Source organism: Grus americana, chromosome 4 (genome assembly GCF_028858705.1).
Source record: "Grus americana isolate bGruAme1 chromosome 4, bGruAme1.mat, whole genome shotgun sequence".
Lineage (NCBI taxonomy): Eukaryota > Metazoa > Chordata > Aves > Gruiformes > Gruidae > Grus > Grus americana.
Window position 1 is genome coordinate 77,434,922 of NC_072855.1, and position 576,716 is coordinate 78,011,637.

Here is a 576,716-nt window from a genome sequence, read left to right on the forward strand (position 1 = left end):
GTTTAAATGTTTAGCAAAACCTCACAATAAGGGATCCAGGGGCACTTAAATGATTCAAGTGCCCAACCATCTTTGCAATCCATCCCAAGACATAAAGAAGAATCATGCAGCAGGAAACATGCATAAACACTGATAAATCAGTTCACGACTACCTGACAGAAATCAGTTAATCTGCATGGTTTTAACAGGGATTAATCTCTCTCTTAATATATAATATCACATATAATAATATTGACATAAGTATATTATGTTTATGCTGGCACCAAGTCATTATCACTCCATGGCAAAGGTAAGTTCTACTGTTCTAGCTAATTTTAGGCAGAACAACTTGAAGACAAGATACCAAATAGGACAGACAAATATAACCCACTGCAAAAGCATTTTTTTCACCCTGATCTTTGGAACCTCATTGTCAGTTACCATCATAATACAGTTCGGTATGATTATCACAGACTGGCATGATGAGATTGGCATAACCATATAAGTTAATAATTTATTTCCATCCACCTCATATAAAGATCAAACTTCAAAGTTTGTCCATTTTCAGTGTTCTGAAGCTGGCATGTTGAAGGAAGCCACAAAGCCAAGAACACACACCCTTAGCTTTCATGACTTTCATGCAACTAGCAATACTGAAAAAACAATTTTTTTCAATGCACCATCTAAGCAAAAATTGTAGTTTTGAAAACCACACAAGGAAGAGGTAGACAGAAGAAGGAAAAAGGTGGTGGAATATTCCAACATTAAAAAAAAAAAATCTATAAAACCAATTTTAATTCTCATTTTAGAACAAAACTCAGCTTTTATAGGAACTCAAAAGAACTCTGAATAAAGTGTATATCATATGATGCTAGCACATGTAAGAAAACTGAAGTCAGATTTTAGTACGTTAACAGTCCTAAGTAACTCCTTTAAATTGTGAGAGATTAAAAAGACGGCTGCTTGTGCTAGCACTGACATTCCATCAGACCTCAGAGAAGAAGAGTTCTTTATGCTGTCAGTGCTACACCAACATAGAGACACCATGAAACTCATAAATATTGACTACCTGTGGAGATTCTTACTTAACAGACAGATCTGTGGGGCTGATCTGAACAGGATCCTAAGGATTCATGCCCAGTGAAAAGAAATGTTAAGGAAGGGAAAAATGGGACAGACATGGAGCAACAAGCTTTGATATGCAATTCAGGGCCCAGCTAGTCACTGCTCCCATGGTGAAAAGGTTTGGAGTTGGCTGGTTAGCCTTACTTCTGAGGGAAACCAAAGAATCACAAAGGGGGAAAGGCAAATTGTGAGACAACTGACTGGAAAAGCACATCTGAGAGAGCTTCCTGTTAGTTGATGACTTGCTCTAAAAGACTGTCCTCCCTTTTTAAGGTTCAGAAAAACTGCTGAAGTAAGTTTGATGTAGAAATTTGTATTAACCTGCAGAATGTTACTACTCTCAGTTATTTTTTCAGAGGTTAAGATGATAGACTGGATTCAAATGAGGAGAATAATCAGTAACATTAGTTTTGTTTAAATATATAAACACTACTTCAGATACCTTAACATTTCTTAAATGAAATAAATCAGCAGGTTCTTGGAGACAATGCAGAACCCACCTAAAAAGCAGAAAAGCTCTGTTGAAATGCTCAAAATAAAAGGTCATTTCCTATTTGTTAGATTTCATACATGCCTCAAATAATGTGAATGATTCCCATTATTTCGGGCCTCGATTTTCTACTGGATACAACAGAAGTGGTTCAAAAGTTGCACTACATCACAGTCAGAAAGAACCCTTCTGCTAAGACTGTAAAGAGAGTTAATAATTTTGTTAAGCAACAATAAATAGGATGAACTATAACCAGACACCTGGTATTTTTATTTATGTATATGCACTAAATAAATAATATATATACACAATGATAACTATAGAGGTCAAGATACACTCCAATGCAATAAAAAGAGATAATCTGACTAACAGAAACTCATTTTGCTCATTTTCTGAGCTGGCTGAGGAGTAAGATAGGCATCCATGATTAGCACAGCACTGGGCATGGGCTATGACACTTTTTGAGAGTCTGAGTTTGGATTCAACACCATGCTAACACAATCACTCATCTGCCATTTTACAGTTGGCTGATTTTTAACCAGTTCCAATTACAGGAGCTAGCATGTATATATTTCCCTGAGTCAAATGTCTTGCCTGTACCTGACAATGCTCCAGTTCACAGTGAGATGCAGTATTTCAACTTTGTCCTTCACAAAAGATGGTAATTATGGAATTCTAATATTTTTACAGAAGCAGGAATTTTTCCTAACAAAATTATGCCTACTTCCGTGCAAATTTTATTTTAGAATATTTACGTAAATCAAGGTGATAAAAAACTGCATGAAAACGTGGGAAGAAACTGCATGTAAAAACTACATAACAAGACCTAAATGGTGGTGTTAAATAGATATTGGGAGGTACTTCCCTCACTGCCATTAAGACTAAATAACCTGAGCACCTTTCTCGGGAGGCTCCTTTACGCTGCAAGACAGGAAAATAAGAGGTGGAAAGAGGAAAGAACAGGTAGCTAGTACAGGAAGAATGGCAGGCTCTGCTTCTTCCTAGCCTTAGAGGAAAAAAAAAAAAAGCATTTCTAAGATGGAAGACCACAGCTTTGAGGAAGGCGAACGACAGGTTTCAAACATCTGCTGTGTAAGAGGAGGTGGCTCACTTCAAATGAAATGAATTAGTAAACACTCACAGAAGGAACTCTGTTGGCAGATCTGAGATAACCTCTGCAAGTTACTGCTGGGACAGTCGTCTTGAACTGGAATAGTTGTAGTTGGAACATGAGGTGTTCACAACTACAACAGACTAGTTTGCACCAAATGCCATCTTTCAAAAGACCAAAGGGAAAGAAAATTAACTCTAGTGTATGGTCAGCTTCTAGCACTCTGTTTTGGCTGCAGGTATATGGCACTTTTCCCTCCATCACTTGCAACAATATGAACCTACATTCTTTCTTCTTTTCATCAAGCGAGAAATACTTGTTGAGCCATTTTTCCTCTCCAGTCTGCTAGCTAGATTACTATTGATTTCAAAATAAAGTTGACTGGAGTGAAAAGCCACAGTATCCCGGTATCGCTAGCAAAGTTCTGAATTTATAGTTACATTTAGTAAAACCTCTCCCAGGCTGCAATGCATAGATGTACAAGACTATGATAACATGAGACACTGTTAAAATTTGGTAAGTAGAGCACAACCAATCACCTGTGCGCTAAGAAAAATCCAATTCGGCGTCAGGATTTACAGTTACATTTTGAAGCTAATGGACAGGAAAGCTGATGCCATCCACGTGAACAGAATAATGATAACTCTAAACTTGGTGAAGACAACAGCTGGGTCGATAGTTTTGCTCAGTTTCAAATAGCACCAATTACAGGGGAAGGGGAGTGGGGGAAGAAGCAGCTAAGTCAGGGAAGACTCATGTTCTGCATAATCCTTGAACCGACAAAATCTGGGACCTATGGAAATCCACCACATCAGGTAAATTCACTTATCTTTTCCTGTTTTAGGAATGGGTTAGATGCACATAGCATTCACTGAATGTGTTATAACAAACATAATTTGTAGAAACTGCTCAGAATTTAAACTATATACTAAAGAGTGAGCACATGAGTACAGAATATCGTCCCAATTTTCACAGCTCAGCACTAGACAAGAAGCAAGTGGACAGTTTTCTGAAACAACCTGTAGACATTCAGTAAATCCTCTGCCCCATGCTTATTATGTTGAGCAGAACAGATCTCTACCAAATTATAATGGACAAAGTAGAGATTTGTGTTTGGCTGTTTGGATAAATATATTTTCTCCAGTTGCATAAAGACTCTCCCACAAGCATGAAGATAGAACACAGATATAGAAAATTCTCAAGAAATTTTCTTAGTCTAATTATTGCTTTCACTAGATAGCTGATTTTTACTACAACTCAACAAAATGAATGGCTTAGCAATCCTTTATTAATAAGAGCAATAAAGATACTGTCATGATTTGGGGGCAACAAGGGAGAAATTCAGCAGGCAGTGTGGTCACAGTTGGAAATTTGATTAAACTACAGTAAACTTCTCCTTGAAAAGATCAGTGCATCAGTTGAGCTTTAGTCAGCCACATCATCTTGTAAATTGCTTTCAAGATAAGCCAGTACATAAATTCTCTTTGCAAAGATCTGTTACTTCAGAGTAGCTCTCCTACAGACAGAAACATGGCATTTAATGGTACTTGGAAAATAGAGAGAAATGAAAACTATGAAAAGTTCATGGAGGCGATGGGTAAGTCTTATTTTCCAATGCCTTCAAGAATACTATTTCTATAGCTGAATACAAACTTGAGCTGTCTGTGAACTACCTCTTCTGGCTAGCCTGTCCTTTTGCTATTTGCTGCTCTGCCCTTGTATAGTGTACTGCATTTATTTTCCAAAGATTCCACAAGGCAGGGGAGGGAAATACTGGGAAATGTTCTGATTCTAATTACATTATGTTAAACTTAAGAAACTTAACTAATTCCAGCAGATTTATTTCAGCAGAGGAGACTGTCTAGGTCTACATTTGAGGAAAAGGCTCAGAGAATTTGAATGATAAACTTTAAGCAGAATTCTGTACCAGGAAGATTATTCTGGTAACATGAAACTAGCTTAAAAATTGCATAGGGAGGAAATCGGCATTCTTCAATTTTATAAAACCACACAATTCAAGTCATTTTAACATCCTGATACTTACATTAAATTTGTACAAACTGTGCATTATATGGATATAAACATAACCATTCCAGTTGGATAGTTGTTTGTATTATATCTGTACTGATAAATATAGCCTCAATAAAAAGTGAAAAATAAAAAAAATCAGGTCAGAATGCTGGAATAAACTCACCTGACCACATAAAAGTCACTAAAGAGAGACAATTATGATGCTCTGGGGTTTTGTTTTTTTCTGATTCATGTTAATTGATTTTTCTAGGTGTTAACATGGTGAAAAGAAAGTTAGGAGCCCATGATAATCTGAAGATCACTATTCAGCAAGATGGAAACAAATTTACTGTCAAAGAATCAAGCAACTTCCGTACCATTGATATTGAATTCACTCTGGGAGCCAATTTTGAATACAGTCTGGCTGATGGGACTGAACTTACTGTAAGAGACTTTTTATATAATTATCTATTTATGATATAACTTTATGAAGTACAGTTTCAAGATGAATGATTTGTCTTCCTAATTTGTAAGTTAAATTTTACTTTTACAATGTGACTGTTCAGGAATGCTTTCAGCTTATACACAAAAACACAAGGTAGTCTTAACTGTTGATGGTTCAACTCTGTACCGTGAAGCTCAGGGTTCCATAGAGTGCCCAAAAAGCAGAGGATGTAGCAAATTTCAGATGATGAAATCTAGGTGATTGCAATTTTACTTCTTATAATACTCAAATACACCACCTAGAGTGTAGAGTGGGTATTAATAAGAAATTACTTTGTTGATAAAATTAACTAAAAGAAGGTGTACTGAGCACTAAAAAAAAAAAATCTAGCTTGACTATTATGCAATTAAACTAGTGGTTTTATTAAAATTGCATTTTTGTAGCCTTTCCATCTATGTCCAAAAAAACATTATTACACTGTTATAATCTCTTCTCACTTTTAAGCATTCCTGCAGTCTTTAAATCAACTCAGTATCATATCTATTGCAAAATATTTGGGGTTTTTTTCCCATTATAGGGTTCTTGGAACATGGAAGGAAATAAACTTGTAGGAACATTTACTAGAAAAGATAATGGAAAAGTACTCACAGCATACAGAGAAATCATAGGTGAAGAACTTGTTCAGGTGAGTTAAGCAGTCATGTAAAACTACAATATAATGGTCTAAAAAAATTTAAAAGCTGTTCTGAAAGTAGGCAATATTTTCTTCAAACCAAATAACCTCATTTATCTTTAGTTAAAATTCTCAAGTTTAATAATCTATCAAAATTTAAAACTTTAAAATAAAACTCACAATCTGTGAGTTTTATGTTTTTCTATCCATGTGAATTGTATCTTATCAATGCATTCTGAAGCCTGTGAATACAAGCTGTATACGGAAGATATATATATGAGGATAGATATATATGCAATATAGGTGTGTGCTGACTGAAGGCCCTTTTCCTGTGAAAGCCTTACCAGAGGAGCTTACTATACGGTAATGTTGTCAATGGCTGAGAAACACCCTTTTAAAACAAAGTTTGGGGTTGGGGCAGAGGATGATGGCACAGAGGGGTAAGTTTGAGACAAAAGGAAAATGTTTCACAGCTCTGCAGTAAAGCCAGAAACTGAACTGAACTGCAATGCTTTAAGATCCTCTCAGCTACTGAGTCACAAGCTTCTTAAAAGAGTAAATTAAAAAAACAACCAACTTTACGGACAGGTGTGAGGTTTGAGATGTCAAAACCATACAGTCCAACCCTTCAGTACTTCTTCACACTTCTAATAAAAGCAGTCACATAGATGAAACTTGTTAATTAGTGGTGTTGGGAATATGGCACTTCAACACTTCGATTTTTTTCTGAAGCCCCCAAAAGCTGTCCCGCAGGGGTTTAAACGTTTGCATAGAGAATTTATGCCTATTGACAACAGGCTGCTTTTCTTCCATTCTTTTCCTCAGAGCCTGCACAAGGGCTAGTAGGCCCCATAGGGCCACCACTCACAATTAGTTAAATCACTATTGACCATCTCTCAATAGCGTCTGCGAAATGAAACTTTGTAATAGCAGCCAATGATTTTTCTTCTTCATTTCCTAACAGACCTATGTATACGAAGGAGTTGAAGCCAAGAGAATCTTCAGGAGGGGCTAATTCACCCAGAACAGCACCAGAATCAAAAACCAATGAAAAAAGACCATTTTCCTACATATCTTCAGGTGTTTTTTTTTCCCTTTTATCCCCTCACAGCACCTCCTAAGCTGCAATTACTTCAACCTGTTGAAAACAAAGGCTAATTCCTTATGTTTATTGTTTTGCCTTGAATAAACAAACTCCAATTATAATTTGATACAAATGCTAAACTGTTATTTGTACCAAGTCCTACCTGAGTGCCACACTGTAAAAGGCTGCAGAAACTATTTTCTATAAGCAGAACTTAAATATTTTTTTGCACTGGTTCTCAACTTAGTTTCCTTACCATAATACTTATACTGATAAACAGTTTCTCTGTGTATTCAATATTGTGTAATAATGAAGGCAAAACCTAAAATAAACCTGACAACACCCAAGTCTCTAAGACTATTCTGTGTAAATATAAATATGGAATAAACATAAAGTGTGGTGTGATAATACAGCTAATTTGGAGGACTTAAATGATATCACATTGATACCTTGCTCATATCAATAGGAATAATACAAAGCACGTACTGATGATATACGGATATCTCACATAAAGCAATTTCATAGTATTTGTTTCTAAAAGTATGACCATACTTTTAAACATGCAGATTTTGAGTTGTTCCAAATTATTAGGAGTTGAAATAATTCTGCTTCAGGAAGAGTATTACAGCAGGCTCTGAGTGAGTTTCTTTCAGGACATGAAAAAAAACATTGAAGGTATCTTAACAAGATAAGGAATAATTTCAGACTACGTTGACTTCAATCACTGGTGTTTCCGATGGGTGACAAACATGCACCATGTTCTGCTCATGTTGTCGAGACTGTAAATGCTAGTTTCAACCCAGCCGCACCTCCCTTGAGTTGCACCGTTTCCTCAGGGTTGCAGTAAAACTGCTCCTCGAAGCAGCCGTATCTGTCAAGTCTCCCAGCACTTCATCACAGAATTCCCTGATGAAGGTAAACAGCTAGATAATCTTCTGTGCTTATTCACATGCTGTTACAGGTCCAATTTCAAATATAACTTCTGAATGGGTACATTTACATTATGATTTTAATGGCTTTTTAAAATATCTCGCAAAATATACTCCCCTGTTTTCTTGGCTGTTGTCTTCAGCGTCTCATAGCTCCCTCTACTGTCAAAATGCTCTCATGACGCAAACTGTTTGAGTTAGTAGGACAGCTCACCCTTCTTTATGCATTTCCTCCCCCAGATATTGATTGTATGCAACTTTCAGTGTAGATTTTTTTTTTTACATAATCATCTTTCAGTGGATAGATAAACCATATACATTGCGATGAAAAGAATACTATTTTAAATAGTCCTTCAATTTTCAATTACGAAGAGATGTAAAGCTGAAAAGCAAAGGCATGAAAACCAAACCCAACCAAACAAACCAACAAAACAAAGAAATCCAAACCAAAACAAAAAAACCCCAAAACCCAAACCAGCACCCTAGAATCTGGAAACAATGCTATTACAAAATTCTGTCTATCTCTAGGCTATTTTATTTAGATACTAAAGCCTTTAAAAGAGAGAGGGATAAGGAATAATGGCTTGCAGTAAGCTGTGTGACAGATTCTTTAAGCTATGCACGCTGAAAAAGCCAACTAAACTAGGAGACAGAAGCCCTAACCATCGAAATGCTGTTATAGAGTTTGACCTTCATTATCAGCTGCATGTCATTATTGCTTCTAAACTGCATAGAAGTATCTTAATAATTACATGTCGAAGGTTTCAGGAAATTGGAGAATGCCATTTTATATCTTTTGGAGACTTTACTGGCTGGAATGAAAGCTGTATTAAGTTTCTACATGTGCTCTCTTTCTTCCCTGAGTATGCCAACCCTTTAAGTCTTGCACCTTTCTGGTTCAGAAAGTCAAGCTCTAGCCCACGCCTGATATCAATGCACTTACCTCTGCCACACCCAGCCCAGGAACACCCTCATTCATGGTTATTTTGATCTAGGTTACCAGATTTGTTTGCTTGATTGGCTACAATTAATCAGTCAGGTATTTTTTTATCAAGTATTCTGAGAAATTATTTCAGATAATTCTGGATTACATACAAGGCCACAAACTGAAAAATAATCAGATAATTATTTAAGAAAAAAAAAAAAGAGAGCTTAACAGTATTTAACAACTCCAAATACTGCAGACAGATATGGTTAGCAGCTGTACTTAAAAAATAAGGAAAAATCTTTAAAGACTAAGTCTCCAATACTTGAGATAAGATCATCAATTAAAGGAATGGAAGAGAGTGGTATAGCTTCTTTAATTAACAAATAAGATCATTGTATTAGAATAGGAACGAGATAGCCTAGTAAATTTGACTAGCAGACTTTTGTTTCTTAGGCAGGAATTTCAGAATTATGATACTTTGCAGCCTAATAGGAAATAATTTGCTTTGGGAAACCTACAATCCACAGTTCCTTTTGCTCAAATGAGGTAATACAGATGGCTACAAGACTTAAAGGGGAAGTATTGCCATTGTTTCCCCCACAAATCTCTAATATATATACTTCACCTAACACACATATACTTAACCAATACTTGCTATATAAAGACACATTCAACTTCATCCTTATTTCTAATGATAGAACTTGTTAAGGAAAATAGTTACCCCTAAATGCATGCTTGTGAGAAGTTAAACTCCAATCAGCTACATCTGCTCTGCATTCTGCAACAAGTATTACTTTTTACTATGAGGCTAAGAGGGGTTAATAGCTGCAGTGAGGAAGTTTTTGTTCAGTATATTCTATGTTTTCAGTCACTCTCTTCCAGACACAACAAAAATGGTTGCACTCCTTTCAATACTGAGGGAACTGGCTGGACTGAGGGTAGTACATCCCAACTATGAGTGTGGCATCAGGTTGTGCAGCTTAATTTCATTACTTATTCAGCTGTGTGTTGTGTAAATAAAGCACACACTACCTACATAAACTTCTCCATGATAGTTTAGGGTGTACAAGCTCCAACCAACCTTCAAGGATAAGAGCGTATCTTAAGACAATTTCAATTTTCCTAAACTTCCTCACAATGGAATTTCCCAAAAGGTCTTTTATTTTCTCCCAGGGCATCATCTGCTCTCCAAGAACCCATATTACAAACAACTTGTGAATGTTTATTGCCACTCAAGTCCCAATACAGCTTAAGACAAGGCCGACACGGTTTGACAGGATTGACTGCCTGCATTTCCCCACACCCTTGTCTCACCTGGCCAAGCGCCCTGAGGACTGGCGGGGAGCAGCGATCAGTAGTACCCAGGTACTACCACAGAAATGTCAGTCAGCAGCTCGGAGTGAGCCTCCACACGCACCACTTCTCCCACACCAGCAGAAGCGGGAGCTCCCTCCATGCCCAGTATCTTTACCACACGAGCTCGGCCTGGCATCGCCACTACACCCTCAACAGCGAGCGGGAAAGGGGCCACTGCGGCAGCTGTCTGCCGAGGGCACACCGAGGGAGCACGGCCGTGCTTGGGGCAGGTGGCAAAGCACCAGGATCACCACCGGGTGGCGAGGGAAGCCGCCACCACAGCGCCGCTCGCGCCTTAACGGTCACTAACCGTCACCGACCTCCGCCCCCAGAAGGGCGGGGCGCTACGTGAGGCGGCAAGGGCGGTGCTGCCACGCCCTGCGACTCACGCGCGGCGGCAGTACGTGCGCTGCGCTCTGATTGGCTCTCCGCCCGGAAGAGGAGCTGGTATCTGCCGCCGCGCAGCGACCGCCGAGGACATGGAGGCGGCGGTGAGGCGCGAGCAGCGGCGGCAGCAGCAGCGGGGTGCGGCGGAGGCGGATGGCGGCCGGGCGCTGTCGCTGTCGGGGCAGTCCTACTGGCTGGACCTGTGGCTCTTCGTCCTCTTCGACTTCGCGCTCTTCGTGGTCATCTACCTGCTTCCCTGAGGGCGCCGGGCCCAGGTCAGCCGCCGCCGCCAGGGAGAGGGTGCGCTCGGGCCAGGCTCCCACCCACCGCCCGGGGAGGGCCGGCTCTTGGCAGGGCGGGCCTGGGTTTCCACCCTTCCGTTGGGCTGTGGGGCGGCGGGCGGCCTGGGGGTGACGGGAGGGAGGGGAGCGTCTGCTGTCAGCAGCCGGGCGGCCTGAGCCCAGCCGGGGTGCCCAGGGGTGACGGCACCTGGGAGCGGCCTTGCTTTTCCTTGCCTGGAGCGTCCCGACGGCCTAGCCTCGGAAGGCCTCCAGAGCACAGGTACCTCCCAAGAAATGCGAAGCTAATGCCAAACAACCAGCAGCTTTTTCTTTTACCAAAAAATGTATTATCATTTTTTTCGATCAGAAAGTAAGCTTGATGCTTCTTTCCTGCTTGCTGTATCTCCCCCAGGACTGTATAGCACTGCAAAAGTAACCAGGCTTTTTCTGTTCTCTGTAGAGCCACTATCTAATCACCAGATGCACCTTATGAAAACAAGCAGTGGAAGAGGAGGACCATTTGTGCAGTATAAACGCTGGGACTTCACTTGCATGTGAATGCAAGAGGCATATATATATATACACACTATATCACATCTCTGGCTGTATCACAAGTATTACTGTTCAGGTTTTTCCCTTTATCCTGTTTTTGTGTTCTAAACTGTGCCTTAAAGGTCACAGAAGACAGCTTGACTGTGCTTTTGTAATTAGTGCCTAAAGATTTGTTAAGCAGAAATGAAAGTATGTATTGTTTGAATAAAATCAACTGAAAGGACAGACTGTAAAGTGGCTGAGAATAAAATCCAGCTCTTATGTAGTCTGAAGTTGTAACTCGGACCTTTTCCCTCAATAGATGAGGCTTACCCAGCTGTCTTACTTTCAAAAACTTAATCACAAGGGTTTTATGCTGTTTGGTTTTCTGTTACACCTTTCTTTATACCACAGCATGTGTGAGATTCTAGCTTCAGCAGTTACTGTGCCTTCTGAAACGTAACTGTTTAAAAGCAGTAGCAGCCTACTGTCCTTGCATACCAATTTAGGTAAAACAGGGTCCAGTTTTCTTGCTATAAATAGTGAAGGAGCCAGCTTACAAGAACAGCTTTCTTGGCTTCTCTTCCATGGATGATTGTAAGTAGACACTAACAGGTAAGTAATAGGTTTCAACTTCTATGTGCCACATCAAAATTTCCTGTGTCTCACTACAGCAAGACTTTCAAAACAGTGTTAAATGAAGGAGTCTCTTGCATTCTCAGGAGAAAGAAAAGGAAGCCAAGTACATGGAGTAGGCTTTTTACCTGATAAGGTTTTGGGGAAGATAGTCTTCAACTATGGATGAAGGGGGTTCCGTCGTCTTGAGTATTTTTCCCTTGTGAATATCAGTTTCTGAGAAGTACAATTCATGGTTGTTAGGGTTTTTTGGGGGGAATAAATATAATAAAATAACTATATTTCAGAGACTTTGAAGTGTAGAGTATTTCAGTGTCTTCTAACCCATTAAATGAAAACAGGCTACTATCAGGTTAAACAGGATTTGAAGTGCAAAAGTGGGCCTGTACTCTCTTTCCCTTTATTTAACAATGAAAGAAAAAGACAACTTTTCTATTGACAGTGGCTTTCTTATGTATCAGACCTATGCTTTAGAACTGAGATGCCTTTATCTGCTAGCACTTATGATCTTGGCTGCTGGTACCTACAAAATGAGTCAAGAACTCTGAAACTGCTGACTTATGTAGAAGAGTGCTGAACTGTGATTCCATTCTCACAAATAGAAAAATGGGTTTTTCAGTTTTTCAAATGAAGCTGTTAAAGAGACAAGTTCACTATTTTTATTATTTTTTTTTAAATTTTATTTTTTTATCCCCCGCCCTGATTTCAGCAGGGAAATCTCAAGGGAACAACCTATTAGGGAAGTATTGTAATGTTGCTCTGTTTCTTTTCTGATAAGGAAGACAATGTGTGGAAAAATGTGGAATACAAAAAGAACAGAAGATGAACATATTTTAAATTTTTATCTGATAGTTTGAACAAGCAGAACTTTGCAAGAAAATAATTCTAAGGACTGAAAAATATATTAATTACAAGACTTGTTAATGTCTTTACTGTTACAAAAATTGTCTAGGCTCTTATACAAATCTATAGCCAGAAGGGGACATTTATAAAAAAAATAAATAGGCACCCTAGGTAAGTTAAAACAAGTTATCACATATTAGTTAGCAAATATTACATACATACATATATGGAGTGCAGAGTCAAATATAAAAACAAAGGTGCCCCAATTAGCTGTCTATTGACTATAATTAAATACCTGGTAAACATGGGTCACATAGAAAGTTGTCTGATAAGATTGTTTCAAGCAAAGCAAGGAGATGGAAGTACATCTAAATTGCTGTAGCTACTTTAAGTTTACCAGTTGTGCTTACTGGAAGCCAAATTCATTGGTATCAGTAGTAGGCATTCATATTGCTCATTGTACAGGAGTATGAACATTGCTATGCATGTTTAAAAATAAGTGTTCTAACATAATTCACAGTTGTTGCTGTGCTATTCATACATAAAAATACTGTCATTTCAAATATAAGATTTTTGCAAAACATTTTACAAATTATACATTATTTACAAATTCCAATAATCTTTGTTTTTACACAAGTATTAGAAGACAGTTTTACTTAACTGGCTATATATATTATGTAACATTGCTAGACAAACTAGAAAAGTTTAATTTACAGCTTTTGAAACCTCTCAAAAATATTACAATTAGTCTTCCAAATTCTTAGATTTTCCAGGTTCTTTTTCTGTATTCAACTGATTTTCTTACAAAAGCATTTTTTTAAGTTGCTGTTTACCAGCAGCCATACCTAAACATGCATAATTATTTGCACTACAAATTCTAGAATTTTTTCCAAGTGCTACAACAAATGTTAATTAAGAAGGTAGAAATAAGATTAATCTGAGATACTTGGTTTGTTGCATATATCATGTTCCAGTTCTACTGTAAGTTACATGTAGTTTAATAAAAAAAAAAATCCTGACCTTGACACAGAATAACCAAAACTACTGTTTAAATATACACCTTGGATAATCGTGCTAAACAATCACCACCATTTGGTTGAAGCACTAAAGCTCACATATGGTTTATAAACATAAAAAAGCCTTTCTGACTAACAGTGCAAGTATAAGCAAGAGTGTTTATTATGCAGATTTAATTTTGCATTATTTTCCTAACTAAAAGGTATTGAAGTTTAGATGTAATCAGCAGCACCCCAAGTTAACGAATAAGGGCAAAATTTAGCCTTTTCAGATTGTGTCAGGCTTTGCTGACATTAATTCTTAATTATACATTGCTCAGTGTTATGGTAAGACTGAAGCAGAACTCCAAGCCCCTGCTTCTGACACCACAAGACATGACAGGTCATTTCAAACACTCAGGGCTGCTGGGTGGGCAAAATCCTGCTCGCCCTTCTTTCCTCCCCAGCCCTCACTGCGCCACAGCACTTTCTAGATAGTTCTGTGCACTGATTTAACTAACCACACAAAAGCCAAATCAACCCTCATTGTTATTGAAATAAAGTCAGGTTAACAAAAGACATGGTAAATGCCAGAGCTGCCCAAACTGCAGAGCAGAGAAAGAGAGGAACTGCTTTTTTTGTGCCCTCTCAGCCACCGCAGTCCAAATGGCTGCAGGTTTTCAGGCTCATCTGCTCATACAGATCATATCCATGGGTACGACTGCTCCGAACAGGGAAAAACGTCAGTAAAATCAAATGTCTGATCCCCATTAAACACTGCTCAAAATGTCAAGCTGAAAAAAGATAGGAAGTTCAATAAATAGCAGCATTGACTGTGCATGCAATTGTAGAATAAATCAGAACTGAACGTAAGTAGTAAATATATCTAACACATTACAAAATTAATCTGTCATAATTGCAAGATAACTATTTTAAAATTAGCATCGTATTCTGCTATATCAGTTTGTAGCTTATGTGTTTAAATTTAATAAGTTAAAGTATATAGGTTATAGGGTGAAAAATCTGATAAATGTGTATGAAAATGTACACTAACATAGAGCAGGTATATGAATAGTACAGTCTCTTACTGCAATTTACTTGAATTCCCTTTGAAAATCTTATTTAACACTTGCAAACCAGAACCATTTTTAAAGAATTATTATTAAGGCTTTTCAAATAAAAAGTTAGAAATTCTCTGGGTAAACTTGTATTAAAGACACTTGAAGGTTTGTCAAAGCACAGACTCTCAGAGAAGTCAGTTGAAAAAAACCGTGTTACCTCCTGCTACCTATCAGGACAAATACCGCTCTATTATAACTAGATTTACTGCATTATATATGGTAATATGTTTATCGCTTTTGTTAGTCTAAGTATATAGTGACCACAGTCTGAAGGAACACTTTTTCAACTGCAACTAATTAAATCTTCTTACAAAATTAGTAACATCTAGTTGATCTCACTGCTGTGGGATGCATACACCCAAAGGGACCATTTTTAATATAAACTGTAGAAGACAAGCTGAGTAACAGAGGTAAGCATTAAGGCAACTAGAGTAACAAATTAAAGAACCAGAAGTTTAGCACCTCTCCTCCTCTCACCTCTGTTTGCATATTCATTTAAAGAGTCGTAACTCCTAAGGAAAGTACAGTCAACTGGGTGCCCAGTTATCACACGCAGAGAGATTCAAGGTTTGTGCCTGTTTACAGACTCCATGAAATGCAAAAGTCAGATCCAGATTTTAAGAATCTATCTACTGCAGTGTATGCCCTCTACACTTGCCTTGTACCTTTGCTCAGATGTGGGATGCCTGGGCTCAAGAGTAGCATGGTATGTAGCATTCAGTTCTACTCCAGCTGATGGAGGATGCTTTTCTTTGTGAAAGCTTCCGCTATCTGTAAAATACAGCTTGGGTCTCTGATGATATTTCATCCTGTATGTGTCAGTCATACAACTATCTACTGAAAAATAAGTCGTTAGGGATACACTCTCATTTCCATCCACGTAGCCAGCACCTGGTCCCGTATTACGAGATCCTTTCTTTAAGAAGTTTTCAGACACAGTCCAAAAGTCATTAACTGGTAAGTGAGGTGGCGAATCTGGTTTATGAATAAACAGCTCACTCCCTTGAAACGGTTCTTTAAGCCTTTGTTCATTTGTAAATATGCTTGATTCTGATGCAGATTTTAAAGGTGTACCTGTTTGCCTTAATGGGTTATTTTGCAACACTTCTGTTGATCTTACATCAGCTGCCAAGTTATTTTCTGATCCTGGCAAAGTATTCAGAGCGTATTTCTTTGGCGGTAAAGGGGGAGGAAGATTCTGGTACACTGTTTCAGGCACCCAAAGAGCATCCGCCCTTCGGAGTGGGTGCCCAGCATGCTCACTGGGAGGGGGAAGCCCCATGGGCCTTTCTGACAGGTTCTGTGCCACACAAGGTGACAACCCCACCTTGGGACCAACCGTTCTTGCATGCTGAGACTGTGGCTGGCAAGAGGAGTGAAAGTCATTGTTCATCAGCTTCTGTCCACAGACGTTTTCTACATAGGGGTGGGATACACCATCAGCACAATATACTGACACATTCATCTTCTCAAGCTTGTCTTGATTAAGCCACTCTGAAGGATTCTGTTCATTGGCCTTGTTCCTGCTTTCTGACTTAACGATGTCTTTAAGAACTGGCTGTAGAGCTGATGATGGGAAAAATTTCCTGTTGGTCTCGGGCATTTCAGCTCTAAAATACAAAACCACACAACATCTAAGTATCCATAAATACATAAGAAAAAGCTCAGATTACCCAAGGATTTTTGACAGCCTTGGTAACACTGCTTAAATATTCAAACTGACTAGAGAATTGGGATCTGCTTAACATACAGTCATTTGATTCAAAGTTCTATTAAACCACTCCAAGGTGTCACTTGAAATGTAAAGTGCCCCAAACATATCTCTGCAAGAGACTGAATATCTGTAAGGTAAGATAAATTCCTTCAACATTCAGGACTACATCAAACATGATCTCTGCTGCTCTTCCTGTTGACTCAGTCTGCTACATCCACTTTTCAAATATTAGATGTTACATTTGGGTGCTAAATTTGTATTTAGATTCTTGATTTTTTAGGAGGTACTGAGAACTTCCAGTTCAAATTAGAAACAGGTATAAAGCAGCAGCTTCTAAACAGAAGGTATTTTTCCCTCCCCTTCCAGCCAAACTTTTCAAAACTTTATGGGGTTATTGCACTAACCACTAATTGGTTAATCACTGCCTGTTGTAGTATATGAATTCAAACCAGAAAAATATTAAACCCCTTTGCTCTGGTACGATTGTTTAAAACAATGTAAGTTATTTGGTTTCACTGACATACTCAAAATTAAAATAAAGATGGAGAACATCTAGCCCTATCAATTATGTAAAATTCTGTCAAAAATATTCAATACCTTAACTTTTGCATGCTTAATATTGATTACTATCACATAACTGAATTCAGTGTTTCTTAAACTATTACATAGTAAATGAATGGTAATATTAGATACCTCTTTACTGGAGGACTGGGCACCTGCAGCTGTAATTCTGTCGGGAAATTAACATGAGGTCTGTAGTTAGTGTCTGAATTGATCTGGTCTTTCCTCAAGTCTGGGGGTAAAAAAAAAATTGTTTCAAAGTAAGCAGAAATACAGTCCAATTCCTTCTTTGTAATTCCTCAGAGGTTACAAAACCAAACAAAATACAACAAGACAATTCATTCTTTTCAAGATTTGACATTGATCAAAATAACCATTTTGAAGAAAATCTGTCACAGAAGGTCAGATCTTACATTTATCCAAAATAATCTCAGGAAAATGTTGGTTTTTTGGGTTTTTTTTGAAACGTTACCAGAAATAGGTAATTACCACAATTTTGAAGTTCTGTAGGCATGTTTTCAAGATCATCTTAACATTTCATCTAATTAAAAGCATATTTTCAAATGCAACTTTTCATAAAAGCACGTTTATTCAAACATCCAAAGTAATTTACATGGCAAAATAGAAACTATGAGTTCTGAAATTTCACATGATGTAATAATAATTAAATGGAATGAATACTGTAGGGATGGGGCATGTTTAGTTTTTTTGTTCTGTTTTTTAAACAAATGCATTATGCATTCTTTGAAACAGGAACTTACAGCAAACTGTACAGTTTGTAGAGATGCTGAGCAGACAGAGAGCACTCTGTCACGTGCCCTAAAGATACAACACGAGGATGCCTGGGCCAGCACTACTACACTCACTCTCTAGGCGCTCCTTTTATTCACAGGCGAAGGCAAAGAATCATTCTCTGAAAATACACGATTTCTGAACAATGCAGCTCCTAGTTAACAGTAAATAAAGGAAGCATTGAAGTACTCATGTCAATACCACATAGAGTAAAACACTCTCTTGGCAAGTGACAAGCAACAGTCTATTTGTTTAGAGATAGATATTAGAAATCTTCCTAATGCAATGATTGGTCCATTATCATCAGTCACCTGCTCTGAAGCCATTCAAAGAAGTCTTATTTTGGGGATGTATAGACTAGATTCATGTAACTACTACGTCTGTTTCAGAAAAACAGGAATTAAATTCAAAAAAGGGATTGTATATTGCCTGATTTCTAGTAGAATAATCTTGTGCTCAGTAGACAATACTAACTTCAACGATTTCCAATGGAAACGTAGGCTGTTCCATACGTCCATCAACAAACGCTACAAAAATTTTCTATCTATTCTTAAATGATGTAATCTTACCAAGATAAAATACTTTTTTATTCACTTGTTATTCTCCAAGTTTAAATAAAGTCTTGGAACTTTAGACTTGTGAACATGAGTCAAAACCCCTACAATAGAAAAGAACTAAACTAAAAACTTTGGGTGATGCTGTTGGGTTATACTTGTTTTGAGGATCAATATCTGCCCTATCTTTAATTGATGAAAGACTAGAGACACTAAATCTTTGACAAAGAACACAGGTTGTAGAGGCTAAAATGGCATATAGTACAAGAGTCAAACCACCCATATGGCTTCCCCTTGAGCCTCAAAATGAAAAAAAAAAAATCTTGCTATTCTGGCATGATAAACAGTACCACAACTTTAGAAAGAATACTTCTGGGAAAATATTGTTACTGAATGAGCCTGTATGACTGTGGCAAGGGATGAGTAAAAAAGTTTAAAACTGCTCTAGTGGGCCATGGCATCAGAGCTAACTAACACTGAGGTAAGATTTCAAACAGAAAACATTTCTTTCTGCTACAGATTTTAATGAACTGTAAATAGCTTTACTGAAAAAAAAAAAAAAAAAAAGCACAAGCTCTGACACATTACTTCCTGTGAATATTTCCAATTCAGTATTTAATCTCAGTCCCATCATCAGGATACAGTCCTAGGAATGAATTAGCTAAATAATTTGCTAGATTAACAGTGTCTGAAGCTAGTGTTTTTAATTTTCAGGCTTTGAATAGATCGACTTATACAGGAGCATGTCTACTTAAAGATCGCAAATAAATTGCCCATACAACTGCTCTTTAATTTCCTAAACTGCCAGACGTAAAGACTACAGATTTTAATTTTTTAATTTTTACTCCAAGGCAAACTCCAAGGAATTTCGCGTGTTCAGCCCTCCCAGAGGCAGTATCACAAATCGAGCAGGAGGAGGCAGCAAAGGTTAATAAGCTGTTTCCTTGGTGTCACCCTGGTGCGCACTCAGCCAAAGCTGCTCAGCGATACCAGGTGCTTTGTGCCTTCAGAATTCCAGCTGACTTAAAAATAGACGTGTTATTTTCTCTTCTGCTGACAGGATATCCATGCATGGTTAAAACCAGACGTGGACTTGATTGGGAATTTTGGCTCTATGTTCTTTGCAAATCTGAATATGGGACACACAAGCACTGTGCTCAGCTGGAGACTGACACCATTATCAATGGGTCACAAGAAGCTTACTAATAAATGAAATGTAACTTTTTTCTGACATACAAACCAATCTGCTTTTAAGATTTATGAACATCTATTTCCACATCTGAATAGCCAATCTAGATTTTCAAAAGATTAACAGCCATTCTATAGCCAACAGGTAGGACAGAAATTCTCCTCTAGTATCTCCATTTACACATACAGACTATTTGCAAAAATCTGCAAAGCCCAATTTCTGAGGAAAAAAAACAACAAACAACCCCCCCAAAACCTCCACATTAAATTCAGTTTCCTTCTAATGTGCTTTAGCGGCATGTTTCCTGTACTTTTGATTACCAGATTTTTTATTTTTTTTTTTTTTTAAGTTGCCAATTAAAAAAGCAAGGTGTAATAATTTGTTACAAGCACTGTGGCAAATTCCTCTCTCTGAACCTAGACATTTTTCTGTATTCAGTTGAAATGACAGGCACACTTACTGGAAGCTTTCATATGTGGAACAATAACATCACCCCAGTCAAGAACGTAAACACATAATAACTGGTCCAAAATAGAATATTATTTTTAAAAAAACAGGGACCATCTTCAGAAAAAAAACCCCTTATATTCAAGAAACTGTCCTTTTGTAGCAACATACAGCTGCAAAGCAGTTCTTATATATTCATGAGCAGATTTTTTTCCATGGCTTTTAACATCTGGAAAAAATGAAAATAAAGTTCCACTGCTGTTTTTTTTGGGGGGTGGGGTGGTGCATACTTGCATGCATGTGAGAGTTTAAATAAATTCTGAAGTGAAGCAACACTCGACAAAGAACACCAACTATTACTCTCCCTTCATTCTGATCTGCCTGTCTCAAGAAGTTTATCAGGTCTTTATTTTAAAACTGAATCTCTAACCTTTGCCTCATCTATTTTAAATTGCAAACTTCTCACATTAATAAAGTGAATTACAAATGTGAGAGTGCTTTACATTTCAATCTTCATGGGCTGCTTGACTACATTTGGAAATTTTGAAAGTTCAGGATTTGGTTGGTTTGTTTGTTTGTTGGTGTTGTCCCCCCCAAACAAAAATCTTTTTATTTATCATTTAAAGACACTCCAGAAGAACATTTATTTGTTTCTGCTTCATATTAAGTAAATTAAGTAGCTGCATGCTTTAATTTACTACTCAGTTCTTCAAACACAACAGTCATATTCATTGACTGCACCAGAAGGCTAACAACTGGATTTTTTTATAGTTGCGTATTTTAAATTATTACTATAAATGTATGGTTTTCTTAAGAAGATGAGTTTTCCTTTTTCAGAATTATGGTTTGTTTGTGGGGCTTTATGAAGTGACAAATAACCAAAGGCAATTTGGATTCTTTTTACACACTCACCAGAGCTTCAGAATGACTCTAGATTTCAGTTGGAGTTGTCTCATGCTATTAAACTGAATAATTAAAAAAGGGAAAACCTCTGAATTTGTAATACTACAAACACTGCTTTGCATTTATTTTCAAAGGGAAGCAATTATTAACTTAAGGCACTGATTCCAAGTACATTCTTTTTTGAGATCACTGAACAGGCAGCTTTTAATACTATATCTTATATAGGAGACCATCAAACACTTGGCCAATTTTAATCACAGCACTTATTCTACTGACAAGTTAGTTCAAGAATGAAGCGCTCCGAGCTTTGGGTAGGCAGGAGGGGAAGAATATAGAAAACAGGGCTTCTGGGATTTAATTATTAATTTTTTCCTTAACCTTCCCAAGAGTAATGCCTTTTATTGAAATTGTCAGCAGTGGCAATTTCATGAAGACATCTGCGCTTTAGGAATCAGGGAGGGTTGTCATGAAAGCCACTAAAAGTCCTTTATGATTAAAAATTATTATCAGTAGCTAGCACATGGACTGCTCTGAAAATCCATTAAAAAATTCTGTAGTCCTTTCCAACTTCCAAGAATTATAGTCACCTTTCTTCAACTTGAAGAATGTGAGGTTGGAAATTTTGCCCTCACATTGTTCGTGTCACATGTTCTTTATAAACAAAAAAAATTAGCTTCTACAGTTCAAGTTCAAACTTCATAAGCACTAACTTATTAATATAAGTTAAGGATACTATATCTGCTTACCTAATATCCATGATTTCCTGCCAAAATGTGGCCACACAAATTAGGGCTCGGCCTCGTGGGACATTTGCTTCAGCACTACCGATACTTACAGCTTACTACCAGTGAAAGAAGCAGCCATTTGATCTGCATAAGCACTGTGTGATCCAATGTTACTATCTTTGTAATGCTCTAACAATAAGCTTATTTTTATAAGCGAGGGACAGAATTCCTCAACTCCTGAACAGTAGCCTCATTCAGCTCCAGTTAAAAATGAGGAACTGGTAAAGCACAGTTATACAAATGGTGGGTGTAATTAGAAGTCCAACATTATTTCCATAAGAAGTTTTCCACAGCAAGAAAGCCACCCAGAGATATTTTTTCAAGTTGCCATGAGACACTAACAAAGATTTCTTACATTCTATTCTTCTCTCAGAAAGGACTGGGCATTTCTTTCTTAAAGTACTATTTTCTAGAAGTCCATTTGGTATTTACCTACCAATTCATGTCTTGTTCATAATATTCAGAGATATAACATAAGTTAATACCATTGACACCTGTAAATGACTGCTACTGTCTTTGCTGAATGTAGCCTGACATGCTTTTTAGACAGCCAAAAAACTGAGTCTAAATAAATCTTTAACCCCACATACATGTGGGATAATCAAATTCTTCAGTCACATTAATCACTTCCACTAAAAGTATTATTTTCCAAAACATGCACACATGTGAGAACTTCACATTCTATTTAGAATACATACATGTTTGTTACGAAACTATTCAAAAGTTAGTTACTGAATTAGAATAACTGAATAGATGGGATCTTATCATCAATGTTTTATGATAAGTCTAAGGATCCCTTGGAATCACTACACTTTTTTAAAGAAAATATATGTTGAAAGCTTTAAGTATACTTAAGTACAGTCCATAGTTAGATCTGGAGAATATTCATTACTAAGCTGAAACATTGTTTGAACCCACCTATTTTTCATTCTGACAGAGTCCTTTATGTATTTTTCACTGGTGTTTATTTTTTTTTTTTTGCTATCCAAGTGTGTTGTGTTGTTTTTTCCACTGGTATGATAAGTATAGTATAGTACAGAACCACAGCAGAATAAATGTCATGCAAAAACCAGATCTGCATTCCATACAACATCAATTTTGGGTTGGTTGTTTTTTGTTGTTGTCAAAATCAACAAACACCAAATTAGTTCTCCTTCTACAACCAAAAATATATTGGAATAATGACAGAAAAGAAAAAGAATGGTATGGCAAACCTGCCTTCTTCCCCCCCCCCCCCGCTTTAAGTCTTAGAAGAAACGATACTATACATTATTTGAAGAGAAGTATCTATAAAAATCAAACATTTCCTGGGGAAGTTGCCTAATATTTATTGCACCTCTTTGTACAAGCACCATTCCATTGTTCCAGCAACAATAATAATGATTTTGGTTGGCTGTGCTGACCTATAATATTTATATGCCCAGACATTTATCAACTTTATAAAAACCCAACAGACATATTAGTATGTAAAAGGAAGTCAATTTCCTTATTACAAGTGTTTCTTCCTGATATTGCTTCATATCTTGAAGGAAAACAAACGGTACCACAGTCCACCCAGACATGTTTTTAAAAATCTTCCTTAGTATCCATCCACCAAGAAAGCTCATGGAAATGCTTTTGGGGAAAACACAGGGAGTAAACAAAATTACCATGGTCTTCCCTTTATTTTTTTTTCTTTTGCGTGGGGGGGTGGGCAGGAAAGGAATATGCAGACTTGCTAAAAAAAAAACCAAACCAAACCAAAACCAAACATTGAACTGAGACATGTTCTCAAAGCAGAATATAAGCAACGGAAATGGAGATTTATATTTAATCATTTCCATGGGATTAAAAAGAAAGTACTGATTAAGGCCAGTGAAAATGAATTATACCAGATGTTTTATGCCAGCATAGAGCCATCAAAAAAACCCACAGACTCATTGAATGATAGAATGGTTTGGGTTGGAAGGGACCTTAAAGATCATCTAGTTCCAACTCCCCTGCCATGGGCAGGGACACCCTCCACTAGCCCAGGTTGCCCAAAGCCCCATCCAGCCTGGCCTTGAACACTTCCAAGGATGGGGCATCCACAGCTTCTCTGGGCAACCTATGCCAGTGCCTCACCACCCTCACAGTAAAGAATTTCTTCCTAATATCTGATCTAAATCTACCCTCTTTCAGTTTAAAACCATTGCTCCTTGTCATGTCACGTCACTACAGGCCTTGGTAAAATCACTAATACTGGTGAACAATAGTGTTTTTGGTTCTTGTACAGAGAATTTACACCAGCCCGAAGCAGTTACGCATTGGCCTCTTCCTGAGAAGGCGGTCGTGTATGACATGCTTGTGCAAGGACACACTGTTCTATCAACCTATAAAGAAAATGCTTCGTAACAAAACACACGAGGAGATGAGGACTGTGGCAAGAAAAATCATTGTACCCTGATTGTCTATCAATAAAGAAGCTGTGACCTCCCAAAACAATACTTGGTTTTCCACACCAAAATAATATATTTAAAATAGATTCAAGCACTACAAAAAATCAACTAGCCTGTAACTTTGGTGCTAGAGGTCATGTGGAACAACTGTTTGGGAGACATGCCATGCTTTTACATGACTCAGCACACAGCTAAGCACTGCCACTGCTGTCTGAAAGGAGATCAGGTAAACTCTCACCATGCATATTCATGACCTAGCAAAGTAGGGAACTACTACTGCTGCCACCATCATAACACAAAGAGTTTTCTTCACATGGTGGTCAAGCACTGAAAACAACCCAACCCCTCTATTTAGGAATCTATATATCAAGGCAGATAGCTAGGAATCCATTTACACTCTACATTTGCTCTACAAGAAAGCCAAGAAACTGAATAAATGAAGGTGCTTTGTGGAACAGAATGCTTTAAATGTCCCTGAAAAAGTGATATCGTTATTGAACTGCTGCTCCATCACATTTCCATCAAAACGTACCAAGAAGGGATATGAACACTTTCCATCTTTATCCGTCAGTTTAAATCACTGAGAAGGTTAAAAACATGAACACGAACAAAATTTGGAATTCACTGTAGAGGGAAAAAACCCCCCACAAAACACGATTTCTTTTGCCATGTTAAAAAGACAGAGTACACAGGCTATGATGAGTCAGTCAGAGAGATCTCTACTGAAAAAAGTATGTAAAACCCCCTAACATCACGGCCAAAACAGCCACGGATTCCATGCCAATTTTCTTCTAATCCACCTAAATACAGCCAACCTAATACACAAATTGTCAAACTTTGAAATATTTGGTTATGGCTTGTAAAAAAAAAAACAAACAATGATAAATTGTATATACATTTTACAATTTTATGAAATATCATTAACTTATGCAGCAAAATTATACAAAAGGCTAATCAGAAATCTGTTGTGTGATATTAGTAAGTTAGTATTAAAATTTTGGTACATCTAAGTTATTTTTTAGAAAACTTCTTATTCTTTATACAAGTTAAAAGTTCTTACCATAAAAGCTTCTGTTCTGCTGGGATACTGAATGTAACACATTGTCAGCTTTTTTGGTTGACAAGTTCTGGTCACTGTAAAAGAAGCATATGGGTAATTTGAAGGCTTAAACTACTGATGTATGATTACAAACTATTGCCTTGAGTGCATACAGGTGTAAAAACTTTGCCTATGTGAAATGAACTCTTATCATCACTGTCACATTTTTTACTAACACACACACTTTACAGAAGATACATAAGATAGTAGGGGTGGCCCTTTAATACTTTTTAAACACTGCTCCCACAGGTGACAGGCTGTGCTGATGCAGAGAAGTTTAGGATGACCCGAATCCTTTAACATGGACAGACAAAAAAAAAAAAAATACAGTTTGTGAGGCTGGTGTTCCCAGTTTGTTCTGGAGACTGGATGCCCGCTTATCCGAGCCTTACTCCAGAGTACAACAGCAGGATGCCTAGTATGCAGCACATAAAAAGCTACACAGTTTTCTAGTGATTTTCAAATGGAACAGATACCACTGGTCACCTAATTCAATTTATTTGTAGATTTTATCTAAAAGTGCCACTTTAGTGCAGCAAAAGAATACTATCCATGTGGTACTATATAGTTTCCAATTTATCATCAGTATCACCCACGTCAAACAAATGCATTTTTCAGCGTTAATAGTTTACACTGAGTATTTCGAAGTTAAACATATAGCAGCATCTGACTACAAGCTCAAGTTTACAAATGCAAAAATCTCATCAGTATTGATATCTTAAGTATGTGTAACCTGTTAGCTAACATTTTATCTTGTCCATTTTCCTAGCTTGACAGTTTGCTATCCATTAATACTTTTTTGTGTCAACAGACATTGCTCTTCTAAGTTGTGATTGCCGCTTGGTCTTTCATTCAAAGGGATTTTAATTTCAAAAAGTTTTTCTTAAACTGGAAGAAAACTGAAGATTACAAGAGCAAGCCCAAGAGGAGTAAAAAAAAAAATTAAAAAACCAGCAGATTTAGTAAATCTTGCTGGTTTAGTTAAGCAAAAAGCATGCCTTACCAATCCAGATAGGGAGCTGACAAACACACTGTCAATTCCTTCCTTCTCCAAGAGTAAAGCAGGGAAGAAGATACATAGTGGCAATTTTTCAATTAAGAAAAAAAAAAGGACTCTTGTTATTGAAAGGACAGGAAAACAAGAAAAATATTGAATGAAACAAGAAGAATGGAGAAAGAACCCAACAGAAAACAAAACACTAAGTTTTTTTCCACATTCTAAAAGAACTTTCAAGTAAATCATTTGTATTTTTTTGTTTTTATGAGACACAGTCTGAACAGTTAGAAGGGGACTAGTGGGTATTGCCAGCCTATTCTAATTACCAGTCATATAAAATCCTTCTGAAAGTCCCAAGTCATTTGCATTTTGATAAAGTACAGGGTTGTTTTTCTTTATTTGACACATATTTAAACAATAGTGTAAGCAGATTCTTAATGAACTAAGTTGTTTTAATTTATCATATTCTCTCTCATAAAAAGACACATGCAGCGTCTGGGCATCCCACTACCTCTCAGGCATGCTTAGAAATGAGGTATGGTTGTAACTGTAGAAATCACTGTTTGAGGCGACCATAAACACTGAAAAGATAAAGGTGGTTTGGAGTAGCTTTACATGTATCACTATTCAATAAAAAGCCTGTAAGTTTTTTGTATAGTGGAGTTTTGTACAGTTTGTTGGGCAGGGAAAGGTGGGAGGGGGAGAGAAAAAGAGGGGAATAGATAAAGGCATGGGGTAAAAAGAAGAACATATGGGTTCTAGTAGGAACTACGTTCCACATACAGTTTAAGACACACAATGCAGAAAACCACATGTGGAAGGTTGATAAATTTATATTTCACAGCACCACATAATCATTTAAGTTGGAAGGGACCTCTTCAGATCATCTAGTCCAACCCTCCCTGCTCAAGCAGGGTCAACTACAGTGGGCTGCCCAGGACCACACCCGGTTGGGTTATGAGTATCTCCATGGACAGAGACTTCACATCTCTGGGCAACATTCTTGTTACTACCATACATCAATTCTTAGTAAGTTTAATAAAATTTGGCTACTAACCATGTTTTTGACCAGTTTTAGTAATTTTACACTTTTCAGCAAAGATTTCTTTCAAATAGGTCAATTGATTATCAAGTGATCAATATATATCTGAAAACTGAATTTCAGAACAATGCCTAATAACAGTATTCAAGATTCACTTGCTGCCATTCCCATCTCCTTGTCAGGGGCTTGTCTGTACAACTGTTACAAATCTGATTTATATAGACACTTGTATTCCACTACAGATGGCAAGTTACCCACAGTCTAAAAAAACTTGTAACTAAAAAAGTGTAGCATTTCAATTATTTCAAATTAACACACCCTGCCCCTCAGCAGGGCTTAGCAGTTCTGGCACAGTGCCATAATAACATAGCTCAGTGCCTTCCAAATACAACTAGTGTTGCAGCCTCAGAGTGAAGGTAAACTTCACACTTACTTGTTGACACCCTTATTTCTAGATGCGTTGCCAGCTTTCTACATACCTGACCTTGAGCACATAAAGTTCCAAAGCATGTTTTCTTGATTTTTTTTTTTTGAAACAACACATGAACATTAGAACAACTTATTTCTCTGTAAAGACAATCTATGGAAGTTCTAAGAGCATTAGCATTACCTGCAGGAAGCACTTTCTCTAACATTCTTGACATCTGCTGTATTGATTCCTTCAATAACAGGCGAGTCTGGATTTGCAGATCCATTGCTGATATGATCACTACTTTCATATCCAGATTCTGTCCTCTGAATTTGCCAGTTATCACCATGGATTTTTCTCTCTGTAAATCCTTTGCTTTTTTCAGCATTTCCTTTTCCCTCTGAATCCAGTGAACTTCGACTTCCTGTATCCTGTTTTGTTTCATCTTCATATATAGTCATTAAACCTTTCTGGATTTGGTTCTCTTTTGGCCAATGGTTAAAGCTTCGCTCCTTTTCATGCTTAGATTTACTGTTTGGATTTGCCTTGTGCTTTGGGCTATGCTGTTTTTTCTCAGTCTCACTGAAAATGCTATCTACGTTTAGTGTCTCTCGCATAGGTTTCCAACCTTTACTTCTGCTTCTGCTGCTTATGATACTCCCTTTGTCCCTCGACTCTTGACTAGTGTCTGTATCGTAGCCAGTCACACCGTCAGTTCGGGTCCTTATCATTGGTTTCTCCCCAGCAGGAAAAGCTTCTGTTTTATTTGATCCAAGTACCTGTACAGAAAGCTTTGCTTGGTGAGGTGCACTGTCATGTTTATAGCAGCCTCTTCCCTGGCTGCCGTATATGCGCTGATCAGCACAGTATCTAAGTCCATTTCCAACCAGAGGAGACCCCAACTTAACATTGGGACGATCTTCCCCAATCAAATCTTATAAGAAAAAGAAAAAGCTCCATTAAAATTCTCATTAATAGATAACTGATACTGTTACAGTACCTATGTTTCCTACCCTATCTCAACAAATCAGTACATATTTCAGAATACTGAAAACAGGGAAATTAATCTTGCAGTGTATTCTCTTAAAAGGAGAGAGAAATCTGCACAGCTAGTATTGATGCTAAAAGCTATTTAACCCATTGAGTTTCTGGTCATATTTTTAAAATGTACCTCTTTGTCTCCCAGACTCTTTTCTTGGTCCTCTGTCTGCATCTTTTCGCAAAGATGAGAAGTTCTTCATATCAGCAGCTTTCTGAGCACACTCTCTGGAGATGTCCTTTAGCCTGTCCTTTTGATCGCTGTAACCTAACTTAGCTGCAAAAAATACATTTTGTCAAAGATCATTAATAAAAAGTCATTCATCATCAAAACACACAAATATATTTATGTACCATAACATTTAGCTTTTAATATTAGTACTATTTAAAGAGACTAATGAATGACATAACACAGATTAAGAAAATGAGATGTATACTACAGATATAAATGTATAGGTATCTCCAAGGAGTCTAATGAAAGCAACCAAAGCAGCATTATGTCAAGCATGTCTTGACACCTCTTACTTATTAAAACTGAATGCTCAAGCCATTTTCAAAACATATACTATTTACGAATTATACTGAAAAAATGAATCTAAGTTTAAACTTGTCTAAATGTGAAGGTTTACTTTTAATAAAACAGTGGAGTCACTGTTTATGAAAACAAATCTGTCTATTTCTGAAAAGGTAAATACTGACCATTTTTGAGTCATCACTCCATCAAAAAAAAAGTTACCAAGCTGACCAGTCTCAGTTTTAAAACATCTAGTGATTCAACAATAAAGACAGAGGAGAAACACATCTCAAGAGAAGGCAGCATCTCTCCACCTGAGAAGTATGGAGAGTTCAGCACTGACAAGGAATGCAGAAGTCACTGCCTCATAGGACTACTTATAGCTTGATTTGCTTGGAAGCCTAATGTACAGAGAATGGATTTTTCAACAGGTAAGACAACTTCTTTATTATTCTTTCCAAGCATAAGATAAAGTCCATTAATATACAGGACTACAATGATGTTTGGGGGAGTATTCCTCAAACAGCCAATGATCCACAGAGCCACATCGTGTGCTCCAAAATATCAATTATCTTCAAGTTTCTACTGTGCCTTTTAACTGACACTGAATGGAAGGCATGATGATGTTTGAGAAAAGGATCAAGGCCTTGAGAGCCACTTTAGTGCAGGAATAATGAGGGGTAATAAAAAAATTTTGCATTTACCGTTCTCCAGAAAAGTTAACATTCCACGGCAGATATTACTTAAACATTGGTTGTTATTCAAAGTCAGTGATGGAATTCTTGCTTTAGAAATAGTTCTGATCCAGAGGTTAGCACATACCTGAAATGCTATCAACTGAAATATTTCATAAGACGACACGTTTGGGTTTTTTGGAAGTGGGGAATACATACCTGGCCCTCTACCACCACTAGCTTGAATATGGCTTCTACTGAATGCTGAATTATCTGGCTGAAGTTTTTTATTACTCCTTTGATTAGCAGGGTCTCCAATTCCATTCTCTTTCACAAGGTCCGATTTAGGAGCAGAATGCTTTTCAAATCCTATCAAGTAACACATCTATCTTTAGAATTGAAAGGCTTCCTAATTTAAAGTTTTAATATCTAAATTAAAAAATAAGAAAACTTTTTAATTGCAGATTAAAAACAAACAAAACCCTCACAAAAACTCCACACCACATTTCAATATGCTAGGCAGTAAGGTTCTGTAATATTTTATATACTGCCATATTTATAGTGGTAGACTGTAGTGGAATAGGGTCCCCAATTCTTTCATCCCTGAAGCAATCTATGTCCTATCGCTACTTATTTTGTGAAGAGGAACATGTCAAATTCAATTGGCCTTTTACTTAATTTACTTGTATGTTATGTTTAACATCTAAAAAACAAGTCACAAAACAAAACACAAAAAAACCCAAGACAGCAGTATGAACTACAGAACCAAAAGACTGGATTCTTACATATTGAGGCCTATTCTATATGAATCTCAGAGAAAAAAGTTTCCTGCAGCTCCTTCTGATTTTTCCCAAAGTTGTGAATTGTGCTCTGTGTGTGTGTATACACGCATATACAAACACACATGCTCCAAATATATCTCCGTATTTGTATGAAGCTTTACTTACAGTATCTTTTAACAGCATTTTAAAGGTATTTTATATGTATCGATATACACATAAGAACATCCGCATATACAAATATTCTATGATTTTCTTCTGAAATTACTGAAGTTATGTCTAAAGTAGTTATGAATCATCTACAATAGAAAATCTTTTTTCCCCATTATCCACGAATCTCAATTTGTATTCCCTTATCAGCCACAAAACAATTCTAATATTGAATATATACACTAATCTCTTTTCTTTCGCGACCCTTTAGGTAATTATTAATAAAAGTATCTAAGAACAAAGCAGCGAATCCATTACCTTCTCCTTTATAATCCCAATTTCAGAAATATAGTTGATACTGTTATTAAAAAAAAATAAATATATATATATTAGTTACCCAAGTCTTCCCCATTTCCTCCTGCTGCTTTGCACTGAGGCCAGTGAATAATCTGCTTTGGAGCATCTTCTGGAGATACGGCTGTGCCATCTGGGTTAGCATAAAATAGCAACAATGGCTGGAAGTGACATCGAATGCACCTGGAGACCACATCTTTCCATTTTGTTCCGATCTAAAAAAAAAAAAAAACAAGACAACCCCAAAACAAAACCCCAAAGGTTTATCAACATCATTGAACCCAATTATGGAAAGAAAAAAATATTAAGCAACAGGTACCAAATGCCTAATTCCAAAGGTACATTAAGATTCATCATTTTGGCATGAGTTTTTGCAAATTGCGGCAAAACCCAGTATTACATGGGCTAACAATCAGAACATTAAGACTATGAATACAGCTGCCAGTAATTAGGTTTTCTTTTTCATTAAAAGAAGTACAAATTCAACAGTAGACAAGTGTTTAACATTCTGAAACATTTGGCATTTGGAAGGCAGAACTGTAAAGTAGTGAAGTCAATTCTACAATTCATTTGTGAGAACTGATTCACAAAACTAACAGTTTATTAAAATAAATCCATTTGACTTGTTTCAAGTTTGGTGTCAGAAGAATGCATTCTAGAAAAGTAACGATCACTAAATTTGGTATCACTAAAACTAGTATTTACCTCTTTTACATTAGCATCATCAAACAGCACCCATTTGCAACTCTTGGTGTGAAAGGCAAAGGCACAGTAATGTCGGCTCGTGTAGCAAATCATTCCCACAAGAAAAAGTTCACTATTTTTGGCATTTTCATCTGTAACCCTATAAAACAGCTGTAAAAATGGTTATACTTTAACATACGTATAAAACATTTAGCCTCAATTTTCAGACCTACTAGCATTTCACTAATGCAACTGATATTAAATATCCTGTTGCATTATACAATTTTTCATGAGTATAAATAATGATTTTTACACTTAGGTCTATTTTAACATTTATTTTTGCATAGTTGAAAGAGTAAAACAATAATGCTCTAGAATAATTCCACAAATTTCAAATAGAACATGATATTCCTATATTTTCAACTAGGAATTCACCTACATTCATCTTTGTACTTAGGCACAAGATCAACACTTCTGACAGGACTTTTTCCTCTCACAGAAACTACACCAAGCAGAACATCATAAAGAATGGTAAAAGCAGACAAACTTTGAAGTTAAATTGTGCTTTTAAAAAAAAATACATACGCGTATATATATTTATATTTTGTATATGTTTGCATATAAATACATGTAAAATGAAATTCTAGAATAAGCAAATAGTAAGTTTTAGGTCAGATACCCCAGGAAGATAAAGTTGTGTTGCCAGATTCCGCACAACCTCTTCTGTCAGGTCAGAGTGTTCTGAATCCCAGACTAAACCAATAGTGACAATCTCAGGACAATTCATAAGAACACGACGAATTTTTATTTTTTGACCACAGTTACTCTAGAAAAAGGAAAAAACGTGATGGGAGGGAAAACAAAGATGTTTAGAAGTGGAAGTCCAAAGTTGCATTACTAGACAAGAAATAGCGCAACAAAACAACTCTGCAATTTCTTCTAATTCTCAAATTCAGTTATGGTGTTTGTTTCTAACAATTTAAGGATAAAATTCTTCATTATAAAAACACACTGATGAAGACTACTGCTAAGCTTCTACATCCAATCACCACCTTAAAACGGAAATCTCTGAAAACATCCAAGTCACCACCTCAATTTCTCTTTTGCTCCCCCTCCATTTCATCATTTAAGCTTAAGTCTACGTGTTCTTGTGTGCTTTTCTATGGTTCCTAAATTAACAGTATTTACACAGAACCATTTAAGGAAGAGAGGAATTAAATAGAACAAGCTAAAAGAGACTATTTTTGCCAATAGAAGCACAAAAATATTCCAATAGAAGACAATGGTGTCAAGCTGTCAGTGTGTATGAACTAAAGCACCTTACCTGTTCCAGCTAATTAACACCACCTAGCTCTGTGTGCAACATGAAGTGAAGAATAAAACACGGACCTAACAACATGACTTTCTAAACAGGCCACTTGCACCTACAATACCATGTTTATTATAAATGGAACAATAAAATATAAGTTCAAGGGCTTTTTTACCCTCAACTGGACTGCGCTGAAGTGGTCACAGATAATCCTGCTTTTAGGGAAATACTTTAGCCAGATTTAATATCCTAAAAAGTTCTCCCTTGTATCTTAAAGCAATGCAACATCTTTGTTCACTTACAGGACACTTTCTGTAGTCATCAGTAGTATTTGCTGCCTGCAGCAATTCTGCAAACATTTCTGGCTTGAGACGTTCATGCCTCTCCATCATTCTTTCTACTTCATTACTGTAAAAAATAAATGGAAATAATGGTGGATCTCCCTTCTTAAGGGTTAACATATTTCAGTCAACTCTCAACTAACTATATCTTATGACCAAGAAGAAAAGAAACAGAAGTAAAACAGTAGCAATACATACTTTTTGTCAAGCTCTCTCTGCATGTTGCTTTTGAAATCCAAATGTTAGTTTTGGACAGTATCTCAAACCCACATTTTAACAAAGGAATATACATTCATTTTTAACACTTACAGCACTTCTCTGGCATGCTTTGCTTCTATTGGAAGGGTGTATATAGAAAAAATGAGATACAAGAATAAAAGTTCTTACCACAGGGCTGTGGTAGAAATATAACGCACGAATTCCGTAAAAGGCAATGGGTCTGACGATGCTCCACAACTGCGACATACACACTACAAAAATAAAAATACTTTTGTTTTTATTTACTCAGGACAGTGACAACAAATTATTTGTTAAAGCAATCAAATAAAGGTCTGACCTGTTCATACAGTGTCATAGCAAACTTCTGATGAGAAATACAGGATTTTGAAGTGCACATATCCGTTTCACTGTTTGGCACTAGGTGAAAATGAATCCTCTCAAGGATATTTTCCTAAACAGGAATAATAAAGTAAATATAAATTGAACCAATGAGGTCAGAATATATCAGAGCAACATTACAGTTTAATACTCCAACTACTCCCCTTGACTCCAAATAATCCAGCAACAAGTTTAACGTCTATTCAATTCCATCTCTATTTACAACCCAGGGGATGGAAATTCTCTTCATCTCAAGCTTTCCAACCATTAACAAAACAGCATTAGACAACAGTTACATTGCATGCAATGACTGAAATATTTTTTTGGCCTCTGTCTCAGTAGTTCTTCATATTTTTATGTTTTTCTCTGCATATCAATCTGAATCATCTGATGATGTTTAGTACATGCACCAACACAAACAGAAGCATTGAAAAAGCTCATAAATAGCACATGCCTGATCCTAGCCCAAGTCTCACTTTTTAACCTTAAAAGAAACAAAGAGAAAAAACAGTACTACGATTATCATCAGTTTGGCCCCTGAATCAGCATGGCCATTTTTCCCTCTTTTGCCAAAAATATCAGAGGTAATGGGAAGAAGTTAATCTATTCAGGTAGATCATTCAGACAGCTGATTACTTTAGGGGTCCAAATGCATTTTGATTAGATGGAGCGCTAATGAGAGATTCTCTTTCATGACTACAATGCATTAACCTGACTGACTGCAAGATCTCAAACAGTTGCTTTCAGGATTTCTCCACTGGATTTTCCTATGTATGTGAAAATGCATCTGGCAGGTAGGTATTCATTTGTGGATACTTCCAAAGGATGTCCAAAGCTGAAAGTAATCAAAGCAGCAACCATATTTTCTGTCCCTCAAATCTGTATCTGAAGATTAATACTGATTTATTTTTTTTATGGCAAACAATTTTCTTTTTCTAATACAGGACTTCTTAGAAAGGCTTCTTTACCTGTGTTCTATGCGATCTTGAGTCATCTTTTATGGCCAAAGTAGTGGCTCATGTTTTTTAATGAGACACTTCATAAAAGCAGAAAGTAACTGCAGCCAGAGTCAAGATCTTCAAGTATTCATTCACTCTTGGATAAGAAAATGGAAATCTCTTCTGCAGAAGACTTCAGTAATGAGCTGGCTAGTTGTAACGGAACATATTTCAATAGCTGATGAGAGCGTACTTGGAGGAACAGACTATATATTCAAATCTCTAGGTGCCTCCTCACCTGAGGATATAACCCTTCACTCCATCCAAAAAATTATCAGAGTGATTGAGAGTTCATCATCCTCACCGATCTCCTGTAGTAATGATGTTTCACATATTCCTCTGCCTGAGCTACAAAGTTCAGAAAAAAGTATGGAGCAAATGCAAGATTACTCCATCCCACATTACCAGATACTCCATGTGTCCGTTCCCCTGAAGTGGCATAAAGGTGGTCAGTAGTATTACATCACTTGTATCTACCTGTAAGCCTTGAGCTACCAAAACAACAGACCAGCTTGGCATCCACAAAACTAACATAATTCTATTCAGCTATCACAAAGAATACTTACAAAGCATTCTGCTGCATCATCCATGAATCCAAGCTGGAAACGCTGTTCATCCTTAAAACTTTCTGCCAGGGCATGTCTCATATTATCTGATGGCAGTGCTTTTTCTCGACTGTGTTGAAATTGTGAAAATATTGCCTAGGAAGAAATACGATTACTTAGCTTTATTAGCCATTTGACTAGACACTATGGTTCTACACAAATACATCAGTTCTTACACAGCATGCCTAAACAGCAAATATATAAAATGTTTATAAATCTATACAACTGTAGAAATTACTGTTTTCTCTTACTTAGGTACTCTGTTCTGTTACTCATTCCATTATAAGAAGTTATGCTACCAAGCTGAACTTTGATCCAATAGAAAAACAACATAGAAGTATATAAAAATGAAATGATTGACTTTAGCTCCCACAAGCAACACAAGCCCTGGTCTGTAATTATGCAGCTTTTTAATTTGGCCACTGAATAGCTGTTCATGCCTACAATATCTCATCTTTACAGATGGTGTGTATTTCTTAGGGCATAATGTAATAGCACTCAGGTTAGTTTAACACTTGTCAATCATTAAATAATGTAACATTTACATTACTACTTCAGACAGAAGTGTATCTATTAAAATATGTATATGCAAAAACCTCCCATAAATTAGACAGAATGCTGACAGTCCTTGCTATTAAATCAGCTCTCTGCTGAACCAGCGCACACAATACAAGAGAACAGGTCAATATCTGCAGTTCCAGAACACGATAATAAATTGCACTTGATTTTTTTTCTTCATTTCCCAGAAGAGATAGTTAGCTACTACTTTCCTTTTTGGCAGAGATATGTATGCAAGTGACCTCATCATTTAGCAAGTAAGGGAGGCTGATTTTGAAAGAATTGAAAGTTAAAAGCTATTAAATGAATGAGAAAACATTTGCAGATATTAAAGGATGTATTCCACTGTCAAGGATTCTAAGTCAAAATTTAGAGAAAAATGAAGAGAATAAAGACAAAGCAAATCAGGAGAAACCATGTAAAATATAAGTAAGGATATACATAGGCCTCCTATATTTAAAAAAATCTGTTGGATCCAAGGCAAAGATGCAACAGCTAAACAAAGTTTCAGTGCTAACAGAAAGTAGTGTTTTAACCATGATGCATTCCAGGGTAAGTGTCTGTCAAATATTTAAACTTCCCTCTCACAACAAAAAGCATGGACTACTGATAAAAATTACAGTCGATATCTCGATGTAAACATTCAAAATTAAGTTTTTAACAGATCTGGTAACACAAGTTAGCTCTGCTTTGAAAACATTTATCACTTCTCATTTTGGCTGCTAGGTCATTTTTAGTATGCAACAGAGCCTTACATGCCCAGCTGGGGGGAAAAAAAAAGGTACAGATAAGCAGTTATGCAGATACGTATGCTCATTTTAGTGGCCTGCATAGTCAAAGTGTCACCTTGCTTTTAGTTTATAGGAGAGGCTGATATATGTAAAATATCCTTCTTTATTGGTGAACAAGTGAGAAGGGTTAAAATAGACCAAGACCAAGTGACCAGAACTTCACACATAATAGGGGTCAAATCAAAAGGAAAAGGCCATAAAGTTTACTCAGTATTATGACATCAGATATGAACATGAATCCCTATACACACAAATGTCCAGGAAACCAAAGCTATTATCCCAAGACAGAAACAAGATTTTTATCTGAAAACACAGGTATGCCTGAGTCATGGTCTGGACTTCACGTACTGACAAGGTCAAGTATCCAGGACACAGAAGAACATGATGTGCATCAAAACACTGGTGAAACAAAAAGTCCCAAGTTCTGTAGAGTCGAGAGCTTGTAAAAGGTTGGAATAAATGCCTCAGGAAGTTAGTCTGAATATGTGTAGTCTCAATCTACTTCAACTTGTTGGCTTTTTAAAATTAACAATTTTAACCAAAGAAATAAAATGGCTCCTTTTAGAAAAAAATATGCTTGGAAAAAGACAAAGACACATTCAGAACCAGCTGTACCATACTGCAATCACGATAAACACTAAAAATGGCTGAAAAAAACTACATGGTACATAGATTATACACCTCCTGAATGATTAAATAAACGTCACTGCAAACAGTTCTTGCCTAAAACACTTGTTCAATAACAAGGTTCGGTCTGTGAAACTCGCTGAGAATAAACTCTGAAATACTTGGTTTATCATTGCCTACACTTTAGCATCATCAAAAACAACTTCCTCAATGAATTACATTGCCAAATAGTGTTGTCCCTTTCAGCTCCCTCCAGATGAGGGATTCCCAGTTCTGTACATCACTGTATCTGCTACCAAATTTGACTATACATTCTAGTCCTGTATTTGAATCCCAAAAGTGTATTTATTGTCAAATAGCAGTGAAAGTAGAAAGTGCATATTATTAAAAACCCACAAAAAACCCCTTATACATTTTTTCATTGGGATATTTCCATAGTAACTGCAGCCAAATACCAGTGCAGTAAAAGCATTAAGAATCTAGCAGAATTCGACATTTGTTTACAGACTTCAGATGAGTTACAAAACTGTTTGAAGCCCAGGTTTTATACACTAGTTAAGATACACAGATCTGACTTCCAAACACTAAAAAGCTACCAGCTTTCATTAGTTTTCCAGTACCACTACCTGCCTTTCATTACTTACAAACAATTATGTTCTGAACCGTTATCATCAACTACTGAGTAAAAAAAAGAATCTTGAGACTTTATCAGACAGTACTATAAGTTATTGTAAAAGAACTGTATTCAAACACTACAGGAAAGAACAAAAACATATGCATGCAGATAGAAGGAAAAAATCTCTTGAGAGGCTAGCTAGAAATTTTCAAATAAGTTATACTGTCTTTTAACGGACAAAAGTTTTATGTTTAAGCAGACTGTAAAATTTGTCCTTGAAACACAAGAAAATATTTCTGCTACAAATATGTGTTACAAACATCCTTAAATCTAAATTGTTTCTTTACACAATAATGACTTAGTCACCCAGAAATATGAATGATATAAATTATTAAAATTTAAATTATTTTTCCCTCATTTTGAAAGATGATTCTTCCAAAAATTATTTACCTTTAATGCACAAAATATGCACGCATCTCCCTGACACACATGTCCAGTTAAGCCTCTTAAACTTCGTCGAAATATGTCAAGTTGCCATAATACCTATAAAAATAAAGTTTTACAGAAAATAAGTAATGAATTCTGAAGATTCTACGTTTAACACAGCAACATATAGTAGATTTTAATTTTTTTTTTTAAATTTCACATAACACGTAGCAGTGTTGGTGCTCAAGTTGTATAAGAATTACGGTCCATTTCCATTAGTTAGGGAAATCACGGAGGTGGAAGTAGAAGCTTCACACTCACCACTCACAAAATTTAGATTTCCTTTTTAAACTTTTTGAAACAATGGCAAACAACGTATTTGTGGGAAAAAAGCTGAAGTGCTCTTAAGGAAACAAGCAGCAAGTTAAACTGTGTACAGAGATTGTAATAGTCTTCTTACAGCTTTACATAAGAGGAAGGTGCTATGGGGTTTACTTAATTTCTCTTTCCCTCCCCATGCTTTTCTTCAAATAAAAATATAATAATAATAAAAAGATGGAAACTGATTTGCAAGGTAAAATGCAAGCATCATTTCAGGTTAAGTCAATACTACATTCTTGCGGTCTCTTACTAAAATGATTGCTGAAATAAATTCATTTTTCCACAGATCAAAATAATCCTGGTGCTTAATCACATATGTTTCTACCTTTTATTTGTGTAACTACTCTGTATCAAGGTAATGTCAACTTGGCTACACTACATTGCTTTCAGTATCTAATGCCTTAGGTACACAAGCAGTGGAGTAGTTCAGAAAGTTGCCCATAAAAAAAACCAAACCAAAAATTAGTTCAAGAGGCACAGTAACACAACAGCTGCAAATTCAGGAAAGAAAAAAAAAAGCCCATCTATAAATATAAAAGCTAAACTGAATCAGGATGCATTTGAAAATGAATGTCTGAACTTCAGTTCTGAAGGCTGAACAGAGGTTAAAGGAAAAGAAAAAGAGGAACACATTCCACCTTGTAGCACGGCAGTCACCAATCATCAGCCACCATTTGATAAACAGCAGTAGGTTGTGAAGTAGCAGGATTGTCTGAAACTATAACTAAAAATGACTTAGGGTTTAATTTTAGGGCACCCGAAGGGAAAATAGCAAAACTGCAACAGAATATAGGTCATGCTGTTCCCATTGAATGTATAACGGCAAACTCATTCTACTAAATCTATTGTACATTTTTATTTTAAACATGTTTAGATAGCATACAGATACACACCACGTAGATACAACTCTCATAACTCCCATGTTTAAATCCTTACCATTTTTAAGACTTACTGGGCTTTTTTTAGGAAGCCTACGCATCTATTAAACCCTCTGCCAGTTTGGCAAAGATTTCTATCCAATTTGAAAACATTCAGGTCCAAAATCTAAGCATTATAAAAAAAAATATTGTTCTGCTCTTTATTTGCACAGCCCAGAAATCTGGTGGTGGTATTAATTTCTAGATTTAACAAGACTATAGTATAAACTAAACTGTGCCTGGTATTCTGACTTGCAGACAATGTGGAAAGGCTTGCACTGCTCTGTCATGGAATTAAGTAGATCTCCATATTCCCTGTCAGAAGCAGGCTTGTAAAAGCTCTATTTTTATCATGCTAATGTCACTGTACTATTAAACTATACTTGAAAGATCTAAAGAGCAAATGTTTTTCCAATTACAGCTCATGTGAAAACAGAACAGTGGGTAGGTTAACACATGCAAGAAGTCAGTCGGTAATACGTATGCATATAAACAGTAAAAAGAAATCTAAGTCCTATTTCTTTGGTATACAGTATATCTCCTACAGTAATTGCACAGATCTTTCCTAAGATTAGAATCAAAGCTTTCAACTATATGTGCCCCTTCTGATATGCCCCAGTACCACAGACGCATGTGCTAATTCTGAGAAAATGGTATTTTAATAAAAATAGTAGTACTGGTTGCCCCACATTAAAAAGTGTCTTGTAAATTTTGCCAAGTAATAAAACTGCTATGTTTGACATAAACATTAGTTTTAAAATTCAAGCTGCAAGTTTTGAAGTTATGAGTCATGAGTTTCCAAATACAAAAGTAAAGTTTTTCTGATATTCTTAATGCATGCAAACAAAATAATATGCTGTCATTTTTTGCAAAATTAAATATTTAATATCCTCAATCAATTCCTTAAAATGAAACGCTAAATCAAATTACTTCCACACATTTGTCTTTTTCTATGATTGCCACATTTTTTTATTTATTTTTTTTTAAAGGAAAACCCATTCCAAAAAGACATGCTATTCTGTCTGTCTTGGAATCATTAAGAAGTTTATTGAGAACTGAATTTAACACCATGGAAAAGCGTGCTGTGTTTTTCTGTAGAACACACGTACTGCAATACGAATGGTAAAAACAGCATTGCCAAGAGAACACTTTCCCCACTATGACCATCTAAGCTGCTATAAATCCAGAACTGTTTAATAAATCAAGTTTTTTCTTACCTGAACAGCACTGTTAAGAAAGCAGCTGTTTTGTCCTGGTTCATTTAATAAGCCTTTTGTAGGGGCCAGGGATAGTATACTTCCAGGCTGATAAACTTTTCCAAGGTTACCCCCAGGTTTTCTTAAGAATTTCACCCATGCCATTATTTTTTAGACTCTATAATTGCAGTATTTATACTTAAATATTTAAGGATATGACGGGTGCAAGGCAAAGAAGGTCTTCAGAGAATTGCTCTAAAGTCGTGGCATTCCATTCAACTCCATGCAATAGTAACCATTCATGGGTTTACATCCATTCTCCACCAGCAGCTGTCAGTCATCTGTCAGGATGAGTCTCTCAGTTATAATACAGCTATACACAGTTTTTAACTCTCAGACTTAAAAAAAGTGTCCAGTTAAGGTTAAAACATGGTAAAAGTTAATAGAATAAAAGTTCTCATTAAGGAAGTTGCACAGTCACTGACTTCTCCTTCCAGGGATATCGATAAAGTATTACTATAAATCATTAGTTGTATTATATCGCAAGTTTATATATAATCACAAAAATGGAAAGTTCTTGACAGGTGTTATACTCCTGTTCTCTCATTTTGTTCCATCTTCTTTTTACTTTTAACTGTGACCCATGAAATATATTCCAGTTTAGAAGACTCCATGTTTATTTCATTCTTTTTCCAGTGAATCTGAAATAGAAAAAAAACCCAGAAAATATAAAACCAGAATTTTCCAAAATGTTAAAGACCACCTAAATCAGAAAAGAGATCATGGCCAAAACAACCTTTTAATCTAAAAGCAGATGCAATAACCAGGGAAGAGGAGGAGAAACAATTGCCACCAGAAGTTGTTTCTGAGGCAGAAAAATTAAATAATTTAGTATTTCTAACTATTAAATAACAGTTAGAATATGATAAAATTACTGTGAAGGTTCTGCTAACAATATACAACAGCTCATAAAAAGACTATATAACACATGAGTTATTCTAACTTCGAATCTCCAAGTCTAATAAAAAGAGTACCAAGAAATAAATATTTTTATTCAACACAAATCACATGAACTGATATGTATTTCCATGTCTTAAGATTACTAAGATGTTATAGATGGATTCTCAGCTAGAACTTAGCTTTCAAAATTTTGTACTACCTAGTAAACACTACACAAATATGTTATTAGCCTAATTGCATTCTTAAAGCATCCAGAAAAACATAGCTAATAGCAGAGTAAGAACATTCTGGTAGCTGCCTCAATAACCAATTCCAAGATTTTCAAATTCCAACAATAAGAGTTGTTTCTCTTATTGTTGAAGGTACATATTTAAGGTTAAATGACTCATCATCCAGAACATCACCACAGGCACATGTAAAGCCCATGTCGTCATCGTCTCACAACAATGGATTATTCAATCAGTTTGGCATTACTACATCATCCACATAAACATTTGAAGTAACGGCACAGAACAGAATGAACTTAAATAAACCAAAGCAATTAAGGCTGCATATTTGGGAAAGACAAAAATAAAAAAGATGACATTTGGGCCTCACATTACAACAAAGATATTCACCTTAGATTTTCCAAGCATTTGAGATACCAAAGACCTATCAGTATACTTCAAAACTCACAGCCTTCTCACTACCATTTCTTCCACTGCACAAGCCCTTCAAGATTGGTGAGCAGCATTAAAAAACAAAAATAAATTTTGTAGTTGGAACACTGTATAAATTGGAAAATAACTTTTCCCAGCTCGGAACAACCAACAACACGTTCACGTCAAACAGTTCTACAGCTCTCAAATATTGTACAGCTGGGATACCATTGAAACAAATCATGTGACTTTCAAAAAGACCTGCAGGAAGTCTTGCACCCCTAAAACCATTCCCCTTTATTTAAAAGAAACATTGGTACTTGCTTGTATTATATATATATAAAAAAAAAAATCAATAACTGGAACCTAATCAAAAGTCTGTCTTGCCCCATGCATAATCAGATGGGTTTTGTTTGTTTACTGATGTTACTGTATCTCACCCATAAGTAATTTGATTTAATAATACTGGAAATAGTAAGTGCGATTTGCAACTGCACTGAGCAAGGAGTGTGAAATCTATCTGGAAACTGACCTTGACAGAATATAGTGATAATTTTGTTTTCTTTATGTTCACTTGAACAAACTCAAAGGGGGGGGGGAACCCCAACCATGTAGCAAGTAACTGGAAATGTGTATCAGTTTAAAATCTTACTGGAACCTTAAATTAAAAGGACTGTCAACTTCAATTTTAATTTTTGTTTTCCACATAAAAGTCAAAGTGCTCCACAGCATAACAGCTTTTCTCCTACAAAGGACCAAAACCTAAGAAAACAGGGACAGAGGTGAAGGTAAAACAAAGATTAAGACAGAAAAAGATTAAAGACTCTCTGAAGGCACATATGCAGAAGTGATAACATGATCTGTATGGAACAATTAAAGGAAAGAAGATATTTTTACCAAATGTTTTCATTAGCAAGTTTCAGTACAGTACATAAATAGAAAATAATGAATCACTACATTAAAGATGAATAAAGAGGAGTCAAGGAAAAAAAATCTAAGGTGTATAGCTGTTTATAATCAGATACATCTATATGCACACATATACAAAAAATACATATACATATATATTCAAGAAGCCAGAATCACACATCAAAAGTACTTAGTAATATGAAGCATTATTTGGCCCAAAGTCTCCTGCTACCACAGGGAAGTATAACTTTTAATTCCTAAAAATAACATTATAACTATGAGTTTAAAAATAAATAAATTAAAAAAAAAAAAAAACCAAAACAGAAGAACCTTACATCCAACTCTTTCAAGCATCAAATGCTTTCTACCAATTTGTGATTTAATATTTCTACATCCACACTGAAAAACTGACCTGATACATTTTTGTCATAAAAAGAGCTTGCTCCTTGACATACCAGAGAAGCTTCTTGAGCACGCATTTTCCTGGCAACACAGAGTTCTTAATTCCACTTTATATAATTTCCCATATGGAAAATTACGTACAGTTTTTTCCACCCTCCTGCTGCTATCCCAGAAGACAAAACTGAAGTTAAGATGAACAATTTTTGGTAATAAGCAATATCAAACGGTACACTGGAGGGGAAAAAAAACAGGAAAGAACCTGGATTGGGAACAGTACAGATGGCCTGTGGTAGCCATAAAGTGTATCTGCACTCCAACGCATGCTTGAGATGTCCTGCATTGCGTTCCTACCTTTGAGTAGAGAGGAGCAACAGGATCAATACAGTTCTGACCCAGAAACACCAGGCTATCAGGGTCTCCCGACCTAAAATAAATTCCCTGCTGAATACACTACACCTCTCATCTCCAGAACTGCTCATACAGTGGTACCCCACCAACAGCAGCGATTCAGCTAGCCTGTCCCCTGCTGTCTGCGTTTCAATGGAAAGATTGCTCAGCATATAGCAGCCAAAATAGGGGAAGGAAATAGCTGGAAAGTATGGTAGACTGTATGCCAATGACAAAATACAGAAGTTACTGGGAAGACACGTCTCTGGTATCTAAATTTCATCTGGAAACATCTCACATATTCAACTGTGAGGCTGGACTACAGCTGGTTAAAGTCCAAGGATAGCCAAGAATGGCAGGATTCATTTCCAGCCAAAAAAAGAAAGAGCAAGGCTGAGTCCTTGCTTCATAAGTTATCTCATCTGAAGAAAAGTGTAATGACAGACCCAAACTCATGTTAGATCTGGGAAACATTTGCATTCTTTTATTATTTAAATGCAAAAGGGAGATAGCTACTACAAACACATCTGTGAAACTGATCCCTAAGATCAACAGACAAAAATTATAAAACATTCAGAAAAAAATTACCTCTGTAGTTCTCATTTCACAAGGGTGGAAGAGATTCCATCAACTTTTATGTTTCTTTCTTATCATACTTTCAAGCACAATGTCTCCATGTTTCTGAACAACAAAATTAGGCATGGATATGGGGGGAAGAACCTCTGTATTTACCTAGTCTGTATTTGAACTGTTAAGACAGACACGTGCTGTTTTGGAAACAAGAGTTCTTCCAACACAATTTAAGACAAAGAGCATTCGTACACTAAGAACTTCTAGGAAGTCATTTTGTCTGGCATTTCAGGGGTGCCCTAGAACAAAGAGCCCGTGCACTAAACATTTAGATCTTGGACTGGGTTTCAGAAAAGTGATAATGATGCACTACAAGAATTTAATAAAAAATGGTTCTGGATTAGCTCTATGTTACTGTCACATTACATTAAGATGCTTGCTGTTTAATTGCACATCCACAAAGTTGTGAATACAAATAATTTCAACTATCACACCAGGTAAGCGCACACAATCTTATCATAAAAAAATTCCAGAATACATTCATTGTACAGTTTTCACATGTGGGCCAGATATTCATTTTCTAAAGCACCGTGATACTATATTCATACAGCCTCTATTAACTATCTACAACATTAGTACACCTTTTCCTGAAAATTTAAATTTAACACTAGAAAAGTCAGCAGTGACTACTTAAAAATTATTTTCATGCAACCTTCTCAAATGACTCTTTCTATAAATGCATTCTTCAAACTGCATATGTCGAACTAAATGTATCCCCCTGCAGCAATTCAAACATGTCAAATAATTAAGAAAAAACAAGAAAGGCATATCAGAAAGGTATTCCATTTAAAAGATCATTCTGTACTACTACTACTCAACTAGAACTTTGCACTGAATGGGTACTCTAGTCCCTTTGTTTTATCTATTACTCTTTCTCCCCAAAACTGGTCACAGCCAACCCAAGGAACAGACAGTAGCTGTACAATAATACTATCTTGACACACCACATGACCACTAAGTTCTAGCCTGGAGTAGGAAGTTCTACTACCCTTTCTTTCTCCACTAATACCCTGTATCAAATACTACGGTGCATAGCTTCTTATTCACTAGTAAGAGGGGCACTGTAGATGAGCCTTCCCAATGGCATGATAAGCAATGGGATTAACTTCTGTCATCCATTTGTCATCCCAGCCTCTCCTTAAGGAGAAGTAGTTTATGGTAGCATCTTGTTTTGAAGTTTACATTGTACAAATATGCCAAATTTGACTTCTTTTTTTTTTTTAAAAAAAAAAAAGGCCAAGATCAAAGAAAGCTATTGTGGAAGATGCTGGAAAGGATGTATGCTCATTAGTCACAGCAAATTTTTCTGGATTTGGACCATCCTCCCAGAGTATTATTTCCCTGCTGACAAGCCTACCCTCATTGTAAATTGTTCTGTAAACTAGAGAAGTGATGCTGCTGATGAACCTTGGTTCCCTCCACCCCCCATAACATTTGGTTAAGCTTTTAGATGACTGGGGCTCAGACCACTGACTCCCTTAACCTAAATTCAATACTCCATAGGACTATAATTAGGAACTGAAGACTGCTGTTCCATGTCTGTGGTAAGCCAGTGCTGCTAAGAGCACTGTAGCATTTATTAGCCACTGGGGTTTACCAGTTCTTTCTAAGTTCTTGGCTTGACAAAGGTATGAGTGGCTGAGGATAGATCGTAAGTCATTGAACCACACAGTGTCTTCAATAGATGCAATCTTTCAGCATAACAGTTATTTCACATAGTGTTATTGGCATGCTACGTAAGATTTTTAGCAGCTGAGAGTTAAAGAAACATTCTTGCCCTTCAGGCTAAAGAGATCAATTCTGGATGACTGTTCTCAACCAAAGAGACTAAACAAGGGCTATGAACTCTCAAACCAACATCTATTTATCAGCCTAAGTTCTTCTACCTTGCCTAATTTCAGTCACTGTTCTTCAGTCATCAATGATCCCATCAAGCACCTGGCTACCCTTAGTTATGCAGCTTTACAGGACAAAATATATGTCTGTCACAAATTTCTGGCACTTGGCTTTAAAGCTTCCAGAACAACAAATCCTCATGTTATCACCTGATTTGTTGGTCTACCCTAGCACATCAGTAACTGCAGCTGGCACAGTCTTTTCAATCTAAGAAACAATTTCACTAAATTAGCTTAGAAATTAGTGCAGTTACTATGTTACCTAAACAAATGACTTTCTACAAGCACATTTGGGTTTAGGCATCTTTGACATCCATTTAGATAAAACTGATGAGATAAACAGTTGGTTCTGTGAATACTGGAACTATCAATGCCTGGCTCCTGATAGTTTTATGTCTCATGACTGAGTTCTTGCACAGTTTTCTCCCTAGCTGGGGCATAGGCCAACTCTGTTCCTTACATCATCTTACAAGGTCTCTCTCTTCCAGCCAGCTGCCTGTTTTCATGCACTTTATAAGTACATAATCATCTTTAAGACTTCTTCTATCCCTTCTGTCACATTGGGTGGAATCCTGCCAATGGGTTCAAAAGTTGTTGACTGTGCATGTCTCAAATTTGGCTGAAGAATTGTTATTTACATCTTCTCAGCTTTATTTTTCAACTATTCTCTGTGTGTTGCATAAATGACTAATGGCAAACCCTTCTCATGCCCAGTACTGAGGTTACTTTTTAGCAATGCAGCTTTTTGCTTCTGCTGGCAGCTCACATCTATGTGCTGAGCCTGGCAACCGACCCAGTGGTTTGACAACTCTGGTAAATCAATTTCTAAACTGATATATGTTATAACTTAGGAATATAAATATAAGACAACAACAATTGGAAGGAAGAGTGATTAAATGTATTGCGAGGGAATAAACTTATGATGGAAAACCACTAGTTTTCTACAGTGAGCCAATGTTACTAGGACTGTGGTTACTTTCTCCTCCTCAACAGAATGAAATCCATCAAAAATTCAACAACTTAAAACTGTGAGAATTTGAGCGTTTTCCACAGCCCAAAAGCTTGTCATTTAAAATTGCCAATTTTTGTCAACAGAACAAAAATGTGATATTGGAGGTTGCAATGATTTTTTTCCCCATACTTTTTTAAAAAAGTGAAGTTGCTTTAAAAACATAGAAAAAGACAAAAATTTTAAATTAATAAATATCCATCTCAATGAGGCTGACTCATAATTTTTTTGGTCCTTGCACAAATCCTGTGCCCTTCCACCTTTACCATTGTGTTGAACTGTGTATGTCAACAGATCTCATTTGCCGCCAAGATACACGTAATACTTTTAGTAGTCACTAGTCTTTTTCTTTGAAAATTACACTATCCACTTCAAAAGCCATCAAAGAAATATGTTTACAAAAATGCAACTTCTCACCATTTTAAACATCAGATAGAGAAAAAAACCCCCTTCATTAATAGCACTTACTTGCAACACAGATAACATGAAACAAGAACAACACTATAAGACCAAAAAAACCCCAAAACCACCCAAGCCACATTTCCAGCAGTGACCATTAGCCTCGATTCCATGGGCCATCTGCAAGTATACCAGCCAGTGGTATTAGTCTGATAAGTTCCTTCTGCCTTCAGTTACTGACTCAAGAAGTCCCCAAGAGACGAAAGTGGTGTTTGAAAGTTAGCTCTTCTAGAAATTCTTCCAACCAATCTCTGAAGATTTTAAACCCAGTCTTTTTCTATTTTAAAGACCTCTGTTGTCTCTTCTCCAGAACTTATCATTCAGCTATCCCTCATATGCCACACCACTGCTCCTGCACATCATACTTCTTTGTATCCTTTCAAGATGGGAGAACCAGAAGTGTGTAGATGCTATCCCAGATGGCTTTTGTAAAAGCATACATTTTTTTCTTTAAGCTGTTCCAATAAAAACTTTCCTGTTTGCATAAAAACCAAAACAACAGGTTCACAGCTCAGCATCTCTGGGTTGTTACAACTAGGAACTAACTACAATGGGAACATTGAGTAAAGATCTTAAAGAATACAAATTCCGAATCCATGACATGGGCCAGCATTTACAGTGAATCATCGTGCACAGAAAAGTCTTAGACCAATGAATTCTGGTGGAGAATAAGGATAGAAGCAGCAGGAAAGAGAAGGCAGCAAAAAGTCTCAGTTATAAAAAGTCTGGAACCCAAATGCCCTAAAGGAGCAAGCTACAATTTAGTTTTGTCATATGAGCATTTCTTCCTACTGATTTAAAATATCAGTATATATTAAGTACAAGACCTGTCAAGAAGATCTGAAACCAGTCTGAATGTGAAGAAATCTCAGGAGTACTGTTCCTGATTTTCCTCACTGACAACTCACAAACACTGTAAGGCATATTATTAAACAAAACTACAGAGAAGACAACTTTTGTTCTCCATCTTCCTACTCCTACATGTTCAACCATGTACTCTTTCCTGAATCTCAGTAAGATAGAAAGTATCTTTACAACAATACTTCTCACACTGTCCTTTTTATCCCAGATTAACTGCCTGTCCAAACTGTAACCTTGCCTTTCAGTTTTCTGTGTAGATATTTGATCATTAACAGAAGTGCAAAACACCAAGTTCTGTTCTTACCCAAAAAACCTTCTGATTTCTTAAGTTACCAGGAGAATCTACATAACTGAGTTACAAGGAATGGTAATATGAGCATCACCTTTAAGTGCACACATATTTTATAGGCGCGACAAAAAAAAGAACGTTCTGAATCTTTACACTTCATATATTTCTTCACGGACAAATCTGTATAAACCTCTCTACAAACGTTTCACTCAGTCCACACATCTAAAACTCTGATCCAGCCCATCTCCCTGTTACAGCCTCAACCCATCATGATTTAACCTGGCCCTGACAAACTCCAACTTGTTTCTGCTTAAACCACGAGGATGTTTTTTAAGAACTCTTTGAATGGGTTTCATTCCCATCACTATGTCCCTCAAGTGACTAAACTGTTTTACTCTATCAAGAGGCATTAACCAAGGAAAAATGACAAAGCATTGCTACTGAGATCTTGGAAAGCAATGCAACTGAAGTACATGATAGTGCTAATACCCTGACCCTGAAGTCCTATGGGTCTCACACCCAAACAATGCTCACTGTACGACTGGAAGAGATTCTGCACTATCAAGTTTTGATATGAAAGTCAAGTGCATATTTTAGGTGTTTTTATTGTCAACATCCTACTGGTCCAGGATAATAACTTTTTACGCAAGAAATTTAATACTAAAAAACCACAACAGTAAATACATCTTTCTTTAAAACAACTTGTTAGTAGAAGAAAGGATTACCTATAATTTGATAAGGCTAATTTATATTCAGATTATAACACTATTTTGATACCTAAAATCACTCTTTCATTCTACAGGACCAGGAGAGTTAACAATAAAGTCAGTCAGGGGAATTTCCAGTGCCTTGAGGGGTAAAGGCATACTGCATCATCAACTAGGCACAATACTATTCATGTGATTAAGTTTTTGCTCTTAAAATAATCATAGTGTCTTCAAAGTTAAGCAAGAGGGGATTTTTTTTTTCGCATGTGCAAAATAAAGCATAAGTAGAGATACGTAAAACCCACACTTACTTTGGGAAAGGAAAAAAAATACGTATTGACAGAACAAGGCACATTTCCTCTGAAAAGCTGATTTTAAAGTATTTGCATTGAAAATCAAAGTAAGGGATAAACTTAAACTCGGAACAGATGCTAAGCAGACAATTTGCATACATCTACCTACATGCCTCTGAAACCCTCTATCTGTACGAAGACAACAAATAACACAGCCTCCAAATACTGTAAACTGATTAAATTTCAAACAGCTCCATACTACCTGTACTGGCATTTCCTGTTCCGAGCAGTCTTTGAAAACACTCCAGAAAAACTCGCTGACGGGCATGTGACTACCACGTTAAACATTAACTTTACGTTCTAGCTCTTACGGAGCCAACACAGGAGCTCGCACCGTCTCGACACGAAAACCATACCCGTCTCAGAGGCAGCCCACCCCACCGCTTACACAACTTGCGGGGACAGCGCTAGCAGCTCGTCCCGCGAGCTGTTTTTCACCCTCACCCACGCCGTCCTCGGGAGGGATTTAATCCCGGCGCCGCCCACTACGGCGGCACATCCAGGCGGGCGCCCTTCCGCGGGTGGGCGCCGCTCCCCGGGCAGGGGCCGGTGGCGCCCCAGGCCGGCCGCTCCCCGGGCTCAGCGCGGGAGATGACGGTTACCACCCCAACGGCCGAGGGCGCGGCCGCCCCTCGTCTGACGCGACCCTCACCGTCAGGTGAACGGCCCGCGGTGGATCCCGGCGCCCAGCCGCTGCCGCCCAGCACACCGCGCCTTGTCCCGCGGGGCAGGAGAGGCGGACACCGCTCCTCACTCCCCAGCTCAGGACCGCGGCTGCCTCCGCCGCCGAGGTCCTTGCCTGGCTTCCCACCCCACCAGGGACACAACCCTCCCCGACCGCCGCCAGTACCCCCAACTCACCTCCCGTCCCTGGCGGGTCCCGCACGCAGCTCCTCTCTCGCCCCCTCCCGGCGGCGACTCCGGGCGCCGTCCCGCCCTCACAGCAACTTTTGCTTCCCCCCGCCCCTCTTCCTCCTCTTCCCGACTCTCGCGCTCCGGGGCGGTACGAGCACGCGCGCTCCTCCTTTCTTTTCCTTTCCTCTACCCTCCGCCCGCTCCCGCTCAGCGGCGCGCCTGCGCAATAGGGCGGTGGGAAGCGAAGGCGGGGCGCGTGCGCGTGTATTCCCGGCGGTGGCCCGGATCTTCCCGAGCGTGCCCGACGCCAGGAAACGGGAGGGGAAAGCTGAGGGAGGACAGCTGGAGAGGGAAAAATGCTGGGAGACGATTGGATGGACCAGGCCAATCACGGCGCCACCGCCTCCCGCTCTGGCCGGAAAAAGCGGCGTGGCTGGCCCAGGTGGTGTGTGTTAGCGTTGCGCATGCGCAATGGACGCGCGGGAGGGCTTTTTCCCCTCCCGACGGCACGCGCTTGAGGCAGTTACTCCGCCTCAGCGCCTCAGCCGGTGGGACCGGCGGGGTTAGGTTCCCCTGCGGCCTGCCTTCAGCTGTGGCAAGGTAAGGGGCTGCCGCAAGTCACCTTCCTCTAACCCCCTTTTATCGCTGGTTGAGGGGGGCAGTTGTCCTAAATGTAAAAGCCGCTGTGGCTGCCCCTCAGCAGCTCACAAAGTCATCTGGTTACAGCTCAGGAAACCTCTGTTGGGGCTATTCCAAACCACTGGCTTTTCGAGTTAATAACTCGTTAAAATGAACGAAGTAGTGGTTGTGTTTCCAGCAATTGTTTTCCAGCGCTCATTTCAGGATATCTGTCTATGCACGTTGGCTTTACTTAGGATGCCCATGAAGTACCACAGGCATGTCGGTGGCTGATGGTAGCAGGTTTTAAGTCAAACCCCTGACAAGTGTACATACATCTCAAAGTTGTGCTGCATTGGAGTTCCATGTGGCCTGGAAAGATCCTATATTATGTATCACCTGCCTGTGGGTTGTTACCACAAAGTCGTGTTTCCTATGATTTTTATCTGGTCTATTATTTTGGGGAGGGGAGGAGTGTTTCCTTTTGTTATCTGCAAAAGGAATTATATGTTGATGAATACTCGTATTTCTAGTTGTTCAAATACCTTCTATATTTCACTATTATTGTCATCTCCATGGATAAACATGTAAATTTCATTAACACATTTCATTTCTAGATTAGTAATGATATTTTAAGTGTTACCACACCCAACATAGTCCTTAGCGCATGCTGCTGAATACAACTTTTTGTATTCTCTCTTTTACAGTTGCCTTTTTAATGGTCTTTCAGGATTTGAAAGGTACTTAATCTTGTATAAAAGCATGTTTGCTTTTTCAGTAGCATCTTCTGCAATAGTAAATTAAGTAATTTCCTTGTATCTTCTGTAGGTCATCCAGATTGCAGTAACATTTCACTCCAGAACTTACTGTGTGGAACACAAGGCACTGCATAAAATTTGTTCATGCCTTACTTAAATACTGCACTCTTGTTGTTCTTTTATCCATTTTCATTTAAAAAATCAATTTTAGTACATTTTGATCAGATTATTTTGGTAGTGTTTCTTTCATTACATTGCTACTGTAAGAAGCCTGCTGGCAAAGGCAATTTTCTCAATTTTACTCTCCAACATTTTTCATCAAGTGGCCAACTTTTTTATTTAAAAAAACCCAAAAAGTCTTTGGGGAGATTTTCGGTAAGTTTTCCAGGCTTTTGTTATCCAGGCTTTTCAGTGATTTGGATAGTTATCTTGTATTCACAAATTGGAGTTAATACAGGATTTGTAAGAAGTGTTTATTCTTGAGTCTTTCAGATGTTATGGCTAGTAATTGACCTGTACTTTTTGTTTTTTTAACAGATACTGTATTTGTTTGTCTCTTCTCTGAAGAGTTTCCTAGATTTTGTGATTTTTTTTTTGAAGGGAATTGAATATCTGATTCTCTCATTGTCCTAAAAGTCATACAGTATATTGGCACAATGAGCATTCTTAGGGGTTTCGTGTAGTTCTTTCTTAGCTGTTAATTGATAGGTATTTGATTTTTCTAGTTCTTACTTGGAATTTTAAGATAAAAACATGTTAAAAGTCAGTTCAACATTACCATTAAAAATCCAGTTTTGTGTTAGTGTATTTTGTTGTTGTATCTTTATAAAAACCATTCTGCTTATCATTTTGCTTAGTATCAGTTTAGTCCTTGATCCCTGCATTACTACTTTGCAAAGCCAGTCAAGCAAAGGCATCTGTGAATCCCAAAGTAGGATTATGACCTCATTCTGATTATGACCTCGTTTTGATATTTTTGCTTCTCTGTAGACTTTGCTTTCTTGTTTGCCTCTGCCCTTTCTTCAGCACAGATTTGTTTTTCACTGCTAATCTTTTAGAAGTCTCTTAGGATTTATATTGGTTCTGTCTATTCCTTTTTTCTCAGAGTAAGTGTAGTCTGTGAGCTTTAATTATAATATATTTTAAGATTCTCTACCAGTGCATCTTAATAGAGTCTTCCACACAGTTCAGACAGAATGACACAGGTGTGGCACAGGAAGCTCTAAATGAGCTAAAAGAAGAATTTTAAAATTAGAATAAATGGTGCAAGTACAAAACAATGCTACAAGGGCAAACAATTTCCTGTTGCAGTTATTGTCAGTACAGGATATGTGCTATGCATGATGCAGGGATGCAGAAGAATGTTTACATGGGTTTAATACTGATTTTTATGTAAAGTTTGGTAATATTAGTAACACAAATTATTAAACGGGAGAGTTGAAAAGGTGTTAAAGTTGAAGGAGAGGGATCCAGAATAAAGTAAAATAGACTTTCACAGTTCTGCTCCGTAATCCAACCGTTCAGCTTGGCTCCAGGCTAAAAGGCCAATATTAAGATTTTCAAAAGGAAGAAAGAATGATGTGGCAGAGTGGTTGATGGCGAGGGTCAGGGTGTGACATGAAACACAGAGCTGGAAGGGAATGGAGGCAGATCATATCCAGATCCTTCAACATATCCAGGGGGCTGGGTTTTTGCACATGTCCAATCCAGGTTAAAACACACTTATGGGAAGTTATGTACCAAAAGAAAAATATTAACATAGGACATATAAAAAGGTTTAAAACTAACTGCATTAAATATTTTTTCTCAAAGGTACAGGTGTCATTCATAATTTTCATTGAATGAGCTGCAAATCTGTGTTTCACAGCTGCATGCAAGAATTTGTTTTGTGTTAGAAGCTTTCTAGTGTTCATATTGTTGTTGCCACTGGCTGATCTGTAAATAAATTCTGTTACCTTCCTCTGAAATAATTTTATTGTATCATGTTCTGTATACACAGTGTTTCTATGACTGTTTTCATACCTGTACTGGAACACCTGTTCTCTATTTTCTTTCATATTTCTTAACACTTGAAACATGTTTACAACAACCTTTTCAGACAGTTTACTATCCTCTTCATGTTCAGATGATTCATAAAGAAAATGTCTGCTTCAAATCTTCTCAGACTGCAGGTGTAGAAGACTTAAATTTAGTGGTTTTAAAAAAAATTAGTAATGTTTTATTGAGTAGCTAATTGATTTTTGTCACTGTTAATCTTGTTCTTCTACACAGATCTTACTTCCTCTTTATGAGCTGATAATCGTGTGAAATTAACAGGAACTATGTCTGTACTTACTGGGGGATTTTGCAAAAAATAAATTAGCAAATTATGTGTAGGGTCTGAGGCAGAAAATTCCACAAGCTAATGCAGGCTTTAAAGTGTAGTTTATTAGTTAAATCCTTTTTTAAAGTATTTTCACTGGACGTTATACTGCCTGTTATGGTCCAGTCAGTTTTACTGGCCTATCATAATGAACGTGATGTGATAAAGTACCATTTATCATTGGCTTTAAGACACTTGTGGGACATTCCCATTATAATTGAAAAGTATGTTTAATTCCAGTGGCTGGGAGCTGCCATTGTGCTTTTGTTAAGTAATTATTGAGCTCTTAAGAGAGTGTCTGAGGCTGTGCTACTCTGCTCAGATGAAAAAGAATTAAGAAAATTACTCATCCAGAAGAACGTGCAATTTGAAAGATATCAGGGAAAGTGGGCTCTATTCTGCATAGACAGTAGCAGGATAAAGTTTGATGGAGATAAGGGTTACTTAAGATGCTGTATTGCTAAACTACTTAAGAATACGTGATTTTTCATGTTCTCTAACCTGTTGGGGTATCATCAGATCATATATTTAAACTTTTCTTCCCAGAGAGGAGGAAAAAAAAAATCTTTCGAATACCAAGACACTCTTACAGCTATTTGTCTTCAGGAGCAGTGTTTTTTCAGAGTGGTTAGCTCAGTGCACTTCATAACACTGCAGGAATTACCCATAATAAGGAAACCAGATTGGTAGGAAGGAGAGCCATAAAGGAGTAGAAGAACCAGTGAAGAAGTAGTGTTTTTATTATTTGCAATGTGAAATAATGATTGTATGCATTTGCTGGGGGGCTGAAAAGAAGCCCTAACAACATTTTAGTCCAATTTCTCTAGATTGTATGCCATTATCATATAAAGATCCAAACCAAGAACAGAACAAGTAAAAAAATGTTTTCAGCTTGCAGAAAGCTAAGCAAGGACACATTATTTGATGGGTAACTTCACCTAACTATATTCTAGTCTTCAAGTCTCCCCTACCATGAGTACCTATACCCACAACCTTTCCTTTTAAATGTACTCTAGCAAAGTTTTCCTTATGTAGCCTGTAGCAAGCAGTCACATGAAGCTTAGTCATCTGATTGCTCTCATTCCCACATCCTGTATAGACTCTAAAATTTATATGCGCATCAACATCCATTTTCTTCTCCAAATTAGGCTAGTGGGGCATTTCTTCAAAGACTCATTTAGGCAGACGTGTTCAGTCAGCTGGTTTCCCACTCCTTTTTTCATCCTATCTGGAACACAACGTTTAAAAGGTATTTTGCTCTGCTCCATGCATACTGGGTCTATAGAAAGGGCTAAGCAAGAGCAGAACAGAGAGGGCTGTGAACAGAATGAGGAGAAATACAATTTAGGAGGAGGATACAGAATAGTGATGACAAAAGTAAAGGTGAAGAATAAGAATGAAGTAGTGAAACAAGGGTTAGTGTCAGCAGGAAGAAGAGAAGGAAGGAAAAAGAAATTGAGAAGATGACATGAAAGAAGGAGAAAATTGATCATGTCTGAAAAAGCATCACTTTTTTGTCTTAAAAGCTCTATGTTAAGCTTCATTAGCAATGAGAGTGTGAAGAAGTGTTGGTTTATTTTAGCTAGGTTAAAAAAAGTAATAGAGAACACAGGAGACTATAATAGAGTTTAAATAAAGAGACATTACTGACTTACAGGGAGAGCCTGCTGCATGCTGTCTGATGGGCTGAGATTCTAAACTTCCTATCATTTCTGTTCAAGATTGTTCTCCTTCCTCCTCCTCTCAAGTACCTGTAGACGGACTTTTATAGAGCATAACCACTATTTTTAAGTCATCTTCCTTTAGATGCAGGAATAAACACAATATATTTTACTTATTCATTGTACATTATCCTGACTATAATTTTTTTCCCAGTAGTTTTTCAAGTGCTAAAATGTTCCATGGGGTGGCAAAAGCAATTTCATTGAAGTAATCTAGAATTTCACCCTGAGAAAAAGAAACATTGGTTTTCATTCTTCTCCAGACTTTTTGATGATAATAGGCCTGGAACAAGATCTGTGTGTGCATGATTGTGTTCATTCTTTAGGAATGAGGGAGAAGGTGGGGGTTGCATAAATCTTGCAAAGGAGTATTTTTCCTCTTGGATAATCCAGTGTCCAGTCCAGTAATCTACTTCTGTGGAACAACAATGCAACTGAAATCCTCTCCTATTTTAGGCTGTTCTGTTTTTAAAGTTAGTTCCTGGAACAGTAGAAGTTTGAGAAAATTCTATGCATGTTGTATATATCAGGCACTCTTTTGAAACTGTCTCCTCATCTGGGTGCTCTTGAAAACGCAGTTTTATTGATGATCTTTGTGTTGCATCAGTCTTGCACAACCCTTTCAAATTTGCAGGTCTGGTTTATTGCTTCCCCTAGGATATAAGCTAATAAGAATAGATGTCTGCAACAGAAAAAAAAAGAATGAGAGGTTCCCTTATAAAGCTGATTCCTTGGATTCACATAGACAATTTCTGTGGCTAAATGGAGTTTTTTGGGTGAAACCCAACACAAAGTAAAACTAAGACAAAAGAGCAGTATTCAATGAATATAGAATTAGGAGTAATACAGTTGTTAACATTACATAATATATACTTGCTTTTTAACTGTCCAAGCATCTAAACATTACTAGGAGAAAATGTGATCATTGTATGGTACAATGATCTATAATGTGCAAGGGACATGTTATGGAATAGAACCTGTTTTGTCTTGTGCTTCATTAAGCTGTAGTTAGAGCGCACTCAGGTCTGAACTGTCTCATATATACTAGCTCAAAGCAGCTGTAGGCTAAACCAGACTGATACAGGTGGTATAGAGAATCGTTAGATTTCTCCACTGTGCTACAAGTGGCAGATATGAGTGCTGTGCCGAACAGAGTGTGCTGTTAGAGGTTTCTCTTGCTTCTTAGAAGAGAAAGACAGCAGAGTTGGGGCAAATGCCTCCTGTCTTCATCTCACGGAACTGTACAGTTGCAGGTCTGCTTTATTGTTTTCTTCCCACTGATGCTTCTGATTTCCACATTTTCCGTTCTCTGTGCCTGTTTTATAAGCCATATCTGAATGAGTGATAGTGTCATTAAATATACAGACTTTTCTGATCTGTGTGTAGTATCACTTTCTTTTAAGCAATGATAAATTAATAAAATGTATTTGTATCACTGCAAAAACCCTGCTAGAAAATAAGCACATTCCAGTTCACTAACACTTGCTCTAACTAGTCAGCTTGCTCTTCTCTTTCCTGTGTGGACAGCATGTTCTTATTTTTTTTTTCCTTGCCAGCAAATAGTCAAAATGCTCTCATTAAGAACTTGAGGAATGACATATTGCTAGAATTCAGCTGCCAGAATTAAGCCTTACTTAGCTTCTTGACATACAATAGGCCAGCCTAGGAAAAGCCTGTCATGCCTCAAATCTTTGTTTATAATCATTTGTAGTTATCTTGCATAGTCATCTTTCAGTAATCTTGAGTGTAATGACTGCAGTAACTACTGTTTAAAGTTAATATTTTGCCTAGTCTGAGTAACTTGGCTCTACAGAGAAACTTTACAGAGGAAGAGGAAGTAGAGTGATACCCTGGACTGCTGCGTGGCTGCTAGCCTTCCCACCATGGGAATTTTTACTGTGCTTCTCTATATGTTACTTAGAGTCTCATCATTCCCTACACTAGCCTTTTAAATCCTTCTCCATCCTTTTCCTGCTCCTACATCAGAGGAACTGGATGTATTTTTCTTGCAGAAGGATCCTGTCATGTTATGAGAAGATTTGAAGTGTTTTTTCTTTTTTTCTTTTCTTTTTCTTTTTTTTTGAAGATGACTGTCCGGATGTCCTTCAGAACTCCAGAGAAATCCAGTTCTAAGTTACACCTTCCACACAAAGCAGCCTGCGGGCATTCCTGCATTAATGAGTACAGCCAGCTCTGAACTGGCAAAGTTCAGCCTGTGCTTTGTACAAACTCCATCGAATATTTTAATCTCCATTTGCTTTTGAAAGAATAGTTGTCTCTCAATATTCAGGCTTATTTTTAGTCTTACAGTGATTTATAAATCCTCTACCTCTTGCAAGTGTTATTTAATTGTCTTACAATGTCTCTGTGAAGTAGGGAAGTATTGCAAATGCTGGGCCAGGTGTTTCGGATGAATAGTTTGTTCATAGGAAATGCAATTTCCATCTGAAAACAAAATATTTGTGAATTCATCTTTAATTTAGTTCATGGTTTTGGCCAAAAATAACTGTAAGAAGTTATTTAGACTTTTTAAAAACTAAAGTTACATCTTTGTATTTAAAAACATCAGATACTAATTTGTTGATACTTTTATCAGTTAAAATCTGCCCAATGTAGAATGAAATCTCTTATTTCAAGTAAAATGAAAGCAGAATGTTATTCTAATAGTAATGGTTCTTGTATTTATTATGCACCATAGCCTGGAATATTATGTATGTACTCATGTAAACCCATTTTTTACTTTCTTTTCTTTTTTACCATGAAATTTCTTGTTATAAGTGTGGGTGAGTGGGGGGGAATCCCACCAAACCCCCCTAAAAACATATATGGCCTGAATTAGTATTTGTATTTTATTAACAGAAAACTGAGGAATAAATTTTATGTGTTGTGTCAAAACCAGTCTGTGATGGACCTGAGTAGAAAACTCGTATTTTTCAGACTTTTTTCCCTCAAGACTCTTCTTGTGTTCTAATCAGTAAAGCGAAACTTCCCTTTCTCTTTTATCCATCTTCCTTAAACTTTGTGTAATAATCATAACTTACTGAAAAATTCCTGTGATATGCTATGAGCTGATGCGTACGTAATGTGTGGAATATGGTGAGCGTGGATGCAGAAGGGTGAGGTCTTACTGCATAGGATCAGAAGTCTTGCCAAAGGCGTAGCTGAGGTCAGGCTTTTGTGTTCCCTGCAGTGCCCTTGCTCTGTGTGGGAGGTTTTAAGTTAACCCTGGCTTTCTCTGGTTCAAATTTACATTTTAAGTATTCACATTCACGTGTGGAAATTAGTTTCCTCTAACTGCTCCTGTAATGGGTATTTTGATGTAAATTAATAAACATGAGTACTAAAAACGCTTGCCAGAATTGTCATGGTACTTGAACATGTGATTTTCGAAGGACAGCCAGAAGATATTTTATAGGACTGACAGATCCTTCTTTTATTGATTTTTTTGATGGTGCCCAGTAGAAGATATTTATAGAAAGAAGTTGGCTGAATGTGGGATGATCTTTCTCTCACACCTTTCTAATTTCCAGTGATAAGCCCCAGATTCAGATCATATAGTAGCCATTATCCAATAATAGGTAAAATTACCACTATGAATTTGTTTAATCCTGTTTTGAAGTTATTAATAGTTTTTGACCCACAACATTCTTTAGCACCAGGTTCCATAACTAGGCATTTCTTGAAAAAGTATTTATTCTGTTAATTTTAAAGTTGGTTCCTTGTCATTTTTTTTAAGAATCAGTTTGTTCCTGTGTTATTGTTCCCTCCTCATCTTCTCCATACCATTCATGGAGACCTCTGTCATAACTTCCTTTATTTGTGTTTAAATGGTCTAATTACTGTTTCCTTGCAGAGAAGTTTTATTTGTCTTTTTGTTTTCTGAGTCTACTCTTAAACCATGTTAACTTTTTTAGAGGGAAAGGTTAGAGCTCTGTTGTAGTTTTTACTTACTCTGAACACTTAGCCTGCAGGCTATTTAAAATAATGTATTGTTTCCTTGAATGGATTTTACCCTTTCTGTTCCTTTTTAATTTCCTTTTAATAAGAGTATTTTGTAGGCAATTTTTGTTTCTTAAACTATATCAATATGCTGACTGCATTTTATAACTATTTCTTATGTTCTCACACCCAATTACATAACAGCTCTGTGGCAAACATAAATAATTTAGAGCACTTGATTTGTTTTTGAACAGTGTGTAGCCTCTGGGAATAATGAAGGAGCCAGCACTATGTGACTTGTCAGCCCTATGGGGATCTTCTGGTATTTCTGTCCAGACTGCTAATAACTTCTGGACCCCACATTGAGAAATTCTTATCTAACATATATGGGATTTTATGTTCCACAGCCTTACTGTATTTCAGGAAGTATATTTTATCCTGTTGTCTTAGCTATGGCCCAGAATATTTTGTGCTGGTTAGCAGGCCCCTCTAAGAACTGAAGCAGAATGCAGGTTGTTGTGGCTGGCTGAAAATAATTTGAAAAAGATCTTTGTAGATCTGTGCTCATTTTTTCCCTGCAGTTCCATGCAGTTTCCCAGAGTATTTCTGAGGCATTATTAGGATTGTTTGCACTTTATCGTATGTACAATGCAGAATTAACTACATATATAGTTAGGTCCAGCTCTATAATCCGAAACATCTGTTCTGATGCTGAACGCATAGTAGCTTTGGTAGTGACATAAATTTCAGTTACAAATACACATTTGAGATGCAATAAGTGCCGTGAGTGGTGAAATTCTAACTGCACTGAGGTCAGTATCAAAACCCTTGTTTGATTTCACTGAGATCGCAATTCCTTCTCCAATATGTTTTTCCTATTTCTGATTGACAATGCATATTAAATTAATTAAAACACAGAGATACTTTGAGACAATAGAATAATAATTTATTTCCATAATTGTCAGTTCTATGGATTATGCAGGAGAGTAAGCAGCCAAGACATGCTGACATATTTAACATGCCTAACAAGTGAGTATGCAGTTAAAAAATATAAGTCCAAAGTACAAGATTAGGTATAAACAAAATGTTTTGGGTTGGTAATAAAGTAACAACATGAGTTGTTCATTTCCTGGTACTGATATGTAATCTGTATTACACAACTAGAAAACAAATCAGCTGCAGTTTCTTTGTTGAAATTGGGAGAGAGATCATATGGGTTTTTTATTACCCCATTCATGCAAATGTACCTTATACCAGATATAAGCAAATAGCACATCATCAGAAATGAACATCAAAGAGACTGTGGCCTGCTGGATTCAAGAAGGATTTTCAGATCATCTACTGTATGTGGTGGTACTTCGCTGTCAGTACTGAAATAATTTCAGGACTTACATATTTAGGGTAGTTTGGCCTGTTAACTTAGCCAAGTAAAGTGAAATATGAATATATAATTTTTATGAGTCTGACCAAAGTATGTGAAATAGGAGTGTCATAAGTGACACTAATAAACATAGTTTCAGGCCATAACTGTGTAGAGTTAAAATAAAAACTCCTTCTGATGACTATTACTGCTGATATCAATTTATCCTTAACAGTGCAGACAGTATAGGCAGTGAACCCTGGCTTTTCATGTCAAAAAGAAGTTTGATGCATATATTTTTTTAAAAAAACTTACTTAGAAGCACCGCTGAAAATTTAAAAATATATATTTGATCTTTCCAGACCTATAACTAAAGAAACCTTTATTATCTCACTTCACAGCCATCCTTTGTCTGCAAAAATTAATACAAATCTTGATCTCTGAAGTTGTTCATCATTAGTTACTCAAAGCTAGTCTTTCTTCTAGTTATCATGAGACATTTATATGGCACTTGAAATGTATCCTAAATAAATGCAGGTGCTAAAATCCATTGAAGTTAATAGAGAATCTCTGAATTCCCAGCCTTAACAAGAGATCTTCCTTTGTGGCAAAGGGATCAGTTTTTGGCAGAGAGATTTGTTTATTGCAGTGGGACTTGGACAATAAGTCTGCAGCCAGGAAACATTCCTGGACACTGGCACTCGATCCTCTGTGCTGTTGAATACTTAACACATTGCGCAATCCTAGCCTCTGCCAATTTACACTCTTCCCAAACAGTTCCCAAGCATGGTTCAAGAGTTTAGCCTGATCAAGGGCCTGTTCCCAATAGGCAATTTGGCAAAAGCCACCCAGTATGGGAAGATTAAATAGTACGGCTGCAGACTCTTCCCTGACAGCTGGCCTCAGTTTTAAAAAGAGCAATCTGGGCACAGGTAGCTCTATGGTAGTAGAGGTAGGAAGGCAGGAGGCACAGCATTCTTATTCTTCTGCTGCAGTTGATAACTGTAGCTGAGAGTTGCATTAAAGCTACCAGTTTTGCTGTGACATAGCTCATTTCAGAAGTCTCAGAAAGAATTTGAGGACTTAAGGGCTGTCGGTGATTTCCAGCCGTATCTAATGCTGTTATTTGGAGCATCAACTGAACACATGCATAGCAGGCTCAGTTCTTCTCAAACATCTTAAGCCTCGTGAGCCCATTCTGTGCCATAGATATATAGGAAACTAAAGTTACCATTATGTGTGTTGTGTAAGGAGCAAGGTGGCATGCTCTACATCTATAGGTTATTTTTACAGAGTTTACAATAAAAATGATATATCCCTTCTCCACAGTCCTCTCTGTATGTGCTGCGCACCACTTTTCTCATATTTCTGTTCAAATAGGCTTATGAATGCTTATGGTGGCTCATAAAAAATTCCAGAACTTGTTTGCATTTTTCCTCAGTATAGTGGTTTTTTTCTTTAGCCTTTACATTTTTTAGCCCTGAAGAATTCATATGTTTGTCATTTTCCATAGAATTGTTGCACAACGTGCACAGCTAAGGTCCCCAAACTAATCCCTTCCTAGGAAAGTGTTCTCGGTCAATGTGCTTGATTTTGGTTTTTTCTTTCATAAATTCGTTCAGGGCCTGTGCGTTTGCTTGTGCAGCTTGTGTGACAAAGTAAATTAAAGGAAATAGATGGCAGAATTTCCTTAGCCAACTACCTGCCTTGAAACCAGATTTGAAACGTGGAAACTATTGTTACATACACAAATTTCAACCACAAAAATATAGGCAAAACTTTTTGTTGATCTTTCCACTTTAAATCTCATTCTACCATTCTTTTCTTCAAATGTTGAGATTCTTTCTGAATGTGTTGGGTTTGCGTGGCAAGGTTTTGGTAGCGGGGGGGCTACAGGGGTGGCTTCTGTGAGAAGCTGCTAGAAGCTCCCCCTGTGTCTGACAGAGCCAATGCCAGCCGGCTCTAAGACGGGCCTGCCGCTGGCCAAGGCCAAGCCAATCAGTGCCTCTGTGATAACATATTTAAGAAGAAGAAAAACACTTAGCTTTTGCAGCCAGAGAGAGGAGTGAGAAGATGTAAGAAACTCTGCAGACACCAAGGTCAGTGCAGAAGGAGGGGGAGGAGGTGCTCCAGGCGCCGGAGCAGAGATCCCCCTGCAGCCCCTGGTGAAGACCATGGTGAAGCAGGCTGTCCCCCTGCAGCCCATGGAGGAAGGATGAGGGGGTGTAGAGATTCCACCTGCAGCCCGTGGAGGACCCCATGCTGGAGCAGGTGGAGGCACCTGAAGGAGGCTGTGGCCCGTGGGAAGCCCACGCTGGAGCAAGTTCCTGGCCGGACCGGTGGACCCGTGCAGAGGGGAGCCCATGCCAGGGCAGGTTTGCTGGTAGGACTTGTGACCCCGTGGGGGACCCCACGCTGGAGCAGTTTGCTCCTGAAGGTCTGCATGCCGTGAGAGGGACTCCATGCTGGAGCAGGGGAACGATGAGAGGAGTCCTCCCCCTGAGGATTAAGAAGCGGCAGAAACACTGTGAGATGAACTGACCGTAACCCCCACTCCCCATCCTCCTGTGCCGCTGACGGGGGGGAAGGTTGAAGCCAGGAGTGAAGTTGAGCCCGGGAAGATGGGAGGGGTGGGGGGAGGTGTTTTAAGAGTTGATTTTATTTTCTCATTCCTCTACTCTGTTTTGCCTAGTAATAAATTAGATGAATTCCCTCTCTAAGTTTGGTCTGTTTTGCTCATGACAACAATTAGTGAGTGATCTCTCCCTGTCCTTATCTTGACCTACAAGCATTTTGTTATGCCTTTTCTCCCCTGTTTAGTGAATGAGGGGAGTGAGAGAGTGGCTCTGGTGGGCACCTGGCCTCCAGCCAGGGTCAACCCACCACACTGAAATACTCACTTTTGTAGCTGAATGCTGCCAAAACCATTAATAAAGAAAATATCTGGAAAAAACATTATTTTATTTGCTTACCATCATCATCTTCTGTGGGTTTCATTTTGAGATAAAATTTGATTAACATTTTACCATAGAGCTTGTAAAATTTTATAAATGCTCTGATTTAAAGAAAAAATTACTATCTGAGATATGGATAACCTCTTGGATGTTGCATGTGTGCTTAGACATCGTAAAGCCCTGGAGAAGCATCTAGGATATATGAGTGGCCTGTTGGTTGAGGCGAAGTTTCCTGTTTCAAAATACATACAAACTAAACTGTGTATTAGAATATCCAACCTGCAGATGCTGGATACTTCTCAAATACAAAAGCATTTAGAAAGAATCAATTATTAAACTGATGCTTGCCTCTTACTAGAATGTAGTTGTGACCTGAAAAATGACACTGAAAACCAGTACCCTCTTACTGATTGTTTGCCTGCCCCCTGTGTAGTTACAGATGCTTAATAAGAGCCTGATAGATTTATTTCCAAAATGTCATAGCTTGCCAGTGTATCAAAAGCAAGAAAACTCGTATGCTTTTAAGTCCCAGAATATATTATGGCTGTAGGGGAAAAGGTGTATGAAATTTCTTTCTAGTAACAAAAACATTTGTGGTAACATAGCTCAGTGATACTAATTTGGTGTGTTTGACATAACCAGTCATTGGTGGGTTTTTTAGTTGTGATTAACACAAACATTCTAGACTTATCCAGGAAATACCTCTGTACTCTTTCATCCTGCTACATAATCTTTGTCATTGCCAAATTTACTGCATTTTCTGTAAACAAATCCAGGTGACGTGGGTATCGATGTCCATAACTAAAGCGAAGAGTCAGAAAGGAGGAAAATGGCACTGAGTGTACTGTTGTGGTATTGCTCAGTTGTTTTACTGTAATCAGCATATCTATCAAATCCCTTGATAGTAGTGTCACTTTTTTCTTAATACACTTATTCTTAAATGACAAGCAAAGATTTTAGAAATATTGTAGGTTTTGCTGAAGTAAAAGAACAACATGTAAACACAAATAGAAAATATCTCAGTCATGTTTGCCAAATTACTTTATTATGTCTACAGATGAAACTAGGTGCCAGAAAAGAGACACTTCTTCAGACATTATTACTTATACTCCAGCTGCCAAGGAAAAATTTTGTCAGTAGCCTATAGTAATATTTGGACCAAAAATACATGGATGTGCAGCTTTCAGCATTTAGTACAATATAGAGTGCAGCTTCCCTCACAGGTCCTCTGTTTCTGGAACGGTGTTGGAATCTGAAGGCTGAATGAACACTACAGGAATATTCTCGGACGTCCATCCTTTAGGAGTCCTATTGAAGGATCTTCTGGTAGCAAGAGGGTTTGCAAGGATCATGAATCTGGGATCATTTAGCATCAGTAGATTAAAATCTGGTACCTTGAATTTAACCAGCTTTGATGCTCTCTCAAAACCACCGAAGGGAGTGGCAACTCTGTAGATATTAGAGAAATAAAAGTAAAATGTGATTTTAAAAAATCCATTTTCTTTTCCTCCTAGGAGCTGAAACAAATAGAAGCTATTTTAGTGATACAGATTTGGTACAATTTCTTGTCTATATTTTCAAGCTTTTGAGAAAAGTATTCTGATTGGTTTTCCTGGCAAATTCTCTTTAAGACCTGATTTATTTTCTCTTAGATAAAGCCTTCTTCAAAATTCAAATGGAAGGAAAAGCCGAGGAAAAAAGATGTTGCAAGAAAACCTTGTCATTGGTGAGTCACAGTTATTAAACTTATTTTGTTGGTGATAAGTTGATAAATCTGAAAACATAGTTCAACACATCCTCTCCAGCTGGTAGTTAGTTTAGGAAGTTCTCACCCCATTTTCTTCTATCCCCAGTTGCTCCTTCCTGCCACTGCACTATATTTCAGCACCACATTGTTGTACCAGTTAGGATGTATGCGGGTTGTGCTATAAACTTGGGTCACTTCTGGGTTAATCAAAGACCCTTCAAAACAAATGAGCATTTTAAAATCCAATTTATTTCAGCAATCTGTTTCTTATCATTATGCTCAAACAATTGTAGCAATACAAGTGAGGGGACAGTAAAGTGTAATGTGAAGCAGAAAGGAACAGCCAAAGACAACAGGCTCTGGAAAGGAGGGGAATGGGTAAGGACTTCTTACACTAGCTTTGTTTCTGAAGAAAATGTTTATGTAACTAAACCTTGAAACACTGGCTGAAATTGGCCCCTAGTCTTCAGCCAGTATTTTTCATGTTACTTAAATGTAAATGTTCCCTCAGGCGATAAGCCTGAGAAACTGAAAGATAAATACTAAGCAGGAACTGACTGTTGCATATATTTGCAAATATTTTAAAACAACAGTATTGCCAAATACCTCCCATGATTTTTCTGTATTTGCAGGTTTCTAGGCTGAAAAAAAAAACCAAACCCCTGAGTTTTTCTGTCACTTGTTCCAGACTCCTTTGTATAAGCAGATGTGACCAAACAGACTAGTATGTGCTCTGCACTTTGATTAACTGCATAACTTTGCTGGGATATATTCTGGACAGTTAAGTGGCAGATTTTTAAGGTAAACATGAGCACCTGATTTCTGCAAAGCTAGATATGTAGTGGCATGCAAAAATGATTTTTTTTTAAATGGAATTTCACCAGCCTTGATAGGTTTTGATACAAAACAACAGATCTACTGGTATATGTTTCCAGTGGCTCCAGGTATTATAGCAGAAGCCCAGAGAAATTAATACCAACAGAAATGAAAAGAGATCGTTTGAAGATCTGACTAAGATTTTGAGCAAGATAACTATAGATAAAACGTAGAGAGAATTAAGTATACAGACAAAAAAAAAGATTAATTCAGAAAAATGAATCCGTGACCTAAAAGAAATGGTACTGCTGTGTCATTACACAGATAATTCACTGAATTTTGGTATGAGCAGCATTTATTGAAGGGGATGGCGTTAACTCCAAAGGGTCAATTCTGTAAGATATAAAAATCATGAAAGTTCTGGACATGCACACTTCCTGAGAGAAGAACGCTGTTTTGGATTAAGCTCTAAAACTGTTTCTCAAATGAAGATAAGACAAGATTTTGCAGCAGCAGCCAGTCCAGGCATTAAACTCTTGAGGTCAAAGGAAATTGTTTATACAAAATGCCTGTGGTATCAAGCTTTTCTTGTGAAACTCTCTTCTAGGTCACAATGTCAAATTGGATACCGTATGATACTGATTAAAAATAATTGCTTGGTAATTGGCCCAGAGTGAATGTAGTGATCTACATCTTACAGGATAATAAAGATTGTTTTAATTGCTGCTCTAATTAAGATATACATTCTCACATTGTTGTCATGTTTAATTCTCATCAATATGTAAATTAAAGGGATAATCAATATGAACAGAACAACAATAGCTGTATAAAATGCAAAACAATTCTGTAGTGTAAAACTTCCTCTTTGTAGTATTTTTGGGTTTTAAATACATCATGTTTCTGTAGGTAACAAAACCAGGAGGGCATTCCATGGAAATTCAGTTACCTTTTGTGGGGAAAAAACCCCATGTAGTTCCTATACAAAGTCTGGCCTCAGAATTATGCATTCCTGCATGCTAGGCAGAAGCACATGATGATTAACATAAAGAAGAGTACAGTAACTGACTAATAGATGTTAATTTTCCTTTACAGCAGCAGTATGTTTTTGTGAGTAATAACTTGTCTGACAACATGATGGTGTAATGACTTGTGTTGTGTGCACATCAACTGTATCACTTGAATTTTTTACACATGAGTTTTAGGCTTCTATATAATGAATCAGAGTTCAAGTAGTTATTGCTCATAGTAAGGGCGGAAATGCTGCTTCAGAGCCATATGAAGTGGCACCAGGAAGTGTAAGACATTGTTTAATATTCACTTTGCATATTCCTAAAAAGTAGGTACATGTTTTAACAATAGCAGGCACAACCACGTTTGTTTAGCTGTTGTTTTAGCAATGCTTCTTTTTTTTTTTCTGCAGTCTTTCTTATTGAACATTATATTGTCTCAACATAGGAGACTACTTGTACTTGATTATTTGGGAAAATCTGAAGAAATTTAACTGCATTGGATTAGCACCTTCAATTACATAATAACAAAAAAATAATTTCACATTTTAAAATGGGATTGTCATTGATAGAACATTCTGTTTATTGTTAATTCTGTGCAAAAAGGAGACATAGGAGCAAAGAACCTGATCCTGCAAAATGCTGGGAGCTTCATGGTAGCTTAGCGCAAGAGCTAATACCAATTTCACAGAGGTATTTAAGTGCTAAGGAACTGGCTAAGCACCCAGCTTCCACTAATGTCACATCACTTCAAGTTAGCATCCAAAATTCCTTTGAGGGTCTGGATCTCAGCATTTTAACAATAGAGTTCACAATCCATTAATCAATAAAAACAAAGCCCAGTCCAGATGGACTGGATTCCTGTTGTGTTTTTGAAACAGTAGTCTTTGGGAATTGAGAAAGCTGAACAAGAATTTATCTGGTAGGAGAGGCAGAACTAGTCAGACTTGCTTGTCTTATGTGAGTAAGATTTGAGTACTGCTATGTATGTTACTCAGAACCCTACCTTTGACATTTTATCCAGCTCCAGGAAAGCAGATGGAATAAAGGTACTAATTTAACTAATATTACAAACTCCTGAACAAACATAGATTCATGCTGTCTTTCCCACAGATGATTGCTAGGTGCTTCCACACTGGTAAAAGAGGCGAGAAAATTTTTCACCAGTAAATAGTTCTTCAATCCTAATAGGAGTTAATCTCCAAGAGAAATCAGATGGCATGGCTCTGTCCTGCAGCATTTCTCTGCTAGGACAGATTTGTTTACATCCAGGAAGAGGAAGGGGGTAGTCTTGTCTGAACAGTCTGTTCAGAGATCCGCAGAACCCAATTTCTCTGATCATGCACTCTGGTGCTATGTGATGTTAAACCAGTACCGGCTGTCTCACAGAAAGCCTTGCCTCAGAGAGCAAATGTACTTGACATTTTCTGCCACTGCTTCTTCCTTCATTGACCTACCAGCATTGCAAGATCCCTATGGCATAAAATGTGTACTAGACCCCAACTATTACCTCTATGAATTCCTTAGTTCTGATTCTGCTCCTGTTATAAAAATTGCACTGCTACAGGGCCCAGAGTCACCTCTTCATTGCTGCAGTGGAAAAAAAAATCTGAACACTGTTTAGTGCTGAATATACTTTTAAAGCATGTATGCGTGTGTCTGTGTCCAACACATCAGATGTCCCTAGCAACTAAAGTTGTGTTGCTTTTACAGTTTGTTGTGTAACTAGGAAAGCAGAAAGGAACCTGAATATGGCACGTAAAGTCTGAGTGCCATTTTAACAGATACCACTGAATGAAGTGGGAAGAATCTCAGGCCCCTTTCTTTTGGGAGTCGTATGCATCACACTTACTGTTAACCACACCCCTTCCTGACTAATGATGACTGTACCAGTGGTTTGCAGGAGAACAAACATAATGGCACTTTATTGAATGATGGAACATGATAGAAAGCCTTGATTGATACCCTCACTGATGGAAAAAATGATGCCATTATATTGCAATTTAATTGTTTGATATGGTATTGTTTGCTTTCTTTCCAAGACTGTAATTGAAGAAGTCAAGGATGCCGTGTGACCTAGATACACAGAATGACTTTGTAGGATCTAGACACAGAAGTCCAGAGAGATATCTTGCCTTATGCTCAAAGCCCATAGGCTGCTAAATTCTTGCGATGCCTAGTGTTTTCCTTATACAAATACTCAGATCTGCCTTTATCTTAGCTATACTGGCAGCTGCATCTATCTTACACCAATGCCCATTTGTAATTCTCTAATTAATAATCTTTTTCCATGCTTGAGAACACACATAATATGCTACTGCAGTAAGCTTTGAGTGAAATAGCGTATCATGGCACTTTCACTCAAAATCCTTGGCTGTTAGCATTGAACCTCTGTGTTAAATAATAGTATGTCTGTGACCGGAGCTGTTCTGCAAGAGATTTGGATTCTCTTTCATCTTAGGACATCTCTATGTAAGAGTGGACCTAACTGCTCACATCTAGTATCCCAGCAAAAATGCTACCCAGAAATAAAAAATTACTTGGATTAGAGAGAGTAGGACTCTTAGCCTAGACATCAGGCCACACAACTAATAGCAGAGAAGTATAGGTCCTGTTTTCTGCTCCTAAATCTAGTTTGTTTAATTTACTATAAGCAGTAATTAAAGAAAGTGCACTGAAGATCTGGGAACTCAGATGTAGGACTAGATTTCCCTTTCCCCAAGTGAATTTCTTAATTGTTCAGCTAAAGATGTTTACTCCCTCTAGCAGTTACAAGGGAGAATATTGACCTTTCCCTTAACACACATACGTTCAAGAAATTCGCATTGTGGTGAGCCACAGTTCTGCCATGTCATACGTACAGCAAATCCTCATAGAAAGGAATCTGAACAGTTAGTGTTGTAAAGAGGACAACTAACGGAATATGGTACCACAGAGCAGCTAAAAATCCACACAGAAGCCATCAGATACCATCTCAAGACACAGATCCCTATTAATGGGGCCTCTGTGCCCTGTCTGATCCTGTCTTTGACAGTAATAACTCGCACGCTGGACTCAGAATCTCTCTTGTGAGAGGGAGAACTGATTCTGTTCCATGTATATCTATCTTTGTTGGTTTTCTGTTGTTTGTTTGATGGGGGTTTTTTCAGTTACCATAACCATAGTATGTAAACTGTGCTGTTACTGTTCCAGTGTTAGCAGCTGCGACACATCTCTGACTTGTATTTGCTATTTTGTCTACTGAGAACACTGTGACACACAGACTTAATTATTAACGTGGTGATGTATATTGCTGTTAGGAAATCAGAATTAGTGTAATGTCTGCAATGCCAGTTTTGATGTTGCATTGTGTAATTCTTTAGTCCTTGCACTCATATTTGAGACCCACCTTAATGGCAGGAACACAAGTGACGTTTGTGGTATTTTTCTCTAAGTTTATATTGCCATGAGCCATTTTCTTTTTCAATAGATTGTTGTCTGGTGTTTTGAGGAAGGGTTTCGGTTTGGCTCAACTGCCTGGAACTCAGCAGTGGTTATTTAGGGAAAAATTGTCCATAACTTAGATAAATAATGATAGCATGAATGATATGAATGAAAGCAAAAGACTTAAGGATGCGTTTTAAAACTTTCAAAATAGTTCAAAACCCAATAGTGTCCATATACCTAGAAGTTCTACTGAAAGCCTTAGTATACTAATTACTATGTAAATAATTTCACTCTTAGATCTTGTTCCTTTAAGTGTTTTTTAAGTCTGCTTGTGATGTTTTATCTGTTAATTTGTTCCTAAAGGCTGTAAAAGGATATAAAAAGTGTTAAATGCAATAAAATATGCAGTCTGCTATTTGACCTGAGGGATTGGTTGAGAGATAAAGTTCATTGTACTATTATTGCCTAAAAAACAAGCCATGTGAGTTGTATTAAAAAATGGAATGGTTTGCATTATACAGCTTACAAAGTTTTGACTGAGAGTTTCCCTGGTAGATCTTACAATCCTGTACCTACTGAAGTCAATAACAGAAATACTGAAAGGAGTTTGAAGCGTTGCCCCTGTTTCCCATTTATTGAGTACACTGGATTCTGATTCTTTCTTTCAATATTTTCAACAATTCATCTTACATTCCTGGTTCTACAATTTAATTTTGGGTACATACTTTAGAGATAGACTAGCTTCCTCCTTAGTGCTTTTGTTTGCCACTTGTAATCTCTGTGTGTGGTCATGTTTATGCATATACTTGCAAGCGCAGGTGGTAGGTTTTTTACAGCTGATGGAAACTTTTCATTTCATAGTAATTTTTCTCTCCACTGTGAAATTCAGTGTCCATTCAGAATTACCTGTTAAAGCTCCTGTAGTCAGGCAGTTCTGGCTTTGCTTCAGGTTTAAAAAGTTTAGGATATAAAGCTTCCAGGAGCTCTGGATCATCCCTAATGGCTTCTATCCAGGGAGACTGATAATACTTTGGCACAGAAGTGGTGTTGAACTTTTCAGGAGGAATTTCTTTCAGTGGTCCAGAATACCCTGCAAGGTGATCAAGGCAAAACCATTATAATAATACTTTGCATTTTCTGCTTCCTTACCACCATCTTATCTGTAGCCTTTCAGGTAACTGCTCCAAAGTATTCCACATAAATTTGTTTCTATCATTACAGGCATTTGTTTGAAACCAGACTATAGCTACACAGCCCTTGGGCTGAATTAACAAAAAGATTTTAAACACAGCCTTTTGGTTAAAATTAAGATAATTCTATAGTCTTTGGCTGAAATTTTCCAAAATTATTAAAAGGAGTTAGGATCACAGCCATTATAGTGGAGTTTTTGTCTTTGCCTCTGCTTTAGATGCTTTAAAATGTCCTACCTACTTGGTTCTCTGGTCCTTTTCATTATCTGAAAAAGTGAAGAATCAGTTGTTTTCTCTGCATAATCATCTGAGGATCAGGTTCTGATCAGAATTTTACTAAATAACTAAATACCATATTCAGTGTGATTTCTTCTAAAGCTAAGTACAATATGGCAGGAATAAATATTGGGGGGGAAGGCAGACCTTAATGTACAGTTGGAAGAAAGATTATCCTTTTTTATATATATACAAATATACTGTTTATTTGAAAAACAAGGGAAATCCATTCTACACTTTTACCCTCCCACTACATCTAGCTCTTTAAATTAATGCTGTTTACTTTTATAAGCTTAAAGAAAACCCCTGTGGTTTACTATCTACTCCTTTTGCAGGACTCAAGAAAAGCTTGAAGATTTCTATTGTGTCTTAGCAATGGAAATTACCTCTGTTCACATTGTACTTGACCAATGGATGCACAGTGTCTTAGTGGTCACTAACAGAGAGTAGCATTGACCTAGTTTACATAGACTGGAAAAGGTCTGCACAAAACATGCATTAAGTAATTCTGAACAAAGAATGGATTTGTAAAAAACACAGTCTTCTCATGGATAATTCATAAACAGGAAGAAGGGCTATATCACTGAATAAATTAATTAAAACAAATTAGCCTTCTCTAGTCTTTAAAGAATACAAAATAAGGCCGCCTTGTAGCTCACTGCTTTAAATAAAGGCAACAGTACCCTCACAGTTAAGGACTTAAAAAAGAACAGTTTATACAGCCAGAGGCAAGTTCCTTTCTAGGTTACTCCTCTGTAAAGGTTTCTAGCAAAACTTGCAGTGACTTTAGATTTAAATTTATGGGTAACTAAACTACAATGGATAACTTTCAGACTGCTGAGCAGTGTGTTGCATGTTAGAAACAAAGGTTTGGCAAATTAAAATCGGTATATTAATCTGGTTTTAAATCTCAGCATCTGTTTCTCAGTGTTTATAAAACCAGTAAATATAGGAGCAGTCTCTCTTTATTAATGTATGTTATCAGTTTAGGGAGAAGTAGTACAAAAGGCATATGAAATATTTAAAAATGAACAGAAGCAATTGAAGAGCACCACTTTACATTTCTGTGGGAGATTCTAATGTTATCTGACTCAAATTTATTGATTTCTATATAGTAATTCCATTAACAAATTCTTGTTGAAGACACTGTTTTATAAAGAGGTCCTTCCTCTGCTGTGAAATGGGAACTAAATATATTTAATATCTCTAAACTCATATATTACCTGGGGCAATGTTATCAGGATGTGGTGGGCTCCGGGGATCAGGTGTATTAGGTGGCGTCATTGGGGCATGCTGGGGAATTCCTTCAACACTGAGGCCGTCCATTTTAACACTCTCTATGGGCTCTCCACGCTGCATTCAAATAGAAAAAATATCATTGACACCACGGGCAGAACAAAGCCTCTGTGATTCTCTATTGAGGGTGAAGTTAATACTCCAATTTACAGCCATGATCTGAGACCCAGGGTGTTCTATCCGAAGGCATACTGTCCTGCTTGGTACGCTGTTTGCTAGATAGCACTCCCCAGGATTTTCTGGTTGTTAGCCAGAAGATGAAACAGTGCCCTGGTTTCACAACTCTCTTTGGCTATGTAAGCAAAAATGAATAGTTTTTCAGTGTTAAGAATGGTATCCCAGCACAATTTTAAATGTCTGTATTACAAGTGTTTGAATGCTTTATCGAAAGGATTGGAGGTGTTGTGAGCTAGGTCAACAAGACTCCTGAAGCCCTCTAACCATCCAGCTGAATTGTCTGACCTTTGCCTAGGTTTGGGATATTTAAATATTGATACGCAGTCTACGAAGAAAGTTCATTGCTTACACCAATCACCATGAAATCTACCTGTGCATGCGGGCTGTGTGGTTCACAGCAAAGCATAGACCTGGTCACTCTGGCAGGGGAGCCATAAAATGTGCCTCTTGGATCACTGGATGCTAGAAGCTGTAATGTGCCAGACAGAGCACCCTTGCTACCCAAAGATTCAAGAAATCTGGCAAGTTGAGCCCTTTGAGTTTCAAAGCACTGGTTCTTCAAAGTGTCTCTTCCCATATCAGTTGAAAATTCACTGTATTTGTTGAATTGCTTTTGTTTGGGATTTTTTTTCCTTTGTTTGTAATAGAAATAACAACCAGTGCAGGTCACTTTCTGGAGTTTCATGATATGCTGCTATTTTCCACCCTCCTATCAGGTTATCAGTTCTACAGAAAAATCCAAAGGCTTAATCATTGTTGCATAAATATAGAATTAGAGTCTCATAAGAAGTCAGTATCTTATTTTAGCTATGACACATAGGCTAAAAGCAGTTTAAATATAGACTGTTTAAGAGTGTCTTAAAGTAGGAAAGCAAATAAATAATACTTGTTTAAACTTGAAAGAAAAAAAGATAAAGGCAGTATGTTTTCCAGCCATCCTGAAGTATGTTAGAAAGATTAATTTTGGGAAGCAGAATCATAAAGATGATGAAGACACCAGTGGTGGCTAAATAGGCATTTAAGGGAAGGGAACAGAAACCAAAGAGGCATCATTTTTTCATGTGTCAGAATGTCATACTGATTGTACAGCATGTGTACTCTGGGTGTTTTTGTGGCAAGAAGTAAGGGGAACTGATTTGTCAGGTTTTGTAGCAAACAACCCTCATCTGTCTTTTTGTAGGAAAAGCATGGAACTGGATGCAGACATTATGATGAGATTTATGGTGTCATGCTCAGAATTTTCTGTGTAACTTCTAATACTCAAAAGAGGGGGAAATTGGGGGGGACAGTATTCATAGATGAGCTTCTAAATAATAATGTTCTAATAGTAGTTTTGGGTGTTCAATCAGATTTTTTTATATGGGATTTCTTTTGTGCAGATTTCTTTTAAAAAGGCAGAGTTATCAAACTCAAACATAATCCCATTTGATCCCTGTGTAATTTAATTTGTGTTGAGTGAGTGACCAAAGAAGTTTGAAATATCTGCACCATAATAAGAGACATAAAAATTTTTCGTCTATGACATGGGATATTAAGACATACTTTTCTTCCCAAGTTATTTTTTTTTTATGGGAAGTGTAAAGGCCACAGAATTACAATTGTGTTTACCTTTACGGTCAACAAAGCATAAATAATTCCTTCTTCAAGAAGGGAACAAAAATATTTGAGAGATTTCAGTGGTGATATTGGAAATATTGATCTATTATCTCCAATAATAGTCTCTCTGACTATTGTGAGATCTCTCAGCATTTTGGTTAGCATGGACAATGGTAAATTGCAAATGGTTCTTTTATTGTCTGCTCCCAAAGTCTCCTCATGAGATGTAACTAGGCAAAAAGCTTCCTTAGAGTCAACAGATTGCATTAATTTCATTGTTTCTGATTAATTTACAAGTGTGTGTATTTTCTTTAGTAAAATTTAACATAACATGAGTAAGTCCTTTGGTGCTTTGCTGTTCTGATTAATAAATTGTTTCCTATTTGTACTAATACAAACTTCAGATTATATCACAACAATACAGTACATATAGTTAGTATTTTTCTTATCTCAAGTGAAGATTAAAGAGGAATTGAATCAAAGTCTTTGTATAGATTCTGAAGGGATTGGATGCTAACACAATCATAGCACCACCTACACAATGACTGGTTGTAAAAGCTTCAGGGAAAGAGAATTGCTGTTCTACAAGAAAGATTTCCTAGGTTAATAATAATAAACTTTTGTAGCATGTATTTCTTTTCATCTTCAAAGCAGCTTAAAAGTAGTGGGACAAATTCTGCTACTTTAGTTGCATACCTTTGTATCTGAAATCAGTTGGGATGCATACTGAGAAATGGAATTTAATACAATACTGTAATTAGAGGGACTGCTTATGTGCTGTATTAGACTGGTCATAGAGTATTCATGTTCAAATAATTAAGCCTTGCAGCATATTGGCGAGTTAGGTAAAATTTATGAATGTTTTTGTCCCTATTTTCAGAGGTTAAGCAAAAGGTTTAAATGTTTTGCAAAGGCCACAGATGAGACAAATGCTTGGTGCATTTAGTTCCTGCCATGAAGATTCCCAGGGCATCGCTAAAGCTTTAACTAGTCCTGAAGAGCTAGTTTGAAGAATAATTGTCTTCCAGTGACAAGCTCCATCCTTTTTCTCCCTGTTGAGACAGGCAGGCCAGAAGTGTATTAGTGCCATTTTGCTGCCTGGGAAGCACGGTGAGACCACCAACTTATTTTAATAAAAATACCTTACTGGTTGCATGAAACAGACTATTATTTCTTTCAACCTTTTGAATACCATTAACTAGTTATTTGTCACATTAACTAGTTAATTTTCAGTAGTCAGTGAGCCAATTGTTACAGGATAAGAACTTCAATCACTAGTAATGTGAATCAGATTTGAATGAGAATAATTTCAATCTGCCATCCTTAAGTATTAAGAATTTTAGATTTTTTTATTTGTCTATAGGAGCTCAATAAAATACAAATGCTTCACTTCATGTTAACTTCATTCTAGTACAGGATTTTGCATTTATTCTTCCTGAAACGACAAATAAATCATGCACAATGTGTATCATGAGCCCCGAGGGAACCCCAGGCTAGCCTCGCTGTATTTCATTAATAAGTTATTACAATATACTCACATTTCTTGGCTTGTTTGCTACGTAATGATAATTTTCATATGTGTATTTGTCAGATCTCCGTTGACGTCTCTTGAAGAGTCTTGCACCTCTGTTGCTGAGTGTTGATAGTTCCTCTACCATGATATCTCTGGGGGTGCTGACCTTTTTTCCAAGGTTTAAGCTGGGTGAGACTGCAATACAATGGATAAATACATACCTCTGGTTTTCTTAAATGCCTGATATTGCATACCCTACACCTGAAATCCAACAACATGTTAATGCATTCTTATCTAATACATAGCATAGCTTCATACAGTGTTAGTGAAATTAATCATTCTTCCAAAATTTTGGAGCAGAGTGTTGAACATCACAAACATATTTTTTCAAAGATGCTAACCCCCTCAAGCTCCAAATTTACTTCGGTTGAATGGCATTCAGCTGTTACCAAATCAGGTCTATAACATTCTACACACCATCTTAATAGCAGTCTGGTAAAAACTGGCTTCTGCTGAAACCAGGAACAAAATTCTATCTGACCCCAGTGTTCCCACATCAAACCTTCAGTTAGCTTTGTGTCCTGCATTGGACAGTTAAGCAGGTGACCCCTTTTAAACTTACCTACTAGTTTCCTATTGCTTATAAAGATTTTATTTTCAATTATTCTTTAATATTCTCCTTGCTTTTGAAATCCAGGGCATGTTTTGTACTTTCAGAAAACTTTGCATTAGAAAGTCTGTATTAAATAGTATTTTTAAACTATTTTTAAAGAAGCTTTCAAAATAAAGCTCGAGGTGTTGAAAATGAGAGCCCTAACAAAGAATTACAATATGCTTCTAGGAATCGATACATTTAGAACATTGTCTTTTTAATTCTCTCTGAGAGGAAACTGAATTATTGGATGCAATATTTCTTTATTCACTGCTTGGGAAAAATTCCTTCCTTGTCTCTAGTGACCTCCTGGGTGATTTGAAAATGAAAATGCCTAAGCAAGGGAAGGGGAGATCAATTGGGACTGTAAATGGAGAACTCTGAATATCAGAAGCTACTGGTCACCTTTGTGGTAGTGTTCTGGAAACTGGGATGCTGATGGCAATGAGTAAGTTTTTGCTTAGTGACCGAACTCTCATGCTAGATGTCCTCAACCTATAGATAAAGCTTAAACCTTAGAATACTGTAACTTCAACACTGAACAAACTATTTTCTAGTAATTTATTTCTGCTTAGAAGGTTGTAGAATGTAACAAATATAACAATAATTGGATTGCATAGTAAAAACAGAATTTTAAAGGAAATAATTCCTGTTGTCACTTTAATATTTATTTTATTAGTTGAAATTCTTCTCAGTTGTTTATAAACTTCAGGAAGAAAAATAGGAAGGTGCAGTGTGCTTTGAGGATTATATCAATGGTCTAGTATGTTCTTTGATCCACTTATTCAAAGTCACATTCTGTTATTTCTTTAATGATAAGACATTCTATTCTTCACATATTATCTACAGGATTTAAATTTCCAAACTTTGACATGTATTTTAATGCATTAAAATGAAATTAAAGCAAATTATATGTATTATCTGTATCTTGCTTCCAGAGCAAGCACACAGGAAGCTCAGTTTAACATTACGAATTAATTAACTGCAGAAGGTACCTAATGTCAAAGTTATAATTGCATATGCAGAGTTTCATTTTGAGTGAATGGCATGTTCAATATGGTATGTGCCTCCTAGTAACTTTATGTTGGGAAAACAGTGTGATTTGCTGATGTTTAGGAAAACTTGAGACAGGTATATTAAATATTTAGCCAAAGCTGTATAGACAAGAGTTTTCCATGTAGTAAATCAAACAAGTTTGTGGGCCCTGGAGTGCATCACTGTTGATCAGCTTCTGTTCATACTGATTTCAATTGAATATTGGCAGTAGATTTAACTGGAGTAAGAGCAAGCTAATTGTATCGTGAGCCAGAACATGCACTTCTGCTTTAAAAATAGTATGCACGAAGAATCCTAACACCCTCCTGTTATTTAAGAGGTAACTACAAAACAGAGAGTTCTTAACATGGAAGAAAATGACTCAGCTTCCCCAATGTAGCTGTATCAGTGACAGATAGCAGTGGGTTTTTGGCTCTGTGGTTAAGTGCACTAGTTTTTGGCCTGTGGCCTAAAATTTAGACCTACAAGTCATATTTTGATTTCGTCATTTCTCAAGATCACTCCAGGGGTATGGACTGTTGGATGGTTAGTAAGGAGTAAGACACTTACCCCTCAAATCAGCAACATTTTCACGTATAAAGTTTTTCTTCATTGTACACAGAGTGGGTAATATGTACATCGGCAGAGACTGGGGTGCTGAGGTGTGATTGCAGATCTCTGTCCAAACCGCTTGGTATTATTCTGGGACATGCGGGATGTTAACTATTTTGGGCCTTGCTGTTCCCTTACATGCTTACTGTTCTGTTAATGTTAACTGAAGGCTCCAAGGTACTTTGTAGCCCACAGTTGTGTACTATTGTGTATCCAGGCAGCATCCCAAAAACATAAGTGTGAAGTTCATTTGAATCCCTTGCCAACTAAAATCTAATCATCTGTCTAGTTTTATGATGTGTCTAGGGATTGTTTCAGTGTCAGTGCAGAAAAGGTGATGAAGAATGAAAAAAGGAGGACATTTAGAGGATGATAGAAATGGGAACATCAATGTCATAAATGGACATTGTAAATTAATACTGGAGGTTTAATCCTAATCTTAACCTTTTTGCTTCATTTCTTAATTTGTTCCTGCCAAGTCCTTCCTGTCCTCTGCTTAAAATCATAACAGACTGTATTTAAATGATTTATATAGTTCCTCCTGCATTCACTGCCTAATCCCCCTTTAATCCTCCAGTTTACAATCTTCTAAATACCTTAATCTGGATTATAAATTTTAATAATGAATATCAGATAGTATGTTTGTTGTAGTATCAGAAATAAGATTTTTTTAACTATATCATGAAAGATAGTTAATCATGTAGCTACTGAAGAATGCATTTAAGAAATAGTATAGAACTAGACATTAGATTTATGTGTAACTGAAGGCTAACCTGATGAACTCCAACGGCTTCTTTAAACATATATATTTACATACATGGTTACCTCTACCAATTGTCCTTAGAAATGTTATGATTAGTCCAAGTCTGCCAGTAAAAAACCAAGGGGTTGGGGAGGTCACTACGTCCACACAGTGATTTACTACTACAGTCTCTCTTCTGAGACCGTAAGGGTGTTTACAGGTAATGTCTATTCCTGCAGCATTTTATGACGTGTCGAACTTCTCTAAAACACAAAGCCGTGTCTCACAAGCCAACAGGAGATGTAGACTTTCAGTCATTTCCAGTCTTGCCCAGAGATTGGTAATCTTTGAGACACTGGTAAAAAACTTGGCTGATGTTGCATTTTAACAACTCTTTCTGCTATTAGTATCTTTTAAAAAGGAATTTGAGATTCACTGCTTACCTGAAAGCATTATAATAAAAAGGGGCTGAAATAAAAATGCAGTAGATATGTTTTCTGTGTGCCATTCCAAGCTACTGGGGCTTGTGTTACAGAATCTTCTGTTACTGTTTACCTCTGTTAACAGTGGAGAGTTTCAGTGGTATGTGAGACTGGCTGAAACAGGATATTTAATTTTTACATAATTACCAGGTGCAGGACCATCATTACTAATAGCAATGCAAAACCCAGAAAGACAGCAGTTCACCTTCCAGATCACAGATTAAGCTTGTTGAATTAACAGTTAGGGGGGGAAAAAAAGTCAAAAATAGATGAATTTAGCCATTTAACCCCCAAATTTCCCCTTGATTTTTTTCCAAGAATTGTTCAGATTTGGTCCCAAAGAACTAGCATATACTTTGTGTGACTATAGCTTTGGTTATCCTTCTGTTTCTTAACTGGTTTTACTGAGCTTGTACAGTTGTAAATTTCAGACTTATACTAATTTCATGGAATTTCATATTTTTTAACATTTAAATATCCCAGGCATCCAAAGAAGATGCAAAAGTAGAACGTACACTTAAACAATTAGTATTGCTTTCAGTGGCCACTCATCACAGCATTATTTGTAGGATAAGCTGTTGTATCTATGCGTATGAATCTAAACTTGACAGCAAATCTGATAATACGTAAATAATAAAAAGGACAGATTGTGAGGCAAATACCAAGCATCAGCACAGATTATCCAATAACGCCAATGACTTCAAGGACTGTATGCTGGATTTATTAGTATTGCTATGAATAGTAGCACCATTTACCATGTGAAATGCCTGATTCCAAACAAACATATGAAAGACTTTTTTTTTTCCCTGAAGAGCTTACAGGCTATTTCAGGCACATACAGTACTTGGGTTCACAATACCAAAAAAAAAAAAGGAGTTGTAACAAAACCTGTAAGAGCAGACTGGCTTTCAGACTTAAGTGTGTGTTCAGTGGAGAATGGAAGGAGGAAAGAGGTATTTGCTTAGGAACAGAAATTACAGGAAAAAAACTATGGAAATATCAGAAGGACTAGGACCAGGCACTGAAACTTGTGGCTTCTTTTTCTGAAAACCTTATGTTTTTGTCCTGCTCTTCATACAATCACAGTGATCAGTGAGTGAGTACAGAAACCATCCCCAAATTCTTTGGAGCAAAAGCCCACAAGAAAGATTTTCAATACTGGAATTTAATGTTCAGTATTTTATCCTATGTGAGTGGTATAATTTTAATAAATTCTAAATATTATTGGAGCTTCTTGTTTTTTCAGTGAGGCTTGTTGGGGTGCTTATCACTTTTAAAAAATTATCTTTTTACATAGGTGGTAAAAAGGCTTCATGAGGAGGATTGGAAGGATCTCTGAAGGCATCCAGCACATACCTAATGAAAGCCAACCAGATTTGTATTCCCAACTGAGTTAATTGCTTCTTAAAGTGTCACACTAGAAGTGTAATTTTAAGAACGTGTTCTAGAAAATCAAACTACCTTTTCATAAGTGTCTGCATTTTCATCAGTGCAACAACAGAAAAGTAAAATTTCTTCATCTAAGATTAATTGGTGGCTGTGCATTAGAGAGAATTGCGAAATGCTAGTAAAACTTGTTAGTTACAAAGATAAAATTTGAGGAAGGAACAGAGATGTAAGCATTTGTTTGAAATTTTTTTATCATTCATATAAAAAAGCAGAGTGAAACAGAGCAAAAAAAGAGGATACAGATCAGCATGTTTCTTAGATGATAGCCTTTTAAAATGGAATGAAGTCATGTTATTAACCCCAAATAATATTCTGAAAGGCTATCCTAGCAGAATGTACATCAGCTGTTAGATTACTTCATTCTTCCACAGCAGTTGTTCATCTGAAAATAGCTTTCAAATGAAAAGAGGCAACTACAAAAGGATTAGTTACCATAGGCAGCATGATACTCCCACAAGATTATTTATGGCAAAACACCCAGAGACAAAGCTGTAAGAGAGTTAAACTCTATGATTAAAAAAAATTATATTAGGGAGGGCTAGAGGACATTGCATATGCAGTAAGCTGGGTTCAGCGCTATACCATTTCTCTGTATTTCATCCATAATGGCTGATGCTTGTTGTTTCCTCTCTTTGACCATGGCAGAATGTGATAACATTGTGATTTTCTGATACGATTTTTCCTTGCTGGAAAAAAAACAACACATTTTTACGTTGTTGAGCCAGCTTGCACAATTCAGCCAACTTTAATTTCTAATAGCCTGTTTAGAATGGCTGAATGGTGAAGTTATTTCTGATTCAGAAATACTGCGCTTTTAATTGTGCAAAATGCACTGGCAGTTCTTGCCTGCAGAGAGATGCTAGGACATGTTCTGATGGATAGAAGATTGGAAGGAATGGAGTTGGCTACATCAATTCTGTAGCAAAATCAGTGTCAGTGGTCTAGGCCTTCTCATATCTACACATTATATTACAAGATGTAAATTCATAGCTAATATTTTAATTCCGTCTTGGTTTATTATTTCAGAAATGTTACATTTTGACATTTCTTAATCTAATACAGAAGTTGAGGAACTAAATGAGATGCTCTGGCATCTTTAAAGAAAGTTCAATTCTGACTAAGTTAAAAAATAAACATCTTTTTAATTGCAGAGTCAAGAGGTTACATAAATGTCTTTTATATGACAGTTTGTAGGACAGACAATGTCAAAATATTTCAGGAAACAATACACTTACCCTACTGTTTTGTTGTGCAGAAAAAAGCGATCTCAACCCTTTAGTTGAAGCTTCAGGAGTTAGTTATGTATGGGGATGACCTGCCTGGTCCAGGATGGTTTCTACCCTTGTGCTTGGATCTGCATGGTACCTAGTACCGAGACGAACTGGGGGCTGATCCTCTTCAAAGGGATTGGCATCCAGCTGACATCAACTAGTTATATATAGAATCAAACACTCCAGCCACTCATATCTTCCTGGCGAAAGAAGAGAACAGAAAAGATTCAACTGCTCCCACAACAAAGAGAGTTTATATCCCTTTCAGAGCTTATTGGAAGATTTAATGGAATGCTCCCCTCATACTCGTACAGATCATCTCCTCATCACCTCTGAGAATAATAATCTCCGTGTTATAACCAGGAAAGAGACATTTAAAAATAAGATGTTAAATATATGGATGGGCAAGACTATATCAGATGAGAATGGCACAGGCTAATCCTTTAGTGAAAGATGAAACCATGCTTCAGTAGTAGCTGATGGCCAAAGCCAGTGGCAGATGGCTGATACACAAAGTCTGTTCTGGAAAAGAAATGAGGAATTTTTCAGTATTATACGTGGTAGGGAGTAACTGCTCAACAAGCATATGGCTTGCAAACTGTTACTCAAAATCTCTTTGTTTTCTTTGTGCATTAGGAACAGAAACCTGCAGTAATTTGAAACTGAGTAATATTCAGCATTCCCAGATACTGTTGCATGAGTTAATCAAAGAAATGTGTGATACGTAAAGCACAGATATTTCATGACGGTTACCAACTTTGGACAGAAAGATACGGTGGCAGAAGGAAACGTTACCCCTTTACCCTCCTGTCCGAATGCAGCTAGCTGAATTATGGGGCAGTAAAAGGAAGATGAAGTTTTTGTACTTCTGATTTGGATTTGGGCTTGTTCTAGGAAGTTTCCCTTTCTTATGGAAAATTATGGTCTTGTTTGGCTTGGAGGATTGATCTCAAAATTACTTGGATCCTGATATGACAGGAGAAAGGAATTCTGACTGCAAATGGAATCTGGAGAGTAATAAAATATACCAGCACAATGTGCATAACTTTTCAAGCAAGAAGCACTTTGATACAGCTAAAATGTATGTGCCTGATAAAATGTCCTAAAAGTCTGCCTGTCTGACCAAAAAAAAGGCATTATTTTTTCCTCAAGCTTTCTAGTCCTAGGCTTAGCTTTGCAAAACATTTTGCTGAGATCCCAGACATGTCTGCCCTAAAGAGGTGTTCATTTTAATCCTCACTATCAGAATTTACCTGCTGCTGTTACTCATTATTAATTCTTTTCTGGTTTTTGTCCTTGGATCAGCCACTTCTGGCAGTACCAGCAAGCATGGTCAAAGTCTTGGTTGAATCTTACCTACTTAACTAAAGGCCAAGATTGTTCTCAGTGGTTAGCCTCCAGGCTGTCAAGTGGGATTAGAGGGGTGAGTCTGTCAAGGGTTCATGCTACTCAGGGTTTTTATTAGTAGCTTCAGTGAAGAAATAGAGAATGTCAATTAAATGCCAACCTAGGAAAATTACAAGTGATCTGTAGGGAAGAATTTAAATGTTAAATTAACGTGATGAACTGGAAAAGAAATAAAATCAAATGCAATTCAGTAAAATCACATCCAAATGAAATTATAAAGTGGGCATTCAACTGACTAACACTGAACTTGTGCTTAAACTTGAATTTTTGATGCAGGAGGAAATATCAAGAGGCATCCCAAATGGGATAGTACCATGTTTAGTCTATTCTGATTTGCCCTGACTAATTACTTGATAGCATAAAAAATACACTAGTAAGCTAAATTGTGCTTTTACACTATTGGAACAGCTCTTGAGAATGGTAAGATTACCATTCAAAATTACACTGAAAAATTGTTGAAATAATTCAAAATCAATAAAATGAAGAAAAAAAATGCAAAGTAGTTGCACATAAGAAGGAAAAATCAGTTGCAGGGAAAGAAACTAAGGAATAACTGCCAAAAACAATATGGTAGAAAAATTATATTGAATAACAAAATAAATATCAGTTGGTAGTGTGGTACAAAAAAAGGCAAATATTTTGAGCTTTGTGAACAGAATATCAAAAGGAAGATAATATAATTTTACTGACACTGAGGAGCTGGAATATTTTTATAATCTTTAAGAAAGATATAAAGATGTCAAGAGCTGAATAAAATCCAGGCAACACATGCTGAGGAGTATTCCCTGTGAGAAAAGAGTGAAAGAATTTGTTTGCCTTAGCAAAGACAAGAAGGAGGTGCGTTGTGATAGCCATCTCTTCACATGGAAAATGAGTCTGTAATCTAGACTCCAGTCTTGTTCGGAATAAGTAATCGGCGTATTTTATATCAGAAGTATAGAGAACTTTCTTGGAGGATAGCTGGCTTGGACCAGAGCGTTTATTGATGTTGTGAAAAGAACATCCTTGGCAATTTTTAAAAGCAGGTGGTTTAGACATAGCGGTCCTGCCTCAGAGCATGGGTATGAAATTGATAACTTTACATATCACTTTCAGCCTTAATTTTTGTAGAATTCATATGAAAACAGATACCCCCTAGATAGGAATAATCATTATTTAACGATCCCATCAGATAACCTATTAGATGAGTGTTTTGCTTTTTGTTGTAATTGATACTGGAATTAGCTGTTATGTTTGCAGTTTTCTTTCTAGCACTTGGCAAATCCAGGAGCTTCTGTTTGGCCTTCACAAAGGGATAGTACTCACAGATTTCAGTTACGCACATATGTTTCGTTTGTGTTTAAGATTTTCACAAGCTTTCACTTATGCATCCAGGACCCACTTCTGATTTTGTTTGCAATATTTTAATATCTGAATAACAGAAATACCATAAGAATATCAGATGTCACATTTGGTGGCCCTGAGGCAAAAATGTAAACACAAACACTGAGATGTTTGGAAGTTTGTGAATTCAACTTATTTGTGATATTTGTGTACAGGTCCGAATGTTTATGGCAATATCTGTGGTTCAGCAAAGTGCTTCTGATTAAGACTAGTTTTAGTACTTTTGTTTATTTTGAAACAATTCTCTATTTTTTGTGTTGTCACTTACTGCATTGTTAGACTTCAAAGGTGTATTTTGTTCCAAAGAAAAAGCAGTGATAGCAACTTACAGATGACACAACACGAAACTTTACTGACAGATTTTTTTATCTGTAAGTTTTATCATTTAGAAGTTAAACTTTAAAAAACTTCGTAGAATGACTATCCTAGAATTTAATTTACTACTTACTAGTGTGTCAAGATTTTGCCATTAGCTGAAATAGAAATAAGTATTTGTCATTGCAGTTGGAATAGAGTATGTTTAACTGTTGTAGCTGCAAAACTAGAACTGATTCTGTTGAATGCTACTTTCTTTTATAATGCTAAAAGTTCAGGGCTCCATAAAATATACCAAGTTGCTAAAATGTCATTCATATATATACATGACTAATAGAATGTCCATAATAATGAGTAAAGGTTAAGGAAAATGAAATAATTACACTACCATGTAACATCATAAAATCAAACCTTGCATTTCAACGAGAAGGAGTATTTAGCAAGTGGCAAATTAGGATGTTTAAATCAGCCTGCAAACAAGGAACAACATTTACCTGTCATCTTCTTTTAGGTCATTTTTGTTTAACAAAATAAGAATTTTCCTTTTGATATTGTCTTTTCCAGCACCTTGTGGGATCTTACCCACCACATTGCTTCCTCTGAATTGCATAATTGACCAGAAAGGAGGCCCAGGATGGCAAGTGGAAAAAGCCTGAACTACATACAGTCATCCACTTCCGTAAGTAATTTCTTCCTCATTTTCTCTCCTTTACATTGCTTTGCTGCTTCTCTTTTTCCTTCTCTTCAACATAGAAGACAATGAGTTACTGTAATTTTCTCTCAAACAAGACTTAAACTAGAGGCAATTTAAGTGCTGAGTAATGCCTCAATTCTTAGCAGGTGCTTAAATTCATCCTGAGACTGAGACTGCCATATATGCTTGATTTTTATGCCATGAATTTAAGTCAATGACCTCTTCAGGGTATTAAAGTTTATATGTGTAGTGTCTTATTCACAATATGAGTGAAATAAAGAGGTTCAGGTCTGTAAAAAAGGGGTTTGTAGTTACTACACAATAACAAAGTCATTGCTCAATGACTTAACTGACATTTCTATATTCTGTATCCATATTAGCTTCAGACAGCTATTTACAGATATAACTGTTACTTTGAAATACTTGACTGGAGCCAAAGAATAAATTAGGTAGAGATAAACTGCCAACAGTGGCTTTTTTAGATGAATGAAACTGGTCCTTATAGACATGGGGGTCAATAAAGCATTGCAAAAATAAGGGATGCAGGAGTTTCCCTTCTGAAGAAAAGTTCCACTCTCTTCTTTTGCAGTGCTTAATTTCAGTAGTAGTCACAATAAAAGTGTAAAATTTTTTAAACACAGACAAGTGGAAAATCTTGTAGCCAGATTTACCTACAAGAACAACAGATTAGGGGTGACTTATCAAGATTTATCACTTACAGTTGGCTCACAGTTTCAGGCTTTATTTCCAGTCTTTGAGAGTTGAAAGTCTGTCATTTTAAGGAAGCACAAAGCTGTGAGCCTGATTTAATCCCAAGAGCTAAGGCCACAAGCACAGGCCTGTACTGTCAAACTTAATGAGAGCCAGCAGCTGGCCAGGAAGCTTTAATTTAGTATGTGCATTTTCTGATGATCACTAGTTGAAAACTCATTCATTTCTGTGGGTGGTCCACTGCACTCTGAGGCTGACATATTGCTTGTTTTGTTTCTTTCATCAAAAGGATACAAGTCTTCTGCTACTTACAGCAACATGACATTTTGACATAGTGTCACAAGCCTGTATTAAGCCTGCCTGAGGAGCTCTTAAAGAGAGAAGCCTCACTTCTTTAACATTGCATGGCATGCCAGTGTTTGTTTGGAAATAAGTCCTTTTGATAGTACTTAATTCTAACATCTTTCTCCATATCCAGTGAATCTATTTAGATCCCTTCACTAAAGGATTCGGATACCTGACAATTTTATTTTGTTAGCTATTGATGTTGGTACTGTGCTTTTAAAAGGAAGCATTCCAAAAGAAAAATGAGTTCAACAAAAAGACTCTAATCTTACCATCCTGCCAAGGAGTTGAACTTCTGTTTGCTGAAGAGTGCCAAACATCAAATTGGCAGAGTGTCTTGGAGCTTTTGTTTTTGAAGGTGAAGGGGGGAATTTTAGTCCAAAATATGTTTCATAATGGTAAAGTATGTAATATGTTTTTAAAGTATTTGAAGATGCAGATCCAACTCTAACCTCAGCGTATATCTGATTATGAGCTCCATTGATCAGCTGATTATTTTCGTACGTATTCTTCTACCTTTGTATTGACAAATCCAACCATTCAGAATTAAGGTCCACACTCTGGACAATGATTTATAAATAATGTGTGTTTTTAACTGCATTGTGGGGAAGGTACATATTATTTTTTGTCTGACATGCACTTCAAGCGTCTTTTCAGTTTTCTGAAAAGAAACTAATGGTAAGTTGAGATTCTTGTGAATGCAGGAGCTGGAAATTGAAAAAAAAAAAACAAACCACAAAACAAACCCAACTTTGAAACTTGAGATTAAATCCTGAAATCTTAACAGCATTGCTGTTCTAGCTCTGCTTTGCTGCTCTTTGTCTCTCCTGACTCAGGAAAAAATGCTTGCCTTCTTCATATCCATTTAATTCTTTTCTGTCTGTTAAGGCAGCTACAAACTTGGCGATTATGCCCAGCGATGCTGGTGGTACTCATTATGCAAGTATCTTTTCAGTAGGAGTTAGGAGACAGTCACTGAAATGCCATCAGATGACAAAAGCTTTGCATGTGTCTTCTTTCTCCCTTAAACTACTGAGAATCAGAGGAGTCTCCAGAAAAGTTAGCTGAGTACAGCTCGTTTGTGAGAGCAGAAATAGGACCAAAGTCTGGCATGGCTACCACGCGTTATAGCCATGCCATCATGATCCACAGCACTAGTGCAGACTCAGCCACAGAGGTGTTCAGGCCAAACATTGTCTCCAGTTTCACAGTCTAACTTTGAAGTGGCTCCACCGATTAAGCTGTTCTGCAACCCCTAAGGGTTCCTCAACCTGTGTCTGATAAAATTTATCTGAAAAGTGTTTTAAAAGCTTCTCTCAACAACCCACTCTGAACTCAGTCACCAAGTTTAAAATGTTTCTCTAACTTCTATAAATAAGGTGGTTTGAAACCAACTCAGAGAAGGCAATAAAACTTTTGTTATGAGCAGGGCAAGTGTCTTTATATGTGGTTTACAGTTCATATGTTGGTTTTTAAGTCAGAACAGTGTGAACTACTCAAAGTAAACAAAGAAGAGAGCAAAATTCCACCACTTAAAAATCAGCCTTAAAATGGTAAGCACTGGTAAACAAAGCTGAGAATAATCAGTAGGGAAAATAATTTGTGGTTCAAAGAAAATTAAACTTCTGATCCTACCAATAATCACCTATTCAATTTTATGTGTGCTTGGTCTACTGATTGCTAGGGGGTTACAGTTCCAAAGCAAGACTGGACTAGTTGAAGCACAAGTTTGAGAATGCTTCAGCAGAAACATGGTCTGCAGGACAACATAAAAGCCTCTCAAGCTAGAAACAAAATTGAACAGTAAGAAGATTATTTGAGCTATTTTTCTTAGATCCAAGCATGAGCAATATCAAGCCTGTGTTTGAGGTATGGCTTATATAGCTTCTCATCCTGAAACAATTTTGAACTAAACACAAACTGCCAACCTGAGAATGTCACCTGAGTTCAAAGGCAGAGAAGTTGAGATGGAATTTCAGCTAAGTAGGAAGACCGTGGTATACACTCACAGGAACTGTGTTGGCAGGAAATAGTCAATTAAAAAAAAAAAAAGGGGAATCAGGTGGCCAAGTGTTTTCTTAGGAAAAAGTTGGCAGGAAAACACCCTTGCATAAAAAACCCAGTACAAATAAGGTGGAAAAGCTTACTTTAGTGCTTCCTTTTTTTTCCACCCTCGAGAAAGAGAACAGTTATCAACATTTTGACTTGCTTCAAAAACACGCGGTCTGGCTGGCAGCCATAGGTAGCCCTGCTGTGAAAACATTTCTGTGGCTGATACTAATACTTTATGGTAACCATTACCGTCCAGCAAGAAGCACTCTACAGAAGGTTAACATAGGAACTCTTCTATTGCTGACGTGTTTCAATTATTTTAAACACTTTTTCCTGAAACAAATATATAAAGCAAGCACATTTTCTATAAGATGTAAAATAAACATATGAATAGAGATGAAACAAATAAAAGAAGCAAGCCATATTGCAAAGCCATCTCATACAGCCTATCAGTAAAGAAAAACAAATAGTGTAAAACTGTTGTAGGAAAGTAGTTTATTATAAGAAAAGTGTTGTCAGTAGTCTTACATCTAGATGTCTCCATTTTTATTTACTATTTTGCTAAAACCAGATGTTCAGTATTATTTCAGTTTGTTCCTCCATTGTTTAGGACTCTGTACAGTTTATCATCCTGCCTGGGACCTCTGCATAGTACTTCAGTGGACTTCTGGTTTGACAACCAATGTCAATATTCCTTTAGAATTTCAGGTTTCATTTATCACTTGCTCCAATTCTTTTCCCACATCTGATAAACTTACTGGGGTGTAAACTTATTTGGGTATATTTGTTATTCATACAGGTTCTTTAAGCCAATTGAATGCCCTCTTCTATAATTATAAGTTGTATCCAGAAGTCATCTTCTGAAGTAGAATTTTCTTCTTTTGGTTTATTCATGTTCCGGGCAGATTCTTTTGTCTACATGAAGAGTATAATCTAACATAACTTCTAATTACTACTTTCACAAGGCCCTAGAGTGTATCAGTATCCACTGATAACCATTAACTGGAAAACATTTTGCTATTTTCCCTTGAGGAAAGTAACAAGTTCTTTTTTTGCTAATAAGAAATGTCTCTTCCATCTGTTTTATGATTAATCCTTGACCAAATTCTTCCCAGTACTAGAAATACAGAAGCCAGATCACAGTACAGTCTTGCAGTTTCACAACCACCTGGTATGCCATATCACAAGTACACGGCTTAAATATAAAATTAATTTCATAAATTTAGTAAATAAACTAATTTCATTTCATAGCTGATGTATTTTTCAAATGTCCTTTCTAAGAATATTTTCTAAATGTTTTCTACTGTTGTACTGGTTAAGGGTCAGCTAGATATCTCACCAACAGGTAAGCATAGTTGATCTGTAGGGTTTATGGGCTTTTTGAGTTGTGGGAGTTGCTTATTACGTTTTCTGTAATGGAAGTACCTGATATAAAAAATACAAAGAGATTTACTTGCAGAATTTCAGGCTGTGATGTGTAATTTAAATTTCCTTCTTGGCTAGTAAAACAAACTTTTTTTTTTACTGTTGATGCTTATTGCCAGTGATGTAGGGGTTAAACTTGTGAGATGCAGAAGGTTAAGCTATAGGTTCAAGTTCTGCCTCCTCTGGCTGGGGCTAACTTGGGTGTGGGGAGGAAATGGGACATCCAATACACCTACCAAGGTCCAGTTTCATTGGAAATAGACAACTTCCCTCCAAGCACATAGAACTGTCTGCATCCCCTAGATGGGGCTTAGACTGTAACTTTGTTACAGGCTTCAGGGACAAACAAGAGCTATGATACCCCCAAGCACAGTGTCTCCACTCTCCTCCTTCATGAAGCAGTGAAGCTATCTGCAACTGCTGTGTCACAGAGAGAGGAAGGAGCTTGCTCCCTGCCAGCCTATGTGTGCTCCCACAGCCCCTCACTGGAGTCGCAGTGCCGAAGCCTCTCTTTCTTTCCGTGCTGCCATGACAGAGGAAGGATGAAGAACATCACCCCTCTAGAGGCTGTTCTCCTTCCTAAGTTGCAACCTGTAGTAGAAAGGACATAATTTGGCATCCCTTTCTTAAGTCACTGTGTAGGCTGTAATACAGGTTTGAAAGGTGACCCCAGTGACTAGTAGACATGAGCTAAAAATCCCATTTCTTGATGCAGACATGTGCATGAGTGCCTATGACCAGACACCTATTTTACAAGAAAAATGGAGAAATTGTGACATACCTGCTGCCCTGAGGAAAAATGTTGTGAACACGTGTTATAATCCCTTGAACTGAGGTGAGTCTATCCTGGAAACTGAAGCACAATTCCAAGTGTCATCCCAGGTAACAGTGGTTTCTTTCCAAGACACTTTGTTCATCTGGGCATGGCTGCTATTTGCAAGTGATTCAGACTAATATCTCAAAGTCTGGAGGAACCTTCAGTCCTTACACAAGGCAACTGTGTTAACCTTGCTTTATCCTGGGTCATTTTGGGCAAGGGAGCTCTTGTCCTCATTGGGATCACTGAGTTTTAGGCCTAAATGTCACAGGGGTGATACTATTCTTTATTAGGTGGGAATACATTGTGCAGTGAATATTCTAGTATTGGGTGTAGTAGTTTTTAATTCTTCTTTCTTAACATATCCTTGATGTTATACTTATAAGAATATTTTACTGTAAATTAGAATAAATTAGGGGAAATCAATTTTTGAGTTAAAGCGGCTGAGGTCTCCCTCAGTGGCAAAGCTCCTGTTCACTTCAGAGAGAGCAGGATCATGTCTCCTTTCAGAGACATGCAGCATATTTCAGTAAGTACACATTACATTACTTGTCCCACATTTCTTTCTCTTTTTAGTATCCCAGTGTTATGAAAATTATGTTCCCATTAATCATTATGGCTGCTCATCTTTTTTACCCTCTGCTGCCCTTCCTGCACAGGAACATATTTAAATCAAAACAAGTATATATACATGATTGGTTCAGGGAAGGGAGTGTCAGCTAATGGGAGCTTTGCTACTGCAAAAGTATGAAACCAGGATTTGTCTGTGTACTCAGTGGATTGCAATGCTGTGTGATAGTGTCACTTGCCAAAGAAGATTTCCCCTTTAGCACATGCATAGCTTCTTTGAATGTCAATGGAAACTGCTTGCATTCACTGCAGGAAGACCTGCGGTTGAGTCTTAAACGCAGTATTGAATCCTTCAGCCTATTGTAGCATATCTATATCTGAAAACACTTTGGGTGGAAAAGCAGAACTTTCTAGAAAGCACCTATACAACTGGAAAAAACAGCAGGCCTCTAAATGCCTGTTTAAGGTTGTTACCAACTTTATTGAGACTGTTTTTAGAAAGCATTTAAAATCTAGATGTCTAAAATTACATATGCAGCACCATATTCAGGTTACAGAAGAGTGGGCTGATTTTAAGACATGATGGGCATTTATGCATTTCACTGTTTTTGGGTCTCAGCACTTCTGAAAAGTCAGTCATTTTTATTTACATGCTTTGAACATGGATTTAGTGACTTAACTTATCCAACACCATAAATATAGAGGCAAGGTTATTTTTAAACTTCACAATGTGATACTGGGCAAAAGGACTTTTGAAACAGATTACTGGATACAAAACCACGAGCTTGGACCAACATTTTTCAGTAACTGTCTCTCTCTTTTTATTCAGGACATTAATTGAGAAGACTGAGATAGCAAGTTAAAGGCTGGTTGCAGATGATCCTCAGGGAACAGATCCTATATTTAGAGGTCAGTTTTCTCCACTGAAGAGATCTGAGGGAAATTCACCCTCAGGACAGATTGAATTTTCTTTTAAAAAGTACATGTAAGAAATGAATTCAGGATTAGTCGTACACGGAAAATTAGTTTCTTATTTGGCCTCTGAAGAGAGATGAATTTACATTGGTCTTGTGGGAAAGCATGTGTTACATTTTGGGAAAAAATACAATATAAAAAAGACTAGGAGTTTTAGGGCAAAATAGGTTAATTTTGTTCAGGCAATTAAGTACTTAAGAATCAAGCTTTTCTGCTCACCTTTTCAATTTTGTGGTGAGAAATGAAATCCTTACATAGTGGAGGTAGCAGAAATAAAGAAGTCATCTAAATAGACTTTCTGATAATCTTCAGCTGACAATCATATGATCAAAGCAAGTGATGTTCCTTTTGCAACCATGCAATACTTGCTGACGTTATAGGTATTAAATGTTAGTTAACATCCAGGCTTGTGAAACAGGGATACCTGGATGTGTTTTAAAAGCTTTCAGAGACTTTGTTTAATGAAGTAGCAGAATGACTTTTTACTAGTAAGATGACACTTCTAAAGCTCTAAGTCTACCTCTGGCCTTTGTGAAGGTTCTTCTCAAGGTGTTTTTGCCTAGGCAGACTCAGTATTAGCAGAGAAGTAGGGTCTGTTGATTTTGTGGTGTTTTCCAGAATCAGAAATGAGATGTAGACCCCATTTTTGAAGTTAGTCTGGCTGACTAACTAGCAACCATCTTTCACTAAATTTTCACTAAATGGTACTGATGATGTTGCTGTTCTGCTTTGTGACATTTCCAGTGTTTGGATATTTTCTGGTGATCCTATTAACTTCTAAGTTAATTGGAATACTTCATGGCTGAAATGTAGAGAGCCTGTACTTGAACAGATGTTCCTTTTGTAAATTTAGCATAAAAGTACTGAATTAGAAGTACCATTTCTTTGTTGCTGTGTCATCAAGATGTGTCATGACCTTATCTTTCAAAAGTTTTAACATTGTTCCCAAACAACTTTCAAAGACTCTGCTTGTCAATAACTAACCTCATTAAATGAAATTGAATACTGTATCATTAGCTTAAGCAAGTATAAACTTTAAAACTGTAACACATTACAACGAAGAAATGTTACTATATTATACCCCCCAAATATACCTTTCAATTTGACCCCATGAAGTGCAAAATATTGTAGTAGTTTTCATCATGTAGAGCACATCTACTATACTACTGTGCAGTTGATTTGGGGATAATTTCTAAGTTTGTGATTCATTCTTGGCATTTCTTCCATTTTTTTCCTTTAGCTGTTATTAGAGTCATGCACAAAAGATCCCCCAGGGAGCAGATTGCCATAGTAAGTAAATATTTTACAGTATTTTTGGAAGGTGTACAATAGGTTGGATACTATTCTTTACCAAGTATGAGCAACAGCATTGAAAGTAATACTTGTTGGATTACTATATCCAGCTTACACCATGATCAGTCTGCCCCTTTATTTATTTTTATAAAAAGTAATCTACTGTGTCAAAATAATCAGGAATTCAAGTTCGTAAGTCTTAAACATGGAGAATCAGAGACCAAATTTTGATCCATAGTTCCATCTTTGCATGGACGACTACAATAATAAATATTCTAAAATAAGAGAAGGAATGTTTCACTCTTGAAACATGTTTTATTCCCTCTTAATGTTGTTGCTCTTCTTTTCTTCACAGATTCACTCAGTTTAGAAACATTCCACAGCTAATGGGCTTGTTAGATGATTAACAGAAAACAAAACTCCTACCATCTCATATTTTCCACTTTACAAGAGTCCAACCATGCCACAGATACTTTCCATTCTCAGTCCTGATATCCTACAGATGTGGAATTAAAACTCCTTACACTGTATAAGAATACATCGTGGAATTATACATGTGTATTTTACTTCACTGAGTAATTTCTCTGTTACTTTAGCTGCACTGAATGTGGGCATTGTGCCTAGTGGAATAATGCTTGCTGTACCAACACTTTTATACGGCCTTAATTCAGATGAAGCTTATCTCTCAAATCAAATAGAAACTGCCAACATTTGCAGGTTATTTACTTTCCCAAATTCCTCTTTTGCTTAGGATAGTGAACAGAACTAAAAAGAGCAAGAAGCTATTGAATGAAAAAGTCTGGGACTTCAAGTTGACTTTATAGTTCCACCCCCCTTGAAAAATATACTGTGAGAACAAAAGTCATTGTTGCAGGACTTGGGGCTATTTTGAATGGAGAACTAGGAGTGTAAAGCTTGTTTCCCCAGAAATGTGGACTCTTTTTCATGTGAACTCTGACAGATGCAGTTCTTCAATGTCATATCACTAGGAAACAAAAATATGTTTAGTCTAGATAGTATACACATAAATACAAAAGCTGAAAGTTTTTTTTTTCCTAAGGAAATATTTATCTTGATGCTATGATATTTGATTTAGAACAAATAGACATGATCTGTAGCCCTAGGAAGGAGGAGGCATGGATGAATGATATCTTAGGGAGGACAGATACAATTTTTTTTGCTCTTTTCCATGTATTGTATTTACTGTTAGAAATGAAATGAAAATAAACAGCTATAAAATACTGTCATTATCCTGTTTGGAAGTGGAAGATAACTTGGGCATGCATGGCAGGGAAGCTGGAAACACCAAAGTCTGCATGATTTTTGACAGTCCCTATAGTGCATTTTAATTATGCCAACATCCTTCTCTTTCTCCAGTCTATGTTGTGCCACTTACTCTTGGTATCTTGAATGGAAATGGCTGATATTTTAAATTGTATCTGCAGTGGCTGGAGTTTGTGGACGTGTATTCACATAAATTTACTATATGTTTGTTAGTTATCCTAAGGCTGTTCCTTGCTACTCTGATTTTAAGGAAGATGCATTAGCAATGGGTGTGTTGTTTTCCTTTTGGGTACTTTCTGACTCTTTTTCCTGGAAGATTTCTGTTTCCAGGAATTACCATTGCTAATTCATTAGCAGAGATTTTTTTCTTTAAACTTTTTGTTTATAAAAATACTCTGGAGAATGATTTTATCTACATTTATACTACCTGTTTAGAAGCAGAGGTTAACTGTTAACTCCACTTTCTTGAGAAAGAAGTGGCAAGTTTGACAAGTTTTACTCATTTTTAAATTAATCATGCAACTTGTTATTAAAGTAGTTTTCAAGGAGTCACAACAGAAACCCTTACACCATCTACAGTGACATAATTTTTCATGTATGTCACCTTCTCCCCAGGTTAATGGCAGAGACTTGTGACATAAACATGCCTTGTGTTAAGTGCTTTAATTTAGTGCCTTTGAATATGGCTGTGTTATTCTTTTCCTTTTAGTGGCATAGTTGAGCGCCTTGGTAGCAGCTGAGTGTATGTTTTACATTACTGTTAGGACAGATACAAAAAACGTGTGCTCCTTAGTAACAGACATCATCAAGACCATCTGAGTCTTAATTATTTAAGACTGAAGACATTGCCAGTGATGATTTGGCATACTGGCTCATGGGGAAACTCAAATATTCTGTTAATTGGAATGGGTTTTGTTTGCTTTATTATAGACTTTAAGTGAGACTAGAGTGGTGACATGGGAGAGGACGGGTGCTTCCATTATGATAAGACAAATGCAGACTCCCCTTTTCTTTCTTCTGATTTTTTTTAACTAATCCTTCTACTGCCCTTTGAGGTCAATCCCTATTCACCCTGCTATGGTTACTGTCAGTAAACAACTCCAAAGCCTTACCTTCTCTGTCACAGAATTTGGTTGATTTTGTCCAGCAGACTGGGCCACAACTTGATCAGTCTCTTGAATTATTAGATTGTTTCTTGAAAGGATTTGGAGCTTCCTTGCTATTTCTTTCCTGAGCTGTAAGAATGTAATTGTGCTGGTTGTTAAGTATGCACTACTACTATAAATAGTTAGTGGATTATAGGTGAAGGTGAGAGCCAGGACTGCCTGCGTTGAAGTTCATTGTTACCATTGTCTCAACAGCCTTGGGCAATTCACATGCTCTTTCATTGTCATATTTTCTTCCATTCGTACAATGAGATGATGACATCCACCCCATGGTGTTGAGGTCAGGAATAATTAGCTAGTATCTATGTGGTAGTCATTAAATAGTCCTGTATGAATACCTCTTGTATCACCTTATTTAGCTCAAACTGTAAAGTTTTATGGCATTTGAGTTCCGCTTCTGCTGCAGCATATATGTGGGCTAGCTGATAATTACATTGTTTGGTGTCTGGTGTCCATACTGATCTTTAACTGTACTGTATCTTCTCTGATGAAATAGAGGCCTTGTCAGGGAGAGCATATAGTATATTAGCTTATATGGTTTGTGTACCATTGCACTCTATTGGACAGCTCTAGACTTAAAGCGCTTATCTTGTTTTGGGCTTGAAAGCTGGACACTGAAAGAATACACCAAACATTTCTTCAGGAATTTGAGTTTTGAAAGAGGCAGTTGCTTTGTCAGTAGCTGTGCACTTCAGGATTTTCCCCTTCCTCAGCCATTAACAAAGATCAGATTTCACTGGTAATGAATATTCACAGATAACTAGTTATCACTGTTCATGGATACTGACTTAGCAATTCAGCCAGCCTGAATTTTGTGAATTTTTTCAACTAAGGAAACAGAAGCATCTAACAGCTACAGCCTAACCTGACCAAACAACACAGCTCAAGTTTTGGAAAAACTCGAGAGAGAAGAAACATGATAATATTCTATAAGTAAGTTTGAAATGTTTAGTGACAAATTGACTTTCTCTTAGCAGAAAATAAATGAAATTCACTAGCCAGTTTAGTTATTGAAGCTAAGTACAGGATAGCATAGGGTCTTCATGTTGCTGAGTGTCCATAACATGCTTAGCTTTTTCATAAAAGAGGATTGAAAAAACATAATCTCTTTGATTTAATTTTTTTTACTGATGTGATATGCTAGTATGACTTGGTCAGGGCATGAAGTGTCCAGTGGCAGAAGGACATCATGGAATAGCAAGTCCTTTTAGAATACTACTTAGCACTGTTGCCTACTGACTTGTCTAGCTCTCTTGTACTCCCCCAGCTGTCTTTGTGCTAGACATTGGGTGACAGGGACCAGAGTCTGATGTTCCAGAGATGGCACCAGTCCCTAAAATGCAGAGGGGAAATAGAAGCATGGAAACCTACCACGTCCTACAGTCTAATATTAGACTGTAGAAGTATCTTTCTGCTTCTCTGTTAACACCTGATTTCACGGGGTTTTCTTTCCCTCTCGCGCTCTGCCTATCTCACATTGTCTGTGGTCTGTGAGCATTCTGTGTATATGTAGGTGAGTGTTCATTATAATGCACTGTCTGTTTGGCTTAACTATGCTTTTTCAGTAGGTATATATGCTTTGTCAAAAATGCAAGGCATCTCATACACACTGTCATGTCTGAAAGGGAGATCATGAAAATGGGAAAGTAATAAATATCAAAGACAGACACAAGCAGTCAAATTAACATCTGGGGAAAAAAGTTACAATGTGCCTTGGAAATGCCCTTAATCTTCACTGTAGTTGTGAACCTAGTACTAAAGCACTTTGATGTTCTCTGCCCTCTGGTACTCAGTTTATGGCAGAGCGTTCAAAGGAGTAGAAAATATTATAAAAGTCACTAGGAAAAATAAAGCTACTGTTGCTACTGTCTGAATGTTATCCATCCAAACATCTACCAGATGCCATCCAAACCTGTATTTATACTGCTATTCATTTGGGGTTAAATACAGAGGAGTCACTTCTAACTCCAGTAATACACGTCCAAAACACAGTGATCTGTATCTAATTCTGCCAGGGTAAATAGCAGCTTGTTAAAACACAGGAAGAGAGGAGTAATGATCAGTTCCTTTGAGAAACCTCCATGTCGATTTTGAAAAAGTATCTGTCTAAAGTTCAAGATCTTTACGGCTGCCAAAATAACAACAATCATCTCTTTGCTCTCCTTGGATGGATCATCTGATTTGTTGATGATCCATGTCACAAGTACAGAACTATCCAATCTGATCTTTGCAAACCGAGATGAGTTTGGAGTGGCACAGGTATGTGTCTGGGGGTCCTGGGACTTAATTTCTCATAACAGATCAAGTCTGGCTAGATGAGGCACAAATTCAGGTGCAGCACTGCTTCAGCATGATTACGTAGCTTCTGAGACTGAGCTGGCATTGCACACCCAGGCAGCATGGTTTCAGAGCTATTAAGTCCTCTCAGAATGCATTGTACCAGGATTTACTATAACTCAAAAAACACCTCAGGTCCAGAAAGAGGCATGTATTCTGTTTCTTTGTTTGCTAAGTTGCCTTTTTATTTTACTATCTAGCTTAATGAAGTGTTGCTTGTAACTTAACTGTGTACTCATCCTAATGTGACCAAAATTAAAATTTCACTTCCTATAATAGCTTCAGCCTTTTAAAAAAACTAAGTTAAATGCAAAGATTTTGCATTACTTATACTGAAGAGATACCTGTATATGTGGAAAGAGGGAGGGAGATGTATAATCACCCATTGTCCAGCACTCCCCACACTGTCAAAAACTCTTTGATCCTCATCTGTCCAAATACCCTGTAGACTTAGCAACCAGTCCACTTATTTTAAGCATTTATTTGGGGATGGAGTTAATTTCTTTTTAAGATTGCCTCTCCACATTGATTACACAGGGGACCAAGACAGTAACTTGAGCCTCAACAAAGTCCCAACTGAGATAACTATCCATACTTCTGCACGTTGAAAAGAGCAAGTTCCTAACAGAAGGTGATGTTAGAAAATCTGATTAATAGCTCTTATTGTTTTGTCGATCATATTTTTTTAAAACTACAGGCTTCAAAATACTACAGAACTGCTGACACCAGTTCAGTGCTTGTGAATTCATGACCAGCTGTGTTTTGTGGTCTGGTACATTTCTATGTGAGGTGAAATCCTTGCCGTGCTGACATAAGTGGTAAATTAGTAAAGCTCCCATTGACTTAGCTGGGATCGGGATTTTGCTCCATGTGGTCAAAGGATTTTTGTTGCTTTGTTGTTCTGTTCTTGGCATTTCTTTGAACTGCATTTTTTTCTCAGGGCATTCTTGTTCAGTAGGTAAATTTATTCATTTCTACACTGATCTTTTTATTTTATTTTACTACCACATGGAAAATCTCATGGAGTTTTACACTGCCAGAGAAAGTACAGAATGGTGCTGAACTCCACAGAAATAGTGGAGAAAATAATTTTGAACTTTCACCTAAGATGTGAAATTATGTGAATCCATAGTGGGGAATTTCTTGGAAACTAGAAAAGTTATCTTTTTGTTTCTTGTCTTTTAAAAAAATTAACATCTGAGACTATTCTTTTATGCATGCAAGTAAGTCATCAGAGAGCTTCAATTTAAGTTCTGTGTTCCAATATACAAACTATTTAATAGGCAAGAGATTTGCATTTAACTGTAAATATTAACTATCTTGAACGGACCTGAAAATCAGAGTAGCTGATGAGCACCTGATCAAAAATGCAAGGTACTCTTTATGCTTATAAGCTTTTCTATTAGAAAAAAAATATTAGATATACCATAGTTGAGCATATACTGACTTTATGTTGGTTCTTGTTTTCCAAAACTTACTGATTTTTGGAGATTAACCTAAAAAGCATCCATTTGTAACAGGAAGTGACTGATTAAAACTAAGTTGGCTTAAGAAAATTGTTAGTAATATTGAAAAGTGGCAATTCTTTTCTAACTGCCATAGTCCCGTGAGGTTGTCCATGCTCAGAAAAGATACCAACCTATTTATTATTCTGATTCTGAACGCTGTAAAGCTTCTTATTTTCCATTTTTGCCTTGGGCAAATTCTGCTGTCTACAGCCTGCTTGAAATTATTGTTTACAACATACAAAATTATTTTTCCAGCAATTAGCATATCTTTCCTTAGGTTTCTTTATTTACAGGGAAAAAAAAAGTCATGAACCTCTGCACTATTTAGATAAAATTATCCTCAGGTTTTGATTTATTTTAAAGATGAAAATAGATCTAGATATTATTAAGAGCTAGGGGTTTATCAAGACCTTCTTTTCTATATGTGTGTCACATTGTAACTTTCCAGCTGTGTTTTAGGATTGAAAATGTGTGAACAAACACCAAACATTTTGCAGCATATTGAGTGCTGTTTCTGACTCAGCAGCAGCAGAAGACTTTTTTTTTTATGAAATCTGATAATATATCCAGTGAGCAATATAAAAGCACTAATGTTCAATTTGAGGAAAACTGGATACTGTCCTGGAAGCATCTGCCTTTCTGGACTTAAAATTACTCATTATACCAAAGATTCATTCCACCAGACTCACGTTCAGTAATTGAGCAGTCTGCCATACTGTAGTAATTTTAAATGCTCTTAAATGTTGATGAATGCACCAGAAAATGTAGGGCATTTCAAGAAACCTAAAGTATGTTCTCTGGAGAGTAAAACATACAAACCCAATGACTGTTTGCCCAAGTAGTGAGATTTTTAATCTGTTGCAAATTACTGAAGTTGAGGAAGTTATGTTACACTGCGAATCTGGTTTATGCTTTTTTTTTCTTTACTATGTATTTAAGAACTTAGCAAATGAGAATGAAAATGTAACCATGAAAAGGGATGATACTGAGTTTCTTACAACCTTGTAAACCCCTTTGTAAAGCAAAGATATTACAATGCTGTTGTCAAACTTCATCAGTTCCCAAAGTTTTACATGCATCGATCATTTTTCTTGTATCAGGGGCAACATCCTGCTTGCTTTGTAAATGCAAAAACTGCTTTGTGATTCATTTCACCTAAATAGTGAAAATTTGATCTGGCTTTTCACAGACAGAATGTTCGTGCTGTCCTTATTTCCTTAAGAGCTATTTGCCCAAATAGCCTGAATGGTGTAAAGACAGGGTACACAATTTATTCTCAATATTTATTCCTTCTTTAAATAGTATGTTTCAATTAAGAATAAACAACAAGAGAATACAGCAATGCAGCCTTTATGAACAAACCTACAGAAAGTAAACAGTTTTAAATGCATGTAAAGTAGACAAGTAATTATAGTAAGCAGATGTTAGCTGCAGGTTTTTTATGGTAGGGATAAAAATGTTCAAACAATAAAAACTGCTCTGACCATATTATTTTACCTGGGTAGATTGTGCTTCACTGCATTTCATTCCTCTGCTTAGTGACTGTGAAAATGAAATTCCACTGAATTTGAGAAGTTGGCATTTGACCTGATGTTGATTTAAGCTTCTAGAAGCTCATATCAGCACAAGGTCGCTGACAGGCAAAGTCAGTGAATCTAAAAATGGTGCAGAAAAAAGAGATTAGACTTTACTTGGGTTCAGATTATTTAAACAAACAGACAAGAATTTAGGGAAAACAAAATTGTGTTTCTCATCTGATGGGTCAAATCACTTTATTAAATGATACAATTTACATCTCTGGCATGCACTCTCAAATAAAGTGTCCTTTGCAGTGAGCAAAAAGTCTTTAGAAGTGAAAAGCCATTTATAAAGATAATACAGTCTTTTGCTACTAGGCAGAAATGCAATATGAATAGATATATGGTTGTGTTAAAGCAAACCAAAATGAATACAAATTATGAACAAGAGTTGTGAACATCATCATCTAAAATAACTAAAGAAACTAAATTTTCAGTTATATTGTGTATTCAAATACTCTGCATATTAACAGAGACACCTCTGAGGGTGAACACAAAAACAACGTATTTAAAATATCAAGATAATTTTTTCCTCACATTTACTGAGCAGATCTGTGCATTCAGAAACAAATGTAAGAAATACTTGCATTAATATATTCAGAACTCATGCACAACAGTCACAACTACTTGATATAAAGATATAAAGAACAGGAAGTGAAAAATGCCATGTGGTTCTTCATAAAGCTCTGTATGCATTAGTATTTCATTTAGTCATCTGTGCCCACTGCTTCCATTGAAATCAATACATTGTCTCAATCTGGTTTTAGCCTGATTTCCTCTGTAAACAAGGCTATGTGATCTGTCTGCATGCCTCTGTGTATGTCTGTCCTCCCATTAATAACTTCGCAAATGTTTGTTTCATTTCTGTGTGGCAGTGGAATAGATCTCAAAGACAATCCATTGCCCACAGACTTTGTAAAAATAGATGGCTGGCTGGAGGACAGATACGCTTACCAGTGTTGCTATTGAGGGAAATGCTGCAGTGTGAACTCATTCCTTATTAGTAATGCGAAAATCCATATGGGAATGTTAAACACCCAGGTTGATCCATAAGATACAAAGCCACACAAAACTCAACATCAGTAATTCTCATGTTCACAGAAGTGCTTAATTCCTTCTTATGACTGGAAGAAGACGATAAGGCTATGCTTTGTTTTTCTTGGGAAATTGATGGAAAGTCAGTGATTCTGTCTGAAAAACTCTGATTCTGCTTTCTTACATGTTTGTTGCATTGCATTTGAGGGGGGGGGAATTAGAGCTTGATCAGTCAGCTATCTGATTCTGAGAATTAAAATAATTTCATTGGGTAAAAACATGCCTTACTGCAAACTCTTTAATCTGGTTTCCTGTTTAACAGTGTAAAGGATGCAGTTCAAAACAGAAACCTGAACTTGACTTGGATACAGGGAATCATTTTATTCTGGTAATATGGACCACAGTTCAGAAAGATATGTAAGCATTATGTGATTTTCAGAATGTAGGCCTTCTGTGAAATGCACATGCACTAGTATTTATTGAATAGTTAAGGCCTTGATGACTTCAAATTATAAATTCCACTGAATTTCACTTTAAATTATAATTTCACTGAAATTAAGTGAAAACTTGACATGTACTTCCAGGGAGAAAGGCCTGAATCTGAAGACAACCCCTTAAGGATAATGGGACTACCACAGTCGCATTGGTTTCAGTGGGAATATTCCCAGTCATGATAAAAGGGGACATTATGGGACTCTGCAGAGAAAAATGTATTTTTGCCTGTGTGGCAGCGAAATTTACTCTGATTATGTGCGTGTATGACTCTGAGGTGCAAAACTCACTTTCAGGCATAAGATAGCAGCCTTGTTCATGTAATTTTTCTAAATCATCTTTTCTTTGCAAATTCATATTTTGCGAAATAAATTTGTAAGGCGCTATAGCATTATGATTCTAGTTGTTTAAAGGTTTACAACTCCTATGTCTTCATTTCCTGCTTGGTCAAAAGGATAGGTTGATTTCAGGGAGACTTCTGTTTGACTAGAGAATTATTGCCAACTGAAACTCATTAAGGGAATATTTTTCATGTAATTATTTGCTCTTATGGGAAGTTCCAGCTCAACTGTACTTGAGTTTAATTTTCCTCTTTCCTTTATACCATTATATTTTATAATTGCTATCATGAAAATTATTTGTAGATGGCAATGTTTTGTGATATATTCTTTCTTACTGCATATATGTTTTCATTCTTTCTATTCTAACCACTTTACTCACAGTTGACAACCTTACTGAAACTAAGGATAGTTAACAGTGCTCCTGCAGTAATTTTAGTAGACTGTGCTTGAAGAATGCCCCACAAAATGAGGATGCAGAGCACTTATTAAAACTTGGGGTATTCATTTAATGCTTTAACAACATCTAAACTACCCAATAAGCTTGGAATACATGTCTTTTTAGCCACATATTTCTATTGTTTAAATAAGCTGTAAATGCAAGATATGTGTCAGCAGCAAAAATTATTTACCATCTCTTCAGATCCATCAAGATAGTTTAATTGTAACCAACCGTCCAAATATTCACTATTTGTACTAGACTCATACCGTGTAACACATGTCATAAACCCTCTTTCACATACCAATTTCTATGCAGAACAGGTATTGTTCTTGATAAACAACTTAACTATGTCTTCCAAACCGAGAATACAAATCAAAAGCTTTCTAAACATTGAGCTACCTAGATACTAAGAATAACTGCCCAGCCACTCAGATTACCAAACGCTGTACCAGTAAATGCTCAGCAAGTAGTGCATTTCGCAGAGAAATAAAGGCTGTTCAGCCTCGGATTTGTTTGATAGTTTATTACAAAAGTAACTTGCAATCCAGTTTAAATACACTCTAAATACTTTCCTCATCCTTTTTATTGTTCAAGTCTCATGGTACTGATCTCTATTAACAACACCTTTCTTCCTGTTGTGTTAAGACTATTTGATTAATTAAATATGTAAAACTTCATAAAACTGTCTTGAAATCCATCTGAAATGGATGACTGCGTAAGATTGCATATATCTACATGTTATAGGGATTCAGGTACCATGACCACAGATGTATTTTAACTGTTGCCACAGTAAAAATATGCATTGATTTACTTCCTTAGCTCATTTTAAAAATGCAGTAAAGAAAACATATGGCAAATAAGCCAGTGCTTCCAAGTATTCCACTTCCATTGGAACTTTCCCAAGTCTGGTTATGTCTAGTACCTTGGAACTCCAACGTCAAACTTACCCAGAAAACCTACAAGATCCTGTAAAATACTTCTTGCCTTTAAAATGCCCTTATTTTACTTTTTTTTTACATTAACTTAACTGCAAGCACTTGTACTGTCTTCATCTGCATCCATTCTAGATTTTTGTATCGAGCACATTGGTTGCCCCACTTTCATCCCACCCCTCACCCCAAGAAATGTGTATTTTTTCCTTTTGACGAACAGAACAATCTTAGGCTAGGTGTAAAACTGAGTCTATTCTAGAGGCTGCTAGCCCTGCAGTCATGTGAAAACTGTGCTCCATTCAATTTTGCCTCTTTTCTTTAGTTCAGAGATGGTCAGGCCGGCAAGAAACTTTCCTTCTCCAACTCAAATCTAAGGCTTGTAAAGCTGGAAGAAGGGAAAACATGCCAGGCCCTTCAGCTGCTCATGTTGGACGCCTCCATCCCCTTGGCTGTGGATTGTAGTTTGAATCAGCTGTTGACAAGCAATAGTCAGACCTGGAATCCATGGACATTATATCAGGATCTGTTCTGGACCGTTGACTGCAGTAAGCATACTGCAGCTGAGAGCCAGCCTGCGTGGTGGCACTGGGGGCAGACAGGGAGCTTTTAGGGGGTGATAGAACACCCGATTGCTTCCCTCCTAATAAGGCTACACTAGCACTTGGGGCTGGAGGCTCATAAGAAACTTTTTGTTTCCATTCATCTGGTGGCTCAGGAAGTGTTTTCCTGCGAGCAGCTGACACTACGTTAGCAGCAATGGATTCCTGCATATTTTGGGGCCCAAAAGCTTCATCCACTAGGCCAAGAGGGGATCTTGCTGCTGCTTCCCAGGGCGTCAGTCTCTTGCCAGGCCTGTCGGCTGCTGTCTCTGGCTTGCTGAAGTAATCAGGGGCAGGCTGAAATATAAGAGGAGAAGTAGGAGACATGGCTCGAGAAATGAATGAAGAAGGTCTCCCAGGAAGTGATAATGAGCGTCCACTGCTTCTTTCCTAGGAAAACAAAATACCAAGTACAGTTGTTAAATAACAAAAAAGGGAGCCCCTTCTCTTCACTTCCAAACTGGAACAACAGACCCTGAAAGCACATGACATCCTGGCAATCCGTTTTTATGTCTGTGGTTACTTTTTAATACTTCAATTTAGTGGAAAGGGAGAAGGTATTAAAAAGGAGGCAGAGAAAGAAACACGAACAAAGAGCAAATTGATTTTTTGAGGAAGGTAAATAGACCAAAGACAGGCTTTTACTGAAAAAGTACAGTTATGTTAGCAACTGTGCAGCTTTTCCACTACTTAGCTAGTGTGCCTTGTTCTGAAAAGACGTTCTTAATAATGAAAAAGGAAGTCATGTTGTGACAGTTCTGTGTGTGTTTACAAGATTTTTTCTAACATGCAGGCATGGCCAAATTTATTTGATAACAGACTCTGTCTAGGATATTTGTCTGAGAACGTATCTTTGGCAATCTCCTTTTAAGAAAGGCATTTCTAAAATGATTGGGCTTATCCTGGTTTTCACTTTTCAGAGCACAAAAATGAACTAAAGACATTAATGCAATCATTCACTTAATACCCTTACATGATGCTACTTAACCTGGCTTCTTTAAAAGGCAATGCCCTCAAAATTTTAGTACATTCCGACCCATTTATAGGAGCAATCCATTCATATTTGACAAATCCTAATCTTCTTAGTAATGCAGCACTTAGAAACTGTTCATGAGAAGGTTCTGCTGCAACAGTCATTTGGCAGCGTACGAAACAGGTACAGTATTTTCCCCAGACATGTTTGTGTCATACAGATAAATTACATTGTTCTTACTGAGTAGTCTCTTTACATGTAGTTCCTAAACGCATTGATTTACACCCACTGATTCATATCCTGAGGTTTAAATGCCTTTAACTCTGAAATCCGGTGTGAAATTCCAGGCTCCTTTGCCAGAGGCTTTACTAGAATTTCATTCAAACAACACTGACCTGTGTTACTTTTCCTAATTAGCTTCCAAAACTTAAAATACTGTGAGCATGATCTAGATACCAGCCAATAGCTATCTGATCATACAAGATATAGCTTAGCTAGCAGATTCACATAGAAATGTCATGTTTTATAGGCTTTTCTGTTGCAGGATCTTGACGCATTTAAGAAACTTGAAAGACCTCTGCTTCGCACAGGCTTTTATGTTGTGTTTTAATATCAGCCTTGTACATAAGATGGAAACTGAGAAAGAGAGTACTGATTTCATCATTTTCCGTCAGTTACGTGGCGCTCAGTCTGAATCTCTTAAAAGAAGTGTAGAGTGACACAAAGAGGTTATGTAATGAGAGTTTCGACAAGTTTTACAACTAGTGCTTTATAACAGGACTATCCTTTCACCTCTTAGCTATGACCAGCTATTCCTAGTTTGCGGTTCCAGAGAGGAAACTCCCCAACATTATTAATCCTAACCCCACATACTTATGGCAAATTATCATGAGGTTCTATGTCTATCCAGAAAAAAATACTTCATTTCGGGCAACTTCACTCAGTTAATTTTTAAGAATCCTTACTTAAACCTTGAGATGATCAAACATTAAAATGTGGCTGATCAGATATCATGTATAGACAGATCCCAATTGAGTACTCTAAGATGGTAGAATATAAAAAGCAAGAATTATCCGTTTGGAAGGTAAGTGAATAAAAGAAAATATAGAAGTTTTTTTCCCATAGATGAAGTTATATACTGTCAAGAGTGGATTGAAGTTTCTCTGTATCTTCACCCAATGGGAGGGATTTCTTTTTCTTACCTGGAAAATAAGAGTCCAGATAATGGGTCATGCTTGGGGCCAATGAGTGGCAGACCCAGACAGGCCAGTCAGAATACTTTTCCTTCCTCTAATGTATTGCAATTTCTTTCTTCACTGTATCCACAGAAAAGAGCTTATTCAGCAAGCCTGGTTAGTGCATTTTGTTTAAATTATTGGCAAGAATAATTTTTTTTAAGTGCAGTATCATAATAGGAGTGCAAAATGAGATGCAGTTTCTATTAGAAATTAATCTGATAACCTGAACCATGAAACTAAGAAGATAAGTTTGAACAGAGGGATGAAAAAGTTCATCAGTTTACCTAATTAGTCTACCTCTGTTAACTGCTCTCAGGAGGGTTCTAGAACATTGTCTGTACCGAGTAGACAGAAATTCTCTGCATTATTTAATGGAGATTCCAGTTCCAAGCCCTGTGAGCAGAGGGAAATGAAACTGTTGAAATAAAATATCTGACATTTCAAGACAGTTAGATAAAGATACTGTTTAGTCTGTCGTGTTTAGAGAAAAACTCCAGAGTTCATCAAGTTGCAGAAGTATCTTTTTGGCCTAACCATTAGTGATAAAGCAGGAGCTAATTTTCTCTGACAGAATTTAATCAGAGAATGAATGATAAGTTATCAAGTGTATTTCATTATTTGTCTAACAAAATGGGCCATTCTGCTGTGTTTTGAAGGTAGAGGTTTAACTTGTAAAAGCAGAAATAGTGTAGACAAAATTAAATGTTCACATTATAGCAAGTTCTGTGGGTTTTGGTACAGGTGTTAGATCAGATTCAACAGAAAATCAAGATCATTAATGGAAAAGAAGATATTTTTCTATGAAGATGGAAACTATTCTACAGATAGCTTTGTTATCATATAAGGCAAAGAAAGGGAACTGGCAGAAGAGAGCTAAAATGACCTCATAGAAAAAACTTCTGTATGAATCAAACAATGTACTAGCACAGAGTTTTGATAACCAGATTTGTCAATGAATATTTTACTGGCTTGAGAATCTCCTTTCTCCTTGATTTGGAAGACCTCAATGAGCAAGCGTTCTTCAAATCATATCTATCCACAGCACTTCTAATGTCATGTAAATCATAAATTCAGCATTTAAGGGTTGTTGTAGAAAAAGCAGAATCTCAGATACTGATAAACTGGAGAATACTATTATATCTTTTGAATTGGTCCTTATAAAAAAAATAATGCAAAATACTTTGGATATGGAAGATTTTAGTCTCATAGGCAAATAAAAATCTTTCCGCCATTTTGGTATGAGATTCTGTTTGGTTTATTAGCTTTTGTGCAGCATGTGTCTGTATTTGGCTAGAATGTCATATGCAGTCAGCAAACTGGAACATCAGTAGTGCCTTGGGAATGAGCTTGGTTATACTAAAATTCCTTGTATTAATTTTTTGTTTTGTTTTTAACTTTAGTCAGGCTCTCAGGGATAAAATGACTAAGTAAGAATCCAAGTAATTCATAATGTCTCATGAGTTGAAGAATGTTTCATTATGTAAGGATGGCTTTTCTTGGCTCTGAATAGGATTACCCAGTGATCACTCTATTAGATGAAAATGTCTGTGATAGATTTTTCCAATGGAATTCAATGTACAGACTCCCAGGTAACCTGCAGCAACTGTAACAATTTTACCTGGCCAGTGAGAGATTGTGCCAATTTATCTGGAAAAAATATTTCCTTAAAAGTTGATAGATATTCTCCTTGTATCTTGTTTGGAGACTAGATACATTGGGTACAGTGAACAGATGCAGTAACATCTGTATCACTGAGGATAATCAATGATTACTTCCTTCTGCATGATTGTTGAACCCACATCCAAATCTTGGCACCAAAGTTCCTGCCGCAAGATCAAACGTTCGAACTATGGTATTGTCAGCTGGATGATTCTCATCTGTAGCCAGTTCTTTAGCGTACTTGGTCCTGTTTTGATATTCCTGGACCAGTCAAATTCTTCTCCTTTCCCACTTGGTAGCTTGTATTTAGATACAGTTCTGATGATAGGCTGGTTTTTAACTTTAAAATTCTAAAATGTGAAATTGCTTATTTATTTCCTCTAGATTTGGTAAATTAAGGATTAATCTCCCCTTCCATGAAGGAAGGGCAGAACAGTATGTGTTTTTAACTAAGAGTTATCTTTTGGGATTGTAAGAGAACAAAATCTGTGAGTGTTCCAGATGATTTACCTGGAAAAAGGCTGAAATACTTTGTCTATTCCATAATGGTCTGAAGGAATTTGAGGAAAAAGTTAAGACAGAGCCCCACTTACTGATTTCCAGTTACAATGTTGTGTCTGGCTGTCTGACTTTTGATGGAGAGGAAGAGGCTATTGATGGAAGGAGCTGGCTGAATTATTTATATTTCCTAAAGAGAAAAAGTCATAACTATGCTGAAGGTGGGCAGAAAAGGGTTTGAAGACTCAGAAGATCCAAGAAGGTGAAAATATTATTTGGCTAAAGTGAGCCTTAGTTACTTTGAATTACAATCTTCCTAAAATGAATAGTAGTTGTCATCATCATCTACATTCCCATAAGCTCAGAGAGAATGAAACAAAATTTTATATTACTTTTATTTTTAATAAATCTAGGGAAATTAAGTATCAGTTTTGACCTGAAACAATTCTACTAGGTTTTGTAAAGTGGCTGCAGCTTGAAGCAGTTATAACCCTTTGGATTCAGGGGAATACTTTTTTAATTTTCATATCTGTTTCACAGAAAAATATTTAATTTCTTTCATCATCCATGGAAGAAATATAGCAAATGCATCAGTTATGTACAGTATGCCATAATGCCTCACTATTTACCTTGAGGAGGAATTTAGTCTCTAAGCCTACTGACTGCTAAGATTGTTATGGTAGTATCTGTTGTAATAATAGCAATCCAAGAGCACCCTGCACAGCAAGTTTTTGTACATTGCATAGTGACATACTTTTGCAATAATTTATTGAGTTAAAAATAGAATATTTCTATCTACCCCAACCTTATTCTGAAATTGAATAATCTTTGGCTTCAGAATATATATTATCGCGCATATTGCTAAAATATGTGTATCTGAAATGCAGGAACTAAGAGATGATCAATATTGCTGTGTTTTCATGGCAGTTAATTTTTATTATTGGTAATGGTGTTCCTATGCTGAAAGTCTAGGTCTGAACATTTCTAAATTCAAAGCAGACTTGTATTTGATATTGATATATTGATTTCTATCACTACTTTGGAGTTCAGCCCCTTCAAACTAACAAACTCAAACTTCGGAATTAAGGCAACATTTAGTAACTGGAATTCATCATTCATTTACTGGACAGCAGCAGCCAGACATAGTAATACTTTCTATTATTGTCCCTTCCTATTTAGTTATTTTGACAAGCATGTACTGAAAAGAATGCACAAACCCCAGATCATAAGTGAGACAGTGGGAAATAGGAAGTGCAAATAGAGAATAATTATTCTACTCTGTCTCCCTTAAGCTACAAGTTCATAAAAATAGGTGTAGAGATTTTCCGTTCTTCCCAGAAATCAAGAGAGAAGGGAGAGTGATCTACTACCAGAAATATTACATTATTACATATTGTATTACTGTAATCTTGTTGTAAAACATTCATTATAATACCACACCAGCATTTGAAATATTGTGCTGCAAAACAAACCAGAACCGTGTACAGTGATTAATTTGTTCTTTTCCATTGCTTCATGTGAACATTTTCAGAGGGAAAGATCTTTTCTACAATAGTTATTGAAGGGAACGTGGATTCTTAGATGTCAAGAAGAGGAAAGGCAGTTCAGAGCTGTCCATTGCAATCATAGAATCCTAACAACAGCTGCTGACTGCTCGGGTGTCTGTGCAAACAGATTAAACTTCAGGTTTAGGTTAACATGGATTTTAAAAATGCAAATTATTTATAAACTGGTCAATGAAGCAAACATTTATTGTACCACAAACATCTTTGATATTTATAAGCTGTGTATTAATATAAACTAAAATGAATGTGATATTACTTCCAAAAGAAACTATTTCAGTATATATGTAAATGAATGTAAACACAGTACTTGGAAAAGGTGTGTGCATGTATAGATCTGTTTAAGTTGCAGGAGTGTGAATGTCTACCTTTGATACAGTAATATCTAAATCAATAGTCCAGAAAAATTGGTTATTTGGACCTTACTGCTATTTCAGATTTCTTGATAGTTATGAAAAGCTGAAAGACAAAAAGAGCAATACTTAGTTTCATAAAATAGTGCACATTTTAAAGGCAAGAGTCAGAAAGATGTTTGTCATTTTACAGACCAAATGGGAATGCAAGTTAGGGAAATGATTTCACAGTAACTGTTTTTCTGTCTCAGGTGGCATGTCTCCTTAATAAGTGAAAACTGTTCATATGTTTATATGCTGAAACTACCTTTTCACCAGTTAAGGAGTTGGATATTAAATTTTCGAAAAAAGTCAAGAGTTCTATTTTCAAAAGTAGGTTGGCCTCATAATAGTCCATGTCTCATTGAAACTCTCTGTAACATAGACTCCCATCTGATTAAGTCACTTAAAAAAAAATTACCTGGGGGGGGTCTAAGTCATTAAGGCAGTTTTATTTTTATCTGTTCATTATAGTCCTGGTCCTTAATCCCATACGAAAGCATGTTCAAACCTGAGTTAACAGGCTGAGTTAACAGGCCTGGCTAATGTTTACCCAAAAAGGGGACAAAGGAGTAGGAAGTAGATCAAACAATTGTACTATCTCAAAAAATGTCTTTATAAAAAGCCCAGAGTGAGGCATTTCTCATTTTTCTTTCTATGGGCTTGTAATGGCTACTGCATCTAGAGACCAAACCACTGGGAAAATTGTAGGACAAAATAAGTAATACTTGATTTTTATGCCTTTTAATTCTTTCCTTCTTTCCATTTTTTTAAACATAAACCAAGCACTTCAGATTTTTAAACTGAATTGTTTATGGGAGGGAGACATATTGTTAATCTTACAGCTTTTGTCATCCCAAACCATTTACAATTTATACTTTATGTAATGAAAAAATAATTTCTCTCTGAAATACTACCAGCTCTGGAGTAAATGCTACAGCTATTTTACAATATGAATACCAAAAATTTTGAAATAAAATGGAAAAATCATATTTATTTGAAACTCTGGAAATAATTTGTAGCAGGCTAAAATTGGAATGCACCATTTTGGTTAATGGGGATACTAATGACTGGAGAGGCAGGGAATCTTACCTGTCTAACAATTAAAGCCTTGTCGGTGGCTGCACTGAGAGCAGTAATAGATTAGAATCACACAGTTCATGTCTGATCCTAACTTCCTCCAAGCTCTCTTGTCAGGGCCTGCTTTCAGAAATTTATAGGGAATTTTAGGACTGGAACCTAATTTATTCTAAGTTTACATTGTTTATAACTGTGGTATTATTTCATGTGAGAATAATCTTGTTTTCATCATTAGTATACAAACTCATGAAACAGTTACTGTCAACCATCTTACAGAAGCTTTGTGACAAATTCTACTCTTGACAATAAAGTCCTTTTTAGTTGTCAGGTAATGGTAGAAGAGAAAAGTAAGATATTAGAATTAGACCTTCACTACTGCAATTTGTCTACGTGAAAAAGAAATGAGTGCTGCTAACCTGTTGTAAATTAGTTACTCAGCTCAGTTTGCACCTGTGTAAATGAAAGCAAATCAGTGCTTTCCATTAACCTTTAATCTTTATCCATATACAATTATCAAAATACAATACTGTTATTCCCATAAAAAGCAAATGGCTGAAACATTTTAGGCCATAGGCATCTTAGCTTTCCTTGGAATAGACAGTTTATTTCTTGTAAGGAAGAATATTTGCTGCCACCTTCTGGACTTCTATATTACACAGCTTAGGGGAAGGTCATAGAAGATGAAGCCTTGTGAATGAACATTTGAAAAACAAGTGGAAAGGTGGTCCTAGTTTCTGACCTTGTGATTCTGTATGAACAATGAAAGGGTTTTAAATTGATAGAAAGTAAAGGTTAATGGTATTTTTTTCTAAAATCAAAGAAAATAAATATTAATTATATTGTAATACTTGAAGGTGGTGGCAGTTATGTTGCGGAACATATCCAAACTAAAAGATAAATTTTCCAGTCCTTTGTAAATTTCTTATCAAATCTTTCAAATTGAAATTTTCAGTCTTAGTTGTTTGGGTTTTTTTAATTTACTTCATCTCAAATGATCCAACCTTTTCAGATGCCTTCCAATCAAATGAACCTATAGAGTTCAACCATTTCAAAGAGTGAGAGTAGGGAAAAATACACGTCAATGACAAAAAAGTTCTAGTATCTTTTTCCTTGAAAAGTGGTACCACTACATGCTTTAGAACTGGTTTGAGACTAATTTTGCATCTGAAGTGTCTCATATTTCCATGCAAACTTGCCTATGTATATTCAAGTTGAGAGCCTTATATAGGCTATATTGAGCCTTATATAGGCTCAATAGGAGCACCTGGCTTTTTACAGCTAGTTCCTGAGAACTCTGTTAGCAGCGATAATACTACATTAGGCAGGAGGATTTTATTCATTATTGCAGGTCTAAGCTGCTGCAGGCTGTGATGTCTTTGGACAGCACACAGAAGAACAAGACGACTGTCCTTGTGGTTTCTCTGCCTGTCTAAAGCACAGGCTACGTGTACTCCGACAGGCTGGAGAAGTCGCTGGGGTGTTCCACAGCTCCTGCACTGGCTGCACAGCTGGGTTTTCATTCACCAAAAAGTAGTGCATGCAGGCGTATGGTGCATACCCATGTCTTCCCACCATCGAGTCTGGACCTGAGGCTACACGCTCACTGATCAGGACGAAGATACACTGCAGAGCATGGCTGCCCCTTGACAGAGCCCAAGACCTCCTGTCTGGGCCCAGGCAGCCTCAAAGGGAAGAATGTCTGATGTGAGTACAGGAGGACAAGAAGCAGACTTTCAACAGGATAGAAGAAACAGACATGGGAAGGACAGAGATGAGACTGGACGAAGCAAACCCAGGAGCTGGTAGTACTTGATACAGAAGGAAAATCTGTATTCAGCGCTGTGTTGGAGAGTGATGAGACTAGGACCTGATGGCCAAGGTTCCTGAGCTTGGATGAGAAGCTTAAGAAACGGAAAATTGACCTGTGTAGCTCGCAATGAGGCTACGATGAGGAGTCCAGGAAAAGAATAAGATGAAGAAACAAGGCAAGCATGGTACATAGGGGGAAAAGAACCTGTACCCACTACTGTATATTTTCCTCCAGAATTCTGGGGAAATTTCTTCCCCAGAGGGATGGAGTTTGTCCTTCCACAGTTTGTCTGCTGTCAGAAGACTGTGAAGCCCTATTGGAAACCTGTGTCATCCTCCTAGTGGAGTTGACATCCTAGTGGAAGGATGTCAACATGCATTTGCTGCCAGTTCCTGTAGCAGCATGATAGTGGTTGTCTATGGTGGTTCAAGCCATGCTGGAGGAACCTGTTGGTTACAGTATGCTATCTGATAGTATTCTGGGATTTGGTTTGTTGTTCTTAGAAAGCCCTTGGGTCTTAAACACACAGCTACCTTGAAGCAATGCTAGTGAAGTTGGAAGGTGAAGTATTCAAAAGCTATAAAATGCAAGCATCATTGCCCAATGCATATGCATTTTGATTAAATTCCAGGACTTCTGCCCCATCCAGTGCTGTTTCAGGGCTTCATTTCGGGAATACTAGGATTATATAGCAAAGGAGTATATTGTGCAAAAGGTGCTTTCACTGGTTGGATTCTATAGCTGGTCACTGAGGATTCCTTTTCCCTTTCTGGGCTTCCACCTGGAGACCTGTGATCTGTTAATGCTCACAGACTGATGTTAAGGATCACATACCTTGATACAGTAACTAGTTCATATGCTACTGGACTCTGAAGATGCTAAGTGTCTTGAACTGGACACCCAAGGCTACTGAGTGCCCTAATATCAGTGTCTCTTCATGCCTTATTTACTCATTTGTAGAATGCAATAGTGTAAAAATGAACTGTGGCTTCTGACTGACTTGAATACTAGCAAAAAAAATCTATGAGGAAATAATTCTGCATGAAAAACACACCGAAGAGTGCTTATTAAGTAAGGAATGGTGCTAAGCATGGAACAATGTCAAAACAAAACAGTGAAGAGCTATGTGTCAGGTGAGCAGTACCATTCTGTGCTGTGAATTGAGTCTGGAGTCCTACAGAAAAAAAATAGCAGATGATGACATGATTACAGATGTTTTTGTCACACATGCTCGGAATGGTTGGATTAACATTAATTCCAAGTGCCTCATTTTGCAATCCAAACAGTAGTGTTTAACATTTTCATAATTACATATACATAGGGTCAGGTTCTTGCTTCAGCACTGTTCCTGTAGCAGTACGAAGTCTGTAAAGTTTCTCTACCAAAACGCCTCTCTGAAAGTAATCTTAGGATGGGAAAAGTTTATCATTTTGTACATCTGAAATGCCCACAGCTGTGCAACAGAGTACAGCGCAAGTGCAGATTTACATCACTGTGAAAAGTTAAGTTGCTGCCTCTCATTTTGTGTAATCTTCTGAGTTTTTAATGGAATGCCATCACAAATTTTTTTATTCTCATTTGTCACACCTCTGTGCTTTCTGACATCAGCCAAACAAGCAGCAAGGAGGTATGTGGAAAGATTTTCTAAGAAACTTACAGCCCAGTTCGGTTCATAAAAGATATTCAGGTAGCGTGGCTAGGACTAGCAGAAATACCTGTGCATATCTAAAACTGTTTATTTAACTGAAGAAAATAAAACTGCAGACAGATTTTGAGGTTTTGTTGTCACCTGCTTAGGTTCCACTTTTAAGTTACAGACCAAGACTATAGGAAGAAAACTAAGTGTACCCAGATGCCCATGCTTTGCTTTTCTTCACAATATTAAAGCCATGTACCAACAACAACCTGCACAGTGAGACTATAAGAAGTAGCATTCTCACAGATCAGAGAAAAAATCACTAGCAATTACTGACCTTTTCTTTTAAAATGGATTTTTTTTGCAAAAACTTTCTTTAAAAAATTGAAAATATTTGTCCATGGGTCATTACTGTATGGAAACTTGCTTCTGATATAAATGTACTGAATTCTTTGCTTTGCAATCAGTTAAAGCTCATACTGAAATCAGTGACTGTTGTGTTCCATGTCAGCCTTTGTAATCCTACATGTATTTCAGTGATTGGGAGTGTATTTTATTTCTGTAATGTTCCTCCTTTTCTTCTGTTTGCTGTGTATTTCTTAAATTAGTTAAAATCTAGTGTTTCAAATATAGATGGAAACATCAAGAGAAACATTCCCTCTATTGAACAGTTTAGTCTTTACACCTGTTTAGAAATGACCCGGTTACTTTCATGGCAGTTTATCTTTCAATTACCTGGAATTATGAGGGGACTCTCTGTTTTAAAATGTCTCTCTTAAAGACATACAAAAGAATCAAGGATTATTGTTTGAAAACCCTTCCTATTGTTACATTGATTACACAGGAAGCCTTCATCAAGCAGTCAATCTCTAAGCATGATTCATTAAGTTATTTTTCTCATAGCTGAGTTTCCTCAGCCTAAAGGAATGTGCAGTTAATATACCACCATGTAAGTTTGTGCAGGTTTCACGTGCACTGAAATTAAAAACAGTTTGTCAAGATCATCACAAACAGAATAGATTTTTTTCCTTTGAAAACTGCAGAGGATAACAGGAGACTTGATTCACGTGCTGTATAAAGAAAAAGTCTTTGCCTGCCTTACTCAAGGAAGCAAATGTTAAAACCATGGAAATATCATCATCTGGTTAGTCTTAGCTTGTAAAGGAAGAGTTCAGGTCTGCTTCTGTGGAGATCCTTCCAACATAGTATTTCACTGAGCTTCAGGTTTTTCCTACTTTTTACATCATTTGATTAAAAACCTAAAGTGCTTCCTGTAGTAAGCGACCAGCTTGAAAAGCACTTCTCAAACATAGCTCTCGAGTGATTCCAACTCCTCCCTTATGTAATCACATGCAAAGGTAATGTTTACTATAAAGTAAGAACAGTCGCTGTCATGGGTACTATGAAGTTGTGATGGTGGCAGCAAGTGTGCTAGGAAATTACCAGGCTCACATATTTTCCCAAGAAATCTACCAGCAGGGAGTAATACAGAGCTTCTGAATCCACAGGTTTTTGAAGATCTTGTCAAATTTCTTCTTTGTATAACATTTCTATTTCAAGCTGAGTAGACTCATTATAAAATAACATTACGCCAAGCTGTGTAATTAAGATTTGCACTTGCATGCCGAAGCGCCAAAGCGATCAGTGGAATCCTGGGTATTTGACTTCAGGCAAAGAAAGTTGTATCCTGTTTTGTTAAAAAGGCAAGACTGGAAGAGTGGATCTTTTTAGAACCAATCGTTTTTTATTCTTAAAGCTACGGAATCTGGAAAAGGATCCTGGAAAAAGAGAGGAGAAAGATTTTGCAAATTGTTAGTTGCAAAGAGTGCTGTCATTTCACTGGTATTTCCCTACCTCATAGTGTACAGAGGATTCCCCGCAGAGATGCTGGAGCAGCAGAGCGTGATGGCAAGGCCGGTCCTTTGTTGAGGTGTTGTCCTGGATACTTGATAAACAGTGCTCCTCCCAGATCACATCGTCTGGTGTCAAGTTCTCTTTATAATTGCTTATCATCTTTTATCAGAGCTCACCTTAGCACTTTCGAAAACTCTTGTGTATAGGAGCTATCTAGGATAATATGTTTGTAGATTTGTTGTCTCTCAGAGCAATAGTCTATTGATAGGGCCTGCTGGTTTTTAAAGCTCACTTGTTTTTTCAGTTCTTTCACATTATCTTTTTGTAAGTAGTATAGGAAAAAAGTCATGCCCAATGATGTGAGCACTGTCATCCAAGAATAATCTAGAAAGTTTCAACAAAAGGCTATAAATAGTCAGCCGTCTCTGTGCAGAGTAATTAAACCCTTCTAAATGATTGTTTTCTTCTCTTGTAACTTCAGTATTTCATGATCCTTTGGTAGGTATTTTATCCTGTGCAATCTCTGCTTTTTTCCTGGAGTTTTCTCCTCACTGCTTGGCTCCCTCTAATCCTAGTAGTTTGTTCTCTCAAAATTGCTGCTCTGCCACTCATTTTCCTATCTGAACCACACACCAGCCCCTCACTTCCTAGTTTTTGGAGCTTGCTGATACCTCAATTGCATCTTGGTAGCCTTATTGTATTACGTTAAAATAATTCTAATAGCTTTTTCAGAAAATCATTTACAAAAGCTCACTGCCCTTTCAAAGTGCAATTTCAGATGGCCCTCTCTGTGCAAACCATTCATTTTCTTGACATTTCAGCTATGTTTGACATCATCGATAGCTTTCAGTTTGGACCCATGACAATGAACAGCTCAAATTCCCTCTAAATATCTTCTTCACAGGAGATAATATTTTGGATAAAACTGTTACTTGAAGTAGGCTAGTCTTCTGAAATATTAAGAATTACAGACTTACCTGATTTGTAAAAAGAGTCTTGAAGCCAAGATGGATCCAAGCACTATGCATGTAGAATGATGTGTATATATGAAATTGAATTCAGAGTTGGACTTCGAACAGGATTTTCAAAACAGCTGAGTTAAGAGGACTAGTGTCTCTGGGGCTTTTGCTTTTAATTCTTACTGGTGCTTTAACAAATCCTTCTGTCATTGTTATAGGCCATATGAAATACTTATATGTGAATAAAGCAAAAAATCCAAATGTGATCAAAATCCTAATTTTCAGCATAGATGCGCTTCCTTTTCTTTTGGACAAAGTAAAGAGAAGATAGGCTAAAAGCTATATTTTATATTGCTGTCACAGAAGCTGACTCTCTGCTTGTTGCTGTAAACATGTGTATGATTTAGTTGACTTCCTAAGTGAACTTATGGGTTGTGCTGAAAATGAAAGAAATAGCAAAATTATTTTAAAGATGACAGTTATGCATTTCTGTCTTTCAGGTGAATTTAATTCTAGACAGATGGTTCAGGAAACTGAAATGTTCTGTTTCAGTCCACAGCTCTCCTCTAGCTCCTATTAAATTGACTTGTGTCTTTCTGGAGAGCTTATTTCCTTTGCATGAGAATACATCCCAGCTTTACTTCTTGTTTCTTCTGCTGCTATTTGGAACAATAAGGCTTATTATTTCTTATTTGGAAAGTGGTATGCCATATAGGCACATATAAGCTAGAAGTTAGGTTTCAGTAATCCCTGTATGTCATGCAGGATACTCAGTATCTGGTGATGAATTCCAAAAGTTACAACCTGAGCCTGAGACCAACTGGTGGCCATGCAGTGTAAGCTGCTGTATCTTGTTAGTAGCCACATGCACCAACATCAACACTTGTGGTGGAAGTACAAAGTTGCTAAATATCTCCTCATTAAGGAAATATTCTTGGGGTGGTAGGGTGAACAAGTACAGAATTGTGATGACAATTTACAGATGCATTTTACAGGAGGAAAGTGCAAGTAAAAACATGTAAGGCAATATCAGGCTGATTGGATTTCTATGAATCTCTGTAGCAGCACTACTTATCTTTGGTAGGGTGTCTTTATTCCAAGTAGATACTAGTATCTTAAACTTCTTCTACCTAAAATAGTGTATGTGACTTCGGATAAAACTTTTACTAGAGGGGAAGGAAGGAAGAAGAGAGGAAAGGGAAGGAGAAAGGGAAAAGAAAGAGAAGGGGTGGGGGAGGGAAGGTAAGGAAAGGGAGGAAATTTCATATTAACAGGATAACATAGAAAATAGATTTCCCCTAAAATGTACTGTCAGTCTGTACATAATGAGTGAAACAAAAAAATAGCAACCAAACCAAAGGAAAAAAAAAAAAAAACAAGCAGGCAGAGAGGAAAGGGACAAGTTTAATGATAGAAGAAAAATACAGATATTGATAGTGGAAAACAGTTAGAAGGGAGATCTTCAAAGGCTTAAAATATTGCTACTTTCTATTTCCAGGTAAATGCAGTGTAATTCTTGCTTGAGTTTTCCAAACTTTTTTTTTCTTCAATATTCCCCATCATTCTCCTGAATTTTAAGGGGGAGATCGATTACTTGGTCATTTTCTTCTAATGCTGTCAGTATGCCAATCCAAAATTAAAAGGGGAGAGTAGGAATTTGGAGGTCCAAAATTCAAAGGAGCGATTTTTATTGGCTTGATTAGACTTTGATTCCAGTCTGCTTTCTGTGTGTACAACCAAATGCACTCTTCTTAAGTTTGATTGCAGTTTGAGTTACCATCATGGGACCAAACTAAGGAGATTTTATTCATACTGGGGAATGTTTTCTTCATTGGGATAGATAGTTCTACTAAAACCCCTATGATATAGAAGATCCATAATCTGGTCTGTAGCTAGCTGGATGGTGGTTTATACAAATATATCAACAGATTCTGCCACCTTTATTCACAGAGTGATGCTTTAATCTTTAGCTTCACACTTGGGATGGATTTTGATATCCTTAGTTGTGTGAAACATCACCTTATTTCAGACCTAGTACCACTGATGATAACAGGACTGCTTACTGAAAAACATGCTAAACTGTTCAAATATAGCTCCTTGATTTCAGCAAGACTGTGTATTCACTGCAATATTATTCAGTAGGTTTCAAGACCACAGACTTAAGAATTCTCTACAGTAGCAGTATTTCAATACTTAGTCCCTAATATGACAAGTAAAAGGTGAAAGTATAAGACCAGAGTAAAAAGATTTAAAGTGGGAAGAAGCACAGTAAAGCCCCAAGTGAAAATAATAAAATGTGTACAAGAGACCAATAGGAAGACATGGTCATGTTTATGATTTACTGTTAAGTGCTAATTTCTGTGGCATATACTACTCTGGTTGCTAGAATCAATACTCTTAAATATATGTATCCCTTCAGTTCTCAATCACTGGTTTCACAAGAAACTATTGCATTACACTGCGGCTGCAAAACCCAACTCACCTGTCTGTTCAATAATTTTTATTTACTGGCTTCTATCTTACTTGATGAATTCAAGGCAAACTTGAGCTAAAAGTATGTCTGCACTTGGGATGTCAAATTTCCCCAAAATGGGAAATCTTTAACAATTTTCCAGCTGTCTTTCCACCTCTTTTAGTATTCAGAACACTCCAGCATCTCTTATAGGACGTTCTCTGTGAAATCACAGAGGCAATTCATTATTTTGGATCACAGCTGATCCACATAGCTTACAAACTAAGCCCCTGGCTGATCAACCAGATTCCTGTGGAAGGACCTTTGAGGCAGGACAGATTCTGACTGAATTCAGTAGGGCTCTGTGCAGGCCAAAGATCTATCCAGTTGTATTCTGCTAGTGATCAGTCAGAGTCTAATACTGTATCTATTTTATGCTATGGTAGTAATACATATTACTATTAATATCATTTAATAAGGCACTTCTTAAAAAAAAAAAAAAGTCCTCAAATCCCTAGGTCATTGGAACATAGTTGGGGACGGGAGCAGAAAGAAAGCTTTTTTCTATTAATTTGACATACCAGGAACATTGCTTACTGTTGTTTGTGTTGTAGTAGTCCTAAAGCAAAAACCTAGTGTCCTGCTTACTTAATACAATGGTATCTATTCATTTCAGGATGTTATATGTATAAAGCATCTGATAGTATGCATAAATGTGCTAAAATTTATATCTCTCTTGATTCCTTAAAAAAGTTCAAATATTTTGGACCCAGATTTGAGGTGATACATCTGACGTTATTAAGTAAACTAAGGAATACTATTGGCACTGTGTCTGTGCCAGGTTACTACTGCAAACAATTGATTGCAAGCAAAATGGACACTAAGTTTCAGCTATAAGGTTTACTCTTCAATAATTGATGGCTTCCACACCTGTGCAGTGACGCCAGCTTTCTTTGCTGAAAATTTTGGCCTCGGAGCAGTAAACAAAGATGTGGTGGTTTCTGGCTTAGAAAATGCAGAGTAGCCGGTAGGTGCATATGATTCATTTACTGGGATAGAGGCGTTTGACTGGAACGAAGGTTGTGAACTGTAGGCTGGCACAGAGTACACTGAAGATGCCCGGGCATTAGTAGGAGAGCCAGCACTAGGTGGTCTTAAAGGTAGGGCTTGCTTTGAAGTGGACAGCTTCGATGTCTGCTTAATAGCAAGGCTTTCCTTACTACTAGGAGGTTGAAAAGTAAATAAAGATGCATCAAGTTGATATGGTTGATGTTTCATAATATCTAAAGCATTGAGACCTTTCTTAGGTTTTCTTTTTGTATTTTTGGTAGCAGCAGTGGACTTAGAGGAAGGCTTGGTAGCAGCAGGAGGATAAGATGGGCAGTGGATGGGATTATAAGCAACAGGTGGAGGTGCTCGGACATTAGATGAGTATTTCCAAGAAGCTGGTAAAGATGGAGTTGGAGATGAGGCTCGTGCCATATTTGCCTGCACAGTCTCTGAATCTACCACATACTTCTCCATTCGAGAGTGCCTTCTGGCAAATAGCTGTGCTCCTTTTCCACTCATGGCTGGTGGCATCTCAAAGGGTGGCTTTGTTTCTCCAGCACTTGGTGTGACTGGTGTCTTGGGTGTATGGTTTGGACTCGCTAGGGTTGCCTGAGGCCCTTTGAAAGGACCAGCTACGTTGAGAGTACTTGGGGGATGGACAGGAGAATGAGGATACTGTGGAGACTTGAGTGGTGCCGGATATGCTGCCTGAGGTGAGGCTGGTGCTGGGAAAGAAGGAGCTTTGTTAGAAGCCACAGCTGAAGGTGACCAAACTGGTGAAACTGCAGTACCAGCAGAAGGAGAGACCTTGAGTGAAGGCTTTGGAGCAACAGGAGGAGGGGCCTTTTGTTTAGATGCTTGAGTCTGCATGAAATTGCAAGCTTCTGCTCCCAAACTGAGGTAGTCTTCTTCAGGTCCTGACTCAAAACCAGCTCCAGTACCTTTTTTGCCCTCTGCATTGTGCACAAGGGACAACAGGGCAGGATTAGGACTGACTTTGGGTGCTTCTCTGAAAGTGAACATAGGTTTTGAAGTGCTTCTTCTCTTTGCCTCTTGCAGTATCCCAGTTCTTTTGGCTGGCACTGCAATCCTTTCATCTCTGGATGCTATGTGTTCTGTTGGCTCAGTGGGTGACCACACGGTTGGGACAGCTCTGCTGGCTACAGGGGCTGAAACAGGTCTGTATAAAACCTCAGGTGGTGGGCTAATAGAGCAGTAAGGAGGTGGTGCTGGTATATCTGAAAGAGGACTAGTGACATTTCTTATGGGTGAAAATGGTGCAGCTGCTCGGTTTTGAACCCCAGAAGGGAAGGGTTTAGCTGTTTTATTCAAAGATGCTGCTTTTTGAGCTTCAGAGGACTGAAAAGAGAGGCTTGTGTCTGGTGCTAAGCTAAAGCCATTTTGTTGTACAATTTTGCTATGATTCTGGCTCACGTCTGTGTAGCTTTTGCTCACACAGGTCTGCTGTCTTGACATTTCTTCCTCTTTTGTTTGATAGACTGAAGAGCTTACTTTCTGGAAGTTCTCTGACACGGTGGCTTCCCTTTGTTCCTCCGTGTGCACTGTGCGTGCCTTCATCTCCTCTTGCTCAGCTGAAATCTGATCCATCCTTTGCCGTCTCTTAGCAAACATGAGGGCCCCTTTACCTGTGGTCTCTGGAAGCGTCTGCATCTCGTCTCCACTTTTTGTCTTTTTTTCAACCTCAAGTAGACCACTGTCCCAGTCAAATGTCACAATCTTACCGTCGTTGTCAATGTCAGAGAAGAAATCTTCATCTATTTCTGACTCACTTGTTGCAAGCAAACTCACTTCAAAAGTGTTTTCTTTGTCCCCCTCCTCACCTTCACCTTCTTCACCCTCGTCTTCGTCACGTTCTAACTCCCCAGTACCGTAGCTAACTAAAGTATACTTCCTTGCCCTTTGACGACGCTTCTTGAACATCAACACCCCCTTGGAATTGGGATTGGGAGCTGCTGTCAGCAGCAATGCAATACTTTTACATTTAGATTTGGCTTCTTTGACCTGCTTCTCTGACAGACTCTCACTTCGCCGGAGCCCTATAGAAAGAATTGAAGTGCACATTTAATTGCCTGTGGCCCAGAAAAGTACAAGGAGACTAAAACCAAATATTTCTGCATTCATCTGTACTGAAATTTACCCATATTAAAACATTTGTTTTCTTTTGCATGGAGAGGACATTATACTTAAGCTTTTCCCGCAATATCAACTGCATTGTAAATTCCATACCCAGCATTCCTTAAGAGTCACACCCATGCAAGTTCAAAGGCTACATCACTTTCTTTAGGACTTTCTTAGTTCAACAGGAATGTTACATGCGATTTTATTTCTAGTGTTCTCCATTTTTATTCCCATAAGTAATCGCAGCAGTGGCAGGCAGAAAATATTTTCTCCTTTATTCAATTTCTATGATCTGGTATTTACCAAGTGTTTGACCGCAGTTCCTAGGCTTACAGCAGACATTCCCAGCCAGCCAGGCCCATCACTGCTTAACATCTGAGGCCAAATGAAACTCAGTGTATTTTGTCTGATGGTTGCAGCGGCTTCTGCCATTTATGTGTTTATTTTACCCATATGCACTACAAAATGTATATCATTGATAGAAGTTTGTATGCTGTATTAGCTATTTAAAAGCAAGTGTACATCCGAAAAGGCATACAGTGAAACCATTAGCATTAACTTTCAGCCCCTTGGAAGACATGAGAGTTTGGCCATGGTACTCAGTGAAGGGAGGTTTCAGTCTTTTAACAAGTATTACTTGCCTGGAAAGTATCCAAAATTGTGTAGGATGTAACAGCTCCAGAATAGTTATTTTGAAAATGTCGCAAGAATGAGTATACATTTAAGAACTTAACTGAGGAGGCTTAACTAACTTCTCAAGAGTATTCTCTAGCATGTATCAATAATGCATATTTCTTAAAGCATAAATAATTGGTTCTCATCAAGTCAGGTGGAACAGGAATAGATGCAGCTGTAAAGCCGATAGATGCACTGTGTATCAGTGTGACTGCTTTCTTGTTATGTGACATGGAGCATGTGCCTCATGGGGCAACGCTAGTCAGGTGGTGTCCCTGTTTCTTTCACTTTCTTATATTCTACCGTTGCATCTCATGAATGCAGCCTCAATAGCTTCTCCCTTTAAAAAAAGCTAGAATTTAAAGCTGTTCCTGCCTAAATCAATGGTCCCCTTCCACTTAATTTCAAAAGCATGCCTCTGATATATGAAAATAGAACAGTAAATTATTTAGTATCTTTTGCTAGCATAAATAAGGCAAATTCATTAAAGCAAGCCAAGTGATGTATTTTCTCTTAATGATCCTTTTAGCTGTGTCAGTAGATGGAGTCTGATACTTCTCCTATTAAAGATAATTGGAGTTTTGCCATTATGCCAGATGACAGCGTGACTGGACCAATGGTTCGCACAAGAACCTACAAAAGAGAAAAGAGCACAGCACCCAAACCAGCAATTTGTAATATTTTATTGTGAGAGGGCCAAATCACAAAATCCTTGGCTCAGTCCTTTGATGATCCAAATGCTTACGGTAGTCACTGAAGACATTTTCCAAAAGTGTGGGCTTTAGTGTTAGAGAGCCTCAGCAAACAGAAAGCATGTAAGTTCCATGCTTTGAAATAAGCTACTTGCATCAGCAGTGAGGATTTTTCTGGGACGGGGATTCGACAGGTACCCCATACAGTTCTGTGGAAAGCAAAAATTGAAACTTTTCATTTTGCTAGCGTATTTTTTCTTAATTCATCTGGATAGTTATTTAATCAATAGTTTCAAAAGACGGGAGAAGAAATGTTACCTGTTCCAGTAAATAGAATCTGATTACTATCTACAGAGCAAATTTCTGCTAAAGAGATCAAATACCTATAATAAATGTTCTTCTCTAATGTAGCCTTAAATGCTGCATTATAACTTTTAATTTTACAAAAAACATGCATAGTATTTGCTGCATACAGATTATTCCCCTATGCTTGGAAATTTGTTCTAATGTGTAGATAGGATAATGATAATAATAATAAATAATAATAATAGCAACAAACATTTTTATTGACTAAATCAGTGGTTCCTAAGGATAATGACCTGCCACTAGATTAGGAGGAATTGAGATTGTCATAGTTGCAATGGGAAAAGGACAGAATCTGTGTCCTACTTGACAGCAGACTTTATCATGTAATATGTAGTTCATTCTTTGTACTTTTGCTTTATTAGAGAGGCACTGCAAGTAATTCTCTAAGAAAGACAGGCACAGTCCCACAGTTGGTTCTAACTTTGCAGCCAAAATGTAAAGCATGTGCACTTTTCTTTTATGCTTCATTTAATATGCCAAAAATATGTGGATTGCATACAGACACTTAGGCATAAGTAACTGCTTAATCTACTTGCCAATAAGATACAAATGGTTATCATGCTAAAAATATGCTTACAGAGGAATTAGCAGAGGGTTAGCAGGCTAATTCCAACACTGCATATGAAATAGCTTGTTGCTACAGTATATCACTGCACACATTCAAGCACCTTTGACATACTGCTACTAAATCCCCAGACGGGATTCTTAACATTGTTGGGAAAGAGCAAGCAAGCAATGGAAAGGTCCCAAATGAATAAAATAATAATTAGATAGATACATAGATAGATAAAATAAATAATACATATCTGCACTCAATTAATATTGGATCCAGTCGCAATTTTACTTTCATGTAAACTTCTTGGACACATTTTGAAGCTGACCTCTGGGTATGGGAGTCAGAAGAAATAACATGTTCACTTTACAGTCTAGAGAAGACTGACAAAACTGAAAGGATCATGTAACAGTTATACACATGCTAGTGTCTGTCAATATCTCTTCTGCAGGCAGTATCAAGCTTTTCTACTATCCTTTTTTATTAACTTCTAAGAGCAGTGGCATGGCTTTGATTTTAGATGATGCAAATGACAATGCAAAGTTTTTGCTATAAAAGGAGAGATCCACAGGATTCACTTAGACATGTGCAAGCAACTTGCTTTTTGTTGTTAATATTCTACAGATTCCCTCTGAATATACATTAGAAGACCAGCGGAATTCAGCGTGTTTTGGAGATGTAAGTATTTTTAGTTGGACTAAGTCATGAGTTAATTTCAAAGTGGAAGTCAACTAAGCAAAGTTGTTCAGCACAGTTAAAGCATGGGTATACTCTTGGCTCATCACCGGGACCATTGTATTACCCTGAAAAAATATATAAAGCAAGAGCAGAAACATCATTTAAAAGAAAAAGACAGAGGGAAAATTAGAAAACTGCAGAAAAAAACTCTAAACATTTTTTTTCTAATTCAGCCTTAATTCTGAAATTATGTTTAAAGTTACAAAAGATACCCTCAGGCAGTGCAAATGATTAGATGGGACAGACTTACTTGCGTGCCTTGCCCTGTGCTTGAGAGGTCTGTGATCCCTTTCCGAGTGCTGGTCGTCTTCTCCCTGCTCTGTGCCTTCTGATGAGATTGCAAAGGAGAGGAGGGAAGGAGGTGCTTCTGACTGCCCTCCTTCCACTTGAGAATCAACACACCCCCTTTCAGCTAGAGACCTGGGTGCTTCCTTCTCCCTGTCTGAGCAGTCTAGGATCACCTCCACCCTGGGGAGAGATGGAGCTGCACCTTGGATCCTCTTGACCTCTTTGCCACTAGAAAACTGGACTACTTTGCTTGACCACTGGATGTTGCCCTCTTTCACACCCAGGGGAATTGCGATTACAGGGCCAGTCCCGTCTTGTTGTACACTGGGTCCTCTTCCTGAAGGGGCACATTTTTCTGCCCCTGAGAGAGTCACAGCAGGAGCATTGGTGCCCTTGTGCATGTCATTTGAGAGGGACAACTGCAGCTCAACCATAGTACCTGGCCTTCTTTCTTCTGTCTTCCCTCTGAAAGCAGCCTCATCTGTCACGAGCACTTTGGAGGTGCCTATCACTTTAGGAGTAATTCTGTGGCTTTGTGTGGTCTCTTGTTTCGTTTCAGAAAAGTCTGTGTTGCTTTCTCCTGCTCCCTGGTGAGTCTCACTGTATATCTCTGTGATGCATAGATCTCCATGGGGTATCTCTTTCACTGTGTTAATTTGCAGTGTAGTACTCTCCCTATAGTCCTCATTTTTTCTGTTATCATGCTTTCCATTTTCTCTTTCAGCACTCAAGGTTTCATTTATTCCATTGGAGGATCTGCACATACATAAACAAGTAATTCAAGAAATTAAGCTGCTGTAAACACAGCAATTGTAAGTAGAGTAACAAAAGCAATTTCTGTATAGTATTTTTTCCCTATATTAATTGCAGTACCTGCTAGCAGGTCCATTTAAGTAGAAGAATTTTCCCAGAACCTAGAGCTCTTAAATTGAAGCGTATTTGTATCTTCCAAAATTCTTCAACTTAACGATTCAGCAAGAGGGAAATTACACTACTGTGGTAGAACTATGGTCCTACTGCCATCCTTCTGAAATGTTGAATGACATCATTCCTAACATCAGTATGCTTTCAAAAACACATTTCTGTTATAGTGTTTGCAGACAAATGCTGCTGAGACTTCTGGAACAATACTTCTTCATATTTCACATGTGCATAAGAAAATTAACTTCGCACAACACCAGAAGAGTGGTTAATTTTTTGCTCTGTGGTTACTACTGCAACTGTTTTAGGCACCATCCTCACATATAGTTCCTGTCCCAAATAGTTTACTTTCTAAGGAATAGATAAGTACTGAGTGAGGATCAGAGGGAGGGGAATGAATACTTAAAATACACATTCAAAGAATTCCTTTGAATCATCATCCTTGTATATCACAGAATAATTAAAGCATCCTGCCTATTCCAGTGATCCAGTGAAAAAGGGTAGTGAATGCATCCAATATTTCCTAGTTATTAAAAATTATATATTTCTAACTGGCAAACGTTATTTTGACTTCCTGAAACCTACTATGTAGCTCAGTGTAGCTCCCTTTTTTAAACTATTCATCCCCCTGGCCCCGTTAGGCTGTTTTACTGGTGTTAGGACTCCTAACGTACTCTCTGCCTCCTTCTTTCAGTACTCTGGGCTGTACTGACTGCTGTTTATTTGAGAAGAAACCTTTCCTGCACAGCAAGACTGCAGCATGTTTTTAAGGCTTTCTGTTGACTAGAAGGTAGCAAAGCACTTTTTCAAATAAGGGAAGCGGTGGGTACCCTCAGTAAAGTATTAATATCTAGTATGATGGAGATTTCTGAAATCAAAAGCGGATCCTAGGTGTTCTGAAACTTTCGAACCCCCTACAAAGAAAGGCTGGAGGAAGCAGCAGAAGAAATAAATCACTGAAGAAATTTCATTATTAGTTGATCTTCTAGCCACACAGCCTACTGTTTGTAGCAGTCTGGGTCTGCCTCAAATAGCACAAACTGTGTAACATCCTTTAAACCACATACGGAGCTACATAAAGGTCAGACAGATTTTAATTTAGGGAGCTCCTTGTGAGTGTCACTGGATTCTGTCGTATTATGCTATTTGGATGATCAATTGTACTGCTCTTAAGTACAGATAAATTACAGAAATCTGTAAACATTTCCTTGTAAGATATGAGACTGGGGGCTGGGCCAGATAAATGTTAGCCTTTATTGGTAGCTGAGTGATTGTGTGTATGTGTGACAGAGAAAGATTTCCACCTTAAAAGGCCCTTGCTACTTATGGATATACTTCTACTCTTTATAGACATAAATGTGTATCTGTGTCTCAAGAGGCAGAATACTGAGTCTGATCTCTTTTTTGTCATTTAAGATTCTGTTTTGTCAAATTATTATTTTTGTTTCAGGTCTTTCCAGCTCACTGCAGGAACAACACCCCTGGTATAATTCCAGGAAGGAAGCTGGACTCATGGAGTCAGCACAGCAGGGTTTGTCTCAGAGTCATGTTTTACTCCCTACATGGTGCATTTCATTTTGGTATGCACTGAGCACACTCCCTATTCCCCCTAGAAATTTTCTTTCTAGACTCAGCAGTAGCCCAAGAGTTGCTAACACTGATGTGAAAAGGGCAGGCTAGCGTTTCTGTTTCTGTCCCCACTCTCAACGTTTCCCAGATACATCTGTTCAGCACTTGTCGGGAAGGTCAGTAAGATGCTCCCCCACATGGCATCTGGAGAGTGCCTGCCCTGCAGGGTGTCTCTTTCCTCTGATCCTGTAAACTGAAGATTTTGTGGACATTGCTAGTCAGTAACCTACTGTGGTTTACAGAGGATTGGGAAAACTTTTTGTAGACATCAAAGGCCAAGTAGCTTTTTAAAAACTACTTTACAATCCTAATTTTCCTCCCAGTAAGCTTAGTAAGAGCAGAGTTAGGCCAACAATGAACGCCTATGAAAATCTCATCCTTCATGCAAACAGTTCAGAAACAGTCAGAAGCTTCCCAAAGAGAAGTATTCTTCCCTGCCAGTGAAAGATGCTTGGATGTAAAGATCACCATTTGAACACCACTTTAACTAGGCATTATTCTTTCCTCATGATTTCCAGCATTTTCTTGAGATGGCTCCTAACAACTGCCTACTCAGGAAAGGAAGGATTTATTTCTCATTGCTCTCAGAGGATGCGAAGACACTTCCTGAAAAATCCTCCTGGTGGTAGTGCTGAGAGGGCTACTACCCATAAAGGAGGTGGCAGGGGAAGAGAAGTGCGTTAGTTTATTCTTCCATATCCTGGAATATACTGACAGCAGGGGCTGGGAGTTGGGGGAGATGAGCTGATGAGAAGAAATTCAAAGATTCTCATGGTGAATTCCTTTAGAACATTTTAGTCACTTTCAGAGTGTTGAGCAACTGCAATTTTCTTAAAATTTCTAATAGACACAGTTTCATTCCATGAAACACTGAATTATGTGGTCTAAGCACTCTGTTGTGGTTCTGATTTTCAGGACATGTCTTGCTGGTTGCCATACATTCAAGCAGGAACAATGGAGTCAATGGAAGATGTGCCGTCACTTTGAGCTACAGTGTACCGTGGCCTTCAGACCAACTGAAATATCAGTTACAGAGCAGGAAAAGGCAGGAGTCAAAGCATACGGAGCTATTTCTATGGCTGCAAAGAAGACCACAAATACCATTTTTACAAGTGCAGTTCCAGTAGTCATGTTACGAATTAAAAACACAAGAATGCAGATACCACATGAGGAGCATTCAGATGGTACACTGCTGAACCAGAAACAAGAGCTATGCACTATGGAGAAGGTAAGCTGTAATCCTCAGCTGTCACTGTTGCCCTGATCTCATCGCATTGATTCATTACTCAGCCCAAGACAACATGTGTAGACAGGCCATGCAAAATGTCTGTAATAAATAAAATGACTACTCCTTGAGAGCATCTTGTTTTGAAGTCACATTCTAACTTTGAACTAGTAGACGCTTTGGGAAAGTTCCTTTGCACAGGCTGCAGAAACCACAGAGGAATTTCACATGCTGTTTAGACATCCCTGATAACCAGAGACAAGTGCCTTTTTTGCACCAGAGTCCTTTCAGTGACACTGCTGTGTTAGCTGTTGTGATTAATCCTGACCCCTTCTGTCCTCCTGGTCCTTCCTGTGGGAGAGCAGACACAGGGAATCGCAGTAGCTCAGGGGGGAGCCATAATTCCTTACAGGGAGTGTGGAAGTCTCAGGTCTTTTCTTCCTCTTCTTACCCACACTGAAGGCAATTCAGAGTTCGTCTTTTCTGAATTCACGGTCTGGGGAGAATGTGCTTACTGTAGGTGATCCTGAACTCAAGGTTGCTTGCATTACACTGATGGCAATTACAGAACAGTTGTTAGAATAGACTGATGTGCAGTGAGCAGTAATGCTGGCTTGCTTGCAAATTTACATGAAAGTTCTCTACTCTAAGAAGCTCAAAGCATTTTCAAAGAAAACCAAAATTCACTATCACTGTTTCAGAAATGGAGAAGCTGAGACCCTGAGAGCTCTAAGTGACTTGCCCCACCTCATCTAGTAAAGTGTTAACAGCTACAGAAATAGAATTCATGATTTCCAGACCCTCTCCCCCTCCTGACTACTAACACATTTTGCCACCCAAGAAGACCCTTTGCCATGTCATCATCAAGGCATATCTGTGTAACACACTTTCTGCATCTGTACAGCCTTTGCTTTTTGTAAGCATCACTTCCCTATCTATGGGGAATAACATCACTTCACTACTTCAAAGGGGTGGAAAGAATAATTGAATGTAAGAATCTGCAGTATGCAGATGTGGTAGTGGACACCTTGTAAGTATTAAGAATACTTAATAAGAAATAAAATCATTACATTTGTAGACTGTACTCTAATTCTATGCCTGAACTGTACTGTTCGATTTATATACATTAATTCCTTCAGATCAGATACTCTTGTCTTCCTACCCTTTTCCATACAGACAAGCAGAGTTACAGACATAAATAAGAGGAGTGTCAGAAGCTCACAGTATATGTCTGCAAAATGAGTGCGTTCAAAACCAGCATTTTCCACGTGGTTCACTGAGCAGAATTGCACCAAAGCATTCTGAGCATTCCTGTACCTCTTGATAAGCATCTGCAGGGCATCAGTCAAGCTTTCCATCAGAACGATAACTTCAGCATACGTTAAGTCTCCACAAGGCTTGCCATTGATAGACACCACCTCATCTCCCTCACACAGTCCAGCCTTAGCTGCTTTGCTCTTGCTGCGAACCTACAGTGAATGAAAAACAAATTCCAAATTGCACAATTAGTGTTCATTTGAAAACAACAGCAATCATGTCCTCAACTTACTTTTGTCTGTACAAAAGAAAAAGGATCAATATTATTGATCATAAATTTCTAGTAACACAAATTAATAACTTGTCCCAGTTGAGGTTAATACTGTTCTGGCCAGTATTAACAAATACAAAAACTTCTGCTTTACTGACCTTATGAGCTAGATATCAAACAGACTGGAATTTGTTTTAAAAAGAAGGAGATAGAGAAGTTTGGGACAGCAATCCATTGATCTGAGCTTAGCAGAAATGCAAAAAATCTTACTAGTTTCTCCCAAAATGAAAGACTACCAGAACTGAAATCTGTGCCAAGATTTTAAAAGAACGTATAACCTCAGGCTCTTCTGGGCAGAATGTTAATATCTATATGCTGTTAGAGCTGTAGGTATACAGACTTCTGGTATACTGGACACTTTTCCTTAGATGCCCAGCTGTAGGTTTAGCTGCCAAACTATAAACATCTGAATCACTGGAGATCCTAAATCCATGTTTAGTCATCTGAGTAAGTGCTGTGATTTATTAAAGTTAAGACACGCCTGTCATGGTTTAACCTTCCCTGTTAAGTACTCATTCAAGAATCTTATGCAGCTTGGTTTTTGGTGTTTCACTTCTTTTTCCGCTGGCAGCATGTTATAACTTATCATAGACTTTGTATAACACAACCTAGACAGCTTTAACACCACTCAAGGTATGCCATACAGTTGACTGCTATTTTTAAAGTACATATTTGGCAAACTGTGTGTTATATTAATCAGGATGCTTGCAGGACTCTATTTTAGAATGACACATACACATAAAAGGGCTGTCCTTGGGTTCTTTGCTCTCAGTCTTCTACCTGTTGGTGTGAGTGCTTTGGCCTTATACAATATTCAGTTGGTGGATTGATAACGTTATCCTTATTAATTCTCATAGCATTTTCTTGAAAAAATTTAAAGAAATAGTATAGTTCTACCACACTCACAGCAGTCCTCACTGACTCTAGGAAAGTTACTTCTGATGTACACCAGATCTGAGGGTGCAACTGTCCCACAGACACATGGAATTATCCCCAATATACTATTAGGCAACTGGTTTCGTACCTAAGACCCAGTTCTGGAGGCAATTTTGAAAAGTTTCTTGGAGTCAGGATAATAGGTGGAATAAAGAGTGAGACTGCACGTTTTTCTGTGGCAGGGCCATATATCTTTATTGTTTCAATTTATACATACCCATATGTCATATTGTGGCTTTTAGAGCAGTGAAGAAACAGAAGCCTGGTGCGTACAGAAGCGAGTTTCTACCTTGCAGAGTTAACATTTACAAATATGGAGTGGTATGCTGCTCTGTTTATCTTGCCTTAGGCAAGAGCATAAACATCCTTGTGCTTTGGGAAGAAATGACAGTTTAAACAGTGTTTAGAATGTTTTGCTTCATATACGCACTAGGATATGGGTTGAGGTTTTGTTATTTTTTTTTTTTAAATAGGAAGGTATGCTATTAAAATTTTACAAGACATCTTAGGCCTGAATGTAAATATTTAATGTGGATGCTAGGAAGAATTCAGAGTGACCCTTTTTCAAAAAGTATGTAAACAACAATTATAGCAACATATGAACTCTGAAATAGCATAATGTGATACTTAGATTGTGAGAAGAAAATTTGTTTCTGTTTCTTTATTAAGTGTCTGAGACTTTGGGGTCAGTTCTATCATAGATTACCATCACAGCTGTCTCAGGAGAGAAACTGTTACCCATTTCATAACTTCAGTGATTGATGTCAAAAAACAAAAGTACAAATGTACCATGTTAATTAGTCTACATGAATTGCTAGACAGCTCAACCAGTTTCATAATTTTTTATGGTAGCATTCAAAGAAAAAGACAAGGGCATTGAATTTCCTTTAAAAGTTTTTGAAAGGGCCTCTCATTCCATTTTGCTGCCTTGTGAATGTTGAAAGATCACAATTATGAGATACTTGGGCCTTCATACAAAAACTCAGCCCCTTCTTTGACTGGTCACACAGGAAAGAAATTACTGTAAGTTGCTACCACCTCACTTTCTGGTAGCATTTCAGTTCATAGGCACATTAGAGCAAATTTCCTGTCAGTGTTACATTTCCAGGTTTATCTACATAAATGAAACCTTTACCATGACTTTGCCATTGCAGGATCACACTGCACATGCTGTACATATTAATGGTTCTCCTGACTGTACATCAGCCTTTTTCCCAGCCTCCCCCAGAGGCACCTGTGCCTCCCAAATTTGAACAATGTCTGTATAAAATCACCTCAGTATTATCCTTTTTTGGGGGGGTGTTTCTGTGGTGGGAATACAAGGGAGGAGAGAGCACTGACAAAAAATGAGCAAGGGCAGGTTGTACAGTAAATTATAGCAGGTTGCTGCTAGGGTAGAAATATACCATGAATATTTGTGTTATTTTAGCCTCAGGATGACTGCCTTGCCAGGCAAGCTGTAATTGTTTCTGGTTTTGTTTATTTGTCTTCACTGGAAACCCACAAAAATGAACAAATAATTTATTCATGTAAACCAAAACTTTTCAGATTTCTGGGGGGGGGGAAAGAACAACAACAAAAAAATCCAAGAAGATTTGTGGAAAGCAGGATCTTCCTGGTAAATTATGTGCTTAGTGGACAGTTTTCTCTCAAAGGAAGTTTTGGCAGAAAGCCTTTGACGAGCCCACTGGGAAACAAAAGCTGCCTTAGCAGAAGTACAACTTGGTCACCCAGGGGACAGTATGAAACCTTTATCCAGTTCTTGGGAACTTAGAGCAAGGCATATTTGGTTCTTAAGCAGAAGAAGGTTTTTCCAGAACTCGGTATTCCTCTTGCCTTATAGTGCAGCTCAGGCTGCCTCAGTTACTTGTTTCTTCTATCTGCTTTGGGTTGGAGTTTTCTTTAGGAAGGAAAAATGTTTTTTCTCGTAAAATTTGCAAATGGGGTCTCACTACTAGAAAAATAAGTTTGTAAATATTTTTTAAACGGTTGCAATACCGGTATAACGCAGTGAATCTGAGCCTGTACCATTAATGCTGAGCCTGTCAAGACACCAGCTGCTCCTTTAGCCCACCTTCCCCTGGTGCTGCCTGTATTGCTTTTCTGCTCCCCCTTAGTCAGGACTCTTCCTTTTTATTATTCAAGTTTTATATCATGTGTTCATCAGAATGCTTCAGTTTTCTTCCAATCACAAAATTTCCAATGAAATGGCAATGGAAATATTTACCCTGAATTCCAAAAGTTTTAAGGAAATCATTGTACAAGGTGTATTGGCATTGCAGTAGTACTGACTTTAGTCAATGCTGCGCATGCTCTGCCCGTAAGGAGTTTTAGATTTCTGAATTTTTACCAGTATTAAGGTGTTGTATATAAGTGGTTGTGCATAAAGACTTCAGGTTATTCTGAGCCATTTTTTATAATATTCTCTAATTTCAGTGTTTAGATCACTGTTGCTAGAGGGTATGAAGAACAGTGCTGGATTACTTGGACAGTTTACCTAAAGTACGTATTTTTTTTTGGTCCCAGATTACTCCTATATCCAGAAATTCCCACTATCAGGAGTACCCCTTGTTGCTTCAAGTGTCAGGTGCTGAGCAATTCCTCATATCCACAGAGACGTTCATCTTAGGGGAAAGTTCCTTTGTGAAGAACTCAGCCTGGATGCTTGCTGTTGTCTGAGCACCAAGGAGGAACCAGGGCCCCGCTGTGAGCAGTGCAGCAGGAGCCTGCACAAGCAGCAGCAGCAGCTCTGCTCCCTGGGATAGAAGGCCACGGGGGCTGGTGGAGGGCTCCTCAGCTACTCACCTGGCACCTACTCACAAGCAGCTGCTGCAAGGAGAGACTGGGGGCTGTCTAGAGGCTCTTCAGGAGGGTCTGTAAAGACTTGGGCTGGAAACTATGAGTCAGTAAGGTCTGGGTGACGCACTGGTGAGAGATCTCATCCCAAAGGCACAGGTATGTGGGGGGGAAAAGTGTGGGATGGGGTAGTAACTTACTGTGGGTTGGTGGTAGCTGTGGGATGCTGCTGGGGCTGGAGCAGTCGTGGGTGCCTGCAGCACATGGCAATTTCAGTTTCTTAACCACTGAAAGATGAATAAACTGAGGGATACACAGTGGCTGTGCTCATGCTAGCGTGGGGCAAAAGAGGGGTTCTGTAGGGAAAGCTAATGCTGAGTGCCCAGCCTTTGTGCTGTGTATGCTGTAGCGTTTTTACTTAAACTAGCTTTAGTCTCATTCTGTCACCTGGAGACTCCTTGCCAGGTAGCAGATATTAGATCTGCTCCTTTGATTTAATCTGAAAGCAGTTTTGTTTGTACAACCCAAAACTGTTCCAGGCTGTGAAACTACATATGGTAAATGTTCAAGAGAAGTGTCCAGGGAGACCTTATAGCAGCCTTCCAGTACGTGAAGGGGCCTACAAGAAAGCTAGAGAGGGACTCTTTACAAGGGCATGGAATGATAGGATGAGGGGTAACGGTTTTAAACTGAAAGAAGGTAGATTTAAATTAGATATTAGGAAGAAATTGTTTACTGTGAGGGTGGCGAGGCACTGGCACAGGTTGCCCAGAGAAGCTGTGGATGCCCCATCCCTGGAAGTGTTCAAGGCCAGATTGGATGGGGCTTTGGGCAACCTGCTCTAGTGGAGGGTGTCCCTGCCCATGGCAGGGGGGTTGAAACTAGATGGGCTTTAAGGTCCTTTCCAAACCAAACCATTCTATGATTCTAAATCAGAATAATATTGAAACTTAGTTCAAAAAACATAATCCTGATGAAGCTAAAAAGCTGAAGTACGTGCACCTGTTACTTGTTGTGGCTGCAATGCACAGACAGCAACTGGGGCTCAGCTTACCAGCTGATGATCTTGGTTGTGTGTCTGAGCCCTATAATAAGCAGATCAGAGAGGAGGTATGTTGAACCTGTAACAAGGTCAATGAGTTGTAGTTTAAAGTGCGGCAAATGGACTTGCATACACTCTGCAGTGCTGGTTCTCCAATTGCACAACTAAGAAATTATTAGGATATTTCATAGTCTTTCTTTTACCAGTGACTTTTGGGAAGGATGAGGTGTATCTTAATCTTATTCTGTTGTGCTGCTAGGAGTACACACCTGTATCTGGGACATGTGTCTCAGTAATGTGCTTCGGGTGTAGCCTGACTGAGCAATCAGGCTCAAAGATTGCTCAGCCTCACTGAGCAACCAGTCTGAGAAAATGAGCAATTTGAGCATAAGCACAATCTGTGTAGCTTAAACCTTTATCTATTAAAGTAAGACTTCTGTGGCTTTAAAATAGACGTATATTTGCACAGTAATATTCTCAATTCAAAGCAAGCTTTCCAAACCAAGAGTTATTCTCAGAACTATTTACTGATACTTTTTCAGTTTGCCAGCAGCTTTTAGGCAACACAACAGAAAATATTGCCACTGGATGTAGTGGAAATACACTTTCCTGCAATTTAAGGTCCCTTGCTCATACAGACAGTTTCTTCCATTGAGGGGTCACCTCTGAAAGAGCCTGTTCTGCTGAATATCCTATCTGATTCCTGCAGCCTCTTCTGAACTGTTGTATGGCACTCTAGGCTTCAAGTCAGGTTCAGCGAACCTTATTGACATGTGTAAGTCCTCAGTCTTTGATGGCTGGCCTTTTATTTTGTTATGATGAAACATGTTGCCCAAAATAGCATGGCTTACCAGGCAAATGGGATGTCTGTAGATCAGTTGTCCGTCTTCATTATTGTTTACTACTCTAGTTATGTCTGTTGCAAACTCTACCAACAGTGACTTTGTGTTTTCTTTTAGTCTGATGATTAAACATCAGTAAGAGAGGGTGAAGGGTGCTTAACAGAGATATGTCCTTTGGCTACTGTTATGCCTCTGTGGAGTGATGATTTCCAATTTAAGGTTACTTTCTCAGACCCAACAACTATCCAGCTTTTAAAGCAGTATTTTTTACTACAGTAGCAAACTGTGCCCTTAGATATCTTGTGGTGGCCTATTTTCTGTTTAGAAAAAAAAAAATCAGTCTAGGCCTTCCCATTGTACAGAAATTTTGTAGTAAACTTTTATTCTAGAAGCAGGTTCTATCTGCCTGCCACTTTACATGGCTTTCTGCATGTAACATTAAGATTTTAGTATGTCTCTTCAGGGATTGTCTGGCAGGTAACTGAGTAACCATTAGCGTTTTTTTAGTATGAGGAGGTTTCTAACGGCTTTTTTCTTCTTTTTTTTTTTTTCCCCCAGGTTCTAGCATGTGGTCTTTACACTAGTTTGAGGCGGGAATATGCAACTAGGGACTAAGCACAATTAAATCTTTTCACTTGGTGTCAGTACATTGTTTCACGCTTGTAAGTACAAGTGTCAATTTTGTTTATTTGTGTTGAGAACTGTTTCTGGATACAGACGTATGTTGTGAATGAAATGACTGTTATAAGGGGGGTTTTAATTTTCCAGAAATACTGATTGATTCAAAGTTTGAAAAAATACAGGTCTGAGCACAGAACAGATGTCTGGATTCTTAGATACAACTATTGTATTGTATTGTCAGTGAGATAAAAAGGGAAAAGAAGCAGAGATAATAGGTATCAGTATGTGGGAAAGGGGAGTGGGGCTAGGAGTGTGGAGACACTATGTCTTCTTTCTTTGTTCATACTAGTATTAAAGCAACAAGTGCTTGATGGACTCTTTTCATAAGTAATATTTTCCCTAAAAGAAACAACTTACAATTCTAACATCTGACCCCTGAATACAGATCTGATGTTTCTGAATCTCAAACTTTTTGGATACAGTCAGATATCGTAACTTTAACAGAAGGTAAAATTCAGTTAAAAGTCCAAGTTAAACGGTCTATATACCAGAAATAACAAGGAAGTCAACTGACTTGAATATGACCTAGTCTTCACCGTAAAAGAGGTGGTGATTCAGAAGACAAGGACAGTGAAGAAGTGATCCAAAATCTAAGCAATTAAACAAAGTTGTATTCTTTTTGCTGACAAAGTGGCAGATAGTACTACATGTGGAAGTACACAAGGTGTATGTGGAACTCAGCTTTGCCACTTAGTTAAGTACAACATAGTATTGCTATGATTAAAGGCCTGCTTGCTAGTTGCTGTAATGAATTTAGCTAGCTAATGTGTTTCTCTTAAATATGTTTAAGGCCAGCATAAATAAGTTAATGTAATCGATACTTAGTTTAATTTTATCAGGCATTAGCTCATACTTTCCAGAGTTATTTTTCTCATTAATTGATTAGCTAGGTGTTAGTCATGAAGTTCAGGATCAGGGATCAAAGATCAGTGTTTCCTGTAGACAGTATTTAAAAAAAACAACAACAAAGGCACTTCATCTCTTCTATTATAAACCCTACAGCAAAGGCAGTGGCTGGTAAATGAATTTAACTATATTTAAAAGTTATCTGTCTCTCTAATAAAATTAACAATGTACAATGATTTATGATGAGCAGAAGCAGAAGCACTGAGTGGTACAATCGTTAGTGTATTAGTGGGTTTAGTTGTATGAAATTGGAGAATTAAAAATGAAGTTACAAATGGTCTGAATTCAGGCGTAGTTTATAAATTGGGGCTCTAGGGCCTTGTTTTACAATGTTTATGAAGCAAGAGTCCTTTAGACAAAAAAGTAACCTTGAGTTAGTAACCTTTTTGGTTTTTAGATAGTCTGTACAGTAAGTTATGCCTACCTCAAAACGTGTGGGGGTTTTTAGGGATCTCTGCAGATCCTTTAAATAGCTCAGAGACTTCAGGCTGATAAACACTGATATTGCTTCATCAAAATTCCAGGTCTCAGCTCACAACTTGGTGCAAACCAGCAGTTGCCTGTGCTCCTCAGTCCAGAGCACCAGCCCTTCTACCGACAATGTTCTGAACCTTCCCAGGCAGGTGGTGGGACGGGTGTGAGGCATTCCATAGTCACATAATCAATAGAGGTCATGCAGTGACAAACTTGCATCCCTTTTTGGTTTTGTTAACTCAGATTTACAATGAGAACATCCAAATGTATTTCCACCTTAACACTTTCTTCCCCATTCCCAAACTTTGCTATCACAAGCTATAGCATCATGGGCTATATAAATGCAAGTCTTATGAAAAAGGTGACCTGTTTCTCCTTTGCATGTACTTTATATAGATATTAGTACCCATCCAAAAATTCATGTATGAATTCTCTGTTCTCTGGCTATGTAGCCATCTATTAAAAAATGCAGTCAGTGACATAAGCCTTTTTGTGACCTTTGCAATCCATAAAGATCCAGTCTTTGCCTTCCATCTCTAAACCTGCCACTATTTAGAATTATATTTATAGTTTTAAATGTCTATGTTTGGTCAGCTCTATCTGAAAACAAAATGTCTATATGAACATGCCATTCAGCTCTTGAGCTCCCTCTGGGTTTTCAAGCACATTGAGTTAGTACCCATACAACAGTTGATCTGTTGTATAGACAGACTTAATGCATAATAGCTTTCTGTTACGTGGTTAACATGCGACTCCTATCCTATTAAAATAACAATATTGTCTTCAGCAAGAAAGCGAAAGTCTTCACAGCTATTACCTTGCCAGCTCTTCCGCATATTTTGAGCAATATTTTGAACACTACAACTAAATTTGTCTAAAATTTATCTCTTTAATACTGTGTTTGTGAAGGTCATTGGTGACACACAGATATTGGAGATAATGCCATGCTCCAGATAGACAGCTGGGAAAAATCTAAGGTCAGAAAATATTTTGTTTTCCTGGTCCACATGTCAGGGTAACAAAACAGGGCAAGATGCAGTTGGTTATCAGACCTTGTATATAAAGAGAAAGTAGTTGTCAATAGATAGAAAGATAGAGCAGACAGGAAAGAGTCATCAGATCTTCAGAAAGGGAATTTGAGCCACTTGCAGATTTAACTGAGTAATGGTAGCATAGTTTAGGAGTTACTTGAGAGGTTTTCAAAACCATATAATTAGGAAATGTTCTTTAGGGAATGTATGTAGAATTTGCACAGTAAGACTACTGAGACCATGCAAATGTCTGTTAATTAATTGGGTTGAACAAAGATGCATCTAAGCTATCTCCTGAGTACTTTTCCTGAGAGGAAGCTTTGAATAATGAAGTATCTTTGGCTTGCAAGGTAAGCACAGATTTCCCCTCATCAAATGCTTCCCAGTAGCAGGATAATGATATTGGAAATTTGGCAGTTCAGCACACTCTTTTCTGCTTCTGGTCTTAAGGAAAGGCTCCTAGACACATCCACTGTTGTGGAAATGGCTTTCATGTCTGTCTGTAAAGCTAATTATATTTCTAAATGGGCTTTAAAATGAGGAAATACATACAACATTAGAGAGATCAAAGGAGACATAAGCTAATATGTTCAGACATATTTTATTACTTAATGTTCTTTACTGTCTGATACAATTCTTGAACTGTTGGATTAAATCTAAAAAGTCTTTCCAGAAGGTGAGGTAGGATGTTACTCTTTGAGTTCATGAGAGTGCTGTCATTGATTATTACCAAGATCATCATTAGAAAAGTTGAACAGTGGTATAATATTGTGGTAGTTTATGGCAAAATATGTGATACAGGATGTTAAGCTACATAAAGAGAAGGTAGTTTTTAACTTTAGAATCCATTGATCTAGTTGCCCAAAAGGTTCTGGCTTTACTTACCAACTCACAGCTAAAGCAAAATTTTTATTATGGTTTACTCAAGTAAAAGTTCATGGGACTTTCTTGCTGAGGGGCGAGGATACCATCTGGTTATTGGTTGACTTATTGTTTAACTCTGTCTCCAGTCAGTCCTCCTGTTGTACTGTACATGTAAAATCACACTTCCTGAGTGCACTGGTTCAGTTTGGTAACTGTCGTCTCCTCCTTCCCATGTCTCTTCACTGTATATTCAGCAAATGCAGTTTGGTACAACTTCTTATACGTATTGTTGTGGGAGTGTTAAAGAACACATTTGACCATTTATGTATTGACGGAGCACTTGTGCCATTTGGAACTAGAGAGCAGACTGATCTCAGGGAAAAGAAAAGCCTGCTCAAATTCCCAAAAGCTTTGCCTAATGTACTAGTGTATCATCTTGCTAGCGGCTGCCTTTCTCTGGCAGAAATCCAAAGTTAGCAGCTGAAGAAGGGATGAGATAATGACCTCTGAAATATTGATCTGGTATGCTGGCGACGCAGCAAATTTCCCAATAGTGAGCTTGGGTACAGCACTTAAGACTTACTCATTTTGTACAACACATCTAGTGTGTGGCCTGGCTATGGATTATCCCTTTTGCGGTGTACTACTGCATACTTGTAGTGTCAAAACTAAAATGTTGTGCTGATTTTCTTTTTTACTAGTGCTGCCAGTGAATTGGTGAATATATGTCAAGGAGAGGAACGATGCCGTTGCCTCTCAATAGTGTAGCTGTGCATTGCCGGCTCTATTTCCTTTCCCCTTTTCTTCTTGCCCTGCTTGAATAGTGACTGGCTTTATGCTTCCTGGCTTATTTTTAAATCCTAATCAACTTTGATCTCTCCATGAACATTGTAGCTACTTGTTCATTTCTTCTTTCCCACAGTCCCCTGTGCAGACAGATAATCGAATTGTCAATGCTTCTTTTGGGATTGAGAAAATAATACATCTTTACTGAGCACTTACATATGTATAGGTAGCATCAAAAGTCTTTTACTACAGTATAACTTATGGCCTGGAGAAAAGAATTTCTGTGATAAGGTTAAAGGAGAATAAATAGAGAATAAAAATGTCTATATTATCTGCTACTGAACACTTCAAGGCAACGTTGGAAGCACTGCAATAGACTGTCCCTGTGGTAAGCATATCCACTGCCTAATCATTCGCTCAACTATTCTCACTGATACAGCAGTGGAACTGCTATATACTTGCACTATTAGTATGGTCATAAGACCATACGCTAGGTGTTTCCATTAGAAAAAGTGGTACATTTGTTACACCAAAATTGCAATCAAAGGACAGGTAAATGACAGGTAAAAAGCAAAACCTGCCATCTGAAAGTACTTATCTCCTGGTGGTGCTAAGATAATAATAGGGTATATGAACACTGTTACAAAGAGAACAGCATGTCTAGCCTAGACTTGTGGCTGCTGGTAGTAACTAAAATTTTAAGCATTTTCAGACCTGCAATTCAGTTTCTTAAAAAGAAAAGGAAAAGACTGGATACTCTTGCTATTCCTCCCTGTAAATGAGAGGGAAAGGGGAAAAAGTGGCCATATGATTCCTCTTTTTTTAACTGTGAGATACATGATATGAAGTATATTTTAATCCATTCTGTTGAGTTTGTATCATGTCATGCAGTGCTGTAAAACAAAGATGTATGGGCTAGCTGCCCACACATAACCAGAAAGTGGGATAACTGTATGAGGAAGATACTGAACAGGTATGCCTGGACCGTGCCAGCAACTGCCATCCTCTAGGAAGAGGAGTTGCTGGTCCTTGAAGGCAAATGGAGGGAAGAAGAGAGGAGGCAGAAGCGTGTGGTGCATCCTGGGGTCAGGGGACTCCATCTCTAAAATACATTCATGTGTCTTTAACTGTAAACTAGAACAAACTGAATACATACTGTTAAGTGCTTTAGGAATGAGCTATTTTAAATTTCTCAGACAAATCTGTGGTGCCATGACAAGTCCTTTAGAAAAAGCATGTTACATCAACATGATTACAAGTTTCCCTGACAGAGTTAATCTTGTTGGGAGAGAATGCAAATATGCAATCTTCCATAATCATTAATTGCATATTCCTGATTCTTTGAGTCACTGTACTGACTCTTCCATTAATATAGTCAGAGCTGATATCAGAACATACAGTTACTTGTGTTTATCCTTTTAAAACACTGACACAACACTTGATTTTTCTAGGCCTCTGACACAGAGTGCCATGTTCTGACTTAATGAAAATCAGCTTTAGCTATCCAGAGGCCTGTTGAGGCTGCTTGCTAAACTTGCAGATGTAACAAAGAGTAAAAGCTCTCACTGCTTTTGCAGCATTGTCAGGTGTGAAATGTGCTGATGTGGACGCTGTTTTCAGTTACAGGTGGCAGTGTGGAACTGAGGTTCCAGATTCAGACCAGGGTTGGAGGAACAGCCTATATTCAGGCATTTTTGCTGTGGTGAGTAAGGACGTCAGCTGGCAAACAAGCATCATTCTTGGAGTGGGTTATGCTGGCAGAGCCCTAGGGCTTAAAGTGGGGTTAGTAAGCATACTTACTGTTTGCTGAATTTCAATAGTGGAAACTACAATAATGGGAGGAAGAGTGTGTGGATCCAGGCTGTGCTATTTTGGCTAATAGTTTGTAATTTTAAGCTGTGAAATTAGCTTGGATAAAATTTGCTCTGGCTTATTTATCTGTGCTGGAGATTGGATGGGCCATCCCTCAGCTTTGACTGGAGTAGTGGTCATAGGCTCCAGAGCCAAGGCTACAGCTGGCACTAGCACAGATACTGCGGTCAATGCTGAGAGACCAACTTACCGTCTTTGGTTAAGGCAGAATTGTTGGCAACTTAAGGACTCATTTGGTTTGAGTTCTTCTAACTTGAGGGGAGTTTGACGGTTTCAGTGCTATGCTTTGCTTCTAATTCGCTCCTGTAATCCTAGGCAAAGGAACAGGAGAGCAGAGCAGTGTTCACACTGAGCAAGCTTGCTATCAGCCATCATTAAATGGGTCCCAAGTTTAACAGGTGGTTCCTTGCTTTGCCTGGGCTGCTCTGGGCTTTCGTGGAGTTTGGAGGTGTCCTGAGGTTTGTCTCAGGAGAACTGAGCTGGGCTTGAGAGTTTCAGCTCTCTATTACCAACAAGAAAGTTACCCAGCACTGTGATAAGAATTGTTCTGAGATGTGAAAATCTTTCTGTCTTGGTGGGAGAATGATGAGTTTGGAGGGAAAGAGTTTGCTGGAGATCTTTGTGCTTTCCTCAGTTTAAGCCAAACCATGTTTGTATAATTCGATGGTTTGTCCTGTTACCTGCCTTTCATACTAAGCAATGTTTGGGTGGGGACATGTGGGGTGTGGGGTTTTTTGGAGTGGGTGGGGGGACAACTGGCTTCTTAATTAGTGATATACAGGCCATAAATCCATCCTACTGGCAGGCAAATGAGCCACTCAGCTACTAGTGTGCACTCTGTCAAACCTACTCATTCCTAGCTTCATATCCTGTATCAATTACTCTGTCCTGTGTGGCTCCCCTGTCTCATTTTCACTACATTGGTCATCTGCCCAAATTCTCTTGAAGTGGGGGGACGGGGAACAGGCAGAGAGGGAATGGAGGGAGGGCTCTCATTACAAATCTAGATATGAGACGACACATTTAATCCTTAGAGCAAAACTACTCCAGTGACAGTTAAAATGAAATTGTTATTCAGTCTCCTCAGTCCATTCCCTGAAATGGTATTGTTTATGACAATCCCCTAACATTATGTCATGAGTTTGCAAATATACAAGCATGGCAATATGATCATCCTCCCAAAAGAAATAGCAAAGGCAGCAAGGAGAAAGAAATGCCATCTTGCAGGTTTCTGTTTCAGTGAGGGCTGTAGCTATCACTGTCAATGATGTCAAGGTTATACTGGGGTATAACAAGGGTATGCCCAATGATGTATTTCTTGCTATTTGCCTCACTGCTGAGGCAGCAATTCAGTCAACACCAGAAGGAACATGAAGAGGTAACTAGAAGCTTTGCCTCACTGCCAACGGAGAAAGCAGTGGCACTGAGTTTTTTATGACAGCTTTCTGTGTATACAATGCTCAGCACGATCGGGCCAGATCTCGCATTACAGGGTAGAGGGGCTTTGGGGACTGCATTAGCACAAATGAGTCAGACTGTTCAAAGAAACCAAATAACACAAGCATCTGGTAAATGCAGCATCTAGATAATATACATTAAACAGTTATTGTATTACACAGGAATAAAGTGCCCAATGCCTAATCTTCAAAGGAAAGCACAAAGCCCCAAGTCATTGGAGAAGTATGAATCAAACAGTGGCCCAAGCTCAGCTGGGAGCTCAATACCTGGACTGGGTTCCAGCTCCCATTACTTCCAGTCATCCTTAGCTGCACTGTTCAACTAAATAAGACTCACAGACTAAAGAAAATGGTCCTCTGTGAAAGCTGGTAGCTTTATTTACCAGGATTTCACATTAAACTCCACCATGTTGTTCTCTCTTGAACTACTTCTATTTCTTTCATGTCTCAAAATAAGACTCTCAGCTAGACTCAAGCTTCTCTACTTCCCTGGAAAGTTCTTTATTGACCAAATTTCAGAATTGCCTATTTCACTGTTTCAGCCAAATTTCACTATTCCCTGATATTTCTCTACTTGCCCGATTCCTCATATCTTAGTTTATGGATGAATTTATCTTGGCTAATGCCTTTAGCCATGAAATAGAGTTTCAGACAAATTTCCCAGGACTCACTATTTAAACAAAGAAAAAAAAAAAAGCATGCAAACTCAGTTATCAGTCTTCTAATTTACTTAGCATCCCTCACACTTAGGATGTGATGTTTTGAAACAGCCTTTTAAAACTGAAGGCAATATCTGGCCAACCCATCTTGGTGCTTAGAAAGGAAAGCTCTGCCAAACTGGGTGAATGTTTCGTGAACGGTTCATGTAGAGGCCTTCCAATGTTGCCTGGCCGCTGTCCTGGACAGCTCCTTTTTTGTGACTCGTTGGGGAATTTGGATGTTCAGCAGCCTCACCTCTCCCTGCTGGCTCCAATAAAGCTGGCCAGGAAAGCAGCAATGATGGCTCAGAGGGTGGATGTACACCAAAGATATCCATGCCTACCAGGGGAGGTCAGTGGTCTGCTCTCCCAACAGAGGAGACAAAGTTTCTGTGCTTGTGCTGGAGGCCCTAACGAGAAGAAAAATGATGGCTGGAGACTCTCAAGAGATATTTCCAAAGCTTCCAGGGAGCTGGGAGACATAAGTATTCCTTCTGTGGGCTTTGCCACTTGCCTGATAACAACAGTGAGCAAGTTATTTAGACCTGTGCTTTTAATCAAACCATTAAAGCCCATAATCTGCCATGAAGATTTCCTTATCTGAGTCTCGGGTTTTTTTAGGCTTAGAATATATTCAGAATTTACCTTAGTTTAATTTGATCAAGCTTTAGAATCGTTATAGCTGAATTGATGCAAACTGTCACATAAAATTCTTCCTTCTTTTTAGTGGCTTAGTCTGAAATGGCTTTAACCAAAGATAATTATAAAATAAATTGGAATAAGAATGTCTATTGCAAAGATTTACTTGTTCACCGCCTCAGTCCTTTCTTGTGTAGGCAATCCTGGAACCTGTTTGTCAATTTGTGCATGCTTCATAAAATTGACATGGAGATTATTATTCATGAGCTGCCTTTCAGCTCTTAAATAAAATACTGTGTAAGGCTCTATATCAGAATTCCACTCTTGGGCCAACCAGAGTAAAAATTAAGTATCTTGCAAGTAGAGCATGAGACTTGCACTGGAACTGAAGGCTGAAAGATTCTCTCTCAAGGTAGGCTAGAATCATATACCTATCTCCTCATTCGGATTTTAAGGTCAGTGCTCACTTGTATTATTTAATTTGGAAATAACTGCACTTTCAAATTCATGTTAAATATGCTGCCAGGGGCATATTACAGTGATGGAAGAATAACTTTTTTGGCATGGCAAATGGATAGTTGTAGTCAGAACATTGAGGAAATACTGTTTTACTCGGACTGTAACTGTGGAAGCAGAGCCAGATTTTGGGCTTCCATGTCAATAGTCCATCTGCGGCTCTTGCCCTTGCACAGTCGTGTCTGAGCAAGTCTGGCACAGAGGTGCTGAGCTCTGTTTAATACTCCAGCACTTAGTGCTGCGAAGAATTAGACCTCCTGTTCTTACAGTCTCCAATTCAGGCATGCTGGCAGAGTTGGCTTTCTCTCCCTGACTTTAGTAAGAGCAAGTTGTCAGGTCTTCAAAAGCTGGACCAAGAGGATTTGTGTTCCCCCTGCCCTTTCCTTTCTGTGTATTGCCAAGAGGAATGTCTGCCTGAGAAGTGGAAAAAGTGCTACACTGATGTGTGAGATTTCTGTTTGCTTGTTTTCATCTATCCTCCTGTCCTCAGTGCAAATGTTGGGCTTAACTCAGGGTATCTTGCCCAGTCAGGCAGTCTGGGCAGACTGGCAGTTGTGTACGAGGGCAAAGAAATGGTGTTATTTTTACAGAGCTGTAAATCCAGCACCTTTTGCCAGTGTTGCATTCTTTTTTTTTATTGCTTGTTTCTAAGAAGCTATTGCTGCAACAGCCCTGGCTGCAAACAAAATCTCATTTACTCAAAGTTCATGACAGGACAGGTCATGCATTTTGCACATTCGTGGGACACTTGTAAAGGAAATGCAGAGTGCGCTTTTCAAAAGCTTCAGCTTGAAATGCAACAGTTTCCATGCTGCCTGGAGCTTCAATGTCAAAGAGACTTCTATTTTTAGCAAGAGATTCTACTCAAAGAGCTATATAAGGCTGTGCTGGGGAGACCATTACTTTTTTTATAATATATGAGAATACTTGTGACTCAGTAGGGGAGAAAAATTCTGTGTAAAACTGGAAAACACAAAGATACTCTGACTTGGACGTCTTTTGGGGGGAGAGGGAACTGAGATGAGAACTGAAGACCCAGAATTTGAGTTTTAATATTCTAATTTCTCTCAAGTCTTTGAAACAATTACTTCAGCCATTAAAAATGCCAGAGAAGGCTCTTTATCAAGAGTGATGATGCAAGAGAGAGGAAATAGTTCCAAGCACAGTCTGGTGCCAAAAGACAACTTACTATGCTAACAGGTGACAACACTGGGAAAACCCAACAAATTACTGTCATGTCCTTCACGGGACACTAGGCAAAACTTGATATTACAGATTCAGTCTTTCCAACTACAGTTTTCTTAGTTATCCTGAGTACAAAGTGCACCTAAACTGATCGGGTGCTGCAGAAAAACCAGTCAGATAGAGTTGTCAGGTGGGCTAAGAATAGTAGTCACAGTTAATGGCAGAGAACAGAGCAATGTCTGAAATGCTGGCTTGCTAGGGAGCCTTCTGCTGAAGCCTATTGTTTCCCTAACACCAAATCATCCAGCAAACACATAACTCTGTTACCCTTAATCTCTATTTTTGTCTGAATAGATAGGAAAAAGGTCTGAACAGAATTGGTTAAATCCATGTTCTCAATTAACTTTCTCAATGTCATCTCTACTGCAGTTTTAAAAGGAATTGTTTAGTTTCCAGGGAATAATTTGTCTCTGAAGCACAGGAGACTTTCTGGTCTGGTTGAACTTTCAGAGGCAGCCCAGGTAATGTTGGTTTTAGCAACTGTTGCCAATGTTAGCACAGCAGTTGGGGCCAATATGGTTTTGCTTGAGTGAGGACTAGATGAGGTAACAGAGCTAAATTAAGGGTACTGGTTCCATTTCTGCTGTAGTCTGACATAGCTCCTGCAATGGATTCTGAATTGCAGGCAGGACTGAACTGATGCTGGTCTTGTCTTGGGTTTCTGCTTCTGTTTTTATATTGTCTAGCTAGCTGTGACATAACCTGTTTGGCTTCAGGTGAATAAAATTGTGAACAGCTAGACTATCTGAACAGCAACTGGAAGTGATGCCTGCATTCCAGTAACATAAGGAAAGACAGCAGTCTTGTGTCATGCAAAAGATAAGACAGGGCAGACTAGTTGGTGGCAAAGCCAAAGCATAGGCAGCAATTGCCAAATGGTCTGAACTAGGGAAATTCCTTCAGCCACCCAATGCACTGAACCAAGAATAGCAGGAGAAATAACACTCTCTACTTAGATGTTTGTTATTCAGCAGAAATAAAATTACTGACATTGAAATGTGCATTTAGAATGCTTTTGACTACGCTGACATACTAGTCTTGGCTTATTATTAAAAATACGAGAAGCAGTTGAAGTATTTTGGGGAACTACTGCTCTAGCCAAGCTATTGTGCACATGAGTACCTTTGCAGATTTATTGGTGAAATCAGCTTTATAGACTAACTAGATTGCTTTTGAATATAGGGCAGGGGCAGAACAATTGGATGGCACTACTGGCATTGTGGGCATTTGTTATGTTGTAAGTACAGAGACTGCACCTAAAGGAAGTAAATTAGAAAGAGATCCCTTAGCTGAACAGGAGGAGCTGAACTGTACCAGCTCCCTGCACTTTTAAACAAAGCAACACTGCCCCGTAGTGGCAAATGGGCAAGGACTTGAATGCTTTTTTAGGTGCAAACGTGCCAGAACAGTGAGTGTACTGTTACTTTGTCTTTAGAACATCTAGGAGCCGGACAAGAGCTGTAAAAATTTTAAGATAATTGCAGGAATTGTAAGGGATTAATCGTGATAAACTTCAGGAACTTGGTCATAACTCAACAATATGGTTCTGCTAAAGGCCATTTGCAATATCATATTCATGCCTGGAGTAATGCCACAAAAAACAACTCCTCATCCTTCCCAGTCTGCGTCGAAGCAACTAACTCTGCTTTGAGCCAAAACTTTCTTCTCCCTCTCTCCTTTGAAGTGCCTCTATACCTTCCCTTGCCTCACTGAGAAAGCACCCAGGAAATCTTCCCATGGCAGTCCCTTCTTCCTTCCTAAATGTCATCAGTACTGCTGGCTTACTCTGCAGCAAAGACGTGTTCCTAATTTGATCCACTTCGCAGCTGTCTCAGGCAGGGAATCCCAGGCTGCCTCACCCCAGTTCCTGAACAGTTTCCTTCTGAGATTAAACAAATCTCTGCACTGTTTCCTGAACAAGTAACTGTTTGAGGTTTTAGATGTTAATTCTGACTTTAGTTGGCTGTGTATTCAGACGGCAGTGAACTTTATCCTTGTTGTTTTTATTAACCTAGCAATTTTATTATATTGAAAGACATTTGTTAAAATGTTGTACATCTGGTCAGTCACTTGTCTTAATGTATTCTCAATTAACTTTCTCAGTGTGATTTCCAGTGAAATTTTCATGCTCTACTTGTAAAATACTGTTCTGCACTTGCATTTGTTTTAATTTTGTTAGCTGTTGTACAGAGGGAGACTAGAACTGATAATTGCTACATAAAGACTTTCATTTGATCAACACTATTTTATATGGCATAAATCTATTACATACAGTATTTCCATTTATAAAATGTAAATACAAATACATTAATATACAGATGCCTAGTCCAGAACAATAATGAAGGACTATAAGCTCCAGGGTTAACTTTTGGACCAGATAAATGGAAGTCTTAATTGACGTGCACTCTCTTTTTGTTTGTTTACAGCAAGGTATAAAAACTTGCATCACTTGAGGTTTTTCCCGTACATCAGCTGGGTATGTTGAAGAAAAAAGTTGAAAGAGGTGAAAATGAAGGAGACCTGACTTCAGACCTGAAATTTCAGTCATCATCGATTGATCATCTAAAATGGTGAGTGCAAGGGTACATATTTGATCATTGGCTTATCTTTCTATTTTATTTGCAGACTCTTATTTTATATTAACTTTAAAATTTGATCAAATACCATTAGATATTTTAAGACTCTCTGAAAAAAGCAGCATCTTCTTGCTGAAATGCTGCTGTAGAAGACAAATAAGATTAAGCAACACCATTATGCTGTAAATAAACACCATCAGTCTGTAAGTCATGATTGTACAATGGTTTCCACAGGCCTCCTCTAAATAGCTGAAGGTTAACTCAGCAGCAGAAAATGCATAATGTTACAGAAAACAGCTGTATTGTGTGTGCGTGTGTTTGTGTAAGCCTGAATTTAGTTAAGGATAAAGATTTGTTTGAAAAGCCACTAACTTCCAAAATATTTATAAACATATTACTAATCCTGGAGTACTTTTCTGTAGCTGTTTTAGAAACATCCTTGCCACAGTACTTGTTCTGAGAGTCCAAAACAAGAGGTGAAACAGACTGGGTAAAAGAAATGAGACTGAGGAAAAATGCTAAATAATGATTTTTCTATTAGAGTGCTTCTAAGTTTGGAAAAAGCAACTGTCTAGGCAATGCTTCTAATTCTTTTATTATTTATTCAATATTACAATATTTAAGATACTAGAATGGAGGGAACAATGTAATGTGGGTAGATGAGCATTTAAAAAAAAAAAACAAACCACCAAACCCAAAAAACTGAGGGGGATGGTCAATATACAGTCCCCAGTAGGAGTTGTATGTATCCTGTTGCCCAGAAAGGTGAAACTCAAAACTTTCCACAGTCTCTCTGAATTAGCTAGCCCCAGTATCAAGGAAGACTACTCAGTTTTTATGAGGCCAGCCTTATAAGTGTGTTACTTGAGCGTCTTATACTTGGAAGTCTCGCTACAACCAGACTGTAACAGCTCCCTTTCACTTCTCAAGTATTCACTCTTTCAAAATTCTTGTCTCAGACTAAATAAAGATTTGTGATAATTTCTTGAATAGTATGAAAACTTCTTTTGAGAAGAGCAGAAGAGTCTTTTGGGGTTTGTATCCTGGATTATTTTTTTCCCCACCCCTCTCCCCTCCAATGCCTGACTTCAATATTATCTTTAATGACTTGCTTTTGGTAATGTGTGTTTGTAGGTGATTGTATATGTTTGTCATTAAAACTATATATGTAAATATTTTATATATATATAATGGACAGCAGGTAAATGTGGGAATTTCTTGGCCTTTCACTACACTATTCTTGCTTTCCTGTGATATGGAAAAAATTATGATAAAAATTATATGGGATTATCATAAAGCATACATATAGAATCATAGCTGACACTATTGGAATTGTACTTTAACTATTTTAACTTCTATCTCTAGCTTTATAAAGTTGGTGTGGATTTTTCAAGTATGGTAATCATTCTTTTCTTTTTAATATGGTGGTCATATTCCTTTAAAGAAAATCTGTACATTAGAACTGTACACACACAGGGTATATTGTTCTGAGATTTTACTGAAGCGTTCACTTCCATGTTCAGCCATGCAAATACCAAATGTTTGAACAGAACATCAAAATTTCCTGCTATGGCGGAAGATAATTTTTATTCTGAGAACTGTTAGAAACCATTCAGTAGTGTGTCAGCAGAAATACCTGGCTACTGTCTGTGTGGCACAATTCTCAGGGTGACGAGTTTCCTCTATATGTCTTTGAGAGCACCAAGAGAATAATGGTAATAATGGTTGTGTGTAGGTGATCATGGCCATGGTGGCTTTGGTCGCAATAGGGTCACTGTGTATGATGGTAAATTTTTTTTAAAAAGTGTCAGTGTATAGATTTCCATGTTAGAGGTCTGGATGTAAACCGCAGGTATGCTGTAACAGACAGGAGGACAATAACTAATCTCAGCAGGGCTTTTCAGGAGGTCTTGTGGCAAAATAGAAAGTAGTTGAAGTAGCTGATAGCTATGATGAAAAGAGCTGAAACTGTCGTTCAGCAGCCACATGTACAGCTAAGACGCAGAGTAATGTCTAAGGAAGTGGCCATGCATTTTACTAAGACAGTAAAAACTGTATCTGGAGAGGGAGGAAAGACTGATAGCTACCTAGCAGGGAATGGGCAGCATTCAATATGAGTGAGTAAAGATGATTTTCCAAGTACAGTCTGAATGTGACAGCTTAAGAAGCGGCATCAGTGAGGACTGTTACAGAGTACAGCTTAAAATGAAATCTATTTTTACAAAAAATGCACAAACCCAACCGTCAGCATAGAGTACTTCCTGAGAATTTTTAATTGGCTGGTGTTAGCTCTTCCTCATCAGTTTTTATTGACAAGTTACTGTGATCCCCAGAACATCCTAAGTTGCAGTGTGACACTACTTGTATGTTTTAAACAGAGTGAGAGGTGCTCAACAAGCTGTTGAATTGGGATTTGCATATTTGCAATGTGAAATTACGCTATTGGAATAGGCGTGATGATATTGTCACCAGCTGCTATCTTGAGATAAAAATGTACTTGCCATTTTCACCTTGTTACTGCCCTTGTTACTGTTGTTATACTTCTCATGAGCTCAGTGACCTGAGTACCATTACATTATGCCATTATGTCTTAAATACATCAAATATTTATATACAAGTCACACTTTTTTTTCAGTATGGTCTATGCTGTGCAGAAAATCCCCCTGTATACTGAACACAGTTCAAAAACTGCTTGCAGTTTTAAAATGTGGATCTATATATCATGTTGATCACGACCAGAAGGCCCAAATATCTCTTTGAACAAGCTAGCTTATGTATTAAAAGTAGGATGGTGGAATTTGATATTGCCATTCAACCTCAAGTTATATTACTTTATAGTAAGGTGAGATATTACACTGGTTTAGTGGGTTTTGAAGAGCTCGTCCAGAGCTGGAGCGTGTGCTTTCTGTTGTGCTACATGGTGGGTGGACACACCTGAAGTCTTGGTTTCAGATGTTGGCATCTCATTAGTTGTCTAGGTACCTTTATAGTCAAAGATGACGATCTCTCACTTTAAGTAAACGCCCACGTTTCATCAAATGAATATATTGACTAGGTCTTCATCTACTATTAGGTCTGAAGTCAGGGTGGGGTTTTAAACATTAAACATTACTGAATATCCCAGACTCTACGTGTCTCAATTTCTTGATAATTACTGAATTTTTTACTCCTATTGCTTGGGTGCATGCACATACTGTGCCCTTTGTACAAGGCAGTATAATGTAGTTCAAACATTTTACTTTAATGAGATAATAACAAAGACCTTCACTTTAATTGCATGTTATTTTAATGTAAAGCTTTACTATTAGTACAAAGTTTAATTCTCTTTAAGAAGCAGGTGAGACTACTATTTTCTTATTACAGTTTTCCCAGTCAGGTTATGTTACAGTTGCCTTATTGAGAGAAATGAGGTTGTTTCCTAATGGCTTTGCTCTCATCTCAAGCAGTAGAGGGCAGTGAATCCACTACACAGAAAAATAACAAGATCTGATGATAGGAAAATTATTATTCCCCTTCCTTACAATCACACTTCCTAGTCATTCCCTATCAGAAATGGCCACTGTAGGGCACACACAAAGTAAATTACAAATCTGTGTAGGTATCCTGAGGATTTTTATTTACTTAATACACCCAATACAGTCACAATTAGACAAACTATGACTATTTTTTAGGTAACTGTTACTTGCAGACCAGAGTGCTGTTTGCTACCCTGCATATGTGGTTTAAAACTATCCTATGAATTTTTAGTTGTTGTCTTGATATGTTGCAAAAGGGAACCGAGAAATAAGGCATAGGGAAAATGAAAGAGAGAGAAGGCCAAAATTAAAACTCAGGGAAGGTAGTACTGAGGACACAAAAAATATATTATCTGAAGCTACAGTTCTGGGTGGCTATTTTGTAATTTTTCATATCTGAATATTTTTTGACAGAAGTGAAATATGATCACTAACAGCTGTTCAGTTAGGGTGAGAGGGGATAAAAAACCCCCAAAACACAATCAGTCAAAAAAACCCAGAAAGCTTGGGACTTTTCCTTATGAAAACACAGACATTCTTCCCAAAACTACTGAGTTTAAAACTCAGTTTTCCAAAGAGGGATATTTTGATATGAAATATTCAAGCAGCTATACTAAAAGCCATCCTAAAATAATTTCTAATGGAGCTATAGTACATTTATATTGCACATTAGAAGTATTGCAACTTAGTGCCATTTTCACATTTTTTAATATGATTTTTAGTCTCTTTAGACTAACAGTAAGAATCAGAAGTTTGATCTAGCTGAGATAGGGATGTTTTATCTTTTTTTTTTTTTGTCCTTACTAAAGTCCATTCTGATACAGCGTTTTTTGTGCTTCTCTGTCTTCTTACACATTATTTGGTGTGAGGACATAAGGATTTTTGCCAAATCTCTCTAGGCAGGAAAAAATCCCCATGGGATTGAAAATTGGCTATTATTATTAATGACACATCTCCCGTGAGTTTCTGGATTTCCTTACACAAAGCATACCACACTTTATTGCAACAAGATTCCTTCTTTGATTAGAAAACTATTAATGTTGTGCTCATAGACATCAGGGAAGGATTTTTCTTACAAGCCTTTCAAGGTATTTATCATTGTCTGGCTGCACTTTGCAAGGTTAGATCCTTTAGAAAATGTTTTTTTTTTTTTAAAAAAAGTAACATTCTACATTCAAACAGTGTTATATGCTTATGTCATGGATCCCCTTCTAGGACTCTTTCCGTTAATCATTCAATGAAGCAAGAGTATACACATAAAATTGGCTAATGATAGCCCACTAGGTGTGATTGTTGGCATTATAAAAGAGCCACATTCAAAATGATCTGGAAAACCGAAGACAAAAAATGAAATGATATAATTTATTAGAGTAATGCAAACTGCTCCACTTGGGAAAGATAAATGGAATTATAAAAACAAGAAGCGTCTTGCTGACACTAGTTCAGCTGCAAAGGTTCTGGAGGGCTTTTAGTGTGTTTGTAAACTAAATAAGGGAAGACGGGGGCAGGAGGTAAGTGGTAGGGGGTTTGTTATTTGTTGTTGTTTTTTTTCCTTAAGGAAAGAAGGAAACATGATCCTGGGCCATATTAATAGGATAACTCAATCTGTAGAACATGGGAGGTAATTATTCATCTTTATTTGGCACTGTGAGTGCTCTGTCAAGTTCAGAAAGATGTGGGCAAATTGGAAAGGATCCAAAGCAGATCAGCAAGTATGCTAAAAGAGTTAGAAAGCATGACCTATGAGGAAGCTGTGGAGGAATTTAGTGTGTTCGGTCTTTCTCTTTTGGAAAAGAAAAACCCAAACAGCTATAGAGATGGGAGAACTTAACCTCTTCGCAGCAGGAAACTATTATAAAGGAGGCAGTGCAATTGTTCTTGTTTGTAGGCTAAAACCAGCAAGAAATCAACTTTACAGCAAAGAAAATTGAAGCTTACATATTCAATATTTCTGAGGGCGATGAAAGACTTTGCCAAATTAGAGGTCCTGAAAACTCCTTCACTGGAGGATTTTAGAAGTGTTTAAGCAAACTCCTGTCAGGAATTGCCTAGGCTTATTTAATCCTCAGGGCTAGAAGCTGTTCTTCATGGGTTCTCAAGTGAATTTTTACTCTAGCTACAAGTCCTAATTCATGATGACTGAGGTTTTGATGAAGTCCAATTGCAAGAGGTGATAATTGTAGTTGGTAGATATGGGGTGGTTTCGGCTCAAATCAGTGGAGTATGTAATCTCTCAAGGTGCAAGTAGCCCCACACATCTATGATCAGTGCTAGCAACCATCTACATAACTTTGTGGGAATGGGGAAAAAAGAGCAAGGAGGCCAGTCTACAGGACCTTACTGAATCTGTAGTTGCCACAGTAACTGAAAAGGCCCACACAAACATGTCTTGAATTGTACTCTAAACACAGCTTTGTTTCATCTTAGACATATTTTTGAGAGAAAGAGTGTCTATAATATGAATCCTTGAAAATAACAGCCAAAGCAGGACCACTTTACCTCTGTGTCTGAGAAAATAGTGTAATGCAAGATAAATGCATTCCTTTCTAGATTAACTTAGCACAGAGCTCCTTAGACTCCGTAAGGTCCAGACTGATGTCACAGAAGAGGGCAGCGGCCACAGAAGAGAGTGTATTATATGTCTCTCCGATTCTTTTTGGGTCAATGCAGGAAGCTGTACTCTGTGCTACAGAGGATTCTGCAGTCATCTTGAAAAGGTCAGTCCACTTGCATTAGCAAGCCTGTTGCTGGCTATAACAAGTTTTGGTTATGAAAAATAAGACTCATACAGCTCCCAGTGCCTTTATCAGTACCTTTCATCTAGACTCATCTGGAAAAATTGATTTCAGATCAGTTTTGCTATTGGGAGTGTAATTACCTTCTAAAGTATGGCCAAGATGAGTCTAGTGGCAGAATGATTCCATGAACAAGTGCTTCGTTTCTTTCCTGATCCAAGTTCATATCTAACGTAGAGAATCTGGAGTAATTTTGACGTCAGCCTAATCCCCTCCAGATGCTTGTTCACCTTGCATTGGAGAATACTTCAGCATTATGAGTCATCTCTATTGAAGAGGCCCTTCACACTTAAAAGAGCAGAAAGAGACTGAAGTATTCAGGAGAAAACAGGCACACACAAAAAATCTTTTGGGAAGTCTCTTCTTGTTACTGTATTTATACAACGAGATGTAAGAAGAAACCAAAATGCTTCCTGGCATGGGTAGCGCAAGGTCATTAATTATTTCATTTAGCACTTCTGTCTATTCACTTGATCAATTACTGCATCTAGACTTGCTCTGTTGTTGTGTCACAACAGCAGCACCGGCTTCTTATGTGGACTGTCTAGTATCAAAAGGGCATGAGATTTTCTAAAAGATTAATGATACTTGTAGGTAGTCCTTGCATATGTGTAAACTAGAGCTTCAGCTCTGAGTAGTAAGTATGGGAATGTTATGTACTGCCCTTCAGGTATATACAGATCGATGTGGACCATGAAATGCTAAATTCTTTCCCTACAATTAATAATGACTAATGTAGCTCTGTTCTCCAGGTTTTCCTTAAACTCCTGTTAGGAAAGGTAATAGAATCTGTGTATTTAGAAGCAGCATAGTGTACAACAACAAGGGAGGGGGAGAATTTGCTACATGCAAGATACATTCTTCTAAGGCACCACACCATCTTTTAACATTTGCTTGTAGTACAGCTGGATGTTTGATACTAAAATGTCTTCTCAAAATCTCTTGTAATAAGCCAAGTAGAAATCAATCTTACTTAGGTGGCTAACTTACTTAGATGAAGTTGGCTTAATTATGTCAGTTGTCATTATAAAGACTGCAGCAGTTTCTAACATGCATAAAACCCGAAACTACTAACACTTGAAGATACGCCCAAAAAAAGTAGTGGAATGGAAACTCAGTTTCCTGGCCAATTCTGACAGCATTTTATCTTTTTTTTTTTTTTTTTTTTTTTTTTTCCTTTCTAGGCAATTTCTTCCTCTGGGCATGATAGTAGCTTTGCATTCAGGGATATCCCCTTCAGAAAACCCTAACTATGTATTCTTATCAGAGAATCCTCTTGCTCTGTGATTATTCTGAATTATTTCTTGCCTTATGGTACATTACAATAGGAAATACCTGCAAACGTGCTATGCTGTATGGATTACACGGCCTTCATAAGGTTCATCTGCTCAAATTCACATTCTGAGGAAGATGAGGAAATCATCAACTAAGTTGAAGGCACACAAGGCACTGGAGCTCGCTATTTCTGACTGTTACTGTTAATAATCTCTATCACGTTCAAGGCCCTGTGACTTCTTTCTTCTACACCTCTGCTTCTCATTTTTCTGCAACTCAAAATTCATGATGACCCATGCCAGTCACTTGACTTTCTGCAAATATCTTTGTTTCTTGCTAAGCCTCCCCTTATGTATAAAATGGCAATTACTCGGTCATTTTTCAGTACCTATTTTGACTCAGCAATATGGAGGGGAGGGAGGAGGGGGTGCTTTTAACCAAAATTCTAGGCAAAATTATTTAGTTGAGATTTTTGAGCTCCTCTCTCCACATCCTATTGTTCAACTTGAGCTCAGAAAACTATTCCAGTCTCAAACACTGTGTATCACAAGAAACGAATACTATCTAAAGAAATTGCCCGTACCTTCGTAATTCTGCAGTTCCTAGCACAGCTGTTGCTGCTCTTCCTTCTAGATTCTCCACTGTGGAGGAAATATTTTAAGGTGTAGGAAAGGGTGCTAGCTTTGCTCTTTATTTCTGTGGGAAATGGAGGAGGACATGAGGATAATGGCATCTCATTTTTTTCCATCAATCCCTACATGCAATACGCACGTATCCTGGCCTTGCAGAAGCAAATGAGAAGTTATGAGAGCAACGCCTATCATCAAATGTGGAATAAGTTGGTATGCAGAAACTTTTCCATTCAGAGTATTAAGAATTTTTAATTATAAACTATTTCAGTAATGTTCAAAGGAAATATGAAAAGTTCAAGCCAGTTTTGACTACCCTACAGTATTGTGCTTTGAAGAGCCGAGAGTGAGTTTTCAGGCTGTGAACTTAAAAATTATTCCATTTCCTTTTGGAACAACATTTGCCCTCTGCACCTCATTGTCTGTTTTCACATTCAAATGAGATGAAGTGAGAAACATTAAACACAGATATCAAGCAGTTTTCTTACAATTAATCACTCTGAATAAGAAGCATCTCGTTCTGAGTGAACTGAATTTATGGGAGAAATCAGAAATGAGATGACATCTTAGAGCAGGGCTATATCTTAACATAAACAAATAACTCTTCTATTTCTTTTGGAACTCTGCTGTCCCAAGCCAGATATGAGAATAAACAAGACATTATTATATTTCCCACTATGAAAGTCCTTTAAAGCAGTCTACTGGGAAAAGTGGGTCTGAAAACCACTGGCAGTGTCTCAGCCTAAGCTGTTGGGGTTGTGATGAATTAAAAAAGACAACAGTCTAATTTTAGTAGAGTTTTAAGTAGACTTGTGAGAACTCAAAAGAGGATTGAGCTTACTTACTCATATAGAATTTACTGTTGTAGGTTGGGGTTTTTTTTCCTTAGATTAGATGAATATTGATTAGGAAATTGGCACACATCCCACGGTCTTTTCTGCAGATAAGGAGATGATCAAAGAAGGGCAAAAGGTAGGTATTATCTCTTTCTGTCTCTCAGTATAGCCTGAGAGAGACAAGGTGCAAGTGCAGTTCCAGGAGGGAGCTTGGCAACCATCATGATGATCCTGTGGACAGTTTCCTTGCATGTTATGTGCTCCTCCATAGCAGATTGCACCCAATAAGTAAATGAGACCTCCTACCCCAGTCCCTCATCAGGAATTTCTGTCAGAGTGTTAGAATGTAAAGGACAATAAGCTGGATTTGACATGCCGATGGAAAAGGCATTGGCTGTGGAAGCTATACGCAATGCAGAAATCCGAGAAAAAGCAGGGCAAAAGAAATATCTTTTCACTTACCATCTGTGTAATGGCAACCATTGTCAACCATCTGGAGAAAAATGTCCCTTTACTTAGATTTTGCTCGCCAGATCAAACATTTCCCTTAATTTCCACTTCAGGCATCTCTAGTATATTTTGTTGAATCAGCACTATTTCCTTTGTTTAAAAGAAATGAGTTGACCCCATAACAAAACATTCCTCACTGTTTTTCCTTCTTCTGTTTAGCCGAAATGTGCAGGCTTGTTCTGCAAGCACAGACTTCATCATTTCCAAAAGCTAAAGGTCAGCCTGAAATCTCACAGCATACTTACTGTACAAAAGCCAAGCAAGGAAATGTTCAAAAAGTCTTTGGAGAGCATTATCCTCAAATATAAACTTACAGTCACTTCAATCCCATGTGCCTCATGGCCTGTATTTTTTCTTTTTTTTACAAGGGATGTTATTAATATGAATTTCTTCCTATCTTGGACTCTCAGAATATAACAGATTTAAGAGATCAATTTTCCAGTTCTTCCTTTTTCCACAAAGAATGGGGATACCACCTTTTAGGTGAACCTACATTGGCTGTTTTTAACAGGTTGGACTATTGTTTTTATTTAATGGTGAAGTTAGTTATTTTTTCCTTAGACTGTATTTTACCCTCAAATACCTTCTTTTGTGATCTGTTCTTAATGTAAATAGACTAGGTATTGAATACATACTTTAATATTCTATAATTATAGTGTACGGTCTTAGCAGTGCTACCTGTCCTTTTTAATTCTGTTTTCAGGGAACACACTGGGATCTCCCTAGTCTCAAATAGATGACTTACCCTGATGATAAAGATATTTATTTACTTTTTTGCCTGCTTATCACTGCTTAAAGCTATCAGGGAGAGTTCTTCTCTGAAGTAAGTATAGAAAAATATAATGCAAGGACACCCACACACATTTTCAGATTACTACAATTGTTGCTGAAAAGAAAATGCTTCCAACAAATCTGCTTATAATTGGACCTGACTCAGTGCTGATTCTTGCAAAGCTGGCTATAAAAATAGATACTAATTCCAATCAGAATTACTCATATTCTGCTGTGAGAGTGGGACTTACTGTTTACTATCTGTAATATTCTCTGCAAAACATTGAAAATAGTTGTGCAAACTGATAGAAGAAATATATGCTTTCTGTAGGAAAATGTTACTGAATGCATCTCAGGAGTACTTGGGCAATCTTTAGTGAAATGAGAAATTGAACAAGAGAAAGAAGATCCCCAGGAAACTGTTATCGAAATATGTCACAAACAAATGGGATTCAGTTTGCTTGGAAGCCTTGTTCCTCACGGCGTGCTAAAGCTAAACAGCAGGAGGTGAATCCGTAAATCATGTCAAGGAGTAAAGCAAGTTGCAAAACTTTAAAGTCATTGTGTACAAAAGTCCTCTTTTTTTTTTTCCTTCTCTCCAGATAAATCAGATGTAAACAGACATGCAACATGGGAAAATCTTGCAATGGCTACAATGGGAACAAAATCCACCCCATATAGAGCACTTTCACATTCCATTTAGACACTATAAGCTCTTCTTTCCGAACTTTTGTCTAAGCTTCCATTCTGATAATTTTCAGTGCTGAAACAATTGTAGTTAACATTACTTGTTGCCTGCATTTTCATATGTAACTCTGCCCTTTTGCTACTCAGCATTAGAAACAGCAGTGCTGTGAGATCCTCTGAAGGGATTGTCCAGATTTATATCCTCAGCAGTGCTCGACATTTTCTGTGTGCAAGGGACTTCTGAGCTTCAGCCTAAGCGCCAGACCTTTGAGTGTCCATCATCGCTACTGTAAATACAAACTTATGATTGGCAACCAGACCATGACGGCCCAGATCTGGGATGTAGCACTCGTGTAAATCCACAAGGAACCAAGACTCAGGCAGACACCAGGCTGCCAGACAGCAGGCCTGATTCGAGTTCTCTTTGATGTAAAATCACTCTGTAGAAAGTGATACATGTATAAGATTAAGGCAATAATTCTTAATGCTTTACATCTACATTACACTTTTACAGTTTAACAAGACTTAGGTTTTTTAATCTCTTTTTCTCTGATGGTGAACCACAGTTCCCAGTGCAAGGCTAAGGTTATTAACTCTTACCATCTTGGTGTCATGATATCATTTTTACCTACTCACTAGAGTCTCCTGCTGCTAGGAAGTCCTTCACTCAGCTCTATTTTCCTTTTTCTCCCTGTTTATCTTTTATATGGGTACATTCATTCCCAAGGTATCTTGTTACCTATTTGCATATTCAACATGATATCTTTTTTTTATTATTTTAACCTATGTCCTCTAGAAACAAAAAAAGAAAACAATCATATCTATGTGTGGTCTAGAAGATAGGAGAAAATGACTGCCAGATCTCTGAGCACAGAGTCTCTAGGTTGCTTTATTCTAGCTTGGACTTGTGTTGACTACGTCTATGCAAAAAAATGTTGCTGGCATAACTATTTTGGATAAGATTATTGGGAAAAAGAAAAAAAGGCATGTTTCCTCCTTGAGGTAAGTACACTACAAAAACCCCAATATAGATGTCACGATACTGTCTTAAAATTTCTTTCAGTGGTATCATTTGAGCACCTCACAGAAGGTGCCACTATGCTACAGAGAAACTTGGAGATATCCGCTGGCACAGTTATGATGAAATGGCTGTGGGGGCGCAGCTCTTCTGCTTTAGAGAGACCCTAAATGTAGTGGCTGTTTACCATCTCCTAGTCCTGCTAAAAGCAGGGCTTTCTTTGAGATTCCTAGTCCAGAAAGGTCAGCAACATCACTGCCCCTTTGCTGAAGTTAGGAAGGAGTAAGATGACCCAGGCCTTGACCCTATATTAAACAGACAAAAGAAAGATTGTGGTTCCCACACAAAAGGAAGTAATGCCATGCAATCATCGGCTTCAGTGCTTACACATAGGTGGAAAAGAGGGTCAACACCTACATCTAACTGCAATCCTTATTATAATTTCCTTTCTAGACCCCAGTTAGCTTCTAGACAAGAACAGTTTTGCAATTCTGCATGTTCATTCACCTCTGGCCTTCTCAGGACTTCCTTTGTACGTCACTGATTTTCCCCTAGATGCTTCTGCAGGCAAAACTGCAAGGGACTTGCCAAGGACTTGGTGTTTAGAACCTGTCTGGGTGAACAACAAGCCAGAAGAGCAAGTTGTGTGGGACATGCAAAATGAAAAATTGCCACAGTAAGCTGACCAATTTAGACTTCAGGACTGGGCCCAGAAGGGCAGGAGAAAGTAAACTTAGGCTTATAATTTCTTAAAGAAACTGTAAATTGAAAGTGAGGTAGAAAAGCCGAGGCTATTTTAAGTTGTGCACTCTGCTAAAGAAATATATTGTTTGGTGGCGTGGAGCCCTGTACATGAATCCATCTCTGAGCATTAAAGACAGATGATACAACCTTCCTGCTATTGTTCTGATAAACAGTCTATGTTGTGGTTCTTTACAGTTTATTTTTTCCACATCTCCATTCGTAAATCTTATGAATGGAAACCTAAATTCATGGCAGCGGTAACAAAGCATCTGTACCTGACTGGCTCCAGATTGTAACTGCAGAACCCAACCTTTTTTTTGTTGTCACTGGGACTCAGCATTTCCCCAACAGTCTGTGTGAGGCTGTTCTGTACTTTTTATTCTGTCCTGTTCCTTCTCTAGTATATACAGAAGGTTAACACTTGAAATCACTTTAGCAGATTAAATTTAGAACTCAAGTTATGATTCTCTTGCAAAAGGGAAAGTAAGTGCCGTATGCTTTAGATGCTGAGAGGATGTGCTCTTTGGACTGGTGTAACAAATATTGCCAGCATTAAGTTGTAAGGTCTTATATGGTCATATGAAATAGTTCAGTTTTGTGGCAAAAGAAACCATATAAAGAAATTTTTACTTCTATTGGCTCTATTTTATGTTTCAGTGTGTTCACAGGAATGTAATTGTGTACTGGCTGACAGTTATATGTGCTGTGGTTCAGCCAACTATATCAGCATGAATAATTCTAAGCAGATAGCCTTTGTGTTAATTAATGCTTGTATATTTATACACATTATGTACTTGAGCACTCTGCTGAGTTATGACTATTGTTAGTGCACGTCTTATGCTATTTCTGGCTGAGATGGTAGATAGGAATCAGTATTTATGAGTTGTAGATTCAGCCCCAAAAGATTGGAAAAACAAAACTTCCAACAATTTTTGAGAAAACTGTTTTCTCATATACATATGCACAGCATAACACTCCATGTTTTGTTGATTGCTTATTTATATTTCCACAGTACATGCACGTATATTCTATAATTGTAGAATTGTATAGCTTGTGCAAAGATGCTAAACATAACTAATGCTACTGTTTAAGAAATCAAATATTGTGATAAATTAATACTAGTAGCTTTATCTTTCATAGATGTTTAGAAGAGGAAGTTAGATATGATACTTGTCCTTCATTTAATTATGAACTCCGAAGTATGTAGCTTTCATAGCTTCACATTTCAAAGTCACAAGCATGGCTGTGATAACTTAAGTTTTGCCTTCTGTGGATATGTCCATCTAAACAGCTTATATGCTTGGAAATTCACATTGAATTTGAATGAACTAAAACAAATCTCCTTGCAAAACTCAATTAAAATTGCTCTATTTCACATGGTTCCACATGAAAACTGAAGAAACAACAAAGCAAGTGCAGGCTCATTTGAAACTGAGCTAAGGTTCTCCTAGCTTGCTTATTTGTGAAAAGGTTTGCACTACTGTAAGAAATGCAGTACTGAAGTCTATTATGGATATTTGGCATTCCTTCAGGGGATCCCCACAGGAACGTTTGCTTTCTACAGAAAGTGAAACCACAATTTAAAAAACAATATTAAATTACTTTTCTGTTTTTAAAGTGTTTTTTACATTTTGTTAAATCTAGAAATTAATGTTCAGGCAAGGTTACAAGCTCTTTACACTGATGGAAAATTAGTAAGATTGAATTGCTTTCCGGGGCTCGTAATGGGTTCCTGTCTCATAATTCAATGAACAAGTATTTTTTCAGCTAGAATTTGAACGATTAGAGGATCAACTGATTTTATACACTGTATTGTAACTGTAGTGGCTGCATTATGCTTAGGATTTATTATATGAGGAATTTGCATTTAGCTTTGGGCACAATTAGCACTTCACAACCTTGAGAAAACATACACATGCTTACAGACAGAAGCTAAATCAGAAAATCTCTTTTTTGGTTAGTGTTTTACAATTGAATCTTCTGTCTGCATCTTTAAAGAAAAGGCCTCCATGTCTGACAACTTTTGTGGGAGGAAGTTTATTTCTGTGGCCATGCTTAATATATTCAAAGCCTGGGATTTTACTCCATGTGCTCTAATTAATCTACACTGGTTTGGAAGTGGATTATTATTACAAGTTGTCACCAATGGATATCTACTGTGAAAGTCAGAAAAGCACATAACAATATGCGGTGCTCTCAAGTAAGAAAATAGCATTCAGCATTAGTCTGGTAACTAGAAGCCAGAAACAACAGCTATAATGAATTAGATATTATCATATTGGAGGATCACTTGCACATTATTTCATATGTTTTATACTCACTCTGGATTCTTGAAATTACTGAACAGTGGTAATTCTACGATGGAGTTGGGGATCTGCTAACACTTTAAACTTTGGAAATGCTTGATTTCTTTATCTGTTAAAAAGTTAAGTGCTAGGTAGGACTGGGTTTTTTTTCCCCAGGATGAGGAAAGGTGGATAAAAAGAGGTTGATGTGGATATGAAAAGTAAAGCTAGCATTATTAATCAATTTCCATGAGTATTCTGTTGGATTGAGTCATCTCCAGTGGGATTACAAAAGCTTGAATCAATACAAGGCCTGTATTTGGTCAGAGCAGCTGCTTTAGAAGGAAGGAAAACAGGGTTGGGAATTTAAATGGGAATTGCAAAACTATGATCATTAAAGATCTTACCAACTTTTAATAAACTGTATGTGAAAGCCTGAGAAAGCAAGGCAGGGACTAGACTAACAGGATTTCTTTTGACCTCTAAACAAAAAGAAAACAGCAGTAGTGAAAGTAGTGATCACCCACAGGGAAAGAGAATTCACAAAGTGTGGTCTTTTGTTTGGGTGTAGGTGTTCTGTATCACTATGATAATGTGGCTAGGGCAATGGTTTGTCTTGTGTTGAACAGCTCTGTATCATATTTGTTGATCTTGTCTTGAAATGGGTAATAAATCCGGTGTAGCTCCTCACAGTTCCTCTTTAATAATTGTACAGTTACTAGTGGTGGCAGTTGTGTATTGCCTTCTTTTTTTAATGACTTGTCCAATTCCCGAAAGAGCTTTGTGGTTTTTCTCTCGCATTCTCTGTTCCTTCTTTTCCCCTCTTCTCCATTCTAGCCACCTACTTTTGGGAGGGACAGAAATAGCCACTAACTTGAAGTATATGATTTCATCTCCTTATAACCCCAGGGAAGATAAAAGGCAGTTTACTTCTGAAGAAGAGAGCAGGAGATCTTGTCTTATAGAAAAAGATGGTTTTGTTCTTGGATTTAAAATGGAAATGACTCTGCTCCTCATTCAGGAGGAGTTCTTGTGATCATAATAATTGTCCTTGTTGACAGCACGTATTTTCGATGCTGTGGAAGAGCACAGAGCAAGATGTCTGCTTTTACAAAGAAAACACAGGAAGGTTCCTTCTTGCCTAACTCACGAGTCACTAGTCAGACAAAGCTTTACACAGGCTCCATGCTGTCTCCTCTGTATGATGGTCTTGTGTATGAAGTAAACCAAGAAAGAGCAAGGTGGACATTCATTACTCCCGAGACACTGAGATTCTCACTCTATTTATAAATGCTAGGATTTTTCTGTTTTACTTAAAAAATAGATAGATAGAATACATATAATATACAGATAGAACAAATGCTTCACAAAAGGGCTCTTGCTTAAAGGAATAAATGTGGCACACTGTACTTCATTCTAGATCTTGTTTTTGATCTAGCTGCTAGTATACTTCACTATTCCATACCTGGTTTGGGGCTTGAAAGTTTAAGAAAATGTGACCAACTTATCTTTAAGTTACTGTAGTCTCAGTAAAGGCTTTTTGTGTGTTTGAGGAAAGCAGGCAATACACTAGTGCAGGGTTACAAAGATGAACTTGTTTCATGTGGCTTTAATCAAATCTGGGATGTCTGGAATTAAGGGTCATCACCCTGCGAGGCACCTTGAGAAGAATTGCTGTTTCAAATAAGGCCATTGCTGACATGAATGTGGACTGAAAGCTATGCTTTGTTAGAAACCAGGCATAACAACCAAACCAAACAAAACCCAGAAAGAAAACCCACTTATCAACAGAATATTTCAATTTGTATTTTACAGTAATTTATAGTATGTTAAAGAAGGAAGATCATTTCATTGTCCAAGAAAACAAGAAATGTAACTTGTTCAAGCACATCTAATACATTATACAGTAATGATTCCCAACAGTTCTGTAGCCAAGCCTCACTCGAAAAAAAATTGGCAAGATTTGTTCTCTATTATATCCACTTCACCCAGCTCCCAAAGTTGGCTGCAGCATCCTCCTTGCCGCTGACTGCAGCACTAGCACTGCACTTGGGCTAACAAATCTGGATCCACCTGACTGAACGTGTCCAAGTGGCTCCTGTATCCCTCCATTGTGCTCCCCAGTACTCCCAGTTCCAGGACTGTGATAGAGAGGCACATGAACCAACCTTACACTGTATAGCATGGCCTGACAGACTTCACAGCCAGGGGCTCCATGGTGTGCCTGGCTTTGTAACCTGCTAGATCCCCTATGCAGAGCCACAGCTCATCAGGTACCACAAAGTTCCTCTGGAAGGGCTCATTTTAAGTGGCTGATAAGCCATGGTACATTGCTCTCAATATATTCTAATGGGGAATAGATAAAGATAAATCAAAACTGAATCTTCAGTTGATGGTAAAAGAAGCATATATGAGTTAGGTATGCCAAGGGTCTGCAGGATTTGGATCAGAAGTTAAAGCTATCATTGTTTCTGTCGGTGATGCTGGGTGGTGGCGGTATTAATTTTTTTTTAAAAAGAGATTAAGATAATATTAGAACCCCCAAATTCATATTTTTTGGTCTAGATTTTATGTTCATCTTCTGAAATAAAAAAAGGTTGGACGTGTACAGCTTAGTAGTTTTACCAGGTCGTGGGTAGTTGTTGCCCACTTGTTGCCTAGCTATCCTGAGTACAAATAAACAAACCATTCAAGGTAGGCATAGTTCTGTACGGTGGGAAGGGCCAAAATGTTGTTCTGGAAGACTTAAATAAGCAGATGAAAATAGGTTCTGACACATTATACTGGGCTGTTCTGGCACAAACATAGCCTTGTTTTTTGGCCAAAATTATATCAAAATTGTGTTAGGATTGAAAAAATAAACTCATCCAAGGAGAAAAAGCTCAAAGATAAAACTGCAATAACATATGACAGCCCTTTTTGTAATGCTTCCACCAAGCTCTATGGTGTCCAGTTACTTGTGAAAGAGGATTGTTGGATTGTTCTGCGAGGACAGGAGCAGTCTCCCTCACAGTGACCACAGAACTAACAGCACAGCTACCAGTAGGTCTTCGTAAAGAAATCTGTATGTGTTTTACCCATTGCATCTTTGTGAGATTCAAATGCAAGTTTTACAAAGGACTGGAAGCCTGAAGTTTCCACTTAGCTCTCTTGACACAAAAGATTTCATGATGAAGGAAGAAGATCAGAAAAAGGGAGGAGGGAAAGGAAATATCTATATGTGGCCAAAAGATAGTTACACATTTAGGTTCATTTGAATCTGAATCTCTAATAATTTAAAATTCAACATTTAAATTTACGTTTATGTAATGTGGGATACAGAGAAAATAGAAGGTAAACGGCAAACATCTTCCCCGTGTTTCCGCTTATTTACCATTTTAAGGAAGCTATCGCACACTGTTGAGGAAGCCCCAGCCATGTCTGGGTGTTTGCTCTTCGCTAGGAATGATGCTGCCAGTGCTGGTGTCAGGCAGCTTGTCCAAACTGTTTTCATTTCAGTGTGCACCACGGATGCTTTGGGCGTATGAAAGGCAGTAGCCTATGTCATGGGATAGCATGGGCTTGGCTTGTTCTGAGTAGTGTAATGTTCGTAATACAAGCACATAAACCACTGCAGAGCACATCTGGGGTCTCTTGCTTTCCAAATTTAGCTGCACCAGAGGAATTGTAACTTTTTTGTCCCCAGAGAATTGAATACAATCCAGCATGCTTAGAACATTTATGTTGCACAAGAATTTGATACGCTGTCTTGAAATTTATGTACATTACTATTTTGTGTACAAATGTAGTAAATCAGTAATACTAGCAAATTCTGTCTGAAAGGTAGCTGCCAACAGACTGCTTTCTTTAAGAGTCTGACAGACCCTTTACAATCCTCCTTATGGACAAGCAGAGAAGTAGCATCTGTGACTGCATTCTCATAAGCACTTGGAATGAAGTTTATTGTAATTTTGGATCAGCTTGCAGTTACATTATCGAACCCAAACAAAGAAATCTAAACAAAAATATTTCCTAAATAGGACAAGATGGTTACATTGGTTAATGCTGTAGAACTCAACATGCTGTAGATTGCCAGGTTATGAGTATATTTTTGTTTTTACTTCTCCCTGCCAAGCCTAGTTAAATACTGAAGCATACCGTAATTGGATATTGCTATTTGCAAACATTTATAGGTGGTTTTTGCTGGGAATTGGCAACTTTACTTCTGTATTTCATATCAACACTTTCAAAAATGCATTTGGCTGATGGTTGTTTGAATGCATAATAGGTAAACTAATTCCATTCAATTTTTCATGTGTATACTGTAATATTTTGTGTCTTGAATGGTTAAGCAGTTTATGTATTGGGCCATAAAAATGCTTACATGAGTGTTCCTGATGCTGTTTTCATTTGGAGATTATTTTTGGTGTGAGGGGTAGAAGTGATATTAAGATTCTTTTAGAAAACCTTAAGGTTATTAAAAAAAAAAAAACAAAAACCCAAACCAAAAAAACCCACACCACAAAAATCCCAAAACTAATTTGGCATATCTTCAAAGCTATCTCAACTGTACAGATGTGTTCCTCTTATGCAGTCCAAATAGTTTTCTTAGACCCCCCACCCGCTGGCTGAAGTAAACTTGCTCAGCTGCATAAATGAAAAAGAATGTCATACTGAGTATGTTTGAAGGCTTCTGAACTAAGTTTAATCTACTGTCATTATCATTTATATCTTCTTGTGCACACAGTATTTGTAGCAAGGCAGTTAATACATTTAAATTACTGTTCTTCCGTGTCCAGTAATCCTCACAATCCCAGACAAAACTGTAGTCTTCATCACATAACATGGCTTCCCAGTACCTCTACCCAGAACAGTTTCTTTCAAATATGCCAGTTCAATTCTTTTCCTTAAAACACCTGACGGAGGAAGGAATGAGAAATGTCAGGAAAGATGTTTATATGCCAGTAAAGTAAACAGGGGGGAAGCACAATAGAGCTGTTTCACATGGTAGAAATTGCCAAAAAGAGGACCGTAACACCGCAGATATTTGATACATTTGGAAGGCTAGAGGAAAAGGACCAAAAAGACAAGGGGAAAGCAGAAGAAAGTAGGGGAATACCCAGTTTAGGAGGTAGCTTAGCCTAAGCAATGCAAGATGTTTAAAGACAGATTTTTAGGTAAAGATTATTTAGAAGTGGATTATTCAAGGTCAAAAGTCATATCCTCATGTCTCTGTATGCAGAAGAAAATCAGAGCAGCACACTACAGGTATTTGAGCCTGGGGAGGGACAAGGGAAAGGTGAGAGGTTAGATGAGGCTCTGACTGCAATATGTGTTCAGAACCCATCCACTTAGTATCTCAGATATAATGAAAGGCAGGTTTGCAGATAAAAAGCAGTAGTTGGAAACCCAAGGTCGTAAATACTTCCAGAAAAAGCTGTATCTGACTCATAAGTTTAGATCCTGGCCTGTAATGCTAAATGGGACTATTCTGTGTTGACTCTTAACTCATCCCTACCCCTCATCAGCTCTTTCTATCTGCTGCTACAGTCACTGGAACCAGCTCTTCCACTGGAGCTCTTCAGCATAATTCCATTGCCATTAATCAGTTCTACTGATCACATCAATACAAAAGCTAAACATGTTTCTAAAAAGAGTTTCCTGGAACAAGCTGAGCCCAAGCTAAGAGTTTGATCCTGGCATCCAAATGCCTCAAAATCTATGAGTGCAAAATTTTACAGCCATCTCATATTGCAGAAGTCTGAAATGCGTTGAGATGAGAAGCTTGAATATTATTTCTGACTTTTTGGTTTGGACTCCATCTATGTTCTTATATTCAGAAGTAATTAATGCAATTATACCACAAGGTTTGAAACTAGCTGTGCTTTCTCTTGCAGTTTTAATTTCAGGTATTCTAAGGAGCATGCTAATAAATGGTGTTTTACAGAAGTGGCCATATCTTGCATGCATACTGTCAAAAATGGACTAGATTGCCATTTAGTATTTTGGTTTCTGGCAAGAATTAGGTATTTTTCAGCACCACTGGTCCGTAACCAAAAAAGGTATTACTTGGAAAAAAAAAATATTTTTCAAACATTTTCAGTTTCTGCTTATGATTGCAAAAAAGCAAGCAAAAGAACAGTTTAAATTGTGAGCATGGAAATTTTCCTCCAGCAGAATTAGCTGTTAGGTTTTCTTTAATAATGATTGGTTTAAATCCCTGTGCTCAGGATGTTAACCTTTGTATAAGAATTCACATTTTAGAATGGAACATTTAAAAGCACATTTATATTTATTAATTCGAACTAACAGAAGTATTCTCACCTGTATTTTGTTCTCATGCATACGCAAATACATACAGAAGGCCTAGGACTGTTTTTATAGCTTTTCTAAATTGAAGTGTTTAGGTCTTCAAAATACATCAAGTTGGAGTTCTGCTGGTGCTGTGTGTAATTGTGCATTCCTACGGGCTGGGGCTGCTAAATAACGCATAGGAGAACTCAGAAACCTGCAGAATGGAGCACTAAGAGAAGGCAGCAACAGGAAAAGGCCTAGGGAATAGTCAAATTGTATGTTTGACCTCTGTCAGTCATTTGTTTTGCACTGGGAAAAATATAAACTAAGCTATTGGACTTTTGCAAACTTTGAGAACTCCACTTTGCAAGAACTTGTCATTTTCAACCTTTGAAGGAAAGGGGAACTCAACTGCAAATTCCAGAACAGTTTGAGGTAACATTTTTTATAGACTATCACTACACTTTCTTTGCAGTGTTTTTCTCCAGATACAAAATGTATGCTGCTTCCTGCACAAAGCTTTTTGAGAAGCTTGTTTCCTTCAGTTCTCTTCATTAACTTGGGTTATCTTCATTATTCTTTTTTTTAAAGCAGGAAATCATCATTTCAAAATACCACTCAAAAGCCAAGGTACTTTTTTATTGGACACTGACAAGTATCTATGTTGTCTCTGTAGGACACTGTTATTTTCCTGAATATATGACCTAAATATCTTACAATACATGACCTTCTCTTAACTATTCTCATGTATCCATACGTTTTTTCACTGTGATTTTTTCACTCAGACATATCTATCTACAAAATTTACTGTCAAACAAAAGACATCTAAACAGTGGGAAAATATACTCCTACATTGTTCAAAACCCCCAGTTGTCTGAATTACAAGCAGTACTTTGTCACTTACACCCAGTTTCTTCCCAAATCTCTGGCTTTTGTCTGAAGTGCAATGCCTGTTATAAATTAAAATCAGGTATTTGCTTGCTGATGAATACCTATACCACTGCTGAACAAATTAAATCTACAGTCTTCAGGAAATGCTCAGGATGCTTCCTTTTAAATAAGAAAATCTCTCTTATTAAATCAATTAGTTACCACTTCGAGGAAAAATGATCCAGGGTATCTGAAGGTATTAGCAGACTGTTGGGTTATTTTACTTGATTAGAGTTATTTTACTCGATTAGGGTTATATCCTGGCCAGTGGTTTGGTCAGGATATTTTAAAAACCTGGAGTCATTCTTCCAGAGCAACCATTGCCCTCTCTGCAGGTGTTCAGCAGGAGTCCTCCACAGAAGAGGGAAGGAAGGGTTTGCTCACAGTCCTATCCTCTCACACTGTTGCTTCTGTTTTCCTTTCATCCACAAACTAAGGCAGCAGCTCCTCAGTCTCTGTAGGGAATTAGTGCCTTGCCACATCACTGCCTGCTATGGATCCTGTGTCCATGACCAGTGTCAGAGGGGCCAAGGTGGGCGAACACCACGTGTGCAGCCCTAAACGTAATCATGTCCTGAGCACGTTTGTAGCTGTGCAATGCAGTGTCTCATGGTAGACAGCACTAGTAACTCAATATACTATCAAGCAAATCTGTGAAGACTCTGATTTCTATGGTCGTACCCATTTCTGATTTAGGGGGCCTGTTTATTTTAATAGTTCACTTAGTTATACTGATGCATTCTAACTGAATTCAGCTGAATTATTTCCCTGTCTGCTGCCAGCCCTCTCCCTCCTGCAGCTCCCTGGCAACCAGGTCCAGAATAAGCCTTTAAAAGAAGCACAGACTCTCTTTTGCTGTCTTTTGCAATATCACTCCCCTTGCTCTCAGGCAGAGCATTAGATAGACAAGGAGCAGCCTCCTGTCCCACCTGGCCTCCATCCCCAGAAGCAGGACCCCTTGCCCTCCCGTCCCAAACAGCAACCTTGCAGGTCCCTACACTGAACAGCAGTCTGGGACAGTAGTAGCAGCAACAATGGTTTCACCCATACGTTTTTTTAAATGTGAGATCTACAAAATATATATATTTTTAAATCCATTAAAAATATTCAAATTGTAAAATTCTGTCTATCCACAACCTACTGCAATGGTAAATTATGGCTGCAACTGTAGATCTCTCATCATCAAAGGTACCTCATAAAGCATCAGCAATGCATGTCCTTTGCAGTATAGTCTGAGCTATCCTGTAAAGCCTGAACTATACTGTAAAGCATAGAGTCATCTGAAATTATGCAGGATTCTTGGGTTTGCAAAAAACTGATTGTTTGTGATACATCCATGAACCTTGTTTGGCCAGGACATTCTCCACTGATCAAACATTAGCAAGGTGGAAGGGAGGCGGAGAGGGCTTTGAAGCATTTCTTCCTTTAAAATTTAGCTTTGAAAGACTACAGCATATTCTACATATATTCAGAAGAAGATTCAAATGCAGTTAGTCTCCTGACAATTTGAAGTGTTCAGCATTTTCCTGTAAACTTCCTAGGAATGGGAATTCAGATAAATGGACAGTCTTGCCAAAATACTGTCCTGTTTTTGCTTTCCAAATGTGAAACTCCCATTGAAGTCACTAGGTCGCTCTCTATTAACTTCAGCCTCAGTTGGAACAATCTTAGGAGGAACACTCAGGGAAAAGTTCTGTAGTGCTACAAGCATGAGAAATTTAAAAAAAAAAAAAAATCCTACCAGCACTTTTAGAAACTTTAATTTATATAAATGGCCAATATTGGACATGCACTTTCACATCAAAATGAAGCCACATAATAGTTGTTTGATATTTAAGGGAACACAGAATATGCCTTGACTACAAGTGATGAATGCAGTAAATTCCTTTACAGTATATGTGCACTAAGAACAGAGTAAATAAAAATCTTTAAAAATATTAACAACTTTGCGTTGTGACTGACAAATTATTGTCTTTGTTTAGAGGGGAATAATTGTAAATTATTTATGCATAGTATTCTTTGGACTGCACAATAAGAAGTGCCTTGATCTGAAGCTAACTGACTTATCCTGTGAAGTTTTATTGCTTTAGGGTGGACTATAACTTTAAGGCAAAATAATGTTTTTCAGTATACTGTGTTTCCCTCCAGATGGTTTCTACAGAATTTTGGCAGCCACATGCGATGATTAGCATGGTTGCCCTTCTAATCTCACACACTTTAAATAGACAAACCATATTCTTAGAAAAACTATTACAGACTGTTCAGCAGATCTTTAACTATCAAACTGTGTTTGACTATCACAATAAATAGAATAACCTGACCCTATTGCTTGGAGTTTAGATAAAAACATCTAAGCACTTAGCTATTTAAAGAGAGGATTATATAGCAGACTCTTACGGTTCATGGTGCTGTGTACAAACTTCTCTTGCTGGAGTAGCAATATGTAAACAGCTAGTGCTGAACTTAGAAAAAATTGCATTTCTCCATGTCTTGCATGGAACACTTCCTAAACAGTCAGCATCCCTCACCCAGCTATTGCATCTTGAACATACACACACCAGCTAGCATGCACTTTTTCTATGCATATTCCTAATATTAGCAATCACAAACCCTATTAAAACTTAGCTTTGTGAGACACACCACCAGTTTCTCTCCCTTTTGTAATGAAATATAGGATACTTGAGTGTTGCAGCACGCTGAAAAGCAGAACTTTAAGCGGCATGTTGGAGACCTGATTTCATGTATAAAATTGTGAAAACTAAGACAGGGGTTGTAACCAGAAGATACAATGATTACTTGAATACTGCCTCCTACTTCCTGATGAGCTTCCCCTTTGACTGGCACAGTGAGCAAATGCTGGAAGGTATGAGACTACCTCTTTCAGGTCCTTATGTTATGCCAAAAGTTTCAAATGCTGAATCATAAACAATGACAGAAGTTTAAGATGGAGAGGGTCTTTTTCTGTCCTAACTTTACTATTGCATCCTTGAAGCCATTGGGGGAAAGCAATGCAGGGAATAATACAATAATATTTACTTGTAGCATTTGCAGTCTCTAATGTCCACAGCATAGCTGCTTGTGTCATTAATGTTGTTTTATTTGAAATAATTTTATTGTTGCGAACAGTTTGACTTACAGTGTTGGGGTTTTGAGGAATTTCCAAGTAGCCGAAGTACGCGGGGTGCAGTAGAAAAGTCATGTTATCCGTGCATAGCTAGCTGAGTGATGATTCCCAAGTTTGTTGTGTGTTTTCGTCAGTCAGTGATTTGCACCGGTGGGTGCAGGAGCTCACTTCCAGGCCAGACCAGAATAAAGTAAATGTAAAGTTTGCTTATGAAAGGAGATTTCTGTCTTATTTATACAACTGCAACTAAGGGTAAATGTTTTATTCTTTCCTGACCTTTTCCCCCTTCCCGTTAAAACACTACAGTATTACGTTGATTTACAGCACTCTGAAAAAATTTATATTTTTCTCTTTAAAATTATCCTTATCGTGTCCAAAACAGAAGATAATTTGGTTTGGTTTTATTAAAATCCTTTCTGAACTTTTTACACTGTAGCTATTCTTCTCAAATGAGTCATACAATAACCATTCCCAGTTTGTAGCCAGTTCTCCAAAGAAGCAGAAGAAAAAAGAAACAACTTCCTTTTAAGGGAATGAGACCTGTTTGTAATGATAAACCTCTTTCCATTTCTATTTGAAGACATTCTCCATAACCCAAGAACTGATAGTTATAAAAACACTACCTACTTTATTTGGATTAGAAAAACATTCATAGCTATAGAACATTGTTTAATGTTAGCCTAAAGCATCTGTATATACATTCACACATAGGGGTACTGTTGAAATTACACATGCAACATGTCAAACAAGCAGCTAGTTTACCAGAAATCTGTAAGAAACAGCTTGGAAATTGTTTAATTTTGTTTTACTTAATATTTTAAATAAATCACTTTAAACAAAGAAGTATTTAATATATATGTGGAATGAAAACAGTCTAAGAGTATGTAATTGTATAAGTAAGCTAACACAGCAATTTCTATTAAAGTGCTGTATAGTTCCCCAAACTCATCGTACTACTTGAATGATAGAGTATTTACATGTTCTTAGAATTAGCTACATCACACATAGCTGTGACAATTTCTGTAACCTCTGAAAACCGGTTATTTTAATAGCAGCTCTGTCGTACATCTACTCAATTTCTGTCCATAGAAACTGTAATAGGTATTTCAGTGCCCTCACTGTGCATTTTGTTCTCAGACTGGTCCTTCCGAGCATCTTCCATTAGCCCTGCACCTAGCCAGTAACAATTCCTCTAGGACCACATGAAAAATAATTTAAACATGAAAAACTTGGGATTACTTGTTTTTCTTGTGGGTAGGATCGCTTTGCAATCCAGAATATCCAGAAATTTATTCTAATTTTAATGAAAGCTGTCACTCAGGTAAGAACCAGATTTCAGTATCTAGTACTGTAAGGAAAATAGTATGTGTCATGAGACTTGCAATAAATTTTAAAAAGTTGGCCAGATAGCCATAGTTATTTTATGGGGGGTTTTTAGACACCTGACTATAGGTAAATTTTTTTCAAGATATTAATTTTATATGTGTAAAATGGGTGTTATTTCGTACAAATTAAAATATTTCACTTAATGTGTTACTTAGATGGGAAATAAGAATGGAGTTATAAACTAGCTAAGGTTTGAAGGGGAAAAAACCCTGATCTTAAATTCAGATGCAAAAGCAGAGATGAATTGTTTAACTTGTATTGCCATCCATTTAGCTCTGAACCCCTGACAGTATAGTTTATTAGAGAGGTGGAGACAACAGAATTCTTTGTAACATGGATTTATATTACCAGAGGAGCTACAGCAGACGACTTCTGTGTTGTTAAGATAAATTAATCAAAACCAGCAGGGGAGCGTCCTTGGATTACAATGGTTGCATTATTCAGAAACTGTGAAGATTGAATTTTTAAGGAAATCCAAATGGCATGTAGCTTGGGAAAGAGCCAATTGTTTTTTAATGCTGCCATTTTTAACAATTCTTAATATAAGAAACTGGAATATTGTTTCACGCAGATCTTTGGCATACATTTTCTATGGTTTCATGTAATTATCTTCCTCCGAAGTATTATTATTATGTACTAACCCAGGCATAATAGGGCATCTCTCATCCCGGATAGATTATGAAGTACTTTAATGACTCTTGCCCAAAATCTGTGCGAGCTTTAAGATGTATTGGCTAAGTCAAGGCTGCAGTTACATACACAGAAGGCTGCAGCCCACACATTCATGAAATGCAGCAATCCTATAGCAAGAGCACCACTGGGGTCTGTCAATGAGCTAGTCACACACAGTAGGTGTATGGTACCTCTCCATTTCCTGAAGACAAGGAACTGAAAGGTGAACGTGTCAGTACCTTAGATATTTTTATAGTGGAACAGCACATGTAAAAAGCTTTGTGTTTTTTAAAGACATTATAGTTCCTGTACATTATAATTTCATCAAACTTCCATGTAAATTTTAAAGTCAATTAGTGGGGACAAAACCTAGGACAAAATCCTACTTGCTTAATTAGTTTAAATTAAGTCCTGGATTTTGCTGCTATTGACCATTCATACTTTGAAAACTTAAAAGATCTGAAACCTGCTATAAGAGTAGCTAGTTCTGAAGAATACTATGTTGCCCCAAATTACAGTCATATTCTCCCATGTTACCTTTTTTTATTCCCCCTGAGCTTTGTTGAAAATGCACTACAGTTCTTCTAGCATAGCTCCATCAGCTTCTGGAGAGTTAGGCCACAGAGGTATGGCCTAATCTATACAGTGAAATAGATGTTAGAACCTGAAGTCATGATAGGCTTCTGTTCTTTTGTCTCTTCTTCCAAAACTATAAATAATAGAAGTAAGGATTAGGGAAGATAATTGAAAAATGCTATGGGACTAAAAGAAAAAAATATTTTCAAATCTTCCTCAGATGTTAGACTAATAGTAAGTTTTAAAGAATTTTCTAAAAATAACAAGAAAAGCAACAAGCACATGCAAATGAACAGGATAATCTTGACTGTATCCAACATCTGGAAAATATAAGTGCACATAAAAGAGCTACTCGTTTTAAGGATTTAATTTAATAACTCATCCTGTTCAAGAAGATTAACATGTGGCTATAAAATACCTACTTGCCATCAGAATATTTCACCCCAACATTGTCGTAGAAGGTTTTTTGACAGCCCTAGTTATGTTGGTTTAGGACAACAGCATTCCTTTTCATTTTGTGTGGCTACTGTTGCTCCAACTTTGCTACAAGATATCCTGTGTATTTTTCAACTATTACATGATGCATCTAACTCGGTTGCGTTGTTATGGCCATATGGAACCTCCAAGTAACCTTAGTATGTATAAATCCAAAACTGTGCCAGATCCTGATGACTTGATTTTTAGCGTGAGCACTGCCTTTACTACATAAGAAAGCAACAAACAACTCTATCATGTACAGAGGTAAGAGGCAATTTTTTAAAGTCCTTCTGAAATGAAGGCTCTGGTAGCTACAAACTCAAAATCCTCAATGTATTATTTCCCTTTAGATCTATGGAAAATGTTTCAACTCCCAACAAAGGTCAAATACTGGCTTAAAAACATCAGACACAAGCAGAAGAGGAAATGGAAATCACTCTGTCTTCTCCTCTCATATTCATTGCGCTGCTTTCAGAGCTTACTTGGGAAAGAAAAAATAATCTGAAGGAACATCTGACAGTGTGACAGCACGGTATTCATGAACAATTGTTTGAAGGAGTGTCAGGAAACCTGTGGTAGTGGCAAAGTCAGCCCTGATCTGTGGCACTCTTTCAAATGCCAAGAGCCAAATAATGGGAGTAGAGGCTAGGAGGAATTTGTGAAGGCACAGCTAGAAACTGAAGAGACATCTATGTTGTTCAGTGATTTCGTATTTGTTTCCTGAGCAAGTGCTTCCCTCTGATTCCCATTACTCTACACTGGAAATGATGGGTGGTGTAGCTCCTTATCTTATGGCACTGTTTATACCTGTCTGTTTAAGAAACAAATCAGACACAAATTTCAGCATATTAGTGATGTAAGAAATCATTTAAAAATCAACTGAAGATCAAGAGTGGCATTTTAAGCAACTGAATTAGAAATGTACAGTGCTCTTTTTTCACCTAAAAGAAGATAATCCAACTCAGATTGCTTCAGAAGACTTATAACTGCTGACACCTCTCTTACTAATATAATTTTGAGGGAAAGGTTCTGTTATACGAACTGCTAGTATCTTCTCAAGTTTCTCTGGGAAGCATGCTTTTTAAGGATTGCATAGTCTTTAAACAGATGTCACAGGTCAGCACCTTCATAAATTAAATTCAGTGTCAGAATCAGTGTCCAGTTTCCTTTTCTCTTTATTATTTTGCCCTGAAACTTACCTTTTCCTTATTAACTTAAGATTTCTGCTTTAAATGAAGAGGGGTCCAGAGATGGAACGGATGTTTCAAGGACAACCTCAGCAGGTCTGACAGACACATACTTGCTTCACAATAATCAACATTAGCTGAAGGATGGAGTTGGAGGCTGCTGTTGAGAGGATTTTGCCTTAAATACTCCTTAGCTGTGTGCTCAGTCCAAGCAACGCAGTCGTACAGATATGTTTCTGACCAGTCAAGTGCAGTTGTGGCAGGCTCTGTATTTGAGATGCTGGTTTAGATTGTGACTAATTGTATTAAAATGATGGAGAAACTAGGGGTACACAAGGCCTAAGGGAGCCAAGTGAAATAGCCAAAATGAAACCCGAGCACATGTAAATATCATCTGGCCTGAGAGTATCTTACAAATGTAAAACTAAAGAAATCAGAAAAGTTCAAGGAAGCTTTTAAATGAAACTCAACTCACTTGGGCCAATGTGTAAGTTTTGCTTTAAGTGACATACAGTTATAACATGAGATTATGTGAATCCCTAAGGGAGAACACTGCTTTCCGTAATACTACGAAACTATTAAACAGAGAGAACTTTGTAGCATATCATTTCCTCTCCCAGTAAGGAGAAAGCTGTACAAGAGTCCTACAATATAAAAGGGACTGGCAATCACAAAGAAACCTATTCATATAGTATTTCAACCACGTGCAGACCAAAGATCTTCTCCAGATATTAAACTCAGTCCCACGATCTGCGGATTGCTGAAAAATATTATGGTCATTGGAAACTGTTGATGCCAGACAGCGCAAGTCTCATTTGAAGGCTTAAGGCTTACTCATAATGATCTGATGGAAACCTATAAGAAGAAGCTTTTTAGTTGGATAACACGACAAGCAAGAGGCACTGCATAGGTCTGAGGCGATAGGTAACTCCTACAGCTCTGACTGTCACTGTGTGTGCATCCAGCATGATTGATCCAGTCACTGAAGTAAATTGTGTTCCTTGTTCTTGATGGAACACACCTGCACATAAACATGGAACAATGAATATTTTCCAGCCTTTACAAAAAATACTTGGGTCTGGAGCAGTAAAAGATTTTGGGGAAAGATTTGGTTTGGCTCTTATTTTAGGTGAGCTCGATTGCCATGCTGTTGCCTAGAACACCTGAAAAGAAAATATTTTTCAGAAGAGGAAGGGTTCCATCCCACCCTTTTCAGCTTCAGCTAAGATTGTGCTAAAAAGTGATCCCATTTCTGCCCCTCTATTTTTATCCCAAGACCCAGCAGCTGATGAACCATGGGAGGGTTTAATTCTTCAAAGCTGGATGATGCAGGAATCCAGAAGAGCTGAATTCAAGCCTGATTTGAACAGGCCAATGCATCTTTAGTTTTTGCTTGAGTCAATTAGCACCCAATATCAATTTGTGCTAATTCCCAGTCTCTGCAACTTTTCCGGGCCTCTTATGCAAATCAGGCCTGGAAGCAAACAACGAGTGAATGACCCAGAAGGCTGGTACGGGGCTGGGCACCATTGTTTTCAGGCCGTGCATTTCAGTGCTCCCTTTGTTCCTGTAGTAACCCTAAAAATAATGACAGGCCACAAAGATAGCTATCTCTTCAGGCTTGATTATCGTACCCTTTGTACTGTTCTTGCCAGTGTAGAAAAAGAGGCATTCATGGTCCTCTCACTATATTTAGATTCACTGGATTGTTTTCATTGTTCCTGTAAATACAGAGGAAGAAAACTGTAACTGTGAGAGTTTGGGGAATTTTTGCTTTTGTAGAATGACAAGAGGTTTTAAAGTCAAATCCTTTTTGTAGTCACAAATTGTGCCATGAAATTGGAAATCTTTTGGTAAAGTTATCCTGGTGATCTGGAAACGGACTTAAAAATGTAGCACATTTAGGAGTCGAATCATGGCCTTGCAAATAAAGATTCAGTCGTGGAAAAATGAATTGGACCACACCTGTATTGATCTGTTAATTTAAAACTATTCGAGTAAAAGTGAGCTCAAGCTGCAAAACTCAGACTTCCAACACCCTAGCTGTTCAAGGATGCATTCTTGGATTTGTCTTTGGTGTGCTTCATGGGAGTCTATGCTTCATCAGATTAGTAAAATAACCTGGGTTTAGAACATCTAATATTAGAGACTGAAGTCATGACTGAAAGTAAGGACAGAGAAAGTAAAAGCAAGATAATGAGGAATTTAGAAAAAAAATTTTAATATAGCTCAAAATTCTGTTTAAATTGCATACAAGACCTGGGACATTTCTTACATCTCCTGGGCTCCCAGCCCTGTCTGCTCTGGCTATTGTCACATTGGGCTGGAAGAAACTGAAGTTTGATATAATGTTCTTTAATACTCTTTTTTATTATTATTTCACTACATGTATTCAATAGTCGTGTGTAATATTACTACTGAATATTCATAATATGGTGTAAAATAGGTGCAGAAATATTTTTCTGTTTTCTCTTTAAAGGATTACAACTGCCGCTTTCTTAAGGCCTTCTGAAATACTCCTTTTTAGTTAGTTATTTTTTGAAAGATCAAAATGTCCTAATTATAGTGTTATGAAACCACAAATCAAACCCTAGTGCAAATTTATGGAGCCCTTCTTAAGGGGATTACATTCTATTTGTATGCAGGGAATAATAAGTAGAAGTGAAAAGAAGATTTGGAATTATTAATTTGTTATTATGATTTTGATTAATTTGATGTTATGTGATTCTTGACTTGTTTTATATACATATCTTGAAGGCATTAATTCTACACTTTGAAATTATTTGGTGTGGGAAGTACTGAGCCGAACAATACTTAGCAGCTTCAGTAAGAAAACATTAAAGCTAGCCCCCAAAATTTCTCTGAGGTGCAACTGTCTCTACATTCCCTTACCTATAGTTTTGGGGATTGCGAATAAGAGCACCATCTAGTGATAATCAATAATATGTCATGAAAAGGTGATTATTCAGTCTGGACATAAAGGCACAATGCTGATTCACTTAGCAAAGGGATTTGGGGGCTTTTAAGGAAACAGTGTGCTAGTTGTGATTTCCAGTTCACTTTAATGACTAGCATCTTCCCCCGGATACTCCTAAACATGGACAACACATCTAAAGGTAACTTTGGCTGACAGCATGGACGCCATGACATAACACTTTAACATTTTGTTTCATAAACCAGGGATGTAATTTTATTATTATTGTAACAAAACTCTCCAAGTTTATGAATAGCTCATTTTATATTGATCAGCATAACATACTTATTTCACTGACTGAGAATTTAGGTGAAACTATTCTAATTTCCTAGGTATGAAGTTTTTTGGAAAGCCAAGAATTCTGAAAGTTTGGGCTTTTTTCACTGAAAGATGTCAAACAGCTGCTGCTCTGGAAGGATCTTAGGCATTAAATAGTATTATATGTTAGCATTTGCTTAAAACACACATGCTTAATGACAGTTTTTTCCTAATTTGAAGAATTTTATAAGGGACTTTTATAGTATCCATTCTGCAAGTATTATTTCAGTGTGCAGGAAGATTGTTATGAATATATGATCATATATAAAGCTATTTATCCCTTTCAGATTATTTCCCTTTGCATCCTCTGTAATTAAATCAGTGGCTTATGGCAGCTAGTCTTTGAAGTGATCTCTGCAAAATAGGAAAATGCAGTTTGTGGAACAAAATGCAGATCAGTCTATTCCAGCCACATCTGTTAAACTCTAATAGTTCAGAGATTTCTGTGATGAGAGAGTTCATGCAAAGCAGAAAGTTTCCTGTATTTCTTTCAGTCCAAAGGAAGTTGGCTGGAAGTGATGGGCACTATTCTAACCAAGTAATAAGGTTTGAAGGCTTTGCCCACAATTTTCAGTGAATTCACTGAAAGTGATGCTTAAGTAGCTATACTTGTGTATTTAAATAAAAGTACTACCAAGAGAATGATAAGAGAAAGCAGAGCAAGAATTTCTGGCAGGGAAGACAAGGATTTAGAGAGATAGAGATAGGATCTCTTCAGGAGCACCAGTGGTGGTGGTTGAGTAAAGCTACTAAGACTCATGATGTGATTCCCCTTGATTGCAGTACATCTTGGAAGCACCTTCTGTACAGGTATAGACAACCATTATAATTACCGTTGCACAATTCTCTCTGTAGATGCTTTTCTTTTGGAAGAAAAGCAGGTTTTTTGCAGGACCCTTAGCGCCTTTCCAAAGTGATGTCAGTTAAACTGTTGAAGATGTATCTACAACAAGATGGGTGAGCCAAGACAAGGAGTTACTGTCTGCCTTGTCCAGACACAACTGTGCCTGCGGAAAAGGTTGCTACCCACAGCTGCTTAGCACTCCTCTCTCTGTCCTCCTCCCTATCCTAACCTGCAGGTTTCTACACTTCAGATCTTACAGATGAGCTGCTTGTGCCTGAGTTCTCAGGCAAAATGAAGTGAGTTAGCAAAGCCCTTGTATCTAAATTGTTTAAGAAATAGCTGCTCATTTCAGCCAAGGCAAGCCTGTCTATTTGCAGAGTTGAAGAAAGCAAGAGGGCAATTAGAAGTAGTCCCTTCAACCAGTAAACATTGGCAACTGAGAGATATGTCCACAGTCTAAATTTTCTCCTTAGCTTACACTGATACATTATCAGTCCTTTAATAAATGGCCGCTAGTTTCTAGTAATGTCAGTCTAGTACCTATTATTAGCAATCTTTTCACTCTCTTACAAATAAGCAAACTGAAATGCCTTCAACTCAAGTGAGTATCTCTGTCCTTACAAAGACTTCCAAGACAGCTTGGAACAGAAAAGTACAATTACCAAATAACTTGAAAACATTATTTAAGAGTGTTATCTGAATACCCTGAAGTCTAAGGGTTTTTTTGTTCCTTTGAAGGGAATGACTTCTGCTAGACACAGAAAATTGTAGTAAGTAGATCCCTAGTAAAAACTGCTACACCCATCCCAGTGAGGATTTTTATTCATGATATCTGCTTCTAATTAAATAACTGCACTATATTATACATACTAAGGCCCAATCCTTTGCCCTTTGAAGTCGATGGCAAAGCTCCCATTGAGTTCATGGGAAAAAATGTAACTCCTTTGTTAAGGCTTCCTTTAGAGCAACTTCAACTGTTAGGTTTTTAAAACAAAAGATGCAGCTCTGCAACCTTTGCCTGCAGACAACAAGCAGTTCCTGATACTCCTTGTATTAGGCAGAGAGTACTAGGAAGGGGAAATTTGGTCTTACTAAATTATGTTCCCCTGTCATTCCGTTTGTTTTTCTTTCTGTTACTATAAAGTGCCACAATGGACGTATGATTGTCTTGCATTATCTTTATTTTAGAAACTTGCTTGAAATTCAATATTCTAGCAATTTATGCCATACGTGGCATGTTCATGCTATAGAACATATCAAATGAAACCGGCAGTATGGAAAACCATAACTTATCTACTTTCTTCATAGTTTCAACCCATCACTAGTTCATCTGCTAATGAATTGTAATACAAAACATGCTTACAAAAACCAAAGCACACAGCTTCCTAAACGGGACCATATTTCTAAAATATACTCACAAAAAGGCAAGTTTATAAAATAGTGATTCTACAGCTACGCAGTCCAGGATGACATAACTCTTTTGAAGCAGAAAGTTACCTGTGCATTTGATGTCCCATCCCAGATGCAGGAAGGACATATCAAACAAAAAAGAAAACTTAGAGGATTCAAAATTATTGTGGAAGTAGAAAGAAGACCTGTAGACAGTGTTTCCCTGCTAAACAGGAAAGGAAGATTGTGATGTGCCCAGGACTGCAGCACATGATAGAGAGCTCAGGGTATAAGCCTACTGGCTGTGGTGAGCTTAGAGCTAGGTTTTCGCTATAATTTACCTTCCACATAAGAAACAAATAAAGCAGCCATTTCTTCACTCTTCTTAGCACCCCACTGAGAGCAAGGTGCTGAGGTGTTTTGAAGATTTTTGGCTTTCATGCTCAACACCATGTTGTATTGGCAGGTAACCAAAAAATAGCACTTTGATTTTGATGCATGCTGCAGTGTTTCAGTCTCAATGTGCATTATAGTCCCATCCTAACATCCACACTGACTATGGACTACAGTTTCTAATGAAATGGGACAGATGGGATAAATTACAGAAAAGGAAAAAGAAATCCACTGTCTAACTTGTGTACATTAGGTCTGAAATTTAAAACCTTCAAGCTGATATCCAGGGGGTTTTTTTACTGCCAGTTTCGTTCCAGCCAATGAACAGTGCTCGTAAGTACTGGTTGCAATCTAAATGTTATCATTTTTGTCCACAGTTAATTCCATGCACAGAATTGTTCCTCTTAAAGTTGAAGCTATCTCTGCAAATCAGTCTTTTTTTTATAGAGTGCTAAGCATTTAACCCATGAAATATGGTCCCTTAAAGTAATTTCTGCTCTTAAATATTTCTGCTGTAAATATGAAGAATGCTGAGTTCTGTATTTGGAAGAAAGCCCTTCCATGATATGCATAAATTGCTAGCTGTATCCTCTCAAACAATCTGACACAATCCTAAAGGGTTTTGTAAACAACATTTCCTGTTGTGATATTTTCATGTGAACTTGGCCAAAATCTTACTATTACATGTGCATTCACAATGAGAACGCAATGGCAGAAAATACAGAACAATGAAATATAATAATGTCATGCAGTGTATTTTCCAGCAAAGAAACTAAAAAATGAAGCAAAGCTCAATACAAAGCAGCTAATCTAATTTAACAGGAATACACTGATTTTTTTTTAGCTTGTTTAGTTTAAATCAGTGTGAATTATGTTGTTCATTGTATTCCATTGAAAACTCTCCTAGCACAAGAGTTTGAAATACATCTATTGGAGACAAGCACAAATGAATACTGCCATGTATCCAAAGCATGCTTATATTTGCCTAAATACTGTGGAAAGCATGCCAAAACCAGCTTGGTATGTAGTGCTGTATATCCAAAAGAGGGGATACAATCATGTGCTAGTTCAGCCTGCAGTTTTTAAACAACTAGATGGGACTGTAGTACTAAACATTTCCATTGGCATAATAGCTGGAATGCAAAAGTTTGAAACTAGAAAATGCAGACCCCTAACCTTTGGAAGTACATTTAAACCCTTGCTGGTAAAGGTATATGATTTTTTTTTCCTCATTATTTTTCTAAGAAGCAATGGGAGATTTTCAGGAACAGAGTTATTTAGCGGTGGTCTATTTTAGATAGATTTTGGGAACTTTAATTTGTTCCTTTATTTTGCAAAATAAATTAACCTAACCTTTATAAAGCCCGGCTTCTTCCCAGTTTGTCAATGGAGGTTTTGTCATTTACTTAAATAGAAGCTGAACTATGTCATCTAAACATGTGCAAAAATGTATTGGTTATTAAATTGGGTCAAGGCTAGTAACGAAGTAAAAATCCTCTCCAGAAAAGATAGATAAAACCACAATTTTCCACATAACTCCTTATGTGAAAGAATATGTAAATATGCCTTACAGTGTTTTCTGAATATCAGCAAATACCGGCTGTGTCAGATGGTCTGAAGAGTGAATTTGAGAATAAGAGTTTGTCCAGGCTGCAAAAACAATCTATGTTTGGACATGTATTAGCTAGCAAATGTAAACAAACAGTTTTAAATACAGTCCAAGTAAGGCAAGTTGTGTTTAAAATCATGTAGGTTAACTCTAAACTCCCCTCCTTTGCTGCCAAAGTTCAACTAGCATGTTTTAAACATGACTTGCTCTGTCTGCTGCTGATGCATAAAGTCGTATTCAAATTCTGTTTAAAATGTCAATTGATACAAGTAAGGAAATATCAGCAGGGTCGTGTTAGCTCAGTACCAAGCCTTTACACAGCATGCTGAGCATATGCATTTCAAACACAGTAGCCTGTAGTAAGATCCTACCTGACTATGCATTAACAAGTATATTTTCAGAAGTTGACAGCACCAAAGCACCAACTCCAACTCCAAGATGACTTTTAATGTCACCTGGAGATGATCTGAAACATGGAACAGTCTCTTACCTTCATCTTACTAGGAGGGTGGTGCTCCTAGGCCTTCAGTGCAGAGGCAAGCAGGGGAGCAAATTCCCACCGCTTCAGCAACTGATGGTTTATACTCATCCATGTGACTTAGCACTGAAATGAGTTAGGAGCACAGGTAGAGCGCAGCTATATTTATCATGTCTCAACTACAATGTAGTGACCAGAAGCTCAGCTTTTACTAACCTAGTTTTTGTGCCTGGAAGTGTGAGCATTTGCAAAGGTGACAATGTAAGAGAAGGACAGGAACTTGGAAAAATTTCCTTAAACCCAGCAGCTTTCATGTACTTTCTGGATGGACCAACTGTGTGCTAACATAAGTAATCATATTCAGACATCAACTTTTCACACCGTTGGTTCAGGTTGTTCCTAAGTCTTTGAGTTTCATTTTCAGTTTCAGGTTCTAATGAATCCAAAATGGTGAAACTGAGACTTGAATTGAAATCTGAGTGTTTTGATGGACAAGCTCACAAGTCTAAAATGACTAGGCAGCCAGTTGTCACATGTAATTACTGAGCCAAAGGTAAAACTAATATTTGTGCAGCAGCAGCAGAACTCTGTTGCAGAAATAAGCAAAATAGTCACAAACCGTATAAGTTTTGCATGAAGCCTAGTTGAAGCCATTGGATTTGAACCCTGGATTGTCAAAGTATTTCATAGGATTAATTAGGACTATAGTTAACATTTACAAGACAATGGAAAATTGCATGATATTTGGCATGTTTGCACATAAAAAAATGTCCATAGTGGAGCAAAAATTTTCAGGGTGAAAAATCACATTGGTAAGAGTTTCAAAATATCCATTAAGTGGTTTCAGATAAATTGACGTTTTAGATGATAGGCTTTATAATTGTAGTTATGCACTGGCAAACTGGCATGGTACAAATTAAAGGAAGAGAAATGTTACTATTTTATTTTTCTAAAAATTTAGTTGAAAAAGTTGCTGAAAAAGTACATAAAATCTGTCTGCACTTTAAAAAAAATCACTGTGTGTTTCTCCATATACAACTACATATTGTTCTGCTGCTGATGAATCAAGGAGAGATCAGGATGAATGCTCTCATAGACATAAAATAGGATAACATGATCCCCTTTGAAGATATCTTTCTTGCTGAGATGTATGTATGTAGAAATATCTCTGTATAAACTACATACAGACCAGAGTACTTCCGGAACTGACATGATCTCAATTCAATAACAAGTGAGGCACCTTGTCTCAATAACATTAGTTTCCCCAATGTCTCAAGCGTGAAAACCTGCAACACAATTCATCATATGGATTTTTAAGCATCTATTCTTATATCTTTACTTTTAGAATACTGATAGGAAAAAGAGGACTGAATTTCCTTTGAAGTGCTTATAGAGGTCTGAGTCATGGAACTTACCGCCCTTGAATACTAGAGCTATTTGGTTAAGTTCCCAAACTTGAATTAGCAAGACTTTGACATACGAACCATGTTCATCAAATTGCTGTTTGGTGTAGGTAACAAATATGCTGAGTAAAATGTACCTTTCTTGCGACCAGATAATTTAATGGAGTTACATCATGGTTGAATTATAAATCTAAATCATCTATAGGACAACTCCATTCAATTACCTGTTCCAAAAGAGATGCTTCTTAAAGGATATAGCTTCATTATAGATAACATAGCTGGCATTGTTAAGTATTAGTAGAAGAACTCACAGGACTTTTTTTCAAATGCTAGTCCAGAAAATCATCGGTTATTTTGTACATACAGTTTTTATATATTTTAAATTAAAAACTGCAAAGAAGTTTACAAAAAATCTCTGCTATTCATAAAAAAGCATTCTTTCATGTATCTCACAGTGGAAACAGAAAGGTCATCAAGTATCACTTTGCTTTTATATATCTGGAATTCTTAGCCATCTAGGGTCACCGTTGTACTGTTTCCCAACTGTCTCCTGCTTTGGGAAAGCTACCCGACAGTGCAATACTGACATGGTTTAGTGTCTTGGTGCATACACAGCTCAACTAATACAACCACTATTTTCCTTAGCTTTATACTCCCAATTATCTTTTTTGAAATAACATTCAGTTATTAGATATCCTTCTTAGCACAGTATGTCTTTTGACACAGTATTTAACATAGATTTTTTTTTAAAGTCATTATGGTATATGTGGACAGTATATAGAATAGGCAAGTTCTTTTTAACAGAAAATAATTTTTTAGGAAGTATTTACAATGTTAGAGGACATAACAAAGTAAGTTGATGTACGGAGCCAGAGTTGGGAGGAGAAGGGGTGTTAAACAGTTTGTATGTCTCTACAGAAAACGAGTCAAATGTTTTCAAAATTTACATTTTGAATAAGATTTAAAAATGGACAAACAAAATGATGCTTTGTGATACTTTAAAAAAAATCTGTTACAATCTCACATCTAACAAATTACTGAAATGTCTTGAATCTAATTTAATGGTTGTAAAATTATTTGCTGATGAAAATTTCCTATTTTATGTGCTGGTGAGGGAAAACATACCACGATGGGAAGGCAAAAGGTTTGTCTTTGTCTGTCTGTTAACACTTTGCATGATAATGGAAGACAATACTACTGGCAAAACTCTCATTGATTTTAGCAGGAATGCTACTTGCATATATGCTTTAAGAGCTAGGCAACAAACAATGGGGGGAGGGTTTACTTATTTTTTTTATAAATGTAATAAAAGTATGAATTTGGGGGTTTTGTATCCTGCCACATTTTCATGGATTATCTCATTTCCCTCCATTTCCCATCCCTCTCCCCTTTAGATCTGTATCACAACCCTGTTCTGCTGATGACCGGGGTCTGAGTGCCCTTCCCTCTGCAGCAGTCCAGGGGTGTACCGTGCTCAGGTTGTGTTGGCAACCAGACGAGCAACCTCTCTGAAGCTTTCCCAGCTCTGGCAAGCTGAGACACCAAAACCAGAAATACATGCTTCTGGCAAAATCTCAGCTGGTGTAAATTGGCAATGACCCACTGGTTCGATGGAGCTACATTAGTATGCACCAGTGGAGAAGCTGAACCTTGAACTGAAAAAACCAAACCAAAACAAAATTTTTAAATTGACTTTAGGAAACACAACTATGGAGCCAGCAGGAAAATCACTATGCACTAGTTGGGCAATTCTTTGTTTTTTCATGAGTTATTAGATTCCGTTGTCGGGGATAAAACAATAAAAGCTGGAAACATTGCCTCTCCCAAGAAAGGGTCGCACACAGTGTGGCTGCAGCCCCCCCACCTTGCCATGCCTCAACCTGGCGGTGGTGCCTGACCTGGAGACCCACGTCTGCGTGCCTCTGAGTGAGCCCAGGCTCCCCAGGGAGGACGGCGAAGCCTGCTGACAGAGTGGGTCCCAAAGAAAGCTATGGCCTCTCAACTCGGAGTTTCAGGTTTTCAGCCAGACACTAGTGTCAGTTTTCAAATCTCACTGATCCTGACCAGCTCTTAAGCATAGAGAAATGAATGATCTGGAACTCATAAAGCACCCAATCCACCATGCTTATAACACTTCTGTGTGCTGATACACATGTACTCTTGCAAACAGTGTTTGTTCTGAAGTATTGCATTACGTGGCCTTTTGAGTGGGTTCATTTGCAAGAAAACAAATTCATGCTTCTTTGATTTTTTTCCTAAAAATACATATTATTATTTTTCTAAATTTTGATATATTTTACTGGTCAATTTTCCCATTAGAAGTAAGGCACAACTGTTACCATGTATCTAGTTCCCAAGTCCCAAAGTTTAGCGGTAAAACAGAACCTAGGCTTAAGTGCTGTAGTTTAGGATATGAATATGGAAAGAAATATATTGTATAGCCCTTTTTTATCAGGAAAACTAAAGCCGAATCAGAATCTTGTATTCAAACTACTGTGCTTTTTACTTTTGTTTTTGCCTTTTACTGTTATTTATATTTTTCTAAGTTTTAGCTGCAAGTTTTCACTAGATGGCAGGATTCCACTGTCATCTATTATCAGTGGCTTCACTTGCAAAGCAACAGTTGCCCATCGGTAGGAAAATAATTTTAAACATGTTCAAGTTTTGCAAAATATAAAAACAAACAAAAAGCTTAACAGTAATGAGAAGTATGGTACATACATTCAATAAACCATAGCCCTGTTACTGAATATGATTAATATTATGGGCTGGAAATCATTGAAAATCATAGTGAAAGATGTTCTTTTCTTGACAGAGGAACTAAAAGGACCTTCTTTTATAAAATGAGGTAGACTTACTCGTTCTGCTATTTGTGAAAAAGTTAACTGATCCAGTAAATTAAATTTAACTCATTAATAAATATATTGACAGCTTAAGAAAGTTAGAGCTTAAATAGCTAAACTACTGCTCTAAAATAGTATATCAAAGTACAAAAAACTTAACACTCAAGGTACTGGATTACCAAGATACTAAAAGGTGATAAGATACATTTTAATCTCTTTCCCTCAATTTAACAAGGCAGAACTCATTATATGATGATCAGTCCCAGTATCATTTCAGACAGTGGTATTTTGCTGACCTCAAAACTCTGGACAAAATTTGTGCTTCTTGTCTAGGAGAACAGAATGTAGCTCCATGCAGTTACATAAGCCTTAATAACCGAGACAAATCTTCATTGTTGCACCAGTGGAGAAGCTGTTGCAAAGGAGTGAGCACTGATTTTTAACTAAACTACTTCTTAACTATTATTTTTGCAACTTTGGGTTACCAATTCTTATTTTTAATTTATTCTGAATTTCTACTGTCTGTTTTGATCTCATTTTATGCATGAAGGTAATTTATAAAGTGTTCAATAATTTTCAGTTTTGCTCATGAAATATAAGAGGGAATGTTTGGCATCTATTAAAGCTGCTTCTAAGACTGGATAACTTTCCAAAACTAGAGATAACTCAGTGTAATACTTTCCAGGATTCCCAAAATAGTACGAACATTTTCTCATGATAAATCTGTATTTATTCTATGCCTAGAGCAGAAAAAGTATCATAAATAGATGACTGAAACAGCATTTCCTAATATGAGATTCAGTTTTGTGATATGCCAAGTGCATTCAAAAACATACAGCAAATCAAACAGGAGCTGAAGGGCATACATCATTTCACAGTTTCAAACCTTTAACATTTAAGAAAATGTTTGCAATACTTGCAAGCTACCAAAAAGTAATCATTCCTTTTTATTGAAACAAACGTAATCAGCACCTGTAGAATCTCTGCAAAACATGTAGCAAATTCAAACAAACATCACAATAAGATCCACGCCAACCATTTTCATTGGAAGCAGCATATATTTAAACAAACTGTTCTCTTCACTCGTGCTCACAAAACACCAATAACATCTTTCTGTCATGGTCCTACCTTGGCGATTTGCAAAGGCTGCTTTTGCTCCTTGCCACCTTGCAATCTAAAGCCCCAAGGTGCCCCTCCACTCATAGCAATGCAGAGATAATCCCCTGTGCCCATTTTCCTGGTGCAGTCAGGTAGCTTTCATTTACAGAAGAACATGAAAAATTTGTCTTGCAGATGTTCAGCGAGCTGGAGACTCGTCTGCCAGGCAGAGCTGGAGACCCAGAGCACCACACTGTTGCTGCTGCTGTGTACTGCACTAGCAAATGTAGTAATTCAGAAGAATGTAAGAGCTCCCTCGGATCGAGGGCACAGCCCACTCTTTCGTCAGATTTCTACGCTCAGCCCACCTTCAAAGTAAAGTAAGTAGCGCCGAGGAAATGCACACAAAGAGACTCGGCCATGAGGAAGAAAAGGCTGTATTTAAACATGACTCTCCTGACAGCTAAATCAAAACAACAGCAAAAAGAAGTGTACATTTCCCGGTGACAATTTAGGATGTAAGTTTACTTTAGTAAATGGTGCCAGACATTTTAAACTCTAATTTACCCATTTCTTGCAAAGAAGAAAGCAGAATCTTGAGTGAAACTTCATGTACATCCTCTGAATAACCGATACACTTAGACTGAACTAGGTTTATGATTTTCATCTCTAACCCGCATGACTTCCTGCAGCATTGCAGGTATGGAAAAAAAAAAAAAAAAAAGGAAGAAAAGCTTTATAATTTCCCTGTCTTGGAATTGCTTCTTTTGCTGGTTCTCTCTAACCTCAGTATAGTTTAACATGTCCTACTATTTAGCAATGACCTGAATTACTATGGGACCCTAATAATACGTGTTCTTATGCAGCCTGCTGCCTTTCCTACCTGAGAGGGGAAGAGGATTAGTGGAATGAAGTACCAGATCTCTCTACTGATGCTATCAATGGATGATTTGCATTGTGTCATTAAAGGGGAACCTTACTATAAGCATGAAAAAAAACCGCAGATTCAGTGGGAAGTTAATTTGCCTTACAAGACCTGGGTTCAGTTCTGTTCCCTGTTGCTGACTTGGGGTAATGCAGACAGTAAACAGCTGAGCTCCCCCAGGTCTAGTTGGTTTAAGGAGTGGTTTAAGAGGTGCCTGTTCTTCAGCAAGGGATGAATATTGCCCTAGCTGCGTGTTAACAGCTGACAGCATAAGTGCTCTTACTCACCTCAGCACAAAGTCAGCTAGCTTGGCTTAAATCGCATTGCATTTTGAATTGAGCTGGTTCTAAAGGAGAGTGTTCAGCAGGTAGGTAGAAACATCTAGTTTCTAAAACAAACATCTCTGATTTTGAGACCCAGGTTTCTGGGGCTTGATGTCAGATTCCCACAGCCTAAATTCCACCAAGGTCCCTGTACGAAGTGTATTCAGTTGGCTGGTTCTAGGTCTTCAGAGATGTCAGGGCAACAGGAAACACTCAGCATTTGAGTTACATGACTTTGCATCTAAGTAGCTGGTAACCGTTGAGGCTTTAAACCTAAGCCTGTGTGTCTGTCAATTAAGTGTCCCTGGAGTGATGCTTCCTTACACTACAGCAATGTTCTTTAAAGACCATTAGGCAAAATATGAAGGTAGAAACAGGATCTTCTGTTAAACTGAAATATAATGGCTGGAAAAAGTAGACAGGCTTTTAGGCACTTGAGCCCTTCGTCAGGCCTCTGAAGACACTAAGGTAACCCAAATACTGGGTGGAGAGAAGGTCCCTAATCAAACAGAGGAAAATGTCACTCTCTAAATGTCAGGATTTAATGGGAGGAAGAGTGCTTTCTTTGTTGATGACAAGTGAAAGGCTCTGGAGAAGCAAAACAAGCACAGCTTGCCATATAATTAAATACTTAAGGAAAACACTATCAGAGAAGCCATACTCAGAAGAGGAATGGTCTGTAAAGGAACTTTGCTAGAGAACTTCCTCTGAGTTAAGATGCCTCGTTTAAAGTAACTCAGTTGAAGGTGGCTAACTGCTTCTTATTATCTTGTGCACTGCTGAGTTGTTGCTATAGCAGATAGTTTTTTAGTCTTTCCCTAGGCAGAATCTTGCTTTAGACAAAATTCTCTACCTTTTGCCTAATGATGCACATTTTTATAGATACTTTTATGACCACAGAATTCTTAAGTATATAGCTGCAAAAAATGCCCTATGACATTCTGGTAAACAAAAAATAAACTTTTTTTTTCTTTTTTTTTTAAATGAATCCTAAAATTATCAGCCCTTCAAATGCTATAAATTTATGATACAATTTATATATTTAATTACTGTTAGGGTGTTTTGATCTTGTATTAGGGTCTCTTTTATAATTTTGGTAAAAAGGAATAATCAAATTTGATTTCTGTTTCTGACCTTCTTCATATACTTAATGTAGAAAACAAGGAGAAACAGCCCTGCATTTGGATGGTCATACATTTGATGGGAATTCGTACTAGATATAGATGCTTCTAGCTCCTTTGACCATATAACAGAATTGTCTTAAAAAAACCCAAAACATTTGAAGTCTGTAACTAAACTATTCCCATGATGAGGAGACCCAAAGCTTCCTATTTCCTAATCTAACAAATAATACTCCATAGGCATTAACAACTCCCATTTGCCTTATATAACTTTCTTAAATGCTTATGCTGCAGCATATCTTGCTTTTTAATGTTACTCTTATCTCATTGTACATTCTCTGCATCCTTTGGGATTTCTAAATGCTGGCCAGAAACAGGACATCATGATAAAAGTGGAGTCATTCATGGGGTGTATGACAGTTTGGTCTCTGTGGTCTCTGTAGCATAAATAAATTGCATAAATTCTGAGATAATTTTTGAAATCCACCAAAAAATTTAAAGCTAATGGCAACCACAGCCACTTAACCGCAGCCACCATATCCATCATTTCACTAAAACCTAAAGATCCAATTCTAGGCAACAACTGATAAAAATTTTATGTCACAAAAAATAACTTTATAAACTCAGCAAATGACAAATGCCAGAACTCACTACCTGGGCCCAAATACAGGTAAAGCTTTGGCTTGAATCTGATCTTCTATGATGAGATCTGTAGGAAAAAATCTCCAGGTCAAACCTCCACCTGCTCATCTGCTTTCAGGAGCTGCCAGTCAAAAAAAATCTAGCACAGTAGCCTTGATGAGCTGTGTAAACTAAGAGTAGCTGCACTTAGGCCAAAGTGAGGCCATCTACCCTAAAATGTTGTCTTTGGTAGCGGGTAGAGAATGGTTGCTTAGGAAAAAGAACATGGGAAATGCACACCACTTTCCTCAGGCAGCCTCCAGTGACTTCCACTCAAAAACTTGCTCAGCTGGATGCAGTTCCTCTGTACTTTGTAACAGCTATGAATTTCTCTTCCATGAACTTTCCATGTGGTTTCCTCTTGACCCCACCTAAATTTTAGTATCTGTAACGTATTGTAGGGAGTCATCCTTTTTTATTCTTTGAATCTGGATCCTACAGATTCATTTGATATCCTCTGCTTCTTGGATCAGAGGAAACTGTGACCAAGCAATCCCCAGCCACACTTTCCAGGCACTTACTTTGTAGACCTCCTACATATCCATATCAGTCGTCTTTTTTCAAGGGAAGAAGAATAGAATAATGAGTCATTCTTTATACAGAAGCTGTCTCATACCTTTCATTATCCTCATTGCCTTTCTCTACATCCTCTCTAGTTCTATATTCTTTTTGAGATGGGGTCCTGGAATGCCACACAGTCTTCAAACTGCAGACAAAGTTGGGATTTATACAATAACATGATGATATCATCTATTTTTTTCTCTAGTTGCTAACCCCAACATTGCTAACACCTGATTTGCTTTTTCAGATGCTGCCAAGTTGATGTTTTTATGGAACTATCTTGTAAAATCTTAAAATCTTGTCTGGTGATAGTCAGTTCAAAGCTTATTGTTTTATATGTGAATTAATGGGGCTTTCCCCAATGTGTATCACCTTATACTTCTAAGCCATGTTATGGTATGGCTGCTTAGTTTTCTTAAAAGCCTTTGGTGAAGGAATTTGTTGAAAGCCTTTTGTAAATCCAAGATCAATCAGATCACTCTTATCCACATGTTTTTTGATCCCCTCAAAGGACTGCCTTATGTTTGTGAGGCAGGACTTTCTTTTATGAAAACCTTTTTAACTCTTCCCAGATAAGTCATATTTATCCAGATGTCCACTGTTCTGTATTATAGTTTCCACCTATTTGTTTTGTATAGGTATCAGGCTGGCAGGCTTGTTGTTTTCTGAATCTGTCTTGGAACACTTCTGTTAAAAAATGGCACTCTCTAATCTCAGGTAACAGTTTTAAGTAAGAATCAGCTATTTCAGCCTAGAATTCCCTTAAAGCTCTTTGTGGTCTTGGTGACTACTTCTCAATTTTATTTGCGTCATGTACTGTCACTTTTCCCTATATTTTCTTTTCTTATTGTAATAATCATTTATGATTCTGAACAGTTTAAGTGGATTTATCTAAAATCTAATTTAAATCAAGTAGTTCTCTAGCTGAGTTCAGAAGATATTCCACAGTTGTGAGAAGAAATAAGACGTATGTTCCTCTTTCATTCAGCAATAAAAGAAAAGCTGTCATTTCACCTTCAGTTTCCTACAATAGTATCCTAGGTCTCTGGATTCTTTAAAAATGCAAACCTTTCCACCCATTCCTTAGTAATGAGGAAGAGAGAGAGGGAGAGGGGATATCATGATCTCTAATTTATGGGCAGCATTTCACAGCTGTAAATACCCAGATGGTCTGATTTCTTCCTTTTTATGCATTTCATTTTCTTTTCCTGTCTGTTTTTTTCACATAAAATCAACACGAGCTAGTTCCCTAAAAATACCTATTTTAACAGCTTTCTAGTAGATTCTAACTGTATCATCTGTAAACAATTTCATAAACTACCCAATTTATTGTAGGATGTGATTTTAGCCAAATCAGAGAATCAGCAGGGGAAAAGAAAAAAATAAAAAAATTGACAGTGCTTTTTTGTTTGTTTATTAATTACATGGAAGAAAACCACTTGTAAATATATATCTAGTTTCATGGAACAAAAGATAAAATCACAGCTATGCCACTTAAGAAAACAAAAATGAAGTGAAAATGGCCTCTTCTAATGTATCCCTTCAAATTAGGTTTTTTTTTTAAAGTGGCTTCTGCAAGCTGGGTAATGTAGGGCAATGTAGCATATGGTATTGTCCCAGTCATTGTCTAATAACATTCCTTGTTGTAGTACAACTCAGTGTTGCATAAGGTAAAAGCAAATTTTGAAGGCAAAGCTAAACATAATTTTCCCCAAGCCTTACAGAAGTAGAAAAATACATTGCTGCTTAATTCCTACCCTTAATTTTTGTTCTCCTTACTTTAGAAGCAACAAGGAACAGAGCCACATGGAAAGGATTTAATTTTCAAAAAAGGTATAAAGAGACAGACAAAGCGAATGAACTATATTGATGGAAGGTTCAAATGCACAGCTCCAGCTAACATTCATTAAAGCTGATTGCTCTTCATTTTTTCCCATCCAATTTCTCTTGTCCTATAGGAGAAATTAATAGAATCCAGATGTTTCGATTGCATGAAGAACTTTGCAGAGCAGCGCCAGCTGAAGAGGGTCTGCTGACTGAAAGTACAGACATGGAGTGATAAAGGTACTAAAAACAGTAATACCAAGTTCTTAGTGAAGAGAAAAGAAATTAAAAATACAAGTCATAGATACGACTATGGCTGCCTCTAAGGCCAGATGGGAAAGCTCTGCCCACATTCATAAGAGGCATGAACAGTTCCTCACCAGTAAAAGTAAAGGCTTCAGGTTTTAATCCCTAATGTGGATTATCAGGCTAGGTACTGTGTGATGGGTTGGAATTTTAGAACTAGTCCTGCTTTGCTTTTTTTCCCCAACTTCAAGACTGGCAAATGAAGTGTACTCGAAGAAGCAGAGAAATGTACTGAATCTGACTCTGGTGTGAGAAACCACTTTCTCAGAAACATAAAATAAATCCCATCATGTTTTAGAACCTGAGATAATTTTTTCTCTAAGTGGAAATACAAAGGGTTGCACTGTAACATTCTGAAAAACTAAGTCTGCAATCTGCCAAGTTTAAGGGGTAATGCAGGACAGCACTCAACCAAGCTTCTCTTGAGAGCGGAAAGTAATTTGCCCTTGTTCTCTGCTAGAAACAAATTAGCTGACCTCCATGCCAGCTTAGCTAAGGTTAACAAAGTCTTAGACACTGAGGAAGAATCAAACTTTTGCCTGTTTACCTTGCCCCTATCTCTTTGTTCCCTGTCGTGTTCTTGGTAGGATGAGTAATACTAACTCCAGCCACAAGCAAAAGTTTAACACGGGTAGCCCATGCTGAGGAATTAGAACTCATGACTTTGCAATGGTCACAGTCATGCCTTTTGTTATTAAGTTAAAGTATTTTAATCATAGCTGAGCCATGAATTAGGCCCAAAGTCTACTAAATTTTGAAATGATGGTTTAATGTGGAACTGAAGATTGAAGAGATCTTGAAGATTTAACATTATAGTCTGATGAGTACTCACCTGCATCAAATTTCATCTTTTAAATTTTGTTTCCTGTTAGCTAGCATAAAAGTAATTAACTCCCTTGGACTTGCTTTTAAAAAGCTCAACAAGTGATTACATTCATGGCTGAAGTCCAGCATAAATATCAACTATTTTTGCATTGCAGTTTAAAGCAGGTATTTTTTGTCACTTAAAAGGCTGATAAGATTGAATTTATCAGTACTGAAAACAAGAATTACAGAAGCAGAAAATCAATTGAGTTATAATACAGCATGGGTCTCAGGAAGCTTGGGTTCAGTTTTTACACTTGCAAATTCACATTTAATTTTTGGTCTGGGCCTGTAAAATGGGGGAGATAGCCACTACACAGTGTAACCTTGAGAAATCTGCTGGAACTTCTGAAAATCCCAGTTCATAGTTTGATGGTTTGAATCCTCCCATAGTACCCTGTTCTTCCTTCTTTCCTCTGTACTACAAAATAAGCTGTAAGATTTGTGAAGCAGTTTCTAACACTCACTTTACAAATACAGTGAAGTATTTTGTTCAGTGTCTGCCCCAGCACGTCTGATGGTGGTGGTTCGAACTACAGCATCTAGCAAAAGAACAGTGCATTAAAAGTTGCTTGGCATCAAGTGACATCTGCATAAAGCTAAGGGCATTGCTCTCTCTTTGCATCTGGATGGTTCTGTTTAGATTTTTACCAGAGAAACAGTAACAACAAAGATGATACCACAAGGACCTCCCTGCATGAAATCTTAACCCCCCATGCAAATAACTGCAATAGATCAAAAAGCAATCCAGATATCTTCATTCCTGGCTATAGGAACAAAAATTCCAACTCTCTGCTTTGATAACTAACTCCTTTCCAAGTGGAGCAGATTATATGAGAAAAGTCTCCCCTCCAAAACACCTTGATGTTTAACCCCTGCTGATCCTACATCCTCGCCTCTCGCGCTGCATCTTGTTGCCAGGGTCCAGTTTCCAGACTTCTCAGCTCCTTTTGTCATTGGTACAGGCTTCTACTTTTGGTGATAATCTACTCTTTAGCTGGTGTTGGCATGGATCTGCCAGATTTCCAGACAACTGCCAGTGTCTGCAAATCCTGAACAAGTGTTTTTTGTGCCTTCACAGAGCAAATCTAGTATGCGTGCTGTGACACCAAGCGTGTTGTAGAATTTTGCTCCTGTCCTTTGTTATTTTCATGCCAGCCGCATCTCCTATCCCTTTGTTGCATCTATCATACACAAACAATGTGATGGATTTTTAAAAATTTAATTCTGATTTTCTTTGATTTAATTCTGATTTTTTTTTGTTGATGCTGGTGAAGGCATCACTTAGTTGATGCTAGAGGTATCCAAATAGCGCAAAGCCAGTATTTTGAAAAATACTTTTGTAATCACTACTGCTATTTTTACAAATGTCAGAGATGCTTTACTGATATGTAGTACCTCTATTATTTTTCTATGCTTGTGTAGAAGATTTTTTACTCCTGCATTAATGGTGGTGTAAAGCAGAAGCACAGTGAAGGTGAGTGAGAATAAACATGAAAGTATTCGCATCTTAAGTAATTTCAGAGTGATTTTGAAGAGCTCTTTTTCCTTATGTAATAGATTCATTCAACAGTTATAGTTGTCAGTACTAACGAATAGAAACCAACTTATCCTGCTTGTGATATCAACTGCTCAGAGAAAGGAAATAATATCATATGAGTTGCAGTAAGCAATCAATTATATGGAACAAATATGACTTACTAACAGTAGGACTAGACTCACAGTGTGTTGAATGACCACTAGCGCTGGCTAAAATACAGCTGTGTTATTAACTGGAAAAATGGAAAAAACAGACTGTAAATTCATCCCATGTTTTCCAATGAGAAAACCAAGTAAATCAATCAAATAGCTAGTGTGCTATGAAGAGTTTGCCTGCTTCTTATTCAGTTACTTTTTTTTAATGTAATGATAGTAAGCTTATTTGAGTGCTCTTCTATAGCAAGACTCCCCTAGCACATTTTATACAATTACAAATAGAATAAAATTACACTTTTATACTAGAAATTTTATACACGAGCAGGAAACGTAAAATGAAAGTCAATGAAAGTAAAGCTACTTCAGATGCTTTTGAATGTGAAAATGAAATATATCTAAGTTTGAGAAATTACATACATTCAGCAAGCAAACACAGAAAGGATCACATAACTTTCTGCTGTCCTTCCTCAGACCGATGTCTTAATGTTTATCCACAGTGCTTTATATATCATACATTATTTATCAGATTATAATGAGAAGTTCTCATCTTTGTTTTTATGTTACGGTTTGTTATGTAGCAATTACAGCAGGGTAATCAAGTCTTCGTTTTTTTTCTTTAAGAACTGGTAGTGCAATCTTCCACTCTCATGCATCTTAGACAGTACTAAATTAATTAAAAAAGATAATTGAAATTCCCCAACTGAAACATAACAGCAGTTTTCTCAGAACACTGTATCTATCTCCTGTAAATGTTCCAGACTGAGTTGCCAGAATGTTGATTTCATTAGAAAACCAAAATAGCAACAATCAGTGAGAGTAAGCAGAGGAGCCTCACAGTTTGCAGATAGTGAAAAATCCAGAGGCTTGAACTAGCCAGAAAGTCTTTTTTAAAGAAAGCAGGCACAGTCAGTTTTCTAAAGCATATTCACTTTTGTGACATGACTTGCATAGAACTTACCACATGTGGACCACAGAGCATTTTATAATAATTTCTGTTTTACTGAGTTTCAGGGGAAGAAAGTAGTTTTAGCTAATAGGGACCAATCTAACAAGAAATCAGGACCTTGGCTTTAAGGCCCGCAAGACCCAGGGTCTCTCCTAGGCAAGGAATAGCATTAAATACTCTTTCACTTGCAGATCATTTTTCTTCCCTAAATATAATTTTTTGCTTTGCAAATATGCCAGTAAACTTTACCAACACTCTCCAAGGTAGGCAATGAATGTCCTCTGTGGCAGTTGATTTTTGTTCTCTATTTCGGGGAGTTAGGGACCACGAAGACAATTTACCAGTTGCCAGTGATGCTTAAAAGGGTTGGGACAGGGAAGGAGCGTTGCGCTCCCAGTCCTTCCTGTCCTCTGCAGGGTATAGCAAAATGCAGCCGTTTCTAGGGTGGAACAATGCAGCTGTTCAAAAGCTACCAGCAACCATACCAGTGCAACAAAATTGCCCAGTTCACAGCAGGGAATAGTATTGGGTCTAAAGGAATTTGCAGATGAATTCAGACAGACAGAATATAAGTTTATGAATTGGAATTGGATTTACACTCCTTCTCAATCTGAAAATATTTCGGAAACTTTAATGAGCGCAGGGTGTCAGGACCTCTGTGTATGGCATGCTGAAAGCAGCCCGAGATGTAGAATAGCCTTTACCATCACTGTGGAGCAGGAGGGAAAAGGGGGACTTGTATGATCAGAGTGCTCAGCAATCCCTAATTGCGTCCCAGCGGCCCCTGGCCAGGCCTGATTTTGGTTATGGGGACTCTGACTCACCACCTGCTCAATTAGTGTCTCATCTTGCAAAAAAAAACCTGGTGAGGAATTAATTCTTACTTTATCATGGCCCCATGCGTGAGCTGAAACAGGACTAGGATAGTGGATAGCCACTGTAGGAAGTATCTGTTAGCACTGGTTACTTAAGAGAAAAAATATATATAGCAATGAATGTATGCCCAGGATTTTAACATTACTTTATTATTTTTCCTGAATAGCAGCAGCTACATCAGACTAATACTCTAAAATCCCTTTCCTCTGTGTTTTCATTTTATATAGGGCAGTGTTTAAAGGGTGTACTCCAATGGTATTTTCTAATTGCCATTGAGATTGTTTAATCAAAGTATCAGTATTCACTTCTGTTGTACCCTTATTTACCTTTCTATTGTGCTTAGGTTTTTTATATTAGAAAGGTAACTGAGTCACAACACTGATGTATTTCTTCTTACAGCAGTGTTCTGTTTCCTGAAATATTACATCTTTCCTTTTTCTTCGTGTAGCATTTTTAATCTGATCTCACAGTCATGCTATTTTTTTCCAGAGAAACATAATCCCTTCAAAATTTGTTTGCTTCTTTTTACCAAAGTCTTTGCTTTCATTTTAAGCAAATACAACCTTTGTAAATATTAATTTCCAGTTTGCTTGTAAAGTGCTTTACACTAAACCGTAAACTGTTATCCATAGATCTTAACTATACAGTAGACAAAACATTAAAGAAGATTTTAGTGATTATATGTAAGCAAGACAGGAAAAGAAAGTAATCTTTTTATGTAAACAGCTTTTAGGACCCTTCTGATTTTGTGCAAAAGCAAACCTGTTGCTTTGTCTGTAGAACATACAAATGAAATTAAAAGGAGAAAAATAGTTTCAATTAAAAAAAAAAAAAAGCCTTTTAAAATGTAGAATCTTTGGAGGTTTATGAACTATTCCTTGTGATGAAATAGCCTTTTCTTTAAAGAACATGCCCAGTATTGCCCACATGTTCCCCTAGAGAATGGTTTAGAATATATGTTGATTTTAAAAAAATTGATATAGCACTGAACTGCAGAGATTTGTCTTGTCACAGCTATGTATTAACACAATCAATGTTAACTGCTACAAAAGCTGTACTATAGCTATCATCGTGACAAATACATGCCCATAGCTCAAATACATCACGGCGTTCTGATTCTTCCTGGCAGCTTGTGCTAAGGCTGTATTTTAAAGACATCTTCTAAATGAAAAGGTTAGGTTAGGATTTAGGTTTCCCAGATCACACATTGCATTAAGACAGTGGATACACACATGGAGTTCTGCACAGTTCATCCATAAGGGGCTTTTATAGACCTCCAGTAGTAACTTCAGGGAACAGATCAATCCCAAATGATTAAAATAATAAATTAAAAAAAAATTAATATTGGTCTCTGAAAGATTTGAGTTAGCCTTCCACAGAGCCTGTATTGGTTCCATAGCCAATAATCTCCCAAGCTGATGGATGACTATGTGTTTTCTTTGTTTCAGAACTAATTGAACAAATTCTAGTGAGAACTTCAAAAGTGAGATTTTAGAGGCAGGGGATTTGCTATTTTTTAATATAGATGAAAAAAGCCTATAGATTTAGACAAATTCTTCTATTTACTTCACCAGTACTAACTCCAAATCAGGTCTGAAATATATGGAATCACATTAGTTTTCAGCAGCATTGCACAGGTACAACTTTGGGATAAATTGACTGTTAAGAAAGGTAATTTAACCTGTAAGATCTTCATTATTGATGATGATAGAGAAGAAATCAGTCTGATTCTCAGATTTTATGATACAATTTAATTAAAATGAAGTGACAACAGTTTAGCAATCCTGCAATCTCATTTTTATGAAATTACTGTCCAGAGCAGGACCACACTTAAATCTTTAATGATGTTTCCACATTTCTGGAATTGAAAACCTTAAATTACATTTAATGTTATAGGTGGAAACTGTAGATAAATAGTACGTGTAGCTTCAAAACATCCGGACAGTGACATGCTGGGTGCGTTTTGTTTCAGTGTTCCAGGCTAAAGGATAACGGAAGCGAAGCTGCATCCTCGAAAAAAAGAGGTGTCTTGATCCATTTCCAGAGTGGGCCTGAAAAAGAGGAAGAACTGAAAAAGCCATAGCTTCTCCTCACTATCTTTTGCTGATCTCATCTTTCAGTTTCACTAGAGCTGATTTCAGGGAGGAGAAATTTGATAGTAAGTATTCAGTGGCTAAGTAAGTACAGGGTTCTTCAGTGCTGAATTATCCACAGCTGCTTACTGTTAATAGCTACGAGCTAGACACAACAGGGCTGGTAGGAGAGCGACCCACCTGTCTCCGCAACAAAATAGGGAATGTCCAAACTTAAAGCCATTGTTTTCCTCAGTGGCATGGTAATTCAAAAGAATTTTGCATAACTGAAGGTAATTGTATGTGTCCATATAACCAGCAAAAGAGGTAGGGACAACAGGTGAAATGACAGCATTGTTTTGCATCCTGCTTATGAAAGAGTCACTGATACTCTGCAGCCAAAACCACATCCAGTTTAACTGATGCTTGTCACCTCGTAGACTGAATTTTCCGTTCTGATTAGGCAGTCGTGAGAAATTTGAAAGGTTTTAGATTTTCTCTGACATATCCAACAGTATTGGCTCTGATAACACGTAGCTTATATTATTTGGTGGTGAATCCAGCTCTGGATAGCAAGAATGAAGACAGGTCAAGACTTGTTCTTGGCCACTTTGTGTTGCTTGCTGAGGCTTCTTGAGAGTCGTTCATGTAAAGGATGCCCCTGTGTACGTTCATTTTGACATCTGTTTCAAAGCCACTGGGATTTTTTTAGAATTATTTTGTATAGTAATGCTTTTGACAATCCTGTCTGAGGTAGCCATTATGGAGATTTAGCACCATGTAAAACTGTTCACTACTTTCAAAAGCTTTATTAAGGCTGTAGAACACTCAAAGGATAAGATAGCCTGTGAAGCCTGAATTCAAGATGCATATGAGTTATGAAGCTGTTTCTGATGACTTTTTTCCTTGGTGCTAATCCTGTGCCACCTTCAATATTTTTTTTTTTACTTTAACATGGCAAAGAATGTTTGGGTTTTGCCTGGGAGGAATAGTCACTTCACCAATATGTCTTTCTCATCTTACTCCCATGTTTCTGGTTTGTTAATTAGAAAAACATTGACTCTATCTTGTAACCAAGGTAGTATTTTTAAATGTACTTGAACAGTAACTAAAACCAGAGTAGGCAAGCAGGTGAAGTACCGGTATTGTATTTCACTCTATTCAGGTAGCATAATTTTATATATATACATCCACAGATTAAAATGTGGTTTTAAAGCACATATAAGGAAAAAGTATCACGTTTCTAGGACATTTCTGCGCTTAAAGAGAGATTTCACCCCTAATATAGAAAGAAAAATGAATTGATGATATCTGTTATAAGCTGCACGGACTGCACGTATCGGTTTCTAGTCGACGTAATCAAGCTGCTCGGTGTCTTTTCTCTTCGGGACGCCGCTTCAGCCCTGCAGCCCCCGCTGCAAGCTTTTGCCCGGGCCCTTTACCGTTTCTGCATAGCCCTCACCGGCGCGGCGGGCTGGCAGGCAGGCAGGGACAACGTGACTCTTCCCCGCCGCGTTAGGTTGCAACTCCGCTAGGCTGCCGGTGCTCACCCTCAGCAGCTCCCGCCTCTCCCTGCGGGCAGCCGTTGAGGGCACGGCGTCGCTGCGGGAAACTGCGCAGGCGCCGCCGGCGGGGCCGGGCGCGCTCCCGGCCGGGGCGGAGGGGGGGGTATGTGGGGGGAGGCGGTGGCGCGCGGGCAAGCTCAGACGTGGCAGTTGGGTGAGTGACCTCGAGCGGAGGCGCGCGCACGGGCGGGTGGGGGGCTGCGCGCGGCCCCCAGGTAACGGTCCTAACGGTCTCCCCGGGCTCGTGACCTGTCGCCACAGACCTGTGAGGGGGATCCTCCGGCTGCAGCGGGGGGGGGGGGGGCGAGGAACGAGCCCTGCAAGCGGGGCAGCGCCCCAGTGAGCAGCCGCGGGGGGCGGAGGGGTCGTAGCTGTGCCCCGCGGCGCGGGCCGGGCCGGGGGCTGGCTGTCAGAGGCAGCCGGAGGGGCGGTGGGAGAGGGCAGGGGCTCTGGGCGCCTGGGGGAGCTGCACCCTACCTGCGCGGAACCGGGGAGTCCATAGGAGCGCCGGCACGGGGGGGCAGGCACAGGTACTCCAGGCCTGCCGCGTTACTCCTACCGCGGGCAGGCAGACGTGTCCTGCGCGGAGCGGGGTGGTAGCCCCGACTGGGTGGCGAGACCTGTTGCGGTGTTACAGTGACTTAGAAATCTTAGTGGGGATAGAAATGTTAACTGTTTGCAGGTGTGACACTGAATTCGAGTAAATTTAAGGTTATGCTTTCATAGCTTATTCCAAAATGTGTTATTAAAAAAAAATACCAAATGTAACATGTGTAGCTATATTCTATTCTGTGTATACGTGTGTGTGTAGATACATGCACACACTCCAAATACTTGCCAAATTGAGATTGCAGCATGCCTTGAGGAGGGACAGCACCTCTTGCTAGATGGTATGTCACCGAGCACAGTGTCTCTGAAGAAATATAAAGTTAATGGTTCTCCTTCAGTTAGCCAAGAATGTGATTCTGTATTTTTGATTCTGCTGTCCTATATGTATGCAGTGGAGTTTTACATCTTCACAGAGATATCAGGGCAAGAGAGCATTGCATAGGTACAGCAATCCTCTGGAAAAAAAAAAAGACAACCTATTCTGTAATAGCGGTAAATTAAATTGTGGTGAAGTGCTTGCGTTAGTGTTGGTCCTCAGGCTGTGAGGTGTAACGTAAACTAGTTATAAGAGAGACAGGGAGAAAAAAGTTTTCATGTCCTTCTGTGTAGTGACACTTGTAGTAGACAAACCCAGGGAAAGATCTGGGTTTAGCAGATCCTCTGATCTTTCTCATACAATTTCCAGAGTGAATCTGTATGTCTCTTGTAAGAACCTGATTGCCAAAACCTTAGGTGATTGGTTCCTATTGATATTTTGGGTATTACCTCCAAACTTTTCATCCTGCCTTGGTACGTATACGTATCTTGAGAAGGGATAAAATATGCTCAGTGTTAAATAGAGTCTAGAACTTTATTCGTTAAACTTGCATTATTTTGCTTATGGATAGAGTTCCTGTCTCTCTTCATGTTTATACTGTCTGTGGGAAGTTTGACGTGGCAAGATTTTTTTGTGTGTGTCAGTGAGTAAGCTGTGGAGGAAGTTGTTTCCCCTGGATGCTGTTGCAGCTAAAGGTGGTGGCAGTTGCATCTGCCTCAAAGTGAAAATCTCTTCCTTTATGTCAATATAAAATATATATATGTCTATGCCAGGATGTGGGTAATTTAGTGGTGATTTACTGGCTTTTGGAGCAATGAAAGCTCACACTGCCACGTCTTTTCTGATGGGGGTGGGGAAGGGAAGAAGGCTGGCAGTAAGAAGCCTCTCTATTTAAACATTTTTTTCTTCTTCCCATGTTTACCTTATTAACTAAGACGACAACTCCCTAAGGTTACCTATCTGAAACAGTTTAATACTGCAGCTGAGAAATCATATGGCACAGTGAGGAGTGTGGCTAACAGGATTGTACCAGCAACATGTGAGGAGGGCTGGGCCCTGTACCCAGCTGAAAGTAATTTCTCATCTGATGTGGAAGATTAGTAAACTGTTGCTTTTTTTTTTTTCTTCCCAGAAGTGTTTAATATGAGAAGCCTAGAGATGGGTTTTCTGATAGGGATAGCTTTTCTCTACTGATATGTGCCAGTGCAGCATGAATTTGTCTGTTGTGAGCTTGGAGCTGTGTGTAATTTTGAGGTGCCTTTGTGTACTCTTCTGGAGCACGATTCCTGATATGCTTTCATCCAGTTTGCATACTCAATGATCATTCCATGATTCAAGCCTAAGAATGAGAAGTATAGGTAGTTGGGAAAGCTGTTTCAAAGGCACATTGAACATCTAAAATGCTAGTTTTAGATATCATATATCTTTAGTTCTTTGGGGATGCCTGACCTGTGTATTTGGGACTCGGCCAAAGTAGTAAGTGTTCATTCAAGGTTTGGATTCTCAGCATTTCTCAAAACACTTTTAATATGGGCATCAAGAAACTTAGTGGGATTCTCGTTTTGTTTAATATGAAGTCAAAATAAAAAATTCTCTTACATGGAAAAGAGAAAGCTAGCTATCAAGGCTGCAAAGTGGACAACTTCAATAACTTTTCAAATCCCTAGGTAGCAAGGGCACTGTATCTGAAAACTAGTCCTAGGAAATACAATCATCTGGTTTAGTAACGCAGAATTCTTCAGATTTTCTAGCTCTAATCATAAATTATTGTAATTATCAGAATATTCTTGCCTGAAAGTTTACTAAAAGTTTCTGTTATTCTGCTTAACAAAAGCTGACTGCAAGAAAGAAATTAAATGTCTTGTGAATGCTTTCATCCTTAGAAAACTTTTTGTGGATTGCTTTTAATCAAATTCTGGGTTTTGTTTTTTGGGTTTTTTTAACAACCACAGAATCGAGATGTGGAAGCTTGGGGAAAAGATGCCTGGCAATAGCAAGGACAACAAGGTCCTTTTTTTGCCCTCAGATGGGTCTCTTGGCTTTTTGGGAAAACAGTTCACAGCCTTTTGAAATGCACAAAGAGTGAAGAGTAGTAGCAGGTGTCACTTTCTCTTTTGCAGATTCTTAAAGAGGACCCAATACTTGGAATGAAAATATTGCCATCATGAGTCAACAAGGCTATGTTGCAGCTCCTCCATATTCCCAATCCCAGCCAGGAATAGGAGGCTTTTCTGCAGGTTTTGGACCACCTAACTCTTCACCTCATTATGGGCATTGTGGGGACCCTAACTCCTCATACTCAGCAACTCAACCAGGTATGAAATTGGCTTAAAATGTGTTTTCAGGGTCTACTTTTCAATGAAGGCATTTTGCATCTCTCTTACTCATGTCAGCACAAAATGCTCAATTTTACACTGCTGCTGTAACAGGATCCTGCCCTAGCTTTGTCTGTGTTACTGTTGATGCTCAGATGTTGATGTAAGATGAGTATCTGACCTTCCTGTGTGAATTCGATTGTCCAGGAAGCAATAAGCTCCAGTGCTTAATGTTGTATTAGGAGTAATACCTAATAGAGACAAATACAAAAGGGGCAATTTCTGGGAAGAGAGAAATGTTTCTCAACTCATATGTGTTAATGGCAAGCAAGCGCTCAGAAATGGGTTGTATTCTTCACAGTAGGACCCCTGTCCTACTGAATTCTTGAGCAAAAACTTGCCTGCGAGTATGAGTTGGTGTTCGCCTACTTAAGCTTGCTTACTGGGTGATGTATTTGGATAATGAGTGGTAAGCAGAGCCCATCTGCTTTTGAACCACTCAGGAGACAATTACTTTCTATGAAAAAAGGGCACCTTGTGTACAAGCAGAAGGAATATTTGCTTTATTTCTACCAGCATAATCATGCTACAGATAATGTAATTGACATCCAACAGATAAACATGACTGTCTTTGTCTCTCCTTTGCTTTTCATTAATTTTAACTTACTGGTATGTGGCTTTGGATCTTTCAAGAATTATAATATATTAGTGTATGGTGGCTGAAGTTTAAAAAAATAATTCGAGAGCGTGGAATTTAAGTCTGTTTTGCTGTCTGTAAGTCATGCTGGTCTAATTTCAGTAGAGTCAAAATGGGCATGCTAGACTAGTGAATTGGGGCTGTGGAAAATATCCAGAGAGTAAGGTTTCCTCTTCCTTCTGTAAGTCTACTTATATACATAGCCAAGATGGGGAGTCAGGAAGAGGGACCATCTCAATATTTTTGCTTGATGTCACAGGGGGAAATTTGTTAAAATATTAAAGATGTCTGAAGTATTCTCTAAAGCATCTAAAATTATTTGTCAAAATTTTTAATAACATTTAGATTATAAGTTACATTAAATTTAGTATTTGAGATGGTGGATAGGATAATTACAGAACTAAGTATCCAAGTGTATTGATTTTTTTTTTTTTTAAATATTCTGTGATGTCCTTGATTTTTTGTGTTATCATGAAAACAGAAAAAAAATTTACCCAGTTTCTCTAAAACTTCTTACTAAAGGCAGCAGGAATTGTTACCTTAATCCAGTGCTCAATATAGTCAGAAGATAGAGCTACTTCTGGTGATTGGCTTATTAGAATACTTGGGAAAAATACCAGTTTTGGTACCAAACAAATTTTTGGTGTTAGAGTAATTTAAAGGAAAATAATTCAAGAAATACAGGTTGAAGAGCTGTTTATTCAGCACTGCTGCTTACATAAATTATAGTGTCTTCACAGTCACTGTTCTAGATTTGAATTAAGAACTGTTTTTAGCATAGATTTACAGGTTCTACATATGTACGCTTTTTTTTTTTAAAGGTTGTTCTGAGGTTTCTTTCTAACCATGGTCTCTGAAATCAAAGGGACTTCCTGCTTCTACCTATAAAGATAACTGGGTGACAGGGAATTACCAGTATGCCAGATTGAATTGCAGGGTCTGTTCATTCTTGCTTCTTTCTTACTGTCCCTCTTGGGTTCTTTCCTGGAAAGTTACCAACTACTATTTGCTTCTTTTTTTTTACTATCTGTTCTTTTTTGTATCTGCTTTTATATCTGATCAAAAATTTGTCCTTTCTTACAGAATCACAGAATGACTGAGGTTGGAAAGGACCTCTGGAGGTCATCTGGTCCAAAGCCCCTGCTCAAGCAGGGCCACCTAGAGCTCATATTCTTATTGCTAGAATAGGGCCATACACTTGTATTTCTTGGTGATCTTGTGATTTCTTACAGGGATCTTACATAAAAGTACTTCTTCTTTCACAGGTGTGTCGAAATCAACTGTGCCTTTTGGATCTTCGGCCCCTGCTGGGCCTCCACCACCTGGTACACATCAATTCAGCCAGACCAACTTCCAAAATGGGCCCAGTACACCAGGGCAGCAGCCACATAGGTGACTTTCATGAATTAATACATGAGATTTAAACTATTTGACCTCTGTTACCTCTGTTCGGCTGCTTCACTGACGTTTAAATATGGCATTCCTTTTATCTTCAGCAGTTCTGACTTATTTTGATTCTGAACTGGATCTTCTAGTTCAGTTGCCTGTGATGTTAAACTGCCAGATCATACAGTGTGATCTGTAATCTTATTAAGCTCCATTTTACAGCAAGTCAGGTCTTTATCATGCGTTGTCTTATTTTTAATTATTCATTCTTCTTGATCTTACTGCTGGTTTAAATCAATGGGTCTAAGGCATTAAAAGTGCTGTTTAATATAGAAGTTGCATTTTTGTTGTTGTTCAATTTCTGATGTTTTAATTCTCCTTTGTTGTAAGGTACCAAGAAGTTGTTATTTACAAATTAATAGTTGCCAGCAAGTTTTGACTAGAAGCTGGTGCATGCCTCTAGTTACCCCCACCCGCCCCCCCCAGCCTTGTTAGGATGTCTCTGCTCATTGCTGTGGGATCATAGCCAAGGCTCCATAGGGTACTTTAAAGACATTTTATAACACAGTTTTGTTATATGCTCTCAGATGGATGACTGCTACTCTTTGCTTAAGTCTGACATTGACTATGAAGAGTTTATTTGAAGTGCTGTTGTCCTGCCTCCAGAGGTCACAGGAAAAAGTGAAGAAGACAGGAGTGGGAAAGGGAAAAAAAAATAGGGACAGGTGGAAGCTGTAAAAAGAAATCTTGGAAAACTGATTGTAAAAGGGGATGGGCAAGCTTTATTACACAGTGATTATATTGCAGGTAGTTATAAGTGGGTAAATATGCTTAGCTCTCTTATTTAATTCTGTGAACTGTTAATTATTTTGTTCATCTCCCAGGAGGGGCGAAATTAGTTTGTGTACTTATAGTTGTTTTATTGAACTTGACACCATTTAACAAGATTCTTGTTTCAATTGGTTGAAGTTTTAATCTGCTTCTGTGCTTTTTAGTTGTATAGTTATTTGTGTTCAAAGAAAGCCATGCATATGTTTTATTAGGCATCAGAATAGGGAAGCCTGTTGTTGTCTGTGTGTAAAGGAGGACCCAAAGAGACTGGTGATCAATTGTAAAAGACAATGTACTAATGCATAGGGAGAAGTGGTGGTTGTCCTGAAGATGTAAAAACAAGGTGAAGAGAGTCAAGTTGACATGACCAACCCAGCAAAAAACTGATTCTCTTTCCTAGCTTTCAGTCATTGCCCTGATAGCTGCATGTCTGCTGTTTTTTGCCTGATCTTGTTTTATTCCCAAATTGCTGAGAGCTGCTCTTCTAGGCCAGGAAATTTCCATGTCAAAACTTCAAGGAATGTGAATTCGACTTCTCTTGATACAGCTAGGTCCCTCCTCAATTTTAGAAGTCATAGGAAAATCAGCATAGAACTTCTTTGGGAAATAGACTGAGATCTTATTTTTCCAGAGTGAAGTAGTCTTCTGGTAGAAAATATCTTTATAAGCCACATGTGTGTTACCTGTTTCTTTTCTTTAGTGTTTTTGTTTGGTGTTTTTTTTGTTTGTTTGTGGTTATTTTTTTCATATATGTTTTTCCATATCTGATAATCATGAAGCAGTTTTTCCCTACCTGCATCTTCTTTTTTCCTCTACTACAGGGAACTCCTTAATAGTTTCTCACTTCATTTTCCTCTCTTCACAGATTTTTCTCCTAATCTTCTTCACCCATCCCCAGTAGGGAATCTTCCTTTATAAGCATGGAAAGGGTCTGGAGTGATATGTGTAGAGGCTTGTGTTTCTTAATCTTCAAGCTTTCATATAGCTATTACCACTCTCTCTTTGCCATGACGTACTCACTCTTCTTAGTTTCTAACAAGTATGCAAACAAACATGTACTGTCTTTTTTTTTTTAAACAAGTGTGCATTCTCTCTGTGCTTCATGTCTTTTTTAATACAAGTATCCATTTTCTGAGCAGAACACGAGCAAACTCTTAAGAGTTTGTCTGCCCAAATTAATTGTTTCAGCACCACCCTTGAGAAGGTATGAGACCACCTAGAATTATGATTGGTTAATGTAATTTTTTTGCATAACTGCACTAATTTTTCCCTTTAGGTTTCAAGGCCCTCCACCTCCAAGCAATACAGGACCTTCCTATCCTCCCTACAGTCGTCAGTCACAACCAGCCTACCTAAATACTGCATCCACTTCACCTACAGCACAACTTGTTAACCAGCTCAACAGCATGCAGATAAATAGCTATGGTAATCAGTTTAATCTGATTTACTTTTTCTCAGTTAAAGCTATTCAGACTATGATAATTAGAAACTTATTGAACTTCTGTATAAACAGAAAATTAAATCTTTGACCACTACAATTTGCTCAAGTTTTTAGATTTATTTTGTTTCAAATCTCATCCTATTCCTTAAATCAATATTCTTGGGTTCATTCTGAATTAATGCTTGATGAATCTTCTGTAAAAGTCAGTTATCAGTTGTTTCTGAAATTACTTGTTCCAAGTAATGAGCCAAGGCATGAGCGATAATATGCAGACAGGGTTTCATTTTTCTCAGCTTTTTAGAGGTTCTCTCTATTTTGAAACTATCTTATTCTTTTTTTTGTCCAAATCTTATAGTTTAGTTTTTCATCTGAATTTATTTTGAGGTTAAAACATCTCAAACCTAAGCCATGAGGTAAATATGTGATTGTGTGATTTTTCCATGTAAATTAGTTCCCACCACTGATTTTCTGTTTGGTTATATCTGCTTTTTCTGAATCTTTCCTGGTGATATTTACCATTTCATTTAAAAGGAGTGGCATTTAGTTAGCATCTTGTTTTGCTGAGGTCAGTGTGTTTAGGAGGATGAACTTTTAAAATAAGAATCACTTTGGTGGTTGATATCTTTGTAAGATGTGAGTAAAGGTGAACTTTTCAGTTCAGGCTGCACTGATACTATATTGCTGTTCCTACCGTGGCTTTACGAGTTGCTGATTTGACTTGAATGAAACCTGCATAACTACCATGGGTCTGACCCTCTGTTTGTACAATTGCTTGTGAAAACTTATACCTTCTTCACTGCAAGTGCATAATTAACTCAGACCTTTTTATACAGGATGAAGTGTGGCCCAGCACCTCTAGAGCACTTCGTATATAGCAACTCATATTATTTAGAGCAAAAATATTTTTTTTTCTTCCTGCCTTCATTATATTGCCTTCAGCAATATTTAAGTAAAATATTATGTTCTTGCTTACCATGTTACACGCTGGAAGATTGAGATGCCCTTCAGACCAGTGAAGGCACAAATTCTTTGCAACTCTGCCTCTGTGTTGGGTTTCGTTCTTCTGATTTTTCCTTAGCTGAAATTCTAAGTTGATGGAACTTGACACAGTCCTGAAATTCACAGCTTGTAAAACTACTGAAGTGATGTTTCTTTGTAGGAGCTGAGAAACTGAGCTTGTGTTTTCCATGTGAATTTTTTTTTTTTCAGTTAACATGTCTGTCAGAAGATGCATTTCAATATTTGTATGGTAACACATTGGTCCTTTTCCTCCACGCCTAATATTGGTTATTTTTTTAGCTTTCTTGAAAATTATTTTGCTGTAGGACTTTGGGGAGAAATTTGGCTAAAAAAATGTAGGTTTTATAAAGTAATAAGTATTTATAGATTGTAAGTCTTAAAAAAACCCCTATTTCCAGGGTCATCTTAATTTCTCTTCCAGCAAACCCGTCAGGGTGAAATGTAAATAGCAGACTAACAAAAACATGCCACACAAGAGAAATTGCTTATTAAGCAAAAATATTATTTCAAAAGCAAGTAGTGATTAATGTGTATTCTATTCAAGAATTGTCGAAGGCTGGCTTCCTTCTCTCTTTCCCTATCCACCCCAGCTGCAGGGTTTTATTGAAAATAGAGCCAAAAGAAATAAAATTGAACGTCTGAATCAGTTCACACTTAAACTATGAGGTCAGATTTGTTGCGTGAACAGGCATTCAGAAGCCCCATAATGCAACATTTTCAGTATGGGATACAATATTGCCTATATGTTGTAAATCTATTGAGCAAAAATAGAACACCTTCCACACAGAGTTAGTAGGTTATAATTTTTGACTCAGCTGACATAGTTTCTTGCTCAGGTCCTGACACTGCTCCGAGCTCTCGCATGTCTTCTGGGCATCCGGCATCTTTTCAGGGTCCACAACTACCACCACCAACTCAGCAGCAGATCACTTTACCACCTGGATCACAGGTTCCTCCATCAGCAAATAACGGCCTTTGTGCTCAACCATCATTGCCTCCCATGGCCAGACAAGATGGAATCCCTGGACCTGTCCCTCCAAATCCTAACTTTCAGCAGCTTCCAGCACAGCCTCCAGGGCCTGGATATCATCCTCGGCAAGGTAAGGAAGGATATTTGTTATGGAATTGAAAACAAAACATGCATAGAGAATCACTGGTGGAATTGTGACCATTCAGGGTTGATGTTCTGCTGACTTGGAAAAATGAAATTTTATTCGTCTTTTTGTAGAATGGAAATATTTGCATTGTCAGTCAGTACATTCAAGGCAGGCTTTGCTTTTGCTCAAAAGTTTATTACTCTGTGGAGACTGTAACAAAAAGAAGATTAATTTGGATCAGGAACAGAATTATTTGGTTCGTAATGGGTAAAGGCACAACATACTACAGAAAGGGGTTTTTCTTACACTCTGTAGAGGTATAGGTTGCTCTCTGTCTTATAGTACTATCTGTCATAGCAGCTTTCAAAAATGCTTTACTGTAGCAATAAAGAGTTGTGGCTGAATACAGTTATTTCATCTGACATAGGTGAGTAAAACAGTTATTTTGACAACTAAAAAGCCAGCTAACTAGACCAATTTGCCTTGAGTGATGTTAGGGGAGAGATTCTCACTAATGTAACGGCCTGGTTTGAGTAGCTGTGGTAATCTCTACTAACCATCCTACTTGACATACACATGAAAACTTTGGAGCCAAAGTTGTCACACATGGTCTTATTAGTCTAATGCTTACTTTTAAAACACAGACTGCATAAGCCAAAGTAATCCATTTCTTTTACTTGCTGAAAACAGAGTGGAAGGAGAAGTGGCAGTTAGCTGAGTAAGAATGAATCGTATGGCAAAAGTTGATGTTACAAATTGATAACATAACCTAAATACTTTAAATGAATTGTCATTTGTAACTCTGCAGCAAACTATGGTCCTCAGATGGCAGGATCTCAACTGTCTTATCCTGGTGCTTTTCCTGGAGGTCCTCCACAGCTCCCAGGTCCACAGCAGAAGAAGCTTGATCCTGACTCTATTCCAAGCCCAGTAAGTATTGTGGCACTAATTTTTATAGAAGTAAATTTCTGCTGCATTTAAGATAAAAGAATGACAATGCTAATATTGTTTTCATTTTAGTTGTTGGGTTTTTTTGGTAACATAAAATTGCACTTAGGTGGCTTAGTTCAGAAGGTATGTTCCAACTTTTGCAGTTTTTTTAATTACATGGAATTTTGTACTCTCTACTGTCAGTTTTGGATAAATTAGCGCATAACGTTAGTTTTAGTACTGAAGAGGCTTTATAACTTTATCTAACACAGGACATAGCCATGACTCCAAATACTTTAATAGGAATTCTCAACAGGATTCTTAGTATGATACTGAGCAGTACTGAAGGATTACTTACATTGACTGCAGCTAATCACCTTTCCTTTTCACTCCGGAAAGTTTGAAGGCTTAAACTTAGTAACAGATAGACACCTAAAGTAGGATTTATGCAGAATACAGGTACGTGAACTCTAAAACTGCAATCCTGGAAATGCTGAGAAATTTCATGCTCAAAAGCCACCTCACCATTTGATTTCAGGAGTTTCACAGGCAACTAGAATTATTTGAAAGATTTCAGTAGCTTGGAATATACTTAATGCTAAAGCTTTGTACAGGTTGAAGAGGCTCAGCTGTTGAAGCATGCCTGAACACGCACTGGTGGGACAATGTCTCCTCTTCTTAGAATGCTGTTAGAGAAAGAGAAAACAAGGTTATGGTTGTGTCCATCTTAAGGTAGTCTAATTGTTACTGAAAGAAATAGATGCAGACTGCATTTAACTTCTTTATTGAGAACAGCTGATTGAAATAGAGGGAGGAAATGTGCTGAACTCATGGGGAAAACACATTCTGATGCACACACTTATACTGGTTCTGGCAATTGTCTGGACAGGTCAAAAGGTCCTTGGAGAGTCGGGATTCTTGAAGCAGGCTGTGTCCTGCAGCTTTGACCTAGAACTTTCTACTTAAAAAAATGTATTAACCATCACATTGTAAGCTAGTCTGGTTGAAAGGAATCTTCCGCTTCTCTGCTGAGGCAGTATTGCTGTACAGGAAAAATTTGTATTCCACCCTGATGAGGGAAAAGCATTTGTGTAGAAGCCTGACCCTGTCTAGTAGGGAGCAGCCCTGCTTCCTTAAATTGGAATATTCTTTTGTCCTTCTAGAAAAGATAATTTGTTTTATCCAGTGATGGTTTTGATGTAAAATTCCCGGAATTTTGGAAAAATGCTTGTTGATAATCACTTAGAGATTAATGTAACAACTGCAACTGCCTCTGTTAAAGGCAGTTTTCAACTTAAATGTAACTGAAAACCATTGTGTAAAAAACCTAAAGTAAGTGTCTGTATAATTAACAAATGCCCGTAATAGGTCAAACATTCCTGATATTTCAGTATGGTGCTTTTTACATGAGAAGGTTAAAATGGTCTTGTCTAACTGAAGAAAAATAAAAGGGTAGGGAGAAGGGGAGTGGAAGGAGGTCTGGCATGATAGCATGGACTGATGTCTTGTTTCAATTACGCATGTAGAATAAACAGCCTTGACTATGACAGTGATGTTAAAATAGGTTAAAAGGTTTGTTTAAGCAGCACAGAGAGGATCAAAATGACATGTTTAAAAGAAACATGATCTGGGTCAATGTCTGTAAAGGGCAAAATACTAATTCAGAATGAGGAATAAGTTTGACCATGTGTATTTCTCTTGTTATATTTACATTATATAATTACAGTAGTGTTGCCAGATAAATTTACTTCTTATCTGTAGCCATTGTTGATTTATATTTTTCTTACATATGTTAGATGTTGTCAGAGCACGTATCAACCTCTATGAAAACTAGCATCTGGGCTTTGTCAACAATTATTTCCAAGAACAATGATATATTTAGGTCAGTTAACTGCAGAAAACCATGGTACGTTCAGACTTAGCTCTGCAAAGGATCAAAGTGGTTTGCTTTCTTCAGCCAGTGGACCTTTTTAGAGCAAAACCTTTTTCCTTCTAATGCAAGAGTTAGCAATAAGTACACAAGCCAAGGAGGCAGGGGAAAGTAATCAAGCAGAAGATATACAATACATTCCTCAGAGAGCTTGTTATATTTAAATTGCAATACAAAAACTTTATGGGGGCCGGGGCGGGGGGGAAGTTACAGGCCCCAGATTATTTCCAGTGTTTTAGGAAATACCTCTTGGACAATGATCAGTAGACTCTGTGACTAATTTTTGTTTTTCTTCTCTGTTTGCTTTCCAACAAAGGCTTCTGAACTTCCCTAGCTATTATTAGAAATTTATGTGCAGTGTAAAGATACAATTCCATGGGTTACCAGTAACAGTGGCAAAGCCAGTTTCAGAAATTCTCTGTCTTGTTCCTCTTGCCTCTCACAGCTGTTTGGCTACACTGTAAACCAGATTGCAGAAAAGATAGCTTCTTTGAGGGAAGAGGAGGAATAATTCTATCATCTCAGTGATCCAGTTTATGGTGTGGAACAAAATACAACTTTATGTAACTTCAGTTATATCCCGAAAAGTATCAAACTTAAACAGGGGTGAGGGACTCTGCAGAAGTGACAGAGGAGGAGGTGTATGAGAAAGGAATTTGTTCAGTAGTAAAGCCAGCTTCATGAGAGTTTCATGAGATTACGATGTAAAGTGCTATAAACTAGGCTTCAACCAGGGTAAATCTGTACATGATCAGAGCTGCCTCATTTTAATAAAAATTTCTGTGATTGCTCTCCTTTCTTTCCAGGAGGAAGCTCACAACATGGTAGTGTGATAGGTTTATAGCACCTCTATATAAGACAATGTCAGTAGTGTTATTTGGTGTAGATATTAGTATAATTGTTTATGAATGTAACTGAATGCATGGCTTACCTTCCTCATACTGTTCTTGCTTCTCATTCATCAGATTCAAGTAATTGAAAATGATAAGGCTTCTAGGGGAGGGCAGATCTATGCTACAAATACAAGAGGACAGGTTCCTCCTCTTGTCACCACGGACTGCGTAATCCAAGACCAAGGTAACTGTCCTTGTTACTGATTTGGAAGTCTTTCTAGATGAAATAAAATAAAATTTAAAAAAAAAAAGACTAAATTCTCAAATCTCTCATCTGAAAATGATGCTCCTTACTCTAAATTTGACATGAAATGGGAAACTCCCTTTAAAGAAAAAAAGGGGGAGGCGAAGTGGGAGTTGAATTCTTAGACCTTGGGTTAACACCTCCTCTACCCTTCCTGACCTTTAAAATAATATGAATAGTTGAGAGAACTTCTCATTTTAACTTAAATTTTTTTTTTTTTTTTAAATTTCATGTTGAAAATCCTTTTTGGATTCTTCTGCAATTTGAAAAGATGGACACTAAAGGAAGCAATGAGACTAGCACTGTTATGTTTTAAGATTTGAACTTTGGAAAATTCTATTCAAGTGATGGGGCAGTGTACAAGCTGTCTAGTTGATTTTTATTTTTTTTTCCTCCTTTGGCCACTCTATCTGCCTTTGCCTATATTCTGTGTAATATATATCTGTCTATATATTGTGCAATATTCTATGTGCTGCTCTTGACAGCAGACTTGATGTTTTAATACAGATTAAACTGATGGTATCACTTAGTTCAGCATTAATTTATCCATGCTTGGATAAACTGTATGAAACGTACAAACGCATCAAAATTTTTGGCATTATTTGAGAATGGGGTTATGCGGTTCTGATGAGCAAAGAAACTCTTTTCAAGAAACTGAATAGGGCTGCAGCTTGATGGTTAAAATAGGAGCATAAGAAGGCCAATTTCTGAACTCTTGTTGCCTTTCAGTGCTCGTCTGCAATACACAGCACAGTTTCTCATTGAGGGAACTGAGCTAAGTGTGCTGCAAGAAGTGATGTAGTGATTTTAGCACGCTATGTTTTGCAATGAGCATGGTGATGTACACTAAATGCAGTTATACTATTTTCCAAATCAGAGCTAGCTCATTAGAGCAGTCTTAACAGTAGGTATCAGTCTGCAGCATTTCTTTATGTATGATGTTGACATTTCCTCTGGGGATTTCATCCATGTTATTTTCTTTTAAGATCTTAGATATAATATGTTTCAAACTAATCTCTGTTGAGATCCTTATTGCAAATAATTGTGGGGTTTTTCTTGATATATTTAAATCTCTGCTTTAAATTCAAACAGCAAGAAAAGATTTAACCACAGGAGGGGATATGGGCTGACAGATAAATAGGATTGATGGGCAGAAGCTTGCATGGGAGGAAAAAAAGCATGTATTTAATTTAGTATATGCACTTGTTGCTTTATGTTGTTTTGATTTTTTCTGGTTTGTGTTTGGGACAGGTTCCTTTTAACAGCCTTTCATTCTGCTTGCTATGTTGGGTGTTCTAGGCCACGCCAGCCCTCGTTATATCCGATGTACTACCTACTGCTTCCCGTTGTCTTCAGATATGGCCAAACAGGCTCGCATTCCACTGGCAGCTGTCATCCAGCCTTTCGCTATTGTACCACCAAATGAGGTAAGGACTAACTGAATATTAGTCCTATGTGATTTTGTCTCCTAAATATTACAGACTTGTTCTTCTCTGATTGGGTTGAGGGCGAGAATGTTTTACCTCTGACTGTGAAAGAGTAAGAGTAGAGAAGTGGCAGAAGACTATGAGATGCACTTGGGTTATGTTGCAACTTCAAGGGATAAAAATCTCTATTCAGAAAAGGTGCAAGAGTGATGACTGTGTAATCTGAACCACTGGGTTTCTGGTGTTCCCCCAACTGCCTCTAGTTTGTGCCAGCTTTGTTGGTGGTTTGCTCTACTGGAACTCTGTAGGTATAGGCAAAGACATTAAAAGAGGATGATCACAAACTGTATCAAGTTAATTCTAAGGCATGGACAGTTACATTGAAAGAATGACATTTTTCCATTTAGTTCTTTACAAAATAATTTAATTTCACAACAGACTGAGAAGATAAAGGTATTTTCTACTTGGATGAGCTGAGTCATAGAAAAAAGACAAATGTAATCACCTATTTCTTGCACTCATTTGGAGGCCCTAACCTAGTCAATTCCTTTTCTCACATTATCATCACTAAGAACCCTTCATATTCCAAATATATCTCTAGTTCTTTTGCAAAGTATTTCTGCAGGTTGGCAGTATCCTCTGATTTTAAGACCGTTACGCAGATTTTCTGTCATCCCCAAAGGATTTTATCAGTAGCAGGGATAAAACCCCAGTTTTCAAGTGCAGCATTTAGCTGCATCATCTGTAGTATCATCTTTCTTGTTCTTCAACTCCTGCCTCCTCCATTGCATAGCTTCTAAACACTACAACAAAGGTCTGCAGAATGCATTTCCTTTTTATGTGCTGCGCCAATTTACTTTGAGTGCTGTTTGCTGGGAAAAAAACCCAGGGATTTCATGAAAGTTGTAGTATGTGATTGTGTCTTCAAAAACTCCTCATAAAATGCATGCACGTAAAAGCCTAATTAAAATTGCAGAGACTTTCAGTGCTTGTTTTTGCAGTCTTTTTTTTTTCTTTCACTTTGTTTTATTACTTGTAAATTTTTAGGATTTTTTTTGAAAAATATGTTGGAAAAAACCAGATGTTGTTCTTTATCAGGATGGATAACTTCCAATCCAACAGACCTCTGTAGTTTGAATTAAGAGTATTATTTTAGCAGGGTAGTATGTAGTTATCTTCTCTATGCTCCACAGGGAAATAGGATGTATTACTTACAGTTCTGCAGATACTGAGTCTCAACATTTGTCTGCTAGACAGCAATTTGGGGTTTCATTCCAGTTCTTGAGGGGAATGTGTAGACTTGGCTTGTTGCCCCCCTGCATTTTCTTCTAGATGAAACTCCTGCTGTTGCTTTTCCACCCCTTCACTTTACCAGCTAACCTTTACTCTTTCCTACCCTTTATTCCAATTTTTGTGCCCAGGTGGCATTTACCGATTCTGCTTTCATGTTGGCTCTTCATTTGTGCATCTTTCACTTTCACTTCACTTTCAGTCTGCCTCTAGTTGTTTATGTCCCCCACGCGTGGCTTCCTTGTCTCCTGCATGGTGTTTGGGTAGGGTGGTCAATGAGTTACTAAAATCTAAATCTCTCTAATAAATTAGCAGTATGTACAAACACTTGTACTTGGCCAAGTTCAGGAGGGTTTTCCCAGGGTTGGCAAAAAGATGTACTCAGTGTTAGTGCTCTCAAGCTGTTGGAAGGGTCAGTGGAATTCATTAATCGGTAAAGAGCAGTGTATTTTTCCCTAGCCTCTTTCTTGGAAGAGGCTAAAAAAACTCTGAAAATTGGCAAAAGTCCAGTGTGGAAAATTTTAGTGTGAACAATTACAGCTTGGTAAAGTTATAAGAACTGAAGAGATGGTGTTACAGGAGGAAACGCTGGGCAGTCTTAGCTGAGGCATTTTTTCCAAGGCTTACTTGTGCCCTTTGTCTTCACTGCTGCTGCCAAAATAAGATCTTGCTCTTAAGATCTAATAAAAATGGTCTTCCATATGGGATTTATAATGACTTTAATTCTGAAAAGCCACTTAATTTGAAAGAACTGGGCTTTTTATAGAGGTAAAATACATTCAGGGGCTTATTTGTGTTTCTGAATTTCCTAGTATGGTGCATTCTGCCTGGAACTAGAGACTGCAAGGCACAGAACGTTCTTCGTTTCAGAATATCTAGCCTATCTTATGGATAGTGCCTACAGGTGATGCTCATCACATGTTACAGAGCTCAGTATGAAGTGGGAATCTGTCTAATCTCTTTATCTCTTGAAAAACAGCATGTTGTACATAGTAACTGTTGAAAATAATTATTTTTCTTCTAGCCTTTGAATGGTTTCCTTTCGTTTGTCTTTGTTGCAGCTTCAGCTGCAGATATGTCTCTTTCTGCTGTTTCTAATATACTCAGCATTAGCACCCAGAGTATTTCAGTTCTGTTTCTTTTCAAAGGAGGCGGAAGAAAAGCAATGGCTACAAGGGTTTAGTGGACCATGGATGTGAAATGGCCACAAATGGTTTGTGCAACTGGTTATACGGTTAGGAACAGCTGAGAAGCTGACCCATCTTATTTGAATCATAAGGACTTCAGCAAATCTACACAGTATATATAATCTATTACGATGCATATTACATAGGCCATGCCCTTCTGTGTTAGTAAAGCCATATTTAAAAAGCTATGGGCTATCAGGGCCATTCAAGTGACTAATGGAATTATGAGTGTTCCATAAATATAAATCTTAATTGGTATTTTGCTTTGATCATCACTTATAATTGAGGATGAATTTAAGATACTATATAAAATATATTTGCATTTTCAGTGGTCTGTTGCCATAGAATTCATGTTTGGTTTTGTTGGGGTTTTTTTTCTATGCCATTTCCTTACTAAAACAGTTAAAGGAAAAACCTTACCTTGCTCCCATTTCCACATAATATGAGGATTCAGTGTAGTCTTGAGATGGCTTGTACGTCCTTTCTAGAAGTCAATCCTGAGTGTGGATTTTCATTCATTGACAGAATTGGTTTTTGCATTTATGAGGCATTATGTTCTGACCAGGTGACCTAAATGATATCAAAGAACTGTGGATTGTATTTTGTCCTATCCATGCTTTGTTTGGCACTGTGTAATCTGAACTGCAGCAAAAATTTAGTAAAAAAGCGATGAAATAGCTAAGTCTACTGACACTGATAGAATTAGGGATGTGTATGAAGGGGAGAGCACAGTTGTACAGACCTTGTTTTGTTTCTTAATTGAACACATTTACCATTTTGGTGAATGACTTGTAAATGGGGTTACATGTCAGCACCAGTTGAAGGGTTGTGCACTCTAATTAGTGTCTCTTGCTGAGTTTACACTTTGACCATCAGAGGAAGGCGTTGAGCTGGTTTTGGCTGTGCAGGCAGCGGGAAGTAGTGCCTGAGAGATTCTTAGTCTAAAGTAACTGGATAGGAGGGAGTAAGAAAAGGTAATTGGGGTCCCAGAATTGGCAGAGATGTGTGTATAATGGTGATGATAGGCATCACTTCTCAAATCTGTTTTGTTCCTGTTACTCATTGACAAGGAGATCCTATGAGAAATTCTGTTTGGAGTTTACTGTAGCTTCTGCAGGTTAGGAGCATTTTGTTCTGCCAATTAGGTATTTTTCATTTACATCTCAGATTTTACTCTGAAGAATCAGTAGTGCTCCAGCTGACAGAGCCTGGAACACTCTGAAGTTTTGGAATTAATGTCTGTAATTACTTTTTTTTTAAAAAAAAAAGTAGTTGTCAATTGCATTCATAGAAACAGTAGCTAACTAGATATTGAGCTTTGAGGATTTGTTTCCTTTGACTAAGAACACAGGGAGATGGAGATAAAAAGATCCTGGGAGCTTTCAAGTAAAAAGTTTAGGTTCAGTGACTTAACAGTAGTTTTCTCAGAAATATTCTTCCAGTGTGAAGGTCCAACCTGAGAAAAGAGAATTGAAGATTTCAGCATTTCTGAAAGGCAGATACAAGTTCATTAATCACCATGGGTTCTTTTGGGGAAAGTGGAGTGTCTACGCACAGGGGCTGGTGTCCTGTCTCCAAAAGTGAAGTGGGAATGTTAGCATACAAAATGAATTTTTTTTATTATTATTATTTTTTAAAACTAAGGTCTGGGAAAAATCTGTCAGGAGCTGAGAAATACACAAACTTGAACAGGGACATCTTTTGAAGATGTGTACAACAGATATCTCCATTTCCAGTAAAGAATGGGATGCAAACTATCCCCATGGGAGAAAGTAAGAACACAAAGCAAAATCATCATGGTGCTAGATGAGGATGTTAGATCAGAAGATTTCATGTATGTCTTTGAATAAGTGTGTAATGTGGGTTTTTTTGAGAGAGGAACCCCAAAACAAACAGGGCTTGTCCTTGCACTGAGACGGTACAAATACAAAATTACAGAAATGCATTTGAATGAAAAGATGAAGATGCTGTTGCTTTATACCCTGCTAAAAACTCCCCAGGCAATTGAGACCCAGTGGAGTAATACTGTGTCTGAGAAGTTCTGTAGTGTGTAGAAGTCTGGTGGAAATTCTGGGTTGGGGAGGACACAAGACCAACATAAGTGAATACAAAGCAAGACATAAAAACATGCCTATATCAGTAGGCTGCAATATTGGTCTTCACATCAAGAGAGGACAGCTCAATTCCACAACAATTTATAGTTGAAAGAGTAAGAAGGATCCAGTACAGCTAAGATGTAGGATTTCAGGTGCTCACATGTAACCCGGTAAAACTGCAGAATGAAAATATTCTAGAGAAGCCATTATTAAAATTTAAATAGTAAAGCTGGACACAGTTCACGAAGTAGGCTTTAGTTAGGAATATTGAATCACAAATGAGAGTGAATTTAAGACATAAGTAGAGACCATTCAGCAGAGATTGTTGGAGGATTGTGTTTGATATCCCAAGGGTAGCTAAGTTAGCAACATTTGGCATATAGGCACTGAGCCTCAGAAGAGCAGAGCAAGTAAAATGGATTTATTCAGAAAAGCCCTCAAGTTGAAAGTTAGAGGGGCAAAATCCACGGAGGGCACACAGTCTCTCAAAGATTACTACAAAAAAACCTACAGCCAATCTAGAAAATTATAAGCTAGTGAACATTAATGTGTGTTATATATCATTCGAAACAAAGGCTGTTAAAACACTCATGCATTACCCACCTCCTCTTGCCCAATGTTTTAACAGCTCTAGACATTTCTGAATCTTATCTTTACCATGTCCTTATTTATTATTTCTCAAAAATAACAGTTCATTTTCACTCTCCTGATTTGGATGATCTATGGAAAGTATTTGTTTGTTATAGATTGAGAATACAGTATCATTGTTTGACAGAACTTATTTTTAGTCCACCAGTGCTTTAGCAACAGTCTATAAAAATAAACTAGCTCTCACAGTTATCATCATAGGCCAAGCCCTACATGAATTTGTTTTGGAGATGTATGAATGTTTCCAGAGCCTGAATAAACCGTGTGATCTTGATTTAACATTTAATACTACTTGCAAACAAAAGGTAGTTAAAAGAGTATTACATGTTATAAAAGAAAATATAAACAACTCCAAATAATTATCTATAGTTTTAAATATTTTGATATCTAAATTACCTTCTTCTTTGTTCCTTAGTAGTTTTGTGTTGTCATTCTCTATGATGTTCTTTCCTATTTATTTGATTTTTTTTTTAGAAATATTCAACAGTGGGAATTTAATATTTCACTTTTCAATGTCTCCTCAGTTAAACTAGTTAAAAGATAAAATTGGAATGGAATTACTTCTCAGAAATGCTGGTGTTCATGAGCTAAAAGCCATTTAACCTTTTCAGAATAGTGAACTTTGATGATGACCAGTGCAGGTGAACTGTCTGGACAGCTATCAGCTATGGTTTTTCAGGGATGATAGTATGATTTCCTAGGTAGAGTTGTAAGGTTAGCAGAATCTAAAAATTGAGTGAGGTGAATAACTACCACATGATGCAATGTTATAAATATTTTATTTTTGTTTCAAGAACAAAGTCAAGTACCAGAGTGCAAATTTTCTTTTAGACCCTAAGTCTTCTCCTTTGGGTTTTAAAGAAGTCATTCAAATGTTAAATAAATTTGAAATAAATCTTAAATAAATATGAATAAATCCCCACACTCTTGCAATCTGCCCTGGGCTCAGTGGGGACTTAGGTTCTGCTGTCCTTATTCTATAGCTAGTAAGAAGGGCAAGCAGGCTGTAGCTTTAGTTTGAAGCATATTTTTATATAGACACAGGCATTTATTAGTGGTTTTGTGCTCATGCAGAACTTTGGTTTGAGGAGAGTGAGGAATGCTTAGTTTGCAGGCATTATGAAATGATTCCAGTGAAATATCTTACTGACTGCTTTCTATTAGAGATGTCTGAAAAAGCATGGACTGCAGAACAGTGGTGCTTGCTGATAACATCTACCTACTGTAAAAAGCCATAATTTTTATTTTACCTTTTGATTTCTGTCTTTTATATAGTTACTTATTCACAGGAGACACTTCCCCATATTGCATGAGAGCTTAGCTAATTTAAGAGCTTTTGATGAGGGATTCTATCAAAAGACTTTTTTCAACAGAAATACATTATATCAACTAGGTCATGCTTATCTGCATGGTGGCTGACTTTTGACAGAACTCAATAGATCTGTATTTCATGACATCTCTCCACAAGAGCCACAGCAGCTCTTGCTCTATATATGCTATTTATCTGTGTGTCTTTTTATGTTCTCCTCCATTGTAGTATCTACCAGTTTGCTTTCTGTGGAAGTAGGACTTGCTGGTCTGTACCTCTGGGATCACCCAGAAGTTCTTTGTAGAGTTTCTTTTTGTATTGGTGCCTTCTTTTCTTTTGGGCACTGAAGCTTACGTAAACAATTGGGTTTATGTACAGTTCAGCAATTTCACACTGAGTCTTTAGACAAGTAAAATTGTCCATACTACTAGTAAGCTTTTTTAAACTATCAAAAGAAAACTTTCTGAAGAAAAGATTCTGAAAGATTGGTGACAGTTTTGCCCTGCTGTCTGTTTTGAAATATCCCACCCTTCTCAATGTTAGCTTGTAACTTTGTAATCCCCATATGTACTCGGGACTTGACATGAGATTCCTCTTCATATTCACAACCACTGGAAATGAAATGTCAGAGCTTATTGAATGTTTAATGATCTTTTTCCTTTCTGTAGACTTCATATGACTCTTCATATCTAGGTTATGCAAAATTGCTTCATGTCTTTTGACAATACTGGACTTCTCTCCAGTGTAGGTAACAAAAATTTCCTCCTTTTGATTGCTCTACAGCAAAACCAGCAGCTGTTGACCAGTGAGGAGAAAATATTTTGCTGTCTCTGAATTTTAAGTGGGACAGGTTGCTTTACGTGCTCAGCGGTTCTGGTCTCTGGATTGTCCAAGATTCATTGGAGAATGTTTTTGTCAATGTCTTTGGGGCACGCTATCAAAGTAATCTGTGCTAGTTGTCATGTTTTTGTAAAACATGGTGAGAGTAGAAGCCCTGCACATGTGATATAACTTAATAGTTAGGACACTTAATCTGATGATGTTGAAAGGCTTTTTCACCCTCCAGGAAAGGGGGGCTGTCCACCAAACGATTTGCCAGTTTGTACAGAAGAGTTCGTTGCCTCCATTTAAACTTCCATGGATGGAAGTCAGTGGATCAGAAAAAGAACACGTGCACCAATACCACACTTTAGATGACAGCTAGGCCAGTTAGTTGTGGAATAGGGCCATGCTACCATACACTCCTCCTTGTTGTTAGGACTGCCTTGGTATTTTTGCAACCAATCCATTGTGGAGCTATTTGGAACAAGCAATCCATATAGAGACTGTCCAGGTAGCATAAACTTGTATCCTGAACTCATTGGTAAGTGTGAGCTTAAGCACTACCATTTCTTCCATTTTCCAGATATTAAAACAAGTTCCAAAGCATCCTTGTTGATGCCTTCATTTGGGAGAGAACTGTGAGACTCTGGTCTCATAGTTCTGAGTCTGCCTGGAGCAGGATGGATATTTGACAATTTTTGTTGCTCTGTCAATGATATTTTATTTTATTTTTTTAAAATAGATTAATGTCTGGAGTTTTTGCATAGCTCCTCTGTGGCGCCTGACTCTCCCATGCATGGTATGGAGAGCCTAGAACTCTCAACCATGTCCAGGTGCCTCACCTAGAAAGTTTTATATCACTCTGGAGGCCAGTGCCTGTAAGTTAGGTTTCACAACGCCTAATTTAGAGGTGCATAAATCCTGTATTAGATGAGGCTTTCTTTATGGAGTATGCCCTGTGTTAGTCTGCATTTGGTAGTAAAGCATTTGAAATTGGATTGCTTCCCAAGACTTCATCATCTAGGAGAAAGTTTTTTGTTAGCCTATTGGACTGTAACTACGCTCTGTAACTAGAATGAACTTTCAGAGCCAAATTTAACAAAGGCTTTGGCAGCAGAGCTTTTCCTAATTCAAGTAAATTTCCTGATTTAGTTTTTTCTGCCTTTTTGTTTTTAGCATACATTTTAAAATACTCTTAAATTGTATTCTTTAAAATACTTCTGTAGTATGTGTTCCAGACACCATTGTTGTTATGGTAAGGAGGTAATTCTCAAAGAGATGGGGACAGTGACTTGAAAACTTGACATTTATATAAACCTTATTCATATTGTAATCAGAGTTCCTGGTAATTTTTTTTACATATTTGAAATTTAGACTGCGAAAATGCCTTTATAAAGATGTTGTAATTAGTTTGTCCTGAGTTGGAGACTGTGTCTGTTCTTCAGAATGGTAATGGCATAATGACTAAGCAACAGTACATATAGAATGGAAATAAAAAGTAAAATTCATATCCATTTAATTAGTTGGCCAACAATATTGATAATTTGTTTTGCCAACAAAAATGACACTGAAGTATAAAATAATTTTGGCTATTGCTAGATACCTCTGTAATTCAAAATAGCTGCTTGAATGACATCTGCCATTCTGCATGTGCATTTTCCTCTACGGACTGCACGCTGATCTGCTGAAATGGTGTTTGTCTCCTCTTACGCACTGGCCAAAGTTGATTGTAGCAACAGCAGTAAATTAAACATTACAAGACCATGCAAGCTCTAACCTTAAGCTGTCAGAGATGTTACTCAGTTACCTTGGAAACTTCACCAAGTCAGAACACGCTGATATTTTCTAAGTTCAGGAGGAAAAGTTTGTGTTTTGCTTTTTAAACTGAAGTTACTGCATTTTCAGTTTATACATATTTTACTTATTTGTGCATATTAGTGCAGTATTGTATTTTGGGTGCTACTATGAAAAGTGTGTAATTACATAGAAAAAAAATTTTTTTTTAAGTTGAATAGGAAGCTGATGTTAGAGGTGAGGTGTTGTGGTTTAGGGGGTTTTGGGTTTTTTGTATCAACCAAATGTTGCACCAGGTTACATATAGGGCCTAGTCATAACAGGTGCTAATACTGTCCTGTAGAAAAATAGGAGAGACTAAGCCTTATTTCACAGAATGTCCCTTCATTGATTCTGTGGGAAGGGAAGCTCTTCTTCTTGTAGGACAGGAAACAGGTGGAGGGGGTGGCTTTTTCATATGGTGCTTAACAGAAGTAGGTAATCCATGCTTGCTAGGTGGAGGCACAGATTACCTCCTTAACTCTGGAGTAAAGGTCTGTGCCCTTCGCAGGATTGCTTAGCTCATAACTCAGTTCTGCACAGCCCCTTACTTGTGGCATTCAACTATAGCTCGGTGTTAATAAAAGAGAGGAGGATAGTTGCATACAAACAGTATAATGTTATTGATATTCTGGAGTCTGCTTGAAGCGTCCTGTCTATCATAGTAGCAAAAGTATTCACGGGAGAGAGACTCAAAGTATGAACATTCCTCCTACCTGATGTGGTACTTTTCAAGTAACAGCTATTGCTATTGACCTTCAAAACTAACATCGTAGAAAGGACATGACTTTTAAAAAGGGTATTAAACTCATCCCAAATGGCATTGCTTCAGAGGTGAAGATATTCAGTGCTACTTTTTGTTCACATAACAAAAATTCTCCTTCTACTTTCTAAGTCCTCCTGTGGCAATTGGCTAGCTATACTTGGCTTGTGAATGCAGCATGACACTTTAAGTATGCCCAGTTCTTTCTGATTTCAGTGGAAATAAATTAATTAGCCTTAGAGGCATGTTTACTTATAAACATTGTTCAAGAAGGCCTGCAAATAAGCAGAACTATTTTATCCACCTCCAGTTAAAACACTCTTTGAACTTATCTGTGCTTTTTTTCTAATTAAAGTTTCTTTCTTTAATATGTTTGGGTGCACAAAAATAGGAGCAAGAGAGTTTCTATTGTAGAAAGTTCTCAGGAATGCAAACATGAGTAGTCAGTTTTAAAAGTCACAGTAATGCCTTCTAGCAAAAGAGAAACAACGCCAGGTTTTCAAGAAGGAAAGCAGCCCTCCATTCATCAGACTTTCATGCATGATTGTAAGTCAGTAATTGCTTTTCTCTCAAATGCTGAAAAATATTTTTTATATATATGGATATATATACACATCTGTCTATCCATCTATATATATGTGTGTGTATGTATAAAAAGAAAAAAACCCACATATTTGGTCTCTAGCATTGACAATAGCCTAGCAGGCCAGAATGGTCCTGAAATCCAAAGTTAGGTTTTGATTTTGTTCTTGCTACAAAGACAATAATAACATTGATGTTCTTCTGATGCAGAATTTCATCTAGGAGAAGTGTTCAGAGGTAACTGTGCTACATTTAGATTTATTTACAAACTTAAACATTTTTTTCCTAAACCTAGAGCTGTGTGTTCCATGAGTACTATTTGGAGTGTTGCTGTGTTTTCATTAAATGGTCTTTGATCTTCTAAAACAGAATTGATATGCCGATTTATCTGTTAACTTTCTATGCTGTAGGCTGTGCCTGTATTTTAAACTGTGGTGTTAGATTTATAATTTATTTAGCAATCTGGAAAAATTTTTTGTGAGGGTAAAGTAATATCGATGTGAACATACAGCACATGGAAGAGTCTGGGCCTGTCAAGAAGTTATCAGTAGTAATAGTATTCAGAGCCCAAATTCTGTCTGCCATTTTGAAGATCCTCTAGAGCTCTCCTGCAGTGATCTGCAAAAAATAAAAATCATGCCTGAATGAAGTGTCTTTAAGAGTTGTATTTACTTCTGTAAAATATATCGCTAAAATCTTTTATTTTGTTCTGTGCCAGACAGAGAATAAATCACTGAAAATCAAACTTTTAATTTTATTGTGAAAGTCCTGTGATGAATAAAGCTAGACTACCTCCCTTGTAGTTATTATTTACCATTTCTGTAGAGAAGCTTCCTAAAACTTGTCTGTCTTATTCTTCAATGGTGTTACAGCTAGTGTGAGTCATGCCTAAATATCTCAGAGGAGGACTGCAGTGCTGGACCATCTGTGATACCGATATGTGGGAAGTGGAGCTGTGGATTAGTACAGGCATGAACCTGAGTCCTCTCATGTGATTTAACATGTATCACCCTCAGGGGTGCTAACAGGAAGGGTAGGGGGAATGACATGACAACAACAATGTCCTAGGGTAGTTTTGGCTGTCTGTTACACCCTCCCTTGTTCTCTTCTTCTTTGTGTCTCTGCACCAGCTCCCACTCTTGCTAGGATGAGTATAGACTGGGCTGAGGCAGGTCTTGCTGGAAATCTGATTGTTTTAAAGTGCTAACATTTTGAAATCCGTTGTTCAGCACAGTTTCTTGATTATCCAATTTCACGCTTCTGCTTATATCATCAGTTAATCCAGGCTGCTGACCTTCACTTGAGATACAGCATGTCCGTACATCCAAATAACAGTCAGCACTTCAAAGCTGAGAAGTGCTGGGGAGTGCTGACTTGTTAACGCTTGGTATTCCTGGTGTGGCATCGTGACCAGGAGAACTGGTGGTGCCTCTCTCAAGCATGGATAATAAACTCTTTTCTTTATGTTTTTTTTTTCTTTTTCCCTCCTTCTCTCATCTGTATGATATGGAAGTTCTAAAGAAGCAAGCTAACTAATTCTGGTGTTTCTTCACATCAAAATTTTATCATTATTACATGTATTTCCCCCCCATCCTCAAACTTTTTAAAATCCTTTTTCTCATATTGGATAGAGTAGTCTGTATTTACACTCTTCACACTGCCAACTCTGTTCAGTTAATTACAGTACTCCCCTTAAAAAGGGAATGCTGAGTGAGGAATTCAAGGGTGGTCCAAGGTATGATCCATTGAAATCAGTAACTAGTTTTCTGTTTATTTTAGTACACATTGGATCATATCCCATGTGCAGTGTCAACTTGAAATTCAGCTACTATGCCATGATATTTTTTGCACTGCCATGTATGCAAGTGAATGTTCAGCCTGGGTCTGGAGGGGTTTTGAGCAAGAAGGTTTGAACATGCTTCTTGCATTTTTATGTGGTCTGTAAAAGTCAAGATAGAGCCAAAAGATACTGCATCACATGGTTGATGCTTTAGCTGTGCTACAGTTATGCAAACAAAAAAGGAGATAGATGAAAAAGCACTGTTACGGAAAATACTTGAACCTGCTGTGAACCTTGCAGAGGAGATAGTCCAAATTGGCTTGAGTCATAAGCTGAGAAGGCTGATAGCGTTCAACATCTAAAAACCAAGAATAGGCAAAATAATTTCTGTTTTTAGAGGGAATGGCTTCTGATGAAAGACAGTAGGAACATCACAAAGGGAAATGCTTTCTTGACATTTTAATGTGAATCAGTAAAGCAACTCAAAACCAAGGGATTATTTGTAGACTGGTTAATCTTTCTCAAAAGCAATCTATGATGATATAATAAAAGAAAACAAACCCCTTCAACAGTCCTAGGAAACAGAGACAATTTGGTTCATGGCCTAGGTTTTTTTCCAAAAACATCAGTGCTACATTTCAAAATTCTCTTTGATTATTATTAGGAATTTTTTTCCTCATCTCTTTATTAGTTAAACACGAGACTTACTTGGGGCAGTGGTACCACACTTGGCCAACAGCCTTCTCTGTTCATTAGACAGTTATATTGAATAGCATATCTTAAAATTCTCATATGAATATTTTAATAATTAGACTTGCATCAATGTCAATGTAAATAATAACTCTAGAAACACTACCTTTCTGAATTTGTTGTCCTGGCAAACTGTGCAGCTTCTCTGTTTAATGAACTATCTGGATTGAATAGTTGGCAGTTATGTGGGTTTTTTTCTGTTAATCAGCAATGCAAGTAGGGCATTTAGTGTTTACTGTACATCAGCAGTATATAATATTTTATCTGCTGTAATACTGCTGATCATAGAATATAATTTTAAGGAACTGTCATATTGGAAGTCATCAGGAGTTACATATCTGTGCAGCTCTCCAAACCTGCGAGAACATGTCCTGAAATCTGGGGTTTTCATGGAAGGTGCTTCCAGAATGGTTTGCCATGAGATCATTTGCAGTTGAAAAGGCAATTGTCATTTGTAGTTTACAATGTTACATTGTGTAGAGTGATCCACCCTGTCTGCCAGCAGTAAGGTTCTTCAAAAGTACATAGAAGAACTGGTGGCAAGTTTCTCTGTTTGTGAGGATGAGTAAAGGTGTGATAGAGACACTGATGTAACTGAAAATGACACTCATGGACAGAGTTTTTGTGTTCTTCTTGGGTGCAGCCAGACTTCACAAGCTGTGTGGGCCTCTCTTCAATATGATAGCATTCCTGTTGTTTCAGTGCTGGGATGTTAAATGCGCCTAAATGATGGTGGAGTCAAACTAAGGGCAAAAACATAGCCCCTAATGTAAACTTGTCACTGTACTGATAAGGGTCTATGTCAAGGAGTGGATAGGAATCTGCCTTGGCTCTGATAGGTAAGAAAAGGCAAAGACAAGGTGCAGTGTCCGTTATATGTGGAGATTTGTCTTGTGGCACAGCTACGAAATGTTTTCTTGCAGCCCAGTCTGTATGCTAGTCTGGCAATGAAAGCAGATGCTATATGTTTTATTTTGTTGTGTGATAGATGGCTAGTTTTCTTCAGTGTTGGTGCATGCTTCTCTTGTTCTCCAAAGACACTCTCTCTCTTATGATTTTTTTTTTTTTTTAGAATGCCTTCCCAGAGATGTGCCATGACAGTCTTGAGCTTCATCACAGTCCTTACTCCTACACTTATAATTTCCAGCTGTGGCCCTGATCCTGCAGTATGAATATGGTGATACTTTGTAGCATCACAGGGAACCCTCAGGAGTGTGTCAGAACTTCCTATCTATAGCAAGCAATAGTAATTCAGCTTTCTCAGACTTTAAAGCACAGGTTACGGTCCCTTTGGAAATTTTTATGGGTGTATTTCATCTTGGAGCTGTGCCACCAATGTCTATCTATTGCTTTGTGATATAGTTCTGACTCCTGAGAGATGTTGAAATATTTCCAAAATAAAACTCTTGCTATCGCAGCTATATTTGGACTAATAGTGGGATAAGTTATGGTTTATCAGATAGGCTTTCAGGACTTGCTCTCCAGCAGGGCCCTGAAGTTCCAGAGAAGGGAAAGTTTATGCAGGTCTTTTACAGCATTTCCCATCTTTTCTGCCAAATCCTCCTTTGCTTTAACCTAAAACTATCAGGTTCTGCCTCCCAGCACAACTGATTCTTTCTGCCTCTCTAGTCTTTCGGCTTACATAAAAGGAATCCCTTTTATATGTCCCATTCAGATTTAGGCTACCAAGTATTAGTTTAGTCATTGGTTTTGAGAAATATTTGTATTTTGATAGTGCTGGAACACCAGCAATCAATACCTAAGTGTTCCTTTCTGTGAGGTCCATCTCTGTTCTCGATTAGGTGGTTCAGTAGGCAAATTGGACAAAGGCTTGTGAAGAGATGAGAGGGAAGAGAAGTGTAAGACCATAACAAGTCCACAAGTATAGCAAAGGTCCAAATCGGTATGGTAAATATCTAACTTGATTCACTTATTTTTGATAGAGATTTGAGAGACGAGAGAGAGAAAATGCCGATACTTTATAAGTGCAAAGGCAAAAGAAAAAGGAATATTGTATTTGTTTAAAAAACAAACAAAAAGCAAAAAAATAGTTTTTTTTAAATTTTATTCCTCTGCTCCTATGAGAGTTTGCCACTGACTTCCAAGGAATCATAAACAGATCTCTGCTTTATCTTCTGGTATACAGTGACATCTACAGTGTGTGGAGCACATCAAACAAGACTCCCATTTAACACTATGTCTTTTCTATGACTGTTTTATGTATTCATTAGTTTAAACTTAGTACTTTATGCTTTTTAATGCATGTACAGTATTATTTATCTTTGTACCTGCCAATAGAGATGTACTTTTTTAAAAAAAAAAAAGTTACTTCACCCTGACAGAAGTTATTTTGACAGTTGGAAATGCAGTAGCAGTTACACACCCAAACAGAAATTACTTTCTCTTGGTGGGTAAAATATCTAGTCTTAAGGCCTAATGACCTGGAAGATTTCCACTTTTTTGAGCTAAAGTTTCTTTCATAACTGTGTTGTTCACATCAAGAAGTGGGTTTTTGATGCTTTCGGTCTGAATCCTCATTCTGAAATTGTCATAGAGATAGCTTTATTATTAGATGTGTTCATTATTGATGTAATGTTTAAAATTATTTAAAGAAAATACTAAAATGTAAATTCTATTTAATTTCAAAAAAATCCAAATGAATAATGAATAAGTCAACAAAGGAATGCATAGGGCTTTTTGCAGGATTTTTCTCTGTTAGACAAACCCCTTAATTCTATTGTGTGCATTTTTGATTGGTTTTGCATCACTGATTTTTTTTCCTTTATTTTTTTTTAAAGTTTCTGCAAGCTTATTAGGAAGAAAAAAATACCTGGCTTCTGCAGTATGGTTTTATGATTTTTCATCCTGCTTTTTCTCTGGGCAAGACAAAACAGAATCCAACCTAGTATATGTTTACAGATCATTGCCTGTGGATACTATTTTCTTAGGACTTGAGCACATGTTTTAACCTCATGCACTGCACATAGTCTCAGTAACTTCAAGACAGCCATTTAATACATAAAGTTAAACATGGATGTAAATCTTTGCAAACATAACCCGTAGGCTACTGAGGCTCTAACCCCACATTTTAAAAATGACTTTGTAATAAGTATTTTTTTAAAAAGAAACTTGGGGAAAACTAAAATTTCCACTCCAAATAGAGAAGACAAGGAAAAGGACCTTTATTTATGCTGTCTTTAAAAGATAATTTATTAAGTATGTGTGAGAATGTAGACACGTAGGCTCTGAACTTCATGGCCTTTATCTTTTGATTATTCTTGTTCATGCTTTTTATGTAAAGGTCTTAATTTTGGTAATTCAAAATATGATCACTTGAGGGTAATTTTTCTGTGCTCTTGGATAACATTAAATATATCAAAACAAGGTTTAAAATTATTAAATCAACGTGTATAAATGCATCGGGAGTTGTTTAAGTCTTGTATTTTTCTTCTACCAGGTCAGACAGTATAATAATAATAACTGCAAACCAAATCCAGGCCTCATTAAACTAATACAGCAGAATGATAATCAGAAAATTGCCAAGTAATGAACAAAACCCAGAAGTTTTAAAACTTAATAAGCGATTGTGGCTGATGAGCAGGTTTTATAGCCAAGGCTTTCATGTCTGAAAAATGACCCTGATAGTTTGCCAGCTGACATTGTTGGTTAATTTGTGTTAAACTCAATTTTTGTAGAAGAAAGAACACAAAGTAAAAATAATATCTCAGTGGAGCAGGAGGGAGCACTTAAAACCCATGTACTAAAAATCTACTCGTATGTATAAAATCTTTGGTAAAAAGCATTAAACTATTTAGAGAAATAAATGAGTAAAATAGTCTCTGTGAAATAGAAACAAACAATGAAATATTGTGTAAGCAGTGAATGCTAGAAGGACATGAAAGATTTTCTAGGTATTCAAAGACTCTTATGCTCCAGTAAAAGATAAAGTGTATAGCAGATGAAATATGTCCATTCCATAAGAAGAGACAGAATAATTAAAAAAAAAAAAGGTGAATATGCTAGTTTTAACATTCAAAGGCTGTCAGCATTTTTCCTCTTGTAGAGATCTGTTATGTGTCCAAACTCTGGATTTCTTTTCTTATTCTTACATTCAGAGCTTTTAAGTTGGGATTGAAGGGAGTACAAAAAAAAGAAAAATACAAAACAGGGTTTTACAAATAATTGAGCAAAATTCTATTTTTATAGTGCTTTCAAGTATGACTTTTCTAACGTTCAGTATAATCACAGGAATCTTTCAATTGCTGCACAGTTATTACTGAAAGAGGCATCTGGAAAATGTCTTCCATTAGCTGTGGGTTTTGGCAGAGACTATAAGCAAGCATGGTCAATGTAATTAAACTGACAAGTGCTTGAGATACTGTATTTGTTTGCTGTATGCACTTTCCTTCAATAAATATTAGTATTTCTTCTAAATCTCCTACTCTAGCTGGTGGCCCTGACAACATGTAAACGTTAGTATAGCATGTCACATGGCAACATGGGGGGGGCAGCATTTAGGAAAAAATATTAGAAGCTTTCTTAGCAAATACCTGTTTGAGAGGCTGTTTGCAATAGATGAGCATCAATAGATTTCTTCAGGAAAAGCTCAATGTGGACAGGGAAGGCAAAATACCTGACTCCAGCAGATTTCTCTTAGTGAGCTGTAAAACCCGTTTGCCGGAAAAAATCAGCCTGGAGCCCTAAACTTCCAATGCTTTCAAAACTTTGTAAGCTTTTGGTGTGAATCCTTGCTCTCTTTCTTATAAATGTCAGAATGCAGCTTGTGAACTTGTAAATTTAGCCCCTCAGGGGATCTATGGGGTTGAGCTAACTGTAGTGCGGATTTTCAGTGAATGTTGAACAATGAATGATCTCTTGATCGAGTGATCTCTAACGAATTAAATCTGAGCAGGAGCTTTCTAGGTCACTTTATGTGCTTTCGAGTTTGCATTGCTTTTTATAACTTCATGTACCTCTTCATCTAGACACCTCTTTATGTTGTAAACCATGGCGAGACTGGACCAATCCGATGCAACCGGTGCAAAGCTTATATGTGTCCTTTCATGCAGTTTATTGAAGGTGGGAGAAGATACCAGTGTGGATTTTGCAACTGTATCAATGATGGTAAGTAATGTTTCTCTGATCTGCGATTCATACAAATTCCAAACTATATCCCTAAAATGATTTTCTTGACTTGCTGACTTGATGAGAACATAGTTTAGTGAGATGCAGTAACTAGGCCTAGTTCACGAATACAAAAAATACTATCCAAGAAGAATACATAGAAACATTTGTTCAGTACAATTTAAAAAAATAAATGCATGAAAAAGAATGCTGACACATGAAGTCCAGTCTGATACAATCAAAACTTTATTTAAAAATATTATGTCAACATAGGATACAAAGCTGCTTGTATTGCTAACTGAAAGCAACTTTTGTGTGGAAAAAATTAATTTCTTTAAGAAATCTAAATGTCCAGCAAGAACCAAATATTTAGAACCACATTAGCCTAGTCCTGTCCATGACCGTGGATGTAACGGTTAAATAACCTATTAATCTTAATGTGACAAGTGTTGGTTTTCACAGAAGATACCATGCCATATTTGTTCAAGTGTGCTTGCATGTGACTCATAACTGTTCTTGTGCTCTTGGCTAAATCCCAAATCTTTGCCAGAACTAGTCTTTCTAGACATTTGTATCAAGTTGGATTTCCTCAGCTGGATCACAGCGGTATAGTGCTTTCCCTAATACAGTAATCTTTTCAACTCTGAAATGTGAACCTTGACAGACTCATTCCAACTTCTTTTCTGCCTGACGCTCAAATGTTTGTGCAAGCATAGCAGATAACAAATTTCATAGTTTGTTAGCAATTTAAACTCTCAAACAGAAATTTAAACACATAGTGAACGTTTTAAGAAAGATATTTAAGTTGCAGTGTCATTTTAAATCACGCTTTCTGTTACTACAGTGTCTTTTATTCAAGTCAGAAAGCACTTAGAAAAAACTTTAATGAGGACTAAAAACGGCCAACAAACTGGGTAGATATCACCCCCCACTCATACACACAGGCACTTTTAACAGCCAGAAATGTGAAAAATAAGCACTCTAAATATATATTGATTGAGGAAAGAGGAGCTAAAATCCAGAGATGACTCTTCCCCAGTGTGACTCTAACCATTAGACTACCTGTATAGAAATTGTTGGTGGCAAACCCACTTGATTTCTTAGTGATTTGGAGTTCTGCACCTTTTATCTGTAGCTGCAGAAGGTTCCAATATAACAGACCCAATGCAATTTGCTGTACAGTAGAGCTATCTGCAGTGAAGTGGTATTTTTGGATAAAGCAGTACAGGCTTTAGGAAAAGTGCTGGTTTTACTGCTGTCCCTCTGCAGAGCTCTGGCTCTGGTGATTTGAATTAAACTGTGAGTAGACTATATCTACTAACAAAATAGTCACTGTCAAGTCTGTATCCTCAGGGTAACAGGCTCCTGCCTGTGGAAATGACCTGAGTCAGTTTTACTTACTCAAGCCTCACAGTGTAGAGGTTGGAGAATATGGACATTTACAGGGGAGTGTGCCCTATCCTCCAAATACAAAAGGAGCTGGCATTACTAGAATGTTGTGGGTTTTCGTTTGGGTGGGGTGTTTTAAGCCAGTGTGGGGGGAAAAACCCAACACTGCAGCCTGGGTGAGTGTTTAAACTCTTCCCTTGATCAGTAACAGAGGAGCTTACATTAGTATGTTCTATCTGTGGAAATAAGTTGTTGCATTGTTCTCCTCTTCCCCGAAATACGAATGTGTTTTTCCTGCTTTTGTGTTGGCTTTTAGTCCCTCCATTCTTCTTTCAACATCTGGACCACATTGGCCGACGGGTAGACCACTATGAAAGGCCTGAGCTATCACTGGGATCTTATGAATATGTTGCTACTTTGGATTATTGCCGAGTGAGTATTTCCAGTATACAAACTAATTTACAATTTTATGTCAAAACAAACAAAATCCTTCAGATAACTACAGTAGAGTAAATGCACTTGTAGGTTGAATATTAGAGTCCAGGAACATTCTAGAAAATGTAAATAGATGTGGAGAATTTAAGCTTACAATATTATGTTTTATTCTTCTGTGCTGCAGAGTATCACGGAATCACAGAATGGGTAGGGATTGGAAGGGACCTCTGGAGATCATCTAGTCCAACTCCTGCTAAAGCAGGATCACCTAGAGCAGGTTGCACAGGATCGCGAGCCATGAGAGTATGAGTGTAGCAAGTAAAAATAATAAACAGTACAGCAAAATCACGGATCACCAATCTTTAACTGGGGTGTTCGTTTGGTCCTAGCTAACATGTTGCACTGTTTAGAGGATATAGTTGAAATTCTGATGCAGTGTTGCATTTTAGATGCGTGTCTTCTGTTGATTTTGAAGACAGACGCATGCATAAATTCCCTTCCCAATATTGGAAAACATAGCAAGGCAATTTGACCTTGTAGTCTTCCTGGCAAGAGTAGTTTTAGAATTCTGACCAGTAAGTAAGTTACAATGGAATGGGTTCCCTCTCCTAATAATAACTCATTGAAGAACTCAATCCAAAGCCTACTCAAGTCACTGTAAATATTTGTAGTTGATTTTATTAGAGAACTATATTTGATACTTCCAAAAGCATCAATTACTTAAACTTTTCAAACTTTAGCTCATTTTACAAAACTGCAAGTGCCACTTCATCTGTCCACAGTATGGACATAATTTTCTGTTCTTGCTGAAATCAGGCAGAATTTTCTTCCTATCAGTGGAATTGAGGTCACGATAAGGTTAGGAAAGGCAACTGGATCCTACAGAGTCTTGAAGTAGGTGCCGGTAACTTCCTCAGACCATAAAATTACTGCTGGTGTGAAGAAAATTAACAGATCTAATTCTGCTTTCTCACTAGGGTACTGCTCCAAAATCCAGTGAAATCCCTGAGGTTACCTATATAGATTTTATTGAAATCTGGATTAAACCCCAGAACAGGAGAGAATTGTAGTGCGGCATTACAGAGATACAGTGTGGGATCCTCAGTGTACAACCAATGTAGCTCCATCAAATTCGGTTAAGCTTTGCTAATTTCTGGCAGCTAAACTTTTGAAAACTCATGTGCGCTGAATGGCTTTGTGCCATTTTCACAGTTCTTTTTCTCTACTCCAAAGTGTAACCCTGTGTGATGCAGTCATCACAATGCATCTTTCAGTGCAGTGGGCTTTGCCATATAGCTTAACTCAGGGAGTTTCCTTCATAAGTCACCCAGTATGGTCTGTCGTCTTGTTGCAAAGACCTGTCCATAGACTTACTAGAATGTTACAAAAAAGAAATCTTTTATGAAATTAACACTCATGCTAGAAATGCTAAATCATTAAATTTTACAGAAATTAATGTTATATAATTCATTTTTCATTTTGCTCCAAATTGCAAAGGTTTGATTCTTTTATAAATCCAGTTGAAGACCAGAACTGAAAAGTCATTTCCTTTTGTGCTTATCAAATGACAAAGATGAACAGCTACAAAAAATGTTAACAAATAACAGCTGTTTTGCCTTATTGCACTCCTGCTAAGCGGATGTGGCAAGAGCACAAGTCCTCATTTCTACCATATATTTGTCGGAAATTACGCAGCGATTCTTTATAAATGGTGATGTGATACAAGAGTTTAGAAGTAGTGTTTGATACAGTTTTTTTGAAACTAGAATCCAAGTACAGTAAACAGAACAGCTTTTAAAACTACTGCCTGATTTTAGTTCACAGGAATTAATCCTGATTTACATGATTCAAATGAAGTGAGATCAAGGGTATAATGTTAAGTTTAGTTTAAAGTGTGCCAAGGACTATGAATAAGTCATATTTCAAGGGTTAGATGATTTTTTTTCTTAAACGGAGTTTTTTTGAGACTTAGTTTAACAAGTATAATTTGGTTAAGCAGTCAGAACTCTGTGTACAAAGGCAGTGAAACAGTATAATGGAAAAGCTGTCCTGAATTTGACATAAAGTAATGACCACTACTCATCTTAATGGGAATTAGGAAAACTGATCTTAGGGAGTATGGCGATTACTGTTGCTATGTTCACTTTATTTTCTTCCTGGGTACATCTCTAAGCATTACATTGCTTTATTTGGAAACAAAACCCCTTCATCTTTTTCTTACTTACAGAAGCTTGCATCAGTAGTGTATGTCCCAATGTGTATGCTATTTAGATTATGGATAAGAGGAATTTCCAAAAGAATCCATATGAGCCCAAGTGGGCAGCAGTTACATACGTTGAATGTTCATTCTCATGCTTTGATTATCTTACAGAAAGTCAGCTTATTCCTGAAAGTGCAGTTCAGCTGTCCAGAATGCATTGGAGCATGAGACAGCAAGACAGACAGACAGGATGCAGATGATCACCAGTTAGTATTGCTAAAAATGAGATATTTTAATCCTAGTTCAGTACCTAAGTTGTATTTTCCATTTCCAGATTGATTAGAAATTACTTAACAGTTGTTAGAGGCAAAAGCTAACAAAACCAGAATTTAGGCATTCACATTAACAAAATGGTATTGCATATTGGTATAGGGAACGCAGGGGTACAGAAAAAACCCAAAAGGCACATTTGTTTAAACACCTGAGTTCCAGCAGAAAATGTTTGTTTCGTCGTATCTAATAAACTGTTACCCTTTACATATCTTATTCCATTAGGATGCTGTTTTCCAGTACTAATGTTTTATTCCAGGGATGAACTTTACCCAATACATGTTAGCTTTCTGCAATAGTTACTATTTGTGATCTGTAGCATTTTTCAAACAACTGAACACTGTATTTATGCCTCATGGTACTACCTGTAAATCTTTTTCACATAACAGGACACTGTATAATTTTCCATGTGAATTGTCATTTTTTCTGTAGAACAACAAGCCTCCAAAGCCACCAGCTTATATCTTCATGATTGATGTATCGTACAGAAACGTAAACAGTGGCCTAGTTAAACTCATATGTGATGAACTGAAGACTCTGCTAGATAAACTTCCAAGGTAAAGAAACAGAAGCGCACTTTGTTTCACTCACTACACTGCAGTTTTCATGCAGCTTTGCACGTTGAGAGGTAAAAATGAGCTACAGAAAATGTCAAAATTTACACTACAGGCATTTTGGGAGGGATAGTAATCAAGTGTTAATTTTAAGACTGCTGGCAGTTCTTTGATGTCTGGGCTTACTGTATAAATGGAAAGAATCTGTCATACTAATTGCACATGGAGCTTGCATTCTTTTCCTTTCTTGTAGTGAACTCTACTGGTATTATCAGCTAAGTCCCAGCTTGTAATTTCGACTTGACTTGCTGTAGTTCTGTTTGTTGCAATGCTGCTTTTCTCATTAAATTAAACAGGGAAATATCAAAACCAGAATACTCAAGAATGGCAAGTCTCTCTAAGGCCAAATGTTGGTGGTTTTATCTTTCACTCTTACTGTTAATTGGGAAAACTTTTAAAGTTGTTTGCTGTTCTGTAAGACTTTTCTGTCCTGGTATGTATCTGAGAGGAGAACAAATCTTGTAGGCAACAAACATTTTATGAAATATAGCACATTTGCTTTGTGAGCATTAAACACACAGTAGTAATATTACTACTGAGCAATATTAATGACAGTCTATTATTTTAGTGTAGTTTAGTATAGTATATTAACGTAGTTTTCATTAAAGTTTAAATAATGCAGACATACTTAGTTAAATGAGACCAGTGAAAGACTGAGAAATTAAGTAGACAAGATGTTTCTCAGGGAAGGCATATAAAAGCATTGAAGAACATACAGGAAGAAAATGCATTCCAAATAACAATACTTGCAGAGGGAGAACAGACCTAAGAAATGGAGAGAGCAAAGTGAGGAAGGGTGGGAGACAAGATCCTTGAGATAATCTGGGATACGTTAAAAATCTTTTACTGTATGTCCTGGGATCTCTGTGCATGAAAGAAATTCCAGCCCAGGGTGGGGGGTTAGTTTGTCCGATGCCCATGTAAGGCCATCTCTCAAGTACTTTGTCATTGAAGATTACACTGGAGACACAAGTGTTTGATATTATCCTGAACATATCTGAGAGCTTTCCATCAGGACTGGTCATGACTCTGAGGATAATGAAAGGCATGAGTGCAATAACAAAAAGCAGTTGGCGGTTTAGAAACACCTAGGCTTGAATAGGGAAAATTGAGGAAAAATGAAAGCAAGTGTATCTACATCACAAAAAAGACAAATTAGTTCTCCTCCTCACCAGCGCTCTGCAGAGATCTGCTGCTAAATAATTTGTTTGCAGGCCCAAAGTTTTCATGTCGACTGAAAAAAGCAATAAAAAAATAAAGGGCAGGCCTTTCAGTTTCGTCAGACTCATTTGTTGTCTTTAAACAGTATTAATTAAAAAAATCCCAACATTAAGGCATTCCACCAAAATTTGTGGTGAAACTTTTATTTTGGTGCTAAGACACAAAGGTCACTGTGTTCATTTTCTGTTGCTGGACAAAGACACCTGCAAAAAATTCTGCTGTTACCACATGAGGTGAAAGCCCTGTGCTGGGAAGTCACCCTGTGCTCATATCTTTAAGAGGAAAGACTTGGGGTAGCAAAGCAATCTGTGTGACAAAAAGGCTGTTGGTGTAAAGGCCCGTGCCAGCTAAGCCTGCGAAAGTGGCTGCAAAGTGAAAAGTAGAGGTAGCAAAGGAAGGATTAAGGTAGGTGGCTCAAGACCCGGTGTTATTTTTTGTAGACCTGCAGCACAGCAGAAAACACATTATTTGCTTGCTTGAAATTTTAGAGCAGGCATTGCCAAACTTCTGTGTGCCAGAACCCCCTGACTCTGTATTTAGAGAGATACAGAGAAATGTGTTCATAGAAATTGTGCTTATAAGCTCAGAAAATCAGGTTAATTAGTGCAAATATGATTAAGTGCATAATTAAGAATACCATTTGAATGCATTTCAGTACATACCATCCAGACATCTCATTCTGAGACTTTAAAAAGAACTAAGTAGTGTGTGAGCTACATAGGCAATTGACAGCTACATTTACAGCTAGTCTTTAAAACTATGATAGAAGAAATTGGATGAAGTATGGCAGTACAGACTACCACAGGTAAGAGCAGCATCTCTTGGGAGAAAAATGTCCCAACTACCTGCTGTGTACCAACTTTGGGACTACAGGGATGATGCGGGCACTTCTTTTTGAAGTAGAAAAGTGCTGTATGTGCAGAAGATTAATAATACCTTGTCCTCACTGAGCTCCTGAATGCTCCTCGTTAATCATGGTACTAAGAAAATAGTGTCTGGGTGCTGGGAATGATTAGAATTTTACGTTCGGAAATGATGCATCTGTGTGAGCGTATCTTGGAGGAATTATTTAAAATGCTTCTTTATGGAGTGTGTTTAATACAGAATGTTGATTTGCTATAGATCAAAGTAGCCCCTGTCTCATCCAGCTGTGTTCCAATAAAACATGAATGGTAGATTAACATTCTAGACTGATGCAAGAGTTAAAGATTGTAGATGAGAAAAACTGTTTCTTTTCCAAGCTCAAGGTTTTAGACGAAGCTTGTAAAACTGCTGATGGCAGTCTTTTTAATTATTTTTTTTTCTCGGAAGAGAAACAGATTTGATAGCCAGGAAGAAGGCTGACAGGTTTTTTCTACTTGCCGAAAGAAAAATAAACAAGAATTGCAGTAAAAGTGTATTTGTGTTGTTTCTTCTCTTTAGTTTGACTTTTCTGCAAGCATTTGTGAAGTCATGAAATGCCATCTGTTGGTTGCAGTGGAACAGGATGGAGGCCTTGCCGTTGATTTTGGTGGGGCCAAGGCTTTATATGCCTTAGGAGGATAAATGTTTTCAAACCCTGGCTGCTTTATTGTGGTGAAGGCTCAGGGTAACTGTTAACGCTCCCTTGTTTCATCAGAGATTAGAGTGAAGGATTAATAGTAGATTTTTTTTTTCCCCCCTAAGTGCCTAGTAATCAGAAATACTATGGTAGGGCTGTTATTAAATTCTTTTGGTGGGATAGTAGCATCTTGTAAGAGTCTGTGTACATTATGGTATCCCTTTTGTTAATTAGCATATTTCTTTGTGTTAAATTTTTTTACAATCATTTACTCACAATTCCGTGAGTGACTTCTTTTATAAACTAAAGAAAATAGAATCAGCTTGGCTATCTCTGTGGTTCCTATTGCTGCATTCTCAAGGAACTTTGTGGTACATAGTTCTAAATCCTGGTGGGATTAAACAATAATTCTTGCTGTTCCCCTCTTACAAATGGAAACTGAGGCACAGAGAAATTAAATAAAAGTCGTCTTGGGTTGTAAATTAAATTAGTGGCATAGCTGGGAACTGAACGAGGATTTCCAAGTTATAGTACTTTGAATATTAAACTCTTTCAAACATGCAAAAGCATTAGACTACAGACTCGGTATTTGCTGGTTTTGTGACATCTCATCATAAGTTAGGTAGGGTACTTAAATGTTTAATTTAAGAACATATGGGCTGACCTGGGGTAATTTCAAGTACCACAGGCTTCCTATCTGGCATTTTTTTGTGATAAAGGCTTGGTCTGTGATTTATGAGAGGAACAGCCTGCTACAAGAAGGTGCTATTTTATTAGTAATTAAGATGAACTTTTTTAATAGGATTGCCTTTTAGGGAAAAGCTCACTAAACCTAGGACTGCAAACCTGGTAAGGGTCTAACTAGTACTCTTAATAACGCTACTGCTAATGGCAGAGTGGGGTACTGCTTAGAGGAGTTACCTCCACAAAACCAGAGGCTGAGCCTGCTGCCTGCAGTGTTCCTGCAGGTGTAGCTCACAGCAGCAGTTGGCTAGCTTTGGTTGGCCTGGGAACTTACTAGCAATAATGAGTAATTTCTAGTGTGTTTTCTGCATGATACACAGCTATGGAGGATCTAACAGCTTTTGCTGCTTGAAAGTAGTCCTGCTGAAGCAGAGGATTGACCCACTGAAGTCACCAGGCATTATTCAAGCCTAGTTACTATTCTTACTAGGCATCAATCATTAGTGTCACTGAATTACAATGCATTCTAAATAAAGCTGATTTTCTGATTGTATCTTGTTAACTAATTGTCCTGTTCTCTCTTTTCCATGTTTTGAGGACAACATGGTTTATTCTTTATCTTAGGGACTTTTGACTGCTTGGATGGGATGCAGTGTTGATAGGGCGACGTAAATATATATTTTAAAAAGAGCAAATAATACAGCAGTTGATTTTATCAGGGTATTTTAATTTGACCTAAGGCAAAGATTGAGGCCATTACCTCTGCTTGGTTGTTTTTTGCTTTGTTGTTCCCAGTACAGATAATGATCAGAAAGCAGCCTTGCATTTCAAAGGAGTGCTTTTATTGCAAGGTCAGAATTTGAGTTATAACCAGTTGGTTTTGTTTTTCTTACAGAGAAGAGCAAGAAGAATCCTCAGCAATTCGAGTTGGTTTTGTCACTTATAACAAGGTCCTCCACTTCTTTAATGTAAAAAGCAGTTTAGCTCAGCCTCAGATGATGGTGGTCTCAGATGTTGGAGAAGTTTTTGTTCCTTTGCTGGATGGTTTCCTTGTTAACTTTTGGGAATCACGATCTGTTGTTATCAAGTAAAGTATAATTATTCCATATGTGAATAAGATCTGAATGCTTATGATATGCATTATGCCTTTTAGTCAATTGTGTTACTGGGTTTTGGGGGGAATATGTATTTCTTGAAAAACTTTACAAGCCAGCAGATGGTTTGAGTCATATATTTCCACTCCTGAGGCAAAGAAAAAGTGGTCTCAACAACCCCCCAGTGCTGAATTTGAAAGCATATTTAGGCCAGGTGTTAACCACACATCTTCAGCTGTGCTTCTTCAAAAGTTGGGGGGGGGGGGGGTGCAGCTGTGTGCCAGGTTGCATGTTTTTCCTCTTGCGATGTATATGATGCACACCTGGATATAATCTAAGGACTCTTAAGTCCTTACAGCACACTAGATCTCCTTAATTATTAGCTTTTTTTAATTTAGTGCATGTTCCTTTATGTTACCAGCTTTGAAATAATGCATCTCATAGAATTTAAAAATTCATATTTTGTCTTATTCTGGCTGGGATCCTAAGAAATTGAGCAATCAGAATTCATATTTTTTTAAAATATAAATTAGCATGGGAAACATCTTACTGCATGAAGAGTTTGTATGTTACAAGGTATGTCTGGGGATTATCCCAAATATGCTAACCAGTGGAGACATTGATCCTTTCCTCTTTCATAGCTTGTTGGACCAGATTCCAGAGATGTTTGCAGACACTAACAAGAGTGAGACCATCTTTGCTCCTGTTATCCAGGCTGGCATGGAGGCCCTAAAGGTTAGAATGTTCCTCTCTGTAAGAAGCAGCTCTTTAATGAGAATAAGACTTGATAAACTGCAGAAATTTTATTTGCTAAAAGTCAGTCCCAAGTCCTCCTAGAAATCACAATGGGAAATTAGAAAAAAAAGTCACTGATTGTTTCCAGCACTATTGTTCCATTATTCTCACATTTGAACTGCTTTAGTGAAAATGAGAACACTGACAAGCATTAACATCTGTTTCCAGATTTTGCTTATTGAGGGAAACCAGTCCCTAGAGTCTGTTCCACAGAGAATGGATGTTTAGGAGAAGATGAGGAGCAGGAGTTGGTTTCTTGTTCAGTGTTTGAGAGAAATAAAAAAGTGTGTAGTTACTGCAGCAGAAGTAATAGATACTCTGCATGTTTGCACAGACATCCAGTCCTTCTATGTGTGAAGGGCAGGAAAAGAGTCAGTATAAGATAGGGCTTTACTCTGCCTGTTCTCCTGCTCCTGCTGACTTCTTGTGCAAAACGAGATATTTATGACTATGACTGAATTGGGTGGGGGGTTGGAGGGTTTCCATTTAGCTGACAAGTTCTCACAGCTTGAATGCAGCTGAAAATGAATCCACAGGTCAAGATGCATCCCCAGTTGCTTTCTGTATGTCCGGGACATCCCCTGAAGTGCTGACATTTCCATGGAGCGCTGCCAATTAAAAGAATGCCACCATGGTTCACCACAAGATTTTTAGGGGGAGAAAACAGCCAGTGGTAGTGTAAAAGAGTTGATTTATCTGCAAGCTGTGTATAAGTAAAGCATGAACTTTGAGTAGAATAAATTTGTTGAACTGAAAATACACATTTCTCAAATCTGTTTCTTAAATATTTAATTAATACCTGTTTTCTTGTTATTTATTCATACTGCCAGAAGGTATGTGTGCAAAACATATGTTTGGTTACCGCTTCTGTCAGAATGCTCTTCCCTAATATTTCTATAAAACAAACTTAAGGGCCATAATTGTAAATTTCCTTTGATGTTGGCTGTAAAAGCAAGCAACTCTTAATTAAGCTTTTTATTTACTTTTATTTATTATTTTAAAGTTATGATTTGTAAGGATTTTCACTGTGGATTATTAATATGCACATACCTGTGCTCAAGAAAACAATTCTTGTCTAAAAAGAATAAAATCAATTTGTTCCTATTTGAGATTAATACAGTTTTAGAAATAATATATATACATTTTAGAAAATTTGTCAAAAGCAATGTTAGTAATTCCTGATGCAGATCATGACAAATAGGTAAGTCTTTCAGTCTTCAGCAGAATGGTTCTTAAAAGGAATTGAAGAAATTGGCATTCATGATTGAAGATAACTATGCTTGAAATATTAGGGGTGAAATTTCAGCTCTATTAAAAGTAAGATACTATCTACAATTGCATTTCTGCCATAGCAAAGAGATTTCTAGTTTGCCCAGAAGAATGCCATAGCTTATTTTGAAATGTGGAATATCTTTAGTTTGTGAACATCTTATGAGCTGGAGGAGAAAGTGTACCAAAGCTGGTTTGTGTCTGTAGTCTTGGGTATTGCAGCTTTAACCTGGATGTGCGGGTAAGCCTGGAGCAGGAAAAGGACAAATCCTCTTTCCTCCTTACTTCCCTTCACCTTCACTCAACTGCTTTAGTAATTGAAGACCTCAGAATTGCTGATCAGTTTTCATCTCACTTTGCTTTAACTTTGGTCAGCCCTGAAGTGGTCAGGCAGCTGGACTAGATGGCCCTTATACATCACTCCTAACTGCAATACTCTATTCTATTCTGCTCATTCCCATTAGCTGTCTCAATAGTAAGAGAAAGTGGTAAACTCGTTTTTCTAAATTTTGGTGGAAAAGCTTGTTAATAGTACAAAGATGCCTGTGGTACTGTTGTTACTCTCTTTGGATTTCAGGGGTTTCTCTCAGTAGTTTGTCATCTCAGTAAATATCACGTTCTCATTAGAGTTTGAAATAAGAATAGGAAACGAATAAAACTGGTAGTTACATCATTTCTTAGTTACAGGAGGAAATGTTCATCACAAGTTTTGATACTCCTGCATTTTAGTGTAGATTCGAATGTGGAATCTAGAACAGGAATGTGATTGTCGTTCATCTATAAAAATGTAGTGAACACTAGTGTGCCTGAACTGAAAGAAGTAATTTTTCTGTTAAATTATGTTTCCTTTTAATTTTATCCAATTTAGTATTTGTACTTTTGATACTTCTTGTATAATGCTTGTATCCAGTTGGAAAGTCTCTAAGAGAGGTACTCCTAGTTTTGCCCATCAAGATTTTAGATTCCAATGTAGAAATTACTGTAACAATGCATCGGCCAACATATCTGTGTGCTAGACTTATTTTTTGTTTCAGGACTTATTTTCATCAAGTTTTGAGTCTAAATGAATTATTTAGCTTTGAGGAACTTGCAGAAAGTTTGTCCTATTCTCTGAGATACCACAATGTGTGAAAATTAGGCTTGTTTATCTTAGCAGTAATAAATATGCCAATATTGTGTCTTTGAAACAGGCCGCAGAATGTGCTGGAAAATTGTTTATCTTCCATTCCTCACTGCCGACTGCGGAAGCACCAGGGAAGCTGAGAAGCAGAGATGACAAAAAACTACTGAATACAGATAAAGAAAAGGTATTTTCTACTCTGAGTTAACAAGGGACTGCTATTATGCTGAATTTCTCTAACAGAGCCTTGATCTTTTTTCATTTATTTTCTTGTACAAAGATGTGTTAATTATATAATATTCCCATTCTTGCTCTGCCCTGATTAAGTAGGTATATTGATATTGGCCCTACAGGAACCCCAAAGTCAAACTATGGTAGAGCAGCCATTCCCATCAATAAATGAACCCACCCAGCAGCAAATAATTGCACCCATCAAGAGCCTTTGCTACCTGCCTCTGTAGTGATTTAGTTCTCCAAGGATGTACTGAGTTGGTGCCCTGCCTACAAATGTAAGGACAGAGGCAACATGTTTTTAATCAAATCCATGCCACGCTTAAAACTTTCACTTCATCTTTTTTTTTCTGCCTTGGATTGTGGTTGGCTACCAGTGGTATCTAATGTTATGTCACTTGTATTTTTTAATTCTGTGCAGACACTCTTCCAGCCCCAGTTAAATTCTTACGAGGCCTTAGCCAGGGACTGCGTGGCTAATGGCTGCTGCGTGAATTTGTTCCTCTTCCCAAATCAGTACGTAGATGTAGCCTCCATGGGCCTTGTCACAATGTACACGGGAGGAACATTGTACAAGTACAACAATTTCCAGGTAAGCGATGCAGGTTTTCTGCCTTTCAGATAGTAACACCTGGAGCTGGTGGTTCTTTTCATTTCAACATGTGCTTCAACCATTAACATAAAAGTGACTCCACAAAACTTACTTATAAACTGTAGGGGATAAATGACAGATCAGAAATGACACATCAGGGTCAAATACAGATCTTGAAACAGTAATAAGCTGGTTCGTATCTTAAAATTAAATCCAGTTACTTAAATATGCTGGTATCTGAGCAGGGAAGTCAATTACTCCTGTATATACAGACAAAAATGCTTATAATAAAGACTCAGGAAAAAAAAGCAAGCTGTAACACTTGTTTGTTTAGTTTCATGAGAATCTCTGGGGAGTAGGGGACTTCCTCTGACCTGCAAAAGCATTTTTTGCAAAGTCAGCAAGGCTACTGTGTAATCGCTAAGGCTGTGTGATAAAATCCTAGCTAGGCTGCAAGGGTAAGCGCAAGTTACCGGAGATAATCTGATTGACTAGACGTGCTGGATGTCCGAGCCTAGTGATGGATTGGTGGACGCTTGCATGTATTTGTTAACAAACCAACAATCCACATTGTTTAAAGGAAACGAGGTTACATGTGAAAAGAGCTGGTTTGGGGTTGGGTTTCTGTATGTTGCTGCCACCCGATGGTGAACTGCAGCTTTTGCTTTTCTGTGCATTTCTAGCTCGATGCTGACAGCCCACAGTTCCTAAGTGACCTCAGGAAGGACATAGAAAAAAAGACAGGATTTGATGCCATAATGAGGGTTCGGACAAGTACAGGTAATGGTACCCGTTGGGAGTGAAAATAAACATGAATAACATTAATAACATTAAATAATACAGTGCTATACAGATCACTTGTAAGATCAGGCTAACTCTTACCTTCATTTGTACCTCTTGAAAAGCAATTGAATAGACTGGAAAATATGAGTAAGGCTTCTGATCGTGATGCGTGCATCTTGGATTGCAAGTAAGTTGTACAAGAAAGTGTTGCTGCTGGACACTTAAATGTTCCTTCATTTTCACACTTGAAATGACATTACTGTGTCTACTTCTCAAGCATTAATTCTTATTTCAAATGCCAGTATTTGAGAAACATGCATGCACAAAGTGGGCAAGTCAACAGCGCAAAAGGTTCTGGGTGGTCTCAGAAGCGCAGCGCAGCTTCATGGCCCATCAGCTTTCTCCCCTCGCCCAACTGTCAAATAATGCCATCAGCAAGGACAGTTGGTGGGACCCCCTGAGGCTGCAGATCCCTGAGGGAAAACAGTTCCTGTCTCAGTAAACAAAATTGACTGACTATAAAATAAAGTCACAAAATAACATCAATTTTATTTCCCATTTTTAAATACAAGGATTTGTTTGTTTTAATCTGGCTGTAGGCTTCAGGGCTACGGACTTCTTTGGTGCTATTTACATGAACAACACGACGGATGTAGAGATGGCAGCAGTTGACTGTGACAAGGCAGTGACAGTGGAGTTCAAACATGATGACAAACTGAATGAAGACAGTGGAGCCTTAATCCAGGTAAAAAAACCTTAATTACATGTAATTCATGATTCAATACACATTATTCACACATCATACACATAATTCAATACACATTAATTACATGTAATGTCATGAAATTGTAAGCAAGAACAACTGCAGCCATAGCAGAAATGAAGTTATGGTGTAGGACTGACAGGAGCAAGGCACAGCTTGCACAGCCTCTGGTGACATAATACTCCTAATAAAAAATGGTTTTAATTAACTAGCCAGAAATTGCATCTTACCTCAAAAGCACAAACTTCTGTTCGGGAGGGAGTTAGGCATGAAGGTTGGAATGCTGCTCATGACAATTAGTGTCTTCGACTACTGCTATACTGTGTGTTTTATTCAGGGATACCAAAATGCTTTTAAACACTCTTCAGCTATTATTTTTTCCATTTTACTATCTAAGTTTATTTGGAGTACAAGATTCATTACTGCTTTATATGGAAGCTGTTACTGCTGTGGCATTCCTTGTGACATCTCTATTCAAGAGCAGTTAGTTCCCTATTGCTAAACGTCACTTCTAGCCCTATGGACTGCTCAGGAGCAGTGAACTGTCAGCTGGCTGCCCTGCTCCCTCAGGCTCTTGGCACCACGCAAGTGGGCGGCCCCACAGCGCTCGCCTGTGGAATTTGCCTCCTGCATCAGGAGCTCCGTGCCTACCTTGAAAATGCCAGGCTGTTCCAAAGCTAATTGCTTCCATCTTGCCTTAGTCCACAACGTGGGACCTCAGTAACAGTTCTGGAAATGCCACTTGGGCAGTAATTGATGTTTCTCTGCCTAATTGCCAACAAACAGACTTGTGATACATCTTTTGTAGGAATGGGAATATCCCACCCATGAGCAGAGAATGGGAGGTTGTTGCATACTGTTCTACATGTTTAGTCATGACCTTTTTCTTGTTTAATGACAGAAAATGATACAGCTTGTAAGGTTTTAAACTTAAGCTGTGGAATTATCTGAACTTTTATTTATGTTCTGCTTGGCTTTTAGCTTGCCCCTATAAATACATTTCATAGGTCAGCAGTTAATCCCTGTATGAATGCAGCACTGTGAAACATCCAGTTTGGTACATCTGACGTCACTTCCTAGAGCCACGGTGCAGCAGTGACAGATGTATATGCCACGAGATGTTGCATTTTTAGCTTTCATATGAACAATACTTGTAGAAGTAGCTAATGCAAGGCAGACCACAGTTACCTTGGAGTCTGTGATTGCCCTGCAGGGTTTGGCTCTTACATTATATTAAATATTAACATGATACTGAAGTAGAATTGGAGGAAATTCTTCAATTCCACCCTCTATTTTTAATATCTAAACCCATGGTGGATACAGGGGTTAGCAGGACCTCATTTCACTTCATAAGCAACTTATTCATGTAAAAAGAACCACTCGACTTTTCAAGAATAGTAAGTTTTTCTGTGTTGTTTCTGCCAAAAGATAATGTGATGGGGAAAGTACTTCTCAGCAAGCTTCTTGTCACTTGTGTGGTGTCTTTTCAGATACATTTATTTGAACTGTTCAAATATTACACAAAGTCTAATCTACAGTTTACAGTCGGTGGTCTCTTGTTTTCAGATACCATCAGTGAGAGTAATAAGCCTTTCAATCAGTCATAATTTTTTATAATTGTAAGATAGTAACTTTTGTAATGCCTAATATACTTCCATACAAATGATCCTGTAGATGACTGAAGCAGCACTGCAAGGCTAGGCTGTCTTCAGAAGTAATTATGCACCTTTTACATACAAAGCAGGTGGCTCTTGCATGATATAAGTTTTTGTTTTAAAACAAATGGTGATTTTCTCCTCTGTTGCAGTGTGCTGTCCTTTACACCTCAATAAGCGGGCAAAGAAGACTTCGCATACACAATATAGGTTTAAATTGTAGTTCCCAGTTAGCTGATGTCTACAAGACTTGTGAGACTGATGCACTTATCAACTTCTTTGCTAAATCAGGTAAAGATATAACAGACCAATTCTGTTTCCTTTTTCACTTTGGGCTGGAGAAGGGGAGGGAAAGGGAGCTAAGGTGATTACCTAGCAGGAAATGGGTATTTTGTAACTTGCTGCTTCAAGCCTGAGCAGCTATTGTAGTATTATAAAACTGAAAAGACAAATAGATTACATATTTTAGACATACTGCTATGAAAGTAATGCATGTGAAGGTAGCTAGAACCATGTAATGCACTAAACTGTATAGGCACAGTAGTGGAAATGGATGTCCTATCATAGTGTTGGAGGTTTGGTGGTGGTGGGTTTTGCATAAATGAATAAACACCCTCCAAGATGCTATCTTTTTACAAAGAGACTAAAAACCAGCTATAGACCTCAGGTTGGTAAAATAAGAAGCTGGCAGAATATAGATACTTCAAGAGTGTCTGTCCATTTTAAGCATGCTCTTCTATTCTTCTGTATTTGTAGCTTTTAAAGCCATTCTAAGCCAACCACTGAAGATGGTCAGAGAGATCCTGGTGAATCAGACAGCTCACATGTTGGCGTGTTACCGGAAGAACTGTGCCAGCCCATCGGCAGTAAGCCAGGTAAAACCTGCCTGAACTCAGTGCTCCCCCAGCCAGGCTTTGCAGCAGATGAATGACCACCCTGCAACAGCAGCAGTGCCAGAAAGGAAAAATCTGTCCTGAAATTTTCCTTTTTTTTCAAATATAATTAATGCCAGGTGGGATTCAATGGTAGCAATTACAGCGCACAGAGGCTGTTGTTCCAGAACAAGTGGCAGTGCCATTGAGGAAACTGATGATCACATTCACATAAAGGAGATTAGTCAGCCTTTTCTTCCTGCTGGAATTATGTGCTAAAGCTTTCATTTTTATTTCTTATGTTGTTAAAGATTTTAGTATTCTAAGACTCTTATTGTCAAAAAATGAAAATAACATTGTATCTTAGTAAACAATCTGAATTTGCACATAGGTCTGTCTGTCAAGTGTGCTGGAGTGACAAATACCTGATGTCTAGATGGGGCCAAACTCCTAGGGGGGGAAAAATAATCCATGGTAATTAAGATAACAGTCTGTTAATTCCTTTATTTACCAAAGGGCTAGCAACCTGATTATATTCCATGCTACTTGATAATTCTCTCAACTTAAGACATCTCTATTATTTTCAGCCCGTTCTTTTATATATTCAGCACATTTGGGGAGGTCTAACTGAACCAACAGGAAGGTGTTTCCAAATCCTATTAGCAACTGTTCCTGACAACTGTCTTTTTCCATTTCAAACAAATACACAAAGATGGCCAAAGTAAATCCAAATCATATAAGCATCTGAGTTTAACTTCTGTTTTTCTTGTAACTCTCAAAGTATTTCCCCATCTCATTCAGATTTTGAGGGACTTTAACTGATAGCAGGAACAGTTGGCTTTCCTGCCACTTTTTTGGATGACAATTGGCAATTTTTATTTAGACCAGTTCCTTTGATCTCCTTTACTGTATTTTCCAATTATTTCTTCTTCTGGAATGTAACATATAGATTATAATTAGAATGTGCTAATAATTCTATGACTTAAAATTCAAGGCTCTAGTAAAAGCACAGTTATTTCCTTTTAAATTTTTCACCCTTATGTCCTGGTGATTCAATTTAGAGAAAGACTAAGGCTTTTATGTACCATGTAATGCTTCCAGTAGTCAAAACCCTGGGCAATGAATTGTTTCACGTTAGTGAGAACCAGAGCCACTTACTGTGGACCTTCATATCCCTCCTGACTTGTTCAGAGGAAAACCACCCACTTTTCCTGTGTGACTCCCCTTTAATTTAGTACCTAAAAATGAGCATGGGTTACAGGGGGATGACAGGATCTGAGACAACTACAGTCTTATAGCGCAAATAATTTCTGTAGGATTATTAAATGCATTAACCATTCAGAGCTGTTGCATCTAGTTTGAAACAGCACTTTGATCACAGAAAACAAGCAGTGGTTTATTTAAATGTTTGAAAGTCCAGTTGTCATTCTCCAGCATGTGGGATGTATTAAATAACAAGCTTTCTCTGCCTCTCAGCTCATCCTTCCGGATGCAATGAAGGTACTGCCAGTGTACATGAACTGTCTGTTGAAGAGCTGTGTGCTGGTCAGCAGACCAGAAATCCCAACTGATGAGAGAGCCTACCATCGGCAGCTGGTCATGGCTATGGGGGTTGCTGACACACAGTTGTTTTTCTATCCCCAGCTTCTGCCAATTGTGAGTATGCTGGTGGCACATCTTTTCTTTTTTTCAGTGTGCTCTGTTATACTGCTGTGCTGGATTACATTTTTATTGTGATCTAGTTGCTAGTTGACCTCAATTGAGGAGGGAGGGTAGAACCTCTAGTTGAATGGGAAATGGAGAAGTAAGTAACATTATCAAGAATCTCACTGTACTTTTAGCAAGGCTTTTGTCCAGGCTAATGAAAGATATCAGCTTACTAAAAGTCAATACTGGTGTGCAAGCGTATCCCCACTTAGGGCAGGTCTTCCTTTGTACACAGTGCATTGACTGAAAAAGGTTTGATTTCCAATTCCTCTGATGTGGAAAGGAACCTCTAAGATGTACTAAACGTTTCAATAGTTACTTCTCAGTAACCAGCGCTTTAGTCACCTTGAAGTCATCAAGTCTACAACTCTTGTGTATTTTTGCCCCACAGCACAGCCTGGATCTGAAGAGTGATGCTGTGCCAGCTGCCATCCGCTGCTCCGAGGAACGTCTCTCAGAAGGAGGGGCCTTCCTTCTGGCCAACGGTCTGAGTATGTTCCTGTGGCTGGGAGTGAGCACGCCCCCTGAACTCATCCAAGGGCTTTTCAACGTGCCATCCTTTGCACACATCAGCACCGAGGCTGTGAGTATATGGACACTACTCCCTTTTTCAGAATTTATGATTTAGTAAGACCAGACTGCTAAACAGAGAAGCAGAGGCAGATTTTCATCACTCACCTAAAAGCAGGCACAGGTGACCAGCAGGTGTTAAGACACCAGAAGTGTCTTAACATACATAAAATTTTAATAAGCTTTTACTCTCTGAACATTTACAGGAGGGAAGCTTTCACATTTTTAAACCTGCTTAAACTTTCACTGTTGTGGATATTAAAGTCCTATTGAATGTGTATTGCTAAAATTGGAACAAAACACTTTGCAATAGTTCAAGTCTCTCTTGATAATGAGTTTTCATATACTGATTATTTTAAACTGAAAATGGCTTAGACAGGTCTTTAAGATGAGACAGATGAGGCATATGGTTTTGTGAAGGAGATGGTATTTCTCCGTTTAGAATGAAATTCACAGTAACTTGCCTCATAAATTTCAGCAGCTAGTCTTGTATGAATTCCTAAGAGATGTGACTGGACTGTAACACCTGCCACGCTTTCATTCTAACAGACATCACTGCCTGACCTGGACAACCCCTTTTCAAAGAAACTTAAGTCAATACTGGAGCATATCCAGAGCCAAAAGCCGTACACTATGAAGGTAACCTCCTATGACAAAACTTCTGGTAGCTGTAAAAGGTTTTATGTACCAGGAATTTTCCTGTACATCAGTGAGTTCCAGCATGCGTTGTAGGCACAAACATCTCAAATGTGCTTAATTCTTAGTCAAAAGAGATTTTCAGAGGTACTCAAGTCTAAAGTTACCATTTTATTCTGCAAACCTTAATTCACACTAATATCTCTCTCCTGTGTTCATAAATACAGCTACTGATATGTGGGGATTTATTAGTTTTGGGGGTTCCCCCCTGCCAACAGCATACAGTAATAGGTGCAGGGAACCCATACTGACATTTAGTATGATTGTATCCTAAAAGCATGTATCCCTTCTCTTTTCAGCTGATTATAGTGAAACAACGGGAGCAGCCAGAGATACTTTTCCGACAGTTCCTAGTAGAAGACAAGAGTATTTATGGAGGAGCTTCTTATGTGGATTTCTTATGCTGTGTTCACAAAGAGATCTGCCAGCTGCTCAGTTAAGGAAATGCAAGTATAATTTATCAGTTACTTTTTGATTTTGCAAGAGGGACAGTCATTGGTGCCTGAAGGCCGGCCCACAGCTCTGCTGTACCCAAGGCATTCCACTGTGCTTTAGGGATCCTTTTCTCTGCTCTTTTTTCGTACAGTTTCATTTCATACCACCTCTCACTGAGTATTTAGCTTACTTTCTAAACTGTAGAATAGGAAATACTGCACTCAGGTATTAATCTTCTGGGAGTCCTGACTCTTTTTTACTAAGTGAATTGCCAGATTTCAAACTGTCAATGCTTAAGAACATATGGTATGCATTTATTAAAATATAATTTAGAACACTCCTTAGTTATTCCTTTTGCTAGTCATAAATTGTACAAGAGCCAGGAAAGATGATTAAAATCTATTCAGAAAAGGGAAAAAAAATATGCAAAACACTGCTTTTTCTGAGTGAGAGCATACAGTTGAATCAGATTTGCAGTAATCATGTAGTTCAATCTGAGTACTTCAGTAACCTTCCACACCTGGGGTTATCCAGGATGCAAAAAATGCCTCAGTTACAACTGGACTTCAGTAAATTTAACAACAGTGGACCATAGGAACAACAGTGATCAGACAATCCTTTTGCTAAGTTTGGCGGATAATGCTACGCTATTATGGGACAATTCTGTAGTCTTAAGGGCAGCAGTTTAGCACACTATTTAAATTACATTTCCAAAATTGAACATATATTTCATACATTTGCTAACTGGAATATTCCCAATACAGCTTAGATAAACTTAGATAAATTTCAGTGGCAGAGCAACTGTAAGACAGTTGACACATTAACCAAAGGTTACTTGTGGTGCTATAAAAAGAAAGCCTCTTATTTAATACCGGTTCTATTACAGTGACCTCCTCTCACATGACTGATCTATTCAACAGTCACTGCTTTGAAAAATAAGCCTTGCTAATCTCAATATTTAAGGTAGAATTATAGCCAGTCTTTAGAAGAGCTGTTTGTTTACCTCAGTTACTTCATCAGTCTGTCTGTATCTTTAGGACCAATGCCTCTGCATGTGAGATTTGAACTTTTCCAAACTTGAAAAGCTATTGTTACAAAAAAATCAGTGTTTCAAAGAAAGCAAAAAAAACCCTCAAAAATAAGGGTAAGAGTTGGGCCTCATTAAAAATAAGTGCCTTTAAACATGTTAGTGTCACTACTTAGTATTAATCATTTTAATATCCAAGGTAAACAGTCAAGATGCATATTTTTTTGGTTTGACAGCTTATCAAAACAGTTGTATCCTTGCGCATTGACTAAGAGCTCTTAAAATAAGCAGCTATATTACAAAAGGAGCCTTGGCAGCTGAATTCAGCTGCCAAGACAAGCACCTTTTAGCTGAAGACATTACCCTGTATAAAGTATTTGTTGCCATTCCAAATCAGTATACTTTGTAAAATAACACCAGCAATGCTATGTGTAAAGAAATAAGCAATTATTAAATATAATCATTGTGTGTGTGTTTATTCTTTCCTATACTAATTCTGGGTTTTTTATGCTATCAGCCAACACCTCCTACCAGCAGTACCTAAAACTAGTACCCCATGTCACTACAGAGGGTGATCAAGGACAACAGGCAATGGGAACTGCCTTCAGGGTTCACCAACTCCTCCCCCTTTGTTCCACTGTAACAAGTTACACTGACAGCAGGAAACGTGGTGAAGTTAAATTAGCAACAATAATTCCTACACAGCATAAACAATGCCATGCATCCAACAATTAGCAAAGACCACTCTACATCACTGTCTCCTACTCTGACTTTAAAGACAGGCAAGCTTATCTGGCCATTTTCAGTGTTTCCATGGTTACCAGTTATGGTAAGGAGATGCACCAAAACTACATCTTAAATGTGCCCGAAGAGCCTGGTAATTAAACTGTTTTAGAAAAATCACTTACCAAGTGAGTCAGGAAATGGGAAGAGATGCAGTAATTCTCACATAGTAAGGCAATGTAATGAGGGAAACATTTGCTGCTGAAGAACATTCACATCAACTGTGATGAACAAGAGTTTCCCCTCTGAGGTAGGAAGCTGGTGAGCTGCTGCCCCAAACAGCTCTTGCCTCAGCCGTGCTTGCTCAGAACCCTTTCCTTACCTTATTCCAGGGAGTTTGTGATGGCCAGAAGATGATGTCTGCCACACAACCATGTGCATCTTCTACTTGGTTGGTTCAGGCTGCGTAGGCAATGCTGACCAAGTGCTTTAAGGCAACCTGTTGTACACCTGGAATGCACTTACCTGTGCACTGGCAAAGCCTGCTGAGAGCAGGTGATCAGGCACAGAGGTGCTATTCAGAAAAAAAAGCAGTAGTAAGACAAAGCTATCTCTACTTGCATAGTTAATTCATCAGCACTCTAGCCTTTCATGTACAATTAATTTTACCTACATTAAGACATCATCATGGCTAAACTAGCACCAAGACAGACACATGTTGATACAGCAGGTCTTACAGCAATCATAACAGTTATTGCAGATATATTACAAGACATCTTACAAGGGCAATTCATGTCTCCAGCATAAACAGCAGGACTGTAATACTCAGCTTTACAGCAGTTAGGCCTCCCCCCCCTTTTTCCTTTTTAATTGCTGCAATAATTATACTCAAAATTACTTTTAAATGACTTGTGTTTCACCACAGAACTTACCTACTACTTGCTTTGTCACCCATGAGAATGGCCCAATTATGAATAGGATTAGTAAACTTTCCTCCATGTTATTCAGTTGACCTGCATCCTATTACACTGGGCAATTTCTACTACAGCAATAAAGTTGCCACCAACTTTATCAATTTTGGAAGGAGAAACAGGGTGGGGTGTTTGGGTTTTTTTTTTGCGCTATATACAGAAACAGTGGGGTCTACTGCTTTCAGTTAATGTATCCTTAAAAAGCTATGTTCAAGAAATGAGACTTTAAGCTGTTTCCAGTGTAATAGGCTTGAAGTGTTCATTTATTCTTTTCTGGAGCACATTCTGCATATTTCTGTCCTCTGCCAAGGGTTTTAAAACATCTGAGTATTCTAAAATTAATCCCTTGACTTAATGCCATTTAACTTCCACTGTCAGATCAAAATTGTTCTTTAGCTTACAACCTAAACACGCTCTACTGAACAAAGCATTTGTTATCTACAAACATACACAGGGAACCTGTGTTCATGATACTGTGCTGGCTAAGAACCTCCAACCCTCAAGAGCTTTGCCCACTAACCTGCATGCGTGCGTGCACACACACACACACACACACCCCCACCCCCTTCAACCAACTGCTGATAACCAGCAGCCTCCAACAGAGGAAAGAATTCTCAAGCTGATGGCTGGATTTACACCCAATGATTTACAGTTGACTGAAGTCTTAAAATCCCTCTGAAGCTAAATGCTAAGACAGCCCAAGTATCTTGTCAGTGCAATTGTTGAATTCGTCACTTAATTCATATAGGGTGTAAGATACTCAAAGTACTATAAGCCTCTTCCAGAATGGGAAGACAAGACAAGATCTAGACAGGCATCCCAAATCAGATTGGTGGCATTATGCATTTAATAAAATTGGAAAGGCAGAAACTTGTTAGGCTTTTTATCGTCAAGGCAAGCATGCTCAAATTAAGTCTTCTTTCACTTGTGGTAAATGAAATATTAATCAGTTCACTGATTATGAGCCGCCTTCTCCTCCTGCAGTTAAAGTGTTACAACTGAAGACAACCAGTAATGAAATTAAAAGCTTTTCATCTTTAGACACCACTTCAGGTATGGTCCAAATCAACAGTGATTAAAAAAATGACCAGATGTTTGTACTGTATTGGAGGGGAGGTGGAAAGAGCGTCTCACAACAGTATTTTCTAAGTATCATCTCCACAATCACAAGTAGGCAACACCGAGCGTTTGGGTACACAATCCATGCACTACTGTCTTACCTTTACAAACAATCTACCCCTGTTTAAACACCACCTTCAGATTACAACTGGCAGGTATCTTTCTTCATAGAGGACATGTAGAAAGTTCTATTTCCTTGTCTGTTAACCTCAATTAAAACGGTAAGGTCAGTTACTTGTTAGCCACATGTACATTGCACTTCCCTGGTCAAGTTGGCCCATCCAGATGGAGCTAATTAACACCCTCCAGAGTGGTATTCTTTTTTTCCCTTACACTACTTTAGCTATTTCAGCTTTGAGGAGAAAAAAAAACCCGAGAAACCCAAAAGAAGGATTTGGTAGAAGTTGTTGGTTTTGGTGTTTTGTTTTTTTTTTTTTTTTTTTTTTTTTTTACAAGACCATGTGCGATTAATTCCCCAAGTCACTGAGGTCACAAGCAGCACCCCAACTTCTGCAAACTGATACATCTCAACCAGTTATTTTTGAGTCTCTTATGTTAAGAACAGCCTACGTAACAACCTATCAGCTATGGACATATAATTAAAAAGGAGAAATGGGAATTAACATTTTTACTAATTGAGGGAAAAAAAAAAAGATTTGTCACTGGCACAAAAGCAATTGTCCTAAGGTTAATTGTCTCTAGCATTTACTTCTTGAGTAAGAACACGATTAGAGCAAAATCAGGAAAAAGTTTTCTTACTGTGGCATGTAACTTCTATCAAATGCTGTTCCAAGCAGTCCTTGGCAGACTTCACTGACAGTCAAGTCAGCACTACCCTTAAAACACCCCCTCCCACAAATCCTGTCACTCTTCAGATGCGTGACTATAACACAGGATGCACTGATGTATGTAAACAATAGGGGAGTTTCATTTGTGCTTTAGTGGTCCCTTACTAGGCACACTATCAAGGCTGTAAAAGTTGACCAGACCCTAAAAATTTGTTTCATGCACCAGAAGTAAACCAGCAGGCAGTAACTTTACAACAGTATGGAGGAAACCACAGTAAAACTTAGTAATTCCAAAACCTCAAGGAGAACAAACCCACAAAATATTAAGAAAACTGTTTTGACATTAGCTTTGATGAACAAGTTTAATAATCCACTACTTTACAGGACACATTTAAAAGCTAGGCTTCAATAGAGAAACATGAGACTCAGAAGTCAATTTTCCAACACCTAAGTTTTTGAGACTTCAACAGTCAGGTTTGTTCAGTCTACCAAGTATTGACCAAGAAGCTCAGAGTTGCAGTTTTGCTAAAAACATGTTGTACATACCAAAGTGAATCACCACCTTCTCATGCTGTACTCTGGAGCTGATCACCAGCAGTCTTAGTTCCAATGCACGTAACGTCCACGAGCAAAGCAAAACATTCAGTTTTATTACTGCGCCCTCATTACCCAGGTGGTAAGCTTCAGAAAGCACTCACTCTTACAACATTGCCCCACACTTCCAATACGATCTCCGATGAGGTCCTTCTACTACTTACATTGCAATCGCTCTGCAATAAAACTGGTTTCCCCTACCAAAGAACAAGGCTATTACGAACAGACGCTGGGTGAAAAATCCCTACTCAAGAATTAATGCAGGCCCATGTAGCAGCTCTGGACTGCATATAAACGCACAACTTCTTGCTTTCCATGAAGCACAACACATTACTGCACAGAATTACCACTCTCCCTACTACAGACATGAAGAGTGGGCACATATACACCACAAATGAAAAATAAACTGGTTCCCTATTCCCGGGAATAATTCGGGAAATTTAAACCAAGTAAGAAAAAAAAAATAGAATTCTATTTATTCAATTTGCTCCTTGGCTTCAGAGAAGTTAAAATAGGTGTCAAAATAGACACAGCATTTTTTTCTTCCATGAATAAGAGAGTAAGTCTGCTATGGCCATGCTGTTCAGAACCGCATTTCATGCCCACTCCATCATACTAACCCACATGTCAGCCCAAACCTGAACCCCCAAAGAAGGAAGAGAAATCCATGTTTTTGAGAAAGTGACAGTTAATAAAGCCCACAACTTGCAAGTTTCATAACGGAAAAGCAAGGATCTCCACTTCAATCCTTTCCATGGTTTGAAGAGATGGTGCTCTCTGCTTTGACAAAGAGCAGCTGTCAGGAGGCTGAGTTTAGTGCTGTCAGGTGCAGGACCTACCTGCCAGGTGAGGCGATGTGCCAGGCCGGTCACTGGAAGGCAGACTATCTGTAACTGCTTGCACCAAAAACAATTTAAAAAGTTATCTAGCTTGAGTCCCCAGAATAATTCGCTTTAGAAAATAAAGACTAAGAAAAAGATTCAGAGAGGAGGCATAGGACCAGGGGAAGAAGCAATTACTTAGCAATCATCAGCGGGTGGGGAAGCCTCCTCTATGGGTACCTCCACGTCCCCCTCTGAAGCCACCCCTCTCACCCCGAAAGTTAGTTCTGTTTCTCTCTCTGCCCCTTTCTCCTCGGCCTGCTGAAGTCCCTCCTCTTCCTCCTCCCCTTGGAGCACCACCTCCCCGGTCAGACTTGGACTTAGGTGGTGGTGACTTGGGCCGAAGTCTCTCAATCTCTTCGGTACAGCCGGTCAGGTGGGAATTTGGAGCTGTGAAGTACGAAGAATACGTTTCTGCATTGAAATTGCTGTTTGTGAGGGTGGGTCCTACAGTCAGCCAACCTAGGGAACGAAACCAGAGTCACAAAAGCAAGAACAAACTTCACGCTTCAAGGCCATTATTGTCTTTTTCCTAGTAAATGAAGGCTCAAGTGATAGGGACAGACACTTAACTGCATGTCACCTGTATTGAACAGAATTAAAAGGTCACCTCTGGGAAAGCCAGAGTTATTGAAAAGTTCGATTTTAGTTTGATATTTCTCGGGACTTCCCCCCCCTTCCCTTTTTAATTACACATGCTATGGGAACATTCATGCTCTGGTTTCACAAGACCCCTTCCCTCTCCTTCCTACTTGGTCTTACACCACAACGACGTTTTACAGCCCCTCTAGGACCAGACTAAACCAGATCAGTAAATTCATCTAATTTAAAAATAACATCCTCCTCCTTAAATGCTTTTTAAAAAGCATTTAAACTTGAATTAGGTAATTTTGTCTCCAGAAACCAGTTGTGACTGTACAGCCAAGAGCACAGCATGTTGGAAGCACACATCTGAAAACACAACAAAATAACAATTCTGCTGAAGCTCACATGATATGAAAATAGAGCTTAAAGAGTTAAATTAACCTGTTTATGCACAAACATTCACTGGGCACTTCAGCTTCACCACGTGAATCAAGGCAGGCAGACATTTAAACCAAGCATGTTTCTATTTCTGTTATGAGCTAAAGTAGCATTCAGACCTAAAATGGGGCTTAGACCACTTAAAAATGTCAGTGGGAATTTAATTTTCAGTTGTATCATATATTAATGAAGAAAAATGTAGGTCATTAATCTCAAAAACAGGCTTAATTATGAATAAAAAAACCTGAAGATCAGTTCTTTAAACACTGTTCTCTTTACCCTGGGAATTTACGTAACATTTACCTGAACAACGTCTTTCTATAAAAGAAAACAGCCCCCTTACACCCCTCCCCAGTAACCAGACTTAAGACTGACTTCATCATTAAAATTCAAGCCAAAGGCCAGTCAAAGAATAGGAATGGCCAAACACCTTGAAATTTATTTAGGTAACTTATTGCTTGCAGTTTGTATACTGATACACATCCTATTCCAACTGCAGTAAGAGAAGAAGCAACTTTTTTTTATATTGTAAGTATTAGCATTCACATGCAGCAAACCAGGCCGTGGATGGACTTGTATCCATTTCTCTTCTGGCATCCAAACTATTAACCTCTATTTAGGGGAAAACAGGGTTACACAAAACTGCAAAACAAACTTAAGGCAAGCACAGCACTTGCTTCACCACCACCACCCCACCTAACTTTGAAAAGGGCATGCTGTTACCGTAAACTGTTCAGAGACCAACTCTCACAGTGTCCATCAGTGCGTGAAGTATGACTACACCAGCCATAACATGAGGTATAAAGTCTGTCAATTCAAGCATTCGTTGGTAGTTGAAAGAAACAGGACTGTTGAATTGTATTTCACATTAGGCTTTAGGGCAGAAACATCACTGGCAACAGATACAAAAGCCTAAAAAGGCATCAAAATAGACTTTATTCTTCTAGTCTGTATTCTCCTGGGTCTTCAGATATTGGCAACAGGACCCAGCACTAAGCTCACAGGAATTTAAAAATCAGTTTAGAGAAAGAAATCACACTTCTGGAGAAGCGTAAACACATGGCACATGAGGAAAAAAAAAAATCTCAACTGAATTTTGTTATACTCACTGATGAATTGAATACATGAACAGGCAACAGATATTGGTTAATAAAAAAACTTTCTTCTGAAAAAATTGATAGAATTGATAGACTTTCCCAACAATGTTTTGTGACTGACAGATCTTCACATAAACCAAAAATGTGTCTCCTTGAGATCTACTGTCTGACCTATGACCTATGTCTAGAAACCTCTTCAGGACACTGAAATGAATTTTACAAGCAGCAAATTCTGCTACTCTGTCTTGCACGTGATAGACACATTTCAATTTTTAGAGCTAGTGTGCAGTTTACACCACTATTAAATCCAAAAATAAAAAGTTAATAGAAAGGAAATATTCAGAATATGAAATTAAATGGAATTTGTACATTTCAATATTCCAGTAGAATACTGAACAATTTCAGCATTTATCTTCAATTAGAGATAACATGTAGAAAACAAAAGCATTAAGGTCCTACTATTTGAGCAATTTACTTCTAAAAATGAATATAAAACAAAACTTAACTGTAAGCAGTGTTAAACCACATTTGTGACTTGGTCTTGCTCCCAAACATAATAATAACAGAAATTATAACCTAACTGTAATATCACTGAGTAGGGTTCTACATGTTGCTCCTGCAACACTGGCTGAGGGATTCACCTCAAGATAGACATTATCGCTAAGAAAATACACGTGAGATCTTTAGTTCTACCACAATCGTCTGCTATTTGATCACGAGGGACAGAACATTAACTAGAGCAGAAGTCATTTTGCTGTGTCCCAGTGTTGGGAGAACCATCAAGGGATGCCACAATCCCTCTGCTGCTGAGCATTACGTTGGTTAGCTACGTGAATGGGAGGGCAGGAAATCTGGGAAATTTCTCCATCCAGTAGATTTTCTCATTCCTGACTAGATTTCCACTAAGGAGAAGTCACCAAGAAAGCTCATCTGGCTTGCTGTGGTATCATAGTCCCACAGTGGGGAAAATGGGTTATATGCAGAAATACACAGTTATTCAGCTGGTGCAAATCTTGGCATCATGCATTAGGATTAACCATCACTGTCTCAGCTTCCATCAGAACCCATCAAATGGCCTCAGATGACTTAAAAGTAAATTAAAATTTAACTATTTGACAAAAATAAACATAACAGTTACCTGGTCGAATTGTACTGTCCCTTCCAAAAAGATGAAGACGTCGTCGTCCAAGGCAGAAATGCTCAATGATGTGAAAAATCTCTACAGGTTTTTCTATGTTTCCAATTTCGGGCTCTTCTGTGATGATTAGGTCAATATCAACATTAGCGTGGATGAAGTCACCATCTGTACTGCGACGCACAGTTCCTTTAATGCCCATGAGGCAGTGCTCCTACACACACACACAACACAGAAGAGTACCTGTCACATGCTGAACATACCGCTACAGCACAGACCTCCGTGGTTTAAGCACAAAGGAGAGAAGGAAATTCTAGGCAGAGTAGATCCTACTCTCATACAGAGAAGTCTGAAGCGTGAACTAGAAGCCCAGAATGAGCTGGAGCTACCAAAAGAGCTTTTTGAAAACAAAACAGAGTACTTTAAGGTATTCGGCTTGATGAACTACATTACGAAGTGGTAAAACTCAAATAGAGGCCGAGATAAGATATTTGGACTTCTTCAATTATAGCAAAAGTTAAAGCTCTAAGTTGGAAAGGCTGAGAAATCACCACAAATAAAGAGAGTACAAGGTGATGGCAAGAGTAAGGGAATAGTTATTAATTATGGTTAATACTTGTATCAGCATCCTGATCCCAACTTTATTCATACGAATTATTTTGAAAGTTCTCAGTCATGTAACAGCCAGTCAGTGAAAACAAGACGTACTTTTTCATATTGTACCCATTACAAAAGTAGCCTTCACTCTCAGATTCCTTTCTAGAAGGTATCACTGCATCAAAAAAAGTAAAACCACTGTTGAACTGTTAATGTACTCTCAGTCAACTCCATCAGCATTAAAAATGTTCTTTAATTGTAATATGCACTGCTTTCCTTTCCTCTAAAACATTGTATATCAATTTAAGTGACTAGTATGTAGAATCTATGAATGAGGAATCACCATAAGTGGTGCAGGATGAAAAGAGGGTTCTACATAATCATTTCAGAGTTCTGTTTCTGGCAGTATTAAGCTCAGATGAGCAATTTCCCCAGTATCATAAAACATTGATTCACTAAGCGCCACCAGATGGCTCCAAGAAAAGTTGCAGATGAGAGTATGTAATCATTTCCAGATTTTTGGCAAGGATTTTAAGAGTTAGTGAATAAATATCAAAGGCAGAATAGGTGACCTATCAAATCTACGCAGTTGGTCAACTGCGCCCAAGCTACAGGGTTTTCAGACCTTAAATTTAACTAAATAAAAAGGCAGAATACTACTAAGCAAATTACCCATCAAGCAAAGTCTCGTAAATCTAGTCTTTAGAAGAACTATCCAAAATATTTTATCTTCATAACACACAGAACATGATTCATTAGTACCTCAGATTCTATAGCAGGTTGCACAGCATAAAGCATCCACCTAGAGAGATGCCTAAACTAAACTGAATAGGATAGCATTTGCTGTTGCAATCATTGGTAAATACATCTTGCACAACAGACTATTTATTTAGCCAGAATAAGCTAGCTCAATTTTCAATGTTTATTATACATAGTGACCTCAGCCCAACCCTTGCTCGATAAACAGAGAAATTCTCTAATACCAGAAACTATTTTCCTCCGTTAAACAAAGACATAAAGTCCCCCCCACATCTTCCTGCATTAGTTTTAACCTCTCCCTCATGAGCAAGCTGTGCATATTTGTAATACTATATGCAATAAACACATAATATTTATACCTATAAATATTTGTAACTAATACAACACACTTTCAAACAAACTTCAGATTAATGTAAATGCAACTCAAAGAAAGATTATAGATATCTTAAAGGGAAGTTTATACTTCTAAAAAACAGCAAATCTGAGACAGTTGAGGATGCTTAATACTAACAAACGATTAATGAACATGGAATGAGTCCTGAGGTTAATGACATTAAATTATGAAATTGTCAGCCAACTCTCTGTAATCAATAAAACTGCCAGTCACCCCCACATATACCCCAAAAATTCTTTATTAATCCTATCTACATTTGTCTAAGTTTTTAAATAACATACATTTGAGTCTCTTAAATCAGAATACTTTTTTTTCTCTACACCTTCTTAGATACACATCCTCCATAACACATCCCTAAGAATTGTTTAATTTAAACCGAGCTGACCAATTCTATCACTTGTGCATTACAGTCATCCTCAGGAAGTCAGGAAATGCTGACTGAGCTATGGTCCCTAACAGTCCTCTATCTGGTTCAAGCTCTGGGCACATATCTGCACATGCATATTTAGAAACATTAGCCAGTCTTCCAGAGTTATAAATAGATGTAGTCATAAAAAAATAACGAACACTTTTAAAGATTTCTTTTGACATTAAATTTAGTCAAATTCTACTGCTAAGTTTAGTTCCATTCAAAAGGTGTTCCTTTTCCAGATTATAGGAGAAAACTTGCTGGCAAGGAGCTTGTGTTTTACACAGAAGTTCACCTATAATTGAAACAACCCAGAAGTCAAAAACATTGCAACATATGGTAACATTTTCTATTCAATTGCTATCTTCCCTCTCAGGATTTCATTCTTGTTCCATCAATCCATGAACCCTCCTCAGCTACCTGCATTTCAACAAGGCTCCAATGAGTATCACATTTGGAGGACTAAACCAGAAATTTACCAAGCAGTGTTAAATGTAGATGAAACTTCTATACCTCCCACTGACTAAAGTCAAGGAGGGGACAGAAGTTCATCACTCATTCTATGAACATGTTTATTTCCATATAATGTACTTTGCAGAACAGAACTCTGAAGTCCTCATGTTTGCTTTCCTGAAAGCACGTCACCAACTGCCGTGGAGCACCACGCATTTCATTAGCATGAAGAGACAGGATGGGAACACAGGAGAAATTGAGCCAAACCTTTACCTTGGTTCTTTGGAAAACAGCCTTAGGGTCTAGAGTCTTGGTCTTTCCGGGATTGTTCTTATTTGTTTTAATCCAACAAATATCCTCACATCTTCTGTAACCCCACTTGCGTAGACACTAAATATTATACACAGATAAAACAGTTCACACTACACCAACAACTTAAGTAACTTAAACTGAACACTCATAGAGGTATTTGACTTTTCTTAAAGCATAGCTAAAAGATAAATTTGTCACAAATGAATGAAACAGTTTACTGGCATGACTGTACTATGTTTTGTCCCCCCCAAAAAAACGCTTATGTGCACATTGACTTGTCTAGGTATCACACACACCCCCTTTTTTTTTTTTGCTTTTAAATATCTAACCACTGCACAAATTCCCTGTGGAACTCTGCACTCATTTTTACCTAGTGACAAATTTAATCAGAACCCATCTGAACATAATGATCAGCTGCCTCAGCCCTGTCTCCACTAATACCCGCACTCTGATAGTTTTTCACAGCAATGTAAAATTCTAAAAAATGAGGAGGAAAGATAGCCAAAAGCCTTTGCTACCATTTTGTGGTTTTTCCTGTACCTGTTAAAAAACCCCCAAAAACCCACCAAATAAACACCATCACCAAAAAAACCCAAAACAACAAACTTAAATGACTTTTTAATCCTTAACTCCTGTTGCCTTGGAAAGGGCAGAAATTGGGCATTAAAGACTCAAGCTCATTTGGCTATTGCTGTGTTCAAAAACTGTCCAGCCACTGTGAATATGTCTATGACCAAAATCAATCTATCTGAAATAGCTACTTTAACCAATCTCAGAATGAAAAGCAGATGAAGCAAACAGATTAGTAACCACATGTTGTCCTTCAACAGATGCCATATTGTTTTAACAGAAAGCACCGCTCCAACTAAAATTCTTATTCCACCATGCCCAATGCAAGCAGTGCTACCCTGGCATACAGGAAGATTACTCCAAAACTCTAAGATCTTACAGGGAAGTAAAACTTTGTAGAGCTCACTAAGAGTAAACCCACTTAAACTCCACATGTTTTCTGAAAATAAGTAGTGCTACACACACAATTTTATCTCGCTTATGAAACAGTAGCGCCTTTCTACCAGCATGAATGTTTCTGGCAGAAAACTATTAAGACTTCTGTTACAAAAAAAAAATAATGTTGTAAATGCACTCAACATGGCAACCTGCTCCTGTGGCAAGGTGCGTACACCAAAAACAAGACAGTAGTACAGCTTTCTAGACCCTATAGAATTATGCTTCCTCACATAATCACAGCAACTCAGATGGAAAATAACAGTATCTAAACAGTTAATACCAGATACACTTAAATTTATTTAATCCACTTAAAATTATATATCCTCTACCGCAGTAACAAAACATCTCAGCATTTACAGTTGAGAATTCTATACAGAAAAAGTCAACGATAAAAATAAACTCTTAAGCCTGTCCCTGATAAATTGAATTAAAACATCATCTTACCACTCGGCCAAGATCCAGACCCTCGCCTGAACCGCACCATAGAAACACAAATGACCTTGGGGCTGCAATTTCTTCAATTTCCAATTTCATGATCTAATAATAATAGTAATACAAGTGTTTCTGAATTAAATATAAATCACCAATTGTATCAGGAAGAATACTTAATAAGTGGTTAAAGCACTATCACAGAAACCATCAGAAAGCACTTTCATTAAAGATGTTAGTCTGTATACCATTCACGGCCATCCTCTTAAAATTGTTCTCCAGTAAGTATGTTGTAAAAGTTACCTTATCAGTACACAAGTGGATGTTTTCAACATAGCTGATGACCAGCTTAATTATTCCTTTTAACAGAAATTCTATCTGTATAGAAAATTCTAGACTTAAAGACTAGTACAACCCACATGATTTTATTTTTTTTCCCCTAAACCTCTGCTTCATTTTATCATTCCACTGGTAGCAAGAAGATTTAATAACAGAGCGATAGTGCTTAGGTAAAGCTTGGGAAGACACATTATTAAAAAAACCCAGCTTAATTCCTATTACTATACAGGAAGACATTCTCTCCATTTTCACTTTCAAGAAAAAAGCAGCAAGAATTTATCAGGACAGTGGTTCAACAATGACAAATGACTAACATTCAGGATGAAATAACTTCAGATGCAAAGCATCTGTTACTCATTATAAGTTGAAAAGATTCATCTGTAACTTGCTAACACATCAAATCAAGCTTCATTCAGTGCCATTGTGAAGAAAAATAATGCAGTAGAAGCCATCCTAAGAAGATACAACTCCCAACTAAGAGGATGACTCCTGCCTCCAACACTTCTAGTTTCTCCTGTTACAACAGAACGTTTTTTTTCCCTGGGAAACGCTGCCAGGCACCATTTCTGCCTGATGTAACAGAATGGCTAACACAGAACCTACCTATTTCATAACGTGTAGTTTTCTAGTCTCCTATCACAGGCATGAATGCCTTTGTTTTCAAATTCATTCCTTAAAGGTGGATTGAATTTTATTTTGTTCTCATGATCCTTTAGTCTGACTCATTTCTGAAGCTATGCATGTGCAGGTTTCAGCCTAAGGACAAACTAATTAAAGTAACACCATCATCCCCCTCCTCCAAACTGCACAGAACACAGATAAGAAAATCTCACCAACAACTGCTTCAATCTACTGATTCACTCATATTATGACAAATTTGCTGCTAATGAAGACATAGTCCTGCATACCTTTTAAACAGGGCCTCTAAATAATAGTTAGTCATTAGTTGCATATTCCCACCTATATGCCTCAACCTAAGAGTTCCTGACATGGTTATGCAAATGTGTTTTTAATCAGCTATTCCTCTCTACTACAGATTGTCTGTTTTGTTGTGAGGGTGGGGTTGTTTGGGTGATTTTTTTTTGGATTGGGTTTTTGTTTGGTTTTTTTGTTGTGGTTATTCTTCTTCCAATGAGTAAAGTGTAGATATATAGAGACAATTTATCACTACCTGACATGAGCTTTACAAGTTCTTTTTTTTTATTCAATGCCCAAGTGAAGAAATTCTCTAGTTCAATCTTGAAGGACAGGACAACTTGGCAGCAGGCTTTGTGTCATCAATTTGTTATGCTTGACGACACCCAGCACTGCATAGCCTCCAGCCCTCACCTTGCTTTTCCAGAGCTGACTTTATTGAAAGAGGAAAGATACAGAATGGAGTTACTTATCAATACATCTTGAGTGTTTCCTCCTTCACAAGCATCTACATGAATTACTACAGAAAAAAAAACTTTAAAATCTTTCCTCTAACTCAATTCTCTCAACATTTACTACAGCACAACAGAACAAGAGCACCAACAGTGATCTCAAAGATCACATCTTGCACATTAAGATTTCTTCTTGTTCCCAAAAAGGGGTCAGAAATCAACATGGCTTAAAAAAAAAATCCCTTTGATGTGACTAAGCAACAAGGGTATACATAAATACAAGAAAAAAATCCACAAGTAAGGTTTATCTATTTTGTTAGACTTCTCAGGACTACAACTAGTTTGACAAAATTTCCTACCCAATCAATACTTCGGTGAAAGGAAGTATGTCAGTGAAGCACACTCATCTACTCTTTTGACTAGATGATCAGTGTATCCAGCATATTATAAAGCATACCTTAAAAATGTCTCTGAGAATTTCAAGAAACAAGGGAATATTTAGAGTGGATATTCTGAATTTCAAGAACAAAAAACAATCAGAAGAGAAAATTCATGGAATTTGAGGGCAGGGAGAAAACCCACTACTACTAGATTTAAGTTGTCAACCAGGCTCAGGGAGAACAAAAAGGTGTATTTGATTCATTAAACTCCTTGAAAAAGTCTTTTAACACAAATAGCGTAGGCATGCATGCAATATAAAGCTTAGTTCCCCTTTTTCCTTAAAACACATCTCAAACATTTTGATACAAAATTAAATCGTCAAACTATCTGCTTAAATACATGTATGAAATCATTTTCACAGCAAGAAAAATACTTACATCATCCCAGGTCCAGCATTTTTCATTGGCAGTAATGCCAGTCTCTCGGTAGTATTCTTCCAGAGGTGGTTCCAGGAGAATCACATCAAATTTGGACTTCAGTTCCCTAATATCAAAAGCTTCCAAGTCCGCTTGTAAGTACCTGTTTAAACAAAAGAAGACAAATTGCTTGCACAAGTTATAATAGTGGTTTGAAAATTATACTCCACACAGCACTTGTGTGGCCAGTTCAGAACAAGGTCTCCTGTGTAGTTCATATAGCTCAAATGCACTAAATCCAGAGGAAGTGCATAACGCATTCTCACTTAACCTACTTTTTTTTAAAAGTAGTCTTTCTCTCAATAAACAGTTTTTAGGGTTCTAATTTAGCAAGCAGAAAAAAATGCCCACACAGACTGTACAACAATATCTGGTAGAGAATCACTGAACTTTTTGTACATTCATGAGCTATATAGGAGAAAACATCAACATTTAAGAAGCAAACACTCACTGCCTGGCTAACAGACTTCCATTTTGCTTCACTTGGGGAAAGTGGCATATTTTAAGAACTGCCATTTATTACATGTTATGTTCAGAAGATTCTGAATGTGGTTACTTTTCAAGTAGTAATGTATTTCTCCACATGAAATGTATTTCTCCCTATAACAAAAGCATAATTCCCCCCACACACTGATTGTATTAAATACACACTCAAACACACTCTTATGACTGGCCTCCACACCTCCCCACCACTCCCTGCTGTATCACTATCAAAAAAATTACACTGCCCACCCCTCAATACCTTTAACCTTAGAAAAACCTGATTAGCAGACCACCACCTCCCCTTCCTAAGAAAATGTCTGGAAGAGATTATTATTCTGTAAGCATATTTGGTGTTATCAGAAGGCAGCATTTGACTACTATTTTTTCCCCCCTTCTGTGCTTTAAGGCTAAGAATGCCAAAACGCATCTAACTTCAAAATAGGCAGCTGAGTTTTGCAGTTTGTAACTCAGTTGTGCAGACAACTATTTCAGAGTTTTTCATGTGACTATCATGAAATAATGCTATTTTACTTGGTACAGATTAGGCCTATGATATATCAGAAGCATTAGGTTCACATTCAGATAGGTTCAAATTCCTGGGAGTAACATGCTGCATGCTTATACTGTGTCTAACATGCAGCAAAAACTCAGCGGTAATTCAAAGTTAATAGGACAAATCACTTCCAACCAGCCTAAACTTTTTGTCTTAAACTATGAAGTAACATCTGATTAATGGATACTAAGATAATAGCTGAACAGTATATGGAAAAGAGCTGTTACAAGAACAACTAAGGTTATATTAAGAGGCCAATTTTTTAAAGCTTTTCTCATTATTGTAAACTGCATGATATCATGAGATTCATGATCATATGATGTCCTTTTAGTTCCTAAATTAAAGCCTGCAGCCCAATCAGTTGACAGTTCCATCTTAAAACCCAAAGCTTTAGATACTATAAATAATCAGACACCAGAAAGAAAATCTAGTTTATATACTATATTTAATATCTAGATTAAACTAGCAAAACCAAACTGGTTTTATTCTTCTGAAGTTTCAATTGATTAATTTGTATATACAAACAAAATTAGAAAATGTAAATTCTGAACAGGTGCTAAAGATAAAGATTAGCAAAGAAGACAGCTAACTTCAAACAGGTCTAGAGAAGAAAGGCATTTTCCACAAGAACACTTACATGGGAGGAGTGTTAGATTTAGATATCAGCTCATCCTTCAATCTGATGAGCTCTCTAAGTTTTGGATATTCTTCAAACCTATCTGCTAAGCCTAAGAAGAAGAAAACATGAAGTTAACAACTACTTAGAGAGTAAATCTGTATCAATTAAGCATTGTCCAGTATTCCGAATAGGTCCAAATGTTAATACTTAGCCTCATTTTAATTTTTGTTAGAATAAACCAAACCCTTCAAAGCAGCTTTTTGTTCAGTACTTCACAAAAGCCTCCTGCCTTCAACAAGTTAATTACGGCTGTTACTGAATGCAGCGTCTATGCTCTAATCTTCTCTAGAGCACTACAGTCATCAGGAGTTCACAAATCCTTTTATCAGAAGGAAACAATCTTCCATTTAAACTAAAAGTGCCAGAATGGTGACAGAAAGTTATTTTGTCGTCCCTCCCATCCGTAAGTTTGTATTAAGATCTAATTAACACTTATTTACAGAATACTCTTATTTAACCTTTGGATACTATTTCTAAGGTGGCAACTGGGTTGTGGCCGGTTCCCTTAGGGAACCCTTATATTGAGATTCGGTATTCTGGTGTCAGTCATGAAGATTTGAATATATGTGCATTTATTTACTGGGTTCTTAGCTTTGTGATGTTAATTTTCAAACCTTTTGTACGTACAGAATGCAGAAGAGAACCGTAATTAGGTTCTCTGCAGCAAGCTAAAAAAACCCAAAAAACCAAAAACCACCACACCAAAGCACACAAACCAAAAAACACCAAGCAAACTTTTCAGGATATTACATTCCCCTTTCAAAAAAGTAAGTATAAACAGTATGTTTTTGTTATTGCTAGCAGTAGTCAGCACAAACCAAAAAGGTATCCCTTCCTGTCTCCCAAGCAGCATCAGTTCAGCTTTAGTAGGAGTTATTTAAAAAGTTTCATGTTCATTTAAATTTACAACTTTAAATTGTCCTAATCCATGGGGAGGGGGGGACCACCCAACCTCAAAAACCCCACAACTCTTCATCCCTCTCCTTATTTAAACTTCTGAACTCCCAACCCTAGCATCGCCCTGGTAAAAGCAAAGTTTTTGGTATCTAACCTTATTATCTCTTATTACATGTGCATAAACCACTCAAAAGTTATTTTCATTCTTTTCCTTAAATACATAACATCTTAAAACCACCGCTATGATGTTCTTATTTCCACTGCAAGTCAAATATTCCTAACTAGCAGAAATGGAAGTCCGTTATCAGCAGCTAAATAACAGAGGTAAAACAATTTGCAATCAAGCTGACTTAAGTTGTTTTATAAAAACCAAGCCAAAACAAATCCCACAGGTCTCTCCCAACAGCAACATCAAAAAAGAAGTAACTGTTCTGGAACCACTACATTGCTACAGCTTTTTGCAGGGTCACGTTCAATTACAAAATAAAACCTAAGCAGAGTTTTGATCATCAAGTAGAAAATGTATGCTAACCAACATGCAACTTGACATACATATCTCTAATAAAGGGTCTAGACTAACTGCTGCTGACACATTCACTTCCATATTAATACTCGTATAACGTGTCCTGTCTCTTCCCAATTCTTTATGCAGCAGAGAAGTCATAGTAAATAAGATGGGCTGCTATTTCTTCATACTCATCCTATTTCAAAGAACAGTGTATAACTATTTCAAGTGCATAACTGTGAAGCCCAGATGAGGTAAAGACATAATTGACTCAAAACAGCCTGTTCTTCATATTGAACATCCAGATGTGCTTCACAGAGGCATTCACAAAACAGAGAAGAAAAACTGCCTCAACAGGCAAACAAAATCTCTTTAGGCTGGCATCACCAACACAACACACTTGCCCTGACAATCTTAAACTTGATAAAATACAGAGAACTGTTACAGAAAGCCCAAATAACTACCAGGCACCCATTCTGGGAAACAGAACCAAACTGTACCTTAATTTTAGAAAGATTAAATTCAGGCCCAATAAAGTAAGATTTCAATAACAAGTTCAGTGATGGCTGGATGAACGTAAACTTAAATAACATCATCTAAACGCCATAAAACTCTGGGCCTTCTAATGAGTTGTCAGCAGTTACATAATTTAGCTGGTAAATATTATCCATATTGCTCACTGACTTAAATACAAGTATTTTCCATACTTTACATGCTACATGCATTCTTGGAGGCAATACAGTCCAGGAAACAGCTGAACTATAAGCTAGTTATTCAAACTTTCTAAGGTTTCAAGTATGTGTACTAGACTCATCTATTTTCTGGAACCAAAAGACCTTTGTTTTGAAAAAATCTTCCTGGTTAAATACTTTCAAATAAAGCCAAGAGCAAGAGCAGCCTTGGTAATAATTATTAAAAATAAAATCATTCATATAAATTTATATATTAATATGTATGCACACAGAGTGACCAACTATCAAGTACATGCGTATCCACATTTCCCAGTTAACTGTAAGGAATTAAAAAGGGGAAAAAAAAAAAGAAGTGCTATCAAATAAAATGGTATGACATACCAACATCTCTGATGAAGTTCTGGGGTCTGTGTCCCGTATCCACAAAGTGCTGACAGTAATCATTGTGTGGATTTAAGCTCTGAGTACCCTGGAGAACAAAAGGGAGTTCAGCAAGAGCAACAGGGAGGTTACTGGACATACACACACACTCTCTACATAAGTCAGTCTGATAAATGACAAAGTAACAGATTTTTTTTTTCTTTTCAGTGTGCCTTTATAAGCCACGCTAGTCAAGGCCATCATGGTTTTAGTTCTAAATCAGGCCCACCATTGCTACAGCTCATTATAAGTTGACCCAGATCTTTAGTCAGATCAATGTAAACACTAGTTACAGTTCCATGTTTCACAGGAAACTTCTGTACTTGTGAATTCCAGTCCATTACTTCAACCTTTTAAGTTTTATTTCAAATACCATCAATTGCAGAAATAGTTTAACACAATTTACCAGTTTTGACGAGACGTCTAATTGCAAAAGCAGCTCACCTTAAGAAAAGTACTGGAATCTTTGTAAATCTCTTCTTCATAAGGCAGATTCTCTTCATCTTGCTGCAGCTCTACTTCATCCTTGGAAATAAAGCAGATATTACAAGTGTGCAAGATCATGCTGTTTCTCTCCTCATTACGATTCTGCTTCTTAAGGAAAGAAGCGGGCTGTCTACAAATAGAAGTCTCCTAAAACAGCAGATCATGAACGGTTCCAACTCCAGTTTTGGAGGGGGAAAGAAAATTACCTATTCCCAAAAAGGTCTGCCCCTCTCATTAATAAGGACAGCAGTAGTGGGAGAGGCCTCTGAAAAAAGAATAAAATAAGAAACCCTTCAAGACCCTGACAGTGTAGGTAATGCTTTACAAGGTGCAGAACTTTTAATTTTTGTTCCCCAAAAAATTCACTCTTTAGACTAAAGCAAGTTATGTATTTTGCTGAAGTTGTTCTGCAGTAGAACCTTTGAACATTTATATCCACTCAATCATCTTATACATTCCAATCTTAGCAGCTGAAACCATCTTCTCTATATAAATCTGTTAAAGTCCACACTTTGGAGAAACAGCACATGGTACAAATGAGTATTTCATTTGGACTATCCTTAAAAGTAACTTTAAAATTCCCACTTTATAGTCTCAAAATTTACAGAAAACAGGAATTGCATTGCAATTTTTTTCCACAGTTAGTGTGTCACCAACTGTTTGTTCATCAGATTTCTGGAATTCAGAGATCTGTCACACTGAAATAGTCTGAACATCCAACACAGAACTCAGAGAACAGAAACAAAAAAGAGACTCGCTTCTTCATGTCACTGTTTTCCACTGATCCTGAAACAACCCAGTATATATATATTACATATAAATAAAACTGAAGAACCAGTAAATAATATCATCTACTATATTTTAGTAGGATGCATATGCTCTTCCATACATTACTGATTACAACAGAAATCTTAATCACTTAATATAGCGTTTCATGTGAGGAGAAAAGCAATCTCAAGGCTGAAATATTAAAAAAGATACTTTAACACACTGAAATAAAAGGAAAGATGGAGAACCAGTTTTCTCATAGAAGAACTCAACTTCTCCCCCTCACCACACATCTTGAGTCAAAAAATGCAGAGACGAGGCTATTACTGCTGCATTTACCCTATGCTACATAAGCTCTCTGAATGCAGAAAATTAAGTGTTCTCCCTGTTTCGATCCCTCTAGCTGTTGAAGTCTTAAAACAAGCTCTGTGCTCTTTCCAAACTGGTGCTTTGAACCAACTTCTGAAATGCCTGCTGTGATTCACAGGTCACTGATTCCCTGTCCCCATTATTCAGGTGAAGAACTTGGAGACATAGTCTTTTTTATTTGCTTAACCAGACCAAAAAGAGAAAGATTACTATCAGAAACAGCAAGAGTGTTTACAAGGAAAAGGAATGAACGGCAAACAAGCAGCAGCAAGTGTTATTCAGGAAAAAAAAAAGCTGAAAGCTTGAGTTTTACTAAATACTGCTTATGCCATCATAAGCTTACACCCATTTCCCCTCTTTCATCTTCCTCTAAATTTTAGCCTTCTGATAAGTACTTGTTAGATACCTACTTCTGAGTCATCCCCGTTCTCTTCATGCCTTCTTAAGTGATTTAGAAAAAAAGTCTTGTGACCACAACAAAAAGCCCACACCACCAATTTTCAAAAGGAAAAGGACACAATTAAAATAGAGACAGAATGAAAAACTAGGTTCTAGTACAGAACTGTTACAGTTCCACAAAAACAGGAGCATTGTAGAAGTTCTTTAGAATCACAATTCAACCTTCTGACCTTAAAACATCCATAATTCATTTTTACCAATAATGGACCTATTCCCATATCTCCCACCTCTATGGTTTGCAATGCAGTCAGGCTCCAAACAGAAGTCAAGCCAGCTGAAAGCTTAACAAGCAGCCTTGCTGCCCTTTATTTTCGTATTAGCCTGATGTTTATTAAGAACCATCACTATAAATTTACACTTACTTACAAAAAGAAACCCACAACGCAAACAAAATCCCAAAACCAAAAAATAAAAAACATCGCTTTTTTGCATCAGATGTTCCTAAATGGCTGAGAAGATTAACATGCTTCATCTTTCATCTCAAAAACTGCACTCACACTTCCCCCATGTAATGAAAACTTCAATGTCACTGTTCAGCCTCCTCTCAAAACATCAGTGTAAGGCATTCAGGTGTCATCAGCTCACTTCACTTTCCATTTGGAACACTAAAAACCGTCAGAAATCCTCTAAAATACCCAACTATATTTGTTTAAAGGTTCCATGCCCACATCCACACACTCTAGCCCTGCAGACCTTGTGCCATTACACTGCATGGCGGTAACAACAACGTTGTATCTTCACAGTAACCCATCTTCACCAGCAATTACAGCTAGATGCTCAGGCTCCAGCTAGAGCAGTTGAGGTTTGAAGACACATTCATTTCCACTAAATCTGAAGTCAGGGCACAAACATTTTAAACCACTTCAGAAGGATTAACAAATACCATCACACAGAACCCAACACCGCAAGTCAGGGTTTTAGAGACATACGAGTCACTTTACATCAGAAGCACTTACCTCTAATTTTTTTAACAAAGCTGTCAAACTTGCAATATTTGTCTGCAACACTAATAGCTAAGTCTATTATTACTTTTGTCTAAGGAGTATTAGATACAATCCAATAGGGCTTGATACCATAAGGATCTAGATTTTTGTATTAGTTCATATTACAAGACTAAATTTAAACAGGCTCAAACTACTAAGGAACAAGTTACATCAATACAGATGGGATTTTACTAAGTTCTTATCTCCTTGCCAACAGGGAATTAGCAATGTCTGCAGAAAACAGCTGATGACTCCACTACAGACATTCTACTTAGGGGTTTCAAGTTTCTTAAATCTATTCATCTGCTCAGCTGAAGGTGGTCTGAGCTAGTATTAAAATACTCTTCAACAATATAGCAAGAGTCTGGCCACTTGCAAGTGGTCACTGCCCACCTCAGGTTAGGTCTTCTTCATGCTGATGAAGAAAATGTTAATGATAAGATTAACATGCTTTGCCAACTGAAGTGACTTATCCATATATACTTCACAGAAAAAAAGATTAGTTGTTTAACTTGGTGAAGAAGTAAAATAAACTGATATTAACTGATCACTAATGTGAGCATAAAACCCCACTTCACAAATAGTGGGGGTACTCTTGTGGTGGGTTGACCTTGGCTGGACACCAGGCACCCACCAAGCTGCTCTATCACTCCCCTCCTCAGCAGGACAGGGTGGGGAGAAAAACAAGATGGAAAAAACCTCATGGGTCTAGATAAAGGCAGTTTAATAAAGCAAAAGCACAAGGCCACGTGTGACAGCAAAGGAAAAAAAACCCAAAAGATTTATTCTCTACTTCCCATCAGCAGGCGATGTCCAGCCACTTCCCAGGAAGCAGGGCTTCAGTACGCGTAGCAAGTTGCTCCAGAAGACAAACGCTGTAAATAACTAATAACCCCCCTTAGCTCTTATTGCTGAGCAGATGTGATATGGTATGGAACATCCCTTTGGTCAGCTGGGGTCAGCTGCCCTGGCTGTGTCCCCTCCCAAGATCTTGCCCCCCCCCAGCCTACTGGTGAGGAGGGAATGTTGGAGAGACAGCCTTGATGCTGTGCCAGCACTGCTCATAGTAGCCAGAACACTGGGCTGTTACCAACACCTTGTGAGCTACCAATACACAGCACAGTGCCATGAGGAAATTAACTCTGTCTCAGCCAGACCCAGCAACACTGTAAATCCCTTTGAGATGGTGACTTAACTGGTTTGCTAAAAAAGATGTACAGACTAACACTTAGCACGTTAAAAAGAATGTCCATCCACTTACAGATACTTTAAAAATTAGTCATCAAAAATGACCTGTTATACATCAACTTTTTGTTTCAGTAAGATAGAAGTAAAGTAGACATTCTTACAGAAAGATTTATAAACCTGAACACAAATGTACCACTACCAAAGTGTCATATTTCAACCATCATTATTTTTAGGCATCCAAGAGAACAGCAGATTTCATAAATGTACTGACCTTGATCCTGAGAAGCAAAGTTATTAGGACAAGGAAAAAAAGAGGGAGGATATATGCTGCAACAAGATCACAAAGCAAATCAGAAACACAGCTGTATCGTATCATAATCATGCCTTTGCTTAACCTCCTTTCTCTACCACTCATCTTGGACAACGCTCTTGGATGAGCATTTGAAAAATGAAGGGCATGAGAGTTTGGTGACCGCTCGTTCTTCAGAGACTATGGAGGTATTCTGGTTTGGTTTTTTAAACTGAACTTTCCCTGGATATTCTCAATACTTAAAGCATACCCCAAACCAAACCTCCTACTTCCATTCCCTTAGAGTCCCTCTTTTCTTCCATTCATCCAGAACTCTCAGCCTCCCTGTATCTCATCCAATGACCTGCACCTCTTGCTCAATGCAAGCTTTTCTTCTGACACAAAGAAATACTGGTCAAGATTATTTTTTTTGTGTATCCAAGCTCGCACACGCTTCTTCCCACACCAGCCAGCCAGCCATGGCACACTGCCATTCCCCGCGAGCACTACCACCTAAGCCTACCACCTCCTAGGAGCCGCATTAAATTAAGTCTCCAAACATTAGGTTCAGGTGAGTGCACAGTTCAATGCACCTAAGCCATGTCTGAAGAGAATCACTAAGTGTCTATGTCCCCTCTCTTAGATCTTTCCAGTAGAAGACAAGGGAGATGCCAGTAAGGGGCATATATTTTAAAGTATCTATACACATTGCATTCATTTATACACACACGTAAGTCCCTCAGAGACACATGAGCACCAGGAGTAACTTTTTCCTTTTTCTATTACCTTATATTCTTCAATCTCTTCCTCATCAGCTTCTCCCTCGTCTGGGTATTTGCGTTTTGCATTTGGTGCAGAAGTATCGTAAGCAGCCCTAAAAATATATTTAAAAAAATCCTCATATAGAACAGTTTCTCTCTCCAGAGAGAACATTTCAGAAATCTCTGATAATCTGCCTTGACTACATGTTTCTGTTACAAGTTTGAAATTATTCTGAAACTTCACATGAGTTGTTGCTCCTCTCTCAGCATATTTGAGATCAGCACAACTTCTTAAGGACAGGACTCCTGAAAACAGGTTCCTAGCTTCCCCATTTTTCTGTTCTAAAAGGAATAGCTTATTTTAACCCAAGCAGTGCACCTACAAAATTAAACCTGCTCACACAAGGAAATTACTGTTACACATGACAATTAATGAGCGCTACCTACTCTACCCTAGACATGTCTACTGTTCCATAAGAACTTTCAAACTGAATTGCCCTGTAACTGCCCTTAGCAAAAGCAGAAAGGCCCTAGGACAATGCAGATGGCATACTCTCAATTCACACCTCAGTTTTGCTCCACAGTAACTTTTTAACATAGAAAGGAAGAGCTAGCCTTGATTTCCAAACTGCTATTAGAAACAAATGACTAAACCCTACTCACCTTATTCGAGGTTCAAATTTGAATAATTAAAGCATTTTCTTTCACTGAATTGTAAGGGCTCTAAACAAACCGTAAGATTTTATTCTGTTCTTTGGAGGTCAATCCCATCCTATTTCAAAGTCTGGTATTATTATTAACACCTTCAATTTCTAACAGAAATCACACACCGATACTGACCTACACGTTTCTCTGGTTTCAGCGATCTCCCGCTGCTCATCTTTACTGTTCAGCACGGCACCAATACTATCGGCGTTTTCAGCTCCTAACTGAACAACAGGTAAGACGAATTCAAGCCACAGCTACCACCAATTAACCCCCCAAACAGTAACAATCAGGAAGCCAAAGGGCCACTCTTGAAACGTGACCCACCCTCCTACCAGCCAGGCCCGCCAGACACCCTCGCCCAACAGCAGGGCCGCTCTCTGGCGTTACCACCGAGCAGCCGCCACAAAGACCACCCCCTCCCCCACCGCCGTTAGCAGAACCGTTACACCTGAGGCGGCGCGCGCCCGCTGCCCCCTCCCCGCAAGGAAAGGGCGGGGCCCACGCGCGTCGAGCTCCCGCCGGCGGGCCCCGGCCTGGCGGGGAACGGCCTCGCCGCTCCCCGCCCCGCTACCTGCTGCGCCAAAAGCTGCCGCCGGAGCTTCTGCCGCTCCCTGATCTCCTGCAGGCGGCTGTTCATCGCCGTGCAGCCGGCGTCCGCCACCCCGCTCCACCGGGCTCCCGCTGGTGCGTCACTTCCGTCCCCTCTTCCAATGGGGCGGCTGCGGCGGCCGCGTGACGGGTCGGCCATGTTGGCTGCGGACAGCGGAGGCCGGGCGCCGAGGGGAGCGGAGCGTGGCGGGGTCGCCCCGCGGGCCGGCGCCGGTCCTCTGCACAGCGACAGCCTGGCGTGCTTGGGAGCGACCGGCGGCGGAGCTCAACCCAGGGTAGCTCTGACCGACAGATAAAATCCATTACAAAGGGTAGATAACGTCTTAGCCTCCAGAGGGATGGAAATCCGATCCCAGACTCCTCAGGAGTCACTGAGCGGACTACTTCCCTGTTTTAATGTAATTTAAGTGTTTTTCACGTATAGATGCTAAATTCATTTTCTCTCAACCATTGCAATGTAAGTTTCATTGCTTACTCCAGGCAACCAGCTGTGCACAATCTCTGGAGGGTGCTTTTCAGCAAGGGTCATTCTCCAGGGTATTCCACAGCTGTGACAGGTTAGTGCAATTTGTGGCACGTGGGGACTCACAGCTTAATTTTGCTTGCAACCGTTTTTGTCATTCTCTTTGAGGTCAGAATGCTACTTCACTCACCCTAGTACATACTTTATATCCAAGTTCAATATCCAATGTAGTTATTTGTAGGTTAACCTTTATGTTTTGCCTACATCTTTCTGCTTAAGTTCGGCTTGAAGGAAAAATCTTTAAAGCATTCTTCATGTGATTTTTGGTCTCCTGCTTCCTCCTTCCCCCCCATCTTCTATTGTCTGTCTCTGAATGTACATAATTTATATTTCATGCTGATTTTCATACTGACAACCATTCATATTACAACAAGAATGAAGACTGAAATAAAGCCCCGCAGTCTGGATTCAAAAGTTGTGCAATAAACTTCAGTTCCTAGCATCTCACAAAAGGAAACTTAAACAAAATAATAAACATTACAAATTATCTCAGCAGTTATAATTAATGCTAATATTTGCTCTCCCAAAATAGACCATTTTTTTTCTATTGTTCTCAGACCCAAAGATGACAAGAGCTGAAAAGTGACATCCAGCCCTCTGTTACGTGGGGCATGGTGTTCCTCTGCTGGTATCAGTGCTAGATACCATTGCACTTTTGTGACACAAGATGTTACTCTCTTTTTTGTGATGTGGTATATATGGTATACATGTCAATGACATCATGCAGGTCAAACTTAAAACTGAGAAAGATACAGGAAGAGAAGGAAATTAGAGTAGTGCAGACTAATACAGAAAGAAACAATTTCCAGCTGCTCACATTGCTCAGTGATAGAACATCCTAGAAAAATGATGGAGCTGTTAAATGTTAAAACCCCAAAATACCAAGAGGTGATTTTTTATCTCCTTAGGGAACTCACTACTGGTTATACTGTCCTATCTCTGGAAATGTTATGGAAAAAGAAATGCTATCTCATACTACTGCACGCTTCTTTGATATTGTTGGCTGTAATGAATACAGTAGAAGTCCCTGCACAGTAACAAAATCACTTCCTCCTGGATGTGATATGATGACGTTTGTGTGAGCCTGCACTCCATTTTTAGAACTAGTTGCTAAGACGAGCTACTCTTTACTAACACTAATGGCTATGAAAGATGTTAAGCTACAGACATACACTGTTTCAAGATAAAAAGGTTGTATTTTTGCAGAATGCTCCTTGCCTTTCTCCCTCTCTCTGTATGCTGTGGTTTTGGCACTCTGACCCTTGTATGCAGTCTGGGGTCAGGTTTTTGCTGTTCAGGTAAGTATCAGGGCAAATTCTGCCGGTCTGGAGTCAAGAGCTACACATACACATATACTGTACCATAATTCAATCTATAGGTTTGGGTTTAATCACTGATACTGGTATTTTGATTATATCATGATTCTCTGTGGCCTTGAACCTTATCATGGAATCATCAAATAAGAATGGAATCCTCTAATCCAGCCTCATATCCTGATGTCATCCCTGACGTGGTGTCAAACCTACAAATATGCAGTGCTGGAAATGCATCTAACTGAGCCAACTCCTTCTCGAATGGCTGTTCCCCAAACTAGGCATTCAGCTGCAGATGAAGCCTTTACCAATGCTGTGTGAAATACAGCAAGATGATGCAGCACGTGCTGTAGGCTACTGACCGGTTCACAGGGATCTCAGTGCAGTTTTCCTTTTTTTTTTTTTTTTTTTTGCAACTAATGACTAACTGCCTTCAACTCTGATCCATTATCCAGATTTTATCCTTCAGATTTATGAAGCCAATTGTTTTCTCATCCTGTTTATATTTAACTGACTATTCCCGAGTACATTACCTTTCACTTCTCTTTATTGACCTGCATTCAAATTTTTCATTATTTCTATGGTTGCGATAATGTTGAATTCAAATCCCCCAGAATACTTGTATCTACTTCCAACTTCAAGTGACTGTCTTTGAATGTAATAAACAGATGTTCTATGCCACTTTGTTTAACCATTTATAGCATTATAAAGTATTTACAAAACACAAGCAAGTAATAGTAGAATTTCACACCCATTTGGGACTTGTGTTATACAGTTATACATTCAAGTCTAGTCTACTCCATTTAGCAGAAAACTGCTAGCTTATTTTCTGTCAGTAGAAATGACTGTAAGAGTTACAGTGAAGTAGGCCCAAGCTGCTTAATTTATCACTCCTCTCACCTTACTTGTTCTTCACATCACAAACCTACAACTAAATTATGACCAATTAGACGCTCAATAAATTCATAAATTAAAAGCACCAAATGGACCGAATAGATGAAATAAAAGAGAACTTTATCTCTTAACGCAAAACAGACAAATACAAAATGGTTACCATGCACTAAGATCATGCTCTTCCTATCTCATGTCCCTTTTCCCCATGCTTTTAGCCAAGTACCTAGATCTACCTCTTTAAAAATGTTTTTAAAAGTTGGTATCCTCCAGTTCGGGGCCTATTTTGAAAAAAGTGATAGTATCCACAACACTCAGTGATTGTGGCTGCACATGCTTTTCTACCTCTGCCTTAGGCTGTGTCCCTACAAGATGGCAGATCTGACTTAATGAGCATATTGCAAAAACACTACAACCACAAATCTATACCAACTCACTGTAGTGGTTCAAAATTTGTTTAAAAATCTCCTAGAACTAACTAAGTAGCAGCAGAGTTTTTATTAGGCCGGTACTGCTTGTCCTTAGTAAGCCAATATATAGCCAAAATAGAGCCTTCATAAACACACCACCGTACGCTCGGGATAATTTGACAGGCATGTGCTGCGATTTCACACTTCATCTAGGTCAAATTTCATTGCCATTTGATGCAGTATTGTGCGTGTCCCTTGTAACGGACATGAAGCCTTGATGTGGCATGTTGCTCACAGCACGGGAGCTGCTGCCTCTGGACCAAGTGATCATAACCTCCTTACTAACCTGGAAGTGACTATTCAAAGGAATTTTGAAAGAGATTATTTAGTTTCTTTGCTTTTGCACAGCATTGTATTTCATTCTATTTTGTCAGCAAGAATAAGTAAGATACACAAATGTTTAAAAAAATATAAAAATATTTCTAATTCCCCTACATGGAATAAACTCATTTAGTTTCTTAAATGTTCTGAGCAAAACATTGTTCTGGCTTCTTCAAGCAGTATCCAACATTGCTGGAAGAACAGCAGTATTGGAGTAGAGCGAGGGAAGCTTTTTGAACTGAACTTTGCTTTGCGGAAAAATGTGGATGGGTCAGTCAAGAGAGCATTTTAAGATCTTGAATTGAATTTGCTGAATTGCTTGGGATGAAAATTATTCCCACTTGTAAAAATTCCTCTGATCAACATGTTTTGTTCTAGAAGTGTCACAAACTACCAAAAATATAGAATACATTCTTAATTCAAGACATCCTATTTGTAAGTATTTAGACTGGACATGAGGAAGCATTTCTTTGCTGAGAGGGTGGTCAAACTCTCAAACAGGCTTCCTAGAGCACTGGTCAATGGCCCAAGCCTGTCAGTGGTTAAGAGGCATTTGGACAATGTCCTTAAACAACATATTTTAACTTTTGGTCAGCCCTGAAGTGGTCAGGCAGCTGGATCCTTGTAGGTCCCTTCCAACTGAAATAGTCCTATCCTATCCTATCCTATCCTCCAAATTGATTCTGTTAATTTCTATGCCAATAGGTAAGATTTAGCCTTTTTATTTGGGGTGGGAAAAAGAGCAAGCTGGTTTACATTTTTTCTTTTTCTTTTCATATCACTCACTACAAAGATTTAGATGCTAGGCATATGTGATTTCAGAGATGCTCCCTTGCATGCTGCAGCCATCCATATTTTAACAAAGAGATTAACACATTTTTTCTTTTGACAAATTCAGTTAATCATGACAACTAATTGACAATCCTCCTTCTAAAGTAGTAAAAAGATTAGCCAAAACAGTCCCCTGAGCCCTGAAGTCCCACTTCACTTGGAGAGCAAGCATTGCTGGCTTCCCACCACGTTCAGACAATGTGTTAAACTACAAGTGGCTTATTAACTGAAATGTCTGTGTACATGCCTCAAAAAATAGAATGTGAAGAGGGGATGGAGTACAGCTTTATGTTGTATTGCATCTAGCCCTGTATTTACTCCTTCTCTTTTTAACACTGCCCCCTTAATGGGGCAGGAGCAAATCTCTAGCAACTATACGAATTTCAATTATATTATTTGTTCTAACGCTGAGCTGGATTTGATCAGCTTCCCTCAAGGACAGTACAAATCTAATTACATGACATCCAGTGGCTTTATTATTATAAATCAAAGTGTTGAAGAAGTGTGAATTTGTTGTGCTTTGAACAACAAACATATTTCCATACACCTCAATGTTCATTGACTTATAGACTCAACTCTATAAGCACTGAGATCAGAAAATACTATGTATCACTTTCCTGCTTTCCCTATGTTTCTCACACAAGATATTAAAATTACAGTGCCAGTTTTATCTTACAGTCAGAAATTGCATCCTGTCATGCTTGCAAAACAATCCCATACATTTTTCTGTTTAAATGCAGTATTTGTGCGTATTTTATGTGATTATAGTACCCTTACTTTGTCTCAGAGCTCTTTTGTTTGTACTGAATAGCAATAAAGGTGACTGTATAATGATACTATACGGAAGATTACAGTAAATGTTAGCTTTGTATACTAAAAACCTCATATGTCTGAAGTCTTTGTATTGCAGAAAACTCATCCGTATATATTACCTCATATACTCAGTACTTTTCCATTTTAAATTTGTTTTCAATATTATTTAATGTTTTCCTGGATACTTCCATAGATAATTAGGTAGAGTATCTTGCATCAGCATGTTATTTGCACGGAATATTTAAAAATACATCCCTGAATTTATTGTTTATCTTCTTTTACCAGTCTCCCATTTACTTACATGTTTTCCAGAGCATTTACAGTGTTAGCAGTTAACTGTGGCTTCTATAAATACTCCATTTTTCAGTATCTACATCTTAATGCTTTCTTGTTTAAGTTTATAGCACACTAAATTAAACAGCTCCTAGATCTGCCACTTATTTCTACATTCATGCCAGTTCACTATCCATTGTGTTTTCTGTGTGCAAGAACCCAGATCAGGAAAAAGATCTGGCTGATCTTTTAACCCAGTTTGGATTATTTTGCAGCAAACCACAGCTTCGGAAGCACCAGAAGTTGAGACAGAAGGCAGTAAAGAAATATGAAAAATGTTAATCCAGAAGATGGCTTGCAGTTAAATCCCAGAGAAAGAAGTTATTCTGCTGCTTTTTACTTTTCCTGGGTTCTAGGAAATTCAGAAAGAAGCTTCAGGAAGAAAAACCTACATACACAGGAAAAAAAAAGTGGACATTTAGACTACTCATGATCATTGGAATAACCTCCCCAAGGAAGCAGTGGATTCCCCAACACTGGACACTTTAAGATTTGGCTGGACAGGGTGCTGGGACATCTTGGCTAGACTGTGCTTTTGCCAAGAAAGGTTGGACCAGATGATCCTTGAGGTCCTTTCCAATCTGGTATTCTATGATTCTGTGATTCAAATTGCAAGTCCATGTCCTACAGCTCCAAGCAGATGTAACTTACTTGATTTCTAAGGCCCAAACAGAGGTTCTGTTGAAACTAATAGCAAAACTCTAAGACCTGTTTCCAAAATAGGATAATAATCATAATAAAAACCCAAGAGATTTTGAGATTTTACAATTAATAAACTTAGCAGTACTTCTAGTTAGTATAACTTGGTATTTGGTCTGGCAGGATTTAGTTACACACTATTAGAATGCATTGGGTAAAATAACAATGTTTAGAAGTCTAAAGTATAAAAAGTAGTGTGTATTGTAATACTGTGTTTATTTACAAAAATAAATGGCGTGCTAAGCAGATCAATATAAAACCAGGACAAGTCACTATATATCTTTCATATAGCTATATCCGTAGCAAAAATCTGTAGCTTTTCATAATCCAGTGGGTTTCATTTCAATTTTTACTTTTTAGTTGACAAATCACTATCCAAAGTGATAGCAATGGGGAAATCATAATGATGTGACAAGAGGGATCAAAAGAGATAAGAAAGGGACATCAGTCAGAAGTTAAGAAAAAATAAGGGATGATTAAGCCAACAATGAAGATTAGAAAGCAGTTTGTTTTGCCAATAGTTAGAGCAGTGGATCTCCCCTTCTTTGCCATCTTTCTTCATCTGTCACCCTTCCTTCCTGCCCTTTCCAAAGCTCCTGACAGACATTTTCCACATTCTGTGGTAATGAAGGCGATCTAAGTGCAAATCACTGTCACAGGTCTGCACAATGCCGGTGTTGTTCTAACTACAGGAGTCATAGTTCAACAGTGTAGAATCAACTCTGATCCCATCTTGTTCAGAATCTCCTCGCAACTGCAGACAGTATCCTGGCCTTCTTTATTTTAAAGCGTATGTAGCTACATTTTAAAATTTCAACTAAAATGTGGAAAGGAGGCACAAATAGCAAATACATCTTTGTGCATCACTTTATATTAATCAGCATGGAATGGTTTCTCCAGCTCTGTATATGTTTGTGAAAGCAAGCTAGGAACTACTGAGATTTATATTGTTTTAAATGGTAACTATATGGGCAAATTAATGCTTGTATTCATAATGCACAAAATCTATTCACTAACATGAGAAGACTCACTTTTTTTGATGAAATTATTAACCAATAAAGCCAACAGGACATGGTTTATAAACACTCAACAATATACTCCTTAACAGCCAACTTTTCAACTAATTGAAATTGCAAGTAAAAAAAAAAATATTTTAAAATTAGTCCTAGTGCTTCCAAGACAACCCCAAAAGAGAATATACAAAGATCATGTGTTATCAACATGTACTGATAACTTCCAAGAGGTCTTTCAGTACCCTGATGCAGTAAGGATTAACATTTCTTAAATCTCTTCTTGGTAGAACAGCATTCAGTTTCTTCAGGTAATTATATCGCAGCCTCCTTAAGTCAAATAAGTATAAACTGCAGGTTTTTTTAGCTTTCCCTGCATTAAGTATAAGAATATGTGTTCCTTCGAAACAATAATGATATTCTTATCCAAAACTATTACTAATGATAAGAGAATGCAGCTTTTGTGATTTCTTTCTCAAAAAAAAAAAAAGGGCATTTGAAATTTTACTTGTATTATCCACCAAATTTGTTACATTTGTTACTTTTTTTTTTTTTTAAAAAGGATGAAAATAGGTAGGACTAAATTTGGGTAATGTTGACCAAATGCCTATATCAGAGGGGAGTCGGAGTATGCAAGACCTAGCAGAAGGGACATATGAATATCTCCACAATAGTTCAGGTCTCTCTCTTTAATCTTGATAAGAGATTTGTGACTGAAAATAAGAAGTAGCAAAATCCTGCTTGCTTTTTGTTCTAGCTTTGTGAGACATTGTTTTCAAGTTCATATACAATCAACTTCTCAAGTTGCATACAATCATGAAAAGTTTTAAAAATTCTGTCTGTGAACTGATTAAAAATAATAGCTGTAAAACACACTTTTGGAAATATGTGAAATTCTTCACATTGTCAATTAGTCCAGCACTTGGAGATGGACAAAGGCCAAACCTAAATAGCAGTAAGTTACAGGGGAATTATATTTGATTCTTCTGTGCCTCTTTGAGAAAATGTGTATTGAAACATGATAATATGTAACTTTTTGGAAAAAATCTCAGTATTTTTTTATGTTAATAGGACATTTTAAAATCTTAAGTCATATCTATTGAGTTATATTTTAAGAGTGCACTGCAGAAGCACGTAGAGAAATTACAGATGTATATAACAGATTTTTTTGTTTAAAATGGGTTCCCTCCAAGATGTCTTGTTAAATAAATAAAACATATAGGCCAGATTATGGTTGTAGACATATACAGGAGGGGAAACATGGAAAAAGGAACATGTCTTGCTTTGCATTTCAATTTGTAGACCAAATGCCCTCACAGTAAAGTTTGTGCTAATCTGAAGTGCTTGCTGCTTTTCAATATCAAAACCATATAGACATTCAAAGTCTATAATATGTTAAATATGGCTTAATGGACAAAACCATTCCTGCTCCAGCAAGTATTTATCTTTTTCTCCCCTCTTTTTATGCTTATTTTACATGTTCTAATAAGCTACAGTTATATCTTAGTAATTGTGTAATAAGTGCTTGTATTATGCATAACTGTAAAAATGCAGCTGTAACTCACTTGATCCTTTCTCATTCCCAGTAACAGAATCTTATGTTAATGAAGATAAATCAAATACTGGAAGGGTCACTGCATGTATGTAGCTCAGCACTGAAGTAATTCCTGCATCCATCTGAAACTCCGGAGAAAAAGTCTTATTTACACATTGTATGTACACTGCTGTTGGATTTTGTGCAAAACACTGAGAAATTCCCGCAGGAAACATTAGAAATGCCTCGTTCTGTTGCTGCTAATGGGAAGGTGACATGTGGGTTAGACGGAAGATGAAAACACAAACCAACCCTGCTTGACTTATTTTTCTGTGGTTTGTGATTTTCATTGCACTTACTTACACTTCACAACAACAAAATGCAAAATTCTGAAATAGATATTATTAAGAAATGTTTTCAGAAGATAAACTCTGAATAAAGAGAAGACACCTGCTACCATTCCAGACATAAATAATTGGAAGAGGACGAACTGGATTATTTGTGAGAGAGGAACTTATTTAAACAACTGCATTTATAAAGCATTGTTTACCCCAGGAAACCTTCTACACCATGAATGTCAGAGGAAATTGTAGAAGGTCATATATCTCAGCTCTATGAACCTGTTGTCCTCACTGACAGTGGATGTTTTGAATAAATAAGGCTTCATCCTGCTCTGTGGCAGGCTTACTTAATGTTCACTGATTTGTAAAGGCGACTTTCCACATGAAAAAGCATCCAAAATGCATGTTTTATGATGAAAAATACATACATTTTCTCTCTTAGATCTAAACCAAAATGTTAAACATTTCCACAAGTGTTAAATATTTTTACAAAGGTGTAGCCTGCCCATTGATTGGTTTTTTCTGAGTGGGTTGTTTCTCCAGCATGAGCACAGAATGACTCACGTACAGAGCTTCCCTTAAAGGACGGACTCAGTGAATCAACTACCAAAACCCACATATGCCCAAGGTAGTCAGGTTCAGAACTGAAGTTCCATTTCTTAGCAAAACTTCGTTGTTTGCTAACAAATACCATTTTCCATTCAATTTCTTCAAAATACCCTCTTTTGCATATTCTTGCCTCTTTTAATATGCTTACTTATAGAACGGCTACACAAACTCACCTTTCACCTAGTTAACAGACCGCATCAGGAAATAAAGCGGCACCTCTGCTGTATTTACACAGTCATGCTGGGGAACAGCTTTCACACTTGAGTCCCACTCCCTGCTCAGCCACATGGCATTGCACATTTGGGATCTGCTAAATGGTCCTTCTGGGAGAGGAACATAAAGGAGTGCTTGGAGGTTGCTCATGAAAACAATATGAAACGCAGCCTCAAACACCATCACATTGCAACTGCACGAACAAGACTGTATGTTGTACCAGTTGTATGTTCCCGGGTATTGCTGACATAGGAACAGCAGCATGAACAAACGATGTCTACAGTCTGCTGAAGTTTTACACGTGGTACTCATGTAGCCTACTTTACACATGAAAACATCACAGTATGCAGATGTGTACATACTAAGAATGGGGATACTTATTTGCAGAATTAGAGCCTTTACGGAATGCAGCATTTTTTTTTTTTAAATCTTTTTCAAACAAATATCTCATTTCATTGTTATTCAAAAATCATTTTTTTTCTGTGCAAAACTCGAGTTATTAAATTATATATAGTTACTTTGGATACGTCAAAATTATCTCAGTTGAAATAGCACTTTTTTCCACTCACTATATTAAACAAAAAGCGTTCACCAGTTTTGCATGATTCAGTTTACCTTTCAGTTTTAAACGCAATTATTTCATCATGTCTGTATAACCCAGTGCTAGGCACATAAGCACCTATGTATTGAATTGTTGCAGGAAATCAAGTTTCTTATTGCCTTGTTCCAGGAAATCGGGTTTCTTACTGCCTTATAATATGAACTCAGCTTGTTGTACAAGAAAGTACTTAACACTTAGAAAAAGGTTTTTCTATGATCTCATAACTGTGCGCACTGTGCTATGTGGTAATGGAAACCTCATCAATTACAGGCTGTTCAGTTACATTCTGTGTAATGCAGGGTCACCCTATGGAGCTTCTATATAATTGCAGACAAAAGGCCCATTCTCTTCCATATAAGCACAAACCCAAATTAATTTTGAGTCAGACTTGGCAGGATTTCTAATTTCTGCTGCCCATGTTTGTTAAAAAGAATGAGATTAATGAATAAAATTATTTTATAAGAGCGCTGACTTATATCCTAAAAATGTTGACTCATTACAGCACCCATTCTATGGCTCATTTTGCACATGGAAATCTCTTTTGTGTGAAGCCTTGCCTCCTCTCCTTCTAGTCCTGATTTCAGCCCTTGTCTGGTGCTGTTTGATCTTACTCAGTGCCCACTAGGTCATGTGTGTAAGCTTTCCCATTGATTCCAGCGGTTGATCTATTGGCCCCAGCATACTTCATTATGTGAAGAAATATTAGCAAGAAATTATTAGATGCATAGTCTGAAAATCATTTCAGTGCAATGTGTTATGCCTAGCTGTTTGGCTACATTCTCTCGGCTTCATACTTCTTATTTCCTGGGGGGATTTCTCATATATCGCATTGCCTGCAGTCAACCCTTGCTCTGATCTGTCACATCTACACTGCTGTTTGACTGACCCGGTCAGGAGGGAATGCAGGAGAGAATACCCTGGTTTCCAGCTATTGGTGGCAATAAGATGGGACTGACTCAGGCCTTCACTTGTCAACAGTGTTTTAACTGAATTCCACCAACAGCTGGAAGTGCTCAGCTTTTCTAAAATCTATGCTAAGAGCATACTGTATGAGCTACTCGAAAATAAAGGTAAGCAGCTTTACTGAACACAGGAAGAGGCTAATCAGTGAATTTGCTATTGATTTAAATGGAAGCAGAATTAGACTGATTCTCCAGCTGAATTTTAAATGCTTGGTATTTAATGTTTTTGAAATGCAGAACTACTATTTTTGTACATATAACCCACACATCAGATACCTTCACCTATTCACAAGAATCATTTATTGAAAATTAGTTCTCTGATAACCTTTACCCTCACACAATTCATGCAAAAGCAGAGTCAGCAACAGGGAAGAACTACCAAGTGCTTTTAGAAAGCTATTAGGATAAAGCAAGCTCTTGTGTAAGTTTCCTTTTAGGCCTTGCATATATGAACAACTCATGCTGCTACTGTATTATGTGAATATTTTTAATATTTTCATTTCTCAGGTTACCTGAGGAATCTATGCACAGAAATACAGCGGGGGGTGGGGGGTGATGTTGGAGTAGTCATATCAGTTCATACCTATGAATTATGTATTATTCTTTGTTTTATCAACAGTTTGGTATTGGGGTTGTCAAATATCAGGAGAGAAAAAAGCAGCCAACCCTGTGAAATTGTACAGAAATTAAGACCTATTCTAACAGATGATTTCCTACAACTGCTCTCATGGAAATTGTCAGGTATGCAGCACAGATTTGCTAACGGTCATGAGCATTGTTCCATGGACTTCCATGGGACTGCTGTCAGTAGGTACTACCTCTGTGCACAGGAGGCACAAACTAAATACTAAGATTAAGTACTGAAAATGTTTTGCCAAAGGGAGAATTGTTATGTGCTTCAGCTGGAGTCAGTTTATCCACTGTAACGCCACCTTAATGAATTATTTCCTCTACCAATCCAGAAAGACCAAAGCAGGTCTTGTTAAATACAGATTATTAACTTTAAATCCTGCAGTGCTGCTGCAGGAGTATAACTAGCATCTTCCAAAGATTTATTATTTTCTCAACATTTTATGACATTTTATTTCTGAAAAGTTGGATACTGTCATTTCAGAATCAAAACTGCATGTAATGCCCAGATCCATTGAGACCTTTTGAGGTTTCCAAAGATCTACCTGCTTATTCTCCTGATTGAGCAAACATAATTTTTTCTTTCCATTTCTAATTAAATTTGTGAATGACTTTTCATCAGTTTTGCACAGTAAGGACAAAACTTTTTAAGGCTACCAAATGCACTAAGAACATCTCATATTTGGCATCTTTTTAAAGCTATATCAGAGTAATAAGCCTTTGTATCTTGCTTATAAACACGTGAAGGTAAAGACCACCCTTAAAGCATAGTGCAATTTCATTTTAGGCACATTTGTAATTATTACTGTTATGTTAAGTGTGATGTTCAAAAGAATCAAGGTTCTCAAAATCACACTGTCTGTGCATGTAACTGTTGTTTTGTCTTTGCTCCTCCCAATAACTTTTGACCAATTGTAAGAAATGTGACAGAGGTAGAAGTCACATAATGTCACAAGATAATGAGCTTCCTACAAGCGTAATAAAAGTAGTTGAGCAGATGACAGTGATTTTATACACAGCACCTGTAAGTGCCACAGCCAAAGGAAAAACTGCAACATAAGCTCACACAGTTCAAACACGAGAAACCATATGGGTGAGACACTCGTAAATGCTCTCACCAAGACAGAAGCTGCAACCAACATGCAAGGCATACATCCTGAGAAAAACAAACTGCATCGGTTCCAGTATTTCTTAGAAAAGGGCCTCTCCTTCTTGAAACTATTATCAATGTCTTGAATGGAAGCCAGACCAAGTCCCTAATTTGTAAATTCCAACAAAAGCATTATTTCCTGTAGCATTAACAGACCTCACATCATAGTGAGAGCTAATTTATGGTTATTAAAACAAATTGAGGCTCATTCTCCTTATATGATTATATCAAAACCAACAATCATGATAAAAATTAAAATGTTCAAGAGTGAAATCTGTATATGTGGATCATTCGATTAAACTTGAACCCTGTCTCAGGAGGGAACCATTATGGCAATTGTTTTTTTTTCTTCTTGATGCTTCTTTTATAATTCTAGTTCCTTCCAAACCTTTTTCCCTGTGTAGCCTCCCTCCTTTCCCCCCACCTCCTGCTTAGTACCATTTTGCAACCTCAAGCACAAACACCTCTACCCTACATAGGCAAAGAAAGTTGGCTGCAGGTAGGATTCCTGCTGGCCCACACACCTAGGGGAGACCAATGAAATCAGAATACATGAGTAAGTACCAGACTCAAAGCTTTGCCTGAAGTGTTTTGCAAGATTCATCATACTCATCTGTTCTCTTCCTCCTGTGCTGATCAGCAGAACCCTTCCTCTTCCAGGCTAGAGGGGGGAAAAAAAGAGCTTAGGTCAGGGAAAATGAAATATTGCTGTTACTGTGATGCCAAAAAGTGTTTACTAGGCAGTGAAGGAAGCCTTAACCAGCTAGGCTGAACATGCTTTTAACTGGTGCTTCCCAAGGATAAAAGCAACCAACTTGTCATGACAGCAACAAATTTTCAGACAATTTAAAAATGGCCCTAATGAGTTGCTTTCAGGCTAACATCTTGCATATATTCAAGTATTTTGAAAACAAATTACACTCTTGCCAGTCCCAACAGCTTCTAAACTAATGCATATATATACCCCCAGAAGAAACCTCAGAAAGAACAATCTGTGCTCTTATATCCACAAAGTGCAACAGACACATGTGATAGCATAGTTATCATGTTGATGTAGAAACTGCAGCAGAGTATTCTTTAACTTTGTGAGTGATTAAAATACTAACTGTAACGTTGCAATAATAAATCACAGATGAGCAGGTAACACCAAACACTTTAGGACCTGCTTTTCGTTAGCACTGGAGCTCTTTTGTTCTTATGAACAAAATCTTAAATTGGTAAAGTTGCATTTTGCACCTTTTAAACAATTTGGAGGCTGCTGAAGGTTTATGGGAGATACATGGGATCCTGCATAGAAAGCAGAAAGCACACTCTCCTTTAGACACTAGTCACAAGGTTGTGGAAATACTGATGCACTTACCCAGAAAACAGGTTAACACTTTCTCAGCCAAAAAATTAAGAGAGGAAAAAAGATCCTACTGAGAGATGAACCTACAGACTCACGCTACAGACAAATTGCCAAATAAAGGGAGCACACTCTATCAGGCAGAGTTGGACTTTGCAAAATATGAACAGCATAGATTAAAACCAGCAGTAAATTAAAAAATAATAACTAACCCAAACTACCAACTGAACAATATGAGACAAAGAGGCAAAACTAACTGACAACCATCCTGGTAGAAAAAATAAATCAGAGATGATCAGGTCATGCAGAACTCTGCAGCGGTTGGGAATAAGCAGATTACTATTCAGAGCACATGGGGCTGGGATAAAGCTAAACCCTCGAAGGCATTTCTCTTCACAGCATTTGTTTCCAGTTCCTTTGTTTCCCGCAGACACGCCTGGGGCTCTCTCAATCCCTCTGCCTCCCTAGCCGCCGTGCGGGTCCGTTTTGTCCCTCTCCCCCCAAAGCTGCGCGCCCCCGCCCCGGGCCAGGCTTTGCCCGGGCTCTTTCTGCTCTTTGGGAGTTTGTCTGAGGGGTCGGAGAGCCACAGCCGCGAGAGCAGAGAAGGTGGTGGCTGCTAGGGGAGCCCCACGTGCGAGAGAAAAGCGGGGTGGGGGGCAACCTGCGGGGCTGCGGCGGGACTGCGGGTAGCGATGAACCTGGGGGGCGGCCGTGACCGGGGCTGGCGGGGGAGCGGGATGTAGTCCCCGAGGCCGGGCTCCGGGGGGGCGCGGGCGGCGAGGTCGATGTGCGGCCCTCTCCAAACCCCTGCCGGGGCTGCCGGAGCGGCTGCTGCATGGGCCCGGACGGTCGCACCGCTCCCCTCCGCGCTCGGGAAGGCTGCGGCAGGTAGCCGCAACCACCGTCAGAGCCGACCGCGCCGCGGGGGCTGCGCGCCTCTCCGCGCCCCGCTCGCCCTGCCCCCGCAGGCAGGGGAACCGGGGGAAGGGCGGCAGGGGGGTGCAGCATGGGGGATTAGTGGGACGCCGCGGCCCCGCCTTCCCCCTTCGCATCCCGGGCGCGATGAGAGGGGGAGATGGACCCGAGCCGGCGGGACTGGCACCATGACATTCGCCGGCTTCGTCGTGGCGCTGGTGATAGGGACGCTCCCCGGAGCCCGCGGGCTGGGGCAGGTCTCCGCCAGCCTCCCGGCCGCCCGCCACCCACAGCTACCCGCCCCGGCCCCGCCGCCGCCCCCCGCCGGCTGCCCCGCCGCGCCGCCCGCCGGGGGCTTCACCGCGGCCCAGCGCCCCTGGCCGCCGGCGGCGGCCGCCCTCCCGCAGCGGGGTACGGCGAGCCGGGCGCCGCGGGGCCGCCGCAGCTCCTGCGCCCTGCCCGGCGGCGGAGGGCGGCCCGGGTGCGCCCGGGGCCGGACGGAGCGGGACCGCGCTGACTGCGAGCGAGGTGAGCGGGTCGGGGGCACTGGGCCGGCGGGGACGGGGCGAGCGGCCACCGCCTGGGGCGCGGGGTGGCGGCGCTGCGGAAGGGTGCGCGGGTGTCTCTGCGGGACCGAGAACCTCAGCGGGCAGCGGTGTTCTCGCCATCTCGTACCCTGTTCCCCGTCGCTGGAGGGAACAGGGAGTGGGGGGACGGACGTCTTTTGCCAAAGTGACAGCAAGGGCTTTTCTGAGAGGAGAGTTTAAACTTCTACATCAGCAGATGCATCAGAAAGACGAAGGTCCTACCTTGTTTTATTCGGGCGCTATTTTAATACTAGGTAAATTGCGTTAAGAAGCTGCGCTGTAAGTATTCAGTAGGCTCAGTTAGCAAAGACTTGGCATTCCTCTTTTTGTAATCGAGCACACTTCTCTGTGAAGCACTTGGTCTACAGAAGTTAAGTGGCAGAAGGAAAAGCAAAAGGATGCCTTGCTCTACATGCAAACTGCTCATATAGTATCTCTTGCTTTCTTTTTTCCCCCCCATCTTGGGTTAACGGGGTTTTGCAAGTTAGCGCTGGTGCTTGAGGACATCTGTGAACCCAGCCAAGAGATCTGTGCTTCCTTCCCCCCCCCACGCTCCTAGCTAAACTCTCAATGACTCCAGTGGAAGTTTTCAGTGTGTAAGGACTGAACAGCAATTTCAGCTTTCAGCCCTTGAGCGTAACATTTCATCAGTGTTGGCGTTGAAGATATTTATGTACAGTCTGGTTTTGAATGACTTCACATTTTCTTCTGCATTGCTCTGGTATTATCTGCTACCTAAATAAGAATTATGCCCTATCTATATCTATACTAAAAATGATCAAGCATAATTGTTGCAACAAAAATAAAAATTCCCTTTGTTGCCCTTCCTTTTACATATTTTGTAATATCACAAGGTCAGCAAGGAAGTTGATCATTATTATTATTAATAATAATTTTGTTCTTGTGGATGTTGGTTTTGGGTTTCATTAATTTAATTTCAGATCTCTGAAGAGGATTGTTATCTTTCTCTTCCAACAATAGCCCTAGAAGGTGTGTGAAAAAAATATGATAATTTGAACAATGTGATAATATTGGTATAAAATATCACATGAAGAGCATATGGACGCACCAAGGTCCATATTGATTATTTATGCATTAAAAAAACCAAAAAACCAAACAGCTTCCAAAGCTGTGTTTCAAGTCGAACATCGTACTCATTCAAGAAGATAGAATGTTACGCATTACAGATGTTTCCCTGGAAAGAATACCAGGCAGCTGATGCCACAGAGGAGAAAACAGGTAACTAGATACAGATGAAAAAAATCCAAAAACTTCACGCCCTTTAACTGGTCTCAGTTTGGGGAAGGATCCCACAGTTGCTTCTTTGATTTAGCCCATCATATTTATAGCTTTTTTCAGAATTCTTCAGTCTGGTTCCCAAAATACTTTGTGAGGACTTGGTCTAATATGTTACAGTGAAGAAGAATGCGGCATTTTATTGCTAAGAACCCAATCTTGTGCTTACTAAAGTAAATTCCAGAATGTGATTTAAGTAAAAAAATGCCAAAAAATACTGCATGGTTTGGGTTTAGCTGTGTTTTTTCAGTCTTTTCAGAATGCTGCTCTTTTTTTTTCCCCAGAAAAAGGAAATCCAGGTTGGCCCCTGTTAAGAGGGAGGACATTGCTACTGAACAATAGCCAGTGCTTTCCAATTGAAAGGTCTTCTGCTTCTGCTGGACTCAGTGGTAAACTCTCAGTGACATCAACAGGGCAAATGTCTGTCCAAAAGCCTTTGTGAAGGTGATACGAAAGAATTGTCTGTGAGATGACTTGAAGTGGAACATGGAAAGAAATGAAGCCAATTGCCCAGAAATAAACATTATTTTAACATTTGTCCTGAAGTATGTTCCTTTCTTAGAAGCAGCAAAGAAATGCAAGTAAGGCAATGTTATGATGCAGTTTATAGCTAGAGAAGGACAGACTATTCAGAGATAAAACTCACTGCTTCTGTTGCTTTAGTACATGTACTAAGGAAGCCCATACTCAGTTGTTAGGCACCTGCAATAACTAAATACAATACCATGTTCAAAGCCTTAACTGTAAATCTCCTGGCTTTTCTAGTTTAAGTATAAAGACTTATCTGCAAAGTTAATTGGCTAAATTGTGTGCATGTGTATATATTGAACTGCTTTATATTTAAACATTAACAATGAAAAATTAAAAAAGAAAAAGCACCTTTCCAGTTGTACTATGTGGTACCAGTCTAAAATCAGTTTTATAGTTTGAAATAATAGATTTTGGTGTTTCATTTCCTTCCTTCTAAAATGAGAGGCATCTGGATAGTAGTATGCCTTGAAAACAAGTAAACCAAGTACAAATACATATAAATTATCATGATTAACCAAAGCAATCATAGAGGAAAATAAATGAGTACGAGAGTACTCTGTACACAGAGCCAGCATAAGTCCAGCAAATTTAGTATTTAGTTACTGCTAGTAACAACTTACCTGTAATGTACTCATGCTTTGGAAGAGAGGCCTACCTCAGTACCTGGAAGCAACTGCTGCCACAAAATATTTATGTGGCCTGTAGTTACAGCATTCTGCATAATATGTTGTTCATGCTATGTTGTTACATATGTAATTTAAAGCTCTTTCAGAAAAGTGGGTTAACTATTTTTCTTTATTTTACAAAGGGGAAACAATGCATGAGAGGGTAAATGTCTTTGCCAGAGGTCACACCTCCAATCAGTAGCAGAACTGGAAATAAAATACACATCTCCAGAATGGCCAGATTGTAGAGTCTTTCCATTTAAATTGCTCTTATCACACGGTAATTCCACTAATGCCAATCAAATAATGCTTCACTAAACTTTTGTGAGAGAAGAATCAAGCCTCAGGCTCACAGTCTAAACACTAGATTATTCTCCCTACCTGTTATACTACAGTCCAGGCAGTTGATGGAAGGTCTTTTTTAATAGCATAGGGTTAAAGAAAAAAATACGATGAAAAATTAAACATGAATGTCTGTATTTTCCTTCTAAGAAGCAGCTTTTCTGGAATCATTCTTACTACAGCTGCACAGCATGAGACCCTTCACTTTCTACAGCTCTGTACCACATAAAACAATGGCAGTCCTTTAGAGCCCATTACATTCCTAACGCTTCAGTTTATTTTTTCAGAGCCTTAAACCATTGACTGTTGACATGATGAATCTCACTGCTGCAGAGGAACCAATTCAGCACATTACACAATATATGCAATATTTATGAAACTTCTAATATAAGGATCCTTGGGTATGCAATACTGCTATCTGCTGAAGTTCTCAAAATAGTTCTTAAAAAGTAGTTCTGATGGATGCACCCTTTTTTCAAGGTTAAAATACCAGGAGAAAATAGTTATAATTTTAGACTAAGAGCTAGTGCTCGGGAAAGTGATGGACAACAGCATTCATTGATCGCAGAACGCATCATCCATAGTTTTGCTGACATCAACAGGATTAATTTGTTTGATTTTAGCAAGGCCTAGTCCTGGAAGGGAAGAAAAGTTTCCATTGATTTGAACTGGTGTTAGATTTGACCTCTATGACAGGTAGCTTTTTTCAAGATCCTCATGGAAACCAGTGAATTAGTTTCATTCTGAAACTGTGATACACTCTTTTATATGTATGGTGAATCATCCAGTAGTGTTCTGAAATACTGTGAGTTATAATATGGTTACATGGGATATACAGCGTGTATCAATGGGAGACCCTCACACTTTATGTCAATTTGGACTTACCTAATTGACTCCAAGGCAACAGAGAGGAATTATCAATGCAGGGCCTTTCTGTGGCACTATCCCATGTTGGAACACCTTGGAAATGAAAGCATAAATAAAAATATTTGTTGTTTTTACAGATTTCCAAAATTCAAAATACTTATTTTGCTTTGCTTTAAATCTGCAATTTCAGAGCACCCAGCACCAGGGTGAAAGGCACAGGCAACTTCTACTTCTGATCCCTCTTTTCCAAATCTGCATTTACAGCCAAATTACAAACCTTTGAACACAGGTGTTTACGAAGAAACTACTGGCACACCTTTAGCCAACACCATAAACCCTACTGCTGCAGCACTTACATGTACAGCAGAAGTGGAAGTGATTCCCATTCTATTTGCAATTCAGCTACACACAGTAATAATGCTTGTTCTCAGTGAAATGTAGAAAATAAAATAGGGTTTGAAGTTACCCAGCATCTCTGGCTGTGAGAATGGTATAGGAAAAGAGGCCAAGCACAACAGCACAGTTTCTTTGAAGTTCTTCTGCTTTTTGGAGTTAATTAAAAGTTGGCTGAGAGTTTTTCCTCTCCCTTTTTTCCTCTGTGTCTCGTCTTGAGCCTATATGGCAGGTGTTGCAGAGCAAGTCTCAGCAGCACCCACTGGATACCCTTACTTCCTTGCATTTGCAAGTATAACTTAATCTCTTTTAAACAGTGATAGCAGATAGGAAAGATTCTGACTTGGGCAGATACCAGGGCAACTAAAATTACCAGACTGTATGTAAACAACATGAATTGACCGTCAGTAACCTCAGCTAGAACATAATTAGAAGAAACACATACATATTTTTTGAGTGTATATAAATGAAGGAGTTTCTGTCAAGACAGTAGCTTTGTATTCTTCAATATAGGGCTGAATTAAGTCTGTCATAGGACCACAGTATGTGTCCTAGAGCTGCCTAGTAGGCCCGCTTTGTGGTCCTATGCCCTTGTTTCTAAGTCTCGTGGGTCAGTTCACCTCTCATCCTTCCTCTTCCTGACCAGTGCTGAGGAGGGCAGAGAGAGCCATGGGCAGGATCCCTGTACTCATGTTCCCTGGTGTTGAGGCAGTGAAGGTTTGATAAGCACTTTAAGCAGAGGCTTGACACCGTATTGAGTTGGTGGAGAGGGGAGAGAGCATGAGTTTCTCAGAGCCTGGCATAAAAGCCAGAGCAGACGTTACTGCATTAGCTCTACTTCCAACATGTTTAGTTATCTTCAGTAACTAAAAGAGCCAAAAACTTTAGCTTAAAAAATTGAGATGCTACCATATCTACAACTCCAGAAACCTGGAGCCTCCAACGCATACGCTTAAGCTAGACCTGTTTTCTAACAAGTAATTCAGATGCTCTTCTCCAGAGCTTCTTGTGTCCTAGGGAGAGCACAGAAGGAAGCCCCTTGGGCACACATGTTGAGGTGCAGTATGAGTTTGAGGTATGAAAATGTAACAGTAGAAGACTTAACCAGTGAAATTAAGAATTAACCAATATCCTTTTAATCACGCTAAATATTGTTTTTCTTGCTGTCTATGAAGTGAAGAGTGTTTTCTGGTCATTTTAACAATGTAATTATCTTGCAATTAAGATAATTAACACATTCTTAATAACAAAGATTGAATCATGAGTAATAAATAGATACTTGGTAATACAGCATAAACATACATGATGGCAGATAATGTTGGTCATCTTGCAATTCCGTATGATCAATCTACACATGAAAAAAAGATCCGTGTTTCATTATGAAGTAAGAGTTTTATCTATTGGAAAGAAAATACAAGCTACTGAAATGAAAGTCTGTATTTTTAAGTTCTGTTATGTTTTATGAGGTATCCATGTTACTGTTACTAATGTATCTCTTGTTCCAATAAAATACCTACCAGGGGTCTGAATATTGCAACATTTTGGGTAAACAACAGAGAAATAATTTTCTCATTAGTGTGCTCTTTGATTTGTTTGCTACATAATTATGACTCATCATATGATACAGGTTGATACACACTTCAAAGAGCATATGAAACAAAAAATACTGCATCACTTTAATCTTGTTGGATGCAGTGCTGAAATACTGAGCTAGAAACACTTAGACTGGACTTAGAAAAATATGTCAGAGATATTAACCTTTCAGAGGGTTTTCAATTCTGACTTTTCTTTAAAAAAATTGTTTTACTTATTGTTTTGCTTGAGGAGAGAATGCTGGATTTTGTCCTGGATGGTTTAGGTTAATCATAGCTGTAGATATCACTACTGTCCTATTAGGAGAGTAGTGAGTTGATGCAACCAGCATGTTAGAATTATTATACCATATATTCAGTTAACTCTATTACAGCAAGCATAATAAAAGGTTTAGTATTAGTTACATGTAAAAATAGGCTTTTAAAAATTTCTTTCTAGATTAACTAATCAGGTGAAAATTAAGACTATTTTAAATTTGTTACAAAATTACCTTTAACATCATCTTGTGTGTTTTTTCTTCTGTATGATAGAAGCTGGTTCTTTATCATATTTTCTTATGAGATGAACATTCTGATAGGAATGCTGCTACCCTTCATAAAACACTGGTGTTCCTATATGCAGCTGTAAACCTAGAGCAAAAATGGAAACCAAAATAATTTTTGAAGTATTAGAGGAATTTTTTAAAAATCTCTCATTTATTGTTTTTATCTATGTCTTTTCCCACAGGCACATGGAAATAAGGCACTGTCCCTTCCAGTCATTTTCCCTTCCTTACCAACTGATAGCAGTAGTGTGTTTTCCACTTCAATAGGGACCAGACGTCACCCAGGGTTCTTTAGGGGAGTGGGTGGCGAGGGAAAGGCTGTTTTCTTTATTTAATGGTACGTGTCCACAGTGAGAACTCTGTGCTTTTCAAACGTCTTTCCCGAGGCTTCTGCCAGAGATGCAAAGGGTTTCAGATTTCTTTCAATTTTAATTCTTGGGAAAAGAGTTTCTGATATGCACAAGTTATCTCTTGTGCTATCTTTTGCTCTGTGTACGTGAATAAGTTCTTCCACTGTTGGCATTGGGAATTCTGTAAATACAGAAAGAGGAGTGAGCCAAATTCTGCCACGGATACCTTAGAAGAGAATGTTATTCTTCAAGTACTCCCTTATTCACATATTTGAATAGAAATACTGTGTAATCTCTACTCAGGAAACACTGTATTAATTTCAGTAGGTGTCATGCAGAACTGTAAGCAATCGTATAAAAATAAGCTTATTTTTGGAGATGACATCTTCAGAATTGCTTTCTGGTATGTCAGGAATCACTTTGCTATGACTGCAGATGATGTTTCGAGTGAAAATAATAGTCTATACAAAAGTCTGGTGAACAAAATTCCAGACTCTCTCTGTATGTGACAAAAAAACCCAGAAAATTTTTAAAGACAGATAAACAATGTGCAACATGTCTACAGTATTGTTATAATTAACTCATTAATGATCCTCTATTTGGAATGACAGCTCATGCTGTAACATGAGTTGAATAAATTTTGTTTGTAATTTACTGCACAGTAAGTTATTGCTGAGAAAGTAAATAGGAGGCAAAAAGGAACACACAAAACCAAGTTTGAGGTTAATTAATTCCTTGAGTTATTTGGCGGTCATTGGGCTTTGTGGTTTTATAAAATATACTGAACTAAATTAAAACCAGGACACAATCTAAGTGAAAGCTGAGAAGAAAAAGTGGATCTACCTATTATTATTATTTTATTGATTTATTTTTTAACACATACATGAACACATATACAATGAAATGCAGGCACAAACATTGACTGTTTTGTCCTGTTGCTAAAAACCCTGCAAACTGGATGATGATGTAGCTTCTGATTTTAAGCAGATCACAGAACAATAGCAGATGGATTAACTGAGATTTCAGGCAATACTAATGCATACAATTAGGCTATGTTTGATAATTTAACAGAAATATATTCTTTCTTGTTGAATTACTGCTCTGTTATGACTCTCTGTTCTGCTTCTGTAGAGTTATACCTATGACCAGCTTTTTCCCACCTTTACCAGTGGCACTTGGCTACCTTCAACAGCAGATGCACCTGGCATCTCCAGTAAAACTACTGTAATAAAAAAATGCAAAATCTGTTAATTTTTTTCAATTTCTGTGTTCTGTAGCTCTCAAGAAGCAGACTCTTTTTTTGCACTTCTTTTAAACAATTCCTCATAGTTTTAGCTTGATTTATCTGAGAATTTGGTAAAGACCTCTCATGAATTAATAGAACTACATCCAATGTTTTACTGTCTGAGAACAAGTATGAACAAATGTATTCTTTGGCTAAAATAAACTGCTGATATCCATGACATGCATAATGTTACACGGGTCAGATCAAAAGCTATGTAATCCATGTAGTTGGTTTTTGGTTCCTTTAAGTTGGATGGAATTATGTGGAAGATAAAAGTACAGCACTCATAGATATATACTTTTTGCTCACTGGGGTAGTGGTAACCACATTTAATAATTATGTGTAATCTATACATACTTTTTTTTCTTTTTGTTAGATCTTTAACTAAGTTGTAGCATCAGAAGGATCAGAAATGTGATGTAATTTTGGTATAAGAAGCAAAAAAATGTAAAAAATAAGGTTATCTCCTTTTGTATATCACTGTATAAGAATGTTAGATGTGCCAGAGTGCTTCATAGAAGCAGCTCACCCAAAGAGCACAAAGATGGTAATAAATGAAACAGGAATTCTCTCTGCAGATGGAGAATCAGGTTTGGAGCCTTTTGTGTGTGATACATTAATTGAGCAATGGAATATCTTGGAAGCTTTATTTTTTTATTTTTTTAACTAGGGTCAGTGAGACTCCAGGGTGGCAAGAATGAGTTTGAAGGTACAGTTGAGGTTTATTTGAATGGAATCTGGGGAACAATCTGTGGGAGCCATTGGGACAACAATGATGCAACAGTCATATGTCGACAGCTTGCACTTGGGTAAGTTTCAGTCTGAGTAAAAATCAGGCAACTTATTTTAATGATGTTTCAGCATAAAGGACAATCTATTTTGCAAATCCTGAGGGCTTTAAGTTTTTGACAATTGTTTTTTCTGTTTGAAATCTGTTGAATGCTGAAGTTGTTCTTCCCAGAAGCCTTCGTTTCCTTCAATTGTGTTGTATTTCAAAGAGGTTCTGTGAGAATCAGTAATTCATTTGAAAGCTGCATAAGGGACGTGGAGAGGAGCAGACCAGGGTAGATGCTTTGATTTCAAAGCGAAAAGTCTGAACAGGTCAGAAAAGCTTAGGGCAAACAAAAACTGCTTTACTAGACATCTGGGAGGTGTCCACACGGGCAGAAATATGAGGTCTGATCCTGATCTCATGTATGTAAATACCAATTAAGAACAGCTCCAGTGAGTTTACTGAATCTATAAAAATGTCGGTGTGGCCAGAATTAGACTCTGCATGGGCTCCTAATCATAGGAAAATTCCTGGTTCTCAGGAGCATGGGGTTACCTTGGTACTCATCCATTCTATCCTGCCAAAAAACATCTGGTACTCATCCTAGGTTTTTGGAAAATGTGGTATTTTTGTTGTGCACATCTTCATCTCACTAGATAATCTGTGTGGTTTACTTTCAGAGTTGATAACAAAACCCAAAACCAGAGAACTTTTGCAGCTTTACATTTTCACAGAAACATTGTACAGAGTTACAGTAACATTGGACAGATTGAAAGTCCCTGCACTGTCCTCATTGACCACTACTTCCCACTGCTGTCAGAATGGGGTTAATCAACAGAACTCTTTAACATAATTTGGTCATTAAACTCTAGGTAATGCCTATAGTGATACTGCAATTGCAATAGGAAGATGAAACTGAGGTAAGGAAGAAAACACCCATACCTAAAGGGAGTTTTAAAAATAAAAAAAGCTTCTAAAAAAATCAATGCTGTTCAAGTTAGCAACCAAATTACTTGAATATTCCCCCTTAGCACCCCATTCAGTTTGCACTTTCTCCATAAGCCACAAAGTATGGCTGGCTTTACTGCCTTTCTAACATTTCTTTCAGTCACATACCAAAGCAGTGATTTTGTTTGCTACAAGCAGTAAGGGGCTTTTATAGCATACTTGCACTGTGACATTCCTAATGATTATTCCACTTTTTAAGACTGCTAGCCAGAACTAAATCTAAGCTGGTTTATAATGTTCAATACTAATCTGGACAGACCATGCCAACTTATAAAAATATGAGGATTAGATGAGATAAAAGTTCAGCCATCTGGAGACCGTGATTTTGCTTAAGACTTCAGCTGTCTACGTGCAATGTCTCCTTTCCTCATTTTCATGTAAGTTCTTTTTGCCTTCCATACCCTAAACATTTCAGTTGAACAAGACCGCTATTAGCAAAAGTAGTTCAGTGATACGGGTGAATGCTTTGATCTTTTCAACAGAAATGGCTTAAATCTGAATCCAAGCCAAAAAGCCCCAAGCAAACAGTAGTTGAAAGTTTCTGTTATCATGAGCGTTTGGCAGAAATTTGGATCTATATACCACAAGGTGAACTCACTAGGTATTATTGGTGCTTTTCAGGTGCTTCCATCTATCTGTTCCTTCGATTTTACAATATTTGGGCTTTGTTTTTAATTTAAATTTGTTGGGCATTATATGGAAGAAAAGATAGCTCAATAATAGTTGCTGTAGATTCAGTAAGGGAAGGAAAGGAAGCTGTTTATAAATGTTCTGGATGGACAGGAATGGCTGAATAGAGAATAATGGACACGGGCCTGATCTAATAGAGTGTGCGGTGGTTTCACTGCTCCACGGTCACCAATCATATTATATGATGTGTATGGGCAGAGCACTGGTACATTTTAATGGGGTAAAGGAGAGGATAAGGGTGAAAGGCCTGTTAGCATTACCTCTCCTGGAAGTATAACTGCAGTGGGATGGTACTGTAGATTCCCCTATGCACTGTGGATTCTGTGTTGATTTTTGTTAAGAATTCGGAGAACAGGAATGTAACTGGCCCTGCAGCTACACAGGGCATTGTACTAAAATATCCCACAACACAATGGTGAGAACTGGGTCACATCTGTTACTTCTCTTTGTGCAGAAGACAATGCTGAACTGTATGAAAATGTGATGAATTTACACTGCTGAAGAAAGCCCTTTCTTTTTTACTCCAACATTTATATATGACAAAATCTTCTGCTTCCCTTCCACCCACTCTAATCTCCTATCCTGATTATTATTCTTACAGTGAAAAAGGTACAGCAAAACACATACCATTTTCTGGATTGGGCCTTATTCCTGTTTACTGGAGTGAAGTGCGTTGTCGTGGTGATGAAGAAAATATACTGTTTTGTGATAAAGACATCTGGCAGGATGGATCATGTCCTCAAAAAATGGCAGCTGCTGTCACGTGTAGCTCTTCCCTAGGTAAAAAAAACATGTATGGTTTGGTTAACACATCTTATTTAAATAGAAGTGGTATTAATTACTCATTATTAAATTAGAACAAAATATTAAGACTTCTTGGAACAGGAAATTAAACAGATTCAATCATTGCATCATTAACTGTTTCAAATCTCTCCATGCTGTGCAAGCAGCATTTAGCTGAACCACTTTTTATCTTTCTAAAATCAACAAGCAAATTATTGCTTTGAGAAGTAGGTTGTGAGAAAGGGTGAAGCAGCAAGAATCTCTAGCTGTAAAAGTAGCATTGTTTCCCCCAAAATTTTAAAAAAAAATATTTATTAATTTATTTGTCTACTTGGAGGTTGTCTTTCATGGCTACATATGCTACATGTCAATTTGTTAGCTTTTCTTGAACAGCATGGAGGAGCAGCAATTTCATAAACAGGCTATGCTGCCTTCTTTGGTACAGAAGTGTTGAGATGACATTCCTTACTGTGAACATAGATGACATCGCACAAGGAACTGCAAAGTTTTTGCCCTGTTCTGCATACATTTAAAATGGGTCCATGTCTTCCTAGCTGAAGATTGCTACCTCACACATCCCTCACACAAGTCAAAATGATATTGTTAGGAAAAAAAGTATTATTAATGTTTTTAAGATATTTCAGATTATCTTAATGAACATGATAAATGGCAACTAAATGGGCAATTATGCCATCAGATGTAAGATATTGCTGACCTCGAGGAAGGCTAGGCTGGCAGCACTGAGGAGCTGGCAATGGCACTCTCTTCAGTTGTAACCAAAACCTCTATGGCTGCAGCCAGTTCTGTGCTGCCTTTCCTCTCCTACTTACAATCCTATCCAAAGGCAGATGCATTTTTGTCCTAAAGCTCCACTATTCATGAGGAATATTTTGATAAACAACTTTTAAAAAATCATTTTAGTCTTAATTTAGAAAACTATAGTGTAGAGGGAAGGGAGAATCTTTTTAAGCTAAGAGACAAGTTGAAGGAGCAAAGCAAGAGAAATAGTTTTGCCTAAAGAAACTGAAAACTATAAACTTGCAAATTATACTTTTAGATCATAAGGTTTTCCTTTTGTTTACACATATTTTCACCAGAAAACTTTGTTTTGCTTAGATAAATGTATTAAAGAACTATTGTCTGTTCCAATAGTGCTGAAAGGAAGTTTATCAGTAATTTAGAGTGCAGGATATCTGAAATTAATTAAATTGATCCTGAGTTTTGGCAGACTAGATGAAGCTTCCACATTTTGCAGGTTCTACAGCAACTAGGCTTTTTAAATAATTACAAACCCCCACAATTCATACCAGTGAAATAGTAAGATGAAATTGGAGAAATGCCCTCAATTTTCTTTTTTTAAGCCAAGAAATAGATGAAATAGTAGCATTAATTGGTTGGAAGGCCTACACAAAAATTAATCACATTTTAAATCATTCAGATGTTAGGTATGGTGAAACTTTAAAATAACCTTTTAAATACTAGATTATTTTTTTAATATTGTTTTAAGCTGTTTCCATTATTACAGCTTTATGCAGAAGTGATGCTTTCAAGATAATTTCTTGCTGGACCAGAAAAGGGCTAATGATTTGAAAAGACTGAAAATCAAACCATACCTTAGAAACAGGAAAGGAACAATACTTACACAATCAAAGTGAGACTCCACAGTCAATGAGATTTCACTGCTCTGACTGGAATTACCATAGTAATGAGAAAACATGAGGATGAATTTCTACTTCTGTGGCAATGAAAGAATTTTTGCCTCTTACTTCAGAATTTAACCTCTGGGACCAAGCCTATACAGAAGCAATTTTGCTCTTACTGGTAGAAATTCTGCTTTACTGACTGCAGTATTTGGCCTTACAGCCTTAAGTATCTGTGAACACTCTGACACTTAAGTAACTCAAGATCAGTATGGTTACTTGTCTGTATAATATTCAGCTGAGAATTCCTCCACTGAGAGTGGAGCTTAGAAGAACTCATTTCTAAGAAGTTTAACTTAAGGTTTTCCATCTAACTAGAAAAAAATAAAGTGTGGTTCTTGAGTGATGTCAGAGAAACCATTAAGCCATCTTCTTTTTTCTTTACTATCGGGATAACGTTATGGGAAAGAAATGACTTTTTCCTATATTCTGTGTTTGATCACAGCCTCTGTCTTGACTCCGATCCGGCTGGCTGGTGGGAACAACGCTCATGAAGGAAGAGTAGAAGTCCATCATGCTGGCCAGTGGGGGACCATCTGCGATGACCAGTGGGATGATGCAGATGCTGAAGTTGTCTGTCGGCAGCTTGGCCTTGGGTTTGTTTATCTACGTATTTTCTAGTCCAGCAGCAAAGCAGGAGAGTTAGTCAGATACATAGCTTGGAGTTGTCAAAAGATGCCTCTTTAAAATTGCACTAATACTCTGAAGAAGTAACTAAGTTTGCTTATAAAAGGTTCAGGTACAGCACCATTACTTTCAATTCCCTGGAACTTTGATTTATAGGATCCAGTCTCCAGTGTCATATTATAGGGGCAATTTTGTCTGTAGGACAGACAAAGGATGTGTCTCAGAACAAATACTGACTTTTTAGTGAAAACTCACTACAATTTCAGTAAAGTTTCAATCAAAAAACCTAGGTGAAGAAAAGGAAGTTGCTTTGACTGTTAAAATCATTACATCCATTTTACTGAAAAGTCTAACAGCCTCCTTGCTTTGGCATAAGAGCACTGCTTTGTCAGGAAGGGTATGTTTTTTGGCAGGCCTGTGAGAATCTCTAAAGATTTGTTTAAGTCACAACTCCCTGAAGATTGTCAGTTTGCATATAGTGAGTAGAGATCTGTGTGAAGATTTGACAGTTAAGCTTTTCAGTGATTCTGTCTGAACTAAGCGTAGTCCATAACATAGTCACAGCAGCAGAACAGGATTTTCTTGCTCCTCTTCTGAACAGCCAGGGGCGATTTTGATACCACACAGAAGATAAGTATTCAGTATTTGAGGAAAGATGCTGCAGAAGTGGGAGGCAAAGAGGTGAACTGCTGGATGAGCAAGGAAGGAGATGGGGACAATTGGGATGAAAGGCTAGATGGGTTGAAGAGGGAAAGAATGAGGAGCAAGATTTAGAGAAGATACTAAGATGTAAACCCAGGGAGGAGAAGGGGATTATGTCTGAGACATACTGTATGAGAACTAAGCAGGTCAGTGCAGAGGAGACTGGAACAGCACTTGCCTGTTCAGCCCTGCTGGGATTATGATGAATTAAAAGAAGCGGCATTGAAGGTAGCAAGCTTTGTGGCATTAACGAGTGGCCCCCAGAGTATACTTTTGCAACCTGAAACTGAGGCCTTGGACTGCTGGTGCCATCCAAATTAGCTCAGAAGGATGAGAACCGTACAGTACCCACAAACCTTCTAGATCTCATGGTCAGCCACGTGGGAATCAACATGCTCCTCTGACATCAGTTTTTCATTTTTCCCCAGTTTATTTTGTGCTATGTTTCTATATTCCTGTACATTTTCAATTGGGAATACCTAATATAAAGTCTTATCTTCTTACAGGCTTTTTCTGCTTCTAAATTGTGCCGCTATTAATAAGTTCAGGGAATTACCAAGCTATGCTTTACATTTCTGTATACTAATGACAAATGTCATGTTCTTACCCTGCCTCCTTACTGATTACACTAAAACATTTGATTACTTATATTTGATGTTCAGAAACTGCAGTTCTGAGATGCTTCTAATTTGATTAGTTTTTCTGAGTAAATAAATTGTATTAAGATGGTGCTAAGTCTTTCTGAAATGTGTCTAGAGATTTACAGAATTTCTCAAGTAATCAAGATGCCCTGTCAAATGGCTCATTACTATGAAGTGAAATTTTACCAACAGTGTCAGTAGACCAGTTACAAAATAATAAAAATAATCTGAATTTTCATACTTTTAATCCATCTAGAAACATGCCACAAATTTTAAAAGTAACGCATCTCAGTAAGTAGCTTCCCATACCCTTTGAACTTTTCTGTAGCACTACTATAAAACTTCAGAATATTAATCTACCATTAATAGGTAAAAAAAAATGATAATTTATTTTATTATTTGGTTTCATAAATACTTTTGTTACAGTAATGGCATGTGTTGTCTCTGCTTTATTGGAACTCCAGAGAATCTTACTAGATGATGGTGAAATTTGTTTTTCACCATTGTCAACCATTATCTCTTTCGTTTCAGCCAGCTACTTAATGAATAAGGATTTTTTTCTAACATTTTCTATACAATTGTACCACCATCAGTATTAAAAAAGTACAAGAAGCAGAAGTTATGTACAAGCATTTTCTCTTTGTGCAAAGTTTGTATATATGCAAATACTACTCAATAAACTTAAATAAAGATAATGTATCTTATAAATGTTCCAAAGTACAATCATCTTAAAAACTACCAGCAAACCAGGCTTTCTGTAATAAGCCTATAATATATTTAAGGTAATGTTAATAAAAATAGGTATCCTGAAAGTAGGCTCTTCAGTCCATATTTATTCAGCCAGAAGTGCTGAGAACTCACAGAGCCTATCCTGGTACATCAGAAAGATACACTGGAAAATCTAGACATTTTTATTTATTCAGATGCTCAAATATAAATGGGATACCTAGATTTGAAATAAGTATTACCCTTAGTGTATCCTATGGATTGTATTTTCTTAGTTTACTATACAGTCATTCACAATTTCAACCAGTTCAAAAAGCAGCTCTTTATGAAATATAACAGATGGAAGACTTGGGTCTTTTTTCCATTACCAGGATTGCAAAATACAAATGTTCAGTAAATTAATGCTAATATAAAAATGCACGGTTACTTAAGAAACTAAAAGAAAGCACGGTAAGGGCAATCAGGAAATGTTTGCAAAGCTCAGGGAAAAATCTGATTTTCGATCTATTAAAATTCTTCTTGACATTGCTAAAGGGAAAAAAGTGAGCAAGGTATCTCTTAATATGTCATTTGGAACTACGAAGGTCATTCGGAAGAAAAGGTAATGTCTAATTAAAAATCTCTCTCAAAAATAATGTACTAACTTCAGACTGAAGTTATGTGTTTTGCTAAAATGTTGCTTGCTGAGTGTCTGAGGATATTTCTGGTTTGCTTACCTACTTCTTTGAAGTAATCACAGATTATAACTCTTCTTCCTACTGAGTAAATAAGACCTGCTTTTTGATATTTTCCATGTTCTCCACCACTTGAAGAAGGCATCTGGTCATCAAACAGTCTGAAAATTAACAGTCCATTTTCAAGATTAATGAAGCATATTAGCTTGAAAATATTAAAAACAAATTGATTTTAAACAAAATGAAAATGCAAAACACAGATTATTTAATTTACCTTTCTTATGTGTGCTTTTATTTACTGAGCACTATCATCTACACTGTGTCTACCATGAATTTCCACATCCTTCCTTTTTATAGAACTTTTTTTTGATCCTAATCTAATTTTTATAAGCCTCTTACTGGTTTTATTTTTCCATACCCCTTTACTGTTTACAAAGAATTTATATGATTGCTAATTGTAAATTTAGTATTGTTTTCCTTTAAAAAAAGCGAGAACAGAGATTGTTACATATTTATACAAAGCACTAGAAATGAAATCCACATCTATCTAAATCCATACATGGATTAATGAGTCACTGCCTTAAAAACATGAACTACTGCAACCTCCATAAAAAAAAAATCACAACAATGTACTATTCTGACACACAGTCACAAAAACCATTTAAGAGTTTGAATGGTTACATCCCAAAACAAAATAGTCAAGACCTGTCATGTTTTCAGTATAAGCTGAACATACCATTCCTGTTAGGTGTTACATGACAATATATGACTGGTAGTGGAAAACTCTCTTTAAAGTAAATTAATAATTAGTATAGAGGCCCACACCCAAACTGTACGTCAATTATTTAAAATAATCCTTTAGACAGGTAAATCATTATAGTAAAAAATTTAGATGGACATTTCAATCTTACAAGTTGAAAAAGACGACAGATATTGAGAACACTCCTATAAAAACTAGACTGGATATATGAACAGAGAAACTATTGAGTGGAAAGAAACCAAACCATGAAAAACATTTATATATGAAAGACGTGTTATCTCAAATAGAATTGGAAAAGTCCTGATAGATCATCAAGTGTTAAACGCTTCATAGTTTCTGTAATGCTGAAACAATGAAGCATTTTCGGTTTATGTAGCTTTTTGTGCTCAAAATCCTCTATGCTGACATAAAGAGTATAACACACACAGGGCTAGTCATTGATCTGCTTTCTGGTCTTACTTCTACCACTGATTCTGTGACACTGTCAAGTCACTTAAGAACTCTTTGCCATGGTTTTTACATACCTAAATGGGGAGCAATCGCTTCTATCTGCCTCATCTGGGTATTTGAGATTTGATTAATGTGCTTTTTGGACAACAGATTAAAGTCACTGTAGAAATATATAGTATTATTTTTACTACATATAAATATTAAATACAAATTAAAATTAGAATCCTCACACCCAAGCTGTACATCTATAATCTCTTCTAGGAAAGTTATGCTTAAAAATCAAAAGGGACAGAAAAGGAAAATCACATAGATATAAACCAATAGAAATTGATGTTCTAAGTATATTCAGACTGTGGAAGTGGTGTGTTTAAGTTACTCTATAGCCTCAGCTGAGACTGAAGCTGACTGTGGAACTACATCACATTACATGATGTCAGTTACCAGTGCAGTGGCTATTCAGGCTGTCCCATTGGCTATTTCAGAAGCTGGATATGCAATGTTTTAGCTCTTCCTGCTGAGGCAGAGACTCTTCAGCTTGCTCATTCCTGATTGTGTGTTTGGTACCTTTCAACAGGGGTGTTGCCAAGGCGTGGAGCCAGGCTTACTTTGGAGAAGGCTCAGGCCCCGTGCTGCTGGATGAAGTGCGGTGCACCGGAAATGAACTATCGATAGAACAGTGTCCAAAAAGCTCCTGGCGAGAACACAACTGCGGTCACAAAGAAGATGCTGGCGTTTCCTGCACACCTCTCACAGGTACTTCAATTACCAATAATCACCCAGGAAAATAGTGACAAATACAGAGTTCATAGGTCTGCAAAGGGAATTTTTAAAGTTTGCAGATGCACAAAACCCCACAGTAATAAAGTGTTGTGGCAGTATCAAAACGAACAACCAGCTGTTGGCTATGGAAATATTACAGCTACAGAAAATCTCATTATTCCACACAAAGCCTTGGTTCCTGAGTAACATGCTAACTGCCACTTACTATGTGGGGCAGGCCTTAACTGTGTATCGCATCTCTCAATGGCAGTAAGCATTGCAGCATAAAAGCAATGGGAAATAACAGAATATACAAAGAAAAAGATAAGGTGTATATACAGTGAAATCATGTAATCGGAGCCCACTCCTGTGGGCTTGGTATGTAATAAGGGCTTGGGGGATCAATATCTTGTGCTATTTCTCTTGCACTTAAGCAATTACATTATGCAACACTTCACAGCTGACCAGGTGCATTGTGGTGTTTCTTTCATCTTCTCATTACATGACACCTAGTGATCAGCACTAGATTTAGTAGTCTAATATTCTGATCAGATACAGTAAATGCAATGTTTTTAATTTGTTTTAGAACAATAACTGGACCTAAGAAAAAACTGATTCTTGTTTTTGTTTTTCCTTACTTGTTAATGACACAGATGGTGCATTAAGACTAACAAGTGGGAAAGGCAGTCATGAGGGACGCCTGGAGGTCTATTATACTGGGCAGTGGGGCACAATCTGCGATGATGGGTGGACAGAGCTGAATACACAGGTGGTTTGCCGACAGCTGGGATTTAAGTAAGATTACTTGGTATTAGATCTCTGACTCTTTGACTTGACAATGATGACAAACATTTACATGACCCCTACATTATTCAAGGGTCTGGTTTTTTTAATATTAGCTGAGTGCTTCATAGAAACTACTGAATTAAAATCCATTAAAGCCTGCTTCCCTCAGTCTCAAAGAGATATTTATGGCCCCAGTTTAGGTACAAGAAAAAGCTTAAACTGAAGTTGTGATTCAGCAGTCTTTATTCACTGAGTTCCTTCCAATCACCTTTTTGGCTGAGATCAATGCATACGCTATAGAGAAAAACTGATTTGTTGTATTCTATTTTGCCTATAAAAGTTTGATCCTTCAAAATCTTTGCTTGTTGAACAGTCATTAAAAATCACAGACAGTCTCAAAGTATATATAAGTCCTTCTGGATCTGGCTCAGAAACACCCACAGTCTGGCCCTGGAACACTGTTATGTATTGAAAAGCATGTTTTAGAAAAAAATCCCGTTAGTTTCATGCATTCACTCTTCACTACTTTTCCTACTGACTGTGTCTACAAAGATGCACTCTCACTAGGTGACTGTTGTCTTGCCTTCAGATTATAACAGCTCACATTCAAAAAAGAACTTTCTCATTTTTCCCCAGACTGTAACATTTAAATGTATATAAGACTAAGAACATGCTTTAAGTCTCAAAGTCAGCGAGACAGCCATATACTTAATTGAAGGGAGGCCTTAACCAAAGGTATTAGATTCTCAACTTTGTATTAATGTAACAGTAATTCCTTAAAAAAACATTACCAAAGAAGCAGCATATGGTGCTCTCATTGAATTTAATGCTAACTGAACCTGCTCAGTTATGGTTAACACTGTTTACTGTTACTACTTGAGAAACCTTTATTTCTTCAGAAATAATTTATCTCCTTTCTCGTGCCTAAGTATCACATGCCCTCTGATCAACGTGGACCAAACTGTTATGTATATGTATGTGTTATGCAGGTATGGGAAAAGTGCACCCGAGAGCTACTCAGAAGGAAGCTCTGGGCCCATCTGGCTGGATGATGTCAGCTGCTCAGGGAAGGAGACAAACCTTCTGCAATGCTCAAGGAGAGACTGGGGAAAGCATGACTGCAACCATCAGGAGGATGTCAGACTCATTTGCCATCCAGATAGTGACAGCCATAAACTCTCACTTGGTAAGGCATCTCTTTGGTAAGGTCACAGTATGAGTATTGCAGCGGGTGCAGATCCGAGCAAAGTATAGTATACCTAAGGATGCTCAAAATCTCAGTATTTGGCAGATGTGTGCAAAGAAGAAACAGGAAGGGAAAAAAGCTCACTTTTCTCCTGAAGATCACAGGAAGTAATCAAGCTTTGTTTAAAGGAACATAAAACAGCCAGAACGTTAAAGATCAACACAAATTTGTAATGTAACAAAGTCAGATTCCAGAGATCCTGTTCTCTCAATCTTCACCAGATTTTAGACCAATTTGGCACTTCCTAATGGTATACTGCATTTCACTCAGCACCCTCCAAGTTCTATCTCACGCTATCAAAAGTTGGAGACATACCCAAGCACTGAGGAATATAAATAAATACTATATCCTCCAATGGCCTTTCATTCAGACAATCTGAAAAAAAGAGATACGGAGAAAAAGGGGAAGTTCCACAGATAGCAAGAAGGAAGAGGAGCATGAAATTATTTCTGTATTACTATTGCCTATCACTTATATTGTACCTGGGTGAATGGGCCCCACTTGCTGACCAGGATGGAATGATACAACAAACATAGATCAAAGAGCCGGTTCCGATGTCAGAAAGCCTACAAACTTGTATGAAAAAAGAATAAAAAGACAAATAAGAAAACAACTGAGAAAAAAATACTAATTACATAGTGGCATTGTAGAACAAAATATATACAAATGAATTAAAAAAAATCCTAAATGCACACGTAGATAATTAAAAAAGAATTCTGGCTATCAGATATGCACAGTAAAAATTACAGGGGAACAATGGGTTCCTCAGCAATTCTGAAAAACAGTTTCATTTTTAAAATTTGCTGCATACAAAGTTTGTAGCTTGTCAGTAGGTAGCCTTTTACAAAATTGTTGCCTGTATTCTTTAGTTTACCCAAGTATATTTTAGTTGATTTTGAAATTAGAATTATAACTACTGGAGTTAGATTCACAGCTTCTCCTGAAATGGAATGGATTTGTATGCCTGAGTGCCTCAAGTTCTCTGGAAATTACAGAGTGAAGCTCTATCCTGCAAACTAAGACATGAATTTACTACACGACATTGCTACCTGTTGTAACAACAATCAGCACTTCCACATGTACTTCTCTAGTCTCTCCATCTTTACAGTCTTTTTCTTTATATAGCCTTTTGACCCTCTCACAGTCCAATGAATGTTTTATGTTGCAGTACAGTTCCATTATGTGTAGATGATGTCAAATCATATTTGGTAGAAAGAATTTTCTCAGACCAAAAGTAACAGGAATTCAGATCATGACTGCTGTCTTTACAGATGCAAACCATCTGTGCTGCTTTGCTCAAACTCCTATAAAATATAATCTCAGCTGAAGGAGGTCTGGTGCAGTTAAATGCATCCATATGGTAACATTCTCACATCCCCCATTACCAGAAAGTTACTTTATAATTTTGTGCTTATAAATATATACATATATATGTACACACTAAAACACAAGAAGATGAAATAACAATAAAATGGCTATACTGTCTCATTAATATCCCATGCCTCTAGCTGGGTAATATCATTTTCACCTAAATCATATTCTTCCAGAATAACACATCATTTCAACAAGAAAATGAAGACAGTATATCTGACATTTCCTACACGATTTCTGATTGTAAAGTGGACAAAGATTCTGTTGTTACAATTTACTTCCCAGCATTTGAAAAGCCTTTTTTCTCCCTGTAAGGATGCATTCAGTGGGAAAATATGAGAAATTAGTAGATTATATGACTTGAAGAAATACAGACATTAAGGAACACTAAAAATGCGATACAATACACTACAATAACTACAATAACTACAATAACATTTGTTTAGTATGTAAGATCATGACAATGTAGCTAAACAGAAAGTTAGTGAAGTTAATTCGTGTAACTGTCCAGGCAGTATGAACTCCCATATAAGCAATATGCTTTAAATGACATTTGAAGCAAACAGACTTTAATTTTGTTTTCAAATCTTTTCTCTTTTACTTAATGAATTAGGCCAGATTTAACTTGCTCTGATCCAGAGTAAGGTTTGGTATACAAAAGTTATTCATACCTTAAATTAATCTGAATTAAATATCAAATGCAAATATCTCAAAATACAGCTTTATTTAAGAGCATAATTAAGTAATTTCTCATCCTTTCAGATTTAGAAAAGATTAGAAACAGGTTAGAAGCATGAGGAACAGTCTTTCCAATTATTCTAAAAAGAAACTCTCATTAGTGTATTACGGATTATAAACTATGACATACTAAAAGATTTAGAAGGTGATTCTCACTTAAACATTATAAAGAGACCTCAGAGGAATTCATAACTGGTTTAAGGCTACTTGCATTGCTTGCATGCTATGAAGGAATTTTAATGTAAGTGAGAATCAAATGATTCAAAATTTAACTACAGGCCAAGCACTGAACAACCATTATTAATTAAGTCTGACTAATCCACATAAGTGAGATTTTGTATTATGAACACGTCTGAATAAGCAATCAATTTAAATTGCTAGAAAAATAATCATGCATTAGTCTAGAATAACATGCTGCAGAACATTATGCTATCACACAAAATACGCTACAGAGCAGCAGGCATAATGATAAGTAATAACTGAAGTTCTACACAATGCTGCACTTTTTTGGTGAGATAGTGGTTAAGAGGAGTTGTAGCCAGGAGTTTGAGAATGGATTTATGAATTGAGGTACAGTTAAATTCACCCATAAAGTTTCTGCAATTAAAATGTGTCCAGCTTGTATGGCTATCATATCAAAGATATCTCAGGTGTTTTCTGCCTTTAGGGGGAGAATTGTTCTGTGTCCATTGTGGTCAAATTCTGAGCTATGATGTCACCTATTTGTATGAAATGAAGGAACCAGGTGAACTCTGAAGTGCAAAATACAGTATTATTTCATATTTGTCTTGTAATTTGTACAAACTGCTTCCCTTTGCTAGCCAGGAAAAATACGACTACTTAAACAGCTGATATTAAGCTTGTTGAACATAAACATCAGTTGATGCTATACACAAAACGTGATGAAAATGACTTAAAGTACTAGTTCTTGCTTCTGTTGTGGTGAGTTGACAGCAGCAATTTATTCCCAGGTCCTCCCATCAGGCTGATGGATGGTGAGAATAAGAAGGAAGGACGTGTAGAGATTTTTATCAATGGCCAGTGGGGCACAATTTGTGATGATGGATGGTCTGATAAAGATGCAGCTGTAGTCTGTCGACAGCTTGGCTACAAGTAAGAAAACTCATTAAGCTGTTTTTCAAGTTATCTGTTTGTTGTATCTAAAAATGTTAAGTTTCTGCAACTGAGTATCACCAACACGTCTGATACACCTTTTAAAACTTGTCTGTTTGGCATTCTTTTAGAAAAGTGTATTTACACGATCTGTATAAGTAGTAGTAAGGCTATGTCTTCAAAAGGAATATTCATTAACTAGCGTAACTGGGAAAAGGAATTTTAATATTCAAAGGCATATCACAGTGTGGCAACTGAAATGCAAGATAATACTAGTTATTAAAATTTTTTTGGAAGTTAAATATTCCAAATTACTATTAACTAAATACTATATTTTATTTGTCATTTATGGTGCTACATGTCTATATGATATAAACATATTACACTGATTTGTTATTTTTTTTACACTTAGTTGCACTAATGTAACTGAAGCAAATTTGATTTAGTGTATCTGCTCTGTGCTCTTTGCCACTTGAACTGTTAATTTACTTCTTTCATCTTCCGTTTTCAGATTTCTAAACATTTTTTATAAGTTAGAGTGAAATTTGTAATTTGGAAAGAATGAGGAAAACTAATATTAACATCTAGAATAGCATAGATGATTATATCTTCTGTGAACTACGAGGATTCTCTGTTTCATTTCTGATTTTGCGAGAGCTCTGTTTCACCATACTTGAGACAATTTTCATTCATATTACAATTTTTATATTGAATCATCTAGTCAACACAGAAAAACCTAAGGAACTGAAATTCTAGTGCTTTAGTGATTTGATGTAACAGTAGATATAGAAAAACCTTAGGGAACTTAAAATGTCTTTTTCATTACAACAGCAAAGAAAATACAAATATTCAGAACCTAGATTTGGTTTACCACAGTCTACTAAAATTGTCTGGAATTTGGATAAAATTTTGAGGGTAATGGTTGTACTGTTTCAAAAAACTCTTGATCTGTTTTCATTGAAAGGTATAATTTTGCATATTGTTAATATTTATCTTTTGTGAACCTTAATGATGACGACTTTGAAATCCATACAGGTTCTAACATAACTGTTAACATTTTTAATGAAATATAGCAACAGGTCAGTGTCCACTGTTACAAGATGTGGATATGATGTCTGCAGATTCAGATGTAGGCACACCAGCTACTGAATTCCTAGTTTCATGGGTTTTTTCTTTTATTTATTGATCTGGCTTGACTCAATGTAGCTTAGAGATTTGATAAAAATGTTACACAAAGGATAATGGCTTTGGCCTGCATGACAGTAATTTGAATAAGCTTCATTTAATATAGGAATAGATCTGACAGGAAAAAAACACCCTCTAATTAAAACCACTGTAATGTGTATGTGTCATTTTTAAACTAAGTTGCTTATCAGGCTTACACTACTCATGCAATTTTTTCTGGACACCTAAGAGCAGTAAAGATACAACAACTATAGGGCAGACAGATAAACAACAGAACTAATATGAGCTGAAAAATATCCAGAACACTAGTTAAATACAACAGGAAACTAGTGAAATGTCTTCTCTGAGTGTATCTATAAAGAAATCTGAGCTTAAGAAATACAAATCATGTTATCTGTTCGCTGTATCTAACAATGTAAAGTCTGTGCAACGGAATATCATCAAACTATGTCTGAATACATAATATATGCCTTTTAAAAATTGTCTGGTATCCATTTAGTAAAGCATATTTATAAGTAGTAGTAGACTATGGCTTCAAAACTACACAACTTGACTTGTATTATCTCCCACTGAATCATCATTTTGTCTGCTTCATCCTCAGCCTCTCTGGCCTTTTAGATGTCTCCCTCAGATGTTCAAACTCAACCACTTATCCCCATCTTTTTTTTTTTTAAATCTCTGCAAGGACAGACAGTTGGCTGGATTCTCAATTTGTCCTGTCAGAATGTGTGGGGGGTTAAGATTATAGGATATAACAGAGCACATGTTTCCTGAAGGACTAGGGATAGACACATTTTAGAAATCTAAAATTAGGTTGCAGAAATTGGGAGAGCTTGTCGGAAATGCTGGACCTTGGTGACCCTTTGTCTAGACAGTTGCATTCCACAAACCTGACTATGCCATTATGTGCACTGATGAGCTGGAATTGCTTCTGGGCCTAAGAGTTCATGCACACATCTTTTTGCTCAAGTTCAAATTATATTCAGTGGTGAACTGACTGTTCCAAAGCAAGGCTGGGGCTTCTGGGTTCATGCACCTGAGCTTGAGGGTTGATGAATGTTTTTTCTTTAGAAATAAACACATTATGACCTTTTCCTGGGACGAATTCAAAAAACACCTAATAGTGAAGTTGACATCAGTTTTCATTATGACTGATCACAGAACTAAACAGTATCATTTGACTCCCTTTACAATGCTATGTTTAATTCTAAAGTCTTTCCTACTGGGGAATTACATTCCTTGGGGAAAAAAATTCACATATTTATGATTACAAAGGGAAGAAAAGACTGCCTTAAAAAGGAAGACTTGTGCAAGCAAAGGGTAAACACAGAAAATGGACTGAGTTCTTCCTGTATATATTATTCATATTGTCAGTACTTATCTGTACATTTATTTTACAAAATCCTGCTTTGGAACATTCTCAGCCATTTACTAGAGTTCACTCTGAGACTGAAATAAGAAAATTCCTGAGTTGGCAAAATCACTAGGTTCAAAGCAATACTAGTTTTAAAGATATCTCATTAACCCAGTTTGTGAAATCCATGATTAATGTTAGAAAAACATAATATAAAGAACATTAAAAAACAGCCCTACTGATTGGCTAAAACCAGTCATGAAAACATAAAAGTAATTAATAGCACCCTAATAAAAGTATATTTGTAGCAACATAAACACTAAGAGAACACATACCTTTCCTGAAGTACTATCCACTGTGTGATTTGGTTTAACATATGAAAGTGGAAACATACAAAAGGATACACACACATTTGTTAGGGGTGGACTAAAACCAGTTCTAAGAACACATTCCAGCACATAACAAACATGTAAGGCTTAACACTTCTACATGTAGAGATCTCCCAATTATATGAAATAATTTTCTCTATTAAGCTGCACTCTTTGCTCTACAACATCATGATTTTTACATTTGTTACCTAGTTGTTTTTTTGTTAAGAGTGGGTATGGACACTTCTTTCATAGCCATTACCAGCAAACTGAGAGATTATTGATGCACAGTAAGAGATAGATAGTTTTCATATAAAGGTATGAAGAGTATGCAGTCCAAGTCCCGTGATTCAGTTCATGTCAATGCATGACTGCAATCCATATGCACTAAGTTCCCTCCTTCATCTTTGTCTCTCTACATCTCTTTCACCTAAAATATTTACATATGCGATCTCACAGATATCAGAGTATTCTTTGAGATCTATCGGTAAGCCAATGGAGGCAATGGCCTTGTAAGTAGCCAGTAAATCTGCAGAGACAATTCTATACTACACTGCAATAAATACTTCTCTGGGAAAAGCTAAGAATACTGTAATGATTCACAACAAAGTAGTTTTCAATATCCTGAGGAACTTTAGAGCAATGCCCTAAAGCAGAAACTTTGTTTTTTTGATATAGAGATACCAAAACCAGGTAAGAATTTGCAACAAGTGCCTGTACTGTCTCACTATTTTGTAATAGCATACATGGACACATCAGCCATCCACAGATACAGAAAGCTGGACATTTTTTGTTGTTATCTGTCATCAGAATATCATTCACTAAAGAAAAATATTTGGAGCAAGAAGAGACACATTGCTTGTGACTGACAAGTTAAATCATACTAAACTCGTTAGGCAAAGACTGCCCTATACTGGTTCCAAAGTCAGCTGAGGCTTTGGATTATCTGGTAAATACACACTAGCCTTGGAAATTCAAAATGTGTAAGGATAGTTGACCTTGTGGTATCATCTCTGTCAAATGTTTTACGTGCTTCTCTTTCCTGGCTTTTTACAATTCATGCATTCTAACCAACATGCCCTACTTAGAAAACCTGCCTGCCTACCCTTCAATACGTGGTAAAAAAAATCCAAAGAGGCAAGACTTTCTATGTGCAAGTTTGAAAAAGCAGGCAGCTTGTACGTGTTACTTTCATGTTTCAGTTATATGGATACGGGCAACTGATGGCTGGATTCTTTGAGTTTGATCCAGCCACACTTCTAGTATGATGAAGCTTTGAAAATAGTATGACAAATCAAAATTCCTCCCCAACAGAGAATCCCTAGCTGATGAACTAGAGCATGAACTCTTTATGCATTTCTCACCTATCTTCCCCAACATTGCAGGTATTAAAAAAGGTATAAAAAGAGGTGTAAAGGAAAATAAATACTTTCTTGCCTAACACAATTTCATTCTTTCTTTACTCAAGCATTTCATAGTACATGCAGTTACCCTTTTGTATATATAGAAGTACTGTCCTTTCCAATATGCAATTATAAAATATCCTATAAAATGGATACCTATGATATAGTGCAATATTTTAGTTATCTAGTATTCTGTATATTCTTATCACAATAAAATATCAGTAAATTGCTCTTAACTGATATGTAAACTTGTAGTTCAGACACACCTAGAGGCAGCTGTGGCTTCCTGCCCCACTCCTGTATAGCCAGTTTGGTGGTCTCCCACTTACAATTCTTTCTGACTCTTAAATGATATACAACAAAACATTTATTTTTTATTAAGCAGCATTATCCTAAGTAATTAAAAGTCTATCATAAAGTTCCCAAATGAGGTGCTTACATCCACAAGTCACGTTGGTTTTTTATTGCATTTGTTCATCCACTCCCTTATTTGGGAAAAAGGTTCATCATTCAAAAGAGGTCATTCACACCACTGACACTGCGGTCCTTGCTGAAGCTGTACAGCATTACAGACAAGCTATATGGATCAGGACTTCAAACCCTAATAAAATGTCCTAAGTCCAACATTTAAATACTTAGGTTTGATACTTATACAAGCATAGGATTATCATACTGACCTTCTTTGTAAAGTGCCTTGAGGCCTATATACAAAAATGCTACAAAAGCACTAAGTACTGGGTTCCTCCCAGGAAAAGGTGGGTGCTGAGACTTAACCGCATTCAGCCTTTCTCCAATTTACAGTTTTAGAACTCAACTGAGGGGTGCACTTTAAAAATGTCATGACAACAAAATATGTTAATAACTATTAACGACTAACAGATCTGGAAATCACAGCTCCTACTACACTGCAAGTATACTGTATTTAACTGGCCCATCTTTCTGTGGGAATCAGATCACAACAAATTATTTTTAGCATTCACAGATGCTGATTTTATATGAGGATTAAAGAGATTATGAAAAAGCAGCTTTCAGATATTTTGCTGTATAGATATTTGTAATGCCATTACAATGTAAAATACTTTGCATAGTGCCTTCTAACTGGATACGTAAAAGCACTTTTTAAGCATTAATAAACAGTAGCAAATTTGTTACAGTTACTTTTTTCCTACATAAAAAAGTAACAGAGGCAATGAGAAGGAAAGTTGTCATCAAGTGAATCAGTGACAGGTCTTGGAATAAAACCTCAATGTCTTTCACTACTCACTCTGAAATATTTCAGTTGAGTAAAATGCAGAATAATGCCTCAAAATGTTTCATTAAAAAAATATGCTCTGTTTCCAGAGGTCCAGCTAGAGCAAGGACAATGGCATATTTTGGGGAGGGCAAAGGCCCGATCCACGTGGATAACGTGAAATGCACAGGAAATGAAAGATCCTTGGCAGATTGCATTAAGCAGGACATTGGGATGCACAACTGCCGTCACAGCGAGGATGCGGGGGTGATCTGTGACCACCTAAGCAAGAAGGCCCCTGGGAACAGCAATAAAGGTGAAGCCCCGTTGTGAGTGACAGACCGACAGGTTTCGATGGGGAACTGTCATGGTAGGAAGAGACAGATGTAAACAATCCCACCTCACAGAGGAAACAGTTATTTCAAAAGAATTCTAGAAACAAAAGTGGTGGAAGATCCTCTCTGTTTACACTGTGTGATCTTATTGCTGTGCAAAGGACTCAAAAAGATTATTCAAATCATACAGGGTATTTGTGAACCATAGTTCACGGCAGCCAGGTTTCTTAAGTTGTATGAGGGACATGAAAATGCAAAAACCTGGACAGCTACTTTCAATTTTTCAAGGTATAGCTTATCTTCAGCTGAGGACTGAGACATACGAGGTATGCCAAGCTCTGCTTGAACTTACATGAAGTATGGAAGAACCCTATAAAAAAAATCCTACGCTTGAGAAGCAAAGCACAAATGTGTAAACTGCTCCATGATCATGGTCAAAAGATCTCAGCTAAAAAGAATTTCTAAGTCTGAGAGAACTGAGTGTATTTTCCCTGAGCAAGATTTAGTTGTTAAAAATTACCATGAAACACAGAATAACCTCACTTTTTTTTTTTTTTTTTAGTTAACTCTCATTGAAGATTGGCCACTTTTCATTTTGCATTTAATGCTGTCTATATCTCCCTTTCTGGTTTAGATTCTCTTGCTTCTGTTTGTGGATTGAGGTTACTACATCGTCGACAAAAGCGAATAATTGGTGGGAAAAATTCTTTACGGTAAGTATTTGGTAAAGACAAGTAATTTTGAATATAAAGCTTCTAAGACATGTATTTGCCATAAGTGATTTGCCTAATTTATGGTTTTACTGTAGGTTTGTTGTTTTTTTTTCTTTTGGCTTGTCATGAGGTAGAAGCAGAAATATACTGAAAGCAAACTTGGCAGGAAATTAAAAAATATTCATTGATAAATACTTGCAGCTTTAGTTGAAAATCTGTAGATGCTTATGGGTTTGGTCCTTGATTGGGTTAAATTTCTTACTTTCAAAATAACCGTTTTACTTTTTTCTAAAGGGCATCTTGATATCCCAATGTCAGCTACATGAAGCTACTTACACCAAAGAAAAGGCCTGGGTATGATTCATTGCCCAAGACCCGATTTTCATTCACAAAATAAGCCTTGATGATGACACTGCTATAAAACCAGGCTTTCTGTTAACGCTTTGTTCTTAGCTTTTAATGACAAGTTTACATTTAGTTAATACAAACAGATTAACTGAATACTACTACTACTACTAAATGCTACAATAGGAAGTATAGGCTTTATTTTCGTAACAGTTCTGAGTAACCACAAAAAATATATATTCACAGAATCTTACAAAAGGGATTGTAAAAAATACACTTATAGTATCGCTACATGCCATTGGGCAACCTATGTCAAAGTACATGCACAGCATCAATCAATCCATTTAAAAAAAAAGACACTGCCTAAGTGGAGGAGCTTCAAAGAACAGTAACAAGAGGGAGCCCAGAAAAGCATTTAAATGCAGTTACACAGAGCAAAGTACGATTACTTAGCTTAGTAAAGAGACAAATGACAATAATAAACAATGCACTGTGCAGAAAAAGAAGATCAAGAATTATTGTCTCAGAATATGTGTACAAAGGACACTGGATGAAATGAAATGGTGACAAATAATGGATTGCACAATTAAGTCAGAACAGAAACTTGATCTCATAATAAATAAGCACAGGGACATTAAATGAAGCCAAAAGGTGAGAGAAATCCAATAGTATACTTAGAACTGCTTCAAAATCAAGAAGAGGAACATATGAGCAGTATCAGAGAAGGACTTGGTCACAAGAAGTCATTAAGACAAAGAACTTGACAAAGTTTGAAAAGGAACTGGATATTTATATACATACCAGCAATTATGCCATTTTGGAAAGGCATATTAAATCCCATCTTCCAACACTAAAAAGTATCTAAATTGTTTTATGCTTTATAGGAAGTAAATTCTTCCACCTTACTTTAAAACATTTGGCACTGGCAACTCTGAGATAGGAAGCTGGACTAGATGATCCTGGGCAGCTGTTGCACTCCAGCATACCTACTATTCAAGTTGACAGTAGTCAGAAAACACCTAAGTGTACTTGTTGCTTATTCTTGGATGTTGCTGTTGCTCACAGGTGCATATCTCTCCCTTGTGATTCCATATTTTGCTAATCTATTAAACTGGCAAAAAATAATCTATCCTGTCTTCATAGGCCTGCAAATATGTATCCCAGATCTACTATACAAAACAGATGATCATGGGCTGAAAAAAGGTGCTAATCTATTACTTGTGGTTTCTACAGTTGCTTTAGACCTCTTGGTTTGCCAGCTTCCCTTTTCAAACAGCTCAGAACCGACAAAGATACTAACACAGACAGGAAAGGATGCTGGGTTAAGCTTTTCAAGAAATTCCCTTCTTTCCCCTCTCCAGCTGACAGGAAATTTCTGGTTTGTTGACTTGGACGGTATTTGGCGAGGACCCCACAGAATGTATTTTTGGCACAATGAATGCAATCTGAGAAGGGAAAATTAAAATAATTGACAGTGGGAAGAAGCACTCAGAGTGCTGGATACCCAAACAATCCGTAAAGTAATCCTGACCATTGTTAAATGGAATTTTGAATGCTGCAGGAATATGAAGGTATTCTCAACTGTTACTCAATAAATAACACGGTTTACAAGCTATGTCAGTCAAAGAAACTAAATAGGATTTACATTGAAGGTAACTGACTACCTTTATTTTTCCATTGTTGTAACCTGAACGCAAGGTTTTATGCCCTCTGTAGGGGCGGCTGGCCATGGCAGGTTGCAATCCGACTGAAATCTTCTCACGGTGATGGAAGACTCTTGTGTGGTGCTACCCTAATCAGCAGCTGCTGGGTCCTCACTGCTGCACATTGCTTTAAAAGGTAGGTCTCTCTTCAATAGTGAAGTGTATTTTCAAACTACTTGGTTGTTCTGGGTAAAGGCAAAAAAATTCCAGTTCAAGCCCACTGAAAACAGTTCCAAAGAATTAGCCTTTGGTTCAAAAAAATCCTACCAACCAACCTTCTTTCCCACCAAATAAAACAAACAAAAAATCCTAATACATTGAAATCATTCTGGGTGTCATCATGCATGAGATTTATATTCATATATATTATCTAGCTTTTTAAAATGTCTTTTCCCTTTTTTGCAGAAATAGATATTCTGTTACTGAGAATTCTATTCAGTTTTTATGATATCCCCTCTCCAGTACTTTTGTCATCAGGAATTCACTGCCAATGAAGTTACTGTAACATAAAAATACTAACTTGCACAGTAAGGAAGTTGGTTTAATATTTTAAGCTTTTGACAGCAATTATTTCATTGGAATCCTTACAAAAGGTTGCACTATGGGCGGGTATAAAAGCACAGAAGAATGGCATTGCAGTTTTGAGGATATTTGCTAGAATTTGCACAAGTGGGCTGCAGAAATTTTAACTTCAGACTTTGAGCACACTAATAACTAGAGTCAGATATACTTTTACTTGAATGGAAACTGTTATCCTTGCTTAGTGCTAGATACACATCTTCTCATTTTCATGTTTCGTGAAAATAATGAAGGACTTTTCTTGGTAGTACTTCAAGATGAAATGGTCAAACGCAATAAAATTTCTGCCTACTTCTACTGATGTCCCAGTTGTTTCTGCAGAACTATGAAAGCACTCTGGTTTCTATGATCAAAATTTATAGAAAATGGCTTCCTATTCCCCTGTTCATCACCTCTATAGTGATTACTAAGGATGCAACTTAAGCTCTTGAGAAAGCCTTTGATTAAAGGCTTGAAAACAATGCAGTCCTTTCTTTTACCTTAAAGATCCTCTTCAAGGAAAGAAAAAGGGACATGACAGGAAGCCAGTTAGGTTTTCTGTGTGCAAACCAGTATCTTAGTTACCCAATTCTTTGCCTTATTAGAACGCTTTCATGAAGTTTGGTGAAACAAGTTAGTATTTGCTGTGCTGCTGCAATTGCGGTGCATTCTTACAGTACGCACTCCCCACAGAATATATTACCTGTTTTTCCCAATGGCTTGCTTACATAGCTGGGGGTCCAAGTCATTACTGAATGTGCTGCCAAAGCGTGCCCATTTTGGATACTTTGCTGAACATCCACATGATAGAGCAGTGTTACGGATGAGCAGCACGGCTGCAGCACTGTACACTATGATACTTGCAGATTAGTGCACGGGTCTGTTACAGGCCATCCTAAAACTGTTACATGTGGTCTCACAGACCAAAGTAGCATTTTGCCCCAGATGTTGCATTTAAAACTGTGAAACCTAGATCTAAGCATGCAACTCCAAACAGCCTGTAGATGCACTACTGCTTACTGTAAAAGAGAGAGGGCACCTTTAGCTCTAAGTTGACATTGGACAGACTGGGCTGAACTTCCTAGTGATCTCAGAGTGATTTTAAGGGGCTAGGTTTCCAAGAGCTATCTATAGATCAAGCGCCTTCTTCACATATTTTCCACAGATAAGAGAAAGGCCAGTATACCATTTCTCATACCCTGGAAATTGGAACAGTGCTTAAATAACAAAAGTGGTCTCATCTGTACTATCGATAAAAATTAAATACAACTTTATGCATGATGATAGGAACTGTTTGCTGGTAGTATAGCAGCATTACTGGTTTCTGCAATTTCACAGACACATAATTTAAGATCAAAAATTGTTTGAAGCTATTTTTCCTCTCATAACCCATCCATCTTATTAGCAAGTGGTTCTGACAGCTATAGAGAATTTGCAGGTTTATACATAAAAAAATACTAACTTTGGATAGTTAGAAATACAAGGCATATAAAAACAGGAAATTATAATGACCATGATGTAATTTTAGGAAGTACAGTGTTACTTGAACATTGTACTATTCTAATAATATAACTCTTATTTAAGTGCTTCTTTAGGCATTCCTGAATGCCCATGTATACTTCAACATGGTCCTGGTAATTTTGTTTTGAGAACCTGAGGCACAGTGGAACTAAATACCTAGTAAGACACCAGAAACCAAAGCAGACACCAGAATTAAAACTAATTTTTCTCAAATTCAGCATGAATGGTAACATGCATTTAGGTGTGCCTTCAACGTCAGGATATTACTTGACTGGCAGCAGGATGATATTAGCATGGTAGCTGATGACTAACCCATCCTCCAGTTGGCTGGGAAATAAACCTGACAGGAGGTGCTAAGGCCAACATCACCAGGTTGCTCTAGAACTTCAAGGCATGCCCAACCCAGCCATCCGACAGAGGGGTAATACTCTGAAAGCAACATAATTTTCCAGCTATGAAGCACTCACAGATGACTCCTCTGCCTCCACTCTTCAAGTGTGACGGCCTGCGGTGGGTTCTGTCAGAGGTGACTTTTTGGTGAGGAGGACTGGCCACCCCTGAGCTACTTTGCCTTTTTTATGTACTGAGGCTGTATTACATTTGGCAAATACCAACTACTACAGGGGAAGAAATGTAATTGTCTACAGATGAAGAAATCAGTTTAAGAAAGCCTTATGTGTGCGAGTGTGCATAGAAATATGGTAAAGCTGTGCAAAGACTGCTCATTAAGTGTCTCACTAGAAGCCTTGTAGCTATTAAAGTTTCATACCTTTGCAGGAGAAGCAGCACTTCTCATTCTATTAAATGTTTAAAATCAGTACTTTTAATTAAGATAAGCTTTTCTGGATCTCCTTTCTTCATTATTCTGCTATAAATGACCATCATCCATAACACAGAAAAACAGCAGGAACCTGTTAAAGGGAACACTGTTCCTTTTGTCAAAATCAAGGATGTAACATTAAATAGAAGCAGCAAGTTTTCTGCTATACTATCTGATATATGGCTGACAGGCACTAGTCATAAAAAACTTTCCTTCATGCCTAGGCTTACGAGTCAAAATAAACAATTAAAAATCAAGTTCCTTTGGTTATTAAATCAGTTTAGGAAGGAACTGTGGTCATTTCTCATCTAAATTACAAACACCTAATACATTAGTGACTCTGTAGTACTCTGACTTCCATGAGGTTTAAAAAAATATGAAAAAACCACACAACCTCTTCCCCCTTCAATTTGCACTAAAGATAATGGGTAGAGTATATGGTAAATCCTGTAACTCATGTTGTGAATAAGGTCTATAAACTAAAATGCAGAGGCACCCCTTGCATTTAAAAAAAATACAGAAGATTTATACCACGTAAAATTTCCTTTGTCTAGTTGAGCCAGATTTCCATTGCACCACTGATACTACGCATCTGCAAAGTACTGTGACTGTGTTTGTTTATATATACAAAACCTATACGTCAATGTACGCAGTGGTTAACTTAGATGGGCAAATATATTTTAAATGTAAAAAAGCTTTCCTAATCCAGAAACTATCAGCATAGCACTAATAGGTGATTTGCTGCACAGAGCCCGAAGTGTATCTATAAATTACAAGAGTATTTTCAGTGACCTTCTGGAAATGTTTTTGGCAGATTATGTCAGGCAAATATATATTTAATGCTAATGACCTTGTACATTTGTATACTTTCAAACATTCAAAGATCATTATCTAGCAATACATTCTAGGGTGCAGAATCCTATTTATGATAGCTTTTAAAGGTGATGAGATCAACAGTTAAAAACAATGGCTGTAGTAAAAATTATTAAACTATTTAATATTGCTTAACTGGCAAAGGAAACAGCATCATTTTACTGAACTTACTGGGCTCAAATTGCTGTATCATTGAGGTTCTTAAGTGGAACGTCATCATGCAGTTATGAAATTTGAGCAGAAAAATGTATCTGAGATGTCAGTAACAAAAACAACTCTTCCATTTATTTTAGCGTGGGTTTTGCATTTAAGTTAGAGTAATTCAAATGAAAGTAACACAAAGTCATTTTACTGCAATAGTAAGTAAAGTGCTTTCTGTATCAGCTTCCTTTTCTAAATTACTCTGAGGAAAATAGATGTTACAAAGTTGGCTAATGCATCAGCCAAGATTGTTTGTAATCTCGCCCATGCAAGAAGTGACACCAGAGAAGTACTTAGTTGGCTGTATAACCCATCCCAGTGTTACTACACTCTTTACGTTCTGAGCATTACATCTGTTCTGTAAATAGATTTTGTAAAAGTGAAATACGGTTTGATACTGTGCACCCTGACCACTCAGCTATCTGCCTCTACACTGACCTCGCCCACTTTGGAGAGGGGCACAGGAGTTGTGCTGTCAGTGTGTACAACATTTTATAGCTGGGTGTTTTATTCCTCTGTTCCAAGAGTTTCACAGGGGACCAATGAATTGATTAGCTTATACAATAAAATGAGCTACCAGGATCTGTCAGTTTGGTTTTCACAGTGTATTCAAACTGCCTTATATACCATAGTAGCATGCTTTCTGTCAAACAATCAACATCGTGGGTACTTCCATGAAAAAGATGGCCAAAGCGATCAATACACTTGCCCTTGATTTGGTAGTTTCTCTTGCTGCAACCAATTCGGAAATCTTTAAACTGTAGTTCTAGGAAATACACTACTCTGGAGTGATATAAAAAGAACAAGTATAGGTTAGAAGGTGATAGAACACTGTAGGGTATTTTCTGCACATGTATTACAAATTTCCTGTTGAAGGCTGTGAGGGAAAGGGAGAAGTCAAAGGAAAAATATTTAGGTTAGCTTAACCAGATTTTTAAATAAATAAATGTACCCAACAGTACTCCCTTGTTTGCATTTTCCTGAGAAGGGATGTGTGTCCTGTAATCCAAAAATCTCCAAAGGCATGCACAGAAAATTGTTGTTTCAGCCACATTAATCATCTCTAAGGTATTTACCATTTAGTCTATGATGTGAAAAGAAATGGGGTCATATTAGATGTAAAACAAGTCTAAGATTTACAGGCCTTCTGTCACTTTGACAATAGGTGCTTGTGATGCACATATGCTTTGTTTTCCTTATTATAACTTCAGTTAACTTAAGATGTTTTTATCAAGTTATCTAAGCCTCTAGAATTTCTCAACCATCCTACAAAGCAAGCTTGAACACTGTTTGCATTTCAGTAATTATTTGCAGCATCACAGTGATGTTAGTACTGAGGTTTTCATTATAATTACTGGCAGTTTGTGTTATCCTTATGAAATACATTTATAACGCAGATGCTGCTTGCACCTTTGAGATATGTGCCAGTCATGGCAGATGGCCACAAGAAACCTTGCTTGTGAAAATACACAAAAAAGGAACATAGTCCAACCTTAAACTTCAGGAAAAGTTTTTTTCATATTCTTTAAGACACACTTGAACGTCAATCTAAACATTTGAGAAAGCAATTTTGCTCTTTAAAAACCCTTTTGGTATCAGTATTTATATGAGTAATAAAGACACTCCTCAAATCTGTTTGCTTGCTCAGGATCTGACTCTGCATGAACCGGCCCTATTTGTTTTCACCTCAAACTTAGGTATGGCAACAACACTCGGAACTATGCTGTGCGAGTTGGAGACTATCACACACTGGTACCAGAAGAGTACGAGGAAGAAATTGGAGTCCAACAGATTGTGGTGCATAAAGAGTACAGGCCTGACAGCAGCGACTATGACATTGCATTAGTGAGGCTACAGGGGCCAGAGGAACAGTGTGCCAGATTTAGTACCCATGTCTTACCTGCTTGTTTGCCATTAAGGAGAGAGAGACCACAGAAAACTGCTCCCAACTGTTATATCACTGGATGGGGTGACACAGGTAAAAATGTTTTAATGACTTCCACCCACTGATCTCGTTACCTGAGGCTGCTTATTTAAAAAAAAAAAAAAATCTCAAATACTTAAAATAAGAAAATGCCCAAATTGGAACAATTTTACTCCTTTTACATAGGGGAATATTTTCTCTCCTGATCCTTAAACAGGAATGACAACGCTTTGTTTACTGAATTTAGTTTGTGTTTGAAAAGTGGCAATTAACCATGCCACTCTGAATCACAGAACCAGTCAGTAAAATGGCCTCATTAAGATTGACAAGCATGAATGAAAAGCTTATTTCTTGCCAGGCACACCCTGTGCAGCAGCTTATCACTCCCTGCCTCAGAACATAACTAACAGCTCTAATATATTTAAGGTTTTTAAGGTAAGTACAATGAATATTTTAGAAAAGTTAGTTAAATACTTCAATAGAAAAATGGATAGAAAATACAGACCTAATAGAATTTCAAATGACATTTTTAGTCTCCCTTGTTACCACTAACATTTTCAATCAGCAGTTAGATTTAAATAAGAGAACATCTTGCCAAAGTTTACGAGAGCCACAATGCAATCTGCAATCCAGGCTTCTGGAACAAACTAGTCACTTTTTAAATCAGTACAAGATTCTTCCTCTTCAAAGGTCTTTGTCCTTTAAATGTTTAACAAATTAATAACCGTGTTTTACTTTCATGTTTTTATGGTGCTGAATACAGTGCAAGACAGCAACCACACTTGAGCCTTTGTTCCACTGACTCATTCAAACTGGCAAGGAGACAAGGCGGCAAGGCGAAATATCAGTTCTTCCTCCTTACATGCATTAATCTGTGTGCACAGATGTCTGGGTCACTGTGCTACAATAAAGAAGATAGACTTGTAGGGTGGGTTTTTTGCTAAAAACAATTGCTAATTCATTGCCAACCTCTATCTAGCTTTTTACACAATTCACTGAAAGTTCTGCAATACTGTTAACTTAGGACATCTATTTAAGGAAACATTAATGAGTGCAATAATCGGCTTTAATTACGGTATGAAATTACATCATTACAGTACTTCAGTTGATATTTCACACTTACTATATGAATCATAATTACTTTACAAGCATTAAGATTTTACTTAAAAAAAACCCCAACACTGGCTTTAATTTCTCATGTTTCCAACTGAAAAAAGTGGTGAAAGCTATAGAAAAAAACCCAAATTATTTAAATCTTGACATTTTATAAGCAGAACAGTGCTTATACAATGCAGGAATCACTACAGACAAAGAAAACCAAAGGACAGGTTCTGGTCACCCCCACAAAATGAAGATTCCTTTTGGTCAGGAGTGCTATTAGTACTCTGGTACATAGAAGTTACCAGGATTGTACAAGATTCAAGTGACACTGCCGATCTCTACCAGAATACGCTTGTTCTCTGCAAGGTTAGCTCCTCAGTTGAGGGGACAAGCAAGCTTGTGTGTGCTTAGAGGGCATAAGCACGACGGGTGCCTGGATGCTGTACTTGGAAGCCAATAGAGGATGCAGCACCTGTCAGGCTGAGCTAGACTAGATTTGAACTGGTGACCTAGAAATGAAGTGTTTCTACAGCTTTAGTCTCCACTGCTCAAGATTCCCAAAAATAGCTTCCCCATTTAAGTATTAAGGCATATATTCTTGTAGAAGACACAGAGTATGTTTGGAACAAAACTAACTCCAGCCTTGGAAAGATCCATTGAATACAAGGAATAAAGCTACATCCTAAATGTATCTTTAAAAAAAAAAAAAATCTACATTCCATATTTACAATATCTATATAGTATTTTAGTATTATATTTAATGCACAGTATATTTGTTCAGTATTTAGTTTTATTTTCAGTCATTTAATGACAAAACAACGTGAATGACTGACAGCAAAAATCGGATTAAATCACATTTCTATTTCCAAGACCGATCACCATGATGAGAAAATAATTTGGGTCCTCTTTTCAGGAAGAGCTTATTCAAGAACATTACAGCAGGCTGCCATCCCCTTACTTCCCAAGAGGGTATGTGAAGAGCGTTACAAAAGAAGATTCACGGGAAGAATGCTCTGTGCTGGAAATGTCCAGGAACAGAAACGTGTTGATAGCTGTCAAGGGGACAGTGGTGGACCACTGATGTGTGAACGTCCAGGGGAAAGCTGGGCTGTGTATGGTGTGACCTCCTGGGGCTATGGCTGTGGAGTGAAAGATTCTCCAGGTGTCTACACAAAAGTATCATCTTTTGTACCCTGGATAAAAAGTGTGACCAAACTATGAATGTCCGTAATGCAAACCAAACTTTATTAACAAAGCTTGAGGCAGGACAACTTGAACAGCACAGACAGTGCACAGCTGGGGCCCACAGTGAAGGGAAACAGACACATTTTCCTGATCCATGTGTTTTTGTTAAACCCAAGCTGTATACACACAACCTTTCCTATCCAAACAAAATCCCTCTGTGTTAAGGAAGTGTTTATATATATATATATATATTGCACAAACAAGTTACCATGTATCTAAGATAAGGGAAAAGTGATAGCAAGCTCACGGTAACATTGGAGCAGGACAGCTGGAAAGTTCACTATGAGATTCACTGCCACCAGAAGACTGTATTAGCTACTATGCTCCAAGCTTCTCTAGAATTAATTACAGATCTCAAAGTTAATCTTCAGCCTAGTTTATTTGATCAGTTCTTGACTGTTTTCCTATGATCTTACACTCAGTCCTCTAATTTTGACTCATGTTTCATTAGCTAATGAGAGCATTAGCAGGTTGATACTTGGTAAGTAATTCTGAGTATGTATTAAATGTTAGAACGAAAATATTTGTCAATAATCAGATCCCCAGCTATTCTGATAAATGTTCTCACAGCTTAATGTGCATAAAGTACATTCCTAAGTAAAACAGGTAGTACACTTGAAGTTAGTTTCCCTGCAAACATCCTACACAGCTGCAAGAGCTAGATCAAAATAAATGACCTCTTATTTTCTTTCCTCTAGATAAATATCATTTGTCTTCTCTCTGAAATTCATCATTTTTAGTACACACAGCATTTCAGAGAGAATTTACTTTTCATATTTACCACTAGCTGTCAGTATGGTATCAGACTAACAGAAAAACATCCCAATCCTCTCATTGCTGGTTTTGGAGGGGCTTTACTCAAGTAACACTAAGAACCCCTGTCAATCCCACAAGAGAAAGTTATAAGTACATACAATGCAAATACTGGAGATGTTGAGCCAAAACCTGAGAAGGTCTATAAAGTCTTAAACTACTATTTTCTACACGATAATATTTGGATAACTCTCTCTTGCTTAGTTGCAACACTGGTTCAGACTTGTCTTACAGGAAAGGTGAGAGTTAGATAGTTTTCAGTGACTTCTGAAGTACTTGCACACCTCGATTCCATTTAATTCCTTTTACAAATACTGTTCCCCATGCTATGAAAACCTTAATGGTTTATTATAAAAACACACTGACAAAAAGTTACTCTTGATGTACAAGACAAATATAAACCAACTTACTACCCTTTTAGAAAGGGCCACCCCATTGAACTTTACACAGAACACAGGAAATAGTCACCACCTTAGTGCAATACTAACAGGTATCAGTCTTCAAAATACCTGCAACTAACTACAGTCAAGAGCAAGACAGGAAAGTTCAGTGCTACCTCTACCATCCCTGTTGATGGCCATTCTGACGCTCTGCAAGTGTGCCCTACGTGTTAAATTAACATGCTTCTTAAAAGGACAAAACAAAAGCTCTGTGGGCCATGAAATGCTCCAGTGTGACAAGTGTGGCAGATGTGTGTCACCACATAGTGACTGTGCAAACTGTGACTGCCAGTGACTGTTTTCCTGTTTCCTATCCCCAAACACTCTGGCTTACAACAGTGTTATGTGACCTTTTGTGAACAAAGTGGGATGCTTGTATTCATGCTGTAAGTGGGCAATCATTTCTGTACGGTTCTATGTCTCTCCGGTGTTGCAACAAATATCCAAGACAACTCAATTTGCATACAAAAGTGGCAATGATATTGCAGAAGCCCATGTGATTGAAGACTTGGCCCTTAATTTCCCTCTGATCTCAAACTTAGTTTTCAAGGGTCATGACTAGTTTAAATATCTTGTTTGAACTGGTGCTAAACTAGTACACGTGGTGCTTTAATACATTTTAGTTTTCTGTAATTCCACACTATTTGAAATAGTTTTAAATATTTTATTTAAAAATGTCAAAAATCATACTACTGTGATGACCTACTGTTAGACCTATGTGAAACACTCTGCTGGTGAACTTTAAAAACATTTACATTTTTACTTATACAGAGCCCTTTTAATTAAAGGAAAGGGGAAGTAAATCTATCAAAATGTATCTACTTGTACCATCAAGGCTTTGCTATACAAGACCCATTATTTTGAGACTTCTGGTGAAGTAGGCTATATAGTGCAATACATGCTTTGTGTACAGGGGAATTAATTTTCTTTTAGGAGTTGCACCACATTGCTACTTGGGGGGGGGACAGGATCAAGTCTGCATATTAAATGTAGTAAACATTTAGATTTAGTACAGTAGTTCATTAGTTTTGCTCTTTTAATAGGATGCTTTATTAGATTTTAAAATGTTGCACTACTGTTTTCATGCAGAGAGCATGCCTTTTCAGTTTCTAACATAAAATGAAATTCTCTTATGTTATGCCATTCTAATTTTTGTTCAATGAGCCTGATGATGTAAATGTATACAATAAAAACTGCCACACTGACTGTAAGTTTTATATATTGTGGATAATGTACAAGCAGATGCTGCAGGAACATCAGCTGGGTAAGCTTCACGTGAGCTTTCTTAAGTTAAAAAGGGTGCTCTTGAAAATATTTTCTTCAAAGCATATAAGCTTTGGGCCATTTTCTCAGAGATGGAATTTGTTCTGTATGATGGAATTCCTAGTGCTTTGTGTCCTTTAACTTAGACCAGTTAGGTTGTCATAATGAAGTTTATCCTACACTCTTAAAACTGCTTAAGAATTTTTTGACCCTTGGTGCTCTGCTCTTTGTTCAACATTTTAAGACATACAAGGTTGTAGAAATAAACCCTGCTCTTCAGCCTACACTAAGGGTTTTTTCTATTAAGCAGGTGGGTCACAGTGTTAATGGTGGCATAAACTAAGAAAACATTTGGCACTGCTATTACCAGATTAGATGACCGTTTTAAATACTGATGTGTAATCCATCCATGTTCCCCAACATTGTGACAGTTTATAGTTAGATGCAGTCCCCCTGAACCTCCCAAGTTTTTGTCTGTTTTCCAGAGAATATACAGACAAATAAAATAAACAGAAGAAGCATTACTGTAACTGACACACAAAGCCTATTTAACATGCATTTATCTCAACCCTGTACAACTTCCCAAAGGAAAGGGGCACTTATCTGTAAGCCACAGATAAACCAAGATCCCATTTTATGATCATTATATGGAGACTATCTATAACCTCAGCTGCCTTATTTCCAGAAAAATTCACAGCACTGTAATAAGCTTATATTTAACAAAATGTCAGTCCTGAATCAATGTTGTCCATCCTTTTAAATGTTATTGCACGTATTTCATGCTTTCAAGTGCTAGAATATTTAAACTCAAGAACATTTTAATGCTGTTACAATTTCAGAGTGGCGATTGCAGAACATAACGTACAAAAAGGCTAAAACAACTAGGCTCAAGTAGCAGATCCCAGTAGAAGAAACCACCCAAAAAACAAGAAGTTTGTGGTATCAGGAAAGAAAAATGTGAGTGTGCTCCAAGCTCCTGGGTAACAGCAAATGCAGTCAACTGAGGTAGATGAGACCAGACCTACCTCATACACATTAGATACCTGCTCACATGCAGTAGTTCCTGTTCCATTTATTTACCATGGAACACAGAAACTGACCATGTAACTTCCTGCAAATGCAACACCAATCAACCACAAACAGGGAAAAGATGACTTAACAGTTTAGAAAGAACTATTTACCTTTGTAGCAATGTAAAGGAAAAAAAAACCTGGGATGGGTGAAAGTTGGAGAGGTGTGAGACACTGGATGTAACTGCAGATGGATGAAGGTGGAGAAAAATAAGGAACAACTATAGGAGTAAGAGCTAAGATGCAGTAGGAATAGATTGGAAAGATAGAAAAACAGTTGTTTGGGAAATGGCAATTAAATGTTAAGACAAATCATGAGAAACAAGCCATTGTAAGCCACACGGAAATGAAAAAGCCACCTCTTGTGAGAATACCTCTATTGTTCTCAAGTAATGAGGGAAAGCAGATTTCACTACCCTCTGTGCATGTGACTGGATGTTCATGGAACACTTCAGTCACAGGAAAGGCTATGTAACCTCACTGAGCACTCAAAACTACTAAGAGATACTGACACCGAACAATATAGTTCATACTTTTGTATTTGACCATAATCTTGAAAATTAGTTTTTCCTTCTTGATTCAAACCCATTGTTTTATGTTACCAAGTTCTAAATATTTGATGAACTCAAAATTGAGTGTTCACAAATCTAACCCACAGGCCAGATCAAGCCACCAGGCCAATTTATCCAGGGGGAAATCCCAGTGACCTCATCACTTGGCTCACATGATGGACTAGCAGGATAACTACATGATCCTCCTCTAAGTTACAGTTTGACACAGAAGGATGCTCTGCTATAGACAGGACTGTTTTCAAAGGGCAACTTGTAAAAACAAAAAAACCTGAACAAACAAAAAAGACCAATCAGTTGTTATGCACTGAAATTGCTAAAATAGATTAAAAAGGCAATTGCTGATAAAAGCAACTGTTAACATTCAAGGGAACTGGGGTAACACATCAGACTACCACATCAGCATAATGCCATACAGTAGCTAAAAGCCAACACCAGAAAGTCAAAATTTGTAGAATAGATGCATTCACTTTTTTTCATAAAAGCACTAAGGTTACTACAGAAGTCCACTCTTTTTGGAGAAAAGGAAATTCACAGTACATGCTCATGACTGTGACTACCACGCTTGGCAGCCACAAACTTGGAATCCTAAGCAGTAAAGATGTCATATGATAGGGTTGTATGCAGAGCTATTTAGTAGAGTAATGGCACACCACCAATTAAGCAGGTGTAGTACCACTTATTACAGCTCCACACAGAATATACATTCAGCTATACTTTGGCAACAGCAGGAAAAGCACATGCTTAAAAAAAAAAAAAAAAAAAGGTAGGTTTCCTATGACAGCTCCCTAATGTCCCTACTAGTCTCTTCCAAAGTGTGACTAACATGACATCGGAAGTAATTTACTCAGATCTAATCCATGGCATAATTAAAGTCCACAATTCCGCCCCCATCTACTTCAAATAGGAATCCTTCCCCTTAGTTGCCAAGTACTTAGCAGTAATTGCACTGCTTAGTGACCTCAGCTCTAGCTTTGCAGATTTTGTTTCCCAGAGCTTTCAAAGCCCCCGTTCCCCTCTAACTTTTCAGTTTGCAATGATTTGCAAAAAGAAATTCCTTATTAACTGGAAGATATTCCATAAGAGATTGTGCCAGCACGGGTGCTATTAGTGAAGACAGTAAATTTACTTGTAAAACAGGTATCTTGTCTGATTCTGCTACGATTCACCATCTACTGGAGCTCTGTATATTCTTTTATTGAATATGGATTAAATAAAGGATCCCTCAGCAACTGAGATTAAAAGACCAGCACCATTCAAAGGCACCATTTCTCCCCTGCAGCAGTAACTGCTGATTAAAATCATGCAACTTCTGGAATGGCTCCCAGACACTGCATCAGCCACAATCAGCTTTGGCCTGAAACCACACAGAGTCACAGATGTAAGGCCCAGCTATCAAAAGCTGTATCCCTACAACAGGCAGATCTGGCATGTATCGGTAACTTCAAAGATCATGTACAGGTCCGATCTTGGTTACCAGTAGTCTTGTAAGGAAGAAGCGACACTTGCAGTGGAAAGCTGATGTCTCTTTATTGATTTATTGATACATTTGAATACTTTACATTGTCATATGTACTAAAACTATGACTGTACATTTCACATTCATTTTCTAGACTTCACAAACTTACCTTCGGCTTATCCAGTACACGTGCACTCCTTGCAACAACCTTTCCAACACACTTGAATAGCAGAAGAGCCACCACTGAAGGTGCACACATCATTGGATTTAATAATACTGCAGTATGGTCACCACAAGACAGAGTACAGCACAGCCACTAAATTACTGAGAGCATGATCATAATTGCTTAAGACTTGGCGACAGCCTAAAGATAGGAGCAGCAGAAGATCCCTGAAAGCAGCACAAAACCAGCTAGTCATCCTAATTGTATTTTTATTCGTGCAGAAGCAGTTAAGACTAATTTCAGGCAAAGTAAGCTACACACCAGCCCTTCTTTGCAAAGATGAGACGGACTGCAGAACACCTCATTCAGGCTGCAAGTCTGAACTGAATTTTAAAAAGCTGTTAAGTTTAAAGGGAGATTAAGACCTAGCATGAAATTAGCTTTTCCTAGCTGTGCTTGAGAACCAGAAATATTATTGCTTTAAAAGGCATCAATTCCAGAAGATTAGACAGATCCACCCTTAACCTAAGTAAAAACTAAAATTCTAGTCACAGCTACTCCTAGAATTCACATGTGGAATTTAGCCCCATCTTCCGTCATCACAACTCAAGAGTGCTTTTCCCCTGTAAAAACAAGTTTTGAGGCAGTTTAATATTGCTACCAGAAACACATACAAGACAACAAACATCACTGAACAGTATGATGCCCTCCTAGGAGTTGTAAACTGCTCTGAAACAAAGCTCTTAGTACCAACTTTACGTCTCCAGCTGCTCCTGCAGTTGCAGATTACTCTTAGTACTTACTTAAATCAGAAACATGCTTATTAAAAAAGACATTCCTCTTGCACAGACGTCCCCAAGAAATCTGTGGATTCCAATGTCTCCAGTTTGGCAGGCAAAAGTACTGGTAACATACGTTTTATCATAATCCAGTATTCCTAGCACAGCTAATACATCTACACCCAAGCCCAGCTCATCCTAGTCACACTGACTTATGCGCTTGGTTATGTTTTTCTGTCAATAAGAGACACACACAAATGAAACATACTTTAAAAACAAAACACCAACCCTATACCTTGATTTCAACAGACAAGCCTCTGTAGCTTAAGTGGCCAAACATAAATTATCATATCGGTATTATTCCCGCCCAAAGCTTCAGTTCTAAGAGCTTATTACGTAACACCTAATCACATACTTTTTGGGGAAGGATCTTCAACAGCAACAGATGCGTCTCCGTACCTTCAGCTTCTGCGCTCCTAAGAAGAAGAGACAAAAAAAAAAGGGGGGGGGGGGGGGAAGAGAACGTTTTAAAATTGGGGTCTAACCGCTTATTGAGGATAAAAACAGAAAACCAAACGAACAAATAACACGGGAACGGGGAGCCCAGTCCCACAGCGCCGCACGCCTCGGCCGACTCGGCCTGTTACTTGCCACAGTCAACGACTAATACCCACAAGAGGGTAAAAGTTTTGCCAATTAGCAAGGACTTGCTATTCCATGCCTAGGAAGGGAGTCAGCCACGGGCGGCAGCCCCCATGGAGTCATGGATCGCCCCTCTCCACCCCCGCCACGCGGCGGCCGCCATTTTCCCTCCCTCACCCCGGCCACGCCGCCGACCTAACGGCTCCCACCCACGGCCCCTCACCTCACTTCACCTCACCACGGCGCCCACCTGCTGCTCTCTCCGTTCCTCTGCCGCGGCGGCTCCGCTCGGGCTCAGTGGCGCCTGTGGAGAAGAGCCCGCCGCGGTACCTCACAGCTGCGCGAGCGCCCGCTCGCCAGTACCCCTAGCTCCGCCGCGCGCCGCCTCACACCGCCTGCCTGCCAACGGTCGCCGCGCGCGACCGCGAACGTCCGTCAGCAACAGCCACGCGAGCGGCTCGGAAGCCGCGCGCCAGTAGACCACCTCCGCGCGCACCGGCGGGAACTGGGCGTTGCCGGAGAGCAGGCACCACCCACGGGCCGGGCGGGGCCGTGCCCTGGGGCGGGGCCAAGGGCGGGGCCGGCGACGGCGAGCAGAGGGTGGCGGTCGAGCGCTAGGGCCGGTGGGCATGCGGGTGAGGGCTACCTGCAAACCGGGCTAACGCCTTCTGGGTTGCTTTCTGGTCCTTTCGGAAGCTACTGAGTAGGAGAAAAGGGATGCGCGGAAAAGAGGCTGCAGTTACTCCCCAAACCAAGGCAGTTCTTTTCAGCTGGTCTAGCCATCGATGCTGCTGTCTCTGTGTAGACAGAGATACGTGTATGTATGCGTATGTGCATGTGTATGCTTGGTCAAGTCGTAAGATGGGCCTTAAATGCTAAACCACTGTTATTTGTTATTTGATCACCATGGGCTAAAAAAGTTGTTGTTGTGAATGATGTGATAGAAAAATGAAGTCATTCCTTTAGGTGAACATGGGTAATTTTCCTTTTCCAGGCCATATAAGCAAATGTGTCAGGTTAATGCTGGCCAGATTGCCACAATCTCATTTTTGAATGGAACAGAACAGAATAGAATATTTCAGTTGGAAAGGACCTACAAGGATCATCTAGGGCAGTTTTTAACGGTGGGGAGAGGCTGCAAAAGCTGCTCTCTGGCAAAGGCCGCACCTAAAAGGTGAGTTTGCATTCTGTGCATGAGCGTACTAGAAACATGAGGCGCTGATTTGGGCTTTTGCAGGCCAGACGCCAGTGAATTGGCACAGCCAGGGGACTGAAAATCTGGCTCAGTCAGCTACAGCGGGATGACTTTGTATTTGAATTGTTAGGGAGATTTTGAAGAAGAGGCTGGAAGTGATGACTAGTGCAGTGCAGGAAGCTGCCTTTTGGCTCATATTTTAGTATCCACATTTCTTACCTTTTTTTTTTTCTGTGGAAAAGATAGGAAATTATTTAAGGCATATCTGTCATGTTAGGTGTTTTTCATGATTTTCAGATGATGATGTAACACTGCTGCTTCAAATGCATGACTATCAGGCAGTACTATAAAATAATGAAACTGGTGCTAGGATTGTACAAAAGTGCAGAGACCAATTACAGCCATAGCATGCCCTACAGTCCCTACCTGTGCCGTAAACTCAGCCTCAGCTGCTCTGACCTTGCACCGTTGGTGTTCAGGGATTTTATTTTGGCTCTGTCTCGTGCATAAAAGAGCTGGCTCCTGCCTTTAGCTTATAATGTTTTCCTTCCAGATGGAGTTCTATAGCTAAAACATATGTACTGTGTTTGTATAAAAAGTTATGCAAAAAATGTTTTTCTGTTTTGGTTGTTTTTTGTTTTGGTTTTTTTTTTTTTTCGTACAGGAGTAAATCAATTCAGGATTTAGCTGAAGAAAGCTTTACTGGGAGACTTAATAGGACGGACAGTCTTGATGAGATCATTTAGGAGACAATAGTAATTTTTTTTTTTCTGGCAAAAGAGCCCATGTCTCTGATCTCCTGAATAACACAGTTTATAAGATTTAAACTAGTAATTCTGAACCAAGCCCCTACACCATGGTTGAACTAGGCCACTTCTGTCTCATACCTTTTGGAAGAGATCGGATAGTGACCTTGTGCTACTGGATTGACAGCTCTCCTCGGCAGATAGGTATCTAAGCAAATAAAAGTACAGGAGCCTTATTTCCCATCTGAATTTCTCAAGAAAAAGCAAGGATCAGAACAGAAAAAGGGAAGTGAAGAAAGAAAATATTGTATTAAAAAAGAAAGAAGTAACCTGGCAGAAAACAGAGTGGTAAAGACTCAAACTCACTATATGCTTTTCAAATCTGTCACCCTTAATTTGTCTAAATTCCTCCTCCATTCATGTTTCCTTAGCCCTTGGTTTCAGCTATTAATTACTTTCCTGTTCCTGTGATTTGTCCTTTGATACTGACTGTTGTGCTTTCTTCATCCATATGGTCCACAGAGACAAAAAAAGTGGCTTTTGCCTTTGAGCCCTAAGAATTTTGGGATTGGAAGAACTGAAAAGAAACATTAAATGAAAGCAGATAAATTGGAGACAGAGGTCAGGCAGGTATTATTTGTAGCAAGGATCTTTTCCCTTTGCTTCATACCTTTCTGTTATTACTTTACTGTTCCACTTTTGTTATTCTTAAAGATTATAGTGATGGGTATTATAAAAGAAGCTTAGACTTCTAAATTATAGGTTGCATCACTTCTCTGTAATGAATGGAACATTTTGTGAATATAGGTTTCCTATTTTCAACACCTCTATGAAGATATTAACCAGCTTTTGCCCAGATAGATAGTACACTTTTCTGTTCTGAATTTGTTGAACAGTGAATTTTCTTTTGGACATTTGTACCATCTTTAGAGGTTTCCCCTAAGAAAGATTTTCTCGTGTCTGTGTACACTGATGCATTGGCACAACTACTGAATCCCCAAGGCAAATAATTTGAATAAAGTCTGCTTGTTATCTTAAAAATAGTAAGCTCTCGAAGTGTTTCTATAGCACATTAGCAATTTCTGGCACAAGAAATAAAAAGTAAGCAGGAAGCAAACACAGAAAAACGAGCAGCTGCATAAAGCAGTAATTTTCACTCACAGACAGAATATGCAATATTTTTCATTTCTGAAAAGATTTCATGCTGCTTCTGTGCTCCTGGATTGTGTTGTAGCTCAGTGTCAAGCTGCAATAGCTGCTAACAAACCTGGAAAAGGACAACTTTTGTGAACATAAAAATCACTTCCACACAGCACTACATTTTCTTATCAGAGTTTATTGTTGCACTTCAGATACCATGCCACTATCAGAATAATATCTATTTTTTTGTTTTAAAAAACTTTGAGAAAAATGTTTCCAGCAATTTTCATTCAATGTGAATGACAAGAGTATTACATCTATAAACATTGAAATATCTATTTAATTTCTTCCTGAGGAAGTTTCACATTTTTAAGCAATGAAAAAGGATATTCTGTACAAGACAGTCTGCAAATCATTTAAACTAATTCTTTCTGCACAAGTAGAACTGGGAAAATATCACAGTATTTTCAGGAATGTTTGCTCAAATAATTAAGTGACTTCATATCAGGCTCTGTGTTTACACACACCCCCCCCCCCCCGCCCCGGTCACTTTCTGCTCATAATCACACATTGATTTTTAATGGCACGGATGTCTGCAGAAAGCAAATTTTAGAATCATATTTATGAAAATAAAGGTGAAGCTCACACAATCAAGCATTTGTTAAAGAAATTGCTTGTGCAGTTACCTAACAGGTGAACAGAAACCATGGCTTTGTTACCAAACACAATAAAACATCTGACTGACTAGCAAATATAAATTTGTTGTAATGAATCAGTATTTTTTAAGAGTGTTAATATTGATAGTCTATTTCTGGAAATCAAACAGTGATTGTAGGTAAGCTGTGAATAGAAGAGCTTAAACTTAGATAATTCATGTTGTATGACTTGCTTACTCAGCTGTACTCATGTGCATCCTATGATTTGGGGAATAACACATTTAGCTGTTGTCTGCATGCTTTGCTCAGACTCTTCAGTCTTCACCAAGTTGATTGCACATTAAAAGTCATTCTGTTTTTTAAAGTCTCCTGTTAAATGTAAGAACATATTTAAATAGAACAGTTCTGGAGAAAAAAAAAAGTGGCTTCATACCATCTTTGTATAAACAAGTAATAAGCGAACATCAGAAATTCAGAACTGCAAAGAGCACCAGCAGTTTGCCTTTGCTTCTCTATTGCTTTTGTGTCTGAGACTAGCCCACCTAGTGTATAAGAAGCCAATCCTGCATCTAAAGATGAATCCGTGAATCTAAAGATGCTAGTGCTTAACAGCTGCATCTCAACAGGAGCTTTGACTTATGCTGATCCAAGATCATGCCCTTTCAGATGCACAGTTCCAAACCACAAGGCTGAGCTACTTTGTTCATGGTATTAACTCAGGTAAAGTTACCACAGGAATCCACTGAAGATTTCCCTAGAAACTCATTCATTTTGTTCCCAGTTCCCTCCCTTAGGAAGAGCACTGGGACAATACGAGAGTTCTCCCCTGCTGTTCCTCATCAGGACTCAAGAGTCACCACGGCATTCCTTCCTGGAGGATGAGCTTTGTGTTTAGCTGCCAAACCAAGCCTTGTCCACCCAAGGCCAAGGCCGTGCATGTGGAGGGGCTTATCCTCCCAGCGCTACATGGCAACTGCAGTTGGGCTGTTTTACCAGATCACCCACAATTGTAGGGGCCTCCTTGCCATACCTCAGAGAGGACTTCACAGAAGCAGTCCACAGATCTGAGACATGTCACCTTGTCTGTTGTAAAATTTCTGGAGGGACAATGCGACCGATGCGCATGTCCCCATCACCACTCTGTCCTTGACTGCCCACTCATTCTCGTCCTGCAGGGGCCTTGATTTCTCAGAGAAAGGAGACAGAAAGAGAGTTCTTGAAAACAAAGAATGAACTATGAATGTGGCTGAAGCCCATTCCTCCTGCATGCAGGAGGCACTCAGTTTGCGTGCAGAGGGTCCTCTCACCATGAAGGTGAGACCTATTTTCTTCTATTTTGTAATTGCTCCTCTGAAGAACATGGAGTAACTGAGGCAGCAGTGCACAAAACAGGAGCTTCGTGCAATCCCTGCAGATTTTTTTTAAAATGTTTGAGTGATGTTACATCAGGTTATATCAAGGGTAATATCAATCGTGCCAGGATGAAAACCCCAGGTATTTTCTCCAGTTATTCAATTTAGTTGTAACAAATCCATATAGATGCTTGCAGGACACATGAGCTGTCCATAGCATGCAGAGTATTTGCTTTTACAGATGTTCAGAATCCGGAGTGTTTCTTTTATCAATTAAGAAGTATTTTAAGACAAGTCAGCTTTTGGGAGGAATCCATATGACAGTGAATATTTAAAGTGAAATGAAAATTCTCTAATAAATAATAAAGATGTTAATCTTAAAAAAATGTCTACTCTAGTAGGTCCTCATCATTAATCATGCATATTCCCTTAGCAAAAATGTGCTGCGTAAAGAATATTGTTATATACATCAAATTTGTCTAGATTTTTTTCTTTACAGGCCTATCAAAACCCGATATTACATAGACAAAATCAATAAATAATAAAGATTACCAGTTAGAGGTACAGTAAGGATCTCAACATCTGTTTTCTATTTAGGGAATAACAGATTGGTTTCCATTCCATTACCTTGAAAGTTAAATTATATGATTACATAAATGTCATAAAACAGCACTGAGACATACAAAGTTTTTCCACCATTTGATGCATGTTTTTTACTATTCACCCTAAAACAAATTATTAGAACATTATAGAGCTACTGTAAAAACCATTGCATTTAGTACTGTAGTTCTCTCTTGTTTTCACTACCTCTTCATGCCTTTAGAAACACTCAGAGCCAAAGTTCAGTGGAGAAGCATTAAGGCCATACTGAGCTGAAGTTTTCATTGATCTTCTTTCTCAACTTTTAAGTACTATTAATTAGACTTTATCTCACATCTAAACTGATGCATTGTGAGATGCGTCACTGAAATGTATCACATAAACGTAAGGCTGGATATTTGCGTTTTCCATGATTAGAGCGTAATTTTCTACCATGATTACTCACCGTGTTTATTTTTTTCCCCTAAAGCTTATTCCTAATATTTAATACCAAACATGTTTAAAATGTCTCAAATGAGAACCAGTGCTTTCATCTGGAAATCTGATAGATTTTTGCAGCTGACGTAAACTGAAGGTTACTGAAAGATGCTACAATTTTGATCAGGTTGAAGAATCTTGGAATACACAAAGCTTAGATTGAAGGCAAATAAATTAAGGAAAAAAAATAGTGGTGCAAATTAAGGCAATCTAAGTATGGATATGTTTCTGATCATTATGAGTTTTTCATTCATTTCAGTGGAGTCACTCCTGATTCACAGAAAGGTAAGCCCAGAGTGCAGTATCCAGATCTGGCCGCTCACAGAAGCCAGGAGTGAAAGACTGTTGCACTGTTTCAGTTTGGTTCACAATTGTTGAAGTAAAATACTGCTCATAAGGATTATACTGCAACTTCTGTGCTTCACATGTCCAATTAAATTTCTGTTCAGATAATGGATATATTCTTTATTTTGCCATTTCAGTCAGTACAAAATCAGACGTGGTAATTATGGACAAAGGTCCTTACCACATTGTAAGGGTTTGTTGTTCCAGGCTATAATCATAGGTAATGGGTTTTTTTTGTGTGTGTTTTTCTACACTGATTTTGCCTCTGGCTTCCAGATTTTGCTCCATGTATTTTGTTGCTCTGCACAGCTAAATCATATATGATAACTGTACTTCTCACCCTTGTTAGTATATACTTTGGGTATTAGCAAGCTGATTCCAAAGGCAGAAATACACTTGGCATTTTGTGCTACATTAAGTTTTCTTATTTTATGCAAGACAATAATCAAATAGTAAGAAAAACTGTCAGCAGTCTAACAATGGGCTACAAAACCTACATGAGACACAATACTTTTAAACTGATATATAAAAATGTAAATATTTACCACGAAATTGGACAGGTTGTGTATCTCTGAAGCTTATACCAGTTGCAAATAACTTCCACATATGTGCACAGTAGTCCACAAGTCCACAGGCCCAGAAATGTTTATCAGAAGATTTCGCCCACCAGAGCTCTAAGAAACACATGTATTTTCACAATCCACATGCCAGCATATGGAAATAATTTCTATACTCTTTTCTGAAGAGGTATATCTTACAAGACCTTCTGGTAGCTACTGGAGACTTTAGGTATGATGACTGAAGCGTCGAAGAGAGATTTCAAAAGCCTTTTTTCAATGCTATCTTACTTTCTGTAGCTCCTGTCTCAGCCATGATGGCAGGGGTTGTCCCAATTTGTGTAGGAGTTTTGACAGTTCCACATTGTGATCTCTGTAGTAGCTTGACAGAAAAGCCCTGCACTGATGGATACAAAAGGAGATATTTTTATTTAATAAAATGCTATACTGCAGTTGCTGTGAATTCTAGGTTTCAAAGTTTGTTTTACCTGTGCCAAAACTTTCCTTTCTCTTATGCAATTTATATTGTTTTATGCTATCTACTGTATGCAAGTTTAAGCTCTTCAGTTAGGAGCTGAACTGTAAAAGATAATTTCAAGAGAAACAAAGGTTGTCCAAAATGAACACTGAAGTCAAAGGAAAGGATCTGATTCTACTCTCAGACAGACATGTAAATTAAGAATCACACTGAAGCTGATGCAGTTACTTTGAATTTAGTGAAGTGTGATTGAAACCAAAGCTTCTAAAATATCTTCATATGGAGGCACGTATCAATTAGTAACCCCATGTTCAGAAGTATTTAGAGTTGGAAAATACAACCATAAAAAAACCACAGTCTTTTCTGGCCAAAAGCCTACTCACCCAATAATTTTATATCAATATGATGTAAAGTTAGTTACAATTTAATTACTGTGAGAAAAAAAATCCCAGCTTACTTGCCACATTAACACTTACTGCAGTTCAAACTGTAAGTTTTTATTTGCATTTTAGTCAGGCTAAATGAAATGGGAATACAGGACAGAATAAACATAAAAGTTACAGCTAGAATAAGAGACAGCTGTCCTTGAGTACAGGCTGCAGCATTTGATCTGATGGAAATTTCCTCATTTGAGCATTTGTCTGGGAAAGATATTTATAAAATTCATAGAAACTGGGTTATATGAGAGCCTGCATTACTTGTCATGGTCTAACTAGTCTCAAAGACAAGGGACCAGACACAAATACACATATCTGATAATGACTGAGAAAAAACCCCACGCATTGTGGAGTGTCTGCTGCTTACGTCACTTAGGTAAAGGGGACAGGTTTCCAAGTGAATTTCAGGGAATATCAGGGGTGGCAAGTTTATTTTTCTAAGGGGTGGCAAGTTTTAAAAGTTGGGTTTTTAATTACTTAAATTTTTCACATGTGAAATAAAGAACTGAAAAAAGTCTATGCACTCCACAGTTATCTTAAATGTTTCATTCATAGGGAAAGGTAGTCAGATAATTATCGTCTACTTAATTTCGTCTTCTCTCCCATCTTGTTATTTTGCCTGCATAGTGTCCCGTACGTGGCAACTGAATCCCTGTGTAATGCCAACAAGCATAACGGTTTACCTCAGAATCCATAGGAGGGTATTTTCTTCCTTTGCTCTTTCCAAGACACTTTGTTTTTCCTTCTTCCAGGAGCTGACACCAGAAACCTTTATGTGAATCGAACCTGAAACAAATATTTTGCAGTGTATAGGCTGTGAGATACTGCAAGGAGGATGCATCTCCCAAGTTTTGACTGAAGACTCAAAAGACTAAACAAGGTTATGAGTCTTATTTTAAAGGCAACCAAATCTAAATATTAGAATCCAAAGGATTTGTGTACATGTGCATTTATGATGTACAGTGGATGTTACATTCCTGACTGATACTGTTGAATCTGTCTTGCAACTAATGTCAAAAATAAAGAGAAACTGATTCTCTTTCCTTTCTGTTTACGCACATCAGCATTCCATGTTCCACGTATGGAAATAAAATTCCTTTTGATTCATCCAAAATTCATATGTAATTCTCACAAAGCAATACTTACTTTGTCCCTTTGTCAGAGGTATACTTCTGTAACAGTCGAGCTCCACATTGAGTGGCTCAGTGGATGATTCACAGAAAACCTAACCCTGAATTATGTTCTTTGCAGACATTGAAGAATACATCCTACTGACAGCTCAAAGGAGAAGTATGAGAGGCTTTATTTTGCAGTGAGCTTACTTACAGAATAACTGGTATTTTAGGAATGAAGGAACATGTGAAAAATGATGATTAAATTAACTCACGTTAGGGCTTCAGAGTAATTATAATGAGGAGAGACTCCCAGAAATTTCTGTACTTCATCCATTACAGTAGATGGGTCAGTTCTCAGCTGCTGTCCATCAATAATTAGCAACTACAACAAATAAATGGAAGTTTAATTCAAAATTCATTATTTCAAGCTTCAAACTGAAACTTCCACCACTGCCAAACTCATTCGTTACACAGAGAGCACTGCCCCAGAGAATGATAATTGGTCCAGTTTTAATTGTCATCATCATTAATGACCTGGGGGCCAGGTAAATGGCATGTTAATTAAATCTGAAATGATATTAAATTGGAAGCTATTGTGACAATAGAGAAATAGCAGTTCTGTTTCTCCTCCTTTCAGAATGATCTAGAAGGATAAGAAATACTGGCTGGAAATTGAGTGAGACTTGTCCAGCCAAGAAAAAAAGGTATTAATGTCTAGAGAAATAACCTGTAATTCTCATAGACACAAACATATACATATATGTGTTACAATAATGTTGAAAAGCTTGTCACTGGAAATGACCAGAAAGACAGAAACCAGCAGGTAGATGATAGGTGAAATGCCTTACTTCTAAACCCATACAATACCTAATTGTATGAAAAAAAGGTCTTTGAAAACATGAATAAAGGCAGATGTTACGAGGACCTTAAGGCAGGGATGTAGACAGATACAGAATGTGCAACACATCTCTAAGAAAGCCAGGTACTGGTAGGCAATTTCTTTTTCTTCTTTTTAAGTGCTTGACCATACACACACTCACAGTAGGCTACTTCAGACAGGGCCACCCTTTGACCTGGAGATGAATCTTCAGGGAAACAGATACTACCTGAGAATTTTATTAAATGTGGTATCATGCCCAAATGACCAACTGATGGTGCAGCAAGTTGGTGTCTTTGTGACTGTTGGAAGAGAAGCAAGGTCCCAAATGGATTAGCCAAGCATTCATTTCCTGTCATGGAAACACCTCTACTTTTTCCATCATGCTTTAGTGATGAAAAGAAGGGAGGAAATAGATTTGCAGATGGTTCAACAATCTCCTTCTGCAAGCAGTGCTGAGACTTGTTTTTACATTTCCATGCAAGCACAGAGGCTAAAATCATATGAATTGCTCCCAGGATTGGATGAAACTTAGTGGCTTGCAAGACTATGAGGTTTCAGAGCACAATCAAAAGGGAGAAAATGTCTTTTCTTCTGAAAGATCGGTCTTTGGAATTACCCGTATATAGCACGTAGATTTAGAGATATGTAGAGTATTTTGAGATATGTAGAGTATTTTAAGTCACTTTACAGAGTATTGATCATTTTACTGTTATATTGCTAACAGCTGGAGAGATTGTTTAAGGCCCACTTCTCCCGCTATACATGAGTTACGTGTGTCTAAGTCCCACCACCAACTGATGGGAGAGGAGCAAGAAAAGACAGTTTGGAGAAGAGAACTGCTTAGAAACAGCCTGAGTTCTTCACCTTCAAGCTGGCCATTTAATGATGGCCGCTGCAAAATCAGCTTGATTTCCTATAGGCTGGTGCATGAGAATATCTTTTGGCTCCTGAGGTAGTTCATCATGCTAGGTCCTCTCTTGTTCTGTATGACTTCATCAAAGCAATGAGTTGTAGGCAGGAAATTAACAGACATGAGCTCTTTGAACTTCTAGATATCTGTCATGGTGGCCAGACAAAAGAGGACTTTTTGTATGACTTATGAGATAATAAATCAGGTCAATCAAAATTCTAAACATCTGAACCCCAAATTCACAAAGTATTCTGAGATTTGCAAATTCTTACCATGTAAGACAAGTGTGGTGTTACCACTTTTCTAATGAGAAGGGGAATCTTACCTATTACTGTTGCTACTTCTACCACTTACTGTATGCCTGCTGACTTAATAGTGGACATTAAGACTTCAGTTAAGTCACACGTGTAGAGACCCCCAAATTTATACAGCATTAAAAATTACAGATAGCCTTAGCTAGTCTGGGTGAGAGCTCTTTTGGGGGAGGAAGGCTCTCATTTTTTAGATAAGGCTGTACTTTTAAACCTAACTGATTTTAGGTCTGCCTTATGTAACTAGCTTGAATACGGCCTACTGTATATCATTGCTTTTGCAATGCAAGTTAATCCCTAGTACTTTTACAGAGAAAACATAAGGCTACCAGGGCTGTTCTTCACTGTCACTGTGGGATGTAAAATCTGGCAAAAATCTGTATGAAAATGCATATTGTTCAATATTCATGGGTTACTTTTGGAGAAAAGCTAATGAAAATATAATGTAGAGAATTTCATATGAGTATCATGATATTACAATATTGTGTATCTCATGAAGTCTGAAAAAGGCTGGCCCAAAAGAGATTATGTGGAGAATAACACCAACTAGATGCACCAGAGCTTCCTTGACACACTCTGGGAAAACAGAAGGTGCAGACTCCAGCCAACTTGTCTCAGCTACGCAAGCCCTGGATAAACAGAAGGTTCAGATTGCAGCCAACCTCCCTCAACTAAAGTAATCTTTAAATGTTGGGTGGAGTAGTGCCAGACACATGGCTAATGTCAGAAAAATCCATTCCAGAAATAAATCTACTGATTTATTTACTGATCATGTGGTATTGTCTATCTGGTCTTATATATCACATGATGTTCGGGGCTTGGGATGTGCATCTTTTGAGGCTTGATCTTATGCAGGGCCAGAAGGAGGCTAATGATTTCTAAGTTATATGCCAACAGAAGCTTGCAGGGAGATCCAATTTTCAGGTTGCTTATGTACCACCTGTACTGAAACCCGTGGGTCCATAAACACACAACCTTTGAGGCTCAAAGACACACAGAGAAACTGGTCTTAACAAAAAGAATAGATTGAGGATTCAGGATCAGTGATAGATACCAAATGTAGACGATTAAGAACACCAGCATGCAAAACTGTTCCAGTGCATGAATGAGTCCCAGCAGAGGCTGTGATATGAAGATGCACTGTTATGGGCAGCAATGTGTGATGAATTTCCAAAAACAAAGTGCAAAAGAGACCCAGTGCTTTAACAGTTACAGAAAAGTCATGTTAGCCAAAACATGAATTCACTTAAAAAACCGGTGATGCCTGAGATGGCAAACACACTGATGTACACAAAGGCTTTATCTACATTGCTAACTAAAACAAATCACCCAAAGTGTTCAGACACCAAAGCTCTTCTCAACCCATGCAGGAAGGGTAATATCCTACCTGACTTCCCTTGATGCTAGCTGATACTTGCTACCACTCAGAACAGACAGAAATATTATTGAGCAGCTTCCCCTTTATTTTCCTTCATTTTTTCTTTTGGGAATCCTGATGGACCATCTGATATTAAAGAAACCACAAAGCATTGCATGCCTGGTTCTCTTTTCCTCAACATTACTGACAAAGAGCCAGACATAGAGCGATGAAACATGAGCAAATTAAAACCAGCTGTAAGCTAAAGGCAGTTCAGGGTAGAAGAGAATTCAAGGAGCAGCAGTGACATTTCTTGAGCTTCCAGATTATTGTTCTGATTTGTTTTGCAGAAGAAGCTCCCAGCTGTAAGGTGCTAAGACATAACATCCCCAGCAATGTCAACAACTGCTTAGAACATGGCTATGAATAATGATAATCAATGTCTTAAAACATGCTCTAGTATATCTAGTATATCCCTAAGGATCAGTATTTGGTAGGCAAGACTTTTACAAAGGTAACCTTTTAGGATATTTTATATATATGATTAGGATGTCAAGTTACAATCTTATTCACCTGATAAGGTGGGAAGTAAGTTAGCCATCTTTCAATATGGGTAGCATACCATCCAGGCGCTAGGCATCTCTTTTGGAGAGCCCTAAGCTCAGATGGGGCTCGAGGTCCAGCTGTGATCACCTGATAGAAGCTGAATTTTAGAGCTGCAGGATCTTCATGTGATCGCTGATGCTGCAAAAGAAGTCACATTGTTGGAGCTTTACAGACCACAAAAGTTGGGAAAATAAGACAAAACTGGTTGGTCTCACTGACCTTGCTGTAAGTGACTATTTACATTAAAAGTTACTTAAAGTTAAGAAGTCTTCATCTATGTTAATTCATTGAAAGTGCTGGGATAAACACTGTTTGTATCAATAAATATTGTTTTATTGTAAAGAAATTATTGTTTTATTGTAAAGAAATCAGAAGGTAGACCAATAATAGCAGTAACAAACCAGAATGTATAAATGTTTACTTTCAACAGAGTGGCAGGTTTGGTACAAATGAATCGGGCATAATAAACACAAATACTAAGCAGCTCTGCTTCTAGTAGTTTCATGTTTTCTTTTTCTAGCTTACACAAGGCAAATACTCAGAAAGGCAGATTGGAACACCGGTATTTATGAGGATCACTGGATAATTCAGGTCAGAAGGGATCTCAGTAGGTTTCTAGTCAAGCCTCCTGTCCAAAACAGGGTAAGCTATGGGATCAGACTCAGGCCGGTGATTACTTCTCATCAAAAAATAATATAAAATATGTCATAGAAGTACTAAGAACTTTGTTCTCTTTGAAATTTTATCAATTTTATCTTTTTTTTTAAATCTCTTTATTTTGCCAAATTCCAATTGGAATCTGCAGACCAGAAGAACAAAAATGTCTTAATCTATCTTTTATTTTGAGCATGAACTACATAACTGTGTCTATAAATTAATTTTTGTATGTGCTGATTACATAAATTAATTGAGTAACTAAGCATTTTTACATGCTTATATTACAGGCAGACTTTTGAAAAGGTGCTTTCTGGTATTTTAACCTGTGAAAGATTTCCAGGCTTACACTGACAGATACCTCAGCCCATGGATGATCATATATGGTACACTGACTGATGAATAAAAGCTTGTGTTATCCAAACCCTTTATACACATATATACTGAAAGGCTATACAGGTTCAAGGTGGAAACCTGGATTTGTGCCTGCCTGTGTTCTTAAAAGTGCATACCTGGTACCAGGAATACGCCCTATCAGATGGGTCGATGAGGATGGTGATGATCTTGGCCTTGGGGATGAGGGAAGCAGCTCGCTTAGGAGCTTCCTCAGAATGGAAATAGTTGGCACTTTTCTCAAAGAGGAAGTCGGTGGTGACATTAGAGGGAGTGGGGAAGAAATCCATGTACCTAGGAAAAAACATCATGCTCAGAATTACTTAAAAGTCACACAAAGGTTGACAAATCTGTTAAGTATATTTTATTCTAGAATAATCAATTCAAATAACAGCCTAATTGCCAAATAAAAGCAAACAGAAGTTTACGTTATATTTTTGATCATATTTTACTTGGTACTATCTTTCTTCTTCTCACTACATATAACTAGATATTGCAGCTACTTTTTGTTAACTGGATGAGAATGTTACAATACTCCTGTTTCTTCTTAAAATTAGGGAATTCTCAGTTTTCAGTCAGTATAAACTCCTATCAAAGTCAAAGGTAGAAAATGAGTTTCCCACATTTGGCCTTTTGCTGACATCAATTACAGTGCAATACCATAAGAAAAAGATACGCAGTATCAGAATTGCTTTTATTCAAAAGAGAAAAAGAGCTCATTTATGTAGGGAAGATGCACTGAAAAAATCCCCTACAGCTTCATCAGGTAAAAGGTTTCTAAGCCCTGACAGCATCTTTCACTTATTGTTCTATGAGTCACATTTTTGTGGAAACATGGGTTGTATTCCTTTTAGTTTTCTTTGTGAGCTCTCCTCACCCATTATGAAGTCACAGTTAATTTCCAGCAATCTCCTGTGTCACATACAGACTTTATTCATGGCCCTCAGACCACTTTTCATTATTGTTGGGGAAAAGAATAAATGGGAAAACTTGGTCATCTTGATTTTTCAGTCAAACTCTGTTTTGATAAAATAAACACCATTTAAAACAACCTCTTCTGAAGATCATGCCTAAGGACTGAAATTCCTTCCAGTGCTTAGACTTTGTTCTATTCATAGAAGTGAGCTACTTCTAACACAAATGATATGCTCTTGTTGGCTTTGAAATTGTGACCATTGCAGTCAAGGCCAGAAGACTCGGTAGGATGGAACTGACTGATGCACATGCAGTTTTCTTCAGGACATGGATCTCACAAGATGATGATTAGCACACAGGCACTGACTACAAGGTACTTAGAGGAAAGGAAGGAATCTACTGTGGTTTAAAGAAACTGAACTCTGTGTCACCCGATTCTGAGAAGTTAATTCTTATGAGCAACTTTTATGTATACACAAGCAAACGTTGTCAAGTTATTGTTTTGTGCTGCTTTGGCACGTGAATGGATACCTGTCATCAGAACTGTGCAAGAGAAGTGGGCTGGCCTTCAGATGACAATTTTCTATACATTAGACAAGGAATAATAGTTGTGGATTCATTCAAGGTCTTATGAGTAGAAGCTATACCAATTTCTGCTTGCAAATAAAATTATTAGAAACTAATGATTCGATCTGACCATGTGACCTCAGAATGTTTTACCAGAACATCAATAGCAAAGAAAACAGTCCGGTTTTGAAAGAGGCAATAGGCACTACAGGCAAACCTGCTGTAGATCACGTATGGTGTCATTATGCTGCTGTACTGAAGTCCTGGTAGTAGACTGAGTAAATACAAGACAATGAGGACTACAACCTTATAAGGAAACACTTAACATTAAATAAGGCACTGAATTTTGGAAAAAAGTTAATTGATTCTTTAGATAACACGGCAAATTTAATAGAAGTAGAAGTTGATGTGGTGTCAGTGAAAAATGGTAAAGAGATTGGACCAGGTGGGATATCAAGAGGTTACAAAGTTTAGGCTCAGCATTTCTGCTGAACAGAGACTGCAGAACTCTTGCTCAGTACCACATTCATGAGAGAATTATTAAACTTGTCAAGGGCAAAGCTGAGAAGACTTTAGATAAACTTGTCTAAGAAATCTGTAACAATGCTTAGATAAAGAAATGCATGGCTGGTCTATTTAGACTTCTCCATTTCAAGAATGGAAAGATCAATTCTCATCTTACTGTTCTGTCATCTCTGCTGGGAGACTACAACGTACTTCTATGCCTCTTTCAAGACAGCAGTATTGAGGTTACTGGGGCTGAAAGAACCCTTTCCTGCTTCTGTAGTCAGCCTGGGTCTAAATGTACACTCGGACAAAGACTAAGTCAGAGTCAGCTCTGGGAAAAAGCTGTATCTCCACAACCATAAAAGAAATTGAACTGATTGTTATTTGTGAATACTCTTGCCTTGAAAGAATCCTAGCCAATTAATGGCCTAATGAGGAAAGACCTTGTATCTAATTATCATTTGGTAAGCTCGTTACATACCAGCATTAAAATACACTATCAGACTGAAGGTCTGAGAGATTTGTCTGGCAGACAGAATGCAAATCTAAGAGTTAAGCAACTACACCAATGGGTAGTTCTGAGTATCCAGGACTTAACTGTGACAACCTGGCAGGGGTGAGCGGGGCGTGTAGCGCAGAGGCACAAATAGCCACATGAGTGCTGTAGAGGGAGATCTTGGCAAAAGGAGGTACCTGGTTGACAAATGGGAGCTTTATGCACCAGCACTGTGTTAAGATGAAGGTAATTTGGCACATGTCTAGCAGACAAATCGTAGCTGCATGTTAGGGAAGCAGCTATGGCAGGAGGAAAGAGAGAAGCAGCAAAGTGGTCTTCTAGCAACATGAAAACATTGATTTTGTGGAAGAACTGCCTCACTGTACTTAGGCTGTCTCCATCAGACCCGCTATACCTCGCTTGCATGCCATCTTCTGTCACTTAAATTCTCCACAGCAAGGAGTCAGCTTTCTAATTTCCAGTCATTCAGCCAGCACCTCTCTATTGGTAATAACCAGCTGACTCACCACACTTTGTAATAGGAATCTGCTGCAACAATTATAACTCTGTAAAAACAAAGTGACTTAAAAATAAATTGGATTGGACATATCTGCACTAAGACCATATAACAGTGTTCACTCTGTTAATTTTATGGATGAATACAAAGTCAAAGGCAATAAAACTATTTTCCCTTAAACTGAGGGGAAAAAAAGAAACAAGACAAAATATCAATAATCTTTTACTGGTGCTCCCCAGCCACTACAGCATGTTACTGCCTTTCATCTTGTAGTACTTTATACTGCAGCACTTTCTGAAAGTGAGAGAAATCAAGAATGACCTTCTGGGTGTAGCCATGTCCAGTGATTCCCTGGTAGCCATAGTGAACACGGCAGCTGTGATACATACTCATTTTTAACTCCACTTACTAACCCTACAGAAAGTAATGTTCTCCTAATTACCTGATCTTTGAAAAACATTTTGAGAGGTTTTCCCAGTCCCTCTTTTACCTGATTGCTATTTCTAAATCCTATTTAAAGGAAAAAATGCCTCTCCCTGATACTACCTTTTTTCTCTTAAGAAATAAGATTTCCAAGAGGAACATATTTTTTGCCTCCATATATCCAACTAACAACTATTACTGTCCCAACTTCAAAGGCATGTGTAATGAGAAATACATATTTTGTTACTGTTTTGCGTATATTAATATATGGATATTTACAAGAAAGCCTCACACGAGTTAGTGCATTTATGATATTCTGTAGTAAGATTGTTATTCACTTGCATTTATTTGTCATTTTAGAAGGACATCGAAGGTTATTTTTTTATCTCACTCTATATATAAACAGTTACCATTACCAACAATAATGTCATTTTTGTATTGTTCACAATATATAAACTTTTATATTTATACTAATAACCCATCTTACCAATCAATCCCCCTGTGGTAGTTATTTCTATTAAAGAACTGTACCTCCTCAAAGGTTTTTGGGCTGGGGGAGTTACTAATGATGGAAGGATGCATGATCAGGAACAAATACAAGGCTGTGGTACCTGCAAATAGGATAAAAGTCCAAGATTAAAAAAATATACGCACATTTTTTGGGCGTCATACCTACAGATGGACTAAACCAGCATTATTCCATTTCATTTCAGTGAGGGGATGCTGATTTATGGCACTTAAGAGTCTGTGCTTTCTCAGCTTTTAAATTGAGGACATTTAAAGAACTGTAAAGTTAACACAGAAACTAGAGTTTCAGCCAATGCTGAAATCTGGTTTTCACGCTTTTAATAACTGTGTTTTAAAAATAATTATTGGTTTTTATGAGACTGTCAAAAATAATGTAAAAATCTTGCACTCAGTAGCTATTGGGGATCGGTGAAGATGAAAGGAAGCACCTATGCAATTTTCTGATTACAAAGAGTATTAACCATTAGGTTAATTTATAAACTACTGCAACCTTGCAACTCAAAATGTCCATTTGAAAAATCTTGACTTGAAATAAATGCCATGAAATAACAAGTTTCTGTAAACAAGACACTTGCAGACAGACAAAAACTTGCAGTTAAGAATCTGCAGCATTTGAAAAACATCTGTCCTTTCCTCCTTCCCTTCAACAAGATCTTGTCAATCTTGTCGATCTCTTTATCAACGTGTTACTCATTTTGACATAAAGCCAAAAAATTCTGACATTCACCTGAGCCCTGCATTTTCAGTATGTGTACTGCCTGTTGTTGTAACTTACATTATTAAACTATATTTAGGTGACAGCTGAAAATAAAAAAAAGTTATTAGATGATCAAGATCTCTACACAGCAGTCTGAGTAAAAAAGTGATTAATGAGTATAATTATTTGAACTTATACATAGCCTATCTTGTCGAAATACAATAAAATCTCACCAGTTTTCTGGGGTCCTACAACCAAGAATTTTGGTAATCGATCACAGGTCTTTTCTTTAGACCAGATATCTCTGTGCCGTTTGTCATCACAGGGGTTCTAAAACAGAGAAGAACAACTAAGAATTTCACTGATAATCACACCTGATAAGGTCCTCAAGTTATCTTTCTATAAATTACCGATTTTTCACCAATGTACAAATATTCTTCCCAGAAAATGTTGTTTTCCCTTATGACAGAAAACCACATTATGTATTAAAGAACTATTTCAGTAATTCAGAAATGTATTTGCAATGTAACCAGGTCAGAAACTGTACCTCTGCAGGTTTTTTTTTTTTTTTTTTTGAGACAAGTATACGTAAGAAATGTGGTTTTTATTCTAACTCATTCCTACATACATATAGTTGCCCCAGCTACCCAACAGACCCTGGGACAACATAATTTCTCCTATGAAATGTCAGTATGTTCAGCTGAATTATACCAAAGACAAATTTGATCCCATATACTTAAGATATGGGAATCATTCAAAATCAATTGATCAATTACATACAAATTAAGAAGACTTAAATTGCTAATGAGTTCTCTAATTACTGACTTTTTCTTTTACATTACTGGAACAGCTACCACCCTATACATGCTGTAGTTTTAAAATTAAAATTGTGAATTAATTATAATTTACAGATACATATTCTGATCCTCCAGTTCAAATCAGTACATAATATTGAATCCTGTTTTTTCCTGTGTTGATTTACAACTGAAGCAGTTTAAATTAATTTCAGAAATGCTACTTGCAAACAGTTTGTAACACTTGTTTGGCAGTACTGCACTGAGATGAAGGGAATTACCAATCTTCTAGGCTTAAAAAAATATAACTGTATTCAGATTCATATGCATTATAGACAAAAGACACCACATTCAGTACACATTAGTCACTGGTACTTACAAATTTCTTTTCTAAGTAATTCTAATTTTTCAAGTCATTTGGCTATAGGCTAATTTCCATTTTTTAAATTCATTCTCTCTTAACATTATGCAAAAATCTTGACATTTTTCCCTTATTCAATGTTTTATTCAATAACAGCATGATTTTCAAGATGTATATTTAAGTCCAATCTTGCAATCTCATACTCAGATTCTAAGTTGGCAATTCAATATCCAATGCTAGAAAACATTTGAGTAAGCAAGCTTAAATACATTTTTATGTTCGATTTAGTAACGCTTGCTCCTTAGAATATTTCTACAAAGTCACCTCAAAAGGATGATATTTGGGATACATATTATCACTGTAGGGACACACGTACTCAGACATTCCACTGAATTGGTTGAACTGTCACCAAGCAAGTGCAGAAAGAACATGAGTGCATTCACCGCTTGGTGCAGTAGTTTCTCTTTAGGGACTCTGCTCCTATCGCTGGGTGATGGGCTGAAGACGTGTCAACTGCGAGGTCAGTGCAGGCTTCAGCCTTAGCAGGTCTTCACATTCCTGATATTTTCAATTCGCTTACTTATGACAGTGGGATAATCAAGGAGCAGAGTTGATAACACCAATGTATTAAGTGCTAGTAAACTTCTTGCTTGGGCAGCTCTCAGCCTTTTGTGAATAACTTTCTAATCCATCTACTCTATTTCTACTTGGCTAGTCAGTTTTAGCATTAAGGTAGCCATGGTCTTAATGCTCCTTTCAGATGCCCTCTTCACACACTTGGAAAAAAGTTCATTTCTTTAATGGCCAATTGTTAAAATACGCATGTATTGTCTGTCAAATGCTTCATTCCTGGTAGTTCCAAAAGGAGAAGAAAAATAACACCACATGCCTTTCCTGCATTTCCCACATTTCTAAAAGCAAATAAAGCCACAAATAAAATTAATTAAAGATAATTTTAATTACACATCTTAATACATACTAATTCCATGACCTTTCTATGGAGATTTAGGTGACAGGGAAAACATTCATGTATGCTGAAGCTGGTTTATGGTACCAACTAGTACATCTAAAAACATTACTGCTTTTCTCTACAAGAAACTGAAACAACTTCACAAAAACCACCATCGAGATGATTTTTTTCTGATCTCTTCATCAGCAAGTCTGCCTACCTGCCAGAGAGGGTCCTTTTGTTCAGGGAATAGTTCAAAATACTTGTAAGCCAGCTGAACCGGAGGAAGAGTCTGCAGTTTGAGGTTTGTCCAGGTATGAACAAAGTTGGCGAGATTCACAAAGGTGTATAACCCCAGGCGGTCGTTTCCATAATTAGACAAATGTGTCATGAAGATGCTAATCTTTAGAAAACAAAATAAAGACATTGACTCTTTGTATCACTAGATGGCAGTGTAACCCCACATACTATAAATTTAATTTGCATTTTGCTCTTATTTAGAGCTGCAAGACTTTGATCACATTGGCATAGATCTTACTATCCTTGGTCTTTGTTGAATTACATCCTCATCCTCGAGTCAACTCAGTACAATCAATGAAGAAAATTGTGGAATAGGTATTATAAGCTCTGTGTGAACTAGGATATGCAATCCTACCCTGAGGGTGTACAACATTTACATCAAAAACAATACCCACAGTTTTACTTCAAGTATAATACAAATGCAATATTAAAAAGGTGAATTGTGTTTCCGTGGAAGAGTAAAGAAGTCAGAGACCAGGAGGACAGCTGACTTCTGTTACTGTGATTTAAATCTTGTTGCTCCAACTGTAAGTTTTACTGGATAAGTAGCTCACCTCTTCTACAAAGCTATCCTGCAAGCACTGGACAGATAATTGAATCATACACAGAAACAAACAAAAAAAAATCTGAAACCTGAGTACTTACAAATAAGTGTGCATAAAATACTCCCAAATAAGAAAAAAAAGCTCAATATCCCATCAGTCATAAGGCTGCTTGTATTTTTTTCTTCCAACACCTTACTGTGGAATTACTACTCAGATAAATCCTCCCTGCGACGTCCCTTGGTCGCAATGCACTCTTACACTCCCAATAGAAGCAATGCTTGTTGTGAAGGTTTCTCACAGGAAGGGCATGTTTGGATGCATGTATACCGGGCTGATGAGCGGAGCAGGAATATGCAGGCTGCAAGGATGGTCTCTCAGAGACTGAGGAAGGGCTCAAGACTGAAACCTCTGTTTTGCAAAATGATCCATTTTCAAACTAATTTTTCACTGATGGAACAGTCTGTCTTATACTAAAATCTGCAAACTCTTGCTTCTCTAGCAGTGATTTTTTGGAATTTTTTTGAAAAATAGCAGAACTCTCCCAAAATAAATTCTCCAGACTAATTTCCATTAAAAAAATAGAAACATGACTCTTTTTATAAAGCAATCTGCTAATGCCATGAATGGGCAATTTCTATTTAAAGTAAAACTTGATGTAAGCCACTTTAAAAGGAAAAAGGCTTATCACAGCCATAATTCTGAAATTAGTTCAGGAACTGAATTTGATCTTCTGTAAAGGAATTCCAGCCTTCAATTTAAGAAAAAAAGAAAAAGAAAAAAATGAAAAATTTTAATCTACAGCTGTATTCTTTTGTTTCAGGGTATTTAAAACACTGGCTTCCTTTGATATAAATCATTCAAAGCTTCTATTTTTGAACACCTAACTGTAACACTACAGAGTACCTGCAGTGAATGGACACAGAAAATGTCTTTTATTAACAGTGTCATTTGGTGACACCTCTTGGCTTATAAAGTAAGCCAAGGGCTTCAGTTTGTCTGACTCAAAGTTAGAAGATATACACTGATAAATCGTTGGGATACAACCTTTCTTTTCAGATAGGAGTGAGATTTAAAAAAAACAACCCCAACCCTCCCTTTTAGGCAACCAATAATAAGCATTTTTCCAAATGTATAACCTTTTCAAGTTTCCTTTTTTATTTCAGTTCTCAAAGCAGGAACAGACCAGCCATAGGACTACGTTGTTCTCAATAAAGATACAATCAGAGTGTTTCCATAAAGAAGGTTAACTTGTTTTCTTGACAGCCTCTTTCTTTCCTACACATGGGTTGACCTCTGACATTCATAATGTCAGTTCACCTCCTGGCAACTCCTCACCTGCCAACAACTCCAGCACTGCACTGGAAGAAAAAGCAAAAGAACTTGAAAAGATTGCTAGTTTGGGGAAAATATGTATTATTCTTTCCCTGACGGGAATACCACTGTAATTTTAAGAATGTCAAGAGCAGAGGCTGAAAAATTGATCTGACACATCATCATAAAAAATTTCCAGCATATGAAACTGTGTCAATGAAGGTGAAAAATGTATCAGAGACCTTAGTTCCCATTTTACAGTTATTTTTTTATGTCAAATACTTCCTGGTTAATTATTTACAACAAAAAGAAAGATGATCAAATGCTGGATTAAAACATAAATGACTAAAGCCTGTAAAGAAGTCCATACTTAGTGTAACCAAATACATGATCTAATATACAACTTTACATCACACAAAAGGTCTCCTTTATTTCTATATGCATCAAAAATATTACAGATCAGCTGAGACTATCTTCCAGGAAAATCTGAACAAATGTTTCTCCCCTCCTGTTGATACTGTACAAACTCCTAGTAAAACCACTACCTGTGTAAAACTAGCAAACTACAATACTGTGCTTCACAGAACAATGAAATATTGCTGATCCAGGGCCTAATTCACCCGATCTGACCTGAGAATGAACTTACTCTTGGTTTCAGCTGCAAAAGGTCTTTACAGGCTAAGCCTGTGTAACTAACAGGAGTGCAATGCTGCAATGGCCACGTTCACCTTTCTCTGAGGAGGATCCTAGACCACTTTGCACACCAGGGATCCCTATGAGAGGTGGCTTACAGCACGTGATGCCAGCCTGCCAGCCCTCCTCTGCGGTCCTGCATACGCAGCCAGGGCACTGGGAGAGATGTACAAGCCGATCCTCCGGTTTCCCTGGCTACAAGGAGAAAAATGATATCCAAGTGCTATTTGGAGGGTTTTCACCTTGGCACTGGCGCAGCTGCAGGGGACGGTGTGTTGTTACCCACTTCCCTGCTTTCCCACCAAGCTGTGCAGAAGGACGCAAACTCATACAATTCCCCTTCCATTTGCAGACATGCAGTTTCACACTAAGACAAAACATAAATATTACATTTTGCCTTCCATATTGAGTTATGATGCTTTGTTTTGTTCTATCATGCCACATTCTGTTTCATTCAAACAAGTTCTAACTAATGAGAATGATGACTCTGTGCCAGCTAATAGTTAGCACTCTATGTTATTGAAGATTTATTCTCTTAAAACCACAGATCAGGAGATATAAAAGGAATCCTTTGTGGGCATCTCAGAAGACTAGATCTAGTAAATAACACTATTTGTTCAATAATCTTGCACCTCTGAGAAATGCTGTAAAATAGAAATAGAACTTCGTATATTTCTTTATTCTTTCTTCAAAAGGGAAGCAGCTGTGAATAGATTTCTGTTTACTCTAACAAGCATTTTAGCCTCCCTTTCAGTTAAAAAGAGCTTATTTGATTTTATTATTTCCAGTCCTCTTCTAAAATAATTTCTTTCAGGGCATCTCAGCGTTTTCTTTATCTCGGTGTGAGAAGGATCACCCTTTTTAGCTGTTCCTCATAAACAATCATCTTGGTTGCACTTCAATGCACACTCTCCACAGGATTTAATATCTTTCACAAGGGGACTGAGATGGAATGCAGACAATTTTTAAAATGATGGTTTGGGACTAAATCTGGCCCCTGGGCAGAAGCCCCTTTCTTGCTCCCACCCATCTTTGGATCAGAGTAGCAAAGGTGCTTTACTCTGCCTTCTCACAGAGCCTTACAGCTGTATGACCTGCTCCTTTCAGCTCCTCCTCACCATTTCTGCACTACTCCTTCCCAGAGTGAAAGGGCAGAGGACTATTTCTGTTTTGCTCTCCTTCCCAATTCCTGATTTTATTTGGGATTCTGACTGGTACTGCAGAGATGTAGAGAAATGAGGACAAGCACTCAGGAGAAACACCTTTTATCTTTTTGAATGCTCATTGTGTGCTGCCTATTTCCTAACTACAACAACATATCGCAATTAGAGGCAATAGCTTCTAGGTCAACAAATTACAGCTGAGACCGAGACTGAGTTGTTGCTATTAAATCACATGTATCAGGAAAAGATGAATCAGCATGATCTAATTTATGTATCAAGAACACAGAGAACAATAGATGCTCGACCAACAATTTACACAAAATGAAAAAAATGCAACAAGTTGCCCAGCTTCTAGCAATGGATTTTGCTTTAGCAGGCTGGATATTTTAAAAAATATTGCTCACTACAAAATCAACAGTATTAGGATGCTGCATCTACTAAAACTATACAACAAGGACACTACTAACGAAGCTTCTACAGTCTCGATAACTGTTGTTGTTTTCCTGACAAAACCAGAGGTGCCTGCATCTCAAAGGAATAACATTATCCTTCCTTCCCAAGCATGAGAAGTCCCTCTTACAGCTGCTGTGCCATATTTGTGTTCCTGGCTTCTTCCCCCTGGAGTCAAGGGGTCTCTGGTTTTGGAAAGACAGATGAGAAGAACCACTCAAGGGTAGCTGGAAAGGTTTTGGTTTTTTTTCCCCCCTCTTATCAAGCTCCCTGTGAAGGTCTGGAAGGGTGAATTATGAAGCTTCACTATGTTGGGACAGAAATGATTTATGGTTAGCAAGACTAGCTGCTCTGATGGAAAACAGCAGAGTGGGTATCTTTGTGGGTATCTTTTGCAACCTGCAAATATTCCCACTCCCTTCCATGTATCCTGATAAGCAAAATGTACCTTGCTTCATATTCCAACTCCATTTTACACAAACACTTTGCAGATTAATAGGTTGCACTTACACCTCACTATTCTTCTTCACACTCCTTTTCTGTTTTTACCTCCTCAGTGGTGTACTGCATCAGGAGGACTTTTTGATTTGGTTTCAGTTACAGGAGTAATGCAGGAAAGAAAAGCAGCGGCCATGTCTCCAGCAGAGTGATACAAATTAAGCACAGAAGCCTCTACAACAGTAAAAAGCCTGTAGAACAGTAGTCCACTAAGCCAGTGCTCTCCAAACTTTTTTCATTGCACACACCTATCACTAAAAATTTTTTGAGTATGCACCTCCAATGTATGTATATTTATTCATAAATTATACACTTCTAATACTGAAGTTTGAATATTTTCTTCCCACACCCAAATGGATCATCTTGGCACCCCCAGGGTGCACATACCTCACTTTGGAGACCACTGCACTAAGCTGTCAGGGTTGGACTGCACCCCAAGAGCAGAGAGAAGATCCTTTTCAGAGGCTAGCTGTACTCTCTTTGGCAAGCATCAGGGACGTAGAGGGAGGACTCAGACTTGCAGTGACATTGATGCTGTTAAACAGAATTGTTATTATTTTGGCATTTTAAATCTGGAACTAGAAGAGCTGGCGTAAGAAAAAATTGGTAATAAACATTTCTTATGGACTGGGCACATCTTTTTTTTTACCATATATAAATTTATTGCAGGCAATCCAACTTGAATAAATTCACACTATTAAACCAGTCATCAAGGTACTTTTGTCATGGGCACTGTGTCACCCTCCAATCTCTGCAACAACATTAAAAGGCAGCATTGAGGCTTCCCAACTCAATGAAGTTAAGCACAACACTTTAAAATGAAGTTAAATTATGATTGACAATTAATTAGGTGATCGCTGCTAGGCACTAGAAGCAGATGCATTACCAATTTAGTATATTGCTGATATTTTTGCTACTGAACAAATGTTTACAGGCCACAAGAGTATGCCTAACTCTCCGAACGCCTATATGCCAATTAATTTGGCACTGTGCACACTGTTTGCAGTGCTGATATTGTCTCCATGTTACTCAGCAGAGTTTTGTTTCAGGTATTCAGAGACTCAGTAACAGCTGTTTTTGCTCCATTAGACTAACAAAGTGATAGAATCATGAATTAGATTGCAGTCTATGCTTGAATATATATTTTTAACAGTTGTGAAAGATATTCCTTTTAGACCTGTATCCTACCAGAAAAGCTGTGTTCAATTCCACTCCAGAGAGATTCCAGCTTGCAGCTCCCTCTTTTGTACTGAGGCTGTCCTGCTGCTTTCACAGCTGCCATGGATCTGGCCACTTGTAAAGACAGCGAGCCAACTAGTTGCATTTGATTTACATAGCAGTGTCGTCACTATAATGGAGCCAGGGAAGATTTATAAAATCAAACAAAATCACGTATTTGGTGTAGTTCTGAATTATTAATCTAACAGTCAGGAAACCTGAGTATATTTTCAGCTGTTGCACAAACTTTTTTTGCCTTTCTCTGTAAATTGCTCATTACCCTTGTGACTCAATTTCCCAATTGGCAATACTGTCCAAAAGATGTGCTTCACTAGTAGCTGTAAACCACTTGTACAGGGCTTTCCATTTGCGAATTTTGAAGAAAGGCAAAGTTTTCTTATTGCCCACAATTTCAGTGCATTTATGGTACACTGTTACAAGAAATCACCTCTGATTAGATAGCTAATCCCATCTGTTCTGCAGTCTCTCCATGCTGCCTGTTCATTTAGGGGTTTTTTATATTTTGTCTCTTCTGTCCAGAAAACAGGAGACTCGGCTTTTACGGGTGGGCTTTGAAGAACAGATAGGAAGGCAAGGAATACTTGTATTTTGCAGTGAACCAAAACGCTAGGCAACACTGACTTCCCCCCCTGCCCCAATTCATGGCAACTCCCCAAACTATTGTTGGAGTTCCCAAGAGTTCCTAAAATGAGCATGAGAGGACAGGGAAGAGATTAAACTGTTGCCTTTCTCACTCACCCATGAAGTGGCCAAGCCTGCCGAACTGGACCAGCCCACTGGAGAGCCCAGGCTATGCTGCCAACGGTGCTACCGTGGGATGCCGGCAATGAGCCCCACACATCAGAGCTCAGAGAGGTACCTACACATCAGTGCACTTCTCAACATTTGTCATCTTTCCTGCCTCTCAGTACGATTAAATACGAGGTTGTGCAAAGTGGGACAGACAGAAAGGGAAGATTTGAGCCTGAATGTCTTTGGTTTTGTATTTTTTTCTGAAGTCCCAAAGCCCAACTATTCATCTTGTTCAGGGTCACATTAAGATACAGTAGGTTCTGCTGATGCTCATATAAATCCTCTCATTTTCAGTGCGAAAGGAGATAATTTCTCCCTTGCTGCAAGTCAATTAGCTTAATAATAACTCTACTCACTGTAACTTGGGAGAGGTAAAAATTAGAGGAACATAATACTTAGAACTGAATGCATACAAAGATTACAATTATTTTAAGGTCAATCAGACACAGGGCCTAAACCATTAACAGTCTTCCCTCTTGATCAGTACTGCTGTAAACTATACAGAGAACACAGCTGGCTACACATTAGTTTCATTGTTGGGCTGTCAACCATTTGAAGGCTTTCACCAAATTCCTCTCCACAGGGCATTTTCCTTTTTCTTTAGATCTGCAGACACACAGTAGTTTGTAAGGAAGTGCATGTAATGCAATTACTGTATTCTGTTCTGTTTGTTTTCTTGGGGGCAGAAAGGTATAGATTTTCACGAACCGTTGTTTTCCCTTAAACATTCTTCTTGTAGGACAGCAAAGCTCCTGATCTGTATCTTCCATAGTTCAAAGGATATTTTAGGACTGGGTTATGTGTGCTTTCTACAAAGTTAAACTGAGACAGTTTTACTGAGGCTACTGGAAAAGGAGAAGCACACAATATTGTCTTAGACCATGTGCCTCATCAAAGTTGCAGTCTTATATTAAGAAAAATTGGGTTTACTAGATCACTTGGATTTTAGAATCAAAATATACCGTTCACATCATCATTTGAAACCTAAACCAAACCGATTAACAAATTGGAATAAACTTTAGGAATAAAATCTAAAGAACTGGTAGAAAGCAGATGAGATATACTCCATTTCATATTGTTGATCTGCTTCATGAATTTTACTTTTGCTATTGAAACTTTGCATTTAGAAAAGCAGTAAGCTTTTCCATATAAAAAGAAAGAATAAAGCTAGTAGGTCTGTCCTGTGTTTGGCCTGTTTATCTAGTGCCGCATGCTGTCTACAGAAGCAGATGGCAGAGATACGTATGAGGGAAATACAGGATAATCTACAGCTGGGAGATGTGTGAAAAACAATCCTTTATGAAAGTCTTCCCTGCTTTCAAGGGTTATATGAACCATGCAAGTTTATATGGAATTCATGTCTTACCAACTACTCCAATCAAATTTAATTCTGTATTTCAAATCGTGATAAGTTCTTGATGTCAAAAACACTACCCTGGAGGAAGATCCAGATACAATCCTCATTAAAATTCTTACCCTCATTTAGTTTACTATCCTCTGGTTTTATGTTTCAAGATAGGTAACAGGAGTTCATTGCCTAGGTTCTTCATGCAATTGCATAGCTGTTTCTGTTTTTAATCTCTTTTTGAATATAATCAATCTTGATAATTTTGATTTATCTTCAAATTGGAGTCTCAGTCCTTCATAGTCCTCTTCAGTCAACTGCTTCCAGTTTTGCACATAAGACTGAGTCTGCACAGTGTTCTGGATGAACTTGCACCATGGATTTCCACAACTTCACTACACAACTCTCTGCATTATTTTCAACTCGACTCATTCCACAGTGTGTCAATGCCTTAAAGAATAAGGAACATGGATACACCTACATATTATCCCACTAATAGGAACAACAATGGGAAGGAAACAGGAAAAATCCCACTGACTTTCCTGTGCAAAATGTGCAGATCCACATTACATTCCATGGAATCCAAATATATAAACTCACAGATAGGAACCTTTCTTTTCTGTTACTGGGTTATAACATGCTGTTCACAATAACGCCTTTTTAAATTGGCTTAACTATAGGCAAGTTATTTCATAGACTAGTGAACTCATTTTCCTATTGTCTGTGTAGCACAGAGTAAGCTAACACACCATTTGTGTCAACTTATGTTGCTGGCCAAGCAGCCTCAAGGAGAACAAGAGCTGTTCAACATGTTTGCCTCTTACTCTGCAGCCTCCATCGGCCCTGTGGGACAGATGAGTGAATTTCAAGCATTCATCTGACAATAGCTGCTCTAATAGCTCATCTCTAATAGCTGCTCTCATGGGAGAACATGCACGTCATTAGAGAAAATGCACTGCTGTCCTTAGCAGAATCCTGTTCCAGTCACTATTTTTACTTTTCCTGGAAAGATGAAGGGTGTATAGCCTTTATGTTTATCTATTATTGTAACATGTATAGCTATTCACCAAGACAGCCAGATTTGTTAAGTTCCTGTTAATGATTGAATAGCACGGTTATATATCAAACAATTTTGCAACAGGTAGCCTTAGGTACTCAGTTAATCAAATTTTGGTACTTAAATCCATTGCAACACATGTGCAAGCTAAAAGAAGCTCATTTGTAATTTAGGTCTCCGAAAAGTTTATTATATCAGTGCTTTTTGAACTGTTCTGGTCTCAGTTCTTAGCTTATTTTATTGTACATGTCCCACATCAAACAACCTACAGAAACAATGGCTATGGCACAGATAGGTAACTAGTACAGACATATTTTCATAAAGAAGCAATATGTATGTATGTTCCTAGTTGCAGATTAGGAAGAATATACAGTGGCAGACAGAAAAAAATATTCCAGTAGTTTTTATAAAAGCATTTTCACTTCAGCTATGTTTAGCTTGGCTTGGTTCTTAGGTCTAATTATTTTCAGAAGTATTGATAGATTGTTGTCAGTATTGAGAGAGATTTACTAGCAAACCTGAGAAGAAATTATACACTTGGTGGCAGTGTCTATACCTACCTCATCATTACATATAGTTCAAAATCTAATTGCTCACTTCATCATTTACAAGACATATTTAGGAGACTAGCACAATTTCATTCTAAGAGAAGTTAAACAGAAATTTGTTTTATTAATCCTAGAACTTCACTGAATATTGCAGAGATAGATGAATCTGAAGTCACTGAAGATTCTAACAAGTTTATCAGGAAAAATATTTGCTAAAATGTTTTAAAGTCAGTACAGTGCTAGGAAGAATAGTAAAAATGTGAAATAATAAAACAAAGACAGAGAGCTGTCTGACTGGATAAGATACTCATCACTAAAGACTTCTACAATGTGGCTTTGCCACAGAATTCCCTGGCTAAATTAGTGCAAGTCATACAACCTCCCTCTAAGTCAATTATTCAACTGATAATGTGGGGAAAATAATGCCAGTATACCAATAATACAGGGCTGCCAAAGGCTTTTTTTTTCCTTCTGTAAAACATTTTGTGCAAGTTCCTGATATAGTATGATCTTGCCTAAGGGCTGCTGAAGTCAGCAAGATCTTTAACAGAAGACAGACACACAAAATATTATTGGAAGAGTAGATAGCATGTTATATTCCTACTTAGGCTCTTTTTCAGCTTGGTGGCACTTCAGCATTCTAGATGCCTTATGAACACAACGGGCATAGCTGTCAAGATCACTTTACAGCCACCATCAGATCGCAGTCGAATCAGCAGTGTGGGGATATAAGTGCATACCACATAAATACAGCTTGCCAACCACAAGATTAGCTATTCCAACAAACTAACTCTTAGCTCCCATATAAAATATAACTAGCAGAGATCATTTGCAGAGCAGGATTTCCTGATGCTTTTCTTACCTGCAGGACTTCAGACTGTACAATGCCCTGGGAACAGGGCAATCATGCTGGTTCTCATGTCAAAAGCTTACAGATGCACATATGGTTCTGTGTTTTTTGTGGTTTATTCCACAGATTGTGGTTGATCTAGCATATTATAAGGAAGGAGAGCCTCTCTTGTGAATAGCTACCATTACACAGCCAAACCACAAAGAAATTTTGGGCTTTATTCTTAGGGGCATTTATTTCAGTGTTGGGTACTCGGTTTCAAAAGCCTCAGCCCAGTAACTTACACCTCAGAAACTATATTTACTTAAGATTGGTTATCCAAATTAAACCAGGAAATGTAATGAAGGTCTTTGTTAAGATTTACATTTAATTTATACCCACATTTTCCATTTTTGGAAACTAAATATGTAAGTACTCATTGTTGAGAATATTATTTAGCTGACACTGTAATGATTCCTAGGTAATGTTTCTTCTTCGTAGTTTTGCATCAGTGAAAAATAAGGTTTAGAAAATGCCTCATAGTGGAATTTTTGCATACTGTGAAAGGCAGTGTTTCACATTAAGAAATCCTAGCATTTTAATGAACACAGGAAAGCTTATGAAATCCAAAATGCCACTTCAGAATTAGAAAAATTCCTAAAGCTACTTAGTTTTCATTTTAATGCCTAATCTTTACCCAACTCTGACTTGCAAATTATGGTATAAATACATGTAATACTTAAAAAACACAAATGCAAACCCTAATCTTTAAATTGATTACATGCCAAGCTAATGCTTAGAACTTTAGAAACTTTATAGCAGATATTTAAAACCAGACACATCATCTTTTCAAAGGCATTCCTTAAAAGGATTGCAACAATTTGTCTTGGGCTAATTTTGGTCTGATATTAATTTACAGTTGTATTTTGAAAATAGTGCATTTAACTTCTATTCTTTTAGCCTGTATTGTATTGGGGATGTCGTATTTCTCAGAATTAAGTGATCATACAGTCTACATTCCAATGCATAAATCAAAGATACAATCGTAATATAAAAAAAGACATTACTGTACTCACATTCAAGGATGTTAGGCAGGCATGATCAAAATTCTATGATTAATACCAAAAATCATGATTGTTTCACTGCTTATCTTGTCTTCCCTCCATTCTCTTCATTCTTTTAATTTGAAAGGCTTATGCCTTGAGCAACCATATTAAATTCTGCTGTTTCCCTACTGTTTTAAGACAGTAAAACAGTTTTTAGCTAAGTTGTGGTTGTGTTTCAATATGGAATACAGTCTGTCCTGACTCAAAATGTTGTTACTATATGTATTCCTCTAAGACTCATTTGTTAAGCTAGTAACTCTTAATTAAAATCCATATATTGCCAAAGCATTGCTATGGTACCAATACCCTCCATCCACAGGTCTCACTCTGTTAACATGCTGTGCCTGAAATTATATGTATCATCGAAGTCAGGACTGGGACTACTGCCATCCTCTAGAAGGGAGACTACGTGTGTGCTGAGGAAGTGAAGTTTTTATTTCCTAATTCTGCTATGTGAACATGAAAAAGGAGAACAAAATACAGTAACTGCTCTCAAAGAACCAAAATTATAGCCTGGAAGAATGTGAGGCTTGAAAAACAGACCTGCATATAAAATGCTGAAGACAGCAGCTTTTTTCCTTTGGACTTCCATTAAATTATGGAAGAATAACAAAGGGCACAAAAATACTTAGGCTATTATTCCAAAAGATTTGAGTGGGAATATGTTTTGTTCCCTTTGGTGTTCTGAAAAATTGAGTCCTAGTGATTACATTTTTATAATCCGGGTGAAATTTATTTGTATGTTTCATTTCGACTTCAGATGAAAACCTCACCTAAAAGCTTGTCTAAAAGGTCAGTTTTGATGCAACTGACCTAATCTCATGCCATTTTGAAGTACTATACTGTTCTCTTCTGTCAGTATTCTGTAGTTTCATAGCCCCGTTTGTTGTTTATTCTTCCATTAAAGATAAGTGAAAGGTTAAGCAGATGTATTAACTACGTGGTTCATTTACTTGGATCTTTGAAGCTATTATGAATCAGCAACTGAAAGTTCGCAAAACAGATTTAAGTGCAAGCGCTCCATGCTTGCAACTTTCTTGTATCAAAGAGTGTTCCCAACATTTCTGATTATGAATTTGGCAGAGCAGGAAAATGGACTTCACCTGAGGTACACGTCTCATAGTAATACCAGTTTTTAATGCTTGAATTCTGTTAAAAATTAAATCTCAGGGTTCTTATTTCATGCAAAATAAAGAAGAACAAGAAAGGTTGCTACTACTGCATTGCTAACAAAACAGTTCTCAAAAAAAAAGCTGAGATTATCTTTGTACAACTAACAGAACATACATAATATTAGATCTTAATTAACTGAAAAAGCAAAAGAGCTCACTGTGAAAAATCATTACTATTCAGGAGACCCAGCTGATAAGACTTGAAGCATTCAGTAACTTCTCCTTTAAATAATTTTTAAAAAACATTGCAAAATTACACTGCACTTACTGGATTGAGAACCACTGTGAAGAACAACTCTCCTCCTTGAATACTTTTGTCTAGTTCCTTTGGGCCTCCAGGATACTCTTTATAGAAAATTGTGTGGGTGAATAAGCCACAAGTTTGCCTAGGAAGCACCTGAATTTATTTACAAAAAAAAAAAAACAAGAGAAATTCACAAAACAAAAATGTTTATACTTTTAATGAGATAATAAATGCCAGATAAGTAACACATAACTGATAATATTCCTTTGTGATAATTGCTGGGTAGATTTTTGCCAGAAGTCAATAATGATCTAGTTGAATGAATACATTGGCAGATCAATAAATAGTGCTTACTGAAAGAAACAACATTTTTATTATCAATGAAATCATAACATCCAAAAATTCATCACATTTTGTTTGAAACTGGAGATTGATCTCAATCAGTAAGTTACAATTCAGCAACCTCCTCAAACTAGTTTTGTTCGTAACACCTGATCCTAACACCAAGTATTTGAAGTCTGGTCATCAAAGATTTCTAAAATTTTGAAATAATTTGAAAATAATCTGAAATATTATCAATCTCTATTGTATTAATCAGTTCCACTTTTTATTTGAATGATGGCTTTGTTGTAAATTTAAACTAGAATTTGAAAGTTTTTTTTTCTTAGGCATCACCACCAATAATAATTCTACACTGACACATGATGAATTTTGCCAATAATGCTCACATTGTAAAAGATTTGCTTCTTATTCAGCTGTGCTAGTTTTCCAAGACCAGTTGCAATAAAAAGTAGCATAAACAAAAGTATTTTTAAAAACATGCAAACAACAAATCTTTTGAATAGGAAGAACTAATAAATTCATTTAAGTTTTCCTGTAGAGCTTCAAAATATTTTCTATCAATTTCAGAAAACAATTTGCTGGAGAGTATTTCAATTATGTCTATCTTTTATGGAAAATCAACAGCTGAGTATTGATGCTCATGTATAATTCTTAAACTGGGATTGTTCTTAAACATTTTAGTCCAATTTAGAACATTATGTGTTATATATATGCTATATTTTATGATAGCTTAAACTTTTAAAGCATACAAATCCCTTACTTGACGTAGACTGTGGTTTTGTAGATACTCTTTATTTCTTGTAGTTTCACTTCTCAACATCTTTTTTGTAATGTACAGGATACTGTGACCACAGGTCGTAAATTCTGTGTTGTCAAGAAAATGTATGGAATTTGTCTGTTTGCTATAAACTTGCATATACTTTTTAAAAACCTTTGGATTTCACTGATGAAATGTGAGAACAACTCTTCACAGAGGCAGGGAATGAATCTGTACTGGACGGGAAATACTCTGGCAAATCTTACACAATGATTTTATTACTGAATGTATTCATCACTATAAGCCTGCAGATGTAAAATATTACTGCATTTGCCCTGGAGAACTGAAAGCTTGAGACTCCCAGAACAGGTGGTTTTATACAACTGTTCTTGGAAATAGATTTTTGGCCCCAGTGTCCTTGTGTTAAATCTCACTATGTGTCTTCAAATGACACATTTTTACAAAAATTTATGAAAGAGATTTTTGGAGATTCTGAGAGTCAATCAGTCTTCCTCAAATGCTTCACGCCCCCTGCACATATCCACGAACCCATTATTTTACATGCAGCTATTGCTTTGAGGAGAACAAACCGTAGCTCAAATCCATACGGTGTCAACTGTTTTCCTGAATGTCTGGAGATCATTTTAGTTTGCTTCACCCAAAAATAGATCAAAAAGTTGAAATATTATTATTTTGCTTAGAAAAGTGGCATCCATGGTAACTCGAGGACAATACCAGAATTCTGTTATAAGCTAAGTGGCAGTCTTGAGCTAAGGCACTTGACCCTCCAAAACTGCTTGTTGCAGCCAGAGGTATAACACAGCACACACATTAAGATCCTTCCCATTCACTGCTCTCCTATGTGCTAATAAAAAGAAAGTTACTCAAGAACTTGAGTATTTTGCAAAGCTGTTTTAAAACTTCTCAGATAATAATGCCAATATGTGATTCAGGAATAGCCTACGCCCCAGTGACCAGATGGTATTAGCGTAACGCCTTCCATGTCAGTTGTGTATAACCCCTTCTGGCAAACACTGCTGTCAGTGAACAACGCTGTGAATTATGTAATACAGAAAAATTGTGTGATTTGACTTGTGGCTGCCTCAACAGAGCAGTTTCATCGCCTGGAGGGAGGTGTGGTATGTGTGTGTCTTCCTTTCCTCCAGCCTTCTGAGCGTTTGCCCTGCATCCAGACTGATTGCCTGGGCCCAAAGCCTAGCTGTGGGGTTAAGCCACAGTGCAAAGCACAGTTCACATTTCTGTATGGCAGGAAGCAAATGAGGGCAACTGATTCAAATGGAAGAAAAAAATATTTATGAACCAAGATCCAGATTCTCAGATGGCATAAACTGGCAAAACTCTTTTGCAGTTAATGGTACTATGCAAATTTAAAACCTGCTAAAAATCTAACCCATAATATTCTGTTAAAAGATGCAAAGTAGACTTTTTCCTCAAGATCTCTGAACCAGTATTAACAGTAGGACTAGAACAGTTAACAGCCTGTTAACTGTTAACAGCGGGGTGCCTGGAGGCCACCTTCATCAGCAGTAACATCATCAGCAACAGACTGATTTTAATTAACAAGATACTGTCAAATATATCTTGCTACTTATGCATAGCAATATGTGCTTCTCACAACGTGAACTTTCAGGATACCCTGCTTTTCCACTTAAAAATAAACTGTTCATAAAATGGTAGAGCGGGTCTAATAAGAACATCATAAATACAACTCACCATAATATTTTTGTGGATGAAGCCTCGTCTATACCTTGCAGGCTTCAGATGTGGGTATTCTTCTGTGCTGGTAACTCTGATATTCCAGACCTTTTTCCAGGCATCATAAAGTTGAACATGTACTGGATAGACTCCAGAATGGTGTGGAGCTACTGCATAGCCCAAATCAGTTGGAATACCGTGTTCCTAAAACATAACAGAACAACAACTGCTTTCAAAAATTTAAGAAACTTGATGTTTTGGCATTTCTCAAATCCTTTGTTTGTGAGTGATCAAGAACAGGTCTGAAATGCAAATAATGGTATCAAAACATGCTTTATATATGTGAAAGAGATGGAAGGCAGCATGGTGAAGATGAAAGGCAGGATTTTAATACAAAAGCCTTTTCAATAAATATTTTTATGAGTATGCAGGGAAGAGTGATATAGATGTATTTTACATTGATTTCTTCAATCTACATTAAACAGAAAGCTGCACTCTTAAGTTCTTGCAAGGAATTTGCTCACAAACTAAGAATTCAGAGAGAAAAACACTGGCACATATTCACACAACAGGTAGCATTTGGCAGTTACAATAACGAAAATGTGATTTCCACTGCATGTCTCTACACAATTACTTGGATTGTTAGCTGAATTTCACGGAAAGTCACTGCATTTCTCCTCAAATCCACTCGAAACATAAAACCATATTAAAAAAATCAGCTTAACCATTTCAGTGTCAGAAAAGATAACCACTTTTAAAATTCTGAGGATAATAGGCAGATGTTGTAAACTAACCCCTTTTGTAGTTCATCTTCTATTTTTGCAAACTCCTGTCATTTATCTTGTTTACATACTGACCTTGCTGGTATTACCTCCTCTTGACATTCAATGTATTTTCTTTACAGTTTCTGGTTTCCAACATACTCCACTGAATTTTGACACCCTTTCTCCTTTCTTTCAGGTTACTTTTCAAAGGAACAGTATGTAGCAGATATTTCTTTGATAGTCAGATTAGCAGAATACACTGTCCATAAGATGATATTGTGTTGCAATGATTTAGGAAAACTGCCTTTGCATAACTTTTGAATTCTGTTTAAGCGGGTTTTTATATTTGCATTTGTACAGTCATCTTCACCATATTTTCTCATCATACTCTGTGTGCAAAGGTAAGAGTGGGTGGATACTTGGGTCTCTTCCTTCGAATAAACTAGTAACTCAGGAATCTGAAAAACTGTAAGTGTTATCTCAAAGAAAAATGGGGGTGTGACCTTAGTAAAATCATCTTTTCTGGAGGAGGACCGGACTACTGCAGGAAAGCTAATGTACTGGACTTAAAAAGCTTAAATAGTCAGTATTCAATATTAGACGTATCCATTTTAATTTAAATATGACAACTCTACCAACAGCTCAAAACAAAGCAAACTCACAAAAAGCAGCATTTACTTCTGCTCTGGAAAAGTATAAGACATTAAAGATGTGAAGCCTGCAAGGCAAGAAAGCTATTTTTCCCCTCATTAAAGGGCTACTTTGAACCTACTGTAATGGCGTATGTAACAGACAGGTATGGTTTAATCACAGCTGAGAATCCTAATTTTTCTATATTAAAAAACCTGGTGAAATTATTATTTCCCTTTAGCAACTTATGGCACACACAACGGGGCACGAGATTTTACCACTCTGAGGCTGGTGCAGCTTTTGGAATTCTCATAAGGCCGTACCACTCCTGGGTAAGATTCAAACACCCCATCAGCGACCCTGCGGAACCCAGGGAGCACATCACCTGCTGGTTTACAGCTGGGGTGCGCTATGCATAATCTGCCAAAGTAGGAATGAGTAAGACCTGGCCTATTGGTTTTACTGCATGGGAAGATGAAGAATGGATATGCCAGCAGTTACACAGCTTTACACTATTTAATTCCATCACTGATATTTCAATTCCTCTTTCTTTTATCTTTTCTACTTCCCTTAAGCCTGCATAAACATCAGAAAGAAAAATCTTTACAGAATATGTAAGAAATTGCATTCTCTAATATCCCTTTTAATCTCCTTCATTCGGCTATAAACAAATGTCTGATTTTTAAGGGTTTTTCCCTCAAGTTTTACAATATACAGTAATAAATATGTAATTAAAATCTTTCATTCTAATTATGAGCCTATCATCTTCAATGTATTAGTGTCTCTGTTATTTCTTAGTGACTGTAATTCCCAAGTTGAGCATTTAACACACAATATACACATTCAGTTTGATAATGCATGAGGCATCAGCAATTTCAGCCTCTTTCAAAAAAACAGGACGCTTATCTTTGTTATTAATTTAAATGCTTTAAGCAAATTAAACTTAACAAGTAACTTCATGTCTATATATCTATACACAGCTTCAGACATGAAAAACATTTAATATAAGGTATCTGTAAGTATTAAGAGCATTGAAAGCAGTGAAGAAAATAGAAATTGATGAAGTTACCTAAAACAGGGCTGAATATGAATTATTCTAATAACATACTTTAATGGTTACATACTGTAGACTAATCCTGAAGGATGTCTTATGTGACACCAGAACTACGATAACTGATTTAACTTCCAGTGGAGCTTGCTAGAGCACACAGAATCACAGAAAACAAGGGAATTTTGGACATAGGATTTGTAAATTTTCATGGTTCTAACTTCTACTGAAATGCTTTCTTTAAAGGAAACATTAAAATTGAGCTGGCCTGTACTCAGTACAACTACAGTTTACAGTAAACTGGGTAAAATCTTTGGTCGAAAGAAAGCATATACCTCACTCAGAAGTAAAGTTTTCAAATACAAATTTTAATTGCTTGATATTCTAGGCCTATACCTTCCTCCTATACTCACTGACACACGATCATAAGCAGACTCTTTTTTTTGTTCTGGTATCTCAAATCCCTCTGCTCTTTCTAGGAACAAAGTCATTACCTGCCAGCTAAAGAGCAACCAGTGTATTTTGAAAAGGGAGAAGTAAAATTAGGCTGTTGGAAGAGTAGATGTATTTCAGCAAGTTATGTTTGCTGAGATATGCTGACACTTTATGTCTTTACGTTGGATCATTTCTTCAGACAAATAATACATACTACCTATAGCAGTTTGGTTTGGTTTTACTGTATGAAAATAACTAGAGAAAAGTCTGTTTCTCTATTATTCTCAGATCTAAAGATCTGGTTTTATTTTTATTTATATTCTCACCAAAACATTTTTTTAGAGCTTTGCTGGGAATAAATAATTACTAAAGGCAATGCTTTTCAAAACAAGTTTTTATAAAGCCAATCCAAAGGGAATACCTAAGATGTTATTAGGTATTACCACAGAAAAGCACCTTCGAAAACGTGGCACACTTCATTAATCCTAACATGCAGTGTTTTCATAAAGTCGTTTGACACGTTTTGATGGAGCATTTATTCTTTCAGAATTTTTTTTTCTAATCTAAACAATGGGTTATTTGGACAAAATTTTATTTAGGAAAATACTGAAATAAAAGACTCTTTATCTATATTTACTTTGCAAGATGGGAACATACTAATTCTTCATTCTGCAAGAATTTTTCCATTCAGAATTTTTCATAAATTAATAAAAAACAAACTTTAATTGAGAAGGAAATACAAAATGTAGAGAAACAGAATTTTCATAGCACAAAATAGAGTGATTGTAAAAAAAGCACTTTATCAAAACTTCCCTTTTTTTTTAAAATTCATTTAGATTAAAACAAATTGTACAAGGATTGATTTTTCCAACGAAATAGGAATAAAGGTTTTTGAATACCTAAATTCTATATAAAATGCAAAAATATAACTCACTAAGGCAAATTTTTTGTTGAGGATCATCTGCTCCACCAGTGAGGACTCATTGTGGAAGAGATGAGGCTGCATGTGACTCCACATATGGGGAAACCACCAAAACTCATCTACAGACCTCAACAACAGGTCATCGCCTTCATCTTCCTCCTCAGTGCCTGCAAAAACAAAAAAGAAAAAAAAGAATCTCTCTGAAATAAAGTCTCTACTTTTATTATATTCTTACAAATGTTTGAAAATATATCTAAGAAAGAAATTAGCATAATAAAATGTGACCATTTAAAGTACTGAGGATTTTAAATGTTTCCAAGCACATATTCCTTCTCCTGAAGTAACTACAGCCAAGTAGAAGTCCGACAGCCCCATTTTCATGGCATCTCGAATGCATGGTCCACCACTGTCCTCACATGCACATGCTCTATCAGTAACGTCACTAGCTGAGGGACAGAATCAGAGAAATTGTATGCAACACAGTTTAATAAAAAGTATAAATGAAAATGTTGACAACTCTTTTCTGTTATTCCTTATTCAAACTAAATTCACTCCCCAAACTTCTCTTCCTTTCATTACCTATGATATGTACAAGTATTTTTTCCCAGAAGCCTTTTCAAAATATTATACAGAAGAGTACAATTATTTTCTCTTCCCTGCTAATTCTTACCTTTCTGATCAAGGCCTATTCAGGAGTTCCCAAAAATCTGCATCTTTGAAGAGACTTACAGGGCAGCTGGAGCTCACTGAGTCATTTCTTGGACCCTAGGCCTCTCTTCAGATGCTCTCCTGCCTGTTCCTAAGGATGCAGTGCGGGGAACAGGCCCTGCAGCCATTTCTAACTGCACTGCTGATGAAGAGGAAAGACTCGGGCAGCAGTGTTTGGCCCTGCTGTTCCACACCTCTCCTGCTGCAGCTACAGCAGTAAAGAAGCCAGCGGTGGGGCCTGTCCTCTGACCCTGAGCCGGCTGGCCACTTTGGCGCTCATAAATCCTCCCAGCCTGCAAAGAAGCAGCCGCAGCCCAGTTACCCGCTGGGCCGGGCCCTGGCCCTGCTCCCCCGGGTGCAGGCACTGGGGGCTGGCCGGGACCCCAAGCACTCCAGAGGCCATATGCATAATCTGAGGGCAACGACAAGCCGCTCTCGGTGCTCGGGCCCGTGCCTCAGCTCTGGATAACCTACTCCCAGAGATTCAGCCTGGGTGTCTGACAGCACCTCAGGGATGGGAAGTGTCAGGGTCTAATTAGCTGGCAGATCAGGACACCCCCCTCATCCCCAAGCCCAGACATTTATCCTAGTCCAGGTGCACTTCTAATGACAGGTTAGCCCTGTCAAAGGCAGCCAAATTTAAATAACCCTTTAATGGGCTGCTGTATAAAGACTGTATGAGTTGAATTTTGACAACCTATAGCTTAACACATCTTCGCGCCATGCCTGCTTTCCACTTCTCTGTTTTCCTACTCCTGCCAACAATCAACACAACTTGACAAATCCTTTCTCTCAGTGTTTTGCAACATCTATTCTCCTTTTTCAGTCTTTCAGCCAAACGTTCAGCTCCAATGCTTTCTGCATCCGTATGGCCATACTCTCACTAACCCTCTTTCCTTCAGCAAACCTTGTCTGACATACCTTCACTGTTAGGATTTTATTCCTCATTACCCCTGAGGGAACTACAGCAGTGAATGAAAAATGTGTGCAGACATACGTAATGATGTGTCAATATTTGTAGGATCATTAGATTTTAGGACTCCACATGAGTCCATGGGGCCCTGCGTGATGTTCACATGATATCAAAGAAAGTGCCTAAAGTTCATATGACGGCCAGATCAGGGAGAAGAAATATCAAGAAAGGAAGAAAGCCACAGCAAGGGATGGGCTGTAATGGAGACAGGCTCAACCCATTCAGTTTACAGCCAGTAACTGGGTCAGTTTGTATGACAAACATGCAATACCTTCGCTAAATCCTGCTCAGCCAAAATCAGGAAACCCACGCACATGTTCCCTCCAAAGCATCTGAACTGTCAACTGAGGCAAAAGAAATGGTCTCGAAAGTACTTCTGCCTGCTGAGACACTGGCAGGTGACAAACTTGGCAGTCAGGACCATTTTGCTGGGACATTCTAGGCAAAAGAAAGGCAAGGAAGGGACGGGAATGGATGGATGAATGAAGAGATGTCCAGAATGTGAAAAAGTTAAGGCATCTCTAGTCTCTCTGAACTGTGCAGGTGACCCCTGGATTGCAGGGATGAAATCTGGACATTTACCAGGTCTAGCTGAAGTCTGCTAAGCCCAAGAGAAACCTGTGGAGGGACTGTGCAGGCCCAGCTGCTTTCCTCTCTTGCTGCTCAGCTCTAAATAACAGACTTCTTTCCCCGCCTCTTCTCTTCTTAATATGACAAGTAATACTGACCAAGGTGCACAGCAGAGCACAAGAGTTACGCTCATCCCTCTGCTATGTAACATGCACAGCAGTTGAGCATATTCAAGCTCTATATATCTATCTTTGGTCTGAATAAATCCAGTTTGGGTTTCTAGTCTCAGCTAACATGTCATTTCACTTCCTTCTTTCCCTATTAACATCCTTCAACTATGACATTATCTTGTGTTGTCTTTTGTCTCTCTCTTCCAGGCTCTGATGTTGTCCTATTTTGCATGCATGTCTTTTTCTTTCTGTTTGACAGTAGAGAGCACCTTCTTTCTTCTGTATCACATCCTATTTAATACCTTATCTTCTACTTCTCTCTATTTCTACAGTGGTTTAAGTATAAAATTATTTTAATGGGTAATATATATTGCTATATCTCTACAGTAGAGATTAAACTATCCAAAAGGATAAATTGTGGTAGCTCAACAGATCTCTCAGTGAAGTCAATCAAAAATTTCATTTGATCAGTGGAATTTACCACTCAACAACAGGTTGAAAGGAACTGAATTTTAATAAAAGGGGAGGAGGAATTCAATCTGTTCCACACCAACACCTAATGCAGGCATTGCAGCTTACTAGAAATACAGGTGCCTCATCCTGAGTCATTCCAGCCCACCTAAAATTGCCACCTAAATTCTCCATGTACTCAGGAAACAGATGCAGAGAAAAATCCAGTTCACCTATTCTATGTGCCTCCCTCTCCCCATTTCCTGGGAGAGATTCTGTAGTAAGCGTCTAAGCTAGCTCAAATTAAAGGAAATTACACAGCAACAGTAAGAGATGTGTTTATTCCACCCTCAGGATTCATTTTACTGTTATCCAATGACACATATGTAACACGTATGACCCCTAAAGCTGGCATCCCAAGCTTGGACTGCTTCTTGCAAGGTCTCCCCCGGCCCTGTGACTCTGCCATTTCTGCATGTCCCAGCTTGCAGAAGGAGGGGGAACATTCCTTATTCAGGAAACTTAATGGTCTGACAGTACACTTTGCTGAAGGACTTAGTCGTTCTCTTAGAAACTACAGCCTGGTTCTCCTAATTCCACATCATTGCTCTACTTATTGGGCTATTATGCAAAGAATGAGCACCTTTTTTTTTTTCTTTTCTTTTTTCTTTCTTTTTTTTTCTTTTTTCAAGAGAAATGTTGCTGCAAAGAGGTATTTACAGACTGTACCTACATGGTTATTTCCAGACAGACTACAGCTCAAACAAAAGGTTAATCTCATATAATAACTTTAGGAGAAGAATTTGATTCGGTAAATCACAGAAATGTATGTCCCAAAGCAACCTGGAAGAAAGAACAATTTGATTTTTTGGTTATCCTATTATGAAGGAAACTCTTCTCTCTACTCAGACCCCTAGTCTCTATCATTCCTACTTTACTCATACTACAAAGAACACAATCAAAATGAAAATGATTTTAGTATTTCATTCTTACCTGTGTGATAAAATTTCCCTGAAAATCCCAGGTTGAAAGTAAAATTTGTAATCTGAGCTCTCAAAAGATTCTGAGTGTCAAGCAGGGCCTGAAAAAAAACAACCCACCATATAAACATATCTGTAGGAAACACGCCTAGCACAGAAATGTAATATAACAATATAAATATTTTTACAGGTATATGTCTTTTCAATTAGTTTTGCTATTTAAAACCAGCTCTTTATACATGGCACAGAAGTAACGTTTTCATTATCATTAAAAGATTAAAGACAGCATGCAAACTCCATCATTTTCTTCATAAAGATGACCAGTTATTAAATGCTGTTTTACTCCCTGAATCATGAGATAGGAAAACAAAGGCACACACCAGAGAAAAGATCTTCCACTGATTACTCAGTACACCTGGGACACAACCAGGAATGAAATTCAAATCTCTTGTGCCCCCGACCACTGCTCCATTCACTGGTGTGAACAGCATCTATTAGAATTATGTTTCTCTAGATCAGGTCAAGTACATACACAGCATTTGAGTCGTGTTTCAAAATCACTGGCAATGAAAAAAAATTCAGAAAGAAGTGAGATGAAGTCTATTCCACATCAAAGAACTTAATCCTAAATTCCCCCAAATTCTGACTCATTTCTCAGACAGCATACATGTACTTGCACTAAATTAGTACAAACAAAAAACCAACATGCAGGAAGAAAGGGGAAAGCTATTATTCATCAGATACAGCTTCACTCTTTGATTTCAATATGCTCGTCTTGATTTGTTACTCCCAAGATTTACATGTACTTTCAGGAGTTATCGCCCAAACTCTCACACTTTGCTGCTGTTCAGTCTTTCAGTTTTCCAGGTGTAACAAAGAAACCTAGTTTTCCAATGCAAAATAAAACCTTGCAAAGCAAGAACAAAACAGAACAGCAAAAAGCCTCTTCTGAAATGAGATTTGGTGTGCACATTCCTCCCAACAGCCTGCCCTCATGCAATACCTTTGAAAGAAAGGGAAATATTTATAGATCAAAGGTCGTCAAAGAGTTTTCAAAGTCAACATATGTTATAGCACAATGATTTTAATAAAGTGATTAAATCATTACTATTGTCAGAAATGAGTAACTCTAAGCATGTTATCAAAAGGGAATGTATTTAAAAGCACAAAAAGATTAAAATCACTGGAGTTTTCCAAAGGTTTAAAGGTCTAGGAGGCTCCCCACTCCTGAAATTCAATGTCAATTTGGTGCCCTGAAAAATATGAGCCAGTAATTTTAATTACAGTTTCTTTGGACATTTTCATTATAGGAGTAATTTGTCTACAATTATTTTTTTAACCAGAATGCCAATGACAGCAAAATGTTACCATGGATGTCAAGTCCAGTTTTAGATATAGGCATAGCATAGTGAAGTTACAGTTCCCTAAGATATGACCCATTTTACAGATGGGGGAGATATCCACCTTTTAATCCAAGTTTGAGTTTTGCTGACCCAGCTGACGAAACATGAGTGGTTTCAAATCTGAGTAATCAGTAGTACTTGCCTTGTTCACCATTTCAGCAGACCAGAATATTATGCCTAAGCATATTCATTAAATGTATATTAATCACAAAACTAAATCTGGAAAAGAACCATCACTTTTCTGCCTCCTATTTCTTACAGTCCTCTCAGATCTGGAAGTAACTTGCCTCTCCCACCGTCGTCTTCAGCAGTGTAGCTCCAGCAACAACAGTACAGGCAGTTTCAAAGAACAGTATCAGTAAGGTAAAGATCATCATCTTGCACTGGAAAGCCTGAAAAATGTCCTGCGAACAAGGGACTTTCTAAAGGAATGAGTAAAATAAACCACAGAATGGAGATAATTGAAAACAAGCTCAAGACTTCTGAAGTGGAATATTAAGAGAAAAATCTTGCAACCCTGTAATGAGGACTTTTGCACAGGCTGAGAGTGCAAAGATCACCAAGGAGACTTCTTATTCTAATGAAAGGTAGCAAATCTGCAGAGGATTTATTATGAAAACCATCCTTGAGCTGCTGGGAACCTATTCAGTGAAATAATTTTATCTTTGCACGGTTAAAAACGTAGGAGGCAAATGATACAGCTATACACTTCTTATGTTAACAGTACATATTGTCAAATGAAAGAGATCCTGAGCATAGCTTGACAGCAAGGTGGCATGAATGGGCTGCACAGTTCTTTCCCTCCAAATTAAGAACTGTGAGCATTTTTTGAGCTGAAGGTCTTATCCTGTACCTTTCTAACACCCTCTCAGCTTGTCAGCTCCAGTCTAGTCTCGATGTGATGGAAAAACAGAATGGGAAAAATGAAGAGCAGCTGGAAACGCCAGAGGAAGAACAAAACCTGGAAGGAGATCTTTGCTGCATCTCCCTAGCACACTGCAGCTACAGGGCTGGGAGGAGAGTCACAAACCCAGGCTTTCAACTGGGAGGAGGGAGAAGGGCAGCAAAAAAAAGCCCATAACTTTTCTATGATAATGCAACGTAGAGTTTACTTCTTCATCGGGAATTAATTTTGCTAGTGCAGTTACCACCTTCTCACCTCAATAACTGCCTGGTGGCTGCATTTTATTTAGGCCAGCAGTCACGATAAGACAATCCAAATAATACAAAACTAAAGGAAATCTGAAGTTCACCTTCCACAGAACGAACTTTGAAAGTGATGCTGTTGTTTTTTTGGCCACGTTACTCTCATTAAAATCAAGAGGAGATCTTCTGCTAAAGTCTTGTGGTTTCACCTAATACCAACGGTGTGTACCTGCTCACTTGCTCCGCCTGCTCTATCTGCAAAGAGGGAAGGCACAGACCTGCTGTGAACTGCTTTTTGTACAGACAAGCTGAGATAACATTTGAGTTGTCGTGCCTATGATTATTTTCTGGGTGATTTGACATTTTACTCATCTTTCAGGTTCTAAAAACAAAATGTTAAAACTCATGAAAAATATATAGTAGCAGATGGCAGGGCCTATTACTGTGAGTTTGTATCAGAAAGACAGAAAGTGAGAAAAGTAGGGGGACGAAACCCCTGAAATTTCATTTCTAAATGCTGTTTTATAAGCTGGTGATATTTTCTGTATATTTTATGATTGGTTTATGAACAGCCCCTCTGGGTATCTGTACGAGATGTTATATAAATACACTAGTACCAAAGATTATATTTTAAAAAACTTAGTTTTAGTGTTTAGTAAAGCCTTCATGTTTATAAATAATTGTTTAGTACATATGTTATACTTCCACTGGTACTATAAGGAAAATAAATTGCTGGCTACATAATCACTTTCATGTACATAGCTCCAATGGAGTATTTTCTGTTCAACTTTTCCTAAGCTCACATACGAGGTTTAGGAAATTCTTTGTGCCAGAAATCAAATGTGAGAATTCAATACATGATTAAAGACCCCCTTCTTCACCAATAGTCAAAAATAATCTCAGAAAAAGGCCCTGTTACAGTCCAAGGAACAGACAAAAGTTATCCCAACAGCAAAACAACAGACCTCTTTCAATCCTAGCATCTGACAAGTTTATAGTATAATGAAAGGAATATAAGAAATCCAGCCAGATTCTCAGATGATTGATCACAGAATCACAGAATGGTTTGGGTTGGAAGGGACCTCAAAGCCCATCTAGTTCCAACCCCCCTGCCATGGGCAGGGACACCCTCCACTAGACCAGGTTGCCCAAAGCCCCATCCAACCTGGTCTTAAACACTGCCAGGGATGGGGCATCCACAGCTTCTCTGGGCAACCTGTTCCAGTACCTCACCACCCCCACAGAGAAGAATTTCTTTCTAACATCTAATCTAAATTGACCTTCCTTCAGCTTAAACCCATTACCCCTTGTCCTGGCACTACACTACACACATCAGCATCATCCCATTTAAGTAATTTTTATTTAATTTCTGACGAAAAACCTCAGCAAACATAAGCTGCTGTAATTGCCAACGGGATCGCAACTGACTGAGAATTTAGGAGAAAATGGACTCTTACGATCACAAATGGAACAGAAAGAACCAGGAGAATCATTCTTTAATTGAAATATTCACGCAACGGAAATGTATGAAAATTCCTGCCTTTGTACAGATAGCCTCTTTCTTGACAACCAGAAACCTTAGTTCTTTTTATCACTTTTCATTCAGAAATAGCAACTCTGTTTACAAAGGAAACAGGGGTTTTTTTTAATTTTCCTCATCTTACAGACAGGACAAGCAGAGGCACAGACAGATGACGTGGGCTGTCAAAAGCTCTTGCTCAAGGAAATCAGCAGTAAAGCCAAGGATAAAACTTGTAGCGCCAAACTTGCTTCCCATTTCCATAGCCAGGAAACCATCCTGCCTCCTATCCTCAAATATCTCTTTACATGATTTCACTTTATAGTCTGCCACAGAGAAGTCACAAGTGTCAACATGTCTTTGGTAAATAGACAGTAGTAATTTTTTCAGCATCAACAAAAATATTCAGACCCAAACATCTTGGCTGATCAAAGAAATAGATCAAGAATGCTTTGTTGAACTCTGCTTCACCGAAGAGAAACTATGACTTCCTTCTGTAGTCCTACCAACATATTTATGACATTTTCCTACTCAAAAGCTGCTAAAGAACTTGGCCACTTGAAAAGCGAAGTAGTTCAAAATGCTTTTAATATCTTAACGCATTAATATCTTAAACTTCAAATCAGTGCACGCTTTCACATTGGTAACAAAAGTGAGGTCATCTTCATAATTTTCCAAAAAGCCTATCTCCTCCTCCTTTTTTTGACAAGCAGATCTTATCTCTCAATGCTTGCTTTACTATTTCATGTAATACAATACTATCAAAGGAGCCATTAAACTAAGAATTACTTTGTTTTTGAGGAAAACTCCTAATGTTGTATTAGCTCTTTAATAAAGGCAAGGACCTTCTGAAAAGGTAAAACAAATTAATAGAAGTGTAATGTGAAAGCACACAAGTTAAGCACATGAAGCCCCTTTATGGGAGCTTTTATGCAGAAGTAGTTTAAATTTTGTGTACAGTATTTCCCCTTTAGTTTAACCCCTGTAAGAGAGGGAAGAAACAGAACTAAAGCCATTTTAACTCCTGAGTGGAAATCTTAACATAGGGGTTTAATGAGCTTTAAGTGATGTGATGTCCTTTTACTTCGAACTTTTTATGACATCATTTAGCCTTTCCTGAGCACATCCAGGCTTTGACAACAGAGTCCTGCAACTGAAGCTGCCTCCCTCAAACCTTCCCTTCTACAGAACTTGACCTTTTCTAATGTTTCTATCCACATTGAAAACTCACTTGCTTATAAGTGGGGAAATAAAGGGGAAAAAAAAAAAAAAAAGGAAGGTTAGGGAGAAAATGGAAAAAACTGAAGAACACAGAACGTAACATACGTGACTGAAGTTTGCATCTATGAGGCATACAAAAATTGCTACTTTTAGAGCATGGTGCTTCTCTTCAGAGTCCAACAATCAGTATTTGAAATTTCCCAGATGTATTTTGAGATCTGCTTTATCATGTTTTATATACCAGTCCCTAAACTGAGAGACACTAGCAAACTGTCCGACATTAGAGGCAATACGTGGCATGGTGTGGCACAGAACAGAGGCCAGGCTAACAAGCTGTGCCTGATGATCAGTCCCAGGTTTGTCCTGGCACTGCTGAGGATGATGGCAGAAAAGGGAGGAGGGGGGACACACTGCTGAGGGAAGGGAGAGATGAGGGGAGGGGGCCGTGGGCATCCACAGTATATGCTGTAGCAGCAGCGTAGCAGGGGCCTGAAAGCGAGAAGTGTTGAGATTATGATGGCAGACGTTCAAAAAGCTGTGGCAGCGATCGGGGATGGGAAGGCAGCGGGCAAGAATTTGGGGTGTTTGGAGGCAGCATGGCAAGAAGCAGCAGAAGACAGCCTCAATGAAAGTCGATCCCAAATGGCTGGGAATCATTATTTTATTAGACAGATTACTTTGCTTCTGAGGAAAAAATGTTTCCCTCATGATAAATTATGTATTTTGGAACATCCTTAAAATTCAATGTCTATTCTTTCCGGATGTCCAAGATTAGCTTTTTGACACCCATTACCATAAACATTTAATCTATGCAGGAGAAAGAATAATTGCTTTGGGTATACTGGGTATATCTGAAAAAAATATTTTGAATATCCTTCAGACAGAAGGGGAAGAATGCTTAAATTTTCTTTGTGCACTCTCTTAATAGACCTGACACTACAGAGAGGCCAAGAGAAGAAAACAAAGAAAATCTTCATTTTTTTCAGGAAAGTGTTTGGCTGGCAGAGACCATAAATTATAAATAGACCCTAAACTGTTTAAGTGGGGAAATGACACTGCTCTGCCGTTTGGTGGAAGCAAGGTGTTCAAGAGGACACAATCCGGCCAAAATAGAAAGACTGATGAAACAGGGATGGAAAAGTTAAACTGCTGACAATACATATGTTCAAGTTTATAAAATATCAGATTCCATGGGAGCTGAAGACAACTATTCCTGCTACTTCGTACAACAAAATTAAAATGGAGGGGACTCATTTACTAAGACACAATAGATTCAAGAAAAAAAAATTATTCTTTCAATTAAAACCATGGATTCTGATAAGTCTACCGAGTCCTTCCAAAGATGTAACAGTTCAAGAGTACCACATGCCAGCAGGAAGCCTATTTACAAAGGGCCATGCAAAATGGTAGAATTTAAAACAGAAACGTGTGCAAAAATTCCTTGGAAATGAAACAAAGTATGTGGTTTCAGTTAGTTAAAAAGTATAGTCATTTACTGACAGCTAGATTCTACCTACAGCAATTGTGTTTTTAAATTATCAAGCAGGGATGTCTTGGAGCCCAACTCTTTAATGGGCTGGACAAGCAAAGCTCCCACTGATTGCTCAGGTTAATTTGGACTGTTTGCCAGAACCATTTGCCTGAGTATCTTACCTGACTTCCTATAATATTAAGGCCCATACTCCCCAGTTGAAGTCAGTGTGAGCCTTTTCAATAAATTCAATAAGCCCCATTAATCCAGCTTCTCTTCAAAGTGTCAATAAGATGAGATATCAGGCTGGAGCCCAACTACATGCATCGTGGGTTTTCAGTGTCAAAAAAATTCAGGAGCCACAACTTTATTTTATGTACACAGATGCTGTAACTAGGTATCTGAATTTGAGGTCCACTAAGGATACTAAAAATATAAGCAGCCACTTTGGAAACTTTCTCAAATGATTTTAAGCAAAAAGTCTTTTCATCAGAATGCACTGTTTTAACATTACTGAGTCTTCCTTGGAGGTTTTTTTATATCACATGCAATAATGATCTTGATGATGGTCCAATTATACATTTTCAAGTAATTAGGCTCTTTCATCTAGGTAAATCATTTGTACAAGCAAGAGATTTAAGAAATATTTGTAACTTCCTTCACTAGCTCCTTGCATCTTGGAGGCTGAGATAGCAGCTAATGAGAATAAGTTAATTGTGGCAAGGTAAGTTGAAGGTTTTAAATACTTGGTGCCCATACTATTTAATAAAGTAATTAGCATGTTTTTTCAGGATTCTATATGAAATTCTGCATTATTAGCTGTTAATTAAACTGTACTTTGATGAAAGAGGTTACTATTACTAAACAGCTAAATGATCTCATTATTCTGCAGTGCACAGAAATAAAATCCTGCACTTCTTTTAATTGAAGGTCAAAAAAACCCCAGGCCAATTGAAATAGAACTAACACACTACCGCTGCATATAATATTTTTCCCTGGATTTTGGTCAGACAGGATTCAATAGAAAACTTGCTGGTTCTTGCATTTTTGCCTAACACTTTATCTGCTTATGAAACACCAAGTATGATGAGGTAAGTTCTCAGAGTATAACAGAACTCAAAGTAAAAACAAAGTGACTCTAAAACGCATTTAAAATCTCTTCATATTTATCCAGTTAAGTTATTGTGATGTGGTGATTGCTGATGAGCCAGTACAGTGGGAAACTGAGGTTTGTTAGCCACAATGCAAGGATTCGGGTCGCCGTACTGCAGTGTCACACACACAACCCCACAGCTGCCTCAGCTCCGAGCACGACAGGCCATCTCTCAGGGTGACAGAGCAGTTCAGATCCTGTTCCAGTTCACTTCTGGGCCACTTTGCTGTGCCTGCTTAGTCAGGCTTGTCTCCATTGCATCCCATCAGCAAGGAGAAAAACTGTCGGAGTTGTTCACTGATTCATGTAGACACTTGTCTAGCTACCAGTAAATGTTAGGCCTCAAAAGCTCAGGTTCAAACAATAACCTCAGATGCAAAGCATGTATACCTCTGCACCCCCTCATTAGACAACCCATGCTTCTGCAGCTGCAGATCTTGTTTGGTAGGATGCACAATATTTTGTCACAGAAGTTAAAACAATGTCACGGCTATTCAGTGCAATGGTGCATATATTTTATAGTCATCCAGCTCAGGAAGAACAGAAGTATTATCCATGCTCCTAGTACCACATTCATTATCAACAGCACATTTGCTTCTTAGTTAATGCTTCCTCACACGCTAGCTCCAGCTTTAATTTTTGCTACAGCCAACATGCACAGCAGACAGAGTTTGGCTGGAGGACAAGGGCTACTCTCCAAGCAAAGACAGTCCTCTGCTGCACAGGCTGGCCACCAGCTTGCGCTGCGGCAAAGCCTGTGCTCCCTTATCCATCGCACACTGCCTGGCTCTGCCGCTTAGGGCCCTTTTACCTCGCTGTTGGCAACATGTGACTCTGTGCAGCCACTGAATGCTGAAAATATCTAGAGGGTTCAACACTGGAAGTATTTCTAGGCCTAATCTCTCAGCAGCAGAGACCACAGTGGCCTCACCTGTATGCACAGGAGGCTACAGCTGGGTCACTAGATCTGCTCCACTCTGGTGAGTTTGCCAGTGGCTATGTTACTCTGTCCAAAATGCCAATGCTTTTAGAGATGCAATTTAGATTTCAGGTTTACCTTTACACCCATGGCCTGCATACAAAACAAGAAATTTGTTCCACAATACCTAGTTGCCTATAGATTTGTTTCCCAAATTGCTATTCCCACAGTGCAAAGGAATGGTTTGGGTCGGAAGGAACCTTAAAGCCCAGCCAGTCCCAACCCCCCGTGCCATGGGCAGGGGCACCCTCCACCAGCCCAGGTTGCCCAAAGCCCCATCCAACCTGGCCTTGAACACTTCCAGGGAGGGGGCATCGACAGCTTCTCTGGGCAACCTGTTCAGTGCCTCACCACCCTCATTGTAAAAAATTCCTTCCTTATATCCAGTCTAAATCTACCCTCTTTCAGTTTAATTGCTGGACTGACAAAGGCAAACAGGGACATTAAAAATACCCAGTTTCTTTAGGAAACTAAAGTGGTGTATACATCAAACAGTCTGTGAATATGACCTTCCGAAAAACCTTCAGTCTTATTTTTTTTCTTCAGTGTCAGTATTCTCTGGACCTCAATGCCGGAGCCTGGATAAACTAAGACTCACCTGTCCCCAAAAGCCCTGAAGCCTGCGCTTCCTGCTCAACAGAATTTTAAATAAACAAGATGTCAAAGTTTTGTCTACATCATTATATAGATGACCACAGCACAGTAGTGGATGGTATTTATCTGTTTTTCCAGAGCACACAAAATTCAAAGCATTTAAGTTTTTACAGTATTTTTCCAGCATTTAGAAAGTGATCACTGAGTAACAGTGGCTACAATTATAACATAAATCTGTTATGTGATCACAGGAAAACTCAAGTCCACAGACCAAGGTACAACAAGCTGCTATTTAGGCAGCTTGGAAGAAATATTTGACACTAGAAGCTAGGCCTAAAATGTTGGTACCAAAGAGAAACACTTTGGGGTTTGTTTGCTTCTTAGTTTATACTCCCCCCCCCCCACCCCCCATAAGATTAAAGCTTCTAGACAAGCACAATATTAGTGTTAATGCTTAGTTTTACATATCAGAGAACAAACAAAGTGTAAATAAATGAACACTCAGACCCTCTAATTTATATAAAAACCACAATAGAGCCGATTGCTCTCCCTGTTTAGTAAAGTGCTACAGAGTTACCACATCACGGGCATGTTAAATAAACTCACTACTCCACAGGCTGGGCAACACCCTGGTGACACAAGCCATTCACAAATGTTTCGTAGTTTCTTTTTTTCCCCTAACAGAACCAAAAAGATTCCCATGCTTCTCTTAATACTGTATCTGATTAAAAATATCTATCTACCTTTGTCCCTATGTTTGGGGCATACCAAAAGTTCTTTTTCTCTCTATGCTCCACCTTTATTGACAGAAAAAAAAAAAAAAAGAAAAAAAAAATCTTTGCCCCAAAAGATTTTCACTTTCCCTTCCTGCCTAAAAGTTCCATGTCAGAAACAGCTGGGAATTCAGCCTTCAGCTTGCTCACCACCTAAGGGTTACAAATATTTATTTTTTCCTTCTCTTTATGAGCAGTTCTAAAGTTGCTGAATGAAATCCCCTTGCTACATCAGCATCAAAGAAATGACAGCAAAAGAGAAAGCAAGCAAGACAAGCTTGCATAAAATAAGAGACACAACTATTTTCTCAAGCTGTATTTTTTACGATTATACGCAGTCAACACAGAAAAGACATTAGAAGAACTTACTTGAAGTTAATAAAAATTTGGACAGTTTCATTGACTCCTGTGTAGTACCTAGTCTAAGGGATATAATTCAGCAGAAAAAACCCCAAGACTTCAGTGAAACACGGGACATGAGTAACACGGGCGGATGATTTTGTTAGAAGCATTAATACACACCTTTCCTGGTTTTGCACGAATGTTTGCATTTGTAAAAGACAAGATTACAGAAACTAGATAAATACCCAGCTGGCCAAATTCTACACTTGCAGACTCAAACCGACACACAGGAATTCAGACTGAGCTCTGCATTTGATTATATTGTAACAGATTCAGAATACATCTTAGTACAAATTGCCTGCCAGTATTATATTCCGTCCCATAGCATATTTCATATCCTTTTGCCAAATCTGATTTTTAAAGACTTACATAATCTTTTTACTTCCTTTTGAATATTAGCCCCTATTCTCCCACATTTATTGGCTATTCAGCCTACACTTAAGTATGTCTGTGCCTTACATTAAATATTTTTATCCATCCTCACTGTTTATACCCTGCAGACATCTGCAGCCTACTGCTTTCTGCTTTGGTCATCATTACTTACTGAATTCTTTAGCCTTTATTTTTTCATTTTTTGCTCAGACATTTCCTGGCTATTCTGGTGTCTCTAAGCACTCTCCAAATATTTCTAGTTAAGTGGTGCAGAACTGAGCACAATATTCTAGACACCTCCTCAGTCAGTAAGATGAAGTACTTTCCTGATGTAGAATGATATTTTTCATAGTCAGCTTAAATTTCAAACCAGCTTACATTACAAATTCAGGTATATTTTACTATTCATCTTGTTTTTAGGATATTTTCAGGATTATCATTTTCAACATTTCTATTACCTTTAACAAAGGCAGTGAGAAAGGACGAGGGATAAGAGAAATGTTTCACACCATAAAAAACCACTTTTGAGATAAATGCAAAATTATTTTCCAGCCTCCTTTCCAGTTCCATTAGAGTTCTACCGAAGGCAACTCTGAGTTATCTTTAGTCCAAGTTCGCTTTAAAATGAGAGTAGAGACACTTGGGTTATTCCCAGGAGTGCTAACACTGAAAGGGCAAGTGAATGGGAGCTTGGTATAGAGCTGCATGGATTACCAGCTCCTCAAAAACGTAACCGGTGTTGCCAGACCCAACCCGTTACCTCTGCACAGCATGGCAGGGCCTTTGTCACGTGAATTTACTGACTGGGGTTGGAATGAATCCATGGAGCCTTACTTTGTAGAGTCACCAACTCTTTATTTGTCCTCTCCACTATTTGTATTTTTTCAAATGTATTGTATTATAATTTTTGCCATATAAAATGGTATTTAATTTATGATTTATTCCAGATTTGAAACACATTTTAAGGACCAATACTAATTCATCTCCGGGACTGTAAAGTATCAGGAGGCCTCTCCTGAAGAGTAAATATTTTTTAAAATTGGTCATAAAGTTTTTATACTCTGTCAAACATAATTTTTAAATAGGGAGTAACACTTCTACCTTGTGGAAGTGTTGAAGTTTGCACAGAAGAAGAAACTGGAATTTGAAATAGATAGGGCACTGTTATTCCATGAGGGATTAGATATACACTGGCAACCAACTGCTTTTCTTTTACTTTGTTTTGTAAGCATAATCACCAAGAATCAGGCATGTAGTTGCATTAACTTCTTCCAGACTGAACAGGTAAGAGGAAAGAACACTTTCTGTGCAGCTGTATTGTAAAAGAAACAAATGAATTAGTCGCACTTCTATCCTCATTTTTCTCTTTTTGCCATACTGTGCCTTCCTGATGTAACTGAAGATTGGGAAGGAAGTAGGCCGATTTTTGGTATCATGTTTTACAGTTAATTGCTTTGATTTATTTCTAGATCTGTCTGCAGTGTGTTTTTATTTGTTGGTTGTGAAATTTTTATTCAATTGCATTAGCAGTAGGAATTGGATGGCTAACTTGTCATCTAAAAAGTCCAGAATAAGTCTCGTAGCAGCCACTAGTAACGGTGATGAATCTGTACAGCTCTGTGGTAAGCTATAGTTGATTATTACTTGTATTATCAAAATGCTTTTTGAACAAAAAGACCCTCTGACTAAGAGAACTTGCAATCTAAGGAAAGAGAAGGACTGACAGGATAGCTGAGGGGTACACCACCAGGAGGCTAGAAAGTGATTTCAGCGTATAACTGTTCTTAATCATGCCTCCAGTCGTACTGCAGACAGAGCCAGAACCCTGTCCCAGGTCTGGTGCATTACTCTAACATCTACACCCAGCAAGTGCTTTCAACTTCCTTCTTTTGCACTCTGAACATTGTTACTCGGTGAACAACAACAGGCAGCTCAAAATAGTAATTTTGAAACATCGAAAAAGCTTTTTCAGTGGAGACAAATTATCCAGTAGATTTAAACATTTTACAGTGCACACTAAGGTTTCAAGACGTCTTGACACACATTTCACTTCACAAATTTTGGAATGGCAGGTTTTGCTTTCATGCCAGATGGATCAACCCAAACAGAGCCAATCTTAGGTTATGTTGACAATACTCAAAGTGTGCAGAATCACATGTATTTTCATCTCATTCAGCTATCCTGGTCTTCATGGGGGACTTCACCCACCCAGTATCTGTTGGAGGGACAACACAGCAGGGCTAAGCACATTGAACAACGGCACAAAGGTACTATGGCTAATGGATTGGGAACGTAAAATATTTTATCAGAACAAAAGTTCTTCATAGTGAATTCATCATGTCATTTAAAGAGGTGACTAAAAAGATTTTTTGAATCTCCCACAGGAAAGATTTACAGCTCAGTGCAACTGAAATAGATGTGAGTATATCTGGTGGTTCTGCAATTGAAACATTTGATGACACATCTATCATTGCTTTACTGACAACCTGCTACAAGATCCTATAGATAACGAAGCAATTAACTTACAGAATTAGACTTCCTCCTGTGACAGGAACCATCCTGTGCCTTGGCAGTCCAGAGTTTCTGGCACCTTTTAGCCATTCTGCCTTAATACAAAATATATCTAAGCTTCTCTTCTGAGGCAAATTATTTAGGTCATTCCTATACAAGAGGAACTGAAAAGATATGTCATTGTATTTTTTTAAATTTATATCCAAGTGGTATGCTTTACCACAGGAAGTTCTGATTTCTTTTCACCCAGTGTAGCACATGTGGGTTTTAAACAACTGTAGTAATTTAAGCTGTGCTGACTAATGTGGAGGAATTTGTAATATAGTGAATAAAAAATTAGCTCTTAAAGGAGAAATCTGTTATTAAACAAAACTAGATTGTATTAAACGAAAGATTAGGCCACCAATGCGCTAAGGAAATAACAAAAAAGTGACAGCACTGGTTTTGGAACATGGAAGAAGATTGGTCTGACCAAATGCAAATGTTTATATTTGATCTCAGTCACTCTAGAAGCATTTTATGAACAAAAGAAACAAATACATACTTTTAAAGGTACAATTCACTTAACCAATGCCTGCCTAAAGACGAACTATTCTTCTATGTTGTCTACTACCAAAAGTTAGAGGACTAGTTCCAATATAGATGTCTATATTATAAACCTCAAAATCCCAGCAAGATGACAGTCTGTGGAAGTGATGGAGACTAAAATGCTATGAATTTCTTCTTTCTGGGTAAATCCTCTCCATTATCAGAACGCTGTTTGGCACAGTTGATACACAACGAGGATAGCTTGTTGTCCTCTTCAATGACTCTAATGCTGGAAGACTGCAGATTCAAGCTTGTACTGCCCATTTCAATGCACATACACTAACAGATGCCTTGCCTGAGTGCTCACACAATAGAATGAGAAAAAAAGATGCATCATCCCCCTCCCAATAGTGGATATGGTTAATATGAAGCTTTTTCCTTGGCAATTAAAAAAGAATAATTACAAGTGTAGAAAAAGATTAGGCTTACATGAAGAAAGTGAAGAGATCCCCATCCTGACTTCAATTCAAAATGTCTCTTTTGAAAAGCAGACAAAGGACAGTCAGGAGGAGATCACACAGTTAATTATTTGGAAAAAAATAATTTCACAGTTTTCTAATTTTTCATTTTAAAAATGTGATCAACTCTCAAGGAAATACAGAAAGTGTAGGTATTGGTGAAATGAAGGAAAAGGTAGAACAATGTACTGCCTAGAGCACCAGCGCTGCACAAACTGTCAATAGGGGGGAAAAAACCTCCATATTTTGTTTTCCCCCCATTATCAGCCACTTTTCCCTTGGAAAAATCACAACGCTATATAGTCATATAAATTTCATAAAGAGTAACTGTAAAAAAAAAAAAAAGATTAAATTAGCAGACCGTCAGCCAGGACAATCATGGTCTATTAAGATAAACTTACTCCGTGGATATTTAGATAGATTTTCTCTGTATGTCCATTTAAATGAATTATTTGCACTGCACAGGCTCTTATTCTTCTAAAAGACACAAGGAAAATAAAATATAACATTGTCACAGTGTAATGGTCCCTCCTGCCTGACAGACATTAGGAGAGAAAAAAAAGTTACTGAAAAAGGAATGTTGAGATGACATTACCAAGCTTATTTTCAAAGTAGGAGGCAATTAGACTAAGAAAATGTTCTCTTCCATTATCTCTATTATACCAGAGGAAGAAAAAGTAAATAAATATGAAGATGGATGGTTATTGTTGATGCACAGTGACAGGTATTCAGTATGTTACATTGAAGAACTATGTTCCATCAGTCCAGATTTTATACAATGACAGGCAAATCTGTAACAATCAGATAGTCTAAAAATCTGAAGTACAGTTTCAAGTTGTTTGGGTCTTTTTTTTTTTCTCTCCTTTTTTTTTACTTGAAGAAGTTGTGGAGAAGCTAGAATAAACTTCATCTGTTGTTTAATGAAACAAACCATTTACTAGTTTTACAGGACTTAGGTTGATAAATTATGTCAAAAGATTTTCAGAAGGGCTCTTTACACTTGTGTCCCTGACACTATAGATACTCAAGCAGAAGTACCACCACTTTACCTCATCTTTAGAGGTGCAGAAGACACTAATTTTAGAGGGTTCACTTTTGATTTAACCTCTTCTGAGGTAAATATATAATACTGATAAAAAATTACCACTTAACCTTATGATAGCAATTTTCAAAAGTGGTCATCTCCAATTAACAAACTTTAAAGAAGAGGGCAGTTTAGCTTAACATCCAAATATTAACTATTCTAGCCACTTTGCAAATCTCATTTAGGTATCTGAAGAAGAAATTCCCTTGACAATCTGATCTTACATGCAATCAGGATCTCCCTCCTTGAGACAGTCAAAAAGCGTCTGGGGGGTTGGACCAGTTGACCTCCAGAGTTGCCTTCCAATCTCATTCTGTGAATTGCAATGTAACAACTACCATGTACTTCTTCAATCCTACAAGGTATCTTTCGTCGTGATGGTCCTCTGTTTTAACTCTTACAAAGAACGGACAGTACAGACATAGCTTTCAACTTGCTCACCTAACTTGTGCCAGAACTTTAGCTGCTTAATGAATCAGTCCTAAAGCAAATTTAGGTTCTCTATACACTCAAAGAGAAGCCTTTTTCTCAGAAGATCCAAGACAAATGCTGCCTTCTTGACTTAGGCAGTGAATCATTAATGAGTGATTATTTTTGCTATCAGTTCTGCATTAACCCTCCAGCTTCTGAACTCTCCTCTATACAGAGGAACGGGCAGAACCAATCCCAGAGGTTCTCTGGATGCTGGGAGCTTTCTGAAGTGTTTCAGGTTACTTTGCATTAACAGAGCACATGTAGAAACATTCACCTTACTCTCAGCAAACTCACAGGCCTACCAGATGTGAGTATATCCAGAAAATATTAAATAGGAGACATGTCAAACAAAATTAAAACACAAAAAAGCATTACACCCAATTCTATATTGCTAGTATTTAAAATGTAAGCTTAGTAGAAATAAGTTACTCGAGTACTGAAATTATACAAAGTCTACATTTAGCAACCTATTTCCACACTTGCAGCACACAATTCTGTCACAGTCAATGCAGCAGAATTCAGTAAAACACTCCTGTTTAATAGGATGTCATTTATCCACAAATATACATTACAATAACGGATTTTCAACTACCGCAAATTGATTTTATTTCATTCCTTCCACATGTCATTGTGCCACAGAGGATAGCTCCTTTGATATTAATAGTAATGAAGATGCATTGCATCTGACAGCCCTAACAACATGTTTAATAGAACATTTTAACTTTAAGTAGATGAAGAATCAGATGGGAACACTTTTTCAGATTCCACTGTTTCAGAACACAGCTCTGTATAAATGAAATTATCCTACTTAAAAGTTATTTCCACTTTGATATTATTTCTATTTAATTTGACAGTTTTATTTGGGGAAGATAACATTCTGACATACCGCAAATTATTCTCCCAAAACAATACAGCTTATCCTTTTGTATCTGCTTTAATCAAATTTGTTTCAATAGCCTCCTGTTTCTGGTAAGTAATTCTGGTAATTAATCATTCTAACTTATCCTAAAATGACAATTCTAAGGTGTCGCTCACAAAGAGAAACAATACAAAACATACTGTTTTAAACTGCTACTGCACACCACAGTGAGAGATTTATTCAGGCTTTATTTTACATATTGTGTTACAAGAAACTGCTGCTTCTGCAGAACAACAGGACTTTTGCCAGTGATGTGGGTCAGACTTTATTTCTTTCCTGCAATTTGAGTTTGCACTTAGGAGATTCTCAAAGCCTGTTCACCCACTTAACTCAAATGCTGCCATCATGTTCTACACAGAAACTCCATTTATTGAGTTTCACCTTTATTCCAGTTCTCTCCCAGGCAATTTCTTTGCATAAGGAAAACACCTACTTATCTAGGAGGTATATCTTATTTATAATTGCATGTGCAGAGGATGTTTTGGAAAAGAGCGTATGCTGCAATTTTAAAGCAAATTAAAGCTCAACTACAGGATCAAACCTTTTGTTTAAGGAAGCAAAATCTGCAAGGTTATTGTAGCTTAACAAATATATTAACACTGAAAAAACCCAAAAACCTAGTTAAAAATGAAACAAAAATGACCATCAACTGCATGCAGTGCTGCTGTTGCCTTTCCTTTTCCCAGTTCCTTCCATTACAAAAGTTCTAACAAAAGTGTCCCTCATTTTTAGCACAAACAGGGCAACAATCAGCATCTTATAGATTTTTAGCTTCTAGACCAAATACCAGTTTTACAAGGTGATCTCTAACTACGCCCCTTGTAACAACACTCTTCACAAAAAGAAAGCGAGATATACAGCAAGAAATAATGTCAAGATGCTACTCCTACTGACCCATAACTACCACCTCACTTAAACAGCACCATAGAGGGTGAAAAATGACCTTCAGGAATGTACAACTTAAAATGTTAAAATGGAAACTGTCAAGTCATTTAGCGACAGAACAAACTTTCAAGACCAATATTAACACAAACCTTTCTTGCAAGCAAGAGCCATAAAACAGAGATAAGAAAGGTGAAATGCTGCAACCAGCTCCTGACATCTGAAACCTATTTCAAACAGTCTATTCTTCAAAATTTACGCTGACATTTACTTTTGCTCATCACATTTACCTCCTGCTTGTAAGACTAGCAACGTGCACATTACATATGAATAGCACCTGGGTCCAGCCCTGAAGTCCTGTGCTGTTTTCAAATGCCACTGAAGCATGTGCTTAGACAGAAGCTATCATCAGACTAGAGAGTTAAACACTCTGCAATTATCTTTAGAATTGTGCATGTTGGGTGGGGTGCGGTATATGTGAGAACACTACCACTCTTACCCCCTTTTCTTTAGCTATTACTTAGCAATTAGTGGTCTTTCCTTTTGGGAGACTATTGTCGTCGTCTTACCTTCTTTTCCAGAATAGGTACAAGCGACACTGCACAGACTCTCCTCCAGCCTGGAGGTTGAAGGAACTGCTACACCCGGAATCAGTGACTACTCAGAGCTTCTCTCTCAAGGCCCAAACAGCTTGCATTGCTATTTACTGATCTGCATCCTCTGTGAGTTCCAACTATTAATAACTGTTCACTTTAAGATAAAAAAAGGCACTTTGCTGTAATGACCATTAGTCTGTGCACATACTTTACCTGTACATCGTTGGTGTTCATTCTTGTTCCCTCCTTCCCAACGAAGATGTCATCTATGTCAACCAGAATGTACCTATCCAAGGACAGTCTGAGCTTTTTTCCAGACAGGAAAGAGATGGCATCTATGAAAATCAGCTTGTGCAGCCAAAAATTCAAGTTATTGCCGAAAAGAACCCGTTGAATCCCATCGTGGAGCCCCAAGTCATGAATTACTGTGGCATGGAGAGCACTTTTAGCAGCAGGTGGTGAAAGGTTTTCTGGTGTCTTTACTTTTGCAAATATCACTGGTTGATAAGCTGTATGATTAATCTGGAAAACCGCCCAGTCATTTCCAAGCAGGGGACCTTTCTCAAGCTTAGAAGATTTAGTCACATGGAGCAGTGGGGAATGAGGGTTAACACAACAGTCCTTAATGCCCAGATTGCTGTGGACATAGAAAGGAAAGCCCTTCAACTGAAAGCTCTGCAAGCTGTTCTCATTGCCTTTGTGAAATCCAATAACACCTACACCATATTCTATACAGTACTTATCTAGAAGGCCTCTGTTCCAAGAGTCCATATTCACATACTTTAGAATATTTTCATATACTATGAGAGCATATTTGCCCTTATTTTTGTCTATAAGCACTGGGAGGTCACCCTTCCCAGGTGCAATCTCAATGTGAAACTGAAATCTGCTAGATTCTAGAATGGTTATTATATCTTGGCCTAATGTTGAGTACTGACTTTCCACAAATACCAGCACTACAAGATCTGTCCTCAGAGGATCAATAGGCTTCATGGTCTTCATCTCCATCAGCTTGTATGGCAACAGTTGAAGATCACCACATTCCACTTCTGAAGAGATTTCAGAAAGTTCATTTTCCTGTTTGTAGCCATTATACAAGTAGTATGCAGAAATAACTATGCTCACCATACAAAAAGTGGCCAGCAAAATAACTGTTCTTTGAAAGTGTCTGTGAAGTTTCATGATAAAACTCATGCTGTTTACTTGCCTTAGATTGTTCTTGACAGCAGCATTAAAAACAAACACAGATTCTCAACAACTTGTTCCAGTCCTCTGAAATATTTATGTCACCATTGCAGCACATGCATCTATCTTCCACAAAGCTTTACAGAAGGCATAGTCTAGAAGAAAAGAAAATCGGAGATTTAATTGAGGCATCGCACTTGTGAAGTATCATCACGCTTAAACTAATAGTGAGCAAAGAAATCACTGCCAAACAGAGGTTTCAGAATGAACAGCTCAAAACTTGGATAGTTTCTTTTTGAAATTTTGCATTAGTAGTGTTATTTCTTCCTGCTCCCACTAGTTGTCACGTGCATTTGAATGTCTCTAAATCTCAAAGGCTCCTTACTCCAGAGGATCAAGTAAAAGAGGGTACAACACAGGAGGCACTGAAAAGCAAGATACAGCAGCAAAGAACTAAATGTTTTTCTGAATTTTTTTTACCCAAACATAAAAGTTAACTCCAAATAGACAACTGCTGACAACCTAAACATTGAAGAAAATTTATAACCTTCCTTCTTCCACCCCCGAGAAGCTGGAGGAACATCAGTCTACATGATCACATGAATTCTGCTTTATATTAATTTATGAAGAACCAAGTTGCTCTTAACAAAACATCACATTTTAACTGTTGTATACATACTTACTGATATACTCTATATTACATGTATTATAGGAGTATTTTTAAAACAAAGCTACACTTTTTCCTACAATGTTAGAAGTAAATAAATAGCATTTTACTGGACTGTGTACTGTTTTGCAAATTGTTGGAAGCACTTTGTATTTCTTTGCATTAAAAAAAGCATAAAATAATTCAGATCTTAAATTTGAGAAGAGAGGTAAGAAATCAAAAGCTAACTTAAGAGGCAGATCACCTAAGGATATATTTATGCTTTAACTTGTACCTAAGGAAAGCAGTCATTTTTCAAGCCAACAGTCCAACTGCTGTCAAAAGTTTCTAGTAAAACAACTGAATGATGTGACAAGCACAAAATAATTAAGTACCATAAGTTATAAAGGAAGGCTAACAGCAGATTTTGAAAAATACTAAGGGTATGAAGATCTAGAACATGCTGCTGTAACTTCACAATGTAGTACACATCCATTGCCATTTGTAAATAGGACAAGGATAAGCTATGTGCGCAATGTTAACGTGGTCATTTCCTGAGTGCTTAATCCTTCCATGCTCAGTTTTTTTTAAAAAATAAAATAGGGCTTAAAAAATGAATACCAAGGAAGTCCAGAAGTATAACCAATATCAGACATGAACTTTTCTGTACAGATTGTCAGAGGGAATTACAATTTTCTTGAGAACATACAATAACAAGTGGTATCCACTCAAGCTCTATCCCATGTTTTTTACTTTATAAGGTTTACTGAGTTTTTGTTAGAAATTTTGCTTCTTAGAATAGCTGACAACCTTCAGCACTGAATCAGGGAGCAGATGATAATAGAATATAGTCAGCTTCTGATCCAGAAGAAATTGAAGTGTATAAAGTAATTACATATTATAAAGGGGGAAAAAAGGATGAATTGTAAAAAAAAAAAAAATCACTAAGCAAACAACACGTCATGTACTTGGGCCACTTAACTACTTGACAAGAGCTCCTCATCCCACATTGTAAAGGCGGCAGCCTTTCACTCCAGGTTTACAAAAAAGTTAAAAATTATGATGTACTTAACAGCACCTATGTACCTTCCACAACTTAAATTAAATCCCAAAGATTGATCCTCCCAGTGCCAGGTACATGATGAACACAAAGTAAAAATAAATTAGTAGGAAAATGAGATAAGGGGGGAAAAAAAAGAAACTACACGGCATCCTATTTATCAAAACAGCAAAATTAAGCACCAAGAGTAAGTGTACATGAGCTGTCTCATTCATAATTAAGATTCCCCTTAAACCTGCACCTCACCAGATAAGCCCGCTTTCTGGATATATTCTACTCTCTTCACCTTCTACTCTCAGATACCAGTATATTACACCCTTTCTGTTCAGGCTGGACTTACACCCAGCCTTGAACCTTACCTGTGGCTGCACAAACACTTGCACATAGCTTTTAGACAGGAGGCTTGCCTTTCACCCAGGGAAACAGGCTCATTAATCGGTGTTAAACAAAACCAACATAACCCTAGTTTCTAGAGGCACATACCTGAAAAGAAGTTCAAGAACATGTAAAGACCGAATGACAATCTGAAAGTACCTTTAGAAGAACTCAAAGAACATTTTTAAGTATCAAGATGTCCGATCCCTGTCACACTAGCTTCAAGAATATCAGTTTAGATAGCAGAAAAAGAGATATTTAATATGGTAAGAAGTCAGGTGACAAAGAAGGAGCTCCATGCTGAATGAGTAAAACCAGAGAGATGTTTCCAGACAGATGATTTTTCATTACATACACAAAGGATTCTCTTAATTTTGCATTTCCAATTCGGCTGCCTGAATGCCAAACAACTCATAATTTTAGTGGCTAAAATTAATACCTTCTGCATTCTGTACAAAAGCTGTACATACACCTACTTATCCTCCATAACCACAGACCTGACCAGCTTACCTCATAAACAGCTCAGGCCCGGTTTATACAAGAGATACGAGTCTGCAAAGAGGAACTCTTCCTGACAAAAGTACAATGAAATCACTTCTTTGAATGACACAAAGGCAACCACCACACCACCAACCAGCACAATGCTTGTCTAATTCTTTTAGCCCTAAGCTCCTCTAACACGGCCCAAAATACCCCTATTCTTATGACAGAAACCACCAAAGACCTATTGAGAGGAAGATCCCAGCAGCATGATTTAGAAGTTTCTTTATTTATCAGCCTATGCTTCTGACAATCACTTGAACCTGAGAATCCTGCCTGGAGCAGGAAAAATTTAGTGACCTAAGCTCATGGCAAGAAAGGGCTGATTAGAGTTGTTTGAATGAGATATTACAGTAGGATTGCAACCCAAGGGCTGCTGCAGCAGGAGCACTTGAAACATCTGCAGCAAGGATGCAGTCCCTAATGCCGTTCCGTGGAGCAGAAAATGTGCAGCCAGCCCAGAAATCTGTATTTTCTTCAAGAAAACCTCTGTCATTTTATCCTTAGCTTCTAATTGCAGGTACCTCCTGGAGCTACAGAGTGCAGCTGTAAGGAAGAGTGGATGGAAATGCCAAGACAGATGTGAGGTTTGACTCTGAGGAATGAGGAATTCTCTGAGACCCAGCAGGACACAGCCAGACTTGGCATCCTCACCACTGAGGACAGGAAGGAAGGGGAGTGGAATAGAATAAGGCACAATTTTTAAATGCACGCTTTCTTGAATCAGCTTGATGCTTACGTAATTTTCACTGATTTAAGAATTGTTTTGCATGGCAAGAGTTCAAAAGAACGCAGAAAGAAAAAATAAAAACTACAAAGAGAACATGCATTTAATAATATCAAAATAGTTTCAAAGCCTTGACAAGGTACAGTTGCTTTCCTAGAACAACAGCATTTTACTCTGAGCAACAGTATTGGCTAGATATTCCATTGATATCTTACAGCACCATGCTAAAATAAGTCATCATGCACTGAACTTGACAGTGGTATAAAGAACCTTGGGGTGCATCATGCAGAACACACTGTGGGACCCATCAAGACTACTATAGTGACCTTCATCACAACTTTAGACGTGGCTTCAGGGAAAACGGTCTTTGTCTGCTATCACTTCCAACAGTAAAACCAGACAAAGGGCATAATTCAGAATGTATCAACAGCGGGTAAGCCGTTAGAAGCAGCATTTCAGAACAGGGCAGTACTTATGGAGTCTTACTTTCATGACAAAAGAATACAATATTTTACAAAAGAATAAAGTAGTCATGGATAGCTTGAACTGCAATACAAAAAATAAAAATCCAGGTATAATAAAAAGCCTTAAAGAAAAAAAATAATCAAAGAGTCTAGAAACTCTTCACAAGAGTTCAAGCTTGTTAGTATTGTTTCAGTGAAAAACCATGAAAAAGACCCACAGCTAACACAAGCAGTCTTAGCTCATTGATTTCAACGGAGTCACGGGGAGTTCAATGAAAGGAGGGCATGGTCCCACCTATATCTCAGAGCACTTGAAAACAGGTGTCAGACATTATACAAATCCAATGTTCCACAAAGGTGATGCTGAAATAAGTTTTACCTATGAAATAATTTATATGTTTTCCACCATTTGAAGTAATAAAAGCTGCCTCATTGTTCTTTATCTAGAACCTTATTATTTTAGAATAATCTGGATCTGATCTCCTACAGAATTTTGCATTTTCATGCCACCATCTGAAAACTCAGACGAGAACCTTTTACCTGTGTTGTTCCAAGTATGAGGTATCAAAATGCCTCCTTGATGTGAAAATTAGCATCTTTGAATATTTAGAATTTTGTTTTTAACTTGTGGACTCACTATGGAGAAGATCTTACTAAGAGAAAGCTGAGTCATGGAAATACGTTTTGCATTTTATTCTGAATACAGCAAGGCTCGATATCATTCTTATCTACTGCAGAAGTGGTTTCTGCAGCCTAGGACTAGTTCACGTGAAAATCTTGTGGGTACAGGAAATAAGTATCACCTTATAATTGGAATATTTACAATTCTAAGCAGTACTGCTGAGTAGTCACAGTTACAGGTATCAGCAGAGCTCTATGAAACATATGCATTAGAATAGAGATCTTCAACTGTGGGTTGGTTTGGGGTTTGTTTTGGTTGGTTGGCTAGTTTTTCATTCACTAACAAGGTAGTACTGAGGAAAGAACAAATACTGTGATGAACTCAAATGAGCTGAATTGCACCATAAGGAGTCTGGTGAGCTCCTACTGTTTGCAGCTTTCTTTAGTTTGTTGGTTCATTGCTAAGCATAAATGACCAAATTCGTGGCTTCTATAAATCATTTCAGCACAATAACCCTAATGGTAATACTCACATGAGACAACACTGGCTGGGGACTTAGCCTACTCATGAGATGCAGTAAGTGAACATAAAAACCATGAAATCCTAAGTCTTGATTTTTGTGTTCTCTGGCAGTGAAATTTATATAACAAATACCAAAGCAGCTTCCCCAAGAAGTCTTTGCATTCAGCCTGGAACCAAGTCCCTGGGCTCAGACTCATGGGCGGCCGCTGACAGGCTCTGCTCTGCAAGTGTCATGGAAACCCTGCAAACATTGTGCCCTCGTTGGTGTATTTTTTGCAGTAAGATTTTCATGGTGCAGCTCCTTTCCACGGACTTTGTACAATAGGCTTTTCTGCACAGCAGAAACATACTATTTTCTGGGCTCAGTAGTTGAAAAGAAATACGGTTCTGACCATTCCATTTCATAACTAGTATTTATATTTTCTGGAACTAAAAAAAAAAAAAAATAAAAAATCCCTCAAATGATATCAATTTCAGGTTCACATCATCATAAAGTAATGAATAGATGCTCAAATAGGAAACCAGGTACCCACATATAGACAGACACATAAACCTGCATACAATTAAAAAAAAAAAAATCTATTAAAGTTGTATCATGAATAACAGTAAGATTCTTAAAACTACAAGAAACATTTGTCTTTAATTCAGTTGTGTTAAAAACTACCAAGATTAAAACAATGGGCTGAGCTAAAATATCCACAAGCAAATGAGAAATTGCTCTCAAATCACATTTTTCAAAGCCCAATAAAAAAAATCTGGTTTAGTCTTACCTCAGGCCTGTAACCCTTGATTAGAAACAATAAAGTTGTGTCATACTTATATGCAGACAAAACAAAAATAGATAAAACAAAATATCATTAAAGAGTAACAAAAATTCTTTTCATCAAGGACTGCCAAAAAATGGAGCAAGTTCAAGATTGATTAGTCATCGACATTATTCAGCTATATTACATTGGACTTGTTACATGTACCTGGACATATTTTTAAATCTCTTTCTCCTCCTCTAATAATCCCCATCATTATTTTCTGGTTCTGTTCTTTACCAAACTGGATGCTACCACAGTGCTAGCAATATGCTCCTGATATATTAAATGAAGAATGGACAAAAACCAGACATATTGTTCTGCATATTAATATGGCTATTTAAATCTACACTGATTAGAATGCTATTTAATTGCTTTCAACAAAGGAAGTATTCTGAAGTCCTTACATTAGTGTTGCTAAAACGGAAATCTTTGGATATACAAATGACATGATAGGAAGCAGCAAAGTGCTTTTGAAAACAGCCAAACCTGTGATGAATAGTAGTGCTCAGCTTTTTAGGTCAATTATGAAAATATGAAACTGGTCTCCAAATACTGAGTACCCCTACATACAACATTATTCTACTGACTGAAGTATTCAGAATGAGATCTTACAACTGCATATTAAGACAACATTTTCAACTTGAAAAGATGGTGATGTGAGACATGAACTGTCAAAGGATGTCATCAAGACCCTTTAATATCACACAACAAACCCTGTAAAGTGTGAATATTGAAGGGCTTACATTCTCTCATATATGTTAAAAAAAATGAATGGCTTAGAACAAAAATTCTGGTAGATAGAAAAGCTTTTTCAAGTCCTCGGGGCAAGCAGTTTTCAGTTTCTATTGTACCTATGTTATCCTTAGCTCCATGCTGTATTGCTACATGCATTACTAGAGAACCTTACAGGATAGGAATTCATGCAGCAGAATTGTCATTAAAAGATAAAGATTAAATATATGTTATTTCAAAATATTTTAAAAGAAGACTTGGAAGTTGGGTTTAGTCTTCGAATTACTACTTTAGCTTCATACAATACTTTCTACCAAAAGGTCTTAAAACACATTACATTTCATACAATTTTTCTGAGATAAACCTTATTATTTTTCAGCATTTGCAGAAACATTACTAAAGACGAAAGAATGTGCCCAAGGTCTTTAAGACAAATGCATGGCACGTTCTCTTGTCTATGTTTGTACCACTACTTCCCCCTCTCTTTCCTCCCATAACCGCCAAGCACAAGCCAAGTGTAAAGAGTTAATAAGGCAGAGTTCATCACTATTCCTCCTGAGAGACCTGAGTGGTGATGCTGATGGTGATTTCTTCCACTCTCCATTTTATTAAAAAGAAAAAAAGAACACCACGCTAAAACCTGAAGCAATTATCTAGCACATCAAGTAGTGAATTAAATAACACAAAAGTTTTCTGCCATTTCCCAAAGATTGCATGTGACAGTTGAAACGAGCAGTAATACACACCTATTTCTGCATGGGATTTTGGGAATCTAAGTAGCTATGAACACCTGAAGTTATTAATAATTACCGCACTACGCTGCCTAATTTTGTTCCCCAACACAGCAAATCAACCAACGCCCGCAAACACTAGAGGGCAACAGTGTCGCACGGAAAAAGTCCAGGAGGAGAGGAGAAAGGGGAAAAAAAAACCCAACCAGCCGAAGGGCTGCTGTGGGTACCACACCAGGCAGGCAGATGCTAAGTGAGCTAGTAAAGAAGGAAAACAAAACAAAACCCAAAGAAACACCACCAAACAAAGCAAAAACCGCTCCCCCACGCAGCAGGACGCTCGGGACGCGTCTGTGTGCTGGTGAACGGAGCCCCGGCAGCACTGCCGCCACCCGCCTCAGCACCGGGCAGCCGCCCCGTCCGGCCGCGCTCCCGGGCCGAGCCGGCCGGGCGGTGCCCGCGACGGAGCAGGAGCCTCCGTAGCGGCTCGGACACCGCTTTGCCGGCGGCACACAACTTTGCGAGGGGAAATGGGGGACACCGCGGCGCGGACGGGGGAGACGAGCGCGCACCTCCCGCCCACGGAGTTGGGAGACTTCGCCCAACCGGGCCCGGGGGCACCGCGCGGAGGAGCCGCCCGCCCCGCCCGTTACCTCCAGGCGCGCTCCGCCGACATGCCGCTGCCCCGGGGCCCGCCTGAGGACGAGCGCCCGCCGCCCGGCCGCCGCAGCTCCCGCTCTCGTCCACCGGCGGCGGGCGCAGGGAGCTGTAGAGGCTCCTCCGGGGAGCGGCGGCTGCACCCAGCGGGCGCGGGGAGCGCGGCGAGGCACCGCCCCAGCCGCGGCCGGCCCGCCCGCCCGCGGGGAGGTGCGGCGGGGCTGCCCGCCCGGGGGTGCGAGCGCCACTCGCCTCCCCTCGCCTCGCCCGCCCGGAGGAGGGGCGCCGCGCCGCCTCTCCCGCACTCACCGGCGAGGGGCGGGCGGGGGCTCCGCCGCGCCGCCTCCCCGCCATTGGCCGGCAGCGGCGCTGCCGCTCGCTAGTCACCGCCTCCTCCTCGGGAGGCTCGGCCGGGCTGGGCCGGCGGGGAGGCGGGGCGGGGGCCGAGCCCGCGGGCTCCTCCTGCCCTCAGCGAGCCGTGGTGGCCGCACCCGCAAGGGACACGGCACCTGCGGCGCCTCCTTCACGGGGGACCGACCCAAGGCAACTCTGCGCGACCTCCACCAAACCGCAAACTCCCTCTGTTGTGGTTTTTTTTACCCCCTATTTTAAATAAAGTATGATTTTTTTTCTTCTCAAAAAAAAAAAAAAAAAAAGGCAGCAAGCCCCTCCTACACCAGTGCTGAGGGGAAGTTTAACTCAAAACATCTTGTCAAACCTATCGCTGTTCACGCAGGTTTAGGATCTGACCCATTTCTGAATCATTTTAAGTGTAGCACAGAATGGTGGAAATTCCATAAGGTCAATTATATTTTCTCAAGAGAATTTGGGGTTAAAATCTTGAAAGAATGCCAAGTAATGTGTTTGCAGCCTCACTGCTTTTCTTTATTGAATTTTCTAACCCCATCTTAAAGAGTTAGTCCCACTGTATTTTTCACTGATACTGTGCATCCTTCACTCCAGAGATGGGGCTATTCCATTACTGCGGGTGAGGGAGTTACGATTCCCTGCCTGAACTGCATTAGCTGACTTCTAGCCTTCACAAATGGGAAATAAAATTAATAAATTTTACAAGTGCCCTCTTGATCTAACTAATTTACTTCTTCACAATTGCATCGTGATTGTTAGCTCACCTAATGGCTGATAATTCAATATACCAGATTAACTCCATCACTGGCAGTTGCCTGTCCAAACCTTTCTTTCTATGACTCTCTTAAGACAGAAAAAGGAAAAAAGCCAAAGTCATCTGAATGTTCCTTTTCCAAACATCAGCAGAATTTACAGTTCTTCAGTCAGGAACATTGTTATTTACTGCTCTCTCCTCTTTTTCTCCCTTTTATCTCATGACACACTGAAGGAATACCCCAAATTTTAATGTCTTCTAAACTAAAAAGCAGTGCAAGGTCCCAGGCCCCATGAGCTAAACTTCCAATATGACAGAGGACTTGGTGACACGGGGGCTTATTCTGCGTGAGGTTATTAATCCACGGAATAGAGAGTCCATCTGAAATCCTCTTGTCCTCTTAATATTCTACACAAAGGCATCTTCTCTCTTATTAAACTTCTCAACTGTGTGGATATCCTGAAACAGTCTTGTTTTGGGGCCCCTCTACTATGAAGGATTTTTCCTACAACATGCTATGAGGTATGGGGTGGAAGCCAGCCAAAAGTGACTGAAATTCTTGGATGCAAGTTAAAACTCACAAATGTGCATGGCTTCCCTCCTACCATTCTTTCTCACTAGCTGGCACTGTTTTTAAGTTATCACTGGCCAACATGGACAGAAGAGCATTACATACTGATTGTCCTCATAAGCACTTGGATGCTCACAGAGATGTGCTAGACATCACAGCTGAGGTCTTCGGCACCACAAGTCAGCAGCTGTAGTACCAAGCAGTTCTGGCAGGAATATTAACAGCTTTGATCTTTCTTGGTGCTACTTTTCTTTTTTTTTTTTTTCTCTTAAGCTGTCATTGCAGTGTGAACTGGGCATGATGTCTTAGCCACTCTTGTAGCAACACATCTTAAGGTACTGCTGGGTGTGCTGGCCAAGATTTCTGTCTGGCCCCAGTACCTCACAAAACAAACTGTAGTAACCGAACAGTCCCAGCTCCCTCAGCCTTTCCTCACAGGAGAGATGCTCCAGTCCCACAATCATCCTAGTCATCCTTCACTGGACTCTTCCCCCATAGCTCCATGTCCCTCTTGTGCTGGGGAGCCCAGAACTGGACCCCACACTCCAGCTGTGGCCTCATCAGTGCTGAGTAGAAGGCAAGGATCACCTTCCTCAGCCTGCTGGCAACTCCTCCTAATGCAGCCCAGGATGCTGTTAGCCCTCCCTGCAAGGGCACATTGTTGACCTGTGTTCAGCTTGGTGCCCACCAGAACCCCAGGTCCTTTTCTGCAAAGCTGCTTTCCAGCAGGTCGGCCCCCAGCATGCGCTGGTGCCTGGGATCGTTTCTCTCCAGGCACAGGGCTCTGCACTTCCCCTTGTTGAACTGTGTGAGGTTTCTGCTGGCCCATTTCTCCAGCGAGTTGAGGTCCTACTACAGACATACCACATGTGTTCAAAGTTGAATTCCCTGATTTCCCATTAATGGGTGCCTTCAGTTTATATGAACGCAGGTCACTTCAGCGTGAATTAACTAAACTTGAGAAAAATAAAATGCTTCGTACACACAAGCCTTTACTCTCCTACTGAAACATGTAACTTAGGCACTGAAATGCCATTCAGTATCTGGCATTGAATCCTTACTTTGAATATCTGTCCTGTTTCTGATAAATGGCTTATTTTCAAGCTAATTACTTTGAAAATTGTACCTTAATGAATTCCTATCTATACAAATTACACTGTGTTCTGACAGCACTGCTGACTACTTATGGCCCTTATACATACACATAACTATGTGTGCACACTTACACAAAAGCTGGTAATTCCAATTATGCTCTTTCTCTTGGAATACTACAGTGAAAAAAGATGAAAAAATGTGTTTAAGAACACATTCCAGCAACAGTTCCACCTCAGTTCAGCTTGACTTTTTAGTAATCTCCTATCTGGAGCACGTTTAAACATTTTTTCTTGAAATAAAGATAGGCTTCAAAAAGAGGTAGCCTACCTTCCCTGGTGCTAGCCTCAGCTTTTTGCCTTTCTTACTGCTGGCCTCTACACATGAATGCTCTCCTCATTCACATTTTTTCTTCAAATTCAAGTCTTCAAACAGTGCTTCCTCCTTTTGCATAATCAGCAATCTATCTATCTATCTTTCTCAAATGAACTGAATCCTATCTCGCCTTGTGGTCCTGTCTTTCAGGCTATTAATGCAAGAAGTAGTTCTAACCATCACATGGTTCAAAGTCTGCAAACAAACTCTTGGTCCTTCCAAGTCCTGCTGAAATCTGTGTAAAATTTAGGCATTTTTGTTATGGTGGTTATTGCTACAACTCCCACCACAATTTGTATCTCTAAGACAGACTGATTACCTTGAGCATCATCCTATAAGCCCGTGAATGGTTAGCGAGTTACATGTAATAACAACAGTTTTCAAGTAACAAAGAAATACTTTATCTAGTCCTGCCATTTCAAAGATTAGATACATCTTTTAACCAAACAATTATTAGTATTTGTATTATTTTTGTTGACATTTTCTTGCAGGAGGCATTACAGTGACCTAGGTATGGGAAAACAAGGAGCTGCTAGGCAACTGCCTGTTATTACTCATTTCATTGTTACTTTTTTAATGCTATTACAAGTACTACTAGCCAAAAGGCAAAGTTACTGTAGATTCATAATGCTCTTTGGATTAATCTGAAACTAGATTTTAAAACAAATAAATACACACTATTAACTATGCTTAATATATTTATCTTTTAAATACTATGCAAATCCTAAGTAATGAGTCCTTAAAAGGCATTTTTGCTCTCCATGTACTTGGCACAGAATATTACTCCATGAAATTGCCAAAGATCAGGGCAGTGCTTCAGTGAAAGCTATGATTAGAAGTCAGAGGTTCTTGACTCAGGACTGAGTCCAGACTATGAGACCATATCACACTGTACTAGAACAGACATCGTCTGAAGCCAGCAAATGCTCTTCTATGTGAACATGCAAAGACCTAATCTCTCCCCTTAGTTAAACTGATAAAGGCTTTCTTTACAAGTTTCATCTATATAACAAAGAGAAAAATGTGGCCTAAGATTTAAGAAACACATGTGGTCAGAAAAGTAATCAACTAAGAGGCAATCTCAGAAAAGGAAAAAAAAAAACCAAACCCAACGCTCTCCAAGTTTATAATTGCCCTACATTTTTTCCATGTTATTACAATACCCTTCATTTGTGAAGTGCTTAAAGATTATTCTGTAGCTGGGAAACCAGCCACGCTTATGCATTTTCTCTAAAAAGTCACTAGCTTTCAGATGGAAAATACATTTATTGTTTCTTTTCAGTAGTTTCTATTTCATTTTCAATACCTTATCCTAAAAAATCCTACTATCTGCATACATTGTAGTAATATCTTTCAAACCAGTGGAAGGCAAGTTGCTAATTACGTGCCGTGGGTGATGACTACTTGGCAGCAGAAAGGCATTTTTATTTCTAGGCTTAAAATAAACTATTGTTAGAAACATGTTTTGTTCCATTTTAATCAGGGTATTGAGACAATTGTCATCTTTCTACAATGATCAAATGGCCAGCTTTGGAACTCAGAAGTTCAAAAAATCATTAGGTATTTCTGTTCTAAGCTGCAAAACCATCATTTACTGCTCAAGTCACATGCCATGTGAAGTGTAAGACAGATTCATTAATGAGGAGCACTGAGTATTTTCTGTCACAATTAACCAGGAAATTTGCTTATGAAAAGAGAGGAAAGACTCTTCCTTCCCATTATATCAGCTTCGTAGGTTTCAAGTTAATAAATATTCAAAAAAATAGCAGCATAGATTCAGAATGTATTAATTTTAGTTAGCTGTTTTGAATGAATGTCAATTTGAGTGATAGCTCCTTAGTAATATTGAAATTGGTTACAGGAAAGTGATAATGGGATGGAAAAGAATTAAAAAGAAACCAATTGCTATAAGCACAATCAACACTCTAAAGCATCTTTGACCTTTTAAAGATAGTAATGTGTAATTAAAACTTCTGTTAAAAATTGATTTTAGGATATGTAATAAAATAGGGCATACTCTGGGCTAAGAGGAACTTGCATTATTACCCTAAACCCAATGTTTTTTTTCCCCATCAATAACAAATGAAAAGCTCTAAAAAATCCTTGTAATTTGAAAAGGGGAAAAAAATTAAATTGCTATACCCAGGTCTGCAGTCCAGCAATAATCCAAACTCTTCCCAAAGCAGAATGTCAGAGTCATCATAATTTAATCTTTCCTTTTCCTCAGCAAAAGTAACTCTGAAGAACAAGGCTAATTTAGCTATTTTTTTTTAAATAAAACAAGCATCCTTCAGCATTCCCTTCAACTTCCTCATGCCCTTCCCTTTTTTCTATACAAATAAATTCCTCCTGCCTTCTCTGCTCCTTAAACATCCAACACTTAAACCACAGCTGAGCTTCCCTGAGCCCTTGGAGGCAGCAAACAAAGAGCAATAAACAGAGGAGTTTGCACAGGAATGGGAAGTTATTCAGAATGCAAGGTAACGCACTGCAGGATCAATGACATGAATGTCTGCTATAAACCAGGAGCTCATCAGTTGGAAATCACTGAGGTGAGAAAGGACGTGGGTACTAGTGAAAGTTAGACTATGTCTGTCAGCTGCCAAAGTGATCTGTCTAGAAAATACCACGAGCAGAGCTTGCAGAGGAAAAGAAGAGGTGGAAATACTGCATAAGGCTGCGGTAAGTCCTCACCTGGAACGCTGCTTAAAGTTCAGGGAAAGTGATTCAAAGAGGAAGAGGTGAAGAGAAGAGCTGTTACCGTGACCAGGGGATATGCAGCCTGTCGTACAACAGGCAAGGTGAAGGTTGAGAGGTTATGTAGCAATGGTAGCTAACAAGTATTTAACACAAAGGAAATTCTTGGCATAACAATGACTGGGTAAAAACTGTGCACATAGTTAGGCTGGAAATTAGAAGAAGCTTTCGAATCATCGGTGCGAAGCAGCCTCATTCTGTGAACAGCAAGGGCAAAAAGCACAGCTAACTTTGAGATGGAGCTTGAGCGACTACAGGACGTTATTCATCAGAGTGCTAGATTGGACTTGATGACTTAAGAGGATCTTATCGATCAGTGACCCTATATTTTTTATTGTGCTGGGATCAACAATGAGAACACTGACAATAAATCCTCATCGTTGACATTTAAAGTTGCTATCAGGTGATACAGCTGCGGGGTTTTGGTTGTAACATTGATTGTTTCAGGCTGTCTGTAGGCACTAGCAGAGAAGGGCACCTGCATTTTGTTCACATGAATATGAACATCACCTTCCAAGTCATAATTTTTAAATGAAAGCTTGTATTCTGGAACACAAGATGTTAGCCTCCAGGGAAATGTATCAGGTTGTCATCTGTCCCAGAAGTCAACAGGTAAAGAAAAAAAAAAAAAAAAAAAAAAAGAGGGATTTTTTTTTCCCGCTGCTAGAATTCATTTGAATACTTTATTTTTTGGCTTATTAATATTTCAGTTCTCCCCAAACATGAAATGGATTAAAATATCAGATATGCTGGTAGAACTCTTATTTTTGTCATATATTATTTTGAATTAATCATAATGAATTATGCCAATAGGTTGCCCATATGTAATCATGTACCATGCGCAGAGATCTTAATTACCCTGTTCATCAAGTAAGGATATTCATGATAGCACATATTATCCAGGGGATTATCCTATATTGTAATATGTGATGCCACATGAATACCATATGGGAGAGGGATTTAAAAAAGGTTACAGGCTAATAAGAGCATTTTATTCCACTCAGAAAACTCAAGAGAAACAGTTCTTTTCAAAGACCCAGAGACTGTAATTACATGCAAAAAGTTAAGTCACCTTAAAGGTAAATGCTAACCCAGAAAGACTGAAGATCAAAATTAAAAGCTGAAATTTCCTATTGTTATTAGTGCCCCACTGCACTAGATATTGTGCAAATATATGAAAAAGGTGGCTCCTGTCACAAGCAGTTTAATTCTACCTTTCAGCTTGTGTTGTTCTAGAGAAGCAATTGCAGTAGGTTTAAGCTAGCAGCTGGTGGTCATATAATAGCAGTGAATTATAATGCTTTATAATGCTGTGAATTTTGTATGTAATTCCCTACGAAATTTACTAGGAGCTGTGCCTAGAAAATGATGCTTCGGCATAGCCCCAAATGTCAGACTTCCCGTTTCATTTTATTTACCCAGTATGTGCCACATCTCTTGCACATCGTGCCTTCTCCTAGGTCATGAACTCCATGGGACAGGGCACAGAAGGAGCTAGAGAACTAAGCTGACTTATACAAAATCCAGATACGGCTCTCTGCCCATTATTTGCTCGTGAAGTGTCATGCCCATGAGATTATATAGATATATTAGCAGTAAGCGATGCTTCTATCATCCTTCAATTCAGCAGGGGGAGCACAACTGGTCTGTCTGTTGCATGACAACACTACTGCGATTCTGTAGTAACTACGTTGTGTCTTCCAACATAATTCGTAATCATCTGGATCGTATTTAAAATCTTGATCCTGCAAACGAATCAAGTATACACTTGACTGTACACATAGGAGTAGTCTCTGTAGCCATGAGACCTAGTAATCTCTGTGTGACTTCAGACTCAGAGACGTGGACTCAGTTACGGCATCCCCCTGCTTCCCTCCTCTCTTGCACAGTCTCAGTCATACCTCCTGAGCAAGGAATCGACACAATTTGCAACACTGCAATGATGATACAAATAATCCTAGTACTGTCCTAAGGGAATTAATTATGGGTTGAGTCAAGGGGCGAATGTCTTCCCATGGCTTCTAGGAGGCTGAAGCACGTTCAGGATGGCACGCTGCATCCCCTGCTTCTGTGCTTGAGTGCAGGCTGGGTTTTGGTGATGTGCTGCTGTGGGACTGGGTTGCTCTGCATAACCCCTCAACACAGCGGGGTGGAAAGGGCTGTGACTACACAGGAGATAGTCTGTCCTTTCCAGAAGACAAATGAATCGCTATTGAATAAAGAACAAAATCAAACAAAAATAGCAAGCTACTTAGAAATCTTGTATTTCCTGAAGTATTCTCCCACCACAGTGAAAGCCCTGATTAATTCTCAGAGCCTCTTCTCTTTAAGAGGCACTTCAGGAGGGCCGGATCACCAAAGACAGGCCTGCGCTGCCGCAGTGTGATCACAAGAAACACGTGCGTTTCTCTGTGCGCTAGGCAGAGCCATTTCCTACTGGTGTGAGCAGGGCAGAGCTCAGATATGAACTGCACATGAGGCAGCCACCATGTTCTCCTACCAGCTACATCCTCGTCTCTCAGAATCTTTCTGCCTCTCTGAGGAATCGCTCCTTCTCCCTTTCATTCCTTTTCTACCAGCACACTGTCCCCATGGTTTGAAGCTAAGAGTTTCCCGTTCAAAGGGGCTGCAAATAGGTAACAGTCTTAGAAAGTAGGGGGAGAATTCCCTTTCCCCCCCATTTCTTTCATTTTCCTGCCTTGTCCTGCCTTTCTTCTCGCTTTTATCATTCCTTCCTCTTCTCCTCTCTCTTCTCCCCCTTCTCCCTGTGTTTCTTTCCCCAGACAAGCCGGACATAAATAAAATGTACATGTTTAAAACAAACTCGCACACATTATAAAGAACTACACTAATATTGATCTCAGCAAGGCTATTATTAGATGAAAAAAGGACAAAATGTACCCTATAGTAGTGATGTTCTAAAAAAATACAGAGAAGCATTGTGAACTTTTATAAGCCAATTTACAGAAATGTAAATTTAGTGTGTTAGTCCCTATTAAAATATCTAAGCCACCTCACTAGCAATCCTTGGCTTCAGAGTCTGTCAGTGATACTGCACCGAGAGAAATCTCACCATGGTGACTGACCTTCTCTCCCTCTCTCCTCCCTTTCATTTACTCTCCATATAAATCAGATACGGAAGTTTTATATTTTTAATAGTATCCATATAACATCCTCCAACTGAAACGTAGCCTACAGAGGCTACAGGACTTAAGTCGTAATTTTACAATGTCAGAATCAGATACAGTAAAACCACTGGAAGTGTTTGCAATTGTGCATCTCTAGGGTTGCGATAAAATAATCTTAGCAAGAAGTTAAGGGAATTGACTTCACTGTGATAATGGTGGCTGATTACTGATCAGCCTTAAAACCACAGTGGTTTGCTGTAGTCAATGAGATGTTGAAAAAGCTTGAAGGTTTCCTCAATCTAACTATTCAGTCTATTGGTCTCCCTCATGCCTCAGATGGTAATATGATAACATTTACCCTATAAACTTTTTCCCCTGATCTAGTACCCAACTTGAGTACAGGGCCAAAATACCTAACTGGTTTTAAGATGGATCTAACTATTAAATGCCATAAAGCATGTGGGAAAGCTGAGGCATACTGTGTTTAAAATAAATAGGCCCAAGTTTACAATGAGTGAGCACGGGAACCAGCAGAACTAAAGAGCACTGATTGCTACTGAGGGGCCTCCACCTCAGTACATTTTTGTGTCAGGTATTTTTCACTGAGGGGCACTATCCCCTAACTAGGCCCTCTCAATTACTACAGGGCATTGTTTTTAAAGGATTTGGCTAGAAATAGTATTTTTGCTCTTCCAGACAATATTTGCTGTTTGAAGCTTATTCCTGACTGCAGACTGGCAGAGGTGCATGTTTTGCCTGTAGCACAGAAGCATTCTCCTTTATCTTAACACTGCAATATTTCTTCTCTTTGACATAAACAGTGTCCAAAGTACTCTAATACCATCCACACGCAGCACAAATAGAACAAACAAGGAATGATTTATGCACACTTGACTGTGCTCTATATTTTATTAGATGAAGATGAATTACCGTGCTGGACAGGGACACATTCTTCTGAAAAATCCATCTTTGTAGATTTCTGGTGCTCGTTCTCATGTCTTCTGCAAATGTATTTTAGCACGCTATCGCTATTTTCCACTTGGTGATCTCTGCTGTACCACACACAATATACGTGGCCCTGAAGGAGTATTGAAGCAGGTTCCCTTGCTAGCAGACTGCCATAGCTGCAAGATACAGCTCCCGTTATATCACTTACAAATGATTCTGCTCTTGTGTTCTATGACAGATGTCATTTCCCAATTTCTGCCAGATGTTGATGATGTTATTTAAGGAAAAGAATTAATCCTCTCCTTCTTTCCTTCCATCATCATATTGTACGCACTATACTCTCTGCCTTCGTAGTCACTTCTGAGACAAGTCTGTCAATTTATATACAGAGCAAAAATTTAACTTTGTTGACATTTGACAGAAAACTTAGGGTTTGCATCTTGTGAGAACTCAGATGTACTGCTATAGTATATAAACGATGCTTTCTTCTAGAGAAAATCTGTATTTGAAAAAGCAAGAATTGTTGATATGTGTTCACTTGGTATCAGAAAAGGCCCAATACAGTTTGTACTTAAGTCATTGGACAGGTATATTAGCTTTTGCTGAAGCCAACAAAGCAGTAAATTAACAACAAACAAGCTAATTTTTCCCCTTTTCCTTTCATTTTCTTCAGCTTTCAAAATGAAGTGATCAAGCTCAAATTTAATTTGTCTCCTCCCACAGTATCTCCCTCTATACCTATGTAAACACAGAACAAAACCGATTTTCAAGCTCCTTCTTCCAAAGGTAACATAGTGACAGCATTCATGTGAGACAAGCAGCATCACAGTTTTTAATAAATCAGTCTTTACATAAGCATTTCTAGAACTCTTCTAGAACTGGCAGCATAATGAAGAATGTACCCTACCTTTTGGTTCTCAGACCAGCATATTAAAATACTTTTCAATAGTTTTGAAATTTCCATGAATACTTTCTAATGAGATTTAGGGTAGTACTGTTATTCTTGTGTGAATATACATATCTGTATGAGAAACACATTCTCTATCTACCCCCGAGACTTACATTTAAAAGTCAGGAACTGAGGAGAAAAGCAAATGAGAGATTCAGCGATCATCCAGGAATAAAGCAACGAGATTGGAAAGCTAGAGGAGGAACCGCTAGAAGCAGTACTTGCATTACGGAAAGGTGTAGTGGCTTGCAGCCCTTTGCATGTGTTGCACTCCCCAAAATAGAGTGACTCATCGTACTCAGATTGAAGGCAAGGAACTACCTTGGTCAAGCCCAAGAAGTCAAACCCACCTACATCCACAGCAGCCATGCATACGATACAAACAGTGCCAGAGACAGGTGGTGGATCAACGGTGTGACACAAAGCTGTATTCGTGAACAACATTGGGAAAGGACAGAAGGACACAAAACCAGCTACCTGCCTGGCGTTTTAAAGTTTCTTTCAAAAAACAGCTATCTGCGCACAGTACAACTCCAAGCAGTGAAGTATATGGCTACTGTCCTAGCATTGTACCGTGTTAGTATTAATCATTACGAAAGACATTTAAAAGACAGTGTTGGACTGCTAAGCAGTCCAGTGGTGACCAGTCATTTACGGTTCGTTTAGAGACTAACACACGTGCCTACCTTTGAAATGGATCGGCTGAGGCTACTGAAGAATTATTCTACAGCAAATGGAATAAAGTTTTTGTAAAGTTTGAAATTACTGTCTATGTTCTTATTTTACTCAGTCTTCTATTTTTTTTAAACATATACAATGATTGTGAAAGATAAGATTCTCAACAAATGAACTTTTCTTATTTCTCCTAGTCCCAGCAAGTGAGAGGCAAACCCAGACAGCTTCATTTGCAACAGGCAATACTCTGTGATTTCAGGGTCACAGTTAGTACGAGTGGGTAGGTACCTGTTCCTTCACTGCATCACAGCTAAGACACCAGACAAAACTAGCTGTGGTAATGCTGGTTACCTTCCCAGCCAAGGGCATCCATTGGGAACTCAACTGAGAACTCTCACTTCAGAAAAGCCACTGAATAGCAATTAAGAGAGGTTTATTATGAATTCCTTCTGCATGCAAAGTTCCTGACTTAGGAGGATTTTTTGTGTGCCAATAAAAGTAGGACCAGGTCTCAGATGGCAGTGATTTCCAAATGGTGTGGACACAAGCCAACTTGAAATACCAGCTCTAGAAGCAAAAAGTTCTATGTGTGTAATGATGCCCTTGAGACACCCAGTTATATAGGTCTTTGCTTTAAAAAATAATGAAGCATATCCTTTCTCCCACCCCTTTAAATCAAAAGAATAATATTTTTCCATATAATCAGGAGGCTGCATTCTCAACACGATCTAATGAGTATGATGACACCTCCTGTGTTCTTCGAAGAAGTTATATGACTATTGCACAGAAAATGTCCCTCTCTTTTGCAGGAGACATTCCCTAGTGCAACATATTTTCTTTCAGCCTTAATTGAATTTTGAAGCATTCACTTGTTCATGTTGTTGTCCATGTAAGCTTTTAATTTTTCTTTTCTTTATTAGATGCACAATTTACAGTACACCTTCTACCAGGTGAAAGAATAGAAGAATAGAAATCCAACTTTACATAACAGCCGGCAACATAAATTTTTAAACCAAGCCAAGAGTTAGTATAATGCAGTGTTAATTTTTGTATGGTAGATAGAATATGAAACATTTTTATATCCCTAGTCATTAGCAAACAGAGTACATTAGTTTTACACACAAAGCACCTCATCTGAGAAATATGTGTATGTGAACAGAGTCTAAGGGAATTTAAGAGAATAGTAAAGGATCTAACACACCTATCCTTACATTTCAGTCATTACCTCTACCAGATGGGTGGAAACCATGCTGACCAAGCAGATACTACACCTCTGCACCACTCCCTACCAATAGGCCAAATCAGAATTCACATAAAAGCAATAAAAAAAGCAAAACCAGAATACTCAAAGCAAACCATAGCATCTCTCTGGAGCATCTCTCCTATAAGGAAAGGCTGAAAGAGCTGAGACTGTTCACCCTGGAGAAGAGAAGGCTCAGGGGGAAGGTCACATCAGTGTGTACAGATACCTGAAGGGAGGGTGCAGAGGGGATGGATGGAGCCAGGCTCTTTTCTGTGGTGCCCAGTGCCAGGACGAGAGGTGATGGGCACAAACTGAAACACAGGAGGCTCCCTGTGAATGTCAGGAAACACTTTTTTACTGTGGGGGAGACTGAGCACTGGCAGAGGTTGCCCGGAGAGGCTGTGGAGTCTCCATCCTTGGAGATATTAAGAAGCTGTCTGGGCATCGTCCTGGGCATCGTGCTGGGCAACCTGCTGTGGGGGACCCTGCTTGAGCAGGGGGCTTGGACCAGATGACCTCCAGAGGTGCCTTCCAACCTCAGCCATTCTGTGATTCTGTGAAATCAAAGGATTTTACTCTACCTACACTTGCTGCTGCCGTGAGGGCATTCTGTCACAAATGTCTTAAACCTAGTTTTTGTAGATTCTCAGAAATCACCGATGAGATAACTGTTTGACTTGCTTGACTTCCTTGAGAACAAATTAGTTCTCTTCATATACACTTTACCTTTTCTTACATTATTATTTTGCTCCTGTAGACCTTATTCAATGAGGCAAAACCTTCACTGATTTTAATGACAACATTGCTGTAATAATTCCTGCAGGGTTGAGCCCTAGAAAATCATCAAACTTTTCTTTTTTCTAATTGTGTTTTTAGAGGCAAATTACCTGTGGTGCTTCCTGCCGTTTATTTATGCTTGAGAGTGCAGGAATACACAACTTTCAAGTCTTTTGCTGCAAAGCCATTCACCCTGATGGTAGTTGATATGATTAAAAACCAAAACCTAGTGTTTCTAACTCATACTTGAATTTAGACTGATGCTATGTGAGCAGCCGTATAGCCACTCTGCTCTCAGGTATGGCTGGATGGGCTTCTGTTGTGCCAACTTGACAGCTCTAGCCAACCTTGGCAGCTTCTGAGTTTTACGAGTTACTTCACTTTAAAAGCGGTCTGTGGTGCTGAGGCCTGAATAAGTACAAAATATGTTACCATCAGATATACAAACAAATTCTCTGAGGCACAGTAGATGTTCTTACAAGAATGTTCTGCTTTGCTTCGTTCAGTCTTCTTGGTCTGTAACTTTTAGACTATGCTGAAACTGGAAATAATTCAAAAGCTGGAGGAAAAAAAAAATCTCATTTCAGAGAAGCTTGCAGTGATTTTCAAGGAAAACTTAATTCGTTTTCTATCCTGGTGACCAGAAAGTACATCTTTTTCTTTTGTCAAACCTGAAAGAATTATGGAACTTAGACACAAGTATATGTCATGATGCTAATGAAGCTTTTCCTTAGTTTCAATTCACTGTACACAGAAGCAATCAGAATGAATTACATTCAGGAAAAAAAAAAGAAAAAAACCACACCAAAAAAACCCCTCCAAACCAACCTAAAATCCTATTTGCTTCTACCTTTGAAGAATTTAAGGAAAGTGTTTGGTGAATCTAATTTGTTTTATTCCCATCTTGATTATTTTTATTTCAGTTTTCGGGGGGGGGACACGACACGTACGGACAGGGAAAGAGATTCTTCTCTTGACCTTCATTATTTACATAACTTGAAGTTGATCACTCTTTTCTACTGGTTGATACTTGACCTATACTCAAAAAGAACAGCCTGAAGAACACTCCACTTCAAAAAATTAAATGAAACTACTACAAAGTTCCATGGACTTGAGTCTTTGTTCTTGTTCATGGAGCTATATATGTCCTTAAAAAAAAACTATTTCATGTCATTCTTTTTGGGGAAAATCTGTGGAAATAGTATATGTGAGAATGCGACTGTGAAATAACTCTTGCTTTCTCTAAGCCAGTTTAAGATAATTAACTGAAGGTCAAAAAGGTATTTCTCTTGTTTTTATTTTTAATACAGACACAAGGATGTGCACTCTACTTAAGATATGAACCAGGTGACAAGTATAACTGATTCTTAGATATACACATCAGAGTTAAGGTCAAAATAGAAAGCTTTAGGAAATACTAACTTTATTTTTGTTCAACAACCACTCACAGAATTTAAATCAGTATTTATATTCATGTGATAAGTATGCGCACAGTGATCTTTCCTTTATTGCACAGTATAAAATTCTACCTTTCCAACTTGTTAGCACGTTGGGATGGGTTCCCTCTAAGAACGAGTGGAGATGGTGTCTCTACATTGCTCTGAATGTGTAAAGAGGGAAGAAGAGAGAGGAATAAAATCTGCAAACTTCATTAAGATGATAAATGTGAAAAGTTTGTGATGTACGTAAATGGTCAGGATTGTGTTTTTTTAATCAAAGCTAGAAAGTTCCTTCTACAGGTTGCAAGAACAAGGCATAGACTGAGGACTTCGGAGAAAAGCAGAAGAACAGAACATGTGACCATTCAAATGAAGACGCATGTGAACGCCTTAATGGTTTTGCCTTACCCCTACTGAACACAACAGCAAACCTCTTTAAGTAACAAGTTGATGAAAAGCTTGTGTTTAAACTCATAACAAGGTTAGAGTTAACAAAAAATCTTGGTTTAGAAATATTTGAACACTTTATCCTAATACTTATTGCCAAAATTATTTCCTATAAGCCCTGGACATTGAACCCCTTCACTTTGTTAACTGCTGGACAAACACAGAACAAAACTGACTGTGTCTACTGAAGAATGCAAATATCAGGGAAGAGATGAATACAGACACATCAAGGACACACAAAGAAACCTGCCTGAAATAATATTAATGCTTCCAAGTAGTGCAGGTAAAATAAAGGACAAAATAACTGAAGGGGATGAAGTAGGAGGATCACAAGAGTCGGAGGACGCTGGGTTAAGGAAGCTGAGGTGAAGATCAGTGGGGTTGTGAAGAGCAGTGAGAAGCTGGAGAGAATTTATGAATATGGATGGGATCTCAATACTGCTTTCCTTCCTCACTAAACCAGTCAAACTTTGAAGCATCTCTATTCATGGGATCCTCTTCTCATTCCCATTCCTCCCTCCATGCAGCCATCTGTAACAGAGCTTCCCTCCCCAACCTATCCTTCCAGCAACAGCTGTATTCTTGCCTCTGTATTGTTTTGTTTGTGGCTGTGATAAGTGGAGAGAGAAACTGCTGAAGGAAGCAGGATGGTGATGTGCAACTCTGCAGAGGAAAAGGAGAGTTTGGCTGCTTAGGCAATAGTTGCTGCTCAAACAAGTGTCCTGTCTCCTCTGGCATGGGCAGAATTGCTCTGTGCTGCTGCCGTTAGCCCATTGCCCTGGGGCAAATGCCTACCTTGCTATATCCAAAGCTGACCCTAAGTCAGAATCACAGCCACAGAAATTAAGATGTGTTACATTAATATTTCTAGTGGTTTGTAACAGCATGGGATTCTGTACCAGCCACTATACAGGTAAAGAGTGTACAAAGTAGAGGAGACCAGATCTGGTCTTGTAGTCATCTGGTTTTGGTCACTAGTAGCAGAAATACGAAGCACCCTTTTTGTAGCATCAGGATGACTAGGATATGTGATATTTTCATTTATTCTATATATTAGAAGTACTAATTAGTAATCTGAATCCCTTCCAGATATCCTGCAAATAAGTCTCTTACCATCATAAGAATTTCATTTGCAGGAGGCTGTACAACTTACTAGGCCTAGCATAAATATATTTGAATAAACAATCATTTGCACAGAGTGAAAATATACGAGTCAATGGAAGAAGCATTTTTTTCTTATCCCTTACATCCTAACTCTGACATGCACTGACATTTATCTATGGTATTTCCTTCAATTGTTCTCATTAAAATTGGACTACAGTTACTTGTAGCCTTGCAATGTGTTAAAATGAAGAAGAAAAAAAAATATATTTGAGAGGAGTTAATTTGGAATTAAATTAGTTTCTTCACAGATCAGAAGATATGTACATAGCAGAATTTTATTGAATTATACCAGCATACTTCACTATGTAAGAAAGAGCAAAGGAGAGTGAGACATTACTCCTCACAGAATTGCAAAGCTATACCCCCAATCAAATCCAATCAAGAAGAGAGAAAATAGAATATGAAAACAATTCTGTTCTGAAAGATCATTTATCTTTTTTTAAGGCAGGTAAAAATAGAACAGTTTGGTGTGCCAAAAATTAGTTTTAAACATGGGCCTCACTCAAGTCAGCAGGCTTTTCTCCACTGCCTTCAATAAGGGTCTTTTCTAACCTAAAAGGTACCGCAACCCACCTGGGATAAGTCTACTGTGACTTGGTGATGATGCAGGAGGTCAGATGAGTCACTGGACCAGACACTGGCCATCTTTTGAGGACGGTGATGTCAACCCTTCTAGGCTCAGCTTTAGAGAACAGGAAAGCATTCCAACCAAAATACATATATGTATGTACTTCAAAGGGGTTAATTTTCCAAACCGGAAGAAAACATGAGAGAAATGGATTGGGAAGAAAATTCATACAGAAAAATATCAATAAAATTTATTTTAAATCAAAACCATACTGTGAAGAAGGAAGAGAATTCCAGGCAACTTCTGATTCAGCACATAAATTAAGGCAACAATAAAAATAAAGCCAACTTCTAAATCTAGGGATGGAATAAATGAGGAATAGATAGACAGCAGTACAAATTATAGGTTAAAAAGTACGGAAATTTCATATGGGTTGCTAAAGTCATAAAGACTCAAATCCACAATGACCAGAGGCAAGTATCTACAGCTGTTAATAGAGATGCAGAAGAGTTGGAATTACTTCATAAATATTTTTTCTAAACTTTGAAAAAATAGGACTGGTGCACCTGTATGGTGTGAAAATAGGTGCCTTCCAGTTGCAAAGAGGATGCTAAACCACAACCACGGGAGAGTAAATGCTTTTTAGTCAGGAGATCTAGATCTAGAAGCCTAAAATTTTGGCTCAGCAATTTTTTACTGATAGAAATTTTTAAATACATCTTAGAATACCAAGGCACAGATAGAACATTAAGGTAACCAAAATCTTGTGCCAATTGTTTAAAACCTCTGTATGGTACACTCTGCAAATATAGCAAATTCATAAGGAAAATATACCTTGGTGAAAATCAACTCAGGTAAATTGCCTTCTGGAAAACAGGATGGCTGAGCTGCAGCTGCAAGCCAAAAAAGGGTTATGACATTAAATTGTGGCCCTCAAATACGTGCAGGAGACAGAAGACCTGGAGTTCAACATAAGAGGAACTAGCTAGACAGAGAAAAGTTGGAAGTAGCAATGTTCTAAAACAGAAACTGAGGGAGAGGAGGAGGATGGGATTGGGAGCAAAAAAGGAGTCAGAATAGGATATTAGAATCTATAGGTATCAAAAGCAACTAATGAAAACAGGTATGGAGAGACATGATTGATTTCAGTTTTAATTTAATAAAAGCTTAACAGCTTTTTTTTTTTTTTGGTGCAAATCCACTGAAATAAAAATTGACTGTAGGTCCAATAATCTCTTTGGCTAAAAACATGGGGATAGGCAAAAATGCATTTACCTATATTCTTCTGAACTAACTCCAAAGAAAATTAATAGATTAATTTTAACCTTCATCCCTACTGGAGAAAAGTAAGCAAACGTAACAGTGTTAGTTAAGGATTCAGCTGGTATAAAAAGTAGACGTGAGTCAGATCTGCATAAAACTCTCTGTGTCCTCAGGCACTTCTGGTGGCAGAGAGGCCGCTGAGCTAGACCCAGAAGAGCTAGATGGAGAACAAGCAGCCATTTACCAACAGAACTTAACATGGACTAAAGAGCAGCCTGACACATGGGATGAACACGCAGCAGCGTCTTGTGAGATGAAATGACTCAGCAGCTGCTGGTGCTAGACCAGTTGGTTCAACGTAGAGACAGAACCTAAGCGGAGCAAGAGATTTCGACTCAAGGTGGGAAAAAAGGGGAGGTAAATGTATGCATCTGGCCTGACATATGTTTTGGCTCAGCTCTGTGAAAGAAAAAAGATGTCTTGTAAAGAAATGTCACAAAGAACAAGTGATAAATAATGAATAAAGATTCTGCATTGTTTGTTTCTAGAATATACAGAGCATCCTGCTAGATGCATTTGCAATTATCATTCGTTCTGCAAAGCCTTAGTGTGATTGCTTTAACCTTGATTTTAAGACTGAGGTAACGGTAATGTGCAAGCATATTGGTACAGCCATGGTATCAAGGAAAGAATGGTGAAAAGTGTATTTATAAAGCAGTAAAATCACATTAAAACTGCTATGCAATAAAAACTACATTGTAGGCAGCATCTGGGAAAAGGGTATTCACAAACCAATAATATCCTATTAAACCTAATGTGCAATAAAAGCATACCGTAGCAGAATTCGTAACAGACCAGGGCCCAGGAAATGGGTTTTTGACCTTTTCCAGTATTGCTAGCTGCAACTCGGCACTTCAGGTACTGCTCAGGAAGCACCCAGGACACAGCTTGGGTTAAGAAACGAGGTTTTTCCCTCATTAATCAAACAAACTTGCAAATGTGGTCTGTTAACCAATTATGCAGCAAGTAACCTTATTAAAAAGTACTCCCGAATCTAATTGAACTATCCTGATGGATAAAAGAATGAAAATATGTGTCTGCTTCAAAAAACACAGCCTTCAAATAGCACATGGTTGTATTTTCAAGAATGTTATGCTCCTGCACCCAAACTGCAGTCAGAATAACTGTATTTGAGAATAAATAATAGTTTGGGGTATTTTTTAGTGGCTAAACAAACAAGCAAACTTGTGAATTGACCCCAAATGATTCTTTAAGGGTTTTTCCTCACTAAATTCAATCTGCTACTATACTTTCATTTTTAAATTTTCTTTTAAAGTGACAACAAAATTAACCTCACGATACAATTCTGAAATAAAAAATGTTTTTCACATTTTGTTTTCAAAGCTATAGAATGTTTTGACTTTTCATTTTGTGCATAAACAATCTGCTGAGTTCAGTGCAAATTTACAGAAATAGTTTTGATCCGTTCAAGAGTGCATGTTTTTAATAACTGATTTGCTTACAATTTAAACCACCTTTGTTGCATCTCTGATTCTTCCCTATAGAACATGTAATCTAAAATCCACTAAAGTCGATTGGAATTTCTGTGTGTCAGTGAGCAAACATCAAACTCCCCACTGCTCAGACACTGTTATACTAAGGGAACTTGATACAGAAAAGCAAGAAAAATTAAAAGTAAACATTGGAAAGTAAAATTAATGTTTGTTAGAGCTGCAGTGGCTTAAATTCTGATGCTACTCTGAAAATGTAAACAAGCCTTTCTCAAAGTAAGCTGCAAAACAGGACACACAAAGCTATCAGGGTACAATGAGGCTCCATAAAGGTACTTGGGATATAAAAAAGAGCAAGAAAAAAAGAAGAAATGTTGTGGTTCAAGTAAGATTCTGCAATGACATGGAGATACAGTGGAAGCTCTTGGGGAGACCAAGTGGGTACCTGACAAATTATTTCATTGAGGACAACGTTCACCTCTCCTGTGTCTGCCAGCAAGAGATTGGGGGCGCTGATGAATGGCCCCCATCCCTTCCAGGACAAAGCCCATGCGAAAGACATAGGGTTCTCGGAAATATCACTGCAAAGGGCTGATTGACACCAGTGTAAGCAAGGGCAGGATTTGACCACATTACGGCCCTTGGGGAGATCAGAGGACAGAGTTCTTCATGTGCCTGATAGATTTTGCATCTGACAAAGAAATCTAGGTTCTGTGTGCTGCAGACCAAGTGTAAGTCCTTCTGGAAATCTTCCTGAATTCCAGGCAACAAATGATTTTCCTCTGCACCTTAGGAGATTTTTGCCAGATTTGTTAGACCAGAGCAAAACTCACCACTGCTACTGCAGATACATCATGCTCCTTGCACTACTAGTCTTAATAGCTACTGTGGACTATGTACCCTGGAAATCCACACAAATTCAGTATACCATTACAAGATCCTTCATTTAGTTCCTTACCAGAAACTCATCTCATGTACATAATTACATACACAAATGTGCGGGCCTCATGTTTTAAACATCTGAAAAAAGCCAATTAAGCTTGCTCCTGATCCCATTGTTTGTTTCTTTTTACATTAAGGCTTCTTTATAGTTAAGATCCCTATATGGGATATGTCTCCAACAAAAGTAAAATAAAAACAAGAAGCTGAATTTTTTTATTCTTGTATAATGAGCTTCTAGTATGGCACTTACAAAGACTCTGTTCTTATGTAAAATAAGCAAGCGGGATTAAAAGAGCAAGGGCTGTATTTTACGTTCACTTATCAGCTGTGGCTCACAGTTCTTCCATGAACTGTATTATCTAATTAAAAAACCACTGAATGTCATGTTGCTCAGTCAGACTATATGGGAAGCTGCTGTTCTCTTTCTGAGAGTGACAAGCATCACAAGAAACGTGGTGGGATGAGTGACACCAACGGCAGGGAAGCCTAAACCCAAAATGGGACAAAGGCAATGGAAAAATATTCTTCCAAAGTGACTCCGCTTATTTTGGCAGAGATTTAGATCAATGTACTTGGGACCAAAATTTGGTTTGGCATCTCTTTTTTCCCCAGTGTGAAATGAAAAAAAAAGCGTAAACTAAAGATACATACAGGCACTTTTTCACTGCAGGATAAGAACTGAGCACAAGTTAGAGATAAGCAAATACAACTCTCAAAAGTCAGAGCACTGATCTCGAACTTCTCGACGACTACTGTTTTTGCAAAGCTTAGTGAAACAGGTTCCCTAGTATAATTTGGGCTGTGACAGCCCCAGGTAAAGAAGCAAAAATTAAATGTTTACATACTATTTTTTTCTGCACTTTGTAAATTTAAGAAAATGCTAGTCATGGATGAAATTTAAATTGCTTTTTACTTCATCTGAAAGAGACTGCTAATGTCTAAGCAAATTTTTTTCTTGAGGTAAGAAAATACATTTTGGGTGTTTGAGGGTGGCAGATTTTTATTTGAGCAGGTGGTTGATGTCTGCTTTTACCTGGATGCTTCTTGTGAACGTTATTCCCACCGAAGCTACAGGCAATCACTACATGAGTGAGCTCTCAATGCAGCAGATGATCACCCCCGATACCAACATGGTGCTCGATGTTTAACATTAAGCACATGCTCAAGTACTTCCCTGAACGAATGCATTTTAACAGCCTTTTGCTCAGGACCTATTTCCCAATTACAAGAAGGGTTGAAAATAAAGTGCTGAGATGATATTCGAGTGTTTCTTTAACTCAATTTGTAATCTGATTTTTTTTCCACCAGGGAGTTTATTGGTATAAAAGGATCGATCTGGCATTTGTGCATTCAGCCCTTTATACTGAAGCAGTGCATGTCTGCCTTGGTCTTACATGATAATACTGGTGATTGCAATTATTTACTATTGAAATGATTTCTAGATTATCATGCTAAATTTTTTTTAGTAAAAATTGTGAAGTGGGGAGGAAGGAGGAAGCTTTCCATCAGAATACAAAGAGAAATGATTGCTCTCCTCCCAGACTAAAGTACCAACTGAATACATTTAAAAGCAATGTAGTGTTTCAGGCCTCTATTTTTCTTCATTATTTCCCTTCTCATAGGAAAATCACAATGATTTGATTGAAAATAATAATTAGGAAAGTTGCTGTTTTGTTTCACATCATGAGAAATTAATCTCTATTTTCATCAGTCAGCAGGAGTGAAACTCCTCGGTGCAGTAAGCCAGAATAAGGGCTTCTGTGCACCACAGAAATCCAATGTCGACGTGCTTCTGACATTCGTCATCTCTAATACCTAAACTTTGTACTAGTTCTCTGACCAGAAAATGACCATATTTGGAACATGATGTACCCTAAAACTGCACCACTCTTTATCCATATCACACTGTTACTACTGTCTAATTTGTTGACTAGCTTCACCTCAGGGTCTCTTTAATCACTACCATTTCCCAATTTTCTCTTGCTCATTGAATGCGTGTGCTCAGGATTAATTTCCCCAGGAGATAGCTGTCTGCTTTTTTTTCCACGTTGATTCTCACTTTGCATTTCCAGTGCATATACTTTTCTCACTAGGCACTATTTTTTTCTATTATGTCTCCACTCCTGTGGTGTTTATAGCACCTCTCACCTCAGTATCATCTACAAATTTTATTAACCTTCTTTTTCCCCTTCTCCAAAATGCAGCTTTTTTCAGTATTTCTTTATGATGAAGCATCCTCCCCTCCATCCTCCCCAACAGAATGACAGACTTCTTAAAACAATGACTTAAAGAAGTCATTTTGTTTAATTGGAAAAATATCTCATTTATCTCCTTTACACAGTAGTTTAATCATGTCTGGTTCATAAATTTGGAAAGTTTACAACTGAAAAACAGCAGTATAATTCAATACTGTGAAGTCTGCAAAACATGACCTGGCCTGCACTTGTACCTGGCGCATAAAATATGCTCATTTTTCCCTAGCGAGGCTCAGGCATCCATGTCTTTATGGCAAGATAAAGCCTACAGCAGATGTATTCTCTTGTTCTCTACGCATAAAAACAGGAACTGATGTTATTCATGTTCCTCCCTTTCATTTTGTCATTGCCTTTTGTCGATGGATGCCACTGAAACGGTTGACTATTTCAAACCACACTTTCCCTTTCTGTGTTATAATCTGTGTTGGGGACCTATAATGAAGGAAACTTCCTTTAGGGGATCATCTATACATTTTTGAAAGGGCCTTGTTGCCTCTGAAAATCATTAAAAAGCTACAATTCAGAAACTGGGCTTGCAGTGTTTTCCCTTGACTGTCTAATGTACCTTCTTGTGGCTGCTCCCTAGGTCCTTGCCCTGTAAGCACACTGCTACTTCCTAATCCATTCCTATTTTTAAGACAGGCACACAAAGGTTGCAGGAAAACATTTACAGTAAGATCAGATAAAAAGGACCAATATTTTGCAATCTGACTACTTTTTCCTAACCATGGATATTAAACAGGCCACATCCTAATTATGTATTTTGTACACCTTGCTGACCTTTGCTGCCTACTGATATATTCCCAGTCTTCTTGACATTGCCTGACCCATATGAATGTTTTTCCATTATGAAATGATTACAAGCAATGTTTTTCCTACAGTCATACTGAAAATATTCATATCAAATAATAGCACAGAATAATCATTAAAATTTGTGCTAGGAGAATCTAGAGGCTTTATTTTTCGCTTGATAGCAGAAGAAATTTATAAAGTTTGGCAAGCTGTTCTTTATGTAAATGCTTTCTTTTCTCATCACCAATACAATGTCCTAGTTATTTAAGGGTTTGCTAGTATGCCACGAAAAAACACAGTTTGTTTGCGCTTCACAGACTGACAGGGATTATTTTTAAATTTATAAACAATGCAGTGGAGTGGCTGCAAAGTAAACACCCTGAAAGGAGGAAGGAAAAAAATAAGGTTTTTAGAAAGGTCCAGCCTCTTCCAGGGGCCGAGGGAAGCTCAGCTCCAGAAGCTGCCTTTCCTTGGCAGTTCTGCCGGGCAATGGCCTCAACGTGGGGATACAGGATGAGGCTGTGAGTCTGTATCTGACCTACTCTCTGGAAAATCAAATGTCATAGCATTGTGTTTATAGTTTGACATGACCTGTAAGGATAGGAAGTATGCTTGGTCCTCGTGCACAGAAAGATGAAGGTAATTGTGAACTCTTGACTACCTTGCACGCCCACGGTTTATGACATCTCTAACACAGACATTATCAATACCATCTATTTGAGCTGTAGATTAGTTGCCCGCTACTGGTGTTCCTGAATTGCTGACTGTACGGCAGCTTTATGTTTATCTGGAAAGATGAACAAATAAACAGAAATACTATTTATAAACCTAGATGCACATAATAGTAACCTTAGTGCTACCCAAAGAGTGTGCTCCTTAATTAGTATAGTGGGTGAAATTTTTCCCTCCAGTGTTTTCCAGACAGACAGAAATATCCACAAGAATATAACTTTTCTGACATTCCAGCAACAACAGGAAATTGGTTGCTACAGAAAGGACAGTGGAAACCTGAGAAATATGGGTAGTATCGAAACAAAGAGAGCTTTTAGGGAGGTGACACAGAAAGGTGGCCTTGCAATATAATACTGTCTCTGTGTTACAGGTTTTAAAAATTAACAAGGCAAGTTACAGTCTACCCGACACTTTGTAGGCAGACAGCACCCTATGGTAAACCCACCACATCAGTTTATTCCAAGGAATAAGTCTGCCGATAAATGCTACTCTAGAGCTGTGTGAGGCAGAGAAACCCCAGTGGAAGCAAAACTAAAGCAGAATTACAGTAATTAAGCTTTGTAGCCATAAAGGCAGATTACTTTTGTAAGGTCACTGCAGATAAATACAGATAATACTTTAGAAACATTGTGTAGCTGTGGAAAAAACATTCTTATATTCTGTCAGATGTAGTTTTCTATGGACGCGGCACAGTCAGAAATCACCAACTTTGTCTATAAACTGGCTAAGTACTCTTTAACGTGCTTCCTGGATAAAAGACAACAAAGAAAGCAACAAGAGTCACAGAACTAACTGCTCCCCTGTATCAAAATTCTTCCTGATAGGGGTAGAGAATAAACCATCTCCGGGTCTTCAGAAAACATTATTAGTTAGGTGTAGTACCTGCTGCTAGCAGCATCAGAAAGTTTCCAGTGGGAAAACCTGTTCAGCTGCGTCACAGGCTACGACAACCAAAAGGAGTTACCAGCATCTCACTTCTGTGTACACGGTTATGAACTCGGCACATGCATGCGTCAGGCTCAAAACTTAATTTCTCCCCTTCTTCTTTGACCAAACTTCTAAAAAAGGCTTTGCCAGTCACAAAGAAAAAGAGGATTCTATTGAAATAGAAGTATAATGCAGAAGTAGTCTTGTGTACATTCAGCAAACACACTGCTGCTATAATAAGAAAAAAAAAAAAAAGAAAAACTTTCAAGATCGAATAAGTAATTATTAACCCAAAGAGGTCACGGAAGTCAAGATGGGCTCCAACTGCCTTGCCAGTGGCTCTGCTCTAACTCACAGGAGAGTTTCATAATCTGTCTTCACACAATAGGTGTGAAAATATGAAGTCAGCTTGTAAACTTTTGCTGCAATTAATGGGCCACTGTATTCTGCTTCACATGATACAAAGTAATGTGTCTCCATGTATTGAATTAGACATATGACCATAAAGGTTAGAGAGGGTATTTCATAGTCTGACTTTTTTATTGCAACAGATCTATTGGTTTACAACCATGGCTCTACACTCACTATTATTCACTTCTCCTGTCTTATACAACTTTATTCTCCTGGAGTAACAAGGACTCTTAATCTTCCTATTGATAGAGTTAAATGAGAAATCTCTTACCTAATGAAGGTAACTAGGAACCCAATTATCCATTAGTTACTTCTATGAGAGGGTAATAGGATAACACGAAAGCTGTCTGAACTTTCAGATAACGCTTTTATAGGGACTTTCCATACTCAAAGCAGTGTGAAAACAAGTAATCCTCTTACCGTCTCTGTAAGGAGAGGAAGTATCACTACTCCAACTTTACAAAAAGAAAAACTGAGGCTGAGAGCACAAACTTTTCTAAAAACAGACGCCTTAAATTTAGGATTAAATTCAGAATTAGCTGCCCAACAGAGTCATCTAATTATCAAATTTCAACATTTTCTAAATCAGGCTGCTTGTTTAGGTCATCATCTGACGTTTTCAGTTTCTATTTTGTCATTTAGTTTTGATGGTCTGAATGGTGTTTTTCCATTATAACTGAATTACCTTCTTGAACAAATAGTCACATTTCCAAATTCAAAATTGGTTTTCAGCAATTTAGACAAATGCTTATATATTATGTTTGCCAATTGTGTGCACATTAGGCTTAGTAAACTCATTCACTACACAGTATGAAGAACAGAAACAAAAGAATGCAAACACAGGAGGAGAGAATTCGTAAACCTCAAATGAGACACCTTTGCAGTGCTAGTCCATATTTACACCCAATACTGGACTTCAGATAATGTGTTTATATAATTAATATCTTGCCTTAAATACTTGTCAAAATTTACCTGTGTAAGTTTACTAAAAATATGAACATTTTCTGTGTATTTGTGTATTTCTTTATTTCCCTGTTCCTGGCCTCTGCTGCAGTCATAAACTTCAAAGGGGTTACCCGTTGTAGCTCTAATAATTTCATTAGTGCTACGCTGATTTGTTTCTCAGCTTGTAAGCACAACAACAATATTCATTTGAACTTTATGAAATTTCCTCACTTTGTTAATTGTGTTAGGCTTGGATTTAAACTATCGGTTTATATTTCAACAATAAATTCATTTCAGTTTAAACTTCAGAGACAAATTAGAACTAATTCTACTTTATGAAAGGAAAAGCTTTAACACCTTTTCAAATCCAGACTTAATTTGCTTTTTATATATTAAACAAGTATCTTGTTCACATTTTAATTTGGATTGTGCTAGCTTAATGAAATTGTATTAAGTGCACTGGGGAAAATGCTCTTCTGAGTGTGAATTATTGTAACGGTATTTACTTTTATTTGTTAAAAAAGAAAGAAAAAAAGAATCAGTCACAAACCGCTACCTCTATAAATGATGGATACTCTGACAATTCAACAGCCTGATTAAATCTCATGGAAATCAACAGAGGGGTTTCTCGGCCAAGAGAGGACACCAAAATTCAAAAGTTGATTGCAGCTGGGTGAAATGAAAGAATGGACAGTCCCTCTGCCACCAATACCGATTTTCTTCTGCTTTTGAGAACTTTGGTTTCTGCATTTGAATACTGCCCCCACACTCTTATTGCGCCTGTACATTTCTGAGAACAAACTTCTGAGCAATGAAGTGAGTTTCTCATGAAAATTATTGGTTTGAAAGGAAAATGTCGTATCTCATGTATTCTGAGATACACTCTCTCTCCTTCCTCTGGGCCATAAACCTTTGGACCATATTTTTCTCTTTACGCATGTTCTGCACTGAAACTGGTGATAACATTCCCAATTCACTGCCATGGAAACCTAAAATTTTTCATTTTTTCAAGCTCCTTTATGACATGGCCCTAGATAAGACTTAATGGTCTGCAGGATGCTAATCACTTGAAATACGGTCTTGCTCTTGATAATAGCCGTGGTGCTTCCACAAAATAGTTGACATCCTTTACCCACTTTGAGGAGTATATTGATATCTGTGATGTTTATCCTGGAAAGAGATTACGGTCAGCTCATTGTCATTGAATTATGCCCTACAACAAAGCTATATTATTTAGGAGCAATTTGTTACTCTCTTTCCTCCTTCACCAGATGATACAAATAAAATGAGAACTTGCTCGTGACTTATTGCTGCAGCATCCTGGACTACAGTAGAGCACTGGTTCCCAACCAGTGACGTATGACTTGCTAGTGAGACACGTCAACATCAGATGATGCGAGGCACAGTGCGGAACACATGTTAACAAGCTTTGCTGGGCCTTTTAGTTTGTGCTGTTAGCTAGCAGCATGGGTCTGAGCTGGGGAAGATGCTTGGCTGGAGGCATGAGGAGAAAAGAAAAGGTGGTGACAGTGAGGCTTGCTTCAAACGATTATACAGGATAGCATTTACTTCAGGAATACTTATCCATGGGCCATGGAAATGATGCTGCAGAACTAATATAGGAATACTAAATTTATTTGTTTGATATGTGGAGAGTGATGGGACAAGGATATAATTTTCCATCTAGTTCAGACAAGACAATTGGGTCAATGTCATTTTCACCCATCTGTTTCTCCTCGCCTTACCTCCTGTAGTCCTTCTGCCAAATTTGCCCTGAGTTACAATGTGTGCAATCAGCCTAGAAAGCAAGATGGAGACCTCAGGCTGCAAATAATCCCAACAGGAGAGGGTAGGATGAGGAAGACCAGATAAATGTTGTTGAGGAGTGGCAGCCACTACACAGCATGGACGCTGGCAGAATGCTCCAAGAGATGCTGGTTAGACAGTCCATGTCCTGCCTTTGCACTAGGAATTATTGCCTAGTAATTACCTAGCAGATTACCTGCCAGTATTGCTTTTCCTTCACACTGCTGCAACAGAATGTCAGCTGAGACTGGCAACAAGAATGATAATTGGGGCTAATATTTTATGTGGGCTGCAGAAACTATGAATCTTGAGATAACATGGATTTCATCCTCCTCATCGCTCTGTGCCTGGCCGTTAGGAAGCAGTGGTAACCCACCTCTATGCCATTAAAAGCCTTGTTCCAATGTCTTGGAAGTCTTTCAGGAAGAGTCAAATCCCATTTAATGTAAGACAAGACTGTCTACTCCAAGTAGCTGAAAAATTGCTTTTATCAATCAAAAATTGTAAAATTACTTCCCTCAGGTAATTAAAGCTGTTAGAATTAGAACTTTTAGAACTGACAGAGATAATAACTGAACTGAGCTCTGATGACTAGCGTGGCAGAGAGGGGGCTTTGCTTTTTTCTGGAGCACTTTAACAGCAATAATTGCTAATGTCCTGTTGTCGTAACATAAAAGGCCGTGGATTTTAGAAAGACAGCAAAGCACAAGATGAAATGCGCAGAAGTAAAACAAATGGTCTATGAGAATCATCTGTTGTCTGTGAGTAAATGGTTGGCAGCAATTCAGTTTGCTTACAATCTTGACAAGCATCTCCCTTTCTGACAGAGGAACTAACGTGCCTCAGCAGTAGCTGCAGAAGTAGCCCGAAATGATTAAATCTCACTCTTTCCTTCAGGAAATTGCCTGTGATGTCTTGTCTCACAACTACATTATGTCTCATTATAAGTTCTGTCTCCTATATAGATTGGATTTCAGTTTAAAAGTCCCACAGAGCATCTGCTGTTTAAGGTTTCCTATCAATACACTGCAGATGACAGGAATATGTTATATATACATTATTGGAAATTTGAACAGTTTTAATTATGTCTTAGGAACAGTTGCTCTGTAAGCATCTTTGTTTCTATTTGCATATTTTCTTTACTGGAACCAGAGATCCTGAGAGCTCCTTTTTGTCACTTTGCTCTTAAAGGTGGAGAATTCTTCTTAATTCAGTGAAGGTAAACTCCTCCAACCTAAGACAGTCACTACAATAACTTGTAGATGCTGAAGAAATCCCCATTATTTTTAAGACAATATTTAAAATAAAGGGAGATTCATACTGAAAATGTTACGTTAGTGTGCATCAAGTTGTCTAAGGACTGTTACGATACACGGAGGGCCCATAACTCTTCAAACAAAGCCACTGTTACCTGGGCTGAAATAGTGAACTTGTCTCATTCTAAGAATGTTTAAACGAAAAAAATATTTTGTTCAATGCAGCACACCCAAAAAATCTAAAAGCAGACAACTTTAAAGTAGAAACCACTTGGAAAGGTATTTTTTAACAGTAGCCATTTAAATTGATTTTCATAATTTCTTATCATAAACATGGAATTACTGAGAAACTTAACATACATAGCAGTACATCCCAAGGCTTTTGCTCTGATACCATTTCTGCTGCTCTTAGAGAAGGTGCTTTCATTTTTACCAAAGCTTTTTTGTCTTTTTTAATTTTTAAGCTTTTAATCCCAAACTGTCTAAGCTGTCTCACAGTGCTGGGCTGAAAAAGAGATCTCACCTTTGAGAGTGCCTTCTAGACAGACTGAGAACCTGATTCTGGACCAGACCGCACGGAATGGGTCTTGCAGAGGAGTATGAATTCCCATCAGACACGGTTTCATTAGCTCACCACCTCCAACGGCCACAACACAGTACTGAAGCATGAAGGATGCTGCTGCTACCCTAGAAGGGATTTGGGAATTCAGTCTGTTCCACAGAGTCCTTGGCAAGGCCACTTCTGCCTTGTGGCGTCAGCAACTTGCAAGAGGAAAACTAGCTGCCTCCAGGGAACCAAAACCAGCCGTGGTGCCATAGGCATGTTGTAAAGGAGCTGAAACAGCAGCTGTGAAACGGGCCTTACGCATGGCAATGAAACATTTTCTGAATCATATAAAATACAAATATGATAAAGAGGATTAGGGATTTGGAGTGTGACACTGATTTATTTTACATAGTTCATTGGGATTTTTTTTAAACAAAGTACTACTGCAAACAACAGACATGACTGACTGTTTCTCCCAAATGTTCCCATGTCTGATCTCAAAAATAATTTTTCAAAATCCTATTATTACAATAGCAAAAGGCACAAGCTGACATGCGAGGAAGGGACGTTAACTCCCTCCACTAGCACTGCACATTCCTGAATGGCCACCGGTATGCACTGGTCCGTCATGAGAGTTAAATCAAGCTGTACCTGCTGAGGAGATCTGTGATGCTCTTCTCCTAGAATACATTACTTGTAAATTGTGAGGAATTACTGTAAATTGGTACTATACAAATGAGTTTTTAGAGCAGACTCCTATCTTACTAAGGAACTTCCACTTCACATACCGAAAGGTTTTAGTAATCAGATCTGTACTTGATTATTACAGCATGTTATTACATGTAAAAATGATTTAGTGTTTTCTATTTTCTAGGCTATGTAGTACTTCGGACAGCAGACAGAGGAAAGATACATAAAGTCTTCTCCTTCCCTTAGGAGAGATTAAAACTGCAGGTTTAACATTTCTCCCTAACAGTCATCTGTAGAAAACATCACAGAGCAGCATGTTTTGCAAACCAGTGACTGCTGCATACGTTCCCTTCAGCAACATACATTTACCCTTGACGAAATGCATCCAAAATGACCATAACCACTCAGGTGAAATATGCTACAGATGTTAATAGGGATGAATCCAATTGGGTTTCATTTATGCACAGAGAAGTCCTTTAACAGTACGTTATCATTTAATCCCAACCAAAATGAAGCAATCACAAAGATATCTAGAAACCTCAGAGGAGACTATAGCATGGTGTGAAACCTATTTGTTTTCCCGCCTGCATGTGGAAGGTGCTGAACTTCCTTAGTGTACCCGCCTGGCACATTCATTCACCCACAACTCCCTTTTGAGCACTGATAATTTGAATTACAGTGGCTTCTACAGATCCCTCATGAAAACTTTATTCCAAGCACAGGAGAAACAGTCCTGCCCCAGCGGATTAATAACGCAGAGAGATGAATGACAAGGCAGAAAGGTACGGTGTCGTACCTGAGTGTGGCACAAGGCAAACTGCAAAACTTCGGCTGAAACCATCCATTCCCCAGTCTTACCAGAGTGCCGTGCCCAGAGGCAATTTGTAGTGCACTCTACAGAATATTCAACATTTGCTGCTCTACTATACATTTCATCAGAAAAAAACAAGTATCCCCCCAGTGCTCCATCAGGAATCCCCAATGCTCCTCATGCAAGCCAACTCTTGGGCATTTTTGGTCCCAGTTCTCGATCTTTCTTACACAACGTAAAATGGAACAGACAAAAACAAGAAAAAAGGGAAGAAGGAAAGAAAATAAAATGCTTTTTGGAACTTTTCAAAGCTAGCACTTGTCTGAGAATTAAAAACATAGAGTGAAATAAACAGCAATTGGTGAAAGACCTGTGCAACATCTTTGCCAATCTCCATTTCAATGGGATGGATTTACATTCTTATCTGAGTTCACGACTGGTATGTCTGATGCAGCATGGCTGTAGTGTAAAGGGGGAGGCTGATGATGCTTTGGAACAGACAAGAATAACTACCCTCGTGGTTTGGCATCAATAATCCTTTCTTAAAGAGACACAAAAGAACAGCGTGCATTATCAACAGAGAAATATTTAAAATGTATTGACTGATATGTACACAACCATGCTCACACACTCAGTGGTATTTTAGATAGGGGAAATCTGCTGCTACATTGGCTACTAGCTATACTAACACAAAAAATGTTTGTAGGTTCCCCCCCCGCATCATCATTTGTGTCTCAGCTACGTTCTGTCAAAGCATAGAAATCAATAGTGGTACACTGATAAACCCAGATTGGTTTGAAGATCCAGTACATGGTATCCAGTCAGTCAAGTGTGATGGATTTAATTCATGCAGCACTTATTATTCCCAAGCTTTGCTTGTCAACAGGAAAAAAAAGTATAGATCTGAAAAGCAATCAGGCAGTTTTCAGAAAGACAAATCTTGCAATGCTTCCACTTTCTCCCTTTCCCTCATTCGTTTAAATTTCTCTTCTTTGCTCTCATTTCTGTAGTTTTCATATCTGTAACACTGGCATCACAAGAAGGGCAGCTGTTGCCACATGAAGTCTATTCAATTTTCTGGTAATTTCTATAGCACATGCACAAATGTTTTAACTATAGCATGATGACACCATTCTCCGATAGGCGTAGATGATAAATTGTGAATCCAATATGATGAAGCACATTTAAAATACTAAGGATCATAGTTGTTAACATGCACACCCCTATTAGAGAGTTTTGGTGTACATTTTCAGATGGCTTCCCTTTTTCAGAGACTAGTATTTTACTTTGTATTTTCACAGTTAATGGCATAAATCCTTTTGCATGAATAGCTCTGCATCTAAACAGAAATTTTTCTATATGAGCAGCAAGGTTACTGTGAATGCTTAAGTTTAAAGGGGACTCCAGGGGAAACTTGAGAAGTCCATGGAAACCCTTAAGTGTTACTAACCACATAGAAACCACATCCCTTTTAGTAACTTTTGGGAGTGGCCATTAGGTGAGGGCTGAAACAATTTTAAGAAATTGTCCTGTCTTTATTCTTCCCCACACATCTGCTTATGTCCACTGGTAGAAAGGGGATACCAAGATGTATGGACAAATCCTGTAATAGGACAATTCCTATGTTCTTCTAATTAGCATGCTGGTATGACTTAGCCTGTCCACTTTTTACTGGGACCTGGCTTTCTGGAAGTTTGTCTTCAGTCATTAAAAAGGAATTACTTGTGTGCTGTCAAACATGTAATAGAACAGGTAACACAGGAAGTTCACAGTCCTGACATTGAGACACGTACAGCATCAAACTGTATTGCGATATTTAGATTGGGAAGACCCAGGCAGGCGCTGTCAGAAAGCACAGACAATTCCCACCTCTGGCTGTATACCTCAGTGAAACCTTGCTTTAGGTCAGGGCAAGCCACTGGCACCCGGTGCTTGCCATTTGGCAAGGGAAGGACGCACAGGCCATAATGACACTGCAGTATGTTCTAGGCAGTCTGACACAGTCTGAGATGTGATGAGGTATGCATTTACCTCTCGGATCACACGTAGCTGCTGAAACCAGGCAGGAACAACGCTCGAACTGTCAAAGCTGTTTACTGTTAACCAGCTATGTCTGACATCCTTTGCTCCTTCTACTTTCCCTCCTCCCTAGCTGAGCAGAGTTGGAATTGTTCCCTCTCCTACTTCTTTCTACTTTCTCTCTGAATATTGGTATCTGGTAGCTAAGCAAGGAAGTTATTGTGGGCAGTCATCTTGTCGTGGAATAGCTACCCTTTATTTTATGCTATTTTTGATTTGCACTTGGTATCAGCTAGCACTTGATGGAATAAGCTATTTCGTATGTGCTATGTCTGAGATTGCTCAGGATGGGCACCTCAGGTGAGAAGCTTTGTGCTGTAAATTAACCTCTATGCTTACTATCCATTATCATGTCTATGAGGACAAACCCTGCTAAAATTCTTAACACTGCCACATAATAAATCGAAGCAGAACAGGAACTACATTTTGCAGAGCCTAAATATTATGTAGGGCTTCTAGTGCTGCTACGGTATGAATGACAGCAGCTGCAAACAGTGGCTTTGTAACATCCTTGAAAAGGTGACTTGTTGAAGCAGTGTTCTATTTTAAGCCAATTTTAGCAGTTATTTTCACAACTTCTACTAATGTAACTGGCATTGCACAATAACAGCTTGAGATTAATCACATGTATCAAACATACACCTTCGCTGATGCTTCAGGGAAAGTCCCCAGTTTTCACATTGTTTCACCTTTCAAGTTGTTCCTTTTAAGCGTTGGATTAGGATATTAATTCATGGTTTTGACTGCTGCTAATAACAGCATTCCAGTAATACTGGAAATATTAATCTACGTTCATATGCCAACTTTAGGTTTCTATCTGGTAATCTGATTTCCTGTTTCTACACCCCCCACATGGCTGAAGGCCAAGGTTGCTAAACCAACGCATGGCGACACCTGCATTGCCATTTGCTCCATAGCAAAGCATTTCCAAGATGACAGTGGTGGGGCATGAAGAGAAAGAGAAGAAAACATTTTTTTACTGTATATGAAGAATAGCATACTTGATTTTATATAACCACCATCATAATTTATCATATATACAGAGTCAAAGAAATATACTGTCATTTACAAACAAGAAAAAAGAGGTTTCTGACTTCAAAATCTTAGAAGTTATGGTCGCAACCACTTATTTTTCTCCTTCTTTGTACATCTCACTTAGAAGGGCTGGAATCTCTCCATTACAGGGCTGGTGCCCCAGCAGAATGCACTTCACATGGATTTCACTGGCATGACACACATGAATGACATACAGAGTTTGATTTTAATTTACGTGTAAAGAAACAGGAAGTCGCAGGCAAAAAAGCTATAAGTATTTTCTTTGGATTTGCATTTTAATATATTTTATTTCAGAGTAATATTGTACTTCAATGGAAATGAAATTAAGATATTATGCAGTGAGACATGAAAACAGATTTTTCGAATGGACAGGGATTAAAAGGCAAAACTATTTGTATTGCATTGAAGGATGAAGATTACTTTAGGTTTAGACTGCAAATAAAATACCAGAATCAATCATTCGGTTATCCTACTGAGCAGGATAAATTATTCTTTTTCTGAAGGAAACACATTCCCCACCATGCTTTGAAAAAAAATTAGTAAATAACTAAAGACATAGTACCAAACCTCTAGCATACCCAGAATCTCTACTCTCAAAGATGTTTCAGAGATGCCAGGAAAAGGGTTGCTATAGTTTTATATACAAGATTTTAAATTACTACGGTGATGCACGCTTGTATAAAATCTTAAAGTTTTCTCACTAAATTAGTGACGGTTTCTGAGTTGTTATTAACCTGACTCCTGGGCTTGCTTAAGAGCAGAGGTTTCATGAACCAGGGTCATGAATAATTCCTGGTTCTAAATGAAAGTAGACAGACCACTGCTGCTGTTAAGCCAGACTGCTTATCACCTATTTGAAATAGTGGATCTTCATGGAAACTCAGGCTAGAAGGGCTCCAGTCCTTCCCACTGTCCCATGACAGGACAGTTATATTTAGCATTTTTCTTTAGCAATTACACCAAACACATTCTTGACATTGTCTCCTATGTTTTTCTTTAAACTTCTGATGATAAATATTTCACAGCTTCCCTAGGCAATCTATTTCAGTGACTAACCTTTACTGAGAGAATTTCTTAATGCTTAATCTTAATTTTCCCTTTTGGCAATTTTTGGTCCTTTATTTCTTGTCCCGTTCTATTTATATCCACAGAAAAGGAGACCAGATTATTCCCTTATCTCTTTAAATGCTTGTGCTCAGTTTGTTCAGTCTTTCTCCAAAAGATCCTCGAATATTACTACTTCTTTTTCAAACTCTCCATAATGGCTGAATGCTAAAGTTTTAGAGGAAGGAGCTGACATTGTTGCTTGTAACTGAGTTTCTAGGAGCTGCTTTGAGGGCTTCAGCACCAGTGACCCCAGTACTGTCCAGCTGAGAGGAAGCAAGACATTTCTGTTCTGTAGCACGCCCAAAGGCTGTTGAGGTTTTTCAAGGTAGAGCATAAATCAGTCACCAAAATCCCATGGCAAGGACTAACCTACCTGGCAAAGCAGGAACACTCAGCATGCCACACTGCGACATTGCTCTCAGTCTCTGCAAGTTGGGCCCTGGTGAAACCCAAATCAAACTCACTGGTTACATCAGTGCTACCCCCTTCACAGCCATGAACAAACAAGAATTTTCATGCTCCTCAATAAATGTCACTAATATCATCTCTTAATCTTCAACATGATTTGTTGTAGGCACTGAACTCTCATACCCACCTCCTCCTTGCACAGGAAGATTCGTGAAGTATTTGTTTCAAGGGCTGGATGCTCTTGAAGTAACAGACCTTAAGATTGGATGCGATATGAAACACTTCAGGCTGTAGTGGGCTCGTGGCTGTCTCGGCTGATTTCTCTTTTTGTAACACAATCATCCAAACTTCACACCTACCATCCAGCATCATTGCTCTGTGCACCAAGACCATAGAAAGGATTCACGAGAGTGAATAAGCAATCACATAATTCCAAATCACTGTGGGAACTTCAGTTTGGATTAAAAATATGCATCCTGAAAAACTGCATCCTATTTGTTGTATTAACAAGCCAGTTTTCAAGTCAGTATCGACCCGTCATTAATTATGTGTCAATAATTCCCATGGAAACATGCTCACAGTTCCTTAAAGGGAAGGTAGGATCATAGGAAGGCAGATCAGAAATGGGTTTCAAAACCGCAAGCACTGATTTATCACATTTTCCCCAGCCACAGTAAAGCACAGTGTGAATATAAAGTCTGAGACTAAAACAAGGATCCAAATTTGAAAATTTGTTAGTGCTACAGTTTTATCTTCATTCTCCAGGACAAACTTAGTGACCAAATGGTTACAGGCACCCAGCCAATGATAGGTTCTTAAAAAAATTCTTTTTTCTTTTTGCAACTATTGCCTTCATTTATGCAAAAGGCTGTACTCTTCTGGCCCTGCTGAGCCCGCAGCTAGACAGCCTGAAACAATAGCACCAAAGGAGGTGTGAACTTCCCACCCACTCATGAGTTGCTCACTTTATAGCCTGGATGTGTTCATTTACATGCTAACGCTATTAACAAGTAAGCAAAACAGAAATGGATTTTTTTTTTTTTTTTTTAAGGCAGCTGGGCTTGTTTTGGGGGTTTGACAGTGAAGACACACAAGGCAAAACAAAACCCAGCATACAAAACAAAACCAACCCAGATGTCCCGTGCCAGCTTAGAGGAATTAAGGAAAAGGAAAAAAAAAAAAAAAAGAACAGAGAAGAAAAAAGTGTTTTCTAAACTGCTGCTTCTGAGCTTTTATCTAGATTTAACGGATACATTAATTCAATTGATGTGCAGTTTAGCCAGCCGGCAACACATGAATACCTTCCACAAATGGTAGGATTTGCCTTTTATTTTTTTCCCCCTACAGAGACGTTACCACAGATGTGAGCTTTTTCCTTCTGCTCTTTTCCTTCCCCCCATCCCCCTCTGTGTAATATTTTAGCAAATAATGAAACGTACCACATGTCTCCGACCAACCAGGCACAATAATGCTGAAGGGGAGCTGCTGCTGACTTTACGCTGCTGTTTCTTCCTTAATTGTGTCAGTCTCTTAATGCAATTTTCTTTTTTATTCTTTGCCAGGCAAATATTAATACGCTAATGACTTTCAAATGAGTATCCAAGAACATATTGTCTTACTTTAAAAAAAACCCAAACAAACCAGATTTCTCTACCTGGAATTGGCACGATGTCTGAGGATAGGCATCACAAGAAGCAAACCCAGGCATTAGGGAAAAAGGGATGTGGGTAGAGAAATTCTTATAAAAATGAGGGGAAAAAAAGAAAATAATGGAATGAATGCAAAAATAAAGCAAAAGAAAAGGAAAAGACAGTAGTGGAAGGGAAATCTGACATTTAAACCTAGGCTCCTGGCTGGTGCCCATGGCAACTCCACTGACAAGTTGGTAAAAACTATTCTCTCCTTTGATTGCTTTCAAGGATAATCCTTGCTTCTCTTTCCTGGGAACCATGACAGATTTTCTCTCTTTAGGGACGGTGCAGGAGTTTCTTTTATAAGGGGTCTAATAAATAATGGAGTGTTAATGTCCTTTAGGACGACTAGCTGTGAAATTTGATGTGTTTAGGACACATTTTCACACTTGTATACAAGTGAGGCATTATGTGGTAAGGAATACAGGTATCTTCAAATTCTGTGTGTCGCATGTTTATGCTATTTTAAAAATTCTAAATGGAATCCAGCATTAAAAAATAAATTCATTTAAAGGAAACCAACTTGAATTGCTCCATTGAGCTCAGCATGTGGTATTCACGGTTTCTAAATTTAAATAAGGTTTCCATCTGCTCTGTTGTTCAAGAATCTCAGAGAAAACTATTAGAGAGCAAGAGGCGGGGGAGAGCGAGCACACATGCATTTATGCAAGGTTATGCTTTATACATGGGATACTTCTGAAGAAAACACAGGTCCCGCAGTGTGCTGGTTCTTTATTTGAGACACATAGACACACACTTCTACTTTGATCCAGCAGTTGGGTCTGGACCTGGGAACACCACAATGCCATGCAGCTTCCCTGAGGCCTGCCCAGCACGTCCTACTGCTCTTCAGGGGCTTTCAGGTGCACCATCAGCTGAACAGAGGCAGCAGAAAGAGTCTCTTCCTTTCCCAAGCAAGAAAAGATTCTCTCTTCAGCAAAAATCATGCAACTAAGAAGCAGAGGAATAGCATTAACAGAATATAAAAATCTACCAGGGATATCCCTGAATCACAAACCAAGGAAAACCTGGTCTTCAGTTCTTCCAAATGAAGACAGGACTCGGTTCCAGGGTTTAATTCAAAACCGTCTCAGCTACTGAATTTGTTCCTGAACAAAGTGGCACTTGCAACACTCACTAAATATTCCAATTATATTGCATTCTTTTGGGGTGGGGGGAGTAGGGGGGGAGATAACAATTAAATGAAATGATCAAGACAGTGCATACAATTCCTTTCAGTAGTATCTTCCTTGCAGTTTGTGAGGGAAAGCCAAGCCACCTAAGTCCCTTCCTAAACATGGTACACTGTATCCTTAGGGATAAGGGGAACCAGGCTCTTTTAGAACAAGAATGGAATCTGGTGCAGGAACAAGAGACCTCTCCCAGGGGCCTGTTGCTCTCACTTGCTCACTGAAATACAAGCAACGAATTTAGTTCTAGTAACTTTTACCACATTAGGTGGAGAGAAGAGTGCCAAAAACGGTACAGCCTTGTACTAATAAGTCAAAGTCAGAATGACAAAATGCACTCAGAAATCCCAAGCAGCATGGACACGATGTACAGCTCTAGCCCAGAAGAAGAAAAACATCCTAGAAATTAGTAAATTGTGTATGTTTAAGGAGAGTCGTAAGGTTTTATATTGGCTTTGGACTACAAGTTTTTAATATATTTAATGGCCATCTGGAAAACAGGCATGACACAAATGTGATGATATTATATAATGTAGAAAACAAACATGTCTACGAGGACACAGAGGAGCTCAAGAAAGCTAGGCAAAAGAGAAGCATGACAGCAGATGGAATTGATTGTTAGTAAAAATAAAGTAATATATAACCAGTAATCGTAACATAAACCGATTTGTACTTTCTGCGCATTCAAATGAGCTAACCACCCAAGAAAGATAAGAGAACGTCATCAGGGACAGCTCCATGAAAACGTCCTGTCTCTGTGCCATAGCAGTTCTAAAGGCAAATTTCTCACAGTGAGGTTGGCAGGCGCATGCAGGTGTCTTAGGACTCTAAAGCCTTTCCTTTCAAAACTCTCTGAGAATGGTTAAGAAACAGGCTAGGAAAATAGTTCTGCAGTTTTGTTATGTAAATCAGAAGTACACTTTTTTGCAAAAACATGTTGTTCCTTTCTTGTCATCGGTAACAGACACACACATGAGGTTTGGGGGGGACAGGACAGAAGACTCTAAAAGGATGGATTTAAATGATTAAAAGAATGCAGACATTTCCATAAGAAGGATGATTAACAAGTTATGGAGCTGGTCTCTATGTTCTGTTTGTGCAACGCTTACTATAATGTAACACAAACAACAATAATAATGAGCAGCGGGAAGAGATCAGTACTGTTCTGATTAAAGAGGATGCATCTTAGGGAAGCTGTGATACCAAGCTACAAAGTACTGTGCAGATAAACTGTTTTTATAGGCCTTCTTATAACATAAGATCAAGGAGGATGTTTAAAAGCAAAAAATGTAAAACTGATACAATGCACTGCATAATGAACCCACTGCCACTATCACTGAGCAAGGGCTCAATGAGGTTTGAAAAGATGTGTGTTTTTATAACTATGAATTCCATACCTCCTTCTAAAAATCTATAATAAAAACTTTCCTAAATACAATTATAAAATATTACAGATAGGATGAAGAAGTACCTCATTCTTCAAGTGCTGATTCAAGAAGGTACTCAAGGATTAGCCTCACTTTTACTTGTGGATATTTCCAAATGGATCACAATAACAACTCACACACTCAAAATCAGGCAAAAACTTAAGCAGCCTGTACAAGTTGATGACTAAGAGATGAAAGGGCACGAGGCACTTCCAAGTGTGGATAGTCCATTGCTCACACTGTCACCACGCTGTAACTCTAATTGATAGCAAGATTTTCTTCCCTCAGAAGCCATAGCTTCTCCAGTGACAGAATATTTGACAGGATGGAGCCCAGATTAATTTTTCCTGAATGGCTTTAAAAAATAATTTAGTGAATGGTAACAGGTTTGAGAAAATGTGCTTGCTTTGAAAGTAGAAAGGAAAAAGGTTAGACAAGGATGGAATAAATAGCCTGGAAAAAGCAGATGGTATAGTGGTTGTGATGGACCATCAGAAATGTCTTACTGCAGCTGGGATGCAAACTAAGTGTGTCTCAGCATTCCCACCTTTAAATAGAGGCACATCCAACAACTATGCAAAAAATATATGCTGCTGCTTCTTTACAGGCTTTTTACCTGCAGCGTAGCCATAACAAATGACTACACAGTCATAAATTAGTTGAGGAAGTCGAGTAATATGTCACTTAGTGATTATTAGTGACAGCTGTTAAAAAATAAAAAAAGAATGAAAAGAAAGAATGCACACATTCTGCTCTTCAAAACCAACTGATAAAACAATCAATGAGCCCCATTTTCAAGCAATTTTCTGTAAGGAGGGCTTGAAACTTTTGTTTCTAAAGGAAGTTGAGACTCCTTATTCAGCTGCTCGAGTACAGAAACCAACACTTGAAGAAAAATGTCAAATACTGCAGCAATCACAAATTAAAAAAAAGAGCTCTAATCAGAGGGATTGGCATCACTGTACTAGAGTGCTAAAATATGCTGGTATTACAGCCTGTTCTAGTGGCGAGAGCATTTGTCTGAGAACAATGAGACAAGATCTATTTGAGGCTTTCAGCCGTGTTTTTGGGGCAATTATAAAAACCACCTGTAGAGCTGCTTCCCACTTTTATTTAGAGAAACAGCATTGAGTTTACAAATCTCTACAAGGTCTAGTAAAATTGGTCCCCAATTTCAATTGGGGCTGTATGTGTAACTTCACTACAAATAACAGCAAGCAAGATACTCCAATGCCCTACTTTTAATTCCTTGCCAGGATAACAAGTCCCAGGTAATCGTAGCCAAGGTCCCATTTACAGCAAAGAGAGTAAGCGTTTAGAAATCTCAGCAACAGCTGCTTCTTACTAGTGTGTGTAGGCAACAGATGTCGGTCCTAATGCACCCTTTCCCTACCCCTTCTCTGCTCCTTGGAACTGAATGCAAACATACATACATAAATACATATGTCATGGCTTAAAGCTTCAGGTTCATCCAGTCAGTCCAGGGAATATTATTTCTAGCAGCCTACTCACAGAAAAGACATACTTCAGCAGCATCAGGGTCTGCCCTTCTCCTAGCTTCTCTATCTTCTATTTCTTTAACGTTTGGGAACCAGGAAAAACCTCATTTAAATAGAAATATTGTCTAAAATGTAGTTCCCAAAATACATTTTCAAAGACAGATTTAAAGGTCTTCTAGTAACGGCCAATTTGTGTGGGAGGGCACAGCAGGACACTAACAAGGCTCATGGGAAAGGGTGGGAGATTAATTTCATATGCAAATGTAGAACATGACATGGATGGGAAGGAGGAAAGAAATTAAGCACAAATATTATCTCTTTTTATCCCCAAAGCTTCATATTACAGATATTATTTATACTGTTTGTTCCATAAGGAAATCTGTGGAAAATCAGATGAAGAATTTCCAGCCTTTCAAAGGATAAACAGCTTGCTAAGTGGACGGGAGAAAGCGTTAATGGCTTGCATGCCTGTAACTTTAGCACATGATTCTTTAATATATCACAGTAATGTCATTTCCATGATATGCTAACGTTCCTTTAGGTAGTGCTTCACGAAGACGGTATTTCTGTCATAACCCTCAGAGAACAGTAAAAAACCCCCACCTGCCTACCCTTGAGATATGGTAAGTGATGATTTGAGTATCGAAATACATCAGTAATTCAGATCTGTGTCTAGAGGTACCTGAGAGTTATCTATGAGAGCACTATTCTTCAGGCATGGCATTTGGACTGTAAAATAATACATTGTTTGCTTCTGCTGGACTTTAAGCAGAATAACAAATCTGCTTTAGGATATATCAATTACAGACTCATAGGCAGTGAACTGGTTGATATTTTAACACACAGATAACGTGCCTTCTTAAATCGCTTCCTTAAGAATCATTTGTTGGCAACCCTCACAAAATCAGAGTTGGTAGCAGAGGTGCAGAAAAGGGGATCAAATACACAGAGACAGAAGCAGCAGACTATGTGGGAAGTGGGAGATCAGAGTTTGAAGAAGTAGGGAAAAGGGGGCTCTTACTTCACCTGTTCTATTTGTAAATATGTATAATTTACACTCCTTTTGATCAGTTATTTAAATGTTTGTAATTTACAGATAACCTGTTACAATCACAACTGAGCATTACACTACAAGCTTCTTCCCTTCTGCATTTAGGCTAGACGTTACCTTTACAAAACCAGAACAGCGCTTCACGCTTGCAGAATTTCCAGAAACAGAAAACCTCCAGGTATCAGGAGATGGAAAGAAGGAATTACTCAAGTTTTCGACCTCATGCTACCAAAATTCTTGCTTTCTGCAGTAAAGTGAGACCTAAACCTTCAAGACCATGAAGAGTGTCTGAACATGGCTCCTCCTGCTTTTGTGAAGCAGAGAGTTCCAAGCATCGAAACCCAGCTGGCCATGTGGGAGGTCCCAGGAATGAAATTACCATCACTGAGCCTGAGGCCCTACAGGTACTACAGCTGATTAATTTCCTACAACTGCAGGCTCACTGACCCCTGAATAGCATAAAACCAGCCAGAATAAGTGTGCTCTGGCCTTGCAGCTTCTTTCGCAGTGTGTGGTACTTGCAAGAGCCAGGTGACGTTACGTCATTTCCAGACGGAACGGCTCGGGAAGTGACTGCAGGACTCCCACGCTTTTTTTCGCCTTCCTCCCTGCAGGTGCCCTTTGGCCTTTGAAAGAGCAAATGACTCAGTGACACTGTCAGAAATCTCTCTCTAAGCTGTATCAAAATTCCCCTAGCAATTCCTTCCTCACTGCCTCCAGCCCAAGGCAGCTGCCCACTCTGCATTTCTCCCTCCTCATTTGACTCTTTCTAGAGAGCTCTCATCTGCTCCACTTCCATCACCCTGGCACAGCTCCCTAGCTCCAGCTCCCCTTTTGGGTTACCCATCAGCTCCCTTCCAAATGCTGTACCAGGACAAAATCATGTCTGTGTGCGACAGAGAAGGAAGGGGTTTCTCTGCCGGGGTATTTAAAAATCTACTCCAAACTTCAAAAATACCTGTCAGCAATAGGAGTAAACTGAACTTTTTTCCTCCCCAAGCAATCAAGAAGTGGTGAAGGTGTAAAGATACGTATCTTTAGCAAACCTCAGAATATCCCAGAGAAAGCAGTACTAGATTTCATGGAACCTACCAACCCCTCACTCACCAATTTTGGGCTAGATGCAGCCTTACCAAAACATTGTCGTTCTGGCAGCAAGATGTGCTTAGTTCAGCTGATCAGACTCTTGTCCCATGGACAAAACTGCAAGAAGTCTATACGTGCCAGTTAGTTATGGATTGGAAGCAAGCAGCTGAACTGTTTATGCTACAGAAGTAAAATAGGATGAAAATGCAACTCCCTGCACTCTCACTGCCCTCCAGCTGAGCTCCCTTCAGCATAAGGAATAAGCCACGAGTCACGCACTGGTATGCTACTCTCGCATAACATAATCGGATACTGTTATTTTGTACATGCCTAATATTTTCAGGGACTATTTTATTTGTTGATATAGAAACAACTGAGAAAACAAACTTTTTTTTTTTCTCACTAAAATCCCACTCAAGACAGACAATGGAACATCTGTGTGTGGGTCTGCATTACCACATCTGCCCTTTTGTTCATAATCAGCAAACACCTCTGCCACAGCCAACAGTTATTTATAGGAACGTAGACAGCTTGAGCTAAAGGCTTTGCTCAACAAGTGAGATCAGAAATGAGCAAAAAAACCTACATGTTCCCCAGGAAATCTTACAAATAGGCAGAAATTAACTCCATGCTTCAGCAAAACTCTTTATGCTTGAATGTTTTGAGGACACTTGGAAAAGATAAACCCTCCAGTGGCACTGAGCCACCTAGCACTGGTCCACGCTTGGTTCAGTGACAGTTTACAGAGCAAAGCTACTAAAATTGCCAACAAAATTTCATGAAACACTCTGTACATCTCTGATTACAGTCCCAGTCCAAGATGATATTGTTCAAGTAGAATAGCAGGCAGGACACCTAGCAGATTAACAAACCAAAGCCTGTAGAAAGAAATACAGTAACAAGTTTTTGCTTTGCATTGCTAGCAGGAACACTACTCATAAGGCCTGTGGAAGCAACATCTCAATAAACAAACAAAAAACCAAATTAATAAGGGAACATGGTGACATGCTTTACGCCTGACATTTCTATACTGTATATAAGTAAATGTTAACTCAAAATATCTTGGTCTTGGCAACAGATTATCCTATCAGTAGATGATTTGACATGTTCTTTCCTTTAACAGCCGAACAGGCGGTAAGCAGAATCTATCGAGCTTCTATCAGCTTGAATTTCTCTGCAACTCAGAAGGATACTGAAACTGCTATCCACCATGCATACGAATTTTCTAATAAAATACTCATCACCGCTTCTCATGAGCGGGTTCAATTAATTTGGTAGATTGGCACTTCAGCTCCTTGATGAAATTTAGTAGCACTTAACAATTTTAGAAATCTTAAGAACGAGGGAGAGAACAAATGGTGTTTCTGCCAGCCCATGAAAATGATAACATCCTTCCTAAAACTCTCTCAAGTCTAAGGTTATAGGTATAACATTTAATCTCCATCTGCTGTTTGCACATCTGTATTGCTGGTTTATACAGCAGTTCTGTAAATATTATTCCCTATAGACCTCAAAAGAATTTTGTTTCAAAACTGATTTATGAACTGAGAGTTGTTTTCAGTGCTTATGGTATTCATATTCCTAAAATGAAAAGCTGAGTGTAAGTGATGGATGTAATCTGTTGACAGGACTTAAAGACTATTTGTCTGTTCTCCATTTTCATTTCCCTGCACAGTCATAAATTGGTGCAAAATTGACTCAATGACCCAGATATTACTACTTTTACAACTTGGTCATTTTTATCTCCTGATCAAAATGGCTGCACACAGGAAGAATCTTCATGTCTCTTTCTGTCAAGCTGCTGCACCAGTCATTTGCAACGTAAATGCTAAAATGGCCATGTCACAGGAAAGGTGTTGTTATTTTTACTGTGAACAGAACAGAATTAGGCATAGCTGCAAACTAAAATCTTCATTCCTCAGCCTTTTTATAAAATTAGCTCGCTTTGTCATCTGGTGTCCAATTATCCCTCAAACAGATAAACTGCATCTTCCACAAAGAAGATAAAAGCTGATTGAACATCTTCACTTGAACAATGTTTCTCTTTTGGTCCCTCTTGGTAAGATGAAGGTATAAACAGCCACACATATTCCTCTGTCCTACACAGGAAGCTTCCCATCTGTCTACAAACAAGAGCTCATTTTTATTGCTTTGGATATATCCTAGGGAACAGAAAATATCACTGCCAATTTCTGCCCCAGGAAGTATTATGTTTGATTTTAATTATATTTCTCGATCTTTTTAGGAGTACAGCATTTCTAATTATTAGTGCAAACTGAAGGTATCAGGAAGGAATGCCCCCTTGACATCCTAAGCACAGCAAACCAGCCAAGCTAATCACATTGTTCCCCACCTCCACACACATATCTCATGGTATTGATTACTGCCAAAGGAAAGATAACAGATTTTATAAACCTCTCGTAGGCGCTGGGGCAGCAAGTGGTGAGACTGGGAAAAGGCACCCGAGGAGATGCTTTATTGGGGGTCTCATCAGAGCATTCTGCCACGGGAGAGAAATATGTTATGACTGGACACAACACCGAGCTCCTGCAGAAGCCTGGTGAAAGCCCTCTGGACTACCTGGATCCCACGTTTGTGCTATAAAAAGAGAAAGTGCCTGAAGCATTGGACAGTGAATGCACTGTTGAGAGAATATGTTCCTCTTGTAGACTAATGCTGGATGGACAATAGGTGAGAAAGGGAAGAAACTATTTCTATAGTGACCTATTTATCCATTGCTCATCTCCCAACTGCTCCACTCTGCTGGCTTAGTGCCTGTAGAGGATCCTGGTTTTGGTACTCACATACTGGAACCAGTAACAAAATTTACCAACCAACAAACTGGAGAGACTGCTGAAACAGTATAGCAAACGTTAATTCTTTCTAAGAATAACTCAACTAATAAGAAAGGCTTTCACCTCTTTTTTAATCACAGAGTAAAGAAAAGCTTTCACTGAAAATAATTAAAATTCACTAAACCTTAGAAAACAATGGATTTAGTTAATATGTGAAATTCTCTTCGGTGCTATGCAAGCAATCAGGATATGGAGAAACAAGAGAGAAGGCTTTATGTCACAAATCAAGATAGAGAACTTCATCACAAAAGCACAGCAATTCCAGGGATTGGCTTTTGAAAACAAAGTTATAGAAAAAAAAAATCTTAAAAAAACTCCCTGGCAATATTTAATATCAAGGATGGCCAGAAATGGTGTCAAGGAAACAACAAACACCATCGCAAAAGCACGTGGAGGAAGAATTAGGTGAGGAAAGAATCAGATACGTGAATTGTCAAAACCTGTCTTGGAAGAGCTTATCACTCTTTGTCCCCACATTTACTCAAAATGCCTGCAGAAGATGGATTAAAATTTTGTTTTAGAGACTGATGAAGGAAATCCATTGAAAAAAGATTAAATGCAAATAAAACTGTAAAATAAAACAAATCTTTCTCTCCTCACTAGCCTGAATAGCAAAATACAAAGTGCTGAAATAGGATGGTATGAAAACTCCAGACCTGCAAGCAGGGGGTGCGATAAAGTGTGTTCAGCTGAAGGCACACAGGGGCATAACGTATCCTGAGACACGGGGTTTACAGCGCCAACACGTTTGTACGGCTTTTGACTGGCAGCTGGTTTGATGATGCTTTCTCAAGGTGGAGCAGGGGAGACAACGTTTCTCTCATTTTTTGAAGGGGTGCTGACTGCACCAGCTGATTTGCAGAGGGGCACATGAAAGCTCCCCGCTGAATTCCCCTACCGCTCCTGCTATTTCATCCCACTGTGCAGAGGACAGGGGAGAAGCCGTAGGGGTTAATTACCAAACGGAACTCTTGTCTCTTGACTTCTCTATGTGATAGTGTAAAGGAAAAATGTTTCCCCTCTTAAACTCTGGACAGCTTACATTGCTTTTCTGAGTAACTGATGCTAGAACTAAGCTGTACCCAGAAATAAATGGTTTTGTTTAGGTGATACTGCTGACTTGATTTGGAAGATGTATGTTTTGGAAGTCCAGAAAAATATACTGTTGCAGCTACAAGTTTTACAAATGCTAAGACACAGGCAGTACATGAGCATTCATTTGAAGTCTACTGTGTGGACAGGACCATGTTTCTAACTTGACTGGAACCCCACAGAAACAGTACAAATTATTCTCTTTATGTTTGTTGAAATGTAACACTATTTGATAGCGACAGTGCCTGGATAGTCTGTGTGTCTATTTGGGGATACATGAGAGGCCAGTGAATAGACTCTAGTCATCAGAACCAGGTGAAAAAACCAGTTACTTTTGCATCTGCTGCTACCCAGAGCTATTAATTACAGCTTCTCTCATCTTTGAAAACAAACCTAAATAAAATAACACACTAATGTAACGTAACTTCCTCAGCCTAGTATTTAGCTAAAACAACAAAAAGTCATGGGGATGGTCTGCCAAGGCCCTGATGTCCTTGCAGAGAAAGGGCTCACTACCCTTTTTGTTCCATTATTACTTTCTCAATGCTGTTATTTTCTAATATGTTTAAACATCAGTCTTCCAAGATTTTGTGGGTGCTCTGGCCATAACCTGACTTCACTTCAGGATACATGAGCATCATCCTTTTCCTGTCTGTCCCCTGTGCCAAAGCTTACTCTGGAACATAACTAGGCAAGTGAGCTAGAAAAGAACTGTGGTATGCTCTGCTCAGGCTCCTGGTCAGGACAGACAAGCCCTGAGGACACTCCAGATCCTACCTGCAGATAGAGTAATATCTTTTCTCATACGAGTTAGCTCCTCTGGAAGCCTGCCAATTGCTGGCTTGATTCTACCACATTTAATCTATATCTGCTTTTCTAAAATCAGTGAACAATCGCATATGTGATATTTCTGTTGGCACACAGATGCCATCAAGCACATTCTAGAGCACTGCTGGAATAAAAGAGCCAGGTTTTCTATGGGAGATTAATTATATTGTTCTGTAATCAAACACAGGATCACTGGAGTTCACAAAGGATTTCTTCCCGAAATAAAGTTTTTTGCTCGTCCCAATTAGCTGTCTGTTCACCCAACTAATTACACATTGGAAAGCCAGCACATTACTATCCTGCTGCTTGAGCACTGTAAATTGTCTAGAGTAGATACGGCAATAATAATAGCCCAGAGTTTAAATTTTGTACCTTTAAAAACAAATAAATAAACCTCACGATAACTTGCAGGCACTCAGCTTTGTTCACATCACATACAGGTTCACTGCTGCTCTCTACTGCATCGGAGACCTGCTCTAGAAGGGAGAGAACCTGTGCATGTGCACTTAGGTTACAGTTACTGACATCGGGCTGCAAAATGTCTTATACCACTATACAAATATGTACATTTTATTAATTCTACTTCATTAATAATTAATTGGCCCACAACCCAGACAGCAACGTTGAGTTAATTCACTTCTAGGAGAACTATGTTAGCACTTGAGAAATTAAATTAAAATCATAAAAACTCTATGGCAGTTCACTGTTCAGATATACGTAGTTACAAATATAACAAATGAAGGGAAATCTGAAGTTCTTACTGCTTTTAACTCATCTACCCAACAGATGGGTACTATACTTTTATATCAACAAGGATAATTTAATTTTATAGGCAGAAAACTAGAAATATAAGTTACGTTGTACCTGTAATTGAGCTGAGTTATAATTAAGATTGAAAACTTTGTTGCTGCACTCCTCATGTTTTGTTGTTTTAACGATACAACCATAAAAAGCATTTTTACTTTGAAAGCACTTACATAAATATGCCATCTACTTAGAAGACCTGTTTGACGTGAGTATTCTGACATGCCTTTGCAATTTTAATGATTAAAATAGGTCCTCTGTGCTTTTTATTGCTGACGCCATCAGAAAGTCAGAACACGAGTAGAACAGTTCGATCCTCCTTATCATTATCCACAGAGTAATTTACTAAATTAAAGTAAGCTTTTCCACCTCAAGTAATTTAATGCAATTAAACACCCCCCTCTCCATTTATTTTTGAAAAAATAAAGAAGTGTTTAGCAATCAGATGTATATTTCTTTGTTAATCAACTGGACTTCCCAAGAAATTGGAGGAAAAACGGGTCTGGGTCAGTAATTGAAATTAAATTAATTTTAAAATAAGGTCAATATATGAGCAAGTAGACAGCTAACGGAGACTGGTGAGTGCATCGTCTTGTGCAGTGAGGGTTCTGAGTAAAGGGGCACAAGCAAAGATTTCTGGCTTTGCCTGGATTGCAGCAAGAAAGAGCATGCAAGCAAGAAACAGTACGAGCCCAGATCGCCCAGAGACAGAATGGCCATCAGAGCTTGGGAACTGGTAATTGACAGGGCAATCATTTGGGCAATTAGGGACCTAGCTGTGCAGATCCTTATTCATGTTTTGTCAGATAAATCTCTACCTTAACAGATGTGTAATCTGGTCTCCCTTGAAGCTGAAAGGATTGAGATCAATTCTGAATCAGAAGTAAACCTCTTCCACTTAAAATCTGGTATAAACAGCAAGAAAAATACTCTTTTTGCCTTTCTTTATCAGTCTGGGGAGATAGGCTTATGATAGTCCATTACTGGTTGACACAAGTATTTGTAAGAAGCTACTGGCATACTAATTATTAGCAGAGCTGGCTAGAAAACAATTAGCATGTGCCATAAAAAATATAAAAGATATAAAATTCAATTCTCATCTCATTATCTGGGAAATTTTTTTATTTGTGAAAAAGAAGACACTAATGAGTTAGTGCCATCAATTAATGAGTGTTAGTGATGAGAACCCAGCAATTTTTACTAGACACTTGATTTTGCTGGTGCCATCAATTTTTCACACCACTTCAACCAAGTCTAAACATTAGGGGATTCTGTTTCTGACTTGGAGAAGATAATAATCAACAGATCACAGACACATCACACTGAAGCCAGTGTGTTTCTTCCGGTGGACAGTATGACAAAGTGAATTGGACATGAACTTCTTATTATGCTATGAAAAACATGGCCTCCATTCCCTACTACCTCTGAGCTGTCTGTGGCAACCTAAGTTATCTTAAGCAAGGGACTGACTGTATGTCTCAGCAACACAAGATAATGAGGCCTTGATGAACCAAGTGTCATGAAAAAAAGAGAAGCTGCAAGAGTAGCGAGTGACTGAGCACATCCATCATACATATTTTCTTTCCCTACAGCTCAGCATAAATTTTAGGGCAGGAAAAGGCCCATGGGTATGATATAGGGCCCGAGATACTGTTTCAAATAACACATCACAATTGCCATTCCAAAGGCAAAGTGGATGCAGTCATCCCACCAATGACAAGTAATTATTTCCACATTATTATTGGGAAAATGCTTGTGTGGTATGTTAATGTATAGTCTGTCACAGACGTTTGAAGAATCGGTATGGATCTGAATACATAATTGTTCCCTAGTTTTATCTCACAGGACAGAGAATAAACTGGAGGTGGGAGTATGCTCGCTTTCTATTCCAAAGGTATAATACTTTCTCGGAGACAGTGCATTGTACCACAGCCATCTCAAACATCAGCCCCAAAAGAGGAACAACACTTGACAAGCCTGCCTGTTGGAGACTGAAGCTCCACAGCTGACAGTGGTTGTACTGGCAGCTCTGTTTGATCTGTTATGCTAGAAATGTCTGTGGCCACATGAACAGTGGCTACTTTACATTCCCTTGCATGCAGCCATATCAGCCCTACGAGTAGTGGAAAACATTCAAAAATGAACACTGGTACAGACACAATTCACAAATACTCCTTGACACTGACAACATGAGCGAGCTACTTATGCCTGTGCCCAGCTGCGGTGGGTTGACCCTGGCCAGTAGATAAGCACCCACACAGCCATTTGCTCACTCCCCTGCAGCAGGACAAGGGAGAGATAGGAAAAGCCAAAGCAAAACTCATGGGTCAAAATAAAGACAGTTGTTTAATAAGTAAAGAGGGAAAAAAACAACTGATGCAAAGGCAATCACTCACCAACACCCACAAGCAGACCGATGTCCAGGCAGCCTCTGAGCTACCTTGGAAAACAAAGAGAAAGCCTTGATGCTGCCCAACACTGTTCAGCCATAGCCAAAGCATTGGTGTGTTATCTTCAATGTTTAGTCACAAATCTAAAATACAGACTTGTACGCACTGCTGCAAGGAAAGTTAACTCCATTCCAGCCAGATCAGCACAACAATATCCCCTGAATAATTAAAAAACCTCTCTCAAGTAGTTCAATGGGCATTGAATCTGAGCTTGAAAGGGTTATCATCAGCATTATTTATTTTTTTTATTTTTAATGCATCAGGATTGCTGTAGGCTTTGCCTTAAGCTTTGACTGACATTTTGGCAGCCTTTCTCCACAAAATGAATTGACAGAGATCAACAAAACAGTCTGATAAACTTTTTCCTTAGTGAACATAAAACAAACCTGTATCATTTATTCTGCTCCCGGATATACTTTTAAAAAGCCTACTATGTCTCTTCTGGGGAAAGAAAAAAAAAAAGATACAGAAAAAAGAAAGAAAAATAAAAAAAATAAAAGAAGCCTAACAGCCTAGATCCCATTTTTATTTTCAAAGATATCCTTAGTCAGTGAAGAAAAATAAACTACTTTTCCCCAAATGAATCTATGTTATTGGGGTTACATGTAATCTAGATAGTGGAGTTTACCAAAATCAGTTCAAAGAAATACAATGAGAAAGTGGAAAGATAATATCAGTGGTGAAGAACAGCTTTGCATTGCTAACTTCAATGAAATGAACTAAGGATGATGATAAATGCAAAGAAAAGTTTGGTTTTTTCCTAAAATCAAAGGCAGCACCATTTCCACTCCAGAAGACTGCAAGTGCACAGCAACTTAGGGCCATGCTCTGACTTGAGACACGTACCATGAGAGCACAGAGGAAGCACACAGGAGTTGGGGGCTGTTGAAAGAACACTATATTATTTTAAAAAGTTAGGCATAGTAAAATACATGCTAATAATCTCACCTGTTTTTTAAATTATTTTATTATATCTAAATTAAATAATCATTTCAGTCAGCAGTCAACTACCTACTTATTCTGCCTGCCCATGTTTTAAAGCCCTCAGTGTATTTAATGATTATCACAATAAAGCGCTTATAGATTTTGGTGTTTAAGTAAACTCTATCAGTGAGGACACTTTGACTACCAGTTGCTTGTTATTGCCTCATTCCTATTCTTCAGAGGTTACTGGAGTAGACTGGAGGGAAAGGTAAGCTATACAGAAAAGCTCACATAAAAAAAAAATCAGACTGTCATCACCTCAAAATCTCTACTTTATAGGAAAAAAGAAAAAAAATATTTTCAGCTGCAAGACTGGCAAAAAAGAAATCCATCTTCTCAATCTTCAGTCTATTCCTCCAGTCCTTATTTTAGAAACTCTCTATCAGCTTGTAATAGGCATACTTCCTAAAGAGTGAGAGGAAATCATCACACAGAAGACTGTGTAGACAAAAGGAAATTCCCTCAAATTTTGACGTGGAGCTTGTAAGTTGCACTCTTCCCAATGCAAACTTGAAATCAGATCTGCTCATTAAAGGCCAGTTTCTTAAGAAAAGAACACAAGGAAAACAAGTAAAAAAACCTGCAAGATGAAGCTTTTCCTTGGCCTTTGGAAGAGGTTTTTCCCCAGAGAGGATGATTTTTTAGAAGATGGACTTCAGAGATTTAGTCTGTGCCTTTGTAAAAGCAGTGTATCTATCAATCACAAAGTTAATGAAAGGAGAAATACGCAATTATTGTTATGCCTATAATAGTAACAGCAAGATAAATTTAATCTGTTGACTTGACTGCATTAGTAGAAAGCCCACATATAGTGTGGCTCACCAAACCTATGCCAGATTTACATTGCAGAACAGAGCACTAAAAAGCTTTCACCATTTCTTTTTTTTTTCAGGAAAGTACCATGCATTCCAAATCACTAGCCATGGTAGCTACAATCCACAGCATGAAACAGTAACGGCAACAGCATCTGTCTTTACATAGAACTTGGCCATTAATACTGTAGCCCTCAGGGTACACAGGCACCAGCACCTGGGTGGAGACCAGGCAGCACTGTCAGCACAGGCACTGTCTGTTTGGGAACCCATCAGGCCTGGAAGCAGCTTCCATGATCTGCTCAGAGGATCCTGAGTAATTAAGTGACTAAATCTTCTCCAGCTTCAGGGAAAATAACCAAAATCGAGGCCAGCTCAGTTTTCGTGGCTTTTTTCCACTCGTTCTAACTTGTCCTTCAATCAGGCTTTTTCTTAAAGTGTTTGCTTTGCCACAGTCAGACAACTCACTTTTTTTTTAAATCTTGAAGAGAGCTTTAATGGATTCAAACAATTTACCCCTGAGCTTTAAAATACTTAGAAATTAAAATGAATGAGAGTGTCATTTACGCATTAATATCTGATGAATAGGAATATCTTTAACTTGTTCATTTGATATCATATATACATCTGGAATGGCTAGCAGTCTATAAAAGGAGAGCAGTTTTGTAAAACTGCAAGTCACAGCTGTAAACTTCCTAGAGACAGCAGAAAATAGCATGATGAACAGCAAGGTGCAGAAAAGCAGATTTTTAAAACTGTACATTAAAGTCATTATTAATAACGTTACAGGGCCTTTTGTGTAAACAAGGGTAGCAAAACCTGATCTTGTGTAAAGCCAATTTTTGCAAAAAAGAATTACAAAAGATAGAACTTAAGTACTAGAATTGCAGCGTGCAGAAAAACATTCACTGACAAATACACAGATTTATGCGTATTACAGATTCATTCCTGAAGTGCATCACTGTTGGAGAGTTTCTTGTAAAAGTGTGTTTTAAGAGGAAACAGAAATTCATGGGTAACCACTTGGTACACAGAACAGAATGTGTTTCACACCTGAGGACATCATAGAAAGACAGGTGACACATACAGCACTTACTGAAAATGTGGGAGGCAAATCACAGAAAATAAAGAGGAAAATTGGCACTGAGTCCAAGGAGCTCAAGCTCAGTTTGGAGGGAAAAGAACAAAAGTAAAAGGTTTAGACTTCAGGAATGACTTGCTTGACATAGAAGGAAAGACAGACAGGTTTTCTCTGTTTTACTTTCAGCTTATGTGATGAGCAGTATGAGCAGTGAAGAAGCCAACAGAAGAAAGTCACAATACCTAGGTGTCCAAAAATACTAAACATCTAAGAATTTCTGCCACAAAAGCTGCACGTGATTACGGCTTTCTGTGCCGTTTGCCTCAGATGTACATTCACAGCTACAAAGTGGAACTGGAACTCGGTGTAAACACCACCTTTCTCGTTCTTTGTCAAAGAAGTCATACTGAGGTATTAGTTTAGTACATTCATAAGATTGTACTAACAAGTCAGTTAAGATACCACCAGGGTCATATCTACTATTAGGGGATTCTGAGCCTCTAAATATTACAAGTAAAGAATTCTTTTATGTTCGGGGCCTAAATAAAGACACTATGAAGATCATTGATAGACTGAAAGAAAAATCAGTATTACAAGAGGCCTCGAGAATTCATCTAAGCTATCCCCTTGCCCTAACAAATTAACAAAAGCAATGTCATTCCTTAATGTACGTGCAAATATCTGCAGGAGACTACGCAACCTTCCTAAGCAATCTACTCCAGTGCTTCATTATCCGGACTACTAGAACAGTTTTCAATTGTTTACCCTAAATTTTTCTTCCTGCAGTTTTAGGTCATCTGTCCTTGTTCCCAAGGACATGACATACATGTTTTGCTTGTAGCAGCCTTTTATGTACCTTTTACAAACTGTTACTTCCCTCTCCTCCCACCTCCCTCTCTTCTTTACACCCAGTCTCTGAAGCTAAGCTTTCCTAGTTCTTTCAGTGTCTTCTTAGATGCCATCCTCTGAGAGTTATTCAACCTTTGCCTTTCCCATGCCCCTTTATAAATGGGAAACTGTCACTCAGAATCAGTACAACAGTACACAATCCATCTTTGCAAGGGGTCACCATTAATTAACACAAGCTTTCTGTGATATTAGTAGATTGAGATTCTTATGGTATCAGAGGATCTTTTCATATTTGATTTACATCGTGTAACTAGCATTTGTGATCTATAAATCTTTTTTCTATTTGATCCCCTACGGGGAAGCACGTATCCCCTATGTACTTTTATTTATCAAAGCAAGGTCGAATTGTCTAAAATGGGTAATTACAGAATAACATGGCCACAGGGTGTTCAGGTGTTTCTTTCAACTTAGGTAAAGGTTTCCATTAATGTAGATATCCCAATGTTATGGGAACAGCCTGTCCTTTCATGTGACACTTGGCTAATGTCACAAGTATGTACGAAATGTCTCTACTTCAGGAATGACTTCAAGAACTCAAAGATAAAAGGTCAGATAGCTAAACTATGTATGTTGTTATTTTTCATTTTCTCTTTGAAGTTTTAATTCAACAGCAAAAATCTGTCAAATAGGAGCAGAGGTTCTTTCCTCATTTTTTTCTGGCTCGACTTTTCTATGTATCAACATTTAAGAAAAACCAAGTAAACAGGGGAGACAAAAAGAGGTTGCTTGCAATTTCTTCAAAGTGCAGTCAGTATCCACAGCTCTTTGTGTAATCCTTTTCCTTTTTGAATTTTGGATAGGAGGCATTGAAAGGATTTTATGAACATCAGTCCATTTAAATGCAACCCCAGGGAGACAGGGAAGCACTCTCCCCACTCAGCAGATGGAGATTACTGAAAAAGAGGCCAAATGATTTGCCCAAAGATATACAAGTTAGCAGCAGTAGGTGGTACTGAAAGTCTAGGGATATTTAGAAAGCATGACGTGAAATAAACATAAAAGAGAGGAAAAAAAAGAAGTGGTGATAGGCTAACTTCCAGGGAAAAATATTTTTGTCAGATTAATGATATCTCCAGGATAAACACAGAAACCACATTAGTTGGAAAACTTCACCAAAACTGAATATAACACAAATAATCTTTCTGATAATATATGGTGCAGTTTATTTTCTAAGAAGTAATTTCTGACAAATGTAGAATGTTCTTTCATGTTCTAAAGTGCTTTTCCATCATCTATTATAGAATTAATATAAGATTTATTCACTGCTAAAATATGCAGAAAGTCCTTAAAAAAAAAAAAAGAGAAAACATGGGAGTTTCTCTTTGTACCAGTAATATCATTACTTTCACACTGACAATCTTAAATGATTCCTACATATGACAAGCTGCAATTCCACACAAACCAACCCAAATCATAAGAGGTTTTGGTGTATTTCTCATGTCCTTTTCACATTTGAAAATACTGCAACAGTACTTCCCTGTTATCCTTTTTAGTTTTGAATTACAGTGGCCCATTTGGTTTTAGCCAGATGGAGATGCAGTGACTTGCTGTGACCCAAACACAAAGCAGAAACACTTTGACCTTAAGAAGAAAGGTTCAGCCAAGCCTTCAGCGAGGGGATCTACTTACCTCTCCCTTTACCTTGGCACAGGAGGTTGTTGCTTCCATTTGTTTCCCCTTTCATTTAGATCCTGTGAAAGCAGCTGGCATTTATTGCTTCCATACTGAAATTCCTTTTGTTGGCGTGGAATGTAAATCCTTATAAGAGAGGTGGTAGATACCCCATCCCTGGAAACATTCAAAGTCAGGCAGGACAGGGCTCTGAGCAACCTGATCTAGTGGAAAATGTCCCTGCTCATTGCAGAGGGGTTGGACTAGATGGCCTTTAAAAGTCCCTTCCAACCCAAACCATTCTATGACAAAATGTGATGCCAAAATTCTACAGACTTACGAATAAACCGAAGTACAACACAGTGAACAAGCATCCAGTTCTAACATTTCCTGGAGTTTAAGTATCCCAAGGACCAAGATAGTGAAAAGCCACTGCAAAGATGAAGGACAAAAGGTGGAGGAGCCTTCAGGTGAGACCACAACATGGTAAACAAGGGTCTCCCTTCTAGGGTTAAAGACCTAAACTATGTGAATGATGGTATGTCACGTATTTGTGTCCTGATATTATAACACAACTTCTACACATTGTTGAAACAGAACAGCAACAGCAAGACACCATGGAATCTTGCACATCAAAATAAACAGGATGTGACAGATTTTTAAATCAGCAGTTATTAAAAAAGAAAAAGGCAAAGAGATAGGAAATGTTTGTTGTCTTACTCTGCATCTCCTAAGGGACTTTTATTAATTTTGCTTTTAAAAATAGTATCAGCAGAGATTTGTAGAAAAAGGGCTGTCTACCACCTACCAGCTTCCACTTCAAAATAAGTAAAATAAATCCCCCTGCCTAAAAGTAAAGCTTAGCACATTTTGATTGTGTCACAGCACTTTAAGTGATATTAATTTACCTTCATTAAAAAAAGAGAGAAGCATATCATCTTACTATGATGACTTCTTCCAGTTACCTCAATTAGCAAGGACTGAGCTTAAACTGGAATCTGTGAGTGTGAAAGGGAATTATTTACTTCAACTCAATATTTGTAAAAGCACATCTGGAGGAAGGAAGGGTCATTCCCACTGTGGGAGGAAGTTACGTACAGTTTCATGCTCACTGTTCCATTTCAAATACTGGAGGGCTGTTATTTCTGCCAAAGCACGCAGTACTCCAAGCCAACAACTGACAGGAAAACACACTGTGTTGGTAAAGCAAGGCCACTGACTGTGCAATGTGGGAATATACTTTCATGAGTGGAAAAGAGTCAGCTATGGCCTAGAAATATATCTTACAATCATACAGTCATCTATGTGAAATAACAAAATATAATTAAAACTGTTATTTGCATCTGTAATGTTTATTAATTTTAGTTTTTCATCAATGTTTTGAATTTTGACAAGAGAGAGGGAAGACCTCATGCTAAGTTCAGCAAAATTCTCATTTATATTGTATCATGTCTTCTAGGAAAACCTCAGTTCCCCTTGCATTCACTGGAACATCTGTTCTGAACATGTAAGCACTGGAGCAGTGAAAAACTGTACAATAAGTATCTAGCTATGTATTCTAGTTGACAAGGAAAATCTTCATCAAGAAGATTTGAACTGCAAAGAGCAACAAAACATTTCTGGAAGCTTCTGGCACTTTCATACCAATCTACATTGTGAACCCTTAGCAGGTAACTAGCTTAGGAAAGGTTACATGTAGGAAGGTTTTGGGGTAAAGATGGTAGGTCTAATGTTTAGACTTGATCTTCAAGCTAAACATGGCTGACATGTTCCTAAGTAATTGTTAACAGTGTAGGTTATTCCAGGTGGACAAAATGACTGACTTGATAGAACATTTCTTGCTTAATGAATGGCCAAGATTTAAGTGATTGGCAGTTTAACATCTCTCTCATTTCCTTCAGAGACTGCGAGGGAACAGAAATAATGTTTCAGTTTGTAATGTGAAAAGCTGACACAGAGCTGTCAGACATTTCATTTTAGCTAATCCTCCCTAGGAAGCACAAGGTTGTGTGAGCTCTGAATTCCCTGAAAGTTTATCGATCTCACGTTTGCCAGATAAACAAGTGACATCATCCCTGCAGCCTCATCACCAGAAAGTAACATGGCAGTTTTTAGTATCCCTATGCAGGTTGGTTGGTTTGTTTGTTTAATCTGAATGGGCACCAGATGTCGAAGGTGCCTCAGCAGATACAGAATACAACAGCTGCCGGGATGTAACCTCTTACCTTAGTCACTAGCAAGCTGAAGACAATCTCATGGAAGAGCTGTTTATAAATGCCAATTCTTGTATAATGAGCGCAGGTCACTTGGTGATGAAGTAGCCCACACCATTTGTTTTAACTGCAGTTGACAACACACTGCTTAATTGACTAGAGCTAATCCAGCACGACGTACTTGCACATGAATATGTGGAAGAAGCAGCTTCCTGAATATTAAAATGGACAATGTCAAGGCAGTCACAAATACTGTATTACATTAGCATGACTAATGCAGTTTGCTATCTGGAATTACAGAAAAAAAAATCTCATTGCTGAGTAGAATACTTTCTGTAGCCTATTAGTACTTATTTAGCATCTCCTGTCTGCCCTCATTCTTAGAAATGCTGCTCGTTTATCAGCAAAAGGTCTGCGCAGCCTAGATACTCAGCAAGCCAGACCAGCACAGAGCTGCTCTCATATATCATGGAACTTATTAGTCATGTACATTTCTTTCCCTGGGTTTCAAATGAGCTGGACCAATTTGTTATACAACTCACAGGTGGGAATGAAAGGTATATAGAACAGCATATTGCCAAATATATGTAGTTCAATTACAAGTAGGACAGTACAATTACAAAAGTATGGTGGATAACTAATTGCTTGGAGAACATGCCTTCAGACACAAACTGTTCTCCCAGTGCAAGAGTGAAGCATGAGCAGATGGACCATAAGATACATACATAAGCACCTTAGGTGTAATTCCACACTTCCATTTAGGATGGGATATATTTCTTTGAAGGGAAATGAATCTAAAACCCTCAGACTCTATTTGATGCTGAAAACAGAACGAAAAAAACTTGTGAGCATTCTCTTGCTAACTTAGAGTTGCTTTGAAGACCAGTCTGTGGCATAACTTGAAAGACCTCTCTCTCTGTGGACACAACTGCAGAACAGTTTATTGCTTCTATTATTTCCTTGATCCTAAAGCCTGCTGCAGGAACATTTTAATAGGAATCACAAAAATGGTTTTTTTAGACACTATTTTATTTACATCCTTGCATCACTAAAAAAAGAAGGGGTTTTCTCTCCAATCATCTTTTTGAACTATGTTCTGTACAATTTTTTTCACAATGTTTGATTTCATTAGCTACTTTTCCTAGGGAAAATATTTACCCTTCTGCTTCTTGAACATGTTCTGCTTGTTTGGTTACATTATGTTGCAACTTTTGTTTGTGAAGTTTGTTTCGAGTCTGTTTCTTAAGTGGGAGTGGTGTAATTCAATGTGGGAAGCATACTGTGCTCCCAGGGGTGACACTCTTTTTGATGGCTTCGTATCCAGTTACTATCCTTTTCTGCAAATGCTTTTTGACTTGTACTGTTTGCACTGTTTCCTGGTTTCACGTCCATTAGATTTCTGTTGACTTTCTCAAATATATTCTTTCATTATGCAGCAGAAATTGCTATGAGCGAGCCACTTTTTCCTACTCTTGCTCTCAGTGAGTAGCATCTACTGTCCCCAACAAGTCCCCATACCTTGAGAACTAAAGTAAAAATTACATAGCTATCTTCTACTAACAATTTTACCAACTCATTCTGAGTGAAAGACTTGGGTGGGATATTCCAAAGAACTATTATGACATGAAATTTCAATGAAACTCAACTGGAACTTCTTGAAACTACTTAGAAAAGGCTCAAATGTAAAAGGTACACCTGAAAAATAGAGAATGCCTTAGGGAAACTAAATCAGAATATTATCACCTCTTGTAGATCCATATTCACCATTCATGTTTTGTACATGGGTGAATGCAAGAAAAAACTTGTGAAAGAACTGAACATCAATTGGTGCCTAATGAAGCTCAAGCCAATGCAACTACCAAAGATTTCTTTCCAAATGTTGTACTGTACTCTGCTGTCTCAATACTGAAATAGTTTCCAAAGATAATAAATATAATTCCAACTTTCATTAAGACAAAATTTATAACATAAAATAATTGCAAGTTACAATAAGACAGAACTAAAATTATTTTTCCCCTGTTAATGGCTACATCTTAACAGATAGAATAAATTCTGGTGTCTATGTTTCTTAATTCATTTCTAATGCAAACTGCCAAGAGGCATAAGACATACTTCTTGTATTCCCTACAAAGGAGAAAAGGATGGAATTCTGATAATTTATCAAAGGTACCCACATTTTCATAAGATTGAACCTACACAATAAGAAAAAAAAGAAAAAGGGGTATGCTATGATGGACCACATGCATGTCCTGTCATGCATTAAAGGTGCCAGTCTGTTTTTCATGCACTGGGAATGCAGACATCGCTGTGACGATCCCTAGTGCGACTGGAGTCTTAGCACTTCACCTGCCCTGCAGCATGGGAAACTTTGACAAGAAATATATATTATTGAATGAAGTTTACTCTCTGGGGCCCAAATTTCTCTACTAGCCAGATAATAGCACAGGTTGGTGCAACCAGAGAATGTAATTCTGAGTCTGAGTGAAAATGAAAGTCATGTGTCATTCTTTCGATATAGACTAGAAATAAATAAAAGCAAACAGATTTTACTATTGTAGGCTCAATGTCACACTTGGCAATGTTTTTGCTCTTGGCAGCAGTGAAGGCCGAGGTGAGGGGGTCTGAATATTACCAATGCTGGCATGAAGCTGGCAGGAAGGGCTACCAGATTACTTAATGATGTGTGCTCTGCAGTTAATGAGCCATTCCTCAATTTTGTCTATTTAATAGAGGAAAAAGAAGTTACTTTGAGAAGTGCATTTGTCACGAGTGGTTTTGATGCTTACTATTATAAAAACATAGTATTGGATGTAAATACATATGCAGTCTAAAATGTAATTTTTTCTCTTTTACTGGGCATAGTGTTGACACAGAGCATTATGTTCATATATTAAACATTTTTTATAACATACGCTGTCTTGGGAGTTACATAAAGGTAATTTTGTGACATAATTAATGAACTACCTTAGGTGTGCTAAAAATGTGCAAGTAGTGTAAGGTACTACCCATTTCTTCATTATGGTAGCTAAGTTGCATTTACTGTGAAGAAAAACAGAATGTACTTGTAATAAGGAATTACAATTATCATGTGACTGATTCTTAATGAAATATTCTAGAATTTGCTTTACCTGACTTATCCTTTTGATAACACCTGTTACTGCTTAGTCCACAAGCACTTAAATACATAGCAAGCACATATATGCGTTTATAATATACAGAATTTCATACACATGCATCTCCAATATATTACGTAACAATATATGTGTATATTTTTCCCTGGAAGCTGATTGCTAACAGTTTTTTTCAGGGTACTGCAATTTCTTTCCACTGTGAAGGAGAAGCTACTAAAAAAAAAAAAAGAATATTGAACCTCATGGCAGAACACATGCCAACTTTCAAAAAGAAAAGGTTTTTAGACCAAGAAACTGCTGAAGTTTTTCTCGTAAGACCCTTTCTCCTATTCTTGCAAACAGAATGTTAAAAAATTGCTTTCACCTTTGCAAGAGACCAGAATTGGTCTTGAGGAATGCAAAATAGTGCCCCAAAGGGAAAGAAATCAACCAGGCTCAAACCCAGAGGAATTCAGCCTGCCGTTCCCTAGGCAAATCAAAGGCTCAGCTCATTACAGTTGATGTCCACACACATAAAAATGTGCGCACACACACACACGTGCTTTGAAGTTCTGCTTGTTTGATATGCTGTATTATTGTGAGAGACTAAATCACTTTCCATTTTAAAGATAATAAATACGACCTGTTTATAGGGCTAAGCGCCCTAAAGACGCAAAGATTTGTCCTCGGTCTGAAGTACCCTTGATTTGACACCCTTATATGTGGTTATAATTCTGTGTAAGTTTCTATGCAGTATTTAATACAACGTAATTTTTGTATTTTATGAGTAAGGCAGAGGCTGAAAGATCTAGATAGTGCAGCAAGATATTGCCAATAGGTGTTAAATGAAACGTAGCTGCAACATACTTTACTATTAAATGTTCTGGTCAGTGTCTCAAAACATTTTTCTTATTTTGGAATAGCTACAATTAAACAAAATGGAAAACAGACTGTTAACACCATTGTTGCCAGGGTAAGAAACAAGACTGCAAGTGAGGAGACTTGGGTTTAACTCCTGGATGTGCTATAGCAAGTTGCTAGTGAGGCTGACCAGCTGGTTTTCCTCACAATAAGGCACTGAATGATCAGTCCTGGGCACAGGGAAATACTCAGGTATGGTAACCGCCAATGCTGCAGCCGAAAGGAAAGCATTTGTTCTAGAAGGGGAAACAACAACAACAAAAAACCCCAAACAAACACACACACACCCCAAAAGGGGGAAAAAATAACAAATTGCTTTAAAAGGTAATTCCCATCATTCATATTTTTGTGTTCACGCTCTGTAAGGTTCCCAGCCGTTCTGCAGCCATGCTTTGCTAACTGCGGCTTTTTCTTTCCCTAACCATTGCAGTTCAGTGCTGCTCCCTCCTCCCAAGACCACAGCCAGCTTGCCCTTCTACGAGTATGTGAAGCAACAGCCAGTGTGGCCTGGTGAGGAGCTGACAAGGTGCGCGAGAGCTGAGCAGCCCCAGCACTGCACTATGCCAAATCTGAAGGAAGAATATAAAGCCCTTCAAAATGCACCGATTTATTCTTCAAATTATGGCAGTTTATAACTGTGTTACTAAATTGAGACAAAAAGAAGATGGGAGCCCTTACTGGACCACACAATTAATTCCATTACTTGAATTTTCTGGTTAATTAGGACATCAGAGCACCCCATCCAACTGAATACAGGATTCCTTGCAAAATTCTCCCTTATGGTAGAAGAAACCAAGAAAACCCAAAACTGCATTCAATACCTTTACTTGTACAATTCGGGTGACTTTCTGTCAATTTTAATCCTCAGAAATGTGTATTTCCGTATATTGTTCCCAAATAATGCTTGCTAATTGTTTTCTATATCTACAAATATATATTTGCATTTTATTTGCTAATATAAATCATTGTGATAGCAAGCCTTTTTTCTTATAAGGGAGAAATGAGGACTTGTTCCCAGCTTTTGCCTACCTACTTATTTAGGCATAAGAGTAACAAAATCTCATTCATATGCCAATTAGCATATATTTAGCAGAGGCAATTTTACACAGCTCACAGCTTGTGTCCAAAGACCAATCTTCACTTATTTTGGAAAGAATGCCAACTAGCCTCAGTAATTTACATTGTCCTAATACTACACAGATTTTTCCCACTTTATTAGCCTCACAGAGCATTGATGATCTTTATTACTATAATAGTTTTTCAGAAAATAAAATATTTTTCTCTGGACTCTGCAGTAGCAGTTTCAGGTAGTATTTGTTATCTTTATAAAGTTTTCACGTTTTAGGAGAATTACCACCTCCTGTAACAGATCCTGTAGGACTGAATTTCTGCAGAATTCACAATGACAAATAAAACCCAAAACAAACAAACAAACAAACAAACAAACAAACAAACAACTTCCTTGCCTCAGGTTATACATTTTACTTCACCAAGGCACAAAATTCAGCAAAACACAGCTACGGCCCCTCAAAGAGTGGCTGACGCATCAGTATTTGTATGTACAATTATGCAAAGAAACAAAAGCAAGTCGACACCTCCGCCACATCTAACATAAAATGTTAAACAGCACCACCAGGTCGTCTTCTGCTTAGATACACTAAAGCTTTAATCTATTCTTTTTTTCCAGTCTGCCTTACTCCATCAGAAAGCTGTACATTTCCCAGAAACCTTGTTCTTCCAATAAACAGTCTGAAGCGCCTATTATCCTAGCAGGATTCCACCTTTTGAGGATGAACACATGAGGTTTTGTTTACCAGGTTCAGGGTAAAGGGCACTTGTAAGGGAGTCAGTAGAGCTGGCTCTATACTTAGCTCTCTAATTACAATCAATTTTTGAGACAGTTTTCCCCCTGGTAGGCAGGCAATAACTTTTGTGTGGAATTCTTGAAAGAAGAGATTGCCTCTGCAACTATACCATGTGTGCCTGTGTGCAAATAAATTCAAATTTCACTTACATAACAATCATGCTTTGCATCACTGGATTTCTCTCTCTCGGGAAGCTCTTCCTGCAAGGCTCCTGAAACCTTCTCTCAGTTGGCATGTTGGCAACATTCCTTTCAGTGAAAGGACACTGGTAAAAGAAAATAAAAGGTAGTATTAGATTCTTATTTCTTTGTCCTTGCACAACTCTTTAGATAAATCAAATGTTAAATATTATTTTTATAAAGTCTACAATCTCAAAGCTTCAGGCATGTAGCAGAGATCAAGTTCTGCTACTGTCAACATCCTTTGCCTAATAAATCATCTCAAGTCAGCTCAAGCTCCATTTAAACTGTTTTTATTGCTCCCTAAATATAGTTTTACTAACCTGCTTTTTAAATTACAATTGCCCACTGGCCTGCCTGTTGGTGGTGAAAATCTTTAATCCATTATTCAGAACAGAATCATGCAAGCATTATTATTAACAACGGAGAAGTTAGCTAATGACTGGCAGCTTAAAGAATAATGTAACTGTTAATATTTGAGGCCATCCTCCTTGCTTCTATCACAAGTCTTAGAATCATTTAAATTAAATACTTTATGTGACTAAAACACATTTCAGATGATATAATGAACTACAGCTATTGCTGGTTGAAAGCATCTATCATTTCTAAAGTTAGGCTTAAGTCCACCTGCTCTCTGAGGGCTCAATTTTGCCTTTAATTACACCTGGGTTATTCCACTGCTGTGAACTATATGATAGGAGGTATGTTAGGGGAATATTTCATCCTTGCAAAGTATTTTTGCTAAGCTTTGTGAAAAATCAATTCAATTCCAATAATTTTTAAAAGTTTTTAAAGAGAATCAATTTGTAGAAAAACTATTGTAGAAAGAAGCACTGCTGGTTTAATAAGACAGTTACACAAAGTAACATGAAATGGATTCTTGTAAAAGACTTTTCTCAAATGTAAAAGATTGAGTTCAAAGGAGATTGAATCAAAATGGATCTACCAGAAACAAAGTATTAAAATTCTCTTTTTTTCCCCAGAGGGAAAATACCTCTGCACTCGTAGCATTTCATATTAATAGTCTTCAGCCATGAAGTGTTGAAGAAAGTTCTGCACCCTGAAGGGTATGGGGTATGTGGATTCAATGTTCAACAGCCATTCCTGGGTTGACCCCACTACATCACTCTGGAGTTTTAAGACACAACATGTAACACTCCAATTTATTCTTGCTGTCTTCTCGGTGCAGGCTTAGGAGCTTAAGCAGGCATTTTTATTGCCCCCTCCCACCCCCCCCATGAAAAGCCAATCAGAATACCAATATAGAAAACATATTTCAAATTAAACAATGTTTTTAAGTATTCACAAGACTCCCAATTACCACTGTATCTAAGTGTGCGCTTGCTGTCAATATATATTAACTACAAAATGGACAGAAGACTAGAGTTGACCCAGAAATTGTCAGAACTTTGTCAATTCAACCAAGTGACAGGCTGAATCATGTAAATAACTGCACCCTCCATCATTAAAAAAAGATCATTTCAGGTCAGTTGAAGCAAAGCTTTTTTATTTTTTCACAGGAAAAACCCTGAAGCTCCCTCTGGTCAACCAAAGCTTGACTTAGTCTGTAGTTTTTTCCAAATTAAATAAAGTGAAACACTTTTAAAACAAGTTTTGAAATTTTTTTTCAGCTTTTTTTCAAAGGGAACTTTTACCAATCTGATTAAAATTCAGCTTTTTTTTTTTTCTCCACATGACTGAATATTTATTTTGGTGAAACCTTTTCAAACAAGATTCTCTGATTGTGGCATAGTTGCATTCTTGCCATTTGGAATAAAAGGTCAACTTGAGGCCCATAAATATAACTCATAGAAGCTATACGTTATACTTAATGCACAAGAGAGCTGTGAATTTTTGGGTTTTACTAACTAGACTTATCTGCTCCTAAAATTCTGTCTTGCAGAAGCAGCCTAGAACCCTAAAGGACTCCAGACATTTCAGAAAATGCAAGTTTATTCAACAATATCTGTTGTTTACATTAACAAATAGTAGATAAAACTTTACAAATTTTTTTTCATATAGTAACAGGAGGACCTACAGATTTTTTTTGTACTTTCTTGAACTAACTAGAAGAACATCTTCACTTTTTTTGAGGGAGGCCTCCTCCACAGAAACATCTAAAAATAGCCACCAAGTACTTCATAGACTTCTAGTATTCAGTGCTTTCCAGGTCAGATTTTAACCTTGTCCTGGAAGCCCAAGAAAAAAATCTGCTCTCTCTGCCACTGCTAACATATGTGGAAACAGTAGGAAGTTGCGATACATAAACATACCCAGGTAATCTGCGCACAATTCCATGAAACTACCAGCTGGCAACCAAATAGAAGTGAGAATTTAGCAGGTAATAAATGGAAAATCAGCACATACTATCTTTGATCAAAGATTACTGTGGGTGTTACAGTACAGTCCCAAGTACAATAAAGTTGGTGGGTGGTCAGAAGCAAAGCTTTCGAATTGAGACATTCCGATACTGCAGGGCACGATAAGTAATAAAGCTGTTGCATTTGTTGGCTGAGGACATACATGAGAAGGTGCTGGGAAGGAGCAGCTAGTCAGTGAGCGGGAAGCAGGTTGTCTGATTATCTTACCCTGGTGCACCAGGGCAGGTAGAAAGCTCTGGGGAGTGAGAGAGGTTGCTCAGGGCAGCTGAACACGTTCAGATGGGAAAATCTCCAGAAACACAGGAAAGGCCAGGCAAGGAAGGAGCTTCTATGAGTTATATTTATGGGCCTCAAGTTGACCTTTTATTCCAAATGGCACGTTTCAGAAGTTTGGAACAATGAAGATAATTATTACCTATCACCTTATGATCCCTTGAAAAACATGTCCATGTGATTTTGGATCTGTTCAAGTAGTTCCAAAGTAGATGATCCTGAAAGATGCTGAGTACCCAAAGATTACAAATTGAGCATTTGCTCTACCTAATATCACCAACACAACCTTTTTGTTTTCTTCTGGTTACTCCACTATTTTTTTTTTTGGCTTGTTTTAGTCCAAGCTTGTAACACGCTTACACTGTCACACTCTAAATATATCATTATATATTTTTAATAAGAAAAAGCCTTTTCAAGTGGCTTCTGCTTTGACCTACAGTTATCTCATATAATTTTTCTGTTCTCCATTAAATTTCATGGAAATCACAGTACTGTAGTTAATCACTTAAAATACACACACACACACAAGGAAAGCAGACAGATGCTGGTTTGCTTTCAGCTATTTCATGGGCTGGGTTGTGTCATAGGTGTTTTGACTAATCCCATGTAATTTTGGTGGCTCGTTAATATGACAGTGCTTAGTATTGCCTCTCCCACTCTCCCCATGTACCTCAGCTTCTTTGCTTCAAATAAGATATTCTGTAGCTCAATATCCATAACATATGAGCTCAACTTTGACATGATGACAGCACTGCACAGAGTCCTATAGTTGATAGGATGCTAAGAAGTGGTTTTCTTCTTCCTTCCCATGGGGCACTTTCCCATCTCAGCATGCAACCAACTGCTGACAAGACGGTTTATATGTACTGACACCAAGCACAGCTAGCTACCTAAAAGAAAATTAAATCTCACACTGAGAAAGGACCTGCTATCAGTTAAGCTTGGAATGAGCTGTAACTGTGCCAAGTACCATCATTAACAGCCAATTTTTGTTTTTTATTGTTGTTCAATACAAGAGATTCTTTCTCTAAGCAATGTGTGTCCCTGAAGAAAAGATTAGGATTACACAATGCAGCTCGTAATTTCCAGTGTTCTCGTATATAGTCATAAACTTCGGAGCAAAGACATCAACTGCTTAGGGAAGGAAGGAGGTAAAATGGCGGTAAGAATGAAAACAGCAGTAGTAACCTGGCAAATCAAGCAATTGGTGTTGAGTAACTGCAATCTGAACAACTGAAGAAAACTCCAGAGCTAAATAGAACTTGTGGGACAGAATAGAGCAACAAAGAGGAACTCCATTTCACAGCAACTTCCCTCATTTCAGAAGATACTTTTATTCCTCATTTCTAGAGACAAACTTTTCAAAAGCTTTCATGAAAACAGTTTTTTTCCTGATTGAAACATTAGGCTCTAATTCATGAAGGTGTGAAGATGTACCAAGATTTCTCTTTCAATACAAGGATTGTGCAAGACAAATTTAAAATATCTTTCCTCTCATTCAGAATGATTTCATATAAAAAAAATCTGCTTTGAATCTGATGACAAGCAGAAAATAAACAAGAGACTCCCTCCTCCCAGGCTACTGCCCCAGCTGCACTGCGACAGAGGTTTTGTCTTTTGTCTCTTAAGTTTGTACCAAACCAATGTTGTCCTTCTCTCGTTATGATGTGAGGATTCTGACATTTTGTGGGCTTTCATCCACTTTCCAACTTTTGAGTTCATAATTGGGATAAACCTGCTGGCTAAACCTTGGGATAAACCTCCTGATATACTTTGACCAGTATATCAGCATATTTAGTTGGTAGCAAAGCTCCTCAAATCAAATCCAATTTAAAGCCTTCCAACAAACCGGTAATTTTTTGGTTCATTCTCAATTTTCTTTTCCAGATTTTTGAAAGTAAAAAAAAGGAGAGATGAAGAATTCACAAATTTTATGGAATATTTTTCAGTGATAAGTGACACAAAACAGCATTTGCAGTTGACACTTAAAAACATTTAATTTCAAAATTATGCAATGCCGCTTTTTTCTTTTGATATTTCTAAAATGGTGCAGAAATTTTCCAATTGAAATTCTAGCATTTGCTGTATGAAAATTCTATGAGGGAAAACTCCTGTTTCTTAAAAAAATATGTATCTTTTAAGAAATTTTATGTGGAATTTTTTTTGTAAAGACATTCTGGTTCTACTGGCATCAGTATAGAAATCCTTAGAAAATACACTCAGAAGCCTGACTGACATCATATTGAACTTGTCTAAACTGTGTTTTAAAATTTATCTCATTATACTGGTGCAAACACTTCTGTGCACCCATTTAAACAATTTTAAATTTGATTTATATTGATTTAGTATAAGTCAAGTTCTTCTCAACTTAAGGGAAGTCAATACGGGACAGGTTTAATTCACTTGATGGCTCCCTGAACAAGAGTTTAATAAAATCTATTTAGTACCCAAACTTGATTAATCAGTGCAATCTCACAAGTAGCCAAACCATCAGAAGTAGAGGAAGTGGCACTATTTTATCATCTGAAAACATACTAGTAGAAAAAAGAAAGCTGATAAAAGAGATGAGGCTACTACGAGATGTAATTGCTTATATGCATCCTATGCTATGACACCCCAAAAGTCAACCATTAATTTCTATCATCAGATGTCATCTAGATCTGCTCTGGGAGTCTAAAGTTATGCACTCACAGGAAAATGCCATATCTGTAATTAGCCCATGATTAACAACACTTTCTATGACTTTTCTAAAAATAAGAGTGAATGGTATTTCAAAACCGTGTAAAGGGGTGGTATGAAAGAACCAAAGGACAGACATGGAACTCCAAAGCACTGCCACTCTGATTTTAACTCTCTAGCTCAGACCCAGGAATTTCCTGATTATAAACCAAAATCAAATCATCAGGAAAAACATAATGCAGTTCACTAATATACTTTAAAATGACACAATAGGCAATAATGTTTGATTCAACACAACTGCTTGTGAGTTGGTGGTTGAGCCCTTGGCTCATATAAAACAATGCTGCCAAGGCAATGTGTAACAGATGCTAAATACGCACATGTCACACACACTGCTTGAATTTGTTCATCACTGACTTCCTTTGGGATAAAAGAGGTATTGTCAAAATGATAATGATGGCGTAAACATTTTGGCCATTTCAAGCATTTTCTGAATGCCAGATAAATTCAGAATAATTTTTAGCAATAGGCTTGCCAGAACATCAGCTGAAGCCTTCATTATAGCTATTCATATCCCTATAATAAAGGTTGCATCAGCAATTCCGTTATAAATGCTCTTTTAGAGGGTTTGATAATTTGGCTGCAAAAAGTATTTTTGGCTGAAGCTTGGCATATAAGTTGTCTTAGATACAATTTTTAAAGTTAGTTTTAAACTGTTCAGCTGTTTCCTGCACAAAGATGGAAGAAACAAAGATGTTTTAGCTGGTTTAAATTGTTCTTTTTTTGTCCTACATAAAAAAGCACCAAGTTTTTTCCTTTTAAAGTACAAATTATGTTAAGGAAAAGGAAAAATAAGCAGCCACATACACTCGAGTTCATATTTACACTTGGATATATGCCAATTACATGTACTCTGGTTAACTGTGGCACAATCCAGATGTCAAGGATTAAATGATAGGGAAGAAATTCCATGGAGGAATGGTGATGCAGAAAGTCACTCCAGCTTTTCACCTTCCCAAGAAAAGGTAACACTGATAAAATCACCAGCCTGAGATCAAGTAATGTGCTTGTAGAAAACAGAGTGTAATAGGACAGTCATTCTATAAATGTAGTTATAATGGAAAAACTTCATTCAAGTTTAATTTAATCACAAAATTAGTAAACTGACTTAGGAAATCAATAATTTTGATGGCACTGATCTTTCATAGTGCCTAGAAGACCCAGAACTTTTCATGGATGTTTATTTTTCACCCTAATCTTCTCAGGTAGAAAAGTACCATCTACTTTTTTAAGGACGGGGGGCTAAATAGATTCCAGCAGGTTTATCCCAATTATGAGCTCAAAAGTTGGAAAGTGGATGAAAGCCCACAAAATGTCAGAATCCTCACATCATAATGAAAGAAGGACAACACTGGTTTGGTACAAACTTAAAATCTACTAATGCCTCACACAGAGCAGAAAGAAAAAATAATAATGAAAGCTTCATAGAATCTTATCCCATACTGGGTTCATTTTACCAGTTTCCCTACTCCTTGTTCCTCTGTCTTGGGAAGAAGGAAATCTCCTAAAAATCTGGATTATTTTGTTTTCCTAGGATGATTATTTAGACCGAGATAGAACAATTTGGAGACATTTCTTTTCCGGTCATTGTGTAGCCTCACACAAGGAGGTGGCTCAGGGTTACTAGCCCCTTGATGGGTAGGTATGATGCCCAGCTCCCTTGCTAACAATCTTGCATTTCACTGGACTTGTCTGACATCTTTACTGGCAGTTAAATCATCCTTTCTTTCCTGGGATGGCTGATATAACTGCATCTCCCAGGCAGGGACATATTTCCCCCTGTCACAATTATAATCTCTAGAGGTCTGCAAGGAGTGGGAGAAGCTCTAGTCTACACAGTGACAATGAAAATACATTATATGGTAGTGAAAAATTATTATCAACTTCACGCATGATGTATTCAAGTTTGGATATACTATGCTTTCAATGAATATAGTTATCATGAACAGAGAGGTTACTCCTAGAAAAGGGGGAAAAGAAAACTTTTTCACAAAGTGAAATTAATCTGGGTGAAATTCACTTTTACAAAAAATCTGTATTAAAGCCCTGCAATTACTAAAGAATGAGCATCTGTTCGCAGGAGACAGCAAATGCTGTAAAGAAATTAACCTTTAAGTTCTTTGCTAGCAAAGATTTGTATTTGTTCACACACTCAATTAGTACCACAGGGCAGGGTTCCACCTGCACTTTTTGGACATACACAGAGTGCATCTATCTTTCCATACTGTCCTCAAGAAACTGCTGCCTCCCAATTCTGCACAGGAAGTCACTAGGGTAAGAATTACAGCACGTGATTCGACCTTTCTTATCTTAGATGTATTAAATCGCTTTCAAAAAAAAGCAAGCTACTTGACAGATGGCTTCAAAGCACTATCCTTCATGGTTCATTACCACAACCTTGTAAACAGGAACAGGCTTTTCTTACCTGCCTGTGAAGATGCTGCTGAATGTCTTATTTCTGGAAATGCTGACTATAAATATGATAGTGCTATTTTGTGATACAGAACTTCCAGAAACTGTTTACCTCTTAGCAAATTAGCTAAGGTGAGACTATTTTCAAGTTAGATCTGGGTACAGAATTTTAATAATCTCACATTTCTAAATGAAAATCTGCCTTTCCACAGTCCCTAATGTGCTCCAGGTACTTTGTCACACAAAGAATAAATGTAGCACAATCCAGTTGGAACCACTTTGGATTTCCTCAGAGCAAATGGCCGAACAACTTACATTTCCACACGTGACCTGAAGTTCTCGCAATTTGGTCCTCAATGTCTCTACAGCAACAACAGCTACAGCGGGCCTGGGAAACAGCACACTTTTTGCTTAAAGCTTGATGTCGCAGTCAGAACGGATGCTAGAATATACTGTCTTTTCTCTCAATATTTGTATTAGCAGATTAAATATGCTTACAAGAAAAATTGAAAGTGGAAATATCCAACATTAATGATACATTACTGCTCCGGACAGTGTTTCCAATGTGTGTTTGCAATGGCTGAACACTTCAAGTTTTTAGAGATTTTTTTCACACAACCAGTCTGAGAAGTACATGAAATGTAAAACCAGATGCTTGATGCTCTAATTTATAGCAGACTTCTTGAATAAAGTGGATGAGTGTGGGGAAAGAAAAGGATCGAAGTACTTGATTGACTTTTAGCTACCTGACTCCAGTAAAGTTCTGTATAGGATAGACATTTTGTTCTGAAGACGACAAAAGTTACTGTGAATCTTCCTCAGACAAGAGATTATAAGTACTCTCAAGCAGCAGAGATTTTTTTCTGAGTAAGTACAGGACAGGACAATGAAAAGCTAAAACTGCCTATCATTACACCTTTTTATTATTCATGGCAGTTGTCTTTCATTTGTAAACAGAAGTATAAATGCATAAATATTTTAAGTGGTATTACAAAAATGGATATTTCAATAGAGTTTTAATTGAAAAGATTAATTTTTGCATTAAATCTAATTTTTAAATTTAATTTATAATATGGCATCCAAGTGCTGCACTATAAACCTTACATAGAAGCCTAGAATTTATGAGATTGTGGTTGGAGCTCAGAAATGTTCAAGTTTTGAGGAAAAACTTTTTTTTACAGTATATATGTTTCAAATTCTTAAAAAAAATAAAAGTATCTGACATACAAAAGTTTGAGATTTTTAAAAAGAATTTATATTGGCAGAGTTTTCTTTCTTTCTTAAAATTCAAAAGACTCCATTTCCTTTAATTCTTTTATCCATGCCAGTATTGTAACCCTTCTAAAGGAAAACATACATTCATTAAATACTATGATATTGCCATGCAACTCTAAAACACAGCATGCAAACAAACAAAAAAGCAACACTGTGGAGAAAAAAACCTGAGCAAAGGGGTTTTTGTTTTGCTTTTTATAATCCACAAGTTTTTCATTTTAAGAAAATGCACAGGCTGGCAACATACATCTACAGTCCACTGGACGATAGTAACAACCATGAGGAAAGCACTTGGTATTCTGTGATCATTTCTCCTACCAAAAGCAAGTGAGTGTTCTTGCAAGGTTCTACACATCTCCAGGACTGTCCTGGCCAAAGTGCACCAAAGGCAACAGCAGCCTTTGCCCCAGTACAAACTTACAGTAACGTTCAACATCTGAATGACAATTTTATCTTGGACACGTGCTCTCCTCTGGTAAGGCAAAACAGAAAATTTTCAGCATTCCAAATGAATGTGCAGCACCATTTAACACAGAAATGAATAATTGTTGCAATAGCCAACATCATTTATTTTACCTCAAACATGATTTAATTTTTGTATTCTCTCTAAATTACCAGGACTTTTCAAAGCTAATGTATTGGTATTTTACTGATAACGTATGACTGAATTACAGACATCTTCATGATGAATGCTCCTTGTTTTAGCAGCTGGTAGACATGGAACAGCTGGGGATTAGGTACTGAAAAAACACAGGGAACTGCTTGCAATTTGTGTGTTTGGTTGATTAGGTAAATGTTTACGGTGACAGCAGTGAAAGAGTTAAATGTTTTCTTTGAGAAAAAACATACTTTTAGCTGCTATTAATTCAGTTTAACAAATAGAAATGAAGAGGAGGATGACAGTGTCTGATCAAAGAATTTATTTGGAACAGGGAGCTGGTAAACAGAGTAAAGGGATGCAAAGGAAGGACTTTTTCTGTGTCAATTGAGTCAGATTCTACCCTAAGCAGAACAACACACAGCTGAATTAAAAGGACTCATTCTAAAAAAAAAATTACAGCTACATGTATTTTTTGAGTTCTATATTGGAGTCCAGCATGTTCATTTAAAGTCAAAACTCCTGTTCAAAGATGGAACTCTTGTTCTCCTCTTCCTATGCCCTTCCTCCAGCCACATCTATCCACAGATGTAAAATACTTGAACTAATCAAGTAATTCTGCTTTTAATCAAGTTTTTCTTTCAGCTTTGTTGACTAGTAACACACAAAGGCAGTACAATTAATTTTGTTTACTAAATGTTGCTGCAAAAAACTCTAACCAGCCACAGACAGCTTCAGAGGCTCCTCTTAGTCTTCAGTTTAAGCATAAGACTGCGTGACACACTATCAAGTTTTAATTTTCCAACTTCTGAATAAGTATCACCTTAATCTACAGACAGCCCAGCTGACTACCATAGACTTACTTAAATAGGAAAAGACTACTGAGCATCAATAAGGGTGGCAGAACCCAACCCTTTCTGACTGTGCCAGCATCAGGCACGTCACTACAAAGTCCAGAGGAAAAGCTCAAAGGTTGTGACTTTCAAGCTGTTTGCTGAGGAGAACATGCCCTGAGAAGCACATGTGAGCTTTCGTGTGGATGAAAGGTTAGTTTCTACTGCAAGCATATAGTTTTCTTTTTTTTTTTCCACAAAGGCTGATTTTTTAAACTAAGACGTGATGATGTAGAGTGTTACAGAAACCCTCTTGCATTTCTGGGTCGGGATCTCAAGAGCAAACATTGCTCTGAGCTGTTGGGACAGACGCGATACTTTTGCTAGACAGAAGGGACGGAGATTATTTACAGTGTATTGCATGAGGTACAGGCTGGATACAGAGACTGACCAATAGAAAATCCCTATACAGCACTATAAGGGCTTGCCTCATTTATAATATTCTGACTATAAATACTTGTGGATTTTTCAGAAAAAAAAATCAAAGCACTTTCTTCAGGAAAAGAGGAAATTACTTTCATTGTATGAAATATTTATAGGTCCAAATCCTCCATTCTTACACCTTATACTCCTGAAAAATTCTTGTTATGTATAACTAAATCAGTACAATGCCACTTTCGCAAGAAAGCTCTTTCCTCATGCAAGTGAAATAGCACTGTTGCAGCTCCAGAATCCAACTGCCAGTAACACAAGAGCAGTGCTAGGAAAAGCATAGCTGAGTTGTGGGAGTCTTCTCTGATCCTAAGCATCCCAGTAACTGTGGAAACTAAAACCGTGTGTGAATAAAGACCAAATCTCCCCTGCTATAAACACCTACCCTTTGCAGTGCTGTGCTATTAGAAAATTTGATTGTCACTGTTTAGGCTATTGCTTCATATTTTCTTACCTTTCTTGTGACCTGCATTATGATTTGTGTTTGCTTTTATTTGAATGGAGGGCAGCAGAATATATGGGTGAAAATTAAATTGGGAGCTTGCCAAGAATTAAGTATTTCTCATGTTGTTCTTCCCCTTTTTGGGCTATAAAACAGAGCGGTAGGGACAGGACCACCAGACTCATTTTTACATGTGATGTACAGCATATCTGAACACCTGTCCGCAGAAGTGGAAAGCCAGTTTATTATTCTGTTGCACCACCTAACCCCTGATGTGATGTCAATGAAAGCATCACAAAACAGTTCTACTGAAATAGGGATCATTTTTGTAAAAATAGTATTGCTTGTATCCATGTGTAGAATACTGATGCTTGAAAGACAAAATAAGAACAAGAACCACATAAGCTGCTTTTATGGAAAAGTTCAAATTTTTTAGGAACTCCTTCTTAAAGGAACAAAAAGCAGGTAGCTTTTCTGGTTGTTTTAAAAGGATCGCTTTCTTCCTCCAACCCTTCTATCTACCAGATAAATCCTCTTGGCTCTTTCACGGTGCCCTGCCCAGAGACACAGGATAATGGGGATTGCACTCAATCACTCACTGCAGAGACTCCCTCATCTCTTTTCCTTCTGAGGGATTGGAAGGATGGTCAGTGGATCTGTTGCTAATTTAGAAAGATTAACCGCTCCTTAAAAGAAGCAGGAGCTAAATCACATATAAAGCAGCAGCCTACACACTTCTGTTCTCAAGTATGAGCTTTCCTGCTTGTGCTCATCTTCTGGCCCTTACACTCTATGTAGCAAGGCCTGTACTAAAAGAAATACTGGCTTTCCTACAGAACTCTACTGACTAAAATTAGGCCAGATATAGCAATAAGAATAGTTACCCACTGGGATTATTTCTCATTGGTTTTGTGATAAACCAGTACCATATAGAGAAAAATGTCTTAAAATCTGTATATCTTTTAAACCAAAAGCAACTTGAAATTCTAGCTGGAATGTCAGAGTGACTGCCACAGGAATTTTGCTAACAAATCTCATCACCAGATTAAAAACCAAGAGCTTTAAAACAATAACATATGTAAACAAAGAATGTGAAGAAAGTCAAACATTAGCATCTAATCTTCAACAGTGAATTGTCCAGAGGCACTAAGTATCACGCACAAAGAGCATCAATGCTGGCATGCAGTGCTTATGCTTATTTTTTAAACACTGCAAGACACTACTAAAAATACAATTTGTCTTAAAGAAAATACAGTTTACTCACCTTCCCCTAAACAGTAAACTAAATCCTTCAAAGACTCTCCAATCATACTACAGGAATAGTTAGGAAAACATGAGTGCATTCATAGGAACACATCCTACCAGAGCCACTCCGGCACATCACAAATTTAGCTCCCAGCTATTTGTCTGACAGAATACATTTGACTGCGGCTGCTCTGTTTTTTCCAATGATCACCTGAAGCTCAATACAAGCATTTTAAGCAGAGGATACTTATGCAACATTTGTGCCATCTAACTTTAAGGCGACTGATACTAATTGTATATTTCCTTCCTAATTGGTTTCCTTCATATAGAAATATGACACTGATAAAAATGCATAGTCTTACTCTTACCATTTATCATTTAGTCCTCAGAGACCCAATTTAAGGCCAGACTCCCACTGCACTAGGTGCTGAACAACACAGCCTAGAAAATCATCAATCCTATTCATTTCTTTAAGTGCTAAATTCACTGCATCCAGGCTCTGAGTTAACTTTTAATATATTTGTCCTGCCTTCATGCTGTTAATGCAAATGTGAATTACAGTTTCTGGTATGCTTATAATCTTTATCTTAAACCTGCTTGTCTCTCAAAAAGCAACTCTGAGAATGTAGATACGGGATAAAAATTTCCTTAAAAGCTCTGCACATCTCCCCCCCCACCAAGAAAGTTCTCCTCAAAGGCTTCTGAGCGGGAGCCCCGCAGAGCAGAGCACAGCATATGTTATTGTGAGATGTGGGACAGTGACAGATGTTGAAGACCCTTCTGAACAACACGATTGGGTCCATAGATAGATACAACTGTATCTGATTAGGTAGACAGCTCCATTCATCTATTCGTACAACAGCCAGGAGGTCTCTAATTGTTTTGCAGATCACTTAGCAATTAATGATGCCGTTGCCCTTGGACAGATCACGCTACAGATCAATATTTTCTGGCAAAGTCAAAGCACTGAGTACACATAATGATACTGAAGTTACTCTTTTAACATAGTCCACGAGCAAGGGTTGGGGTGGGAAACTTCTTGGACAAGAATTTGTATCTGTCACAAACAAATACTTCTATTGTTGAAGCGAGTCAGACAAACCTGAATTGGAAATAAAATAAATGCCAGCAAAGATAGCTACCTTTCCTTGAACTGACAATAACTATAACTGTATGTTACTTCACATACACATTATCTCAATTGTATCATATTTACTCTTGCAAGTTCTCATGTCAAATAACCACAACCCTTTACAAATTCCATTTCACGAAAATAAGCCTATATAAAATTTTGCACCAAATCAGAGGCAAGGTTGGAAAAAGGAGAGGCTGGACTGGAATGATCCTGTGTGGATCAAAAGCAGAAGGGCTACAGAGGCTAGGAGAGCCTGGGTTAAATTTCCCCTTTATTTTCCCAGCATGCGTATTATGGCTATTGCTGCTGTATAACAGCCTTGTTTTAAGAGATAATCCCCATGCCATAAGCGTTCTTCACTGGAAATACCAGCTTCTCATCTCCACAGACAAAGTAGGTCTGTACAAAACACTTTGGAACTAAAGTGACCAGACCAGTAGGCCCACAGTAAGCTCAAAGTAAGGTATTTCATATTACCTGGGCTGATATTGTTTCTGTTGCTTTCTAGTGAAATCTGTTTTAGGGCACTGGGTAGAATTTGGTGTCATCAAAGCCAATGGTAAAGTTTCAGCTGATTACACTAGAGTGGGGATTTTTATCCATTATTTCACCAGTATGAAAAATGGCCTCCAATTTCCTGGTTGGAACTCATTTGAAAACCAAACCAAAATCAATTTTAATCCCATTTTAAAAAAGGTAAAATTAAATAAATATATTCAATAAAAAGGAGGGGGTTTTTACCACGCTCATGATTCAAAATGGTTATTGTATCTAAAACATCACTGCAAGTGAGGACTTGCTTGGATTTCTATTACAACTTTAAATTATAGCTTTTGAGTGCCTCAGGATAATTTTAATTGGGAAAGAACTGTAGTTTGAAAATCATTTCTTTTCAGTAATCATCTGTTTCAGTTCTTCACTAACTACCCATACAGCTATCTGTGTAAAACAAATCTTATCAGCCTAGTATCAACTACTTGGAAGCATCTCGGTACTCAGTACTACCTGTTTAACCACAAATTCTCCAGTTATGTGATTCTATTAGCTTCACTGGGATTATACTAACATGTAACATGGCCGTGAAAACCCACCTGGGGGGAAGACTGTCCCGTCCTTCAGGAAACCTATGGGAGATCAATGCAGAGATAGGAAAATTCATTTTCAAGGTAACCTGAGGATGAAGGGACAGTCTTGAGAACTCTAATTGCACTCTTCAAATACTCCACATATGTATTTAACCCAGAAATATTCTAACAGAGAATTTATAAAAATATAAAAAAGTCTCATCTTTGTAAAACTCTTAATAGGAACATACTGACAGAGATATCGAATAGCTTAAAAAATATTCTAAACTAGCTAATCATCTTCCTTCTCTGGATGATTTTTTTTTTATATTGCCGTTTCATCCACAAGAAGTCCCCAACAGAAGCTGTATCTGGAATCAGACCCTTTCTAAAAGAGTTCTCTCTACAGAAACAGATGACAAAGTAATAATGGAAGGGACATTAGGAGGCCACGTAAGCCATCTCTCTGCCCCAGGGCATGATCAGTGACAGCTCTAAAATGACCATCAAACCCATTCCTCATGAACTCCAGTGATGGAGGCTCCCCACAGTCCTGCCTTTATCAGTTCTTATTAGGACTTGCTCATGCATCTCCCTCTATTTTCAGTAAACTTTACTTTTGCTGAGACTTTTCAGGATTTGACAAAGCGTCCTCCCAAACAGTCTGCTCTTCTCCTTGGGGCCATGATGTTCAGATCTGTGATCACAGTTTAGAGACCATCGCTGCATGCCTGAACAAGGTGCTACAAGCCAAGAGCAGGGAGCTAGAGGAAAAGCTCTAAGTCCTCCCCACCACACTTTCCACTGCCTGGGCATTCTGCTGCCCACAAAACCACTCCTCTTAAAAGCAAGGGGTAGAGGAGGGAGAGCCATGAAGATGGGCCAGGTGCGCATCCCCTAAGTTACAAGTCCCTGTTATTCTGGCCAAAGAGTTTGCCTGGTCTGGACACCAAAAAGAAGTTGATTGAGGGAATAGTCTGCTGTTTCTAGGATTTTACTGCTGCTTATACAATGGCTTATTTTGTTTTTGTTTAAACCCACCCTTGTTCCAGTGTTTAATTAACCTTACCATTAGGAAGTGTTACCTGATGTTTAAGATAAATAATGCATTCTGAGTTTATTGATTCTTCTCCTATCCATGGGCATGGACAATACTTTCTTCTTTGCCAAGTTGAAGCTACCTTTTATGTATCACTCCTTTTACATATCACTCTCTTCTATGCGAAGCAGCTCCAAAAGTCTTTCCCTAGAGGGCTTATTTTGGAGCTCTCTAAATGTTCTTTTTGGTCTCCTACAGATTCTCTTTATTTTGCACAGATCTTTTTCTTGCAGTGCAGTGTCCTGACTTTGTGCAGGTACTCCAGATGAGATTCTACCCATGCTGAGTATAGCAAAAGGATTACTACATGACTTTTCTGAGGGGTACTGCCTATCATATAAATCCCAATACAACTATCTTGATAATAGCCTGCCTTCGTTCTTTGTGAATGCTCTAACTCCCAGATCCCTTTCTGAAGAAGTGATTCTTGGAAATTCAGCTCTGTTATCTTCAGGGCAGGCTTCATATCTGCTATTGATTAAAATCTTACATTACTGATTTAGAATTAAAAACAAATCCGCATTTTATCATTTCCACTGCTTAACTTTTATTTTTCATTTGCTTCTATCAAGTTAAGATTTTAAAAGCTTTGATTTAAAATTTATTTGTTTTCATGCTACAATTGCTGATTTTAGTTCAGACTCAAACTACAAATGATTTTATCATTCTAAGGTATTTTATGCATTGTGAGAACATAACATATTATATTACATTTTGTGATTAAACACAATGCAGATACTTGTGTATTTGCAAAAAAAATCAGCTAGCTATGCTTGTCCATCTTCATTCTTCAGAAGCCTATGACATCTAGAATTACACACATAAATTTTGTTTGCTATATACTAAATTATATTTCTCTTTCTTCCACATCCACTTTCTCTTAAGCACATTAAATAACAAGAGAATACAGAAATACAAATTAAGTTCAAGAAGGAGTATGAAGTCAGCATAATTTTTTTCTGCAGTTCATGCTTTTTTGATGTACACTTTCTACTCTAGAGCTTTTTTGGTAAAACATGATTTGGAAGCAGTTAAACAGGTAGTCAAGCTATTAATAGAGGCTGTTTTATCAGTAAAGACAACATGAAATGAGTTTTTGACTCAAATATATGCTTAAACATGACCAACAGGCATTGCTAACAATACTGATTTCTATGGACTTTTATGGATTTGGTCCTGATTTATTACACAGTGCTAACACTCCGGTTTCTCCTGGTGCCCACTGCCACACCACATCAAGGTATATAGAGTCAAAATGCACACAACTATGTTTTAGCTTGAAGAGAGTAAACATACTGCAAGAATGTAACAGTGATTTTGAAGAGTGCAGGTGACAAAATGTTTTTCTTTTGATAATAGTATCTCTAAGAAAAGGTAACTGAGTCACTGTTTATTCTTGCTGGACACATACAACCTTTCTCAGGTGCTTTGTCAAAGCAAGTCCCCGAGGCTGCTGTAGAAGATCAACAACTTGCTGAAGCACCAACTGAACCAGGGGGTTCCAGCTCACGAGAACCCTGGTTATTATATGCTTGACTAAGTCATTGGACAGTTTGGAACTCAACATGAGTTTCAGACAAGGGCAAAATAATCTAGCTAGGATTGATGTCTGCATACCGAGAGTAGGAATGACAACATTGCTGTCTTCCTCTGTGGTAAGAGAAAGATTACGAGTGGGAAATCTGTACTGGAGCATAACATCAAAATTGGTAACAGCAAACCACAGACCTATTCCAAATGTTGGAATGAATCCAAGCAGAATTTGCAAAGGAAACTTGCAATAAGTCTCAAACACTCTGCAATATGTTTTAAGTGTTTGATCAAAACATTAGAGTCATTACTGTTTCTCATTTTGAGAATAAATTGGGAGATCTTGCAAGTACAGAAAATGAAAATTTTCCCTCATGTAAAGTAAGTCCAAGGAATTCAGGAAACTTATTTCCTAATAGGAGTTTTAGACAGGAAGATGATAATACATCTATTTTGTTTTCTGTTAATAATGAATGTTTCATTGGTTTATCTGCTGCCTGTATGGGGCATGCCAGGTCGAAAGCTATTCAAAGAGAGTGATTGGCTCTGTGGCTCATAAGGCGAGATAGATTCTTTCATTTTCAGGTCTCTTGTGTACATTTTGATCCAGGTTGCTGGTGAATAAAAAAAATCACCTTCCAATATATATGAGACTAATTCTCAGCCGACAAGGATTTATATTACATAAATAAAACCCATCAGAACTAGGCTGGGAAACTTGCTGGCAGTTTCAAATGAAAGTCAAGAATTAATTGGACATTGAGACAAACAATTTTTCTATTCCGAAGACAAATTCCTGCAAGTCAAGGTTGAGTTACATTTAACATTGCCTAGAGGATTTTCATTTCTGGGAGTGTTTGTCTGGGACTTATAATAAAAACTAGGGAGGATATCCTAGAGTTCTATTTTAGTGAGATTTTTATATGATGTCCATCGCCATGGTAGTTGGTTGATATATGAGAGCCACGGGGCTCTTCCGATGCAGATGGCTCATTATTCATAATAATGAGTCTCCCAGATTATATGCACATAGAAGCAAATCTCGCGCCTTTCTTACAGCAAAACGTCTTTTCCTGAATTTGGCCCAGTCAGAGGAAGACAGTTAAATCATGTATTTGTTTTACTATCTGACAGTTCTGTGGAGAGATATACCTAAATAAAACCAGTAACTCGTCAGGCCTTTTTTAAAAAGAAGAGAATTTGTGCTTTATTTATAGAAGGTAAGTTCACCTCAGTACACTTCTAGTTTAAAATATTGCCCTTCCGGATAATTAAGAACAAAGTCACACTGAGATAGCTGTTTGTTTATTCTAAAAACGTATCACAAATTCAAGCTATTTAAGATCAATGAGGGAGTGCATCCCAAAGCCCATGAACCCTCACTGAACAATCTCTGCAAACAGTATATTCTCCTTTAAACTCTTGCTGAATTTTGCAAACCCTCTGTATTTGAAGACACATGCAGCAGAAGAAAGTGTTTGACAGGCATACCAAGCAAGGAGAGGATAAACTAAGGCATACTCAGCATTGCTAAGTGACATGTATCTCTAGAAATTCAGCATAGAAACATATAACTGTTAACCGTGGCTTTACCAATCTTTCAAAGAAGAGAGAGGAGGGCACAGGACAGGACTTTGGGCTTTCCCTGCTCTCAAACAAGCCTTGATAGAGGAAGCCTAAGGAGAAGGCAAGCCAGCTGCAAAGAATGGGCTATATATAAATAACTGAAGCTCAGTGGATTGTGGCCTCCAGAAAAATCTCTTGAGAGATCTACAAGATAGCTGTATATATAGAACGCTTTTCCTAAGTCAGTGCAAATTATTATATGTAGCCAAGAAAAAAAAAAATGAACAGTGAGTTCTGAAGAGCTCCTTGCTTTATCAAGCTTTCCACCACCACAGCAAGACAGCAGTGTATGCTGTCCCTCTGCCCCCCATACCTCCTGGAAGATGGCAGCTTGCATCTTAAAATCTGCTGCAAAAGTAGCACAGAATGTACATGGAAAAAAGAGAAATAAAGCAGAACCAGACAAGTCACATCTGAACTAAACTCATGAAATTATGGGAATCATCCATATAAAAAACCCCTTCACTTAATAGGAGTAAAACTACAGGAAAATCCACAGAGTGCTCTAAATTCTAAAGGGTCTATCATTAGGGTAACAGTTTTAGTAAAATCTATAAACACAGAATTACTTGGTGCTGTGTAGTCCTATATTTGCACTTGTTAATTTTACATTATTTTGTATATCACTTAGGTTTTCATTTCTTCTTCTACTGTAGAAGAAATACTTACGCTACTTCAACTTCATATTGTGTTAAATTTTCAAAGACCTGCATCTTTTCTCTCATACCGCTGACTCCCTCTGCATCAAGAATCACAGAGAACATGTCCAAATCATCCTAATCTCTTCCACTTCTTGCCTTAACATGCCATTACTGTAATGCTTTCTACAAATTCAGTAGTTGCAAAACTGGTGTGTTGGAACCATTGCTGTTTTTAACAAAAAAATAAAAATTTCAGTATTCTGGTTTTGCTCACCTGTCTCTTGCATCTACCTGTTCTCTTTCAAAAAAGTGCTACCCTTCAATAAATGAAAATCAGTAATTTTATTTTTATTTCCCTGCATTTCCTATCAACCTAAAAGTACTGACCAGCAACAGAAGCTTCAACCACCTCTTGAAGGGACACAGAAAATCCTCAGTATTGACTGGAAATTTGAAAGCACCCAATACTCTTCAGAATAGAACAGCATCTCATTGTGTTCATGCTGGGCAGCAAGTAGGTATTTATAAACCCATTCTACTGCAAGAAAATTAGGGCAACAGTAATATTTAATACATTACATGTGAGATTAAGACTCGAGTGTGTTGTTATTTCTTTTCTGATACTAAAGTCTATGATTAACTTCAGATACTGGAGGAAGGAAATAAATTGATACAAACTGAACAGGGATCTTTCACCACCAAAGCACAGGATGACAGAAGATGCAAAAGCAGGAATGAAATTACTAAAGAGCTTTATAGAACTCCCCTAAGAAAAAAACAGAACACAGAACACTAAAATGCATGCAGTTAAACGGAAAATATAATACAAGTTTAAAATAAATGTACCTGTTCACAATACACCCATCAACACAGCCAGCAGTTTTTATGATCTGATTAGGAGTCCACAAGCATAATCACTCATGTAGCAGAGGTTAACACAGACTCCTGAAAAGAGCTCCAGGTCTGTAACTTTACATCAACTAATAATTCAAATGATCCACCTACTTTATTAAAGTTGTTTCACTGGCAAGGCTGCAGCTTCTGCTAATGAGGATAGAAGGCAAAAAAAAAAAAAAGAAAAAAGATAAAATTATCTGAAAAGAAAGGAGAATCATGGGCCAGAAGGAAGGAGGGAGAAAGGAAAGCAAAATGCTGGTTAGCGTACAAGGCAGAAATCTACCATGAAGTGAAATGAAACTCCTGTCTGGGAGAAAAGCAATTTAGCTTTATGAACAGCTGCCTCACAGAGGGTCAGGCATATGAGCAATTAAACAAGTTGATTTTAATATGCCTTAGTAACTATGATTGATCTCACAGAGTTGCTGTTGACTGTACATCAAGAAACAATTTAGGATCTAGTTTAAAACAAAGTTTATAATCCTCATTTAATGGATTTTAGTATCTTAGGCAGTACAGTGTTGTAAAAATGATTAAAATGTGCCCTGTCTCTGTGTAATCAATAAAGCTTCCCACTGTAAGATTGGTTCCATTCCAGGGACTCCTCAGCATGCTTGGCCATGCTGTGTCTGTAGAATTCTAAATAAGTCATCTATCATTATTTCTATACATAGGATTCATTAGACACCTCATCCTTCAGCTTATTAGCACTGAAGTCAGCCAAACAATCAAATCAAAAGGTCACCTTTTAACAAACACATAGTTAGACCAAAACATATATCAAAACCTTAACAGCTATATGTCAAAACATAGTAGCATGGATGGATAAAAGACTGACGGAGGCATTCAAGATACGAACTGCGAAGTGCCTATGAACAGCAATTGGGAGAATCCATTCTGGTTTACCAGATGAAGTCTAACATGGCAGGTTAAGAAACAGGTCACGCATCTTATTAGACGGGAGAAGAAATCCCACCTCTCTGACCATCGAAACTCTTACACTACTGGAATCCTGATCTCTTCAAATTCTAAGAAATTTGACTTAAAATCTTTAAGATGTAAAGGACAACAACCAGTTGAGGACTCCAGGTCTTTTTCCATTTAAACAGGTTTAGACAAAACTGTGATAATCAGGTTTATAAATTCTGTATCTAGATGCAAGCGTAGTTTGGTTCATCTCCATCTGAGCTTATACACAATGAAGGAAGACCACAAATTCTCCTCTATATAACTTAACTTTATTCTACCACTACATGTCTGCTTTTTAATGGAGAAATCAAAACGAACCCTTTGCATGTGACTGGAGGCCTGAATACTACATAAGGAAAAAAGAAATCTCTTCCTGGATAAAAGATGGTTTTGCTTTCCCATCAATCTAAATGTCCCTTCCATATCTTTTATATCTCAGACTAAACAGCACCTGTGTCTCCTTCCTATTTTGTCTGTGTTAAAAATGGTGTGGTTTTTCATTACATAAAACACAATTTCTGATATGAAGATGAAGTATCTTTCAAATCAAGCAATCTAAAAAATGACTTATCTCCCCGCACACCTTTTGACACCCCGAAGACTCTGATGTTCTTGAGTTTAATCTGATTCTTCACTTCACCCTATATTTGTCACAGATCAAGCTATTCTTCTAACCAAAGATATTGAAAGCTCAGAGATATTATCCTATTTACTGTGCCACACCTTTTGTTTTTCACAGCTGCAGATTTCGCTTTACCACACTTAGATCTCTACTGTTCTTTTATCAGAGTGTTCATCACATATTATTGTCTGGAGTCACCAGCAAAAAGCTCTGGTTTCTTGCAATAATTTCATAATAATGAAGTGGATCCTGCTGAGAAACACATCAGAAGTAGATGTTTTCAAGACCTCATATCTCCAACCTGTAGGAGATCTAGTTCAATATTTCTCTGTAATTACTGTAATCTATATAAAACCACACATAAAAAGCAATGATAAGATAGAACACCAAGGAAAAAAAGATTTAAATATGAAACAGTGGATAGCCTGGATAAGCAACTGTTCTCATGCTAGCCCAATTAGGCAGCTTTAACAGTAAATGAGATTTTCGAGGGGCAGAAGGAAAAGCTAAAGTTCACAGTAAAGTGTAGGATTCTTTCAGAAAAATCTAGCTTGAGGCAAGGAATTTATCTCCAATTACCTATTTATTCTTTATTCCTTTACTCACAGTTTTGGCTCCCATTATTGCACAGAACTCCAGGAATAACTGAGATTTCAACAACTCTTTAATGATAATCCTCTGTGAGAAGAGACAGTAATTTCTGACCCTTACCGTAATCATTGTCTTCTATGGGCTAGCTTCTTCTCAGTTTCGCAAAAGGATAAGAGGTGTGTTAAAGGCCACAAAGCTCCTTGAAACTTATTCTAAGGTCAGTATCACCATTTGAAAATTTACCCTCAAAAACATTTTAGCAGTGTTTCAAAGGACAGCAAACCTTTAGAGATGATGATTTATGCTTTCCTGAAATGGTGTCACAGATATGCACCTTCCCTTAAAGCCATGTGAAAAATTCTCTAATCTTCATAATATCCAAAACAATTATTCTGAAAGGAGTGCTTTTTCCATGAGCCTCTCATATATCTCATGTTGTAATTTTCTCTCCTATCTTCATCTCTTAAACTCCATGTACCTCTGCCTCCCTAGTTCTTCTAATTGTGTTAATTATACATAAAGAAAAGACATTACAATGTTCTTTTCATGCAAAATCATTCTTATGTTCAAAATTTAAAGGTAATTACATTTGACAATTTCATTTGCTTTAGTATAACCATGGAAATTGAGTCATGAATTTAGGTTTTAATAGTTCCTTTCTCCTCATTCGAGCTTTCTCCTGATGAAATATTGCTACAAACATCCTAAAAAGAATCCTCATTTTTGCTTTAATTTTGTATTGAAGACAAGGTTGGGTATCCTTCACTAATTTTCTTCCTTTTTTATTTCCTTCTAGCAGAGGAAATTAATCTTCAAACACCTTTGCTTCTTTGCATCCCCATGCAGCTATTAAACAGTGTGTCTTGGTCTACGGCTTCCCTTTTGTGTACTTCATCTACTTCCAGCAACAATAGCTACACACTTTATTTTATAAATTTTTTTAGCTTATATTACTGCTCTGGAAGAAGAAGAGGGAATGTTATGTGTTATTGAGATGAACCATAACATTGGCCAACCAGTGACTAAAAATATACAAGTGGAATGAAAATATCACAAACCTTAAAGCGCAGAATACTATTTTTGGCCCAAACCTGCACATTCCCTGTTGTATTTAGTAGAGGCAAAAATCTCCCCTGTAAAAACATGACATGTACTCCAGCAAGGACCATTTCCAGCCAATGTTTTCATACATCTCAATTGAGTGAGCTAAACTTTGCAAGTTATGGCCTTAAGGAGCCAAAGAAAAGAAAGAAATCAGTAAATACAGAGTTAATATTCATCTATTTCTTGCTTAACTTACATAAACTAAAAAATTGTTGGCAAGGTAATGCCTCTTAACTCATCTACTTGGCAAACACGCTTTTTTAATGAAGGAGCCCTCTCACTTGCAAGGATACATGCAAGAAACTTGCCAACTCTTTGTGGGAAGTCTGTTCATTTTTTCATTATCAGAACTTTGAAGAAGCTCTATTTTAAATTTCTGCAACTCTTTCAGGAGAATTGCAAATGTATTGCTAAGTTACACTCTTATAATGAATCTTTCAGCACTGCAGTACTTTGCTGAAGTAGGAACTCTTGGCTAACTATTGGCAGCAAAAAGAATCTATACTGACAAATTGCAGGGCTATTTCTTTTAATTAAATATACCTTTTGAAGTAATTAGCCATGCATGTAGGAAATACTCGTTGGTACTCATGTACCAAAACAACTAGTAATAACAGCCTGTATTTCTACAGCACCTTCTATTAGGAAATGGTTAAATAACTAGTTAATTAAAATAATTAATAATGTTTCATATAATCCAAGAGGAAATGGATATGTTTTTCTTTACTTCTCGTTATATGTACAATATTTCATGCTAGTGTTTTTTACCTACATAAAAATTTCATCTGTTTTGTTTTCAGAAAAACATTCCCTATACAAAAAACATTTAAATACCATCCCAAATAAACAACTTTAAAATGAAAAAAAAAAAAAAAAAGAAAACTTTGGATTTCTGTCATCTAAGTCTGTCTTCTGTAGATTCTTCTCTAGAATGCAGGTAATAGCATTTGTAAAAGCATTAAAAATACAAGCTGGCCACTAGCCACTTGAAAAATCAGTTCAAATCAGAGCTCACAGCTATGACAGAAGCTTATTTCATTTGTTCAAATGCAGATAGGGCTGTGAAGTTCCCTGAAACTATTAAGTCCAGTTGCAAAATATTAATATATACTACATCTGTTTCAAACCAGAGAGTCTCCTCTGAAGGACAGTTTTTTAACAAAGCTGCTAGACTTCCAGGCCTTTGCCTGCAAGCTCCTCTAACATCTTGGTTTGGTCTGGAAGTGGGCAAGTCAAAAAACTCATGTCTAATGCTATCCATAATAGACACCATTGTTGATTCAGAATACCTTCTGTTAGTACTAGACAAGCCAGAGTTTTTACACATAACACCATATTAACTCAGTGGACATTCTCCTCCTCTATATCTTAAGAGTTTGTACAATTAAAATGGGTTTTCCAATATGATAAATGCTAATGTTTTGGGAGCAATTCCCTTAACAGATAATAAAGACAATTCTGTGAGGAATTAAAGCAAAATGAAAATAAAAACATTCTTCAGCTAATTAAGAACATCTTAATTATGCTCATTTTACTTGCAAAAAATACGTACCAAATAACATTAAGTTCTTATATGAAAGATATGAAAGACAACTAATATACATTCAATTAAATTTCAGATTAAAACAGGCTACTTTATATACCAAGCCTAAATCTACTGAACAATTTAATCAGTTAATTTATAAAGTCATTAAATGTAATAAAAACGGTGGCTTATACCATTGTGAAACCAGGACTGCCTACACCATTAAACTCCACATATATTTCTGCCTTACAGAAAATTATACACATTATTGAAACAATAAAAAAGATAAACAAGAAGGTTACCATGTATTTGTCCAGTACTAACGTGACATTTTTAATGGAGCTCATTAGTGATTGATTTGTCCACTTACAGTAGTTATTTCACTGAATTAACGTAGAAAATACTGCAGGTGCCAACTCACCATGATTTTTCTTGCAGAATGTCCTTTTGGAGCTCATTGCCACGCTCTGCTGTGCTGAGAGCTCCAAGTAGAAAACACACTTCTCAAAGGCAGATTTGACAAAATAGCAGCAAGGGAGAAACGCTGCAGGTGTACGTGTAAGTAATACACATATATACTCCAAAGACAATGGAGAAATTAAAAATGTTTCAAGCACTTATTGCAGCAATTTTCTAACTTCTTCAGCTTGTTCCAGTGCCTCCTCCCCACCCTTTTTCCAGTGGAGGTGCAGAGCTGTGCATAGCCTAGAGACAACCAGGTCCCTTCTCGTGGCAGACAATAGTTTCCTGAACCACAGACCATTAATTAGTACCAGGGACCTTGAACTATATGCTTTACCAAAGTTCCTACAGCTCTCTCGGGTTCCTGAGACCAACGACTGAAAATCTTTGACACAGCAGAACCAACTTCCTCTTAGCTTAATAATTCCAGTTAGTCATACCAGCACATGGTTTTACTTGCATTTCTACAAACACTGTAACAGCTGCTCTCCAGGGGTAAGGCTGGTTGGTGGTAGCATGATTCCAACTGCAAGAGATTAAGTGCTTTTCCATTGTCATTCTATTCATTTTGCTGAGGCCAGCCAACAGACCATGAAAGCAATGCTGAAAGCCCCCACAGCTTATAGTGGCTTTTTAGCAGTTAAAATAAATGAGCTAACTTGGGTCTTTTATGAATGAGGGGAGTCCTAATTTGCATAATTAACAGTGTAAAAAACCTCAGCCATTCCCCCTCTGAGCCTTGACAGTCCAGTGACTTAGGAGGAAATTACAAGCCTTGTTGAAGAAGCTTAGATTTTTCTGTGAAGGTTTCAGAGTAGGCTTCTGCTAAGGGATGCAATAAAAGCTAAAACCTTGGGCTCAAGATTGGAAACAATTTTGAAGCAACTGGTGCTTGCATGGCTGCTGGGAGCCAAAAAATTATGATGCTGGAAAAGCACTCTAGATATTTGCTGACAGAGGGAACTCTTGCTGATAAATCTGATTTATTATTACTTTGAGTGAGGTCTGGCTGAATTCTCTCATATTAACAGGCAGCAAAAGATTCTCCACCAGCACACAAGGGTTGACATCTGAGCTAACTGCCAAGAGCAGGAAGCTGGCTAAGCTTCCAGCCCAACCAGCTCTGCCTATTAGTCCTCGGAGCAGGCAAGCAGCCTGAACTGTAATGTTCAGGCTCATCTCTAATAATAACAGGTTTTAGCAGAACCTGAAGAACTCTGCAACATGATGGAGAAAAGCATCTCAAAACTAGGACCACTCAATTATTAAACTCTTACTCCAAGGCCTGGAAGCTCATTGTAGCAGCTAACAGTTTAAAGCTAAAGCCTTTGTGAATTAACCTTTTCCTACACATGGCAGAGACTACTGGACTGTTATTCTGATTATCTGCTGTAGAGTCATAGAAAATGTATTTTGTGATGGTCTGAACACTAGTAGCATTTTTATCAAGGAAAGAGTACCAAACTGGGATGAACTGAGGTTTAGTCAGAAAAAGGTGATACCTACTAGTCAAATGTAAATTAATGCACTTAAAATCTGACTACATGCAGCTCCTAATCACGTATGTGCACACATATGCACATACACACAGTACATAGGATAGGATCCTTTTGTAGACAGAGATACTATTTTTCAAGTCTGAGAGGTATATAAAAGCATTATCCAATCCTTTTTCCACAGAATGACCATCACTAACATAATGGTTCCAACAGCTAGAAAGAATATTAGTGAATCTAAAGAGACTGCACTGCCCCTTCTGATACTTGCTTTACAGGAAGAAATATAGACTGCTGTACTTTGCTGCAAAACCTAAATTCTTTCTCCATCAAGTAAATATTGATTTTTTTTTTTAAGTCTGATCATCAGCAGGTGAAAAAGCCCCACACAGTGGATGATTTACCTGCTCAAGGATGCATCAGTTACCCAAAAGAATTGCATTGATTATTCTGTATCCTCACCTGTAGTTCCTAGATTTGTGATAGGGGTATCCAAGAATTACAGTACTGTTTTAAAGAAATGGATCAAGCAAATATTTGTACTGCTAACCTGAATGCCCATCCTTGAAGCATCATGCATTCTAACTCTGCTACCCTCAGCAGCTGACCTTTCACTTTGCTGTCTCAGTCCCTAAAAAGAGCAGACTGTCCAGTTATTAACCAGAAATACATTTTAGTTCCACTAAATAGTTATTTTACATAAGTCCCATGGTTAAAACTGTAAACTGCTTCTAGAAAGGTTTCTATATGGCTTAGGAGTCAAGCAGAAAGTGCTACGAGTCTAGTGTGACACTATGCACCTGCAGGAGCTACTTACTAATTTCTTTTGTCAAAGGAAACAATTTGTGATTTTTTTCTTCAAAATTAATGGCAAAGATAGACACATTCTGTAGGGCTTACCTGTCAGTACTGAAAGACTCATTCTATCACAGTTACAGCAAGACATCCAGATGTCTTTATAGTTTTAGGGAATATTAAGTTTTACACAGGGTCAAATTGTCCTAATTTCCACCAGAGGTAGTGGGGTGGTAGGGGTTGTTTTGGGGCTTTTTTTTTTTGGTGTGGGTGTTTATTTGGGTTTTTTGTTTAATTCTAGCCTGATTAATGTAATAACAATAACTGACTCAGATAATGATTTTAAAAAATCATTAGGAAATTCTCAACAGAGCCCTGTTCTTGGTTTCCACTTCCAATATGTAATAAGCTTTATTTAGGGACTGAAGTAAGTTTGAATCAAATTGATAGAAGCTCCATGAATGTCAAACTTTATTTTACAACACAATGTAGCAGGAATGAAATTACTTTCTGTTGACTACATCATTAGCTCTCGTTACACGGTTCTATCATACATAAATGGAAAAATCTTCTTTAATCCTTACTTAATAAGACAAACACATCAAGTGAACTATTTTAAGTTTAGATATTATCAGAAATCTTCATGTTAAAGGCATACAGAGCTTTGATATTAAAGAAAGTGTCTGTGCAAGAATACTTACACATTGAATTAGATTACTTCTTCCCCAGAACTCGTTACCAGAAATCTTTTAGGAAATTGAATTCCTAGATGTCTAGTAAAATATAAAAGTCATTGTGTCTTTAAAGTGATTCTGACCTAATGTTACAGAACTAAACCAGACTGCTATTATTTGATATATTCACTTCTACCTACTGGTTCTACATCTCTGACTGTGCATTGGGTTGGCTTTAGACTGCAAGCCACGCTGGGGTTTGAGCTGTGTTTTTTCCAGATCAATCCAATTTGGGTTTTTTCCTCAGTTGATTAAACAATTTCCCACTAACACCATGAACTCAGTTACAGCAGAAACACTTCCAGCCCAGGTTAAAGTTACACTCTATAGCTGAAAATTTTTTTTCAGTTCTGGTCAGCTGAAGTGGCTCAGCAGAGTGCAGCAGCCACCAGAGGCAGCACAAGGCAGGCAGTAGGCCTACAGACTGGGAGCAGAGATGCTCCTATCAGTAGTAGTGAACAATGCAACTGGCTCAGCCACAACACAGAATTTTACCCAAGGATAAAATATCACAAGTCAGCTTTGTCCGAGCTCACTGGAGCCACGTACATTTACACTGGCTGAGGATTCATCTTCATAAATTCATACTTCTAAGAGTGCAAAAAATCTCAAGGGCGTATACTATGACAGGAAGTGGTACCTCTTTTATTCCTCAAAAAAGTCACGGCCCTTTGCTCAAGGACAGCTTTTATCAACAGCTACATGCACTGCTCAGTAATCCAATGATTCTGATAATTTTGTCAAAAAAGAACTCTCCTGCACAGGATGCTGGTAAAGATTTGATTTTTACACTGCTATGGTATTTTCCTTTTACCTGAAGCTTGCTACCTCACCTTTATGAGAAGCAAGGGAACACTGTTGATGCTGTAATAAATATAACTAGCATTTAAATACAGGGAAACACATAGTCTCTTCTGGTCTTAAAAGTGCAAAACAGTGGTTTATGTGCTAACTGAAAACCTGGCTTCAAATTGTTTAGGTCAGCAATTCTATAAGGATAATTTAATTTAACTATGTATGTGTGCGTTCTTAAGTCATTTTATTCCATTGAATCCTACATTGACTTGGAGGAACTCATTCACTGAGACACTAACCCTGCAAGTTACATACAGCCCCCAGTGACAAACAGGGCAGCAGACAGTACAAGTACAGTCTGACACTACATTTAAGCTTCCACCAAGAAAGTACTTCCACTCCCCTCCCTCCTCTGCTATTCTGCCTTCCATTCTTTTCCTCCTTGACCCTATGCTGCATGATCCCACCTGCTCCTTACAACCCACCTCCTTCCCCTTCCTTGCACCAGAAAAAAGTCCCAGCAAAATTACTCCCCCTCCCCTATTATTTTAGCTTCCTGCCAGCTCAGTGAGTTGAACAGCTCAAAGGGGCATGCTACATAGCAAAGCTGGTGTAATAGAAGTGCCCAGAGCAAGTAGATAGAGGAGGGAGTGTGTGTGTGGAGATAAAATGGGGTTGGAGATATAGTCAATCCATACTTTGAGGCAAGCAGAGATTTGCCATCTTATTTGGATCAGTCTACAGCAGAGCCAGACATTAAATCATCTGGCCTTGGCTGCTAAGTTTTGTATTTTAGCCACAGAAGTCTTCTCTGCCTAGTAATTGTTTGTGCCACACTACTGCTTTACCATGTAATGAAAAGACAAGGATATGTATGTCCATCTTGAATGCAGAAAAGGAAACAATAAATACTTCTAACACTTTCAGCATAGTGTTTTCTTTGAATAAAAGGCATTCACCAGACTAAAGGCCAGTGTAATGACTCCAGTAAATATTACGAAGGAGATTAAAAAAAGCACAAGTTTTATTGGTTTCAACAGAATATGTTCCAAAATTACTCCTCAAGGATACACAGAAGGAACACCAGATAAAATAATGCTGTTAAAAATGAGAAAGTATAGTGAACAAAGTATTTCACATTTCTCAGAGTAGTTACAAGCAGGCAGACTCAGTGCAAGGCTTTTTATAATCTTACATGAATACAAAAGCAGTCTGACTTGCTGTCCTTTGTATTCTACTATCCTGTGGCTGCCTCAGCTGCACATTTGTCTCCTTCCATTTCTAGGACCTCCTACGTGGACAAGCTCCTTGAATAGCTCTGACCTACTATCCTGCCTTGGAATGAACAACTGGATGTAACATGACAAGACAGTATTACAGAACAGTCTTCATAGCCTTAAAGCTACTAGGGTCTATCCTCATTGCAATCTAGATCCTAACCCTCTGATGTACTCAAAGTCATGGGCTCAGACAGTGTTCATTCAGGAAATTCCACCAACATCACCAGAGTTTCTCAAGACATCCTGAGCCAGGGCACTGACGGACCATATTCCAACATCACCTGAAGAACCTGATCAGTTCTGGACCATTGAAAAGTGAAAATTCCAGGTTCTTTTCCATATTCTTTTTTCTGTTTCTCTTAATTGTTTTTTATATTTACAGTTATCTGCTACAGCCCTCTATCAGCCACAGGCTTCTTGAATTCTTTTTGTCTATCTACCATCTGTTTGCAAATCAATGAAAGGGAAGCTAAAATGACAAAGTATTCAACCTCTTGTGCCTAGATTTGTTTTTATTGTTGCACATGCAATACAAGGATAGACTTTCTAATAAATGGAAAGGTATAATTCTCTTTTCTATTTGCAGTTAGATATGCATAAGTGATATTTAGATACAGTAAACCTCTAGGACAAGATTCTAATCTGCCGAATGTACATGTTGCAAAACAGGTCAGGGACCTCTCACAGTGAGCTGGTCATGACTCCCACAAGTTCTGACCAAACCCTGATGCAACGGCCACGGAGGAGTACAGGCAGCACAGCATAAGCCATTTAATACTGTTCCTTGCTGTTCTCCAAAGGCTGAAACAAGGATAATAGAGATGGAGAAAGGTTCAATACCACTGAAAACTTCTCTTTATACACTAGCACCTCTAAACAGTGTGAGTGGGCCAAAGAAATAAGGTTTTAACATTAATGACATTCTTATTCCAGCTTTCTATGCTATACCAAACAAACCAAACCTAATACTCTCCATATGTAACTAGCAACCTATATTTTCATCTATGTTATAAAGAGAAGCAAATTAATTCTCATAAGAAATATAATAAATATAGCTGAAAAACAAGCATTGCATTCTGTGGGGAAAATTATCCACACCTCCCGCATTTTGGCTCTATTTTTTCATCTGCATTGGGTTGAAGCCAAACTGTTTCCAAGGACATGAGATATCAACTCAGCACACAACCTGAACAGAACATGCAACCAAACCACCTTGAAATTACCAATTTGTTAAAACAATCAAAGGAGAGGATAGAAAAATCTAAAATAGGAAAATTCCAAAAGAAAAACAGAAATACGCAGTTCATAGGCAAAGCTACCAGGATACTCATCCCCAGTGTTGGCACCTGGATTTGTTATCCTGCCGTAATTATGGTGGGTATCTTCTGCGTGAACTCAGTGCCCTAACGTGCTTTTATAGATTTCTCCACATTTTGTCCTGGAAGGCAGTAAGTCTCTGCAAAAAGGCTTGCTGAATTACTGAGGCTATGCTGTTGGGAAAAACCCCACACTGATCAGTTGTTTATTCCATCTGGTGTAACAAACAGTCAAGTGCATTCAGGTGAAGAGAGGACTTTCAAAAATCATGTTACCTACTCCTTTTTTTCCCTAACAGAACAACTTGCTAACAAGGCTTCAGGAAAAGCAGCAGAACTTGACCCAAAATGATTAACTAACATGAAGTCCAGAAGCTGCAGCCACTGAAAAAACACCTGTTGTGTACATGAACTTTGATAGATTAAAATTATGATTTTAATGTGAAAATGGAACAGCAATACTTTGATTGTTTCTGGTAAACCTTTATCATTGATGCACACAGAAAAACCTGTGTGTCTATTTCAGTGTTAACATGTTATTGAGATTCCTCTGACACATCTTTTACAAATATAAGTTAAGGGCACAAGAAAGTTATTTTAAAATTAAAGACCTGACTTTGTCTACTGTAGCACCAATACAAACTTTTATGGTACTTGTGGGATGATAATTTCCACTGTGGTAGTTCTACCAATGCTCTCAGCAACCTTTCCGGTCTCTTGAGAGCGCTTTCACACTCCAAACGCGTTAGCAGAGTTGGAGTACTTGCAGCAGGTGAAAGCACAGACAGCAAGCCTGCTGGACAAAGGCCCTTCTTACTGATGCAGTACAAATCAGGAATACTATTAAAAAACACCTTTTGTTACAAATAGTTTTTCCAACATCGCAGGAGCAGAGCCTCAGAAAAACCCAAAGGTGTCCAAGTGCAGGCAAACTGCATTTAATACTACCAGCTTCTGTACTAACGTGCCTCAAATTAAAGGACAATAAAGTATCTTTTAAAATTTTACAATCATAATGTCTTAGATTCACATGTAAAATGTTACTGAAGTTAATGCAAGAGCTTAGAAACCTAATCTAATAAAGAAATACACATCTGTGGTATTAAAGACAGAATTCACCTCGCTTAACACTAGCTGTCTATAAAATGTCTATCTGAGCTCTGTTCAATTAGTGGAGAGACAGACTGGTGTTTCCTTGAGCATGAGTTCAGCTTTACAGACTGAGACCTCTCCTCTTTAGGATGCTATTAACTACAGGCTAAAAATGCTTATTTTCCTCCATTTACTATAAAGGGAATGTAGATGAGAAGTTCAGATATAGATATAATATATGCTTACATTTGGCCAGTCAAATCCTATCTTAATGTAAAAAGCTTTGGAAAGAGGCTGTATAATCAAGATTTTTTTGCTTTAGCATTTACATCACTTTGTGATTTAATGGTTTGCTTTGATATAAAATCAGAACTGGCTGTTGCAGGACAAGCTTTCACATATTGAAAGTAAAGTAAGGAATTTTAATTATAAAAAAATTGTTAGCACAGGTTTGGATTAAAAACAGGTTGAAGGCCATAAACAAAGACTGTGGCTGAATACTAGGTGGGGACCAAAACAGGACAGAGTATTTGGAACGCCAACATATGTAGTTGTGATTAATTTTGTCACTAGGTAGCTGGAAATAAGAAGCAATAGCATTTCAACAAATCTGCTCATAATAGTAAGTTTCAATGAAATTGAAGCACTGATGTGGATTAAAAAAAATATTAGGGTAGCAAAAAAATAGGCAAGGGTTCCTCCAGGAAAAGATGACTGACTGGAATAAATGCAAGCTAATAGCTAGAGAATGAAATTCCAAAGTAAGGATATTCATGAGGAGAAAATTTGGAAAGCAGTAATTTTGAAATAAACCTAGGGGTGATAGTGGAAAGCTAATTAGACCACTGTTCACAATACAATGTGCAAGTCTGAAAGGTTAATGTAATTTTGCGTTGCATAGACATACACATTATATAAACCGCAAAGAACTAATAGTCTCCTCTCTACAGTCTGACTACACCTGACATACTGCCCTGGGTTTTAAGAAACTCGTTATGATTTAGAACAGTAACTTATGACACTTAATCTCAATATTTTTGAACAACTAAGTTCAGATGACATTTCTCAAACCATTTAATGAGGATTTTGTCAACTTTATAAGCTGTACACTAGAGTAAATGGAATGACTGTATGATCCATAATGACTAACCACATTCTCCATCTGATTTTAGTCTAGTTTGAAAGTTTTTCAGGGCTAATGCAAACTTTTAATTAACATTTCTATAAGGCAAAAAATGTAGACACTGCATCATCTCACCTTCTGAAGAGACTGGCTAGGTACTGGTCAAATGCAAACTCTACTGCCTCTCTGTGCAGCCAACCTACCCTTTCCTCCACACATCCAGGAAACTGGTGACTTCAGGCTCCAATGTTACAAACTTCAAAAGTATTTTTAGAGCATGCTGACATTCAATGTATTAATGTATTGGTTAACCACAGTTGACAGAAGGAACCTGACAGTTTGGAAATTATTGTACCTTAAAAATTACAGTTAAAAGTGAAGATTATTTATAAATAAAGCAACCATCTCCTCAAACAGGATGCCAATGACCACCTTTTCTCACAGAAATACTCTCTGGTAAATGTCATTGCTAACATTACTGTCACATTTTTGTCAACAAGCAAGGATCAAGAAAGCAATAGAACTGTAATAGTAGAAGAGGAAGCCGAGAGAAGATATTTTCTGTTGTGTTACAATTCTGTTAAAATTCTTTCAGCTTTTAGACTTTCAGAGTGCAACACAACCAAAAAGACTATTATTAATTGCAGGGAAAAGGCATTTCTTTGCCTTCTGCATTGATGACTCTGGCAACTTTTCCATTCTGCTGTTCTTAATAGATACAAACAAACAGAAATCTCTGCTGAGCAGTTACTTGAGACCTTACCTAGGACACAGAAATTGGTAGATCTTTGTTGATTTATTTCTGCTTCGGTACTTGGCAATAGTTTGACATGATTCACTGTTATAGTGATGCCAACACCCATCATATACAGTCTGTTGAAAAGTTGCCCCCCTTTTTTTTTTTCCTCCTTCTTTCTGTTTCCTGGAAAAGTTCTTCATCCAGATTGTCAGCATTAACTTTCTTTCCCCCCCCCAGTGTTTCAGGAAATGTAGGGCCAAATGGCTGACTGCATTATTATTTCCTCATTGTTCTACCTCTGCTAGCAATCCAAACTACTGACTACTTAGTCAGTACTTCAAGCCCTTGCTCATATCTGAGAATATCTGAAATTGCTATTATCCTTTAGGAACTAAATAGTAAAATTTGAAATTGTCTTTCAAAATAATTTGAAGTGAGACTTGATAAGTTCATAAGCTCAGGGTGCTTGTTTGTCAGAATTTGAATCCCTGAGGACAGGCCTGCTGTAAATTTCAACATGTCATTGATTTTCTTTCTACAGAAATGAAGCTTCTGTTTGGATTCTGCAGCCTGCTACCCACACACATTTGAAAAGTAGATGATTGTAATTTTCTAGCTTAAGAGCAGTTCTATAAATACAAACCAACATTCAGTTGTACAGAAGAAAATGTGTCTGGAAGAACTATGTGCACAAGTGTTCTGCTACTGTGAGTAAGTCTTGCTGAGAAAATGGCACCAAAACTTGTATTTTCTGTAGCTTGCCAATGTGTTATCAGAAGCCATTTCAGCAAGGGACTGTTCCATGAAAAATTAACGTGCTACACAATCAAGCTCAAAAGAATTTGTCAAATCAGCAGTTGATTTGCTAGATAAGGCAATATCGATATAAAGAAAAAACAAACTTTTTTTACCCCTGCTACTTTTAATGAAGTAGGATATTACATTGCACAACACAAGAGAGATAAAGCAGTAAATGTTCGCAGCTACATGACTCCAACAGCACTGTAGTGACCACAATACGGGCTGCTTTCTGGCCAGCACAAACCACCTCCTGTGCCATCAGCTAATGGACAGATCCTCAACTCCCACAGAGCAGCACAGCTCCAGTTCATACATATTTTTCAATATTCCTTCACTGAGCATAACCTAACAGCTAAAATATCAACTGCCTTTTAAAAACTTATATACTATCAATAATACTAAGAAATACACTGCTGCTGGAAAAAACCAAACCCAAACCCACTTCCTTAACCAGGAAATACTATCTCTAATGAGCACGTTGTTCTTAACATTCCATTTATTTGAGGAAACTGAGCTGGCTAATTGCACAAAATGTAAGGGATGATATTTAGTAAAGAAGATTGTGTGACATAAGTGAAGTGAATCCCCTTAATTGAATGTTTACTTTCCTTCTCAAAATGTGAGAATCAGTAAAGGTTTTTTTCTCTTATTACTTTTCTGCCTTTAAAAAAACCTCTAGTGGAAGCTGAAAAGAAGTTTCCTTCAGTATTCAGAAGGTGTATTTTGATCAGCAAACTCCAGATTCTGGATATTTCAAGGTATTTTCTCCACAGAATTCTTCAGTCAGGGCTCCTGTTCATCCCCATTATTGTTTGAAAGACTCTCCTATTTCAAAATTGCTAAAACCTTTCAATTTAATGTCTTAACACCATGAACAGATTCAGATGAAAATGAAGTGATGAAACATAACTGCATAAAGCAGTACCTACACTGAGTACTGCTGTTGATGAATACTAGCTAAGAGGTGTTTCTCTAGGCTTTTCCAGTGTGCTACCTTGGGTATCAAGTTTTCCTGAGGGGGGGGTAATTTTTTGAAAAAAAACCAAACCAAAACAGGAGGGGGGCAGAAACCCCCGCAAAGTATTTCCATCCCAACTAACTGACCTTACAAATTACAGTGCACTAGTCATACAATTTGTATAAGCATGTCTGAAAAAGAAACATGTTTTAGGGAACACTAATGCTTTCTGTTGGTATCAAGTATGTCAGTTCATTTTATCCAGTTAAAAAATTACACCTGATGAAGAGACTTTTTTTATCATGTCATGAAAGCAGTTGAAACAAGGAAGAAATCAAAGCAGGCAATACTTTGACTCCTAATGGAAACAAGAGCAGAATGCCAAGTGTTAGGAGAGGGAGGAGCAGGGCAGGGGCTGCATGTTTGAGCGCAAGCAGGTACCTGCACAGAGCATGCATCTTTTCCATGCACGCTGTAGGTAAAGTGCAACCCTGCGGAAAAGGGTAGAACAAAACCCGTGAATGTTATATTATTGGGAAAGCCCTTTCACAAGATAAATTATACCATTTGCAATTTCAAAAAAAATTGTGAAAATCTGGACTCCCGATGTAAAACTTAACTGCTCAGCATTTAAAAAGCTCTGGTTTTGTCAATCAGAAGAACACCCAAAGGTAGATGTATTCCTTTAGTCTGCGAAAGGCTCATTTTCACATATGGTGCTGCAAGCCTTTCTGTGATATATTAGTTTTAATTCTTTGTTAATATAAGCATTTCCATATGCAGAATATGGAAAGTTAAGCTGCACAAGTCCATGAACATTGTGCAGCCCACTGAATGCTGATTACCTTTGCTGCCCAGAGATAGCCAAGCCAAGCCTAATCAGTATGCAGGTGTCAATCAGGCACGCACACCTCCTCAGTCACTCAGAGACATCTACCTGCCAACACTGCTGGGTACCGCCTGAGCTGCAAAGGACTCAACAGCTGATACCGTGAAATGAATCAACAGTCCCTAACAGTTCTCAAATATTCTGGAAGAGAAATCTTGTCAAGCTAATTATTGACTGAGATCTCTTCAGATTGTTTTTGGCATCGATTTATTAAATGAGTGAGTTGGGTGTTCATCTCCAGCAGGATGTTTCCAAGCAAAATTTTGTGTCTAACTGAAAGCAGATGCTTCATCGCACTATTTCAGGAGAAAGCTGTCTTTTTGTGTTTTATTTTATGGAAGGAATTTGGTGTTTGTTGACTGGAACTCAGACAGTTTCATACAAGAGATGTAGGAAAAACATCCAGATTTACTAATTCAAAAAGTGACTTCCTACTTAGCATATTCTTCCCCTGACACTGGAGTATTCCTTGGAGGAGAACTGGGCAGCAGATTGGCTGCCGTGGGCTCCCTTTCTGGCCTGATCCTGTTCAGCACTTCCGAGTCAACAGAAAGTCCCACAGCCAAAGAGCAATCAACAAAACACACCACCCCATTTTTTGCATTATCTGAGCCCTTCATCAAGTCCCTCATGGTCAGCAAAGCTTTTGCTGATGTGGAAATAAACTAGACAAAAGCTCAGCTAAACAGGTTACGTCTACCTTAGAGTCATTTTTCCTCTATTATCCTGACTCAGATTGGTGACTCCCATCATCTTGACACTACATGGATGCTTCCACCTCTCCTTTGGCATTTCTACACATTTTATTCACATACACATACTCACAACACACACAGTGCAGTGCAAGTGGAGGCAAGGTTGCTCCATTTGCTCTCTGAGAGGAAACCCTGAGCCCAAAATAAAAACATGTGGCAGCATGAGAATACTCCAGTGTAAGTAATAAATCTTATTAGCTTACATTACCATTGAAAACCCAGTGTTAGTCAACCCAAATCTGAACCAGGCTGAGAGGGTTTTTTTGTCAATTTAACAGCAGATGTGAATAAGATGCAGTCTTTAGGAACATTTCCTGCCACTGTCTAAACCATTAGCATATCCAGAAAGTCCAGCAAACCAAATGCATTCCGGGAAACATCAATAACCTACCAGTTCACTTAAATCTCTCTTCTTCACAGTGAGACACAAGACAGACACCCAAATATGGGCCCCAATTCCACTCTCTCAGCATCCAAAGGTAAATTTCAAATGACTGAAACTAAAGTCTAGGCCAGGCACTCCTCCTCCTCCCACCTCCTGTCTCATTTAATCTCTTCTCAGTCTTTGTTCTTCACTAGCATCATGACTCAAAGCTCTGCTGCATGATACAGGCTTCAGTTTGTAGATCCTTTCCACCTAGGCCTAAACATTTCTTACGTGTTTCCAGTACGTCCTGGTTCTGGTGAGGACAGAGTTATGCTTTCTCCTACCTCATCTCTCAGAGGAAAAACTGAAGTCTCTTCTCCTCCTTTCCCACTGTCTCCTTCACACCTTTTTTCCTCCATTGCTTCTCTGACCTGACCCTACCCCATGTATCAGGTGAGATGCATATAGACTCAACTTGAGGGTCAGTGTTGGATTTTACACCTCATCACAGCTGCGAAGGGTTGCTTAGTACATACACACAAACTTAGACATCCTAGGTGGTCTTCTAGCTAAGAGGGCATGTCCTGAAAAAAAGACATTATGAACTGGATATACAAAGGACTATTCACTAAGGGAACTTAAGAGAAACTTCTATGTGTACAGCAGAAAACCAGTAAGTGGAACTGACTGACAAATGTAGCAAGAGGGGTTCAATCTCCGAGTGATTTTAGAAGTGAGCAACAAAAAAAGGATGAAGTAATTACATAAAAGAGGAGAGTACAAATAAGAGAATGACAAATGGACACACAGAACACGTAAGGGCTGTTCTATCTTTTAGCTTCCAAGACGTTCCACACAATCATTTACTATTAGCTCTAATTGACTTCAATGCAACAAAAGCACAATGAGACTTTCCAGACAAGTAAAATACACATGCACTGCTGGGTATCAGCACAAAAGAAGCGTAATAACTTCAGGGAAGTTATGGCTTGGCAGCTGATAAAAAGGAAAAGAGGAAAGAGTTATTCTTTGCATACTTTTCTTAAGCCTCTATAGTGTAAATACCTTACACAAAAAATGCCACCTATCTTAAGTGACCACCCAAAGGATAAGGCAATTCAGTTACCTTTAGAGATCAATGCTTAATTAAAGGTCAAACTAAATTGTATTTGGAAACCTTAGCAATATTTTGAAGTTTGGTCTGGTGCCAAAAAGTTGCTATTGGATGTGGCTCCCATTATGGCCTTTACTACTTTTCATAATAATCACCTGCTGCTGACCATTTAATAACTATATTTCTCAACTGAATTCTACATTGATACAACTACTCGCATCATGATATTTTAATAACACAAATCAAATATCAAATTTTTATTATTAGCCTAGCAATATAGCAGAAAATGAGAATAGCAAAATAGGAAAACAAAGCTACACTTCTTGAAAAACAGAGCATGGTACGTATGTTTGCTCATAACATGTACATCTATATGCACGCTTAACAGTTATTCTCATACTAACCTATGTTGGTTTTGCTGACATGTAAGTATGATTTAGCTTTTGTGATACATTTGGCTAAATATTGTACAGGGAAATAACATTCTTTGCACTATAGCCTACAGATATACATGTCACTATAATAACAAAATCCTCAAAAATTAATCCTACAAATAAACTTGCGATCAGCATGAACTCTGTATGTTCTGAAATATGAATGGTAGGTATCAATGTTAAAGGTAACAAAAGTAGTAAAGAACTTTATCAATAACATACAAGAGCATTAAGTACAAATCACTGAAGTTTATAAACATGATAGTTTTCAGAGTCAAAACCAAACACTTGTAGCAATTTTAGAGGCCCTGGCATATATTTTGGGAACACAACATTTTAACAGTTAAAACCAAACCTATATTTATCCTTTCTATTTTTCTACTCCACTTTTACATTTTAACTCCCAACATTTTGAACATGATATTGATGCATACAGATCTACGACTATATTTAAATAATTCCAAGCATATAAATAGATTCACTCCCCTAAACAAGAAAAGGAAACTTTGACAACAGCAGCATCTTAAACTTGAATCATAAATGCTTATTGTCAGTTAAGAATACCTCACTGGCTCCATGTTAAGTTTTAAACAGTGCACAAACGCCCTTTACGTGAACTCGGTTGGAAGTCTCAGAGGATATAATCTATAGTACAGAGTTGCAATTGAATTGTGAGCAGTAGGACAGGTAGCTAGATAAAGAAATTTGATCATAAAGAATTCCCTGAAAGACAAAACTTTGTGTCTAGTATTCTCTTAATAAATGCTTTTGTCTGTTCCTTCCTCAGCCATGTGTGTACTCTGTGTCAAGTCGCTGACTACAGTATGGCCACTGCAGCTCAGTGTGGGATGTCTTGGCAGGGTACAAGAGGAATACGGTTGTTTAGTGTTCTTCCAAATGTGAAGATGATCTTACTGCAGCTAGAGAGGGACAAACAAAGGCTTGTATGCCATTTCCTATTATAACAGCACAGGGAAGCATAGCTGGGCTGCAAGTATCATACACTACGTCACTTCCTTGCATTGACTAGAACATGCTGTTACACAGTAATATCCAGGCTCTTTGAATGCTAATCAGGACAGAAGACACACCAAAGTGGTCTGCAAATGCCAGTTTTATATTGGTTTTGTATTATTTCTGACTCGAATTCTCTGTGATTTGGGAATGCCTGATGTCATCACCCCATTGTGCCTCAGCAGAGAAAAAGCATAGGGCATCCCTAGGCAAATAATATACTGATCTCAGCATCACAGTTAAACTGATAGACATAGAACGCAATCCTTAACAACAGAAATCAATATGATTTGACTGCACCAGCGTCCAGGTTAATGAATATTTATCATTCCTTACTGATGCTTCTAATTTTAGCTTATTTTATTTTTTAAACAAACAAGAAACCTGCTTGTTCAGGAGTCTTTGGTAATTTAGATACAGTGCTTTATTAAAGTTATAGAAAAGCCGTGCACCTGTAGTCACAGACTGTATTCATATGTACTTGTCCACCAAAACAGAAAATCATGAGAAATTATTTCAGTTGCAGTCAGTTGTGGGAATGACCTGGTTGTGGGTGGATTGGTAACTGAAATCTAACAATTCGAGATACAGCATTCTATAGCATTGTGATAGAAAATAAAATGACATATCCTAAAAAATGCTTTTTAAACTTATTTTACCTTGTTTAAAGTGTTATTTTAGAGCTCATTTTGGGGAACATACAGGGGAGAGTTGGCAGATCTTTTATTTATTTCAGCAGTCTCTCTATATAATATAATTAACTGTTAACAAGGTACAGAAAAAATAATAAAAAATTATACACAAAATGGTCGGGTGGCCAGGGGAGCTACTCCAACAACTTGTGTTGCAAGTACTTTTGCTACATTGCCCCATGGCATACATTTCAACACATCATTTCACATTATTCAAGCAGAGCTTAAATGATTTCTTAAATGATCTATCAAAATCACTGTCACTAAAAGGCCTTTCTGGAAGTGAACTCAGTTATCCACAGAGCTGAACAATTCCAGTGGGGATCCTGAGGGACACAGGGGAATCAGAATACCCAAGCCTTCAAAAGGCCAGGCCAAGGACCTTCTGCTCCAGCACTGACTGTAATTAATAGAAGCCCTTCCACTGATTTCAGTGAGCTTTTGGGTCACACACAATTAGTATAATTACAGATGTTTTCACTCCCATTGACATACATGTGGTCATGAGTGCTCAAACATCCTGGAGACTGACACCACCAAGACAGAACTTCATCATAAATTACAGGAAGGGTTAAAAGCAGTTGTGTTTGCACTGGAAATAAACATAATCTTTGCATTGGTTTCCAATATAAAAGTTTTAATTCCCAGAGAAAAACTGTACAACTTTTGAGACACATCAGTACCAATAATCTTCAATTTGACACAGATTTTTTTTTTGGAGATGAAATTTCCTAATGCCTCATGCAGGAGTACAGCAATGACTACGATACCTTTGAACAATGACATGAGGAAATGCCATAGCCCAAACTAGTTTTTATACCATCTATCTTATGCTTTTATAACAACAATTATGAAGAGATTTTTGTGTAGTCTGCAATATTAGTAAAAAAGTTTAACATTATTATAGACAGGCCCACTTTCAGCTGTTTTCTGTTCAGGCCGAGTTTTCAATTGGTCCCAAGACTGAGTTAATTTAAATGCCATCTTCTCATCTTGGCAAGATCCTCAGTTGCTGATCAGTGCATTATAATGCAAGACAGATTCTAACTGCGATTATATAACCCTGTCCTACACTTGAGACAAAGATAATAATGAGAACAGAAAATGTATCTGCTGTATTCTCCCAACTGTGCCAGTTTTTTTCCTAATGGTCAGTTATGCAAGTGTCCCATGGGAATCTTTCATAGCAATTTTGCTACAATGAACATACTCAGCTCAAAAGATCCACCCCACCCCCCCTCCAAGGAATCACAAAAATGAGAGATGACAGAGTTGCTAGGTCACCTTACCCTTTCTTCTACTATATTCCACACTTAAATAGAACTGCACAGAGCATACTCTTATTACTGATCTGGCTCTGAAAGAATTTCAGTGGTGTAAATGACCGAAATCCCATGGGAGAGAAGTGCATGAAAAATTATTTCATTCAGATTATTCTCCTTGATAAAACAAAACATTCACATAATGATGTAGGACTGTAATTTTGCATGATGTTCTAAAATCAGAATGACATAGCATATAGTTTTGATTCTCCTTACACCAGTACCATTCACAATTGTGTTGGATTTATCAACAGTAAGCAGTAATAATGTTATTATGATTTCATTCATATTATTGCTGGTAATGTTAACAAAATAGTAACATTAAAGTAAAGCGAATGCTAGAAGTACCAACAAAAGCAGGTCAAAAATTAGAACATTAGTGCCAACCACCAAGTAAATTTGAGTGGTTAAATACATGTGCTTTATTAACTCATCTGAAAGGCATCTTGAGATGAAAAAGTCTCTTTCATTATGGTGTGGGAAGGCTTTATCCTGAAATATCCTTAAGACATGTCAGGATGTGGCCCAAGGCGATAGGGTTACGCTCTGGTTTCAGAACGAGAGAAAGACCAAGTCAGAAAGCCTCTCTGCTGACCTCAGGGTGTTGCCTCTACATCCACTCAGTCCAATTTCTCTGCATAATGCACATAAACTTAGGAGAATATAAATTATGGTAATCTGAAGAGACTATGCTGGAACTGTACGTGCTTTATACAAATAGCAATTCTGGCATGATGCTTCAATGTCTGCAGGCGGATTACAGATTGCATACACCTAATCTGAGTTGTACTGAGGATCCCTACACATGCTTAGAGAGTGTGTGAGCCGAACTTTGCTTCCGCAGCATCCATTAGTCTAGAAATGCAGGAGAGTTTCAATAAGGTAGTTTGTTGTCTTACCAAACTGAATGAGGGAACAGGTGAGTATATGGAAAAAGAAACCCACGTGCAAGAAAGCAAGGAATGGAAATATTCTGGTATCTTTCCGATTGATGTTGCCATTAAATGCTTGAAAAGATACTGTGACAAAACACATTACCAAGACTAATTAAAAATAAAGCCAGAGACTTATTAAAGTTTTAAAGATTAACCACTCAGCTTTGTAATTTACGCAGGGTATTCTAGTCATTGCTTACAAATTCAAAGCAGAATAGCCTCTAGAGCCTCCAGCAGCATGTCCATCAAAAAGTGTGCTTGCATTTTATCCTCACAATTAAATGATGTTAATTTTGAATGACCCTTAGAGATGTTTCAGAAAGACTTGAAAATGAATACTGATCTATACTCGAAACTGTAAAAATATGCAAAACATCACTAAGAAAGAAAAAGGAACAAAGAAGTAAGGTTACTAAAAGATTACAACGACCTAGTCACACACATACAGAGAGGACTGAAAAACAAGTATTTAAATACGGCACTTGCTGGTCCTATAGATACAATAGATTTTGCTTTGAGTAGACTGGCCTCAGACATTTTACTAAAATGTACTGTACCGCCCACCTCCTTCCAGTCTTACATTTCTGATGGACTAATGCCTCTGTTGTGATAATGTAAAACCTTTCATTACATTGTAGGCTGTTCTGAGTTATGTGACCCTTTTCAGGTCACAAACAAGCTTCCTGCTAAAAAGCTAAAATCCCTCCATAAACAATAAAACACTGTTTTCTCTATTTACAATTTTCATTTTTGCACAAGCAGTTGCAAGTATTTTACACACAGAAACTGACTTTCTTCACTTTTATTTTCTGCTGTTTCTAGAAGTCTATTTCTAATTTTCATAGCTTTTTAAAAATGGATTTGCACCCTTCTGAACTCCCCCAAATAGCAGTAAAAGCTCAGAACACATTGTTAGCATGCTTATTGGTTATAAATACACTCTGAGACTTTTAGAGCAGATTTAGAAGCCACAACTATAACATCAATATTGCTATTGAAATCTGGTTTTCCTGACTGTTGGGACATTTTCAGTAATTGTGGTATTCTAAGTAGGAACACATTTGGCCCTTGAGAGGCTGAGCAAGACTGGCATAAACAGGTTAACCATTTAAATTGAAAAAAAAAACCACCCAAACAAACAAGAGGCTTTTGAACCCAAGTAAAAGGCAGTAAGTCCACATGTTATGTATGTGACATTGATTTGTTGGATTTTATATGATGTGGAACATGCAGATCATTTAGTAGTGGGTGCTGAGAATACTTTGATAGGATTTATAGAAGATTAGGTTGCTTTGGTACCTGAAGCATCGATAGATCTGTAAAGTCATGTTAACTTTAATAGTATGACAAATATGTACACAATGCACATGTAAATAAAGTGATGTTTATCTAGTGGAATAAGGTGCAACAAATATACTCTGGGAGACAAGAAAATGGTCATAGAAATTCAACAGTTTCAGTCAGAAAAGACCATGATTTATAAAGTGGCTCTATGGCACTGTCCTCATTCTGATTGTTTTTAAATCTAATGGTTGGCTTTTCTTTTTTTAAACGAGGGCAAGGAGATCATAAATGCAAAAAGAATCAAGAATCAATAGCAAGGTTTTGCTTTTTAAAAATGCTCCTTTGATTTTTAGTAATAGAGGTTGGTAACTCTACTTCTTGATTTCTAAGTCTTTGTGTAATAGATGGTAGCATGTCTCCTTGGAGTTGAAACAAGAACTAATTAAGCCTCATATAATCTTGGTGTGATCTGTCAGCAATAATCTTGCTGGGGAGGCGAAGAACTACATAACATTTGAAGCCTCTCTTGGGGACAAACCTAAAACAGCACTTTGCTGCACAGCAAGATAACTTTTATTCTTCCTCTTCAGCTGCAGCACACTCCTGAAGGGCGAGGTTCATGAGATTACCTGAGTCTTGCACTCTCTGGGACACAGCCTGAACTCTGGCCGTAGGTACATAAGTCCCAGATGTGCAGTTGCCACACTGGAACTGGTGCATTCTTTGACTCAAAAATCCATGCAGGGACCAGCTCCAGTCTAGAGCAGGAAAACTGAACTACTGTGTTTGAGAATGCTAAAGTAAGTGTTCCAGAAGCTAACATTCTATTTTATCAGACCATTTCCAGCACATCAGCTAAGTGCTCCTTGGTGTATACCATTTAAAACAATGAACTTAGTTTTACATAGTATCACACAGACCAAACACAACATGTATGAATTCTACTAAATACAAAGAGTAGAGCAAAACAAAAAAAAAACCAAAAAAAAAAGATGGATAAAGGACTTTGCATAATTTTCTTCCTTAAAAAGGATTTTTGTTTAATTGAGAACCTAGTACTTCACACCTGTACAGTTGATAATACTCAGATAAACACCTCAGAGCACATTCCTTCAGTCTCTAAATTACAGTGAGCATGCTATTGGATTATGAGCCGATTGTGGTCATCAGCAGATACACTGCTGAACAGACATCCTAACTATGTTTGTTGATCTGTAATGATGAGTGACAAATTGATTACTGGTGAGATGCTAAGCTAGCAAGATAGCACTTAGAATGGAGGGTAGATAAAATTCCCCTGATTCAAATGCCAGCAAACAAACTGCATGGTTCTTACTGCAATATTTCTTTTTTTATTATTATTTTTTTAAGTAAGTGCTAGGTTTGTTTCTTTGCCACTAAGAGCAGGAATTGCTGTGCAAGGTGTGGAAAGATAACCAGATTAACAGTTGGAAATATTTCCAAAGATTTTGAATATTTTTTGAAAATTATGAAATAGAATGAAAGGCTGTATGACTATTGGTTAAACCCAGTAACAGTGGAGGAGGTAAGTTAAGCCCAATTAATGAGATCAGAATTAGGCTACAAGACTCTGGAATGGGAACCTTTGTGGGAAATGGAGAGGCTTTTACGTTGCAGCTGTTAGCACTACAGTAGGTGAATGAGGAACAACCTGTTTAGGCTTGCCTTGCTTAATTGAAGTGAGTCATTATGATAAGGTCAACAGGGATAGAGGGTCCTTCCATTAAATACTGTCAGTAAAATAATATACTGTAACATATCGTAACCAAGTTTGTTCACAAAAAGACTTCTAGTGACAAATACTGAATGTTTTTAAAAGAACTGCATTTTCTACTCTCCTTTTTATTTCCTTTCTCAGCACAACACTGAAATCTGAAATACACAAAACCTTGTTTCCAAACTGCCTTTGTGCCAAAACTGAGAAACACCACTTCGGAGATCAACTTTGAAAAACTCAAAAAAATTATGAATAAAAGACAAGTTTTATCTACTTGAACTGGTATTGATTTATTTTGCATAAAAATAAGGCTGGAATTTACACAAGTTGCTAAAATTTAAACACAACTTTTAAAGCAGAAAGTGCTCAGTAGAGACCACAGAAGAATGTTTTCAATATGTTGGTTGTATATATAGATGTTATGATGGGCTATTTATGCAATCAACTCAGCAACAGTAGGACAATGTAAAAAATTTGAATATACACCGTTTGAGATAAATGCACTAGGGGCCTGCTTAGCAGGATTTCTGCACTAAAGAAGTTGCTAAAACCAGTTTGAATAATTGGCTATTATCTTCTTCCATCAGCAAAGCTTTGCAAATCTCAAATGAAATCAAACATTTAAACCGTTAACTCACTTACAGGAGACATTCTAAGCTAAAGATTACCAAAGCTGTCTGTATTTTTTAAACATCTCAGGCCTAATATGGTATGTGTATTTGCTGATGGCTCTGAAAAAACTGCCAATAGAGCGCTGACTCAGAACTAAATGATACACTGAGAAAGAAGCAATAGAGCTAAGATGAAACACAATAGCCATAAGGACATCAGCTGCTTCAGACATGAGAGAATTAGCCATAAAACCAGAAAATCTTGCTTACCATCTCAGGTGCTGTGAAGTTTAAGAATTCATGTTTGTAAATATTTCTAAGATGCAGAGAATGAAAACTACCATGTATCTAAGAACAAAATAAAAACAAAACCAATAAGTATTTTCTTAAATTGGTAGGTGCAAAAGCTGAGGTTACAACATTACTACTTTTAAGACAGTAGTTGCCATTAGTGATATAAAAGCTACTTCACTGAAGAACCTGAAAATCCATTTGGTTTATTATAATTGTAACTCCATACAAAGTTGCATGTTTTAGCTCTGAGATCTGCAAACTGCAGCAAGCAAAAGTAGTTCAGGTATTTGGTAGTTGTCATTTACTTGCAACTGTATTAGCCCTGAACCGTACCACTCAGAATCAGGGCCCCCAAAGCACTGCATAAACTATATGTGAAGAGCTTACAGTCCACTCGAAGAAGGTGCGCTAAAGGGAAGAAAGGGAGAAGGAAGGGACTGGTAATAGAAGTGGAGTTTATACGTAAAATTCAGAGTCCCAAATAATATAAATGTTTCTGTTCTGAATAGAAGAGCAGAACCTGGGTAGAATAAATGTGCTGAATCCAGACAGACTCAATAGCTCATGTCATAGCACAGTGGATCTTTGGGAAAAATCTTATGAATGGACAGAAACTCGAATTTATTTTTTTCTTGCAGCAGAATATTTATTTTTTTTTTATCCCACTTAAAACAATTTAGAGGAATCTCCTTCTAAAACAACTATTACATATTCTGTGCGATACCTCTTAATTTGATATTCAGCACAAGCAACTTTCCTTTGCTTCCAAATGTCAGTGGGCTGCAGATGTTGCATTGTAAATTGTCACTGTGCTATTAGAGCTGCCAGGAGTCGGGCTGGACATGTTGGCAGGTAGTTGGAAACAGCTGGAATTTCTGGCACATTCAGAGAATTCTCTTCATGAATAAAATGGTATTGACATCTATTGATTCAAGTTTTAAAGAGATCTCAGAAGATCCATAACCAGTCATGGTAATTTCGTAGATAAGCTATTCCTCTAAATCCCCTCCTTGTCCTTGGTTTTCTCCTCCCTCATAGTCCACCTACATTATCAAATATTCAGCTGCCTGGAATTATGGTGGTAGGGTGGGCATCTGCTCACTGAGAGCTTTGCTGTTCACTAGATAGTCCTCAAAATAGAAAGCATTTTATGTAGAAAGCAACAGGTTGTCACAAGCAGAAGCAGCATTTTGGATAACATGAAAGATCACAGTGTCTCACTGAGGACATTTAGATGCTGGTGTACTTCAGTGGCTTATAGGAAGTTGTGAAAATCAGAACTTAGAATCACCTAAGTATCTTTTTAAATAATTTTTTTAATTAACTTGTCATTTAAATTCTACTCTGCCACAAGTATTATTTAAACGTTATCGTGATTCTTTTTGAATTAAAATACTGACTAAGGATTTGGCCTCGTGGAGGAATTAAAACTGGCAGATTCTGATGCCTGAATGCAGTAATGTTCAAAAGAACAAAATATCTGATCAGGGAGAAGAACTATCTATCAATTCAAGCAGTCTTGTCCCAAAGCCTGAGATCTTCCACCTCTTTCATTTGACAGTGGTTGGTAGCAAAATCAAGCAAAAAATTAAATAAAAATAATTTAAAATATTGCAATGGAAGCATGTTGCACAAACCTCACAGTAGAGCCCAGGAACAGCAGAGATTAAAAGGACTTCCTTGGTGTCACAGCTTGATAAACACTCAATAAGCAGAATGCCAAATTAGTAACAGCATCTGCACATCAGATTTTATTGACTTTAAAGAAGTCAGTGTACTTCCCTGTACTCCAGGAGAATTTGCAAGTATGGATTTTCTTTTGAGCATACACAAATAAATATAATTTGTTCCCTATCCATAACATTATTATTCTGTTAAAGTAACAGTATCCTGGAGTTCTAAGCATGCTAGTTAGCATTGTTTTTGTAATTCCAGTATGGGTAAAAACGTCCACAGTTTTACAAAACTAGACTACAATGCTACAGTTGCTCAATGACTTACATTCAAACTTATCTAAGGTTTTTCCAGACTATTTTCTGTCACTTCCTGGCTATTTTATACTCATTTTTAGGATATACCAATAGTTGTCCAAATTACCTGTGTACAAAGACCTACATCCAGGCACATTTTTACAAGGGCATGGAGTGACAGGACAAGGGGCAATGGCTTTAAGCTGAAGGAGGGCCGACTTAGATTAGATCTGAGGAAGAAATTCTTCCCTGTGAGGGTGGTGAGGCACTGGCACAGTTTGCCCACAGAAATTGTGGATGCCCCCTCCCTGGAAGTGTTCAAGGCCAGGTTGGATGGGGCTTTGGGCAACCTGGGCTAGTGGAGGGTGTCTCTGCCCATAGCACAGGGGTTGGAACTAGATGGGCTTTAAGGTCCCTTCCAACCCAAACCGTTCTATCATTCGGTGATTCAGAGAGCCCTAGCTATGTTTACGTTGAATAGCACACAAGGGGGGTCTTAGGCACAATAGCCACTCAATTATTTACAGTATTTGGGACAACAATGAGTGGGGACACCAACACCTCTGAATCACTTCCTCTCTCCTTTAAGCAGGTGAACCTTTTGCACAAGGATCATTTGAATCTTTTTGTTGCATAAACAATTTTTAATTTATAAGAATTTGTAAATCAGGAAGAAGTTGCTACTATGATGATTTTTAAAAATGTAACATTACACATGCTATTATGAGAAATTAGATGTAACAAGTATTGAGGCTTGTTTGATTAAGATAAGATCACAATATCCCGCTGAACATTGCGATGAGAAAACAGCGAGGTTTCAACGAACAGTGGAATTTCCTCAGTAAATGTGAAGGTATCGGGAATGTTTCTTTAATAGAAAAAAAGTTGCAGGAAGTAGAACAGGAGGGCATTAGAAAAACCTACAGGGAAAGAGAAGGAAACACACAGAAATAGCAGCTTTAGAGATAATGCTGTTCTTGTGTTCTCAGTTTTATGAGCATGGTTCTTTGTGATTATTTACTAATGCAAGATGATGTTAAGGATGAAGTTCCCTATTCTGAATTTAGGAGAGATCTATGTAGAGGGCAACATTAGAAGCAATGACAGAGTTTTTATCCCAGTGCTCCAAGTCTGGTAATGCAGCACCAGAGAAGACTTCATGCCTGCTGCCCTTCCCCCAACATCTGGGGCTTTGGCAGAGGAATCCCTGCAGCTTTTTAAAGTTATTCCTTCTTGTAGCTTTCATGTAAACTACGCCCTGAGACTTCATTTCCTGACATACCTCAAACTTTCAAGTACAGCTGAGAAGTGTAATCACCTTTTCTTTAACCATATATATCCATAAAACACCTCACTTCTCCATACCCAATTGACCCCATAAAACTGCTGCACCCTCATAAAAATGACATTTAACCTCTGCCCCCAAAGGTCATCAGCATTCCCAAGGGCCATACATATAGAGGAGATACAATTATGAGTTTGATACTTTAGGACAGCTTCTGAAGATAAAAATATATTAGCCCATAAGAGCAAAACTCACTTAAGCAGAAACAAAGCAAAACATGCTCAGAAGAGAAGGATATGTAGAAGCTTTACAATGCAAAAAGCTGAGGCTAGCTGACTGCCATCACGTAATGTCATGATATGTTACCTTTTACATGCATTAATTCTGCTAACTGGTGCCTAGGGATTTTCACAGCCATTTCAGCACCTCCAAAGTGACATCTAAGGGGAATTATGTTTCACATCAGTAACTAAGTGCAAAGGCACATAATAATGTATGCAGAATATGCGCTAAAACCCACTATCACAGAATCCTTTAAAAACTTTTAAATTTGGGCCTTGCTGTTCGTTCACATAGTACACCAGTAATTTTTATCTTTTAAAATAAGTTCTTCACTCCATACGTGAGAAAGGAAAGTATTCATCAGCATGGAAATAACTTAGTCCTTCATGCATAATTTCCTACTTGGTTCTCGCAAAAGATTTTGCTCTTGCTGTGGAGCATGTAGCTTTTAAAAAGTCTGGGTTACAACCTTGTTCTTCAAGACAGTTACTTTTAGATTTCCTATTGACAGATTATGTCAATTCTGTGAATCTGACCAGACCTTTTCCAGTTTCTATGGTACTCTTCTTTCCTTTTCTACCTTTTGCTTCCCATATTGCTGCAATGAGATGACCTACTTGCAGTACAGAGAGAAAGAAAGTAGCCTTTGGAGACCACATGTCAGCACATCCAATGAAAGCAATGGGAGGGCTGATGGAAACAGAAAGGCCTCCTGCCAACATTCTGGAGAAACTCTTCAACTAATTAAAATCTCTGACTTAACACTGGGCAGTTGGCTTAAAAATATTTATTACAATTAATAGTTAATATCCTAATAGAGTTTTTACATACTTTGCATCATATTAATATATCATGGTTTAACAATTGGGCTATAACAAATTGAAGCTACTGAGCTGCATGATGTATATCAGCAGTATCACTTACGGTCAGTTTTCTCTGGCATGCTTTTCCTAAATCCCATTATCAATTGCTTAACATTTTGCAGGCTTTAAACAGCTTGGGCTACAGTCCACAGGAAAGACTGGTTTAGAAAGCTAAAAAAAAAAAACCAAGGCTCAGCTTTTTCCAAGAACAAAGCCAGACAAAATACGTAAGTTTAACAATTAAAAACAAGCAAACTTAAGTGCTTAGTTGATGAGCTTTCTAGTGTTTATACTTTTGAAATGTGCACTGAATTACTGATTCCTGCCTGATTACTGGCAAAGGTGATGTTCAGGAGTTAGGGACATGCTTATTCATGTCCAAGAAATATCTGCCTGAAGCTGCCATTTGCAAATATTCAGTGAAAATAATTAAAGACTGGCAAGGGAATTCTCAGAGAAGTCTATAATAATACCACCACTCATTCTGAGTTGTGAAGATAAACCAGTTAACATTTGTGAAACACTCAGATGCTATGACAATGAACTCCATGGAAAGCCCAGGAGAATAGTAATAAATCTGTAATCAAGTGTGATATTAGGATGTTGTCTAGTAAATAGACCTGTGTACCTGACACTGAACACTAAAAAATTATTGGATGCCGCTCAGTCACTGGTAGCTGTCTACTCTGTGGACTGCCTGAAAGAAGGACCATAAAGAGAAAACATGTATATATTGATACAGGGAGGTATAAATAAGGGTTTGGTAAATTTTACACACAGAAGTGCCAGATTAAGTTCAGAAGTTCAAAACTGTGATTCTGTGCTTCAACTTCCGAGGGTTTGACTTTGCCAACTTAATCCCTGAGTGTTATTAAACTGTTGTTTATTTTTCTCTATGTGACTGAGCAGTGTCATTATGTCAGCCGAGTAGACTAGAATAGTGGCCTGCGAATAAAGCGTGTCAACTGGTTGAATAGTCTTCTTCCCTGTCCCCCCCCACCCCGTACAGGTGGAAACACATAGGAATTACTGTAGTCTAACTGCCCATCCTCTGAAAGAAGTTACAATTTATTAAAATGTCATCTTCAAGGAAAAGTTGGATCCACTATTGCATTTTACAGCTGTAGCTGTGCTCCCTGCATGTTTGTACAGATTTATAAACTGCACATTCTCTTCCCTACCAGATCCTTGACCTACTGTACACTACAATTTTTTTTCCTTGCAGTAAAAAGGGAATGATTAAACCAAGTGAACTGATTACATTCATATATTCATGTATAAATAATAGCTCAAATACTTTTAGCTTAGACACCTTGCAATGTTTATATTCATACCTGTATCTGTGTTTGCTCATTTCATTTTTATTTTGTGCTGAGAGAAAAATCATATGACACAAGTCAAGCCAAACAGAAGACATTCTATTACAAAGGTGCTTTTTTTTGGCCAAGATTAAACTCCTTGAACAGTACAAGTGGATATGAGCCCATATTTCTCTGAACTTAAGTCTCTTTCTCTATATAGACATCAATTTGATTACAAACCTTTAAAGTAGTTTTTTCAGCTATCAACCAGAAATGCAAACACTAGTGAATAAAACCCATTTCTCTTTCTGGAAGATGATCATAGCATACACAAAAAAACCACCTCTTAACCTCCACCATGCACACTTCAGTAGATTCTTTAACTGGAAAAACAGTAGATTCAGCTACTTCCTGGGAAAGCTGAGGATGAAGTCGAAGCACTTGCTCTCTGAGCAGGAAAAGAGAAGGCTGACTCAGCATCTTCAATACAGTGATGGTGACAATCTGAGAGACTCGAAATGGAGAAAGCAAGGCTCTCAGGTATACAGCAACACTGTAGGTGTTTAAAAAAAAAAAAAGCACTTCATTCCCTTATCCATGCAGAACACTTTGTCAGGTACAGTGTTTATTTTAACCTTAAAATCATTAATTTTAGAGGACTCTGGAAAGTGAAAGCATTATTTTATGTATTTACCTCTATAATTTGTTATCATTCCCTGCATTACTAGCCTTTTTGATTCTCTTGTTAGGGGGAGTGAAAGAAGGTAGAGCTTTTAAAATTTTTCATTAAAAGAAACTTATGTGATAGAAATAATTCAATGAGTGTGTTGTTTCACAGAAGAGAAGCTAGCCATTTATTTTTTAGTTTACTGTCTGGAACAATAGCATAAACAAAACTAACAGAGATCAGCTGGGACTCACATGTGGCTTCAGATTTCATTCCACCAGAGGGAACATTCCTCTGAAGATACAATTCCCATCAGCCTCCCTTCTTCACCTGATGAGTGAGGGCAAACAGAATAGGACTGTCCTAAATGAAAACAGTGCTAAAAACATGACAGAGCAGCACCAGAGCTAACAAAGCATCTAGCAGCATGTTCACTGTTCTCAGAGAGCTAAAGATTGATCTTTATAATAGGTATTCTTGTACATTTTTCTCAGCTGCTTGTAATTTCATCTTCTCTCCTAGCCTTTGGTTCTAGGATCTCAGAACTGTAATGGATCTCCAGGGCCAGCACAGCAAGTACTACCCCAGAGCTCGCTAGCAGAGATAACACTATCACTTAATCTCCTTCAAACTCTCTAGCACCATTTGTGGCATGGTACCTAGACTGCTCTCTGGCTTCTTTCCTCATGGCATCGTCTTTGTTGTGACAGTAACCCACTTTCCCATCCTTCCTTTTTCGCAAATTCTCAGCTGTCATTCATCCCCTTCTGCATTTCTCATCCTTCTCTCAATTTCTTTCATTTTTATTTTTACCATACAAACATAATCTGAAAAGAAGAAATGCAACTATCATAACCCTGATTGCCTCAATGAGGTCATATAACTTATCTCTGCTATGAATTCAATTCAACCTGGCAACATCAAATTTATACATTACTTAAAGCAGTGGGTTCCCAGGCCTATGTGGAGCCTACCACTGTGGCCAGAATATAAACAATAAAATAAGGATGACACTAGTTCTTGTCTCATCATTTTCTCTGAATATTCACTCTATTTTGCCTACAATAACCAGAAGGGATGTACTGAAGATGAAAGTATTACCACAATTCTTTTAGCAGATGGTATTTCATTTGTTACAGTCAGAAACTGTCAAAATACTAATAGCTCTCTGTTGAGAGGGAATTCCATAGAACCGCAATCAGGCAAGTTTTTGCACGTTATACCATATTTCTGAAATATATTCAATTATAGGTCCACAAAGCTTGTGATAGAGGTACTATTTGACCTCTCCCGGATCTTTCCAGAGACACATTTCTATATCTGAATTGTGAAGCATGCATGTTAGAAGTCAGTAGGTTAGTAAGAAAAGCCACCTGGGAATTACTGATTAGTTTAACAGAATCTACCTACTGAACTCCTTACTCTCCAGATTAGCATGTATTATCAGCTGTAGAAGCCCAAATATCATTTACCTTTGAAACAAAATACAGTTTTAGAACAACTTTATAATTTATAATCATTATTAAACTGATAAAATACTGCTTTTTACAACAATAGACTCAATTCTCTTAATTGTATAAGTGGCTTCAACTATTACAGTAGCAGTTCTTACTAGCAAGAGCTCAGCACAATTTTGTTTCTTTAGAAAATTTCTTCCAAGAATCCCTACATTTTGGGTTAGTTTTGTTTAGCCTTCCAATCATTATTTTAGACTATTAGTTTTCTGTGCATTCAACCTCTGAACTGTGAAAAGTCTTGAGGGAAAAGACACCTAGTTCTTTACCAGTATCGCTACCAGCTCCCATCTGCCTCCGAAGAACTAGCCATTCCCTGTGAAAGCACGTGTGAAGCAGCGAGGCTGCAGTGTGCCACAGAGACATCTCCCAGCAATGCCAATGTAGCAGTAGGGACAGATGAATCTTTGACACTACTGCGACAGCAGATTTGTAGTTTGATGTGATAATGGTCTTTCCTGCAAATTCAGCTCACACCTTAACAGGGGGCAAATCGCCATTGCTGCTGGGAATCTACCTGAGTCTTGCTTACTTGGTAAAAGTCTATTCTCTAGTGGTAGGACTTTTTAAAGCACAAAACATTGGATTAACTCTTCCCTCTGACTTCAGGTGGGGGTTTTAGTAACTTCAGTGTGTCAGATCAATACTGAATGCTTTCAAAAATTCCACAGCAAGTTTACCATGTTCTCTGTCTCCCTTTCCTTAGCACTGCCCTTTTAAGAAAGGGAAAATAAAACACAGAAAAAGAAAGCAGCTGATTTACTTCCCAGTCCAGAGTTCCTCCCTCAGTCACCCTGCCAATACCTATTTACTAATGCCAGCACTAGTGTGTGAAACAAGCTGCTCCTTCTGCTGCATTCAGGATTTCTGCCACAGATTCGGTGCCCTCCATGCCCTCAAAAGAACTTTGAAAAAAGACCAATCTGCTATTAAACGCCTGGTTCAAAAAAGCCTTTGAACAAACACAAAAGCCACAGTCCTTCACCATTTTTCTGCTCCCAGCATTTCCATGTTCCACATGGAGAAGGGGGACTATGCTGCTGTGCAAGGAAATCCCTGAGAAGGTAGTATTGATAATCACCACTTAATTTTTAGTTAAAGCCAAAAAGTATTGCTGGGTGAGCGGTGGTGTTACCCAGAATGGGAGAAGACAGAAGAAAGTAAAGTAAAATATCAAGTAAAATGAAACATTGCCCTTCCTAAAGTGTAAAAACTAGCCTTCTAAGAATCAATTGAGAGAGCTGCCTTATAAATCTCTTTCTTCAGTTGTCTACTCAGTGCATAAGATGTGGATTGTCAGAAGCAGTGATGAAGGAGATTAAATAGGTTTAGAGTGACTTTGTGGAACAAATGTAATAGATTCCAAAGATTGCTGCTTAGGGCCTTGCTTGCTGGATTCACTGCATACCAAACAGCACACTGGGAACAACTGCTGTGATCTGCACTTTATTTCCCAAGGTTCACTTTCTAAAAGGAGAGGACTGCAGTCTCCTGTTCTCTATGAGTACAGCATTCAGAGTTTTCTGCCTCACCATTTATTTACTTTCTGTGTATTTCTACTTTCTGTATATAGACAAAAATCAAAAAGTCTCTCACATTCAAAATATGGTGTCCCCCTCTTTTCCCATTCTCACAGACTCCCATCACAAAAACCATGTACCACATTTTTCCCCTGCTGAATAAAGGAAACTGTAATTCAGAGTTAAGGGCAAGAGTTTAAGGCACTCTCATTCACTAAAAAAAGTAGTATTTAGGGGATCTGTGCATCAACATTAATATTACCAGAATTAAATTCTCTCTATGGGTTTGATTCAGCTCCTAAGTCACTGAAAGAACTCACACTGACTTCACTGATACAGCATCAAACACAAGATCAAAGAAACCATTCAGCTGTTAAAAATACCAAGCTTGGAAAACCATTCAGAGAAACTCCACCTGAGACTGTTTAGATGCAACATGCACATAAACATGTGTTATCAGGCATTGTCAGCAGGCACAAAACTGCCCAGGTACATATCTGCTGCTAACAGTTGACTGAATCCAGATTTAAGCACCCATAACTACAGACCCATTAACAAGCTCATTTTGCTGGGTATGCTACCAGCAAAGCTAACACATTTGATGCACTGGAGCTCAGGGCAGAAAGACAACAGGAAAAAAAAAGAAGTCATACTTCACATACCAATCCCCTGGCAGAGCACTATGCAGGAAGCTGGAGATGTGCTCTCTACACTGCTCCCAGCAGGTGTTTTAGAAAGTTCTCAGCCTCTACTTCTCTGGAGAACCCTTTGCTGTTAGAGGATTTCAGGTAGCTGTTTCCTCCAGCTGCAGAGCCACCAGACAACTGAGGATGTCAGATAAAAGGGAACTTTATCCTCTAGCCTAGCAGTCAGAGCCACCTATTGGTAGGTGGGGATGTCCCAGAATTGTATTAGTACTTCTGAAACTATGAGGGCTGCATAAGGATTACACAAAGAGTATGCATGCTGTATTTTCTACTTAAATGGGCTACAAGATTAGCACTGTTTTACTAGTAGTTCTGTATGCAACCAAATATAAAAGCTAAGGAATATTTTATCATTTTTGGATTACATAATAATACAACACCTCTAATAAGAGTCCCTTCCCATAAAGGAGCATTTGTATGACAAGTATTTGCAGATTAAAATAAAACCTGAGGGAAAAAAACTAAAAGGACATTTAGGTCCATCTTTATTTCCCATATCGTTCCTCCTCTTGAGTGTATAGACATTCCTATACCTTGATGAGAGCTGAAACTTAAGTCTGGCCAAGCCATTTACCCATACGATTGAGAAATGCTTAAGTGTAAACCAATTACATGTAGAGAGGTCATGTTACTGGAAATCACAGAGCGGTGGCAGACATGTCTGTAGTTGTGCATGTGCAGCAACACACTAGGAATTAGATCTCAAAGAGATATTGTTAAAGTATTAACTTCCAGAACCTGCTCACGAGCAAAACTCATTCACTATCCTAATGTCTCTGATTAGAATGAACCTCCACACAAGTTAAACAGTTTGCATTGTCAGAAGTGCGATCAGTCTTCCTGGCCTAGTTACTAACTGCTGGAAACCCTGAAATCGTATGAGGATGAAGTTCTAACACCAGATAAGACTTATGTATACTTAATTAATGCATCCTGTGGGAATGAGATTTATCTTCTACTGCAATATTTGAAACTTTAGAAGGCATTAAAGCACAAGTTTAAAGCTCTGAACACGCATTTTTCCCCTGAATCAGAGGTGTAAATAAGAATTGCCATCCTAGGTCAGCAGAAAGCTCTGTCAGGCTCGGTACCACATTCCCATCAGTGATGAGTAGCTGAGGCCCAAAGAAACATCCAACAATAGGGAAAAAGTGCAATGATGGTTCTTCAGATACTCTTCCCAGTATCCAGTGTCCATGGCTCAAGGACTCGTTCAGTGATAAATACAATTAACAGATAGGAGAATTGTTCTACCCTTCTCATGCACCAAAAGAAATGGATTAATTTTGTAACTCTGCCACAATATATCCCAGCCTGTTGCCTTTTGTGCCCCAACTAGGAAACTCCAACAATTCAGTACTTTGCTAACTGGTTTTGTTACGTTTTATTCAAAAGTTTTCTTTAAAAGTGACATTTCCCTCCCTTTGAAGGAAGTTTCAGGTAGACATTCTACTTTCAGTTATAAATTGTATAGCCTTATGTTTGTTGTCCATATGTACAGGGATTCCCAGTCTCTGTATCTGCCCAGCATAATACATTTAATACATCTGTAGCAACCAAAATCAGAATGCCCAAAACCATGGACAGTAAACTCCAGCTCAGCATACAAATTATTCCATCTCTATCAAAATGCTAGAAAAACATCCTCCTTCAATCTGTAACTTGCATTTGCATTAATTTGCATGAATAGGGGTTACAAGAGAAGACAAGATGCTACCTTTCATGTGGAAGGTATCTACTTAAATATATTACCTTGTGGGGCCTGGCATCCTTTTTGAGCACAATACTGCTACCAGAGAGTCTATGGATGTTGTGTGGCAGTTTCCTTCAACTGGAAATGTAACTTCAGTTTTCTGTCTACAGAGAAAATACGTCTTTATCCTGGGACACTTAGCCCAACAGGAACAGAACTTCATTTTTAAAAAGAACTGAGACAGAGAAGGAAAGAGATGCATTACAGAAGTAATATTAATGGATTATTAATATCCACTTAAATCAAGTAGCCTGTCAATAACATTTATGAAAAGAGGTGTCAAAAAGGTTCATTTCCAGCATCTGCCCCATTTTCCATAACATTTGCCACTACCTCACAAGCTTTCTCTATCTTTTAGTATTAGCTTCAGATACTGATTCCCTCATCTGCCATAAAAAACCTCAACACCCCCCCCACCCCAGAATAGCAAAAGTATCTCCCCACAACGGTTAGTAATTTTTAAGAGTTTATAAAACCAGCCTTTTCACCCTTAACTTCCAGTAATCAGTCAATAAGTCTGAAACTTCAAATGACAAAGAAAGTTTAGTAAGAATGTAACAGTCTTAATGATATAATTACTAGCATTATCTTTTTTGTAAAGACTTCATCTATTCATCTGTGTTTCGACAATTCACATGGTCCCAGCTGCAAGACAGGAAACTTTTTCTTCTTTTAAGAAATAAATGGAAGGGCTCATCCATCAAACTCCTAATCGCTCCTCCTAAGTGCTTGGTGTGATGTGTGAGCACCAAAGCTCTGAAGCAAGAAGCCAAGGTTTCTTTTTACTTGATTATTTCCAGTAGGTTCACAGAAAGTCACCAGCCTTAAAATAAAACAAACTGCTCCCCAAAAATACCAACCAAAAAAACCCCCAACCCTCTCCTCCCCCTGCCCCAAAACCCTAAAACCCCAAACCACCACCACCAAAGTATCTTCACTTCTTTGAAGTGTTAACACTGCGTTACTTCCTTGCCCACAGTGAGAAGGCAACTACTTCAAAAAGTGGTTTCAGAACTGGATATATCTACGCCCCCCCCCCCCCCCAACACACGCTCTTGCCAGGAAATGTAAGTGAATGAGTGAGAAACCAAGGATACAGACATTAGTTGGCATTCTTCCCCTTTTCCATTACACCATCAAGCTTGAAAAACTCCAAAGACCTCTACTACCAGAGGGCTATGCCAGATCCTACTTCCCTACCCTCTGAGAAAAACAACAAAACCTCAGCTACTGGCCTCAGACATGCCAATACCTCCCTCTATGATGTTACAGACATGAGGACAGATGGCCAACTCAAATGTGTATTTCTGTGCTTCCTTTCAAATTGCTTTGGCATGACCAGATGGCATTCTATGTCTGCCTGGTATAAATTAGAACTTAAAAGTGGCTACAGCACTGCCAAAAGCAATCAATTCCACATCTTTTCAGGCACATTCTTTTCCAAAGCTGGGATGTCCCTTTCCATGATGACGGATATTTGACTGGAAATCTACCAGAGAGGAAAAAATCCCATGGAAGATGGCACTGTGGAAATAACAGAGAACAGTTATATAATAACGTAAAGTGCAGATAAGTCACTGGCAATAAAAGAACAAGAAGGACGGGTTTAAGCATTTGTCACTACCAATATAAAATCGGTGACCAAGAAGCCTGGATCCTACTCTTTCAGTGGTGTCTTCATATCACGCAACTCACCAACAATTTCACCAATTGTTACTAAAAATTCACAACTATTAGAGACTCTGACAAAAAGCACTAAATCTAAACCTTATATTGAGATAAGGAAGTTGTTCCTCACTGGGTTTTCCTTCTGCCTCTTACCCTAAGACAGGTTTCTATTTCTCCCTTCACTGATGTGCATTTTCCTTAATTATTTATGATGTTGTATCACATGATTTTATCCCTAGAGATAACATAGTGGTAATGTATTGATGTTTCATTTGCTTGTGTCTTGGTTGAGGGACTTAGCATCTGTGAAAGTAAAACCAATAATTCTTATTAATTTTTCCCATGTAATTCTACAATTTTGACAGCTAACTCTGAACAACAGCAGTCTTGTTACCCTAATCACCAGCCCCTCTGAAAGATCTCATCACTGCTGACAAAAGCCTACTGTGTGTTATAAACTCATCCAAATCTGCCAGGGAGTGTTTCTGGGAAGATCAATCTGTTTCCTCCTTGTCAGCAATGGAACTGAATCCAGCTACAGAGAGGACAGCTACTCTCAAGCTACACTCTCTCTCTGTTTTCTCTGCTGTCCTTCCCATTTCTGACTTCCTCCTTCTGAGCCTACATAACTTTAAGACGTGCACATGTACAAGTGTGTGCACTGAGAATACCAATACCGGCCTCACAGTGCTCCAGGGCCATGTGTGCATAGTAAATTTGACAAGCAGAGACAGTGCAGCAACAGCAACGAGCTGGTAGCCTTCATCTTCTTTTCTCTGCTGCTTTTTATTGTCTCATCTCTCCTTTTGTTGCTGACTTTTCTGTGTTACTGGCCTCATGGATGGTCATTGTTTCTATTCTACTCTGGTGCCAGTTTACTTGATTTTGCTTGTTTTCCTTACAAATTACTGCCTTAGGGGAAAGAAGTGTTTTGAACCTTTGAGCCAGTGCGATCTATTTAGGTACTGTGGTTGCTCATTTATTAAGTCAAGTTCTCTCCTTGCTGTGGCTGTTTCTTCTAACTTCTCAATTTCCAAAAATCTATTGTTAACATTTGTTATTATTCATAAGAGTAATCACAGTTGTTTGTAGCAGGAGGACTGGATCAAACAGTTGGCAAACCTCTATTCTGAAGTGCTGATAAATTAGAGGCACAATTTGGTAAACATGATGCAAGGCGCAGAGTAGGATACAGTCTGGAGAATGTTATTTGACAGTAAAAGTCACTACATGTTATTTTTTACATGCAGAGGTAAGAAAAATCCAAAACCTATCAGCTTCTTTAGATCAGTTAACCTCAAACATTTTTTCACATCAGGGCTCTCTAATCCACCTCTGAGGTAGCCTGACTCTGATCTCACTTCCTACACTTGGAAAAAAAAAAAAAAAAAAAAAAGAGACACACAGTCTCTGCCTCTCTTGAAGCTGCAGCACTAATGGTCTAGAGCCCACTATTCTCACCTTTGACAGCTTCTTGGTTAAACATTGTGTTTGTTCTGGTTCTAAGCTTTTCCACTTATTTCACTTCTTGTCAATTTATTTCTGCTTTAATCAATGAATAAAACAAAACAGACTTATGTGAGCCAAAGTGATGTAACAAATATGCGTAGCGGATTTGAACCAGTTTATCTACACTGATAAAAAAATTGATTACATTAGCTTAGGTAAAAACACATCAAAAGCTTTGTAGAGGAATCTTCTGAAAATTCATTTTCATTCTTTAAGCCCTGACAATTCATTCTTTCTCACAATCCATCCTGTTTTCTAGGAAAGTTAATGTAACAAAATGAAGTTTTCTCTGCACAATGAAAAAAATCTGTTGATGAACAGTTTAAAGACTAAGAAACAAGAAGGTGCAGAACGTTGCATATTCTTATTGATATACACTCATTATCATCTGAAATTAAGAAAACATGAGTCAAAAGACAAGTGAAAATGCAGTTACAAATTAATCTGATTCTGTCCAAGTTCTGTAAAGTATAGCAAACCTTAACAGTATGCTTCCCCCCTCCCAGCAGAAATGCGTAAGACTGCTAATTTTGCTGGCCTTCAGAGAAATACTAACAGCAGTTATAATTATAAATGCAAACAAATGAAAATACTGTAGTCATTTAACAAACACAGAAGCATCTGTAATCCCTAATGCGCACCATGTTAGAGATGAAGACAGCCCTCAAGAGGTCAGCCTTAGAGCAGCAGCATGAATTTTCCTATTGATGTTGCTAACCCTGAATCCCTCAGTCCCATATTTATCCCTGCTAGAGTTAACAGAATACAATCCATTTATTTATTTAGCTTTTTATGGCATTGACTATACTTGCTGGCCTCTACCAAAATATGACACTCCATATTTAATTTTAGTGCCTTCCTTTTTTTTTTATACATATATAGGCACACATTTTCATTTCCCCACTCTCCTCCCTACTAATATCTGTCTGTAAACTCACAATCCGACAGCAGCTGAGACCCTTAGGAACTGAAGGTTCATGGCAAGTCAATGTGGATGATGCTTCTAAGTGTTTCAGTGACTTCTGAAAATCGGTCTACGGTCATGCCCAATGGTAAAACTGTAACAAGTGTAATTGTGCTACCTATAATTTAATTAGCTTAGATAACAAGATCAACAAACTGCAGCAGTAAATGTGACAACATACACTGGATGCTCTGCCTCCCAAGTAAGTAGACAGACTAGGAGGGACATACCACAGCTTGTGCTGACTCCTCCACCACATGCCTTCATTGCAACTGTTAATCTACGCTAGGTAAAGCTGGGGAGGTGTGTATCTGTCTGCATTGCATTTGCTACATCTTGTAGGTGGCTAACTCTGTACAAACATTGGAGGAGAGGGAGAAAAGCAGTATGATGCAGAGTACTGGCTTTAGAGATATACGGTAGAAACAGCATTTAATTTTGTCTCACTTCTTAAAATGGAAAGAGCAAGGACATCTCTATTTCCCATCTGCAGTATGCCACAGTACACTTAAGGAAAAGGTTAGCATGCTATTCTAGATAATCAGAAATAACAAAATTCAGTATCATCTTACCCATGTTTTATAGGTACTCTATAGTAAAGGGAAGAGATCTGTACAGGCTGCTGTTTCTCCCAGAAACTGAAAATACTACCTTTTGCACTGCATTCTATTTGAGCTGCCAGAAGTTCTAATAGTCCCTACTCTTGATTTAGGTAAAACAGACTATGTTTTAAAACAAACTGTATCTCAGGTGGGAGCCTTTTGCTGTTTCTTAATTTTAGCACAATAATGACGTCAGGTTGAGCAGTAAAGGTATTCTACCTGAAACTCTGTTTGCAAATAGCATCACAGAATCAGACTGTTTAAGGTTGGAAGGCACCTCTAGAGATTACCAAGAGAGGCCTTGCAATGACATCAGCCAGCTTCCCCCGCAGATGCAGATGGGTGCATCCCTTTAGGGCCCATGGATTTCTGTACATTCAGTTTGCTCAAATATTCTCTAGCCTGATTGTCCTCCACCAAGACTAAGTTTTCCCTACATCAGACTTTCCCCTTGGTCTCTGGGGCTTGGAATTTCTGAAGGCACCAAATTTCAACAAAATAGTACAAGTGCACTGTCAGTTTCCGGACAAATCTGTTCTTGTCTACATCCCCTCAAGGAAGCACAAACCACTTCTAACTGCAACAACCCACATATGCATCCAACCAGCTCCAGAAACCTTTGATGAATGTGAAATGTATGGTTACAGATGTTATTCCTTCAAATCTTAATAAAATGTATGATGAAGTAGAGAAACATTTTAAATTGTTTATTTTTAAACCGACTCTCCATCTTTTTACCATACATGGATTATTTTTCATTCATGAGGTTGCAACCATTTGTTTCCTTTAAGAAGTAAGTATAAAAATCTAAAATACCCTTGAAAGAGCACCTTAAAGACAAGATGAAGGAATTGAGATAAATTTGTGGACACTGTCCAGAAGATACAGTCTTGTCTGGAATCCAAAATACTGTAATTCTCCACCAGTTGATCTACAGTTAGGAGAAAACTGAATGTTGTTTGGGTGTTTCAAACTTTATCTTCACTTCAAGTGGCACTTGACATTTTCTACATGAAGAACGGAATAAAGCAAGTGCTGAAGCACTTCTGTACTTCCTTACACTTGCTAAGTGCTACTTGAATTCTGACTACTTTACTATGTCTCTGATTAGCCAAACTCCACAGGGTGTATAACAACATTGTTTGCCTTTTCTATAAAAAAAAAAAACCCACCACCCAAAAAAACCAACAGCCAAACCCTAGAGCTCTCACTTCTTTGGATTAGCCTACTGGTTCTCAGGTCACTGAACTAGTCTTAGAGTAGCTCTACTACATTTTCCAAATACTCCAGCTGCCTACTACAGTGTACTTCACTAGTTAGACGCTACAAATTGTGCATATTTTTATTTTCATTAAGTTCTCAATTGCATTTTGTTTTAAACAATTCTAATAACTGATAAAAGTTCTGTAATAAGTTCTTGCCATATATCCAGTCTAAATGGGTAATAGTGTTGGTGTAACCAAAATTGCAAAAGAGTATAAGTAAGGTAAGGCTTGCTGAGTTAAAAACAAAACAACCCAAACCCCAACATTTTTTTTTTTAAGACTAAGTGGAAAAAATCAGATATATTTTGGATTTACATAGGATTCTTCAAATATAAGACAGCTTGCAGATTTTTAAATTCATACCAAAGCTGCTAAGAAATATTTGCATATCACAATTTATACCTTAACTACATTCCTATGGCACAATTACAGATATAAGACTCAATTCCTTACATCTACAGCAAGAAGGCATTAACAGCATTCTTTTGAGACAGTACAACATTGGAAAACCAGTGCCCTCTCTTATGATCCCATATACAGAAATAAGAGTTAATTCCCAGCAAATCCTGTGAGAGAAGCTACTGAAGGACTGCTCTGCATTATCACATTTACTGTCTCTTCTGGGCATTCAGCTCCTCCAGTCACTCAACTTGGGTGGGATGGAGGAGGGAAGCCAGACTTTTTGATCTCTTGCAGATTTCCCAGCACTAATTCAGCAGGCCATCATCTTTGCCCGGTTCTTGCCACTTGACACAAAGACTCTTCACCTGACAAATCCTTTTCCAGGACTTACTCAATTCTAAACCTCCGTAAATTGTGGGGGAGTTTGGCTCTAAGTTCCAACTTGGAATTGTTAGTGTTGAACTCAATTATCCCGAATACCAGAATACATGACGCTCTTCCAGTGGGAATATTAATGTCTAAAGGGAATGACAGTGCCATTTGGCTATCATGAGTTATTATTTAAGAGGAAAATGTTTCTTAAAGCTACAGGAACTGTAGTATCAGAACAGCAGCTATCACAATTCTAAATGAATGCAGGAAAAACTTGTGAGTAAACTTGTGTTATTTTAAAGCAAACCACTGCAACGATGAATTTTAAGGAGAAACATTACATAACTGAAGTATTCAACTTCTGTTTCTACTCGAATGTTTGCCAATAGTAAAAGAGTAAATATCATAAACACTAAGTGACCAATGATGTAAAAGAATATCTGGCTTAGCACATGGGAATTTGTGTACATTTTAGTGAGCAGGTCAATCTGGACACTCACCCTCAAACAAACAGGGGGAGCTGAACACCATGAGTATCCTTTGGCTCTGCTTAACTCCTTTCTGAACGGTTTCAAGCTTGAAACAGGCTTTATGGCTATGTGGCTTTATGCTGGCATTCTGGCTAGGAGCCGAATTTCGCTTCCAGGTGAATAAGGACTTCATAGGAAATTGTTATTTTGTTTTAGATGATGATCTTGTTTTGTGTTTTTCTGGAAGACTGAAATACTTTGCAAAGATTTTATGGGTATTGTCTGGTTTCAGCACTTTTGAGACAAACATTACAGAAAAGTGGCAATAAACCTGTTTCTTTTCCACGCAGAGAGTTTGTGCCTGTATAAGGTGCTCCCCACTAACTGATTTTGTGTCTGCTATAATATGGAAGTTATCTCCTTACTAAACTATGCTATTACATTAATATATTGATCCCTCTCAGGCTGTAAACAGTTCAGATCATATTTTGAGATCTGACTGAAGCATTACAATTACGGATTACAGTTGAGGCTTGTGAAAAGGGAGCCCGGTACAGAAATACCTCCTCCTCTCTCTTTCCACCAAAAAGAAGTCATGAATTTTAAGACCCCAAGATGCAGGGGCCTAAACTCAGGTTCAGCAACTTCAAAAAGTTTCTCTAATATACTGCAACTTTCAGGAGATTGCTCTTGGAAAAGCCTTTTTATGGCTCTGCTTTTATTTCAGGTCTCTGCATAAAGATTCCATTTAGAAAAGTTTCAAATGTGTTTATGTGCAAGAGGCAGTTTCTCCTCTTTGGTCTTTTTCGGCCTGAGTGGGATTGAAGAAGGGCTAGCCTGCCTAGGGCATTCCCTTTTTCTTCGATGCCTCCACCAGACAGACAATGATACACTGTATTTGTTTTAATACATCTTTGTGTGCTATACAGAGTTTAATATTGCTGCTTGTAAAGAATGCTTTGGTCTACATTGCTGCAGGCTAGGAAAACTGTGCTTACAGATTCTAATGCAGAAGGATATATAGCTATTTTTAGTCAACATATTGCAAGGTTTCAGATGTGCAGTAATACAGTCACGTTAGATCTTTAAATACTTGTGATAAAACCACAGAAGTATAGGGCTGGAAAGGCTGTCAAGAAGCCTTGCCCATGCCCTGAGACAAGATTAATTATATTTTGACCACCTCTGAGATGTTTGTCTAATCTAGTTCCCAATGAAGGACATCACAGCCTTTTGCAATGCTTCACTACAGTTGTAATCAGACATTTTCCCTATTTTTCTCCATTACTCCTTGTCATAGCCCCAAAGGGGCACCAAAAATGTTACTGTCATCTTTGAAGGAAGCTCCTTCCCCACCCTCCTCCCCACCACCAAACATACTGTGAGACTATTATTACAACTATGTTTCCTTACCATTTTCCAGACCAAGCAAACGTGGTTCCTCTAATCTCTCCCCTCTCAAGAGCAGTGCCCAAACCTGGGCACAGAACTCCATCCAAGGCCTCTAGTTCTAGGCATTACCACATTCATATAGTTGCATATTGCATTTCTTTTTAAATCTACAAAAATATATAAATACCACCATTAACTTACATAGAACAATCCTACTAACATATACTGACTGTGCTGGGTTTTTTTTTTTCCTCCATTTAACCATTCAATCAAATCCTGATTTCTGTTTACCTTGTGATTCTTCATTTTGCATGCAGCCACCCAACTCTCCTTCCTAACAGTAGTACTGTACTTCGTTTTCCCAACTCCACGCAATTTCTCTGAGAAGGCCTTGTATTCTGTTCCTATCCTCCAAAAGGCCTCTTAGCTTGTCAGTGCAGGATTGCATACACGTCCCTCATTATATCAACTGACTTGTCAAGGAAACTGCTGAATAAAACGACTGAAGAGAATATGAGAGGTTTATTCAGCCTGCAGACTAGAAAATTCAACTCTTTGTCTATGAAATTTCAGTAAGGTTCCTAACTCAAAACACATTCCCTTCTTCCTGTTTATCTATTCTGTTGGCTTTTTGATCAAAAGAAGCAGCTAGATTTGTGCTCAACAAATCTGTGCTGATTATTCTTTGCAATGTTACTCTGCTGTTGTGGCACAGAAACCAAGTGTTCCCAAATTTACTCTGGTACCTGCCTGAATACTCTAGTTACTCACACTGGACTTTCATTCCTTAGGTCCTCCTCCTTAATCTTTAATGTCCTCTCATCTGGTAGAATCTAAACTGTTCCCCTCTTACTTTTCAAGATTAACTGCTGTGGTTGAGGGGCAGCTTGAACACACTCAATAATACAAACTCCTGCCAGCTTCATCTATCTAAATATACCTCAAAGTATTTTAAATGTATTTAAAATTCACCATTTTCTTCCTCGATTACTCTTGTTAAAATTGTGTTAACTAAGTGATAAAATTCATGCCAACAAACAGATTAGTCAAACTAGAAATGCCTGCAAGGGAAAAACCCCACCAAAACCCAGAAGACAAAGTAACACCCAATCAGCTATTAACACTTAGCAATTTCAAAGGGATTTTAGTAGTTATATAGTCTGACTACATGTAATAATAATAATTTCCAGCAACAAAATCAGGTAGTACTTAGTCTTTTAAATAAAATGGTTTATTGAAATCAGTGAGGTATTTGCTGCTTGACCAACTAACTTCATAATTATTTACACAGCAAACCCACAAAGTTCATGTTTTAGCTCTTTATACTGTGAAACAAATAGGCATACTTCAAGCTAATCTGAATCAAGATTTCATTCAGGCCCATTATTTTGCAAAATACAGGAGAAATTTCACTGATACAGGTTTTACTTGTGAGAGTAAAGTCACACATACAGAAGTTTGCAGGATGTGGTCATTAAGCATCAACATGCTCTATGGGACAAAACCTCACAGACACACTACAGAAGGGGGAAACTAAATCATGAGTTGAAAAAAATGATGGCAGAAATGGTGAAAAATAGGATTACAGATTAGTTCTAAACATTTAAAGTCCACATACCTTTCCATATAAGCATGTACGCATGAACTTTAATTATTAAATGCAAGAACAATATATTGTCACAGATTGTATAATTGTCCACTTTATTCAGTTTATAAAATGTATTCTGATATATATATAAATAAATAAATCAGCACTTAATATAGGCCATGCTGCACAGATTACTAAATAGTTTCTCAGTCTTCAGGGCTAATTTGATACAATCACAAATGTTAGATTTTCATTAGCCTAAAGTTTAAGAGTATAATTGAATACAGCCTAATTTTAGATATAGTTTATTAAAAATGAAATGGAGAGGTTCAGTTTAATGAAGAATGAAAGTGGTAATACTCTGCCTATATTATATTTTTCCATGCCTCTCTTAGCTATTGTTCCATATCTATTTTGAATTTAGCATAATGAGATAAGTTTACAATCTGAGCAGAGATTTTACAGTATTAGTTAGCTCTTCAAAACAGTTTCACTTTCCTCCATATTTGAAAGGCTTATTTTTCTTTTAAGAAAACAGCAAGGAAACCCTCTTTCAGTGAAAGAAAGATTGAGAGATGGGGCATCTCCTAAAATTTAATAGGAAACAGTACCAACTTGCATTTGGTCACAAAAGGACTATATTGATTTCAAAGTGGGAGGTACATTACATGAAACGCTATATAATGAAACAGATGGGAACCTAATATTCATCCCAAATTATACTCTGACTCATGCAGTGAGGTAGTGATTTAACATCTGTGAATTGGAGCTTAACTGTGTTAGGTGCTGCTGTAAGCTGGCCTTAGAGAAGACTGGTCAAAAGCTGTGTAGTCCCTGACTCAGAACAGCAATTTCGTCCCATGGGAGTGTTGTAGCCTGCATGTCCTCTGCTCTGCTCAGAGCAACCAGGATGGAAAATGGGATCCTGAAATACCAGATAATATCAAAACTGGAAGCGAATTTTGACATATTTCATGTAGGACATTCAAAATGCTCAGGTTGCTACTGGAAAAGCGGAGCTTGTTTATCATGTCATAGAACTGCACCCTAGAGAGAAAGTTTGTATTATCTGACTGTAAATGTTGGTCTTGATCTTGGAAAATGATCCATAGGAACACTAGGATCCCCTGCCACAGGCTCACTTGTTAATCTTACTTTCACTTATGTTGAGGAACATTGGAAGTGTAACCAAGGCTTAGTGGTTCAGTAATAAAAATACATCATGTGACAAAGACATAGGATAGTGCCAAGTAATAAGATATTAAACAATAATGGTGGTGCAGTACAACATATCTTTACCTTTTACTTTCACCTCCAAAAGAGAAGGGAAGAATTAATATATGTCCTTCTTATCAGTATTTCCTTTAGGTTAAGTAAAGATTCCATATTCATTGAGTTGGCCTGCTGTGACCCTCCCCTCCAGCAGCCAGTACAGGCTTATAGATGCTAAAGGAGCCAAAACAACTAGAAGTTAAACAAAGATATCCTTTGTGGTTTCCAGCCTTTCCCTCCTTGGCTTGCCATAACCCCATCTTTTTATAACCTGCTGATGTTTTGAAAAGGCCTAAATTTTCTACCCATGTTTTCAGAGAAGGACAAAGTCAGATAGATGATATTTTTCAATACACATTAGATTTCCTGGTAGCATGAACATGAAATATTGGGGTGTGTGTATATATACACATGTGTGTGTGTGAATGATTATTGGAATGATTTTCTACTACGAGGAGCGTTCAGGTCTAAATACCAGCTAATCATAGTTCAGATTTCCTGGCAGAATTCTACCTTATAGTGGCAATTGTTTATTATTCCTCTCCATCTTAAAAAAAATATCCACAGTGAATGGTATTCTGTCCCCATTTCAAGTCAATGACAAAATTTCAGTTTACTTCAACAGGACTGCAAATTTCTCCAAATACTCTATGAGGTACCATGATTAAGTATGCTGCTCCAACTAAACTTACAACAAGTAGTATATGAAAAATAGAATATAAAGGTATATTTTGAACAGAGAAGAGAATAATGGAAAGGCCTACAAAATCTGCAGCAATGTTTTCTCAAGGAGCTATTAAAAATAATTCAAATAGATAAGATTTATGCCACATACAATAGCCACATACAAGGCTATTGACAGCAATGGCCTTTTCTGAAGGGGAAAGTAAAACTTCGTGTGCATATAAAACTATGTGTATGCACATATAAAAATATCAATTAGTTATAAATTCTTTTCTGGGAACAAAAAAGGAAACAAATTAAAAGCTTTTCTTGTAACTGGCATTACACTAGAAAAGCGTTCTTTACAGCGACTCACCAACACACAGACATCCTAGGTTGAACCATTTCACAAAATGCAATCACATTTGAAACACAAAACATAAGAGATAAGAATCCTCAAACCTGTCCAGACACCTCCAAGTATGTGCCACCTTTTGTCGTAATTAGTCATGCCTTTGTGCTTCACAAAATACCATCCACTTCACATATTCTATACTTCACGGTACACAAAGTTAGTACACAAGTTAAAATGAAGCGATGAAGAACAGAGACTCATGTTGCGAGACAAGATGACTAAAACAACTATAAAAACTGAAAAATAAAGTAGCTATATAAAAATCCTTACAGATTAAGCCAGGATCTGCTGAGATTCCTCCTCATTATTTATCACTGCTGTTAGAACGCCTTAAAATGAGCCATTAAAACCAACCTGGCATCAGAGTTGTAATGAATTGCACAGCCTAGACTCAAAACACTTCTGTGCAATTGCTCATGCAGGAAACCCCTGATGACCAGTAAAATATTCTTATGATTGAGGTGTTCTGTCCTGGAGTGAAGAACTAGTTTAAAAAAGTAAAAAACATAAATTAGGTAGGTAGGAAGAAAGCAAACCGCTTTGCCAATTATCTCTGTCAAGGCTAGTTACTGCAGAAAAGGCTCCCTTTAAATATAGAAAGCATGTGGGAAGTAAAAAAGTGTAAGGTTTTAGTAAGTCTGAAGGTTGCATAATTGAATTTGATAAACTGTCATTTTGCTAGGAAGTTTTAAAATTTCAGAAGATAAATACATAATAAAAATAAACCTAGTTCAGCAGTTTTTGCTCTACAAAGCAGTATACCTTCATTTAATGAATTAAATCCATTTTGCCTCCCTTTCAGAGTACAATCAATACCCTCTTCCCCCCTTATACTCTCTTCCTCAATACTTAAAAAAAGTACTCAGAAATATATTCAGTGCAAGGGAATATTACCTTATGGAACATACTTCTTCATATAATTTATGATTCAGCCCACAGTAATTAAATCACACCAGAAAGGTGTTTTTCTATAAACTTCACCTCTACCACCATCAAGAAGGAATAGTATAGACAAACGGACATCAACAAGAATTCAAGGGACACATTTTCCAGTTGCTGGATAGTTTTACAATGACCTCCCCTTTCTGACTCTTTCAAGCAGGAGAATATCACAATTCCACAGTAAAAGTATAGAGAATTTCCAGTTCGTTCAGCTCAACAGTTTCTATCACTTTAAATTGATTTTTTTTTTAAATCTTAAATAAGATGATGATGGATCAGTAATATTGTCACTTGAGAGAACTGCCAGTAAAAACTGCAAATGGACTTAGGTCTCAAGTTCTAAATTAGTCTATTCTTTGTTTTCATTGCTGCCACTTTGAATCATACAGTATAACAGGATGTCATATTTGAAAAAGTTCCTGGATCACAGCCTGGAGTATGTATAGACACTTCTGTTGTCAATGGTTTTACTCCTGATATGGCAAAGAAGAAAGCCTCAATCCTGCAACCTGGTTACATCTAAACTGCAGACCATCTCTCTCCTCTGAGCTGGCTTTGAGGTAGCTCAATTGCATACCATTAGGACTGAATTTATTAGCTCAGTGTAAACAGTCAGATTCAGTTTTTACTTTCCAGGCAGTGGTCTGGATACAGATATCAGTTTTCCAATGAGAGCACAAGTCTGTATAGAGAAAATGATGGGCAGCTAGAAACTGAAAAGTATTAATTTGAAAGTAAAAAAAAAATCATACTTTTCCATTTTACAAATGCAGATGAGCTTTTAAAATCAGCACAGAAGCTTTAAATTCCAAAGCTGAAATTTCAAAAGGAGTTTGTTGGAAAATGCGCACTAAACCTCAGAACCTCAATTAGTGTTTAGTCACGCAACTCCCTGTGAAACCAACAGAAATCCTACCCTGAAAGCTGTTTTTCTTTCTCACCTCAACAGAAATACTCTATTCACAATGACACAGATTGAATAATTAGGCAAAGCTACAGAATTTAGAGCTGTTGGCTCTCACGGATGGGTTACATCATGCACTCAGTCTGTAGGCTGCCTTAGGCAACATGCAAAACTTCCTCTTCTACAGTCTGAATAACTAAGTAGTGCAATATCCAGAAAAAATCTGGACTTGCCAGTGCTATATCACAATTATTTTACTTATCAATACAGATTCAAGGCTGCCCTTCTCTATAATTTTAATTTACAAAATGTGACAAAATCAGGAATGAGTATACTGGCACTAAGTCTCACAGGCAAAACAAAAACTATTCCTATCAAAAAGAATTAAAGACACCAAGGAAAAAATTGGAAGCATGGTACCAACTGGGTTGGAAGTTACAAAGACAATAAAGTTCAGTATTTAGCCATTTAAGCGCTGGGATCTTGAAGACACAGACCAGGACTTTGAAGTTTCGGTTGCTCAACCCATCACTCAATAGAACTGTAAACAAGAAGTAGCACTTGCTGAACAAGTTAGAGCAGCAAAAGGAGAACCATGTCAGCTGACACCAGAATGTCAGAGAATGCCATATTATGACAGTGCATAAAGTACTTTTCAGATGAACGGCCGCATCAGAACCTACACTAATGACAGCTCCTGACTGAAAGATCTTACAAGCTGGTATATCCATCACTGGATGCTTTACACAGTCACTGGCAATAAATCAATGCAACTGTGATATTTCATTTTTTACTTTTTCTTAATAGTAATAATTTTGAGGATGATGGGGGCTCGATTAATTGCTTTCAAGGCATTATCTAGTATGATTTATTATTTTTATTTTGCAAGCAACTAAGAACTGCAGTCATATGTAGCTCTCTTCCCCATCTAAAGAAAGCCTCACAAAATCTTAGACACACAAATATTTTTGTTCTTGTTTTATTCATTCACCAGCACATCAAAGCATACAGGAGTCATCCTATCTGCCTTTAGCCACCTATGCCTAAATAAGCCACTTTTTCCTCTATAGGTGTTTAGTGGCTAGAGATGGTCATGGGGCACTTCAAATCCTCACTGACCTCAACAGGAACTAGGGCAGAACAGCTTCTAACTCTAGTTAAGTGAACTTAAGAACTTGTTTCTGGTAACTTATCAGCCTACTTTCGCTTAAGGGAATTTTCCAGCATCACAGAGCACCTGAGCTAGACTGATATACATGAAGTCCATTTGAATCTGATAGATGAAACCCATAACTTTGCACCAGTAGAGCTAAGAGCAAAGCTATTCTTTCTTACTTGCAAATGCCTCCAACTTCTGGAAGCCATTGCCCATTGTACAAAAAACAGTCATATGTGGAATCTCTCTCAGTGCTGTCTTGGAGAAGCATATTTTCACTTAAGGAAAGAAATAAGAATTGAAGCAGTTTTGCGATCTCTGTAGCAGACTAGCTACTTAGTCACCAGCATTCTTTGGTTACGTTCCCCACTTTATCTCTGGGCAAAAAATCAAATTTATGCTAATAAAACACGATGGTTTATCTGCAAATTCTTACAGACTACTACAGGTCAACTACAGAGACAGTTTTTAGTGCTAACGAAGGGCTCCGGGAGGTTAGATTCATTGAATGCAAACTTCCATTTCTTTCCCAAAACACAAAATAAAACAAACAGCAAATCCCACTGAATGGGCTTAGAGTCAGATTTTAATCTCACTTACCTAGATGCAGCATCAAATAACTGCATTGATGTGAATGCAGTTACTTCAGAGTCACAACACAGTAAGTATTAAAATCTAGCCTCTGATTTTCATTTTAAACCTGGATTAACTATGTAAAGAAGAGAAAAAGAAATGAAAACCTTCTAGCTGTGTATTTTAATGACCATGACTCAGTTTATTTAGTATGTTTTAATCAGGTAAATGGGCTGTGCACAGCAGGATTTCTGGCATCAACTGGCACTGCTCAGTCTGTCCCTAAAACCAAGCCGAGTTTAAAATCTTTCTTTATTCTACTCTCCTGCCCTTTACCTGCCAACAGGAATGGCTGGCATCAAGATGAATCTTAGCAGCTCTGCTGAAGAGATTTGAGGACTATTTCCTGGTACACAGGTGGAGTCAGGAAGAATATTTAAGCATGGCATCTCTCAAGAAGTCCAGGCACCCTTAAAAACATTTTCCTAATGCCTCTCTCACATTGTGCTCGTACTCTCAGAAGAGAGGAGACCTCTTTTCATTCTTTTCATTATCTTTTACTTAGAAAAGTATTTATAAAAAGTCAACTTGGCACTTTTGATTTCTCCTCTTTATAGGCTACAGAATATGCATGAAATACCCCATGTCCCTCTTTGCGTATCCTAAAAACCTATTAGTCATGTGTAGGAGGTCTGCTTGTAGTTTTCCCACTTCTCTCACTGTGGTATCACAATCATAGGAATCAGATGATGGTGAACAGACCAAATGTAATTGCACTAAAGCAGTGGAGCTACTGCTAGTTTTGTACTTCTGTATATGACTGTACTGTTCACATGTTGCTGTACGAAATAAATATTGCGAAGGGTGACTGCAGAAAAAGTTACTTAGTGGCCGTATCTAGTGGTAAAAAACACACAACAGGAAGTAAGATTACTTAACTAATCTTAACATTGGTTACATGTGGCTGAAGGGGTAAAGACAGACAGAAAGGGTCAATCTAAAGTAGTGTAAAGGAAAAATTTAAAACCAATTGACTCAAATTACAAGCATCTAAAAGTAACCTTTAGGCAGAAAAATCCCTAGGTTGTTTTTTTTTAAAAACACTACAAACCCCACCCACCATGACCGCACAGAGGGACAAAGGCTACCTCAAAATTATTGTTTTCCATTTACTTTTTTCTTAATTTTTCCAATGATTAGAATTAACAAGTAACATAGACCTCAGAGGTTTGAAAGCCTACTTTGGGACTGGGTAAGCTATCTGTCTGGAAATGGACCCTTAAGAGATGTAGCATGATACTACGACAGTCACAGAACTTTGCTATCAGAGCTTGATTTTAGTTTTCAAGGTTATTTTACACATTAGATTATCATCATCCACTGAATCAATGGCTTGGAAATATCTTGTAAATGTTAGAGTACTAACAATGAATTCCTCTTTAAAAAGCACAACATCTGAAACTAAAATACCTCAGAGGTTTTGCACTAAACTGTTGTAAGGTGGGATATGAGGCAGAAAATACATTTTTTCATTTTATTTTAAAGAGAGGATACTCTGGTTTAGTAGCCACTAACATGAAGTATAAAATTTGAATTGCTTCTTTCTTATGCTATTGGCAAAACCCCAAATAAAGCAAAACCAAAAGGAAATTCAGGTCACATTGTATTTGAACAATATTAACAACAAACAGGTACCATTTTATGCCAGATTAAGAAAAGTGTTCCCTGGTCATACAAACTGAGCACTACAATTCAATGAGAAGCTCCTTCTTGTTAATGTGTTATGAAGACCACAGAAAATCAGAGGCTCTTCAACGATCAACTGAAACTCCAACAGAGATGTAATCTAGCAAATACATTTAACAGCGGAGTTATTTACCTGAGTAGTTTCCTGTGTGAGCTTTGCATGTTTCTACTCACACTTGTCTTTGTATTCCACAGTGGGATACAACAGTAATAAAAAAGTCACCATGAAGGACTGTTTCCTGTGGTTATTCAATCTGTCCTCAAATTGGTGGGAAGCTAGTGACAGCAAAGGTAGATATGGATCTCCTGTGCTCCTTAAGGAAGAACATTATTTAAAAAACTACCAGGATTGACCTGGAAGTCCTTTGCGACAAGCACCAAGACTCCAGCTTCCCAATGCCTAAATGTAGCATGGCACCTTGATAACCTCACTAAAACATTACATCCTGCTTGTTAGCAGCAGCTGTGAATCAGCAACACCTACTGCATCCCTTCTTTAGTGGGATACACCCAGTAACGGTGTCCCGCAGACACAGAGGTCCTCACACGCTAGCCAGCAGTACTGGAGTTGGATTCTGTTCTTTGCCTGGATTCCGCTGTTTCTCTAACCAAAAATAGAAAGTCACCACAATCTGATCCTTACAAATCCTTTTGGGAAGTGAGACCAAACAAGCTTCAAGTGTACTCTTTCTGCAAAGGAGCAAAATACCTTTCTGTTGTTCCAGTGTTTATGTATTTTTTAGGATCACTTTCAAAAAATATTTAAAAACAACTCAGCATTTACAAATAGAATAAAACTTCAAACTTCCATAAGCCCTCTCTCTATTGTTGTAAGGATATCTCAAGGCAGATCTCTCCTGTAGCTCACAGGACCAGCCCCTATCCTAGTTAGGACCAGCCCCTATCCTAGTTAGGACCAGCCCCTATCCTAGTTCGGTCATCTGCTGTTAAGGCTACTAAGAACTCTTTATCCTTACTCTTTCTTTGTGTAACTACAGTCATCTGAGACACTAAAATCCCAAGTACTGTGAAACTCAGAGGTATTCCAAGGAAGCAATAACTGCAGGAGTTACTAAACTGGCACAGAGGTATTGGCTCTTGAACTCTTCTTTCCTTCCCTGCTACTTTATACATTTTCCAGGCAGTAAATGCTTCCTGGAATATAGAAAGAGTTTTAAAAAAAGGAACATTTAAACATCTAAAAAAATCATGACAAGGAATTGAAATGAGAAAAAAATTTAGGGCCAAATATAAAGAGCGTTAATACAGTTAGACTTTTTTATATTAACATTAGGATCACTCTTTGTAGCACTTAAGATTCTTTGCACAGTTTACATTCATACAGCTTCTACTTTCAGTTGGAGAAAGCAGTTCAGATCACAGTGCTTAACGAGTTTTCTGATTATTAGCTCAGTATGTCTTCCCCATTCTTCTAATCTCAAGGTGTACGTAAGGTATGTCAGTTAACTTTATTGTAGCCTTCAGTAAAATCTGCATTGTCGCATGTTAACAAAAGGTCAGCGGGCAGATGCTACTCACTGCTGCCATCTCATGGTAGAGAGCATATCCGAAGTGGTCAGTAAAACACAGGGGAAGTGTCTTAATTTCTCAATTTTACAGGTGCTCATCGGCCTAGAAAGCTGGGTTTCTCTCCACATGTAAGCTTCCATTCTAACATCAAAACAACTGGATAGCGAAGAAATTCTAAGACACAGGTATAAACAATACTACACAAAAGAAAACTGCATTAGCACAATGAAAGGATTGAATCCCAGGTTCACATAAGAGAGAAAAGGGTTTTACCAGACACAGCATTCAGTACTTCACTATAGTGGATAAAACCCACTTGAAACCCTATACTTTAGGAAAAAAAGTATGCTGTGATGACTTTGTTTGTTCCCCTTCACTTCACACAAGCCAAATTAAGTGCTTAAAGAAAGAAAAATTAAAAAGGAAGTATTTTTCTACAAATGCCTAAGAAAGGAGGGGATCTTCTCTTGAAAGTTCTTCAATGAATTAATTTTTCAATGCAA

General features: G+C 37.9%; 9 protein-coding genes, 1 long non-coding RNA gene and 1 other non-coding gene across 23 annotated transcripts; 5 read left to right on the forward strand and 6 right to left on the reverse strand.

The window, feature by feature from the left end:
* Positions 1-4,235: 4,235 nt before the first annotated feature.
* On the forward strand, positions 4,236-6,927 carry FABP2 (fatty acid binding protein 2). Its single transcript, XM_054823413.1, has 4 exons — positions 4,236-4,302; positions 4,987-5,159; positions 5,738-5,845; positions 6,798-6,927. Exons 1-4 carry the CDS (start codon positions 4,236-4,238, stop codon positions 6,846-6,848), a joined length of 399 nt encoding a protein of 132 aa, XP_054679388.1. The 3' UTR covers positions 6,849-6,927.
* A 1,498-nt stretch (positions 6,928-8,425) lies between these two features.
* Positions 8,426-12,760, forward strand: LOC129206321 (uncharacterized). The gene is made up of 3 exons (XM_054825303.1): positions 8,426-8,672; positions 10,484-10,792; positions 11,259-12,760. Exons 1-3 carry the CDS (start codon positions 8,426-8,428, stop codon positions 11,354-11,356), a joined length of 654 nt encoding a protein of 217 aa, XP_054681278.1. The 3' UTR covers positions 11,357-12,760.
* Positions 12,761-12,792: 32 nt separating this feature from the next.
* On the reverse strand, positions 12,793-51,935 carry USP53 (ubiquitin specific peptidase 53). 5 transcript variants are annotated; one of them, XM_054823878.1, is made up of 17 exons: positions 51,749-51,935; positions 41,410-42,089; positions 38,919-39,011; positions 35,838-35,972; positions 34,233-34,346; positions 34,064-34,146; positions 33,638-33,743; positions 32,706-32,852; positions 32,048-32,197; positions 31,386-31,557; positions 30,279-30,428; positions 29,005-29,148; positions 28,035-28,767; positions 26,389-26,430; positions 25,347-25,420; positions 17,332-17,431; positions 12,793-16,534 (listed from the first exon to the last, which is right to left on the reverse strand). In XM_054823878.1, exons 2-17 carry the CDS (start codon positions 41,551-41,553, stop codon positions 15,550-15,552), a joined length of 3,372 nt encoding a protein of 1,123 aa, XP_054679853.1. In that variant the 5' UTR covers positions 41,554-42,089; positions 51,749-51,935; the 3' UTR covers positions 12,793-15,549. The 5 variants fall into 5 exon arrangements, with proteins under 5 accessions (XP_054679853.1, XP_054679854.1, XP_054679855.1 ...); XM_054823879.1 differs by lacking the exon at positions 51,749-51,935 and adding an exon at positions 51,090-51,294; XM_054823880.1 differs by lacking the exon at positions 51,749-51,935 and adding an exon at positions 50,846-51,022.
* A 315-nt stretch (positions 51,936-52,250) lies between these two features.
* On the forward strand, positions 52,251-79,646 carry LOC129205505 (uncharacterized). The gene is made up of 3 exons (XR_008576763.1): positions 52,251-52,342; positions 67,107-67,180; positions 79,453-79,646. It is a non-coding gene; the product is annotated as an uncharacterized LOC129205505 (long non-coding RNA).
* Positions 66,478-84,856, reverse strand: MYOZ2 (myozenin 2). Of its 2 annotated transcripts, XM_054823043.1 has the most exons (6): positions 84,706-84,856; positions 84,053-84,156; positions 78,524-78,693; positions 75,140-75,269; positions 73,357-73,540; positions 66,478-66,903 (listed from the first exon to the last, which is right to left on the reverse strand). In XM_054823043.1, exons 2-6 carry the CDS (start codon positions 84,126-84,128, stop codon positions 66,672-66,674), a joined length of 792 nt encoding a protein of 263 aa, XP_054679018.1. In that variant the 5' UTR covers positions 84,129-84,156; positions 84,706-84,856; the 3' UTR covers positions 66,478-66,671. The 2 variants fall into 2 exon arrangements, with proteins under 2 accessions (XP_054679018.1, XP_054679019.1); XM_054823044.1 differs by lacking the exon at positions 84,053-84,156.
* A 19,509-nt stretch (positions 84,857-104,365) lies between these two features.
* Positions 104,366-199,098, reverse strand: SYNPO2 (synaptopodin 2). Of its 3 annotated transcripts, none has more exons than XM_054823037.1 (5): positions 198,846-199,098; positions 136,145-136,296; positions 131,015-131,808; positions 125,482-127,658; positions 104,366-108,828 (listed from the first exon to the last, which is right to left on the reverse strand). In XM_054823037.1, the coding sequence occupies exons 1-5, from the start codon at positions 198,948-198,950 to the stop codon at positions 108,262-108,264; spliced, it is 3,795 nt and encodes a 1,264-aa protein (XP_054679012.1). In that variant the 5' UTR covers positions 198,951-199,098; the 3' UTR covers positions 104,366-108,261. The 3 variants fall into 3 exon arrangements, 2 of the variants coding, with proteins under 2 accessions (XP_054679012.1, XP_054679013.1); XM_054823038.1 differs by lacking the exon at positions 104,366-108,828 and adding an exon at positions 112,282-121,064 and having other exon boundaries at positions 198,846-199,094; XR_008576762.1 differs by lacking the exon at positions 104,366-108,828 and adding an exon at positions 120,960-121,064 and having other exon boundaries at positions 121,141-127,658; positions 198,846-199,093.
* On the forward strand, positions 199,058-268,397 carry SEC24D (SEC24 homolog D, COPII coat complex component). Of its 4 annotated transcripts, XM_054823039.1 has the most exons (24): positions 199,058-199,195; positions 204,385-204,490; positions 215,620-215,814; positions 217,777-217,903; positions 220,005-220,153; positions 222,026-222,289; positions 223,095-223,216; positions 226,112-226,223; positions 227,583-227,710; positions 245,756-245,894; positions 247,600-247,715; positions 250,681-250,805; positions 255,203-255,394; positions 256,043-256,136; positions 258,656-258,772; positions 259,238-259,408; positions 260,092-260,188; positions 260,791-260,936; positions 262,762-262,900; positions 263,366-263,484; positions 264,958-265,137; positions 265,580-265,771; positions 266,308-266,397; positions 266,754-268,397. In XM_054823039.1, exons 3-24 carry the CDS (start codon positions 215,664-215,666, stop codon positions 266,892-266,894), a joined length of 3,111 nt encoding a protein of 1,036 aa, XP_054679014.1. In that variant the 5' UTR covers positions 199,058-199,195; positions 204,385-204,490; positions 215,620-215,663; the 3' UTR covers positions 266,895-268,397. The 4 variants fall into 4 exon arrangements, with proteins under 4 accessions (XP_054679014.1, XP_054679015.1, XP_054679016.1 ...); XM_054823040.1 differs by lacking the exons at positions 199,058-199,195; positions 204,385-204,490 and adding an exon at positions 212,663-212,728; XM_054823041.1 differs by lacking the exons at positions 199,058-199,195; positions 204,385-204,490 and adding an exon at positions 212,727-212,789.
* Positions 268,398-271,865: 3,468 nt separating this feature from the next.
* On the reverse strand, positions 271,866-358,111 carry METTL14 (methyltransferase 14, N6-adenosine-methyltransferase subunit). 2 transcript variants are annotated; one of them, XM_054823702.1, is made up of 20 exons: positions 357,852-358,111; positions 357,375-357,435; positions 330,784-330,874; positions 326,343-326,461; positions 321,075-321,223; positions 316,574-316,873; positions 316,289-316,427; positions 313,831-313,905; positions 307,829-307,925; positions 293,983-294,164; positions 293,544-293,632; positions 292,729-292,816; positions 287,845-287,925; positions 287,362-287,449; positions 284,845-284,935; positions 283,133-283,274; positions 280,624-280,716; positions 279,133-279,249; positions 276,251-276,461; positions 271,866-273,454 (listed from the first exon to the last, which is right to left on the reverse strand). In XM_054823702.1, the coding sequence occupies exons 9-20, from the start codon at positions 307,875-307,877 to the stop codon at positions 273,141-273,143; spliced, it is 1,545 nt and encodes a 514-aa protein (XP_054679677.1). In that variant the 5' UTR covers positions 307,878-307,925; positions 313,831-313,905; positions 316,289-316,427; positions 316,574-316,873; positions 321,075-321,223; positions 326,343-326,461; positions 330,784-330,874; positions 357,375-357,435; positions 357,852-358,111; the 3' UTR covers positions 271,866-273,140. The 2 variants fall into 2 exon arrangements, with proteins under 2 accessions (XP_054679677.1, XP_054679678.1); XM_054823703.1 differs by lacking the exons at positions 307,829-307,925; positions 313,831-313,905; positions 316,289-316,427; ... (4 more) ...; positions 357,375-357,435; positions 357,852-358,111 and having other exon boundaries at positions 293,983-294,294.
* On the forward strand, positions 309,285-352,862 carry PRSS12 (serine protease 12). Of its 2 annotated transcripts, none has more exons than XM_054823700.1 (13): positions 309,285-310,052; positions 318,648-318,786; positions 321,049-321,227; positions 323,376-323,526; positions 328,085-328,263; positions 328,923-329,064; positions 330,045-330,241; positions 333,382-333,523; positions 339,175-339,380; positions 340,034-340,112; positions 342,156-342,296; positions 347,831-348,111; positions 350,072-352,862. In XM_054823700.1, the coding sequence occupies exons 1-13, from the start codon at positions 309,395-309,397 to the stop codon at positions 350,377-350,379; spliced, it is 2,802 nt and encodes a 933-aa protein (XP_054679675.1). In that variant the 5' UTR covers positions 309,285-309,394; the 3' UTR covers positions 350,380-352,862. The 2 variants fall into 2 exon arrangements, with proteins under 2 accessions (XP_054679675.1, XP_054679676.1); XM_054823701.1 differs by having other exon boundaries at positions 309,286-310,052; positions 342,174-342,296.
* On the reverse strand, positions 357,598-357,728 carry LOC129206507 (small nucleolar RNA SNORA24). Its single transcript, XR_008577177.1, has one exon. It is a non-coding gene; the product is annotated as a small nucleolar RNA SNORA24 (small nucleolar RNA).
* Positions 358,112-360,881: 2,770 nt separating the features above from the next.
* Positions 360,882-430,198, reverse strand: LOC129206329 (bifunctional heparan sulfate N-deacetylase/N-sulfotransferase 3). Its single transcript, XM_054825315.1, has 14 exons — positions 429,930-430,198; positions 421,080-422,206; positions 402,335-402,422; positions 398,483-398,637; positions 394,690-394,875; positions 391,881-392,009; positions 378,785-378,967; positions 376,694-376,790; positions 375,723-375,846; positions 371,930-372,104; positions 370,731-370,901; positions 366,972-367,081; positions 366,268-366,370; positions 360,882-365,071 (listed from the first exon to the last, which is right to left on the reverse strand). The coding sequence occupies exons 2-14, from the start codon at positions 422,058-422,060 to the stop codon at positions 364,952-364,954; spliced, it is 2,622 nt and encodes an 873-aa protein (XP_054681290.1). The 5' UTR covers positions 422,061-422,206; positions 429,930-430,198; the 3' UTR covers positions 360,882-364,951.
* Positions 430,199-576,716: the final 146,518 nt, after the last annotated feature.

What these genes read in the sequence shown, in the direction of transcription:
- FABP2 (XM_054823413.1), top strand. Translation starts at nt 4,236, where the DNA reads ATGGCATTTAATGGTACTTGGAAAATAGAGAGAAATGAAAACTATGAA. An exon ending in AAAGTTCATGGAGGCGATGG is followed by an intron (nt 4,303 to 4,986) that starts GTAAGTCTTATT and finishes TGATTTTTCTAG; the next exon opens with GTGTTAACATGGTGAAAAGA. An exon ending in TAGGTGAAGAACTTGTTCAG is followed by an intron (nt 5,846 to 6,797) that starts GTGAGTTAAGCA and finishes ATTTCCTAACAG; the next exon opens with ACCTATGTATACGAAGGAGT.
- LOC129206321 (XM_054825303.1), top strand. Translation starts at nt 8,426, where the DNA reads ATGGCTTGCAGTAAGCTGTGTGACAGATTCTTTAAGCTATGCACGCTG. An exon ending in TACTGGCTGGAATGAAAGCT is followed by an intron (nt 8,673 to 10,483) that starts GTATTAAGTTTC and finishes GCGCTACGTGAG; the next exon opens with GCGGCAAGGGCGGTGCTGCC. An exon ending in CCTGAGGGCGCCGGGCCCAG is followed by an intron (nt 10,793 to 11,258) that starts GTCAGCCGCCGC and finishes TGTTCTCTGTAG; the next exon opens with AGCCACTATCTAATCACCAG.
- USP53 (XM_054823878.1), bottom strand. Translation starts at nt 41,553, where the DNA reads ATGGCATGGGTGAAATTCTTAAGAAAACCTGGGGGTAACCTTGGAAAA. An exon ending in ATTTCTACCACAGCCCTGTG is followed by an intron (nt 33,744 to 34,063) that starts GTAAGAACTTTT and finishes TATTTTTTACAG; the next exon opens with TAATGAAGTAGAAAGAATGA. An exon ending in ATGACTACAGAAAGTGTCCT is followed by an intron (nt 32,853 to 33,637) that starts GTAAGTGAACAA and finishes TCCTTTTTCTAG; the next exon opens with AGTAACTGTGGTCAAAAAAT.
- MYOZ2 (XM_054823043.1), bottom strand. Translation starts at nt 84,128, where the DNA reads ATGTTATCACATTCTGCCATGGTCAAAGAGAGGAAACAACAAGCATCA. An exon ending in TAGCAAACAAGCCAAGAAAT is followed by an intron (nt 75,270 to 78,523) that starts GTGAGTATATTG and finishes ATTTGAATGCAG; the next exon opens with CGTGGAGAGCCCATAGAGAG. An exon ending in TCCTGATAACATTGCCCCAG is followed by an intron (nt 73,541 to 75,139) that starts GTAATATATGAG and finishes ATCACCTTGCAG; the next exon opens with GGTATTCTGGACCACTGAAA.
- SYNPO2 (XM_054823037.1), bottom strand. Translation starts at nt 198,950, where the DNA reads ATGGGCACAGGGGATTATCTCTGCATTGCTATGAGTGGAGGGGCACCT. An exon ending in AGCCTTTGCAAATCGCCAAG is followed by an intron (nt 136,297 to 198,845) that starts GTAGGACCATGA and finishes CATTCACTGTAG; the next exon opens with GTTCGCAGCAAGAGCAAAGC. An exon ending in GCACAGGGCAAGGCACGCAA is followed by an intron (nt 127,659 to 131,014) that starts GTAAGTCTGTCC and finishes TTCTTTCTATAG; the next exon opens with GGCTCCGGCGAAGTGAGAGT.
- SEC24D (XM_054823039.1), top strand. Translation starts at nt 215,664, where the DNA reads ATGAGTCAACAAGGCTATGTTGCAGCTCCTCCATATTCCCAATCCCAG. An exon ending in TGGATATCATCCTCGGCAAG is followed by an intron (nt 222,290 to 223,094) that starts GTAAGGAAGGAT and finishes GTAACTCTGCAG; the next exon opens with CAAACTATGGTCCTCAGATG. An exon ending in CTACTTTGGATTATTGCCGA is followed by an intron (nt 247,716 to 250,680) that starts GTGAGTATTTCC and finishes TTTTTTCTGTAG; the next exon opens with AACAACAAGCCTCCAAAGCC.
- METTL14 (XM_054823702.1), bottom strand. Translation starts at nt 307,877, where the DNA reads ATGAGTATGATGAATCTTGCAAAACACTTCAGGCAAAGCTTTGAGTCT. An exon ending in GGCAGCTTTTGGCGCAGCAG is followed by an intron (nt 293,633 to 293,982) that starts GTAGCGGGGCGG and finishes CCTGTTGTTCAG; the next exon opens with TTAGGAGCTGAAAACGCCGA. An exon ending in GAAACCAGAGAAACGTGTAG is followed by an intron (nt 292,817 to 293,543) that starts GTCAGTATCGGT and finishes ATATATTTTTAG; the next exon opens with GGCTGCTTACGATACTTCTG.
- PRSS12 (XM_054823700.1), top strand. Translation starts at nt 309,395, where the DNA reads ATGTGCGGCCCTCTCCAAACCCCTGCCGGGGCTGCCGGAGCGGCTGCT. An exon ending in TGTCGACAGCTTGCACTTGG is followed by an intron (nt 318,787 to 321,048) that starts GTAAGTTTCAGT and finishes TTATTCTTACAG; the next exon opens with TGAAAAAGGTACAGCAAAAC. An exon ending in CCCTGGGAACAGCAATAAAG is followed by an intron (nt 339,381 to 340,033) that starts GTGAAGCCCCGT and finishes TTTCTGGTTTAG; the next exon opens with ATTCTCTTGCTTCTGTTTGT.
- LOC129206329 (XM_054825315.1), bottom strand. Translation starts at nt 422,060, where the DNA reads ATGAGTTTTATCATGAAACTTCACAGACACTTTCAAAGAACAGTTATT. An exon ending in TCACAGTGGTTCTCAATCCA is followed by an intron (nt 378,968 to 391,880) that starts GTAAGTGCAGTG and finishes TGTTTTCTAAAG; the next exon opens with ATTAGCATCTTCATGACACA. An exon ending in TGTAGGACCCCAGAAAACTG is followed by an intron (nt 375,847 to 376,693) that starts GTGAGATTTTAT and finishes TCCTATTTGCAG; the next exon opens with GTACCACAGCCTTGTATTTG.